Raw genomic sequence first — 465,692 nt, forward strand, 5'->3', positions numbered from 1 at the left:
GCCACACCAGATTCATTCATCAGCGTAATCAGTCTGTGTATAAAATAAAATCTGATTTTGCTTAAGTATCATTAATTTATAAACAGCACTTCTGTAAACTTTTATTTAAATTAACTAGCTATTAATACATTGCAGTGTTTTACTCCCTTAAAAAACCTTCCAGCACATGAATCATGGAATGAATCGTTCGAGAGACTTTCAATTTTAAACGATTTAATATCGACTTCGTTAATATCGACATAAACGTTGTGACCTGTACCTTGTTTTTAACCTTTTGTATGATTTTGTACTTTTTAATGTTTTTGTTTATAAATTGATATAATTAGTCTACGAAGGTTTATTAACCAGTATTTTGTGCGACATATTTTGACTTATATACTTTTTTTATTCTGTTTTATTTAAGTGAGTATAACTTTAATTAATAAGCTTTGACTTATTAAAACTGGAATTGTTTTATGTCTTATATGTATAACTTATGTAAATAAGACGTTTATATAATCGGTTTTATGTTATAAAATTGTTATTATAACCTACTTATATTTGTTGCAAGTACTGCAATTTGAAAGCTCAAATAAACTTCCCCGACACAACCCTGCCATAACGTAATTTTAGCTGTAGACGCAGCTATAGAACACCTTTTTCTTTTAGTCATTTGGTAGGTTGTTGGCAATAACGCGGTTTACTGGTTCTTAAATTAAAAATTATAAATATGACCAACGTACAACCCAGTAAGTCGGAGAAGTGTTTTGGTGATGAATCAGATAATCATTTAGTGATAATAGATAGATTTGAAGCTGCAAATGATGATAAAGTTTATCATTATCGCTTTAAAATGAAGGTACTTAGAATTCCTTATTTCTTTTTCCTTTTCTTTTTTTCTGCATATTTCCTTTATCAGTGAGAAAATGAGCATTATAAATTTATTATATTTAAAATTCTTAAAATTTATTAATGACTGACTCTAATTAATGGAACTTGCCCATCCTCAAGATCTCTTGGAGGTGGTTAGTAGCTCCTTTTTCAGCGAATGTGACAATGATCCCATTGACTAAATTACTGCTAAATAGTCCATTAGGTCTTTTGAAAGAACAGGATTCATTAATTTGAAAATAACTTATGTATAATTTTTAAGCGTTAATGTATGTTGTGCTGTTCAATGAATTTTATTGTATCAAAGAGAATATATAGACCTTATTTTGTGAAAGAGAATTTGTTGCACTGTCTCATCAAATTGCATTTTGTAAGAAAAACTTCAGAAGATGCTGTTAAACATTAGATATTGTTTTCTAATATTTTCCTGGAAAGATCACAAAACTTCTCTCTGTGCCTTTCTAATTTATACACAATGTTAGTTTGGTCTGTTAGATATTTCACATATTTTCTGATGACATTGTTGTGTTTCTATATTATATTTGTGAATTAAGGACTTAATTTATAAAACTATGTTAATTGGAATTTTAATCTTCTCTTTCATTTTAAAATAGATGAAGCAGATTGTAAATCAAGTAAATTTAAGTACACAATAAACAATAGTAAATCTTAGATAAATAGATCTTCAGTACATAATATGAAATAGTTTGCATTTATTTTGAATTATCCTTATTAACTGTCATAAAATAAGAATTATGTTATGAGAATTTTTTGGAAATTATTTATATTACTGTCAAAATCTTTTGAAATGCTATTTTTTGTTAATTTAACTTCTCCTTCAATTTAGATCTCTTTCAATCAGTAATCTGCAATTTTATATGTTTCAAATTTTAATTTTATTACCATTGTTATTCATGAGTACTTAGTTTTATATTACATTTTTTTATTAAAACCATTTGATTATATAAAATAATAATATTGATATAAACTAAAACCACCTAAGCCTACATTTAATACACATCTATACATAAACTTTTATGAAAGTTTTATTATTTTACGTAAAATGTGTGATATATTTTGTGGTATTATATTGCAAATATATGTAGAAATACTGTAGACATTGTATTGCTTTTGTGAAGTTACAAATTTCTATCTATTTTATTTGTATGAATACTGACATGTCTGCGTCTGCATGAATACTGTGACTGTGAAGTCATAAACTACAATAAAGACAATAAAATTGAAGAGAAAATGTAACTTATAAAGTAAATGTAATAAGGGTGAATAAAAAACTGTTTAAGAATGCATGTATAATAGATTAATGGATCATATTTGTTTTCATTTATTTTACATTTCTCTTGAAGTGCAATTTCACATTTAATATGTTGTTTATTGTTGATTTGTAAATTGAATGTCGGGTTGGCATTTCTTTAGTTTCTAAATAATGGCCTTTATTTTCTTAATATGTATCTTGACTAACTCAAATTTCCATTGATAGTCCAACTGGCCTAATTCTTTTCCTTCCATATCCACATGATTACAGTTACCCCAGACTCAAATTTTTTCAGAACTCTAGCTCGATCAAATAATGAGACTCCCAATTTTTAGTAAGCATTTAGTGTGGCTTTAGATTATCAATATTATCTTGTCTTTGTCAGCAGCCTTTCCAAGAACTTCAGGAAGAGTAAGAAAAACATTAATTTTTTTCAGTAGAGAACAATACTTTGCTTTACTATTCTTCTAGTGATACAAGGAGGTTGTTACATTCAGAATTATGCAGAAGAGTAAAAATATGTAAAATAAAAAAATATTATGTTTTCTTAGTGTTGCAAAAAAATAACATCAAAATTTACAAGCTTTTAAAAAGGAATAAAGTAAAAAAATTAAGAGGGGTAAAACTAGAACGTAATATATTGATATGTTGTAAATACAAAATCACTAGAAGAATTTTTGGAATAATATACAAAGGTATACTAGGATTCTGTTCAATCCATGGCTATGGTTCAATCCATTGAACCATAAGGAAGAAAACAATAGTGATAGCGTTAAATGGATGTAATAAATAAAAAACTAAAGACTAATTGGTGATGGTGTCTGGCATGAGCTGATATTTGATCTAATATTTAAGCCTACTAATCTCTTGAGTGGTATCTTACAGAAGGATTATGGTTGTATTAAATAGGTCAATGCATTCTGTTAGGAGTATATAGCATTTGGAATGAATGAATTTTAAAAAAAGGTGCAGTATAAATAACAAAAAACAAAAAATTCTAATCACAAATCTAATAAAAAAAATGCAATCACAAATACAGTGAATCTGGAATTTAAACTGACATGCTCTGGTGTACTTTGTTCAATAACACTGGTATACAAAATTTGATTTATTTTTTGTTCAAGAAGTGAAAATGTGTGAATTTAATAGTATTTTTCACACTGAATTCAAATATGGTTTCAGAATTAGTCTTATCATGTAAGGATTTTTAGAGACAACTATTTTAGTTTTACAACATTAGATATTTCAAATGCATTCTAATATAACATAATCTTACCTTAAAAGTCATAATGTTTGATTATCTGTGTTATTTTGCGTCATGAACATCTCACTTTAGGGTAACAACAGTAAGTTTTTTTTTTGTTTTCTTCCCTTGCCAGTGAGGATGGACCAGCATTGTGCATCCTCAGTGGTTGCCATGCCTCTAAGCTCCCGGGACTCCGTAGGATCTGGCTATGCCATGCCCTATGAAGGTCACTCACCCGGTAGGTCAGGACTCAGTCTTCTATGTTGCCATTGCCTCTAACTGTACCCCCTCCCCAAGGGAGGGATCCAGCCAGGTCTCGATCTTTTATTTTCCCACGAACTCAGAGGGTTCCCGGTCAGTCATCAAGGGCGGCCCACTTCAGTGAACTGCCCTCTCATGAGTAGGGCTGCCCCTGTGAGTTCCTACCTCCAGACTACATCCTGTCCTGTTCCCTGGTGTCACAGTCTTTGGTCTTTATAATCCTCTTGACCATGGTAATCCCCGTTACTTTTTAATCTTTACATGGAACTAGCAGTTAATGATGTTAAAGAACAATTTAGATTCGGAGTAACAGTACAAGGTGAAAAGATAAAGATGCTATGATTTGCTGATGATATAGTAATTCTAGCCGAGAGTAAAAAGGATTTAGAAGAAACAATGAACGGCGTAGATGAAATCCTACGCAAGAACTAATGCATGAAAATAAACAAGTACAAAACAAAAGTAATGAAATGTATTAGAAATAACAAAGATGGACCTATGAATGTGAAAATAGGAGGAGAAAAGATTATGGAGGTAGAAGAATTTTGTTATTTGGGAAGTAGAATTACTAAAGATGGATGAAGCAGGAGCGATATAAAAGGCCGAATAGCACAAGCGAAACGAGCCTTCAGTCTGAAATATAACTTGTTTACATCAAAAATTAATTTAAATATCAGGAAAAGATTTTTGAAAGTATATGTTTGGAGTGTCGCTTTATATGGAAGTGAAGCTTGGAGAATCGGAGTATCTGAGAAGAAATGATTAGAAGCTTTTGAAATGTGGTGCTATAGGAGAATGTTAAAAATCAGATGGGTGGATAAAGTGACAAATGAAGAGGTATTGCGGCAAATAGATGAAGAAAGAAGCATTTGGAAAAATATAGTTAAAAGAAGAGACAGACTTATAGGCCACATACTAAGGCATCCTGGAATAGTCGCTTATATTGGAATATTGTAAGGACATAAGGAATATTGTATTATTATATCTTATCCTGGAATATTGGAAGGACAGGTAGAAGGAAAAAATTGTGTAGGCAGGCCACGTTTGGAATATGTAAAACAAATTGCTAGGGATGTAGAATGTAGAGGGTATACTGAAATGAAACAACTAGCACTAGATATGGAATCTTGGAGAGCTGCATCAAACCAGTCAAATGACTGAAGATCAAAAAAAGGCCATGGTAACAACAGTGTCCTATTCACGTTTACCCTGGAACATGAACCCAATCGTATTCTCGTATCTCTAGCATTAACAACATTGTTTAATCTACACACTCCAAGAGCTTGCTGCCTTACTTCATCCCATCTATAGCACAAGTGTATAGAATGTTCAACAGTATCCGTGCCACTACAATAGCGACATTCAGATGTTGTTCTGCCGAACTGATGGAGGTAGGCACCAAATTCTCCATGACAAGTTAACAGCTGCAAGAAATGAAAACCTACCTCTCTGCGATGCCTGTTAACCTACATACCGACCTAGGGGATAAGTCATTTAGTCCAGCTACCTGTTGTTGATGTGTCCCACTGTGTTTGCCACTCTTCCAACATCTGTCTGCAGGCTTCACTTCTTGCTACATCACCATGTACTCTCCTCAACATGAGGACATGGAGGCCCACAAGGGGCACCCTCACTACCACTTCAACAGAATTTTTAGACATCGTTTTGTATGCAGACACAATGCATGTGTTCACTTGCTGCTGCAGTGCTGCTACTCGCTCAAGATTCTTATTTCTTTCGAAAGTAAGCTAGCATGCTCAGACCCCACTTGCCCTGGTACTGCTAATCCTTATCTGAAATATCCTGATGGAACCATTCACCATTTTCATTGATAACTGCTCCTAGATTTTATGGGAAAAAATCCAAGTGCGAGTCCAAGAAGTGAATCTTCAGTGTCATGGTGTATCCCATGATTTTATAAGATTTTAAAAGATCATCCATTATTTCTTTGTAATTTTTGGATTTATGGTTTCCTAAGAAGTTCTTGCTAATGCTCTTAAAAGACTTCCATGCAGCTTTCTCCACCTCATTTAACGTACTGTTGAAGTTGTCATCTATAAATAAATCTCTGATTTGAGATCCTACAAAGATTCCTTTTTTTTTATTTTGCTTTACTGATCTTTGGAAACTTATTTTTTAAGTAAGCAAATCTAAGCCCATTTCGATCTATTTCTTTCACAAAGTTTTTCATAAGTCCCAGCTTTATATAGAGTTGAGGTAAATAAACTTTTTTTGAATTTACAGGTGGTGCATTAACAACATTATTTTTTTCTGGAGTTAATGCTGTTTGGTTTGGCCACTCTTTCTATAATGATGTTTTCAGTCTCTGCTATTCCTTTCGCAAGAAAACTACAATATTTAGTAAAACAAAGTTGAAGACCTAGCAACTGAGCAATTACTTTCAAGTCACTGCAGATATTCCACTGAAATTCTTCGTACTTTATTTTATGTAGCAAAAGTTTCATATTCATATAAGTTTCTTTCATATCTGTAGCGTGAGCTGGTGGCACTGATGGAAACTCATTCCCAATGTACAGAAACACGGCCTTCAGACTAACTTTAGATGAATCAGTAAACAAACACCACTCCTCTGTTTTGTACTCATGACCAAAATGATTTCATTACAGATAAAACATTACCAAAAGCAAGTCCATCTTCAAATAGAAAGAAATTCTTGAAGTCATTATGTCTACTTCTAAAAAGACATACATGTTGGAAGAGGTTCCAACCTTTTAATCATGAACCTAAAGGTTCTGCCTTCTTTTTTGATAAATTCAGATGTTGTTCAAGGTCATTGAGGCCCCTTATGGGCCTCAATGTGTATGGGCTTCTGGTAAATGTGATTTACCAGACGAGCACAAAGCTTCAAAGTTTGGATCAACCCTTACATCATCATTATCCTTTGTCAAATCTTTGTGTTGTTGATTATCGCTAAGTATGGTATTTTCTGGTGGTTTAGGCACAGGCAGTTCTTCACTGTGAGCCACAGGCCTCATGGCAGACGGTAAATTAGGGTATAAAATAGTGTGCTTTGATTTTGAACTAATACTCGCAATATTAGGCAAAAGTAACAATCATTAGCATGATCTTTTGGTTCCTGACAAATCATTGGAACAGCAGCAAAGTTCATGTGCCAAGAACCCTTTCATCAGATTGTAAGAAGTCCAACCCAATTAGCACAACAAATGTGAGGGGGCCCATTGTTTGTCTTGGTCACCAATTCTGCAGCCAAAATAAAGCTTGTAACATTTTTTGATGAGAGGAGTAAAACTACGTTTCTGAAATTTAAATGTTACAAATGTAGCAATACTGTCCAGGGGGTTTACATAATTTCTAGACATTTTGCAAAATTACACAATATACAAACACTACAAGAAATATTCACTATCCGTCTTGAATTCAACAGAAGAAATGAAAATTTAGAATATGTTGTATCTGAGAAACATTTACATTGAACTATGTTATATCGGCACCTACATACAAAAGATGTACAGATGTCAACTGAGTGAACACTTAACACAGACTGGCTATGGCTTGAACTAGTAACTTAGACATTATAATCAAAACAGATGTTGCTTGTGGCATCACTTTGACAGACAATGATTAAATCTGTAAGAAAGCCATTTTCTGACTCATTTTAGAATTGCATCATCTAGCAGTTATGATTAATTGTATTGTTCTATTCTGTTGCAGACCTTCCTTCATAATAAACTAATCATTTTTAAATGCTTAATCATATAATTTTTTTTATTCATTTATGTATTATAAATGCTTAATACCATAATATAATTGCATAATTTCTATAATGTATATAACATTGAACAGGGTGTAACTTGAAAACCAAGGGCAATAGAAAAATTCTGTTAAAATTTTTAATTCAAGGGTAAAGATGTATATAGAATTCACTTTTACTTACTCTGGGAGAGAATTTTATATACCAGTGTAATGAAATAACAGAAACAGCTCTAAACAAAGATATATAAAAGCATTCCATATACCAACAGAGTCAATATTTGCTGACTATCATAAAGCACACAAAACATGCTATGTCTTAATATAGCTTGAAGATAATGAAATATTCAAATAAAAAAATATGTCTAACAATAATATTCTAAGTGAACAAATTCAATTTAAATGAAATACACTTTACAATTACATACTGAGTATGATGGGTACTTACGTATTAACGCCACCGCAGCTACAGCTTTATTTAAAAACAAAGTAGTCTATCGGATTTCGGTGGAAAATGGGCCAATATAGAGTTTAACATAGATTCAAAACAGTAAATGGTTATTTATATTTATTTATTTTTTAATAAATGGTTATTTATAATTATTTATTTTTATAAATATAATTTAACCAAACTTAACCTACCCTCGCTTCGCTCGCTAACCTTGACTAATTAACAGGAGTGTTTTGATTATTTAAATAATAAATAATTGCAGTCATTACTGAATTTATGAAATAAATACTCAAAAAATTACGGTGTTAATTAGTCAAGGTTAGCGAGCGTAGGTTAAGTTTGGTTAAATTATATTTATAAAATAAATAAATATAAATAACCATTTATTAAAATTAATAAAGAGACTGTTCATTTTCCACCGAAATCTGATTGACTACTTTGTTTTTAAATAAAGCTGTATTTTTCTTTAAATATTTTGTATTTTTTTTTATTTTTTACTTTTTAGTCTTAATGAACAATAAATAAACTTTTTACATCCAAAAAAATATTCTTAATAATATTTATATCATAATATTTATATTTATTTCATACGATAGATCAAAAGATATAGCAGTTGCAAGATTTGATTATAACTAAAGCAAGTTAAATAAAAGCTTATAAAAAAGAAAAGAAAAAAAGAGTATATTAATTTGATATAAAAAAAAAACCGTCTTTTACCTTTACAATATTTGTTATATTGGCAAACTAGCTTCAGTTATACTAAATTTTGATTTTGAAAATGTATAAATTTCAGTGAAATTGATGAAGTAGTTTTGGAGATTCTCAAGCTGAAAATTTTATACTTAGGGCCTATATATATATATATATATATTTTAACACTTCAAATAATTCAGCAACATATTGACCACTTCATTAATTATTTATTTTATCTAATTCATGAATTTTTTAGATTTTATCCATTACCATGTTTGGGTGGTTAAATGTTGTTAATATTGAATATATATTTATATAGAAGGAAATTACATTTTAAATAAATGGTATTTTTGTACTCCTCATACCTCAAAATGTAAAGAAAATTCAGTTTCACCCCCCAATCACATTATACAACCAAAAGTAATACTCTATTTTTCTTCAAAAAGTCAGTAAAAATATTTTAAAACTTAATATAAATTTTTTTTCTGTACACTAGCATACACAACTAGGTGCAAGTGTGTTTAATAAAATTAAACACAGTTACTTTGATGCTTTTATTAAATCTTGCCATCAAAAATAATACACACACACACAAAGAGAGATATTATGAACAGGGTGCATAGAAATTGGTTCAGTCTGAAACAGATTGTTCATGATCTGAACAAAGATTCCTTTAACTATGGTAAGATTCTAAGTTATTTATGTTAACATAGGATCATTTTTTTTTAGTCCCCGGGCCACCATTACATATTGCTTTACAGAATGAGATGAAATGGCATTTGTAGCACGTAGACATGCCAGGCCTGACCGGGATTTGAACCCGGAACCTCTGGATGAAAGGCCGAGATGCTACCACTCGCGCTACAGAGGTCGGCCAACTCAGGATCATTAACCTGAGTTAATATAAAAATTTAATATTAAATTATTATTATTTCAAATTGGATATCGATGTTTTGATAAATATTATCATTTTAATAACTATGTTATCCCATTAGTTAATTTACATCTATTTATTTAATTGAAGGATATTGTTAATGATGTATACAGCCAGTAAACAACTCTGACCTTTGAATTTAATAGTGCAGTTATGTTTGATAACATAAATTAGATCATTTAGTCATCATTTTGATAAGAGTAACCAATAAACATACAGATTGACAGAGAGCATTTATTACATAATTAATTATATATGTTTTTGTTTAAAGTACATAATATTTAAAGATGTAATTTTTTCTGTCATTCATCTGATGAAATAATGAATATTCTTAATATTACATATCATACTGGAACTACGGAGTATTAACTTTTTTAATTATTTCACAGTTCCAGTACAATAGCTAAAGATGTTCTCCAATTCATAAGTGTCCCTGTGTGTTGCATAGGATCAGTACACACGTGACGCTATCTAATGACATTGTCTTTGGTTGTTCAAGAAATATTTAACCTAACTCTACACTGATATAAGTTGAAGATAAGTACTAATTTCAGCTCAGTATTTTTCAGGGAATCATCTGTTTTGTAAAAAGTGTAAGCCAGTCTTTCTTAACCTGTGAGGTGTGCTCCCCTAGGGGGGGCGTGATAACACTAAATAGGAGGTTCGAGCATATCAAAAAGAAAATATTATTAAAAAAATGTATTAATTTACTGAAAGTAAAGCAAAATAAAATACATTCTGCCATAATAAATAATAAAATATACAATTACACTGATATAATGCACTTATAAATAGGAATGTATCAGTACTGCACAATGTATAATAATTAACTTATCAATACTAAATTAAAAACAAGTTTAATAATTATTAGTAACTCCCTTGGGCCTGTCTTGCAGAGCAAAGTTTTTCGAAGGAAGGTTTAATATTAGAAATAGAGTTCTTTTTCTTTGTTTAGTTGAGATCTATATTTTGTGTTCAAAGCAGCCACCGCAGAAAATCCAGCTTTGCAAAGGTAGGGTTGTTGAAAATGGTAATAATATATGAAATGTTCTTGTTTTCAGTTCAGAAAACTCATCATTCACCCCTGCCAAAAATTCAAAGAGTGAATTATTACAAATTATCTTTTGATTTCACCACTTGCTGTGAAGTCTATGAAGATTTCTTCTTAAGCAGTTGAGAGCTCTTCGGAAGTATTTTGAAACGGATCCCTAACCCATTCGTAAATTGCTACCATGTTGTTGTCAGCAAGAAAATTCTTTGCCAGCATGGCTAAATGATTCTCAATTGTTACAAAAACAACTTTCACATGTTGTTTTTCAGCTTTGTAAGTTTTGGCACAGTCATCCACATTTGAAAACATTTCTAGAGGTTTTTTGCTTTAAATTTCTGCTCCACAATTCCACTTTTCTACAAAAAGTGTTATCTTTATCACTCGTATCTAACATATGTGTATTTGCTCCTTGGAGTTGAAGATTCAACATATTTAATTTTTCCAATATATCAACCTAGTAGCTCAATTCCATCACAAATAAACCATCTTGAAACTTCTTGGCTTCTGGTCGGTTTTCCTCTTCTAGCAAAATGGCGATTTCATCTCTTAATTCATAAACACGTTGCAAAAATTGACATGATAAGCATCTTGTCTCGCAATAAAATAGTGACGCTGAATGTACTGTACTGCACCCATGTCTTTACAAAGTGCAGAAGAGATTCTTGATTTTAGGGGTCTCATTTTTATATTATTTACTAACTGACGGTTACAACTGTCGTTAGCACAATATTCAGACCAGGACTCATTCTTTGGAAGCCAGAGCTTCTCTGTGGATCACGTAATGTATCCAGACACACTGTAGAGATCTTTTTTTTTTTTTTCATAAGTGCTTGTATATATAGGAATCTTCCAGACATTGAACGAACACCATCAGTGCATATTCCGGCGCAGTTTTTCCACTCTATGTCTGCCTTGTTTAAAAAATCATTTAAGATAGCAAATAATGGGAATGCTGTTGCTTTGAGTTCTGTTTGCAGAAAAGTAGTTTTTGTAGTGCTGACATACCATCACAAAATCAAACATTGGCAATGAAATGAGCATCTTTATTGCTATCTGTTGCTTCATCAAGCTGAACTGAAAACAATTTGTCACACAACTTCCTGAAAAGCTGATGCTGTACAACTTCAGCTATATCACCAATTCGACAGGCAACAGTATCATTTGATAGAGAAATGGACTACAATTGTTTGACAAAATTATCTCTAAACATAGTTTCTACAATCTCAGTTGCAGCAAGCAAAATAAGCTGTTCACCAATGGTGTTAAGTTTTTTACATCTCAAAGTTTTTCGAAGGAAGGTTTAATATTAGAAATAGACATTCTGAGTTCTTTTTCTTTGTTTAGTTGAGATCTATATTTTGTCTTCAAAGTAGCCACTGCAGAAATGTTCTTAAACATACAAAATGTTCTAAATGTATAAATGTATACGTAATGTTCTTAAACATTTCGTATATTATTACCATTTTGCTATTTTATATGAAACTTTGTAAGAGGCAAGTAAAGCTTTTTCATTCACAGACAAAGTTTTTTTTAAAAATGATGTTTGCTTATCATGTGATTTTAATTTTAATTTGAAGAATTCTTAGGATTTGTTAACGTATGCACTATGAAGCGTTTCCAAATGTATTTTATTTGATTTCATGCTATCTGCTGCCAAAATTTTTGAGCAGATGACACGCAGGGGCCTTTCTTCTTCATTTATTTCAGTACTGGTAAACCCAAAATTTAAGTATCCATGAGAATATTTTCGGAACCACACTTGTCTGTGCATTCGTTGATGATTCACTATTGTCTAATGCTCATTTACACCCGCTTAAAAATTTATCCATGCTTCTGTATAAATCTATTGCTGTGAATATTTAATACTGTGAATTGCAATTAACACGCAAATTACAACTTACACATTCACGATAGATTCGATAGCAATAGATGGATAGAGACTCAACTGAGACTGGCTGGAATTAAACAAGGTGCAGCGTTTATGCACATTTTCGCAGATGATCACGCCGACATTTGAGACAAATCGGAACTTCTCGCAAAGCTTCAAGAATGTCCAATATGGTGGACATGAGACAGAGAGCAATAAAGAGGCATTGATTCTGGTTTTGTCAATGCAGTGGATTGGCCTTGCCAAATATCAATAAATTTGCTTATTTTTGATAATATGTAAGGTCTGCAATTAAGGTCGTAGTGTAGCTTTAGCGTCAAAATACTCAAATTACATTATTCTTGTATGCGTTGTTATTGCATGAGAGGGGGTGCGTGGTGAAAGTTATGATTGAAGATTGGGCCACGAATACTGAAAGGTTGAGAAACGCTGGTGAAAACCATATTTATCTAGATTGATTAACTAACAACTTCTGGATTTTACTGCTAGTTTTTCCCACCATACAATCTTGATACCTATAAAATACAGCATTTTTTCTCTATCTACATCTTTTCTAAAGATATCCATTTAAATGATTAGATTTTATCTTCTATCTTCATCAATCCAGCTACTTATTTTACTTTTCAGCTTATTGACTTTCACTTTTATAAATCTTTTGACATCATTCTCCTTTGATCTAACTGTTTTCTCGTTTATCTGCCCTTCATATGCTCTTGAAAATTATTCATTCTGTGTTGATGTTCAAAACTTTTAAATATTATTCTTTTGTGAATTTTTCCTATATTGCTGTACTCATAATTTCTTATATTATACTTATCATACTCTTTCTAATATACTTTCCATAATTATAGTTTCTGTTGCATTCTGCTCTCATCATTTTTCTCATATTTTCATGTTACAGATTACTTTATATATTATTATTACAATCACATAATGTTACAAATAGATATTTTTATTCCATATATTATTATTGATTACTATTTTTTTTTCTTTGTTTTATAATTATTATACTGATACTGGTGATTAATCTGTTTCCTGGTAACAGGCTAAGAGTTGTGATTTTACGATTCATTATTTAGAAGGTTATATTTTTTCTTTTTTGTATAAATAATATTTGACAAATATTAATGCATTGTAAGTGAAAAGTTTTAATAAGATAAATGATTTAAGTCTTTCTTAACTTACAAAAATTGATGGAAAAAGAGAAACAGTTTGATGGAATGTATATAGACAGCCTTGTCACAAAGTGAAAATAGCTTGTAACATGTTTATTTACTTATATTTGAAACAAAATGATATGAACATAAAAAAAATATGTACTTGCTTTGAAAAAGAGAAAAAGATGCTATATAAATGATATGAATTATTGTCATATGGGAGAGATGGCATGGATGTAGCCTGTTTAAAAAAAAAATACATATTCAGATATGGAAAGAATATATAATATGAATATGTATATATTCTAAATATGGAATATGTAAAGTTGCATTATACATCCTGCCCCTAAAAGATATGGTAATTTAAAATGTTTTTTTTTTTTTTTGTGACATCTAAATATTGCCGACTATATTTTTGATATTATGAAAACCATTTCAGTGCCAATTCGGTGGTCTTGTCTGTTAGAAATTGTAGCTGATCCTGTACTTACAAATTTTGAAATTTTTTATGGAAGTACAAATATTTACTAACTGTTGACAAAATATTAAATTTTTAGAACGCTTATGTTTTCAAAGTAATTAGGTGGTTCTGTAAATGTTATACCTCACATAATTTGTAGTGAATGTTACAAATTGAACTCTACAACAGAATTGAATTAATAAACTGAAAATTTTAAAATAAAGTACAAAATGCAAACGTCACTTATAATTGATTTCAGAAGATTTAGCCGATGCTAAAAATAATTTTACATTTGTATCAAATGCACGGTTTCCAGAGGTTGATGTCTATTGAGGAGTTACTTTCAGTATATCTGTGGTTTAAAAAAAAAGACTTTTGTAAATAAGATGTCTTAAAGGAAAATGGCAAAAAATTAGTTTATCAAAAACTAACTTATGACTAAGCATTTAATAGTATATCAAGACAAGGGCATATAATAATAGGATGATTGTCTCAGAGACAAATATTAGGCTTAAAAATAGAATAAAGTCTGAAAGATTGAAGTATGTTATGTGCGACTACCAAGAGACAGAATGGAAATTGATGATTGATGTCAGGAGTGGAGCAGAGACCATCCACCTGTCTGTTGCTGCTTGAGTAGCGAGCAGCTTGGTTATGGAGATTTCTCCCCACCCACCTCTTGCATTCAATCATCCTTATCTAAGAAAGTTAGCTGCTGTGATTTTTATATGGAAAATTTTATGAAAAACCATAACATGTTATTCTGCTTGATAACAAAGAATGTTTCTGCATAATTTCATAGAAATTAAAAAACATATTCAGTCTTAACCGCATTACAAATATATAAACAAACAAATTAATTGCCTGAAGGTAGGTTTAAAACATAATCTTCCTTCAAGGTCAAAAAAAAATGTTAAATGCAGATTTTGGTTTTTACATTATAAATATACTGAACATTTTCAGTTATTTCTCGATTCAAAGTCAAAATTAAATCTAAAGTTTGTTTACTGTTTTATTTCTATATTGTCAGCTCGAAAAATTCACATTCATATACTTCAGCGATTACACTTGCTTTTATTAAACGTATTCATTTTTCTCAGATTTCATTTTTACGATACCGTTTGATACTATTTTTACTACTTTACACGTTATATACAGTAAAATAATTTTCTATTTCTAACCCGATTAGATAACAGCTTCCTGAAATCAATTCACTCTACCCTCCATTCTGCGATTGTTTTCTCTTTTTTGATTACATACTCTGTAAAATCAAGAAGTCTGTTCTCTGTAAATCATCTTCCTTCCAGTAAGATGTCTATCCATGTAGCATCTATTATCTAAAGGCCAAAAATTTTCTGCCTAGACTTACATTATTATTTGAATATTTACATAGAAATTCTCAATGTTATTTTAATTACAAGGTTACTGATTCATTGATATACTTGTATATATTATTTAATTAATGTGACATGATTATCAGTCAAGAGAAAGTTAATTTAATGTATAAATAGTGTGTGCGCGCGCGCGCGCAAATTTCAGTCAGTTATTGTAATACTTCACTGTATTATGTTAACCTTGAATGAGTACCCTTCAGATTTTCATCACAAGGACCGTTACATGAATACAATAAATTCGTTACTGCCAACAATCCCTTGACATTATTCTGTAATTAAATTAAAGCAATTTTTTTTTGCATTTGCTTTTTTATGTGTGATCGCCCTTTAGTTCTGACCCAAATTATTGCCATATGCACTTACTACACTTAAAAAAAATCAAGAGATATTTTTTTTTAAAAATAATCTTTTTCTAATGATAAAGTCGTATTTTTGAAAATTTGTAATGAGATTACTAGTGTTTATCATAAAAGAACCTTCAGGACATTTCAAAAATTGTTGTTTCAAATACTATTTAATACCTAAAATCAAGAATACAGTGACATTTTTTGTCGGTGTAGCACACACTATAGTCAATTTATGTAATTCTTTTATTTTTCGGAAAGGAAAACACGGTCCTAAATGTCATAATTCGGTCTTAGAAACCGGATACATTCTCCTCGCATCCGCTTTTTAAATATCTAGTAATTCCTTTACCTCTTCTGCGTTCTAAAATTATATTTATTCCATTAGCGAACAAGCGCCTATTTATTGTCGTCATAGTCGTCGTCTTTACCGTCCCCGCTTTATATCTTTCTTTATAAGAGCATCCCGTTAGACCGATGTTGCAAAAATAAAAATTGTTTAATTACGTGATGTCCGTACGGTGTGTGTACCTATTAATGTGCGCATGTCGGGATTACTTCGCTCTATAATTCGAGATTTCATCTCGTTTATTCGGGCGATAGAATTTTTTGAAATTCTTTTTCGGGCAAAATCAGATAACAGGGAGCTACTGATGTATCTTAAACGACGCCGAATTTAATGAATGTTTTATTAATATTGTTTATCTTATAAGAAAATATTACCGCGGGAAAAAATTGAAAAAGAAAAAAAAAACTGTACGAACGAGAAGCCGCGTTATTAAATCCATTAAATCTTCTGGAAGAACGATTCGAGATAATTTGAAATCGACTAGGTGTTACTTAGTAATGATTTTTAAAAAGTTCTATAGGATTTCGTCATACTGATCGATTAGTCTTCGATTGTTCCGCCCGTACGGCCCTAAGAATTGCGAATTCTTTACAGTTCGAATACGTAGTTCTAATAATTTCCGGTGGTCTTTTTTTAATACATCGCGGTAATAATCGAGAAACCTTAACGTAAATATAAACACTGTACCGCGACCGATTAAGAATAAGGTCGGTGTACTAAAATGAGGTCACCTCTCCGGCTGATTTTCCGTGAATCTGCTTCTACTTGCGTAAATCGACATGCGTTTTTTTTTCGAATAAATTAAAAGTCAATAAAGGTTTATTTATTTTGTAATATACGTGTATGGACGGTTGATGTTTATAAAACAAGAAGTTGTGTTTAAAAAAAAAAATTATTTATAAAATACATTAATATCGGTTATATTCTGTCGCTTTTTTGTTTACTTGTAAATTTTAAGGCGATTTTCGTACGTACGCGCGTGTTTTCGTTGGTATATTAGTTAATTTTGTAAAAACGTGGCGTATAATTTTTTCCGATACTCTTATTTATTTATTCATCTTGCTAATAATTATTATCAGTCGAGGATCGAGTTTCAGATTATACGACTCTAAAATATTTAATCGCTTTTTTTCCGTTTGTACAAAATTTCATTATAATGTTACACACTTGTACGCTAGGCTCATTCGTTACGATGATTTACTAATTACAGTTTTTTTTATTAAATAATTACAATTCGCGTACGATATTTTATACTTCAAATATCAACGTAATACGAAGAAATCTTATTTTACTTTTAGTATTGATGTCTCATTTTTATTGTTTTTTTGTCAATTATCTTTTAATCCTGTAACTGCTCTCAGTCTTCGGTTTACTGGAATATTTTAAGCCGGTTACTTTCTGGAGGATCCAGCGAGTATCCGACTAACGCTCCGGGGAAGCAGGGATAAGAGAAAGGATCGAAAGGACGATTATCCCAAGAGGGACCGAAAACAAACTTCCCTTATCTATCGAAATCCACAAACCCACGCGAAGAAGCGTTTCGAGTAACGGATACAAACCGTTCGACGCCGGAATCGATTAGCGTATCAGGATTTTTAGCCGGGATGGGAGCAGCTCGTTACCGATAAATTATATTGCGTCTACCGGCTCAAAGATGTGCGGGAGTAATTCACTTTCCTACAGATAGTAAAGAGCCGCCTGAGAACAAGCTGCGGCCTTCCTAAGGAGAAAAACATCTCCAGAATCGTGAGGCGTTTGGAAATATTTGAACTGAAAACTGTTCTGCCAGATCTGGAAGTTCATATAAGTAGGTACGATTTTCCCTGACAAGTAGAACGGATTTTAGCGTTCTAAAAAGAAAAATTATTTAATAGAACCAAAGAGTAATTAATTAAACTGTTAATACGGTGTTTCCGGTTAAGCTAGAGATTCGGCTGAATAAAATCCTGCTACACATCAAACTTCTTTCTTCTTTTTCCTGTTTAGCCTCCGGTAACTACCGTTTAGATAATACTTCAGAGGATGAATGAGGATGATATGTATGAGTGTAAATGAGGTGTAGTCTTGTACAGTCTCGGTTCAACCATTCCTGAGATGTGTGGTTCATTGAAACCCAACCACCAAAGAACACCGGTATCCACGATCTAGTATTCAAATCAGTGTAAAAATAACTGGCTTTACTAGGACTTGAACGCTGGAACTCTCGACTTCCAAATCAGCTGATTTGGGAAGACGCGTTCACCACTAGACCAACCCGGTGGCTTGCACATCAAACTTCTACTTCCATCTATGTCGACGGTCAAAAAGCTGCACGGTAAAATTTCTTATTTTTTCCTAACCTCTGATCCTTTCTCTTTGCTTCCTTTCATATGATTATCTATACCTGTTTATTTATTAAACTTAATAAGAAATAAATTAATATATAATTGTACATAATTTTTTGTGATTATTTGTTTGAAGGAATTACATTTTTTATTAACGGTTATAATAAAGGGAAGCGATTTTACAATATTGTTATATTCAGGTATATTTTACGGGTTAATAATATTCGTAAGTAATTTTTTTAATAATGTAAACAATATTTTATATTAAATTTACATTAAGTAATTAATAAACGAAGGAATCCCTTAATTTAAATTAGCCGATGGAAAAAGTAATTTTGCTGTTATTAATTAGAATATTATAATTTAGAGATATTAATGTTGTAAAATACGATTTAATATTATGCGATTATTAATTTCATTGAAAATTTTATGATTTTATTAATGTGTAACTACTTTCTAGATTTAATTTCATTATTTAATGTCCGAACAGTCTTTCGGTGTGTTTTGATCAGCACTCCAGGGAAATAAAATATTCTTCACCTCTCGTCTCTTTCTTTTTCTACGCAAATGAGTTACCTTAAGTGACAAAAAATAAATAAATAAATAAATAAAAAAATACAAAAAGTTATCACGCGCAACAATAATTATAAAGTATTTTTTCATCGGTTCCCGGTTCGGCACCTCATTCCTTTCTGCCAGTGTCGACATTTTTATCGTAACGGTTTTGTTATTTCTTATGCCCTTTCAACTTTCTAATATCAGTTTTTTTCTTTAAGATTTCACCCTCTTTACGTTTTTCTTAAAGCAGATAAATTAACCGTCGATCGTCCAGCAATCTAGGTGAGATGTCGTACACGGTTGTGTTAAGAAACACTTCAGAAAAATAATTATTAGTTAAATGTTAATTGCGATCGTATGGAAATCTAATTTTGCTTTTCTTTTCGATGATTTTCTTATTTTTCTTAACGTTTCATTAATAAATATTATGTTTACTATCGTTACCAAAATTGAACTTTCTCGAGGATCGATCTGCACACACACACACACACACATAAACACATTTAGTTCAATCTAGTCCTGTACCACGCATATATAATAACGGGTTGAGTGTATATTCTCCTCCTAAGTAGTGCTATAGGGGTTCGTTCTTCATCGAAAAAGCATCATTTACATCGTACATTTACATATAATTACGATGTCTGTACTCAATTTCTTTAGTTATAATAAAAACGAATTTAATAAAACACTTTTATTTCTTAATATTTGGAAGTGCGCTTTTACTTTTTTTTTAACTTTTATTGGCATCCTTCATCGGTGGAATTTACAGATTATAACGGATTGACTGCAGCAAATATTATATCGCGCAGACCGGACACGCGTTTGGCTGTCTATACAAAGAACACATTTGGATGATCGCGTAAGACAGAATCAAGTTTCGCTTACTTTACCTAAATAGAACTCTCATTCAAAAAATTGACCCAACATGCAAGTTTTGCGTTTAGCTTACGTACAGCTGCAAATTCATATTTAATATTGTGAAATTTATTAGCGCAGTAAATTTGACACGAATAACATGTTAAGCGAATAAACAAACATAACACGTATATAATACATATAACACATATACATACAGGTGATTCAAAGAAACGGGAAATTTAAAAAATTAAATAACGTTAATGAAAAATTTTTTTTAGATAATGAATTTTATTTCATGTAATTGTATAAATGTTGCCATTTTAGGATACATACATTTTAGTTTATTTTTTAAAGATGACATCTTGCAGGTGACCTCATCTTCTACGTAAACACTCACGAAGTCTCTTCGTTAAATTGTTCATGGTTTGACGTAAAATCTCGACTGGAATTTCCGCAATTGCTTCTCGGATCTTTGCCTTCAGTTCTTCCGTTGTAGCAGGTCTACTGTGGAACACTTTGCTTCTAAGGTGACCCCACAAAAAGTAATCGCAAGCTGAGAGATCAGGCGATCTGGGAGGCCATCTAATGTCACCATTTCGTGAAATGACACGTTGTTCGTGCAGTATGTGACGTGCTTCGTCTTGTTGAAACCAGGCTGTGTTAAGAATTGGTAGAAATCTCTTTTGCTGTTCCACAACAAAGGTTTCAAGCACGGCTACGTAACGAGCCGACGTCACTGTAATCGCAAGACCGTTGTCATCCTCAAAAAAATAAGGGCCTGTAACACCGTAAGATGACATAACACACCACACGGTCACTTTCTGGCTGTGCAACGGACGCTGGTGTAGCTGCGTAGGATTTTCTTGTGCCCAGTATCTGAAAATTTGATTGTTAACAAATCCACTGAGGTGGAAATGCGCTTCGTCTGACATCCACAGTTCGTGAACAAACTCTTCGTTATCATTTATCTTCTGAGCATTACATTACAGAATTGTGCTCGCACAACTGCATCGTTCGGTTTCAGTTCCTGGACGATCTGCAACTTGTATGGATGGAATTGCAAGTCCTTCCGTAACATTCTTCGAACACTTGAACTATGCGATTGTAAAGATGCTGAGAGACGACGGATTGACCGATGTGGACTTCGTGTGACAGCATCTTGTAAAGCTTGAACATTCTGTAGTGTACGGACGGTTCGCTCACGGCCTGGAGGTTTCTTTTTCATTGCCGAACCGGTTTCCTCAAAATTAGATATCCATGTTTTAATCGCATGTGCTGATGGAACACGGCGAAATTCTCTACGCGCTCCCTCCACACTGTCATTGTTTTTGTAAAACGCTTTGATAGCAAATGCACGTTGCGCACCACTCCAAGGATCCATGACAACTAAATGACAACTAATTTTTTTTTTAGGTTAGGTTAGAGAGGCTGGCGCCACTTATCAAGTGGTACCAATCGCCCACGGCTACCAACATAACTTTCAAAATTTCCCGTTTCTTTGAATCACTCTGTATATACATAACACATATATAATTTGATCCTACACTAAAGGTGTTTCCTAACCCCTCTCTAAATTTTATTGGCACCATTACTGATTTAAAAGCTTTCAGCTCCTTGTGGAACCGTATTTCTACTGTTTTAGAAAATGAATCTTTTATTTGTTGCTTTTTTCAAAAGTTTAACTAAGTTTTGGATTTCTACTCCTGAATGCGATTTGTGATACTTTAATGAACTGCAACTATAGTTTGTACTAAACTCTAACTTTATTCAAAAATAAGTATGTCTTTTAATCGTACGCTAATATATATTTTTTTTTTAACTGCGTCGGTTTGTTATGTTTCCATCTGAATTACTGTATTCATATGTTTATTTATGTTTAGTGTAGACGATAACTATTAATGTAACACGTGAACTCCTTTAAATTTCATTTCTTGTTTCGGAAGGATCCCTTACGTGTTAACTCTATCGTCGAGGAACCTCTACTTAGGGTCAGTAAACATCGCCCTAAAAGATTGACTTCTGCACTGTCTGTCATTTCGTTAACTTTTACTGCGGACTTAGTTTTAATTTTATCGATCCTTTTAATTTCTAATAATATTGCGTAATATTGAATTTTATATCTGGCTTTGCTTTATTTTCTATTATTCTATGTTTATATAACTTTACGAATGGCATTTTTATTAACTTATAGTAGTTCATCACTTCTTCACAGCATAATTCAGGATTTTAATATTTATCCGTTACCTTTACCCGCGAATTTCAGTGAAATGGTATGTTATGATGTTGGTGTTCGCGGTTCGACCAGGATATTGAGAGACTAACGAAGTAAAAATGTCTTATAAATACAGACCCTAAAAACATATAAACCAAATAAATAATAATAACAACAGTGATAATAATAATAATAATGAAAATACGTACATATAACATACAAAATAGTATTTCAAATAAAAAGGACAAGATTTGTTTAAAGACAGTTAAATTATAAAAACCAGAATAAGAGTCCAGTTACTAAAAACGAACCTAATATTGCATTAATTAACACGTTATATAATATTGCATTAATAACACTAGAAGGTCTAAAGTTCATACAATTCAATTTCTGCAAATGTTACTAATTTTACTGTTTACAATGGAACTACCCTATATTTTACAAATGAGTAAAATATTGTCACTTTCACTACTGTTCACGAATAACTCACCGAACAATTTCCTGCATTTACCCGCTGTCCACTCTGGAATATTCGTGATGTACTCTTTATTTGTTGTTACCACACGCATATTGATATCGCCATCACTGCAGCCGCGTCGAACTCGGGCGTGCAAAACTACCCTGTTATCGCTTGTTATTTTGACTATGCAGAACACGACCTCGCAAACTACTAAACTGTTCGCCGCTCCCTGGCAGTATTTGTATCCTCTGGCCTGCTGGACCAGTACCCATCGTCCCTTTAATTGTTGAAGCGTAAAAACTTTCATCGTCCGCACCTTATGTTTTTCCGTAAATTCTTCTTCCGGTCCGGCGGTAACCCTTCCGGTCAAACAACAGCTTTTGGAGATGCCGTTGTCTGTATTACAAAGAACAAATCGTTAAACGGACCTGTTAGTCTGAGAAAAGGATCCCTTTTAGTTCCTTCTGGATTCTTCTTTTCGTTATTATTTTCGCTTTCTTTCTTCTTAATCGGAAGAAATCCGTTACCCCCGTCCTGTTACAATATCGTTCCGAGTAAATTTCTAATCATTATGTTTACGTATTTTGATGGCATTATTTGCTTTTCTTTGTATTTAATGAAGACCGCGCATTCGACCGTCATTTTAAATTACATCTTTGTATTTCGAGTTTGAGAAGTGCTTAAACTAAGCAAAAATGAGCATACAATGCTTTTTATTTGAAACGCATATACAGAACTAATTCTATTACGTTTCCGTCCTTTTTATCGCCGGCATAAAATCGATATGTTTTATATTCCAACATCGTTTATAAATTATTGGATATAATTACATTTTGTATTGTTATCGTCCTTTACTAGACCTACTTTGTATTTTAATCGATAGTTTTCTCCCCGATCGCCAACTTTGGACATTCTTATCTGCGGGTATGTTCATTAAAACTTAAGTTATTTGTTTTTCAGACCTTAAAAATTGTTGTTTAGTAGCTTGTTTTATTAGTGATATTTTTAAAACTTATCGGTGTCCTGTATAATATTTCTTTACTGCTAAACTTTTTTTTTTGCCGTATAAAAGGTATACAATGTTTTTTTTTTCATTTTCATGAGTAAAAGTATCATATCGTGTAGTTATTGAAAAAAAGATATTATATAGTTGATATTATATAAAAAAGTAAATAAATATTTTTTTTTGTGTAATTTTTATTACTCTCCAGGTCGGCTTAATATTTATAATAGATAGATAGATAATAATTAAATAAAAATCGCTTTATATGTTAAAAAGCGTTTGCTATAAGGATATAGTATCAGGAAACGTATAATTCCTTTCTAAGGAAAGGAGTGATACGAGGATGTAGTCTTTCCTTTAAATTTTAATTTATACATGAAAGATTTAATTAATTTTTATGTGAAAGAATAATTTGAGGGAGAAGTAACAGTCCGAGGACTAAAAGTAAAACCTATTTCTTATAGGGTTATATTACGATAACGCAGTTTACACAGCTCACGGTAGTCACGGAGTTTTGTTATTTAGATCATAAGGATACAGAGAACGGATTATCTAAAGCAGACTTACACTAGTCCGGAGACCTATTACGCAGAAAATAAATCTGCTGCTGTAAAACATAGATTACAGAATCGGAAAGAAAATCGTAAATATATTTGCGTGAAATGTAATACGTTGTGAAAGCGTAACGTGTACGTTTAGAGAAGGCCAGGCAGGTGCCAGGAATTTCAAACGTAGATTTAGGAGTTAAAAGGAAATTCTTCAAAATATATTTACCGGATGTAGTGCTTTACGCCAGAAAACGTGGACGATAAGGAAGCCTGAAAAAGCAAAATAGAAGAGGTCGTAAGAAGTATCGGAGAAAAAGGTTTATGACGATCCTTTTTCTAAAAAAAGGACGAAGCCGGCAGGATGTATATTAAAGCACATAGAATTATTGAATTCGGTCCTAGAAGGACCTGGTAGAGGATAAAAACAACAAAGGAAGACTATTAAGGTATATGAAACAGATGAGAATGGGACATTAGAGATAGCCTATCTTGTGCTAAACGATCGACACGGGTTGGAATGGAATAGATTGTCAGTCGAACGACCAACACTCAATATATTTATATTTATAGCCTAAGTATATTTATTTTCATCGTTTAATAGAGGTCGTGTATAAGTCGGAAAGATTATGTTAGTTTCTTAAAGGCTGATCTAAATACATTAGATCCATATGCAGCTTAAAATTGTTCTCTATCGGAATAATGTTTCGTATGAAGGATAAAAAAAAATTGAAGGATCGATATGTAGTCCCAGAAAGTGAGCTAAACGTTTTAAAACTTGTATCGGTCGATTTATGTCGAAAGCGCGTCGAGTGTGTTTATTTTTTACCGGAACTTGCAAAACTTTATTAGTTTTACGGTAACTACGGTTTATAATTATTACTTTTCACTCGCTAAATTAACTGTGACACTCTGGGGACTGTGGTACTTTTATACACGTGCGCTAGTTTTACAGAAAGCGATCTCAAAATCGTATCTAGATTTAATGAATGGCTAGGGAAGTATTATCTTTTGTGCGGTTACATTTCTGGGTAAAGGTTTGCCGACAGTTTTTTTCACGTTTTATCTATAATTTAAATATCTAAAGAGTGAGTTTTGATTGATTTTTAGTCAGATTTAACGAAAACCATTATAAACAAATAAAAGCTCGATCCGATGGCGTATCGATTACCTCGTTGAGTTTTAGGTCGGCTAGTCCAGGGTTTAATTCCAGACAAGAGCTGACTTTTTTACCTATCGTTTTATCCACTTCATCTTCCTGTTCGATACGCGTGCAAAAGCTCGACATCGATCGTAAAAATTAAAATTATTTCTACCGTGATTTATATAATATCACTTATTTGCCGAATACTTTTTTAAAATAGGTGTAGGAAGTCGATCTAACGACCCGGGAAGGCGTGATAAATGTTTTATTTACTTTGAATTTGTCTGTAAATAGGCTTTATTGTGATTTTTTTTTTATTTGTGAAAAATTTAATAAATTGTTGTTACATTGTTTCACAGTTATTTCTAAAATGTTAGAGATCGGACTTTTGAAAAATAAGTTGATTTTTTTATAAATTGTACAACAAAAAAAAGATTAAATTTTCTGGATTAATATCCGTACTTGTTATAACAATTGATAATTTGTGCGTATTTTAGAGTATACGTGGAATTTTTACGATAAGTATACGTGTTTAATAGCGTCCGCTTTACTTCTTTTTTAACATCGAATTACTTAACATTTTTACATTATAATAATTTACTACTGACCTTTAGTGAGGTTTGAAAAATTTATTTTTTAAATAGCAGCATTATGAAACAAATTGTTACGGTCTGAATTACATACATCTGCGATTAAAATTATGTTAGTCGTTAAAATTTATTTACTTATCTTCGAATGATTTTTATTTTTTTTCATTACACTACGTCATTGCTTTTGATCTGATTTATTCCCGCATTAATAAAGTAATAAAACAAAATTTATTTTTTTGTATTAATCGAACGAGATTGATATTAATTATTTAAATTCTATTTCGAATTTGAGTGATGGAAAGTATGGAAGCGATATAAATGAAATAACTTTTATTATGCACTGAGTTCAAAGTCTGTAGAACGATTCTACGACCTTGTGAAGGTGACCCTTAACTCATTTACTGCATGTAACTCTACACACTCCTTCAGTCCGGTTTGACACTTAGCCTGGTGTACGTCTAACGCACAACATTCAGCGCAATAGTAAGTTTTCATTCTTTAAAATAATGTTAATTAGTCTTTTATTAACATCTTAAAACTTTTTGTAGTCTATGTTTTAAATAAGTATTAACAAACCGTAAATAAATTTCATATTAAGTATATTTTTTTCACGGTATTGTTATCGATAGCGATCGTGTTATGCATGACCCGATTAACGGGAACATTTCTGCAGTAATAAAATCACTTCAAAGAATACCGATTACAATAAATAGACTTACCTGTAGAGATTACATATTTTGTGCAATACTTTTGATATATTTTTTTCGCACGTTCTGTTGCAATCGTTTGCTGACCTCTCTGTTTACCAGTTTCATCACATATCCTTCGTGCAACATCAAGGTCATCGTTACATTAAAATAATTAATTTTGAATCGTCTGCATAAATAACGAATTATTAATTTTAGTCGTTATTTGGTGTAAAGTCGATAGATTAATTACAATGTTTTCCTTCCATTCGTCTTGTCTTAGTTACACGACCGTAGTAATGTTTTTGATTTTTTTCACTTTTGAGCTTTCTTTTATTATAATTTTAGAAAATCCGTTAGGTTTATTGATTAATATTTAACGTCAAAAGATTTACATTTCTCTCTTAAAATATCTAGACAGATAAGATTAGGTAGATGCATGCTATCTGCTGTTGCATATAGCCTATACTTAAAATTATTAAAATGCACACTCATTTAAGCGAACGGTTTATCCGGCTGATTAATATCTGTAGCTTTGTCATTTTTAATAATTGCTATTAGCTATTGTCAAACGATTTTTATTTTGCTTATGTTTTACTGTAACGTAAAAGAACAATTGTTATTGCAAAGTACGCCTTGAACTCTAAAACATTTTATTTATTATCTAGGAAGTTTTTGAGTACAAGGACCTTTAGCTTTTTTAGAGATTTATGTTTATTTTTAAAAACTTAGACGTATCGCAGGTATCTAATAATATTTATTTATTTTGTGGTTAAATTATTCACGTGTAAGAAATATCTAAGCGCAACAAAACATTTTTTTTGAGAAAGCCGTGTTGATTATTTTCGGTATGATATGTTAAAATATAACGTACTTTTCTTTTTATTTTTTTTGGTATTGATGAGGAGGATGAATACCATTTACGTAGGCCCCCAAGGGGGCAGTGTCGGACTCGCAACAGGTTCCTCAAGGTGTATTAAAGTGTGTATGTATGCCTGCGCCCTACCGACTAAACTTAACCACCCCACCAGCTCTCCCTCCCGGGGCCGAACCGGCAATTAAGCATTGCGCGGCCCCGGGAGGTACCTTCGAGCTTAGGGTATACAGAGTCCCCGTGCTTCATCATCACCGAGTATCCGCGCAAGCACGGCTCCGCAGAGGGCTGTCTTCACCCACTCGTTCTCCGGTCCTTATCTTCACCTGTACACAGGACTTTGTAAACTGCTCTGTCATTCCGGACATTCGCTCTTGTTGTTCTAGTCAGTTATCTGTTAATCTCCAGACCGTTCTCTAGACTCCAGTTCTTTTATTTTAAGTATGTTTGCTGCGAATCTAATTACCTGCTCCCATTCCTTCCTCCCTTTCACCATGTGAGATTATCTTACGGTCTGAGTTAGTCCAAGTTAAAGACTCTTAACTTGTCGCACCGAGGGAGTACTGGTAATGACCTCAATCGCCGCTCTAGAGGTAGTACGGTATGCCGCCGCTATTCTAAGTGCAGCCCTTCTCTCCAGGGAGGCCAGCCTATCCACTTTCCTCCTCCTCTCAAGAGCATCCCCCGATGCTGGTACCGCATACATGATTATAGAAGAGACAACAGAATCAGTTATCTTTTGGAGGCCCTAGGCCTCTTATGTTTATGCATAAGCCCGCTTAGTTTCCCAACAACCTCCTCAGCTCGTTCTGTGACTTACTGTATGTGGATATTAAAAAGTTCACTTTTCTCCAACCAGACGCCGAGGTATTTGATACCTCAACGTGGTTATTCTGACTTCGTCCACCTTTACCTGGATGTCTTAATATTTCTCCTCCCAACCATGGCTACCATGGAGGTTTTCTTAGGGATCAGTTTTAATTCTCTTGACCCAAGCCAGTTACTTATGCTTGCTACCGCTGCATTGGCTGCATTCTCGACATTCTCCTTCGTTTTTCCTGCTACGAGGAACGTCAAGTCATTCGCATATGCCACTAATTGTGTGTTCCACTCGAAATGTAACTTTACCACACCGTTGAAGGCACAGTACCGTAGGAGCGATCCTAAAACCGACCCCTGCGGCACCCTCCCCGTACATGTTGAATTATTCTTCGCTGTAATGGACGTTTCCCTATCATGCAAATAGCTGTTGATGATACTCAGCTGATATCCACTAACCTCTTTTTCTGTAAGTGCGGACATTACAGCTTCCAAGGGACAAACGCATTCCTGGCGTCTAGGAGGACCATTGACGGTATCCTCCGTCGACGTCGGGTGCCCGCAGCCCGGTCCTTGGCCTATCCAATTACATGTTTAAGGGCTTCCAGTGTGGACCTACCCCTAACAAAACCATATTAAGTAAGCCCGCCCCTGTCTTTTAGCTCAGCCCAAAGCCGATCTGCTGTCATTCTCTCAATTAATTTCCTCATAGTATTCAAGAGAGAAATAGGCTTATAAGATGGCCTATCCAGACATGCCCTGTCTTTCTTTGGTATAAGGACTAACTTGGCTTCTCTCCAACATCGGAGGAAATTGCATTCCCCAAGCGTCTCGTTAAAAGTATCCAGGATAGTCCACGGATGCCTCTCCACAAAAGTTTTAATGGATCCCGAAATCTGATCCGGTCCAGGGCTTTTGTTCGGATTCATCTTCATGGCTACACCTCTCAGTTCCTCTATGGTTAGTATATTGTCATGATTGACTCTTATCTCTTGCCAGTCTGTCTCAACCCCCAGAAATAGTTCGGATGACTCTCAATGCATTCCCACGAGACAAAGGGGGATAGATCCACCAAACATGTTCATAACCAGTTTATAGGCTCGTCCCCACGGGTCCACATTCAAGTCTTCCAGGAGGTCATCCCATGCCTTTATCTTGGCAGTCTTAATAGCAGCGCATAAGGTTTTCCTTGCTACTCGATACTCTAGCTGCAGCTTCTCCCTCTTAGGATGTAGTCTCCTGTTTGCCTTGTGCAGGTTTCTCCTTGCCGACAGGGCAGCCGCTCTCAGCCCAGCAATTTTGTCTGTCCACCAGTATACCTTTTTCTTTCCCGCGGTGGTCAGCCTACTTGCCTGGTTACACGCTTGTACGAGGTCCTCCATGAGCTTTTCAGGCTTGACTTTCCTTGTGGGACCGAGACCTTCAGCAACTCTGTCTACAATTCTGCTAGCCGGAAGTTCCGAGGGTTTTCAACGCTCTGGTTGTATGTGGCGTCCCTTCTTCTCACAGATTATCGAAAACACTATAGCACGGTGATCACTGGGTAGCTCTTCCTCCATTATTGACCAATCTTTGATGTGCGATGCTGTTCGTTCTGAAGTCACCGTAAGGTCCACGACCGAACCCATTTCTCTTCCTATGAATGTAAGCTGCGACTGAATTTGTGTACCGTAAGTCCCGATGCATTGAACATTGCCGCAAGAATATATCCCCTTCCAAGGGACCTCATACCACCGAGCTCCCGGCAATCCGCATTAAAATCTTCCGTGAGGATTATTGGCGCTTGGTTCTTTTAACGCATTTCTCCAGATCTCCAAAAAACCGTCTGGAATCTATCATTATCGGAATTTGGTGAAATATGTACATTAATGATTGTGTGCTCCGTTAGGCCCACCGCCACGAACCCATTTCGTCTGACTATACTTTCTTTCTTTCCCTGTTTAGCCTCCGGTAATTACCTTTCAGATAATACTTCAAAGGATGATATGTATGAGTGTAAATGAAGTTTAGTCTTGTACAGTCTCGGTTCGACCATTCCTGAGATGTGTGGTTAATTGAAACCCAACCACCAAAGAACACCGGTATCCAAGATCTAGTATTCACCCCGTGTAAAATTAACTGACTTTACTAGGACTTGAACGCTGGAACACTTGACTTCCAAATCAGCTGATTTGGGAAGACGCGTTCACCACTAGACCAAGCCGGTGGGTTCGTCTGACTATACTGGCAGTAGGAAATTTACCGGACACATTGAGGATGGCAGTATCCACAATCCATGGAGACCCGGTTACCTTCCTTCGGTTAGACTCGACTACCATCAGATAATATACCTCATTATGAACCACTGGCCTCCATATAAGGTCATGAACAACAGAACTATGATTTGCATTTACTTGCATGCACTTCATTGTTTAGCTCCTTTGCAGTCTGTGAAGCCCGTCCGATACCCCCTCATGTCACTAACCACGCATTGGCCTGTTTTGTACATTTCGCCCTAATATGGCCTTTACCCCCACAGTTATAACAGCAATCTCTGCGGTCGGGGCCCTTACAGGCCGAGGAAGTGTGACCGGTTCCCCACCTGTAGCAACGCTCATCTACATCCTCTTGGATGTGAACCCTGCAGTGGATCCATCCAATCCAATCCGTACACGTTCCTCGGCAAGCCGACAGACCGCCCGGTATGAGGTGAAAACAGTGACATTTTTGGTCTCATCGTATGCAGGTCTTATTAACATGATCTTGAAGTCTTCTGCTACGCCAATTGTGTGGGCGATCACGTCTCTAACCTGATGTTCCGAGGTGTCCGAATCAATATCCTTTATTTGGAGTACGACTCTACTACCACCTCGAGACTTAATGTCGACCTGCAACCCAGCCACTTTGTCTGTGAGGGCCGTGATGAATTTTTTTTTACTTTTTGTGATCCTTGATCCTGACATGCAATTCATTATTAATCCTCTTCCTCAATGAAAGGACGTCTCCAGCCTACTATTTGGTCACCGAGGCCTTCATGGTTCGCAGCAAGTCCGCATAGGACTCGCCATCCGCCTTCACCACGACTGTCCGACTGTCTGTGACCGGTGAGGGGGGATGGACCTCTTGACTGCCGTTGCCCCGGGTTTCACCTGGTTTGATGTGCCCTCTGACCGTTGGGTAGCCACAGACACTGGCTCAGACCGATCCCGGAATACGAAGACTTAACTTCTTAATTGAGTTACCAATGCCCTCACCAGGAAGTACAAAAACAGAAGTGGGCGACTTCACCAGGACACGCCTCACAGCCTGCAAAATAATCGCTAGCGTACTCCTTTCACCAGCAGATGAATCATAATAGACCTTGTAGCTATATTTTTTGGAGGATGCCTAGTCCTCCCCCATGATAGATGATACATGTAAAACTACACCTCCAACTTAAGACTCGGATCCTAGGCGAACCATCACTCACCTCCTGTACAGACCAAGGTCTATGAAACTCTATTTATCTCCAATGTCCAGGGTCAAGTCCTTCATCTGCCTCACCCTCTCATTAATCGCAGCTCACCATCTACGAGGAATCAGATCAAACAGCTCCTCGTCCGATAAGTCCTCCGCAAGAATCCTGCTGATGTCAGATTCCCTCGGGGACTCGGTTTGTGGGGCCTGGGTAACCGCTGACAGCGGTGGGGACATCTCTGTTAATGCCCTAAGACCCTTAAAGATCCTTGCCAACTCCTTTTCATGCTGGACTATGTGCTTAGCCAGTCCAGATCCCAGTTTTGCTTAAGAGCCAGCATTGCCAGTCCCAATTGGTTGATTAGGTCTCTCAATCCTCCAGGAGGGAGTTCTCCTCTGAGAATGCCGCTCTGATATGTTTCTTTCCCTTCAGCTCGGTAATCTTCCTTAACGCTGTACCCGCAGTTGCCGAAGTGCTTTGTTCTGCACTATCCGTCAAAGGGAGCGACCTACGCCTCATCTTGCCTAGATGCTTGATCAGTGACGAATTCCGATTAATTCGACACCGCCGCGGGGACTGGAGGCCCGTACATACAGAGGATCCGTAATCTCAGAAACACTCTGTATTTCTAAATATTTTATTTTAAATAAATTCAAGTTAAATTATAAGTTGTGTATTTATCGAAGTTATCTGTTATCGTTAATAAGTATTATATTACCGGGTACTGATATGTTATCTGTTATCGGCTAGAGATAACAGAATAATCACGTACAGTGAGAAGACGCTCCACTGTAATCCTTATTGCCTTAGGCAATAAGGTCGAAACAACAAAAATCACAATAAAAATTCCGACCGTTAACTAAAAATCATAAAAAATTCAAAACACATCCAGTAAACACTCACCTAACGTACTATCGAGTTGAAAGTAAGTTATTGCTGTTAAACTGTGTCCCGATAATTTACAAACCGTTTACCGTAGATATTGTGTAGTGAGTTTCCCTTTGCCGGCACTTTGTTTTAATTCTTTTTTAACTTTTATTCGTCAAATTGTCGTAACAGAAGTTTAGACGTTGACCGATTGTTTTAATTAGAATGCAGTATAAAAATATTATACGTATTTTACTGCCATTTTTTATCTGTTTATTTGAACAAAATCATCGGGATTCGTTTCGAAGTAAGAACCAGGATTTTAACCTATGGATCCCGTAAAAATTTATTTGCACCTCGTACCTGTTTCCCGCATATAAAATATCCGCACGATTTAGAAATGTCTTTATGTCTATTGGGCCTAATATACTCGAACAATCACCCTTTGTCCTCTTATAGATGATAGCGCACCGTCGCGTAAAAGGTCTTAATACACGTATCACTATCGTAAATAATTAGGCTCCTGCGATTAAAGTCGATGAGACATAATTTTCTTATCGTCAACGTAAATCGTCACCAATCCGGTGCCGGGCAAAAGAGTTGTATTTAACCGGCACCGAGTGAAACCTTTGCAAATTATTATCTGTTTTACATGATCTTCGATTCTTCTCTGTTAACGATGAATTCTTCCGTTTTACGACTAACGTCTCTTTCTTTCGATCGGTAATGTCCTTCTCGGGCGAATACATCCGGTTTTTTTAAATCCGAATCGAACGACTCAAAACCGCGGCGTCGACCTCTTTTTCTAAATATTTTCCTTAACTTACACACTCGATTTTGTTAAACGCGACTAATGTGCCGCGATTGATAATTAATAAAAAATAGCTTTTTGAATCCGTGGATTTATCATCGGTCGGTCGGTCCTGACGACTGTCAGTTGTTAGATGTAACGATGTAATCCCTATACCTGATAACGATAATGTTTTACATAAACTTTGATGAATCCGCGGATAGAACAGGTTCGTTACGTAAATCGATTAAGCTTGCTATTTTGTTGGTGTCTTAATTATTAATTATTCAGAAAATCGTCAACGGTATGTGGTCACCCGACGGGTCGGAAACGTCATACATCTGATTCCATTTCGGTGAGCTACAGAAATAGTTTTATTAAAAGTAGCTTCATTCAGCCGTAATTTATTTTCAAAAAATATTTCTTGACGTATTCCAGTTGTTGTGAAACGATAGTCGTAAGAGGACACCCGAGACCTTCTATGCCTTTTTATTTTCTTTTTGGTCGCTTTGACGGTCGATCGATGTAATCATTTCACCGCCTTTAAGTTAACAATCTGGGAAAAATGCGTCTGACTTAGCTCGATTTAAATAGTCTACGAGAATCGACCGGTTGTTTTAACTAAAGAAATGATTTTTTCATTTTATTCCCGTTACCCGTTCGTTTTATATATTTTAAAATACTATTCTAGAGATGTAAATGTTGTGTAATCGGCGATATAACTTAGAGAAGAGGCACTTATATTTTACAAATGTCGAAGGTATACCTTTTACTTACTCAAAAAGGTACATTTTCGGTGATTTTGTTCGGAAGTCGTACATTTGTTTTTTTACCATAATTACTAGGAAAGTAATAATTTTCTGCTAACGTCTTGTGAAGTTCAGTATCTGACCTACAACAAATTTATTCCTGAATATAAATTTAATTACGAATATTCAAGTCGTTAAGATCCGGTGTGGTTTCTATACATCAGCGAAATACTCTTCAAACATAATTTAAATATTTTTAAGCTAAAATCATTTGAATTTTGTTTTCTTTTTCGACTAAATATAAGAATTTACGAATGAATTGTGAAAGTAGTTTTTCATATTAAGAATATACCTCTATGTTAACTGTGAGACTATCAGAGCTATCTTTTATATTATAAAAATCGTTCTTCTTTATGGGATTGAATATTTTATTTATTTATTTCTGTGCAAGCACCTCGTTACTTTTTACAAGAAAACACCGGTACGGTATTTTTTAACCTGAGCGGGTTTTAATCGACGTAATTATATATTAAAATTTTTATTAAATTGCAGTTTTAACAAAGTGAAAATAATTTGTTTTCTCTCCGTTTAAAATTATGACCTCGACCCGGTTTTACGGATATCCAGTTGAAATATGATGTAAGCGAATACTTTCGAATGTATAGTTTCAGCCTGCTCTACACACAAATAAAGTAATGAATTTATTATGTATAAATTGTGTATCGATGCCGGTAAACTACGAGGGTAAGTCAATTATTATCCGCAGTGTAGTTATAAATTTTATTGCAACACAAATAGGAAACTTACATGTACATTATTTTTCAACATAGTCCCTTTGCATTTCAACGCACTTGGTCCATAGTTGTACAAGCTTCCTGATGCCCTCATAAAAGAAGTTTTTCGGTTGAGCTGCGAGCCAGGAATGCACCGCTTCTTTCATGTTTCGTCCGAGGTAAATCGACGGCCCCTTAATGCCTCCTTGAGTGGACCAAACAAGCGGTAATCAGAAGGGGCAAGATCAGGACTATACGGAGGATGAGCCAGTACTTTGAAGTTGAGTTTCTGAAGCGTTTCAGCAGTGTGGGCAGCAGTATGTGGACGAGCATTATCGTGCAACAACACAACACCTTTCGACAGCAGTCCTCGGCGTTTGCTTCGAATTGCAGGCTTCAGCTTGGCAGTAAGCATCTCACTGTAACGCGCACTGTTTATTGTCGTGCCCCTTTCCTCGTAATGTTCCAGTACTGGGCCTTATGAGTCCCAAAAAACCGTAAGCATCAGTTTTCCTGCGGACGGTTGGGTCTTGAACTTTTTTTTGCAGGGCGAATGTGGATGACAATAATAATGACAATTATTTATTAAATTTTTTCTATTCCCTTAACTAATTAACCGCCGTATCATTTATCGTAATAAAACGCCATGGTGTGAAAACGTTTATTTAATTAGTCGAGGAGGTGTATGCCATCTTTATTATACGTAAATGGAAATTATTTACCCAGCCGGGGAAAGAATAAATAAAAAAACGATTTTTTGTGCGTTAATTGTGAGGTTTGCGGTCAAATATTTAAAATTCATGAAAATAAGTTTTGATAATTTCAGTTGACTGGTTTTGTGATCGAAAAATTCCCATTAAAATTGTGGGAATTCTCGGCATTTTGTTGTAGAAGATATTCGACTTTTGTGAGCGGTACGGGTCGCACCGCCCGTTTCACCCGCAAATCCTCGGGAAATCGGGATATTTTTTTACCTACGATGAGAGTAGTACTGTACCGATCGACAATTTTGCGGTATCGGATTACATAATAACTTAAAAGAATGCCTTCGCCTATCCCGGGAACTTGTTACGCTTGGAAATATTCAAAATCGGTTATAACCGTGCAGCTGAACTGTCGGAAGAGGTCGAACGAAATAAATAGACCGCATTAGAGTAAACCCTATCCGTTATCGACTTTTCTGCGACTTTCAGGACCTCTCAGGGTATAGCATATCGAAGATAAAAAAAGCGAGTTAAAAATAGATGTTTAGGGTAGATGTCACGTCTAATAAATCCGTTACACACGCGTAAAGAATGCTAGGTTTGATTCCCTTTTTGTAGGGTAACTGCATTTTTTGCAGGTTAACTTTAGTCGTCGATCGTTTATAAACATAATAAAAAAGACGTAATATTTTAACGGTAAAATTAAACGTTCTGATATGTTGTAGGTAAACATTAAAAAATTTCCCGATAATTTTTGAACATTTTTCTTCGTGTCTCCGATAGCTACTTTATACGAGAGTAATTTTGTTCTCTCGCTTGTAGGTAACAGCGTGACCGATATTCTACGACTTACATTTCCAATAAGTATCACCGGTGGATACCGTTATATTATTCTTGCACTTTATTATTATTAAGTTTATTATTTAAACTTTTAATAATATTAAGTTTATAAACCAAAAAAAGTTTTTAAAATGTCAAAAATCTATATTTTTAAACTTCCATCAGTTTCCCAGCCCCAATATTGGCCCAAAATATCTCTTTTTTTTTGGGGGGGGGGGAAGCCACTCGCAATACCACTATGCCTAGAAAGACATAAAAAAATCGTTTAAAAATATGCAATTAATAAAAAAATAAATTTTCTGATTTTTGGGAAGGGAGAATGTTGTGGCAAACTGTTTTTAAAATGGTAAGATAAGTGTGCACGCATTTACTGAGCTTAATATAAAATGGGGTTATGTTAGCAAAAGTTTGAGAAAATTGTCCCCAAAAAAACTATGTAACCCGTACCCCGGAGATATTGACCCAACAAATTGCCCATATGTAAGTCTGTGTAGAAAATGTCATCAAAATCGGTTTATCCAGTCAAAAGTTATTAAGCTTCAAACACACCAACACACGTACGTACGTATCCTCACTGTTTTTTCGTTTTTTTGGTTTCTGGGTCATGAAACGTCGGGCAATAAACCCATACCCTATTTTTGACTAATTACATTACTTTCCTTCTTACGGCATATTTAGAGTTTTGATGTCAGAAAAGTAAAATGGAAATGCATTATAACAATGAAGGGAATATTTTAGTATCTGATGAGTCCATCATCCTTCGGTTATCTTTTTTTCTGTTTTATTTCACCGGATGATTTTTATTCGGATCAGACCGGCGTTGTATACGTTATAGGGTTTACGTTCTAACCGTTGACAGGTAAACCGTAACAGTCTCCATCGACCTATAAGAATTTTGCGTTTTGACTCGAGTAGATTTGCCCCCAGCAGTATTTTTTTTTAATATTTATTTACCGTCTTATCAGTGTCGTTACTTTTCTAATAATTGAAAATTTATTTCAGCGACCTTAAATTCTACAGTTCAAAGACTTGTTTCCGTCAGTAAATTGCCATCTGTTTACGATTCTCAAGAAACAGGAAAAAAACGGCACATTTTCTTGTTTTCTAGGAATCGGATTACTAAACAGAGCACGATGATGTGCACGAGCGATACAGCGAGTATTACGTAGAAGGTGGAGGTACACGTATTACAAGCTTAATAGAGCTGTAATAACACAACTCAACATATAATACAGAATGCTCAATTTAAAAGAGGCCCCATCATTCATTACTTTATAATAAATGCAAAATTTGTTAAGATGCATATATTGGTGTGAGATGGTTAAAATGATGTGGAAGATGTTGGTACAACTGGAGCTGAAGTGGGGAGTAGTGTTTATTGCCTGCACATTTTTTTTAATAAATCATGGCTCCGTGTGAAATACGTTTTCGCTGATCTATTTAAAATTAAAATAACGTTTGTATTTTAATTTTTTTAAATTAAACAACATTATTCTGTCGATTAGTTTGTAATTAATACCAATAAAAAAAAAAATTGAACTCCATGACCGTTCTGCATCACTAGTTCAAATAATTTTAATTCTTTAAAGATGGATATTTTTATCTGTTACTGATTTTATTTTTTTATTATCTTTATTTATTTACGTAATTATCTAATTTTATTAATTCGGCAATGGTTTACTACTCCCATTAAGCTTTCATGCTGAATACTTTTTCTTTTCTCCCCCCCCCCCCAAAGTTTGCAATTTTTTCACTTGAAAAAAACTCAAAATAGCAGGAAATATTGATATTAATAAAAATAATAATAACATTTTATAATAACTACAATAATAATAATAATAATAAATAAATTATATACAAAGTAAAATCTCAAGAACAGGATTTATTTACAGGTAGTTAATCGTAGAAACCAGAATTCAGTCACATTGACAAATGACACTATAATGACCGCTAATATTTACACCTTTAACAACTGGTATTGCATTACTACGAAGATAATATTAGTCGAAAGTTCTTTTACTGCAAACACCTTTCTTTTTTTCGAATAAAACTACCCTCTCAATTTATGGATGAGTGTAATACTTTACACTTTTTACTAATTATCTACAGTAACTCGCCAAACAACCTCCTGCAGTCTCCCTTTGTCCACACTTCTTTCTTTTTTCCTGTTTAGCCTCCGGTAACTACCGTTTAGATAATTCTTCAGGGGATGAATGAGGATGATATGTATGAGTGTAAATGAAGTGTAGTCTTGTACAGTCTCAGTTCAACCATTCCTGAGATGTGTGGTTAATTGAAACCCAACCACCAAAGAACACCGGTATCCACGATCTAGTATTCAAGTCCGTGTAAAAATAGCTGGCTTTATTAGTACTTGAACGCTGGAACTCTCGATTTCCAAATCAGCTGATTTGGGAAGACGCGTTCACCACTAGACCAACCCGGTGGGTTATGTCCATACTTTTTTCCCTACTTCCCCGGGCCGGGTATCCATTCAAGTATGCGCAGCCCGGGAAAGTGTCCTTTAAACTCAAAGGAGGCCTCCCCACCCGCCGGCTGTACGTCCGGCACGGCAGGTCAGCCCCCCCGGTTGGATCTTTTGTTTTAATGTGCCTGCCTCAAGCCCCCCCGACAGAGAACCAGGCCCGACAAAGCCGTCCCTGGCCCCAGCCGAGGGAACCGGGTCTCGGTCTTTTCATTACCCAGTTGTTATGATCCCCAAACGAAGGAATGATCTTCTCCTCATAGCTGCTTGCCTTAACGAAAATATTAAACTACTAAGTTACCACGGGGCCTCAATGGCCTCTTAAAAGGGCTACACCATCTTTAGCCTTTAGCACTATCTTGGCAAACTCCTCCATTTTGTTCCGATTGTCAGCGGATCGCAGGAGAAAAAGAAGCAGATTCTCCGGATTTAATTCTTGCAGCCCTGCACGTTGTCTATGTATAGTCCATCTATTACAGTGGAACAGAGTATGTTCGGCAGTATCCGAATCCTGGCAGAACATGCAAATAGGTGCTGGTCTTCTACCGAATCGATGTAAATAATATTCGAAGCTACCATGCCCAGAAAGTATTTGAGTAAGATAATAACCAACCTCCCCATGTCCTCTATCAAGCCACATGCCCAAGTCGGGTACCAATCTCCTGGTCCAGGTAGCTTTAGTGGAAAGATTCCATCTGTCCTGCCATATGCGCCGGATGTTGGCTTGGGCTTCTTGTTTCGGCATGCCACGATACCTTAGTGATCGCTCTTTAACTAAGAGGTCGATAGGGGGAACCGATGATAATACACAAGCCGCATCGTAAGAGATGGTGCGGTATGCAGAAGTGATGTTTATAAGAGCTTGCCTATGCTTACGACATTTCTTGCAACACAAAGTGCTTTTTCCCATATAGGTGCAGCATACAATAATACAGGCGTTAAAGTTGAGGCAATGACCCGCCGCCTAGATGCACGTGGAGCTTCATGTCCAGCCAACAATCTTGTTAAAGCCTTTGCGGTATTCTCGACCTCTTTACATTTCTGTGCGAGATGAGGACTAAACTTTAGAGCTGGGTCTATAATGACACCAAGATATTTTGTTACTGCCACACGGTCTAGTCTGCGATCGCCCACGCGGAGATTTAGGTCTCTGAGTCGCCTTCTTCCAGCCAGAAAAATATAGTGACATTTATCTAAAGACAAAGATAGTTCTCGGTCCGAGAGCTAGTTATTAACCGATGTTAGCACTTCATTACCGGTAACTTCAAGGTCACGTTCAGTTTTGGCTTCAATTAATATAGCCAAATCATCGGCATAAGCAACTATTTCCGAGCCTTCAGGTAATCTCAGTCTAAATATTCCATCAATTACTATTAGCCAAAGCAAGGGGCCTAACACAGACCGCTGCGGCACTCCTCCATGAAGCTGATATCTAAATTTACCTTCGAGCGCCTCGACCAAAGTCCACCTATCAGTCAGATATTCTCGTACTTGTCTTTTGATATAGGAACTAATCTGTTTGTCCGTGAGAGCTGCCATAATTGTATCCCATCGGACCGATCCAAAGGCATTTTTGATATCTAACAGAATAAGCAACGGGATTCTTCTGGTACGCCACGTACCAGATCTGACAGACAATACCCAGTTGGTAATTTTTTCCAGAGCTTGCACCGTGGATCTATGTTTCCTGAACCCAAATTGGTTATCATGAAGTCCGTCTTTGGACTCTAATTCTTGGATAAGTCTTTCGCTACCAAGCGCTCGGCAACCTTTCCCATATTATTGATGAGACTCAACGGCCGATAGCTAATGATTTCTTGATTGCCGGACTTCTTAGGCAGGAAAACAGTCCGTGACTCCTTCCAGCATGCGGGGAAAGTCTTGTTTTGTACTCCATAATTGGCCACGTCAATGATTTCCCAGGGGATTATCTTCATTAATCCTTTGAGGAGGGCAGCCGGGATTCCATCTGGACCCGTACTTTTTTTATCCTTCAGACCAGAAACGGCAATAGCGACCTCGTTTTGTGTAAAGCGTTTGGCTTCACAGTCTATTATGTCCGTATGTCCCTCGTCTTGAACAGGGAAGAGGCTATGAAGATGCAGTCTGGCCGTTTCTGTAACTAGGACAGGCAAGCGGCGTCCTAGGCTCTTCACTACTATTTTGTATGCCCGTCCCCACGGGTCTGTATCCAAGTCAGCACACAGCTGTTTCCAACAGTTTCTTTTACTAGTCTTATTAGATGATTCAAAGTACGCCTAGTTTGGACAAATCTTTCCTTCGCCTGGTCATATGGCGCACCGCCAGCGGGCCGCAGCCTTTGCTTTTTCCTACGCCAAAATTGTATCACTCTTCGCTGATCTGCAATTTCAGACGTCCACCAGTATACTGGGTGACGACCCCCTCCAAACTGCGGGACTCTAGACAGTTCTGTAATAATTGATTCTTGAAGGACTTGCGGCGTTACTATTCTTCCATCAGATAGGGTCCTGGCAATCTTGTTAACCACCACCTCAACTTGTCTTGGACTAAATCTAAATCGTGCAGTGGCTGATGTTGAAGGTCTTGCGCCTTCCATAATAAGCAAAGTTGCTAGGTGATCGCTTCCGGTTTCAGATTCAAGAACGCTCCAACTAAAGACGGAAGGATTCCATCTGCCGTCCACCAGCGTAAGATCCAGCACTGATTTATGGCCTCTTACCTCGTAGGCGTAAGTGCGGCCATTCAGGCAGATCAGCCCTGTGGTCATCATCATGTCAATGAAGATTCGTCCCCTTGCATCGTTATAAGAGCTGCCAGTTAAAATGGACTTACAATTAAAGTAGCCTAAGAGTATAGGTCTACTAGGTGCCCGCTGTATGACTCGCTGCAAATCGTTGATGTACTGCGCAAAGTCCCCGATATTAATGTTTGAACTTACATAACCGGCTATAAGGACAAAGTCCGGGAGTGCTACTGCCAGAATTCTCCCTCACCTCTATGAAGTAGGTGCCAGCCGAGACGGCCGCAGACATTACTGATAGCAACATCCCCAACCGCATCAGCCCAGAAAAAGGATTCCTTTTAGTTTTCTTCAGGATTCCTTCCATTATTATATTTTCTACCACTTTCTTCTTATTTGCCAGGAATCCGTTACTACTGGTCTTGTTACAATATTTTACATATTAAAAATTTTAGCATTAATGCTTATAATTATAGATATAAATTATAAATATAATCTAACCAAACTTAACCTACGCTCGCTTCGCTCGCTAACCTCGACAAATTTACAGTAATGTTTTGATTATTTAAATAATAAATAATTGCAATAATTACTGAATTTATTATTTAAATAATCAAAATATTACTGCTTATTATTCAAGGTTAGCGAGCGTAGGTTAAGTTTGGTTAGATTATATTTATAAAATAAATAAACGGTTATATCGAGTTTATTTCTCCAACCTGGTTGTTGTTATATCAATATTTCCTGCTATTTTTAGTTGTTTCCAGGTGAAAAACTTTCCAACTTTTTGGGGAGGGGGATAAACGTAAAAGTACTTGCTGCTGTTTCGGTTGATTAGTCCAGGTAAATGCCAGGTCAGTTCCTTTTTTATCCGTCCGTTCCTGACGCAATGAAAAAACAAAAAAGATATGGACCGATTTATTTTAGATATTGATTTAAACAAGTATTAGTATTTGCTTTTAATTAACGTCGACTTAACTATATTAGCGTCCTTCAAATTCTCCTAAAATCACTATTTTGCTGCATCGTTGATTATTCTTGCCGTAGCGCGGTTAGATAAGTTAACATAATAATTTACAGATTATTTCCTTTATGTGTCCCTCAAACAGTAGAGTTAGCGAGTACTTTCGACTCGGTTATTCCAGATTTACCCGATTAATTTATCTATTCGTTTATTGAAAATCAATATTTGCTGATACATTAAGTATTGTACGACGTGTGTTCGTTAAATAATGTCAAATATTGCAACTAAAAAAAAAAAAAAAAAAAAAAAAAAAAAGATTAAATATATAAAATTGTGTTGTTTGTATACAGAAGGAATGTAAAATGATGTGTAACTGTAGCCAAGTTCTTTGTCCGTGTTATTAAAAATTTTGTCATTACAGTGAGAAAGAAATATTGCATAAATACAGCGCAATCTTTCATCGCATTAATTTTTTTTTTAGTTACAGAAACAATGTATACAGAACATTTTTAGTATTATTACAACATTCTTTGTATTAAATAAACGTATTTTTTTATTTTTAATATTTTATTACGATTCAAAAAGTGTATCGATATTTAAATGAAACCTCTCAAAATTTCCCTTAAACCGAATTATCAGATCGTTTAATATTCTGGCCAGGGCATTTATCACCTTATCCGGTCGTTTTTTATCGTATGAGAAAAACTAAGATCAAATGCAGGATATGTTGAAATATTGTATTTTTGTATTTTGTTAGGTCAATTGCTTACCGCGCGACCAGAGACGCGTAACGTGCTTACAAAGTGGGGAAATTCACGTGATATTTAACCAAGGAAGGAGGGCGCGCGTATAGAACAAGAGGATGGTCTACTGTTGGAAACATATAAATTCTGTTTTATCAGGTTCCTTTCGGGGAGCCGTTCCCAATCCATATCCGTCTTATTCATATTATGGAATTGTACACCTAATCTAAAGGATGGTTTCTCGTTTCCGGATAACGACTTTAGCTTATACCGGCTGATAAACTATCGCGGAAATGAATAAATGATTAATTTATTACTTTACTTTGTTTCTTCCGATCTGCATTTTGTTGGTGAGCTCGGCATTCTGATTCTCGACGTACATTCGGCTCGGTGAAGAAGGTAACAAACAGGAAGCCACTCTCTTTATATTTCCCACTTATAACCTTGACATGGAATGGTTGTTATTGTTGAGATCGGCTGTGTAGTGTTCAGGAATAGCCGGTGTCACTTGTGGGAGTCGTCTATAACCGTATAGTTATGGTTTTTAACGTACGGGCTAAGTATTGTTGATTTTATAACATGATCGGTCTAATAGTCTTGTAGTATAACAAAAAAAGTTTTAAAAAAATTGGCCTGTGCAGACATTGTCATGCTTCTAGACAAGGAAGGGGTCATCAGAATGATGATCTGTGTTATAGGTACCGCGGGTTTCTTCACCGTGAGATTATAAATTTATAATTAAAAATATGAGAGTTTTTTTTTTGTTGATAGTTTGAAATTTTATTGCTATTATGATATATTTTCAAGTCGTTAAAAATTACACTAACAGAAATATACTCCTCCAGTAACTATTGTGATCAAATAATATTTTTAAATTCTACAATTATTACAGTGTAAATCTTAAATAATTGTTTTAGTTTGTCTTTTGTTGACAGCAACAAAACGTGTTTTGATTTCTGATCAAAATGTGTTATAAAAGATTTTTTTTAAAAATGCAAATTAAGAACCGATTACTCGATCTCATACGAGGATCTCTTAAAAATTTTTAAGTAAACAATCACCTACCGGTTTGTCGCACTTCTAGGTACATCCCTTTCTGTTTTGTATTTGTCTCTTAGTTTCAAGTTATTCGTTACATTCCTCATCTTAAGTACTTTTTTATTCTGTATTTATTTTTTGCATTCTAACCTTTGAGACAGAGAGAGTGTGTGTGTGTGTCGCTATATTGATTTAACTTCTTACAGTAATTAACTGACGCTAGAGGTGCCTTAATATAATTTACTGACCAAAGTTGTAATTAAAATTTGCTACACAAGCTTCTTTTTTCTCAGATTTGTGGAACGATCCATTATTCCAAACTGCCTCGTAATTTTTATCGTTCTTAGAAAACAGATGGTTAAAATTTCATCTTTTAACAATAGAACCTGTAATAAATTTAGGTCTTCCCTTCAAAATGTTGAGTACAGAGTTCTCCAGGGAATTATCTTCAGTTCCTTAGTTTTCTTGACAACTGTAAACAGTCTTCCTCAAAAAATTACATTTTTCATTGTTAACCATTTTGCAGGTGTTAGAATTTAATATAGGAGAAGATAATTACATGGGAGGATTTGAAAATTCTATGTTAGCGGTTTAAAAAAAATCATTCAATGTATTTCTAAATGTCTATCTTAAAATATGGATAAACCCATTTAATTTCTCTTATCAGATCGACATATCGTCGTTTATCCTACAGATTACTGTTATTGTTATTACTGTTTATGATGATACTTGAATTTCCTGTAAAATATTTTTGGATCTTCTTAAATGACAAATTTTTATGAGGTAAGGAATCGATTTAATTTCCATAAAGATCAAACAATATTATTTCATTTTGATTATCTATCATTTGTCATTATTATTTTTTCATTCTCATTTAAAGCATATTAAATAGGTACTCAAATATTTAGCGATTAACAACATTAAAATTGTTATTTTTTGTGTAACTATATTTTTCCATTGTTGCATTATTATTTCTTAAAATTATGAACCATTTTTTTAAATTTATAATCTTATACTTTGTAATGCTGCTCTAATCCTTGGTTTCCCTTTATTCTTCTAGGAAAGTCCTGTAGCGTTCCATTTTGTTATCCATGGACTACGTTGACCCACCTTTTTTTTTCTTCGGTATTTTTTAAACACCCCAAGGGTGGCCAGTAATCGCCGCTAAGCATCTTGTCAGCCACCCCGGGTGCCGTGGCAGTTGTCTGCCCCCCCTGGCTTGTCCCTCAGTGGACAGTCCCCGTACACCCCCTAACTAATTCTGGACATAGCCAATCCCTAACTCCACGAAATTTTAATCCATGAGAATCCCACGGGCCATAAAAACGGTACGCCCTAACCCCCCGCTCTTCAACGGGCTAGTGCGACCTAAGCCGCAGGCGACTTTCCTTACCTAATCGTGCCACGATTCAACAACCCACTTTTTTTTGTGGGGTTCTCTCCTCCCTCGAAGTCTATACTCTATTCAACCCTCTTACTCAGAGCGTCACCACTTCTCGCCGAAAATCCATCCTGTTTACATGATGGACTGGCCAAAGGTCCAGCCTGTTTACATAACGAACTATCGGGTCCGTGCCCGACCATACCACATTTCCTGCACTTATTCATCTCTGGACAGTCTCTCCTGTAATGGCCGTCAACTCCGAACTGGAAACTGGACCTCGAACCGTCCAGGCGCTTACAGACACCCGCGACCGTGTCCCCACTCCTAACACATGTAACAACGAGGGTCTTCTTCCCTTGTGACAACCGGACAGGTTTGTACAATCTATCGGGATCCTGTCCTTTACCACAAGAATTTCCGCCGCTCGCATTGGGAGTTCTAACGTCGCATTCTGCGAGTGGGCAAACGCGGGTCGGAGTGAAGTCATCTTAACCTCCTGGTGGTCCTCCATAGGAATGATTTCTTGAACAGCTTTCATTGTCCTCTTTCATAACTTCACAGTCGATGTTTTTAATATGGACCAGTCTACCCCTTCTATCACCAGAAGTAATCTGGGCATCTTGGAAATTTTCCTTCCACCTCTCCGAAAAGTTCTTTGCCTCACCTGAACCGTCCTCAATTGAGACAACAACTCCTGCCACAACTTCTCCCGTCTTCACCCTAACAGCCCTAAGCAACTGGGCAAATATAAGACCCTCCTTCTTTATCACAACAGTTTTAGTAAGCACCTCAGGTGTCTCTGCTGGCCTCACAATTTTCCCCTCTTTGATGAAGTAAAGTTGCCTCTTGTTGCCATCTCTTCTGGCCTTATACTCTAGCCACCATCTCGACATGTGTGCTGCCTTACCAATAGCAGAGCAGACTGGCAACGGCTCCTTAAATTTATCTCTTTCCATCCTTTCAAGCTTCGCCAATTGTTTACTGACAAGGGCTTCATCCAAAGAAGAATCAATCACTCACACATATGCTTCAACACGGCATTGAGCATCTTTCTTGTCCCCAAGCAAAAAGTCAGGTTCAGAAAAATCTCAGACTATGGTGCCAGGAGCAACCTTCCTCTCGTTCAACACTTTCCAGACATGCGGAGCATAATCACACATCCTTCTAGCTAACTTGCCTTTTTTGTTCCCATTCAATTCGTATATCATCCTGACTCATCTATTTGGCCCCGTCAGGAGCCCCATGTTTACTTCCACATTCATACATAGGTCTTCAGGCCATCTTTATAAGATCAGAACTGGGAGCTCATCCTCTGTGACTCCCTCATCCAGTTTCTTGAGTAATTCGACTGAGAAAGCCTCACTCCTGGGCATACATGTTTGGGTACCTACCTCCTTAGTCATAAACTCTCCACCAGTCTCAACAAACTTAACAAGTGGTGTCTCGTCTGTCTGGGTGCCAGTATCCTCAGAAATCAAAGGCACATGTTGAGCCACCTAATCCGAATAAAATATATATTTGTTTACTTATACAACATCACATTTCAGAAGCCACTATTTGATTGTCTGGTTTTTATTAACATCCATGTTTCATTACTGTACTGTTCTACATGCCATTATTTTTTAATTTCTATTTATAGAAAAAATAGTGTTATAAAAATGTTTAATAAAGTAAAATTCTATTACTCTTAAAACCATGAAGCTCTCGTAAGCATTCAATTGAACAGACTTATAAAATGATAATTTATGCTTTGTGAACTATATATATGTGATGATGGTAGTAGAAAAAAAATTCTGTTGACAAAATATTAAATAAATAAACTTCTATTTGCTTGTCCTTCATATTTGTTATTTTTATTATTACTCTTGTAATGACATCGGTTTTTTTGGATGTTAACTGTTACATTCTAACTGTAAATGTTTTCACATCTGACATAAAATTATATCATGTTTCAGTTAATTTTATAATTTGTGGAAACAGTATTTTTATAGTGTTTGTAAGCAACAGTCACTTCCACCATTTCTGTTTTGTCCCTACTTGACATCTGTGTATTACTTCATTTTCAGTTGTTTCAGGATATAGAGCAACCATGTTTTTGCAATTACAGCAACTGCTGGATAAAAGATGGGGTAGGTCAAACTTTCAATCATGTTGTTTTCAAGAGCTGTATTTGGTTGAAAGTTTCTTTTTTCTTTAATTTATTGAAGATATATTGTTGGATAAATTAAAGTTATATTTCACATGCTATTCGTTCATTTTATTTTATTCTTTGGCAGATTATTTTGTATTCATACATTTCTACTTTTTTCAAATTTAAAATTGTCTTTCTTTAATACCATTATAATTCACTAATATTTCATTTTATTATCTTCTATTCGATTTGTTTAGTGAGAACCATGGAAGGTTCCTTTTGGTTTTCAATGCATCCGTTTGTATTATTTTATAAAATGATTGTACAGACAATTTATCTTTGATGTAACATCTTTATAGTTAATCAGTTAAAATGTAAAGTGTGCTCAAAGATTTGGTAAAAGAATGTATAAAATAATCAGTTAAACTTGACAGGAACCCTATTTTCACATTTTATAAGAATGTTTTTTCTTTTTTTTTACAGCGTTTAGTTGACCTACGCCACAACCGCTAACAGAAAGAAATCCGTTACAATTTCAAAGAGATTCTCTATCTCAATATTTAAGATTTGACCCTTTACCTGATTCAATCAAAATGACTACCTACTTCAACTATCCTAGTGTGCAACTTCAGTCCGAGCTGGCAAGCATCGCTCAAAGAATTGTCGCTCCGGGTAAGGGAATTTTGGCTGCTGATGAATCTGTGAGCACTATGGGAAAGAGATTGGTTGATATTGGTGTTGAGAACAGTGAAGAAAATCGCCGTAAATACAGAGAGGTAAGTGAATATATGTTTTTTTGTGGACAAACCTTCTTTTGTTTACATATTAGACAGACATTTGATATCTCTTTATGTATATAAAAATAAAAATTAATTGGTAAAACTCATTTATATCAAGTGTATAATTTTATATTTCATATGGTAACAGATAGAAGCAGTATACGTGTGCTTTACATATAGAGTAAGAGTAAACAGATGGAAAGTCTCATAAGTAAAATAACCTTTTTATTGTAGACTAGTTTATTTTTCTGATATTTTACCATTCTAAGGTAGAGAAATTTATGTTGGAAATGTTTGTGGGAAACTTATATTTACTGAAAAACATTTTTACTCTATAAGGAAGTTTTATAACATTTTTTTTAGAAATTAAAATTATAGTCTTCAAAATTTTTTAGTCTCAATTACAAATATTTTCATTGTTGAAAATTGAATGGGCTGTAATTACGTTTCTTATTTTTGTCCTAATAAGATTTTAATAAAATATAACAACAAAATAACGCATGAGAAATATTTTTTCACATAGAAGGGCATTACCCTGGCCACAAATTTCACAGATTGTTTAAGACAAAAGTTGCAATTTCAAAAATTTTAACTTTTTTACCTACCTGTTAAGTTATTGTCATATCCAAGAAAATGTAAAAAAAAAAAAAAACACCATTTACCACTTAGAGAGGAATAGAGAGCCGTAGCCCAAAATGATTTCCAAGACAAAAGTTATGAAAATTGTATGAACTTTAATTTTTGTAGTTATAAGATCTATTTATTGCAAAATGATTTTTAAAAATTGGTTGAAAACCCTTTTTCAACAAGAGAGGGGCAGAACTAATGCAAAATTAAACAAAAAATGTTTCAGTAAATGTTTTGAAAATTGTGAACACTTCAGTTTTTGTAAAATTATAAACTAAGCAAAAAAATGACAATTGAGAATTTTTTATTGAAAGGGCAATGCCGTTACTGGATATTTTTAATACTCTGTTGCCCATCTTTCAGTTTATAAATTTTTGTAATTATGAAGGTTTCATTTTTTAGTTATATTGTAACAAAATAGACAAAAATAAATTCTAAAAATGATGAGAAAGAAATCATTTTATTTATAAAAAATTTTAAAGCACTGTTACGTCATTCTTATTGTTGTATGTATTATAATTTTTTTCTTTTTTTCTTTCAGCTATTGTTTACAACTGATCCTACTATTGGTGAATATATATCTGGAGTTATTTTATTTCATGAAACTTTATACCAGAAAACAAGTGATGGTGTACCATTCACAAAATTGCTTAAGGATCGCAATATTCTGATTGGTATTAAAGTAGACAAAGGTACTGTACCTCTTTTCTGTTCTGAAAATGAAGTCACAACTCAAGGTCTTGATGATTTAGACCAGCGATGTACTGAGTATAAAAAGGAAGGTTGTGATTTTGCAAAGTGGCGCTGTGTGCTTAAAATTGGAAAAAACACTCCTTCATACCAAGCCATATTAGAAAATGCTAATGTTTTGGCTCGTTACGCATCAATATGTCAGGCCCATGGCATCGTTCCTATTGTTGAACCAGAAGTAAGTAAACTTAAATTTCATTTAATTTGATTAATTCTGTGCAGTGATATACTCAGCTAGAAATGTAAGAATGAAAAAACACAAACATACTGTAAATGCTAATGCTAATCTTTTTCTCCTTTTTGGCTTTCTTCTGGACTATCATTAATTCATTAATACTTTCTAAAACCTCCACATTTTATAGTAGTGTGATTTTTATAACCAGTTATATTAAGTGGATAACAATTTTGATTTATTTTTTTGGCAAATAACTCTACTCCTTGCTAGTTTTATAACATAAAGAGATGCCTATATCCCATTGTCTCCTGTCACATTTGTTTCATTAATTTTCTTCCAGAATTTTATCCCAAAATTTTATAGAAATCCAAACCCGCTTTGGGCTCTATTCAAGTACAATTGGCTGAAGAATTTACCCGCTTTTTTATATTAAACCTTTTGATATGTTGGCCTTTAATGTTAAACCCAGCAGTGTGTAAAAAATCATATCCATTTCCAAAATACTGAGGAGTTTCTTATTGATGTAGAATATGTCTTAACTTTCAGACTGGCAGTAGACTCCTCCTGACCAGACAATTGGGCATTTTACATTTTCATGTAATATTTGAAATTGCAATATCTTCTAAACAGCAAAAAATCCACAGTTATGCAATATACCAGAGGTGGAGAACCTTTTTACCAGTAGAGGCCACATAAGTTGATATACCTATAAATGCGACTTTTGTTAAATTATTGTAGTTTTTGTATGGTTTTATCAATTTATTGCATTATATAGAAATAATACAAAAAAATATGTAGTCATTTATTATTTAACATAAAAATTTACAGTATAAAATATTTTTGTATTCACATAAGGGTAATAACTTGTTATAACATTAATCTTTAATTATTTTTTTTAATAAACAACTACATATTTAAATACCTCTTCAAATAAAAATAATAATAATAAAAGTAGAATAGTAATAATATTAGTAGAAGTATTTTTAAATAAATTTATTACATTATAAAAAAATACAATAGAAAAGTAATATTAAGTTATAAAAAACTAACTAACAACTATATGTAAAATAATTTTAAAATCCGATGGAAAATTTAAGTTAGTGGGATATTTGCATTTGTTTCTTGCTTGAAAGTAATTGAATATTTGGATCAAGCTTTGTAATGTGCAGCCTTAATTGATCCTCTAAATGAGCATCTGTAATTTGCATTCTTAAACTAGTTTAACAAATTTTTGTCATGAGAGAAAATGTTGACTTGCAGCAATAAGTACTGTGAATATCCACAGGAACGCTGAGGAGTGCTGGGCAGAGGGGGAAAAGTAGGTACTTATACTTCAGGTACGTACAGCTTCGTTCATGCGTAGTCTGCTAGATGGCAGCAGTAGTCTTATTTTGCACCTAATCCAGATTGTTTCATATGTAACAAATTTACACGTTGATGTGTTGTTAAAATTGTCTCATCGAATACTATCTATGTAGTGTACTATAATATTATTAAAAGGTCTAAATAATTGTGATTAAAGTTGTAAAAATTATCTGTTTAGTTGAAATATCTCAGTGTATTGGTGTTAAATGTGTTCAGAAGTATTGAAAAATCCTGTGGGAGAGTGAAACAGATCATGGAAAATCTAAAAAGCTTAAAATAACCAATACCAAATGTCAAGAGGGTTTACTGACAATGACTGAAAGACAAGGAGTTATCAATAGAGCATTTTACACTGCAAATGAATACCACTGACTTGCAACCAAGTACCTCTACTGCTGTTGGATGTTTGTATGGGAATGAACAAGAGAGATAGCTTAAAGGAGTTTGAAAATGATAAGATGGACGCTGTAGAAGGAAATACTGTAGTCAAGTTTGACAAGGAAGGGCACCCAATGTTGCAAGTATATCAACCAATCGATTTCAGCTAAACTGGGAGTTAGCTACAAAGCACATCCACAAAACGGTCTGTGTTTCACTTTAATACAGATGTGAATACTGCCTACAAGATGGGTGTAATGTTTTCTTTCAATCTATTAACAGCGTGAACAAGTAAACATCTTTAAACATGGTTTAGAGTTGTTTTAACATAATTGGTAGGAATTTTTGCCTTATTTCATTACAGTTAATGAAACTCAGACACATCACTACTGACCTTAAATCAAGGAACAGTCTAAATAATGGGTTGCATTCAGGGAATTCATCCCAAAGAAAGCAAAAACGGTCCCATCAGCTAGAAATAATAGGTGATTGTGCCACTGTCATAGGGGATGCTTATGATTTGATAGTAAAATCTTAGTCTTCATCTTGTTACTTGTGATCTCACTCATTGGCTTCTAACAAAACATATTAATAATTCCCTGTTAAAGTTCTTCAGTTAGCTTTTTTTTTATCTAGAAATGGATCAACCCTTCCTTAAGAAGTTGTGTACATATAGGTTTTTATGAAAGAATAGTGCTTCTCAGAAATCTGTATTCTATTATGATAGCTGTTGATGTGCTGTATCTGAACTTTACTTTATTTCTTCTTTTTTATAATTTGACATTACCCTCTGCATGCACAAGAATGTTGAAAATCACTTTTTAAATGTTAAGAGAATAGAAAATTATTATAAAAATATATTAGAGTTGTACTAAAATACTTTTTGTTTTTACATTACTGAGCATAAAATAATTTTTTCTTGAGTAGGTCATACCAGATGGCGATCATGATATTGAAAGAGCACAAAAGGTGACCGAAGCTGTTGTAGCAGCTACTTACAAAGCTCTGCATGATCATCATGTTTTCCTTGAAGGAACTCTTCTTAAGCCAAACATGGTTACACCAGGTATGCAGTGCAAAAAGAGAGCCACCCCCCTTGAAATTGCTACTGCTACTATCCTCGCATTTACACGTACTGTGCCTCCTGCAGTTGCTGGTAAGATACTTTTATAATTTTATCACAAGTAGCTTATTTAATGAAAAAGCTTATTTTATTGATCTGAAATTATCTGAATTACTGAATTCACTGGCTTATTTAATTAGTGAAGAACATTTGATGTTTTCAAAACTTATCTGAGAGATAAATTTTGTTAAAATAGTGCATTAAAATTTTGAATAACATGGAAAATAAGAACAATTTTTTATACTTTTGTGTCTAGCTCAAGCATGTAGACATTTTCATTATGAAGTTTTTGCTATACTTGAACATCTATATTTGAGTATTACTCGTTAATTACAATCAATTCCTACTTATTTTCTGATATTTATAGTAGGCTTCTTTGCACTCTAATTATTTGTTAAATTTCCCCTTATTTCAGGATTATGTAGTAAACTTAAAACGCAGTAGTTTTGTTTGTGTATATTTACTTAGATTATTAATTAAAATGTCCATAATTACAATACCAAGAACATCTTAAGCCATTAAAAACATAAGCTATTTTAAGAAGTATTATATTTTGATTTATATTAAGGTAAATTTATTTGATGTAATTTTACTTTTTTCTTATTTTCTTAGAATTTTACCACTGCTTGCAATGCTTGGTACCATTACATTTGGTTTGATGAATGGCATTTTGTTGTTTACTAATTGCCATAAAATATAATTTTATATATATGATCAGTGATAAAAAAAGAAATTATGAGAATTAATTATATTTAGAAAATGAAGAATGTAAATTGAAGGTCACAGAAACAGAATGCAGGTATATATGATGTTAAAAAAAAAAATAAATATGTATGTATAAACTACAGCTGTACTTCCAGACTAAATTGTTGTAGTGTTTACAAGATAAAAACAAACAATTTACATTATTTGTAATATAAGGTTATGTGGCCCTGTAATAGTGATCTATGAAGATAAAAAACAGATAACTTGAAATTTATAAAATGCTATATTCTAGATCACCGTTTCTCAACCATGGTCATGGTGATATTAAAGGGGGTTTACGAAATCAGCCTACAACTTTACACATAAACAATAATGAAATAAATATTAAGAGAAAAAGATTGTTTTTTATAAACATTTTACTTATATAAGTACACATGTAAAGAAAATAAATTAAAGAGATTGTTGCATTTGTTTTTCATTTAAAAGTTTCTCCATACGTGATTCTTTGTTAAAACACAAAAACAAATTGTTTTCAGGTGATAAAAAATGATTCCTGAATTTTTAGTTCATGCAAATGCATTCGTAGAAAAATATTATTAATTCATCTCACAGTTCCATTAACCAGGTTATTCCCCACGATAACCATCTGACTTCTGTATGGAAAAGAAGAGATTTTTTCCTATTTGCCCATTTCATTGTATAGTTTAGTGAAGAGCCTATTCTGTAATGTTCAAATTCATATTCTGTAATGGTTTTTAATAAAGTTAATCATTTTTACACCTTTAAAAATATTTTTTTTTTAATTTTTCAAAATATTGTTGTGGCAAGAGCATGTTTGTGAAGGAAGCAGTGTGTCCGTTCTGCCCTTGGTATAAGACAATTTTTTAATCTTTTCAGAAATCCACTGTTCTTTCCTGTTATTACCTTTTGCACCATCACAAAAAATGCAATACATTTTGTCCAATCTATGTTATAGTTTTTAGTAGCTTCATAAAAAAACCTCAAAAAGATGTTGGTCTGTTGCATGACCAGGTATTGATTCAAAACAACATATTTTCTTTGACTGATCTGTCCCTATCATTCATAGCTCACAAAACATAAGAACTGAGAAACGTTTGCCAGATCTATTGATTCATCGAATTGAATACTAAAAAATTTGAACTCACTTCTTGAATTATCTGATCGTGAACATCAGCAGCCATGTCATCGATTCGGCTTGATACTGTATCATTGGAAAGTGGAATATTTTTTTAATTTTTTTTGTTTCTTGCATGCCTATTAAAACACTTACTATATCAATTATAGCAGCCAATGTGAGGTTTTCTGCGGTTGTATGGGGTTTGGACATCTTAGCTACTCTTAATGCTATGAGAAGATGCTTCAGGTGCGTGCATGTGTATATGTGTCTGTTGCCATTTTTAATTTTTTCCTCAAAAACTACTGGACCAATTTTGATGCAGTTTTTTGCATTACATAAGTATCACTTCAAAGCAGGTTCTTAGACATGTTTTACAGTTATAGGACATCAATGGGCACTGAACGGAGACAATATATGCATTTGGGGTAAGAGGTTGTGTGCATGTATGTTACCATTTTCCTCAAAAACTACTGGACCAATTTCAATGCAGTTTTTTGCATTAGATAGGTATTTCTTCAGAGCAGATTCTTAGACATTTTTACGGTTATTGGCCACCAGGGGGTTACTTCAGTAGATGTGTTTCTCTAAAACGGCTGATTCGATTTTGATGCAGTTTTTTGAATTACATAGGTATTACCTCATTACATTACACAGGTATCACCTCAGAGCAAGTTCTTATTAGATTAGTTTTATGGTTATATGCCACCAGGGGAGCTGCAGTAGATGTTCTTCTTCAAAAATATTTTTGAATGTCTCTTAAGTCTTTCTAATTAACATTTTAGTATTTAATTATCCAATTTAATTTCATCGTTGGTTTTTTTAAATTTTCAGTTTTATTACTTGTTTTAATATAATTTGTTCGTGCTGCTGTCTAAATTTTGTTTTGATATTATCCTGAAATGCATTTTTCTCTGTATAGTTTTTAGTCATAATGAATACTGATTTACTTAATATCATCAATTTAGTTTTTTTATGGTAAAAAAAGAAAAAACGTTTACTTAATAACATAAAATATCTATACATTTCTAATAGTTCATCGGTTAGTAAATGTAGTTATGAACCCATGTATAATTTAATTATTCATTGTTTTTATAGGTATTACATTTTTGTCTGGTGGCCAGTCTGAAGAAGAAGCATCCATTAACCTTGATGCTATCAACAAGTCTAAGGGACGCAAACCATGGCCCATGACATTCAGTTATGGTCGTGCACTACAGGTATTTTTCACTAACATTTATTATTGTTATTAACCTAAAAGATGAAATTCAAACATTATTACTAAGAAATGCATTGCCCATGTAACTTTTGTGTTTATTTTGTTGTGTGTTCATTAGAACTTTATATTAGTGTAAAATTTAGTGTTTTAAAGTAGTACCTTCCTAGATAGAAATATCTAACACGTTGTTTACAAAAAAAGTAAATAAAAGCTTAATTAATAGTCTGTGACTAATTTTAATTAATCTTGCTAAAATCATTAATATGGAGCCAGAAAACAAAATCCCTCTTCTAAATAACAAAGTCTGCCTATCATCAGGCAATTGTAGAACTCATTGTAAGTATCAAATCCTGGAGTATGGAAATGAAATTATTTGGAAACAGAGTTTAGTGCCGTAATTTGATTTTTCAAAATAATGGATACATACTTGCATAAAAAGAAAGCCAGGAAGTTAAGTTCAGCAATAATATTTGTAAGGCAATATTAATTTACAATGATGAATTTTTTTGTAGTATTTACCATTACCTTTTGACAAAAAGTTCTTTCTTTATCCTTTTAAAGATTTCAAATTTGTCATCAAGCAGTTTCAGTGTAATAGAACAAGGGTGGACTTTTTTTTTTTAGTATATTAAAATACGGTTGTTTTATAACTGGCCAATAATTTAATAAGAATGCTTACACACCAGAAACTGGAATACCTTATATATATATATAGATTTTTTTTTTAAATTTAAATAATTCATTAACATATTAACCACTGTGCTAATACAATTTAATATTAAATGAAATCTAAACCACCAAAATACAGTAAATAAAACTTACCATATTAATTTTAAGAATCGATTTTTGTGAGATGCTGCATCTTCAGTTGGTATTTAGTTATATAATTACATTAAAATAAATTGTTTTTATAATTTGTTAATTGTAAATTTGTTGAACTTTAGTAAATTTTGAGATTTATTATAGACAATACACAAATTCTGTTTCCAACACTGGAATGATGTAATATGGAATGAATATGACTTGGTGGTTTCAGCCACAAAGTCACATTCAAAGATGATGATTTAATTAAAAACATAATAAAATACAATCTAATGGTTGGCAATAATGACATTAAAATAAAGGAAAATAAAATGTTTGAGATATTTTATCATTTCAGTACTGGACAGAAGAATTTGTGTACTCATCCTTAATAAATCTCAAAATTTATAAAACAGTAACAATTTTGACAAATCCAAAATTCACAAATTATAACTACTATTTATTTTAATGCAGTTATAAAACTGAAGATGCAGGAACCTGTGAAAACTGATTCTTTGAATTAATATTGTAAGTTTAACTTATCTATTTACTGTGTTTTGGTAGTTTAAAATTCATTTAATTTTAAATTCTATTAGCACAGTGGTCAATATGTGAATGAATTATTTGAATATTCAAAAAATTATTATATATATATATATATATGCACCTTCCAGGTGGTCCATTTAAATTGAGACACATTTATATCTCAAAAACTACACATTTTAGGAAAAAATGTTTCCCATTAAAGTTTTTTCATTTTAAAGGGAAATACTCTCACAACCTATGTTGTCCTTGATAAGGTCAACTAAAGGTCATTTAAAGATACAGCTGGGCCAGACCTAATGAAACTAAAAGCACTAGTTTATATGCCTACAGCATTTTTGAAGATAAATAACTAAAAAACTATCAATTTTAGAAAAAAAGTCTGAAATGAAATTTTAATTTTTTGCAAAGAATTCAGTTCTGCAGTAAAAACTATAGGTTCCTATTTAAAAAAAATTAAGTTGACCTTGAAATGATTTTTTTTTTTTACCTTATTAAGGATAACATAGGTTGTAAAATGTATTTCCCCATTAAAATAGAAAAACTTTAATGGGAAACATTTTTTCCTAAAATGTGTAGTTTTTGAGATATAGATGTGTCTGGACCACCCAGTATATATGTGTGTGTATACAGGTGATTCCAGACTACATGACAATTTCTCAGGATATGATTCTATAGCCAAAAATAAGAAAAAAAGTTTATATAAACATATGTCAGAAAACAGTTTCTGACTATTAATAAACTATTAATAAATATTAAATTATTTAGTTTTTATTTACTGGAAACTATAGAACAATTTACAATTAGAGAAAAAAACAGGTAATTTTGCTTTATGGGGAACGTCACTGAAATGTTGATCAGACATTAGCTTTATGTGCTCTACAATTCCCCGGTAGAAATATTCCAAGTTGTTCACCTGTGTACAGAATTGTAAAACTGTTTAGTGATGCTGGAAATACAGGGGATAAAAATAGGAGAAATCAAAATACTGTGAGCAGAAAACAATGAAATAGCGGTGGCTGCGGCGGTCATTGTAGATCTTCATGTTAGTTCAAGAACAATTTTGCGTGACTCTGGGATATCAAAAACAATGTTCTGAGAATACTAAAACACCTGAAATTCCATCCCTACCATATTTCACTTAATTAAGAGTAGTATTTTGTTGATGGGCGCTGGAAAAAGTCCATGTAGATCAAAATTTTTTTCTTAATGTTCTATTTTCCGATGAATCAGGTTTTACTTATCATGGAGCAGTAAACAGAGAATATGCATTATTAGCCAGTACAAAATCCACAGTGGCTAAGGAAAGTAGAATATCAACATCCATGGACTGTCAATGTTTGGTGCAGAATCATAGGCTGTACATTAATCAGACCACATTTTTTCGACAGAAATTTGAACAAAGAGAAATATGCCGATTTTCTAGAAAATCAGTTACCGTTACTGCTTGATGAACTACTCTTGAAGAAGAGAAAAATTATGTGGTTTCATCGTGATGGCTCTCCTGCACATTATTATTCAATTATCACGAGAGTAATTTTAGACCACAAATACAATGATCGTTGGATTGGTTGAGCTGGTCCAGTTCATTGGCCTGCTCATTCCCCTGACATTACTTAAGTAGACTTTTTTTTATGGGGTCACCTTAAAGAAAAGGTTTACATAGAAGTACCAACTACCCCTGAAAACATGAAAGATTGTATAACAAACATCTGTAAAGATATCAGGTGAAAAACTGTATTAAATGTTCATGGATCGTTTTTAAAATGTATCAAAAAATGCATAGAAGTAGGACACCACTTCGAACGTTTGTTGCTGTAACTTATGTATAGTAAGTTTTTGTAATTATTTTAAATAAAGAGCATTAAAAAAAATTTTGAAGTATCAGTAATTCATTAAACCAAATACTTTCATAGAGTCAATATAACTTAACTGACCAAAGCATGCAACACATGTAGGCTGTGTACCATATCGGTATGTACTATTTGATTAAAAAAATGCATTAAAATGTAAATGGTTTTTACTTAGGTTAATCCTTTAATTTATTGTTTTTTATGTAAAATTTAATTTTCTTTAATTTAAAATTTAGCATCAGCTGGATTTAACTCAACAGCTGAACCAGTCCTAATGAAACTAAAAGCACCAGGCTGCAGCATTTTTGAAGATAAATAATTAAAAAACTATCAATTTTAGAAAAAAAGTCTGAAATGAAATTTTAATTTTTTTTGCAAAGAATTCAGTTCTGCAGTAAAAACTAAGTTGAAGTAAAAATTAAGTTGACCTTGAAATGATTTTTTTTTGCCCTTATCAAGGATAGCATAGGTTGTAAATGTATTTCCCCCTTAAAATGGAAAAACTTTAATGGGAAACATTTTTTCCTAAAATGTGTAGTTTTTGAGATATAGATGTGTCTGGACCACCCGGTGTGTGCGTGTGTGTCTGTACAGGTGATTCCAAACTACATGGCTATTTTTCAGTAGATGAAAATGGTTTGTTAGTGAGTTTCAGAACGCAAAACGATCTGCCTTGCTTTCTGCTCCCTATGAGAAATTAAACAGCGCTAAAATTCTTGGGGTACAAATCGAGTGGTAAATTTTAAGCTTTCTTACAGTTTTTGATCTAAGAAATTGAATAAGAGTGATCCTATATATCTGTCTCACTTAGATTTTAAGAAAAACAGAGTAAAACATGAAAACGTTTTGTCAGAAAATACACATTTTAGGTGTGGAATAAAATAACTGTTAATTTGCCTATATTTTTTTATTAAAAAATAACAATTTCTAGTTAACTTTGTAGAGAATTTAGTTCTGTTAAAATTGATGAAAATAACATTTATTAAAATTGAACACAAATTTGAGAAGTTTAAATTTAATAAGAAACAAAACACACAAACTGGATCAAAAAAGCGGTGCAATTTTAAAAAGAACAATTTTCATCAATTTTTGAACAACATAATGTAAATGAAAACAAATAGAAAACTTATAACAGAAAAAGTGAATAAAAAATAGATATAAAAAAATAAAAGTTACATAATTTTTGGGTTTATCTAAAAATTATTTAATATCAAAACGGTTTCTTGATAAAGCTGCAAAAATTTCTTCAAAGCAGTAGTTCAATGTGGTCACCATTCTGTTCAATGTATAATTCAGTTCAGTGAATCATCATAGCTGGGCGTATCTTATAGCATCATTATTACTCCTAATAGTAGCTCCAGCATCTGTTGTACGATGTTTCAATTCTTCTTGTATGCCAATACGAGTGGAATGACTTCATCCAACCACAAAGGCAAAAGTCAGCTTGCGTGATATCAAGGTAGCCATTTTACTGGTCTGTTTTATTTATTGCTTATTAAACATGTTATTTAAATGATTCATCACATCACAACAGTAGTGAGCAGGTGCATCATCATTGAAAAACCACATCTGCACTCTATCTCCAAGTGGTATATCTTCCAAGAGGTCTATCAAATTTGTTTATAAAAAATGTAGGTACTACTCTCCATTGAACCTTGATGGTTAGAAAAAAGGACCTATGAGATTATCACCATACATTAAACAAAAATGTGCATTGGAAATGTAGCTGTTTCATGCAAGTTTTCTTCTGCCCAAGTGTTAGTGCTTCAGTAATTTACAAATTCATAAGTTTTCTGTTTGTTTTCATTTACATTATGTTGTTCAAGCATTGATGAAAATTGTTCTTTTCAAAATTGTATCATTTTTCTGATCTAGTTTGTGTGTTTTGTTTTTAATTAAAGTTGAACTTCTCAAAGTTGTTAATTATAATAGACATTATTTACATCAATTTTCTCAGAATAAAATTCTCTACAAAGTTAACTAGAAATTTTTATTTGTTTATTGGTAAATTAACAAAGTTATTTTATTCCAAACCTAAAATGTGTACTTTCCGACAAAGGTTTTTCATGTTTTATCCCATTTTTCTTAAAATCTAAGTGAGATATAGGTCTGGGACGTAATCCAATTTCCAATTTCTTAGATCAAAAACCATAAGGAAGCCAAATTTACCCCTCAATTTGTACCCCAAGAATTTTTGTGCGGTTAATTTCACAGAGAGAGCAGAAAATAAGACTAAATGTTTCATAAGTCGAAACTCATTATTGAACCTTTCTGACCTATGTTTATAAGAACTTCTTTTCTTATTTTTGGCTATAGAATCACCTCCCAAGAGATTGCCTTGAAATTTTTAAATCACCTGCCTGTGTATGCTACTGAAATATGACAATTAAAAAATAAGAATTGGAATCTTGTATATTTAGAAAATACCATTGAAGGTTTTGTTATTAATATTTACCAAAATATTATTTTTAACTTTGTAAACAATAAAGGACTGAAAAATCATGATATCCTGTTTGCAAATTAATGTTGAAGGCAATACTGCCCACACTGTAATGTCTCAGTATTTATAATGAATATAAAAAGCATTAACTTTGTAAAATCGTAGACAAGCTTGTTTAAAAATGTGTATGAAGAAAAAAAACATGGCGTAAAATGTTGTCGATGGAGATTATAATAAAAAAAGAAGTAGTAATTAATTTCAACTGCACTGTAGCAGTGCAGTCTTAGCTTATACTGTAAACACGTATTACTGAAGTAAAATTTTGATTGATAAAAGCTACAGATTTAAACTATAGCACATTTACTGTGAGTCAAATACAATATATCCTGCTTTTCAATTATTCTATACATGTTTGGTGTTTCATGTTGTGGTACGTTTCAAATATGTTATTTACTCCAACAAAAGAAACATCCATTTCTCCACTAAAAGGTCAACATAAAAGTTTTTTAAAATATTTACGACCATGTTCATTTTATATAAATATAAATGGTGAGTACGATTGTTTGACTATATTATATTACTTAGTATTAAGTTTTTTTCTGAAAAGTCAAGTAAACAAAGCAATTATATTAACAGTATTAAATCTGTTAATGTATATGAAAAGTATTGCATTAAATGTAGCTTCTGGTCATGCCAAACTTTTTGTTGTCTAGACTGAGTACAGTCCCATTGTATCTGCATTATTATATTTGAAATCTCATTATTTTTGGGTCACAATATACTGTAGGAATGATTCCAGTGAATGTATGTTTAAAAATTTGTTATCTAAGTTATATTTAAAAGATATTTTTAGAATTTTTTATACTAGAAATATAATTTTAAAAAACTTATTTAGATAGAGCCTGTTTTAATTTGATAACTGTTCTTGATATGCTTATATGTTCATATGGTAGCCATTTTGTATAATCTAATTTTTTTTTTCAGGCTTCTGTCCTTCGTGCCTGGGCAGGTAAACCAGAAAATGTAGGTTCAGCTCAGGAAGAACTTTTGAAGAGAGCTAAGGTTAGATCTGCCTAATATGTAATACTAAATTATTTTATATAAAAATGATTGATGTACTAATCGGACTATACTTTGTAAATACTTTGCTACATTCTTACTCGCCTTTATGTCAGAATGCATGTATCTGATTTACTAACACGTTATAGATCTCAGCCCTTTTTATACTCTGTTTTAAATTTACTAGTAATTTGTTGTTACTGTAGCTAATCTCTCCTGTTAAGTTAATTAATCATTTTTCCTGTAAAGGTATCTGAGAAATATTTTTTTTAGTGTTTTCTCTGCAGTTGTATATCCTTCATCATCTGGAATAACTTAATTACATCTTATGGATAATTTTCATTTCAGTTCTTATTTCAGATGTTCATTGTCATCATTTGATGTTCTGCCTGGTGGCAGGTACCTTACAGCACCACTGTGTCCATCTATTTTTGTCCCAAGCCATCTTCCTCCCTTACTTTCCTTTTGTAGTTGTCAAGATCCATTTGCTCTAACCGTATGTCCTAACTGGTTTCTTTTCTTTTATATTTTTCTGCAAATACTCTTACTTTAATCCTGTTCATTTCTTCCTCATTCCTCATTTTATCTTTCCATCTTACAATCTCCATATACACATCTCAAAAACCTCAATCTAGTCCCTCTCCCACTTCCTCAACATCTATGCTTCACTTCCATACAAGACAATCTGTATACAGTATTTGGCTAACTTATTTGTTAACGCTAATTCCAGACTTTTAGTACATAGTGATTTTTTCTTACTGAAGTCTTTGTTTGCCATTGCTAACCTTTTTTTATTTCCATTGCACTCTTCCAGTTCTCTTTCACCATTGTCCCCAAATATCTTTGATTCTTTTTTTCTATTCTTCCTTCACTTGTCCTTACCACTAAATCCTTTGTTGTTTACTTCCATTTTTTTAGTTTTTCTATATTTATTTTCATTTCATTCTCTTTATTCCTTCCTCCAGGATTATTAACAATCTTTGAAGCATGTATGTGCCATCACCAAGAATTACTTGCCAACAGCAAACTTATGAATCTGATTTTTTCAATCATTAGCTGCTTGTAGATACTAGCAATTGTTAATATAAGCAATCATTGCCCCCTCTCTGCCATGAGGAGATGAATATCAGTATTTTCCCTTCATCTCGAACCTTAAATTCATTTCCTAGATTCTATACTTTTAGAGAAATTTTGATGTTAAAAATTGTTCCTGAAGCATACAGGCCTGCTTATCGACCTTTGTTGATTGTTTTGCTTAAAGTAGCAATAAATTTCTGTTACAGTTACAGAAATATTTGTAACTAGTATTACCAAAACCAGTGAAACAATTTTAATGTAAATACGTAGGCTATTTATAAATTAACCTGTGGCTGGGTGTTATAAACAAACTGGTTTCCATAGCAACATAGCACTTGCGCAGTAGACATCAGCTAAGCTTACATATTCTTATAATAATTGATCGAAGCCATTTTCAAACTAAATAACGTTATTCCTTTTTTGCAAGCAGAAAGGAACATCTGCAGCTGAGATCCATCATTGGCTGTGCATAGCTTACGATAATAATATAATGATTGATGTTTCTACTAGAGAATGGTTCAGGAAATTCAGGGAAGGGTAAACTAATGTGCACAATTAGAAAGGAAGAGCGGGGATATTCCATTGTGATGATAAACATGTTGAAAAAAATTGAACATGTCATTCGTGATAAACATCGTTTTACAATTACTGATCTTAGTGAAAATTTTCCTCAAATTTCAAGGTCCACTTTTTACAGATTTGTTATAGACAGATTGGATTTTTATAAGTACTGTTCACAATGGATATCAAAACAACTTACAGATGCCCACAGAATAAAAACAATGGTAGCAGCATTTACTTTTCTTCAGCGATACCAGAATAAAGGAAGTGAGTTTCTTAACAGTATTGTTATTTGAAATGAGATTTGGGTTCAGTTCATCAATATTGACACAAAATACAGTCTAAACATAGATTCACACATATGTGTGTGCACACACACACACACACATGCCAAACCGCCCAAAAATTCAAACAAATCAATTAAACAAAAAAAAAGATGACTACAGTGTTTTGGGACTGTAAAGAAATTTGTTGGCAGAATTTATGAAACCAGGTACGACAGTAACAGTAGATGTCTGTTATGAAATTTTGCCAAATCTTTGGAGAATGATAAAAATTTAATAATGAGAGATACTGCATCCCTCATAATTTTTTTTTTTTTCATTACACTTCAAGGCCTCATACTGCTGCTAGCACCAAGGCTGTATAAAATGCATTTAAATTGCCGATTTCTGACCGTTTTCTTTACAGCTCTGATTTTCGTTTGTTCATAAAATTGAAGAATTAGCTGGCTACTTAACAGTTTGTAAGCAATGATAAACTCATGAATGGTGTCAAAAAAGGAATGCATACTTTGGTGGTGCAATTCTTTGAAGAGAGAATAGACAAGCGGTGCCACAATACAAGTGCTTGAATTTGGGCGGGGATTATGTTGAGAATAATATAGTATGTATATAACTTTTACATATAGTAAATTTTTCTCATTTTCTTTTTTTTCTTCTTATTGTTCGACCAAAGGTTACTTTATAAATATCCTTCATAATTTGGATTTTGGTCCTTGGTGAAGTTAAGAAAATAGGAATTATTTCACTAAAACAAATACTGCTTTTCAAAAGCAGGTGCTCAGACACCCAGACTTCAAATTGAAATAATTCCTTTTAGTCTAAGAGTCATAAATAACACAGGTCAACAAAAAAGGTAAATATTTGGAACCAAGATAAAAGTCGGTGAATTAGAATGTATTTTTTATGCTGGATCTTAAAATAAAATCAGTTTTTCTTCATCACCTTTTAAAATGTTGAGAAACTTCTTAAATAATAAGAGTACAGTAACTTTTGCACTCTTATTAATATTAATAATTTTATTTATAATAATTAAAATTCCTACCTTTATTTTGCAGACATTTATGATTATCTTAATTTCTTTTTTATTAAATTTTAGTATTACTTTAGTATAATTCAAATTTTAGTATCCTTGTTTAATAAATTCCATTCTTTAAGACGTGAACCTAGCAGTTCTGCATGTTATTTCCACAAATACAAGTCACGAATTAAGTCGCTCAGTTCTGCTTGTGCGATGAGGTGAGATTCAGCATTTGATTCTTCTGGAATGTAATTAATATTTATTGAAGTTGAAGATTCATCAGTTGAGCCTTCTGGGGAATCGGGAATTGGTAAATCAGCACCATGAAGCACTGGTCTCATAGCTGAATGAACATTTGGGTATGCGATACTGCTTTTATTTCATTTCATCTACATTTTGAAATCCTTCTTTGGTTACCAAATCACCCAATACCCTCGTAGTCTTCAGCATCGACCGATGTCTGCCCACTTTCTTGCAACAGAAATTCAATTTCATGCTGTGTTGTACTGCACAAAGTGTACATGTATCAGGAACATAATCATTATCAGTGTCCATGCAGAAACCGCTTCTTTAAAAGCATTTTTAACACAGTTGTTTGTAATTTGTTTGTACAATGAAGAGAGCCACCTTAGTGCATCCAGAACAGTAATTTTACGCATCAGTTCTTGGACAGATGAACATGAATTCTATTAGTGACTAGCGACTGCAGAAAGTGTTTCCAACAATGAATTTTTATGTTTTTAATAACTCCCTGATTCATTGGTTGAGTTATACTAGTTGTGTTTGGAGGAAAGAACACAAGTTTTATGTTAGAATAATTTCCATGAGTGTGACACAACACATGATCTAAACACAGTAGAATATTTCTATTTTCACTAACCATTTTTTCATTTAAATTATATAGCCATTTTTCCATTATGTTAGACTTCATCCAAGACTTTTTATTTGTGTACCATTCCAGTGGTAACTGAATGACATTTTTGAAACATCGAGGCTTCCAAGATTTACCTATCACCAATGGTTTAAGCAACATGCCATCCCCATAACCACACACCCGAACAGTCAGTCTTTCTTTGGATTGTTTGCCTCCAGTGCACTTTTCATTTTTGAAACACAGTGTTTTGTTTGGTAAAGCTCAAAAAAATAAACTGGTTTCATTGCATTACTGATATTTTTTGGTTCGAACCTGCAGTTATTTCTTTAATTTTATTTTTCCAGTCAATAATTATTTCTTTGTCTATATCTTTAGCCTCACCTGAAATTTGATTGTAAGAAATAGAATGCCTCGCATGAACTTTTTCTAGCCATCCATTAGAATCGCAAAATGTAGTAACTCCTAATTTAGCAATTTCTTTCACCTGTTGTTGCAGGACAGGTCCCAAAATAGGAAAATTTTTTGATCTTGCATGTGAGAACCGTTTAAATAAATTGAATTTATTTCTTCATTTTTGCCTTTAGTCTGCCATCTACAATTAACATTTCTTTCACCCTTCAGCCATTCTTCCTTGATTTTATCTTTATTTTTTAAAATGTCATAATTTTGTGTTTTTCCACAATTAAACTTTTCACTAAGTTCTATAACGTTCGTTTTAGAAATTTAGATTAATAACCTCTATTTTTTTCCTTTAAACATATTTAAGCATTTAATTCCTAAAAATTCCTTTAAGTATCTTTTCTCAACATAATTATGAGAAAAATTTTAAAAGAAGAAAAACGCGTGTAACTAAAACAAGTTACAGGTTTTAAAGTAGTAAACTAAAAATAAAGGCACATATGAGGTACGACAATAAAGTAATGAGACTGATGTGAAAAAAAATGTTGCTTACTGTTTGTCATGCTTAGTGTTGTCTCCTTCAAAGTAGTTCCCCTCTGATTGCACACACTTATTCCAGCGCTTCTGCCATTGATGGTAACATTTCTGGAACTCATCTTCTGTAATATCCTCCAAGACCCTCGTCACAGCTTTTTGGACATCTTGTGTTGTTTGAAAATGGTGTCCTTTGACCGCCATTTTGACTCTTGGAAATAGTAAAAAGAACTTTTCACTAAGTTCTATAACGTTCGTTTTAGAAATTTAGATTAATAACCTCTATTTTTTCCTTTAAACATATTTAAGCATTTAATTCCTAAAAATTCCTTTAAGTATTTTTTCTCAACATAATTATGAGAAAAATTTTAAAAGAAGAAAAACGCGTGTAACTAAAACAAGTTACAGGTTTTAAAGTAGTAAACTAAAAATAAAGGCACATATGAGGTGCGACAATAAAGTAATGAGACTGATGTGAAAAAAAATGTTGCTTACTGTTTTAGTCATGTTTAGTGTTGTCTCCTTCAAAGTAGTTCCCCTCTGATTGCACACACTTATTCCAGCGCTTCTGCCATTGATGGTAACATTTCTGGAACTCATCTTCTGTAATATCCTCCAAGACCCTCGTCACAGCTTTTTGGACATCTTGTGTTGTTTGAAAATGGTGTCCTTTGACCGCCATTTTGACTCTTGGAAATAGTAAAAAGTCGCACAGAGCGATATCTGGTGAATAAGGTGGCTGTGGTAGTACTGAAGTTTGTTTTGAGTTTAAAAATTGCTGTACTGACAGAGCAGTATGGGATGCCGCATTATCGTGATGCAGAATCTAATTATCAGCAATGTTGGCACGGACACGAAGAACTCGTTTACGAAGTCTTTCTAAGATTTCTTTTTAGAAATATTGGTTAACTGTTTGTCCAGGAGGCACCCACTCTTTATGAACAATTCCCTTAGAATTGAAGAAGCACACATGCATGCATTTCACTTTTGACTTTGACATGCAAGCTTTTTTTGGTCTGGGTGATCCCTTTGAGCACCATTACGAACTTTGGCGTTTTGTGTCTGGATCGTATTGAAAAAACCAACCTTCATCACCAGTGATAAAACGGCTCAACAAATCTGGATTGATTTCCGTTTGCTCTAACAGATCAGCTGCCATATTTTTCCGTGTTTTTCGTTGTTGTGTAAGATTTTTGCCATTTTTGCACAAATCTTTCTCATACCAAGATCTTCATTTAATATTAGAAGAACCCTTTCTCGATTGATGTTGAGTTTTTCTGCAATCATTTTCATGGATAATCTTCGATCAGATCGTACGATTTCATGCACCGTGGTCAAGTTGACATCTGTCTGTGAGGTTGATGGTCGTCCACTGTGGTCTTCATCTTCAACATTCGTTCTGCCTTCACTAAAAATTTTATGCCACAGAAAAACTTGAGCTCTTGACACAACCTCCTCTCCAAAAGCCTTCTGAAGCTTACCATAGGTTGTTGTCGCGTTTTCACCCAATTTAACGCAAAAAGAAATGGCATACCATTGCGCAATATATTGCGGTTTCATTTCTGTGACGAGAGACACAAACACGTGTTCACTTATTACAGCACAACTCACGACTGAGCAGTTGCATCAATGTGCCGCTTGGACTAGAAGTAGCTTATAGACCAAGGTCAAAGATGGTGTGCCTACGCAAGCTGCAGGGTTGCCACATCTTGCAAAGAAAAATCAGTCTCATTACTTTATTGTCGCACCTCGTATGTACTGTATTTAAACTCTCAACAGATAATAAACAAACAGAACACAAAAATATAACAGTTTACTTCTGCAACAAAATGAAAACTATACTGCTGCATACCATGGTGTTCAAGGCACTGAATAAAATTATTCTCAGAACTGTACATTGATTGTTTACATAAGCTGCCGCCTGCTACCAAATTTTATTAATGTCCATTGACTTATATGCCAGAAGTTTGGAGCCAAGAATGTGACAGCGTATAATTAGATAAACAACAGTTATAGTACTGTATTATAATAATAATCATCTACAGGATTTATAATTTGCGAATCGTGTTTCTAAATTACAATCTTTTTTTTAATTTCCTTTCCATCTTGTGGGACAAGATTAATATGTAAAATTAAAAGTAAAATCTATGTTTCCTTTCTGTTTCCATATTGAACAATATGGAAACAGAAAGGAAACTGTCGTGAAGAGATTAATTTCTATAAAAATATATTGGGACTTGGGAAACCGTATGTTTTGAGGAGGTCTCTGTTTTTTTGGAGGTTCTGTTTTGTAGAGGTTTCAGTGTATTAGGTTTGGTACAGTTCAATCAATTCTTCTAGATGAGTTGAGTATGAGATGTACCTTGGCCAGATTTTTTCCAGAATTCCCATATCACCAAAAAAAGACTGATGTCTGTTGCTCATGACCTGCTTGATTGTATCATAAGCATTTAAAAAATTATATACCTGCTGTTGAATCACAGATGTAGAAGTACTTAACTAAAAGACTGTCTTCATAATGGAAGAGCTTAGACCTTTCTAAACCCCCAAAAAAAGCAGCAGGTAAAATGACTGAAATTCTGCTACTTTTGATGGAACAAATTTTTGAAGTTCATCTCAAAAGACCAGTATTGAGTGGTGATTAGTAACTTGACAGCAAACCTGTCTATGTGATGCAACTAATTAAACTTAACAATCCATAGGTCTAGTAAGCTAGGAAAACGATTTCGATTAAAGGGATAAAAAGAATGCAATATGACAGTCATCCTCAATTAGTAGAAATGATTTCAAATAGTGCTCTGAGCAGCAGAAACAGTATTGGGTTAAGTGTGTGGCTTCAGAAGAATTCTGCCATAAAGGTGATTAACTTACAATTCTATGATTAAATTTATGCATTACACTGTCTCCCAATCAAAGGGAAACTGAAATCTACATTGTTGCACTGATGAAATATGAAAACCGGTTTATTAAGCATAGTTTTGATTAATAGCATTTTTCTTAACATTTTTTTTTTATTTTCATTGCCATCTGAAATATTCCAAGTGAAATCATCACATTATAAAGGAATGGAGTTAATTATTTGCCCAGTTATAATTTTTTTTTAAGATTGTGCAAAATTAAAATAAAAATTGAAAATTAAATGAAAAAATAAACTATGGTATTTAAAAATAAATTTTTGTACTGGTCATTTCTAAGAATCATTTTTTGTAGTTCTATATTCTTATACGTACTGTATATAATGTTCTCTGTCCAAAAAGTATCCAGCCACCTAATATTTTTTTTTTTAAATTAAATACGTAGGATAATTGTGCTTCAGCCCACTTAAAATTATTTCTCTTAAAAAACATCAAGGATTCTTTTTTTCATTGGTCACATTTACCATAATAATCTGATCAGTGTAGTCAAATCTGACATACAAGAAGGCAGATAGACGTAGATAATATGATATTTTAAATAGAAAAGAGAAGCCTGCATAAGAGTTATAGAATGAGCTGATATACTGTCATAAAGAATATATCATTCACTATTTACACACAGCTACAACCATTTTCTTCTTACTCTATCCATCAGCTAGTTAAACTGACGTGGTACTCTTTAGTTATTTTTGTTGATCGATAATTAATGCTCAAAATATTGTTGAACATTCCCTTCAGTTACCTTGATTTTGATGTCAATGGAATCCCAAGTAACTTCCACCCAGACAGAATTTTGTTGTAGGACATAGCTGTAGACCTATAACTTGTCTTCATTTATGGTCTGTTTTAGAAAAGCATTCATTGCTAGTGATTTTAAGGAAATCATGCACAATTTCAGTACAAAATTCCTACTGATTTTGTAATAAGATTCACAGAACAAAATGTTCATGGATAATTCATGGAATTCCAGTGTTTTCTTGTAATTCTTGCTCTGTTAGTCACCAATTTTTGTTGACTTCAGTCTCTACAAATTCAAAATTTCTGAGGTTCTGCTTGCTGAAGGCTTTTAAACAAGGTGGCTTTCTTGCAATGTATTCCCCACCCTATATTGAGATATTTTTGTAATCAAATTTCCAAACTTAAAAGCCAAAGTTGAAGCAGGTTCCCTGATCTACTCACTTATATAAATTCATCAGTCAGACAGCACACAAGTTCACTAAAAGTTGCATCTCACAGCTGAGAATAATTGTTTATCTTCATACAGTAACATTTCCTTAGATTTGATCCTGATTTACATTGTGGCCACACAGTATGTTCTCAAGTAAAATGGCTGAATACTTCCATGACAGACCTCATGGTATTAAGACAATTTATTGATAATATTAAAACAACAAACATTTATCTGTTTCATTTCTAACAAATTTTTATAAATGTACTTAACAGATAAGTTTAATTTCAGATTTTAAGTCTTGCTTCTAGAGGATGGTTCTACAAAATTGATTTCCTACCATATGAGGGACAGGAAGTTACCAAGACCATACGAGATTCACATACTACTTTAAATTATTAGGAGTTCAACCTTTTTTTGTAGCATTTCTGTGTTACGTTATGTGTGGTTTGTTTACTCCTGTTTCATTTAATTTTTCCGTTAATAACTTCCTTTTAATTTTTAAAGTAATTTATACTTATTTAATTGTTAATCAAATTTAAAGTATTTATATATTTTTTTAAATCAGGATTTTTGTTGTAGTCATTTTTCATATTATAATAATTCTTAAAATAATCTACTTAAGTATGATTTATTAGTATAAATTATGTTTTTTTAGTATAAAGAGTGCATTGATAATGATATAGCCTTTTCTACATTTTCTTATTATCCAGAAGTCAGAAACCAATTAGGTGTCCATCATTAAAGAAATTAATATCTAGTTAATAACCCAAGAACTAATTAGACGCTTGGAGTATCCTAAAAATAAATACATATTATTTACATTAGACATAAATTATTGTTTTGCGTGTACTTAGTACTTTTTTACTGATGTACACATTTTAATAACAGAATATATAAAATATAAAGCCACTGACCTGAAGGTGTTCTTTAGTCAGTAAAGGATTTTTAGGCAAAATTAAGACTAATTCAACAAAACTTAAGCTTAATTAAAACTACTTACCGTGCAAAATATTGAAAAGAATAAGAAAATAAGTGATCATATGCTACTAACAAGTTGCTCTGTGCATGTGAAAGAATGTTGCTTAACAATTTGTGGGAAGCAAGACTAACATCAGTGAACAACTTGCTAGTAAATGACATTTGGTGAGACCTTAACATAATGTTTGCAAAAAAAAAAGTTACACTAACACAAACCTTTTTGTAGTATTAAACATTAATTTTTAAAAATGTTTCTATTCCCTTGAAAAACTCTGTTCCCTTCCGATGATAAATATTTTAGGTAGGTATAGGTCTAAAATTAGATTTATATCTAGCTTCTTATTCATCCACTACTTGGTACACAGCCACAAGGGATGATATTTAAAAGAGTGCCTTTTTCTAAGTACTTCATAAAGTATTCCATGGTGTTCAAATTGGTAACAGTCAACCATCTTCTGCAAGTCTCTCAGATCAGGCCTATTCAAATATCATTTTTTTACTATAATTAAATTTAATTATAAATTTATTAGAAAACTCTGACCAGTAGCTCAACATATTTTTAAATTCCCTTTTTAACCTTTTTTTTTTTAATTTTCTTTATTTGTTTTGCAATTTGTTTGAATATTTTTAATTTTGGTTTCTTGCTAAGGTAGTTACCAAGTTAACTGCATCACTTATGATTCCAAAGCACCTGGAATAAATATAAAGGAGTAACATTCTGGGAAAACTGAAGGGTCATACTCAATTGAGGGTGGAATGCTAGTGGTTAAACCTCATCCAATGAATTTTCCTTTCTTCAGAAAATTTAAATGCAATTTCATAGTCATAAGACAGTAATAAGTGTCAACAGCATTGAAGCATAACTACACCTAACACTAAAATTCAAATAGTCTATGAGAACAAGTTCAATTACACCATCACCTTATTTCATATCCTTCAATTTTCAGAGTTCTACTTCCTGAGAATAATAATTAAAAGGTTGATTTAACTTATAAATATTTTGATATGATAAGCTGTGATTTAATTTATTAGGTGATTATACATAAACTTTGTTGCTTTGAATATTACAAGTTAACTGTAACGTATAGAAGTTACTTATTTAATTTATTTGACCACGTTGCATTATCTTTCCTTTTTAATTTACTTGTAATCATTTAAGTTTTTTTGTCTAATCACTCATTGATTGTGTTTGATAAATTTTAAGTAATGACAAGCATCAACTGTATAATTATCTGTTGTCAAATAGAAATTATCAGTTATAAAATTGCTATTCAGTCAGAAAAAGGATTGCTTGAGATATGCTGCATCTTGATATCACTGTGTAAAAGGGAACAAACAGATAAACTTAGATATTCATGTTAAAATAAATATATGAGTTGCTAAACAAATTAATTTTTTCTATTCATTAAGAAAATGTATCCATTAGATTTATCCAGTGTTTAAAAATTATCAAATAATTTGATGATAACTATTGTTTTTTAATTTCATGTTCTGGTGTTTAGTTTCATGTTTAAAGTTTTTTTTAACAATTATTGTTACTTAGCTAATTATTTATTAACCACAAGTAAAATCAAAATCAAAAGAATAAAAATAGCAAAGAGAAACACTCAGAAACTGTTAATAAAAAAAAGTCATATTTAGTTGCGCATATAATCATAAATTTTAATTTGCTTTTTTGCTACTTTGCATTTAAATCCCACCAAACTTACTTCATTATTGCAAAAGAATAAAAAAAAATAATAATAATACTGTAGATACAATTTTGGAAAGTGTAAACACCTTACAGTATTTTAACTGACACATCTGACAAAAATGAGTCCTGGAGTATGAACTTTCACTTTCTTTAAGGAAGACAGAGGTTTTTTTGTATTGTAAATTTCAAATTGTTTCAAGTTTTTTTTATTAAAAGTGCATGCTACATTGCCTGATTGCTTCCTGCATGAAAGTTTAGTAACATTAAGTAAGTAGTACTGAGAAATTGAGAAAATAAAATAACTTGATAAAAGACCTGTTTGCTCTAAAACCTAGATGTACTTAATTGTATATTATTTCTGTACTAACAATACTTTCAGATGTTTTTTAATACACCTCTAGAATTAATTATTAGTTAACATAATTAAGCATTAACCTTTTAAGCGTACTGTTTTATAACTTTTTAGTTACTACTATCACTACTGTCCAATATTAATGTTTTTTTTTTTTTTTTTTTTTTTTTTTTTTTTTTAATAAATATTAAAAGTATTTGAAAGGATTTATTTAGATTATATATTTTGCATTTTTAATTTGCATTTTTTAATAACCTTTGTACCCTGTAATTTAATGGTAGCTGCTAATTTAGCTTTTAAGCATAACTCCTCATTTGAAAATTGACCAAATGTAACATCTACTATGAGGGGTGATTGATAGATCTGTGCAGAGTCAAGAGATGATGCTCGTACAACATTGTTAATGTCATTCTTATTTTCCTGCATCTCTTCCTAGAAGCATAAGACAAGTTTCGGTCAGATACATTTTTAATTCTGTTATCAGAAGTCATTTGAGTTGAAGAACTATTATGATTTGTGAAAACTGGATGAAAGAAAATTTATGCAGAAATCAAGCATAAAGTGTTTGATTAAAAGTAGTAGATATTGATAGTTTTGATATGTTTAAGAGTACACAAGTTCAAAATTTTTTAAATCTCAGTGAAGTTATGTTCGAAGTAACTCGTACATCTCCTAATGCGATAGGTGTAGATTTCTAAGAATTTATGATAAACCCTTTCTATTTGCTTCGATAATACTTCAGTGTTCAGGAACCATATTTCCAAAGCATATATCAAAATAGACTTTACTAATGATTTGTATAATAAACTAAAGGTATAGGTTAAGAAAATCTTTCATTAATATTTGTATATAAGACAGGGTTTTTGATGCTTGATTTACAATACTTTTAATATGGGAGATGAATAAGAAACTACATTTAAAAGCACTTGTAGATTCTTTACTTCAGTGTTGCATGCTAACTTTTTATTATACAAACAGTGATCATATTCAATAAGAGACTTCTTATGAAACATAATTTCACATTTTTGCAAGTTAAACTCAAATCCATTGCATCTGCACACCGCTTCAACATTGATCAAGTAAGTCTGTAATTTTATTGGATCATCACTAATTTAATTGATTTGTACAATCTTATTTCATCCACAAATAACAAAATTTCATATATATGAAATTATTTTTTTCCAAAAAACAGTTTGTGATGATTTTAAATGAAAGTTATGTGTAAAAAAATAATAAATAAAAAAGTTGTTTAGTTATTTCATTTACACTGATCAAAATATAATGCATGAAAATTAACCATTATAGTGTACAAAAATGCAAGTGAAATCAATAACTGCACTCCTACTATTATAACAATTTTTTAAAGTATAAAATTTTTATAATTTATTTATAAGAAGGTTGAATTTTAAAGATATGCAAAAACATGGTGACATCCTCTTGACTGTTGGCGTAAATATAATAATCAACATCAGTTCAATGGCTATAAATTGTATTATTATGTTTATTACATGATGAAACATCATTGCAGATGTTTTCCTATCTGTGGAATATATTACAAAGTTTGACAAATACTTTTTCTTCTAGACAATTTGGCTTCAATATTTAGAGTTCAAAATAATGTAATTTGACTCAGTTTAATGGTATTTGTTAATTTCTGTATCAGTTTGATTTAATATATATATATATTATCAATTTTATATTTTGTGTTTTACAGGCTAACTCACAAGCTGCTTTAGGAACATACCAAGCTGGTTCCATTAAAGGACAAGCTGGAGATCAGAATCTTTTTGTCAAGAATCACGTTTATTAAACTAAAGATTGTATTTTATTCTGGGCATAAAAAAAATTATTTATGTATATGCTTTCATACAGAATGATTTATTATATAAAATTTAATATTACATAAATGAATGCAATTCATGTCAACAATTATATCAGAATTTCAATTATAATATCTACCTACTCATCATTTAGATGTAGTTATAAAAAAATTAATTTTGTATAGTGTGTGAAAAAGTATTGAAAATTTATTTTTATACCTGTTTGATATCACTGATATTTTTTATAAATGTGTAAATGTTTGCTAATAATTAATTGTGTGATTGTCATAAAAATCCGCATATATCACATTATATAATAGAATTTTAATTTGAGTTAGCTACTTTTTTTTTTAAAGAGTATTTGTTTGACTCTCATATCATGTCTTAGTTAAATATTTATTTATAAATATTATACTTATTTATTTCTTGTTTAAATATTGTTACCATTATGTTTATAGTTTTCAGTTTATTTGTATCACTATTCAGTTGAATAAAATAGTAAATTATAGCGTTTCACTTTGTCTTAATTCCTACTCTCTATGAGTAATTTCAAACATTTTCTGTATTTTTGTAGTAATAGATTAAATATATAATTATTCAGAAGTAAACATTACAAACAGCTTTGTAGCATGTAAAACTCAAACCAGCTGTGTGTGTGCTAAATGTGTTTATTATAAACAATGTTTGCAATGTATACAAAAGACCATTAATATAGATGATAAAAATTACTTATAAAATTATATAAACTCCTGGTATAAAAACTAACAATAATAAAAAGAATGATAATAATGACAGTAATAAATCAAATGTGACAAATTTAATCATGTAGTTATACTGTATATGGAACGAATAGAAAATTTCAAATTAGATTTAATGAAAATTTCAGAGACTAAAAAAATTAAAATATACAGTTATGGTCGTACAATGTTGCAAAATATCTTATCAAAAGTAAACAGACCATAATTGATTTAAAAATTAATGTGGATGTTTTAGAAGTAAATAACAATTCTATGTAACAATTTCCAACAGAAATATACTCTTATGAAACATCGAAGACTGTATCACACATCCAGTGAAATAGTATGGTAAATTTAAAGTGATTGTTTTGAGAAAACTCCAGTTGAAATTAAGTGTTAGAACTGCGATATAAAATACAAAAATTTACTCAATTTCACTAATATTTTGGAAGGACATTTTGTAAGATGAGTTACAACAGTATTTTTTAGGGAAAGAGCACATATTTCTGAATCGTCTGCTATAAAGATCTCAATTTCATGAAAATCTGACACACAATATGTTTTACTTGGTATGCAATATGAAAAGGTAATTTTAATGTAGCTTACACTACTTTTTAACATTTAAACAAATGTTAGTTTGTATAATTGGTCATCTTATGTCCATAGTGGAGTGAATTTTTTTAAAAAGTTGCTGATGTTTAATAAACAGCATGTTAAAGACCTGTTACTACAGGGAAATCTCACTCCTATCCACAACATACAAAATTCTTTCAAGAATCATTCTCAACAGGATTGGTTTACAACTTGAGAAAGAACTAGAAGAATACCAGGGAGGTTTCATACCCTGAAGGATCTGTATGGATCAGATCATGAGTCTCAAGCTAATAATGAATTATAACAGAAAAAGAAGCAGAGACATGGTGATTACATTTATTGACTTTAAGAAAGCATACATTTCCATCCACAGAGAATCCTTTCTAAAAATTCTAAGACACCGGACTACATCCCAAGTTAATAAACATGATAAAACTGACCCTCACAAACACTAAGTCAATAGTGGAATTCAGAAGTGAACTCTCAAAACTCTCAAAAGAGGACTGAACCAAGGCAATGGACTCTCTTTCCTACTATTCAACTGCACTTTGGAAATGGTAATGAGAGAATGACTAAAAAAATTCCCTTCGAAAATAAAAATAAACCAAAAAGTCAAAACAAACTTCCTTGGTTTTGTTGATGACTTGGCAGTGCTAGCAAACAACAATGATGAACTAAAACACAGATATTAGAGTTTCAAAACATTGCAAATAAGATTGGCCTCGACATATTAAAAAAAAAAACAGAAATTATGCCCCAAAAACCAACATGATTAAAAGAAGTAAAGAAACAACAATAAATACAAAATAGTAAACCAATTTAAATACCTCAGAGAAATAATAACAAACAACCTAAATGAAAAAAAACCTCAAACCAAATAAGAACAAACTAGCTAATGCACAAAAATTAACCTGGTTCATCTACAGTAAAAAATGTATATCCATAAATGCAAAAATAAGACACTAAAACACAGTTATAAAACCAGAAGCTACATATGCAGCAGAAACATTCTTCCACCTGAACAAATAATCAAAGACCGACAGACTCTAGAAAATCAAAAGAAGAATTAGAAGAACCTGCATCAACAGAAAGTCGGGCAGAGGTGGATAATGCCCAACAAAGTTGTATACAAAGTGTAAGAACCCATCACTGAAAGGAGACATTCTTTGGACACATCATGAGAATGCAAGATTTGAGACTTTTGAAACAGCTGGTTCAGTACTATCTTGACTCGAAAAACACCAAGGTAGGATTCAAGTGAATAAGAAAAACAAGAGAGGATGTGAAGGAATTTACCCTTACACCAGAAGATGCCACAGACAAGATAAAATTAAACAAAAAAATCAAGGACAAAAACACTCGGTTCACACTCACTAGAAAGAAACAACACAAACATTTTTAACACCAGAAAGGACACAGAGATCAGAATGTATGAAAGTACTAGGAGGATCGCAAGGCCCGAACATCCCTTTGAAGAGACTTGCATAATGGACTGACTAAGTGATTCTCTGTGATCATAAAAAATGGAAAAAAAGAAGAAAACAGCAAATTTAAATCTAATGATTTTTATTAATAAATTGACTGAAAATGTTATTAATCGGTATAACTGAAAATGCTGAAATTACTTTTGAAGTAAGTCCTGTTTAGTAGTTCCTGGTTTAATGATTATTAATTAAAACTGCGGCAGAATTCTGATAAGGCTCTTGCCATTATCAAGTAGGTGTAGCTTCCCAAGAAATTCTACCTTTTTACATGGTATTTGAATAGAGGAATATTATAATGCAAAGTACTGGTGCTGTCTAATGCTGCTCTCCTAGGGTACAGTGACATAAAAAAGTTAATAATTTAATAAGGGATGAGATAAGTTTAAGATTAAGAACACACAAAATTCCAGATGATTGTTCACGTAAGTATTAATTGTATATTAGCATAATGTTAATCAGCAGGGAGAAGGGCAGAAACACAGCAGTAAATATAAATTTATTATTGAATGGAGGAAATATCATCTCTTAAATGGATGTGCATATCTACAGAAATATTTCCACTGTGTTAAAGATGTCTACTATATTCCGTCAAATTGGCAGACTTCATCCTAAATGAATTTATGAAAAGTAATTCGTCATTTGTTGTCAGAAAAAAAACAGTAGTGTCTTAAAACAAGCACAAAAATAAACAACCTGGAAACCAAATATGTGGTCTCTTTTGTTAGGTGATACATTCCATATTTTGAGGCCATATAAAATGTAAAGCTGATTGTAGTTTAGTTTAGAAAGGATATGACACACACACAAAGGCAAGACAATTTTGATTAAAATAAATAAATAATCTCCATAATTGATGCAATGTATCAAAAGACTTTTAAAAGTCAAACCATTGCATTTTTCGTAAAAATTGATGAAGCAAAGAGTTTCTCTTTGCTTCATCTAAAGGTGACAGAAGCAACATATCAATTTATCAAATTATTTGTACTTTAATATTGATTGAAATATCTACATCTGTCTCTTGTTTACAATATTATCCTCCTATTAGTCAAAACTGGACTATTTCCTTTTTTTAAATAAAAGAAAAGAAAGTATTTTATCTTAACTTCATTTTTATAAAAAGTAAGTAGCTATTCATGGACTTTTAACACTGCTAGATCTTATATGTTGATCACCAGAACAGTAAAGTTAAAAATGATGGAAGGATGAGTTAAAGGCAGTTCATATGTGCTTTTCATTTCTCAGTTTTCATTTTAATTTTTTTTTCTTAATTGAATAGATCTGTCAGGTTATCGTTAGTTACCCACAATAACATCCTTCAGTTTTAATCCTTTTTGCTGAGATTTGGGTTAATAGTTTGTAGGTCAGTTAGATATGTCCATGATAATTAGACTCTCTTCTTGTAACAACTCTGGGGGTAGATGAGGATTTCCCTCATCTAGCCCTGAGCAGGTAGCTCTTTAGTATCTGTAGGAAAGCAGTTCATTATAGCATATAATTTATTTTTCTAGATAGTCACCATTGTTTTCTTAGCATTAATGTTATCTAGGACCAAGCCCATGTGATGATAAACATCTGCCTCCTGAGATTTCATCTGGTTCAACACTGCGGTTTTTAACTCATTGCTGTCCTCAAATCATTAAGATAACTAGCCTCATTTTGTCCAAAAATGAAAGTGCAGATGCCATCCTTTTTTGCGATCCATGATTTTTTGCATCATCAGTTAACTTTGCTGGAACTCATCCAGCACACAGTTTATGATAGCCTAGTTTTGGGGTAACGATTCAATATACATTCTGTGAAATGTGTGGAAATTTTGTTACAAGAATACTAATTTTAAAGTATCTGTATAGATGTTTAAAATGTTCTAGTTGTATAAAAATGCAACAATCTAGAAAAAGTTTGGTTATAGAGAAAAAATCTAAGGCATAATACTATACAGATATTATGCTTCAATTTATAAGTAACAGAATTACCAAATATTATCACAATGATTATTTTCATTTATTTTATCCTAAATATAATTGAGTGATTCAAAGAAACGGGAAATTTTGAAAGTTGTGTTGGTAGCCGTGGGCGATTGGTACCACTTGATAAGTGGCGCCAGCCTCTCTAACCTAACCTGCCATTTAGTTGTCATGGATCTTTGGAATGGTGCGCAACGTGCATTTGCTATTAAAGCGCTTTACAAAAACAATGACAGTGTGGAGGGAGCGCGTAGAGAATTTCGCCGTCATTTTAATCTGGGACGGCACGACCATGTTCCATCAGCACATGCAATTAAAACATGGATATCTAATTTTGAGGAACCAGTTCGGCAATGAAAAAGAAACCTCCAGGCCGTGAGCGAACCGTCCGTACACCACAGAATGTTCACAGCTTTACAAGATGCTATCACACGAAGTCCACATCGGTCAATCCGTCGTCTCTCAGCATCTTTACAATCGCATAGTTCAAGTGTTCGAAGAATGTTAGTGAAGGACTTGCAATACCATCCATACAAGTTGCAGATCGTCCAGGAACTGAAACCAAACGATGCAGTTGAGCGAGCACAATTCTGTAATGTAATGCTTCAGAAGATAAATGATAACGAAGAGTTTGTTCACGAACTGTGGATGTCAGACGAAGCGCATTTCCACCTCAGTGGATTTGTTAACAATCAAAATTTCAGATACTGGGCGCAAGAAACTCCTACGCAGCTACACCAGCGTCCGTTGCACAGCCTGAACGTGACCGTGTGGTGTGCTATGTCATCTTACGGTGTTATAGGCCCTTATTTTTTTGAGGATGACAACGGTCTTGCGATTACAGTGACATCGGCTCATTACGTAGCCATGCTTGAAACCTTTGTTGTGGAACAACAAAAGAGATTTCCACCCATTCTTAACACAGCCTGGTTTCAACAAGACGGAGCAACGTCACATAATGCACGAATATCGATGTCAGCTGTATGCCGATTGTTTGAACAACGTGTCATTTAACGAAATGGTGACATTAGATGGCCTCCCAGATCGCCTGATCTCTCAGCTTGAGATTACTTTTTGTGGGGTCACCTTAAAAGCAAAGTGTTCCACAGTAGACCTGTTACAACGGAAGAACTGAAGGCAAAGATCCGAGAAGCAATTGCTGAAATTCCAGTTGAGATGTTACGTCAAACCATGATCAATATAACGAAGAGACTTAGTGAGTGTTTACGTAGAAGATGAGGTCACCTGCAAGATGTTATCTTTAAATAATAAACTAAAATGTATGTATCCTAAAATGGCAACATTTGTACAATTACATGAAATAAAATTCATTTTCTAAAAAAAATGTTTCATTAACGTTATTTAATTTCCCATTTTTTTGAATCAACCTGTACTACTCAGTTTTATGATAAAACTATAAAAAGATTTTCTATATAAACCTACAAAAACAAAATTTAGTTTTAAAAATAAATATCCAACTTATCATCAACCACTCTACTTATTCCTAGTTCCAGATTCAAATTCTTTTTCAGTAATGCTGTTTTAATCAGAGACCATCTATTGTCTTTATATTAATAAAAAGTGAACTAGCTCTGTTCAGTATGGGGAAAACTGCAATATTTTGGTGGTGATCTTTGCAGTTCTATGCTTTACAAAATAAGTAAATTGCTGGTATATACAGGCTGATTCAGGAGGATAAGGCAATACTTTGACAACTCATTCTAGAGGTTAAAAATAAGAAAAAAGTTTTTACATTTGACGTACAATAACGTTGTTAAATTGGCAATAGATCATACATTTTTTAAACATAAATTGTTGAGAATTTAATTATAAGAAGATTGATGTAAATAATGTCAACAGAAAACAAATAAAATTTTAAACATGTCGACTTTTATTAACAACAAAACAGATTAATTTTTAACAGATTGAAAAACTTTTTCGTTATGTTCAGTAGAAAATAACTGGAGGAAGAATGAATACTTACTGGTTTTTTTATGATAATGATAAAATGCTGCTTACAAGTAGTATTTCATGTGGTTTAATAACTTTCAAAATCCCACCGTTGTGTTCAATTCACTTTTCAACGTGTTGTACTAGATTTTGTTTTGCCAGTCTAACGGTATCTTTGCATTCCTTGATTATAGCTGCAGTGTTGAGAATGCAAGCAATCAGTTCATCGCGTGTGTCTACTTTTTGCTTGTAAACCTCATTTTTCAACCATCCCCACAAACAATAACCAATGGAATGAGGTCTGCGGATCTCAATGGCCAATTAACCAGACCTCCACGTACTATCCATTTACCAGCAAACTTTTCATCAAGACATTGCCTTACTTCATTAGTGAAATGTGTAGGAGCTCCATCAAGTTGGTAATGCATTTCAATTCGTTTTGCTGAGGGGATATTTTCCAGCAATATAATAAATTCATTACGTGAAAATTCCAGATAATTTCTCCCTGTGACTCGATGTTGTAGTATGAAAGGACCAATTAAATGGTCACCTATGATACCACATCAAACATTCACTGAAAATCGTTGCTGAAATTTTTTTCCACTGTGGCATGTGGGTTTTCTTCAGACCACCGATGCGCATTCCGTGTGTTGTTTATTCCGTTATGAGTAAAAGTAGCTTCATCTGAAAATAGTATAAATGGAATTAAATGTTGATTCCTATTAACCCATTGACAAAATTGCAGCCGGCTGGCGTAGTTACCAGGCTGGAGATGTTGCACTTTCTGAATATGAAAAGGATGCAATCCATTATTATTTAATGTCCTTCATGCTCTAATTTGTGAAATATTGAGCCGTTTTGCAATTAATCGTCTGCTCGTTGCCGGACTATGTTGAACCATCTGCAGAATGTTTTCACCTTCGTCAGCATGATTTGCTTGTCGTTCAGATGAAATATGAGCGCTGGGAAGTGTGTCATTCTCAAGATTATTAAAAATTTATTTGAGAAAAGATTATTGACAAACCTTTTACAAAAGCATCTTTTGTTTCTTTATCCACCCATACCTTTTCCTGTACATGTCCTGCATTAATCCAAGTTTCATGTAGATAATAAATTGTCTTACCCTCTTCATGAAACTACTTAATTTCTCTTAAATATTCTCTACACCATGAAATAATATCTTCACATTCAATCAATAAAGAATTGTCTTTTCTTGATATGAAACAAAAATTCATTGATTTTAAAACACAATATAATGTACTTCTAGAAAAATTTGGCAATTTAGTATTGGTATTCATTGCATTTAATATTTTATTCAAGTTAGAAAGCTTGTTATTGAAATAAAATGAACTTTTTTCTGATAGCAATTTTTGTAAAATTGTCCAACTTTTCAGTTGTTTTTACACACTTTCAAGTCTTTTTTAGGGCTAACATATTTACCATCAATTTTGTGTTTCTTTATTTTATTAAAAAATTTCCTTTTGCTAATGCCTGTTGCAATTTGACTGCAGTTTCAGGGTTATATACGGGTCTGTAAATAAAGTAATGATTTGGGATCAGAAAAACCTTTTATTTACAATCCAATTATATATGGACTCGCCTTCGAAAAAGTTCCCTTGGAAAGCCATGCCATGCTTCAAACAGTTTTCCCACTCTTCATAGCATTGTTGGAACTCAGAAACCAGAATATATTCTTCAGGTGGTTGGTTACATTTTTTAAAATGTTTTTTACTGTTCCAAAATGGTGTCCTTTGAGGTGTTTTTTTATAGTTGGGAACAGGAAAAAGTCATAGGGACTCAAGTCAGGTGAATAAGGTGGTTGAGGAACTACAGGAATGTTATTCTGTGCCAAAAACAAATTAATTGGGATTGCAGAGTGACAAGGTGCATTGTCACGATGCAGCACCTGGATTGTCTTTGATGGCTGGTCTCACGCGGGCAACTCTTTTCCGCAGTCTTTCAAGAATTTCTCTTTAAACATATTGATTTACAGTCTGTCCTGTAGGTAAAAACTCCTTATGGACAATGCCATTACTGTCAAAGAAATAAATTAGCATGGCTTTGATTTGCTCATTTTTGCTTTTTTTGGGACGTGGTGAGTTTGAAGTGTGCTACTCCTTGCTCTGGCATTTTGTTTCTGGGTCGTACGCAAATATCCAAAATTCATCACCAGTAATAACATGCTTTAGAAAATCAGGATCAGTTTCAATTTGCCCTATAAGATCGTGGAACACTTCCACCCTGTTGTTTTTCTATTCAACAATGAAGTTTTTTGGGACAAATTTTGCACAAACATTTACATGATCAATTCGTTTGTTAAAATTTGATGGACTGTGGTATGGTTCAAATTCAATTGTTCTGCAATCATTCTGATAGTTAATCACCGGTTGTACCGTATCAAGTCTCTGATTTGCTCAATATTGTCGTCACTTTTTGATGTTAACAGTCTTCCAGGAGCGTGGATTGTTCACAATCGATTCCCGGCCATCTGAAAATGTTTTAAACCACCTAAAAACTTGAGTTTGTGACTGAGTGTCGTCTCCATATGCCCTTTTCAATTTTGAAAAGTTTCAGTAGCATTCTCACTGAGTTTAAGACAAAACTTGATTGCACAATGTTGCTCATAATTGTATCACTCATTTTTGTAATGCACAAGAAAAACTCGTTTCACAAAATGTTTATTTATGTCTCACATGACAACAATAGACTAAAAATATAAATCAGCTATTGATATTACCATGTGTTTACTAGTTACTTTTTTTTTGGCTGCCAAAAAAAAAAAAAACTAGTCTCATTACTGTTTTTACAGATCTCGTATATGTTGCTGATTATTTTTTTTTTTTGAGAGCTACTTATGGGGTTTTCCTGGTGTATGTTTCACGACAGAACCATTCAGGGGTATTCCATTTTAATTCAACAGATTTTCAAAACTTTTATTGTATCTATAAGTTTTATAGTCCATTTTTATAACAGTTTTATTCAGGGTTAATTAAAATTAATTAACACTAGTAATGAGACTAGTTTTTTTTTTTTTTGGCAGCCAAAAAAAAAGTAACTAGTAAACACATGGTAATATCAATAGCTGATTTATATTTTTAGTCTATTGTTGTCATGTGAGACATAAATAAACATTTTGTGAAACGAGTTTTTCTTGTGCATTACAAAAATGAGTGATACAATTATGAGCAACATTGTGCAATCAAGTTTTGTCTTAAACTCAGTGAGAATGCTACTGAAACTTTTCAAAATTGAAAAGGGCATATGGAGACGACACTCAGTCACAAACTCAAGTTTTTAGGTGGTTTAAAACATTTTCAGATGTTTAATTAAATATAATTAATTAATTTTAATTAACCCTGTGTTTTTGTGCCAATCAAATTTTAATAATTAAGGGGTATTCTATTTTAATTCACAAATGATCAATGCATCACTATTTTTGATTTTGATGATATTTGGTATATAACTACCCACCATGTATTGGTCAAAAAATATATTTAAAAAAAATTTTTTCTTGAGTAATATACTATTTTCATACTTGCCAACAGGTAAAAATAGCCATTTTTGTTGCGTTTTCCATGAGCTGTAGCATTCGTAGTTTACATCATATAGAGGTCAAAAAGGGTTTTTGGAAAAAATAAAAATGGAACTTCATCTTAGTGTACTCAAAATTAATTTTGTTACATTTTTTTTTTTTGTCTTCAGTCATTTGACTGGTTTGATGCAGCTCTCCAAGATTCCCTTTCTAGTGCTAGTCGTTCCATTTCAGTATACCCTCTACATCCTACATCTTTAGTAATTCTACTTCCCAAATAACAAAATTCTTCTACCTCCATAATCTTTTCTCCTCCTATTTTCACATTCAGTGGTCCATCTTTGTTATTTCTACTACATTTCATTACTTTTGTTTTGTTCTTGTTTATTTTCATGCGATAGTTCTTGCGTAGGACTTCATCTATGCCGTTCATTGTTTCTTCTAAATCCTTTTTATTCTCGGCTAGAATTACTATATCATCAGCAAATCATAGCATCTTTATCTTTTCACCTTGTACTGTTACTCCGAATCTAAATTGTTCTTTAACATCATTAACTGCTAGTTCCATGTAAAGATTAAAAAGTAACGGAGATAGAGAACATCCTTGTCGGACTCCCTTTCGTATTATGGCTTCTTTCTTATGTTCTTCAATTGCTACTGTTGCTGTTTGGTTCCTGTACATGTTAGCAATTGTTCTTCTATCTCTGTATTTGAACCCTAATTTTTTTAAAATGCTGAACATTTTATTCCAGTCTACGTTATCGAATGCCTTTTCTAGGTCTATAAATGCCAAGTATGTTGGTTTGTTTTTCTTTAATCTTCCTTCTACTATTAATCTGAGGCCTGAAATTGTTTCCCTTGTCCCTATACTTTTCCTGAAACCAAATTGGTCTTCTCCTAACACTTCCTCCACTCTCCTCTCAATTCTTCTGTATAGAACTCTAGTTAAGATTTTTGATGCATGACTAGTTAAACTAATTGTTCTGTATTCTTCACATTTATCTGCCCCTGCTTTCTTTGGTATCATGACTATAACACTTTTTTTGAAGTCTGATGGAAATTCCCCTTTTTCATAAATATTACACACCAGTTTGTATAATCTATCAATCGCTTCCTCACCTGCACTGCGCAGTAATTCTACAGGTATTCCGTCTATTCCAGGAGCCTTTCTGCCATTTAAATCTTTTAATGCTCTCTTAAATTCAGATCTCAGTATTGTTTCTCCCATTTCATCCTCCTCAACTTCCTCTTCTTCCTCTATAACACCATTTTCTAATTCATTTCCACCGTATAACTCTTCAATATATTCCACCCATCTATCGACTTTACCTTTCGTATTATATATTGGTTTACCATCTTTGTTTAACACATTATTAGATTTTAATTTATGTACTACAAAATTTTCCTTAACTTTCCTGTATGCTCCGTCTAACTTACCAGTGTTCATTTCTCTTTCCACTTCTGAACACTTTTCTTTAATCCACTCTTCTTTCGCCAGTTTGCACTTCCTGTTTATAGCATTTCTTAATTGCCGATAGTTCCTTTTACTTTCTTCATCACTAGCATTCTTATATTTTCTACGTTCATCCATCAGCTGCAATATATCGTCTGACACCCAAGGTTTTCTACCAGTTCTCTTTATTCCGCCTAAGTTTGCTTCTGCTGATTTAAGAATTTCCTTTTTAACATTCTCCCATTCTTCTTCTACATTTTCTACCTGATCTTTTTTACTCAGACCTCTTGCGATGTCCTCATCAAAAATCTTCTTTACCTTCTTTTCCTCAAGCTTCTCTAAATTCCACCGATTCATCTGACACCTTTTCTTCAGGTTTTTAAACCCCAATCTACATTTCATTATCACCAAATTATGGTCGCTATCAATGTCTGCTCCAGGGTAAGTTTTGCAGTCAACGAGTTGATTTCTAAATCTTTGCTTAACCATGATATAATCTATCTGATACCTTGCAGTATCGCCTGGCTTTTTCCAAGTGTATATTCTTCTATTATGATTTTTAAATAGGGTGTTGGCAATTACTAAATTATACTTCGTGCAAAACTCTATAAGTCGGTCCCCTCTTTCATTCCTTTTGCCCAGCCCGTATTCACCCACTATATTTCCTTCCTTGCCTTTTCCAATGCTTGCATTCCAATCTCCAACTATTATTAAATTTTCATCTCCTTTTACGTGTTTAATTGCTTCATCAATCTCTTCGTATACACACTCTACCTCATCATCATCGTGGGCGCTTGTAGGCATATAGACGTTAACAATCGTTGTCGGTTTAGGTTTTGATTTTATCCTTATTACAATGATTCTATCGCTATGCGTTTTGAAATACTCTACTCTCTTCCCTATCTCCTTGTTCATTATGAAACCTACTCCTGCCTGCCCATTATTTGAAGCTGAGTTAATTATTCTATAACCATCTGACCAAAAGTCGCCTTCCTCTTCCCACCGAACCTCACTAATTCCTACTACATCCACATTTATCCTATCCATTTCCCTTTTTAAATTTTCTAGCCTACCAACCTTTTTTAAACTTCTAACATTCCACGCTCCGACTCGTAGAATGTTATTTTTTAATTTTCTAGTGACCCCTTCCTTAGTAGTCCCCACCCGGAGATCCGAACGGGGGATTAGTTTACCTCCGGAATATTTTACCAAGGAAGGCGCCTCCATCATTGCTATTTGAAATTGCAGAGAGCTACATTTTCTTGGAAAAAAAGCAGCTGTAGTTTTCCATTGCTTTCAGCTGCGCAGTACTCAGAGGACTGAGTGATGTTGATATGGCCGTTTAAGTCATTGTGACTCACGCCCCTAACAACTACTGAAAGAGCTGCTGCCCTCTTTCAGGAATCATTCCTTAGTCTGGCTCTCAACAGATACCTCTCCGATATGGTTGCACCTTCGGTCCAGCTACTCTGTTTCCCTGAGCACTCAAGCCCCCTCACCAACGGCAAGGTCTCATGATTCATAGAGGAGGATTTGTTTTCCGTAGGTCTAAAATTATTGTACGTACTAGACACATCTGTTTTCTTTTTTTGTAACATTTTCTTTAAGTTTTCGCCGGTTTTGTTGTTAATAAGAGTCGACATGTTTAAATTTTTATTTGTTTTCTGTTGGCATTATTTAATCAATCTTCTTAATTAAATTCTCTACAATTTATGTTTAAAAAATGTACGATCTATTGCCAATTTAACAACGTTATTGTACGTCAAACGTAAAAATTGTGTTTTTTGACTCAATTTTTGGCTTTTTACACGGGATATCTTAGAAACTAAGAGAGATAACGTTCTGGGACCTATTTTTTTCGATTTCCCAGCTCAAAAACTATAAGAAACAATTGAATTTGCCTCTTAATTGACCTTCCCAGAATTTCAGAAAGCCTTAATTTACCCGGAGGAACTGAAACTCGGGCGAAATCTTTCACTCTGTATAACTCGCTAACCAAGCGTTTTCGGACCTATGTTTATGTGAACTTTTTTCTTATTTTTAGCCTCTAGAATGAGTTGTCAAAGTATTGCCCTATTCTCCTGAATCACTCTGTATGTTTAGTACACAGTACCAGTCATAAGTATGAAATGGTATAAAAAACAAACGTTGGTATTAAAATAAAGTTATTTTCTCCTAAAATGCCTATTAGAAATTAAATTGAAGCTAGCAGGTAATAAAAGAGAGAATTTGTATGCTATTATATAATTTAATTAAATATACTATTGCTTCCATTATTGAATTTATCTTTCCAGTCTACTGAACCAGTTATATTATTTTCATTTATTTATCCTAGGATATAGTACATATAACTTTGCAGAAAACATCTGAAGTATAATACTTAAAATTACAAAAAAATTCCTTAAATGTAAAATATAGATTTAAAATAAACGATAATATAATAATAATAATAATATAATATACTATAAAATAAACGAGTATTTAATTTTATCAGCTTTTTCAAGATATCAAAACAAAATTTTTCATTTGTACTGTAATAATAATTTTTATTCAACCAGTTCCTTACTCCTTTCACAAGTTGTTTACTTGTGAAACAACTTCACAAGTAAGTTGAGCTTACTTGTGTTTAAATGTACAGGTAATTTACTAAGTAATATCTTACTTACTTATAACACTAACCCGCAAAGTAAGTTCTGTGGTCATTAAATGGAAATCTCAGCTATGTCTTGTTAAGTGTTCATGTAATTCTGTGCCGTATGTAGTGTGTCTATAAAATAATGGTGAGTTTTAAACAATCATGGTTTCAGAACAAAGCATGACAAAGACATGACGTGTATGTCAAAATGAAGAGGAACTCTCCAAGAAACTTAACTATTCAAGAAATCATGTTTATTAGATTTTGATATGTACTCCTTTAGTCATCTCACAGACATCAAGACAATAATATTCAACTTCTTGTGAATTGCCATACTCAACAGAGAACATCCAGTGTGATAGACAAAATAGCTTCTGTGATCTGTTCTTTTAAATGATTCAGATTTCTTATTTGAACAGGGAATATTTGTGTCTTTACATAACTTCACAAAAATCCATAGAGGTAAGATCTGGAAACCATGGAGGGTAGGCCCTTCTCATCTGACCCCTCACTGAGGAAATGCTTCATTTAGATAATCCCACACAAATGAAATAAAGTCTAGAGGAACACCATCTAACTGGAGAATGGAATTAATTCTCCAGCATTTGAAGCACTGTGTACCCAATTAATACACCCAGGAAGTTGTTTCAGCTTAGACAAAGGATCAGTAATCTGTTTTGTCCAATTCCATACCAGACATTAATTTTTGGAGGAACTGAGCCAGTAGGCACAGCACTCTAGTGTTATTTAACTAACTGAATTATCTTATTTCTTCTTTTCACCTGAAGATGATTTGCTGCCATATTTAATTTAGGTTCTCTCCATTAGCAATATATTGGTTTGTGTGGGCTTGGTTCACCATATGACATTAAATTTGTGTTTATTATACCCAAACACATTTTGGAACTTAGTGTCCCAAGTAGGGTTTACTGTCATTGTAGAAAGTATATGCACTCTAGCATAGGCTTTATAAAAATAAAACTGTCCATCAAATTCAAAACAATTTCCTGATTTAAAATTTTTATTTTTTTACTCTAAATATCATCCACAATGATATTTTTAGATGATTTCCAGCTTCTTGTGAAGTCTGGAACTCGTCAACACCCACCATGCTAGATAAAGTGAGAAAAAGTAACACATACAGCCAAAAAATAGTATCTTTGTCACCAAAGAAATGAAGCTTTCATGGTTAAGCCTGACATGGTGTAGTGTGACCTTTGCCTTTCAAATCACATATTCTATATGTTCACTGAAAGTAAACGTTGTTTGGACAAGGTTTTGTCCAAAACTACTCCCAGATACTTAACTTTGATTGAATAGGAACGTTTCCCTGAAGAGATCTGTTGCCTGGCCGAAGTATGTCATTTGCATGTGAAGACCACGGCCACGGATTTTTTCCGTTCATCCTGATTCTTTACTTGTCAAGCCACAGCTCCATAATGTCAAGCTGTCTTTGAAGACTCACTATAGCTTATTCCACGTTTGTAGACTGGCCAAATAGGCAGTGTCGACCCCCTCTTGGCATGGCATATCGTATACAGCATCAATCAGTCGCGTGGATGACTGTGAGCTATGTGTATGGTAAATTGCCTACCTAATAGATACGACCGAAGTAGTAAGACATGATGGCAAGGTTATAAAGTAATTTTTATGCCAAACTTTCTCAAAGATCTTCGCTACATCCAGGAAAACAGCTCGGTTGCCATCTTCCTGTTTAAGCCGTTCGTGATGGTGTCCATCAGTCGACTAGTTGGGGGTCGCTGACAGTGGTGGATTTCTAAATAGGCTAACTAGGCTATATCCATGGCGGAAATTTTTTGAAGGCGGTAATGGGCCGCACGGCGGCCGGTCGTTCAGTCTATAGGCGGCACATTTGGGTTCTCTCGAAACCCAAATTGGTACGGCTGCTTCTGACCCAAGGTGTCACCGGAGGCGCTCGAGGAAAAGCTCTGTCGACAACACTGGGAGTAGCGAAATCGATGTAGTTTTGGGGGAAATAAAGATTTTTTCCTGGCTTCGGCAAGCATATAATCTTTGGCAAGCATATAAGTACACTAAGTATAAAACTAACGAAAAAAGGATGGCGATGGCCGTTGTGATAGACGGAATTCCAGTATGCTAGGGTTCAGATTCCATCCAAAGAGCTTTGTCGGGCCTTTAACCTTAATGGCCGTAACTACTTCATCCTCAGCGACACAGTCTATCTCGCAAGGGACTTCCGTCAGCTGGGTACTAGCTATCGTACTGATGACGTAGACCGACCGGCTATTATACCGACTGACTTGATAAAGAGCAATTTCTCCTCTTCAGTCGCCTCATTAAAGCAAACAATTGCCTAACATCCAAAAATTACCAAAAATACATTAAAAATGCATTTTTGGCATTATGTTTTATTAAATATCACATTCATCAATTTAAGATAACGATGAAACCAACAAACCTTGTTTCGCGCTTGTACGTCGCATAGATCGAAAGGTAATATGGTTTTATAAATCGAATAACACTTAAAAATGGCTAAAGACACCGATCTGAAATTTCGTAGGAGCTAAAATAATAAACTGGGCTAGCTTGTGTAAACATTTTAACACAATTGGTGCACGTTTTGCTTCTTAGTCGTACGCAACAGAAAGTACAAAAACGGTACTTTTTTCTTTTTCACCGTGATAACATATCTTTAAAAATTAGTAACAAAAATAAAAATGTAACATGAAATGAAACAAAAAATAATCTAAAGCGTGATACAGATTGTTTTGAAATCTGATGGACGGTTTTATTTTTATGACACTCCAAGTTCGAGTGCACATACTTTCTGCGAAGATAGATCGCGAGCTTTTACTCTTTCTTGATTCCTGACATGCACGACAAAAATAAATTTTAGTAGTCTTGCGATTTGAAGCGTACTTCTTAATATGTATATGTAATTGAGGCTGTGTCGTCAATAATTTTGGTTTTTGTGTGTTATATTGGCGAAAACAATCTATTTTAAGATAATCTTCCAGGAGAGGGGGTAGCCTGATTTGGACAACGGTTTTGAAAATTTAACGGTTTTGTACATAAACAGAACAGTTCACCTGTAATTTTTGCTCCAAGGCCTCTTTCTATTTGTCAAAGAATATCTGTAAGGATTGTGCCCTTAAGGAAGTTGATCCCTGAATTTTTCAGTCAGTTTTGGGTGTTAAGAACAACTCTATTGTTTTTTGCCCCCGGGACCACCGTAAGGTATTGCTTCAGAGGATGAGATGAGATGAAATGAAAATTTTTTAGCATGTGAAAATGCCAACCCTGATCGGGATTCGAACCTGGGACCTCCGGATGAAAGGCTCCCAGAAATGGTCGACCTGAGACTGTACAAGACTACATTTCACTTATACATATCCATATTCATCTTCTGAAGTAATACCTGGCAATGATTCCCGGTGGCTAAACAGGAAAAAAGGCACGTGGCTTTATATGATTAAAGAGAATGCAAATTTAATGTTAATAAATAATCTAGCAAATTGTCTCCTTGCAGCAGAACATAATTATTTATAAAAAATTATTTTTGTGAATTAATATATATATATATTCTGTATAAAATATATCTTATTCTTTATACGAATAAGGTAAGGAAATAGCATTTGATGCTTTATTTAAATGTTGGCAGCATTACCCAAAACACGGATCAGTTCCTTAGAAGTTTTATTGACGGTAGTTTCTTATTATATTATTTAAGTTTGTGTTTTTATACTTAATTTGATAAGAATTTGCGGTACAATGTGGGAGGATGCTGAATGGGAAAAAGAAAAAATACAGAACCTTACCCACAGTAAGTTATGTTTACATCTTTATAATCTCATAACCTATCTTTTTTAATTACAGTTTGAGATTATTACGTTTTTGAACGGATTGATTTTGCTTTTGTAATGTTAGGTTTGTTATAATTATTAATTTTATTATGTAAAAAATACATTTTTTAATATAAGACCTTGCAAACAATATTAAGATTTTCGACACTACAAATGATTTTTATCATTCGACTAGGATTTTAGAAGTTAATCGAAATTTTGTTTTAAATTAATGACATGACTAATGTTAAATAATATAGAAATATCTACTTGTGAACGTAAATTAGTGGCTGTTGGTAAAAAAATCAGTTTCACTGGTAGAACATGAAGTAGTCTAATAATGGTTCCTAATTTGCTATTCATTAAGTAGTATACGGATTCAAATAATTTATCATTCAAATCAACAACTTATCAGGAAGGGTTTTCAAATGCTCAGTATTTATTGTGATGGAGTAAATTTCTAATTTTGATTTTATTATCTTAATCGTATCAAATGAGTTTTTTTTTGTGAATTTCCTTTTATTATTAACATTCAATTTTTTCAAGGTGGGATTTATTTTGCCGATTGTTATCTTAAATCTTTTGTTTTAATTAAGTACATTCTCATTTTGCTCTTTTAATATTCTTTACATTGTAAATAAAGTATAAAACTAAAAATTAAGCTCAAAGGATGTGATACTGTTGAGATGGAATTGCCTGAATGTACAGAATGAATCATTTAGCAGTTCACTGGCATGACACATATAATTCATCATACTTTTTACCACTTGCTTTGTACATTATCAGTACAAATATATTTATGAAAATAAATAAGTTAAAAATGTTATGAAGATAAATAAAAAAGTTACTTAAAAAATATAAGTAGTTAGTCTCTCTTTTGTGTGTTTTGGCATGGTCATAAATTTCACCTGAAACTGCTGTATTAGTAAAGATCAACAGTTCTTTTTAAGACTTTTAGAGAGTTTTCAAAGATGTGTGCAAGTAAAAATTTATTGCCTAGCTTAATTCTGGTAAAAAAAATAATTTTAGACTTCATATGTATGATATTATCGACTTTAATGGCTTTATTATTATTCTTTCAGATACAGCGGGTGAAATTGTTCTTCGTAGCTATAGTGACTTTTTGAAGCAGTTTGCTACACGATTAGCAGCAGTTGAAGAAACATTACAAGATTTATCTTTTGATATTACTAGGAACCCTGTTTCAGTTGAGGTAGTTTATTTACAGTTGTAAAGTTCTGTGTATAAATCAATAATTAATCTGTTCAAAGATGCAGAAATTGTAAGTTTTTCAGTTATTTAAAAATTAATCCCCAGAATAATATTTGTGCTTCAAGAGAAGTTTAATTTAATTTATAATAAACTCTTGGGAAGATTTTTTTAATGAGGGAATAATGTATTAAAAATGACAATGGAAACATAAAGTCTTTTCTCAGTGCCCAAAGTACCGTGTTGTGTTATAGATTAGTAGTTTTGTTATCTGGTTTGATATAGGTGGTCACATTTTTTTATAGTAAAGTTAACATTCATAAGAAATGTACAGAAAAATTATAATTTTTAATTTACTAAGTATAAGGTTCAGATTTATCTATGCCAAGGAACGACTTGATGGATTTTTGTCTATTAAATCTAATTTGACTTTAAATAGGTGTCTCAAAGTGTAATGGGATATAAGTCCAGCATCAAACATTTATTTACATGGACAAAATAAATGTTTAATGATGACAAGTTTAGAATTTCATTCACATGCTTCAAAGCATAACGGGTTTTTTTGCATAGTAAATCAATTTGATAGCTCTAAGAGAATGTATCGTGTAACCCAAAAATTTAATGGTATGGGAGACTAGAAATATTACTGTCACTAAGGAGAGTGCCATCCATATAGCAATGTACATCTATCTGAAATTAGAATCACAACAGTTTCATGTACATTTAAATTAGTTACAATCTGTTTGTCAAATGACTTTTTGGACAATTAATATAGAATCTTCTAATCTTATTAAATAATTATTTTGGGCTTAAGGTTTAGTGGTACCTGTGAACACAAGGTTTGGCTATTAAATAACGAGACTAATGCTGTTACAGAAGAACTGCACATGTGCCAAATTTGTATGACCGACAGCTGTGTAGCATGAAGCCTTCTCTTTCGATTTTTGCCAATCCAGTTTCTGTAGACATTAGTCTGGCCGTGACCTTCATTTGGATAATATCTGTTTTTTTGTATTGCATCAAAAAATGATAAGTGTTTTATTAGAGCAAAGAATTGTCATGAAATGTCATATGAAACTTGGAAAACTGCTACTGAAACTTATCTTTTATTAAAAAAAGTATATGGCAATGAATGTTTATCACATGCGCAGGTTTTTGAGTGGTTTAAGTGTTTCCAAGATGGCCGAGAAGATGTTTGCCTGGGTCACCCTTCCATGTTAAAAACTAATAAAAATATTGAAAAAATTGGTAATCCGATCTGATGTGACTGTCGGTTAACTATTCATGCGATTGCTGATTCACTCCTTGAAAAACAAAAAATGACTCGAAACTTGAAGAATGACTTGTTCTTCATATGGAAGAACAAGTCATGGATTCTTCATCGACAACACACCGGCTCACACTGCATTGTCTGTCAAGACATTTCTAGCCAAGTATAACATCCCAGTATTAGACAGTCTGCCTTATTCGCCTGACCTGGCACCATGTGACTTTTATCTGTTCCCTAAGGTCATATCTGCATTAAAAGGAACAAGATTTCAGACCATTGAAGCTGTAAAAGAAAAAGCAGCATGCTCACAGAAGAAGACTTCCAGCACTGTTTTGAACAATGAAAAATTAGCATGGAGAATTTTATGAATTGAGGAGGGGTGTATATTGAAGGGGATAATAACTAAATATGTATAAATTTAAAATAAAATATTTTACAGCATTAGTCTCGTTATGTAATAGCCACACCTTGTAATCTTAGATTTTGAAGTACAAGGGACAGGGTAATTTCCTGCGGGATTCTATATTCTACATCCTGGAGTGAGAATTTATGTTTCATGCAATTCTTGTAGAATAATTGAATTTCAACCATATTTTTGTGGTCAGTAAGGTTAAATTACTGTAAGCTTTGTAAACAGTTCCTCTGATATTATAATAACTGTCTATTACAGCTCTCATTGTACTAGCCCTAAGTTTGTAAGCATTCAAGTAGTATTTTATATGCCATTATAAGAATTTATTTTACTGTTAAATCTCTGTCAGTAGGTAAATCCTAATTAGAATTGCTCTTAAGAGATAAGTATAGCTGGGCAGTTATAGCAAGGCGCTTGCAGATGGGAGTAGATGTATGGCTGTAAGTAGAGGAAAAAGTGCCTTGCTAGAAGAGCTCTGCTATATATAGTCCTCAGTGCCTTAAATTACACTTTCTAAGTATTCCTTTTAGTAAATACACTGATTAACAGACAGAAATAATGATTAGCTAAATAAATAATATTAAAAGGTAGAATAATAATAGAAGTATTGTATAATATTTGCATCAATTGATTGTTTTTTATTTGTGAAAGACTTCTTATCAGATAATTGTTACTTACGTGTTACTTTGTTATTATTTAATAATGCTAAGCCTTCTATCTGTGTTACTGCATTTGTAATATCTTTATTTATGTAGGGATTAGGAAGTCAGGTTTTATCCTATTTGCACTACTTCAGCTAGTGAACATGAAATGATCCCAAGACTAGTTCAACAATTCCCCACCATATTATTCATGATTTAGCTCTGTAGATCTCAGCTTCTTCAGGTTAGGCCTTTTTTTTCCTGTTTAGCCTCCGGTAACTACCGTTTAGATAATTCTTCAGAGGATGATATGTATGAGTGTAAATGAAGTGTAGTCTTATACATTCTCAGTTCGACCATTCCTGAGATGTGTGGTTAATTGAAACCCAACCACCAAAGAACACTGGTATCCATGATCTAGTATTCAAATCCGTGTAAAAATAACTGGCTTTACTAGGACTTGAACACTGGAACTCTCGACTTCCAAATCAGCTGATTTGGGAAGACGCGTTCACCACTAGACCAACCCGGTGGGTTCAGCTTAGGCGTAGCAGGATCTAAACACACAGAACCCAAAATAGGGATCAAGAATAAAAAAAACAATATGGTTACCCGGAAAGTAACCACAGCACTAGTCTGACAACCTACCTGGAGGCTAAGTCAATAGCCAGAAGCAGTAGGCACTCAGTGTTGACATTTGTGGAAGGTCAGGGCAGTTTTATCCAGTATGGGAGCAGCAGCACATTATCAATTAAAAATTGTTTGCTGACTATTTTAAATATATGCTGCAAAGATAAAAATTACTTTTCTTGTAAAATCATTGACAAGTTAAAAAAAAGCTAAACACTCTAATTTGACAAGTGTATTTACTAATATTTTGATAATTATTTTTTTTTACAGAATTTTGTAATACACTTTCTTGTGAAATTATTAAACACTTTATTCAGTTTCTTTTAGTGAAGAAAAAAGTTAACCTAGTCTTGTTACTTTTATTAGCTATTGCTATTAACTAATTATTCTATTATTCAGAAAGCTTTATCTCTTCACAATCTTTTTTTTTTCTGATTAGTGTATATTTGAAAAAAGTAGCTTTTGTAGTAATGGCCAAAAGTGGCTTTATACCATTTTGTAAAGCATTGTATTCTTTAGATTATAAACATGTGATTTATAATTATTAGGGGGAAAATATGGGAAATGTATAAGAATGAAGAGAGAAAAGTCAGTTGATATTTGTGCTGATTGCATAAAACAGGTTATTGTGCTTGTAAATCTTTGCATTGTCAATGTCTGGCTGGTTAAGGTTTTAATCCTGTATTTTATGGATTCAAGTGTTTTGTGTAGATGTTGAAACATATGTTATTTAACATCTTAAATAAAATCCAGAGGAAAAAAGAAGGGATAAACAGGCACAAGTGTCTAGGGATCTATGTATAGTTTATAGAGTAAGCATTGTGCTATATGCTATGACGACAAGTTGTGGTCACCAATTCTCAAAGGGCTTTAAATAAACTGGTCTAGATAGTACAATTAAACTACTGCCGTATAAAATGTTTTATCAAAACTTAAAAGAATAGATCACCAAACAATAAGATGCTATCTTATCCCACCAACACTGTTTGCTACTATTCAGGGGTTTCACTGATTTTACTTTTTATATGATGCCGTTTGTATTTTATATAAATTTTTAATTTATTTCTGGACTTTTAATATTTTATCTGTTTCAAAATCTGTTAACTTTTCATTCTTAGTTTCTGTAGTAATCCTTTAATATTCTGAATCTTAGCACTTACCGTAGGATCTTTAATTATGATTGTAAAATATGTATTCCCTGATTAAATTAGTTAGCATTTTCATGATTTTTCATACTAGAATCAGAATACCTTTATTCTTTTACATGATTTGTCAGAAGTCTTCATTATTGTACATTTTTTTATACTGTTTGTGTTCTTTTGAAGTATTACAATTATATCTCTCTTGTTATTTTTGTAACTACTTTTATTAAACTATTTAGTTTATTTATGAGATGCCATATCATTGCTGTTGTTTACTTGTATGTTATATAAATATATTTGTAATAATAACTTTGTAGCGGTTAATATATTTGATTTGTTTTATAGATATCACCCAGAGAAAATGTCTCATTATTGGAATTGGTTGGCAGTGACAACAAAATACTTGATAAAGTATTAGTTGTTTTTACAAGCCTTGCTTTGGAAGTCAGTGAGTTGAAGAAATATGCAACTGTTAATTTCATTCAGCCCATTTTGTTTTATGGTGAAGGATGTTAGTATTGATTTCTCTGAACTAAGTTATCGCATGCATTTTTATGTGTTTGCTACTTTTATTAAAAAACTTTTGTCTCAGAATTATGTGGAATAAAGTTGCTATTTTTAGCTGATTCTCCTTTATTTTGTACCTTTTTGAAGTTTTCTGGTGTTAGGATGAATGTACCATTTTAGTAGAAATTGAAAAATTGATCTTCATTAAATGATTAAATCCTTCATTCTTGTTATTTGTATTTTAAATGAATTAGTAAAAAAATTGTGTTTTGTTTTAGTAAGGTGTGATATATCACTGAAAAAAAGTGTAATGTAAAGGTAATAATTATGAGCTGCTTATTTTGTCATTACCTCCTGTCACCATCCTCTTTAACACCACAGTTTCAGATTTTCAGGGCAGTTGTTTTCATTCGCTGGATAAGGTAAATTGCATTTCTAACCGGTTGGTTCCATAATATTTGAGCATTTCAGGAAGAAGCATGTGCTGGAGAATATAAGGATGTTTAGTAAAGATAAAATTCCAGTTCAAGAGATTTAATCGGTTGGTTTCTGTTGATCACAAAAGTTAAGTGACATTAGATGCAGTCTCCCTTTATATACAATTGCGTTATGGCAATTTTTGTCCCTGATGACTGTAAGTTTATGAGCTTCTGCTTAATATCTTTTGACTTGTAATTATTTATTCTGAAAAAGTAATTTATCCTTTTTTATTTATTTTTAAACTTATTGTTATTTTTTCTATGTTCCTCATTAATATTAAAAAAATGCCTTGTAATGCCTATATACCTTGTAATATTAAAAGTATATTCATTTTTTAGGGGTTATACTGAATATAACCCCTAAAAAATGGATATACTAATAAATATGTGAATTTATTAGTATATCTATGTATTAATGAATATATTAATATATATGATGGGGGTTTGTTAACAATCATACGATTATATGTTATATCAGGCATAAATGAAACAGAGTGCATAGAACTGTACATCCTGTTTGTAGTTAAAGGGTTAAAAAGAGATCAAAGGAGTGAGCTGATTATGCTACATCTATTTTTATCTGTAATTTTACATCCCTATTTTAATCTTGCCTTGTTATTCTTTGGTTAACAGCCCTAGGCTGGTTGGCAGCAGTTCTCTACTCTTCCCAACCTTTCTTTCTCTTTAGCTCCCAGTAAGAATCATAGTTCATATCATCCATTATCTATTTTATGAACTCCAACCAGGCCTTCCCCTACAGTTTTTCTCTTCAATCTATCCTTCCATCACCCTCTTGACCATACCCTGGTGCCTAAGAATGTGTCGTATTAGCTGAGCTCTTCTTTTGAATTGTTTCAAAAAGCTTCTTTCTATGTTAAAAGCTTGTCATTCAAAATTATGCTTATGTTAAAGATATAATATGAATAATTAATCTCTGTTTATAGATGACAGCATTAATGATGGAGAGCCTCAAGTAATGATAAGCAGGCTTTTGCCGACATTACAAGATCTTGTGGCATTTATATCGAGGTTAAATGTTCTTTTAATACATATTATACAACAGTTGGCAGCATTCTATTCATTGCGAGGTGAAACACCTAAACTTCTTGCTGTTACGGAAATACATTTGCAGGTATTTAAAAAAGCTTTATTATTAACTTTTTTCATGTATTATTTATATTTAGCTTTCTAGTTTGGGTGTAAAAACTTGCAGACTGACTGACTGACCAATTTCCAGATCAAGTACCAAAATAATTATCATGGTTCCTGATTGTTGTTTTTAATTCATTTGAATTCTGGAAATTCTGTTCACATTTTTCCAGAAAAATGGAAAGTTAGTATAAGTAAATGTCACCTTCAGACAAAAGAAAATTGTTAATACTTGTTTAAGTGCACATATATTTCATAATTTGGTCAGATTTGGAAAACCCAATCAATTTTTCAGTAAAACCAGGAAATTAAGAATTATACCACCTATAAATAAGTGCTAAAAGTTGAAAATCAGAAATGTTAAATGTGTATCTCTAAATAATTTTTTCTTCTAGTTCTCAAAATAGAAGTAAAATATATTAAAACCAGAATATTAATAAAATATTCGTTAAGAAGTTTTTTAAGATTGAATGTAGTTTAAACAAAAAAAAAAAAAAAAAAAATGTTTATCTATTTACTTATTAAATTTAGCAACAGCAGGCCTATACCTAATTACAGTGCAGTACAGTAGAAATATGCTTTATTTTGATGGGATGTGAATTGTATAGTATTTGAAAAATGTCAAGCCTGACCGGATTCAAACCTAGATCCTTCCAAATGAAAGACAGTGACAGTTCTGAACAAGTAGAAACAAGCTGTTCTCCTGCTGAAGCAAACTGACTGTAATTTGATTATTTAAAAAAAATTACGTGTAACTAGGGTGATGAAGCCTTTTAGTTAGTGTTAGTTTCTCCCACCAAAGCAATCATAATGTTACCTTTAGCCAATTGGACGTAACTATTGCCAAACAACTGAGCTTGTCGTTTGCTTAGTCAGATGCTTAAGTTGTCAAAATAATGCAAGAAACTCAGACTAACACATAAAGCCACTCAAAGCTTTACAAAGTATTCATGTTTATATAATTATAAATTAATGAATATTCAAAAACGTGCAAAATGGTAAAGTCTGGTTGGAAGTTATTTTCAATATATGAATGTAACTACTGTTTTCTTTGATTTGCTTTTCCTTTTTCACACAAATACCGAACATATAGCAATAACATTATACTCATCACTACGCATCTAAACTAGAACTATTTAATAATCACTTTGGCATTATTATTTACAACTTTTGCTTTGTGGAATTGTAATTTTGTTGCTTCAATGGAAGAATAGCCATAATGTGTGAATTAGTCTTGCTGAAAAAAATACTTTACTGCAGAGTTGTCTGTAATATTTGTCCAGGAATCTGGAGAAAATAAGGTTGGATGTGCATCATACCTAATATCTATTATTCTCAGAAGTAGTGTAATGTTATATTATTTTTTCAATTTCTCTTTTTGCAGCCTTACACTACACCAGGTACATGTAATGAGAGCAAGGATCAACTATTCATTGATTGATTACAAGTTGATGTGTTCTACAAAGTAACTGAAGTTGGAGTGATGTCAGTTGTAAGTGGATTTCTGAAAGACTATTTCAAAGTGACCAGTAGATGATCAGAAATTGGAAAAAAAATTATGATGACTCTAAGACCATTCAGTGAAGAACTCTTTGGAAAACTTGCCACTTTCATGATGAAGAAGTTATTGAAGGCAGCAGCGGTAAATTGCATCTAAGTGTTTTAAACTGTTAGCAGATGTTGTGATCAAGTGGTCTCAAAGCAGTTTCATATTATTCCCAAATATGAAATCAGCATTAAACACCGAAGATCAAATACAGTTTTATGACTATTTTGGAATGAAGAAGATTTTGTTTGGCACATGTCAATTATGCCCTAGATTCTTTATACGGACATTTTGATGGCCAAAATACCCAAATGAGAGGGACTTGGTACTAAGAACATCATTTTGAGTTATGGATATTATCAAAAGATTTCTTAGAAGCAGGATTTTATTAGAAGTTGATTTACTTCATAATAAAGATAATAATTTGAACTGTGAAACAGATGATAAAATCCTGAAACAATTAATATTTCAGGATTATTCCACAAGAAATTGTTCTTAAAAAAAAAATTGTTCTTATTCTGCAAGAAATTGCTCAATAAAGCCCTTTGTTTATTTAGAAGAATACATCAAAGGAACAGTTATGTTATAGTGTTATATGAACCATTCTTAAGGATGATGTTGAGTTTGTGATGAGGAGTGTGACAACCTCCAGTATTTGCAAGACCTCATTACAGAAAATATAACCATTCTTCATGAGATGAGTGGGATACAGATCTTTCTAAACACTGGTTATGTTCCTGTCGTAAATGTTTACATGCTGTTTGGGAAGCCAGTACATATTTCTGATGTAAATATGTGTATAGAGTACAGGGTAATATATATAAAGGGTTATTTTTAATTTATTTTGGTTGCTGCATTCTCATGGTATCTTCTGTTTAGATGAATCCCTAGACAAAGGTTATGAATGGCATGTGCATATCAAGAAGAAAACTATATAGTCTGTTAAAAAACTGTGATGCTTTGCAATTGAGATTATAAAATTTATGTGTTTACAATGAAGATGAAATTATGATGAACCATTTTTTCTATCAAGGAACCATGTCTAGGAGAAAACTAAATAATCTGCTAGAAAGTTGTATGCTTTGTAATTGAGATTATAAAATTTATTTGCTTATAGTGAACATGAAATTATGATGAACTTTCTGTTTAATACATCATAGTAAAGTGTTTTTTAAAGGGAGATTAACCAGTGGGTTCATTATTAGGCATTAATTTAATATTTTACACTTTATGTGAGATCATGAGAGTTACTTATTTAAGGGATTTCAAATTCTGCTCTTATAATATTGGTTGTTATCCTACCTGTTCACTTCCTTTTGATTGATCTTAGAAATTTCATTTTTGCAGTTTATATGTTAATACCGTGTTCCTTGTTGGGTAAAATTAACAAAAATAAAATGACACACAGCTCGTATTTGCCAAAAGAAATTGGACTTTAATTAGAGAGAAAACAACTTAACCTTTTCTTAAATCATAACCTTAAAAAATTAAATGAAATTAAGAAAATAAACACAACTTAATTCTATACAGAATTTATACAAGAAATATCAGCTGAATCAACATATCAGTTATAATAATACATGATAAATACATAAATAAACATTTTGAAAATCTACAATTAAACAAAGCCTGAAAACAAAAGAATTTAAAACACTTTTTTTACAATTATATACTTATAAATATAACATATATGAACATAGTGTCACTGGAAAACTGTTGCATTACTGACATATTCTGTAATAAAAAATAGCAATGAACAAATGTCATTAACTTAGAAAAATAAACTACAGTAATTCTTATTATTGACACTGGCCTTTTCTGATTTAAAAACATCAAAATTATCATTAAATAATTTAAAACTTGCATTTCTAATTTGTAATAGAAAGAAGGCCACGACAATATTCCAGTGTAAAAAAGAAAGTTAATTACAATATAAACAAATAATATTGTAATAATAACAAATGTATATTGTAATTGTAATAAGTAATCATATAAATAGAGTTCATTTAGTAAGCAAGCTTGCAAATATGAAATTACAAAGAAGTCCAAAATCATAACTTCACATCAGGAGTTATTTTCTTTAAATTAATTTAAGAAAGGTAATATGAATTCAGATCATGAATAGATAAGAATTAATCTCTGCACTTGACAAATTACATTAGATTAAATGATAGAGTTGATTACAATAAAAACAAATTGTAATAAGTAAGCACATAAAATATGTTGCACATGAAAAATAATAACATAACCTTATCTAAGCCACCTGTCGTGACTACACTTGAGTGAAGAAATGGTTTTTAAACCAAACTTGAATTTCAAATTCATAATGTACAATTAATTGAATATTTCACAAATTTTACTAAAAACATAACTGTTAAAAAATAATGAGTAGTGAATACTTATAAATTTGCCTTAATCACACATTAGTATTTGTAAAAGATGAACTCGTGAATGAAAGTACACATAAATACATACAGTTTATCCTTGGCGTAGTCTACAATGGCGTATCAAAAAATACAGAGGTGAAAACTTTGTTTAGAAATTGAGTAATACGTAGCATCTCAGATTTGTAGTAATGAGTTTGGAGAGAATTCTGCATCGATAAAATTGGCTGGTTTTTAGTAACAGAACCACTTTCAACACTAGACGATATCTACTGAAATTGAAAATTAACTTATCAGAGAAACGAGCCAAAATGAACATAGAAAACTGTGAAATCACGAAAACACTGACTAGAACAACTAGACGATAAAGTGACGAGTATTAACGCACAAAGCGGGAGAGAGAGAATCGCAGCCTGGAGGACGGTGCATCCGCACAATGTTAGAATCTGAACTAGAATGCTGAAAGAAAATGGCGTGATGAAAAGAGGGGGAAACAAAACTAGGCAGTGGACAGGAGAGAGTATGTGTAAAAGACAAGAGATCTGTGCGAGTGTTAGTATGGGAACAATAGAAAACTGTGTTGGAAAGAAATGGCAATAAATAATGCGTCATATGAATACACTGACACTATAGATGACAAAACCGTCTGTCTGACTGGCACCAGGAGTCCAGAAAGAGAACAATAAACCAAACAATCTATTCTAACTGTACACAAGAGGCAAGCCCATACGAAAGAACACAATAAATTTACCAACCCTGCAACAACTACAAGACCCAACCCTAACTTTGAATTCATTGGAATAAACGCAACTTTACGCAATGGCGTAAACATTCCTTTTATTCTTAGTCTTTAGGAATCTTGCTTGTGGCAAGTTTAAGAGACAGGACAAACGCTTAAAGATCTTTTTTTGATAACACTATTTGGCTTTTTCTGTTTTGTTAATATATAAGATTTATAATTTCGTTTATTAAATCAGGATAATTAATTTTACAGATGTTTGAGTCATCTGTGCAGAAGGAATTGAGATCTGCATGACTGAAACCACAGTCTAAAACAAGTAATTGCATATTACCAAAATCTCCTTGCTTGAGTACCTTCTTATCTCAACATTCCATTATTAGCATTTTTTCTGGATAATATATCAGTCATTAGTTGGTAGTTGATGTTCTGCAATCGTGACGTCATATTAATCATAACTAACTACTGTCTTTGACTTTATGTAGTATTTCTTTCTACTGCTTCCTAGATTTTATATAGCTAACTGGTTAACTTTGAAGAGCACAAACCTGCATTAGAGGGCTGATAATTAGATATGTTTTAAGAAGTATTTGGTGAATGTTGATTTAAGTTCTACTGATTTGTAGGATAAGATTTTTTAGGATCATCATTGTTAATATTATACAAACATTTACTTAATCTTTTATGCGTAATAATTTTCTATTCTGCAACCTGTGTAACTATAAATTTTATTTTATTTCTCGCATTTTATTTTGCTCTATAATGGGTGTTTCAAGAAGTAAGGAATTTTCTTTCCTAAATAAAGTTCATAGTTCTAAAAAAGTATGAATCGTATTTACATTGCATCATCTTTGTGTTTAAAGATAATGATTTCAAAATGTTCACCTAGGCCATTTCTGCAGATAATTATTCTTTTTGAAATTTTCGATTACATTTTGGAACAATTGTTCAATTTCTTGGGTAACTTATTGAATATTTTCTTTCAAATAGTTAATAATCTGAGGGTTATTTTCATGAACTTTATCCGTGAAAATTCTTCACAAAGGTAAAATATGACATGAGATCGTATAATCTTACTGGCCAATTTATATTTCCATTTTGAGAGATGACAAGATCCGGAAAACATGTTCTTAATAAAACCAGTTTTCTCTTGTTGTGTGGGAAGTAGCACCATCTTACTGGAGAAATACGTCATCAAGGTCTGTATTCTCTAATTGAGATCATAAAAATATAACTAGCATAGAGCAATAGCTTTCCAGTTGAAAGTGACTGTTCCATCATTCTCATTTTCAAAAAAGAATGGCCTATAATTCCTTGACTCCAAAACCACATCATTCAGTTACATGAAATGGATATATGGGTTGTTCTTTAGTAACTTGAGGATTTTCACATCCTCAAATCTAGCAGTTTTGTGTATTAATATAACCTGCAAGACAGAAATGGGTCTCATTGCTAAAGATGATATTGCAAAATTTTGCATTGAATTCTGTGTTCTGCAGGATCCAATTGACAAACATATAGCAATGTCTTTGATCAGTAGGCTTAAGTTCTTGAAATAAAGTGTATTTTATGTGTGTAGGACAAGGCCTTTCGTTAATATCCTGTCCAGGGAGCTTTCAATTATGTTCAGTTACTGAGAATGGTGAAAAATCAAAGTTCTTGGATTTTTGGGAATATGTTGATTTATTTTATCAATATTGTAACCAGGACGAACCTTTTCTGGCACTTTCACTTTAAGAACCGAACTGGACATCTCAAATTTTTTGAGAAGAATGCATATTGTGTTGTCTCACCACATAATTATTCTGTTCGAATGTTACTGGAAGCTAGTGAATTGTCTTTATTATAAAAATAATTCCTATTCTGTTAAATGGGAATGCTATAAAACGTTTCCACAATTTTAACACATTTTTTGGTTGTGAAACACTGCATGATGAAATTGCCTGGTCTCTAGATTTTACTTGTAACATATAAAAAGTTTAGGTTTGGTTTTCCAAAATTGTGTAACTTTAAAATCTTGAAGCACTCAATAGGACACTATATTTTATTTCTTCTCATGTTCTAATATTTTTTTTTTTTTCTGTAGGACATAATGGATTGTATTGGTGATATTTTGTTATTACTTGTAATGTTTGATGAACTATTTGCTAACCAAACATGTCTAACTGAGCATTGGACCCGCTATAGGCATAGTGTTGAAGCAGCCGTGCAAGATCCATCTGGATTAGGCGTAGATTCAAATAATATAAAACGGCTAGAAAAATTGCTTGATTCAATTCATTCTAGTCTTTTTTCTTCAAAATGTTTTCATGTAAGTATAACTTTGTTGTAGAATATTAAACATATTAAATTGTTTAGTATTGTTTAGTAATAATAATGTATTATTGGTGTGTGCGTGTTTTGTTTTTTATTTATTTATTTAATTTCAGAAAATGTTACATTCACCTTTTGAAAAGAGGGGACCAGTTAAGAAAAATAATGTCTTAGCTGAGAAGATGATTATGTTTATAAAAAATGGATTGTATGAATTTGAAAGCAAACAGCCGGATATGGAAGTTATGCTCACTTGGACAAAACTTTGTTCCATGTATGTGCTCAGTGCAAATCTGTTTGGAACTGCTGATAAAAAATTGTTTAGACATCTGTGGGAATTAAGTAGAAAGGTAACTTTTTTTTATATTATAAAATAATATTTAATCTCTTAATATTTTTTTAACTTTCCTGTATGCTCCGTCTCCAAAAAATTTTGGGGTACATAAATTAAAATCTAATAATGTGTTAAACAAAGATGGTACACCAATATATAATACGAAAGGTAAAGTCGATAGATGGGTGGAATATATTGAAGAGTTATACGGAGTATAACTCAATTATAGCAATTAGTTTAACTAGTCATGCATCAAAACTCTTAACTAGAATTTTATACAGAAGAATTGAGAGGAGAGTGGAAGAAGTGTTAGGAGAAGACCAATTTGGTTTCAGGAAAAGTATAGGGACAAGGGAAGCAATTTTAGGCCTCAGATTAATAGTAGAAGGAAGATTAAAGAAAAACAATCCAACATACTTGGCGTTTATAGACCTAGAAAAGGCTTTCGATAATGTAGACTGGAATAAAATGTTCAGCATTTTAAAAAAATTAGGGTTCAAATACAGAGATAGAAGAACAATTGCTAACATGTACAGGAACCAAACAGCAACAATAACAATTGAAGAACATAAGAAAGAAGCCCTAATAAGAAAGGGAGTCCGACAAGGATGTTCCCTATCTCCGTTACTTTTTAATCTTTACATGGAACTAGCAGTTAATGATGTTAAAGAACAATTTAGATTCGGAGTAACAGTACAAGGTGAAAAGATAAAGATGCTACGATTTGCTGATGATATAGTAATTCTAGCCGAGAGTAAAAAGGATTTAGAAGAAACAATGAACGGCATAGATGAAGTCCTACGCAAGAACTATCTCATGAAAATAAACAAGAAGAAAACAAAAGTAATGAAATGTAGTAGAAATAACAAAGATGGACCGCTGAATGTGAAAATAGGAGGAGAAAAGATTATGGAGGTAGAAGAATTTTGTTATTTGGGAAGTAAAATTACTAAAGATGGACGAAGCAGGAGCGATATAAAATGCCGAATAGCACAAGCTAAACTAGCCTTCAGTAAGAAATATAATTTGTTTACATCAAAAATTAATTTAAATGTCAGGAAAAGATTTTTGAAAGTGTATGTTTGGAGTGTCGCTTTATATGGAAGTGAAACTTGGACAATCGGAGTATCTGAGAAGAAAAGATTAGAAGCTTTTGAAATGTGGTGCTATAGGAGAATGTTAAAAATCAGATGGGTGGATAAAGTGACAAATGAAGAGGTATTGCGGCAAATAGATGAAGAAAGAAGCATTTGGAAAAATATAGTTAAAAGAAGAGACAGACTTATAGGCCACATACTAAGGCATCCTGGAATAGTCGCTTTAATATTAGAAGGACAGGTAGAAGGAAAAAATTGTATAGGCAGGCCACGTTTGGAGTATGTAAAACAAATTGTTGGGGATGTAGGATGTAGAGGGTATACTGAAATGAAACGACTAGCACTAGATAGGGAATCTTGGAGAGCTGCATCAAACCAGTCAAATGACTGAAGACAAAAAAAAAAAAAAAAAAAAAAATATTTTTTTATAATTATCAATGTCTTTATAATTTAGTTAAAATAATATAACTCATATTAATCATCATATCAGACTGTTTTCATTTTCCCCTATATTTTCTTTAACTTCCTTTCAGTTTCTTCAACCTTATAACAGTTCTCATTCTTATTTTTTCTGTCTGATCACACTGCTTTCTCCATTACATTGCTAACCTCTTGAATGATAAGTTCCTGCAGTATTCATTTACAAAATGTTTTACTTGGGACAAAGAATAATCTGGCATTCAGATCACATACATATGTCTGAAGCCATACTATTGTTTTACCAAAACTCAAAAGGTACTGGTACCATTTTTTTGAGAACTCTCTTTTTGATTGTAAAATTCAGTTAAAGAAGCGTGTTTTTTCTTCTTAACTTTATTGTTATATAGTTAACACAATAACGTTGTATTACACAGTATATTTATTTTCACGCAAACTGTCCACTTCTGATGCTTTTTTCTTTTATTACATGTTGAATACAATTTTTCTAAGCATTTGCATGTACTCTATTAACATCTTCTACTGATGAATTTTTTATATAATTTAACTTAAATGTTGTGTTATTACTCCCAATACAGCCTTTTACTTGTGCCCATATCAATTCTATCGGGTTAAAATTGCAATGGTATGGAAGAAGACACAATACAGCACAGTTTTTTGATTTTGCAAGTTTACCTACGTGATAATGAATTTATTTTTGTGTAACTGATTTTACTATTTTTAAAAGTTCTACTTTTTACACATCTTAGGTGTATGCAATTTTCTTCAATTTTAACCATTTGGTGGCAGTTTCCAATTTTTGGGTGAAAGTGTTTGGAATTTTTTCGGTTTTCAGGCAGTGGTATGGCACGTCCATTACTATGACAGATGCTTCCATGACAGTTTTTTTAAACCACTGCATAAAATTGTCACCATTCATTTCATCATTATACAGGTGATTCAAAGAAACGGGAAATTAAAAAAATTAAATATAGTTAACGAAAAATTTTTTTTAGAAAATGAATTTTATTTCATGTAATTGTACAAATGTTGCCATTTTAGGATACATACATTTTAGATAATTTTTTAAAGATGACATCTTCCAGGTGACCTCCTCTTCTACGTAAACTCTCACGAAGTCTCTTCGTTAAATTGATCACGGTTTGACGTAACATCTCAACTGGAATTTCCGCAATTGCTTCTCGGATCTATGCCTTCAGTTCTTCCGTTGTAGCAGGTCTACTGTGGAACACTTTGCTTTTAAGGTGACCCCCACAAAAAGTAATCGCAAGCTGAGAGATCAGGCGATCTGGGAGGCCATCTAATGTCACCATTTCGTTAAATGACACGTTGTCCAAACAATCGGCGTACAGCTGCCATCGATATTCGTGCATTATGTGACGTTGCTCCGTTTTGTTGAAACCAGACTGTGTTAAGAATTGGTGAAAATCTCTTTTGTTGTTCCACAACAAAGGTTTCAAGCATGGCTACGTAATGAGCCGATGTCACTGTAATCGCAAGACCATTGTCATCCTCAAAAAATAAGGGCCTATAACACCGTAAGATGACATAGCACACCACACGGTCACTTTCTGGCTGTGCAAAGGATGCTGGTGTAGCTGCGTAGGATTTTCTTGTGCCCAGTATCTGAATTTTGATTGTTAACAAATCCACTGAGGTGGAAATGCGCTACGTCTGACATCCACAGTTCGTGAACAAACTCTTCGTTATCATTTATCTTCTGAAGCATTACACTACAGAATTGTGCTCGCACAACTGAATTGTTCGGTTTCAGTTCCTGGACGATCTGCAACTTGTATAGATGGTATGAGAGATGACAGATTGACTGATGTGGACTTCGTGTGACAGCATCTTGTAAAGCTTGAACATTCTGTGGTGTACGGACGGTTCGCCCACGGCCTGAAGGTTTCTTTTTCATTGCCAAGCCAGTTTCCTCAAAATTAGATATCCATGTTTTAATTGCATATGCTGATGGAATACGGTCGTGCCGTCCCAGATTAAAATGACGGCAAAATTCTCTACGCGCTCCCTCCACACTGTCACTGTTTTTGTAAAACACTTTGATAGCAAATGCACGTTGCGCACCACTCCAAGGATTCATGACAACTAAATGGCAGGTTAGGTTAGAGAGGCTGGCGCCACTTATCAAGTGGTACCAATCGCCCACGGCTACCAACACAACTTTCAAAATTTCCCGTTTCTTTGAATCACCCTGTACTTTAGGAAAGATAGGGATTCAAATACCCATCAACCACCATTCAAAAACCCATTTTCATTTTCTACGTGCATTATTATTAATAGTTACCTTTTCCAGCCATGGCTTTCTCCCCAGTTGACAAACCTTATACAAAAGCATCTTTTGTTTCTTTATCCACCCATACCTTTTCCTGTACATGTCCTGCATTAATCCAAGTTTCATGTAGATAATAAATTGTCTTACCCTCTTCATGAAACTACTTAATTTCTCTTAAATATTCTCTACACCATGAAATAATATCTTCACATTCAATCAATAAAGAATTGTCTTTTCTTGATATGAAACAAAAATTCATTGATTTTAAAACACAATATAATGTACTTCTAGAAAAATTTGGCAATTTTTTATTGGTATTCATTGCATTTAATATTTTATTCAAGTTAGAAAGCTTGTTATTGAAATAAAATGAACTTTTTTCTGATAGCAATTTTTGTAAAATTGTCCAACTTTTCAGTTGTTTTTACACACTTTCAAGTCTTTTTTAGGGCTAACATATTTACCATCAATTTTGTGTTTCTTTATTTTATTAAAAAATTTCCTTTTGCTAATGCCTGTTGCAATTTGACTGCAGTTTCAGGGTTATATACGGGTCTGTAAATAAAGTAATGATTTGGGATCAGAAAAACCTTTTATTTACAATCCAATTATATATGGACTCGCCTTCGAAAAAGTTCCCTTGGAAAGCCATGCCATGCTTCAAACAGTTTTCCCACTCTTCATAGCATTGTTGGAACTCAGAAACCAGAATATATTCTTCAGGTGGTTGGTTACATTTTTTAAAATGTTTTTTACTGTTCCAAAATGGTGTCCTTTGAGGTGTTTTTTTATAGTTGGGAACAGGAAAAAGTCATAGGGACTCAAGTCAGGTGAATAAGGTGGTTGAGGAACTACAGGAATGTTATTCTGTGCCAAAAACAAATTAATTGGGATTGCAGAGTGACAAGGTGCATTGTCACGATGCAGCACCTGGATTGTCTTTGATGGCTGGTCTCACGCGGGCAACTCTTTTCCGCAGTCTTTCAAGAATTTCTCTTTAAACATATTGATTTACAGTCTGTCCTGTAGGTAAAAACTCCTTATGGACAATGCCATTACTGTCAAAGAAATAAATTAGCATGGCTTTGATTTGCTCATTTTTGCTTTTTTTGGGACGTGGTGAGTTTGAAGTGTGCTACTCCTTGCTCTGGCATTTTGTTTCTGGGTCGTACGCAAATATCCAAAATTCATCACCAGTAATAACATGCTTTAGAAAATCAGGATCAGTTTCAATTTGCCCTATAAGATCGTGGAACACTTCCACCCTGTTGTTTTTCTATTCAACAATGAAGTTTTTTGGGACAAATTTTGCACAAACATTTACATGATCAATTCGTTTGTTAAAATTTGATGGACTGTGGTATGGTTCAAATTCAATTGTTCTGCAATCATTCTGATAGTTAATCACCGGTTGTACCGTATCAAGTCTCTGATTTGCTCAATATTGTCGTCACTTTTTGATGTTAACAGTCTTCCAGGAGCGTGGATTGTTCACAATCGATTCCCGGCCATCTGAAAATGTTTTAAACCACCTAAAAACTTGAGTTTGTGACTGAGTGTCGTCTCCATATGCCCTTTTCAATTTTGAAAAGTTTCAGTAGCATTCTCACTGAGTTTAAGACAAAACTTGATTGCACAATGTTGCTCATAATTGTATCACTCATTTTTGTAATGCACAAGAAAAACTCGTTTCACAAAATGTTTATTTATGTCTCACATGACAACAATAGACTAAAAATATAAATCAGCTATTGATATTACCATGTGTTTACTAGTTACTTTTTTTTTGGCTGCCAAAAAAAAAAAAACTAGTCTCATTACTGTTTTTACAGATCTCGTATATGTTGCTGATTATTTTTTTTTTTTTGAGAGCTACTTATGGGGTTTTCCTGGTGTATGTTTCACGACAGAACCATTCAGGGGTATTCCATTTTAATTCAACAGATTTTCAAAACTTTTATTGTATCTATAAGTTTTATAGTCCATTTTTATAACAGTTTTATTCAGTGTTAATTAATTTTAATTAACCCTGTGTTTTTGTGCCAATCAAATTTTAATAATTAAGGGGTATTCTATTTTAATTCACAAATGATCAATGCATCACTATTTTTGATTTTGATGATATTTGGTATATAACTACCCACCATGTATTGGTCAAAAAATATATTTAAAAAAAATTTTTTCTTGAGTAATATACTATTTTCATACTTGCCAACAGGTAAAAATAGCCATTTTTGTTGCGTTTTCCATGAGCTGTAGCATTCGTAGTTTACATCATATAGAGGTCAAAAAGGGTTTTTGGAAAAAATAAAAATGGAACTTCATCTTAGTGTACTCAAAATTAATTTTGTTACATTTTTTTTTTTGTCTTCAGTCATTTGACTGGTTTGATGCAGCTCTCCAAGATTCCCTTTCTAGTGCTAGTCGTTCCATTTCAGTATACCCTCTACATCCTACATCCCTAACAATTTGTTTTACATATTCCAAACGTGGCCTGCCTACACAATTTTTTCCTTCTACCTGTCCTTCCAATATTAAAGCGACTATTCCAGGATGCCTTAGTATGTGGCCTATAAGTCTGTCTCTTCTTTTAACTATATTTTTCCAAATGCTTCTTTCTTCATCTATTTGCCGCAATACCTCTTCATTTGTCACTTTATCCATCCATCTGATTTTTAACATTCTCCTATAGCACCACATTTCAAAAGCTTCTAATCTTTTCTTCTCAGATATTCCGATTGTCCAAGTTTCACTTCCATATAAAGCGACACTCCAAACATATACTTTCAAAAATCTTTTCCTGACATTTAAATTAATTTTTGATGTAAACAAATTATATTTCTTACTGAAGGCTCGTTTCGCTTGTGCTATTCGGCATTTTATATCGCTCCTGCTTCGTCCATCTTTAGTAATTCTACTTCCCAAATAACAAAATTCTTCTACCTCCATAATCTTTTCTCCTCCTATTTTCACATTGAGTGGTCCATCTTTGTTATTTCTACTACATTTCATTACTTTTGTTTTGTTCTTGTTTATTTTCATGCGATAATTCTTGCGTAGGACTTCATCTATGCCGTTCATTGTTTCTTCTAAATCCTTTTTACTCTCGGCTAGTATTACTATATCATCAGCAAATCGTAGCATCTTTATCTTTTCACCTTGTACTGTTACTCCGAATCTAAATTGTTCTTTAACATCATTAACTGCTAGTTCCATGTAAAGATTAAAAAGTAACGGAGATAGGGAACATCCTTGTCAGACTCCCTTTCTTATTACGGCTTCTTTCTTATGTTCTTCAATTATTACTGTTGCTGTTTGGTTCCTGTACATGTTAGCAATTGTTCTTCTATCTCTGTATTTGAACCCTAATTTTTTTAAAGTGCTGAACATTTTATTCCAGTCTACGTTATCGAATGCCTTTTCTAGGTCTATAAACGCCAAATATGTTGGTTTGTTTTTCTTTAATCTTCCTTCTACTATTAATCTGAGGCCTAAAATTGCTTCTCTTGTCCCATACTTTTCCTGAAACCAAATTGGTCTTCTCCTAACACTTCTTCCACTCTCCTCTCAATTCTTCTGTATAGAATTCTAGTTAAGATTTTTGATGCATGACTAGTTAAACTAATTGTTCTGTATTCTTCATATTTATCTGCCCCTGCTTTCTTTGGTATCATGACTATAACACTTTTTTTGAAGTCTGACGGAAATTCCCCTTTTTCATAAATATTACACACCAGTTTTATATAATCTATCAATCGCTTCCTCACCTGCACTGCGCAGTAATTCTACAGGTATTCCGTCTATTCCAGGAGCCTTTCTGCCATTTAAATCTTTTAATGCTCTCTTAAATTCAGATCTCAGTATTGTTTCTCCCATTTCATCCTCCTCAACTTCCTCTTCTTCCTCTATAACACCATTTTCTAATTCATTTCCTCCGTATAACTCTTCAATATATTCCACCCATCTATCTTACTATTAACCTTATCTATCTATTACCTTATTATATAAGGTAAAGTCCTTTCGTATTATATATTGGTTTACCATCTTTGTTTAACACATTATTAGATTTTAATTTATGTACCTTTTGTTACATAACCAAATCTTTTAATTTTACTGAAGTTACATTTACAAAGTTTTTTTCAAATTTTGGGCACAAAATAAATAATGAAGAGCTTAGGGTAACAGGCCTGTCTCTTATTTCTCAACTTTTACGTACTAGTAGTACTTATAGAAAACAAATTGGACTGTTACTGAGTGTCCTTCATTAAAAAAAATTACTGCCAAATTATAAGATTTTGAAAATGTCTCATTTCTGGGGCCCAAAACCACATGTGGTCAGGTGGCAAAAATCTGAAATGTTTACAGCAGTAAGTACTTTTTATGTACTTTAAAACCATATCAAATTTATTTTGTTATTCAAAGGGTTTGATGAGTAATGAAGCCAACAAAACTGCTAAAAACACTGTTCCTTCTAACCGTGAACAACAATGTATCCAAAAAATTCACAGTATGTATTTTTTCAGATAATAATGTAGGCCTACTATACAAAATATTATGATATGTGTATAATGAGATAGCTTATATTTTAGATAGTTTGTTACTTAAAGTATGACTCGTACATACAAACTCATGTTTAAACACGAAAGTGATTAGACATGTATGGACATGAATGTTTGCATAATCTGAATGTAAACAGTGTAGAAGGCTCAGTTACTGTTTTGATTTCAATATATGTTGTATTGTTGTTAGTGTTAATACTGTCATTAGGCAATGTGCACTTGTTTATAAAGTAATTTTATTTGCAGTGAACTTCTCTTTTATGCGATATCTTTTATTTTTAATTTTACAAATTAGAGAAATTGTTATTTTAGCTGTACAGAAACTGGGATAAGACAAAGTGAGGTACAGCTGGTAGTTTTATAATTTATACTAACTGTACTGTTATTTTAAGAACCCTAGCATTTTATAAAAACAGATTATGGAGTGTTCAATTGGCATTCACATTGAAACAGTATGTCACAAATTGACTTACAATAGATCTTCAGTATTGCACAATATTTTAGTTTACTGAACAGCAAAAAAAACATTGATATCTTTAAGAGGTGGATTGTACTGAAACAAAAAATATCTGTACGTTTCATAAAACTGAATATTTAGATAAATATTTTCATATTAATGGGAAAAGTTGTTCTGATCCATTTAGCTGTCATACTAAACTGGTTAAGAAATCTCTTTGAGAAATATCTTTGACACTTTCAACAAGCAATCCAAATTTAAAATTAATTCCAGGCAGAGTACTGTGTACAAAATGCTTAAACATAATATAAAAATCACAACATGATACAGAAAGCGAACCAGAATGCCAAGATATATTTGATCCTCAATGTGTTATAGTTGATTTGGTGAATAAAGCTTGTTAGCACTTGGCATTTCCCTCGTTAAGGTTCAAAAATTATTGAGCAGCGCAAAGGAACCAATTAAAAAAAAAAAACAAAGTTATAAAAATAGCCGAGTCAGTTACCAGTAAATTAAATGATTACTTTGATTTAAATATTTCTACAGAAGAAACCAGTTTAGTTCAACAAAATTATGCTGATTTAGGTAGGGAATATGAAGAATTAATCATTAAATTAATTGAAAAAATGAAAACAGTTACATCAACCCAGGAAAAAAATTAATATTTTAAGTTTATTACCATGCAGCTGGAGCATTCAAAAAATTCAAAATGACTAGTGTTAGTATTTAGCCTGTCAATCCAAACAATTAAAACAAGTGGAATGTGGCCACAAATCAGCAAAAAGAAAACCCAGTCACGTAATTGATGAAAATTTTATTAAATTTGTCCCAAGATTTTTACCAGAATGATGAGCACAGTCAAATGATCCCAGGCAAGAAGGATTGTGTCTCTGTAAGACGAGCTGATGGGAAGAAAATTATTATTCAAAAAAGACTTATCTTATGTAACTTAAAAGAATTGTACACAGCCTTCAAAGAAAAACATAATTTAAAAAATGGTTTTTCAAAATTTGCTGAATTAAGACCTAAATTTTGTGTTCTAGCTGGTGGGTCAGGTACTCACTCTGTGTATGTGTGTCACCCACCAAAATGTAAAACTCATGTTATGTGCCTTAAAATGGAATTTGATAATAAAATTCTCCTTTCAACCATGGTATGTGATATAGAAAATGAAATGTGCATGTTGTTACAGTATGAAAAATGTCGAGGCACTAATGAAGTTCTCAGATTACTGCAAGAGAGCTGGGATGATTTTGATTCTGAAATTATCTTCAAACAGTGGGTTTCTGTTGACTGTTGTGAACTAACTGTTCAGATTCTTCCGCTTCAAGAGTACTTAGATAAACTTACTGAAAACTTAATCTAAAAAGGCATCATTTTTTTGCAAAGAAAAAAGCTAATTTCCTCAACATTAAAAAGGAAAACTTGTTGGAGGGTGAATGTATTGTAATGGGAGACTTCTCTCAAAATTTTCCTTTTGAGATACAGGATGAAGTCTAGTCATACCACTGGTCAAAAACTTATGCCATAGTACATCCATTTCTCATATATTTAAAAAAAAGAAGGAAAATTACAAAGCCAAAGCTACTGTATGATTAGTGAGTACTTGAAGCACAATACTACATCGCTCTGCTTCCAAAAGCAAGTTATAAATAAAGTAAAAACGCTTACCAGAAATTAAACAACTTTTTTATTTTTCTGTTAGCTCCTCAGCCCAGTATAAAAACAAAAAAAAATTCATAAATTTGTGCTACTATCAATTTTTTGAAATCGTAGCTGAATGGCTTTTTTTTTGCCTCATACATGGAAAAAGACCATGTGATGGTATTGGTGGATCTGTAAAAAGTACTGACTAAATCAAGCCTCCAAAGGACAGTCAACAATCAAATTGTTACACCTTCTGAAATGTAAAATTATTGTAAAGGCAATATTAAAAATATAACTTTTATTTTCTGTTCTATTAAAGATGTTGAAGAGACTGAAGAATACCTCAGTTCTCATTATCAGATAATCACAACAATCCCAGAAACAAGAACCTTTTACAGTTATGTTCCAACAAGTTAGAAATGTATTGTGAAAGTTCCGGCAACCTCTGAATCAGAAACATTTACATTAATATCAGTACACAAGGACATTAGTGTTTCTGATTGCTTTATAGGTTTACCAATGTCAAAATGTAAAAAATAATGTCTGTTACGTATACGATGGCAAGTGGTGGTTAGGCAAACTCATTGAAGTCAAAATATATGGAAATGAAGAGGAATATCGAATACACTTTTTCCATCCGTAGGGTCCCAGTACTTCATTCAAGAAATCATGGGTTCAACTGGAAAAGATTTTAAAGATTCTTACACCTTCAGAGCTTGTTATCAAAAAGTGCAAGATTTATTCATAATTTCCAGTAGCAGGAGTAAAATAAGGTAAAAGTGAATTGAACAACTTGTTATGTATTTGAATTGCTTATTATTTGTAATTATTATTTATCATTCTTAATTGACTATTTATCATTTTGTAATTGACTATTAATTATCAATTTATTCATTCTAATGAGTTTAGTTGTAATTTTTATAATCTGAAAAAAAATGCATATCAGTATTTTTGGATACATTGTTTACGGTTAGAAGGAACAGTGTTTTTAGTGGTTTTGTTGGCTTCATTACTTGTCAACCCCTATGAGTAACCAAATTAATTTTATATGGTTTGAAAGTACATAAAACGTACTTACTGCTGAAAACATTTCAGATTTTTGCCACCTATCCCACATGTGGTTTTTGGGCCCCAAAAATAAGACATTTTCAGAATCTTACTATTTGGCGGACATTTTTTTTAAGGAGATTTGGTAACAGTCCAATTCTTTTTTATAAGTACTACTAGTACCTAAGAGTTAAAATGTAGGAAACAGGTCTGTTACTCTAAGCCCATCGTTATTTATTTTGGGACCAAAATTTGAAAAAAACAACAATTTGTAAACAACTTCAGTAAACATTACAAGATTTTATTATGTAACAAAATGAATTTTGAGTAAAAAATAATTCAAGATGAAGTTCCATCTTTATTCTTTCCAAAAACTCCTTTTTAACCTCTTTTTGATGTAAAATAAGAATACTACATCTCATGGAAACTTTGACAAAAATGGCTGTCTTTATCTGTTGGCGAGTTAGAAAATAGTCAATTACTCAAGAAAAAAGTTTTTTAAAAATATTTTTTGGCCGCTACAAGGTGAGTAGTTATCATATACCAAATATCATCAAAATAAAAAATAGTTATGCAGTGATTATTTGTTGAATTAAAATAGAATACCCCTTAATTATTAAAATTTGATTGGCATAAAAACACAGGGTTAATTAAAATTAATGAAAATTAACACTGAATAAAACTGTTATCAAAATGGACTATAAAACTTTATTATACTGTACAGAGTAACACAATAATATAGACTGAAATAGTTTCTTTCACTGAATTGAGTAATGGTGTGAAGCATTACATATGATGAAATCATTATTAAACATCAGTAACAGACTCAACAAAACTTTTATTATCATTGGGATGTCACAGTACCAGACAAGTGATAACTTTCAGTATATATTATATCCATAAAGTAATAATTGCACTTGCATGTGGGATTGACAGAATGATTGATTCATCCTAAACTTCTGAGATATTACTCATACATGCTGAATTCATATTTATATGTGCTGCACGGTTTCATGAGACAAGATTTAGGATTGAAATTGAAGTTGAAAGAACCATATGTGTAACTTCAAATAGAAATTTATTGAAATTTAACTGTATATTAAGATTTTTTAAATTTCTATAAAAAGCATTTTGAAAAATTATTGGAGATGTATATTTTCCTTAATATAGAGTAAAATAAGTTATGGTTTAGATACTCAGGTTGGAACCTATATTACAAATCTGTATCCTCTAATCAAACAGTAAAAAGATTTTTTAGAATTGTGGCCATGAAGGGAAGATTAAAATATATGCTTTTCATTTTTAAGCCTTGAAATATTACCACTGTGCAGTTTGCACATTACAAGGTTTCAAAATGTCTCTTTAAAAGGAATGGAAATGTACTGTCAATAATAGTGCATATAGCTTTGGAATAACAAATCTTAGCTTAGTAGGCTAACAAAGCTTACCTTAGTTTGTGTAAACTTCACTACTTTGCTGAAGCTTACATCAACATTTTATACAATATTTTTTTGTTACCCATGTTGAGGATGGGCCTATCTTAATATGAACACAGTCCTAAAGGAGATTCAGGAGGAATTAATCATTTCTGCACTTCTTCTGTCATCTTTTTTCAGATAATCTTAAACAACATTGTGGACACTGTGTCTTGGTTGTTCAGTCTGCAGCTTAGTCTCAATGATATTCTCTGGGGTAAGCACACCAAATTCTCTCTGGCATGCTTCCCTGTGCTGCAGGAACTAATCGGACACTAACACATAGTTTTCTTGCTGCAAAAATCACAATCTGTAGAGGGTCTTAGTATCCACATGCACAGATATGTTTTAAAGCACCTGTGTCTGGTAAGGAACTTGGTCAACTCGTACATCAGTTACCTGTGATTACAGTCCAGCTGCCTCAGGAGGTCAGGGATCAGACAGCAAGTCCATCTGCCCTTCATCGACTGATCCCATCTCTCCGCCACCTGTGGACAAGCAATACCTTTATATCTGCCGTACTTGCACCCCTTTACACCACCATTTTCTTTAGAACAAGGAAATCCAGGGGTGCAAGTCCGTCCATTACACTGGTGACATTACCCAAGATGGCCCTGCACCTGCTAGTATAACTGAATGGAGGTAGACTTGTGCACCAGGCTAAGAATTTCATGAGCTCTCCCCCCTTTCTAGCAAGGCAGACCAAAATGGTGCTGTACAACACTTGCGAGAGCACCACATGGGATCCTCTGCTTTGATGTGTGGGAACACCTGACGTTGGTCATTATCCAAACGATAGAGGCTGTCATTTTTTTTTGTCTTAACCGACACTTCTTTTACATGTCTCTGAAACATGATGCTTTTATTCATCCACATCCCAACGTATGCAGGGAAAGGGTTGACTATAGTAATACTGACCCTAAACAAATTTGGGATGAGTATTATTCTTACGTGAGGCTATGACCACTTAGGTCTTCTCTGAGAAAAGCTGAAGCTCAACCTCCTGAAGGTACAAGACAATAATATTTATTGCCTTGTTCCCAGTGTCCATTACTGTCAGTTCTGTTTTGACCATCACAATGAGTACCAAGTTGTCGGCAAACTCAGTAAGGGATTGCCAATGGGAAGCTTGATGGACAGAACTTTGTTGTACGCAATATTCCACATTGTTGGCCCCAACACTGAGCCCTGTGGAACACTGCAACTCATCCTGATCTGCACCTGCCCTTCAGAAATTCACTGACCTTTCAGAGAGGTAACACTGCATTATCTTCAGGTATAAACTGAAGCCATGACTTTTCAGTACCCAAAATATCATGTCCCATAGTTAACTGTTTAATGCTTTTTTCACATCAAACAAGATGACAGTTGGATCAAATGCTTGGGCCTTGAGGCCAATTTGACCTCCTGATGGTGTTCATTACTCTAGAAATGGCATCTCTAGTTGACCCGCCCTTACAGAAACTGAAGGTTATTAAGACCACCTGTTGCCTCCAGCTCTTGGTTAAGCTTGTTAACAGAATCCTCTAAAAAATCTTACTCAAATAATTGAGCAAGCAGATCCGCCTAAAGGGTACTTGTTCACAGCATTGCCTCCCCTCCTTCTGAGGAGCTCAAGCCAGGTGGATTTTCAGGACTCTGGAATGTATTCCTAAATGATGTGTGGTTGAAAGCATCAATCTTGTACTACAGAATGAATTTTACTCAAACTTGACTGCCTCCCAGGCCACACTGTCCAAGTCAGGGCTCTTATCACATTTGATATTACAGCTGGCCACACAAGTTCTTATGTGGTGATAAGTGGAATAAAAAAAATTAATAAAAATTACAGTTCATCTCACCACATGTAGGAAAGAGGGTCTCTGTGCAACTCAGTAGATTAGCTCTGTTGAGAACACCTACCAAATCTTTTGGTAACAATCTTGTAACCATCTCCCCAGATATCCTCATCGAGGGCATCGAAGTGTTCCCTCCACTTCTGCCATTTGGTTCTGAAGAGCTCGTGCTTCAGGTCCTGCTTAGTCCTGTGGTTGGCCCACTAATATGTAAGGAGTTTGATATCATCCCTCTTATTGGCCCTCAGTAGTCTCTGCCTGGCATATGTTTCTCAGCCTATTTCTGGAGTCTACCAACAGTCTTGTTTCCTGTAGTGGCCAGCCTGACAACTCAGTTGGGTCTTCTGGAAGGCATCAGCTATGGTGCCCGAGTGACCCTCTGGGTCAGTGAGGCTGATATCACCAAGGTATGGTAGGAATTTTGTTCAAAAGAAAACCACAGCTTGGCAGACTACCAAATGAGGAGGGGCCTTCTGTTGCCCCCTCTTGGAAAGACTGTGTCCACAGAATCACGCTGTGATCTGAACGCATCTCATCCTTTAGGACTTCCCACTTATGATCAACAAATGGTCCACTGGCTCTTAAGAATGTAACATCGATGTAGGAGGTAAACTTGTCCCCTGTTGTAAGAAGGGACATCACTTACCCCAGAAATTGCCTCATAGAGGGCGTGGCTACAGTGGTCACTCACCATTCTGCTCTACAAAGGTTTTTGTTATTGAAATTGCCTCCTACCAATGGATTTTGCTGACTGTTTTCCTACTTCCATTAATAAACAGTCCCATCTATGCTTGAATCCATCAAATAGACAGTTGGGGGAGCTATAACAACTAAACAATAGCATCATCAGAGTCAGGCCAAACGTAATTGGGCTGCTACTGGAGCAAATTATTGGCAAGGCACTAGAGACCTTGATAACTTCAACACTGCTGTCAGTATCAAACTTTAGCAGACTCACTGACCCTCAGCAGACAATACTATTTGGTTAGCTGCACAGTATGATGTTGGCTTTTTTTCATCTTGTGACTTTGAGATCAATTCATGTACCCTCTAGCTTATGATTTTGAATTAATCTGGAGAACTGTCATATTTTAATCTTTGGGTACTTGACTACCAATCCTATGGCTGGTAGTTTTGCAGACCCTGCATCTTTGTATTGCAATCAAACTTTTTGTGGCAGGCCTTAACACATTTGAAGCAAAGCATCAAGAAGTCAGGTCCCTTGCACTTAGATGTAAGGTATCTGAACACCTTTAAAGTAGCACTTTGCTACCTCCTCCTATCAATTGACATGGCCACCTGACCAACTCGATTCATATTCTGCCCATAGCGTGGAGCTTATGAGCAGCATGCATGGGCAGTGCTATGGTCACCTTCTGGGATTTGCACAATCCCAGCCTGAGGGACGTGACTGTTAACAAAGTTTTATCTGCAAGGACATGTGAAATGTTCTCTTGTACCTCCCAGGAAGTGGTCTTTGCACCTAAGTCCTTCACATGTATGAAGGACTTCTTATCAGTCTTCCCTCTGCAAGTCACATCAGCTTCTACGGTTGTTTTTTTGATGGAGCAACTCAATAGTATTGCCTGCGCTTTAGACAAAGTTCTGCACTTTGTCTTTCTTGCTTTTTCTTGTAGACAGGATGCCCTTCATCTCCTTATCAGGGCCCTCCTGTTAACTGAACTCAGGAGGTTGGTGAAGGACTTACTCTAGAGTTGATGATGAACAGTCTGAGTCTTGGATTTGATGAACAGTCTTAACTGCATCTTGTGCAGCAGGCATTCCAGATTTGTGGGGACTGTCTGCACCCAACTCCTCTACAAAGACCAGGAACTTCAATTTCAATCGCTTTGGCAGGTATTCTATGAGGGAACGAACGCAAAGCTCGATCTTATCGGCTGGAACACCAGCTTTGAGTCTTGTGTTTGATTTTCCCATAATTTTGGAGAGCTGCTTATGCACCTCCCTGATAGCCAGTTCCTTCCCCTCTTTGGAGTCTTAAGACCACAAAGATCTGATGCATTGTGTCATCACTGCCAAAAAACCCGGTGGTGGGTCTGCCCACCAGGAACCAACTTGGCTTCACTCATTCTCCTCCATGAGTAGCTAAAGCCAGGGAGATCCTGGTGAAAGTCTTCTGCATGTAGCTGCCCTTTGTTCTGGTTGTCAGGTCAATTATTACCACAGTGTCCACTTCATGAAAATTGTAAACTGATTGCTTAAGGAGCTCTGACTTCTCAAAGCAGTCCGTTGGCCAACTCCTTCAGACAAAGCCGTCCTTGGGGTGATCTCCTCATCTCCCCCCCCCCCCCCGCTGTGAAGTAAGAGAGTGAAGCTCAGCTCCTCACTCTCCTGTTTCTTCACCGTCTGGGAGGCAGCATCTGCAGTTATCTTCAGACTGACAACACATCCTTATTATTTGAAAGGGAGGAGGTCACCTGCTGCAATAAGGAGGTGGGTGCAGGTTTTCTTTCTCTCCTGCTTGGGTGTTGACCTGCACCAGGTCTTGAAGGGGCTTAATTTCCAGTATCATCATCGAGATCATTGTGGAGGAAGAAAATTGGTCTTATCTTGGTATAATGGTGGCCATTTTGTTTTAATTTGTTTAAGATTTTATTAATTTAATTTTGCTTGATTTAGTTAATTTTATTCATTTTGGATTTTTTAAATATAATTATTATTAATTTTACTTAATTTTATTGTTTAATTAATTACTTTAATACTTTTGATTTAATAGTTTAATTCAAGTTATTGATTTCGTTTTATTTTATTTATTTAGTTTTATTTGATCTGTTAATAATGTTGTTGGGTTAATAATTTAATTTGATTTAATTAGTATATTTTTTAAATTAATTTTATTCAATAAATTTAGATTTAATTTTTTTGTTTTATGTAATTATAATATTATTGTGAGATAATATTTAATTTATTGTTTTTATTGGCTTGTTACTTTATTAAATTAAATTTATTTGGTTTAATTTAAAGTAATTTAATTAATTTATTATATTTAAATTTGTTTTGATTTATTGATTAATTATTGATTTATTAATTAAATTTATTTTTTTATTATATCATTTAATTAACTTATTCTTTAATTAATGCAAATTAAATTTATTTAATTTGTTAAATATTATAAGATTAAATAAATAATTTATTTTATTTAATTTAATCAAATAAGGTGGTGGAACCAATAGAGGAAAGGAAGAATAAGAGAAAAAATTAATACAGGTGGCTAATAGCAATCGTAGTTTTTTGTTGTGTTGAATATTTTAATAGTATGGTATTGATATTAAACTGAAGAAAAAAATACAAACCAATAGGGCTATTTTAGAGATGTGAAATTTGTCAATTATTTATGAAGGGAATTGTTTGTGGAGGGAGTGGTGAAAATTCAAAAATGATATAACATTAAATTCATTAATATATTTTTTTGGTATTTATTGTAATACATTTTATATTAACTTTTTAAAACTACAAATGTTTTAAATAATTACAGAATAAATACTACAATGTACTTTTTGTCTGTACCCTTTTCTACAGTTATCAAAATAACAAGTTTCAGCCTGATTAATCAGTTTGTGAGAAATTTCAAGTCAGTGTTGTTCTACAGTTTCATCGAACTTACGCCTAATAAATTTTATTTTGTATTATCTTTAGTTTTACACAAGGAATGTGATTGGGAAGTTTTAAGACTGGGTTTGTAATTTCAAAATGGTAATAATTTCAAGGTGTGTTGTGTTTGATCTTCAAAGTAGTCCCCTTCTAACTGAACACATTAATTCCAACACTTTTGGAAGCAGTCCTGGAAATTTTTTTTAAGACACCCTTAATACAGAACACCTCTGTATTAGCCTGGATGTCTTTAATTAAGTCAAATTGGTTCCCTTTCAGCAAACATTTTGATTTAAGAAATAGGTACAAGTCGGCAGGGGATAAAAGGGTTGTGGAAGCACAGGAATTTGGTCAAACATTTTGTGATCAAGAATGCACGAAGAGCCAGTGCATTGTTTTGATGGATGACCCAGTTCTCAGTTCTTGTCTTATAAAGAGTGGAAGCCTTTTCTTCCACACATTTTCACGCAAACACTGAAAGACATTCTTAATAGTATTCCTGGTTGACTGTCTGTCTCCCTAGTAGAAAATTTATGATGCACAATACCTGTAGAATCAAAGAAAACCAACAACATTGTCTTCACATTCAACTGACTGTTGCACATTTTTTTGAAAAGTGTAACAATCAGAACTTGGACCCTTCTACTGTGTTGATTGTGTCTTTGTTTCTAGGTCGTATTCATAAACCCATGATTCCTCGCCTATAATTACCTTGTTTAACAAATCTGGATCAGTTTCAGCCTGATTAATCAGTTCGTGGGACATTTCAAGTCGGTGTTGTTCTACTGGTCTGACAACAATTTTGGAATGAATGTCGTGGACATTTGATGCATGTTCAAATCTTCAGCTAAAATTGAGTAAATTGCATAGAACTTTAATTTAATTCACCCGCCATCTCCTTAATTGTGAGTTTATAGTCGGAATGCACTAAATCACCAACTTTCACAATGTTTTTGTTGGGTTTTGAAGTGGAAGGCCTGGCAGGTTTTTGAAGTGAATTGGGATCATTTTCTACTGATTCACGACCAGCTCAGACATTTATTCCTGAAAATTGTTTTTTTTTTAAGAGATTATTATTATAAGTTTCCAAAACTGATTTCCCAGTTTTCAAACAAATTTTTTGCCAACTCGTTCAAAACAAAGATATCGCTGTGTTCTTTTCAGGATCTTTCAAGGACAAAACAAGTTTCCCCTTCCACACCTGCTGGCTAACTTACCCCCTCCTATTGAGCACATGTCTAAATTCTTTCCAGTTAAACCTCATATATGTGCATTTGAAAATTTAATGTATCAGAAAAGAAGCAGAAATTATGACAATGGTTCTTATATTATTTTTAATTGTCTAATAAAAACTTTAAAATATCAAAATTTTAATTAATATTATGATATGTTATCATAGTTTTATTTCTAGTTTAAGTATTGTAGATATACTCTTAATTATTTGTAATATTGTAAATATACTACTTATAACTAATTAATTATACTTAAACTTAATAATAACCAATATTAATATACTAAGTGTGTAATATATACTAAGAAGTCGTATTAAGTATCTAAAAATGTATTAAATTTTCTTTTACAGCATCCTGGTGTTATATTTTTTGGAAATATATTATGGTTTCCAGATAAGTTTTTTATGAAACATTTGAGCCATATTACAAAACAAGTAATCGATAAGAAATCAATAGAAGCAGTTGCTATTGCAAGAAGAAATTTTCTTATTCAAATACCTAAACTTTTACCTAAAGAAGTTATTGCATTTTCTTCTCAGGTTTGTATCAGATATTATTCTCTCATTTGTGACTATTATATTAATCATCAGTTCTTTTTTTTTTACTCTCAGCTAATTTGAATTTTTTGCTTTGATCCTTATGCTAATTCCATATCTGTCTGATTAGACTAAAGCTTTTATCTTATCTTTCCCTTTTTTCTTCATCAGAGAATTTGTTTAGAATTTTACTATCTGTACCACTTTTGTTTAATTACAGCTTGTTATTAAAATAACTAAGACAACAAATATATACGGATTCTTCTGAAAATTAGCGTTATGTTCTTATTGTAATAGTTTCCCTTAAAAGATAGTCCTATTTCTTTTGCTCCTAATATCATAACAGTAACTGATCAGTTATCGTGCCAGCTACTGTATCGGATGTCTTTATTTTATTGACATCTGCTTGGAACAGTGCTTGAAGACATCCCAAACTGCTGTATTTTCTTACAAAACTCTACCAGGACCATATTTTCCAAAAATTTTTCCGTGTAGTATGAAATGTAAGATTAACTTATGTGTAAGTTATTAACATATTAACATTAGTGAGGTTATACATATAAAAGACGTATAGAGTGAAATTATTCTAAGTTAAACTCGCCGGCCAATACTGGTCAGCGAATAACAGTAAACAAGGACTTAGAATATTTTTCATAGTTAAATAGTTATAGAGTGAAATTTTTTCTGAGTCCTCAATGGTATTATAAGAGGGACCTGTTTTCCTTCCATAACTTCCTTTCTAAACATCCCAGCCCAAACCCCCCTCCCAGGACCTATCCGTCCCAGGTCCTTCCTCGACCCCTGACCTCCAAAAAATAAATTTTTTTTGAAAAATATTTTGAGTAGTTTTTTTTAGGACATATTTATTTATCCCTGATCCCCCCAAAAATTTTTGGAGACATCTTTTTTGAGTTTTTACAATTTACTTACCTTCCAAAAAACCCCCTGGGCCCCCCTTTCTTGGAACCCCTGAACCCCATCGAGTGGGTACTCCAAGAACTCAAGATTGAGAGTAGAGAAGCGACGGCGTGGGTTGTTGCCACTAGAAAATATGGCGACCCAGGGCTCTGTAGCAGCGGCAGGACTGTCAATAAAGAAACAATGACGAAAGGGAAAAAATGCTTTCGCCTGGACACCTTTCTGGGTAGCCTTGGTAGTCTTACCTATCAATTGGTAATAGTGATGATATCTCTGAAACAGCACCTTGTCATACATAATGAGAGATAGAGTAGAACCAGTGAATGTTGTAATACAGCAAACAGAGCAGCAGATGAGACCGGGCTAAGCATTAATAAAGAAGGTGATCCCACCTGCAGAAGATAGCCGGATAATTGTTGTGAAGGTGGTGGGAAGGTCATATGCTGACCTGCTGAAGACAATGAAGGTAGTAGTAACTACTGAAAAACTCAGCGATGTCATTTCTCTACGAAGAGGGAGAAATGAGGAATTGCACGTTAGAATCCAAGGGGCCCAGAAGGCTATGGAATTCACTAACATTCTCAGAGATAAGGCTGCGGATCTACACATCGACCTGAAGACAAGGGCTGGAAGGCGTACGGTAGTATACATTAGAGACGTTGAGTCTGACACCACAGAAGCAGAAATTAGACATGCAGTCACAGAAAGAATTGGTGACACCGAAGAATTCAAGATTTCATCAATGAGAAGAGGGTTTGGAGATATACAAAATGTAACTGTGATAACTAGTTACAGGGCTGAATGCAAGATTGTAGAACAAAGAATTAGAGTGGGTTGGGTGAACTATTGTGCATATATAAGAGAAGAAGAAGAAGAAGAAGAGAGGTGTTTCCGTTGCTTGATTATTGGACATCAGAGATTTGAATGTCCAACCGAACAGAATTCTGTTATAATTGTGGTAAAAGAGGTCATAAAATTACCACGTGCCAGGAGCCCAAATACTGTTTAAGTTGTAACAAAAAGGATCATTGCACTGGGGCTGGACATGTGCACTAACCAGAAATGTTTAAGGTTATTTTAGCCAACATCAACAGAAGTTCGCACTCTCATGACCTGGTGAGAGAGCTGGTTAGAGAGAAAGATGCAGACCTTCTGATAGTAACGGAGCCAAATGTGTACACTTGGCAGCAAGAACTGGTTGGTGCGTGGGTTCGGATGGTGATGTGACAATACTGGATGCCAGTGGAAAACTAGCATGGTGAATACGTAGTAGAGGCAGGGGACATGTTGCCATTGAGATGGAAAGCGTAATTCTGATTGCGGCATACATCTTACTGAATTGTAGCCGGGTTGAATCTGTCGGTTTCATAAACACTATTCAACAAGTCATAATCAGAACTAACAAGAGAGTCATCATGTTAGGGGACTTTAATATCAAAGCCATTGGGTAGTTAAACAAACTAGAGGGGAGAAATCCTTACTGAACTAATGGAAGTAATTGGGTGCCATTGTGTGAATGACGCTAGACTGATATTGAACCTAGGGGTCATACCTTCATAGACCTGACCATTTTAGACAATCAGTTGAATCAAAATCAGTGTGTACTCATGGAAGATATGGCTAGTGATCACCGGGCTACATATTTGATTATCAGTGACCCGACTTTTCTTATGATGAAAAAGTTTGCCATTTAGACCTACAACAACAGATAGAAGACATAGTCAAGAAAGTAGCAGAAAGAATCAAAAACGTAGAAAATTTTACTCTGGATGCACTGAAGAATATTATTCAGCAAGAAATGGGAAAAGTAATGAATACAGGAGGACGAAAGAACAAATTGTATTGGTGGTCACATGATATAGACATTTTAAGGCGTCCACTACAGATGAACAGGCGCAGGATGCAAAGGTTAAGGCGATCTGGTGGTGTGGATTATGCAGTGACCACATTAAGATACTTAGAGTGCAGAAGGTTGCTCAATAGAGAGATTAAGAGGTCAAACAGGGATCATTGGAAAGAGTTATGCGAAGACTTGAATAATGAACCTTGGGGAAAAGCATATAAGATCGTTACCAAAAGATTTGGAAGAAGATTGCCAGTCCTTCCAAGACTGAAGCAGAGACACAGATATTCTCACTTTCCAAGTGGTGAAGAATACGAAGAAGAAATACAATGCAAAGCTAGATGGTTTACACTTGTAGAAATGCAAAATGCAGTACGGCAGATGGGAATAAGAAGAGTGCCAGCCCAGACAGGATCCCGGCAGCCGTTTTAAAAGGACTGGTAAAAAGAGCAGTCTGGGAGATGGTCAACGTGGTCAGATATGGTGTTGAGAATAAAGATTTCCCAGGTGCTGGAAAGAAGCCAGAGTCATCTTCCTGCTGAAACACACAACAAAAGAAGGTAGAATAGATTACGGGCCATTGAGTCTTATAAACACAATGGGCAAACTTGTGGAAAAAATGTTAGTGGTGAGAATAATAGCAGAACTAAATGAAGGAGTTGGAATAAGTCAAAATCAATATGGTTTTTGGAAACAGAAGTTGGCAGTCCAGGGAATAAACAGAGTTAAGAAATGGGCAGAGGAAGTTAGGGCCGGGACTTGGAGGACTCGAAGCATACCACTTATTGTGTCACTAGACGTTAAAAATGCATTCCGGTCAATCCCGTGGAGGGTAATTATGGGTGCACTAAGAGCTAAAGGAGTCTGTAGTTATTTATGTGCACAGATCATAAGTTATCTGTCAGATAGATGGCGTATGGTTGAAACTCAAGATGAAAGAATGAAATTTCAAATTAATGGAGGTGTTCCACAAGGCTATGTTCTGGGGCCTCTGCTACGGCTGGTGGCCTATGATGGTGTTTTGCTGATACAAATGCCAGAGGGTGTTGAGATTATTGTCTATGCCGATGATGTGGTGATTATGGTCAGAGGGAGAAACAAAGAAAAATCCAAGCGAAAGTGAATGAATCATTAAGACTAGTAAGTGCATGGATGAGAGACAGAGGGTTGAACTTGGCTCCAAAAAAAATGCAGGTGTACAATGACTGGGCGTAGACAAATTAGACCAATTAACCTACAAGTGGAGGACCAGCAGATGAACAAAATGAGAACTTTAAAATATCTTGGAGTATTGCTTGATAAAAGTAACAGATTTTCCGAGCACATACACAGATGCTTGAAAGCAGAAGATTGGTGAATTAAATATAATAATGAAAGGACACCAAAAAAGGAAGTTAATAATGGCTGCAGTTACATCTTCAATTTTATTTGCTGATCTAGTGTGATGTGATTTGCTGATGATAGAGAAATTTAGAGAGAATGAACAGGGTTCATTGCAGGGTGCTGATTGGTGTAGCAACAGTATATAGAACTGTGTCATGAGGCGCTCTACATGTTGACCTCGGTCCTCCCTATAGGATTGCAGACAAAGGATAGAACTGAATTGGCAAATGATGTGTGCTGACAGGAGGCTAAAGACAGAATGATGAGGAGATGGAAGGATCGGTGGAGTGAGAGGGGGGTGGCCCAGTGGATGAAAAGATTAATATCAAATCGAGAGGCTTGGTAAATCATAAATCTGGTGAAGTAAACTATTACTTACTCAACTGTTGATCGGTCAAGGAAATTTCAAAGATTATTTGAGTAAGATAGGAAGAAGAGAGGCAGAGTGTATGTTCTGCAATAATGAAAATTCAGTAGAACACATGTTCTTCAGATGTATTAGATGGAGAGAGGAAAGGAATAGAGCAGGTATAATTGGGATAACATCTGACAATGTCATAGAATACATGTTGATGAATTGGAGAAAGATAGACGTTTTCACAAAAGAGGTCATGCATAGAAAAGATGATGGTCAACGTGGGTTTTAGAGTAGTGTAGGGAGGGTAGTCTCAATCGTGAGGGCTGGCATGCTCTGGTGTGTCAGTTTCAGTGATCGACTGGGGACTCCAGGGGAAATGATAGGCTAAAAAATGTAAGAAAAGATCCAATGCTGTGTCTGGCCTAACTATGTCTGGGCACAGCGTCACAAAGGATAAAAAGAAAAGTAAAAGGATTGACTGGCGAGCTGACCTGCCATGTCGGATGTACAGCTGATAGTGGGGAGGCTTGTCAGTAAAACAGACACTCCCCTGGGTTGAGTTATACCTTGAAATCAGACCGAACCCCCTGGGTTTGGTCTGACTTGAAGGTATAATCAACCCAGGGGAGCCGAGGAAAAAAATAGTTGAATTTTGAAGAGTTAAATTTTGCATTCTACCATAGAATATAATTTTCTACTGAATATTGTTGCAGTATCAATTCACTTGCCTAATTTTTAATGAGTTGAAATTAGTGGTATAATGTGTACTCAGTTTTACACTAAAATTTTAGTGTATTATTATTATTATTATTACTACGCTTAGTGTTAGACCAGTTTGTACATTACTTATGTACTAAAATATAAAATATACTGTAAATTTTGTATAGTATTACTATAACATAAATGTAAACAGTTAAACTGAATGGGACTGTATTGTACATTTGAACTAAAAGAAAAAGTAAAACTCATAAAAAAAACCTAAAGTGAATGTAAACTTTTCACTTTACATTCTGCAGAATTAGTAAAGTGAAGATAGTAGTGATTTTTTTTTTTTTAAATTGTTGAAGATGAACACTCAAACTTCTCACTGCATTTTTTACTTCTGTTGTAAAAATCAAATCGAGGGAGTGACTGATGTCACATTGAAAATAAAATACCGATTATAAGAAGCATTTATTGATAAACTTTAATAGATCAACAAATAAGTCAAACTAAACACACACAATTTGTTCTTAACCGGCTTCTTCGAAGAAGTTGTTTCCTCTCTGCATATAATTAATATCAACTGGAAGACCGAATAAATCGACTATTGCAGATAACTATTTTTTATTGGTAATTTGTCTAGCTTATTAATATTTAGTTATAGCTACAAATTTTGCAAGTTAGCCATGTATTTTTTTTATATTTAAAGATGTTTTATGTAATGGTGGGGAAGGGGACAAAATTTAAATAATCAAAGTTTTCTGTATTTTCGAGATTTTACTGTAAAATGTTTATGAAACTTTTATCAGTTTTTTTCTAATAATAATATTACAGTGTTCAATTATTGAAGTAATAAAGAGAATAAAGTAAAGAACCTTTTATGTTAATAAAAAAAAGAAAAGACATGATTACAGCCTTTTTATTATTTAATTATTGTTTAGTAATAAAAGAAAAATTTATTTAATTTAGTTTTAAATTAGAGCTACTGGTTTTGTTGTTTGCCAGTAACTTATAAACAAAAGAAATAATTTAAAACAATATACGTTGACAAATTAAGATAACACCATTATGTGTTTATATGCTTTGTGAGTTAATTTATGGAGTAACTAAATATGAATAAAAACAGCCAATATTCACATCAAAAGAATCTGTATGAATAAATATAGAATAAGTACAATTAAAAACACATTTGCAAAATGACAGGATTTTTTTTATATTTATAAGCAACAGAGACTAAGACAATAAGTTGAGAAATAAAATGAGAGGGGAGTGTGTGCCTACATAATAATTAAACAAGTATACCAACTTATTTTAAACAAGTAAACCTTCAATAAACTGTAGACTGTTTTATAATAATGCAATGAACAATGTGCATTTACTAGGTGATACATATGCTTATTTATCCTTCTCTTTTAATTTTGTGTTCCCCACACTCCAATTTACTGTTTTCTTTTGAACATAACCAAGTACTACAGGACTATGTCATTTTCAACAGATAATTTACTTATTAGTTTACCAGATCAAACATTTTACTTTTTGAACTAGCATGTAAATGTTGTTGAAAACAACCAAAAGTTAAAATGTAACAGCAGAAGTAGGAAATCAGGGGCATGTTTTTTAAAGTATTTTCCAACTTTCACTTTACATTCTGCAGTAAAGTGAACAGTGATTTTGTTTTTTTTTTTAAATTGTTGAAGATGAACAGTCAAACTTCTCGCTCTTCATTTTTTACTTCTGTGCCATTTTGAATAGTAATTTTTAAAAGTGAGAAAGAGCAGAATGAAAACTGAAAAGTTGGAAAAATCTGCATGATGATTATGCATTCTTTTTTTTTTATCATAAGTTGTTTGAAAAATTTTCATGTATACTCTTCAATTATGGTCTTTATTTGGCAAAGTGTATTTATTATTTCCAAGTGAAAGGTTTTATATTAAAGATGTTATACTGAAAGTGGTATAGTGGTAAAGCAATTGTGATTTGTTGAAACATATTGGGTTTATTGAAAGAATGTGAAGAAGAGGTTGATTACCAAGAAGTAAGCGTAAAAGTCAAATTTGTCAAGGAAAAATTTAATTTTGTCGATATGACCAATTTTCATTTTAAGGAGATGTATAGACTTACCCATAATCAGTTAAATTATGTACTTAATGTTATTGGTCATTATTTGCATAAAGCTACTCAAAGGTCCCTTCTATTATCACCAAAAGAAAGATTGTTGGTAAAACTACATTAGTCAGGTAATGGGGCTCAAGTTCATGAAATTACCACCCCCCAATATTGTAAAATCAACTGTGTCTATCATTGTAAAAGAGGTAGTTAATGCCGATTGCAGATTATTGTTACCAGTTATGGTAAAATGGCTAAAAAATGTTTACAATATCGCCCAAAGTTTTTTGGGCATCGGTGGGTTTTGGTGTGTGATAGGATGTGTAGGTGATACTGATAAATATTGATTGATCAAGATGTTTGAAGAAGCACTTGTTGACAGATACTGTAAACATTTGCTAATTGTTGCTTTGATTTATGACCCTGATCACATTTTATGCTTTAAATGCAAATTTGTCTGGCAGCTGTCGTGATGCAGTATCTTACAGAACACAGCTGTTTATCACTAAACAGTGATAATAGTGATAATTTTAAAATGGATAGAGGCTGTTTCTTAGGGTAATTGTTATTTTAGATGATAGTGTGCATTTGGGTTGAGAGAATGGTTAATCCCACATTTTCATTACTATCCTGAGGGATTAGTTTAATATAGCGCATAAAAGAACTCAGTGTTTGATAAAGTGCAGCATCAGTATCATAAAAGAGAGGTTCACTGTGATTCATATTCATATCGACAGGAAACCTATGTCTAATGGTAGCTGTTTTGTAACTAATTAATTGTATTGAAACATTATTAAAGTCATCTTTATTTGTTTATGTTTAATTACATTATACCTGTAAATAATTTATACACAGATTTGTAAATCAACAAAAAATTATATATAACTTATTTGTATTTTTCTCTCTTTTTTGAGAATGCTGTTAAAACTATGAAATTCATGAAGTATTGATAAGAACAATAATAAATATACAACCAGCAGTTTTATAGAATTAGAGAAACTAATAAAAACTTGTAAAAAAATATTGTAATTCGGAAATACTGAGGTCAGTACTCACATACTTGGAAGTCAGATACAATGTTTTTACTCAGATTCTTTTGATTTTGTGGTTCACTACTAATGTATTGGATTAAGTTTCCATTGCTTTCGATATTCAATGTGAAATTGGCTGTATTGATTAATTCAGCTGTGCCAACATTACTATCTTTATTTAAATTGTTAATAATCCCATCAATTCAATTGTTGTCGCTACTACTGAGTTCAAATTGCTCTGTCAACAGCTGTGTCACAGTAAAGGTCAACAACCCAGTTCATGCTCAAGTTTTAAAGCTTATTACCTGTGTACAATCTTCAATGACTATTGGCAACTTCTTTTTTTTTTTTTTGGAGAGTGGTTGTAGTGGCAAAATCAATTTTGCAGCCTGCTGTTTCTTCTTTTAATAGTAGCACCTGATTTTTTTTTGAGGGGGCTGAAATTCAATGTCCATTTTATTTTGCAGAATATTAACTTCATTTACATAAGTAATAGACTCACCTTCATCACTTCTAATGATGCTGTAGAATTCCTGTCGCCATCACATTCTGGAAGCCCAAGGCTCACAACTAGTAAGGAATTCTCTCAAATTACTTTCATTATTTTTTTTATAGACTTCATCAAGAACATTTCCTTCCCTCCAAATAAGCCTAAGTTGTAAGCATTGCCCTTCTTCTTCTGTAACAAATGGTAAACAAGAATCTGTTGAACTCTAATCAATCAATCAACAGACTCAGGTTTTAACAAATGAAATGAACAGAAAACATTATTTGATTATTGGTCCAAGTCCTTGTGTTGCAATTTTACAGCCAGTTGCTCATGATTAAGCTTATTGTGAGCTTACTGTGGCATCACTCCTATAGTGGCAATTGTTCCATGAGTCTAACATGTTTGTTTGTAAATAAGAGTATATGCAAATTACTTAGATCTAACTTGGTTGTCTGTTGAATAGAAAATCTGTTAATTCTGATAGTCACATGATGGGATGTATTCTCTGCACTAGTCTAGAATGTTATTGTGCAAGTGTGTAGCCATTTCTGATGCAGATGTTACATTTGTTCTACGGCTTATTCAAAATTAATGTGAATGAAGTATGCTCAACATTTGGTGCAGATATTACAAATGATCATAAAAACAAATTTTTTTGGAGTATACAAATTAATAAAAAGGTGGTAATGACAAAAGATTTACTAAATTGCTTAGAATATTCTGCAGAAAAATACTGTAATAAAAAAATTATCAAAATTATTGAAGAAGAACCTCCATATATAATATGATGAAGTTTCTAATGAAGAGATCCTTGTAAGAAATATTACAATTTGGATGTACTGGATTTTTAAGGATTAATGATGCAAATGTGTGCACAAAAGGTTGTGGAATTAAGAGAATTGTGAATATGAAAAATTTGAACAACATTCTGCTGAATTGTTAAGAACAAATTAATCAACGGGGTTGGTAAACAAATGGAAGTCTTTAGTATTGTTAGTAAAAAATAATGCAGATGATGAATGTCTAATGGCACAAGAAAAAAGACAGCTTATTGAGCAATGTGAACATAGGGTTGAAGAAGAAAGACAAAGAGCAGAACAAGAACAGAGAGGCAGATAACAAAACCAAATACCTAACAATCAAATAGGAACCATCATGAAAATTGAAAGATTGAGACAAGATATTGCTCCTAATGCTGTTCCATCACCAAAGAAAGGATGGAATGATACTGAACAACAATTTGTCATAGGCTGAAATTCCTCATGCAGTTGATATTGTCTACGAAGATGTAGAAGACTTTTAATTAGTGCGCTAGAGGGTGTATCATGAAGTTCTTCTGGGACTTTCATAACCTATTCTACTGGTGAACCCCAACAGGGAGTCTTATTCTTTAAGACTTTGAGGGTTGGCGTCCCTACAGCTCTAGTCTCTGCAGTTTTTTTTCATACTATATTCTAAGCTGCAGAACACTTTCAACTATACACATACACTACACCAAGAACACTGCACAAATTACAACATATACCCTTATACAACTACACAACAACATTCTACACTATTTCCTCTTTCACTTACACTCAGTGACATTGCAACACCTTACGAAACGCAGTCATAACCCAAGGTGGAAACTATCTTGCTGATGGATGAGTTTCTCTACATAGTGAGTCTCGAACGATGTCCTCTGAGCACCAGGGTGAACCCAGTTGTAATTAGCTCTAGCTCCAGTATATGTGTGCTTTGCTGGAGTGGTCCGTTATATCGCCGGTACTAATGGGACCAAGATTTCAAGTTCACATATTAACTGTATGATGGTTGGTTGGTGTTCCATCTGAAAAAAACCACCAATTCTTGTCTTGTGAAAAGGCCTTGGTCAGCTTTGTCTGATAAGGATAATAGTACTCCTGAAGATATTACATTAAATTCTAATGCATAAAATTAAAATTCAGAAACATTCGTTTTGTTGTTCTTCAACAGTCATGGTGGCTCCCTCCAAAAGGACTTGCCTTTACTAATTAATAAAGTTGTAACTGGTTCAAGTGGTTCTCCGAAGAACATAAAAAAATTACGAGACTGAACAATTTTAATAGAAACTTTTAATGACAAGCAGAGTCACTCTCTGTTATGCCTTAGCAATATGGGTGGCATAAACATAAGTGCAGTATGCCACAAGACCCTAAATACCAGACGGGGAGTAATTTTTTGCCGCAACCTTTTGGACATGGATTCAATTGAAATAACTGATGAACTTTGTAACCAAGAAGTTGTGGAGGTGAAACGAATAAACAAACAACAGAATGGAGTGGAAGAACCTACACCTTCTCTTATATTAACTTTTAAATCTTCCTGTACCACCAGAGAAGATTAAAGTGGGTTACCTTTCAGTTCAGGTGCGACCTTTCATTCCCAATCCATGACGATGTTTCCAATGCCAAGGTTATGGCCATACCACAACTTCTTGTTCAAAAACTGCCATTTGCGCTTGATGTACCAAAGAAGGTCACAACACCAACTGTGAGGAAGAAGAAAAATGTGGGGGAACACGTACAGCTCGATCTCAAGATTGCCCAACTTTTAAACAAAAGGCAATCCTAAAAATCTGTACCAAGCAAAAGATTTCCTTCCCAGCCGCCAGAAGAGAATATAAAAAGGCACTTAGCTCTGGAAACCTTGTTATATCAGATGTCTCTTTCGCCGCTGTGACATCAAGTAAAGCTCCTGTAAATGCAGGCAACCAACAGTGCAGATCATGCAATGAGCTGAAGGAGCTTGTTCAGGTGTTATCTGATCAGGTTACTTCATTTACTGTAACTATTTCTTAGTTAATGAAGATAAACAAGAAATCAGTAGTTACAACTAGTGAGACTAACACTAGTGGGATCCCTCAAAGTTCCTGTCCCTAAAGGTTTACGTTTGCGGACAGGAATAAATGCAGCTGGTGGTAAGCCACCGAATAACCTCCCTGTTAAGGGAGCTCACACAACCACCTCCTGTGGGATGTCTGCAACTTCCCATTTTTCAAAATCTCCCTCCAACACCATGTCTACTGGAGGATATGGTAGAGGAACCGCCCGACTCCAGGCAGTTTTTTAAAACAAAAATTTGAAAAAGAAAAACCGAATCACCTGCAACTAATTTTTTCATATATATTTATCTGTATTTCTATATCTAACTACTTTTATGAGCATTATTCAGTGAACGTTAGAGATATTTGTTCCCACATTGAAGATGTTGGAGTGTTTATGTGCGCACATGAACCATTAATGTGCTTCCAAGAAATGCATCTATTACAACAAGATGTGGTAATACTTGGAGGATATACCTGTGAGAGATACGACTGCCTTATAGATAGTAGAGTGGTGGTGTTGCTATTTTCATTCGGAACAAGGTGTCGGCTACAAGGCTACTACTAGCTACCCTCATTCCTGCTGTTGCTGTAAAAATCTGTCCCCTTTAAATTGCATATCTGCAATTTGTATTTCTCACTGAACTCCGAGTTCAATACTCTAGAAATGTCAGATCTCCTCACACAAATCCCATCGCTGTCATTAACAATAAGAGACATCAATGCCCACCACATTTTCTGGGGCTCATCTTTCTGCTCCTCTCAAGGAAATATGATAAACTGAGTGAGACTAGAGTTGGTCTTTTGTTTATTGAATGATGGCTCGCATGTATTTATGTCCTTATCTTCTGGTACACTTTCAAACATCAAACTATCCTTATGCTCACTGAATTTGTTCCCACATCTTAATTGGTCTGCTTGTGACCAATGGCAACCTACATGGCAGTGACCACAGGTCAATTATTATAGCCTTTGGTGTTAACCACAACGTGAATAAAAGACCATGGAGATGGATTGTTGAAAAGGCAGATTGGAATGGTTACCATCAAGCCTTCCCATCACAGTATGACAATGGTGAAGACGCCCTTGATCAACTTACCTCCTTTATGTCTCTGATGCTTGACAATGCTAAAAGATATATCCCACAAACTTTAGGAAACCCAAGATATCTTTCTGTTCCTTACAGGAATGCTGATTGCCAAACTGCTATTAGCAATCGACGACAAGTACTATGCAAATTTAACTGTAGGTCTACAAATGAACACCTAGATTTGTATTGTAAGGCTAGAGTGGTATGTTGTTAGGTATTCTAAGATGCTAGGAGGAATTACATGGACACCATCTCAAGCATTACTCCCACATCTACTGTATGGAAGAAGATCCATACAGATTGTTTCCGTTCGGTGTCCCTCACCTCATCATACAGTAATGAATTTCAGAGGTACAAATTACAAATGGAATTACTATTGTTAAATGTTGGTGAATTAAATGCTCCATTTTCATTCAACGAGTTGTCACACTCACTTAAAAACTCACGTGATACCTCCCCTGGACCTGACAACATTTGTCTTATACTCTCACACCTTCCTAATTCAGCACTACAACACCTATTATGTATTTATAATAGTCTATTCTCTTCACACGGTTTCCCTTTGGTCTGGTCAGAAGCCATTGTCGTACCAGTACTTGAGGGTCAAAGGAAGCCCCTCAAGCTACAGTCCTATCTCTTTGACAAGTGTTTTATGCAAAGTGATGGAGAGAATGGTGAACCGCAGGCTCATATGGTACTTAAAGAGATATGGCTGTTTATCTTCAGAACAGTGTGGTTTCTGACAAGGACGATCATCCATTGACCATTTATTGTTGTTGGAAACAGCTATTCAAAACGCTTTTCTGCTATGCCAGCGCCTTGTCACTATCTTCTTTGATATCAAAAAGGCGTTCAATACGGCCTGGCAACGTGGTATTCTATACACCGTCAAAGAATGAGGAATCAAGGACAACATGCTTGCTGTTATCAGAGGTTTCTTAAATGACCGAATTTTTCATGTTCGTGTTGGGAGATTCTGTATCAGGTAGTGTATCTTAGAGAATGGAGTACCTCATGGAAGTGTTTTAAGTGCACCTTATTTTCTGTAGTAATCAACAGTATTACTAAATGTGTGCAGCTACCAGTTTCATGTTCATTATTTGTTAATGATTTTGCTATATATATTAAGTCCTGTTCAACAGCCACAGCAGAAACACTACTACAGAACATTGTATCTCGCCTTGAAGCTTGGTCCAGGGTTATTGGTTTCACTTTTTCATACGAAAAAACAAAATGTGTAGTCTTTTCTCAGTTGCAGGACCCATCCATTCTGCAAGTTTTTCTGAGGTTATTGCTATCTCCTGATGTCAGGTTTTTAGATTTATTTTTTGATAGCTGCCTTACTTGGGTCAAACACATTAAAAAATTAAAAACAAAATGTTCCACACTTTTAGATATGATTTGAGTCCTTAGCAACACCAACTGGGAAGCCGATTGGTCATGTATGACACGTTTTTATTATTCCTTAGTTTGTTCCTGTTTAGATTATGGTTGTGTCGCCTACTCTTCAGCATGCTTAAAATACTGGATGCTGTACATCATGCTTTCCTTCAACTTGCAACAGGTGCATTTAGATCAAACCCTGTTGCAAGCTTACTTGTTGACTGTGGTGAGCGATCACTTTGGGATAGACAGGACCAACCTTTAGGATGTTATTTTGCCTGTCTCAAAGGACAGTCAGATCACCTGGCTTTTGATTCTCTTTGGGAATCCTAATTTACAAAGGCATGAGAACCATCCATGTTGTACTGCACCTGTAGTTGTACATACCCAACATCTACTGCACCTTATAAATGTTGGCATACGTTCTATTTTTTCCAGATATCTGTGCTCATATCCTCTGTGGGGATCAATCTTATAAATTTTATGTTTGACCTTACAATATACAATAAAGAATCAACACCACCTACTATCTTCTGGCAAATGTTTCACTCTATTCCCTCCAAGATAAACCCAGACGCAGCAGTATATACTGATGGATCAAAACAGAACAATACTGTTGGTTGCGCATTTGTTGTCAATGTTAGAACTTATATGTTTAGTCTACCTGGTATTACAAGTGTGTTTACTGCTGAACTATATGCTATAAATAAGGCTGTGAATATCACTAACCCTAAGTATCGAAATATCCTTATTTGTAGCGACTCGTGTAGTTAGTGCACTCCAAGCTTTACAAGATTTTTACTCTAAACATCCTTTGATCACTGAAATCTATAACGCAATGGCTGAGTTGAACTATTGCAACATACAAATGATTTTCTGTTGGATTCCTAGCCATGTGGGAATTCCAGGTAATGAATGTGCAGATTCCGCTGCTAAAGATGCACATAATCAACCTCCTTTCACCACTTGTGTTGTTGCTGCTTCTGACTATTAATTGTATAATACAGTCTCTTCGAGCAAAGTGGCAAGCTGACTGGACGGCTACTGTTGATAACAAACCCCGGCACATTAAAGATTCTGTGTTGCCATGGGACTCCTCATGCAGAAAAACTCATTGTGAGGAACTGGTCCTCTGTCAGTTGCGGTTAGGACATATCAGAGTCACGCACGAGTACCTCATGTCACCAGGACACGCACCACTATGCGTATCATGCAATTGCCGCTTGACTGTGCGCCACATACTTGTGGATTGCATATGTTATGCGGCGTTGCGTTAATATAAATTACAGAGAAACATTCGTAAAATTCTGGGCAATAATAAAGAAGTTTTAGACTGAGTGTTGCTATTTTTACAAAGTGTTAATATTTTACGCGAAATTTTAAATTATAATATATTTTTGTTCTATTGTTGAATAATTATTTTAATATGTTTGCTTTTCTTTTCATTTAATTGTTTTGATTTTAATTTTTTTATTCGGTTTCGGAGAAGGGACCTTTTACACTCCTGTCAGACTTTATTTACATTTCATTTATTAGGTTTTAAATTTTATCTTGTTAAGTTTCTTACTTTGATATTAGTTACACATTTTTTAGTTTTATAAGCTTTAAGTTTTATTTCACTTTTAATATTTTAGTTTTTAATCTTGCTTTAGTCTATATTAATTATACTTTTTATGTTAGTTTTTTAGTCCTGTAGTTTTAAGTTTTTAGTGATATTAGTTTTAAGTTTCATTTCACTTTTAGTATTTTAGTCATTCTGTTATTCAAGAAGGAGCCCTTTACACCCCTCTCAGACTTTGTAAAATTCTATTTATTATTAATTAAATTTTAGATTTTAGCTGTGATATTAGTTGTAAGTTTTTTGTTTTAATTTTTTAGACTATTTATTTTATAAAAATAAATATTTATTTATTTAATTTTTTTATAAAAATCATTTTATACCGTGTGATGATAACATGAAAGCGTTTTTCGCCCTCAAAAAATAAAACCTACTAGTGAAAGTAATGGAAAAAGTTCATATAAATATATCTTAGAATGCTTCATTTGTGAATTACTGCTAGGGATCACTTGGATTTCAGATACCCCTGTGAAATGAGGTCATACTTAAATTTTTAAGACGTTAATTAAGGGGCAGAATTAGTTATTTCTTATGGTTTTTGACCTGAAAAATCAAATAAAACTGGTTCCAGAACTGTTTCTGCAGTAGTTTTTGAGAAATATTGGGTAAAAACCAATAAATTGGAGTAAAAAATCCCTTTATTTCTATGTTTGACCTACAGTAACTTTGTTAAATGGGCAATAAACACATAAAACTTTTAAACAAAATTTGTAGAGAATTTAATTTCGAACAAAATGGTATAAGATAAGTTGAATAAGACAAAGATCATTAGAAAAATTTGAAATTTATTTAGAAACAGTATATAAACATTTGTCAGACAAGTGTAAATAAAAACAAAACTTTTTTTTTCTGGTGATGTGAACATTGTGTAAAAACAAAATTTATTGTTAAAAATTGCTGTTAGAGAAAGTAAAAATAAAAAAAAAACTTGAAATTATACAATTGTAAAATAAAAATTACTTAAGATAATAAATTTTTATTAATGATAGAAATAAATATATTTGAAAAATTATTTCAAAAAAGGCAATAAAATAATAATAGCTGATCAACAATTCACAATACTGCATTAGTGTTTAAATCATTCTGTAAGGTACATTAAGTATATCGGGTACTGATATACCTTTAATTATATAATAATTTCCACTTACCAATTATTTTTATTATTATGTCCGAGTGCTTTTGGATATTAATCCATGATCAGGAACATTTATGTCTTATGCATTTTAATATTTCCTTCACATATTAATTTATTAATGAAGTTTGAATTTTAAAAGCAAAAATTATAAATACAATTGATCATCAATAGGTAAAAATAATGTCGACGTTGTCCGTCATATCAGTATGAAGCTCTCAAGCTTGAGCTCTATGTCACTGAGAGCTTCATACTGACATGACGGACAACGTCAACATTATTTTTACCTTTTGACGATCAATTGTATTTATAATTTTTTTTTTTTAAATTCAAAATTCATTAATAAATTAATATGTGAAGGAAATATTAAAATGCATAACACATAAATGTTCCTAATGATTGATTAATATCCAAAAGCACTTTGACACAATAATAAAAATAGTTGGTAAATGGAAATTATTATATAATTAATTTATATCAATACCAACAATCCATGATTAATAATAAAATTGATATACCTTTGTCGTTAGCAAAGGTTTCTGTGAATTTAGGTTTGAATGTGATCATTTGCCATTGAACTAATTGAACTACTTATTTACAACAGAGGAATGTGCTGATATGATATTCATTTTGGGTGTGTGTAATGGTAATACTACGGCTGCTGCAGTATAATGTGAAATATATTTTCTGAATCACAGGATTCCAGATTCCAACAATTAGCACAACTTTTCACATTCTTCAGGAAACAAGTTCACTACCTAGTATTCGTACCAGCTATGAACAGTCTGTCCAACATGATGCTTTTATTGATGAAATTGCTACCGATGCAGTTCAGCGCTGTCCAGGTGTCAGTATACATGTTGTCTAAGCAGATCGAAGTTTTGCATTGTATGGTTTGTAGGACACTTAAATAAAACAAACTTTATCCTTATCATAATCAGCCAGTTCAACAGCTACACCTCAGAGACAATCAACTTCGCTTGGAGTTCTGTTAGTAGAATACAAATCGACAACTCTACAAGTATGCTTTGTTTACTGATGAGGCAAATTTCACTCGAGATGGCATCAACAACTTATGCAATTATTTATGCAGTGAGCAACAACTTATGCAGCATGGGCAGAAGTAAATCCTCATGAAACGGTGGAAGGCAGTTTTCAACACCGATTTTGCGTCAGTGTATGGGGCGGCCTTCTTCACAATTGGTTGTTTGGACCGTTTATATTACCTGGCCGCTTAAGTGCGACGTCTACTTGCACTTTCTTCAAGAAGAATTGCCGCAGCTGCTTGAAGATGTTCCTCTAGCTCTCAGACACAAAGTATACTTCCAGCACAATGGCATGCCTCCCCACTTCACTTGTGCTTGCTGTTTCCGTTCACTTAAATCATCATTTCCCTGAGAAATGGACTGGTTGTGGAGGTCCACATTCCTGGCCACCAAGATCACTTGATCTAACAACTTAAGATTTTTGCATGTGGGAACAGATGAAAAATATTGTATACAAACAAAAATGCATACTTATGAGGAATAATTGTCTGCATTATGGGTGCGGCTGAGCAACTTAAGGATAGCCCTGAAGAACTAAACATAGCAACAAAAGCAGCACAGAAGCATACCAAGAATTATGTTGAAAATGGTGGGCTCACTTTTGAACATTTATTATAAAGAGGTACTTATGGTACTTTGGTCTAGTGTACTGTTTCTTAATAAAATTTGAATTTTTCTTACTTTTGTTTGTTTTATTCAGTTTGTCTTAAACCATTTTGTTCAAAATTAAAATCTCTAAAATCTCTTGTATTTATTACTCACTTAACAAAGTTATTGCCGATCAAACATAAAAACAGGGTTTTTTTACCCCAGTCTATTGGTTTTCACCTTCAATTTCTCAGAAACTACTGTATATACAGTTCTGAGACCTGTTTTATTCAATTTTTCAGGTCAAAAACCATAAGAAATCACTAATTCTGTCCCTTCATTAATGTCTTAAAAATTTCAGTTTGACCTCATTTCACCAGGGTAGCTGAAATCCGAGCTAATTTTTTCACTAACCATAACTCTCAAACAAAGCATTTTAGGACATATATTTATATAAACCTTTTCTATTATTTTCACAAGTAGTTATAAAAGTCCTGGAAGAACTTCATGACACATCTTTTTTATGCTCGGTGTAAAAATTGATAGAATTATTATAAATGACAACAGCTACTTAATACAGTCGATAGATATAGCTTTAATTGAGAAAAATGATGCTTGTAGACTAGCATGGAAAGTTCCAATGCATTGAATATTTCACTATATTTGATTTTAGAGACATTAAAAAATATAAATCACTTTATAATGTGTGATTTTTAATTTCATCAACTTTTATCATTAACTTGAAAAGATGTAAAAATGAGTTAGATAATTTTAATTACTATAGATGTACAAAGCTCAAAGTCATTCTTTACATATAACAAGGACCCAGAATATTAACATTAAAATAACTTATTTCAGTAGCTGTCTGTACCAAATGACTATATGACACTGGTAAATAAACTACATATATGAAGATTAGGGAAAGGCTATGATTTCTTGTAAACAGCATGATACGTAAGTGCAATTACAAGTGTAGACTTAACTTATTTCATTGTTAGTCTCTCTCTATCTCCCCTTCTCTACCCTCCCTCTCCTACTCAACCTCTTGTTAATCACCTCTTTTGTTAACCAGCAACTCATGAAGATATAAATAATACTGATCTAGTATATTATATTCTGTAACAAGAGTTGTAAGAAACATGTTACGCATAAGTGAAAAAAGTTATTATTTTCATGAATGATAAGATACTTACATTTTTATTAAATAGAAATATAAATTTGAAGGACACAGTAAGTATTTTTAAATTAATAATTTACAAATCATTCTAATTATAAATGAAAATAATTTTTCTAGTAAATACAGATATTTAAAAAAAAAAGTATTATATGAGTTCTAATGACAATGGTAATTAATAAAATAATTTTCAACAATCACTTTAAATTGAATACAATTCAAAAATGTACAGTAATACCAACATAACATTGTATTTTATTGTTGTGTCAAATAATTAATGAGTAAAATGATTTTTTTTTTTAAATAAATATATAATTTTTAGAAGATTTTGCTAAGAAAATCCAGAAATAATATGATTCTAAATTATAATTTTCAATTAATATTAAATAACATGGTTATTACCAACATAACATTCAGTTATTCTAAATGTTGATTGCCCAGTCGATTTCAATAAAAAAAAATGGTGCACAAATGTTATAACGGTTTAAATACAAAATTTCAATATTCTACAGCTAATTGTTTTTGAAAATGTCTAAAAGGTAAAAAAAGATAGGCTTTGGAAATAAAATTATTCTGATATATTAAGGTCATGCTTAATGTTTAAAAAATGTATATTTTGTAAGCAAATTATTTATAATTCTGAAAGAAAATAACTATAGTGACCTTTTTCTACAAAATGTTAAATCAGTATAAGGCACCTAAGATACATATTACTGTAACTAACAAGGCAAAGGCACAGGCTTCGGGACACCGATTTGAACCGTATTTTGCTTGTGTGAATAGTCTTCATCACAAAATACTAACACGCAATATTCAATTCTACTCAAGAAAAATTTCCCTAAACATTTCCTTAGCATTTTATATTAGTTTATGTATTAATTTTGTTTCACGTCGCTCAAGTAGATATGTGGTGTAAGAGAACTTGTCAGATCCGTAACTGTGCACACATTGGTTCGAATCCAACTTCATACACATTTATTTTTTTTTATTTTTTTTTTTTATTTAAATATATTGATAAAAATATGATCGTAAAAATCTCTGATTGTAAAAATTATTGAATTAAACTGAAAAGTACATAAAATTTTATTTCACTAGTAGCTTCTGATTATTTTTTGATATTTATTTTTTTGTATTATTATTGAATTATTATTTATTGTTAATTTTTTTTACAATCTGAGGTTAATAATTATTAACAAATCAATTTATTTAAATTAAAAAAATAAAAGTTAAAAAAAAAGTAGGTATATGTAGTCGGATTCAAATCGATGTTCCTTCACCTTGTAAGATCCAAATATTTCATTAATTAAAATTTTATTTATCTACAACTCTGGAACCAATGAAAATAAGTACTATGATATATTGTTGAAAAGCTCTCAACAAGAGCTTATTACTGCAGTTAAGAAAAATCCAAATGTTTCAAAATTGAAACCCTGTTTTATTTAAAGGTCTGACTACACACATTTTTGTCCCAGTCGATTGCAATGAAAAGGAGAGGTGCACAAGTAGATGTTACAACAGTCCTAAATGCAAAATTTCAACATTCTACAGGTAATTGTTTTTGAGTTATGCAAGATACATACATACGTATGTATAGACGTTACACTGAAACTAGTCAAAATGGATTCAGAGGTGGTCTAAATGGATATTTCCGTTGAAATCTGAAAACCAAAATTTTTCACGATTACAATACTTCCTTTACTTTTAACAAGGAAGTAAAAATAATTCCTAGAATCTATTGTTTATATTCTATTACAGAAAATTAGTTTGATGATAATGGGCTATAACTCTTAGAGCATAAATTATATGTTTATTGATATTGTGGTATTGAAAAACTGAAATACTAACTTACATTGTGTGTTTAAAAAAAGCATGTCACTCACCTCTATATATCTTTATCAAAACAGAGTATACCTCTGAAGCAGTTCTTTGCATCAAATTTCCATTACTCGTGACTATTTTTAAAAATTAAGCACAACTTTTAGTTTTTACTGTAATGTAATAATTTTTACACGCAAACACACTTCACATCAAGCTATAGGAAAAGTAATGAGCAATAATCTATTAGAAGAAAACTTTTTAATTATTTTACAATGTATTTACAATAATTACAGTATTTACAGCAAATTCAGGTGCATGTAATTCACGAACCTGAATTTTTAAATAATATTCAAAAATAAAATAAGCAAGTAAATATAATTTTCTTGCTGATTATCTCATTTTAGTTTCATTACAAACCTACATAAAAAAATTGCACCTATTTTTAGATAAAAAATATTATTGGGCGTGTGTGAAATACACTAGTAAATACAATATACTGGTTTGTGGAAGTGTCTGAACTCTTGTGCATTTTTAAAAATATTCTTATGAATCTTTTGAGTTTAAAAAAAAATATAAGGTATAGATGAATTTGTTGCTATACAAATGAATGAGTGTTAATTATAAGGAGCTGCCCATGTAAATTTCACAGATTGCTGTGCTTAATTAAAATAATGTATCTGCTTATACTGAAATCAAGAATTATATAGATGAATTTTGGATTTTTTTGGTTATGTTTACATGAGTAGCATCCATGTAAAGTACCAGCGGTCTGTAATTTTTAAGTCTATAATAAAATTTATTTGTTTATCCTTTAAACTCTAGTGGGATGTAAAGTGTAGTAACTTCTATATTAAATGAGTGTTTAAATATATATATATGCTGCAAGAGTTATTAGATAATTCATATGTTATATAACCCATTATTATGTCAGTCGTTTTCATCAGTTTGTGTAAATATAAATAATTAAACTAGTAATTAAATAGTTTACTCTTTCTGTGTAGTAGGTGGTTTTAGGCTATGAGTAAGTAATAGTAAGATAAAGACCTCAATAGGAGATTTATATTTATAGATTATAACTTACAATTTCTCTTATAACCAGATTTATGATGAAATGGTAGACAGTAGTATTATTTTTTATATTTGTAAGATAACCTACCTTATATATTTACTACATTCCATTGTACTATAAATTGCATAACATTTTACTTATAATTCTAAGCTTTTTTCAAATGCAAGAACATATTTATGAAGTGTCCATGTTTAGGTTAAAATTATATTTTGGAACGTGAAAATGCTTAGCTTGGCACTGTACAGTATATCCCGTAATGGAGTTTTATTAATATTTATGGTATCTTAAAAATTAATAATAACACCTTTTACTGATGAATATATGTATATTTAGCGTGTCTAAAATAGATTGATGGGGTTTCAAACAGGCGTAGTTTTGGAACAAAGACATGAGGTGTATCTCAAAATAAGGAGAAATGATCCAAGAATTCCTGTTCAGTAGATTTTGATGTACACACCTTTAGCATACTGCAGACTTCAAGATGATATTCAACCTCTTGCCATATATGGTAGACAGGTGTGATAGATGAAGTAGTTTCTGTGATCTATTCTTTTAAATGGTCTAGATTTCTTATTTGAACAGAGAATATGCATGTCTTTATATAAACCCATAAATTAAAATTTACAAGGGGTTAAACCTGGTGACATTGGAGGCCAGGTAGGTTTCATCCCATTTGAATATGGCAAAAAGTGGTGGAGTTCTACCTGTTTGGGGGACTGCATACCCTTCTAATATATCTTGTAATTTCTTACCCATTATATTTTCTTTTTTCAGGAAAAAATAATATACCAGTAACTATTGTTTTGTTCAATTGCACCCATTAAATTTTTTGCTGTCATATTGATGTTCCATTATGACATGTGAAGTTCAGTACCCCATTTTCTGATCAGCACATTATGCTGATGTACTCACCCTGAAACATGAAACTAGCTTCATCATTGGAAAAACTTATTTAAAAAGTCCCTTTTGGCACACCAGAAGGTAGAGGTAGATTTCACCACTGCTAAGTAGATGATAAAAAGCATTTCCACGTTAAAGTTAAGAAAAAATTAAAATTTACTCAATACAACAATGGTTGCATTTGAATAAAGGTTTCACATGTTTAGCATACAACAAGCCCCATCTTCTTACAATTCCAGCAACATTTTGGTCATTCCTTGCCATAAGGGTTGGTCATATCAAAGATTGTTTCACAGAAAAGTTTTAGGTAATGTTTAGAGGACAAACGACCACTTTAAACCGATTCAATACTGTGCCTATTAAGGGAGGTATGATTTTTTTTTGTCTTCAAAATTCCATTTTTTCCACCCCCTGGGCCAATGGTTGGTGATATCAAAAAACTTTACTTAAATAAGTTTTAGGCCCTTATCCAAAGAATTGTTGGAACTTTAGATGAATTCGATATTTTACTTAATAAGAAAGTTATAGCGATATTTCGTTTTTTCAAAAAAGGCCCCCCATTTCCACTCCCATGGTCCGATTTTGCCCATTAACGAACTCAACCAAGATTTTGGGTCATTATATTTTATGTATCAATTTGAAAGTGATTGGTGTAAAATTACGGCAGTTATCGTGTCCACAAGAAAGTGAAATTTATATATATATATATATAAACTTTTGAACTGACGGAAGTTTTGGGGTCTGGGGGATGTGAAACGTGAAGATGTGTCAAAACTTTCTGGAAGTCGAATCATGGTACCCATTACAATAAGTAGCATTCTTATGAAATCTACTTAAAATTCCCTACCCTGATCTAACCTATCCAGAATGTCTGTAGTGAGTTCAAATTGTCTAATTTTGTTCTGTGGATAAATTTGATGTAACACTTGAATTTAGTAACTGGTAAAACATTATGAGCAATTGTTTTTGGAATTCCTAACTATACAGAACACTTCCGCACTGATTTTTTTTCAGGTTATGCTTAAACCTAATTCTCACAGTTTCAGTTGTCTCATCAGACACTGTTTATCCTGAATGTGACACTTCTTTAGGCTGTCTGCTTCTCTGAGTCATTTATCCTATCGGCGAATATTATCTTTATTTGGTAGTTTTCCATTGAATACACAGTGGTATTCATGCCTAACTACTGTAATCGATTTATATTAACTAACTTCAAAGCACTTATACATTCCTACAAGATGTACCTTCCTATGCACTATAACCATGGTAACTAATTGACTTTGTAACACAGCACACATGCGGTGGTACTAGTATTGTTTATGTGTTTACAACTTTGAACTTTGACAATTTTTCTTTATTTCGGTGTATATGTCTGTCATGCTTTGTTTCAAAAGTTTGACTGAAACCCTTCTATTGTTTTACATGCGCATATAAGAATTTTTAAGTAAATATTCAACAGACATTGTTAATTTATAATTATCAGCACAAAAAATTGGACATAAGATGGTATCTATCTTTGAAATTGTTTTGTAACTTGTTTGAAAATGTGTTAAATAAGACAGCATTTATATTTTCAAATGTGAGTTTGATTTGATGGCCTTATTTTGTGTTCTGCGTGAAATTAAATTTGTAACAAAGCATTCACCCTTGCTTGTGCTTTAATATGAATAACATCTATAATTTTACTTTTACATGTTAAGATTTCTTTTATTAGTTTTGTAAGTGAAGTATTATATTTTGCATTGTCAAAGAAATTGAAGGATTTTTTTAAAGTAAAGTTATGAATTAATTTAGACATTTTGTGTTTGTGATAATTAAATACAAAATGTGTGGCTTTCAGTTGGAAAAAATTTGGTGTAATATTTTGCTTTCTCAATGGACAATTCAGCATTTCTGATTCTAATAACTTTCTAAATTCCTATTCTGAAGATCAGTATCATTTATTAAATTGGTCCAAAACTTAGTATAAATTTCACCTGTGTAAAAAAAAAATCAAACTTTCTGTTCTTTCATGTATCTAAAAGGTGCCTTGACAAAAAGGCATATGACAAGTTATTTAAAGATTGTTTCATTATAAGGTAAGAGAATAAACTTTAGAAGTATTTAAAAATATTACTGACAGTTGGCAATTTTTTTTCTTGATATATGCTATAATTATAACCAAATACCTTTACATGAACACATCTGTAAACAGTTAATTTTAGGAAAGATGTTCCAATGAAAATTGTTGAATATATGTATATTGCATGTGTGTGTGTATATGTGCATATGTGTGTCCATTTTTATCACTAAAAGGTATGAGTTAAACATTGTTTTTAAATGCATTTTAATAAAAGATATAAGCCACCAGATTAATTTCAGTGTATTAGTAAAATTTAATTTTGAAGGGTGCCTTTGATGGATTACAGAGAGACATTGACCATACAACTTTAAACGGTTGTGATAATTATTCTGATACTTACTGCTTATTTCAGAACTGTAACATACAGCTCTACTATTACAGTAACACTATGTACTAACACACACAATATGTTTCTGAGAATGTATATAGTTATTATATACTGTTGGGTTAGTAAACTTAAGTGCTGTTACTTAATTTTATTTTTTTTAATTTTTATATTTGTTTGTTTTATTTTTTTATAATGAATATAACAAAAACATTGAATTAATGGTTCTTCATTTACACTAAACCTTGTAAGTCTTACAAATGTAGTCATGAAGCAGAATCAAAATACATTATTGAAAAACTGACATGTGATTTGCAGAAAACATTGAGATATTAAAAAAATGCTTCATTTTAAATAAGCTCTTTGATAATATATTTGATCAAATAATAAATTTTATTTATAATAGCTAATTGTGCCGCTTAAATATTATACATTATGATTTTCATATGTACCAACTGAGATGAGTAACAGTAACAGTAAAATAGTTTTAATGGTGAAGGCATTGATGAACAAGTTAAGATGTAATAAGTTATAGTATTAGTTAAAATTTCTTTAAACTGTATTCTTAAGTTGTTCATAAATTTACTTTTTTCTTTTATAAAATGTTATTTCTATAATTTCTAACTTTACCTGTTAACCAGCTTATTTTAAGCTTTGACATCTAAGTTAACCACCTAAATCTAAATTTATATTATTTCTATATATTTTAGGTATGTTTATGGATGGAACATTTTGAATTAAGCTTGAGAGAAGATTTAAATAATGTTGTTTTAGAACGCATGAAGGAAATCTGTCGATTACTATTAGAGGTATTAATTATTATTTCATCTTATATTAAAATACTATTTTATTATAAGGTACATTGTTAATTGGTTTTTTCTACATTGTGTATTTTTTAGAAGCTAATGTTGTGTTTCACTTTAGTGTAGTATTAAAAGAGTTTTTGTTTTGGTGTATATGTCAGTATAAAAATATATTAATCTGTATTGATGAATGTGCTTGTCTGTTTCAGTCAAATAAATTGTTAAACATTTGTAAGACTCCTTCTAATCTGTGGAAGTGGGTAGCGGTATCAGTCGATTTGCAGTATATGCTGTACTAGGAAAGTTGAATTTCACAACTGTTAAGTTAGTACTAATAAAACTGCTGCAAAACAAATTGATATTTTAAAGTTGAAACAGATGAACATGCTGCATCTGCTCATTCATCCAGTTAAATTTATTATTTTTATTGAAAATAATGATAATTATTGAGATCTCAATGAGCAAGTCTTACTCTCTTATCTAGTTATTGCTTGCCCATCAGAGAAAAGGTTGTAGCTGATTTCATCGGCTCATTTATTGCTTCATTTTAATAGATGTTATGCCTTTCCAGAAAGGCTATCTTTGAGCTATGATTTACTGAATAATTTTTGTTTATCAGGATGTGATTGATTGAGTTGTGATATTTTTATGTGGTACATTTTACCAGTTTCAGTGGAAATTTAGCTGCTAGAAATGCCATCATGACTATCTCTATATATTTCTCACCTTTAATCCAGATTTTTAAAAATAAAACACGATACTCCCTAGGATTATCAGGCACTTTATTCTATGGTGTGCTGCTTGTGGGTTATCATTGTTCTTCTTATTGAAAGTGCTGCTTAAAGGGTCATGAAGTGAGAGCTGAAAGAACATTATGAAAAGTACAATACAAATGGTATTAAGGGAACTTAACACCATTTGAAACAAGACTTCCAAAAATATTCTGAACAAGAGGAAAAGTGTTGGGCTGTGTTAAATCATGAAGATTATGCTTTGGAATAGATAACTGAATGTGTAAAACATTTTTACTTTATTGTCCTTAGGATAGACATTTTTTAAACATCTTGAAAAAATGCTGACAGTAAGATTACGATTACCCTTTAGGAGCCTGAGTCAAATGTGTAGTTCCTCCTTATATGATCGACTACACATTAGCTCCGCTATACTTCTAGTATTTATATCAACATATTCCTCTTGATTTTTTTTTATCTTAAAATTACAGAAAAAACATACTTTAAAATGTGTGTGAAATGAGTTTTTAAATTATGTAAGATGCTGAAATGAAATTAAAAACAATAAATCTAAGATACGAATAACAATGAAAAAGTATAAATCTAAAATTAGATCAGTCTGTTTTATACATTTCATGCAGATGTTGATGTCTCTCTTTCATATCTTTTACCTGTTCACCGATAAGAATAATTATGAATAACATAATATTACTTTATAATATTAAAGCTATATTTTTCTAATGTATAATTTGCTACAAAGAAAAAAAATTTGAAGCATCTCATTTTAATGGAAAGGGTGATTTAATTCATTATTTAACTAATACAAGAAATAACACTAAGAATTTACCTTAATGTAAGTTAAATAAAATATTCATTAATTTAACAAGACTAAGCTAAAATTTACTATATGAATTTGATAATTAGTTTTTTCTTAAAAGTAACTCTGAGATTATTTGATATATATTTATTTTTCTTAAACTGCGTAATGGTAATAAGAAATAAAACCTTTGATTTCTTGCAATAAATTAGTAGCGATTCCATTTGAGAAAAAAATTAATTAATTTCATTTGCCATTTTAAATTAATATACTTTATATTACTAAATATAAATGCCATTTATAATTATTATATTATTATTATTTGCCATTTTAAATGATTAATCATTTTAAAATTCATATTATTCCTCTGTACTGTAAAATTATATTTTAAATTCTATTAATATAACCGCCTAGTAAGAGTATTGAGATAAGACATATCTTATGTCAATTTTATCATGAACGTAATTTTGCAGGATCCCATGTCCTCAGTCCTAATTGAATTATTCGATTAAACTGCATAATAAAAAAGTATTTTATATTTTTAATGTTTAAAAATATAAAATAAACCATGCTCATGGTGTAATGTATGTTACATTACTGCAGTATTATAATGAAAATTGCATAATAATTTATTATGTGAATGCTGCTGTTTTTATAAGAATGTCTCCCTCAAACACTGTGTGATGGTTTATCAAATTGAAATTTTGTTTCTATTTATACATGTAGTATTTTTCTATATATTTAATTTTTTGTCATCTTTTATTAATTTCTAATTTGTGTTATTATCAGAAATAGAATGTTTATTGTTCATTAAATAGTCTGCCATATTATATAAACCTAATTTATTATTTTTATAATTTTTATGTTCAAGAAATTTAGTTTTAAAGGATCTATTTGTTTTTCCTAAATAAATACCATTGCAATAATAAATAAAGAATTTCAATTTGATAAACCATCAGATAGTATTTGAGGGAGACAGACTTAAAAAATTGCAGCAAGTAGCAGCAGCATTCATATAATAATTTTTTTCAAAAAATATTACAATAATGTAATAAACATTACACCATGTGCACCGTTAATTTTAGTATTTTTAATTTTTTAATATGCAGTTTAAATTCAATCATTACTGAGGAAGCAGGAAATTACTTTCATGATCAAATTAAGGTAAGGTATGTCTTATCTCAATATTCTGTACAAGATGGTTTATATTAATATAAATATATATTTATTTTATTAGATCAATCAAAGTACAGAATAAATAAAGTAGGATAACTTACCTTATTCCACTATTTATGTAGGAGCGCTTTCACATTTACTCGTATCATCAGCTGGATTATATATTCATCTCAAATTACATTACAAACTTCGTAAGGTATAATAACATATCATGCATTTATTTAAAATTTAAAACTTTTAATCTTTTTATTTTAAACTTTTATTCATTTAAATTAAAAATTAAACTGTAAAAATTTTGTTTACATATGTAAAAATATGATGTCAAGGCATAAAATCATATTAAAATTAAATCAAAATAATTTTAAGTAAAGCAATTATGCATGTTGTCTGTTTAACTTCTTTACTATACTGATCGAAATATATTAAATTATACATCACTATCAAAATAGATGGTGGTGCCATCTATTGCAGCTTTCAAAATACTGTCATCCTCATATTCTGTCTAAAGGTTGATCATATTAAATTTATATTTATATATATATATATATATATATATGTCGAGTATCTTTCTAAAATACGCAATCCCTTACTATTTGTATTCATATTATTTTTTAATTTCCAGTATCTTTAAATTTGCCCTAATATCAGATATTGAATATTTATTCTTAATCAGATTATAAGATACATTAGAAAAATCCAGTTTACCTTAATTTCTAAAATGTTATAAGAATCTAGCCTTAAATGGTCTAGTGGTCTTTCCTATATAAATATGGTCGCAATCGCTACATTCAATTTTATAAATGCCACACAAATTATATAAATCAGATGAATCATTATGTTTATTACTTATTATGTGGTTATTTGTCTGGTATGTGGGTTTAAATTTATTATAATCATAAATCTTTGTAACATGTTCAACTATTTTATCAGTATATACATATTTTAAATATACATTTTCAACTTTTTGTGTGCTGTTTAAAGTTATTAAATGTGTATTATTTTTATTTTTTTTTATTATATGTATTATCTACTGAAGAATTATCATAACCATTATATGAGGCAGCTTAATGATTTATTCAATTTATATAATTTGAGTGGCGTTTATAAAATTGAATGTAGTGATTGTGACCATATTTATATAGGAAAGACCACTAGATCACATAAGGCTAGATTCTTGGAACATTTTAGAAATTAAGGTAAACTGGATTTTTCTAATGTATCTTATAATCTGATTAAGAATAAACATTCAATATCTGATATTAGGTCAAATTTAAAAATATGCAAATTAAAAAAAAAATAATATGAATACAAATAGTTAGATATTTTAGAAAGATGCTATATATATAAATATATATATTTTTTTTCTCTGAAGTCAATACTTATAAGATCCATATTCCTCTGTGCCAATATATTGTATTTTTTATAATCAAAAACCAACTTGAACATCCCAAGTACAGAATTATAAAGTAAATGAAATGATACCTGATTTTTTCTTTTCTTTACTCCAGTAGCACTTTCATGGGATCCTGCATCATCAGTAGTATATAAATTATATAAAATTACATATCAAAACATAACAATTTTTTTTTTAGAAAAATTTAAAAGATTAAAATAAAAATTACTATCATATATAGAAAACATGAAGTCAATTAAATAAAATAATTACATATATTTAAATATGACATCAATTAAGAATTAAAAATTAAAATTAACTTTAAAAATAAAATAATTAGAAGATTAATTAAAACCATGTAACCTGGTCAGCCAATGTTACATTACTGAGTGGATTTGAAATTATTTATATACATTCTGATTATATCTGTTTTTATCCAAAAACGTGCTGCCATCTGTTGCCGCTTTCATAAAAGTGTCATCTTCATACTCTGTCTGAAAGCTGAAAGTTGATCAAGTTGTAAATTCTTTTGTACTTATTATATAAAATCTCCAAATTTGTCCACTTATCAGATACAGAATGTTTGTTATTAATAAAGTGGTCAGCAACCCAATAAGATCAACCCAATTTACCATATTCTAAATTTCTAATGTGTTCTAAAAATCTAGTTTTAAAAGACCTATTAGTTTTACCTATATATAGGTAAATATTATAAATTATAGGTAATTTATTAATATTATAATTATAGGTAAGTATTATAGGATATAGGCAATAGGATTATATATACAGAGTGATTTTTTAGTCCTGTTACCCAGTTGTTAATATCTGGTAATTTTTTTCTAAGAAAGGGAAATTTTGTTTTGTGACATGAAGTTGATAGCACTACTCAACCGGTATAGATACGGTAGTGTGAGTTGATTCTTCTTGAGCTGTATAAACTTTTGTGCCGTTTCCGGTTGTGTTACGAACAGAATGTCTTTTACCATAGAACTAGTTTTCATTCTTGAGCAATATTTTGCTACGAAATCGTACGCGAGTGTAAAAGAATCATTTCAAATTAAATTTGTTGGTGTTCCTCTGCCAGAAAAAATGCCAATTACTAGGCGAGCAAACCAATTTTGAGAGACAGGTAGTGTTTGCAACAGAAAATGTTGTGATCGACCAACTCGCTTGACAGATGACGTTTTAGAGAATGTGAAAACAAGATTGCTTAATTCTCCACGGAAAAGTTTACAAAAACTTTCCACGCAAGTTGGTTTGTCATATTCGAGTGTTCAGAAAGCCGCTAAAAAATTAAAATTGTATCCGTATCGTGTACGATTAGTTCAAGAGCTTCAGCCTCCAGATTTAAACAAGCGATTGCAATATTGCCGTTGGTTTAGGTCTCACGTAAATGATAATGGAATCAAATTTTTAAACACAGTGTTCTTTAGAGATGAAGCTTGGATCCATCTCGATGGTTATGTAAACAGTCAAAATTGTCGAATTTGGGCAGTTGAAAATCCTAACTTTTTACAAGACAAATCTTTGCATCCTGAAAAAATTGGTATGTGGTGTGCGATATCTCTTCATCATATACTCGGACCCATATTCTTCGAAGAGACAGTAAATGGTGAAGTATACAGGAATATTGTGTGCCAATTTGTGTCCCTCCTGGAACCTTAAGAACGGTATTGCTGGTTTCAGCAAGACGGCGCTACATGCCACACGTCTCGAGAAACCATGGATTTTCTACAAGAGTTCTTTGATGATCGAATAATAAGCAAGAGCTTATGGCCTCCAAGGTCCACAGACCCCACATCTCCTGACTACTTTTTGTGGGGCTATATTAAGTCAGAGGCCTTCAAAAACAATCCTCACACTATTGATGAAGTTAAAGTCAATATTACAGACTTAATCACGAATATTTCCTATACAACTCCAAAAAAGGTTTCTGCTAATATGCTGAAAAGAGTCTGTGCATGTATAACCGCAAGGGGTGGGCAGTTTGAGCATATTCTTTAACAGAATATGTAAGTAATAGCTTTTTATTAATCTCTTTTGTAAGTAACAAATACATTTTTTTATTCCACCTGATTTTCCCTTTGTTAAATTACATTTAAAATTGGGTAACAGGACTAAAAAATCAATCTGTATATATATATATATATATATATACTAGCTCTATTCGCCATGCTTTGCTGTGGCACATTGTGGTTGCATGGATAAGAAATGAGAAACAAAACAAAGCGTACGTTTTGTAGAAGTTTAATTTTGCAATACTTGTGGATATACAATATTTTTTGTTTTTCCACTGTCTGCGTAGATATAAAGGCTATCTGGTATGCCGACTCGGGAACACGCAACATACAGTTGCCCATGTGAGAAGCAATCCGCATCTAAATCTAAACCACACAATTCTAAAGATTGACCTTGAGCTTTATTGATTGTGATTGCAAATGCCAATCGAATTGGGAATTGCAATCTTTTAAATTAAAATGGTGTATCGGTTGGAATTATGGGTATTCGAGGAATGAGGACATCTTCACCTTTGAAAGGCCCCGTTAAAATTGTTGTTTCCACTATGTTATTCATCAATTTCTTAACTGCAAGTCGCGTACCATTGCAGAGTTTTGGCTGATTAATATTCCACAACAGGATAATTGTCATTTTTTGATCGAACAGTTGCTAGAATCAATCTAATGAGGAATGTTTTCCCAGTCCTCGTGGTGCATCCAAGAAGAAGGTCCCCCCAACTCAGTCATTTATCATTTGCATTATGCGATCATAAATGCATTTCTGTTCACGTGTTAATTTGGGAATGTTTGATTGGACATATGACTGAAGATCACCAATGTTGTAACTCTGTTCACGGCGTAAATCCACATCAAATGAAGCAATCGCAGCTCGGGTGGGTGCTGGCATTCCCAATTGACTAAGAACTTTATTTGCAATAGCTAAGCACTTGTCTTCAATATTTATCAATGCTTCGTTGTAAATGCCTTCTGTAAATTCCATGGTCATATTGGTATTTTCTAGGTGTACTCTATGCAAAATATCCTCAGCCATGTGCGATCGTTATCTTTCCCATAACTCTGTGGGAGATAAAGGGAAACATGCAGTCAATATAATTGCGACTAATGCGCGAATTTGGTTTGGATATGCAGTGTTGCACGCATCATTAATACATATATCCCACTGTTGGTCGTTTTCGAATAAATTCAGAGCTTGGTGAAAGGCGCAGCTCAATCACGACACGATCACACAAAAGTACCTCGATTAAAGTGAATATTTAATTAGATTGTATAATAATCTGAATCAGATGCAAGTGGATACGTTTTTTTTTTTTTTTGTTAATAAACAATGTAATTGGGAACAGGTATTGTTTCACATGTGACTGCGGTTGTCGTTAGCTAGTATGGTGAGTGTTCCCCTCGCTTCCGGCAGATGGCGTGGTCACTGGTACACAGCTGACCATTAAAAAAACTGTTTTCTCGCGGTCGTGGGTATGTGACTGATGCGAAAAAAAAATAAAAACAATTTTTGCAATTTTTGTTGCGGGTTATATATCGTGCTAAAATTTGAGCTCAATCAGTGCAGAACATTTTGAGTTTTTGAAGTGTACACAAACGAACTTAACATTTTTATATATAAAGATATATATGGTCACAATCCTTGCATTTTATTTTATAAATTTCACATGAATTATACAAGTCTGTGTGATTGTTATTTTTTAAATATTGTATTATATGATTGTTTGTCTTGTATGCCGGTTTAAATTTACTTTTATCATAAATATTAATTGTATTTTCAACTACATTGCTAGTATATAAATATTTTATATAAATAATATAAAGCTACTAGAATAAAGAAAAGAAAAAGTAAGGTAAGTGTCATTTCATTTACTTTGTATTTCTGTACTTGGGTTGTTCAAGTTGGTTTTTAATTGTAAAAAATACTATATATATATATATATAAAAAAATAAAATTAATATGACCAACCTTCAGACAGATATGAGGATGACAGTATTTTGAAAGCTGCAGTAGATGGCACCACCATCTATTTTGATAGTGATGTATAATTTAATATATTTCGATCAGACAGGAGCAAAAGCGCTCCTGCATAGGTAAGTCATCCTATTGTATTTATTCTGTACTTTGGTTGATGTAATAAAATAAATATATTTGTATATAGTACAAAGGAGTATGATTCTTAAAACAATTAATTTTTAAAAAATAATTTAAAATGCCAACCAGGAAAAATTATTATTAAAATTTGACAATTTACATGTTAAACTTAGTAATATAATGCAATCAATAAAATTTAACAAAATATGCCTTAAATTAGATATGCTAGGCTCAATATAAAAAATTGCCAAATTAATAAATGTGTAAATAAAACAAAAGAATTTGCTAAAAAATTTAGAGTAAAACAAGAAATCAAGTATCCATATTATAGAAAAAAATGAGTAAATATTGAATATTACAATGCACATTTACACTTGATAAAAATTTTGGATAATCGTATGTTTGACTATGTGTCTAATTTGATTAGGGACAATATTGAAATGTATAAAAAGAAGCTTAAAGAAAATAAATATAATAAAATTGGTAATTTAATAAGAATTAATAATAATTATAAGAGTAATGATAACCATAATTATAATCGTAATAGGTATTATAATAACAATAAAGGATTGGATTATTTCACATTACAGGAAAATTCCTTGGGTGATAATTTTTATAACAATTTACAACTAGACAATATGCATGAAAATTTGGGTTCATTTCCTGATAAGTGTATTGATTTGATAAATTTATAAAAATATGGTTCTTGATAATGATGAGCAGTTTATTGTAGCTAATGCGTATAGGTTTAATCAACAAAGGATGATAAGAATGATATGTTAAGAAGAATATTGTGGTAGATTCTGAAATAAATGTAGATAAAGCAAATCCTAATGATAAAGAAGTTTTATGTAATATCATTAATAATAAAATTTATGATAAAAAATGAGGAAATATAAATTACAAGGGTGGTTCATAAAATAACTTACAATTGTGCCTAGCGTGGAGCTGGTGGGGATAGAGCCGCCATCTTGGTGTCAAAACGTTTCTACACTCAGTATGCATCAAGATGTTGTAGTATGTGGACTGATTTTTCTACTTTGTTCATTGTGAATTATTGAAATGTGCACTTTAATAGAAAATAATGCAAGTTGTGAGGTGCGTTCAATGATAAGGTTTTTACTGGCAAAAAACCTCAAACCAGTTGTAATTCATTGGCAACTTTGTGAGGTGTACGGAGATGGAATAATGAGTGAAAGTGGAGTTAGGTAGTGGTGTATTCAGTTTAAAAATGGTCGCACCAATGTTCATGATGAGGACTGCAGTGGTCGGCCTAGCCTTGTGACTGGTGAACTGATGATGAAAATCAATGATAAAATTCGTGAAAATCGTCGCATTATGATACAGAACTCTTCATTTCTCCCATTTTTCACAAAGTTTACTTCATGAAATTGTATTGGGGAAGTTTGGTTATCGCAAGATGGGTGCCAAAAATCTAAGGCCTATTTAATCTAAGAAAAGGAATTGAAAACCTTGTGCATCATTATGATAAGTGCCTTAATCTAAATGGCAACAATGTAGAAAATAGTTTAAGATTGTCCCTTTTAAATGTATATAATACTTTTTTTTTGATTTGGTTGTTTTTCTATTTCAAAATGTAAGTTACTTTCTGGACAGCCCTTGTACAAATCTTGAACTATAATTTATTAATTATAATAAAAAAATAATTCACAATCTGAAAAATAAATTAAATAATAATAATAGTATCATTTTGAAATCAGATAACACTAATATGTATTGGTTCTGATAAATATAGAAATTTGATGGAACAATATTTAGTGGAGAATGATTTCAAGGGAATAAAGGACCCTACTAAAAAATTTCTAAGAATTACTAAAAGTTTAATAATAAAATACCGCAACATTTTTAATTATAAAAATAATTTAACATATCACACCAAGTTGTACCATTATGAACCAAGTCCACTTATGTTAACTAGACTAACAAAAATACACAAACCGGGTATACCTATGTGACCTTTAATTAACATCAAAACCACTCCTTCTTACATTGTTTCTAAAATGATTGATAAAATACTTAGGAACAAAATAAATTTAGGTACAAATATATTATAAAAAATGGATATGAATTAGTAAATAATGTAAAAGACTTAAAAATTAGTGATAAACTAGGATAGGTTTAGTTATGTATATTTGCAATATGTATCCTAGGTTACCCATAGAAAAAACTATTGACATATTAAAAAATAAATTAATACAAAATCACGAAGATCCCTTATTTATTGAAAATATTATTGTTATTACTAGAAATATATATAAACAGAATTATTTTAAATTTGATGACGAATATTACACCCAGGAAAACACTCTATGAATGGGTTTTCCTTTGTCATCCATATCTGAGGTTTATTTACTGGAGTTTGAAAGAAAAGTTGTTTATGGGAAAACTCATACACCTGATATTTTATTATAGACTAGATGTGTTGATGATATTTCGGTAATCTATAATCCAGTTATATGTAACGAGCATTTAATCATTTTGAACAAATTAAATTTCTACTTTAGTAAATTGAAATATACATTTGAAATTAATAATAAAAATAATCAATGCATAACTTCATTATATAGGAAACCCACATCTAACTACTACATATAGATCTTCAAATCACTTGTGGTCACACAAAATTAGTACTTACACAAACATGGTAAATATTATTACTTAAAATAAATAAATATATATTATATATATATATATATATATATATATATATATATATAGAGTGAGAGAAAGAGAGAGAGAGAGCAATTAGGAATATTTGAAATACTTATAGATTTAAAACCAATTAAATGAGATATCAAACTGTAGGTATCTTTATTGTAATTCTTTTTAGTTAAAAAAATTATAACGTAAAATTTCGTACATTTTTTAAAGATAAAATACTAGTTAAAGTAGATTGTGAACTTAGATTTTTAAGGGATATTAAAAGCTCAAGATTAAAATACATCTTTGTGCTGACACTTTTTTTTAAAGTTTTGTAATATATTTGATTTTTGGGTGGATTACAGATAAATGCACGTAGTAGAAACAGAGCATTGTTGTAACGCTGAAAATATAAACTTGGCAGTCAGTGATACAGCATGGGCCAGTTCAGTACCCTTAGCTTCTCTGCACTATAAGACTGATGAAAATACTAAAGTTGTACATGTAGTTAGATCTTCTTACACAATTTAGTTAGTATTTATATTTATTTATTGAACCAAAAAGTAGTTAAGAAATTATATTTTGATATTCAGTAACTACATTATATAGTGAAATTAAAAATTAATTTCCATCCTTCATTGGCTTTTATTTGTTTACTTTTTAATTGCTGTATATGTTTTTTTTAATTTTGAAATGTTTTGTATGTCACTTTTCTTTACATTTAAATTTGTATACCAATCACTCATATTGCAGTCGCTAAAGTAATTTTCATTTTTAAGAGTTAGGAAGTTAAAGCTTAATTACAATAAAATTGCAACTGTTGGTTTTACCCAACAGTAAAAGAAGTTTTGTAATTTAACTTTATTACTGTGATTAGAGAGTCTTTCAAGCTCACCCTGGATTTCTCCCCTATCCACTGAAGGCACACCCCTCCAGCTTAAGAAATACTGCTCTAGGTTGCATTTTCCATTCTTTTTCTGTCATGTTTATTGTTTTATTTGTAAGAAAGAAGCTACAGTTTATATAAAATAGTGTGCCTCTTTACAGGTTTGAAAAAGGAAACTGTACTCTTATAGTAATGATTTTTACTTTAGTTATTTAATTCTTTTACTTTACCAGTGTTTTTTTTTTTTGTTTTTTAGGGTATACAATTAATATCAAGAATGAAAAGAATTATTACTTTACTGATTAATCTACACCCTGTAATGGGTAAACCGATGACAAAAGGAACTGTAATTGTTGTTTGTAAATTAGTTGAACTTATTAAAGGAATAGAAATGATGTATCATAGACACAGTATCACAATTTCTAAATGTTTGTCTCCTATTATGGAGCGACTGTTATATCAAACCTTATTAATAATAGATTCAACTAAGGTAAACTTTTATCAATTTATTTTTTAATGTTACTTTTATGTTATATTTTTATAGAGTTATTGAAGACTATTATTCAAATGTTGTAATTTCTTTTTATAACTGTTTATCGTCATAACAAATCTCACTTCATTTTTAGTTGCACATAAGATCTTGTTAACCCAGCATTTTCTGCTGATAAACTTCTATCTGATGATTTCACTCTGAAACCACTAAAAAAATCCAACTTTTAAAGTTTAATTTCTGTTAGTATTAGTTGCTTATTACCTCCGTAAAATAATTGTCTAAAATAATTATTAGTTTCGTGACTTATTTTTCAATAAATGTTTCATAAAAAAAAGTAATAACTATACTTTTAGTAATTATGGTAAAATTTATAATACATTTTACTCTATACTTTAGGTGAATGAAAATATTTCCAAAATAAATAACTTATTCCCTTCCTATCTGCTTAATTTTTTAATTAAAATTTTGCAATTTTAATATTTTTCACTACAAGTCTGACAAATAATAAAGTTTGTCAGGCCAACAAGAGGCCTGACAAAGAGGATATAATTTGAAATTTAATGATTCAACTTTGTTGCTCTCTTTGTTTACTGTGTTAAGAATAAATGGAAGCAATGCTATTCACAGTGTAGGCCTAAACCTAGAAAAAGATTCCTTGATTATTCTGTGCAGTTTGATGTTTTATTATACCAAACTTGCAGTTTCTGTTTATTCTAAACACAGTAAACAAAGAGTACAACCACTTGATTTAGTACTCTGTATAGTTTGAAAGGTATAGATATATATCTATTTCTGTGTTACTCGGTGCTGAAATTTAAATTATACGTACCTGACTACATGTCTCTGACACATTAAAGATATTTTTTAGGGCACATCAGTGTATTCATGCTTGTGAATGAATGAATGAATGAATGAATGAATGAATGGTTATGAGTGCTTTTTTGTTCTACTGTTTTGCATTTTTTACAACTGTGTGTGTGTGTGTGTGTGTGTGTGTGTGTGTGTGTGTGTGTGTGTGTGTGTGTGTGTGTGTGTGTGTGTGTGTGTGTGTGTGTGTGTGTGTGTGTGTGTGTGTGTGTGTGTGTGTGTGTGTGTGTGTGTGTGTGTGTGTGTGTGTGTGTGTGTGTGTGTGTGTGTGTGTGTGTGTGTGTGTGTGTGTGTGTGTGTGTGTGTGTGTGTGTGTGTGTGTTCTAAAGTTAACAAAATGATTTGATTGTAACAGAGAAAGGAACTATGATAGTAGGTATGTTATAGTAATCTATAGTAGTAACAAACCTACTGTTCACAGTTTCATTGTACTCATGCAATAGTATTGTTTCACTATGAGAAGTGAAATTTCTGTTCATGGCTTTAAATTACAATTAAACTTTTCAAGTAGCAAGATGGTCATCTGATATTTTTATCTGTGATTTTCTTGTAAAATTTGACTAGAATTATTTTTTACAATTACTCCTCTTTTTGAGTTATTGGTGACCAAAATATCAAAAATCATGCAAGAAAAATAATCAATGGAAAACATGCTGCAGTAATTTGTCAATCACATTTCACTTTCAGATTACATTAAATAAGGAACATGTTAGCAGTTACTGTTGTAAAATAACTTGAACAAAGACCCATTTCTAACTTGTACTTACTGAACTTGAATGACTGATAAAATAGCAGTGGGTTATAAAAGAATTTATGGAAAAAAATAAATAATAATAATGGAAATTTTATGTTTAAATAGTTACTAGAATTTAACCCACTGGGTTGGTCTACTGGTAAATACATCTTCCCAAATCAGCTGATTTGGAAGTCGAGAGTTCCAGCGTTCAAGTCCTAGTAAAGACTTTTATATGGATTTGAATACTAGATCGTCGATACTGGTGTTCTTTGGTGGTTGGGTTTCAATTAACCACACATCTCAGGAATGGTCGAACTGAGACTGTACAAGACTACACTTCATTTACACTCATACATATCATCCTCATTCATCCTCTGAAGTAATACCTGAATGGTAATTCCCAGAGGCTAAACAGGAAAAAGAAAGGAAAGTTACTAGAATTTATTCTGTTGCTAGGACTTATTTTTATAATGTATTAATTATCGTATGATGTACATTTTTATAAATTTTGATCAGTATATAAACTGTTTTTTTTTTACAGAAAGCTGTTGTGCAGGACAAGAGATATAATGAGAAACTAGTTGATGTCCTGTCTTCATTAGTTATGGCTGAGAAGGCTTTAGATGGACCTCCGACAAGAATGAGATTGTTAATTAGCCGGTTAGCTTTATCCATTGCTAATTGGCAGCATACGTTCAGAGAGGAGGATTTTATTAACTTGTCACAAGTTTTGACTTGTGTAGGAAACATGGCATCTCTACAAGAAATACTTTCCAGTTCATCTAATTGTGATTTTTTTTATTGGAATAGAAATTTTCTTACTGTATATTTATCAAAACTTTATGAAGCCAAAGCAGATCTTCAAAGACTGATAGTAATATTTTAAAATTCTCTTTTTTTCCTATATTTAACATTGTATATTTTATTTCATATGATAATCATCTATGTACAGTGTAAGTCCAGTATATGCTTATCGCATGAGTTTACAGTCATGTTTTATTTACACTGATTTTTTTTTGAAATTATGAAAATTATAGACAGAGCTATCAGAAACTTAAAAAGTTTATTTGAGAATAATGGAGAATAGACAAACTTGGAGCAAGCCCAACACTTCAGGGCAGATGATAATGATTTTATGGTGGTGCCTTATGAAAAGTGACATTATGATCTGCAATATGATATATAAATAAACCTTTTCTGTAAAACTACTGGTTTCTAAAAATATTGACTAATGGTAATGCGTTACATATGCATTATATATTGGGAAGATGTTAGGCATCAAATTGTTCATCACTTGTGCAATACACCAGTTCACAGTAGCATCATGTACCCTGCCTACATTAGTCAATATAACTGTTCTTAGCATGGAGCTTCCATTACTGTAGCTTCAGACAGATGGATTTTAGTAATGTCATTTCATCTTTAAAAAGCGATATTACTACAAGATATTTAACAGTTAACTAACTCGACTCCGAATTAATTTTATTGAATTCAGCACAATCGCTGATTTAAAGGACTCTAAGCATTGTATATGACACTTTTATTAATGATGTCTTTCTATAACACATTTATTAAAGAAATTAGATTCTTTTATGCTATCTGTAGAGTTTCTTTAAATCACTATCAAATTTCTTTTTACAAAATTTGAAATTACATCATTTAACAAACTGAAATGTACATGTGACAAGGTATTCTTTTTCAAATCTTCTATTTGTAAACTGTGTCACCTCATTATTGAGGATTTGTAGATACTTATTTAACAGATTACGTTTATTAGTATATAGTCTGTACATTTTTTTGCATAGGGGCCAATTTTGTAATGAACATAGCATACTTTTATCTACTATAATAAAAGTCTAGATCTGCTCTGGTGAATATTTTGTTTCCTGTGATTGAAGTAGGGGAAGTGTTTTAATTGTTATATGAGTGACTAGAATCAAAATTGCTGTGTCTCAATAACTTACTGCATCTTGTAGCATTATGGATTTTTACTGTATGTGTATGAGGGGTACCCAAACATTGTTGTGGGAATAAGGTCATAGTTTGTGCTCTGTCACTGGAATAGTAGGCTGAATCTTTCTGAGTCAATATGCAAGGAAACTCCATGCCAGGAGGTACTATAGAAGCATATGAATCTTTAATGCAGAATTGTTTTCCGATTATGGCCAAAATGTGATGGCTGAAAATCATGAGCAATTTACAGCCGTCAAAGTTTTGTTTCCTTTTAGAAAAAAATGCAGCAGAAACACTTCAAATGATTCAGAAAGCTTACAGAGAATCTGCAATGTGCAAAACATTTGTTTGAGTGGTTTTCACATTTAAAATAAGGAGAAATTTTGATTTAAGATCATCAGTAATCAGGGCTTCCCACAAACATTCAAACTGACAAAAATTTAAAAAAAATTGTGTCTCCATCAGTGAAGATTGTCGGTGAACCAACAATTTTAACTGGAAGTTATCAAAAACATTATGTTTTTGAGTGGGAAAACTGACCAGAATTGTGGGGAATATATTGTTTTTCCATCACAACTTTCCTGTCCACACTCCATTCACTGTGCAGCAGTTTTTAACAAAAAACTTAATGACTCCTTACCCCATCCTCCGTATTTGCCTAATCTTGCCCCTTGTGATTTCTTTTTTTTCTAAAGATGAAAAGGGACTTAAAGGGAAAGCCATTTGGTATGGTTGAAGTGGTGAAATAAAAAATAAATTATACGTATGTTCATTGATGGCATCATGAATTTTTTCTCATAAATATGCTATTTCTTCTAACAAGTGAAGATTTCAAAAATTGTTTTGAGCTATAGAAAAAATGTTTGGATAAGTTTATCAGATGTAAAGGAGAATAATTTGAAGGTGATTCAGTTTTCAAAATGTAAAAATAAAATCAATAATATATGTAAATTATTACTTATATTGATGTGCAATGCTTCAGCCATTAGGCTTATTGTGCAGCTACTGGGCAGAAAATACAGTCTTGAGTCAGTTCATAGGCAGCCCCCTCCTACCAGATACCAAGATAAGACAAGGGATGCAGTGGCTCTTCAGATCCTGGTATCCTTCAGCATACGGAATCTTTGCAGGGTCAAACCTGCACCATCAGACCATTTTAAAATGTAAACTGTGTCTTCAATAAAAGGATTACTGTTCATAATAACTACATATATCATTGTTGCTGTATAGTTATCTGTACACCTTTCTTATGTGTTTATTATTATGTTCAAGCTCATTCTATCATGAAATACGAGGGATGTCTCTAAAGTAAAGATCGCCGAGAAATTTCTCTCCTTAAGATTGGCAAACCTGTGTTGTTCATGGCCTTGCTAATAATATACACACTGCATTGTTATTTGTGAGTTGTCGCGTTGTAGTATCTTTGATTACGTGAGTTATTACGTTATAAAATGAATAGGAAGATCGATGTTGTCGCCGACTGAAATACATGGAGTTGTATATTTTTTAAACCATCAAAACATTAAGCCGGCTGAAATGCATAGGCAGTTGATTGCTGTGTACAGTGATAATGTAATGAATGAAAGAAACATCTGAAAATTGTGTGAAAGGTTTAGAAATAACAGAATTAATGTGCATGATGAAGAATGTTTGGGGAGGCCCTTGATAATCGCTGAGGACTTGTTGAAACGTGTCGATGATGAAATCAGAAAAGATCATCGCTCAATGATTTCCGACCTGGCCCTTCTTTTATCTGATGTTTCAAGAGCTGTTATTGGTCGCAATAGATGGTTCATGGCCATTAATTTTCAGAAAGATTTGTGCATGTTAGGTGCCACGCGTCTTAATGGAACGTTACAAAATGTAATTTTTGATGCACTACTCATAAAAATGTGATGAGTTCCTTAATTCAGTTGTTACCAGCAATGAAACATGGATTTTGTATTACATGCCATAGAGAAAACGGCAGTCAAGTGAATGGCGTCATCCTCAATCACCAACCAGACCAACAAACCTCAGGCCACAGCCATTTGGATGCAAACTGATGGCCACAGTCTTTGGGGTCAGTTTGGCATACTGCTGATTGATTTCATGCCACGTGGAACAACCATAAATGCAGAAGCCTACTGCAAAACTCTATGTAAGTTATGGCATGCCATTCAAAATCAGTGACATGGGCGGCTAACTGATGGCATCATCCTGCTGCACAATAATGCATGTCCACATGTTGCGGATCCGACATGTGATTTACTGAATACATTTGGATGGGAAATTTACAATCACCCACCATATAGTCTGGACTTAGCTGCTTCTGTTTACCATTTGTTTGGGAAATTGAAAGAATTTTTGAGTTGTAAGCAATTTGCAGTTGATGATGAACTTAAAAATGCTGTTAATCAATGGCTAAATGGATTGGCGGCAGAAGAATACGATGAGGGTATATTGAAGCTGGTGTATCGCTACGATAAATGTCTTAATTCTTGTGGCGATTAAGTAGAGAAGTAGTATAAGGTATGTAGTTTAAGAAATATAAAAAATATTTATAAAGTTTTCAGAATACATTTTTTTTACAATGAAACGGTCTTTACTTTAGAGATAATCTCTCGTAATTACTGTATAAGAGATAAATGTTGCTTAATTCAGATTGATATTCAATCCGATTATAAAGCTTTAGATCCAGTTCCAAAGAAGTAGTTTTGCTGTATTATACTGCTATGAAATATGTATTTAACTGACGATTTTAAATTATATTTATTGTTTCAGTATGTGATAAATGCTGTGCAAGATAGTGAAAATTCTATATCTAATACTAAACATCTATTATCAACAAAAGTTATACTGGATTCTTTAGATAAAGAAATCACTCAATATTTAAAAAATCAGGTATCTTATTAATTTTTTTTTCAGATATCAATTTAGTCTTAACTGTCAGCATTTATTTATTTTTTGTCTATTTGTTTTAGTACATGATCTAATTGCAAGTAATTATTATATGACTTATATTCTTATAATTAAACTGCTTGTGAAATTTAGGAAATGTCTAAGTCCCAGTTTGATTGTTACTTGTTATTTTTTAAATTCTGATGATTTACTGAATTTGTCATTATTTAATTACTCATATGCATCTTGTTTCAGCTAATTGGTCCTCTGTGTCAGGAAATTGAAACAAATTTGAGACTGTTGATACATTCCCATTTACAAATTGAAGAACATTCATTAAAAAATATATCTACAGACTGCAGTAGTGTATTACAAATTCAGCCGTTTTTCCTAATTTCTAGATACATTTTCTTGAAAGGTCAGTATTGAAATGATCCCACTCTCTGTATTATATGTATAAAAATTAATAAATGAATTGTGTATATAAAGTGATAAAATGCAATTCACCATAAGAGCGATATCTTTTTGTCCTAAGATCATCTCTGATCTTGATTTTTTATTGTAAAATATTAATTAATTTTTTGTTGTAACAGTAATAGTAATAGGTATTCATTTATTAAATATTAATAATCAGTAAGGGTGGATGTTTGTGTTTTTTATATAAATGTAATCAATTATAGTAATCATAAATGAAATGCCAAAAAGTGTAATCGAGCAGAACCTACCCAAAGATAGATTTTTTCAATTCAATTTAATATATGATACATCAAACCGATCAGTTTTTTAATGCTGAAAACAAATCTGAAGTCAACATTTTTCTGTCCTGTTTTTGAAAAATTGCAAAATTCAAATTTTGAAAATTGTTGATATTAATGTTGCAATGCAAATACGGTTTTTATTTTACATGATTACTTTATATTTATGTGCTCAGCATATATTTTTAACTCTGAAATCAGTTGTTAACTGTGAAACAATAACTTAAGTCATAATACAGACATCACAAATCATGACATCAATATCTCTATTGAAGCATACATGAACAAAATTCATCATGTCTATACGATTCAAAATAACACAAAGCTTGTTGGCTTTGTTAGCCTACTGCTTTTGATAGTATAATCTCTTCAGTCGGTTGATAACTGTATTAAGTGATTGAACAGTGAAGTCTCATAATGCCTTGTAAGTGTGTGATTCAGACTGTGTTTTATGTGCGGTGAGTTCATTATATAATTACATAAGAAAAACATTACCCTGTAATTTAAAAAAACTTATAAATTGTACTTTCACTGTAAAATCCATGATCAGGATAAGACATGGGCTCCCTCATATATATAGTAATTGTGTGGTTGACTTAAGACAATGGGTAAAAGGCACACTTGGCACCCCTATGGTTTGGCATAAACCAAAAGCTTACTTAACCAATTGTTATTTCTGTTTAACTAATGTATCTGGAATTTCAAAGAAGTCTAAACACACTGTACTCTATCCTTCATTGCCATCTGCATTCAGACTTGTACCTCACAGTAAATCCATTCCAGTTTTCAAGGTTCATGAAAACAGCTATGAAGAAGCAGACTTTGTGGAAGAAGACAGTCATGATTCAGACTTTGAATTACAATCCGTTGAGCCTAAGCTTATATCACGAGGTATGCTAAATGATTGGTAAGAGATTTAAAAACATTCTTAACTTTAAGGTTTAAGATTGCAAGGTCGAAATTGAAGCTAACATAAAAATTTTTCTCAATATTTTACTGAAGAAAATTACTCAGTTTACTGTACAAATATTAAGCTTATGTTACAATTAAGGTAAGTTCATGAACCTGAGGATTGGCACTTTTTTGTTGATTCCTGAAAGTATAGCTTAAAAGCAGTTCTGCTTCACAATTATGATAAATATTTCCTTCTGTACCGATCTGTTGTGGAATTAATATGAAAGAAACATATGACATTATGAACCTGTTATTGAAAAAGCAAATTATAAAAAAACTACAATTGGAATGTGTGTGGAGAGCTATAGTAATAACTCTTTTGTTAGGCATACAGTTAGGGTATACAAAATACTGTAGTTTTATTTGTGAATGGAACAGCTGAGCTAGGAAGAAAATTGAGAACCTAACTCCTGGGACAAAAACATTATTCATGAACTTCTAGTTAAACCAGAAAAAAATATTTTTACTGTCCCTTCATATCAAACCCAGATTAATAAAAACTTTTGTAAAAGCTATGAAGAAAGACAGTTATAGATTCTGTACACCAGACAGAAATTCCTGAAAGTAAGTGAAACAAAAATTAAAGAAGGGATTTTTGTTGGCCCAGTAATAAGGAACTGGTCAGAGAAGAAATGTCTTAACTCTGAATTAATTGCTGTAGAACTCACTGCTTGGACAACATTTAAAGACTTCCAAAAATTTTCTGGATGTCCGTAAATCACAAAATTACCATAGTATCGTATACTGATAAATTCATATAGAGTTATGGGATGTAATATGATACTAAAAGTTATTTCCTGCATTCACATCTGTATTTCTTCCCACCAAACCTTAGGGCAGTAAGTGATGAACATTGTGAATGTTTTCCTCAAGATATTTTAGTATTGGAAAACCATTACAAAGGCAAATTGAGTGTTAATATGCTAGCTCATTACCGTTGGACTGTAATTCGAGATGTACCCAAGGTTACCTGCAAAAGGAGAGCACTGCTATATGGTATCCCATAACATTAGGTTAGATTAACTTTTATAGACCTTATTATGCCATTTCTATTAAACTGAGGGTGATAGAAAGATTTTGTGTACAGATCTGTAATCTACGCAAAAAAAACAATGCAGAGAAAAGTATCACAATTAGAGAAACATTAAAAAAGGTTTATTTTGTATATCGGTATAATCACAATGTTCATGATCTATTTTTCTTTCATTAGTGAATTTGTTTCAGGTAGAGTGGAAGGATATCTAGAACGAACATTCTATGATTTGACAACTGTAGCGTTACATGACTGGCGAACATATGGGGAAATGAGAAGTCTAGCAAGACATAAGTATGATTTGTCTACTGTTGAAGATCATTTACCCAGCCAAACTTTAGAACAGGTATTTATTCTTTATTCTCTGATAAAACTGAGTAAGTTGTATATCATGGTAGACAATGCACCATATGTGGTAATAAATTATATCATGTATGTTTATAACCTCACTAAACTCCATCACTGATTACATTCTGTTGTGTTGTGACATTTTGGAATGCTGTGAGTTTATTACTTTTATTTGTTTTAAAATTTTTTAAAATTAAAGATATGAATGTCTGTTATTTTCTACATTTTTGTCTTCGGAAAAATCAAATGTAACACTAATTAAATACTTATTATATTTTATTTTTTTAAGGTTTTTTGTTTTTCATTATTTTAAGGTATTTTAAAAAGTTAATAGTATTTTATACTTTTATATAATTTCAAGTTCTATTGCTTAAATCTTATTAACTAGCTAAGATCCAGAATTATATTTAATTCATAAAAAAATTGAGTAGTGGTTGAAGAAGTGGAAGATATATTTTGCTGGTAAAGCATCATGATAATTTTTGCTGATAAACAATTCTAAAGACCAAACATACATGTCCATAATAATTTTTATCAGAGATTTAAAATTAAAAAACATTTATGAAGTCATCACACATGGTGAAGCGTATAATTTTTCACCTGAAATTTAGTGCTAATCTTTACATTTTACATTGTAACAAATTTTTTCTTGGTAGCCATGTATACATTTTTTTTATTAAGGAACTGATAGGGTCAAACGAAGACAATGAATTATCCTGGTCTACTGAGGCTATCTATGGCATGGTTTTCCCTTCCCTTATCTGTGATGCCTTTTTCCTCAATTAGAAAATTGAGTTTTGCATCAAACACAACTTTAGCCTTTGTTTGTGGTATGATGACACCACTTTGTCGCATTTGGGTGGCTGCTCTCTCTAGTGTGGTATCACCTGCTGGCTTGTCCAAGGTCTATTTCTTGTTATCGGGTTGTACAAAAAGCATATATATTTTGACTTTTTGGTTTATTTTTATTTTTTGAGGGCATTTTTTTAGCCATTTCCTCATTACCATTTCCAGAGTGCAGTTGAATAGTGACAGTGAGAGTCCATTACCCACCGGGTTGGTCTAGTGTTTAACGCGTCTTACCAAATCAGCTGATTTGGAAGTCAAGAGTTACAGCGTTCAAGTCCTAGTAAAGCCAGATATTTTTACACGGATTTGAATACTAGATCGTGGATACCGGTGTTCTTTGGTGGTTGGGTTTCAATTAACCACACATCTCAGGAACGGTCGAACTGAGAATGTACAAGACTACACTTCATTTACACTCATACATATCATCCTCATTCATCCTCTGAAGAATTATCTAAACGGTAGTTACCGGAGGCTAAACAGGAAAAAGAAAAGTGAGAGTCCATTGCCTTGGCTCAGTTCTGTTTTGATCTCAAATGGTTTCAAGAGTCCACCTCTGAATTTAACTTTTGACTTAGTGTTTGTGAGAGTCAGTTTTATCATGTTTATTAATTTGGGGTGTAGCCCAAGATGTCTTTAATGTTTTAGTAGGATTCTCTATGGATACAATTATATGCTTTCATGAAGTGTATAAACATTATCACCATGTCTCTGCTTCATTTAGGTAGATTTCATAAGAAAGCTACCTATTGTAATGGGTACTATGATTCAACTTCCAGAAAATTTCTACATATCTTTGCGGTTCACATCCTCTAAACCCCAAAACCACCATCAGTTTAAAAATTTATTTAAACATTTAAATGTTTATATATAAACATAATATATATATTTCACTTTCTTGTGGATACAACTGCTGTAATTTTGCGCCAATCACTTTCAAATGTATAAATAAAATATAATGACCCAAAATCTCAGTCGAGTTTGTTAATGGTCAAAATCTGATTGTGGGGGTGGAAATGGGGGGCTTTTTTGAAAAAACAAAATATTGCTATAACTTTCTTATTAAATAAAATATCAAATTTGTTTAAAGTTCTTACTATTCTTTGGATAAGGGCCTAAAACATATCTAAGTAAAGTTTTTTGATATCACCAACCATTGGCCCAGGGGGTGCAAAAATGGGGTTTTGAAGACAAAAAAATCATACCTCTCTGAATAGGCACAGTATTAAATTGGTTTAAAGTGGTCGTTAGTCCTCTAAACCTTACCTAAAACTTTTCTCTGAAGCAATTTTTGAGAAGATCAACCCTTACAACAAGGGAAGACCAAAATGTTGCTGGAATTGTAGGAAGATGGGGCTTGCCGTATGTTAAACATATGAAACCTTTTTTCACATGCAACCATTGTTGTATTGAGTAAATTTGAAGTTTTTCTTAACTTTAAGATGGAAGTCTTTTTTATCTTCTACTTAGGACTGGTGAAATCTACCTCCGCCTTCCAGCATGCCGAAAGGGGGTTTTTCTATTGTAGTCCATTATTAGCTTGAAATTCATAATCTGGTTTGGACAGATCCTCCAGGGTCTGACACCCCCTGGTATTTTCTTAATTCTTTCTTGAGTTGCAAACCTATCCTGTTGAGGTGATTCTTGAAAGAGTCTTGTATATATTGTCTGGGAGTGAGATTCCCTGTAGTTGTTAGGGTATGGTTGTCTGTGGTTTTGTCTAGCAGGTGGATGAGGGCTGTCGTCCAGTGTTCTGATAGTTCTTCTTTGATCCAGATCTTGAGAAGCTGTTGGTGAAAGGTGATTTTTGCTAGTCTTTCTGCATATTTCCAGATTTCTACAAAGGTCTGATTTTTTCCCACCGCTTTGTAATAATTTATCTTACCCAGTGCTTGGTAGACTTCTTTTCTTGTGGGAGAGTTGATGTTTTCCGATGATGTTGTTATTGGGGTACTGGTGTCAAAGTTTAGGAATTCTGTCTGTTCTTTGCAATTTAGGAGGTTTTTGAATTATTTAGCTAGGATTTTCACCTTATATTTATTGTTGTAGGCTAGGTTATAGTTTTTATTCATCCTTCATTAGTAGGGTTGGGGTTTTGTGTTTTTGGAGTTGGTTTTTGAAGGATTTATGGTAGACTTTTCAACTGCATTCTGTTAAATTTTTTTTTATTGATTTCACTGTGTCTTTATGGTGTTGTTTTTTTTCATTGTTTTACTAGATTTTGGAAAGTTGTTTTTGATTTTTGGGATTGTTACAGTAGCCATGCTTGATGTCTTTTCTCCACTGTTTAATCACATTCGCTGTTCCATCATTGATACTTTTTATTGGCGCCAATTCTGCGATTTATTTAAGGTTGTTGACTAGGTCTTTGAGTCTATCCATGATTGGTTTTTTTCAGTTGCTTTTTGATAATTTTCATTCTTGATTAGTTGGATAGGATCTATTTTTGTTTTAGTTTTAAGGGGCTTGATTTTCTTGCTTCCTTTAGGGAGTGAATTTAATTTTGACTGTGTAGTGATCTTAGCCTTTGTCTACTCCTCAAAGGACTTTTACAATGTAGATCTCTTTGTGGTGGTGTTTGTCCATGAAGACATGACTAGGAGTTGCCATTCTCCTTTATCTTAGTCTGGGTATTTCCAGGTATTGAGTTTTTGAGATTTCCTCTTGAAATATCTGGATTTCAAGATTACATAGTGGTTTCTGCAGAGATCAGTGAGTCTCTGTCTGTTTTCATTTGTTCTCTTTTGGATGGAACATTTTCTGATGGTGTCGCATTTTGGAGCATTTTGTTTGTGATATCTTCTTTCTCTACCTAGTTGAGCATTGAAGTCTCTGATTAGTTATTTGGTTTTTGGGGATATTACTAATGGTCTGGTCAAGTAGGTCCCAGAAGTGTTATGTTTCTCTACAGTCTTTTGGAGATTTGTTTTTATTGTTAGTGGGAGCATGGGTATTTATTATGGTGTAGATTTTATTAGATGCTCTTAGGTTGAGTGTTGTGATTCTTGGGAATTATGACTTGAATTCTTCTACGGAGTTTATTATTTTTAGGCTGACCAAAAAGCCTGTTCCAAACTGTGTTCCAGTGCTTCTGATCACATGTTATCTTCTAACTGGCGGCCCACCATATCTGAGTGTTGCTTTCTCTGAACTCTTGTGTTGTTTGGTTCAGCTGATGGAGTATTCCTTAAAAGACCTTTCATGGTTGATTGTCAAGGGGACACCTGTGGTTTATTTAAAAGCAGCAAAAATTTACTACCGTATTGGAAATGATATAGAATAACACTACTATATACCACAGTTTTAGTTTTTATTCCAATTTTATGAGATTTTACAGAAGAGACCTATTTTTTATTAACTTTATTGTGTATGTATGTATATTCATATTGGGTTTAAATGTTAGTTGATAGTCAGTAATCATACCTAAGTATTTATTTAAAATTCTGTATTTCTTCAGTTATGTGGTTTCTCATTTTTATATATAAATTTAAATATTCGATTGTATCTTTAATATTTTATTTCCAAATATTTTAAAAATTGTTTTGCTGTAGTCTACTTTCAATTTTTTCATCTGAAAATATTGATTCAGATTATTTAATGCTTACTTAATTTTTTTCATTTTCTACCAATTTTGTCTTAGTGAACAAGAGAATGTTGTCAGCAAATATGTACTCTTAATGGCATCTTCTGTATTTTGTGTAAACAAAATAAACAGTAGTGCACTGTTAAATGCTGTTTTGTTGAACACCGTGGCTTTCTACTGGCTGATTGTGAAAAATTCTATCTCTTACTACAAAATGTGATCTATTGTTGAAATAACTCATCAGTAGTCTCAGAGATTTTCCTCTAATATTGATTTTATGAAGTCCCTCCATCAAAAGTTCTTTTGATACATTTTCAAACACTTGCATAATAACTGCCACAGCATGATGATTTTCATCTGATGCTTTTTTCCATACATTTAATACATCTTGCAGAACCATCTCACCACACTACAATTGTCTCTAGACCTGAGTTTTTAGTTACTTAGAATATTATTTTTATTAACAAAGTTTTTTATTTGACAAATGTTTTTTTTTTTTTTTATATATATATATATATAAACAGTTGCATATTAATAGGTTTTAATTGTGTGGCTGTGGCAGTTGGGTTGTAAGCTGTTGGGTTGGTAACTTGGAGTAGGTTTTTTACTTCATACTTTCAAGTCATCTAAAATTTTGTATAGTGTTATGCAATTCTTTGTAATGCTGGGTTATTATAATAAATTTTTTATATCTTCTTTTAGGTCATGTATCTAACAGGAAGGGGAGGAAGAAAAACTTTGTTTTTTATAATACCATAGAAAGTAGTTACAAGATATTAATTCTGGATTTCTTGGTGGTTAATGTATCAAAGCTGTGTTTTTGCTAGTCATACAGCCGATCCGTTCTCTTTGTGTTGTCCAGATTATTTTGAATCTTAAAAAATTTTGTTTTTAAAAAATCAAGGCTCAAGATGTTTCCAAGATTGATATAGAAATCAGAAACTTCTAATAAGAGTTTATTTACCCCATTAGGTAATTCATTTATTAAAAATAAATAAATATATATTTTTTATTATTTATATTAACCAGCTCGCTTTAATATTGGAACTTTTCTTCCAAAGGACCTTTTGGAGCCAGGTAGTAGCATCTTCTTGAGTGTTATTACATACAGTTGTTAATTTTAATAACCGTTTTGATTTGATGGATGACAGTCTATTAATTTGATTTGAGTCCGTCTCTGGCCATAGTTGAATGCAGTTTCAATTTTGATAAGGTTTCACTTTGAATTATTTTAATACATGTGTATTTTTAAAAGTAAGATTGAAGATGTAAGTAAAAAAAAGAAAGTGCTTCCCAGGTAAGTATCATCGTTTCACTGTCTTGACGGTTTATATAATTAATATTTAATAAACTGTATTAATAAAAGCAGTAGATACAACATGATCAGTGAATTGTATATATATTTATATATTCAGTTTTCTAAAACATATTTACTGATATTTCTGTGAAAAGTGGCTCACACTTTTTTTTTTTTAACTGAATTTAACAAATTGAGTCCCGCAAAAACTGAATAAAGTACAAAATGAAATCTTTAACTATGATTGATTTTGAAACATTAATCTTTGAGTTGCAGTGTGAGTACTAAGCATTGCCTTTATTGCCCAAGGAAGGGCACTGTAGCTGCAGTCACAACAGAAATGGAGGGGAGAAAACTTCTCTACCATAGCAGCTTGGTGACTAAAACTTTTCCTTTACGCTTCTTCATTTCTTTCTTATCTAATTAAGATAACAATCAAACAACTGTCAGAATTTTTAAGTTCTTTAATATTAAGAAATAAATTTTCAACAAAGTTTTATACAAATGCCTCATCTGTAAATGCAGTGATTACATATTTTTTTAAAGAATGGCTAACCACTATGTATACAAAATTACAAATATCACAGATTATAAGAGGCTAGAACTATACCAACCGGCTAACCATTAGAGGTATAGACACACCCCTTAAGCAGTTTTGTAGAGAATTCTGTAGACTGGAAGTGGCTTCAAACTTACGATTAGATCATTTTTTAAGTTGTTATCTTTCAAGTAATAAGGGTAGTGAATGTATCAACCACTATTTTGTAATGGAAAATTTGATGAAAAATCAGTATACATATTATTAGTAAGGAACTGTACTGCAAACTTTAATAAAAACTGGAAACTGCATTTCGCCATAACTGTGCCACAAACACACAAACAGAAATTCCAAAAAGTTGGGTTAGAACAGAACCTCGTTTCATTTTATAGTTGATAGGTTACTTTTATTTGAATGTTTATATGTGTTTATATTGATATCCAATTGATTTGTTTTTCAGGGTCTAGATGTTTTAGAAATAATGAGGAACATTGATATTTTTGTATCAAGATATATGTATAATTTGAATAATCAGATATTTATTGAATTTTCTAGTAATAATAAGCATCTGAATACGATCAACATTAGACATATCGCTAACTCCATTAGAACTCATGGCACTGGGATTATGAATACTACTGTAAGATATAATACTTAGTTTGTTGTTTAGTGTTACATAACTATCATATATTTAATAGTATTCTTGCTTTTATTTTAATTAACTAATTTTGAAAGTTTTATGTATTAATATTTTTAACATGTGACATTAGCTTTTACATTATTATGTTATATTTTTATGTGATTATAAAAACTTCCACACATGTTAAGAACTTGAGCTTAGTGGTTATAGATATTGGTTTTACGAATAAAAATATGTTGCGACGTCAATGGGACGCCCTTGTTTAACAGCGTTGCGGTTGGTAGATTTTAGAGCGAGGGTGGACTGTATGTGTTCATAGGTGATGAATGAAGACAACACCTTGTTGATTACTGAAGGATTGTTTAATTGTACACCGTCTTGGCGGTTTAAAATAATTTTGTAACGTAACACTTGTAACTTATAACTTAACTTTAAAGATAGCAAGCATAAGCTAAATAAAACTTAAAGTAATGTTCATCCGAACAAGAATTGAGAGAGTCCATCCGGACGAGACCACCTTGGGTCAGGTATGATTGCAGACTGGTAAGATGCTACATACAGTGCTCAAGGAAATAGCTAGTGACGTAGAGTGGTGTGATGGTACGGCGACCAAGTTTGCTGTGGGTACCCTAGCCACCGCTAGATTTCAGCACCCAACTGCAAGAGGGGGTGAAAACGTAACACACTGTCCACCAAATTATAATTATAATTTTTGTAAAAATTACAGTGAAATGACATTAAAAGAGAAAATCATTGATTGGATTTAGAATGATTCATATCATCCCAAGCATCTAAATTTGGAATAATAATCAGTTTATTGATGGCTCTTTTTATGGTGGTGTTATTTGTTTTTTCGTCTACTAGTCGAGTGAGTCTATCCTTTTCTGGATACACTTGAACTGTTACTCCTAATCTCCACATGAGTGGAGGAAGTTATTTTCCCTAATTATAAGCAGATTACCAATGCAAATGTTGGTATTTGAGATTTTGCACTTACTTCTCTGTTGCAGAGAATGTAAGTAGTCGTTAGACCATGCCTTCCAAAAATCTCTTTGTAATTTTTGTGTAAGCTGCCACTTAGCGAGCTTATTTATGTTAATGCCTGAGAAATCAGGGTCAGGTAAGGAAGTTAAAGGAGAAAAAATTAAAAAATATCCAGGAGTGAGTGGAGCTGGATCAGAGTTGTCAGATGAAAATAAATATAATGGTCTTGATTTAAACATGCCTCTATTTGGATTAACAAGGTAGATAATTCTTTGTAGTTGAGAACAGAATTTCCCATGACTCTTCGCAGGTGAAACTTCATGCTCTTCACAGCGGCTTCCTACCGCAACTAGGAGAGTATGGAGAAATGAAGGACCATTGTATCTTGTTAGAGATGCAGAAAGATTTAATTTTTAAATTAGTGGTATCGATTTTAAGAAAATCATACATTTCTTGAAGATAGTGATTTGCACCACAACAGTTTTTTCCATTGTCAGAAAAAATGTGAGAGGGCAATCCTCGGCCTACAAATCTTCGTAGGATAGCGATAAAGCTTTCTGTTGATAAATCAGTCACAAGTATGAGGTGTACTGCCTTTGTGCTGAGACATACGAACAATGCAATGTAAACCGTAATAGTTGAAGAGGAATGGTAGATCGAGTACACCACCCACCATGATGGATAAGTATTGGGCCAGCATAATCAACACCAGTTGACTAGAATGGTCTGGATATTGTGACTCTTTCTTTTGGCAGTTGACCAAGTAACTGACTCTGAGGTTTAGCTCTAAAGTGAAAACAAGTTAAATATTTATGTATGACGGTGCAAATTATGATTTTGGAATTGACGATCCAGTATTTTTGTCTGAGTGAAGAATGAATTAATTGTAATCTTTCATGGGATACTCTCAAATGCTCATGATAAATAATCAATTGAGTTAGATGACTATGAGGACTTAAAATCATAGGATGCTTAACATTTAGAGACAATTTTGAAAAACTTAAACGACCTCCAACGTGAATAATACCATTTTGATCCAAAAATGGGTTGAGATAAATTAATTGCTTTTCCTGGATACAGCAAAATTTTTTCTTAAATCATTTAATTCCTTTGCAAAAATATAATTCTTGGGTTTGGCGAACAAGAATTTCTACCGTGGAACTGGTTTATTTTGGAGTAAGATCTAACAACATACAACTGTTTTTATTTTTCAAATTGTGGATGAATTGACAACAATATGAAAATATGTTTAGTGTTCGCTTGAATGAAGAAAATGGTTTTCAAAGTTCTACAGCTTCTGTAGCTTGAAGAGCAGCTGAAAACACATTAGTTTTGCTAGACTTCTCTTCCTTGAGTGAATCTGGCGGAATCATAGAAATAACAGATTGATTGGATGGCCAGACGTTCTCCTCTTCCTTCAGAAAAGACGGACCATTCCACCAGAGTGATGAGGTTAATGCAACCACGTGACAGGATGTCTGCAGGGTTATCCCTTGAAGGAATGTGCTTCCATAAGCATTCTTTAGTTAGCTCTTGAATTTCGCAAACTCTATTTGCGACAAATACCTTCCATCGATTAGGAAGCGATGACAACCAGTAAAGTACAACTTGAAAATCCGATCAAAGGTGGATTGAATGAAATCTTATATCTAAAATGCACTTAACTTTATTGAATAGATGAGATAATAGAAGAGTCGCATTCAGCTCTATAACCTAGGAATAGAGATTTGCTTGACTGAAGCAACTCTAGATTTTGAACACAATAAGCGGGTTTCAATGTGTTCATTGCTATCATCAACAGATATGATGAAAAGACATGCACTGCTACTTGCATCACAAAATCCGTGTAATTGATGACTCTTACTAAAACTAATTTTAACTAATCTAGGAATCTTAAAATTACTTGAGAATTTGAGTTGTGAGTACAGAAAATTCCATTTTTCTGCTAACAGAGCGGGAAGAACTTCATCTCAGTGAAGGTTGGCACACCATAACTCTTGTATGAGCACTTTAAACGGAACGATTATAGGAGCAAGTAGTCCTAAAGGATCGAACAATGAAGAAATGATTTACAAAACGGAATGCTTGCTGTAAGAAGTATTCGTTCCCTTGGTTTGAATTGATAAATGAATTCATCGCCTTCAGGATTCCAAAATAATTCAAGTGTGTTGATATTTTCATCCTTATCTAATTTGATGAAAGAATCATAATTGTCAAACATATCTAGAACGTTGGAATGGCATTTATGTAGTGAAAGTCCATATTTGCTAAGCAATAATGAAACATCATTGTATAATTGTTTCAACTGATCGATGTTGTCACAACCAGTGAGCAGATCATTGACATAAAAATCTTACTTAATTACTTGGCAAGCTTGAGGAAAAGAGGCTTCATTTTGATTGGAAATTTCAATCAAATGTCTTGTTGCTAGAAAACTTGAAGTTGCTAAACCATAAGTAACTGTCTGTAAGTTATATGGAATATAACTTAGAATTTAACTGAATATAACTTAGAATTGGAATATAACTGAGAATTACCTGAGAAATACCAGAGAATTCTTTGTAATGAAAAATCTCTAGGATTAATGCAATTTGTCTGTACATTTTAGAAATGTCTCCTGATAGCTCACATAGCTGTGAGTTCTAAAACGAATTATAATTGAAAATAAATCTTGTACTACTGGACCTGTAGCAAGAATTGAATTGAGTGATTGGCCATTTGAAGTTTTCGCACTACAATCAAATACTAATTTTGTTTTCGTAGTGGTGGAAGATTCACGAAATACTGCATGATGAGGCAAATAAAAGGTTTCAGATGGAACCTTGGACTGAAATGAATCTACAGGTTGCATGTGATCCAATTCTTGATATTCCTTCATGAAATGGAAGTAGTCTTCCTTGAGTTTAGGATTTTTCTTAAATCTACATTGTAATAAATTGAAACAATGTTTGTCATTTGCATAAGAATCTCCTAAAGTATAATTTTCCTTACAAGGAAGAGACAACAAATCTGCCTCGTTAATCACGAAAGGTATTTTCAACCAAATGTTTTTCTCAGAAAGATTACTCTTTGGTTGGTCTTCCATGATCTTCCATCACTTCAGATCTCCAAAATGATTCTAATTGAAAGGAAAGCTGTTCATTACTAACAAGAAGTGTTATTGAATTGTTTTTCCGCTTGCTAGGTTTAGTAGGGATTTGACCAGAAACTATGAAACCAAGACGAGTTTCTTGAAGTATGGTATGATTGAATTATGAGTTAATTGAACAAGCTTAAGTAGTGAAAGATAATATTAAGCTCCCAGGAGAATGTTGATTTGCCCAGGAATATTAAAATGAGGATCAGCTAGAAAAAATTGAGCAGGAATTTCCCAGTCAGTTATGTTTACAAAATGATTGGGTAACAGACCTGTAATGGATGGCATTACATGATATTTCAAATTAAAATTAAAATCTTCATATCTAGAATTAATATTTAAATCAATACTCAGCGTAGATTTAGTAACGACATTGCTAATACCTGTGATCAGCATGAGAACAGGTTTGGTTTGAAGCCCAAGTTTGGCAGCAAATCTTTCAGTACAAAATGGAATCATCAATACGGAATCAAGTAAGACTCTAGCTTGGATGAAATAACCTTTTTTATTCTTAAAGTTAACTTTTGCTGTTGCAAGTAAAACAGACTTGTTAGGTTCTGATTTTAAAGTACAATATGAACTATTAGCTGAAGGAGCTTGATTCTGCTTAGAAGATTTATTTGTTGTGTCTTGCAACGCCTTATCTAAATGAATTAGCTTATGATGCTTCAGTGAGCATTTTTTACATTTATGATTGCTTGGGCAATCTCTGACATGTTGTTTGCTTAAACAATTAAGAGATAATTTTTCTTGAAACACAAAGTTTTTCTTTCATTAACATTATAACTTAAAAACTTATCACTACGATGCAGTGGATGATTGCCAGTTTTATGTAATGTACACAGAATTATTAAAATTAATTATATGAAATACATTTTTACTAGAACTAGGTTTTGAATATCATATTTTTTGCCACTAAATCCTACATTAGACGGCTGTGGTTTTTGATTACTTTGAATCGTGTCTGTGGATTCAAGTAATTTACGTTTAGATTCTAAGGAAGACATAAGTTATTCTAACTTAGGGAATTCATTACCGTCTAATGATTTTTCCCAATTTCTCAAAGTATTTAAATTTAAGTTTTCTGTAATTAACTCTGTTACAATAAATTCTAAATAGTCAATATTTAGATTTTTCAATGCATTAATGTTTGAATTAACTTGGTCAATGAACTTAGATAGATTTTCAGAATTTTCCTTTTTTAATGGTTTTAAATTAATTTCTAAAGCATGTTTAGCTGCTATTAGCCTTTTGTTATCATAACAAGCTTTAAGTAATTCTATTGCAGTTTCATAATTTTCAGATGTTACTGATAAATCTTTTATTATATCAAGAGCATCTTAAGAAATTTGTAAGGTAATAAAATTTTTCAACATTAGAAAATTCTTCTCGGTTATGAACCAAACTATTAAAAAGATCAAAAAATGTATGCCAAGCCTTCACATCATCGTGAAAGGGCTCAATTTGTGTAGGTTTTAAAGTAATTGAATTAGGTTTGTTAATCACTTTAATTGCATCAGTTACCTTTGAAATTTTGAAATGATTTTCTAATTTTTTATGTTTTAACTTAAGTTTATCAAAAAGGTTATCATAAGTGTCTCTGACTTCAAGGTCTTTATCAGTCGTATCTTGGTGCAATTCGATTTCAGATTGAACATCGAAAAATAGTTTTTCATATTCTAACAGTTTATCAAACTTAATGGTAAATAGATCGTAATCACCTGAATTAAGATCAAAGTTTTTAATTTGGCTATACTATTCTTCATAATGCCTCGTTTATTAATTAAATTCTTGAATTCCATTTTTATTGGAATCATACACAAAATAATATTAAATTTGAATGAAACAAAGTTATAAAAAAAGGTTAAAAGATAAATGTCATGTACAATAATATTGTTAAAGTATAACTTATGCATAAAGTTGAATGAACTGGATTGCTTGTAAATATGATACGATATTGCTAACATCTGCTTGTGTGCAGTTCAGCAAACAATAGAAAGATTCCTGAGATGTGCATGTGTGTGCTTTATACAGTGCAGCAAAGGAAACTTGTCCAAACTGGTATCGAGGTCGGTTCCTTATACCTGGCTGACTTCAAGATACAATTTTAACTGTATTATAAAACATTGAAATATTTAACTATTGAAATATTCACAAACATTTGAATGTTCACTATTGTTAAATTTTAATTGCACTTTTAACATACACCCTTAATTTTTGATACACATTATAAATACTGTGTTGTTGACTTGGTTTGACCTTATCGAAACCCATGGATGTATGCTGTTGAGTGGCTAAGTCGTGTCATTAATACAGCGACTTGACAATGAAATGTTGGTTAACAGATGCAGTAGTCGATCCAGTACGTACGGTGACTTGACCATCTGGTTCTTGAACGTTGAGATGAATTAACATAAAACGTGTGGGCATTGGCTTGAACGATCTGGCCTATCCGGCCTGCGATGACAAAAAAACGTATGTTGAATCTGGCAGCGTAACTATTCAGCCTGGAGGACCAAAAAACATGTTGCAACGTCGACAGGATGCCCTTACTCAACAGCGTTGCGGTAGATTTTAGAGCGAGGGTGGACTGTATGTGTTCATTGGAGATTAATAAAGACAACACCTTGTTGATTACTGAAGGATTGTTTAATTGTACGCCATCTTGGCAGTTTAAAATAATTTTGTAACTTATAACTTAACTTTAAAGATAGCTAACATAACCTAAATAAAACTTAAAGTAATTTCATTCGAACAAGAATTGAGAGAGTTCATCCGGATGCGACCGCCTTGGGTTAGGCATGATTGTAGACTTGTAAGACGCTACGTACAGTGCTCAAGGGAGCAGCTAGTGATATAGAGTGGTGTGATGTCTGGCGACCAAGTTTGCTGTGGGCACCCTAGCCACCGCTAGGTTTCAGCACCTGACGGCAAGAGGAGGTGAAAATGTAACAAAATATGATAAATAATGATAGTGTATATATTTACAAAAGGTTTAACAGATCAGTTGCAGAATAACAGTTCATAAGAAATAATCCAAATAAAAATAACTAGATTTCTTTCTTAAAATATACCAAAAAGATAATAATCTAGCAATTATTACAACAAAAAAGAAAAGAACTTTTACGTACATGTAAAAATTTGAAATAAAATTAACACTTACCGTTACATTGTTAAAAAGAAAAAAATTAAAAAAACTGATATTTAAATGGTTTACAAAAAAATAAAGAGTAGACTTACATCAGTTACAGAGAAAAGAGGTGTTTAAGAATTACGTAACATATGAGGGTAAATCAAATATAACGGGATTTTATTATTTTTTTAAATTTGTTTATTGAAAAATTAAAGGCAAGTATAATTTATTTTTGTTCATAGTTTCCTACTTTAGAAATACATTTTTCCCAGTGAGAAGGAAGGTTTTTTTATTGCAGCATAGAAGCTGGTTGCGTCAGGAGCCAATTACGCATGAAAATCTCTCCACGCCCTTGTCATCTTCAAATTATTGCCCTCCTAGAGCTTCTTTAAGCGGCCCAAACAAATGAAAATCGCAGGGTGATAAGTCCGGGCTGTGGTGAGGATGATCAAGTTGAGTTCAGTGATTTATTCTAGTTTTGAGATCATTAGAGCAGCAGTATGGGGCCTGTCATTGTCGTGGAAGAGGATGGTCTCTTGAATCGTTTGCAGTGATATGCAGCCTTTACTTCATTCAACAGCTCGCAGTCGTAAGCAGCATTCATTGTGCGTTCTTCACGCAAAAAATCAATGAGCAAAACGCCTTGCCGGTCAAAAAAACAGTTGAAAGAACCTTGCCAGCTGACAGTTGAGTCTTGGCTTTCACTGGGGCTGCCTCCCTTTCCCTCCGCCACTCCAAACTAGCTTGTCGATCACTCGAATACTTTCACTTGTTGATCGTCTTCAAGAATATCTCGAACCGCACAAATGTTTTCATCTGTAATGCTGGTCCGAGGATAGCGATCATGTTCCTGATTTTCCACTCATTCTCATCTTTCCTTGAACTCTTTATGTCAGGCAAACATATGAGCCCATGACAATGTTTGGTCCCTGAACTGTGTAGTCAATCTCTGGAAAATTTCCATTTCTTGAACTCCTTCATGAGCAAGAAATTTTATAATTATGCATTGTGCATTGGAGGGGTGCACCTGTTCCTCCTACATGACGAATTGGTTGGGAGTGTGGAGACCAGCTCTTCCCACTCCTAATGATCCCACCCAAGCATACTAGAAGTGCGGGCCCAGTCCTACTAGCTGTAGACACTCAGGAGCAAAAATCCCATTTATATTTGATTAACCCTTGTAATAATATTATTTTTATATAATAAAAAATTCTTCCTTTTTATAATATACCAAAAGAGAACATTCTGTCTTCTCTTTCTAAAAACGATAAATAAAATAGAGAAGTATAAATTTTAATACTTATGAAAAAAAAGTAAACAATAAAGAAAATTATAATGTACATGCATTATTAAAATTAATTTAGTCTAAATTTGACTACCACCTGTAAGTTTTGGTTGCCTATAAGTCAGCCACCTGCTGGACATAAATAAAATATCCTTGTGTATTATTATTATATTTTATTATTTATTATCTTGTTTATTTTCCCTCTCTGAAGAGTCATTCTCAGCATTTCTGCTGCACTGCTTACATGTAGAAGGCTCACGTATTTCTTTGCGAATGATAATTTTCAACATGTACTGTTTGTCTACATTTTGAAATAAGTAAATAAATATTTATTAATCTTGTTTAAAAATTATAAAAATTGTACATGTGAAAGTTGTGTGCGATATCATCATATCACATGTTCTCATTGATCGGATAAAGCTATCAGTGTACTCTACAATATTACTTGAAATAAGTAACAATCAATTGATAAGTTTATATATAAACTAGCTTCCCATTGCAGCTTTGCTTGCGCTTATGGTTACTTGGTTACATATGGTTACTTGCGTTTCCTGCAGCAGTCAATTCTTTTTATTTCTTTGTTCTTTAGTCAAGTAATTGGAGGTAGATGCAGCCAGTCACACATACAGTTATGGTGGCATTGGCTGTGTTGGTTGAGCCACAGCCTTCACATTCCTTACAAAATCGGAAAAGAAAATCCTAAAATGGTTTTTAAATATTTATCTGAAGCGTATTTCCATGCCGAAATCTACTGAATATATAGTTTACTATAGTTGGGATTTTTTTTTTTTTTACTATGTGGAGGAACCCCATTTTCAGGCGCCGAAGCATTGTAGCCCTTGCTAACAGGTTCTGCAAGATGTTATTAAGTGTGTATGTGTTCCTGCGCACTACCGACTAAACCTCCACCCCTCCTGGGAACCACTTATGTAGCATTACTTCAGGAACGGGGATATGGCTACACACACAATCAGACAATGTAGCATTACTTCAGGAACGGGGGATATGCCTACACACACAATCAGACACCACAATCACAACTGATAACGTCCATATAAACACGCAGTCACCAACAACAACACCACACCAGGTTCTATACACAACCCACACACATCACAACAACACTCACGAACACAGTAAACACTGGGAATACCGATAGAACCATATGTAAGAGGCAGTCATCAACACACAGACAACCAGATCACTTAGACAAAACTCATACAAACTTTTAGAGACAAACACACAGCCAGAATTCACAATCAGTACTTACTCACGGCAACTGTCCTTTGTAACCACAAGAACACCATCAGACACTCGGTATGGAGTGCCCACAGCTTCATCGCACTAAGGCAACCTCCAAATGCTCAGGAGGTCCCACAGGCGCTCAGCAAATTAGCCCTCCTCTTTTCCAACGGGTGCAACATCCTTAGCTCTCTTAGTCTCCTCCTATGAGCGATAACAAATCTATAGACAGGGACCCTGCCAATACCTTACAGCCACATGAGATATAGTCCAGTAGGCAGATGTTATTTGTATATAGCACTTCCTGTGTAACAATCCCAATATCTTTACAGACTTGTCATACCTTAACACCTCCGCCCAAATCTTCGCACCTTATAAAAGATTGGAATATATTGCACTGGAGAGTAATCTCCTCCTCTATACACTGGGTCTCCTAGTACGAGGAATATTTTTTTTAAAGGTCTGATCGGTCATGAAATTAAAACCACAGTGAAAATAAAAAAATGTTTATTTGTAACAAGTACTTACATAGTTACGCTATTTCTCTACATAGTCGTCACTCCGATTTAGACATTTGTCGTACTGTGGTACCAACTTTCCAATACCCTCGTCATAGAATGGAGCCACCTGTGTTTTCAGCCATGTTTCTATGCTGGTCTGCAGCTCGATGTCTGTGCCAAAATGTTGTCCTCCTAGCCAGCGTTTCATGTGAGCAAAGAGGTGAAAATCGGATGGAGCCAAGTCCGGGCTGTATGATGGGTAATCAAACACTTCCCAATGAAAACGCTGCAGGATTTTCTTTGTTATAGCTGCAGTATGCGGTCGAGCATTGTCATGGAGAAAGACAATGCCTGATGACAACATTCATCTCCACTTATTTTGAATTGCCCTTCGTAGACATTGAAGAGTCACGCAGTATGAGGCTGCAGTGATGGTCATGCCACGTTCCATGAATTCCACCAAGAGAACTCCATTCTGGTCCCAGAACACAGTAGCCATACACTTTCTGTTGGAGAAGGTTCGCTTGAACTTCTTTGGTTTACTGGGAGAATGAGAATGCATCCACTGTTTGGATTGTTCTTTTGTTTCTTCAGTTTCAAAATTGACCCATGCCTCATCCCCTGTGACAGTTTTGTTCAAAAAATCTTCTCCTTCATTTTGGTAGCGCTGGAGAAGGCGTCCATTCTCATTGTTTTGTGATGATGGGACATCATCTTGGGAACCCATCTCGCACACAGTTTGTGTCCTCGTATTTGGAAGGAGAGCAGCGATTGAATGCATAACCCTTTCTGCTCTTTCATAGGCCTCCAGCATATGTGTGAAAAATCACAACCAGGCATCTACCCAAATACCCAGGTACTTTATTGTCGATCTGGACACAACTCTCCTTTCCTCCAGATCCAGCATCAAAGTTGGCCTTCTCTTTTTGGTGGGGATTAACACCATCTCTGTCTTCTTATATTAACAAGTGTTAATATTGGTATAAGAAACTTGGACCTTATTTACAATCTCTCTCTTGGTAACTGCCCTGACTACAAGAACCACGTCATTCGTGTACCCAATGAGAGTGATGTTCTCCAGGAGAGAAGTACAAAAAACTCCATCATAAACGACATTCCGTAGGGTCGGTCCAAGGACCGACTCTTGTGGGACTCCTCAATCGATACACCTCTCCACAGTGCTGTCTTCAGTCTTGCATATCACCCGTCACCTATTTAAATAGGACAAAATCATCCTATACAAGTACCCAGGAACCTTTAAATTCAACAAAGAAGACGTGATAGCAGTGTGAGAAATGCAGTTAAATGCGTTTAACTGCTTTGACTATTTGGTGGAGGACTGCCAATCCTGTTTCAACCTTTTGACAGACTTCCTAGGTTCCAAACCAGGTCGCTGCAACACTGGCAGCAACCTCTCCACCAGAGGGGCCGTCAGCAATGAACTAGCTGCAACCTGCATCATCACACCACCAGTAACATCCTGCAGTACCTCGTTTACATCCAGTGCCTTGGCTGGCGCTTACTCGATCCCTCTGCCATATTAGTACATCTGCCAGTAAAAAGTATAAATATGTAATATCCTCCTCAAAACGAATAAAAAATGATACTCCGCAAGTATAAGTTCTGGTGGAGAGGGGGAACAATAGAAGGGGATAAGGGAAAAAGAAAGGAATGAACAATATAAAGAAAGAAATGAAAAATAAAAGAAAAAGAATAATTGCTAAAGAAGATAGGGAATTAACTTATAAAGGAGGAATTTCCCCAAATTATAAAATATACAAAAATATTACTCTAACTAATAAGATAAATATTAAATTAATTTAATAATTCATAATAATATTACCAGCAACAATAGGGAACAACCAGTCGTAAACAACTTGTTGACCTGTCCAAACAAACAAAATCTATAACCACACAATAATGAACCTTATTGTTAATGGCAATAAGGAACAAAAAATAAAAACTCAATAAAAAAGTATTCCGTTAACCAAACTCAATCAATCAAAGACAAGCCTGAGAAAAATTTAACAGACAGTATCTAATAATCCGTAACATAAGAAACCAAAAAACCCATAATAAAACAGAAAAAACACAGAGCAAAGAAACACACATCTGGTTTATACAAAACCTCCAACTCTCCTACTATAGTTGTGATTGGGAAAATTTATAATCATTGTTCAACATTTTTTTTACCTTTCTTTATTCCCTTTCAAGTTCAAATTTAAAAAATCTAGAAATTGGTTTATTGACATGAAGATTACACTCACCAAAAATCAGGTTGATTTCTTCAGTTGTTACTGAGAAATTAAAAAATAAAGGGTTTAAAAAAAATCAAAAATCCATTTTAGCACTTTTAATCTCTGAATTTCAAAAAATGTAGAAATCAGTATTTAGATATTCACATTAAGATTACACACACCAAAAATTGATTTACATCTGTTACCAAAAGATCAAAAAAAAAAAAATGAATAGTTTCATTGTTACTTCATTTATTTTAACCCATTAAACTAAGAATTTCAAAGTGGATTTTCATAGTATACATGCACACCATAAGGAGAAAGTGTATATAGATTTTCATCAATTTATCTTAAGTAGTTTTTGTTGGACGTTGATCATTCATGACATGTTAGTTTATACATACATAGCATTCCCCATCTCAGCTTCACCCGAGATTATAATGTAGCCAACCCATTTTATAACAGTATTAAATTGATAGAACTTTCGGGTATATGATATTTTTTGCCATTTTGATTTTTTGGTAGTAGAATATTTTGACTTTCCAAATCACCAGTTCTGAAAAGTCCAACATATAATAATCCATGAGAAAAACAATCTGGTCATAAATCAATACCAATTTGTTTGAATGTTTGGCCTTGCGCTTTATTAATTGTTATAGCAAGTGAAAGTTTTATAGGGAATTGCAGCCTCTTGAATTGAAATGGTAAGTCTGTAAGGCTCATGGGATGTGGGATATAAGAGCAAGCTCTCCTGCAGATGGAACTGTCAAAATAGTAGCTTGAATGATGTGATTTTGCATAGTTTTGATTTGCAACCTTGTGCTGTTACATACCTTGGAGAGTTAAGATTTCGTAGTAAAATGATCGGAACTCCCACTTTAAGATTGAGACTATAAGCTGGAAAACCTGCAGGATTTAGAGAATTCAAAAATTCTGGACGGTAGTGGACTACATCTTCAATATTGATTACAGAATCTACAGATTGATATTCCTTGCTTTGCCCTTTAACTTTTTCTAAAATCATATTAATTTCAAATACAGAAATATTTTGAGGAGCTTTGATAGAACTTTCACAAAGCCACTCATATGGGTTTTATAAAAGCTTATTAATTTCTGGATAAATATTGGAAATGAGATCATCCATTGTATGACAACAGTATCAGTGTTTTCATTAAAAGAAATGTTGTAACCATCATTGTGAAGAAAAGTCCCATTTCCATTGTTTAGTAGTTGTAAGGGAAAGTTAGCATTGCCACCCCCAAGATGAACTCTCAAATTAGTTCTTTAGTTAATAGTGAGGGCAAATTTTCATAAGGGTGATTTAAGGCATGCCTGAACAACATCAGCCTTAGTTCCTCTCTCAATGACAGGCAGTGTTTGCTGAAAGTCTCCAGCAAACATAAGTTATACCACCCATTAATTTACCACATGATCTAATACCTCAAAGGGTTTGATCAGTGGTTTCAATATGAGCTCAATGATTCATTATGCATTCATCCCACACAATAAGTTTAGCATCTTGCAAAATTTGTCCAAGTGGACCATTTTTATGAATAGAACAAACAGATTCTTGCTCACATGCAACATTTAACAGTAACGTAAAAGTGGAATGTGCACATCTCCCACCATTTATAAGTGTAGCATCTATTTCTGATGATGCTAGACATATTGCAGTGTTTTTAGTTGAGCGAACATGAGCAAGAAGCAAATTGATTAAGAAAGTTTTCACAGTGCCTTCAGGAGCATCTAAGAAAAAAATCTTTGGGTTGTTGCTAGCAACACTGTCATTTATATCATCAAATGCCTGACGTTGATATGATACTAATTTAGGAAGATTAACAAATTCTTTCAGTTCACTGACGTCGAAAGAAAGTCTTAACATTGTATCGTAAGCATTAATAGCTTCTTGATTATCACATGTTGGTGTTGGTAAACCGAAGTTGCATAAGTTTTTCTCACTTAACGTAACAATAACATCTTCAATTTCAATGAGACCTCTGTTCATTATTTCATCTGAAATTGTAATCTCAACATTATTGGTTTGACATAAAATATCTTTACAAAATTTTTTTAGAATATTTCCTACAATATGTTTGGTTGGGCAGAATGACAAAAAACTAATATAATTGCAAATAATTCTCTCAATTTAGGCAAAGAGTGACAGATAGATGCATCAGCAAGTGTGTCTTTCCAGTGATTATCATTTTCCAATTAGCCAAGTGCAGCACAACCAGCATTATATGTTTGGTGTAGCACACCATCAACAGTTTTCAAGTAATCAAAAGATGTAGGTCCTTTAACATTATGCAATAACATACGCAGATGAAAGCATTCACTTTGGTTTCAATGAATTGTATATACTCTACCCAGAGCAGCATCCTTTTTTATTCCAGGAAATCCTTTGATATCAGTTCGGCACTTTCTTTTGTTAAACTTGTTATTATTATAGGTATAGTATCTGGGAACTTCAGGATATAACAGTGTCTTAGCCAAGTCATTGGACTGACAGATAAAAAAAAAGCAATAAGAGTGGTCTTCTATGGATTTTCAAAGACTCATTAGAGATTTTGTTCAGTGAAATAAATATGTTGATAGTTTTCTAAATGAACAATAGTGGCATAACGTAGATGTATTGGAAAGTCAAAAAATCACCAATCATCCTCAGATGTATATATATATTACCATTAATGCACTGATTCAATTCATCTCATTGATTTTCAGCCAAAAAGTTTTTTGATTTGAACCTTTGGATATTTGCAGATATATCGAATCGCTTGTACGGAGTTGCAAAATTCAACACTTATTATAATAAATGTTGAATTTTGCAACTGTTAATCACTGTTGGATTAAATCAAGTGACAATAGTAGACAATGTGGGACAATCCATTTGTTATCAATATCAATTTTGTTACCTTGCATGTTTAAAGTTGTTGTATGACCTCCATGCTCTAGACTTCTGCGATAAGTTGGGTAACTGTCATCTGCAGTTTTGAATGTTGCAAATGTACATTTGAGGTTACTTTTTAGAACATTTTCCATTTATTCATGCATGGTGATAACTTATTTATATCACTGCATGGTCTGTAACTATGTTTACAAATATTGTCATATAATAATGGATCAACATTTTTATCAGTTCAGCAGATATGATAAGATTAATTTCATCAGGTTGTAGTTTAGTTACTGATCATACCAATATGCAACAATGAGGTAAGCCTTGTTTTTGCCACTTGACACTTAATGCATAGCAGTTGACTGAACCGAATGTTTCTTTTTTGTTAATAAGGTCTAGGAGTTTTTTCATTTTCAAATGAAAAACTGGATATAGTATTTTGTCTGTCAGTAGATTTTTGACCAGTGAATAGTTTTTTCTTATTTCTGGTCATTCAGGATTGCACGTAAAACTTATAAATAAATCTTGACACCCATATTTATACATGTGTAGATTTTCTACCAATATTACATCTCTTCCATTTCAGCATGATTTTAGAAAAAAAAAAAACAAATCAAAATAAATAAATTTGAATTATCAGATATTTATCGCTGAACAAATACTGCCGAAATAGATAGATAAATAAATAAGTAAATGTGAATAATAAAATATATATCACTGAATACTGTCAAAATCATTCTCTATAAAAAATCATGGTGTGTGGGTTTGTTTGTGTGTCATATTTGCTCACATGTTTATTTTAGCTGCTATTGGCACAGAGCGGACCAATGATGGTGTGCTGAGCAGCTGCACACAGCTCCAGGTGGCTGCACATGGCTCCCTCCACACTAAAATCAAAGTTTTACACTCTCTCCCGCTAGAACCAGTCTGTTGTCAGTTAATTTACAGATTATTTCATTTAATTTCAAAGCATAGATTATTTTAATTTATTTTCTTTACATTTGTATTATTACTTATTAATTTTATTAATAAAAGAAAGGGATTATTATTTAATATTAAGCAGTAAAAAATGGATCTTTATTAAGCGTGAGAGAGTCATTGCTCACGACTTCCCCCACAACTCTCTCCTGCTAGAAGCAGTTTGTTGTCAACTAATAATTACAGCAGATATAAAAATTTTACATGAGTTAAACCAAATTATCCAGTAAAATGCCTGTTTTAAAATGTTTATATGTGTACAAATGCTAGATTAGAAAAAAGGTCACCTAAAAAAAAATATTAAAAATGCATAATAAAGCTCTGTAGTCACATTTCTGATATAAATTTTTTGTCAAAATAATTGATCAGTCATGTTGATATTCTTTATAGACTATCAGAACTATAAAGATTGATTGTTTTAATAGTTATGGCATGGACATTTATTAAGAAGTAGATCCCAATTATTTATGTGGCAGAGAAAAATAACTGGTAAACACCTCTACTAATGCAATTTGAAAAAGGATTTAAACTGCAGTAAGTTAGCAGAGTGTGATTGCATTTATTTAACTTAAAATTTACTTAAAAAATAATTCACTGGGCTCTCTTCTTTTCTTCTTACAAGTCATATTTTATTAACTACAGTTTAGACTGTATTAAAATAACTTGTAGCACTTTGTATGAAAATTACAGTTTCTTATAATCAGAGTTTATTTTTTTTTAAAAACTTTTGTGTAAGGATGATGTCAATAGATTACGTGTCAGACTTAAGAATTTACATAAAATCATATGATATTTAATAATGCAGATAAATGATTAATTTTATATAGTAGTCATCTGCAGGACATTGGTACTTCTTCATTTAATTGAAATCTGTAGGTTATTGCATCTCTCATTTATAAATTGATTATGTGTGTGTGTGTGTGTAGGGAGGGAGATCATTACAGCCTAGGTTACAGGTCGATAGTATTTTTTTAATTAGAAGTTAACTTTAAATGTTGGAAGATAGAATATATGGCATTAAAATTTAACTATTGTGGCTAGGGACCAATCTGTCAACATTCCTTACAGAAAAGCAAGTTTTTAAGTGCTTCATAGCTCAATAATACAGGTATTTTATGTTTATCCTAATTCAACACACACACACCTTACAGCAATTTTTTTTTTAATGATCAATGGAATACAACCAATTCTTGCTGGGACGCAAATGCAGAACTAGTAGAATGAAAATCGAGCATGTCAATTACTACATCCATTGACTGACTTTTAATGTCTTTTATTTGTAAAGACTTGCCAAAACCAGAACTGAAGTAATTATACAGAAGAAGGGAATGAAGCCTACTACTTTTAAAGTTGCTATCATATCAATCATCATACTGTAATTGTTATAGTCTAAACATGAAATCATTTGTGTTAGGTGTTAAACATTTAGGTAAATTAAAAGCAAGAATATAATGAAACATTTATTCTGATACTCTGTTATAATTCAGTATCATTGCTTTAAAGCTAAGAAATTAAAAACATAGCAGCACTAGTCACTTTACCATAAATGTCCTGCAGATTGAAACTTTCAACTGTTAGCCTAAGGAAGTAAGCTTCACAGATTAGTTTACATGACCACATTGAAGCATTATTCTGAGTTACATGATAATATGAAAATGGTATTAGGAAATACCACTGTAAATGGTTATATAGAGTTATTTTTAATTGTGTGATATATAATAATTTAACTCCCTCTATGAATCATGAGGCCTTGCCACTGGTGAGGGGGCTTGAGTGCTCAGTGATACAGAGAAGCTGGATCAAAGGTGCAACCATATCGAAGAGGTATCTGTTGAGAGCCAGACTAAGGAATGATTCCTGAAAGAGGGCAGCAGCTCTTTCAGTAGTTGTTAAGGGCATAGGTCAGGAGGACTTAAACTGCCATATCAGCATCACTCAGTCTTCTGAGTACTGCGCAGCTGAAAGCAATGGAAAACAACAGCTGCTTTACTGCAAGAAAATGTAACTCTGCATTTTCATGTAACAAAGATGGAGGCGCCTTCCTTGGTAAAATATTCCAAAGGTAAACTTGTCCTCCGTTCGGATCTCCGGGTGGGAAGCTATTAAGGAAAGTGTCACCAGAAAATTAAAAAATAACACTCTATGAGTCGAAGCGTAGAATATTAGAAGTCTAAAAAAGGTTGGTAGGTTAGAAAATTTAAAGAGCAAGATTTAGGGCGAAGAGAAAAACAACTTTTGGTGAGGTGATTTTAGAATAATTAACACAGCTTCAAATAAAGGGCAGGCAGGAGTAGGTTTCGTAATGAACAAGAAGATAGGGAGGAGAGTAGAGTATTTCAAAATGCATAACAACAGAATCATTATAATAAGGATAAAATCAAAACCTAAGCTGACAGTGATTATTAACTTCTATATGCCTACATGTGCCCATGATGATGATGATGATGTGCCATGTGTATATGAAGAAATTGACAAAGCAATTAAACACATAAAAAGGGATGAAAATTTAATAATAGTAGGAGATTGGAAAGGACAAGGAAGGAAATATTGTGAGTGAGATGGGCTGGGCAAAAGGAATGAAAGAGGGGACAGAGACTTATAGTGTTTTGCATGAAGTATAATTTAGTAATTGCCAACACCCATTTTAAAAGTCATAATAGAAGAATATACAAATAGAAAAGACATACTGCAAGGTATCAGATGGATTATACCATGGTTAAGCAAAGATTTAGAAATCAACTCGTCGACTGCAAAGCTTACCCTGGAGCAGACATTGATAGCGACCATAATTTGGTGATACTGAAATGTAGATTGGGGTTTAAAAGCCTGAAGAAAAGGTGTCAGATGAATCGGTGGAATTTAGAGAAGCTTGAGGAAGAGGAGGTAAAGAAGATTTTGAGGAAGACATCGCAAGAGGTCTGAGTAAAAAAGATAAGGTAGAAAATGTAGAAGAAGAATGGGAGAATGTTAAAAAGGAAATTCTTAAATCAGCAGAAGCAAACTTAGGCGGAACATAGAGAACTGGTAGAAAACCTTGGGTTTTTGACGATATATTGCAGCTGATGGATGAATGTATAAAATACAAGAATGCTAGTGATGAAGAAAGTAAAAGGAACTATCGACAATTAAGAAATACTATAAACAGGAAGTGCAAACTAGTGAAAGTAGTGGATTAAAGAAAAGTATTCAGAAGTGGAAAGAGAAATGAACATTGGTAAAATAGACAGAGCATACAGGAAAGTTAAGGAAAATTTTTGGGTACATAAATTAAAATCCAATAATGTGTTAAACAAAGATGGTACACCGATTTATAATATGAAAGGTAAAGTCAATAGATGGGTGGAATATATTGAAGAGTGAAACTTGGATGATCGGAGTACCTGAGAAGAAAAGATTAGAAACTTTTGAAATGTGGTGCTGAAGGAGAGTGTTAAAAATCGGCTGGGTGGATAAAGTGGCAAATGAAGAGATGTTGCAGTAAATTGATGAAGAAAGAAGCATTTGGAAAAATATAGTTAAAAGAAGAGACAGACTTATAGGCCACATTTTAAGGCATCCTGGAATAGTCACATTAATTTTGGAGGGACAGGTAGAAGGGAAAATTGTGCAGGCAGGCAACGTTTGGAATATGTAAAACAAATTGTTAGCGATGTAGGATGTAGGGGGTATACCGAAATGAAATGACTGGCACTAGGTAGGGAATGTTCGAAAGCTGCATCAAACCAATCAAATGACTGAAGACAAAAAAAATGTAATCTAAAGATGTGATTCTTTTTCTAATTTATAGCATCAGTTGAGTATGATTATATGCAGATTAATACCTTATATAAATTTTATCCATTTTTATGTATTTAATTTATTTTTAAGTGCTTTAGTTTTAGTTCATAATCATCTTTCTATGTTTAATTCTTCTGCTGAAGGAGTAGAAAGGAATGGATATAATATTAACAATGATCTTGGTGTAACACTTCCACTGTTTACCATTTCCGTTTGTATTTGGTTTCAGTGTTGAATTGTTTATCAAGTTATCTTAGATGTATTCTTGTTGATTTACATTTTGGAGAATGTTCTATAGTACAGAAGTAATGGGAAAACACCCAAAATATAAAATGATGCAATAATGCTTGTTAAAAATTAATGTTGAAATCAATGTCTGTTTCTGATTCATTTGTTATGTAGATATTTCAAATAGTTGACTGCTACTTTTTTAATTGTAAAAAAAGGACTTCTTGATTTCTTTTTGTTGTCAGATTAATGCAAGAGATTTTTTACGCTTAAATATTTTTCAACAGATATGAATGTTTTTCAACTAAAATGATGTACAGGGATTTAATTTTAGGCTTTGCTTTAGGTTTTAGGACTTCCTATATTTTTTTTCTCAAAATTATTGTTTGATAATGTAACATTTTTTATTAGATTTTTTCCTGTTATTTATATACTATTTTCAATGAGAAATTTTATTCTGCAGGAGAGGAAGTAACAAATTAGTTAAATATGATAATATTGAACTAATTAGTTAATTTTTTTTTTTTAAATTTAAAACACTAAGTTGAAATATACATGATTTTTTTCATTAATTTGAATCAACATAATACTTAATATACTTTTATGCTGTAGTTGATTATATAACTGAAGACATACTATTTTAAATATTTGTACAACTTTGTGTATCAGAATTTTGCCTATTTCATACAATGAAGATTTATTTTTGAAAAATATATTTTATACAACACCATTTTATAAAAAGTAGTTATTTAGAAGATCTGTATAAACACAAGTAATTAAATTATAATTTTTTTTTTAATTTTCACCATTTATAAATAAACAGAATTCTTTGTTGAATCCAAAATTACAATTTTTAAATATAACTTGGATTTGTTATTAACAGTAAAACTATTCAGTAACAAACTAGTGGTACAGTACACTGTAATAATAAAATGTTTGATGAACATATCTCAATTAGTTAAAAAATATACATGAATTGTTTCAGGTAAATGTTACTTATCAGTTTTTAAGAAAAAAACTTGACATATTTTCTCAGTTTTTGTATGATGATCACATAAAATCTAAATTACTAAAAGAACTCTCCTTTTTTCAAGAAAATAAAAGTAAATTGGACTCAAAATATCCTTATGATCGAGCAGATAAATTTAATAAAGACATTCGTGTTCTTGGAGAAATTGATGGACTTTCATATCTAGATAAATTCCGTTTGCTTATAACACAAATCGGTGAGTAAAGATTCTTTACAAATTTTCTTTATGCTAGATTTAGTCTCTGTTTGACTGTAGTCTTATTACTCAAAATGTGTTGTTCTTTTTTTTTTGTATGAAGATGTATATCTTTGGTTCAATAATGTATGTTCAAAGTATTTTATTTTAGTAATTTTTACATGTATTCAAATAAATTTTGAAAATAACTGTGCTTGAATGTAAGCCAGTAAATGAATAAAATATGTATACAATTTAAAAATGTGGTTGTGCGTGCCTGTGCACATGTACATATATACTTATAAGGTTATTCATGTGACTGGATGTAAAGTGGTGTCAGGATTCATTTACTGCATATATATATATATATATATATATATATATATATATATATATATAAAGCTGAAAGTTTGTCTGTTTGTTTGTTCTCACATCATGTGAGAACCAATCGATCAATTGCTTTTAAATTTGCAGGATACATTCAAGTTATCCCAGAGAAGGTTTTAAATCATAGACTGAGGTCCTAGCCTCCTTGGAGGTGATGTTGTGAATTAAAGATATTCATTAAAGCAGTGGTTCCCAAACTTTTCCAAGTTATGGTGCCCTTTTTCAACTGAAATTTTTTCATGGCGCCATACCCTAAGTAAAAGTATGAATACAGTAAGAGTTAAAAATAAATAAAACTTGTGTGTCTTCATTATTTTTTTACTTTATTAACATTAAATTAATAATTATAAATGTCTTGGTTCAATTAATTATGAAACTTTAAGATTATTTTGTGGCGCCCCTGTGAAGAAGCTGTGGCTCCTTGGGGCACCATGGCACACAGTTTTGGAATCACTGCATTAAAGAGAAAAAAAGATCAATCCTTTTACTTCATTATTATATTTCTGTCACCATAACAGAAGTAAGGTATTAATTTTTTGTCGTCAAAGGTGTGAGTATTTTAGTTACCATATTTACTACTATTCTGTCTTTTGTAATTTATTTTCAGATTTCTATAAAGCCTAATACTTTAATTGTTATTTATCAGTATTATTTTCATAACCATAAAGGTAATGAACACTGCACGAGTCCAGGGAGCATAGCCTTCTGGCTAGACAGGAATGGGGGGCAAAGCAATCTCTGCAGCCCTGGGATAGACCCCATGACCCAGGAAGCTCCTGAGTTGGTTCCAGAGTTCATCTGGGTCCATGGGGCAGAACCCTGACAAGGTAGTGTATGTATATATATTTGTTTCTTTCTGTTTTGCGTAGCTAGGTTTCCAGACTACACTCTATATTCTCAAGACTAATGTGAGGTGTTCTTTATTTATCTTAAGCATAAAGTGTTTTTTTTCTTGTTTCCAAAAGTTATTTATTAAATTTTTGCCATGTTTTATGGAAATTTATTCCATGTTACGTTACAAAAAATGGCTGTAAGAAAGAATTTCATAATAGTTTGTTTCAAGTCACATCAATATCACTTAAAATGTAGCTTTAGATGTGGTTTTGCTTATGTACTACAAATGCTATTTTGAAGGCGTTTAAAACATTAATTCCTTTTCATGTTAGTAAAACGGAAAATGTTGTAAAAAAACTAGTCCATCAAAAAATGAGTTATATGAGAAAAAACCCTTCAAACTCTAACCCCTAGACTGTCTAATGTGGACTTAAATTTAAAGTTAGTAGCTGGTGAAAGAAATGTTCATAAGTAGTCTTTGATGCAGATTTATTGCATCTTGATGGAAAGCTGACCAGCCTCCTAGAAAGCAGTTTTTAACACCAGTAATGTACATAAAAGAATCTTAAGTGAGGCAAATCATATGGAAATTAAAGAAAATAAGACTGAAGAAATATTATATTTTACAATGATGGTAACTAATGTTCAGGAACTAACAGTGTCCTACATTAGGAAAGCATTGATGATGCTTTCCTAATGTTTCCGTTAGAGATGATGCTTTCTATTAGAGAACTCAACTTTCTGAAACAGATCTCTCTGCCAGCGATATCTGATAACTCCTCCAAATTCTTCTCTATTACCCTTTTTGAGGATCTTCTCAATTTTTAACTTGCTTCTCTCTTTCGTTCGTCATCTTCGGAACCACTACCTCAATAATAGATTTCATCACCGTCTCCACGTCCTGGTCCTTATCTCGTCCTGTATGCACATTCTTTGATCTCTTTCTTGGTGTCTATATTTTGTTGTATGAGTATGATCATTTTATGAATTTCCTCCATCAGATGGTCCATATCTGTTCCATCTGTCACATCCCCATTGCTGCTATCTTCTATTAACTCACACTTCCTTTTTGGTACCCAATCCATCACCGCTTCTATCTTTTCTGCCGCTTTCTCACCCTCTTTCTGTAGAGATGGTTCTACTTCTGACAGATTACTATGTCGGGCTTGTCTTTTATCGTCTCGTTGCGATGGTGACTTATTCAGGGTCTTCCTACCCAAAAATGTTGTATCTTCCATATTTACTGAAAAACCAAAGACGCTATCGAACTCCCGATGACGGATTCTTGACATGCGGATAATTCTGCGTTTTTAGACACCACACTCGATATTTTAAGGGTGCCCGTAAGTTTTTTTTTTGGAGGGGGGAGGTAAAATGTACAATGCTAAAAAACAGGTCAAAAAAATTTTTTGGGGAGCCAAAAATGTATCTCCCCACAAAAGGGTTCAAAAAATTTCAAAAATATGAGGGTATAGGGGGGGTCAGCAGGTCGAGGAGATCTGGTTCGTGTAGAACCAGGGGGATTTTGGGTTAGGATGAGGGAAAGGGGAGACAACAAAAAAGAAGTTCCCCCTTATAACTGTTCTGAGGACTTAGAAAAATATCACTTTATAGGAGAAAATAACGAAAAATTGGCTAAGTCCTTGTTTACTTCCTTGGTCCACTTACAGTAACACGTACAGTGAGAAGACAGTCTACTATGGATCTTATTGCCTGAGGGAATAAGGTCGAAGTTATAAAACACAAAATAAAAAGTAAGTCTATTAACCAAAAAATTTTATAGCACGATACATGGCCATAATAATTTCTTCAAACTTTTCTAACCGTCCAAACCATAAAAAATCACCAAAAAACCAACCAAAACTTGAAAAAACTCAGAGCAATAGAAGTACACATTTACTTGCTATGAGATCCTCCACTCGATTGTAATAAACAGATACTGAACACAACAATCTTACACTAATCATACACATTAACACAGCCTATCTAGGATAAAAAAGTTTAGCTGTCAATGAGTCTACAGACATTCAGGATGTTCCACAATTGCCCATTGTCCACTATGTATATGCAGATGTATATGAAGGAAGAAATGAAGTGTTATACGTAGTAGCTCTTAATGAAACAATTTTCAGTATCAATGTTAGAAATGTGCTTTATGAAGTAATGAACAGATTTGAATTGCCTTGTGATAGACTTGTGTATTGCAACTGATGGAGTGCCTGCAATGATAGGGAAAAAGCAAGGTCTCATTGGTATTTTAAACAACAATCTTAAAATTCCACATTTCTTACCTCTTCACTGATTAATTCACCGCAAGCATCTCTTAATATAAAGTACTTCAAATACAGAAATGTGTAGAAGATTTTTTTGCAGATTGTGAATTAATTTAATTAGGACAAATGCCAAAACATATTGTCAGTTTAAGAACATTTAAGAAGAGTTGCGAATGAATGATGAAACAGATGAATTGCCTAGTGATTTATCCCTATGGTGTGTTATAAGATGGCTGTCAACTTACAATGTTTTGAGCCATTTTGTGAAACTCCTAAATCCTAAATAATGACATTTACAAAAGAAAAGGAGAAAAATACCTGGAATTAAAAAATGAAACTTGGCTTTCTGACTTAATATTCCTTACAGACCTGCTAGAAGAACATTTTCAAACACTTAATTTGTCTTTACAAGGAAAGGAAAAAAAATATTATTGATTTTATTTATTAGTTTGTGACAAATCAATAATATTTTTTTCCTTTCCATTAGTTTGTGAAGCTGAACTTCAGCTTTTTTTTATATGATCTTAAGAACAAAATATTTAATCATTTTTCTCTATTGAAAGCAAATATAATTAATATCAAAGAAGAAAAGTTAGATGAATATAAAAAAACTGGAAGAATTGCAAGTAGATTTCAAACATAGGTTGGAAGATTTAAAAAGTTTGAAATCTACATTTGCATATTTTGTAAACCCATTTATTTGTGATATTATTGAAGATGGATTTCCAGTTTCTGAAATAATAATTGTTGAAAAAGTGGCTGGGGAATTAGAATTATTAGAGATAAAAGAGGGCCAGGCATTGCAAATGCAGCAAAAATCTACTATAATTGAATTTTGGAAACTTGTGCCAGAATCAAAATATTCACACTTAAAGTAAGCTACTTGCCATCAAATTTCAATTTTTGGTACAACGTATTGCTGTGAATCTTTGTACGCCACAATGAAGTTCGTAAAGTTAAAATATTGTTTACAGTTGATCAATCATCATATAAAATTGCTATGAATGGCTTTAACAAATTTCATACCAAATTTCAAAGATTTGACCAAAGGTCTTCGTTAAATGTTATACTTCTTTTTAGTGCGTTTTATTGTATTTTATTTTTATTAAAATTTTAAAATAATTATTAAGTATTTTTTTCTCTTAATTATATTTTCTTATATAATATCTATGTATACTTTACATAGCACTTAAAACTTGTGTAAAATATGTAACCATATTAATTATATTAAATTAAATTTGAATTTGTGTATTTAATTCTATGTAACTATGGTATGGATGTTTATAATACATAAAAAAGTTGAATGCAGTTCTCATTGACTTCATGCATGCCCGCCCCTGATATTGTAATTTTAAAAGTAATATTTTTAATTTTCTTATTTTAATTATATGTATTATAAAATAAGTCTGCTGATGCTCTGAAAGCACTTAAGACAATTAAGTGAGTGTTCTTATTTTTTATGAACTGTATCTGGTGGTGTAAATGTTATTATTTTTATAATAACATTAAATATTATAATCTTATATAAATATTCATATAATGAACATTTTGCAATTTTCAATAAAAAATTATTTATATGTAATATTGAATATGACTGTAAAATGTAGACTTTGAAGGTCATCTTTAAAAAAATGCCAGCTGTGTGTAGTCACCTGAACAAATTGTTACTATACCCAGAAGTATTTCTGTTTGGTTTGATGGAGGAATCGACCAAACCATTTATTCTTTGTTTCACTTTCTCTTCTTTTTTCAAAATGCTACTCTCTTAGATTTGCAGGGGTTGTAGAATATATGGTTGTATGAAAATGCAGTCTACCAGTTGTTCAGGATCCTTTAATATGCAATTTTGCTGGAGTATAAAATTGCTCATTTTTGAGTTCATTACATATATAAATATGTGCTTATGTTTAATTTGAAAGGTTTGTGTGTGTGTGTGTGTGTGTGTGTGTGTGTGTGTGTGTGTGTGTGTGTGTGTGTGTGTGTGTGTGTGTGTGTGTGTGTGTGTGTGTGTGTGTGTGTGTGTGTGTGTGTGTGTGTGTGTGTGTGTGTGTGTGTGTGTGTATAAGATTATATATATTTATTTTTATTGCTTCTTTTTTTCTTTTTTTTCGCTAATTCCATATTCATATTTTACTTTGAAGGCAATGCTATGGGATATGTTCGGATGATACGATCTGGTGGTCTACATTGTTGCTCAAATGCAATTTGTTTTGTGCCAGAAATAGAAAACATCTTGAAATTTGAAGACCTGGTTGCTGAAGAAAATTTTTCTGATTCTTGTCGAGAAGCTGCAAAGTCATTAGACCATTTCATTTCAAACATGGCCCGTAATCTTACAGAGGGTACAGAATACTTCAAGGTATTATTTTTAATTATTAATTTGAAGTGTGACAAAATATAGTCTAAACTTTTATATAAAATATAATTCAAACAACACTAATATTCTAAATACATAGAATATGACTACACTACTGACAAAACAGTTGCATTACATTTTGTAAAGATCTTATGGATGTGTATTTTCATATATGAAGAAAGTGAATTGGTTTTTTATTTATTTAATAGTTATCATTTTATTATATTTAATTGTTAACATATTTATCTGTATGTTTAGAATACTGAAACCTTTTATAAAATCTTTTTTATTCTACTCATAGCATAGTTTAATCAATTTTACAGCAGTCGAAACATTTTGATATCTATGTTTGAAAAAAACTTTTTTCTTTTCTTAAATATTTTAATTTTATAAAATAAAAGTCCCACTTACAAATTGTAAAAATGATGCAAGATGCTTGTGCCATTAATGCACTAATCAATCTAACATTGTTGGCTATCATTGTGTTACTCTAGAGAAAATATTACTATTCCATGTTCTTAAGAGTTCAAGTTTTGAATGCTGGTATTATGTTGCTTTTCAAATGCAGAGACATTTTCAGTAAAAATTCTAGGAGCTGTAAAATTGGAGGTTCTAAAAATCCTTTTTATTATAGAAAATTCAACAAAAAATGTTAATTTTTGTCACTGTATAAAAACTAATTATGTGAACAAAATTTTGATGTTAATTATGTCGATGAATATTGATCGTTTCAGTTACTTTTGGATGTTATTTCACCAGCTTTTAGAAACCCAAAGAATTGCCATTTAAGAAATTTTCATATGATAGTTCCTGCTTTAACAATAAATTTTTGTGAAAATTTAGTTACTGCAAAAGAAAAAATGAGTAAAAAGACTAAAGATGGTGCAGCATTTACTGATGATGGATTCGCTATGGGTATGTGATTATTAAATTTAGATTTGTATCATATTTTTGTTACCTGTTCATAATTTTAATATATTTTGATCATTCTGTCTTTACTAAGTAATTTTTAATGTATTAGTTGTAATCATTTAATGACATGATGTGTTTGTAGATATGAATATAAATAATAAATTGGTGTTGCTGTGCTGATGGTAGATAATTGTCGTTTTTGTTAAGTAATCCTTTTTCTAGTGAATTAAGAAAATCATGTTTATAGCTCTGCTATTCATTAAGAAACCTTTTACACTACTGAATTAAAAAATACCAAATGCATTTGAATTTATTACAATTTAATAAATGGAAGGATATAAATTGACACTAATTTAATTCAAACAGATTGGACTGACTGCAACATTTGTTAGTATTTACTTGTAACAATCTAAATAAATTTTATTTGTAAAATTTTATAATGTATTTGGTTTTTATTCTGTTGTTATTTATGTACAAAATACGCTAGATAAGTATTAGACTATTATGTTATTTGTGTCAGTTGTGACAAATTCCATCAGTTAAAATGAAGAAAAATGGGATTAAAACACAATACGACTATTATATTTGATGTTTTAAAAGTTATTTTTTGTTAGTTAGCTATTGATAAAAATATATTAAATTTAAGTAGCACTAACTTCTTTGCACAGTAATTAGTAATAAAGGCCAACAGCATATGGTAAAGCTCTACCCAGTGTTGTTTAAATTTAGTAATTTATTAGAATGATGTGTTAAATTTGGCTTCAACCACTTGTATTATGCTTACTTCAAAGCCTCACTACCATTGGACAGGTTTGGCTGAATGATCTATAATTAATTTGATTACTTCCATTTGAGACAAAATTGTAATGATGAATGAAATCATTCCTTTAGGAGTCCTGTTACTCTTGACTGGCTTCTTCATTTTTAGAACAAAAATATTTACATTTCACCATATATTTTACCTGATTGGTGCTCCCATCTGAATAAACATGCTCCGGTCCCCTTGGGGATTGTGGACAGGATGGGTACCCACTCCCCTTGAGAGATTGTCTGCTTCGTGGTTTGACCCTCAGATTTAGCAGTTCCCTTTTCACCACCCACCTTTTCCTTATACTTGGTTCCTTTCCCCTGTTTCCAGTTCTTTGGATGTAGGTTGGATCCTGGTATTACAGGAATATCAGATTGTAAATATATTCTGATTGGCTTACCATAGGACATTGTAAAATAATTTTTTTGGCAATGAAAGGTTAAAAACAACTGATAAATCACAGCGTTTGTTGTTACTCATTGTTATGATGTTTAATACATCAACATTAGATTTCTTACTGATGTATCTGAAAGGAGATCCATGATGACTTGGGTAATTTGAAAATATTGAAATAAATTCTGAAACATTCTGATAATGTTGAAGTTAACAACATAAGTGGGCTAAAAGTCAGTCACCCCTGAATGGAGATTTAAATTCTGTGACTGATAAGAAATTTTGATTTTATAGTCGGTAGTAATCGGCTGATATAATTACTATTCAGTTAATTAGTTAATTTTTGTACCTGTGTTGAGAATAGTGGCATTCAAATACGAGGGTAAATCAAATATAAATGGGATTTTTTTTTTTTTTTTTTAATTTATTGAAAAGTAAAACGCAAATATAATTTATTTTTCTGCATAGTTTCCTGCTTTATAAATATATTTTTCCCAGCAAGAAGGAAGGCTTTTATCGCAGCATCGTACAATGAAGCTGGTTGCATCAGGATCCAATTGTGCATGAATCCCTCCACACCCTTGTCATGTTCAAATCATTGCCCTCCTAGAACTTCTTTAAGCGGCCCAAACAAATGAAAATCGCAGGGTGATAGGTCCGGGCTGTAGGGAGGATGATCAAGTTGAGTCCAGTGCATTTCTTTTAGTTTTGAGACCATTTGAGCTGCAGTATTGAGACTGGCGTTGTGGAGGAGGATGGTGGCCTCTTGAATCGGTTGGTCTCGTCTTTTGCGGTGATATGCAGCCTTCGCTTCGTTCAACAGCTCGCAGTAGTAAGCAGCATTCATTTTATGTCGTTCATGCAAAAAATCAATGAGCAAAATGCCTCGCCAGTCGAAAAAACAGATGAAAGAATCTTGCCAGCTGGCAGTCGAGTCTTGGCTTTCACTGGGGCTGCCTCCCCTTTCCTCCACCATACTGGCTGGTTTTAACTGGGGAGCGTAGTGGTGGACCCATGTTTCATCACAGATGACGACCCAACTCAAAAATGCACCGCCTTCTTTCGCAAACCTTACTGTAAGCCTCTGACAGACCTCCAAATGTCTCAACCTTCAAAAGATGAGGGACCCATCTGGTATACACTTTACAGAACTGTAGGTCATTGGTGATGATCGCTTGACAACTCCCATAATTTATTCCAACCTGTTCTGCAATTTCAGATACTCTCACCCATCGATCGCCTTCAAGAATGTCTCAAACCATGCGAATGTTTTCATCTGTAATGCTGATCCGAGGACGGTGATCATGTTCCTGATTTTCCATTCGTTCTTGTCCTTTCTTGAACTCTTTATGCCAGGCAAATACACAAGTCCTTTACAATGTTTGGTCCTTGAACTCTGCAGTCGATCTCTGGAAAATTTTAATCGCTTGAACTCCTTAATGAGCCAAAAATTTTATAATTATGTGCTGCATAGTGGAGGTTGCACCTGTTGCTCTGACATCATGAGTGTTACTGACAAATTGGTTGGGAGTGTGGAATGGCCATCTATCGCCCTTCGTAATGATCCCATTCAAGCATACTAGAAGCGCGGGCCCAGTCCTACCAACTGTAGATGCTCAGGTACAAAAATCCTGTTTATATTTGATTTACCTGTATACATAAAACAAGTTAGGTTTTTCCTTTAGTGTCAATGGAAACTAATAGATATTTACTGGCATCTGTGAAACATTACCTGATTCTCCATTACCAACCCATTGTCATTTGCATAAACTGAACATGAAGTTTGAAATTACTGGAGGTATACTGCACTATCAGGTAGGCCTAAAACTAAAAAAAAACCTATTTATCTTGGAGCATTAAATGAAGAGCTCTAAAATGTCAACAGGAAAGACTCTTAAAAAAATTAGACTTAAAAAAGTTAATGAAAGATTCTAAAGGAACTGAAGCTGTTAAGTGTTGTCAGCTGAGATTACACAATGCCCATCATGAAGAATGTGGAATTCTATCAGGAATTTATTATTTATTGTTAACTAGATCTGGTTTGTAGTTTATTGATGTGGTCTGATGCGAATTGTTTCTAATTACTAATTGGGGTAACTGACTTTTAGTGGACTCAGTATATAAAATTTAATTTTGCATTGAGCAGTGTTAGACTGATTGAACAAAAGCAGGAATTATTTCATCGTAAAAGAATTTCCATTATTTATTATTTTTTTAAATTGTTAAAAATTAAATTCAATGTTAGAATGAATAAACATCAATGAGTAAGTTTAATACATGGTTATAAGCTTGTCTCACTATTTAATTGTTGATAAAACTTAAAAAAATAGAAAAAAAATGCTTAATTATGACCATCCATTAATATGGAGTATAATTTTTGGATCCCACTGAAGAACCTATTTTGTGCGTTCAGTTAAAGGGTGGGAGTGATATCATACTGTTTATAAACCAGTATAAAAACTCTAATCTGCAGATCCAAACAATGGCTGACTAACATTATATTAAAATGAAATAAATCAATTTTTATGTAATCTCTAAACATGAGTTTTTATTTATTTTATAGGAGATGTCAATTAAAATGTTTTTTTGAATTTTTAAATGTAGTCGCCTGATGTAGAGCCTCAGGGATCCAGGTGGGCAACATATTTCCGGCCACTATGGAGGCCAAACTTATCGGGGTGGGGATCAAAGTGCAGGTTCCAATAAGAAATGCATTCGACATAGCTTATTTAAATTCTTGTGATGGCAGCAACATTGCCCAGGCATTGCATGACGTCTTCAGTAAATTAAGAAAAAATAATGACGGAAAAATAGGACTAATGCGGGTGGAAATTCACAGCGAGAGGTGTGCTACCTTCACTCATAAAATATTAGAGTGGGAAGGGAGGATGACCAGGCAGAATTATTACATCATCATACTGGGTAGTAGATCCCCCTCAATCTGGCAGAGCGAGTCTCAAGGTCAGCTTACTCATTGAACAGAGACACTAGTATTGAAGACCACAGCTTCATATGCTGATCTCCTGAAACCCATCAGAACCGGGGCTATGGTCCCTGATAAAGCAGAAATACTTTCCATTCGAAAATCAGGAGAATGATAGAGATCAAAGTAAAAGAGGACAAAAATAACACTGGAGCATTTAAACAGGCAGTTACTACTGCCTTAAAAGAAGTATCAGTATACATGAGGACTAAAACAACAACACTCTGTATTTGGGATGTGACTAAGAATGAATGCGACTAAGAATGGAAGACATAGATAAAAAGCTTGGAGAGATTGCTGGTCCAGACTTGCCGGAAAATGTGCAGTACACCAACAGAACAGGCTACGATGACACTAAGGTTGCCATATGCAGATTGCCTGCTTCCATTGCATCGACTGCCACCATTGTGCAGAAGGACCACATATGAATCGGCATGATCTCATGTCGCATTGATACGACTGAGCAGCCCCTGAATTGTTTCAGTTTGATACTGGCCACACAGCAAGAGATTGCCATGGTGACAGCAGGTCTGGAGCATGTTTTAATTGTGGAGGCAAGGGCCACAGGGTGGTGAACTGCAGGGAGGCGTCCAGATGTCTGTCCTATGGCATTGAGGGGCACCGCACAGGCTCTACAGCATATCCTAGAGGAGCCGGAAAGGAGATTGCTGCTGATGACCGGGAGAGGACTGGCCATAGTAAAGAATGAAAATGAAGATGATACAAGTTAACTAGAATCATGCAGCACTGGCACATGACTTATTGGACAGATATGTCTCCTTGGATGGATGCTGATATTGCGCTCATCTCCGAGCTGTACATAATTTGCTCCCGATTGGGGTAGCATCTGTCAGGAGGTGGTGGTGCTGCCATCTGGACATGCGGGTCTTTACCCATGAGAGAAATTTGCCTAGGAAGAACTTATGTTAGGGCGAGAGTCAGAAAGATCTACTTTAACTCTTGCTTATATATATCACTAAATATTCCAATCGAGAGGTTTGAGTAGGAGTTGCCTGATAATGGCAAGAGATCTCACGCATCGCCCTGCACTAATTGCAGGAGATTTCAATGTGTGGTCCATGCATTGGGAATCTGTTAGGAATGACAGTTGTGGGAGAACATTAATGTAGACAGCTAAGGCGCTGGACTTTATCTGTCTGAATACTGGAGATGTTTTTACATTCAGGCGGAGTGCAATCGTTGACATAATGTTTGTAACTTCAGAGCTGGCCATGCATATTGGTAATTGGCAGTTCTGGTAGTGACCATCAGCCGGTCATAATGACAATATTGGAGGAAAAATCTGTTGGAGAAGACCCTCCAACATTCATTGGTTGGAACACCAAAAACCTGGATCCTGGTGCTTTTACACAGGTGCTTGACCTCAGAAGATTAAGCGAAGGGCGCACAGCGGAAAAGGCATCTCATTTAGCGGATTCAATTGAGGCAGCATGTGCCAATCTACCGCGAAGGTATTCCAGAAAGGGGCACCTGCCACTATACTGGTGGATCCCAAAAGAGGAAGGCCTGTCGCAGGGCTAGGAGATGCATGATACCTCCCTGCCCTTAGAGACATCCTTATAGATAGATATCGTGAATGCAAGAAGGATCTTGTTAGATGCACCCAAGAAGCTGACAAGAGATCTTGGAAGAAACTAATTTTGGAAGTAGAAATGGATCCATGGGGCTGGCCTTACGACATACTGGTAAGGAGGGCCTTAAGGCCTAGAGCCCCTGTTACTCAGGATGTCCATGACATTTGCAATATAATAGATGGACTATTTCCTGAAGGAAAGGAGCTTAGGATTGATGAGAGGAGTGAACAGGAGAACCCTCCTCCTTTCACTTTAACTGAACTTTTGAAGGCAGTAACACAATTACCTCTGGCTTAGGCGCCGGATTCGGGTTAGCTGCTGAATTTGGTGGCAAGGTGGCGGTTTGGGCTGAACCGGAGGTTTTTCTTGGGGTTTACAACAGTTGCCTCATGGAAGATGTATTCCCTGAGATATGGAAGCTCCAGCAGCTGGTGTTTGTTGCAAAACCTGGGAGAGATCCGGCACTCCCTTCTTCTTACCGGGCGCTGGCAATGATAGATGCGATAGGCAAGATACAGTAGCATATGCTCCAGCACAGAATATCTCAGGCAGTCACGGAGGAGGTGCTAGTCAGTACAGCTTTCACAGGGGAAGGTCCATCCTTGATGCTGTGGCAGCGGTGTGTGAGGTAGCTGATTGAGCTGCAAGAGGGAAATGGCAAGGAATCTCTGCCCTTGTCACTCTAGACATCAGAAATGCATTTAACTGCATTTCTCAAGCTGCCATAATGCAGGCCATGGAGAAACATGAAGACATGAAGTGCCTTTGTATTTGAGATTAATGATTCGTTCCTATTTATCAGGGTGCAGGCTTGAGTGTTGGGTATCAGGAAAAACTGTTCTGCGGAACCTTCATAGAGGAGTGCCTCAGGGGTTGGTACTTGAACCGACTCACTGGAACCTGAGTTATGATGGCATTTTTCAAGTTGCTCTTCTGCAGAATGTAATGATGTTTGGTTATGCCGACAACTCTGCTTTGGTCATCAAGGCGAATACAAAGAGAGAGGTCATTGACAAAATAAGAGAAGCATACACGATAATAAAAGAATGGATGGCAAGGGTGGGACACACACTACCTCCAGCTAAGACGGAGCTGGTAGCAATCTCTGCAGCTAAGAAGAGATCAATCCTCATAGTAACATTTGAGGTTAGGAGAATAGTGTTGAGGCCGGCAATAAAGCACCACCTCGGCATATGAATAGATACCTTTCTTTTTCCTGTTTAGCCTCTGGTAATTATCGTTCAGATAATACTTCAGAGGAATGAATGAGGATGTTATATATGAGTATAGTCTCGTACAGCCTCAGTTCGACCATTCCTGAGATGTGTGGTTAATTGAAACCCAACCACCAAAGAACACTGGTATCCACGATCTAGCATTCAAATCTGTGTAAAAATAACTGACTTTAGTAGGACTTGAATGCTGGAACTCTTGACTTCCAAATCAGCTGAGTTGGGAAGACGCGTTTACCACTAGGCCAACCCAGTGGGTTATATGGCTAGATACCAAGTTAAGATTTAACACACAAGCAGTAGAGGTAGCTAATAAAGCTGAGAGGACTGCGAGATTAATAGCCGGCCTTCTACCTAATACTGGTGGACTGACTATACATCGGAGGAGATTATTAGCGAGAGTGACATATGCTACAATGTTATATGGGGCAAAGCTTTGGGCTGATGTAACAAGATTTGCAAAATATCATGGAAGACTAGACTCGGTTCATAAACAGAGTTGTCTGCAAATCATAGCTGCATATAGAACAGTCTCTAAGGAGGCAGCTGAAGTCCTGGCAGGTGCAATGCCAATAGATCTGGTTATTTTGCAGAAGAAGAGGCTCTGGGAATAGACGTCCCTGCCATTAAGAGAAAAAAAACGCATAACATCCCAGATAACAGAAGAATTAATGGAGACTTGGCAGGAACAGTGGGAACGAGCCACTAAAGGTCGATGGACCAATCACCTTATAAGCGACATCAAGAGTTTGTGTAGGAGGGCTCAAGGCACGCTGGAATATAGTTTAACACAGTTCCTGGCGACGGTTTCAGGGCGTATCAGTATAAATACAGCCTGGACCACATGGATCGCTGTCCTGACTGGGATGAGGAAGAGACTTAACCATGTGCATTTCTCTTGCCCATGCTTTGATGAAGAATGCAGGGAGATGTTAAATATATTAGGCTTGGAAGATATGTTCTGTCCAGAGGACACACAAAGCATAATGCTAAAAGGGATTAAAGATTGGAAAGCAGTTGAGAACTATGTTAAGAAGGTGATGGATAAGCTACATATTTACAAAGAGTCCCATCAGGAAATGAGATGTTGGAGGGTGCCAGGACAGATAGGTCTGTTGCTGAGTGCTTAGGAGGCCCCCCCAAGCATGTGGAGGTCAGCTCTGCGCAATGAGGCAGTGGGCACTCCACATTTTGATGCCTGACATCATGACACTCCACTTTACCAGACATAATTCTCTCCATGAGCGGTCCCAGGAAAAAAGTTGCATTAGGAAGGTATCTATCTCCCTATGAGATCATTAATTAATTTCAAAAACACTCCCAGTTATAATTACCAAAATTATTGATAAAATAATCAGAACAAAAATTAATTTAGAATATAAATACAATATGAAAAACGGGTACAAATTGATTGATAAATTAAATATTAATAATAAAACCAAAATGATAAGTTTTGACATAACTAATATATCCCCCGCATCCTGTTGGTTATACAATTTCAATAATAAAAAACAAATTCAGGAGAAGACCCAAAATTTATAAATAATATTATAATAATAATTAGAAGTATATGTAAACAAAATTATTTTGAATTTAATGGAACTGTTATACACAGGAAAACACTTTACCTATGGGTTTTCCCTTATCTGCTGTAATTGCGGAGATTTATCTGCAATATTTTAAAAGTAAAGTAGTTCATGATATAAATCAAGTACATAAAATTTTACTATGTGTGAGATACGTTATATATGAACCGTTATATACGTTATATGGGTTTTTGTTATATATGAACCGATTATAGATAACAAATATGAAATAATTTTAAATACATTATATTCTTATCATAAAGCATTCAAATTTACATATGAAATAGTACATAATAGAAAAATAAATTTTCGAGATGTAAATAATAAAATAAATTAAAACAGTCAGATAATAACTACAGTATACAAAAAACCTACCTCAAACAAAATTATTATAAATAAAAATTCTAACCATACTTGATCTCAAAAAATTAATATTTTTAAAAATATGATAAATAGAGCAGTAAAATACACAAATTATAAAAAGGAACTGCATAATGAAATAGATAGTATAAAGAATATTGCTATAAAAAATTGATATGATACCCTCATTGATAGATAATATATATAAAAAATATAATTCAAAATACTTTTTTCTTTTTTTTGTTATCAGTGTTATGGAGAAATACCATTTACGTACCCCCCATTGTCAGACTTACACGGGTTCCGCTAGGTGTTGTTATAAGAGCCTATGTGTGCCTGTACCCTACTGACTAAAACTCCTGTTTCACCATTCCTCTCCACTAGGGGTTGGATCAGCAATTAAGCATATCTCAACCCCAGGGGTGCCTTTGAACTTAGGGGGTCAAGAGTCCCCATGCTTCATCACCATCGCTTATGTACTCAAACACAGATGAACCATGGCTTCACAGAGGACTGTCTTTTCCCCTTCACTCTGTGGTCGATTCTTCACCAATTGTCTCAGGTCTTCTGTTACATCAGTTTGTGTCTTCTAGTAGTACCTGTCTCAGTATCACTCTTTTACTTTATCACCCTTAACCTCTTTTATTTGGACTCAACCTGGTCTACTTTATTATCACCATTTCCTATTATCTCTAATAATACCTGTCTCGGTTCACAATCTTCAGTCCCCCAGCCGCTCATTGAAACTGGCACACCTAAGCATGTCGGCCCTCATGACTGGAGCTTTCCACCCTTACCTACTCTATTCCTTTTGTTTTAAAACCCCAGTAAAGAATTTCGACACAGCCAAAAATTTGTACGCATCAGTTAACATCATCTGGATCAATCGGATCTGTCACCTCAGTACACTGTCATCTTCTATATATCAGTCTATAAGAAACGGCACCTTCACAAACTCCTGGTTTTTTTATTAAAACTAACTGTGATAATTTCCACGACTTTGAAATATGTTCACCTGTCGACATGTTGTTCATAACTTCGAGGAGGGTAACAGATCCTTCTCTACCAATATTCTGACTATCTCTACAGATATGTTGTCCAGCCCTGGGCTCTTTTTTAGCTTCATTTTTTTACCCGCCGCAGTTAATTCAGGCATTGTAAACAGGGGTATATCCTCAGCAATAATCTCTTCTCTGATCTGATCTTTGTGCTTGGGGAATAGTGTCTTCATGGATTCTCATACTTGTTCTTCAGCAATCACCCGTATCCATCGTCCCAATTTTGCCCATTACCAATTGATAACCCTGACCCCATGGATTCTTGTCAATATCCTGGCACAGATCTTTCCAACACTTGCATTTGGCTAGCTTTATCATGGCATTATAGGCAGCTCTAGCTCTGACATATTCTTGTCTAGCATTGTCTTTAGCTATTTGGCAGTCTCGTCTGTTCACCCATTGTAGTGTTCTTTTTGCCGACAACGTTTTTTTACGTAAAGTATCTAAATCAGGGCTCCACCAGTAAGCATGTTGCTTCTCTGGTACCTTCATCATAACTTTTGCCTTTTCACATTCTTCGATTACAACTGTAACTAAATCTTTCGGGTCAGTAATATGTGCAATTCTTCCGCTAATAACTTCAGCGAAATGGGAACATCCCCTTCTGGAATTCACTGTTCTCATAGTTCGAACTAAGCATGGTTGTGTTATAATCTTGTAAGCGATAAGAAAATGGTCAGATAAGCTTTTGTCTTAAAGTACTCTCCAGTTATTAAGTCCTGCAGCATGTTCTTCTGATATAAAAGTTAGGTCTACAGCCGAGCATATGTTATTACACCAGAAGGTTGATTCATCAGCATTCATATATGTAAGGCCCAGAGCATTGGTTTTCTCTGCCAAATGTTCAGCTTTAATGTTATGGACAGACCCTGCAAACTCAGGAAATTTGGCATTAAAATCTGAGAAGAGTACCTTTTTTCTTCTGAATTTAACAATCTTTATTCCCAATTCTTCAAGAAAAACCACAAAATTTTCTACTCTTGTGTTTGAAGAGTGATATACGGAAAAGATGACTATATCTCCTAGATTGGTCCATATGAAACCAACATCTATACCGCATTTCCCGACCTGAGTCCCCATTGTTGGGAAGCCTATTGCAGTGATTGATGTTCTTTTATCCATCCTGGGCCTTTTGTTACCAATATATTAGGTTCAGCAATTATAACAATGTCTACCTTCATTCGTATCGCCATCTCCCAGCATATATCATGCACCTGTCTACTACACTTAGCATTCAATTGTAATATTCTCATTTGGATGCCGTACATCTTGTAGTCCAGTGGTCCTCCACACCACAAATTACGCACACCCTAGTTCCTGTACATTGGGCACTCTTATGACCAGGCTTAACACACTTGAAACAAAGGTGACGTCTGTCCTCTCCCTGGCAGTTCGCAGTCACATGGCCAACATCCCAACATCTATAACATTTTCCACCACTAGTTTAATCACTGCACGGTAAGTAGTTATCACCATTGCATTTTTTGTCTCGCCGTGTGCCGGTCTAATTGAAGAGATCTTAAAATCATCAACACCACCAATAATCTGAGCTATAGCATCTTTAATCTCCTGTTCATCAGTGTCATAATCTATATCTCGTTGGTGAACACCATCCCATGTCCATCCCTTATTCTCATGTCCACTTGCCAATCTGCAGTTTTCTTGCGTAGCATTGTAGTAAACTCTTCAGCCTTCTGTATACCTTTCACGTGGATACATAATTCATTATTAACTCCCTTCCTCAAAGAAAGGGCCTCCTCACGAGATACAGACTGCTTCATTGTTCCAAGAAGCTCAGCGTAAGACTTTCCCTCAGATTTAACTACTACTGTGCTACTTCCATCTATAGGCAGGGTAGATTTCTTGATCCCTGCACTAATGGTATGTTGTTTGGAACTTTCTTCCTTTGTCTTCAAGACTTTTATTCTGTTTGCTTTGTCTTTGGCTAAATATACCAGCATTTTACGAACTAACACTCCCAGCCTACCACCAGGCACAACAAGCGTCGAAGACCCAATTTCCCCTATTAGTTTTCTAATAGCCTTCAGTATAATCAAAGTCGTATTCTCTTCACCCTTGGATGTCTTGTAATATATCGTGTACACAATTGTCTGACTTTCAGACTCTTTCCTCCCCATGATAATCGCTTCGTTCTTAACTATATCATCTGGTATTACGCCCATGACACTTCGCGCCTGATGGTCATGTGGGTCTGTCTGACTAGAGACCTCACAAAAGTAGGCTGTATCTCCATTTTTAGGAGGGTCTATTATTTCTCCAGGCCATCTCCTCCCTAATAACATATTCAATTCTTCATCAGACAACTCATTCTTCAACTGTTCGTGTATCATTTGTTCCCTAGACTATTCCTCAGTCTGGGTAGCCTGTGTCACCTTAGATAATGGCAGTGACATCTGAGTAAGCGAATGAAAACCCTTGTATATCTTTGTCGGCTCGTTTTCATGGTGGGTTATGTACTTTGTTAACCCAGCCTCTATGTTCTGTTTCAAACTGAAGAAAAGAGGTCCCAGCTGATATGTTAATTCCACCGCAGTACCCATTTTCAGGACTTGTTCCTCTGAAGATAGTAGCCTCAGTCTTTTACCCGGACCTTTCTTAAGTTTTGCAGTCGTTTTTTGCTTAGAACTTCCAGCCTTCAATGTCCTGCAAGTGGCAGTGATCTTTGTCTCTCTGTGGTCAAACAGCTAGTCCAATCTTCTTGAAAATTCAAAATTTTCGCATCCGCAGAATACCCACATGATAAAATAAGGGTAGTCAGGGGGTGAGTAAAATGTATAACCCCAAAAGTGAGGTCAAAAATTTTTTGGAGGAGGACGGTCAGGGGTTCTGGGGGGTCTGGATTGATAAAGATCCCAAGGGATCTTATTATTGTTAATAGCAATAGGTCTATCACAGAAAATTTTAAATAAAAAATTTTTCCGTTAACCAAAATCACTGAAACTTTAATAACACATTGAATACATTTTTACCAACAGTTCCCAATGCATGCACCAAAAATTCAAAATACTTAAATAATACAAACATCACTACATTAAAACCCATAAATGAAAACAAATGTAAAAAATATTTATAATAATTATTCCTACGCTAATAAAATATAGAAAAATTGATTAATGCATATAATGATAAAAATGCTTACAAACCCATAACTATGTAATAAAATATTAAAAATATTATAATAATAACAAAAAATAAATATGATTTTTCTGGTATTTATAAAATAAAATGCAATAATTGTGAAAAAATATATATTGGAAAAACAAACAGGTCTTTTAAGGATAAATTTAATAAACATTTTAGATCATTTAAAAACAAAAAAATATTTTTTTCAAATGTAGCTGACCATTTAATAACTAATAAATATAACTAAAAAATAACAATAATAAAAAATAAGAAATTTTAGAAAAAATTTATATATACAAATATAAACGTGAATTTACCCTCATGAATCTGCAGACAGTTTGTTTGGGGCATTCTTGTAAAAATTATTTAAGTTGGTAATACGGTTGATAAGATTTTAATAAAATTAAATAATTTTAGTAAAAGAAATGTTAACTTTAACTGCAATTTTAGTGAATGTTTTTAAACTTTTTAAAAATTTTTTGACTGAACAACTGGATGTTCTGTAAATGTTTAAAGTTTTTATATTTTGCCCAATAACTAAATTTATTAAAAGTAATTAATTATAAAAATGTTGAATGGTAGTTGAATGTGTAAATCGAAATAAAGATAAATCAGGAAACATTACTGAGGATGGGCGTATCCCTGAAAGCGTTGTAATGAAAAAGAAGTAAAGGTAAGAATGTTTCTTTAATTTTGTACTTGACGGATTGGCTGAAATTCAAAAAAAAAATGTATGTATATATATATATAAATTCAGTAATCCTAAAATGTTCTTCTTTTCATAGTCAATACTATAAAAGCATATAAAATGTTGAAATGTAATGAGTTATTTCACGTGTACTGCATGTAACAATTGTAGGTTATGTTTTAGTGTTTCACAATTTAACCACTCATGCCACCTTTCAGCCGATCTGTATGGCAGTTATAGAATTATTAACAAAAAGATAAGTACGTTCGATAATTTAACAAACATAGAGTTTTAATGCCTGCAGGTTAACTTTAATTTGAACATAATTTCTATCAATGGTGTTGACATTAAATTTCTGATTACATATCATTATTGTTATGTTCTGTTTATGATTATCACGTTTATATTTAAATTTTGCAAGTATTTCATTTTTTTTTAGGTGTCGCATATATGTTGAAAGTAATAGATTTAAATTCAGAGTTTGATTCACTGCATTGGTTTCAATCTGTACAAGACACATATCATTATAGGAAAATGAAAAATAAACAAAGAAAAGATGACTCCACTGATGATAAACTTCAACAAACACTTAGCTTAACTTTGAAACGACTTGAAACTTATCATCAGGTATACTATTATCAATTATTTTTGAAGAAATTTATTTATTTAAGATTTTAATGATTAAAGAGCAAAGACTAATTAAACAGTCTAATTATGTATTTGTACTTTCTGAGCTTTGTGGAATTATTCAGATTATCCCTTCTTAAGTGTGCCTCGGCTCAGAGACTTTAGCACTTGTTTTCTTATACATGATGTACATTGAACTAGACTGAACCTAGTTCTGGACCTTTTATTTATTGTTGTTATATTCCAATGATTCTTGATACGGTCTCTTGGCAACCATTCTGTTATTTGATTTTGTTAATGACTTATAGCCTAACAATCCTGATCCATAACAAGCAATAGGTACAATCATTACACAAACAAGGGACATATCTGCCTGTGGGTCGTAATTCACCAGCTGCAGAAAATGTCCAGAGAATGATCTGTGACATGAATTGACCAGTTAATTGTTTTAAAAAGGAAAGGACCGTGTTCCCCAGTCAAAATGCCAAAATATTACTTAAATTACAGTTGTCCCTAATAAATTTTATGTTGTAAAATATTTCCTAAATATAAAAAAAAATAATGCTTCATTTAGAGAGATCTAAATCCCTTCTCAAAATTTTACTATGAACTATTGATGAATTGTCTGTCCTAAGTGTTTAAAGTGCATCTTGAGTTAGTAAATATGAAAAAAAAGCAGTTTTGTCAAGAGAGAATCAGAGAGTTCCTAGGAAACTATTAAGTAGAACTTGGCACCGAACTGAAGTAAACATAAAACTGTCTTCAGTGAATAGCATTAAAATTTGTTTTTAAGCTAACCCACAAAAAAGGTGATTAGACAAGACTAAAAATGGTTGAAATTTATACTAAGTAATATTATACTCATACCTAGATGATTAGAATTGTGTTTCGGACACAATTAGAATTTTGTTCTGACAGAGATAACTTGAATTTTAATGTTTTCAGCTGTTTGATACTGTCTCCTAGTCACCATTCTGTAATCAGGTACTGATTAACAGTCCTGGTTGGTGATCTAGTGATGTAACATGCTACAGTTACACAAGACAAGTAAAAAGTGCAGTCGCATAAAAGCCTCAATATCTATACAAAACATCTGAAAACTTCCATGTTATCATATGATTTTATCAAATACTTGAAATCCCTATGGAATATCAGGTTGAATATATAAATGTTAAATCTAAAATTAAAATATCTTATATTTTAATATAACTTTTAAAATATTTCTTTTTCTTTTTTTCTATTTGTCAGAAACTGAGAAGGAAAACATAGAAGAGCATTAACTACAATATGAGAATAATACATTTTGTGCAAATAAAAAATAGTCATGAATTCAATACATTGGAGCAGTGTGAAATCCACACACTTATGCTCTAAGGTTGTAAAAAAATTATGTATTAAAGAACTGTAATCTGATATTGGATGTCATTTTAACTATTATGTAAGTAGTGCAAGCTATAGCACTATGAATAAACAAGAAGTAGTTTTGTATGGAGTGTTTGTATGCAATGGTCTACATTGCATACAAACACTCCTTTAAAAGGAATTATCCAGTAGTTGTGATAGACCATCTATTAAAATAAAAATATTAATTAAGATAATTACACAATTAATTTTATTTCCATTTATTTATTTTTTATTTTTTTACAGGAATTTGATTTACTGTATTACAGTTTGAGTAGTGCTAGAATTTTTTTTCAAAGAGATACTGAGACTAATGATATAGAAACAAAAAAACTTCCACAAGATGAAGTGTAGAATATCAATTACTTTTCTATCACTGCCTTGACCAAACTTTTGAGATAGTGAAAACATTTACAAAGAGAAGATAAATATTGTTTTATATTTTATGAACAGTTGAATAATGCATTTAGAATTTAATCAACATGTATTATGTATTATTAATAAAATTAGTAATTTTGTGTTATTGAATGAAAATCATAATTGATGTTGAAAAATATGACAGTACAAAACTCAAAGTGACTGAAATCTTTAGATAATTTAAAAAAATGTTTATTATAAAAAAATCGTTGAATGTTTATAAATTAATTAAAGTTGTTTTATAGTTTTCATTACATATATTTAATTTTTTTTCAAAATTGGAGTTCAACAGCTAAAAATTACATGCTTATAATTTATTACCTTTGTCATAATTGTATATTATAAAAATATTTAATAAATTATTTTTACTTAGTCATACAAAAATTGGTTTGATGTTATGTTTCATAAACTTGCATTTGTATACTGTTTGATGTATTTTGAATAAATAAATTACTGGTAATGCTAAAAAAATAAGTTTTAAGAAGAAATTTTTGATATTGTATAAATTACTGATATTATTTTTTTTTTTATTTTACTAATATACTCGTATTAAACATTAATGGTGTATGTAGAAAGATACGAGGTCTGAAAAGTTTTGTGCCTAACATAGAAAGACATTTTTTTTGTCAAATATAGTTCTATTTTTCAGCAAAGTCTCCTTTCAAGTTGTTACACTTTTTCCAGTGACGCTCTACCTCTTTAACCCTTCCAAATAGTAGCTGGCGTCTTTCTTCGCAAAATAGGCGTTTACATATGCAATAACCTCCTCATCCGATGAAAATCTCTTTCCTCCAAGCAAAGCTTTAAGGTTAGGAAATAAAAAAAAGTCGCTTGGGGCCAGATCTGGAGAATACATTGAGCAGTTAACCAATTCAAAGTGCAATTTGTGAATTTTAGCCATGGAGACTTTCTTTTCTTTTTCCTGTTTAGCCTCCGGTAATTACCTTTCAGATAATACTTCAAAGGATGAATGAGGATGATATGTATGAGTGTAAATGAAGTGTAGTCTTGTACAGTCTCAGTTCGACCATTTCTGAGATGTGTGGTTAATTGAAACCCAACCACCAAAGAACACCGGTATCCACGATCTAGTATTCAAGTCCGTGTAAAAATAACTGGCTTTACTAGGACTTGAACGCTGGAACTCTCGACTTCCAAATCCACCGCCTTTCAAATACTTGCATTTGAATATGCCTTTCAAATGCAAGTATTTAATCATGGCACGATATTCAATTTTTCCCATTTTCAACAAAAACACTCGCAGTGACTTACTCAAATGATTATCAAACAACAACTGAGCATCCAAAATGACTGAAATGTTAGTGAGTACCTTTCAATGCATGCATGAATACATTCCCTAACTTTTATTGACAAATGCTGCCATTTTCATGTTGAGGCTCAAAACTTTTCAGACAACCCTCGTAGTTCAGATGGAGCACCTTCAGTTCATATTTTTATAATGTTTGTTAAGTAAAATTTTTTTTTTGAGACATGAAACAAGAGTTCAATTTCATAAATGTAACATTTTCAAAACCCATGTCATAACATTTTCGTTCCCTTTTGTCGTCATTTACTAGTGCTGCTATTATTGCCAATGTTTTTTTCTTTTTTTTTTTTAGTTAAAAAGACATATTTAGAAGGTGTCAAAAATATATTGGATGTAAGTTTTGTGTAATTTTTATAATATCCATTATACATTTTTTTTTCTTTTCCTGTTTAGCCTCCGGTAACTACTGTTCAGATAATACTTCAGAGGATGAATGAGGATGATATGTATGAGTGTAAATGTAGTCTTGTACAGTCTCAGTTCAACCATTTCTGAGATGTGTGGTTAATTGAAACCCAACCACCAAAGAACACAGGTATCCACAATCTAGTATTCAAGTCCGTGTAAAAATAACTGGCTTTACTAGGACTTGAACGCTGGAACTCTCGACTTCCAAATCAGCTGATTTGGGAAGACACGTTCACCACTAGACGAACCCGGTGGCTCATTCTACGTTTTTGTCCATGACTATACAATGAAAATCATGGAAATTGTTATTGTTTAATGACAAAAAAGACCAAATATATTTTTTATGACATTTGAAATGGATGGCAAAAGGTTGCACTGCATAATTTTCCTGGATTTGCCCTTGACAGATTTTTATTTCAAAGCTCTCCAGAATCCTTGAAGTCATGTCCCATAGTATGATTCCCTTGTAAGGGAACATTTGAATAAAATTTTATGCTTTAATGTAAAATCTGATTAATGATAATGGAAGAAAATTAATAAAAACATGAAATCAGGTACTGCTTTACCCACTAACCTGTGTGGACCTAAAACTAAATATAGTTAAGATCTCATGCACAGAAATACTGTAGCCTAATTTGGTGCTTAACACCAAAGTCTGATTAAAAATATTAAGAAAAAAACTAAATAAAAATTAATGTAGGTATTGCCATATTGCCATACCCCCTTATTAGATCAGGGCAAACATTTAACAAAAGTTAGGACTAGACAAATATTTTTTTCCAAGTGTCATGAGTTTTAGTAATCTGTTTTGGGTGTATATATCAAAATGTTTGATTTATATATATATATATATATATATATCCATCAAACATTTTAAAACAAGCTAATTTTATCTGTTATATATGTAAACAGCTCATACACTACTAGCACTGTATCAAATTTCAAGTTCTACAAAGCTCACAAAAAGTTGAAATTTAAAAATATTGTTAATACCCTCTTTTTCTGATTTAAGTTGAAAATGTAATAGCATCGGTGGGTGCTCTATATATAGAAATATTTGAGCCAAATTTTAAGTTAGTTTAAGTTTTAATGTTCAGAAATATTTTTCAAAATAAGCCAACACGTATAACAGGTGTGTAAATATGAAACCAGAATTTTTGTATAGAAAATACACGTTTATTGTATGAAAATGATAAAAAATATTTTATTCAAAATATTTTCCATCACTAGCTATTCATTTTTCCATCTCTGACAATTTATGAATGCCATGTCAAAAAAACTATTGCTTGTTTGAGGCAAACCAATCATCAAGCCATTTTTGTACATTTTCATAAGAAGTAAGTGCTGCTCAGCAAGTGCGTGTCCCATCAATGCAGATAAATAGTAGTCGAACAAAGCCAAGTTTGTGAGTAAGCCGCATGCGAAAGTATTTACCAACTGAACGCCTCAATCGTTTCCTTGACCTATTTTTCTGTGTGTGCTGGTTCATTATCATGAAGTAAAAACACTTTGTGTTGCCTTTTTTGATATTCTGGTTCACGCAATGCTTGATTCAAATTGATCATCTGTTGCTGGTAGCATTCAGTATGAATGGTTTTGCCAGGTTTTAGTAGCTTATAATAGATCACACCCTTCTGATCCCACCAAACACAGACCATTGTCTTCTTTCCATAGCGATTTGGTCTTGAAATCAATGTTGATGGTTCGCCTGGAGTTACTCATGATCTTTTACACTTCAGATTCTCAAAATATATCCACTCTTCATCACCTGTCAATTCGATGGAGAAATAACTCTCTTTTGTATCTGGTGAGCAGCATTTTGCAAGTTGTTTTTCAGTTTTCTTGCTGTCTGATTCAGTTCATATGGAACCCATTTTCCAATCTTCTGGATCTTTCCCATGGCTTTCAAACATATGGAGACTGCTTCTCTTGTTACATTTAATTGATCTGTGAGTTGTTGCATTTGAGCATCATCCTCATCCAACAATGCTTGCAATTCGCTGTCTTCTAACTATTTCAGTGGTCTTCCATCATCATTTCTCACGTCAAAATCGCCACTTTTGAATTTTTTAAATCACTTTTAACACTTTGATTTACCAAGAGCATGCTCACCGTAAACTTCGACAAGCATTCAGTGCAATTCTATAGCAGTTTTCTTTAGATGGTAACAGAAAATCAATGCTGTCCACAAATCGTAGTTTATAGATACAAAACTCAACATGTTCAACGCTAATTCAAACTATGCTGTTGTATGAAACTTGTATTGTTATGAGTTGAAAATCTTTGTCAGGTGTCAAAGAAAGAAACCTGCCTCATTGATGCGATTTGATGGTAACTACATTTGCCATCTATGGGCAAATTCCAGTTTCATATTTACACACCTGGTATATCCTTCCAAATTTTATGTGGTTTTTTTTTGGTTTTCAGTTAGAACATTTTCATTTGTCTTATGAAACGTTAATATTTGCAAAAACCACAACATCCAAAATTTTAACCAATCACCATACTTTAACTTATAGCTGCTGCAGTAGCTAAACCACTGTTGCCAATAAAGTAATAACATTTTATACAGATCTAGTTTTCAGAACATAAACCAATACAAACCATTATGCACAAACCAAATGGCTCTGGAATATAAAATGTAGCTGCTTCAAGTGCACAATATTCTGCAGTGTAAAAACAGGGTATCGTTTCAAACAAGGATACAATGAATACTGAAAAAAACTCCATTGCAGTACAGGTAAACATTTGCCAAACACCTCATGGACACATGTCCACTAATTTTAACAACCAAGATATCCTATAAGCTCACAAAAAAAGGACCAGAACTTAACACACTTGAACATTACAAAGTATTATAACAATCAGCAGTGTATAATAAATGAACAGACATAGTTAAAATCCAGCATATTTTTAATTATTTGCACACATTGCATGCATGTATTTCTGCACTGCTAGTCGCTGAAGATCACTATAAAATCAGTTAAAACATTATGATGTGGCTTTAAAAAATGTTATATTTATTGAATTTGGTTCAGTTCTCATTGAAAAATTTAGCACTTAATCTTCTTCACTGACTGATGTAAACAAAATCATAATAACTTTATATTTTAAAGCTTGCAAGCCTGAACCCTCAAGGCCTCTTCTTGGAACAGTCTAGTAGTAACCTGGTTTAAAAAGTATCAGAAGGCAGTCAGTTAATCAACAGTTTGACGGTATTTAAAAGTTAATACTCTTCGGTATTCATTGGTGGTGGTTCGATTAAAATCTTAATTATCAACTGACATTGATGTATAATGAATCTGTATTCATTTTCATTTGATTCTGAAAAAGACAGAGAGAGAGTGGTATGTGAATATTAGGATGGTATTCAAATGTTGGTAGACAACTTGGCATGTACAGGTGGGCCATGAGAAAGTATCCCACCATAATATGGAATATTGAATAAAACATTAACATTATAAGTTTGCCCTCAGGACATTGGCATGAAAAACTGGAACAAATGAAGGGGACGTACGTTTCTACATAAGAACTCCATTCACGTGATCGTTCCTCCCTTCCATCCTCTCACCATCAGTAATGCATTCAATACCAGAGCAAGTGAATAGTGTAAAGTCATACATAAGAACCAGTTCTTTGAGAGAAACAACAGATATTTCATAGGGCCATTCCTAATTGTCCTGTCCCAGCTAAACATAGCATTCAGTAATTGGTGAAGAAACGAAGCCAAATAGGATCTGTTGTAAGTTCACCAAAGAACAGGGTGCCATATGTATGCACTCCTGAACTTTGTGCACATATTTCCATAGTGGTGCTTCGTAGTCCTCGCAAGTCAACCAGAAAATTATTGCAACAGGTCGAAATGAGTAGAACAACCTGCAGATGTGTCCTGAAGCGTTTGAAGTTGAAAACATACCACATCACAGTTATGTAACAATTGAAGGAACCAGACAAGGGGAAAATGTAGCATTTTGTCACTGGTTGTTGAATATGGCTGTAGACGATCAACTGGACCCATTCATGTTTATCATGTCAGATAAGGCATGGTTTTATTTATCAGGATACATAAATGCCCAGAACACAGGTATTGGGCGACAGAAAATTCACACCTAATACACAAGGTACCCTTACATGACCAGAAGGTAAGTGTGGTTGCCACACATGTTATTGGTCCAAAATTTTTTGACACCGCAGTTAACATATAGTAGATCATTTTGGATGACTTTGCTCAACAGCTGACAGAAGAAGAACATGAGTACTGTTTTTTTCCAGCAGGATGGGGTGACACACACCTGAGAGGTCACTTATTTGTGTTCATGAACTGTTCACTGCTGAGTGAACAGTGTGTAGAGGATTATAGTTGCCATGGTCACCAGACTTGTCGACATGTGACTTTGATTTATGGGGAACATTGAAAGGATAAGTGTATCAAAACAATACATACCCAAGCGATGAACTGTTTAGCTATTGGTGGAGAGCATTTTCAGCATTTACTCTGAAGATTAGTACAAGTGTGTTAGTCCTTAATATCAGTTTTACATAGATTACCGTAGTTGTTGTCAAGGTTACTTTTTCGTGGCCCACCTGTTCGTAGTCATGCCCAAAAATGACAGCTATAACAGGATTTAGAGATTTCTTGTCTGCAGAAAATGAGAATTGGGATTTTCTCCTAGTCCCTTCTTCACTGTACCAAATACACTGTTGTCTACTGGTATATCAGGCCCACCAAAATGCAAGTTAAAGTCAGGCTTATAATTGACAATTTATTCACATCAAAAAGTGACTATTTAATGAACATTGTAATTCAGAGAAAGCAACTCTTAACTAGTGTACTGCTGCTTATACCCAAGATTCATGTATCACAGTCCAAAAAAAATTCTCTGAAAGATGGTGAAATGGATTGCATTTCATGTAACAGTTAATGCATTCGTGACTGAACCAATCATTACAAAATGTTTGCTGTAGCTTTTTTGCACTCCTGGAATGTTTGCAACAGTTCAAACCTCATCAATCTCACTGCTGTGAAAATCATAAATAAATAACCTAAAATTTCTTTTATTAAATTTAATGTAATTGTCTATAAGAGATCAATTTCTATTATTATTGTAAGGAATGTTAAAACAGATTAATTTGATAATAAAAATTAAAGGAAATGATGATTATTTACATATTTATCAAAGTTCTGATGGGAGGAACATTAAATTTTGATATCAATATCAACTTACTCAGAAAGTTATTATGTGTTTAACGTAATCTCTCTCTAATCTAGCAGCAACCTGCATAAACTCAATCTCACGCAAGTAAAATTACACTAGATTTTAATATCCTGAACTAAGAAGTTCCTTCAGAGTAGTCATACATAATTGGCATAGACTCGACTTTCAATTTGGTTTAATATTTTCATAATGCTTAAATCAGTGAGGTCACACATAGGAAGAAAAATTTATGATCATAGATGTGAATCTGTGTCTGAGCGTTCTAAAAAACTTGAAGAGCAACATATACGTTCTGCTCATTATAAAGTTCAATCTTTAAAAAAATATGTTATAAATTGTGAATAATGATAACTCTTAGAGCAAGAGCCCACACATAATTAATAAAAAGCTGTTTCCAATTTTTGAAGTTCTATGCATGCAGCACGGGCGAAGCTGCAACAGGGGATGCTAATCACTATAGAAAGTGGCATAAACATTCTCAAAGTAATGAGCATCCCATTTCAGGCTTATTGTAAAGGAAATGAGGAATGAAGTGATTTTATAAATGAATTTTTTTATAAAGATGCAGATTTCTTCTCAGCTGTTTGTGTCATGTGAGCAGCTTTTTTTCATGCTGATAGTGTTTTTCAAAGTTATCCAAATTTTAAACAAAAAAATGACAAAGTAAAATAAAGTACATAACTAAACAAAATCACTTAAAAATAGCACTTTTAAAACCTTTAATTTTTGTTGTCAATTTCAAAAAGATTAATTTAGGATTTGTAAGTATTTTGTTTTTGTTGGTTTTTAAATTGACTACTTATAAAAGCTAAAATTTAAAGAATTTTGAAAAAGTATTATTCATAATATTTAGTGTCATTTTTTAAAGTCCATTTTATTTCATTTTTATGTATTCTTAATTTTTTTGTGACAGTCAAAGTAAAAAAGATTCATGTGATGATGAAATATTTGATTTGAGGACAAACATTTTTTGTGATAAGTATAATTAGATATCTTCTACCTGTGTTTTAATAGACAATTAACAATGGTATGCACACAAAGATGTTTTTTTTAGAATTGTGGAGATCGTTGCTCTAAAAATGAAAGTCATATTAAATAAATGTAGTGCAGTGTTTTTATTGCCTTAAAATTCTATGTAGTGGTGGAGGAGATTTTTGGAAACCATTCTTATAATATCTTATCTTACAATTTTAACATGTGATCTAGTTAAGATCAATTAGTAAGGAGGCATTGAAAACTGGTACCTACTTTTTTTAAATGGTAGATAAATATTATCTGAGTACTACAATATTATACTTAAAAGTAATAGTGACTGACCAAAACACAGAGGAATTGGGCATTAAAAACCAGTTAAGTATAGCAAATTCCTTTTTGCAGTGGAGAAATGTTGACATCAAGTTCTCTTTTCATCAAAACTATAATGGTCGAAAAAGTCTTGTAGGCACTTTTCGTATAGAATTGATAATTCAGTTCTTTGTAACGTAATGAATAATGATGATTGATAATGTTTGAAAGCAAAATATTCCAGAAAGCCTTAAATCAAAGCTGGGGTGGAAGTAAAAAATAAAAAAGGCTCTTAGGATATCAGCAGGTAGCAAAGACACGATGAAAATGCTGACTAAACTTTATGTGGCTAATATAATATATTATAAATAGATCTATTTACAATTAAGAACAGCAATCTAGCCACAGTTTCCTGATTTTTTCTTTAATCAAGAGGTAAAACAAAATGGGACTTTCTGATGAATAGGGGATCACTTAAAAGAGTTTTTCTCTTTCAATGTAATCAAGTTATTTGCAGTTTCCCACCTTCAGATGTTAAATAATCATTATTTTAGTTTAGTTACATTTTTGATAATCTTGTAAACAATGGCCTTTAATGATATATAAATTAACTAAAACATTTTTTTTCTTTAAAGCTTAACTTTATTTATTAACTTAGTTTAATATGAAATAAATCATACTGTATTTATGGTCTAAAATCATAAATTTTCTGCTGCCTTAACCAAAAATTTATTAGAAGAATTGTTCCCTTCACTTTTCTACACTATCAGAGATGGATCATTTTTTAAATAATCATAACTGGTTTTGTTACTACTATTTCAATAGGAATTTGTAGTGGGAAATGCAAAAAAGAATTCATAATTTTATATTGTAACAACTACTCAGTGCCCCAAATCCTTTCATCTTTTAGAGAGGAAATTAATAAAAATTTTAATATAATTTGAGTATGTAAATTACAGTTAGAAACATAAAAGTACTCCTTGGTAGCTGTGGTCTAACCTTGCTATGTGAAACGCATTTTAAAAGAAGTTGTTTGCTTATGATGATGATGGTGGTGGTGTTAAATGAAATTTAATGAAGATAATTGGGACCCTTTTAAAGCAGCAGTTTCAATTTTTTTATTTCTGATATAATTCTGCATTAGGCTTTTAAAAATAAAACAAAACTATTTTTGCCTTTTATCCACGCCACAAGTTTTTTTGCTTAGTATCACCTAAGAATTATATTTATTAGGTAGATAAGAAAAAGCTAATTGGGTGAAATCGTGTAGACATTATTTTTTATAGTATTAATTTTTTTAATAGACAAACCTGGTGTTATGGCTTGTATTGACGCAAAAGTGTTTCGGTCTAAATTACGACACAGAACCAGAACAAAACATTTCTATGTATCTAGTGTCCAGTCTGACTAGAAAGTTGTAACTACAAACTACCGCGAAAATCGCTTTGCTTGAACTAGCATTTAGGAGTTGACAGCTTATTGATCTTAACATATAATACTTAGCTTAAAATAATTTTTAACAGTTTTCTATAGGAAGCGAAAAAACTACATCTAGCTGGTTCCAGTTTAATTGGTGAACTGTGAATGAATGAATGAACTGTGTGTGTGTGTGTGTGTGCGGAAATTTCTGATACATCATTAGCATTTATGATTTTTTTTTTTTGTCTTCAGTCATTTGACTGGTTTGATGCAGCTCTCCAAGATTCCCTATCTAGTGCTAGTCGTTTCATTTCACTATACCCCCTACACCCTACATCCCTAATAATTTGTTTTACATATTCCAAACGTGGCCTGCCTACACAATTTTTTCCTTCTACCTGCCCTTCCAATATTAAAGCGACTATTCCAGGATGCCTTAGTATATGGCCTATAAGTCTGTCTCTTCTTTTAACTGTATTTTTCCAAATGCTTCTTTCTTCATCTATTTGCCGCAATACCTCTTCATTTGTCACTTTATTCACCCATCTGATTTTTAACATTCTCCTATAGCACCACATTTCAAAAGCTTCTAATCTTTTCTTCTCAGATACTCCGATTGTCCTAGCTTCACTTCCATATAAATCAACACTCCAAACATATACTTTCAAAAATTTTTTCCTGACATTTAAATTAATTTTTGATGTAAACAAATTATATTTCTGACTGAAGGATCGTTTCACTTGTGCTATTCGGCATTTTATATCGCTCCTGCTTCGCCCATCTTTAGTAATTCTACTTCCCAAATAACAAAATTCTTCTACCTCCATAATCTTTTCTTCTCCTATTTTCACATTCATTGGTCCATCTTTGTTATTTCTAATACATTTCATTACTTTTGTTTTGCTCTTGTTTATTTTCTTGCGTAGGACTTCATCTATGCCATTCATTGTTTCTTCTAAATCCTTTTTACTCTCGGCTATAATTACTATATTATCAGCAAATCGTAGCATTTTTATCTTTTCAACTTGTACTGTTACTCCGAATATAAATTATTCTTTAACATCATTAACTGCTAGTTCTATGTAAAGATTAAAAAGTAACGTGGATAGGGAACATCCTTGTCGGACTCCCTTTCTTATTATGGCTTCTTTCTTATGTTATTCAATTATTACTGTTTGGTTCCTGTACATGTTAGCAATTGTTCTTCTATCTCTATTTGAACCCTAATTTTTCTTAAATGCTGAACATTTTATTCCAGTCTACGTTATCGAATGTCTTTTCTAGGTCTATAAACGCCAAGTATGTTGGTTTGTTTTTCTTTAATCTTCCTTCTACTATTAATCTGAGGCCTAAAATTGCTTCCCTTGTCCCGATACTTTTCCTGAAACCAAATTGGTCTTCTCCTAACACTTCTTCTACTCGCCTCTCAATTCTTCTGTATAGAATTCTAGTTAAGATTTTTGATGCATGTCTAGTTAAACTAATTGTTCTGTATTCTTCACATTTATCTGCCCCTGCTTTCTTTGGTATCATGACTATAACACTTTTTTTTAAGTCTGATAGAACTTCCCCTTTTTCATAAATATTACACACCAGTTTGTATAATCTATCAATCGCTTCCTCACCTGCACTGCGCAGTAATTCTACAGGTATTCCGTCTATTCCAGGAGCCTTTCTGCCATTTAAATCTTTTAATGCTCTCTTAAATTCAGATCTCAGTATTGTTTCTCCCATTTCATCCTCCTCAACTTCCTCTATAACACCTTTTTCTAATTCATTTCCTCCGTATAACTCTTCAATATATTCCACCCATCTATCGACTTTATCTTTATATTATATATTGGTGTACCATCTTTGTTTAACACATTATTAGATTTTAATTTATGTACCCAAAAGTTTTCCTTGACTTTCCTGTATGCTCTGTCTATTTTACCAATGTTCATTTCTCTTTCCACTTTTCTTTAATCCACTCTTCTTTCGCTAGTTTGCACTTCCTGTTTATCGCATTTCTTAATTGTCGATAGTTCCTTTTACTTTCTTCATCAGTAGCTTTCTTATATTTTCTACGTTCGTCCATCAGCTGCAATATATCGTCTGAAACCCAAGGTTTTCTACCAGTTCGCTTTATTCTGCCTAAGTTCGCTTCTGCTGATTTAAGAATTTCCTTTTTAACATTCTCCCATTCTTCTTCTACATTTTCTACCTTATCTTTTTTACTCAGACCTCTTGCGATGTCCTCCTCAAATATCTTCTTTACCTCCTCTTCCTCAAGCTTCTCTAAATTCCACCGATTCATCTGACACCTTTTCTTCAGGTTTTTAAACCCCAATCTACATTTCAGTATCACCAAATTATGGTCGCTATCAATGTCTACTCCAAGGTAAGTTTTGCAGTTAACGAGTTGATTTCTAAATCTTTGCTAAACCATGATATAATCTATCTGATACCTTGCAGTATCGCCTGGCTTTTTCCAAGCGTGTATTCTTCTATTATGATTTTTAAATTGGGTGTTGGCAATTACTAAATTATACTTCGTGCAAAACTCTATAAGTCTGTTCCCTCTTTCTTTCCTTTTGCCCAGCCCGTATTCACCCACTATATTTTCTTCCTTTCCTTTTCCAATGCTTGCATTCCAATCTCCAACTATTATTAAATTTTCATCTCCTTTTACGTGTTTAATTGCTTCATCAATATCTTCGTATACACACTACCTCATCATCATCATGGGCGCTTGTAGGCATATAGACGTTAACAATCGTTGTCGGTTTAGGTTTTGATTTTATCCTTATTACAATGATTCTATCGCTATGCGTTTTGAAATACTCTACTCTCTTCCCTATCTTCTTGTTCATTATGAAACCTACTCCTGCCTGTCCATTATTTGAAGCTGAGTTAATTATTCTAAAATCACCTGACCAAAAGTCGCCTTCCTCTTCCCACCGAACCTCACTAATTCCTACTACATCCACATTTATCCTATCCATTTCTGTTTTTAAATTTTCTAGCCTACCAACCTTTTTTTAAACTTCTAACTTCCTCACTCCGACTCGTAGAATGTTATTTTTTAATTTTCTGGTGACCCCTTCCTTAGTAGTACCCACCCGGAGATCCGAACGGAGGACTAGTGTACCTCTGGAATATTTTACCAAGGAAGGCGCCTCCATCTTTGTTACATGAAAATGTAGAGTTACATTTTCTTGGAGTTTTCCATTGCTTTCAGCTGCGCCGTACTCAGAGGATTGAGTGATGTTGATATGGCCGTTAAGTCGTCCTGACTCACGCCCCTAACAACTACTGAAAAGCTGCTGCCCTCTTTCAGGAAACATTCCTTAGACTGGCTCTCAACAGATACCTCTCCGATACGGTTGCACCTTCGGTCCAGTTACTTTGTATCTCTGAGCAATCAAGCCCCCTCACCAACGGCAAGGTTTCATGATTCATAGAGGAGGCATTTAAGAATAAATACTTAAAAACACTATTCCAACGTATTTAATTTCTATTCGTGTTATTAGCATTCCATTATATTATTTTACGAATTGGACTCGGCTTAATTCAATATCTGAATATTTTTCACACCAACATACATTTGCGGTACTGTTCTGAGAAATTGAATTACGAGTACAGGTCAAAAGTAGAATATGTAGAAAAAAATTATAATTTGATATATTTCAGTTGGTTTTCTCTAACAGGTAAATTTTATTAATGAATTCCGAATTGACGCTTTGCATCACTGTTCGTGATCATGGAGTAGTGCGTAATGTACAAGTTTGTTTATTATTCTGACGTTTTTAATTTCTTTTTAGTTTTAATTATTCGATATTGTTTGTGGTAGTAAATTTAAAATATTTTATCTAAAGAAGTTGAAGAAAAATTAACAGACATGTTTATCATTTCAGGACATGGGTAAGTTATATATTTAAAGTTCATGTTTTTAGTGTTGGTTATAATTTTCAAGTTTATTCTAAAAATGATAAAATAATTTTGATGTAAGTGATGAGTATTCTTGATAAAAGAGTATTTTAATGTAACATATTGTTCTCTGGGGTTTGGTGAATAACAACGCATTGTATAGGCTCGGAGTAAGGCTTATCTCAGAACAGATTAATGTATCAAAGTTCGTTGTAGAGTCGATTTGCAAATTTTATTATTTCATTTTACATTATCTGCATTCAATTTATTTATGATTAGTTAGTGTATGTTAAAGTTATCGTTTTATAGTTCGGTTTGTATTGGTTTAATACATTAGTATTAACCTAACCTGTTGTGTTTAGCTAGTGATTCTTAACCTTTCCATTGGAATTATATTTCTATATTCAACTTTTATTTTTTCATCATCATTGGAATATGAAAGGTAACCGATTCATGGGATTAAATCTTAACAAACAAAAGTAAGTGTCCTAGAATAGCATTGATTAAATTCTTTTTATATATTTTTAGGAATAATTATATTGTAAATAATTCAAGATCACATTATCAGTGTAATGTTAAGTGTGCGCTGATTTAAGTGAAAGTGTTTAGTTTCATATTATTTACAGTCTGCATGTATTTTCATGAACCTATTCATTTTGGCAATATGTTAACAGATTTTACTAAGACTCAAGATATAACTGGAATTTTAAATTTTGTTCAGTGCATTGGTGTTAGGTATGTGATTCTTGTTAGTTGTATAATTTGTAAATATTAATTTTAGCTTGATGAAACCTAATTTGATAATTAGGAGATTTAAAATAATCAGTTTGGTCATCCTGTGATTAATCGACTACTGTCACGTGATGATATGACTATATTTAAGTGTCGTTAGCCATTTATCATTATTGAGTAGGATTACTATCAGGTTTAGTGTAGGTATGTTTATTCATGATGTGTTTTATTGTAATTTTATTTGCTATTATATGTTTGAATTTGTTGATTAGTTTGATAAATGCGATAATTCTGACAACTTACAGCAACCAATACCGGGTAATTCTTAGGAATTACTTGATCCCCTTCAATTTTTTTCATTCTTTAATACACCATTGTAGATATGATTATGATGAGGGGAAAACAAGATATAAATGTTATAAAGCAGGTTTGAACAACTAGTGACCTTGCAAGGTCAAAGTCCATGTTGTGTTATCAGTACTGTAGCCAATTAGCTATCAGTTTTGTGAGTTATAGTGACCTATTTGGATGCTGATCCATTCTGGTGGATTAAGGTTTTAGTTAAGATTAGAGTTTTGTGGAAAGAGGGATAAACCATAAAGCTAAACTTATTAGTCAGTCAGACTCAAGTTAGCTGTTGAAGTTGACTGATGGAACTCTTAGAGTAATGTGATTATCCATTATACACTTGGCTTATAGTATGGAAGTCAAGTATCTTCTCTCTCTCTCTCTCTCTCTCGCTATGTTTAAACTTAATTTGGTCAAGTGTCCTATGGGATGGTATTAGTATTGCCATACCTTGGTAATTTATCCCTAAACTCTCCACAGAATTCTAAACTTAACTCTATCTTTAACCGTAATCTTAACTCTAACTTTAACCCTATCCTCTCTTCACAGAATGGATTAGCATCTGAACAGGTCTCGGTAACTCATAAAACTGGTGGTAGCTAATTTACTAGAGTACTGAAAGTGTTGTGTGAATTTTGACGTAGCACAGGCTACCTGATGTCAAACTTGCTTTCCAACATTTAGATCTTGTGTTTCCCTAATCCTAAATATATCTATTATGGTATATTTAATTATGTATGAACAAAATTGAAGTTGCTAAAGTAATTATTCAGAATTTCCTCTTATTGTGAATTTTGTGAAGATTTTTGTTTTTATATGTTACAAGTAAAATTTGTATGTTGTGATTAATTTCTTTGTATCTATCTTGTTTCTATGAGGTGATTTACAAAATCTGATTCTGTTGTGCCTGTATATATTATTTGTATCTGTGGGTGAATGTGTATCAAGTTTGATGAAGTAATTAGTGCAGTCATTGTAGTTTGTTTATTCCTGTGTCACTGTATTTATAAGTTGTTAGTTTACTGTTTGATTTTCTATATTTGATTTGTAATTTGGAAAGCGACAGTGACCTTTCCTGAAAATGCATTCTTGCACTGTTTGGTGCAAACATTATAAATTTATGCTTATGTCTTTCTCAAGGTAATTGATAACAGTTTTATATATAATAATATTTGAAAAATATTTTGTTGTTAAAAAAAAAATGTAGGTCTAACAATGAGTAAACAGGTTTCTTTGATGATGAATTAGTTAAAATGTGCCCTTGTCTACTTAAAAAAAAGTGTTTCAATATATCATTTTTTAAATTTCATTTGAAAGAACCATGTCACTATCTCTAATGGAACCTGATTTAGTTGGCAAATCAAAATATGATTAAATACAAATTTTCCTATAAAATATTTTATGCTCAGCTATTGCTTGCTCAGTAATGGAGTTATTTGGATAATATAGAGCTAAATCCTTTCTTAAATCATTTTATTGATCCAGCAAAATTTCTGAGTTCAAAGAAACTAACATATGGAAATGAATCAAAGAAACTAACATATGGAAATGAATGTCATGATTTTTATATAAATCACATAATCTTTTTACATACTTTTTATATGGATTATTTTTCAGATCATTTCTACATGTGATAGTTTGAGATGAATTAAAAATATATCTTTTTTAGCTAACATAGGAATTTTTTCTCAAAATTTGGGTTTTCTGATCGTAAGTTTTTTTATAATCTTTCCTGTGTAATATAATTCTAAAAAGATTTACTTTTTTCTTATATTCCAAACTATTCTCCTTATCTATGATTGAATGAAACTGTTTTTTTTTTTTTTTTACATTTTAGCTTACTGCACTCTCGATGGTTAATGCTACCTTCCATATGGAACATTGATAGTTTGAGGCCTGACTTGGCTGATTATTTTTTAACATTGTGGCTCCTGATTATTGTTCCTGGCCACCATTTTCATTGAGTTATAATTAGTAATAATGTTATGACAATGTAACAATTAACAACTGTGTGTGAATGTAATGACCTACAGCTACACTAATTATACAAAGAAGGCATCTATTGTTTGTATAATTGGAAGCTGGAAGGCATCTCTTTTTTGTCATTCTAAAGGGACAGAATCAAGAACCCTGCAATAGATGTCAGGAGACTAGAGACTACAGGGGTATTATATAAATCAATCAGAACTACGTAACAAGCTGTTCTGATCATCTCTCTCCAATTTAATATGTTGTGTAGCTAGAAATTGTGATTTCTTAGTTATTGCAAACTTGTTTATTCTCCTGTTTAGAGCAATTGGCCCAGCTGGAAAAAACATCTTCTGTAGCAAACTATTTAAAGCAGAAACTGCTGATATGTATTCATAAGGAGCATCTTATGGAGAAAACTGATTAATTTATGGCATATTTGTCATAAATTGCTGAGTACTAAGTTTTATATCTGCAGGGATATGTGATTCTTAGACAGTAACACATCACTACCTTCTTCTTGCTTACTTTCATGTTTATTATTTTAATAAGATAATAATTGTTCCAGTAATTTTAATTTTTTCATTTTTTTTAATGTTACAGCGAGTATGTAAACATGAAATATTTTCAGTTTTAAATACCAGCTATGTCCTTATCTTTGAGTGAGTGCACCTGTAATTTGTAACATCCCATGCTGGGTTCTGTTGTTAATTAGAATCTAATAAAATGGCTGGAAAAAAGAATTAAGGTGCTGATATCATTATAAAATAATTAGTTCATCTTTGCTTTGATTTTTTGTCCTTCTGGACAGTATGTTATTGCTAATTGAATTGGTGAATGAGGATGTAAAAAACTGATAAAAAAATAAAACACTTGATAGAAATAATTTTGCCTAAAGATAAAATCATTCTCTTGACAAAATTAGAGACAAAATCTTTTTATTTTTATCGTGGTCAGTTTATTACTTCTGGCCAGTTCTTTACTACTTCTTTCATTTTTTTTTTTTAATAACAATTCAATCACACATGATATACTGAAGTACCTTTGACAATTTGTTAAATTTTTATAGAAATTATAAGTTATATTTTTATGTAAGATAAGAGTAGTCTGTAATAGTTTTTGTTATGGTTGGTTTTGTATTTGTGCTTTCGGTGTACAAATACTTGTGTGTGTGTATGCATACACACACACACACACACACACACACACACACACACACACACACACACACACCACACCCACATATCACACACCACATCACAATATAGCATTGTTGAAGATAAGGTTGGTACCATCTGCACTGTGCATCAGAAATTGTGGAGATATGAAAGTGTGTTGTAGTGCTAAGCACAGTACTTCATTATGTCTTATTTCTGTGCTGTGCTTGCATGTTCCATACATAGATTATCTTTATTTTTTATTGAAATGTTAAATAAGATGTTTTGAAGTTTGTGAGTGAGTAACAGCTCAGCTGATAATGATTACAGAAAATTTAATGCAACTCATAGGCATTAGAATGGTATATTCTACTTTATTTCTATATTAGATTTGTAATTATTTTGCTATTGTAACTTGAATTACAATTTTTTTTTTTTTTAATATTAAAATTGTTTAATGTTTATGAATTAGTAATTTTATACATGGCTTAAAAAGAAAAACTCTGTATATGAATCATTAGACCTTGCCAATGGTAAGGGGCCTTGAGTGCTCACTTTTACAGAGTAGCTGGACCGAAGGTGCAACCATATTGGAGAGGTATCTATTGAGAGATAGACTAAGTAATGTTTCCTGAAAGAAGGCAATTGCTCTTTCAGTAGTAGTTGCCCTCTTTCAATAGGGCATAGGTTAGAAGGACTTAAACGACCATATCAGCATCACTCAATCTTCTATGTATGGTACAGCTTTAAAGTACTGGAAAACTAAAGCTGTTTTTTTCCCAAGAAAATGTAGCTGTCCGGATTTTCATGTAACAAAGATAGAGGCACCTTCCTTGGTAAAAAACATTCTGGAGGTAAACTTGTCTCCTTTTCAGATCTCTGAGCGGGGACTGCTAAGGAAGGCATCACCAGAAAATTAAAAAATAACTTTCTGTGAGTCGGAGTGTGAAATGTTAGAAGTTTAAAAAAGGGATAGAAAATTTAAAGAGGTTAAATGTAGATGTAGTAGGAATTAGTGAAGTTCGATGGGAAGAGGAAAACGACTTTTGGTCAGGTGATTTTAGAATAATTAACACAGCATCAAATAAAGGGTGAGCAGGAGTAGGTTTCGTAATGAACAAGAAGATAGGGAAGAGAGTAGAGTATTTTGGAAAGCTTAGTGATAGAATCATTGTAATCAGGATAAAATCAAAACCTAAGCCGATGATTGTTAATGTCTATATGCCTATAAGTGCCCATGGTGATGATGAGGTGTAGTGTGTGTATATGAAGAAATTGACAAAGCAGTTAAACACATAAAAGGGGGATAAAAATTTAATAATAGTTGGAGATTGGAAGGTAAGCACGGAAAAGGCAAGGAAGGAAATATTGTGGGTGAGTACGAGCTGGGCAAAAGGAATGAAAGAGTGGACCGACTTATTGCGTTTTGCACAAAGTAATTGCCAACACCCAGTTTAAAAATCATAATAGAAGAATTTATAAATGGAAAAAGCTAGCAATACTGCAAGGTTTTTTGAGATAGATTATATCATGATTAAGCAAAGCTGTAGAAATCAACTCATTGACTGCAAAGCATATCCAGGAGCAGACATTGACAGCGACCATAATTTAGTGATAATAAAATGTAGATTAGGGCTTAAAAATCTGAAGAAAAGGCGCCAGATGAATCTGTAGAATTTAGAGAAGCTTGAGGAAGAGGAGGTAAAGAAGATTTTTGAGGACATTGCAAGAGGTCTGAGTAAAAAAGGTAAGGTAGAAAATATAGAAGAAGAATGGGAGAATGTTAAAAGGGAAATTCTTAAATCATAAATCAGCAGAAACAAACATAGGCAGAACAAAGAGAACTGGTAAAACACCCTGGATATCGGAGGGTATATTGCAGCTGATGGAGGACCGTAGAAACTATAAGAATGTTAGTGGTGATATAAGAATGATAGTGGAGGTAAAAGGACCTATTGCCAATTTATAAATACTATAAACAGGGAGTGCAAATGGGTGAAAGAAGAGTGGATTGAAGAAAAGTATTTGTAAGTGGAAAGAGAAATGATCATTGGTAAAATAGACTAAGCATATAGGAAAGTTAAGGAAAACTTTGTGGTACATAAGTTAAAATCTAATAATGTGTTAAAAAAAGATTGTACTTGATTTATAATATGAAAGAAAAGGTTGAGGAACCTCAAAATTTTATTTGGAATATATTGAAGAGTTATGTGGAGGAAATGGAATAGAAACTGGTGTTATAGAGCAGGAAGAGGATGTTGAAGAGAATGAATAGGGAGATCAATACTGAGATCTGAATTTAATAGAGTTTAAAGGATTTGAATGGGAAAAGGCTCCTGGGATAGATGGGATAACTGCAGAATTACTGCGCAGTGCATGTGAGGAAGCGATAGATAGATTATACAAACTGGTTGTAATATTTACAAAACAGGGAAAGTTTTGTCAGACTTCAAAAAGAGTGTTTATTGCCATGCTACCAAAGAAAGCAGGAGCAGAAAAATGTGAAGAATACAGAACAATTAGTTTAACTACTCGTGCATCAAAAATTTTAACTAGAATTCTGTACAGAAGAATTGAGAGGAGAGTGGAAGAAGTGTTAGGAGAAGACCAATTTGGTTTCATGAAAAGTATAGGAATAAGGGAAGCAATTTTAGCGATCAGATTAGTAGTAGAAAGAATATTAAAGAAAAACAAACGAGCATACATGGCATTTATAGACTTATAAAAGGCATTTGATAACATAGATGAGTAAAATATATAGCATTTTAAAATAATTAGGGTTTAAGTATAGAGATAGAAGAACATTTGCTAACATTTACAGGAACCAAACTGCAACAGTATTAATCAAAGAGCATAAGAAAGAAGCAGTAGTGAAAAAAAGAATCTGACAAGGATGTTCCCTATTCCTGTTACTTTTTATTGATCTAGCAGTTAATGATGTTAAAGAAAAATTTAGATGTGGAGTAACAGTGCAAGGTGAAAATATAAAGATGCTACGATTTACTGATGATATAGTAATTCTAGCTGAGAGTAAAAAAGATTTAGAAGAAACAATAAATGGTATGGGTGAAATCCTATGCAAGAACTACCACATGAAAATAAACAAGAACAAAACGAAAGTAATGAAATATAGTAGAAATAAAGTAGGTAGACTACTGAATACAAAAATAGGACAAGAAAAGAGTATAGAGGTAGAAGAATTTTGTTATTTGGGAAGAAGAATTACTAAAGATGGACGAAGCAGGAATGATATAAAATTTTGAATAGGACAGATGAAATTAACTTTTAGTCAGAAATATAATTTGCATATGTCAAAATTTAGTTTAAACATCAGGAAAACATTTTTGAAAGTATATGTTTTTAGCGTAGCTTTGTATGGAAGTGAAACCTGGATGATTGGGATATCTGAAAAGAAAAGATTACAAGCTTTTGAAATGTTGGTGCTATAGGAGAATCAGATGGGCAGATAAAGTGACAAATGAAGAGTTGTTGTGGTAAATTGATGAAAGAAGCATTTGGAACAATATAGTTAAAAAAGGGAGACAGACTTATAGGCCACATCCTAAATCATCCTTTTTTTTTTTACGTCAGAAGTGAACAATTTCGATTTGATAAATGTAAATCGGATGTTTTGTGTTAAAGAATTTATAATTATTTTTTTCTCAGTTATTCAGTGTTGTGTTATGTAAACATTTAAAAATTATACTAATAATTTACATTCAGAACTTGTGCACATGCAGGTGTGTTTTAATGTAATTAATCCACATAATTTACATTTATATTAATTCTTAATATGTCTTAATAAACTAAAAAAAAGTAAGTATATTGTTTGTTTTGTAACATGTATTTTTAGCTATATTTAACTATAATTTTCTTTTATTTTAAGGTTTTTATAAATTTATACCATGTCGTAAGCATGTATAAAAATCACTTTATCACTGAGTTTTATCAGTTCCAATTTGAAGGTTGAAACTTACATCATTAGATTATAATTTTATGATTGTTAATTTTTGTTTTTTGAACAGAATGTGATGAGGGGGGGACTAAAAGAGAGATGGTTGCCAGTCTTCAGTCTAGAAAAGAAGCTTTAGAATCAAAGCTTCGTGAAAAGAATGAAGAGTTGAAAGCCCTTTGTATTCAGGAGGCTGAATTAACAGGTGTTCTGCCTCCTGAAACGCCTATTGAGCCAGGAGAAAGTCCACCATCATTCCGCAGAAGAGTTGGAACTGTATTCACTTATCCAGAAAACCTCATCAATAAATTGAAATCAAAAGAGGTAAGTATGCAAGTTAATTTTATCTATATGTTTTTTCTTTAGTGTATACATGATATTTGGGGTTGACGATTCCATGTTATTAAATTTGATTGTATGTAACTTAGATATAATTCATATGTACTTCTCAACTTTCCATTATTTAATGATTGATTACAATATCTTTTCATTTATTCTCATAGTCATCAATTCTGTTAGAATCATTAAAGTAGAGAGGGAGACTACTTATGACATGATTACGTCTACATTGTTTTCAGATAGCTTATAGAGTGAAGAATAAACAAACGTATTTGTGTTGTGAGTTCATCATCATTCTGCTGAGTCACATCCCTTGTCATCAGTCGATATGGCTGCCGATTCTCAATGCAGCCATATCTATATACAACACTACAATCATTACTTATATATTAGTTAGCATCATATATTAGTTGTGTATACAAACATTTATTTAATGTTATATCTTCTCAGTTCTATTAAAACCCTTGATCTATTCATATGATTACTCTTTTGGTCTCATGTTCAGTTTTTATGTTTCTGTTATTTATTTACTCTAATATTATTTAAAGTTAATGTAATGCATTAACAAAAATTTCTTTGCAGCAGGTATAAATAAGTTGATTCAGAGATGGTACAAGTGTGTTAATGTTGTTGTTGATCAGTTGAAGTAAAAAAATGTCACATTGACTAAATAAACTGTTCTAGCTCCAAAGCAATTTTGTCTTTAATTATTAAATAACTCTTGTATAAATCTGTGTTGTTACTGTAACAATTGATCCTTGAAGTGATTGCTACACCATTTCGTTTGTTAGTTCATTCAAAAGATTTTTTTTTAATAGAATCATTGGTTTCAGGAGGAATCATTGGCAGCATTAGAATTAGAATGCAAAATTCAGACTGGTATAGCAGAAGCAGCTCTTGGATTAGCGAATGATGGTACTGCTTCAAAATCTGTTCGGCGAAAGCATCGCCTTATGTATCAACAAAGCCAGCGGCGGTTAATGGAATTGGAAGCACGATTGAGCTTTTTACGTCAATCTGCAGACAATAATAATAGCAGTAGTAATAGTATTAATAGTAATAATAACAATAGTGGTAGTAATTCCACTACTACTAATAACCACAATGGTAACAGCTCTAAGGGACAACTGAAACAAAGAAAAAAGCCACGACCACCTCTTGATTCTGGTATATTTTTATTTTTTCACCTTGTTTTACTGTTATTTGTAAGGGAGTGCATGGATATAAATACAGATATGATATCAGAGAGCAGTTTTCTTAGTCCTGTAGTTTTAACATGAAATATATAAATTTACTTGTATAGTAGATCATTTTGTTGAGAAAAAAAAATTTAAATAGCTTTAAAGTATGTTTAAGAAAACAGCTTTTGATTAATTATTCATTATTCATTTACTTATTGTTCATTATAATGATCTAAACATTTACAGTAGATATGTGATAACCTGATATCGACTTTTTTTTGACTCTTGACTGTTGGAATTGTGGGCACATTTTTACGTATAAGGACTTGAGTCAACAACACTAGTGATATATTTTTAACCGTTTTGCAGTATTTGTAAAAAAAAATGTGGTTGTTATGGTGATGTGAATTAACCTCACAAGAATTATTGGGATGTAGTAAATCTATTATCATGACTAAACAAAAACCATGTTTTTCTCTTTAAAATTATTTGTAATGGATAAATACACCTGAATCTTAATTTCTTAGAATGGTACCATACTTCATCATTTTAAAAGGTGTATGGTGAAGGTTTAATTACAGTGGTGAAGTTCTATAAACAATTTTGATTATATGTGTATATAGTTTATTGTAGTGCAGTATAGTTATGTAAAGAACCTAAAATAAACAAACAAAAGATAGAAGAATAAATAATATGAAAGAACATAAAAAAAGATTTAGGTATCTTCAATAGAATTTTAGAAAGAGTATCTTAAATTAATATTATGCTATAAAAGTTAAACTTATCTGATAGCGAATTTGTGTATCAGTAGATGCTGGGCACCATATTTCGGTTCATTAGTGCCCCTTTATTCTTTATATTCATCTTGTAATTTTTGCTTGCTTTTTTAATTTTCAGTCTGCATTTTTTTTTCAGTTTCAAAGACCATTTTCTCAGTATTTTTTTGTTAGGTTTTCATCAATTTTTTAATTCTTGCACACAGTTGTAGTCAGGTTGTTTATGTAACGGTTTCAAAAAAAATTTTCAATTTATTGAATAAGCTTATAGTCTTATACACATGATTCCAGTGGATTCTTTGCAGCAAATTCGTTTTTAATATCTTGATTAAGTAATATTATTCAGCGGTTTATTTCTGTTTTTCGTGCTGCTATGTTAACATTTTCATAATGATATTGGATTTGATTAATCCTGAAATACTGCATTAATTTTCTTCATAATGCAGGTGGCAAGTGAGTGTTTTGTTGTGTTAATATACTTTGTTAACCTTCTCCCATCACAATGATCCGCGTGAAAATATGTTGGTATCTTATTGCCTCCCTTCATAGTCTTATGCTACCCTCTTGTGAAAAAAATTTCAACAAATTACAGTATATTAAAGAGATTTAACAGATTCTGACAAAAAAAAACCTTTATGATTGTTTATTTTTTATGCCTGTAACAAAAAAAAAATTGAAACAGTAAATAAATTACGATAAATTAATTGCAGATTTTTTTTGCACTTTCTACCATGTTTATTATTAGCGAATATATTTTTTTTCTTTGTGTTTATGAAACATAGTTTGCTGATTTTTAAAATAATACTTTCAAGCAAATCGGTTGAAAATTGGGCAAAATATGATGAAAAACCCGTGTAATAAATCACAGATTAGTAACATATGTTACTATAAGTGAAAGTAGATTCAGAAAACTACGTTTTATAAAAATCCCCACCCCTGAAAAGGCTGTTTTCAGGTTGACAAAAAAACAATTTTTACTGTATACTGTTATTCATTACGAATCATTACGTGTTACATGTTTACTGATATTTGTCAGAAAAGATATTTATAGACCTCAAGTAAAAATGACATATTTATGACCACAAATTCCTTTTTTTTGTGTGCGTGCCGTCTATCATAATTTATTATGTGTTTCAATACATTGATATGTTGCTACTAAGATAAGTTATTTTTGTGAATAATAAATAAATCCGTAATCGTCATAGCAATTATAATACACAAGTCTCACAAACACACACACACACACTTCTGAGAAAAAAATGGTCATATTCTTTTTAGTCTAAATAAACCATTTTGCATCATATAAACATCGTTCAAATTGTGTAATAAAACTGATTCCTTTGTGAATATAAAACAAAATAACTGACTTAGATGCCATATAAAATGATTTTAATTTCCTTCGACTTGCCACAGATACATTTGGATCAAGCCCTGTTACAAGGTTGCTTATTGACTGGGGTGAGCCATCACTTTGGAATAGATGGGACCAGCTTTTAGCATCTTATTTTGCCCATCTCAAAGGTCAACCAAATCACCTGGATATTGACTTAGTCCTTGGGAATCCTAATTTAGGAAGGTATGAGGACTATCCACGTTGTATTGCACTTGTAGGTGTTTGTACCTGATGTCTACTGCATCTTATAAATGTTGACACATCTATTTTTCCAACATATCTGTGCTCTCATATCCTCCATGGGGAATCATCCTTATAAATTTTATTTTTGACCTTATGCTGTATAATAAAGAATCAACACCATTTACTGTCTTCCAGCAAATGTTTCACTGTATCTCCAAGATAAACTCAGATGCAGTAGTATACACTGATGGATTGGAACAGAACAATGTGCATTTGTTGTCAATGATAGAACTTAAATGTTTGGTCTACCTGTTATTATGAGTGTGCTTACTGCTGAATTTTATGCTATAAATAAGGCTGTGAATATCATTAACCCTAAAATATCCTTATTTGTAGCGACTCTCCAAGCTTTAGAAGATTATTACTCTAGCCATCCTTTGGTCACTGAAATTTATTACACAATCTCTGAGTTGAACCATCGCAACACACAAGTGAGTTTCTGTGGGATTCTTAGTCATGTGGAAATTCCAGGTAATGAACGTGCAGATTCTGCTTCTAAGGCGCATGTAATCAACCTCCTTTCACCACTCATGTTGCTGCTTCTGACTTTATTTATTGCATAAAACAGTCTCTTCGAGCAAAGTGGCAAGGTGACTGGATGGCTACTGTTGATAACAAACTGGCACATTAAAGAGTCTGTGTTGCCATGGGACTCCTTATGCAGTAAAAGTCATGAAGAAGTCGTCCTCTGTCGATTGCGATTAGGACATAACCAGAGTCTTACATGAGTACCTTATGTCAGCAGGACACATACCACTATGCGTATGATGCAACTGCTGCTTGATTGTGCCACATACTTGTGGATTGCAGATGCTATGCGATCATGCATTGTAAATTTAAATTGCCTAGAAATATCTGTCAATTCTTGGGTAATAATAATGAAGTTTTAGGTCGGTTGTTTCTATTTTCATGTCGTGTTGGTCTTATACCTAGAATTTTATATTGTTGCATATAGATTTTTGTATTGGAAAAGTTTTTAATGTATCTATTTTTGCTTTAATTTTTATGTTTTTGTATTGGTATTTCATTCAGTTATCCAAGAAGGGATTCTTCCTTTATAGGGATTTAATTATAATTTACATAAACATTATGTAAATTTTATATAGTTTTTTGTTTTTATTTTTATGTTTCTTTTAAATAATTTTATTGTGTTTTTAAGATTCCGACTATGATATTAGTTGTAGGGTTTTAGTGATATTAGTTTTATTTCATTTTTAACATTTTAGTTTTTATGTTAGTTCTTAGTGTTTTGTTATGCAAGAAGGGGCTCTTTACACTCTGTCTCGGACTTTGTAGAATTCTATATATTTCTAGTTACATTTTATATATATATATATATTTTTTTTATATTATATTTATACTTATTTTAATTCTATGTGTAGGACTGTAATATTAATTTTAAATGTATCTTAAGAAAAGTTTTTCGTGTGACATTAATTATATGTTTTTTTAGACTGTTTCTAGTTAGTTATTTTGTTTTTATGAAAACCTGGTTATTCTGGGCGCTGATCACAAGAGTATTTTTCGCCCTCAAAAAAAAAAATTATCCTGTTTGGTAATATTTTCTCATCCATCCTTCCCATATATCCAAACCACGTGAGCTTTGATCTTCTCGGAAGGCTTGCCAATTTCAGTTCCTCTCTAATCATACTATCCTATCCCGTCTTCTTTTCCCTAGCATGCTTCTCTTGAATTTCATTTCTGCTGCCTGTACTTGTACCTCCAACTTTCTGCCCTGGTTTCTGCTACATAGGTAAGAACTGGCACAAAGTATGCTTTATACAAAACTTCTTACTTTGGAAAGGTACCTCCTTGTATCAGACATACTTCTTACAGTCTGATAAAATCCACTTACCTTCTGTTCTCTTGCACTTACTTCTTTAAACATTCTCCCATCCTCAGAAAAAACTGTTCTCAGATAATTAAACTCTATTACCCTTTCCATTTTTCTACCATTCATAGTTATGTTAATTGAAATTCCCTTTTTTCTGTCTTGCCCAATCATTTTAGTCTTCTCAACACTAAACTGCATACCACATTTCTGAGTTTTTTTAACTCTATACATTTATTGCACACTCTACATCCCTTTCAAATTCCCCCTATATAACCAGGTCATCTGCAAATAATAACTTGCTCGTTCCTTCTGCTATTTCCTTTTTAACTTTTTTGAAGATTCCATCCATAGTTATAAATGGAAGTGGAGATATCACACTTCCTTGTCTCAATCCATTTTCTATCTCAAACCAATCTGACCTTCTCAGCCTTGTTCTGACGCAACTCTTTCTCACATATAACTTTAACCATCTGGGTGTCTGCTTTATCCACATTTCTTTCTTCTAGCACCTACCACACAATTCTCTATCTATGGTATCATATGCTTTACTATGTCCAGGAATACCAATTCTATTAATACTATACTAATTGCTTATTATAATCCCACTTCTCACTCGCTTGTCTCAGCGCAGATGTTGCATCCATAGTGGATCTACCATATCTGAATCCCATCTCTTCCTTTTCCAAATCTCCCTCAGTCTTTCTTCTGATGTGGTTTTCTAATACCCTTTCAAACAGCTTCACTATGTGTGGAAGTAGTGTAATACCTCTGTAATTACTATATAACATTTTGCTCCCTTTTTTAAGCATGAAGATTTTTATTCCCTTTTCCAGTCTTCTGGAATCACTTTCATTTTCCGTATACTTCTGAACAGTCTGTACAACACTGTAAACCACAAACTCCTACTGTCTTCACCATTTTGTTGCTTACCTGATCAATTCCTGGTGCTTTGTCTCCTTTTATTCTTCTTAAAGCATTCTCTATCTCCGTCGTTATGTAACATCCCTCTTCTTTCTCCACTCCCCTTGCCACTGTCCTGAAGAAGAGAAAAAAGGGAGGAACTTTTTTCTCTTATTCAATTTGGGTTTAGGAGTTCACTAAAATATTCTTTTCATCTATGTCTGTTCTTCAATACATTTGGCTGGATGCTTTAGGATTGCTAGCATTACTCTCTGCAATTTTGCATGCCTGTGTTGTTATGTTGTTATTAAGATAATAATATTGTATTTTCTTCAAAGAACACTGTTTTCTATGTTGAGTAATCTTTACCTTTCTTAGCTTCATTCTTTTATTATATGTTCATGCGTTTCAGAATAACTCCATTGTCAAAACTTGTACTCATGTCAAGTACAACAAGTTTTGTATGTCTTTTTTTAATCTCTGTGATGGCATCTGTAAAATGAGCAACCACATATGAATATATGAAGCTTCATATGTTCATATGTGTGAAGAGAACATACTCTTCACACATATGAAGCTTTCTCTTGTACATAATACTTTTCATCCAACTTCACATGCAAAAATTTAACGGTGTTAGAACAGTTGATCTTGATGGTCAGGAGTGTGGTCCGCTGTGGCCAATCCATTGCTCTGGAAATTGCTCATTCAAGTATTTGACTGAATTGGTTTGCTTGGCATTTCTCCCGCCACCATCCCATTTGGTTGCTCTAAAGCATAGGACTGAATGTCTGTGCCACAAATGGCTACTGAGCCTAGAAACAGTTTAGCGACCAGTATCCTAACTAGCTCCTAGAGCTGACCTAAAAGCGTGAGCGGAATAAGCGTAGTACCATACAACATTCACTTGCATGTCCCACCACCCACTTGTCATATATCACTAAAATGAATAGGAGCACTCTGTGCTACTACTAAAACATATATGACTATCAATAGTTAAATTTATCTCATCAAACACAGCAATTCACTACCACACCTAGGCCGCTGAATACCAGCAAGTACCGGTCCACCATTAAAGCGCTTAGAGCCTCAATCTGGCTCGTAGCCAGCCATTTCTGTCGGTTAGCTTCCTACAGTGGCGCGGAAGGAGTCTTTTGCCTTAGGTAAACTACTGATGTCAGTTGAACAAAGCAACCACATCAAGGAACATAAGCCACATTAGAGGTCATACTTTCGAAGACACCTCGTTACACCATGCACAAATGACAGCCTGGCAGTCCGATATCCTTCCAAGCAATCCTAAGCTTATGCATCACAGAAATGGCGTCTGCCGCTGCTTGCCTAATGTGGTAGCTAAATAGTAACTTCTCATCAAACAAAACACCTATGTACTTATGAACTCTAATTCGACTGATTACACAGCCTTTATACTTAATACGGGGGTTATGACTATGATAATTTGTCTGCACCCTTGAGAAGCATAAACTTCGTCATGGGCACAGAAATCTTTAAATTTTGAATATCCATCCAGCCCTCTGCAGTTGACATAGCTGCCTGCGTTCGGTCTTCCAGCTGCAGTCGTAAATTACCATGATCTAACAGGAGACAGTCATCGGCAAAAGCCTGGGCTGGGACCCCTTCTGGGAATTTCAGTCCCACAAATCCGTCAAATAATAGGTTCTACTGAAAGGGGCTGAGAATGAAACCCTGTGGGCTTCCCCTGGTGATGAACTTTTCCACAACTAGGTGCGGATCCTTAAACAGAGCTCCACATTTCAAAAGCTTCTAATCTTTTCTTCTCGGATACTCTGATTGTCCAAGCTTCACTTCCATATAAAGCGACACTCCAAACATATACATTCAAAAATTTTTTCCTGACATTTAAATTAATTTTTGATGTAAACAAATTATATTTCTGACTGAAGACTCGTTTCACTTGTGCTATGTGGCATTTTATATTGCTCCTGCTTTGTCCATCTTTAGTAAGTCTACTTCCCAAATAACAAAATTCTTCTACCTCCATAATCTTTTCTCCTCCTATTTTCACATTCAGTGGTCCATCTTTGTTATTTCTACTACATTTCATTGCTTTCGTTTTGTTCTTGTTTATTTTCATGTGATAGTTTTGTGTAGGATTTCATCTATGCCATTCATTGTTTCTTCTAAATCCTTTTTACTATCGGCTAGAATCACTATATTATCAGCAAATCGTAGCATCTTTATCTTTTCACCTTGTACTGTTACTCCGAATCTAACTTGTTCTTTAACATCATTAACTGCTAGTTCCATGTAAAGATTAAAAAGTAACGGGGATAGGGAACATCCTTGTCAGACTCCCTTTCTTATTACAGCTTCTTTCTTATGTTCTTCAATTATTACTGTTGCTGTTTGGTTCCTGTACATGTTAGCAATTGTTCTTCTATTTCTGTATTTGAACCCTAATTTTTTTTAAATGTTGAACATTTTATTCCAGTCTACGTTATCGAATGTTCTAGGTCTATGAACGCCAAGTATGTTGGTTTGTTTTTCTTTAATCTTCCTTTTACTAATAATCTGAGGCCTAAAATTGCTTCCCTTGTCCCGATACTTTTCCTGAAACCAAATTGGTCTTCTCCTAACACATCTTCCACTCTCCTCTCAATTCTTCTGTATAGAATTCTAGTTAAGATTTTTGATGCATGACTAGTTAAACTAATTGTTCTGTATTCTTCACATTTATCTGTCCTTGCTTTCTTTGGTATCATGACTAATACTTTTTTTGAAGTCTGATGGAACTTCCCCTTTTTCATAAATATTACACACCAGTTTGTATAATCTATCAATCGCTTCCTCACCTGCACTGTGCAGTAATTCTACAGGTATTCCGTCTATTCCAGGAGCCTTTCTGCCATTTAAATCTTTTAATTCTCTCTTAAATTCAGATCTCAGTATTGTTTCTCCCATTTCATCCTCCTCAACTTCCTCTTCTTCCTCTATAACACCATTTTCTAATTCATTTCCTCCATATAACTCTTCAATATATTCCACCCATCTATCGACTTTACCTTTCGTATTATATATTGGTGTACCATCTTTGTTTAACACATTATTAGATTTTAATTTATGTACCCAAAAATTTTCTGCTCCGTCTATTTTACCAATGTTCATTTCTCTTTCCACTTCTGAACACTTTTCTTTAATCCACTCTTCTTTCGCTAGTTTGCACTTCCTGTTTATCGCATTTCTTAATTGCCGATAGTTCCTTTTACTTTCTTCATCAGTAGCATTCTTATATTTTCTATGTTCATCCATCAGCTGCAATATATCGTCTGAAATCCAAGGTTTTCTACCAGTTCTCTTTGTTCCGCCTAAGTTCGCTTCTGCTGATTTAAGAATTTCCTTTTTAACATTCTCCCATTCTTCTTCTACATTTTCTGTCTTATCTTTTTTACTCAGACCTCTTGCGATGTCCTCCTCAAAAATCTTCTTTACCTCCTCTTCCTCAAGCTTCTCTAAATTCCACCGATTCATCTGACACCTTTTCTTCAGGTTTTTAAACCCCAATCTACATTTCAGTATCACCAAATTATGGTCGCTATCAATGTCTGCTCCAAGGTAAGTATTGCAGTCAACGAGTTGATTTCTAAATCTTTGCTAAACCATGATATAATCTATCTGATACCTTGCAGTATCGCCTGGCTTTTTCCAAGCGTGTATTCTTCTATTATGATTTTTAAATTGGGTGTTGGCAATTACTAAATTATACTTCGTGCAAAACTCTATAAGTCTGTCCCCTCTTTCATTCCTTTTGCCCAGCCCATATTCACCCACTATATTTCCTTCCTTGCCTTTTCCAATGCTTGCATTCCAATCTCCAACTATTATTAAATTTTCATCTCCTTTTACGTGTTTAATTGTTTCATCAATCTCTTCGTATACACTACCTCATCATCATCATGGGCGTTTGTAGGCATATAGATGTTAACAATCGTTGTCAGTTTAGGTTTTGATTTTATCCTTATTACAATGATTCTATCGCTATGCGTTTTGAAATACTCTACTCTTTTCCCTATCTTCTTCTTCATTACGAATCCTACTCCTGCCTGCCCATTATTTGAAGCTGAGTTAATTATTCTAAAATCACCTGACCAAAAGTCACCTTCCTCTTCCCATCGAACCTTACTAATTCCTACTACATCCACATTAATCCTATCCTTTTCCGTTTTTAAATTTTCTAGCCTACCAACCTTTTTTAAACTTCTAACATTCCACGCTCCGACTTGTAGAATGTTACTTTTTAATTTTCTGGTGACCCCTTCCGTAGTAGTCCCCACCCGGAAATCCGAACGGGGGACTAGTTTACCTCCGGAATATTTTACCAAGGAAGGCAATATTTTACCAAGGAATTTTCATTGCTATATGAAAATGCAGAGAGGTACATTTTCTTGGAAAAAAGTAGCTGTAGTTTTCCATTGCTTTCAGCTGCGCAGTACTCAGAGGATTGAGTGATGTTGATATGGCCATTAAGTCGTCCTGACTCATGCCCCTAACAACATCTGAAAAGCTGCTGCCCTCTTTCAGGAAACATTCCTTAGACTGGCTCTCAACATATACCTCTCCGATATGGTTGCAGCTTCGGTCCAGTTACCCTGTATCACTGAGCACTCAAGCCCCCTCACCCACGGCAAGGTCTCATGATTCATAGAGGAGATTCATGAGAACATTGCGGCGTTCCAACTCCTAAACAACAGAACTCCAACACAAGGTAGGAAATGCTGCCTCTATGTCAATAAAAGTAGCTAAAATATACTTACAGTTGGTGCTTTCCACCTCAGCAAGCGCATTTAAGATACAATCCTCGATGCCAACCCCTTTCATAAAGCCATACTGTCCTCAATTTAGAAGTGAGTTCAGATCGATATTTTCCCAGAGCCTTCCATAACCAGCCTTTCAAGAAACTTGCTGATTACCGGCAAGGGGCTGATGGGTCCATAACTGCTGACCTTGGATCCTTTCCTGATTTTAAGTGCACTCTCACCAAAACCACCTTCCAACAAGTCGGATAGCAACCCCAGTTTAGGCACCCTGAGAACAGCCTGTCTAGCAGCTCTCTTATGACAGGCAGCAGAAGATAGAAAATATTCGGGTCAAGTTAGTCAATCCCCAGTGCCTTTCTTAGTGCCATTCGAGAAACCACTCGGCCTATGTCTACAGGTTCCACGCCGTATGACAGGGAATGGTGTCTCATCCGCCCTAGTGCCGACTTCTGCTTCACCCTACTGAGTATCCAGGAACGCCTGGTAAGTCGCCACAGAAGTTAAAGTGTGGTCACAACCACCAAATCCACGTCGAACACTGGACAGCACATGCAATGGCTTTGGCTGGTAACATGATTTCGAGCTGCCAGGGATTTCGCTGCAACTCATGAATGGAGTCTTGCAAAAACTTGATTTTGGCTTCCTTGATTGCATAAACATACTCATTACGGGTGCAGTAGTAGATCCGCAGACCCTCAGCATGCACGTCATCAATGATAATCTCCGTTAGGGGATGACATTGTATCTTCTTGCTTCTTGCGCGCAGCATGCTAAGGTCAGATGATCACCACTTTCTCCTGGGTTTCCGTCTGCGTTTAACAGATGGCTCCCTGGAAGCTGCGGTCATGACAGCTCCAGGCACTCTTTGATCAGCAGACTGGCCACTACCTAAGGGTCCGTCCATTGGCCGAGGCTGCCATAGGACCGTATCGCAGCCAATCTTGATGGCCCGGCCAAATTGTTCAGCTATCAATTCCACCTCTTCTCTGTTTTCCATGCACCATTCCATTTCTGTAAGGCAGCCGCACACTCGTGTCGCAGCCTTTCCTGATCCAGCCCCTTATAGCGACCCGAATCTGGAGCTTTTGGATAGCCACCATAAGCGATCTCATAGGTTATAAGCCTATGATCACTCGCACTGGCCTCGGGCCAAACAGTCCAACTACTTGTACACTTAAGCAGATTGCCCGTCACCAAGGTGACGTCAATGTAACTTTCCCCCAGTTCGGAAGAGAAAGTCGGCGGTTGTTCTGCCTCGTTAAGCAATTAGAGGTTCCTGGCTTTGATTTGAGGCTCAGTAGCCATTTGTGGCACAGTCTTATGCTTTAGGGCGACCAAATGGGGCAGTGGCAGGAGAAATGCCATGCAAATCAAATACCATTTTTTTTGAGGGAAAATGCTAAATAAAATTTTTTTCCTCATTCACTAAAAAACATAAAATTTTACTATATGAGGTTTGATAAAAAAAAAAAAATAAGCGCAATTTAATTTTTCTCATAAACTCTTCTTTATTCATTCATCAATATTGATTTTGTAATCTTCAAAGTACTCCCTTTCAGATAATACATTTGTGCCAGCGCTTTTTCCAATCTTCAAGCACCTCTGGAACACATTTTTTAGTGTGGTGTTTTGCTCCTTCAGCGATTCTGTCTTTGTCTCTTCAATGTTGGCAAAATGTTGTCCTTTCATGATCTTTTCAGCTTGGGGATTGGAAGAAGTTTTAAGGGCCCATTTTTTGTGAACATGGAGGCTGAGCTATCATAATGCTGTTGTTTTTGGCCAAATATTCATAAACAAGCAGTGAAGTGGGAGCAGGTGCATTACCATGGTGCAATTACCATTAAATTTTTCACCACAAATCTGGGCATTTTCTTCAGATTGCTTCCTGCAAACTGCATAGAATTTACAGGTAGTACTCCTTATTGACTGTACAACCTGGTGGCAAGAACTCATGATACACTAAGCCATTGAAATTGAAGAACACAGTGATCAGAACCTTCACATTCAATTGATCTGGACGAGCTTTTGGCCTTGGCTCTTCAGGAAGTTTCCTTTTGGATGATTGGGCCTTAGTATTGACGACATACCCAAACATTATTTTTCATCACCAGTTATGACTCATTTCAGCAGTTTTGAATTGTCATTTACTTCATTCACCAACTCCTGAGCAATGTTCATTCAGCACTGCTTTTGGTTTAAATTTGACAATTTTGGAACAAATTTTGCTACCACACATTTCATGATCAAAACTTCCTAATAAATTGTTAGTATGAACCAGATGATATCCCAATATCATCAGCAACCTGTCTAATAATAACTCGGTGATTGTCCATCATTTTCTTCACTTTTTCGACGTAGTCATCAGTTGTTGATGTGCTGGAACATCCTGGGCGCTCGTCATCTTCACAACCCTCTTGGAAATGTTTGCACTACTTGTAAACACTTGTTTTGTTCATATAAGACATTCAACATTTCTATTGAGGTGCTGCACTGTCTTTCATTCATAAAGCAAATTCAGTGTACATTTTTCCACATGTTAAAAATCGCTGACCATATGAAAACACATGTATTCTTTTCAATAGCCAACAATAAACTGAGCGATCAATATGGCTACCAATGTAAATATATGTTGGGGACAAGTGTATCAACACAACAAAAAAAAATTATAACAAATGGATTTATACATCCCAGGAAATAAAAAAATTCTGTGTATTTTTTTTATCAAACTTTGTATGCGACTTTTAAAAAATTTATTTCAGTTATACAATCTATTATTCTACTTTTTAGATGGTGATTGTTGTGATGGAATCGAAAGTGGTAGTAGCAGTCAGCACCAGTTACATCAACATCAACCATTAAGTCTTTCAATATCTGATCGTGGTGTCCTGCGACATTCACATACATATAACAGTGTACAGCGTTACTATGATCCTCATCAACCTCACAGGTATAATTTAAAAGTGTTTTTATTTATCCTTTTCAATTCTGATGATTATCCTTTATTATTTTTTAAAATTAATGTAAAGATTACTTATTTAGATTTCAGTACTGATTTTAAAGGATCGTGAATTTTTTAATATCACTATCTTCTTGATCAGGTTTGCATTTGTTACAATAAACAGTATAAATCACATAGATATCTGTTACATAAAGATTTATAAAAAGAGGTATTATCATATGTTATATTATTCTTCGTTACTTTCATTTACCTAGGCATGTTTTCTTTATTTAGGATGGCACAGGGAAATTTTATAGATCATGTTGGCAGGCCTGTGAGGCAGATGTGAGTTTATTTAAAACATTTTGTCATTTAGTAATCATGGAACAGTAGTGTAGTGGTAAATGTGGTTTTGTTGTTAAATCTTTTTTACAAAAATGATGGTTTAGTGGTTGCACAAAGGGAATTTTTGTGTTATTACTATTTAAGGATGTCAAGAACTTGTCACATTTTGCAATTAAACTGTTTTTTCATATTTTTGAAGAAATTGGTTTGACCTTGAAAAAGATACCACCAGATGGTGTATGAACTTCTCGTCACCAGAGAATATTGAGGCGGTTCATTAAGCTATTGTCAGAAGCCTTTGTTATTCAGTCCATCTACATGCCTTACTTTTACAGTTAATCCATAGAAGTGTACAAAAAATACTGCATAAGTTGGGCCTCTACATCTATACAGTTAAAGAATTTAAACCCAGAGACCACTTCTTGCATCAGTAATTCTGTGAATAAACATTGGTGAAGGTAAACTAGGGTGCTGATTTCATCAACAATGTATGGATGTTCATTGAAGTCTATTTCCACCTCAAACAGTTTGTAAACAAATAGAATTTCTGTTGGGGATAGGAAAATAAATTTTTATTAGTACACTGCCGTCCATTACAGAACACCAAAGTTACTTTCAGTATGGTGTGTTGTCATCACATGGTGTCATTGGTCCTTACTTTTTTAACAATTAAGAGAGTATTGCAATTGCTGTAATGTTTGATTGGTTTGTTAGCATGGTACAAATTTTTTAGCGTTCAAATTGGAAACTTTTTCGCTAGTTGAAATTGAAATCATTTGGTTTTGAGTTATATCACATGCAGTCAGTGACAGATTGTTAAGATATCGAACAATTTTAAGATATGGTGAAAACACATGGCCTCCAAGGTCTGCAAACCTCACAATTTCTGATTATATTTCTGTTGGGTCAATTTCAAGTGCCTACACATTTGTCCTACAACCATTGCTGAATTTAAAATTGAAGAGGAAATTGCCAATATCTCTGTTGAGGTATTATGTCATGCTACGCAGAATTTGTAATTCAAACTGGCAGAATGTGTAAGTGGGGAAGTGGCCTACACTACACCTTAACTTTTGGTCTTTAGAATGTAGTAAATAAATTCATTAATGGCATAACATGTACAATACTTTTCATTTAAAAATGTATTTTAAAAATATTCCTTTTTTCGTTAAAATTATTTGCAAATTTCCTGTTTTCCTGCTTTATAATTTTATCAATAATAATTTATTTTCAGGTGGTACAGTTTTCATCAGAATATTTTGTATCTGATACCAGCACAGTAGGTAAATATATGTGCTGTTTATTAGGAATGGTACCTAAGTTCACTAGGTAGGTGTGACACAGTGTAATCGCCATTTTTGTGCATACAAACCAGACTGTGATATGAAGGTTGTACTTTGTTGTAAATTTGATGTTTGATATTTTCAAGGTGGCAGAATTTCTGGTGTGTCCTTTAGGCTACTAAGTACACTGATATTTTAATGACGTATTATTTTGAATAGCGTGATGATTTTTTGGCTTAAATATTCATCAATGTCACATTCTTTGCTAATTGTAGCCGTACTCATAAAATGTCATTTGCATATTCTTTACAATAACTAAAATGTTTTAGTATTCAAAACTACATAGATTAAATACTATGTATTGTTTATTACGTATTTAAAAAATTCAAAATTTAGAATCGTACATCTCTGAAAGGGGATGGAAAAACAACATTTTGGTGGCAGTATCTCTGAAACAGTTGTTTAACCGAGGGGAAAATCATAGTATTATTCCTTCTCACCTGCTAGAAAAGATTTTACTGTAATTTCAACAATTTTTTATAAAATGACTTAATCACCTAGAATTAATTAAAAGATAAACTTCAGCTGTTTAAAATGTGCAGGCATTAAATTTTTTAGATCAGAAAATGCCTTATAGGTTAAAAAAAATAATAAATGATTGAAAAAATGTAGTTCATAAAAAAAATTAGTGTTTTCAAATTTGAATATGCTATATATGGGAAATACGAGAAAATAAAAATTTTGTACATATTGATTTTACCGTGTTTAAGGTGGATATATGAAAAGAATTTGAAATGGCTATGCATCCACCTTTTGCTGAAATTCTATGGAATGACCAGAGAGTTATCTTCCTGCAGGAGTAGAATTGTGATAACACATATTCCCTTGTTAGTTTTTTAAACAAGACTAATCATTTTTTTAATTGTGAATTAAAAAATTTAGTGAATTTTTATATTCTATTTTTTTGCAAAGCAGAATAAAAAAAAGTTTGTTGAAATCATAGCATCTTATAGTTTAAAACTGTGACAATAAATCAAGCATTTTGTTATATGAGGTCTATCCAAAACGTATATATGACAATGTATTTTTTCTACCTAAAAGTATATGAATGCGAATGTAAAACTTGGTCAAGTAGGTATAAGATGCTGGAGCCAGCATCTTATTAAGTGTGGAGTCACACAACTGAGAGTCTTTGACTTTGATTAGAATTCACTATAGGTAAGGTATTTTTTTTCACGACCTCTAGTGTAATTTTTGCAGACATACCATTAAAATTTCTTCAACTCTTTATATCAATGTTTGAAAAACATTTGGTAAGATGAGTCAGCCATTAAAGCATTTTGTGTATGTAGCACTTGGATACACACATGCTTTTTGTGCTCATCCAGCAATTTTATTGTATCAGGTTATCCACAATATCTTCTGTCATCACTTTTTTATACATTCCTTGTTTATGATATGTAAAAGGGATGTTTGCCTTTATATTTTGTAATTGTTTATATTTTTGCATAAAATTCTCAAAACCCTATTTTCTTTTTAACTTTTATTTAATCTGTAATCCTTCACTTTCTTTTCCTTTCCTTCTTCTAATGTGGCAGCCAGAAATAAATAAAGTTCTGATTTTCTTTCATTCAAAATATTATTAATTTTTATATCAGACCTTAATCCATCTCATCCTTGTTTTTAATTATTTAGTATCCTTCTTGCTCTTTTAAAAATGTTTGACATTTGAGTGAACTCACAAGAAATTTGTGGTTCTTGTGCTTACTGATAACTTTCTTTTGCATAAACCCCAGTTGTAGATCCAGTCAGAGGATTGTTTTATCTGAGATTTCATAAGATTATGATTAAGGGATGTGGACTGTATGATACATTTCTTTAGAAGATGTGGCTGTAGTTGTCTTTAGCTTTGAGTTGTGCAGTACTCAAAGCCTAGTAATCTTAACATAATAATACAAGATTTGCAACCACAATTGAATACCTACTTATCCAAGGCTTCCACCTCCTACATTAGAAAGATTCTTATGATTCTTACGATGTGATTATTTTATTATGCATGAAAAAGAGAATTAATAAGTAGAAAAAGTGATTTTTTATTGAACTTATTTTATTTTTTGAGTTTTAGAAATAATCTGAACTTTCTTTTCAACTGCAGTTCTCCAGATCTGTGATTTCAGACAATTTATTTAAAAGGCAAAAATGACTTAAAATTAATATTCTATTAACAGTCTAACTGAGGTATTCTATTATTAAATAAATTTTAATTTATTTTTAGACAAACTATAAGGAGTCATGCGAATGCATATACATGGCAGTATCATCCCAGTACATCACCGGATGTTCGTTCTGGAAGCTCTGTTAACCATATTGACAGAGAGCAAGGTTTGTGATAACTTACTGAAATATTTTTTTAAGTGGACATATTTTATTTATTTTGTTATTCACATGTTACATTATAGGCATATGTGCAATTACAAAGTTTTAGCAATAATTTTAATACAAAATAAAAATTTCAGTATTAGTAGCTAATATAAAGAAAAAAAATGTAATCCAATTTATAATAGAAATAGGTTTTGCTAATATATTAGAATGATTTATTTATATTAGATTATTTATTTTCATCATTCCACCAATCAATCAAAAGGAAAAAGCAATTTTTGATGGCATTTTGGAAGGTGGTTGTTTTGTTGCTGTTAAGTGACTTTGTGCTCCTTGATGATACTTTTAGTTTAATTTTTATTATTATTTTTTTTGGTTACATGCAGATAGTGTATGGGAATGTTTTTGTTTTTGACTAATCTTGATCTTACAATTAAGTAGACATTATTAACAACTTTACTTAATGTTTTGTGTTTTTAATTTATCATTCTTTTTCTTTAAAATTTTATTCTGATTGTTATTGAACTGTTGGTTATTGCTAAATAACTTGAATATTGATCATTTAAGAGCAGTTTTTGCCCATTAAAATTCTCATCTCCTGGTAGCTGACCAGTTAGTGGCAGTCATATTAAGATGGTAAACAGTGCATGGTTGTAACTAGTTTGATTATCAGCATTGATTTTTAAAAAATTCTTTTTATTTCTTTTTTACTCATATTTATTTCTTTTACCTTGTTTCTTTTTTATTTTACTTTCTTATTCAGTTGCTGTTGATTGGTGCAGTCTAATTTTTTGATCTGTGGCAGGGCAATTGTGGTCCCTTCTAGAGTGTGGTTTAGGCCAGTACAGTCTGGGTTCCAAGCTACAGATACTTATTTTATTAAGACATTAGGAGTTCATTTCACTACATACCTTTTATTTTTTTTCAAGTTAATTTTTTTTTTTTGTAAATCACTTATTTAACATTTTCTAATATTTTTAATGAGTTCCTAACAATATTGATAATTAATTCTATTATATTACTTTCTTGTAGTTGGCCCGTAGTTATTTTTATTTTTAAAGGTTTTCAATATGTCATTTAGCAAAGTTATCTGTTTTATTTTCGTGGTAATTTTTTGGCAGATAGACATTCCTTAAGTATAAAATGTGCTGGAAGAGATTTCAAGTGATGTATCTTAAAGCGATAAAGACTGTATTTGATAACGAGATTGATATAAATGAAGAGAATAATTTTTATGAATGTTGTAATTGTTTGAGTACAAGGGTTATAAATGATGTCAGTACTTCTGTTAATTGTATAAGACGATAACGAAATTGATGGTGCATTTCTCGTTGATAATGTTAAGGAGAACAACGACCATGATATTGCTCATAAAAAGAAAAATAAAGTTTTTGTTAACAGTCTCATTGACGTGCAAGTATTACAAAATATACCAGATGTGAAGTTTGACAGTCTTACAAAAACTCTTGAATGAGATCTCTGCCTTGAGGGATGAGTTTTTAGTGGTTAAGGAGAAAAATGCTAGCTACAATTAAATGCAGTATGGTGAGGTTTATGACCTAGGCTTTTGGTCCATTGTCTAGTAGTGCTGCTGACCAGGTAGAAAATTCTTCAAAACCTTAGGAAGATAAATGACACTGAAAAATAAAGCCACGTGCGGAGAAGTCTCATTGCCCTCTGTTCAACATGGTTTGTGCAGAAGTGTTACCATCTGTTAATTTGTCTAATATAGTAGATAAATCCTTGCATGTAGAAACAGACTGCTGATTTTATACTGGAAATTGAGGGAAGTTATTAAGAGAATAACTTTTCTTAATTTTATTAATTCTCACCCTATAGAATTAATAAAAGTAAGTTTATATCAGATTCACCTAAAATACTTCTTGAATTTGGCAAGAGTAGTTCTAATTCAGAATTAGGCACTGCAAGGAAGAAAACTCTTTTTGTGTTTTAAGTTTCTAACTGGCTGATTTGATTAACAGAGTTTTTGATGTGAACCAATCAAAGATTGAGAATCCACGTATAATTCTTTTTATTTTCTGATAAATAGTGTTGACTCTCATGGAATAAATTTTGCTATTGTTTGGCTCAGTGGGGTTCTTATATCTCCATTTTATGGATTGCCTAAAGGTTGATATGGTCATTTTATGGAGCTAGATAATGCTTACCCATTGGAGGTTGGGTTGGCATCTAAAGAATAATAAGTATTTATTACTAATATATGTGTTGTCTTTCAACCAAAATGGAGAACTATTAACAAGCGGTCCAACAGTTTTTATGATGTTATTACCTTTACTGAGATCTGGATTTGTGATGACCACTTGAAGGGTGAGAGTTTTCCATATGAGTATATGTGGTCTTTAGATCTGATAGGAGTTATATGGTTGGTGTTATCTTTGCTTCACAATTCATTCAATATGCAGAAATGATCTTGAGTTGACAAATGAGTGTGTTTGGGTTGAAAAGAGATGGAATCTGCTCCTCAATGGTAATCATTATTTTTCATCACAATTTTTACAACTTTTTTTGGGTACTTATTTGGGGGACCTCCAAAATTGAGTTGATTCTGCTAGATACAGTGATTCAGAATAGAATTGCTGCTAATTACAGTGATATTCTTGATATAAATTTTTATGTTGGGATTTAAGCGGGAATATTAGAGATATTTCTAGAACTACATTTTATACGAGAAAAATTGCATATTTAATATTTTAATTTTTAGATTTTTTGAATTTTGAGCAGATAAGTTAAGACAGTAAAGTTTGAACTTTGTTATTACGAATCTGACAGAGGATATTCTTTATAAGCTGTGTATAGATTAATTAAATTAAGGTAAATAATTTCCCATTTGCATTAACTGTTTATGACTTGACCTTCATTATGTGTAAGCATAAAAGTTCTTTCTTCTGTCTAGCTGGTGATTTCCTTGGACTTTTTACTCAGTTTAAGGATGAAAATTTTAATCCTTGTAACTTTCAGAATCTTGACAAGGTAGTCAGTCGATAACGTAACTGATGTGTTAAGTAAATCTATGTTGGACAACTCCCTCTGAAAAGACCTCTTTAAAAGAAATAACTGAAGTAGTTTCCAGCTGATTTAATTAAGGATCTTCAACATGAACATGAGTTCATGTTGAATATAAATATGGCTTATAGATTTATTATGAAACTTTTAGTAGATTATGGAGAAGGGTCAAGTATTACGTATCAAGAGATAAAAAACATTATACTGTGCAGGTTGAGAATGATATTACAGTTTGGCCTTCCAAATTTGGTAACTATGAATATCGTAGCAACAGTGATAGTTGATGATGAACATATAGTGAATCCTGTTGAAATCTACCACAAATTTGGAGTATATTTTCAGTCTGTTTATCAAATACCACCGGGTGGTTTGAATTGACATTGTGCTCTTGATTATACTGAGCTAAAAGTACCTATTATTAACAGAAGCTGTCAAATTGGCAATTAAAAATGTTAATGTTAAAGCAGTGGTGGGAGTTGATGTATGACCATTGATAATTAAAGGATTCTAATCTATTATCGTTACTTGGCTGCTGTATTTAATGCAAGTCTAAGCTTTGACATTTTTCCTTTGAGTTTGAATAAAGCTAGAAATGTCCCCGATTTCAAAGAAAGTTAATGAAACGAATTTTAAAAAAAACATTTGATTGATTTCTGCCCTCAGAGTACTTCCCATCGTTTGTAAAACCTTTCTTTTGTATAGAACCTGCCACAGCTGAAGAGCAACATGTTTTTATGGCCAGTTGATCTACGACAACTAATCTGTCCTCTGTTAAAAGTAAAAGTGTAGGTCCAATTGGAAAAGCAGGGTTTAGTTGATGTTGCCTTTCTAAATTTTCAAAAGGCTTTCGATAAGGTACCGCATCATATCTTGCTTAAAAAAAATTGAAAGTATTTGATTTCGAAGTTTGTGCACTGGACAGAATTTTACCTTGCTGATCAAAGTTTCTGTGTGAACTTCAGAGGTGCAACCTAAACAGAATTTAAATTAACTTCTGGTGTTCTGCAGATTCAGACATTGAATCGCTGCTTTTTCTTATTTTTATAAATGTTGTCAGTTATTAATGTTTGCTGTTGTAAAGATCTTCAACACATATTTGGTCAAGAAAATCATTTGATTCTACAGAAAGCTGTAAACGAGGGTTGATTTGGTCTGTTAAAAATGGGCTTTCTCTAAATTTGGATAAAATGAGGGTTATGATGATGACCAGGAAAGCTAACTGGTCAGGTTTATAGTATGTCTTTTCCAATATTCCAGTTGAAAGAGTTATGTGGTTAAAGACCTGGGAATGCTTTTAGACCACAAGTTCAAGTTTGTGCAGCACATTGAAACAATGTTGATAGTAGCTAGAAGAAATTTGGTGTGGTGATATGGCTTTGTCAAAATTTTCAAAATACATGTACATGTGTTTTGTTATATTAAGTATTAGTACCTCTGTCAGTCGAATACTGTATGACTATTTGGAATCATGAAAGATTTTTACATTCAGTATGGTGGAAGCTGTCTACAAAAGTTTTTCTGGTGTTTACAGCAATTCTTATGATAAACTGTGCAGAGCTAGGCATTCAGTCGCTTGTGAATCAATGAACTTTCATGGATTTTAAATTCATTAGGAATTACCTGCATGGAGGTTTACTGTCTGATTGGGAGATTGAATTAAAGATTCTGATGAGGAATATAAAAGTTTTCTGACTATTTTATGTAAGAAGACTATCTGAATATTCTGTCACAAGGTATCTGAGTTTAGCGTACAAATATGCTGATACAAATTTGAATCAAATCAACAGACAAAAGACAAGTCAGCAGAGTAATTCATCAAGTAATTGGCAATAAAAGGGACTGAATTGTTCATCTGATCCACATAGTTTGGTTACTTAAACAATTTATTGCATTCGATTTTATTGTCCTTTTTTTGCTTTTAATTACCTAATTATTATTGTATTGCTATGGTTTTATAAACTTTGTAGGATTTTACCTTATGGGAATTTGCAGTTATTCTGCAGGATGGTTTTTGATTTTTATTATTCACGTTTATATGTATATATTTATGGAATATGAATATAATTCCTATTCAAGTGGCAGACTTCAAAAATCATCTATCAAATCTTATCAGAAACATTTGGTGCATAGAATTGAGAAGATTATATGCAATCAAAATTGCTCTATGAAAATGGAAGAGTGAATGTTAAACTAACTTGCTGGGAACAAGTTGTGTTGCCGTGACTCAGAGTCAGTCACACACAAATCACAAATTCATATATGCTTACCTGTGAAGAAAGGCCAAAATGTAGTAAATGTGATGAAACGGCTCACTATTAAGCATCTACTTGAAGAGTGTACAATGTATGATGACCTTAGAAAGCAGTATGGATTAATTATCGTGATATTGCTGCTGATTTGAAAAATGGTAAAGAAGAAACAGTAGTTTCTTACTTCATGCCAGGAGATACTAACTAGTTTACAGTAAGCCTTTGGTGAAACAAGGAAATGTCTTACTTTTGACAATCCCTTGTGTAATTGGCCTTTACACCTTATAATACAGTTTCTCTTTTTGGAATCTTATAATAATGTATGTATTTTATTTAATTATTGATCAGTAATATTCTGGTTTTACTATGGATAAAAATGCTCTGATTTCTAGGGGAGCAGAATATGTTTGAACATGCAAATGTGGTTTGGGGGAAATTTGGACTTTCCAGGGAAATTTTTACCACTCATGAAAAATAGAAATCATGACGTAAATATCAACTGATGTATTCACATCATTTTTACAATTATTAACTAGAATAATTGATCATTAACAAGTTACATTCATCCTATTGAGCATCAGGCATAATGCGAACAAAGGTATCAACATCATTCCTGGTGAGCAATGACTCATAGACTCAAAACACGACAGGCAAGGGATGCATTACTGGTAAGACGCATTCTGGTTACCAGTGGTTGTGTCCGTAAGTGTGTCTCATCTCCTCTCTACTGCAATATTCATTTAGTTGATTTTGGGTAGGCAATAGTGTTTCTTTATTTTTATTAGTTGGCCGGCTGCAAACATATTGTTTTCTTTTAATAGTAAAGTACTTAAGTGACTTCTAATAGTGTTAAGTGATATGATACAGTATAATGAGTATAAATCATCGTAATTGTACATTAACTATGTCGACATTTAAAAGTAAGCAAGACGTAAACTGTGCGTTTTCATTTCATTTTGTTTTCAAAAGTATTCATTTCATGGAATGGTCCTCCCATTCATCATGCATTACACCTTTTAAAGAGATCTCTGGACAGGCACTTTAATGGTGGAAACTACCATTTAACAAGATTTTCCTCAACCAATCATATAAAAATATTCAAAACATCAAAAGTCATTGACAGTCTCCACAAAGATAAAGGAAGACTGCCTTTTCTTAATGACTTGAACTGATAATCACCACTGCACTCATTACAGGTAATTGACTTTATGAAGTATTATTAATTTTATCATAATATTAAAGCAATTTTTCATTACTGTACCTTTAACAAAATAGTTAAACAATCCTACAGATATCGAATTGGCAGATTTCTTATTAGCCCTATAATATTTATGTATGTTCCAAAAATAAAACAGGATAAATTTCAGCACCTGAGAGGTAAATGATGTAACTCCATCGGATCTCCATTGGATTTACAACTGTTTACCTCTCAGGTGCTGATTTATATTCTAATAATTAGCTTAATAAGTAGTAATCTTTTTTAACATGTCTCTTAGATTATGCTTAACACATTTATTTTATTTCATTGCTCTTTTCAGTGCTCATCTTCCCCTGAAGTCATCACAATACAGCTAATATTATTCTATTATGTTTGTTGAGTTGTGATTATTAATGTATTTCTTGTTCATAAGATAATTTTTTGAATAAATTAAGTATCTGCAACCCACGTATTTGTATTACTTCTCATTTTATAATCCATCACATACAATAAATTGGTCGGTAAAATGTAATAAACCATCGCCTTAGTTTGGGGAAATTTCTGAGCGAAAAAATTGTGTTTGGGGGAAATTTCAGGAATCTAAACATTTTCTGCTCCCCTGCTGATTTCTTGTGGGCTTGTGAAAGGATAGGTTCTAGATGGCCCAGGATGCTTCCCTGAGCTATCAAGTAAATGAAGTTGTCCTGTACTGTGATGTTGTGATTCCTTCATGGATAGATCATTCTTTCTTACCCTACACTGTTTAGTTTTCAATTTTAAGAAATTTTACACTGCTTTTTAAGCTGATAGTATTTTCTCAAAACAGTACCTTGTGTCTGCATATGTGTTTGTTTTCTTCAGAAATTGATGATGCAATTTTTTAAAGATTGATTTTTATTATGAATAAAATAATTCTTTTTATCGGTATGCATGAATAAATTATATATAATACTAAATGTACTGTGCTTCTGCTACAGGCTACTATCCTGCTAATGATGGACTATGGTACCACACTGCACCGAACCCGTCAAGGAGTCAGCATATTAATGCAGGTCATGGTCATAGTATTAATGAAGATGAACGCTCCATTTGCAATTATAGATACAGGGATAGGTAAGATTGTAGCTAAAGTCTTTTGCTTTTACATTTCAACATTAACAATATAAGAATTTAAATCTATTTGTTACTTTTTAAATAAATCAATTTTTTATTCATATTGCTATATGTTTCATAGATTGCATTAGGAACAGGTAGGTGTGCTACTCCATGGGTAAAGGATAGGTTTATGTGAAAATTTGCTAAAATTTTTATGTGAAATTTATTGGAATATGTGTGGCACACTTGCACACACATGCACGTGCGTGCATGTGTACGTTTCATAAATAGAAATGGATAATAAAGCAAACTAAACAAATGTAAAACATGATTTTGGCAAATTTTATTTAAATTACCCAATATACCATTAAATAAAAATTATTAAACTTTAAAACTGGGATTAAATCATAATTATCCTAGTAGTTATAAGAAATATGTAAAAACTACCATAACAGATATACACAGTATGTCTGAAAAGTTCCCAAACTAAATTAAATAAAAATACAGATTTAAAGATAAACTAATTTACTCACATCAGCCCTCTACATAGAACCCTTCTCTAGTTATACACTCATTGCAGCGACGGTAAAGCCCGTCAAATGCTCTGAAGAAATCACTTTGTGGGATCGCCTTCAATTGCTCAGTGCAAGCCTGTTAGATGGCTGGAATGTTGTTGAAAAGCGGCCTTTCATCTTCAACTTGAGTTTCGGGAACAGAAAATAGTCTGCTAGAGCCAAATCGGGTGAATAAGGCAGTTGGGATAAGACAGTGATTTGATTTACTGCATAATAATGTGTTAAAACTGTTGAGATGTGTGCTCTGAGGCATTGTTGTGCAAGAGAGTCCCACTGCCTGGATTCTGCTACTCGGACCAGATTCGATGAATGCAACGCATTACGTGTTTCATTACTTCCAAATAGAATTTCGAATTCACTGTTTGACCAGTTGGGACAAATTCATGATGAATCAGGCCCTTTGAGTTGAAGTATGCAATCAACATCAATTTCACTCTTGATTTTTGCTGCCTGACTTTCACCGGTCTTTGTGCTCCAGGACTCAACCAAGCAGCGGATTGATGCTTCATTTGCGGATGATACATGAAGCACCAGACTTCAGGTTATAACTATTTGTAAAAAATTTGGGTTGCTATTGGCAGTTTTAGCGAAGTCTTGAGTACAAGAAAGACGCACCAGTTTTTGTTCTTCGGTAAAGAAGTGTGGAATGAAACAAGAGCATACCTTTTGGTGCTTCATTTTTCTGTTAGAATTGTACGTACCGTGTTTTTACCAATGTTTAGCTCTTCTGTTATGGCTCGAATGGTAAGGTGAGGTTGTTTGAGCAGGATTGCACACACTTTTGCAACGTTTTCATCGTGAACAGCTGTTGAAGGCTTCCGCTTTGTTTGTTGTCTTTCAATGACTTCTCTACCATGTTAAAATCGCTTCTACCATATATATGTTGTAGTACGAGATGTAGCTTCATCACTGAATGCTTGCTGTATCGTAAATAAGTTTCAATGAAAGATTTTTGAAGTTGAACAAAAAATTTTATTGCACTTCTCTGTTCCATGTTGCATCCACAAATGAAACTAAGTCAGGCATATGATCTGAATGTTGAGAACACTAAGGGAACTAGGACTAAATTTTGTTGTTGAAAAAAACATTTTTGGTGGTATTTATTATTCTATTACCTTGATTGTTATAAGACATTTACAAAATTGGCTCTATAAAATGTAGAACTAGGTGTGGGGTTCGTGCTTTTGCGAATTCAGTTAGCTAGTTCAGAGAGAAACCATGTAGGGCATTCAAGATGTCCTGATGAGGCCTGCAGTGAAGCTGAGATGTCTGGATGAGGCAAAAGCTGAGTTTAAAAATCACTGATGCAAATGTCTACCAAGGCATTTACATCGAGGCCTGGCTTATTACTATGAGATGTAAAAAGTTAGAGGGCCAAAGATGACTCCTGTTAAGGCTCATCAGGGCTAGAAACGGGGGATTGGTGTGGCAACCAGAAGCGTCACAAGGCGGGTGTCTTCCCCTACGGGGTTGGGATCTTCCATATCGGGAGCTCCATAAGGTCACTTGAACACAATGTACGTGGCCGAATATAACTCGAGTCTGGAGTGATGCAACATGATGAAATTTTGTACATACACTCGTCAGACATCGTACTACATAGTTCCTTGGTTGTCCGAGAAATGGCGCTAGTTGTATTGACTACAGAAATTTAGTTGGGGAACTTTTCAGAACTACTGTGTACTCGTGGATAAAAAATTTATATAATATTCTTCCAAATGAAAAAAAAATCTAATTCATAATAATGTAGCAAACAAAATAAAAAAATATTAATGGTATAAGAAATAAAAATAATGATAATAAGCTTAATAAAAAATTCAATAATTTAAAACAAACTTGTAGGAAAAACTATGTTATTGTAATGGCAGATAAATTAAATGTTCCAGTCATCATAAAAAATGAGTACAATAATAAAATAGAAATATTCTAAACAATTTTATAACAAAGTTAGATATGACTTTTCAAATAAATTCAGTGCCGAACTTAAGATGACACTATATAAGTGTAAAGAATTAATTCAGGAAAAGAAAAAATATATAAATAACAATCCATCTTCTCCAGCATTTTCAGGATAATTTTACAATAAGACCTTTAGTCAATTACATAAATGCATGTTTTTATAACATTTCTAACCATATTTTTATAAAAAAGCTTAAAACTAAAAAACACATGTAAGATAAGAAATGCATCCAAGCAATTGAAAAATAAAAACAAATAAATATGGACCACAATGACATTACAAATTCATATCATATCAAGGATGTTTAAACCAATAAAAAGCCTGCGGTGGTTTTGTTTTTGATAATTGATTCTTATGAATTTTTTAGTGCTGAATCTAAATATAATGTTTATTTTTTCCATTATGTCTGGATTTTTCACAAATTATGAATTTCAAAATATGTAAAAAGTTGAAAAATTGAAAAAAATGTGGTACAATAAAATATATGTAAAACCTTTTTTTTTATAATAAATTAATATAATACATTAACTTTTTGGCTTATACTATGCATTCATATATTGAAACAATTAAGTGGTGGACTGGGGGGGGGGGGGGGTCATTTACCTCTTAATTTCTAATGAGAATTGCCACAAAATTAACTTAATTTCTATTATAGTGATATTTATAATTAGTTTATTTATTTAATTAATTTTTATGTGGTATGTCATGCCTATGGAAAGCATTCCCCCTCTTCACCGACCCTTAATGATGAACTGTGTAAAATCCTTACAGTTATATTCCATATGTTGAAGTTTCTTTGGACAGCTTATATTCTGCTTCATGCTTTTCCTTCTATGTTCTCTATAGGGTTCATTTCTGTGTAACATCCAGCAATAGTCATCATTGTAGTAGTCCTTTTTCCTTGACATCTCTTTTCCACTTCTTTCATGTCCTGATCTGAACACTTCTTGTTCTCTCTTTCACCATCATCTAAGTCCTTCAACACACGTGTAGTAAACGTAGTGGGGTGTCTGAGTTTTGTCTGGATCTCCTATTTTCACTCTGAAATACATGATACACTTGTTGAATGAAACTTGTTATATTTCTTTTTTGCCTTTCCACCATTAACTCACCACAAATATAACAAAAAGAATCTGCAGAATTTTTGTAGCCTCTTGAAGGTATTTTGAAAATGGAAGTTTGCTTTATGGCCTGAAAATATATTTTGCACTGACAAAAACGTGTTTGAACCCAGAGGACAGAAAAAAACTTGATTTACACACGCTGATGGTTGAAACAGCACTGATAGTAGTTGCATGGTAAACGAGTGGCGCGGATAGCTGCCAATAAACATGTTACATCTTGTTAAGTGTAGTCACAACCTGTTGGGCAAGTTCTCCCACCATCTCATCATCTTCAACCCAAACCCACCTCCCCGCTCTCCTTTTCAGACCACTCAACTGTATAGCTCTTAAGATTGCATAGTATAAGCCAAAAAAGTGAATATATTATATTAATTTATTATAAAAAAAATGTTTTATATCTATTTTATAGTATCTCATTCTCTCAACTTTTGAAAAATTTTGAAATGTGCGAAAAATCCTGATATGATGGAAAAAATGAAAGTTATTTTCAGATTCAGCACTAAAAATACATAGGAATCAATTATCAAAAGTTAAAAAAAACATTCCACAAGCCAAATTTGGCAGGCTAGTATAATCCATTTAAAGAAATTATAAAAGTAATAGAAAAATTATTGCTTAAAAATAAAATAAATTAATCACTTATTAAATAAATAACTATTCTGTTATAACTAACAATAAATCAGAATTATTTTTCTTTTTACACGACTGCCCAAAAAGGAGTGCAATATTTTTAGGGTGTATGAATGTTTGTTTATTCCACTGTAGTAGCTCAATGGCCTAATTGATTTAGATGTATGACACCGTGTTGGAATCCTTATGTTACGGGGAGTGTCACAGGCTATATAAATATTTATATATTTATGTTTAATTGTAACTGCAAGACCAGAAATGTCATATATACGATTCTAAAAGGATAATTGATAGTATTCTCAGTATCGATTTATTTTTGTAGAAAATAGTTGTTTTAAAATCTGCTACGATATTGAATGAATGAATTACGGTAATAAAATTTATTAATTTATTTTGTAATTATTACCTCTGTTGTTATTTATTGTTTATAAACATTTAAGAAAAAAAATCATGATTTTTAGTTGGGCAGTATGTTTGATCATGTATACATGTTCTTTATTGCTAAATATTAACAAATAATCCCTTTTATTGAATAACTTGTATCTCACGTATGAGGTACAAGGTTTCTGAATCGTTCAAAATGAAGTGTTGAGATGCGAGTTGTTCAAAATGACTCGCTCATCTAATAGACGTTTTCAAATCTATCATTTGATTGATCAAATGATCAGTTTTATTCATATAAATAGTGTTTTTATATGACTGCCCAAAAAGGAGTATAATTGTTATTGCTTATATATGTATGTACGTTTGTTTCACTGTGGCAGCTCAACGGCTGAACTTATGTAGATATATGACGACGCATTGGAATCCTTACGTTAGCCGGGAATGTCATAGGCTATATAAATATATATATATGTGTGTGTGTGTGTGTGTATGTGTATAATATATGTTTAAATAGTTTTAAAAAATTTGAAAAAATATGTGTACAAAATTGTTCGCTCACATGCTCTTCAATTATCCTATATTAAAGAGCAATATTTTTCAGCAATGTTTTTTTTTGGCAGTCGTGCTTTATAATTTTTAATATTTATCTCTTGTAATAATTATTACCATATACAAGGTGAAAGTCTCACTGTAGGTTCACCGTTTTGTAGCATAATGGCTGAAGTATTAATTCAAATTACAGAAGGTGTAGTAATTAACAGCATAAAAACACACACATAAAATAAAGTTACGTATATGATTCATGGATGGTGTTTGGTAATCTACAACAAACAAATCTGTTATGAATACGATATAATTCTGATAAAATTAAATAGTTCCATAGAAAAATAATACATACACTAGAAATAGAAAACAATAACAATACATTTTTTAGACATATGTATAAAAAGAATGGAAATAAATTACAATTAGAAATCTATAGAAAACCAATACTATCCATAATAACTCATAAATAAGAAATCCATATATCCACATTGCCAAAAGTTTTCAGCTTATAGGATTAAGATTCGCAGAGTTTTTTAAAATATTTAGACAATAATGATGAATTCAATAAAATATATCGCTATTAATAATGGCTATAATGAAAAAATAATCAGGAACTTGATTTAAAAGCTCACATGTAAATATAAAAACTCAAATGAAAAAATCTTTACATTAAAATAATTAAAAAATAACTTGTACTACATACCCTAAAAAATTATAAAACCACATACAGCATAATCAAAAAACAACCTTCATCCTATAAAATAGCATCAAGAACAAATAATAAATTAAATACAATGATTAAGAATATTAAACTTGTTACAAATGTTATTTGTAAAAAAGCATGTTGATTAATAAAAAAACAAAGATGTCTTATAACAAATTTTTAATAAAGTGTGGTTCTGATAATTATGATAAATTTTATATAGGCATGACTAACAGGACATTTAAAAAGCAATTTCAAGAACATATAATAGCATATAAAAATGGAAAACAATTCTAATTATACAAATCACACACACAAAAATATACATACATTTTCAAAACTATAAAATTATAAATTATATCAATACTAGTAACGAATAATAAAAAATCAATAACCCAAACTCTTTAATAATGATGACTGGATCTGGGAAATAATAAAATTTATTTATATTTAAATAATTTAGTTGCATTCATAACCACCAGATAGTAATAGCAGTGGTGTTACAGGCTGTTGATTACTTTTAAATTGCTCATTGACTGAGAGTACCTATAAAGTTTTGGGTTATAGGAATGAAGTCAGATACAGTGGTTTGAAGTAACTTTAGAATGCAATAAACAGATCATCACTGTCACGACCTACTATTTGTGCAAGTTTAAGATCTTGGGAAGTCTTAACACAAGATAGGTGATGGGTGTTTAACCTTTCCTGCCGAGTGTATCTGAAAAAATCTCAAATGAGTGCGACGCATTTATTTGTAGTCCTCACAAATCAACATGATAAGCAGGCATAAATTCAATATTCCTCATTTGATTACTCATAATATCTTAAGGAAACATTTAAAAATGCATCCTTACAAACTTTAATTACTGCAGGTAATAGCACAAGAAGATAGGATTGCTTGTAAGAATTTTGCTATTACTGTGATGAAAGATGATGACAGTCATTTTAATAAAATTTTTTTTCTGATGAGGCTACTCTTCATTTGTTTGTAAAGATAAATAAAATGTCAAAATCTGGGCTCAGTAAACCCGTATTTCAATGTCAAATGCAGTAGAAACAGTCTAAAGTTAATGTGTGACGATTGTCAGAGTAATTGACCTGTTTTTCTTTCATGAACAGACCGACTGCTGATATTTACCTTGATACATTGGGGAATTTCTCCCATCCTTGGCTACAACATTTATAACCTAACATCATTTTCCAGGTGGATCCTTCCATATAGGGTTATATTTGTTTGTGAAATTCTGAACTTAAAAATTCATAGTTTCAGAGGATCAGTCGTGATGGGTCCAACAGCCTGGCCACCAAAATCACCAGACTTAACACCTTCAGATTTCTTTATATAGGGTTTTTTCAACTTTGTATAGGTTTTCTTTGAATCAAACTTGGAAGTTTTGAAGATGAGAGTTGCCACTGCATTTACTAACATCGATGCTGGTATGCTACATTGTATTTAGCAATCGAGTTAGATTACTATGTAGACAATTTATGTGCTAACGAGGGAGCACATGTTGAATGCTTATAAATTTTGTACCATGTAAAAAGCTAAAAGTATGATCTCTTACTACAGAAGAATCATAATTGTAGGTAATATAATACATTTTTTTCATATTAATCAAAGCTGTCGGGATCTTTTACGGACACCCTCTATTTTATATTTTAAATCGGTAAATTAATTCTACCATTCCAAGATTTAATATTCATAAAACTTAAAGCTTCGGTTCATTTAGATTATTATCTATCGACTTCAGTTTTTTATTACATTGAAAAATACTTTGCGTTCAGAAAGTAGCTGTGGACTGGAATTATGGAAGTATAACAAAACTTTTTTAATTATTACTTTGTATTTTTATAGAAATGGATATTACAGTAACTGGAATAGTTTATAAAAGGTGTTGAAAATGACCTCCTTTAACATTAATAAAACACTGCACACGTCTTAATTTGTTTTCAAGCACTTTAATCATCTGATGTGATGGGATGTCTCATACATATACCATTATTGTTGTTTTTAATTCATCAGTCATCCATGGTCTGTTGCGATACATTGCTTCTTTCACTGCCCCCCCCCCATAGAAAGTAATCGGGGGAGTCAGATCGGATGATTGTGTAAACCACAGACCCCTTGAAATGATTCGTTCACCAAAGACATTTTGAAAAAAAGCCATTGACCTGTTAGCAGCTGTGTATGCTGTGGCACAATCCTATTGGAACCTATCTTTCTGTTTAGCCTCTAGAACCTTCGTAAGGTATTACTTTAGAAGATGATATGTATGAATGTGAATGAAGTGTAGTCTTGTACAGTCTCAGGTTGACCACTCCTGAGAAGTGTGGTTAATTGAAACCCATCCACCAAAGAACGTCCAACCAAAAAATGTCCGGTCTGGGGGAGTAGGAGGAAAAAACCAAAGAACACCAGTATCCACGATCTAGTATTTAAATCCGTGTTCACTACCTTTACTAGGATTTGAACCTTAGAACTGTCGACTTCAAAATCAGCTGACTTGCGATGACAAGTTAACCACTAGACCAGCCCGGTAGGCTAATCCTGTTGGAACCAATCTTGATTGATTTCCACTTCTGTTAATTGACAATGAAGTTTGTTGAAACAGCACAATAGGATTATTAACTGTTTTTTCAAAAAAGATTGAACCCGCAATGCGCATTCTACTCGCACCAACCCAGACTCCAATTTTTGCTTTGTGTAATTCATGGGGGTTAGTTGTTGACCACAATCATGTATTCTGTGAATTAAATTAACATATCCTCCTAGATTAAACTACGCTTCATCTGTAAAAAATATAATGTTGAGGATATGTAAGGAATTTTGCTCAATAAAATGTTTAAATCATTTAGTCATTTAATAATTTAGTCTTTTGGCGTGATCTGTAGTTTCAGTTCTTGAACACACATTAATTTGTAGGGAAAAAGGTTCAGTTCTTTTCTTACAGCTTTATGTGTGTTAGCAAGCCCAATATCTTGATGATGTGCTAACTTACGCATTGACTTTGTTGGACTTTCGGCCATAGTAGCTTCTATTCATTTAGTTAGGTGGTCTTCCACTTTGATCAGCATTTTCAACAGAATCTGTTGGTCAAAATTTTTCGATAAGAGTTTGAACTGCATTGTGGTGAGGAAACAGGGGTATTTGGACATTTTTTAGAAAACTTGTGCTTCACTAAATTAGTATACTTGTCACCTTCACAAAAGACGTGTTCAACAAGAAAAATGCATTTATCTACTGAAAGAACCATTACACTTCTCTCAACTATCGATTTCGATAAACAAAATGACATGAAACGAAGCACGTTCAATCACATATCAACAGCTGATGTCTTGGTTTATTACTGAGCAACACCCAACAAACCCACAGGGCAACCAACCTAACGCCGAAAGAACAAATGCTCCACAAAATTCTAGAGCACACTGCACCGTGACTTTCCAAACGCACTGCAGTTAAATTTCAAATGCTGTCTGCTTGACGTACATCTGTTGCAAGTTATTTGTTTCAACCTCACTTTTATTGTCATAACTGTTTTATTTATTTCTTATTGCATTTACTTTGTTATTAGTACAGAAGGAACAATTTTTTTATAAAAAAGAAAACAGTACTCAACCAAGAAAAATGTATGTCAGAGCAGTAGATTGATATTAAAGTAAACAATTTGGAATAAAAAATACTATTACATTTTTCATAAAAGTAAAAGTTGTTGAGTAGTTATTTCTTATGAAAAAAAAAACATTAAAATCTCCTTACTCACGGGGGTTAGAGACTGTAAAAATGCGCTGTTTGTAAAGTCACAGAAAACCATGAATATGGAATGGAACTAATTCTCATTTAAGGAAGAATGATTAGGTTTTATGTAAAATGAAAAAGATCATGTGTATTTACGTAGGGCGATTTTACTGATGAAATACAGATGGTAACAACAATTATAAGCACTGGTTTAGTACAGTACATAGGTACACTACGCAAAAAATATTTAACAAAATACAGTGTATTTCCTAATTTACTTGTAAGCACTTACCAAACGGTTTCATTTAAAAACTCACTACAGTACTTATAGTATATTCTGTATTAGAAGACAGTATTATATGTTCAAATCCTACTTGGTAATCGTCTTAATAAGTCAAGAAAAGAGCACTACATTACTATGTACACTAAAACTAAAATTACTGTAAAGGAAATTTACAAAACTAACCTACAGTATTTTAGATTGCATTTACAAAAATTTATAATTTTTCCTTGTCTCGCTCTTGTTTTTAAATCTGTTTGAAGTTCTATCTATTCTTGCATGGCATCTTCAATTTTGCGTTTAAAGATTAAGCTTTTATTCAAAGGTAGATCAGCATCTCTAAAAAACTGAATAAGATGGGATAGTTTAACTGAATTTGTGGGATAGTTTAATGCCTTTGGTAAGTGTTTTGACATTTAACTGTTTTCCAGGGATCATACCCTTCTACCTGTCTTCTACCTGTTCACGTTCATACTTTAGCGTGTTATATTAAATATTAAATCTTTTAATATTTTCATTTTTTACTGTCACTGCATAATGTATTTTACATGAATACAGAAAATTTTAGCCGCGAATATAGAAAAGACATTGCAAAATATTGCACCGCAAATAATAAAATTGCAAATACTGGAAGCGTGAGTAAGGAGATTTCACTGTATAGTATTTTGGCTCGTATAGGTAGAATATAATAATGGTTTTGTATTAAATTGTGTATTTTAACAACATTTCTCCAGAATGGACATAATTTCATGTCATAATGAAAAAATATTTGTGAAGAAAATAACAATTTCTATTAAAATGGACAGAACTTTCACAGAATGTTAAGAGAGAGACCAGTTTCTTAATATAAGCATGGAATACAGTGCACATTTTACTTGTCTGTAAATTTGTTTTGCTAAGCAGCACTGTGAGGTAACTGTATTCTTCTCAGATAGAGGTGAAACTGCCAGCAGTTTTAATGGTAACTCTTCATTAGATACTGATTGATTCTTAGTACAAGGGTACTCTCGTTATTCTATTGTCAGGAATAATTGAAATAATTTATGTTCCATAATGGTGTTGCTAAAACACATAACTTGTGAGGAAAAAATTGCCAAGAAAGTTTAATTAGAGCTGAGTGAATAGCAGTTTTGTTTTGACATTATCAGCAAAATAACCATCTGAAAAAAAACCAGAAAAACTGTCTTTAAATGTACTTAATAATCATTTTTTATATAATGTATTATCAAAGTTATGGTTTGTTGAAATTGCACTACTGCAAAAACAACTGAAAAACAGGTACTTTTTATATATAATTTTCTGATTCCTGTAGGTTTTTTCAAATAACTTGGAACTCAAGCATGATGTAGAAAAGAACAAGGTTTAGTATAATATTATGCAAGTAAAGTCAATTTTTTCTAGCAAGTGATTTGCAAGATTTGTAACTTTTAAAAGATAAGTTGTTTTCTTTAGTGACGACTAATAAAGTCATTAAAATTTTTCTAAAAAAATTCTGTATTTAAAACATGATTCTGTATTATAAACCATAAACAAAGTAAGTTTTAAAAAAAGGAATAAAAACTAGAGTATTACAAATTGATTAATGTTATTTTATAAAAAAAGTGGATGGAAAATTCATTTTCGGTCAGTTCATTTGAACTGTGTTATCACTGCAGTCAGGAAAATGAATATATTTCTTTTATTTTCTGGCATACATCATTGCTGGAAAAAATATACAAAAAATTTCTGGCTTTAGCTTAAAACTGCTAATTTTGTGAAAAAAGTAGATAAATCTTAAAAGTTTTCACAAACTTAGGTGAGTGAATAGTTTTGATTAGCAAGTAAAGTATAAAGATTTCACAAAATCAAAAATTTGCTTTAAAAAGTACATTAACAAATAAAAATTTAAGTATTTTTCGTGTATGTATGCTACATAAATAGTTGTACTTCTGAATTGGATTTTAATTTTGCTTTAGTTTTAAATGAGTATTACAATCTATGTCAAGAACAGTTGTATAGGTAGCTAAAACAGAATTGTCATTATGAGGGTTTCAGTAAAATCTTAAAAATAACTATAGTTTAAAATAGTTTCCCAAAAATATCAAAAAAATTTGTAAAATGTATAGGCTTATAAATATCAGTAACAAGTCACTATAGTAATTTTAACATAGAGGTAAATATTATTTTATTATTTGTGAAACAAAAAACAAAAACTGCATATTACAGTCTGTGGTTCATATAACAGTGTCTCAGGGATATATATTCTCAAAATTAATGAATAAAGATCAGTTGCCAAGATCCAAAGTCGAAGTCCTGTAAAGCACAAAAAAGTAAAAAATACAGGTCAGAGTTTCACTGCCTGCTGTTTTTTCATTTATTAGTGGCTTACAGGAAACTAAGCTAATCTGGTTTTCTGAAAAATTAAAAAAATTATAATTTATGAAATAGCTTGTCTCTAAAAAAGTTACTCAAAAAAGTATTTAAATAGCATGTAAAAAGTTGTTATATTATTTTTATGATGATCAAAATTTATTTTGCACTCTTAGAAACAAGAAAAAAAAAAATCAAGGTTTTGTTAAGAACAGCTTGAAACTTGGCATGACAGAAATTTTGTAACAGATTATATTTCAGTGTCAAATTTCTTAGTTTATACGTAAAGGAAGTTAAAAATAACAAAATAAGAATCCATATGCATACATTTATATTTAACAGTTGGCTCTGGTATTGGAAAAATTCCTCACAATCACATGTTTATATGTAAATTTACAAGTTTGCAACTTGTCTACCTTACTGTTACAGACACAATAATTAATTTATTATTATTTTGTAAAGTGTAGTAAGAAATAATGTTCATAAGTTAAATGTAATTTATGTACTGTTTTTATTTTAAGGTTTGGTAGCTTAGATAGAAGACGTGGTGGTAGCGGTAGCAGTGGAGGTAGTCGGTTACTTGATGAAGACAGTTATGATGATAGACATTTGAAAACTTTAATGCCAAATACTGTACCAGCCATTTTACTTCCTAATCAAACTTATCCAGAGAACAGTCTGATGAGAACTCAGTCATTGGGAATAGTAGATCATAATGTTAGTCGGAAGATTAGAGAAAAAGAGTGGTATGAAACAGCACTGGATAACGGTGTCAGTCCACGACCTCCTTCTCCACCATCAGCTACACCTCCACCACCGCCATCACCAGCTCCTCCTTCAAGTCAGTTGGTACATATACCGCTTAATATTGAGACTAATGTAGAGGGTACTGTTGAGCATAGACCTGTTTCTCAGCAAGTCAATTTTGACACAGTAAGTAGTAATCATTAATACTGTTTTGTAATGAATCTGTAAAAGGTGATCCATGGCTATCACTTCTAAAAGCAGTGGGGACTAATTGACAGATTTGAAGGGAGGTCCTAACAAGACCTTTAAAGAACTTTAGAGTTTTTTTTTACATTTTGTGAGTGCATAACATACATGCAGGCATATTTAGTTTGTTTATACATACAAACACTTGCCTACCCGCACATGCACATATACATAAATACTTACTTGACTCAACTCTCTCTGTGTGTGTGCATGCGCGCACCACACATACAACCAACTTGCTCACGTTTACAGTGATAACTTTAGATTTCTGTGTGAATTTTGAAGACTACAAGATTTTTCACTGAATCTTCAAAGATCATCGGAGAGAAAATCATTCCAGTGATAAAACTTACATGGTGGCTATCCCCATCATTTATATTAATTCTTTTAGTTCATTTTTTTTTCATATATATATATATATATATATATTTTTTTTTAGAATGTGATATACGAGGTGCTACCCAAAACTTTGGGGAATTTTACCATAAAATTAAAATAGCTTACTGTAACTTATAATTTCTACTGTCTCCTTCAAAGTAATCCCCTTGGGCATTGATACAGTGATCCCAGTGTTTTTCCCATGATTCCGTGCATCCCTGGAATGCATGTCTGCAGGTGTAAGTGTTCGAAGCACGTTCTGCGTTTCTTCCTGAATCTCCTCAATTGTGTTAAAACTATGGCCTTTCAATTGAAATTTTATTTTCGGAAAGAGAAAAAAGTCACACGGGGCAAGGTCAGGCGAACAGGGTGGGTGGGGAATCACTACTGTCTTTTTGGAAGCCAAGAAATTCCAAATGGCTAGCGATGTGTGCACGGGCGCGTTGTCATGGTACAGAACCCAGCTGTTGTTATCCCACAGATCTGAACGTTTGTGCCTAATGCTTTCACGTAACCGCTTCAAAACTTCACTATAGAACATCCCATTGACAGTTTGACCAAGAGGAACAAATTCCTTATGGATAATGCCTTTGATGTCAAAAAAAACAATCATCATGGACTTCACATTGCTGCAAACTTTGTGTGCTTTTTTTGGTCGCAGTGAACTTGGCGACTTCCACTGCGACTACTGCTGCTTAGTTGTGCACTCATATCTCATCACCGGTTATGATGTTGGAGATGAAGTTAGGATTATCTCTTGCTGAATTTTTTAATTCACTACAGACAGCTACGCGATTTTGTTTCTGGTCGCTGTTCAACAGTCTCGGTATGAATTTTGCAGCAATGCGTCTCATGTTTAAATTGTCTGACAAGATGCGTTGCATGAACCCATATGACATTTGTACAATTGCACAAACAATTTGTCAATTGCCTTGTTTGTCTACAACTGCAATTATGTAGTTGTTTGTGCTTGTTTGTCAAAGCAATTGGTTGTTTGTCTACGATCTGCAACAATAACCTCTCACACTTTCACGATGTTTTCCGGTGTTGCACTTGTTGATGGTCTTCCTGAACGCTCATCGTCATTGACAGTCATTGTTTCTATCTTTGAATCGTTTGTACCACAAAAAAGTTTTACTTTTACTCATAGCATTGTCACCAAATGCTTCTACAAGCATGCGATGGGTTTCTGCACCAGTTTTATTAATCATGAAGCAAAGTTTGGTGCAGGTTCTTTGCTTTTTAAAATCTGCCATTTAGAACTTCGCCGAAGCAGTAAAATACAACGTTACACAACCGCACGAAAGTCAACAATGCAGCCTCTCACCGTCACCGCTGTTGGAATACTGATTCACAAAGAGTACTGTTAGCCACATCTAGCGGCAGCAGGTCGTACCAGCAATGGTTCGCGCATGAAATTCAAATTCCCCGAACATTTGGATAGCACCTTTATATATACATACATATATATATATATATTTTCTCGTTATGTATGTTAAAAGTAAAGATAAAAATAGATTTTATAAACTATTCAAAAGTTTTCCATTTTAGAGGTTCAGTTCGTTATTGATTTATTGTTTTTTTATTCATTTTGGAAGAATGATGTGTTAAAAGATTGTTAAGATTCTTCATAAAAAATAGACCTTTTTGTGTGTAATTTATGTAATTAATTTTTGTGTTATGTATCATTAACAGATTTTAGTAAATAAAGATGGTTAAAATGTTTCTATCTGATGTTAAACATAAAACAATGAAAACATTTTAAAAATTCTCTGAACAGGATTTCAGTAATTCAAAATGAAAGTTATCTTTATAATTCCTAGTAGTTTTTCTTGTTAAATTGGCAACTTGCTCACTTTTTGAAAGGATGTTTTCATATTTAATTTAGTGTTTGCTTATGAATCAGAAAATTCTTACATAATATTACCCTTTCAGTAATAATAAGTTATAAGATCTTAAAAATTTATATTACTATTTAGAAAGTTGTGATTAAAAGGACTACTTTTATTGAGCTGTAAATAATGTTTATTTAATTTTACTTAGGTTTTTATTTTATTTCAGGTTGTACCATTTGAATCGCCAAAGAATCACACTGTAGTACAGGCTGGTAAGTGGCAGCCATATCGTGAAGTAACAAAACCATTTGAAATGGCTGATTTTTACAAATATAGCACAAAGTTTCGTAAAAATAATAGCAACAACAACAATAACATAAATAATAGTATTAATAATAATAATAATTCTGGAGGTGAAGGTGCTCCTCAGCATAAGGGTGTGTATCAGCCACTTCAGCCTATGACCTGTCAACCACTTTTACAGTAAGTTAACTTAAATATCATTTATCTATATTGTTTGTAATAAATTATATTTCTATTCACATACTAAACCTGGCTATTTAAGCTTAGGTAACTTTTTAAAGTGGGAGTTTTTTAAGGTTTTTTTTAAAAATGGGTTAAATTTTTATATATTATTTTGGATTAGTATACATTACTTTAAGAAGCAAAATTACAAGTTATTGTATTAGTATTTTATATATGTATATATATATATAATAATTTTTTACTGGCAATTATTAAAGAGTGGGCTATAGAGAGAAATTTGTATTAGAAAAAACAATTGTGAACCTATTTTAAAGTTTTAGGATGGTTAATAAAATTTTTGAAAAAATAAGATGAATTGTATCTATGTGGTATTAAAACAGAATAAACTTATGAATTATCACTAATATTGGAAGTATAATGATTATTAATTATAATAATTAAATGAAACAGATATGTTTTTATCAAATTTAAGTATTATTAATAATTGCCAGTCACATTCATTGAAACCACATCTAGTGTTATTTCATTTTGATGATCAATAGAAACCAGTTTATTAAATGTGTCTTTGGCCGTTGGCAATTTACCTTATTTAACATATTTAAGTTTCATAGGTGCTACTCTCTTGAGATGTTTCATGTATTGCTGAACTGTGTGGTTGATAGAAAGTTTTATTGTTATTTTCCATAAAATCCATCATATTATGAGTTTTTTTTGTTAGGAAGTGGTTGAAACAAACTAGTAAGTGATGCTTAACTTCCTGTGCTTTATGTTTGTGTGTAGCACTTACCTGATCTTTGCTTTCTGATGTATGCTTGAGAGAGTTTTAATTATTTTAAATAGTTAAATAAGTTTATTTGATGTATTTTCTGCTGCAGAGTTTTTTGTAAAAAAAAGAAGAAAAGTGTCCTATATTTTGGTTTACTTCAAATAACCCAATTATAAATTAATTTTAAATAAACCAATATGTGTGGCTATACAATATTTTTTCCTTTTTTTATGAAAAAAATTTATTAGGTTAACCCAAAATGATTGTCTGTATCTGGCATGATTGAATATGTGGTATTTAAAATTATAAGGTCAAGTTACTGTGTGTGGTTAATGTGTTGGAAATTTCTTTATTGGGAAAATAAACAGTATATATACAAGTTACAACTCATAATTGTAGGCTATATGATACTTTTTTCTCCTTAAGCACAAGTAGTGTGATTAAAAAATAGATATTTTATATATTCTGTGATTGAAAGAAGTATATGAAAATAATTAATTGTTGAATTTTAATAAATGTGCATTTATTATATATTTTTTTATTACTGCTTCTTTAATTATTCTGTAAATAAAGAACTACAGAACTATACTCTAAATATACAGTTCTATTTAGTAAAAATAATAATTGAATATAGGTCACCACAGTAGATAAAGAAAAGGTTGTTCTGACTCAGCCAACTCTACAAAAAAGTAGGTAAACATTATCTGATTAAATGGTTGAGAAAGTGCAATAAGCTCATTTTAACCGTAAAAAAAATTTATTTTTCCCTGGAAAAATAAATAGTTACTCTGATCGGTATATAAAAATACATTATATAGATCATATCAATGTAAGATACAAAACAGATGTTTAAAGCCCATATTAATTATTTAAATACAAACAAATAAAATATTGTTAAGGTAAATATAAAACATTATTACAAAATAATTCACTACTCTGATGCCGCTTTTGAAAATTATTCTGAGTACAAATTTATATATACGTTACAAGGGATGCTAATTTTTTTTTTAGCATTTAAAAAATTATTGAGAGTAATGTTGTTTCTAAAAAATAGAATCTTTTAATAGTATTTTAAATTAATTAGTGGGAACTTTAATCAAATAGTTCAGTAATTTATTGAAAATGTTCAGTAGCAAAATGAGGGCCTTTCTCATAAATTTAAGTATTGTGTTGGGTTATACAAAAGCAGTTCCATTGCCAGGTTTGGTAAAGGTGGATTTTGTTATTTTTTTAAAATAAGTGAAATCCTTTTTAGCAAAGATTTCATATTCATAAATGTAAATGCAAGGATAAAGTAATATATTTCATTTTCTAAATACAGATGTACATGATTTAAAGTTACAGCTGCCATATAATGATCCAACAGCCCATTACTGTTTCTTAAAGACTCATTCTGACTTTTTGAGGGAGCCGTAAGAGATGACATACTTTATATAGAAATATATATGTATATAAAGGCATAATAAATATTTAATAATGGTGACAAGCTTAGTGTTTAATTAGAGCATTTCAGAGCAAAACTTTACAGCTTGATTTTTTTTTGAATGAAATTTGATAACTACCATTATCATCAATGGGAATTCTGTAGATACAATCAGCATTGTTGCATCTGACTTGCATAATGCATCGGTTTTATCCATATTTAAAGTTAGATGGTTACATTCCATCCAGTGATTAATTTGATCTGCTATTGTATAAATTTCAATTTTTTTTAAATAATTACATTCAGATTAGATACATTTGTGTTGTCTGCCGCCAAAAGGGTTACAATAAATGGCTCAAGATTTTGAGGCAGTTCATTAATAAAAAATAAAAAAAACAGTAAGGGACGGAAACGCTTCCTTGTGGCACTCCGCATTCTACATCTTGAAGTAAGGAATTAAATTTTACATGTCTATTATGATCAAAATATGAGATTTCAGTTACTTGTTTATGGTTGGTAAGGTATGACTTAAGGTATGAACCAGTTGTAAGCAGCTCCTCTGATACCATAGCTACTAAGTTTTTTCATCAGTAGAAAATGTGGATATAAAAATAGGAAAATGTTTTTCTGTTAAAAAACTTACTATTAAATAAGAAAATATGTGATTAAAAACGTGACGTGGCTTTTCAAAATACGTAACTATATGCTTATATAAACTTCTTATAAATACATGAAAGTATTCTCAATTTGACAGCTTATAAATTTCACAGGCGTTCTAAATTTAAAAGGTTATATCAAGTTAGAATATGTTAGAACAGGAAGCACAAGTTGTAATATTGTATTGGCTCCTACAATATTTTTTTTTTTTTTTTTTTTTTTTTTTTTTGTCTTCAGTCCTTTGACTGGTTTGATGCAGCTCTCCAAGATTCCCTATCTAGTGCTAGTCGTTTCATTTCAGTATACCCTCTACATCCTACATCCCTAACAATTTGTTTTACATATTCCAAACGTGGCCTGCCTACACAATTTTTCCCTTCTACCTGTCCTTCCAAAATTAAAGCGACTATTCCAGGATGCCTTAGTATGTGGCCTATAAGTCTGTCTCTTCTTTTAACTATATTTTTCCAAATGCTTCTTTCTTCATCTATTTGCCGCAATACCTCCTCATTTGTCACTTTATCCACCCATCTGATTTTTAACATTCTCCTATAGCACCACATTTCAAAAGCTTCTAACCTTTTCTTCTCAGATACTCCGATTGTCCAAGTTTCACTTCCATATAAAGCGGCACTCCAAACATACACTTTCAAAAATCTTTTCCTGACATTTAAATTAATTTTTGATGTAAACAACTTATATTTCTTACTGAAGGCTCGTTTAGCTTGTGCTATTCGGCATTTTATATCGCTCCTGCTTCGTCCATCTTTAGTAATTCTACTTCCCAAATAACAAAATTCTTCTACCTCCATAATCTTTTCTCCTCCTATTTTCACATTCAGTGGTCCATCTTTGTTATTTCTACTACATTTCATTACTTTTGTTTTGTTCTTGTTTATTTTCATGCGATAGTTCTTGCGTAGGACTTCATCTATGCCGTTCATTGTTTCTTCTAAATCCTTTTTATTCTCGGCTAGAATTACTATATCATCAGCAAATCATAGCATCTTTATCTTTTCACCTTGTACTGTTACTCCGAATCTAAATTGTTCTTTAACATCATTAACTGCTAGTTCCATGTAAAGATTAAAAAGTAACGGAGATAGAGAACATCCTTGTCCAACTCCCTTTCGTATTATGGCTTCTTTCTTATGTTCTTCAATTGCTACTGTTGCTGTTTGGTTCCTGTACATGTTAGCAATTGTTCTTCTATCTCTGTATTTGAACCCTAATTTTTTTAAAATGCTGAACATTTTATTCCAGTCTACGTTATCGAATGCCTTTTCTAGGTCTATAAATGCCAAGTATGTTGGTTTGTTTTTCTTTAATCTTCCTTCTACTATTAATCTGAGGCCTGAAATTGCTTCCCTTGTCCCTATACTTTTCCTGAAACCAAATTGGTCTTCTCCTAACACTTCCTCCACTCTCCTCTCAATTCTTCTGTATAGAATTCTAGTTAAGATTTTTGATGCATGACTAGTTAAACTAATTGTTCTGTATTCTTCACATTTATCTGCCCCTGATTTCTTTGGTATCATTACTATAACACTTTTTTTGAAGTCTGACGGAAATTCCCCTTTTTCATAAATATTACACACCAGTTTGTATAATCTATCAATCGCCTCCTCCCCTGCAATGCGCAGTAATTCTACAGGTATTCCGTCTATTCCAGGAGCCTTTCTGCCATTTAAATCTTTTAATGCTCTCTTAAATTCAGATCTCAGTATTGTTTCTCCCATTTCATCCTCCTCAACTTCCTCTTCTTCCTCTATAAAACCATTTTCTAATTCATTTCCTCCGTATAACTCTTCAATATATTCCACCCATCTATCGACTTTACCTTTCGTATTATATATAGGTGTACCATCTTTGTTTAACACATTATTAGATTTTAATTTATGTACCCCAAAATTTTCCTTAACTTTCCTGTATGCTCCGTCTATTTTACCAATGTTCATTTCTCTTTCCACTTCTGAACACTTTTCTTTAATCCACTCTTCTTTCGCCAGTTTGCACTTCCTGTTTATAGCATTTCTTAATTGCCGATAGTTCCTTTTACTTTCTTCATCACTAGCATTCTTATATTTTCTACGTTCATCCATCAGCTGCAATATATCGTCTGAAACCCAAGGTTTTCTACCAGTTCTCTTTATTCCGCCTAAGTTTGCTTCTGCTGATTTAAGAATTTCCTTTTTAACATTCTCCCATTCTTCTTCTACATTTTCTGTCTTATCTTTTTTACTCAGACCTCTTGCGATGTCCTCCTCAAAAATCTTCTTTACCTCCTCTTCCTCAAGCTTCTCTAAATTCCACCGATTCATCTGACACCTTTTCTTCAGGTTTTTAAACCCCAATCTACATTTTATTATCACCAAATTATGGTCGCTATCAATGTCTGCTCCAGGGTAAGTTTTGCAGTCCACGAGTTGATTTCTAAATCTTTGCTTAACCATGATATAATCTATCTGATACCTTGCAGTATCGCCTGGCTTTTTCCAAGTGTATATTCTTCTATTATGATTTTTAAATTGGGTGTTGGCAATTACTAAATTATACTTCGTGCAAAACTCTATAAGTCGGTCCCCTCTTTCATTCCTTTTGCCCAGCCCGTATTCACCCACTATATTTCCTTCCTTGCCTTTTCCAATGCTTGCATTCCAATCTCCAACTATTATTAAATTTTCATCTCCTTTTACGTGTTTAATTCTTCATCAATCTCTTCGTATACACATTCTACCTCATCATCATCATGGGCGCTTGTAGGCATATAGACGTTAACAATCGTTGTCGGTTTAGGTTTTGAATTTATCCTTATTACAATGACTCTATCGCTATGCGTCTTGAAATACTCCACTCTCCTCCCTATTTTCTTGTTCATCACGAAACCTACTCCTGCCTGCCCATTATTTGACGCTGAGTTAATTACTCTAAAGTCACCCGACCAAAATTCGCCTTCCTCTTCCCACCGAACCTCACTAATTCCTACTATATCCACGTTTACCCTATCCATTTCCCTTTTTAAATTCTCTAGCCTACCAACCTTTTTTAAGCTTCTAACATTCCACGCTCCGACTCGTAGAATGTTATTTTTTACTTTTCTGGTGACCCCTTCCTTAGTAGTCCCCACCCGGAGATCTGAACGGGGGACTATTTTACCTCCGGAATATTTTACCAAGGAAGGCGCCTCCATTATTGCTTTTGAAAATGCAGAGCCACATTTTCTTGGAAAAAAAAAACAGCTGTAGTTTTCCATTGCTTTCAGCTGCGCAGTACTCAGAGATATAATACAATATTTAGCTCATTATTATTTGATTTCAATATTATAAATCATAAAAAGGAGAAAAATGAATCCGACCTGATAAATAAACAGATAACATATTAAAGTAAATGAAAAATTAATTTTAACTCTTTAAAAATTGAAGTAAATACTGAAAGGCATCTGATTGAAGTTCAAAGATTTGTAGAAAAAATTCTGGAAAACTATAATTGAACTGTGGTTTGTAATCTTGTAGCTATCATTTCCAGTAAACATTGAACTTTTGAATGCTATATTGTTAAAAAAAAAAACAGTATACCTCCTCTAACCCTTCACAGTCAGACTAATGACCCTATACCATAGAATCAGTGGCCTCCAGAACTGCTTCAGGCTTAGCAACAAACTTTAATGATGCAAATTTTACGTTTAATTATATAAAACCATATTTAGCACAAAATTAACCTGGTACATGTACAGTAAAACATGGCTATCCATAATCGCAAAAATAAAACACTACAACACAGTTATAAAACTGGAAGCCACATATGCAGCAGAAACACTTCCATCAGAATGAACAATCAAAGACGGATAGATTCCAGAAAATCAAAAGAAGAATTGGAAGAACCTGCATTAAAAAAAAGTACTAAAAGATGGACAGTGGTGGATCGTGCCCAACAAAATTGTGTATAAAGAATTAGAATACATCACTGATAACATGCGTAAGAGGAGACTAGGATTCTTTGAATACATCATGAGAATGCAAGATTCGAGACTTCTAAAAGAGCTGGTTCAGTATAATCTCCACTCAAAAAATACCATGACAAGATGAAGATGGATTAGAGAAAAAAGTGAGGATCTGAAGGAAATTGACCTTATACCAGAAGACACCACAGATAATATAAAATTAAATGAAAAAAAATCAAGGACAAAAACACTCGCTTCACACTCACAACACAAAACATTTTCTACACCAGAAAGGGCATGAAGATCAGACCATATGAAAAAGTACTGGGAGGACCACAAGGCCTGAACAGTCCCATCATAGGGACTTGGATAATGGACTGACTAAAGTGATCCTGTGCGTTGATAAAAGATGAAAAAAAAACTTATTTTACTTTTGATTCTTCAATCATATTTTATAAATGTTTGTATTAATCATGAGTACATTAATTAATGTTTATTGCTGTAATATATTGTTCAGTTAATTTTCCTGTGAAGAGTAGAATTTTACTAATTCAGAATACATAATACTCAAACCTAATCCAAAAAGAAAATTCTTGAAGTGCATTTTTTCCAAAAAATCTTACCTTACTACACATAACAAATGACACATTGCGTTTAATAACAGCCATTTACTCCATTATGTTTGTTATTGCACTGAAGTAACATTGTTACAGTCCATAGCTGAATTGATGCAATATAAAAACTACTCATTTTTATGTCAGAAATCTGTTAGCTTTCTGTGCCTGTATAGCATCAGGTTTTTAATTTTTCTATGTGTAATTTTTTCCAATATGAGAAAATTGCAACCCACATATTACTTTTTCCTGGTGTTTTCATTTTTATTTTTTGTAAAATGTGTTTGTTTAATACAACTTGGAAATTTTTTGGTAACATTCAGAATATTCGTTTTATTTTAATGAATTTTTGTAAAATTATAATTAAAATATGAGTGTAGTGAGACAGTTTTTAAAATTCATAACAATTAAAAATGTATAAAATATATTTTTAACCATACAACTGAGAATTAGCATTTTGGCAGTGTTGAAACCTGTTGTTCTGTCAGCAGTGCTGCTAAATTCGCATAGTTAAATGATTTTGTAATGTCTGTTCTTTTTCTATTGATGTTATAATAGTTTTAGATAATAACAAGGAATGTTTTAATTACAGTGATGTACAAAATTTCGTCCCAGAGCAAGTAGAAGTGGTTTCTGTATGTAATTTTCTTCTTGAATTCAAAACATAAAACAAGTTTTCTATCGCGGTTAGTTTTCAAGTTACACCCTGTTCAATGTTATATATGAGGCATATTCATAAAGTAAGGGCGATTTGGTCATTAAAAAAATTTAACTTGTGAGAAAAGGTTGTTACAGTTTTAGTTTACTACATATCTACTTCACTTTTCCACATAATCGCTATTCAGTTCTAAGCACTTTTCGTAATGCTGAACCAGTTTCTTTAACCCCTTTGCATAGAAGTTCACCATCTGGGAATTGAACCAGTCTTGAGTTCCTTTTTGTTTTCAAACTGTTGTCCACCAAGCCACTTTTTCAAATGCAACAAGAGGAAGTAGTTGCTATGGGCAAGGTTGAGACTATATGGAGGGTGGTCAAAAAGTTCCCAATGAAAATCTTGAATCTTCTTGGTTAAGGCTGTGGTATGAGGACGTGTGTTGTGAAGGAGGATTGTGAAGGAGGGTGTTGTTGTGACACTGGATGACAGTTTCCTGTGTCGTCGGTTTTGGATTGCACGTCTCAGTTTGGAGAGCATTTCACAGTATACGTCATCTGTAATTGTTAATCTATGTTTCATGAAATCAACCAAAATGATGTCATTTTCATCCCAAAAAACGGTAGCCAGCATTTTTCGACTCAAGTACAGAGATTGCTTAAGCTTTTCTGGTCTTGGGGAACTTGAACAGCACCACTGCATTGACTGTTGTTTTGATTCTGCATAGGTGTAGGATATCCACGTCTCGTTGCCAATAACAATGTGGGAAAAAAATCATCTCCATCTTGTCGATAGTGGTCCAAAAATACTTGTCCACTGCACATTCTTTGCTCTTTGTGTTGGTTGGTGAGCATTTTCGGTACCCACCTTGGACATAGTTTGTGATATTTGAGCTTTTCTGTAACAATCGTGTAGATAGAGATGCATCAAACATGCGGAAATTCAACAGCCAGAGCACTAATCGTCAATCACCAATCTCATCGCAGTTTTTAGTTCACTTGTTCAATGATTTAATCGTCTGAACACTGGGCCTGCCACTCCCCGCTTTCCTTCACTGATTACTGTAGGTCCATACAACTCCTGATGAATTTCAGCAGCTGAAGATCCTTTTGCACACAAAAATGAAATCACAGCGTGCACTTAGCAACTGGTGGGAGTAATGAATGTCACGGACATTGCGATCTGCATTCACTGGCAGGCAAACAACTACTGTATCAAAACAACGGCAGTGGCTTCGTAAATAGCCGATAGATGGCCTTGCATGTGTGAAACTGTGTTCAGACCCGCTAACATTTAAATATAAGCCAACAGCCCTTTATGAATATACCTCGTAAGTTATGGAAATTATGCAATTATGTTATGGTATTATGCATTTATAATTCATAAATGAATAAAAAAATTGTATTAATTTAGCATTTAACCTTTTCCCATCACAATGATCCGCGGTTGATTAGCGCTCCGCGAAAATATGTTGGTATCTGATTGCCTCCCTTCATAGTCTTATGCTATTTCAAAAAATTAATAAAATAAAATATAAATTAAACTAATAAAATATTAATTTCAAAAGTTACAGTACAGTGGTACCTTGAGATACGAATTTAATTCGTTCTGTGATCATCATCGTATGGCAAAAAAATTGTATCTCAAAGCAATTTTTCCCATTTAAAATAATGTAATATATATTAATGCGTTCTAGCGATATGAAACTAACCCAAAACACAGTTAAATTACATATAATATACACAATTTGTATATAAATAAACGAGTAATAACACACATAATGTTTATTAATTTATTTATTAATATATTAATAACACACAATGTTTATTAATCATCACTTTAACGTCGGGCCTTTTTGGCCTCACCTTCCTGACTTTCACTGTGTGAGACCTTCACAAGGTAAACGATCAAGAGAGTTCTGTTTCAGCCTTCTTTTTAAAATGTTACGAAAGAATGTGAGACACCTATCATCAAATAAGGCACTCGCTCTCCCTGTAGACAATTTCTCTGGGTGTCTTTTTTCCACAAAATCAGACACTTCCTGCCACTTGCCAAGGATATCACTAATTTCACATGAAGTAAGTTTCTCCTCCGGCTTGACCTCCTCCTCACTGCTGAGTTCCATCATTACCCCCGAGTGGGAAATCTTCTGTAACTCCTTCAGCTCCTCCGTCGTGAGTTCTTCAGCATACTCCTCAATGAGATCAGCAACATCTGCCTCGTCTACCTCTAGGCCCATGGAGCGGCCAATGGATACGATCTCCTCCTCAGTAGGTTCGAATCCCTCAAATCCCTCTCGTTTTAACACAACATCTGGTCATAATTTTCTCCAAGCTGAGTTCAATGTTCTTTTGGGAACACCTTGCCAGGCAATATCTATAAGCTTAAGACAGATCACAATGTTGTAATGATTCTTCCAAAACTCCCTCAATGTTAGGTTCGTATTTTCGGTAACTTTGAAGCAACGCTTGAAAAGATGCTTCGTGAAAAGTTTCTTAAAATTCGAGATAACTTGTTGATCCATGGGCTGAAGGGTAGACGTTGTATTGGGTGGCAGATAGACAATTTTAATAAATTAAAATTCATCTAAAAGGTCATCCTCAAGGCCAGGAGGGTGAGCGGGAGCATTATCCAACAGAAGGACACACTTAAGCGGTAGACCATTATCGATTAAGTATTTTTTCACTGAAGGCCCAAAAACTATGTTCATCCACTCAATAAAAAACTGACGGGTCACCCATGCTTTACTGTTTGCACGCCACAGAACTTGTAATTTTTCTTTCATAACTTTATAAGCTTTGAAGGCCCTTGGGTTTTCCGAGTGGTAGACTAGCAACGGTTTTATTTTGAAGTCCCCAATAGCGTTAGCGCAAAGGGCAAGCGTTAGCCTATCTTTCATAGCCTTGTGGCCGGGTAGACTCTTTTCTTCAGCACGTGATAAACATGCGCCTAGGCATTTTTTTTCCCAAAATAACCCTGTTTCGTCACAATTGAACACTTGTTGCGGTAGGTATCCTTCTTCACTAATGAGTTTTTCAAAAACCTTAATGAAATTTTCAGCTGCCTTAATATCTGCACTAGATGCTTCTCCATGACGAATAACTGAATGAATGCCACTTCGTTTCTTAAAATTGTCAAACCAGCCATGACTAGCTTTGAACCCCTCACCGCCTTGCGATGATTCTCCCTCCGTCTCGGTTACATCACGCTTGAGGTCTTAGAAGATGGCTCCAGCCTTCTCACAAATAATCGCTTCAGAAACAGAGTCACCCGCCAATTACTTTTCCTTAATCCATAATAAAAGTAGCTGTTCGATCTCATCATGTATATTAGTTCGTAGCTTTGAAATAATGGTGACGCCTTGGAATGTTGCAGCTTCTTTATCGCTTCCTTCTGCTTGATGATCGTGGATATTGTAGAAGGATTGCGGCCATACTCATTTGCCAAGACGATGATACGAACGCCACGCTCATGCTTTGCAATAATTTCATGTTTCGCTTCCATTGAGATCATTTTCTTAGGCTTTTTCTTTTCACCAGTTTTATCTTTAACTTTGGGATCCACAGTTAAAATAACAAAATATACAGAGTACAGTATATATACTATCCAAAATGACACAAAAAAACAGGCACAAACAAAGCGAATAACACGTCGTGGCGGCCTTGCAGAGGACTGTGGTCTCAACAACCAAACAGAGCGACATAGCGGGCAGAAGCAGTGGAGGAAAGCTAAGCGAACGCTCTGCCATCTTGGGATCACCTATGCAATTATCGCAAATCGCAAATTCGTATCTCAAATTTTTCGTTGTATGTCGAGGTATAAATTTTAGAATATTTCATGTTGTATCTCTAAACATTCGTATCTCAAGGTACCACTGTATATTAAAGAGATTTAACAGATTCTGACAAAAAAAAACCGTTATGATTGGATATTTTTTATTCCTTATCAACAAAAAAATTGAAACAGTACAAAAATTATGATAAATTAATTGCCGGATTATTTTCCGCATTTCTACCGCGTTTTTTTTTTTTTTGCTTTGTGTTTATGTTTATCAGTTTGCTGATTTTAAAAATAATACTTTCAAGCAAATTGGTTGAAAATGGGGCAAAATATGATGAAAAACCCGTGTCATAAATCACAGATTAGTAACATATGTTAGATAAGTGAAAGTAGATTCAGAAAACTACGTTTTATAAAAATTCCCACCACTCCAAAGGCTATTCAGATTGACAAAAAACCATTTTCACTGTATACTGTTATTCATTATGAATCGATATGTGTTACATTACCAATATCATTTGTCTGAAAAGATATTTATAGACCTCAAGTAAAAGTGACGTATTTATGACCACAAATTTTTTTTTTTTGTGTGCCGTATATCATAGTTTATTATGTGTTTCAATACATCGATATGTTGCTAGTAAGATAAACTATTTTTGTAAATAATAAATAAATTCGTAATCTTCATAGCAAACACACACACCTCTGAGAAAAAATGTTCTCTGAGAAAATATTCTTTCTAGTCCAAATAAAACATTTTAACATCATATAAATGTCGTTCAAATTGTGTAATAAAACTGATTCCTTTGGGAATATAAAAAAAATAACCGACTTAGATGCCATATAAAATGAATTTGTAACAGCGTTTTAAAACTGATGCCGTACATAACCAGTTCCAAGGCTACATGATCTCAAAAGGTTAAAAATTATTAGTTTGTTTATGAAAGAAGGTCTGCAATGGCATAGAACAATTAATCTGCAATGGCATTTTAATTATTCATAACTGCTGGATGATGTAATTCTAAAATGAGTCAGAAAATGGCTTTCTTACAGACTTAGTCATCATTTTTTATCATGGTGATCTTACAAGCAACATCTGTTGTGATTGTAAAGTCTGAGTTACTGGTTCAAGCCATAACCAGTCTGTGTTCAGTATTCACTCTATTGAAATCTGCACATCTTTTGTGTGTATGTACTGATGTAATATACTGTAGTTCAGTTAAAAGTTTCTCAGTTATGATATATTCTAAATTTACATTTCATTTTTTGAATTCAAGATGTAGTGAATATTTTTCTTGTAGTGTTTGTATATTGTGTGATTTGCCAAAATGCCTAGAAATTGTGTAAACCCCCTGGAGAGCTTTTGCTATATGAGGTGAGGTAACATTTAAATTTCAGAAATGTAGTTTTACTTCCCTCATCAAAAAATGTTGACTTTATTTCAGCTGCAAAGTTGGTGACCAAGCCAAACATTGGGCCTCTCACATTTTTTGTGCTACTTGTGTCAGATGCCTTATAAGCTGGTCAAAGGGTTCTTGGCACATGAACTTCGCTGTTCCAATGATTTGGCAGGAACCAAAAGATCATGCTCACCAATTGTTACTTTTGTCTGGTTAATAGTGTGGGCATTAGATCAAAATCAAAGCACACTATTTCTTACCCTAATTTACCATCTGCCATGAGGCCTGTGGCACATAGTAAAGAACTGCCTGTGCCTAAACCACCAGAAAATGTACTTGGGATGATCAACAATACAGAGGTTTGGCAGAGGATAGTAATGTTGTAAAGGCTGATCCAAACTATAAAGTTTAGTGTTCGTCTAGTTGAACCACACTGACAAAAGGTGACATCAGTGATCTTGTATGAGATCTGAATATATCAAAAAAGGAGGCAGTACTTTTAGGCTCATGATTAAAGGGTTGGAACCTTCTCTACCACAAAACAAAAGTATGTGTTTTTAGAAATAGGCATAATGACTTCAAGAATTTCTTTGTATTTGAAGATGAACTGTTTTTTTGTAAATGTTTTATAATGGAATCATTTGGTCAGGAGTACAAAACAAAGAAGTGGCATTTGTTTATTGATTCTTCTAAAGCTAGTCTGAAAGCTGTGTTTCTGCACATTGGGAATGAGTTTCCAACAGTGCCACTAGCTTATGATATTGATCTAGAAGAAAATTACGTGAACATGAAACTTCTGCTAGATAAAATAAAGTATGAAGAATTTCAGTGGAATATCTGTGTGGTGACTTGAAAGTAATTGCTCTGTTGCTAGGTCTTCAATTTGGTTTCACCAAATACTGTTGTTTTTTTTGTGAGTGTTAGAGCAGAGACCAAAAAATCATTATGTACAGAAAGAGTGGCCAAACCGATAGCATTAACTCCAGGAAAGAATAATGTTGGTAACGCACCACTTGTTGATCAAAAAAGGTTTATTTCCACCCCATATAAAGCTGGGGCTTATGAAAAACTTCATGAAAGCAATGGATCAAAGTGGGCTTGGATTCACTTACTTAAAAAATAAGTTTCCAAATATCAGTGAAGCCAAACTCAAAGAAGGAATCTTTGTAGGACCTGAAATGAAAGATTTATTTAAAGACGACAACTTTGATAGTATGTTAAATGAGGTAGTGAAAGATGCATGGAAGTCTTAGGAGCATTTGCCAGAACTTCTTAGGAAACCATAAATCCGAAAATTACAGAGAAATGGGTGATCTTATGATAAAATCTTACAAGGTCATGAGATATTTAATAATGATATTTCGGATATGTAAAAGTGGTACCAGGGCAAGTGGGGTCTGGCATGCTAACTGACTGTTGTTGGACCCTAAATAGAGATGTGCATGATGTGAAATATCGTAGAAAATCAAACATTACCACTTTTTAGGTTGTATTATTATTACTATTATCTTTCATGATCGCATAGGATCACTTTAGTCGGTCCATTATCAAAGTCTCTTTAATGGGACTGTTAGGGTCTTGCAGTGCTCTTAAGTACTTTTTCGTACATTCTGATCTTTGTGCTCTCTCTAGTGTTGAAAATGTTTGTGTTGTGAGTTTTTCTTGAGTGTGAAGCGAGTGTTTTTATTCTTGATTTTCTTACTTAATTTTATCTTATCTGTGGTGTCTTCTGGTGTAAGGACAATTTCCTTCAGATTCTCTTATTTTTCCAATCCATCTGTATCCTGTTTTTGGAGTCGAGATTGTACTGCTCTACCTGTTTCAGTAGTTTCTAAACTTGCATTCTTATGATATGTCCAAAAAAATCCTAGTTTCTTACGCATGGTATCAGTGATGAGTTTTAACTCTTTGTACATGACTTTGTTGGCTACTGTCCACCACTGCCCGTCTTTCTGGTACTTTCTACTGATCCAGGTTCTTCCAATTCTTCTTTTGATTTTCTAGAGTCTGTCTGTCTTTGTTCGTTCAGGTGGAAGAGTGTTTCTGCTGCATAAGTGGCTTCTGGTTTGATAACTGTGTTGTGTCTTATATTTTTGTTTATTGATAAGCATTTTTTATTGTAAGTGTACCAGGTTAATTTTACTTAATGTACCAGGTAAGTTTACTTCTTTTAATTGTGCTGGTTTTTTGGTCATAATTTCTGTCTTTCAATATTTTAAGTCCAATTTTATTTGTAATATTTTGAAATTCTAATATCTGTGATTTAGCTTCTTTGATATTTTCTGGCAGTGCCAAGTTGTCAGTGAAACCAAAACAGTTTGTTTTGATTTTCCATCCTATTTTTACTTTCAGAGAGCATTTTTTGAACCATTCCTTCATTACCATTTCTAGAGTACTGTTGAATAATAACGGTGAGAGCCCATTGCCTTGGCGCATTTCTGTTTTAATCTTAAATGGTCCTGAGTGCTTGCCTTGGGATTTTACCTTCGAATTAGTGTTTGTGAGGGTCAGTTTTATCATGTCTATTAATTTGGTATGTAGTCTGAGGTGTCTTAGAATTTTTAGTAGGGATTCTTTGTGGATGCAGTTTTAAGATTTCTTGAAATCTTGTCTCTGTTTTCCTGTTGTAATCCTTTATTAGCTTGAGACTCATGTTCTGGTCTGGACAGTTCCTCCAGGGTCTGAAACCTACCTATTCTCTTAGTTTTTCTCGAGTTGTGAATTCATCCTGTTGAAAATGATTTTTGAAAGAATATTGTATGTTGTGTTGAGGAGTGAGATTCCCCTGTAATTGTTAGGGTGTTTTGGTTTTTTTTGTGTAGCGGATAGATCAGGGCTGTCGTTCAGTGTTCTAGTAGTTCTTCTTTGATCCATATGTTGACAAGCTGTTGATGAGAACAATTTTTGCTGATCTTCCTGCATCTTTTCAGATCTCTACAAAAGTCTGATCTGCTGCTGCTTTGTAATTCTTCATATCATCCAGTGCTTGGTAGACGACGTATTTTATTGTGGGAGATTATTAATAATATTATATTATTCTAGGAATGCATTTTAAATATTTAATGTTGTAAAATTATAATAGTTTCTAAAAATCCTTACGTGATAAGACTAATTCTGAAACCATATTAGAATTCAGCATGAAAAATTCTATTAGATTCACCCATTTTCACTTCTGAGACAAAAAATAAATCAAATTTTATATACCAGTATTATACACTAGATTTTATTTGGTTTTTGTGCTTTTCATTCTTGATGAATGCTACTGTGTTTTTAGTTGAGCTATGGTTATATTGTCTTTTTTGTAGTTGGTTTGTTTGATCATTTTTTTGTTACTTTTAGTGGCTGTTATGGTCAAATAATTTTGCGTTAAACATCTTATAAATAATTAAATGAATGTAAGATAGAGATTTTTTTGCAAAATAATGAAGAGGAACCCAATTTTGAAATTGACTTCAATGATGATTGCTGCAGACATTGCAGGTATTATTTGTAAACTGGAATATTGCAGAGTTAGTCAAACAAGTTTTTAGTTAGAAACTTAAGTATTAGGGATGTTTTCCTGTATGAATTATTTATAATTGTATATAATGAATTTATATACCCATTGTGCAGAATATTAATAATGTCCTTAAAATATAAATAGTTTTAAAAAAAATGACTAATTGTTTTTCACTTTCGGTTTCTACAGGCTGCATAAGTAACTCTCTTGTTAGTTTTAACGTTTGTATTTATGTTTTGCACATACTGATTTTAAAAAAAAAACTGTTTTTCTATGTATTATATAAACATATATTAATGTTAAAGATTTTGTTGCTAGAAGGTAATTGATTGCTAGCAGTTTGGAACTGTGATGTTTTGTCACTGTACATCCACTAAATTAGGCTAATTAAAAATCTGAAAATTCTTTGAGGAATAAATTGCCTCTGTATTAGTAACATTTCCTAATAAAATAAATTCTATCTGGTATGATTATTAATGAGTCAAAGGTTAGTATGACCAAAAAAATGTAAAAATAAAATATCATTTTACTTTTTTTTTAAATGATTGTATTAAACAAGAAAAAATTATTTTTAAAAAATGTACTGCCATTAAAATGTTGCCATGGTGACTGATCGGTCTGACACACTAAGAATTACAATTTGACATGTCGACCAATAGGTCTGAAAAGCCCCTGCAAGGTAGTGTTTTATTTTAACCTCTATATTGAGACATGTATCATCTCTAGTGGCAAATGCATGAACTGACAACAAGTTGAAGGATGGGTTTTATTGGCAGTACATCATGTTGGTACAAACCAATACAATGTACTGCCAATAAAAGCAACACATAAATAATGCAGATACAAACATGCGTTATTAATGTGTTGCTAAGTAACCAAAATTACTCTTTTTTTTTCCTTTCTTTTTGGACCGAAAGGTCTGACATAAATTGTACGAGATGCAAATATTGATAAACTCAATAAAATACACAAAATTGGGATACAATTTTTATTCTTAACTAATATACAAATTAAAAAATATAAAAAATGTATAATGAAAATAGAGAAAGTAAAATATTGATGAAAATATATAGAAGTAAATTAAATGTTAGTTATTATTCAAAAAAAATAAAATTTGTAAAATATATTCCAAATGTTTACTTATGCAAGTCAATAAAGCAATCTTTACACAAGTACGGTTGTCCCGGGCACTTCTCACAAAATGTTATTTTTGCCTTATTTTGGATTTATTCCTTCCTTCTAATCGACCCATTTTTTTTGTAGCACAGTTTGCACCCTTTCTTAGACGCCTTTTATTTTTTCCAACTTCTACAAAAACATCAGTCTCCTTCAAATAGTGTTGGCCTGCCTGTGATGCATTTGTTTACTGCTCTTCCTAGAGGTCCATCAATTCTAAGGCGACACTGTCTTTGAAAGATGTTATTGACGTGCGTTTAGGATTAGGGCCATGGCTATCTTTATAACAAAGCCATGCATTTACAATACATGTGCCTAATAGCAGGTGCTCTGTTACCTTGTGATACCACCTTGTTCATTATTTTCCTTATGGCAGAGCTGTATGAGGTCATTTGATCTGCTACATTGATCCCCATTTTTAACTTTTTATACTCGGTAAAGACAAGTGACTTAAGAATGTTGTTTCCTCTCTTTGTCTTGTTTTCTAATGTCTACCATATCAGCTTTATGTTTTGTAGACAACAGGACATGTGTCTTGTCCAGCCAGTTTGTTATTTTCAGCCAATTTCATTTCTCCACGCTTATGGCCTGAGGTAAATAGTAAGTCTTTTGGCAGTCCAACCCAATAGATCGCAAAGAGCCAACCAAGTGCATTTTCTTCTGCAAGAGAAGTTTGGCCATTTCAACAGAGCAGTAATAATTGTCACAATATATAGTTGAGCCAGAATTCAAATTAAGGTCAAGTAATTCTAAGACTATTGATATACCCATCAAGTATTCAGGGAGTAGTATTAGAGCCCTTACCTGAATATACTTTTAAACTACATGTAAGCTTTGCTGTCATGTTATATGAAAAGCTTGACCCCATATTTGTGGGCTTTTTTCAGCAAGTACTGGTGGGAAATTAATCTGCCTCTTAAGTGGCCCCATACTCTCACCGATGGTAAGGTCTTCCTCAGTAGTTTTTAATCTTTTGAAATTTTCTTTAAGTAAAGCAAACAAGGGACAATTTTGACAAGGTGACGTTTTTAGTTAGGATCTTGTCATTAAAATGCCAAAATGTGAGTAGTAATTGAAATTTATTGCGACTCGACATTACTGGCAACTTAGTTTTTATAAAGTTTGTCAGTAGACCAATAGTTGCTGGTTCTAGGAAAAGGTGCTAAACCCATCCAAATTAGTAAGCCAAAAAAATGTTTCATTTTCTGAGCATTTGTGGGTTTCCATTTTCTGAGTGCTACAATGACTAAGTCATTTGTTATCGATTGTTTGACTAGCGTTTTTGTTGGTTTTTGTAACCATTAGATCTATTACTTCATCAGTTACCATTAGCCTATAATAGTCTGTCGGTTTACTATCTTTGAGTAAGTCAATATTATACTTTGATTGTCGTGTAGATTGAGATTTTTTTTTTATAGACCTTGGAAACCACTCCAAGTTGGGTCTACTGGTACCTTATTTTGTTTTTTTGCCTACCTGTTATTGCTTGCTCTGGAATTTGGGATAATCCTCGTCTTCTTCTGTGTCCTTGACTTCTTCCCTGCCCTCGTGCAGAGCCTCTGTTTGCAGGTAGGTACATGTCTGCATCATGGCTATTATTAGGTTGTTTTGTCATCAGGTGTCTGTACATCAGCGATTTGTTCTTCAATATGTAGGTCAACTACTGATGCACCATGGTCATCATCAGGCATCTTTATATCATTAATGTAACTACTACCATGTAGGGTAACTTGTGTGGCATGGTCATTACCAGGTAGGGCCATAGGTATGGCATAGTTATGTTCTGATAAGTCAGTTAGCATGTCTTGTGCTTTGGTAAAATCATTATAATCATATAAAATTATACCTTTGCCACGCAAATCTAGGTCCATAAAATTACACGATTCATTATCTTTTGATGTGGATGCATGATATTGATTTAAGCTAATCTCATTTTAACTATCATCATCTGCGTCATGCCCAGCTGAGTCACTACAGGGTGGTGTGAATAAACCAACATCAGAACCTGTATCATCACTTTCGAAAGTTTCACTGTCATATGATTCATTTAGCGCCCTTTCAATTTCTTAAAACCAAAGTCGATCACTCATTTTAACTTTTAGTTTTATATGAATTAATACAATATACGAGAAACTACTTAAATAGATGAACTAATTAAATACAACATATGAGAACTAATACATTATAATACAAGAAAACACAATGGGTCAGTCATGAACAAGAAGTAGTAAAAAGTTCACGAATCTACGATGCGTATTTGTTATTTTATGTAAAACAACTATTATACATATAACAGCTGTTTTTCATGTGGGAACACTAACCACACATCGGTATGAGATTGACAACTATGTTGCTAACATTATGCATAGAAATAATGCAGTATAATACTGACTATAAACAAGCGCTGATTGGTCCGACATGTCAAAATACAACTACTTTTTAATACCAAAAATTGACAAGTCAGACCGATCGATTCTATGTTTATTTATATGGGATAAAAATTGTTATAAGATACCATATCAGACATAACTAAATTGAATAGGATTAAATAAAATCATTGCTAACTTTTGGCACTCGGTGGATAAAAGGTGATTTCAGGCATGGCAGTTAACATGTTAAGAAATAGATGCTCGGGTAAAAATTCTATTGATAATCCCAAAATATGAAAACAATGTATGAAGGGTGATGTAGGAATCATTATGAAGATTAAATCAAAAACTCTTGTGTTAACTCCACTTTTTCCATAATGTTAATCCTGGACTCTGATTTTTATATATTTTGTTGTTACTTTTTAGCTGATATTTATTTGGATTGGCACAGGCATTAGAAAATAACTGAATTTTTCAGTTTGTTTATTTAGTATTCTTAATTGTGCAACAGAAGACAATCTTCTTGACTAACAAGTTGAAAATTTTTACGTGAGCATTGTGGGTTGTAATCTTAACTCTTTTCCTCCTGTGATAAAGTGTGATATATACTCACGCCTTTCCCTGATGTATCATAATCTGTGAGTACTTCCTGTAGTTATATAGACTTATGATTGACTTTTGAATTTCCAGAAGTTCACCATCTCCCCCTACTGTACCGCTAAAAGAGAGAAGAGAACTGCCAAACTTTAATAATCAATCTCCATCACTTCATCCCCCACTGGTACATTTGTCTCAATCACTACCACCACCCACACATTCTGCTCCATCATCATCGTCCCTGGCAGATGCATTTTCAAGTGAAATGCTTGCTTGGTATCAAGATCAGAACGTAACACAGCCTCGTTCTGCTACTTTTGTATAAGTATATTTTTTTATTATTTTATTTATCATGTGGAAATATTCTTTTGTTTTATTAATTGCAGCCTATATAATGTTTAAAACTTAGTTTCTTATACACCTGATTTTTGCTGTAAGTACTTAAAATAAATTTATTTTCTATCTGTTGATGGGAAATGTTATTGTAGATCCTTCATATTTATAAGTATTTCTAAGTTTTCTTATAGATGAGATTTTTATGAGATATTAAAAATGTTTAATATAAACATTATTTTCTGTAAAGTAAAAGGTATAGTTTTTAAAATAATATATATTTTTATAATCGGTTTTATTCAGGATATTATTGCGGATAATTATATTTTATTATTATTATTCAGATTATATTTATATTAAAATAAAATAAATGCTGCGGGTGATATTAGTTTACACTGTTAAAAAGGCCAATTTAATTTAAAATCATCTCATATCATCATGTAGTAATTATAAAACTGTAGCTTAAATTTTTTTTTAATGAGTTGTATTAATGTAGGTGCTGTAAAAATTAGTATATGATAAATGTCAGAGCAAATATAAAATTTAAATGCTTATATTTGAAGTTATTTTATGAATTATTTCACAATTAATTTATATTATGAATCTTTACGGATAGCTAATATAACATGCAGGTGAGCAGGCATCCCATAGCTGTAAAGACATGTATTATGTACAACAATATTTGGCTATAGACTTAACTACTTGCAGTTTAACAATAATTTGATAATATTAATATTTAATATAAATATAATATAATATTTTATATTATAATATAATATTAATATTTTATTAATATTTAATTTTAATAATTTAATTTGGTTTTGGAACCTATTTCAAAGATACTTTCATGTTTATGTGGATTTGTCCTCTTATGCCTTCCTTACTGTGTCATTTGGGACTTCAGATCAGATCCAATATGCGGTATTAAAAAAAACAAAAACCTGTAATATTCAATAATTTCCTTAGATTTGAATAATTTATTTATATTTATAAAAAGAACTTCATTTCGTAATCACTCAGAATCCTGAAAAGGATTTTTAGGCTGACCCTGTTTACCTATTACAATCTTTGTTTCGTTGTTTTAACACTATCGATTTATTCATATTGGGGAGTTTTGTATTAATACTGCCCTCGTCTGTGGTAGGACTATATTAATAAATAACTGAAATAACATAATGTTTATATTAGATGTAAACATTGTTCTTATTCATAATATTATGATCACGGCGGTACCTTATCAGTTTCATGCATAAAAGTTTCATGAAGATATATACACTTGGAATTATCTGTTAATCTACAAATATCGATACCTGATACATTTATTATTTATTTTATATATAACAGATATATCTATTTGCTGTTAATTGATTGTAAAAATATTTTCTAAATTAGAATGTGATGAGTCACCCTCACAAAAAAAAACTATATATACTCGTAAATGATGTAAAGATAATTCTAAGTGGTGTGTTCTATTTTAATCAATTTTTTTTAAAGTAGAGGAAAAATTGATTAGATTTCATTACATTACATTACTGGAATTGCAAACAAGGTTGCGGTAAAAATATTAAAAGTGATGAAGGTAAATTTATATTTTTAATTCTTTATTAAATCAAACAGTTTTGGCCAGATTTTCATAGATATAACAATATCCTTATATAAGTATAAAATATTTGAATGAGTTAACTACAGAAATAAAAATGTAATTCATTTAATAACATTTTTTAATGCTAAAGCTTTGTTTAATAATATACCTTAGCATATTATTTAAACTTGAGATTATTTTATCAGTCGAATTACATTCTTCATAAATTAGAAAAAAGTTAAAAACTTCACCGCATTAGTATAGTTAAGAGTTGTAAATAAAATAAATTGTATTTATCCTTGGAACATTTAAAAATGATAATTTTCTCCCTTATAAAAATGCTGTCATGATTAATGTATTTGTTTACATTCGTAATATAAAAATGGTTTGAATGTTTTATCCAAATCTAGGGTATTGTTATATTAAAGTTTGTAATAAATATGTTACTACTGTTATCATTAATCATTTAAGAACTAAATTTTCAACTTATTGTAGTGTTGAAATGTGACAAATATAAAACTGCTCTGATAATTACATGTATTATTTTACATCTTGTTCATTTTGAGTTTTTTTTTATTGATAACTGTATGGTATTATAACTTTTTGCGATCAGTTTTTATAAAACAGTTTCATTGTACCATGTTTCATTCCTAAATAAATGTTTTAAGTTTTTTATGTGTTTCTTTTTTAATGGTCCTGCAGAGAGTAGGATGTTTTTGAAAATTAAAGTGAAATCAGTTTTAGTTACAGAATTTATATGTACCAATTTTAAAGGAAAAGTGGTGCCTACTTACAATTGCTTTGTCATAGAAATAATGTCATTGAATTTTACCTCCTGTTGTGAGTACACTCTTGTATACCAACTTGAAAATTTATTTTACACGTCTTGTCATTTTAAGTAAGTTGCTACAATTTTCTTTTGAATTAACATTGTTAGATGCTATATATAATGAAACCTGTTTTGAAGTTCAGCAACTGTTGCAAAATTATTTTCTCAGAGAAAGCTTGTCTATGGTGACCCGTGCTGAGAAACAATTAAAAATAGATGAAGTGAGTGAACATCGTACTTTCTGTTTAAGAAAAAATATCTTTATAGATACAACACAGTGCTGCTTAGCTGTTGTTTTATTGCAACTCAAGTAGCAAAGGGCAGACTCCTAAAAATCACACCTGCCATCTCATGTAAACAATACCTGAAGAACAGTCCTTTCAGTAACATCCTGCTTCTCTGCTGATTTCTGTGTATTAGTTTAGTGACATTAAATCCACCACATTTTGCATGAATACAATAATGTCGTATGTAAATTTCTGCTGTATGTGATTTTGCTTTTGCTTGGTTAACTCTTTCCAAATTTACATAGTTTCAGATCGATGATTAAAATCAAGTATTGAAGTTAGTTTTATAAATTTATTAGTTAAAATTGATTTGTGTAAATCATGATTGATGATAAAAATGTTAACAACCCACCTTATCTGCACTTGCTGCTTAGTTTAATGCTTTCATTGATTATGTGGTTTCTAATAAATTTATTACTTGTATGACTATGTATTAAAGCACTAATATACTTCAGCAAAAAAGAAAGGAAGATTTATCTGTACATGAAAGAACAAGAATGATTGCTGTAAGGTTTGTGACAGTCAATTCAAAATTATTTTCAAAACAATGTGAATACCCTAATTTGATTATATCCATAATATTATTTCACCAGCTGCAGCGTAACACAAAAAATGTTTTGTTTTATGTATCAAAAGCAAAATTTTATTCAAATTCAAGTACAGTAGATTTTGGATAATTGGACCACTTTGGAACCAGGGCTAAATGGCCCTATTAAGCAATATTAACAAAAAATGAGGGGAGCTATGCACAAATACAGTATACAGGTCTATTCTAATTATTAAATTTGAATTAGTGATTTACTAATCTGAATTTTATTTCTAATATTAAGATTACATGAACAATATTATAAATTAAAACATAATAAAAGTTTAAATACTCTACCGTACAACATATGTCTAATAAAATACAATACATTATTTACTATCCTTTTACATTACATAGCTACATATAAAAACAAGCCTATTACATTTAAAAAGAATACTTTTCTAGTACAATGCATTACTGAATAGTTTTTATAAAAAACAAAACTATTGACAAAATAGGGGTATAAAATATAGTAAATGATTGCTATTTATGATCAGTCAAATAAAAAAATACTTTAATGTCTCTTACATGTTAAAACTTTTTTTAAAAAATTCTTTTATTTCACTTTGTTGTCTTCTTTTTAATATCTGGCATTGTACAAATTTCACATAGACTCATAATTCTTCTAACAGGCTTCCTTCACTGCCTTTTATAAAATACTGCTGAAGTCCGTCAATGGATGTTTTTGCATCTTGTATGTGTTTGACATCTTATTCCCATGTCAAGCAGTTGAATTAAACTCATATTTGGTGGCAGAAACTCAATTTGAATGTTTTTAAATCTACATTAGGATGAGCAACACAGTTATCAATAAACAGGCAAATCTTTCTTGATTTTTTTCTATAACTCATCCCAAGCATTCAGCCAATCATGAAAAATTAGACTCATCATCTAGCCTTTTTTTATTAAAATATGTAGTAGTGCACAGGTAAATTCTATAACCCACTTAAAACATTAAGGGTTACCTGCTTTAGCAATAACAAGAAGTTTTAATTTGTCAGTGCCAGACATATTCGTGCAACAAAGCACAGTAATTCAATCCATTGGTTTCTTGAGTCAGATAACGCGACGTGTTTGAAACAGAGAGACCCATCTGGTGTAGCGTGATAAAACAGGCCCATTTTGTCTGCATTATAGATGTCATCAAGTGAATATTTCTACATTATTTCAGGAAGTTTAGAACTCTTCCATGATTCGGCATTGTCAGTATCAGTGCTTGCCTTTTCACCATGAACTTTTTTAAATTTTATTTCACGTATCCATTTCCAGCGCGACAACCAATTGTCTGTTGCTTTGAAATCACAGTGTCCCAATTTTTTCCCAAGCTCTTCTGCCTTTTGTTTTAGCATAGGACCACTTAGAGCCGTTACTGTTACAGTACCATTACTTCTCAACTATTAACGAGAGAAAACCATTCATTTAAAGCTTTCTCAACAAGTGGATCCTTTCCTTCACGGTTTTTTTTTTGAGAAGTTCCTTCTCCTTCATGTTTGTTAGACCATTCACTGCGAAGAGTTTTTCTTGCTGTAAAATCTGAGCTATTGTAATTTTTGATGCTCCCAGTAGTTCTGCAAATTCACGCTGACCAGTGTTTGGAGAACTTTTTATTTTGTCCAGCAAAGCAATTCTTTCTGCCAATGTCATGTCTTTATGTGGCATGGTGACAAGTTAGTAAATTATGAACACTGACTTTTAACTAAACTAACACTTTAAAGTAAAAAGATAAAAGTGATTAAAAAAAATTAAATGATAATGATAAAGTAAAAAGATAAGCAAAAGTGATTAAAAATTATTACGGTAAAACGATAACAACAGTACCATACACAACAATGAACAGCGAACTCAGAATGAAGAAAATATAACATTTGCTTCATCATAACTGGATGATGTCATCTGTGTCATCATGCACTACGTACTGTGTAGATCAGTGATAGAAGGAAGTTACCTCCCTTAATACAATATTCAACTAGTCAAGCAATCTAAATCACTAATAAAATGTGATATTTTAGAAGTAAAAAAAAGAAACAAACAAGCTAGTGAGCCTTATTAGCGGCATTTTGGACTGTTAAACTGGCGTAATTTTACATGAATTATCCCAATATGTTTCTGTTTTAACAAAAATGCCCCAATTAAATGGCTGCCCCAAATAACCGGTGGACCTGTTAACCGGAATTCACTGTATTCATGAATTTTTACTATAAAGTATAAACCTAATTATTTAAGATGAAATGAATTTTTCAGTTATAAAATTAAAAAAACTTTTAAATAATTGTGCTCTTATATTAAGGTGCTGAAATGGCAGCTGATATGGGATGTTTTTGGAAAAGCATGGCTATTTAGGACTTTTAATTTTGGCTTTACTGGAACTTTTTTACGTTAAAATATCTAACATATCTTTTTTACTGGGTTTTATCTTATTCATAATTCTTTATTTCTAATGTTTTCCCTTAGCCATTTTTAACAGTTTTAAGCTGGACTTAAAGTGCACATCTGTATATACAGAGTGTCCCATAAGGAAACTGACATAATTCACAGGTGTATTCCTCTCATCAAAATAATGAAAAAAGTTCACATAAACATAGGTCTGGAAACACTTTGTTAGCGAGTTGTGGATAGCTATGGGTTTTAACCTGAAAAATTGAATAAAATAGGTTCCAGAACTGTATCTTCAGTAGTCTTCATGATACCCGAAGTACAGGGTGTCCCATATAAAACGCAATCCATCAATCACTCATCCATGAAATTTCAAAAGTCAAGCTTACTCCCTTACTCGTTACTGAAATGGACTCGTCCAACATCTGAACATCGCGGCGATGCAGTAGAACACTACCGATAGTAACAACAATGCAATCATAACGTTCAGTGTATTGCTAGAGACAAGGTGGTGTTTTTGCTAGATGAACGTGTTTTCATTGTTGAGTCGTACTTCAGTACGAAATCAGTGGTTGCAGTGCAAGATTTGTTTCGCCATAAGTACCCAGATAAACCAGCTCCTAACAAAACATCAGTATTGAGATTAGTCGCAAAATTTAGAGAGACTGGTTCTGTTAATAACAAGAAACACTAAAGATCTGCGTCAGTGTTGAATACAGATACAGTCACTGAAATCAAAGACCGATTACTCGCCTCGCCAAATAAATCGATCAGATGTTTGTCTGCTGAAATTAATTTGTCTAAATCAACTGTTCATCGGGCGACCAAACAATTACAATTACGACCTTATCACATTCAAACGGTTCATCAACTTCATGAGCCCGACAAAGAAAAACGGCTACTATATTGTCAATGGTTCCGTCGATTTCTGCGTGAGGGACTTAATGTTATGGATTCGTTATTTTTCACAGATGAAGCATGGTTTCATTTAATGGCTACGTAAACAGCCAAAACAGTAGAATTTGGAGTGCTGAAAATCCCCATGTTTATCACAAAAAACAATTACACCTGCAGAAGTTGGGCGTGTGGTGCGCAATATCGCGGAAGAAAATAATCGGTCCAATTTTTTTTGAGTACACCATTAATGCAGAACGATATCAGGATATTTTATTTCAGTTCATTGCACTCTTGGAAGAGGAAGACAAACACTGCTGGCTACAACATTGACGGTGCGACATCACACTACGCAGGTTCAACTTCTGATTTCGTTGAGGAATTCTTTGGTAATCATGTTATCGGTCGAGGGTTGTGGCCACCAAGATCTCCGGATTTGACTGAGGCGGATTTTTTTCTGTGGGGTTACCTCAAAGAAATAGCCTACAGCAACAAAGCACAAACACTTGAACAATTGAAAGTCAATATTGAACAAGCTGTATTAAATATCCAGCCACAAACTTTGAAAAAAGTGGCAAGAAACGCTGTAAAAAGAATTGAAGCTTGTATTCAAGAAGATGGCGGCCACTTCCAACATTTACTCTAAATGTAAGGTAATGGATGGTAATAAAAATTGCATTTACATTTGCACATGCCTTTTTATTATTTCAATACCTACCAATATAAGGTTAGGTTGCGTTTTATATGGGACACCCTAAACAACTGAAAAATTTGTTTTCTGAAAACCATTTTCTTAGGTTGCAATACAATAACTTTGTTAAATGACTAATAAATGCATCAAATTTATTTTATTAACAAAACTTGTAAAGAATTTAATTCTAAAAATAGTGATAAGTCCAATAAAAATCATATAAACATTTTAAAAAATTAAATTTTACTGAAGAAGAAACAGAACAAAAAATAAATGAAATGACTTGCACAAAAAAAATTATTATACTTAATTTTATTTTGTTTTTATAAATTTAATTTTCATACCTTACAGATAGTTAAAAATGATCTTCTTAGTTTATGCAAAATCTTGTGTGAAGTATAACATCAAAGGAAGCTTTTCTAATAGTATGGTCGTTCTTAAGATTCAAACGTTTTTAAAATTTGTTCAATAATTCTTTGGAATGAAATCTTTCTGCATAAACAAGTTTATGACCCCAAAGGTAATAGTCCAAGAGATTTAAATTGGGAGCTTAGGAGGCCAATTAATTCGCCCACCTCGACCAATCCATCTGCCCGGAAAACTTAAGTTTAAATACTGTCTAAAGTCTTATGAATAATGAGGTGGTGCACCGTCATGTTGCAATAACATTTGCTGCCTTTTTTCAAGAGGTACATCTAGCAGAATTGGTAATTTATTTTGTAAAAAATCTTTGTACACAATGCCAGAATGATGATTTTAAAAAATAAATGGTCCAATTAACTGGTCCCCAATAAACTGGGGACCAATAAATGGTCCCTAGTTGCACCACACCATACCTTTATCGAAAATTGGGTCTGAAAGTTTGACTCTTAAATTGCATTCAGTTTTTCAGTTGATCACCTGTGACTGTTCTTCAAATCTTTGTATTCAGTTTCTTGTACCCATCAAAATTGTGTGAAAGGAATTTAATCTTAATTCACTGTCACCTGGTTAAAAATTTAAAACATTATGCAAATGATAAGGATAAAAGTTGTCTTTCTTTGATGTTCTCCAGACTGTACTAGAGATATGCCTCTTTGATTTGAAATTCGGCAGGTGCTGAGTTGAGGACTGTGCTGCATCATTTGAATGATATTTCTTTATTTAAGTACAGGCTGTTCTACAGGACATTCAATGGAACAAGCAACTATTGGAAAAGTTCTGTTATTTCGTAAGTTATTGAAAACTAAGGAAAATGTTTTGTGAGTAGGTATTCTTCTATCTGGAAATCTTCATTTGTATTCGTGTTTTGCAGCCTAGCTATTTCTGTTTGTAAAACCGTAAATGAAAAGAATATCTGCATATTCTTGATTTGAAAATTTGAATAGCATCTCACTTTTTAAAAAAGCACGAATACTTAACACATATACACACAAATCATGTGTACGTACATTACACAAATTACAGATAAGTGACTAGTTATGATTAATAATAAGTTAATTATTGAACAGCTGTACAATAACTTCAATTCAAATTTTGTTTGTGAAAAGAACAGTGTTGCCAATTTTAGTTTTTCAATAAAATTAAAGAACTTCAATTAATATAGTATTCTTAAAATTTTGTTTTTGTAGAATTTTTTACAAATGTTTTATAAGTATTTAATTAACTAAATACCATACTTTATGTATTTATTATTAACTGTCTTTTTTAAACAAATGAATGAATGGATTACAAAAATTTGCAGAATAAGTCATTCCATTTATTTTTTGTTGTTTCTTCTTCAATAAAATTTGATTTTTTTAAATGTTTATCTTATTTTTATTGGACTTATTTACATCACTATTTTTAGAATTAATTTCTCTATGGGTTTCTTAATAAATTTTATGCACTTATTAGTCATTTAACAAAGTTATTGTATTGCAAACCTAAGTTATTGTATTGCAGACAACAAATTTTCCAGTTTTATTTCGGATATCATGAAGACTACTGGAGATACATGTCTGGAACCTATTTTATTCAATTTTTCAGGTTAAACACCATAGGAAACCATTAATTTTACCCCTCCATTAATGTTCTAAAAATTTCAGTATGATCTCATTTCACTAGGGAAACTGAATTTCAGGTGAAAATCTTTTGCTAACTGTAACTCACTAATGAAACATTTCCAGACCTATGTTTATGTGAATGTTTTTCATGAGCTTTCCTCATGGGATATCTGTGTGTATATATATATATATATATATATATATATTTTATCTTTTCAAGATTCTTATTATTCCTCTGTACTGTTAAATTATATTAATATAAAACATGTAGTACACAATAATGCGATAAGACATATCTTACCTTAATTTTATGATGAAAATACTATTGTGGGATCCTGCATTGTCAGTCATGATTGAATGTATTTAATTAAACTGCATATTAAATAAAGATATTAAAATGTTAAAAAAATTAAAATAAACCTTAACCAACCAACCTTTTTTTTTTTTTTAGAGTTAAGTGTTATATTAGATAAATGTAACAAACATTACACCATATGCAGTTTAATTAAATGTATTCAGTTGTGACTGAAGATGGAGGATCCTGTGGTAGTATTTTGTTGATAAAGTTATGATTATGTCTTATCTCATTATTCTGTACTAGGTGGTTTATATTAATAGAATTTAAAATATATATATATATATATAACACCATACAAGTAAAAATGATTGTCTCAGTTTTTCTAGAGTGTAAAGGTTACCAACACATAATAAAATAAAGATGCAGATTTTAACTTTTAGAAACTGTTTACTTTGTAACTTAATTTGTTTTTAATAGTTTTTAAATAGAAAGGACACATTTATAAGAGAAATATTATAAAATTTTCATTATTTTTTCCTACTTCATGAAAAATGGATGTAGTAAGTTTTTTCAGCAATTGTTTTCATGCTATGGACTCGTTCATTATTTGGACTGACTTATAAAATTAAAAGAAATAAAAACCATATAAATAAATAAAATGTTGTTTATTTTTAGATTATAGCACAAAATAAATGTCTTTTTTGTGTTGTTTCTATAACAAAAGTGATATTCTGCTTTAACTAAATGTTTTAATCCAGAATGACTGTGCCAGTGGAGCAGTCAATGTGTAATTGGATGATCAATAAAAAAAATCGACACGAATTAAAATAATTCAGGATTTAAAAAATCTTTCAAATTAACTCTTGAAAAATAAAAATAATTGAATAAAACTTATAAGAAACTGATCTAAATTTTAAGAATATTAAATAAAAACGAACACTGTATAAAAATTCAGGTACCTTACTATAATAATACATTTTATTATTTTGTGTTTTATTAAGAATGTAAAAAATGAACTGTTTGGAGATCAAAAAAATTGCATAAAACTATTATAAGTTATTGCAATAATAGAAAAATGATTTAACTTATAAATACAGTAAAATCACGCTAATCTGGACTTGATGGTACCACACCTAGTACGGATTAGTGAAAGTTGAGATTACCCAGAGGATATTAGACACATCGATGAGAGTTTTGTTTATGGTTGCAATATTCTAATAATTTATCAAATCCTTCTCAGTGTAGTATATGTAACAGTAAGTAGCATGGAATTAGTGACTGTGGCTACTAAAATTACTATAGTTAATTAAAAGTTTTTACTTACATAATTAGCATACATATAAAGTTGAGGCTTATGTATCTTCAGTTGAAAAACACAAAGAACATTAATCTTAGAAGACATAAAACAAAAACTTTGTAAAAAAACTTCAAACAGTACATCTTATATATAAAGTGTATTACAGTAAAATATTAAAAAAATGACGAATATTTTTCTGTTTTAAATTTGAAAAGCACTTTCGGGCTGCATGATCCTGTAAACATTTTTACGTTAAAAGTTTGTTGGGTGATGTGTCTTCTTGTATCTCGAAATAGGTAATTAATCGCTCCAAAATTTCCACAGATTCAGAATGATTTGGGCAAGTTACAATTCTACAATTTCATTCTCCAAGCTGTCATTGTTGTATGAGAGCACTTACATTTGGTGGTAGAAATTTGACATAGACATTACCAGATCTCAGCTGTACTTCTGCTGGATGACATGCAGCATTGTCAATGAACAAAACCGCACTTTCTTCTAATCCTTTTTCTCTCAAATATTTGATGACTGAAGGAAAAAATGTGTAGTGAAACCAATTCTTAAAAATATCAGAACTCATCTGAACTGATTTTAGGGACACGTACTTAGCTGGAAGAGCATTCATGTTAATATTTTTCAGTGTACACAGTCTAGCAGGCTTTTCTATATCCAACAGTGGCAGTTTTAGTCCTTCTGAGTTGTTATTGCATAGAAAAAGTATCGGTCTTTCTTTGCTAGATTTATGGCCTTTTGCTGAAGATTCAAGTTTTGAGACCATTGTTTTTTACAGTAATATTCTTAAAAATATACCAGTCTCGTCCGCGTTAAATATTTGATCAGCAATTAGATTTTCTTCAGCAATTAACTTAAACTTAATTTTTAATTTTTTACTAATTACATTGTCAGTAGAAAGACTTTCACCACAGATTTATAATAGGTGTATACCATGTCATTCTTTCCACCTTGCTAACCAACAATCACTAGCGGTAAATGACAGTTGACCTCGTAATTTTTTATTAAGAATTAAAGCTTTTGATTGCAGTAATGGCCCTGAGATTGGAACCCCTTCTTCATGTTCCTGACAAAACCACATGTACAAAGTTTCATCCAAATGCTTCTTATCAGATTTTTTTTATTGTAGCTCTATTTTCCAAAGAGTCTTCAGCATCCATTTTTCCACAAAAATGTTCAATGGCCTCTTTATTTTTTTCCAGTCGGAAACTGTTTGCTTCGCAACAAATAATTTGAGGGCTATGTTTTTTAAACTTCTTTCCCCTTTGTCAACTCAGTTAAGCGCATGCATTTTTTCTTGCACAGAAACACAAAGCACACAAACAAGAATACTGATACAAATGAAAAAAACAAACAAAAAACACGATACCAATTTAACTGTATTGTATGTACAAGAACGTATACGTAATGAAAATATGACTACGAATGATGAAATTCAATTGTTGAAAAACTAGAGCACGAGTAAATATAAATGTGAAATGTTTATTTTGGCTAATGACTCACATCAGTCAGTGCAGAGTAGTATAGTGTAGTACAGTAATGTAACATAGATCTAATTGTAAACAAAAGTAATTAGTCAATCTTATTGGTGTCTTAAAAAGGCTACTCTCTTTTTCCTTCAAATGTGTGTTTTCAGAAACGTCTTTTCAACTCCGTAAAGATCGGATCGAGAGAATCAGTCTGGATTATCTGGCAGTCTGGATTAGTGTAATTTTACTGTATACTGTCAAACTCAAAAATTAACCTGGTACACTTGCAATAAAAAATGCCTATCAATAAACACAAAAATAAGACACTACAGCACAATTATAAAACCAGAAGCCACTTCTGCAGCAGAAACTCTTCATCTGAATGAACAATTAAAGACAGATTGAATCAAAATAAAAATAAAAAAACAATCAAAATCAAAAGAAGAATTGGAAGAACCTGCATCAATAAAAACTAACTGAAAGATGGAAAGTGGTGGATTGTGCCCAACAAAGTCCTATACAAAGAGTTAAAACCCATTACTGATACCATGCATAAGAGGAGACTAGGATTCTATGGACATATCATGAGGATGTAAGATTCAAAACTTCTGAAATGGCTAGTACAATACAATCTCGACTCAAAAGCACTAAGACATTGTTGCAGATGGATCTGAGAAATAAGAGAGGATCTGAAGGAAATTGGCCTTACACCAGAAGACACCACAGATAAGATAAGATTAAACAAGAAAATCAAGTACAAAAACACTCGCTTCACAGTCACAAGAAAAAGACTCACAACACGAACATTCTCAACATTAGAAAGACCACAAAGATTGGAACGTATGAAAAAGTACTAGGAGGACTGCAGGGCCTAAACAGTCCCATCGAAGAGACTTGGATAATGAACTGACTAAAGTGAAACTATGCAGTCATAAGAGATAATAATAAATGAACTGTATGAAAAGAGTACAGCTACACTGATTACAGTAATACCATACAATATTCCATTATTCTGTAGTAATGAAAAACTTAAAGATTGTAATCAGGATTTTTAAAAAATGCATTAAGCTTTTTATAAAATAGTAATAAAAAACTTAATCTTCCTTAAACTATGAAGACAGTTACTCATGATATAATTCCACTGTGTAGTTCTACTGAGGAAGTAAAATATTGTTTTGATTAATAAGAGACTGGTAACAAAACTTGAAAAAAAAAATAATTTGTATGAAAAAATTATTTTAAAACTGATTACAACTGTGTAACTGTGATTAATGTACTTCATAATCATCTGAAATGAAGGGTTCTGAAAGGGTGTCAATTGTGCTTTTACTTACAGGAAGTGAAGTATAATATTAATCAATCTTTATAATGTCTTCTTTTTTTTACAAATTTTTACAAGTCTGCTTTCTTTACACAGAAGGTGGGTAAATGAGAGGAGTGTACATTCTTATTTAAATTTATTGAAAATTTATTCCTTTTTTGAAATTTAATTTAATTTTCAAAATAGGGCTGCTGTGTAAGTTAAAAATATTATAACTGGTGTTTCTTTAATGTATCTCTTACAAATTCACTGAAGTTGTATGTAAATTCTAACTCAATGTACAGCTCTTTTGTTTTATTTTTATTCTTTTTTGATTGAGCCATTTTCATTACGTTTATCCGATCACACATCAGATTGACTGACATTACTTTTGTGCTGACTTAATTGCATTGTGTGTGTTGCCAGCTACCATTAAGGAGAGTGACTTTTTTCAAAAAAGTTGTGTTTTATTGAATAATATCAAAGATCTGTACTATGGAAATAAACAGTGATGCAATAAATTTATTATGGTTTTAGCAACGTATGTGCTTTAATATAAACTAATTTCTTATATTATTTCTGGTAAGCTTTTGTAATAATGACATACCAATTTTATTGCGTCCCTTCGGTTATTTATTTCAGTCAGCATTAACAGAGTGCATGGTTAGGATCATCTGACTCATACACTTAAATTACAATTGGGTAACTTTCTACTGTAGTAAAGTGGTGATACATTACTACAAAATATGTGAAGTATGCTTTGCAGAATGAAATGGCATTCGCAGAATTCTCATCCTTTGCTGCTCTATTTTTGTGCGTAGTTTTGCTATTTAGAGCAGATTCTTTGTTTATAAGATGAAGTTTGTACTGTTTTTCATGGCTTGTTTTTCTTTCAAAGAAGATTTTTTTATAATTGGTGTACAGAAACATCAGTTCTTCTTGGGAACAAAATAGGAAAAAATATAATTATTGCAGATATCCACGACTATGTAATTTCCGAAACAGGCTTTTCATGACTATTTACATACACATTCATTTTTGCAGTCAATAGATTCTGATCTGAGTACTTTGGTTTTAACGTCTTGCTCTCAAATGGTTTTCTATGTTTCCAGTATGTTTTTTTATCCACAAGTACATTTTCAACACTAGTTTTGTCCCTTGTTCCTTTCTGCCTCTTTTATAATTCCTATCAAGTACTCTAGCTTTGTTTTTTTTTTGTGATAAAGTGGTGTCTACAGATTCAAGGCTAATGCAAAGTGGTCTAAGGAAGAATTTTTTATTCACATTTTTTTCTCCACATTTAAAAAAATGTAATTGTCTGTTTTTATCTTTCCCTTTTACACAGTTTTCATTTCTTACTCATCTTTGAAAGTTTTTTTCTTTTACAAGAGAAATGAAAAAATATTTTCGATGTTCATGAATCATCATTGAATGGTAATTTTGGCATATTTGTTTTCTTTCTTTTTCTGATGATGTTTTTGAATATTTTTATTGGCAATTTACACAGAATTTTTTTTAGGAACTTTTGCTTTCATTTCAATATCAATTTTTTGATTTATAAGGCAGTCCACTCCTTCTTAGTTGTCTGTTAATGTTTATTTTCAAAGGTGAGGGATTGCTTTTCTTCCACTGTTTTAGTTATTTTCATGTCTATTTTCTTGAGAAGTTTTATCAGTTTCTGATGGAACATAATGGGGATCATCAAGGTTATCTTCAGGCGCTCCTTATGAAATTCTAATGGAATATGCTGGGGTCAGTCTCTTATTCGTAAATAACTGTTCAGTTAAATGTTATAAAAAAATTATTACTGTGAAAGGAAGAGAAAGTTTGTGACAGCTGATCTGTGGTAGATAAATTCAAGTTATCACTAATAGAAATGTAGCAGCAGTATGGAGTGGAAAGAGTAAAATTTTGTAGAATAAATGTTATATCTACTGATTTTGATTTATAAGAGATTTGTAATCTTAACACTACTTAAATTAATGTTTTATGGCAGAGGTTACATATTTTCATAGATAAATTATGAATTATAGTATTATTACACACTTTATTTTCAGTCAAACATTAAAAAACTCTACGTTGCTTGTACTTTTGTCATGTTTTGCTAAGTCCTCCGAGTATATGACAATGGTGTTATCTGTGCTTTAATTAATCATCTCTGATGAGAGAAAACTGTTGTTAGTTCCAATAGCATTTTTTAAAAATTATTTTCTGAATTTTGCTTATCAACAATTATTTAAAAAATGATGCCCATCAGTAAAATTCTGAATTTGTATAAGTACTTTCTTCCTCATGAAAAAAGTTTTATCCTTTTCACGAAATGTTGTTGAGAAATAAAACATTGGAGTAACAAGTGTATCAATCCAATATAGCTTTAGGTAAAAAGCTATATATTTCCTCGCTGGTGTAAGGAGTACGCCCCACCCATCTAGAATGATCTTTTGTTTTATTTATGAACAGTGTTATGTCAGCCAGCTTTGGATTCAATATAATATTATTAATTTTAATAATGAGTGGATTAATTGTTGTTCATGCTCACTTTTTGTTTTGTTTCGTAGTTACATTTAATGAAAATGGTTGTCAATTACAAATATTATATAGGCAAATTCAGGTGCCAATATTTGTTCAATATACAAGTTGTAAAAATTTGTTAAAAAATTATGCTAAAAGTTTAAATTTCAGTAATTTGTAGTTCATTATGCAGATAATTTAGGGAGAATTAAATTTGAAGGGCTTCCCTTTGGTTGTTTACAGTTCTTCAAAGAATGTTTTAATTCTATTGAATACAAGCAATTTAGCCCAGATGCCAACCACATGTTATGACAAACGGATGGCCATATAATTATTTAAATTTCATACAGTATAGAATTTTCACAGAAATAAAGGTGGCCTGCATTACCTTTTAATATAAACACCATGCTTTTTTATCATAAATAATTATAATATGGTCAATATTTTACTAAAGAGAAAATAGCACTTATACGTAAACAATTTCAGCTAATGCCAGATACTCCATTATTGGAGTCCTACATTTTAGTGATTATAAAAGAAAACAGGATTCAATAATTTTGGCTAAGGCACTTGTAAAATATCCATATCAAACAATAATAGTTAATGTATTGGAAAAACAGAACTGTATTTAAGAATCAGTTAGTAAACCCTTGATACACCATGTAACTGGCAGCCACAGAAAATTTTCATCTCCAAACCTGATTTTTTTGGGAGGGCTGGAATTACTGGATTTAAACTAGCACAGTTTAATTACTGTGAAACCGCTGATCCAATTTTATCATTCAGTAAGACCGACACAAGAGCTCTACCGCCATACGTTACTCATGATAGGGAATGCATGCATTTCCTATTTATATTCAAACCCGGTTATTCAAATATTCTCTATTATTCATACTTATGCTCACATTAGAATGCGTACAATTGTGCAATTATCAGTTTGATAAAAATCTAGTCTGATGTTAGTCATTTAATTTCATAGACCGCTGTTAGTTTCCATAAATAAAGTTTCAGGAAATTTTTTTATATAAATGCTACAAAAATATGTAAAAGATAACCTTACCAAATATGTGGCAAGCCTATAGTAATTGGAATTCAGCTCACATAATTAGTTTTTTTTTTTTTTTGTCTTCAGTCATTTGACTGGTTTGATGCAGCTCTCCAAGATTCCCTATCTAGTGCTAGTCGTTTCATTTCAGTATACGCTCTACATCCTACATCCCCAACAATTTGTTTTACATACTCCAAACGTGGCCTGCCTACACAATTTTTCCCTTCTACCTGTCCTTCCAATATTAAAGCGACTATTCCAGGATGCCTTAGTATGTGGCCTATAAGTCTGTCTCTTCTTTTAACTATATTTTTCCAGATGCTTCTTTCTTCATCTATTTGCCGCAATACCTCTTCATTTGTCACTTTGTTCACCCATCTGATTTTTAACATTCTCCTATAGCACCACATTTCAAAAGCTTCTAATCTTTTCTTCTCAGATACTCCGATTGTCCAAGTTTCACTTCCATATAAAGCGACACTCCAAACATACACTTTCAAAAATCTTTTCCTGACATTTAAATTAATTTTTGATGTAAACAAATTATATTTCTTACTGAAGACTCGTTTAGCTTGTGCTATTCGGCATTTTATATCGTTCCTGCTTCGTCCATCTTTAGTAATTTTACTTCCCAAATAACAAAATTCTTCTACCTCCATAATCTTTTCTCCTCCTATTTTCACATTCAGCGGTCCATCTTTGTTATTTCTACTACATTTCATTACTTTTGTTTTGTTCTTGTTTATTTTCATGCGATAGTTCTTGCGTAGGACTTCATCTATGCCGTTCATTGTTTCTTCTAAATCCTATTTACTCTCGGCTAGAATTACTATATCATCAGCAAATCGTAGCATCTTTATCTTTTCACCTTGTATTGTTACTCCGAATCTAAATTGTTCTTTAACATCATTAACTGCTAGTTCCATGTAAAGATTAAAAAGTAACGGAGATAGGGAACATCCTTGTCGGACTCCCTTTCTTATTAGGGCTTCTTTCTTATGTTCTTCAATTGTTGTTGTTGCTGTTTGGTTCCTGTACATGTTAGCAATTGTTCTTCTATCTCTGTATTTGAACCCTAATTTTTTTAAAATGCTGAACATTTTATTCCAATCTACGTTATCGAAAGCCTTTTCTAGGTCTATAAACGCCAAGTATGTTGGTTTGTTTTTCTTTAATCTTCCTTCTACTATTAATCTGAGGCCTAAAATTGCTTCCCTTGTCCCTATACTATTCCTGAAACCAAATTGGTCTTCTCCTAACACTTCCTCCACTCTCCTCTCAATTCTTCTGTATAAAATTCTAGTTAAGATTTTTGATGCATGACTAGTTAAACTAATTGTTCTATATTCTTCACATTTATCTGCCCCTGCTTTCTTTGGTATCATAACTATAACACTTTTTTTGAAGTCTGACGGAAATTCCCCTTTTTCATAAATATTACACACCAGTTTGTATAATCTATCAATCGCTTCCTCACCTGCACTGCGCAGTAATTCTACAGGTATTCCTTCTATTCCAGGAGCCTTTCTGCCATTTAAATCTTTTAATGCTCTCTTAAATTCAGATCTCAGTATTGTTTCTCCCATTTCATCCTCCTCAACTTCCTCTTCTTCCTCTATAACACCATTTTCTAATTCATTTCCTCCGTATAACTCTTCAATATATTCCACCCATCTATCGACTTTACCTTTCGTATTATATATAGGTGTACCATCTTTGTTTAACACATTATTAGATTTTAATTTATGTACCCCAAAATTTTCCTTAACTTTCGTGTATGCTCCGTCTATTTTACCAATGTTCATTTCTCTTTCCACTTCTGAACACTTTTCTTTAATCCACTCTTCTTTCGCCAGTTTGCACTTCCTATTTATAGCATTTCTTAATTGCCGAAATTTCCTTTTACTTTCTTCATCATTAGCATTCTTATATTTTCTACGTTCATCCATTAGGTGCAATATATCATCTGAAACCCAAGGTTTTCTACCAGTTCTCGTTATTCCGCCTAAGTTTGCTTCTGCTGATTTAAGAATTTCCTTTTTAACATTCTCCCATTCTTCTTCTACATTTTCTACCTTATCTTTTTTACTCAGACCTCTTGCGATGTCCTCCTCGAAAATCTTCTTTACCTCCTCTTCCTCAAGCTTCTCTAAATTCCACCGATTCATCTGACAACTTTTCTTCGGGTTTTTAAACCCCAATCTACATTTCATTATCACCAAATTATGGTCGCTATCAATGTCTGCTCCAGGGTAAGTTTTGCAGTCAATGAGTTGATTTCTAAATCTTTGCTTAACCATGATATAATCTATCTGATACCTTGCAGTATCGCCTGGCTTTTTCCAAGTGTATATTCTTCTATTATGATTTTTAAATTGGGTGTTGGCAATTACTAAATTATACTTCGTGCAAAACTCTATAAGTCGGTCCCCTCTTTCATTCCTTTTGCCCAGCCTGTATTCACCCACTATATTTCCTTCCTTGCCTTTTCCAATGCTTGCATTCCAATCTCCAACTATTATTAAATTTTCATCTCCTTTTACGTGTTTAATTGCTTCATCAATCTCTTCGTATACACACTCTACCTCATCATCATCATGGGCGCTTGTAGGCATATAAACGTTAACAATCGTTGTCGTTTTAGGTTTTGATTGTATCCTTATTACAATGATTCTATCGCTATGCGTTTTGAAATACTCCACTCTCCTCCCTATCTTCTTGTTCATCACGAAACCTACTCCTGCCTGCCCATTATTTGACGCTGAGTTAATTACTCTAAAATCACCTGACCAAAAGTCGCCTTCCTCTTCCCACCGAACCTCACTAATTCCTACTATATCCACATTCACCCTATCCATTTCCCTTTTTAAATTTTCTAGCCTACCAACCTTTTTTAAGCTTCTAACATTCCACGCTCCGACTTGTAAAATGTTATTTTTTAATTTTCTGGTGACCCCTTCCTTAGTAGTCCCCACCCGGAGATCCGAACGGGGGACTATTTTACCTCCGGAATATTTTACCAAGGAAGGCGCCTCCATTATTGCTATGTGAAAATGCAGAGAGCCACATTTTCTTGGAAAAAAAGCAGCTGTAGTTTTCCATTGCTTTCAGCTGCGCAGTACTCAGAGGACTGAGTGATGTTGATACGGCCGTTTAAGTCATTGTGACTCACGCCCCTAACAAATACTGAAAGAGCTGCTGCCCTCTTTCAGGAATCATTCCTTAGTCTGGCTCTCAACAGATACCTCTCCGATATGGTTGCACCTTCGGTCCAGCTACTCTGTATCCCTGAGCACTCAAGCCCCCTCACCAACGGCAAGGTCTCATGATTCATAGAGGAGGACACATAATTAGTAGGCTATGTAATTCATTTAATTTAATTTTATAAACCACTATTAGTTGCTGCGAATAAAGTGTGAGTATAAAAGCTATGTAAAAGATAAGAAAGTTTAACCTCGGTTGAGTTTAACATCATTTGAAATTCAAATGACAAAAGTAATAGGCTGCTCAAAATGTTTTAAAACTTAATTGTTTCAGTATCCTTAAATTAATTATATATAGAATGTGTAAATATGTGTTGCATGTAGAATATGTGTAATTACCTTCAGTTTTTCTAAGGACCATATCTGTTATAAGTTAGGTTTGATCACACAATTTATTGTTGCTTTGCATCTGATACTTCTTAATGCACAATTCTATAATAAAATACAATAGTAAATGATTTATTTATTATTATTATTATTATAAAATACAATAATAATCAATGATCTGAATGCAATCAACAAAAAGAAACAATCCAATGAAAGTCATTTCTAGATGTTACAGTTTCTGACTGTTCTAATGATCTTGTTCTTAAATGACCGAGTCCAAAGTCTTCAGACACTTTCTTTATACAAAATTGTTTTGATAAGCAAGTAATAAATGTGATTGAATCTAGTTTAATTAATATACTAAAAAGATTTGCCGCAATACTGTGCCCAAGTAGTAGTGGTCAATGGGGCATACACAACAGTTTTTACCATTTTTTTCAACACACGATGCCTTTAGTTGTTTTAATAAATTTGAATATCATGACTTGATTATTTTTATTTGGTTCTTCAAGCTTAAAAAATATTGTATGTATGAATAGTGAAAGTGGCTAATTATAACTAGATCATATTTATCAGAAATTGATTGTTGAGTTGCAAAACAGTTAAAACTGGATAAAATCTGATTGTCAGTTTTACTTGAAGAGGGTATAGCAGGTGTCCTTTTATTTGGGAAGTATAGTTATTTATCAAATGCTAAGTTTTTCATCTTCTCTGTTATTAGATCTCCTGATACATATAAAATTTATTTTGGTCAATATTAACATTTTCTAGTAATCTTTGGACTTGGTCTCTCCTTCCACGCATAGAGGTATGCACTTTAAGTTACTTGAAAAAAAACCCCAGTTTGCAAAAATGTGATATGATCTCTTATCTGTATGGTTTTATTTATATATAAGGGATCAAATCACATTTATATGTATATATATATATATTTAAATTACCTCTTCATTTGGCGTCATTAAAAAAGGAAGCAAGTTCAATTACACAATCATCTAAAATTACATTGACACTTTTATTCACTGTGGTTGTTTGTGGGTGATTTCATTGCTCTTGACTTGTCCTAGTTCAATATATTTTGTGTTTTCATCCTGTATGCTCAAATGTAAGTCATTTGTCTGACTGACTAAATTTCTTGTGTGATTATAAAACTACTACAACTGTCAGTTATGAAGCGATTGCCTTCTAGTATGTAAGCAGCAGTAGAAGTGGAAATGTAGCAAAAATTTCCTTTGAAATGTTATCTTCTGAATTGCAAGTATTATCATTGGAATCCAGAATTCGTTAATCAGATTATCAAGTTATCAGTATCCAAGCTGTAATTAAATATATTACAGATTGGCTGTAAAGATATCAGTTACAGCATCTGTTGCTAATAGTGTATTACAGAATTACGGATGCTAACTAAAACATGTAGTTTCAGAAAATTATTAAAAACATCTAACTTTCCACAGCTTTTAAACATTTTTGTCTATAAGCCTTCCTTGATATGATAATTACTTGTGCAGATTTCATGTAACTCATTTAAGTGGTTACAGAAAAGAACAAATGATAAGAATTTCTTCTTTTTTTGATTACTTGAAGTGGTAACACTTCAAGTAAGTGTTAATTTTTTAGTCATGTTCCTTGGATGAGGGCACTGGTAGATGAATTTTAGGTACATTGGTGTGCTGGCCTTCATGGTGCGAGCAGTAGCGTCTCAGCCTTTCATCTGGAGGTCCTGTGTTTTAATCCCTGTCAGGCATGGGAATTTTACATGCTACAAAATTGCCATTTCATCTCATCCGAACAATGGTCCTGGAGGCTTAAATAACAAAAAAAGGGTACATTGGTGCAGTTCTTTAAATAAGAATTAATCAAGGCAACAAAAAATTTTATTTGTATTTTATACAAATTGATAAAAAACATCATTGGTTACTTTTTCAAGAACATTCCCTTTTTTACTCGAGCGGCTAAGTCCCGCTCATATCATCCGAGTCTTCCATCACTGCTCTTGGAGTCAGAATTACTCTCAAAAGAAATGATGAATGATTCAGTGAGGTTGTCAGTTTCACTTTCCTTTGATAAATGCTCATCTTCAATTCTTTTTACATGGTCGCACTTCCTTACCCAGTCATTTTGGCCCGTACTGGCAATCTTCTCTTTGGTTAGCATTTGAACTTGGGAAAACTGCAAGATGTATTTTTACTAGTGATATAGCTTTTAGCATCAGCCCATATGAGTTCAATCGGGTTGAGGTTTGGATGATATGGTGGCAGTCTTAACATATCATGACCCTTCTGTTGAACAACTTCATCAATGATATAGCAGCAAAATCTAGGTTTGTGCAATTTTACCAGATTGTTCAGCTTGGGCATATATATATAGTTTTGGTGAAAGGAATGTTGTGTTTCACAAACTTTTATATCTGGTTTTCTGCTCTTTGAACATTATAGTTCAAAGAGTGAACATTATAGCAATTATGGTTTGATTTGAACATTATAGTAAGGAACGTTATCTATTACTAAAACACTCCTCAGCTCCAAATTTGGCAGCAGGTTTTCTTTCATCCATTTCATAAACATATATTGTTTATATTATTGTGATAGTCCCCCAGTTTGATTTGTCACTTTCCATGTTGTCAAGGCATTTGGGACAAAACCTTTTTCACTGCCAGCATGAATAATTATTAATCTGTACTCTTTTGATATTGGACGTCGGACACCATTATTGGAATTGTCTGATTATGATTGTTTTTTAAGATGATTGCTAAGTATGTGTGATTAATCGAGATAAATTATGGGCCATCCTTGATTTTTGAAATCCTTCATTGCCCTCAGATAAGAAATTCTTTGTTCTCGAAAGTCTGGCGTTTCAATTAATAATATTCTGTTATTTTTTGTCTTTCTTCATTTGAAGCCAAGATACGTCAGAATATATTTCAAACTGCTTTTCTGCCCTTGATAGTTAATGCTCTCTCATAGCTCTTATGATAAAATTTTCACTGTAGGAAGACAATGTTTTTGCAAGTGAAAATAATAAGTTGTTCATCTTACCATAATTTATCAAAGTCCAGTCCTGTGGTATGCCTTTTAGAAGTTGGTCGTTTGCCTGGCATTGCAAATGTTTTGTTTTGTTGTCATCTGTATCTGTTATTTTTTTCAGTTCACTATTAATTGCTATCACCACATGCTGTAGCAGTTTGATAAAAGAATTACCTTGTTATCTGCTTCTTCCTTCATAAACTTATAAACATTAGAAATAATTTCTCTGCCTTGACTATGAATGATGAGTCCTTTCAATTTTGATTGAATGCTGTTGTTCATTTTTAAATTCTTATATAAACACAAACTTTTTAAATATTAAATTACTACCGACATAACTACCATAAAATTGTTTGTTTGCAAAAATCACTCTCATAACACTATATTTCATTTATTACCGAAAGATTACTATATAAAAATCTTAAATTGTACACAGCTTGGCAATGCTCGGTTGAAGACTGTTAATTTATGCAATCTGTTTGTAGTTTTATAAAGGGATATTTGGGGAGGGTTGTTTAAAAATTAATTATAACATTAGTCACCGAACTGCAATAATTGGTCATTGCTACTGTGTGTTGACATTAGTCATCGCATCAGCAAATCCTTAGATAAATATTAGTCTAAATACGATGATGTAATAATAATAATATGAAAGACAATAATACGTTAACTGTGGTGAGTCATTGTTTATATGATTCAAATAAGACACAGTGAGTATTGTGTTGACAGACAGTCAACATGATGTTTTTGGAAGAGACCCCTCCCCTACCCACCCATCAGTTGACCACCCTGGCCGTGTGTGCAGATAGTTTGGCACAACATTATACCATTTGGAGTTTAAATTATTTTTCACAAAACCATTTATTATTGGCTGATCACATGTATGAACTTTGTATAATAATTTTTTTAAATACTTAAAATAATATTTTAAATGTACTTCTGTTTAAAATTTTGTGAATCAGGTACAATTTCATAGGGGATATACATAGTAATCATAGGTAGGTAAAGAATCAAGTAGTTCAACTTCTAGGGTTAAGTGTGTTCATATTTTCATTATTTTTTAGTTTTAAATCAAATTTTTATACGCTGTGTTTTTGATTTTGTGAATTTCTGATATTTTTAAATAGATAAAATGTCACTGTTTAATAAAAATTATTAAAATTTTTTGTAAGAACTGTTATTCAGCATCTTTGCTAGGCCAGTTTTTTTGAAGTAGCTTTTTTCTTTAATTAAATTTTTGTAAAAACAAAATTTTTCAAAAACAATGTTAATGTGTGACTAGCTGTTGAGGTGGAGAAGATTAGGCTTCATTTATTTTACTCTTATTGTTTCTAATCTGGCTCTTTTCTCTAACAAGAAAAAGACAAGCAGTTCCCTATGAGTAAACAGGAAAGTGGTTTGCAAAATTAAAGATTCTTTAAAATCACTTTACGTTTTAGTGTGGAAGACGTGGAATATGGGTAGAAATTATTTTAAAAAGACTTGTGTACATGTATGTTTAAATTCATATGTAAGGATGTTTAACATGCATAATTTTCTAAAAATTCAAAGTCTTAGATACATAAGAATTTGTAGTTGAATAATTTTTCATTTTTGACTAATGTCAAAAATGGTCCTTGGTTTTAGCTAATACAATTGCTTTACAATCTTAATAAACAAAAACGTATGTTTAAATGATTTAGTTTTATTAGCCGGTTATTAAAAAATAGAAACATTAAAATCATACAAATATTTGTTGAAATGTGGAAGGTTTTTGAATCTAAAATTCTTTAAAACTTACTTTTTGAAGTAAATAAATAAATTGAAATTTTATTTTAAATTGTATAAATTTTTATCTTGATATTCTGTATTGTGTGGAACCAAATCTTGAAAATTTGTAGGGAGTCTGGAAAATCAGGAAAGCGTTATCAACATCGATATCATTTATTTTTTACCACTTAAATGGTATCTGCGTTATGAAAATGTATGTAAACCTATTCAGACACATTTTTCCAGAAAATGATGGGTCTTGTTACTATTCTTTTTCACCTTTAGTACACAGTTATGAATAGTTAGTATTTTATCATCCCAACTTTGTAGGGGAAGACAGTGCCTTGTGACACTTGCAGTCGCCATACCACCCGCTCTTTCTTAACCCTGATGGGTTTTAATGGGAGTCGTCTTTTGCCCTCTAACTTTTTACATTTCAGTAATAAGCCAGGCCTTGTTGGGATGCCACTGATGTAAATGCCTTGGTCGACATTTACATCAGTGTTTTATAAACTAAGCTTTTGCCTTTGCTGTAGGCCTCATCTAGACATCTTGAATGTCCTGCATCATTTCCCTCTGAACTAGCTAACCGAGTTCGCAGAAACACAAACCGCATGCCAAGTTCTACATTTTATAGAGTCAATTTGTGTGTAAATGTCTCATAAATTCGAGGCAAATGAATAATAACATATCACCAAAAATGTTGTTCCCAGCAACGAAATTTATTCCTAGTTCCCTTAGTGAACTCAGCTTCAGTTCCATACCCTTCACTTTGTTATGATATAAGCATTTACATGGATGAAACTGATATCAGTGGAGGGAAAAATAACAGAATATTATACTTTTATTTCCTGATGCAACATTTAATGTGTAATGTATGGCAGTAATTTTAAACAAAGTAATTACTTAAATATTTAAATAATAAGAATATATATGAAAAGACCACGTTAAAGAATTATAATAATCAACAAAATAAACATATTACACTTAATAAATATATTACATTTAAATATCATAGCAGCAATACCACAAATGTTACTAATATATTTAATACAAAAGGATATAATATTGCATATATGACTAATAAACCAACAAATTATATTTTACAGAATAATAATATGATTAATAAAGTGAACTATGTGGAATATATAAAATCAAGTGTTAACAACAGAGAATATATGTATATATATCCCTATTTTAATCAAATTTATTATGTGTAATATAAACCACCAAAACACAGTAATTAGATAAGTTAAACTTACCATATTAATATTCAAAACTAATTATTAGATTTATTATTATCTTTCACTAGCTATAACTTGCAAACAAAGCATTTTAGGATATATGTTTATATGAATTCTTTCCATTATTTTCATGAGTAGAATAGGTTGTTAAAGTTCCAGGAGAACTTTGTGAAACGCTTGTGTATTTTCTACGTTGAGTATTGTTTACCTTTCTTAGCTTCATTAATTTATTATATGTTGATATGTTTCAGAACAACTCCTTTGTCAAAACTTATTGTACTAGTACTTTTAAATTTCTGTTAGTCTTTATATAGCGTTTAGTCAACACCCTTCCTTTACTTGATGTCATGCGTTATCTGGCCTTCTTGTTTATTTGTAGTTAATGGTTATACTTTTAATTTTATTTATCTGTTCCTCTTTTCAGTAAATTGAGGTTCTTGAAAGACATCTGCTCGATTGTTGATCTGTTCATTAATGATGGTTTTATTGCTATTTTTTAATTAAAAAAATTAAAATAATATTAGGTTGTAAAATTGATTAATGATTTATATTTACTGCAGCATGTGCTTTAGAGGTGCATTGAAATTACATTCATTTCATGTCTATTACAGGCAGTCATCTAGATCTTACCATTTTTTAATGTCCGCTCATTACTAGTGTTTTATATTTTCATAAGAAGATGGAAGCAGGATTGTTGTAGAAAAATAGCAATGTATCTGTCCTTGGTGTTCTTTTAGAATAAATTTTTCTCTCCTTAGTAATTTTGTGTTAGATTTGTTATAAAGATAAATATACAGTGATTGTTAGATGTTGGCTGATGGATTTATATTATGGGCTTGTTTCGCATATTTGTAGATCTGTGTACATTATTTCAGGTGTTACTTTAGTTGTAAATGAACTGATACTGTTGTTCAGATGTAGGCTGTTAGCTTTAACATGTTTAGTATGGATATTGTTCTGAAATTATATAACAAACAAGTAAATGATGCTTCAGAACTGAGTGAATGATCTTGTATCATTCATTTACTGTTATGATATAAATACTTTAGTTTTTTCTGATGATGTTTCTACTTGAAGAAGTAGAAGCGTTTCAGAAGTTACAGTGTCCCTTTATTTTTACACAATAATGTAAACTGTTAACAGCCCACATCAGGTAAAGGTTAGCGGAGTTATACTGTCCTATAAGAAAACAGATATAAAGAAGCCTTTTTTGTTAAATATTCCTTTAAAATAAATTAGCAAAATTGCAAAACCACATCTGTGAGTAAGCGAAGTTTAGGAACCATACCTGTTTTTCTCCATCTTCAACTAAATTTTGAGTTTTTTAAAACATCTTTATTTGGTATGTTTAAGCTTTTTCCTTTCGTTTTGTTAAAGAAAAAATTCTTGTTTATTTATATTTGTTTGTTATGCAATAGTAATATTAATAAAAATTTTATAAATTGTGATTACTTATGATTCTATTTTTCTTAATTCGTATAAAGAACACTTAACAACAAATGGTGCATTATTTAGTGTACTAATAATTCCTTACAAAAATTAACTTATTGATTGAGAATTAAGTAATTTGTATTTTTGAATTGTAAAACATAATTACGTTAGATTAGTGGTTATCTACAAACTTTTTCTTTCTGATACGTTTTTTAACCTCTGAGACCACCATTAGGTATTGCTTCAGAGGATGAGATGAATGACAAGTAGCGTGTGAAAATGCCATGCCTGACTGGATTCGAACCCAAGTATCTTTCTGATACTTTTTTTGTGTTTGTGTTGTGGAGAAATACCATTTACATACTCCCACAAGTGGGGGAGTGTCAGACTCACACCGGTTTGGCTAGATGTTATTTAGAGCCTATGTGTGTCTGCACCCTACCGACTAAAACTCCTAATTCACCATTCCTCCCCACCCGAGGTTCGATCAGCAACTAAACATAGCATGACTTCATGGGTGCCTTTGAGCTTGGTGGGTTCAAGAGACCCTGTGCTTCATCACTACCGCCCATCCGCATAAGTGCAGATGAATGATGGCTCTGCAGAGGGCTGTCCATCACCCCTTCGCTCTCTGGTCCAGTTCTTCACCTGGTCTCAACACTTCATGTTATTGCATCATTTCTGGATCTCAGTCTTTTTTCCAATTCTAAATTTCCTCTGGGGTCTCTCTGATCACTCATAAGAGACAGCCCACCTCGGCGAGCTGTCCCTTCCCTATCAGAGCTACCTGCCCTTCCCCTATCAGCTAACTCATGATGCACTCCATGCCCATGATGTTCCACCCTATTGTCATTGTTCCGCTGAAGTATTTTTGTCACAAAACTAGATACTGCTCCATATTTACTTTCTTCTGATAACATACATTGTATAATATTATCTACATCTAGATGGCCTGTCACTTGTTGGCACCAGTCTCAATCTTCTAGCCATCTCTCACAATCAAAGACTACATGCTGTGGAGAGTCATACTCCCAACAGTAGAGGCATTTTGTTTTACTAGCTCTTCTATGCCTGTTTAAAAATTACCAGAATGCCCCATGACTGGTCAGGAACTTAGTTAACCAGAAATTCAGCTCCTCAAATCCCTGACCGACCCAAGGTTCAATCTGCCAAATCAGGCGATGTGTCCATCTGCCTGTAACACTTCTGCCCCATCTGTTTTTCCACTGGTGAATTATTTCCGTATATGCTGAATCTTTGTGTTCACCTCTCACTATTTTTATTCTCATTTCCGCCAGCTGTTGCACTAGTGGCACAGCAGCTACCACCAATATCGTTTCAGTTGATACTGATGAGTAATCGGATGCCACCCGAGAGCCCCTCTCCTTTGAATCTCCTCAAGGGCATGTCTCTTCCTATATATCTTGAGGGTTCTCCTCCAGACTGATATACCATATAAAATAATAGAATTAACAACATTGGCATACACCTTCCTCCTAGACCTCCTGGGCCCTGTGATATTGCTCAATACCTGACTCAAGTTCTTTGTTACCTGTCTAGCCCTCCCTCACATGGACCAAGAAGGTTTGTTTACAGTCCAACCAAATACCCAATTGCCTTGCCACTGTGACCAATTGGATACATCTCCCTTCAACTACAATCACAGTATCTGCCAGAACCCTTCTTCCTGCTATTACCAGATATTTCGTCTTCTCATAGGACAAGGCAAATCCTTTATCGACCATCCATTCACTAATCAACCTTATGGCTTCGTTTGCTGCCATGGCCACTTGTTCTTCAGTCTTTTTCGACACTAGTAATGTCAGGTCGTTGGTGAAGGCCACCCGTACGAACCCTTCCAGAAACTCCAATTGAAGGATCCCATCGTACACTAAATTCCACAAGGTGGGGCCCTTGACAGAGCCCTGCGGCACCCCACCTGTGAATCTAAATCTCACCTGTGAGTCCTCCAAATAATATATGAGGTATCTATCCTCTAGAATTCTTTGTATCATCTGTCTCAGATAATCGTCAATCCCTCTCTCCATGAGGGTACGGAAAATAGCGTCCCAACATATCGTATTAAAAGCATTTCGTATATCAAGCATGACAACGATGGGTATCTCGTGTTTGCCAAGTAACCGCCACTGCCTCATCAACAATTCTCATTGGAGCTATTGCATCTGACACAGATCTACCATGACGAAACCCAAACTGGTGTTCTGAAAAACCTCCTGTCATTTCGATATTATCACAAAGGCGAGCCTCAAGCATGTGTTTCAGTAGTTTGCAAATATTATTTTCTAGACAGATAGGCCTGAAAGCACCAGGTAATCCTTCCTGACCTGGTTTCTTGATTAAGATTAACCTAACTTCCTTCCAGCTGACAGGGATATAATCATCTGTAAGAAGATTGTTCATCATCTGCAGCATTTCCCCCAGTACTTTCTCCACCAGTATCCTGATAATTTCTACGGGAAGTCCATCTGGGTCCAGGCTTTTATGCAGTCGCATCCTTCTTCCAGCCTTGACAAGCTCGTGGAGCTCAAAGTACTTAATATCACCTGCTATTATCTTCTCATGAAAGGGGTCCTCATATTGAGGGAACAATTCCCTAATACTTGCTTTTACTTTATCTTCAGTCAGGGCAGGCAGTCTTCTGCCCAGACTCCCAGTAACTATTCTGAAACTTCTGCCCCACAAGTCTTGATTTAAGTAATTACAGATCTTATCAAGATCTTATTTTTTCACTGAAACGAACACAACCACTTTGGAGACCACTTTCCTCACTTGGTTCAGGCTGTACTCTCAAAGACCACAAACAAATGATCAGACAATGTATCTTCTTCCAGGATTTGCCAACTGGGATATTCTCTAACATGATCTTCTGAGATGAATGCCAGGTTGATCGCAGATCGAGAGTTTCTTTTCTGGAACCTTCTCCATTTATACAGGTCAAACCTAACATACTGACCCTGTCTCTTAATTGCTGTCTTCTAATATCAACATTTCCTGCAAAATCTGGACATTTTTCATTAAAATCCCCTAATATTAATAAATTTCTCCAATAATTTGTCTAGTAATCTCTTCACAAAGTCCATCCAGGAAACTTATAAAATATTCCACTACTAGTATTAGGGGATCTGTAACACGAGAATATAGTCAATCGACCCAAATCAGCCCATACGTATCCATCACAGACTCCGGTTGCCACCTTAGGAACTTGCAGACGGAAAACCAATTGCCACACCCTGAGAGCTGTTCATCAACCACACAGAACCAGTAGTTGCCTTTATGTTTGGTTCAGAAAGGAATATCACATCCAAATTGTTATTAAAAGCCACTTCCCAACAGAGGTCCTGTGACCTTCTGCTACTGCCAGTATTAATTTGAAGAAATTTCATTTCTGGCTCTAACACTTCTCCGTCTTGTGGTCTCCCTTCCCACATATAGCACAGACTGTAGGATCTACACATTGGGCCTGATGATGCCTGGCCGCAGTTAAAACGCCTATCCGCTCTGGTGCAGGTGGTCGAGACATGACCTGCTTCCCAGCACCAATAACAACGGTCTTCATCCTCTTGTATATAGACAATGTATCCACCCAATCTTTATTCTTTGTTCAATTAGCTTTTTAGCAACACCATACCTCATAATCGTAGTGGAATTTTTCATCTCCGCAAACCCAGGACGAATGGAGGATACCTTAAAAACCTCCTCTCCACCAATAATTTGTGTGACTGCATCTGTTATTTCCTGCTCTGACGTTTCAATATCAATATCCCGTATATGAGCTATTGTTCTACAACTGTTTCTGGTTTTTATGTCAATTTGTAACTCCATCGCCTTGTTGCTGAGTACCGTCTGTAGCTCTTCTGCTTTATTATGCCCTTGGGCCCGAATACACAACTCGTTATTTGATCCTTTCCTCAGAGATAGGAAATCACCTACCTTGTCCCTGTTAACCTTCTCTTTCATTGTTCTGAGAAGATCTGCTTACGTTTGACCTGCTGCCCTAACCACTACCATTTCGCTTTTTACAGCCAGGGGGGTAGATTTCCTAATCCTTGGTGTCGGTTTCTGTTATGGCGTTTTCCCATTTTCAGATATCACCACACCCTGACCTTCTTTTCTCTCCCTCTATTGAGGTATATCAGCATGTTTCTGACACACTTGCCCTACCTGCCACCTGGTAGCACATAAATCGGCTACAGAAAGTTTATAGTTATTCTCCTCACTGATCCCAAAATCACAGTTACGGTTTTCTTTTCCCCTTCCACAGAATTAAATATCACAGAGAATATGCTTTTCTTAGTTGTCGGTTCTTTTGTCCCCATAATAGTGGAGTATTCTTTAATGATATCCCCTAACTTAACTTCATTTTTACTGAATCTAACTTCAGCTGTATTCTTGCCTTGAGAGACATCCCTGAAATAACATATATCCCCTTATTCAGTGGACAAACTTTAACATACTGTGCACTTTCTGTACTATATCTTCTTGTTACCACCGAAATAAGTTTCATCCAGAATATCTTCTTCCATTATCATCCTCAAGTCCCGCTTTTGCTGCCCCTCCACTTGGGTCTCCTGAGTGCTAGTAGTTATGAGAGACGACAGCTCCTTCAATGCCTTGAATCCATCATAGATTTTCTGCAGTTCCTTCCAATGTTTTGTGATATATTTTGATAAATCTGGACCAAGATGCTGTTTCAGAGTAAACAACGCAATACCAAACTGATTGGTCAAATCTTTCATACTTCCTGGTTTTTGCTTCTCCTCAGAGGACATTGGTCTAGCTCTTTTGTTTCCCTGTTTATCTTTTTTCTGCTGTCTTGCCTGAAATGACGACCTTGACGAGCCAGATTCTCTTTTCTAGTCCTTGGGAGTGAACTTTGCCTCTTCATGGATGAACCAAGGCTTGAATCCAAAAAGGATATCACCGTTGTGTTGTGGACCCAATTCCTTTTAATTTGAATATCCACTCAACCGATTTCAGGGGTAGGGAAAATGTAGTAAAAAAAAGAAAAAAGTGGTCAAATATTTTAGGGGGTCCAAAAGTTTTTTTGGGTGTCTGAAGGGACCCAGTTCGGATAGAACCGGGGGGGGTATAGGGATAGGATAAGGGAAACAGGAGTTACAAGGGAAAAGGGGATTCCCCTTTTAAACAATCATTAGAACTTAGTATAATTCTCTTACCTGAAGAAAATGAAATTCTTCAAAGTCCTTGTTTACTACTGAACTTGTCCTGTTAATGCTTGTAACAATGAGACACTCGTATATAGACCTTATTGCCAGTGGTAATAAGGTTGTTCTTAAAACTTAATAAAAAGTGAATCCGTTAACCAAATATCTATTTTTTCACACGCTGTTCCACAATAATGTATTGTGTATTGATATTTCTGTTTTGATCTTAATACACTTTCTGGTTTTGGAAATTTTGAGCTAGAAGTAATGCAATCTATTTTTTCTGACAGCAAGTGTAACTATTTTTACTATAACTGTAGCAGATAGGCCATTACAATCACTTAAGTTAACTGAGGTTTGTCACCTCAAATCTTATGTCAGTTAACTTGTCTGACTGAATCTTATAAGTTTTGGCTGCTATAAATTGTTTCCTCATTTATCAGGTATTGTGATGAGTAGAGATATTTTTTATGCTTTTCTATATTTTAATTCTCTGATTAATTTACTTATAAATCCAGTTTTTAAAATTATTTGTGCATTTCACAATTTATTTTATGTTTTTTTCACATTGAAATATATACAGAAGAAATGAGTTTTAAAGTTAAGAATTAAACATGCAATTTAAACATTGTTGGAACTGACTTCCATGTTATCCTTACTTTTATATCAGAAACTGCAATGGAAAAATCAAGTAAAATCTCTCTACAGTATTGTAAGATGTTGGTATAATATTTAGTTAATGAAATTTTTTAAATTCATATTATGTAATTATATTAACACCCACCTGTCTAATGATAATATAAATATAATTGTAAAAAATAAGTGTACTTGTATCAGTGTGATTTTTATTCTTTCTTACCGAATAACAATTTTTGTTCTAGTATTAATTAAAATGTAATGTTTCAGTGCCTTTGAAAAAGTTATTTAAGTGCATATTAAGAATGTGTTTCCATCATATTACTTGATCATTAACATAGTATTTTGAATTTTAAAAGAGCATTTATGAATGTTGCTGTGGCTTTTATGTGCCAGAAATATTTTTGTATATAAATGAAATTTGTTTGTAAAAGCACAATTTTCTTATGAAGAATAAACTTGTGTATTTTTGATTTTATTGTTTGTATTTTAAAACCCATTAATTCCTATTGAAAATCCTCCCAGTTTTCTTCATCATTTTCCAAAGGTTTTTTCCATCAGCTACTGTGAGGTAATCTCTGTATGTTGAAATTTTTTATTACTATAAATTAGTACTCTCAATATATAATGGTTTCAACTGAAATAATGTATCCTAAAATATGAACTTTAACCTGTATTTCAGTTGAGGAATTGCACTTTTGAAGGATAAGTAGACCGCCTGATTTTCAATTCATGTAAAATAGTGAAATGCATAAAGCCTACAGTCTGTATGAAACAAAACCGCTTTTTGATTTTTATAAACAGATAACAGATGCAAAAGCTGTTAAAAGTTTCTGAATTTATCGATAACCTAGAAATGAAAGCTAAAAGTAAATTTCACTGTATCCTGTCGGTGTGGTCGATACACATAGTGTTCTCGTTGATATTTTCATCGTATAAAATTTTTGTTAAAAAGATTAAGCCAAATTAAAAAAAAGAAACAATAAAATTTGTATATGAAATTGGTTGTCATCTTGGTGTTTTCCATTTCAAGATATGTTGTATTTATGTAATGAGATACATTAAGATGCGATGTGTAGATCATTTACCCAGGTGCAGAGTTCACTGTACACAAGCTATAACTTAATATAGCTAAGTTAAGTTAAAAGTTAACTGATAGGCAGTTAAGTGCCTGATGAGGCTAAATATTTTTCAATTACTTTGTTTCTAAATCACTTATTATTGGTGGTGAGTTTCACTTTCAGAAAATAACTAGTAGTTATATTGTGATGATAATATAATTATTTTACTGAAAACGGTTTGTAATAAAAATTTACAAAATTTACTCATTTGTGATTCAATTGACTCACTATGATTCAATTCCTGACACATAAGATGTAGAATGTGTTTAATAATGAACGTGAGATGCAGTCAAAAAATTCTGATATCAGGCCTGTAAAGGAAAATTAAATTTGGCTGCCATCCCAACTAAATAAATCACTCTGTGCAGTGATACTCTGTTCTTAGTACTTCTTCCAGTGTCAGAATGCTCTGGAATATTGCTATACCTTTAAGTTTGTTGAGATATCTTTGCAAGTGATGCTATATCTCTATAAAGTATCGATATGACTACTCTACACTTTTTGTTACTAGAACTGCCTTATTTTCTTACACACTCAATGTTAATTTCCTTCAGTCAGTAGAAACAAGTAAAGTCAGTCAATACAAGATTTTAGGAAATTTCTCATTAAAATCTATAATTTTTAACTTTCTACTGACTGAAGGAAATGTAACATTGAGTACGTAAGAAGATATACTAACGTATATATATACTGTACTACATATAGTATACACCCTACCAAATAACTAATTAATATAACTCCATGCTCTTGAAAAACAATGTATTGCAGCAAACACTACTTATTTGAGGAGAGCTTCTAATTTTTTTCCTGGCTAAAGAGCTACTGCTGCTGCAGCAGCGTAACTATACCATAAAGGGAAAGTATAGCTAATGTCCAAAAATTTGGGTATCAAGTTTTTTTACAAATGACGAAGTTTCAAGACGCCCTTAGTCGAAAATACATTAAAAAAAAGTTACAGAAATTTCCAGAAGATTTATTTACGTACAAATGTTTGTTTTGATTAATATCAGCAGACTGGTTTAACTTAAATTCTTCAAAAGATTATTATGTATGAGGTATTAATGGAATTAATTTTTTTTTAAAAGTAAAAGATAGTTTTTGCAATTTTTAATTTTTGACTTATAGCAATGTAAAAATTTGAGCTTTAGTTCAATATTAAATAATTTAAAATTCCACACTTTTAAGTGGATTGGATTTAACAGTGAGGGATATTCAATATAATTTTTAAATTTGAAAAAACTTTGATTGGTTTTTCTAACTGGAAAAGTGCAAAAATACATTTTTTGTATGAGACAACTGAAAATTTGTTATAAAAAATAAAAGAAATTACAATAGTAACTTTTTAGTTTTTAAAAATTTGTTTATAAGTACAGGGCTTAAATCAACAAATTGTAAAATTTCACACTTAAACAAGAAAACTGGGAATTCAAAATACTTTCAAAATATGATTAATTAATTATTTTATTTATTAGTTGTACGTGCCATTTTGAATTTTTCAAATATCTTTAATGGATTAAAAGTTATGGGCATTTGTTTATGGTGTGCATGACACGTAAGTATATATTGCTGCAGCAGTGTCGCCTTTTGTTTATTAAATACTGCCGAATCTACTGGTCGTATGAAAGAGTTTTTACTAAAAAAAAAAAAAAAAAGTCTAGAATTCTCTCAGCTTTTCCGATGGTGCAGACAGTATGTTTTATTTGTCTGCCTAATTTAAAAAAAGAAATGCCAGCTTAACATCAGTCGACATAATTGTGAAAACAACAGCACCTATTAGTCACAAAGAAAACTGAAAATGTTTTGAAGTAGGTGTTTTAAGAAATTTAAAGCAAGCTTTTGTTATACAATTTGGTTCACTGTCATTATGAAAATTTAAATTTCAGATTAATGTCATCATTTATTTTGAACTAATCATCTATAGTGAACAAAAACACAGGAAAAAATTAATTTTTATTTTGTAAACATAAAGGTCAGAAGAATAAAAATTAAAAATAAAACATTCATAGTTATTAATAGGCTAAAATTATATGAATACTTGTCGACTTGTGTTAGCTGTAATGTTAATTAACAAACAGTACTTAAGACTTCTATCATCATTTCACAGAGAGCTACTTATTGTATCAGTTATTTATTGAAAAATAACTCTATGGTTTAACCAACCATCCATAAGTCCTGACAAAATTGATTAACAGACTGTCTGCTGTACTGAAACTACAGCAATACATTTTTTTATAGAAGTATATTTTTTAAGATTTGTCTATATTTATCATTGACAATTCAAGGATAAAATATATTTGATTATGTGATAGCTTAATTTGAGTATGTTTCAAGAAGATAAATAAAATAGACTCATTGTTTCCTGAAATGTTAATCAAGCTTAGGCTAATGTGTAATTTTGGTATTTGAATATTTTCATAACTAATCTGTAGTTATGAATTTGGAACTGCAGTTTTGTAATTTATAAATTTTTATTAACAAATAACTAATAAAATCGATCATTCTTTATTAGGACTGATTTCAGTTGATTTGGATTGTATTAAAAAAAGGAAAGTACAATTTGCACAGGGTCTGTTTCTTTGTATGTGGCTGTTACACCTGATTGGAAACAAATACTATCATTCCAACAGTATTTTAAGAGAAAATAAAGTTGTTAATGTAATCTGTTACTAAGATTATGGTTAATAAATATTTAAACTGTTTAATAGTTTAATTTCTCTAAAATGTTTCTGGTAAGGCAGAATTATTTTTTATAAAATAGAATGAGGTATGTACAGTTAATTTATTACATTTCTTATTTATCCTGGAATCATGATTTATATTATATATATATGTAAATTACAGCATACATATAAAATATAGACAACTGAAATGAAGTTTACCGTACTTATATCGATCGCTTTTTACTGAAGTTTAATTTTAGACCTTTATGCACAATCGTTGTAATAGTCTGTAATAAATTTACCAGCAGAATGTATATTGCATCATTTCAATCAGTATAGTGCAGTGAAGTTAATATATTTGCTTCAGTGGTTATTTGTTTATTTTACCTTCCAGACTAAATAATTTTTTTTCATGAATCTGAACAATAAGGGGTTATAATAAACAAACAAAAAATTAACTGCGATCATAGCTGTATCACCGTGAAAAATATCAGCTATGTGACATTTGAAATTGTATTGACATGAGTATTAATAATACTCATGTCTATTTTAAAAATCCTGTACGCTCAGATTCTGTACTCCAATTTGAACAAGCCATGTTTAAATCTGTTACGATCTCTGTCAGCAAACCTTGAGTGACTTAAAGTTCAAGTTGAAAGTCATCACTCGTGATCAGTGTTGGGTCTACAGCCCAACCCCTCCATGACTAAAGAATGTGAGGCAGCTTAGAATCAGGAATGCATCTGAGGAGTATCATTCACTACAATTGTCACAATATTGTACATTATGTATTTATCTCTAAGGATTACACTATCAGTATAGAGCTCTACTGTAATGTTCAGGGGGAGTAAATTTTAAGTTAGCAATTGATCTGAACAGTGGCAAGGGCAATTGGCTTTCCATTCACACAGCTTACCAGATGATGAATTTTTGGTACAACAGTAATCATATCGTACTGTCCCGCGTTCACTGGATCTTGCTCCCTGCAATTTCTTCCATAAGGTGAAGTTCTTGCTGTAAAGTTGTAATTTTCTTAGTATACAACAGGATTACAGGAGATCCAGTGTGAGTTATACAAAACACTTAAAAATGAGATATCCCAGACAGAGCATTCCTGTAACAGAAGTTCTGAAAGTGATGCATTGCTGCACAAGGAGACTTCTTTAAAGAGGTTGCCGTTAAATCTGGTGTTATTTTTATAGATCTAGGATTTTACTGATCACCTCAATTATGCAGTATTTTACTCTAATCATTGGAAACAGTTGGAAATAGTAAATATGCAAACAAAGTAGCTGCATGTATAAAATCAATCGTTTTTCCTGTGATTTATAAAAAACGTGTGAATTCTCTCATTTTCTGTTATCTTGTCAAATTTTATAGAATGCCCACAAAAACTAACTAGAAGATAAAAGATTTATTTACACAGAAAACAAATTCTAATAACATATGAGGAGTAATAAATTCAGTAATGAAACTGAACAGTTAAAATTAGTCATTTCTGTTAACTTTCAAATCAATCAGTTCTACATAATGATTGTTATATAATTTTACTAGTTTGTTTACTTAATATAATTATAGGGTAAAAAAAAGAACAAGCTTGTGGGTAGAAAAGATTTTTTTATTGGAGAAGAGACCATACATTTCATTCTGTAAATGTACGTTTTTAATTGTAAACTGATTTTGCATTTTCAGTGTCATCTATTCCATTTCAGCCATTACCTACTAAAAATTGTCAATTCAAGACAATGCAGTAAAACTGTAACTGAGGTTCTTTAGTAATCTCTTAACTGATTTATTAATGTGACTTTGAATATTTTTATTTAACCTTATTTCACATCTTTCAGTTTAAAGAATGCTACTCTCTGAGACATTACAAATATAATGGGTCCCGGTTTAGTAACTATCTTACCCAGAACCATAATTTATGATAAATTGCCAACTTTTCCTTAATTTTAATTTTTATATAGCATAATTTAATGGTTTTTTAATTATTGGTAAATATTTCTCATCTAAATTACATTTTCAAAACTATAATTCTGTTTACACTCGGAGTTTAATTCATCAGTTGAACTGCAGTAACCTAAATTGTATTATAATTGCTGTAAGTGTACATCTTTTATTAAATAAAGTAGTTACTTTAATAAATAATTATTACAAATTTTAAAAAGGATACTCCTTAAGCGAAATGAAATGAATTAAGAGAAATGAACATTGGTAAAATAGACGGAGCATACAGGAAAGTTAAGGAAAATTTTGGGGTACATAAATTAAAATCTAATAATGTGTTAAACAAAGATGGTACACCAATGTATAATACGAAAGGTAAAGTCGATAGATGGGTGGAATATATTGAAGAGTTATACGGAGGAAATGAATTAGAAAATGGTGTTATAGAGGAAGAAGAGGAAGTTGAGGAGGATGAAATGGGAGAAACAATACTGAGATCTGAATTTAAGAGAGCATTAAAAGATTTAAATGGCAGAAAGGCTCCTGGAATAGACGGAATACCTGTAGAATTACTGCGCAGTGCAGGTGAGGAAGCGATTGATAGATTATACAAACTGGTGTGTAATATTTATGAAAAAGGGGAATTTCCATCAGACTTCAAAAAAAGTGTTATAGTTATGATACCAAAGAAAGCAGGGGCAGATAAATGTGAAGAATATAGAACAATTAGTTTAACTAGTCATGCATCAAAAATCTTAACTAGAATTTTATACAGAAGAATTGAGAGGAGAGTGGAAGAAGTGTTAGGAGAAGACCAATTTGGTTTCAGAAAAAGTATAGGGACAAGGGAAGCAATTTTAGGCCTCAGATTAATAGTAGAAGGAAGATTAAAGAAAAACAAACCAACATACTTGGCGTTTATAGACCTAGAAAAGGCTTTCGATAACGTAGATTGGAATATAATGTTCAGCGTTTTAAAAAAATTAGGGTTCAAATACAGAGATAGAAGAACAATTGCTAACATGTAGAGGAACCAAACAGCAACAATAACAATTGAAGAACATAAGAAAGAAGCCCTAATAAGAAAGGGAGTCCGACAAGGATGTTCCCTATCTCCGTTACTTTTTAATCTTTACATGGAACTAGCAGTTAATGATGTGAAAGAACAATTTAGATTCGGAGTAACAGTACAAGGTGAAAAGATAAAGATGCTACGATTTGCTGATGATATAGTAATTCTAGCCGAGAGTAAAAAGGATTTAGAAGCAACAATGAACGGCATAGATGAAGTCCTACGCAAGAACTATCGCATGAAAATAAACAAGAACAAAACAAAAGTAATGAAATGTAGTAGAAATAACAAAGATGGACCACTGAATGTGAAAATAGGAGGAGAAAAGATTATGGAGGTAGAAGAATTTTGTTATTTGGGAAGTAAAATTACTAAAGATGGACGAAGCAGGAGCGATATAAAATGCCGAATAGCACAAGCTAAACGAGCCTTCAGTAAGAAATATAATTTGTTTACATCAAAAATTAATTTAAATGTCAGGAAAAGATTTTTGAAAGTGTATGTTTGGAGTGTCGCTTTATATGGAAGTGAAACTTGGACAATCGGAATATCTGAGAAGAAAAGAATAGAAGCTTTTGAAATGTGGTGCTATAGGAGAATGTTAAAAATCAGATGGGTGAATAAAGTGACAAATGAAGAGGTATTGCGGCAAATAGATGAAGAAAGAAGCATTTGGAAAAATATAGTTAAAAGAAGAGACAGACTTATAGGCCACATACTAAGGCATCCTGGAATAGTCGCTTTAATATTGGAAGGACAGGTAGAAGGGAAAAATTGTGTAGGCAGGCCACGTTTGGAGTATGTAAAACAAATTGTTGGGGATGTAGGATGTAGAGGGTATACTGAAATGAAACGACTAGCACTAGATAGGGAATCTTGGAGAGCTGCATCAAACCAGTCAAATGACTGAAGACAAAAAAAAAAAAAAACTCCTTAAGCTTTGGTGAATAGTGATATCTTCATGGTGGGTGTATTAGATTTAAAGAGTAGAGCTTAATAGTAACAGTCTAGCTGTTAGCTCTTAATTTTGACAGCTCTGTTTGAAAAATTAGTACATTTTATCCTTTTATGAATGATTATTTGGAGTTTCTAACGCATGCTGGTTGTTTTTTCTCTGCTAAGCGTTTAACCGATCTCTACTGTTTTCTCACATCCTCAAATTCATTTTTAAAAAATCGATTAATTATTAATACACAGCAGATATCATTAATATATGTGTAATTTTAACACTTTCATATCCGTCATTAACACTTTTATGTTAATACTTTTTAACATTTTGGTGATTAGCTCTCCATTTTAGTGATTAGCTTCAGGTGTGTATACAACAAAATCATTTTTCTTACAGTATGCACCTGCAAAATATCTTCCCAGTAGATTAGGATTTGCAAAAGCAATGTCATCTACATTTAAAATAGTATCTGTGAGTGTAAATTTATACCTGGAACAAATAAATGTATGTATACATTTACAGTAAAAAAAGGAAATAATTGTAATGAAAATGTTATTTAAGTACGTATTTTATATTTTACCAGTAAAATTATCTCATAAATAGATAACATATAATTTAAATATGTAAAAACAAAAAGCCGCTTATGTTGCAGGAAGGAAAACAATTTTAGTGATTACATAAATACAGTCAAATATTACTATTTTGAAAGTTGTGTGGTATTTGCTTTCTATGAAATAATTCCATTACAACAGTAGATATCCTTGCTCTCACAGATACTCAGGACATTCACTTGCTCTTTTATTTCAGTTGCAAAGCTATGGCTGATGTAAGCAGACACACATACAGTGTTGAGGAGCAGTCGGTATCACATCTTTGAGTGCACGAACATCGACTCCTGGGTAAATAGTGGCATAAACAATAGATGCATTTTGTGTATACTTTAATAAGTATATACCTGTCTTGTTACAATACCAAGAAGCATTGCTCGATAGAGGAAAATGTGCATTTTTATCTATTAGTGTTGAAGACAGATTGTGTAGTGGATTAAAGAAGATATGAGTACAAACATGAGGGGTTCTGGTTCATGCCTCCCAGTGGTGCCCCTGGAAACTCCGCATTCTCAGCCAGGGTAAGCTGAAGGCGGGTAAATGCAGGACATGTTAGGACAAAACTGTGGACTGACGAAATGAAACTGAGCTGTAGAAAAGAACCTACTAGCAAAGACGGAAGAATTATTGTTGTTCATGCTGGCATATACAAGGGATTTGTACCAAATGCTGTGTTAGTATTTAGGTCAAATAAACATGGCAATTGTCACTCGGAAATGAATGTGGTTACTTTCAAATGGTGGTGGTTTCTTACCCTGCTAGAAAATACACCACAAAATTCAATCTAATAATGGATAACACTCCCTACCATTTCGTTCAGCTAGATATGCCTCCTAATCAAACTGATCTGAAAGCTGAACCGATTCATTGGTTACACAAACGCAATATTAAATTTCAAAAAGCATTGACGAAGTGCAAGGTACTTGATGTAATAAAAGGTAACTGAATGTGAAAAAAATAAGAAATCGATGAACTGGCAAAGGTCATAGAGTTATTTGGTCGCTCCTTACCGCTGCCGGTTTAATGCGATAGAATTAATTTGAGCACAAGTTAAGTGTAAGATAACCGATCAAAATAAAGTTTTTACCATAAATAATGTTGAGTTATTGTTTTGAGAAGTGGTGGATGAAATAACTGAAGAAGGACATCAGGTCACTTAAAACCATATGTTATGAATCTAGCATATAACTTTTACTTTCCTGTCTATATAGCAGCTATAGCAAAGCTATAGTTATATAGAAGGAAAAGTATGGTGATCGGTCAGAATTAGGCATACCCATTTTTTTTTATGTGATAATAATTTATTTTTTATACTTTATGATAATATGTCTTTTGCAACAACTACATATATTAATTTTTTTTTTTATTTCGTCTTTTTACGATAACTGTTTTAAAAATATCTAATCAAAATGAAAAATTTATTTCCATTCGTAATTAATCTGATAATTGAAATAGAATGATTTGAACAATATTCCATAGATTTTAAATTCAATTATGGTGGATATATAAAATTATTAAATAAATATATTTATCTTAACCAAACATATTATTAAACTTTAAAAACGGGTATCATACTGTGATAGAATAGAATAAATCTTTGTAGCGGGTGGTGTAGAATTAGATAAAAGTAAAATCTAGATGAAGCTTTCTTTCTTTTTTTATATTAATTCTATTCTTTTTACAAATTAATATATTTATACAGTAGCATATCTATCCATTCCTTATATGATCTACATAATGTATTATTATCTACTGATCAGATTAAAAGCAATCATAAAACCTGAATACTACGATATTAGTTTAAATAAATGAATACCTTATAATGTCAAGTAATGATGATGCAAAATGTTTACGTCTGTATTTTAATAAAACCCAAATTCTATTTATACCACATTTCGCAGAAACAGATTCCATTAATTTTGCGTTTCTTTTAAGCGGTGAATTTATCCTGAAACCAGTTTTAATTGGTTCAGTGACAACACAACTTATAATTTGCTCATTGTTTACTAGCATATACACCTGTAACAAGAAATAACAGTTATATACAAATATTTTAAAGTATTTGCTTATTGTTTAAAATTAATGTTAATTAAAAAAAAAGCCTTTACAAGAAAGATAAGTTTTTAAGAACAAACTCACAGCCTGGTCATCGTATCATTCAAACCATTTAACCATTTCTGCTGATATAACAGAAATTGCTAGCCAGCATATCAATGATTTTCCAAAACAATTCAATAAATTTATATATGATAGAAAAAACTCTCATAGTTTTTATTTACCAGTTTTGAAAAATTCATTATCTGTATAAGGATTGATAACACTGGTATACAAAATTTTGTCCCAGAGCAAGTAGAAGTGGTTTCTACATATATTTTTCCCCTTGAATTCAAAAATGTAAATAGAATTTTTCTATCATCCTCAGTTTTTAAGTTACATCTTGTTCAGTGTTATGTACGTTATGAAAATTATGCAATTATGTTATGGTATTAAGCATTTAAAAATGATTGTTATGAAAGAAGGTCTACAATGGCATAGAACAATACAATTAGTCACAACTAGTGAAATCCACCAGGTTGGTATAGTGGTGAATGTGTCTTCCCAAATCAGCTGATTTGGAAGTTGAGAGTTCCAGCGTTCAAGTCCCAGTAAAGGCAGTTACTTTTATACAGATTTGAATACTAGAACATGGATACCAGTGTTCTTTGGTGATTGGATTTCACATCTCAGGAATGGTAATTGAGACTGTAGAAAACTACATTTCATTTACTCATACATATCATCCTCTGAAGTAATACCTGAACGGTAATTCCCAGAGACTAAACAGGAAAAAAGAAAGAAAGTCATAACTATTGGATGATGCAATTCTAAATGAGTCAGAAGATGGCTTTCTTACAGATGTAGTCTCATTGTTTGTCAAAGTGATGTCACAAGCAACATCTGTTTTGATTATAGTGTCCGAGTTACTGATTTAAGCCATAGCCAGTCTGTATTCAGTGTTCACTATGTTGATATCTGTAGTTCTTTCGTGTGTATGGGCTGATATGCTTGTAATATAGTTCAGTGTAAACATTTCTCAGTTACGATGTATTCTAAATTTACATTTCATCTTTTGAATTCAAGACGTGTAGTGAATATTTTTTGTAGTGTTTGTATATTGTGTGATTTTGCAAAATGCATAGAAATTGTGTAACGGTCATCTTTTGCTACATTTTTGGTGAAGTAACATTTAAATTTCAGAAATGTAGTTTTACTCCTCTCATCAAAATATGTTATGAGCTTTATTTCAGCTGTAAAGTTGGTGACCAAGACAAATATTGGGCCCTTCACATTTGTTGTGCTACTTGTGTTGGACTCCTTACAAGCTGGTCAAAGGGTTCTTGACACATGAACTTTGCTGTTCCCATGATTTGACGGAACCAAAAGATCATGCCACCGATTGTTACTTTTGTCAGACTAATACTGCAGGAATTAGTTAAAAATCAAAGCATACTATTTCATATCCTAATTTGCCATCTGCCATGAGTTCTGTAGCTCACAGTGAAGAACTGCTTGTGCCTGAACCACCAGAAAATATCACACTTAGCAATGATCAACAACACAAAAATTTGGCAAAGGATAATGATGATGTAAGGGTTGATCCAAACTATTAAGCTTCATGTTCGTCTGGAGAACCACATTTACTAACACAAGGGGACCTCAGTGACCATGTACTAGATCTGAATTTATCAAAAAAGGAGGCAATACTTTTAGGCTCACGATTAAAAGGTTGGAACCTCTTCCATCAATAAACAAAGTTATGTGTTTTTAGAAACAGACATAATGACTTCAAGAATTTCTTTTTATTTGAAGATGGACTTGTTTTTTGTAATAGTGTTTTGTCTGTAATGGAATAATTTGGTCATGAGTACAAAACAGAGGAGTGGCGTTCACTTACTGATTTGTCTAAAGTTAATCTGAGTCGTGCTTCTTCAAATTGGGCATGAGTTTCTATCAATGCCACTAGCTTATGTGAAAAGAAACTTATGTGAACATGAAACTTCTGCTACATAAAATAAAGTATGAAGAATTTCAGTGGAGTATCTGTAGTGACTTGAAAGTAATTGCTCTGTGCTAGGTCTTCAATTGGGTTTCACCAAATACTGTTCTTTTCTTTGCAAGTGGGAGAGCAGAGACTGAAAAGACATTACATACAGAAAGAGTGGTCAAACCGAACAGCATTAACTCCAGGAAAGAATAATGTTGTCAATGCACCACTTGTTAATTCAAAAAAAGTTTATTTACCTCCATTTCATATAAACTTGGGGCTTATGAAAAACTTTGTGAAAACAATGGATTGAAGTGGGATTGGATTTGCTTACTTAAAAAATAAGTTTCCAAAGATCAGTGAAGCAAAGTAGGAATCTTTGTAGGACCTCAAATTAAAGATGACAACTTTGATAGTACCTTAAATGAGGTGGAGAAAGCTGCATGGAAGTCTTTCAAGAGCATTTGCCAGAACTTCTTAGGAAACCATAAATCCAAAAATTACAAGGATACAGTGGATGACCTTTTAAAATCTTATAAAATCATGGGATGCAACATGTCAATGAAGATTCACTTCTTGGACTCACAGTTTGATTTCTTTCCACCAAATCTAGGAGCAATCAGCAATGAAAATTGTGAAAAATTCCATCAGGGTATTTCATGTGGAAAAGCGGTACCAGGGCAAATGGGATCTGAGCATGCTAACTGACTATCAATGGACCCTAAAATGAGATGTTCATGATGCAAAATATAATAGAAAATCAAACATTACTACTTTTTAGGTAAGACTGCATTATACTAACAATGCATTTTAAATACGTAATGTTAAATTAAAATAATTGTCTAAAAATCCTTACATGATAGACTAATTCTGAAACCATGTTTGAATTCAGCATAAAAAATGCTATTTTTTCACCCATTTTCACTTCTGGGACAAAAAATAAATCAAATTTTGTGTACCAGTGTAATATTGTATGCGTAAAATTCAAACAGTTGACTTTTCCTGCTTTAAAAAAATTTAAATGAACTATCAGAAAGTGTTTTATTAGATGATTTTTTATCAGATACATTCTCCCAGTGTATTAATTTTAAAACGTATATATAAAGAGATTACTTTGGTGAATCTTTAGATGTAATTAAAATAAATTTCTGATGAATATTAGCTGAATTGTAAGACAAAAAGCAAAAGATATTTGAATATATGAATATAAAATAAACATAACTGCTTTTTACGATTTAATCATTAATTCCATTCAATAATTCAATCAACATGCTATTTAACCTCTCTGTAGTAACTGTTATAGTATCTATCATAAAGTATAGACATATAGTGTTTATTCTGCTCTCTAATTTGTTTCTTAATATTACAAATATATGAAACAGCGGGGCTGGGAAAAAAATATCCTGAAAATGCATTTTATTACCTGTCTATTTTTTGGCTGATGTATATACCCTTCACTATAACCAAGCTCGATATCGATGAATAACAGTAACTGCTCCACTTTTTCTGTCCATGTATTTCTTGAATTCATAAAAATTCTAATTGGTTTAATTAGAATATCCTGTGTCCAGTTTATTTTCATATCATCATTTATTTGTAGTCCCTGCAAAATCACATTATTTATTATGCCACTCTTAATATTATAATAAAGCTATGTTTATTTCAAATGGTGTAGATTAACCCTCCCTTGGATAAATGATAAATTAAATAATTTGGAAGTTTGAAGCTCATGCTACAGTACCGCGGTATTGATTAATTATTATTCCACTTATATGTACATTTTTTATTAGACTGCCAGTTTAAGTTTGTGTAATTATATATTTTTTTAGGTAGATTTCATAAGAAAGGTACCTATTGCAATGGGTACCATGATTTGACTTTCGGAAAATTTTGACACATCTTTGCGTTTCACATCCCCCAGACCCCAAAAACAACCTACCGGGTTGGTCTAGTGGTTAACGCGTCTTCCCAAATCAGCTGATTTGGAAGTCGAAAGTTACAGCGTTCAAGTCCTAGTAAAGCCAGATATTTTTACATGGATTTGAATACTAGATCGTGGATACCGGTGTTCTTTGGTGGTTGGGTTTCAATTAACCACACATCTCAGGAACGGTCGAACTGAGAATGTACAAGACTAACACTTCATTTACACTCATACATATCATCCTCATTCATCCTCTGAAGAATTATCTAAACGGTAGTTACCGGAGGCTAAACAGGAAAAAGAAGACCCCAAAAGCACCTTCAGCTCAAAAGTTTACATAAACATTTATATATATCTATATATGTATTTCACTTTCTTGTGGACACGATAACTGCTGTAATTTTGTGCCAATCACTTTCAAATTGCTCCTTAAAAAAACTCATTTGGGATGAGTTTGTTAACGGCCAAAATTGAACTATGGGGATGGAAATGGGGGGATTTTTTCAAAAAAACAAAATATCACTATAACTTTCTTATTAATTAAAATATCAAATCAGTTTAAAGTTCCTACTATTCTTTGGATAAGGGCCTAAAACTTATCTATGTAAAGTTTTTTGATATCACCAACCACTGACCCAGGGAGTGGAAAAAATGGGGTTTTGAAGACAAAAATAATCATACCTCCCTTAATAGGCACAGTATCAAATCGGTTTAAAGTGGTCGTTAGTCTTGTAAACATTATCTAAAACTTTTGTCTGAAACAATCTTTGATATAACCAACCCTTATGGCAAGGGATGACCAAAATATTGCTGGAATTTTAAGAAGATGGGGCTTGTCATATGCTAAACATGTGAAACTTTTTTTCACATACAACCATTATCGTATTGAGTAAGTTTTTCTTAACTTTAAGGTGGAAATCTTTTTTATCCCCTACTTAGCACCAGTGAAATTTACCTCCACCTTCTGGCGTGCCGAAAGGGATTTTTTTTTGTATCTGGCACAGTGCTGTTTTTTGGGCATGGGTGATCATACCAGGGAGGCAGCCCTGATGCCTAGGACGTTCTGGCCCTCCTACATGCAAGAGTGAGAGGGTTGGAGCCATCAGAGACCCTCAAGGTGTGAGAGGGCCACGGGGAGAACAAAGGATGTGTGAAACGCACATCTGGAGCTGGTTAGTATAGGAACAGCAAGGGTAGCCTCCAGCAGAGAGGTTTGCTGGTTGTCTACAAGGGAGGTCAGCATTCCCCAAGGAAGCTGGAGGGACCCCGACGGGAAGTCCACAGGAACGGACAAGAAAGGGGGGGGGGGGTAGTCAACTGCCACAACACTTCAACATACCTGTGCATAGCCTAATGGCAGAGGCCAGGGATATTTAACAAGATAAAAAAAAAATGGGTGATCATACCATGCTTCAGGGCAATTTGAGTACAGTTACCTAAATCTCGCATACTATAACATGCGAGATTTTTGTATAAATCAACCTTCATCTGCGTATGTACTGCATTGAAGAAAATGTATTTCCCTCTCATAGATAAACACAATATGCAGACTATGTCACCTGTTAATTCCCTACGAGATTAATGATGGATGGAAATGTATTTCATTTTATCGCATCATATTTTAGAGCGGGCTCTGATTTTACACTAAAAAAAAGCATAGAATGATGACCACTTTCAACTTACATTGTTAACCATCACTACAATTTTAACAACTACAAACAATCCTGTCTGGGCACACTGGAATGGGGTATCCTTAGTGTAAATAAATTTTATTAAAAATACCAATCTATTAAAAAAAAAAATCAAACTTAAACAGATTCATGATTGGAATACTGCTTAACAGTAGTCTATGTATCACATTTTAATTTGAGTAAATGAGTGATCACTTAAAGAAAGAAAAGAAAAATACTTCATTTGAGTTAATTGAAGAGTTGAATAAGTGCTTTATATTTATTTATTATTTTATTTTTTTAGTAGCAATTGCCATGCATAATATAATATTTATTCATGAGATGTTAAAAGTATTGTTTTTGTAAAAATTAATGCGATGCTATATGCAATTTATCATTGTTTGAAGCAGTTTTTTGTCTTTTTAGATGTATAATTTTCAGATTGCATATATAATCTTGCCATTGAAATATAAGTACATTTCTTATAATAATCATTACACATTGCAATAATTATATTGTAATGAAGTTGTAAGTTATAAAATGAACAAGTAGTTTTTTTATGATAAAGTTGTATCTTTATGTTTCATTCATAAAGATACATTAATAGTGTAATAATATGCTAGATGTTCTGGCTTGCTTAAGCTAATTTTATATTAATTTATAACCGCGCTTATATCTGTATCACATCCTTACCATGTTGTTCATTAATTTCATGTTACAAGCAATGATATGATCCCAGTACAATTCCCGGTTTAGCACAAATTAAATGGACAGGGTTGACAATAAAGCAGTCTGTTGCTTGCAACTGAAATATAAATATTGTGGTTCGGATAAGATACAAATATAAGTTTAGACTTACTTTTAAATTTAATATTGAAGAGTACAGGGGAAAAAAGCTTAGTCCATTTTTTCTGATTTTTGTTTTATCGCATCTTAAATATGATCCCTGCAACATACTGTTTATTTATTGTAATGACAAACGAGTTATAAATAAACAAACATATTGTAAAACTGTAGACAGGCAAAGAAGGGGATTAGTCAACTGAATATGCAAAGATGGAAGAAAGTCCATCTGTCATTCTCTGGGCTGTGAATATTCATCTTATTATCATGAAAACCCCATCATTACTCATAACACAGTTTACTCTACAGTCATCCTCATACAACAACCTAGTTTGTAGTTAATTTAATTATTGTACTATAAACACATGTATTTTTGTAATTTTTCTTTTTTTTTGCTGTTATTCAGTTATGTTTTTTATTCTATTTTTATAAGTAATTTTCAATTTCATTTTTTCTGTTTTTTTCACTTTCAGTAATATTAATAGCAGTGAGAGTGGAGAAAACGATAGAAATACTCTAAGACACAAGAGTTATGGCAGATTAACTGTAATAAAACTGATATTAGTAAAAAGATTAAAATATCAATACATGTGTGTTGGTTCTAAAACCTAAAAATATTCATTTAGTGGACTGTAAATCCAAGAGTGATTCATCCGTCGGGTGGATAATAAATAATGTGCGGAATTGCTCAAAAATCTTATTATTATTGTTCATTGAAAACCATTAATAGCTTAATGTTAACTTACGCAGAATTGTAAATTACAATCGTGAATTTTATATGTCGACATGAATTCTCTTGATTTTTATGAAGCATACGATTATAAAGAAGAAAATCAAAACATAATATTTAAAGAATTTTTTATATTACTTTAGATTCATATATTAAAACATAACATAAGATATTTCAGCATTAATTGAAACATATTAAATTTTTAACAAGCAATTATAGAGAGAGAGTTTACATTTTGTAGTGTCTTATACATTAGATTGAGGTGAACTGATAGAACATGGTTTTAATATGTTAAAAGAAAACAATCCAAAAGATGATTTTCTTTTGTTTTAAATTACAGTTCTTCTTATTACCATAAATACATGAAACGATACAGTTTAATCTTAATAAATAATACAAAACTTATTACATTGCTAATACACAGCTACATAAATCCGAACGCCTAACGTTCGAGTAGCGGACTGACGCCAGCACATCCCGCATCAGAGAGTAGTACTAACTAGCCAGCAGGACGCGAACCATATATTCAGTGGAAACACGCTGAACAATGTGTTTGGCGATGATTGATGATAGAAACAAATAAAATGTTTTGAGGATAATCCAGTTGAAAGTAGAAAACAGATTCTTAAACATTTTAATGAGATGAATCGTAATGACAAGCAGAATTCTTATTTATGTAGTTTAATAAGTTTCTAGCGAAGACATACTAGGCAGTGTGAAAATGAGTCAATTTTACGTACAAACTTTGGTTTTAAGGTACTAGAGTTACTAGTTGTAAAGTAAGATTTAACATGGATGAACTAGTTAATGAAACTGAAATCTGCAGAAAAGCATTCACCTCTATTTGTGGAATAAGCTGGAAAAAATTGAATTCCTTAAAAATTGATTAAATTTACCGATACATCACCTAAATATCGAGATAAACACAAAATAGGCCACATTCAGTAACTGAGAACACTATTGCTATCATAAAAAATCATACTGCACCACTTAAAGGCCAAATTAGTCATTGTAAGGTATTATATATATACATTTATTGAATATTATTTTTTCAACATTTTACTAATTTGTTTAGATTTGTTTTTATATTTTAATGCATTACTGAAAAAGCATTATTATAATTTTATTATATTAATGATAAAATTTTGCTGTGCTATTAAAATGATGATATTTGAATTGTTTTTTTCTCCTAACAATCATGCTATTTCATTTTTATAATTTGCCAAAGGGAAAAAGATGTTAAGTCTGCAATTTAACTCTGTTTTTGCATGTGAATTTTTTAACTAGATAAAAAAGTTTTTTTTCTGTTTTATTTAATTTTTCTTGGGACTAATATTTTTAGAGAAAATTAACTTAATTATTTATTAACAGTTTATCATGAAATAAATTTTAAAAAGTAAGTTTTTTAACAGCTATTATAAATTTTATAAGAAAAAAAGCTGTTCTCTAAAATTGACTAAACCCCCTTTTACACTAGACCCTTTAATTACAAATTAATTTGAATATTAAGTTAAGTAAATCATATAGTGTCAGTTTTAACAGTGAAATAATAACAAGATTCTACAAAAATCTTAATGAACATATGCATGGAAGCTAGTAGCAATCAGATCAGCCAAAATTAGAGAAATGCATTCATTGTAATGTAAGAATTACTTAAAATCAACACTAACACAGTCAAGGATTTTTATAAAGTTCTACTATAGCTACCACTACTGTCATCTGGCTGATATTGTTGGTCCACCAGCTGAAATAACAAGGAAGACTCAGCTTTACGAGATACTGGTGGGAAGGATCCCACAAAGTTTTTATGATTAAGTGAAAAAAAGGACCTGATGGTACTAACTTTGCCACATAATTAAATTTTTTCACTCTAATTCTCTCTTTCCTTGTCTGTCTTACTCCCACTGCATTGTGTCAACAGAGATTTCTGCATCTCTGTCTTTTCAAATCTATACCACTTTTTAATGGATTATGTTGACTTTAAATTATTTGAAAAACGTAAACTTTGTTGATTATGAGCATATGATAGTGTAAAATTTCCTTTAATCAGTTGTCTTGTATGAAAATATATACTGTAAACATTAAATTATTGTGTGTAATCGTAACCTTGTAATATGTTCTATGAAGATTTTCATGAATTTTATCGATCATGTAATCACTCCATATAGTTGGATGGCTTGCTGTTCCACATTCACAAATATCAGTTTCTTTTTCTTCAACATATTTTAAAAACCTAAAAAAAAAAATTAAAGAATAAGAATGTTTTTGGCTGTTCATAACATATAATTTTAAGTTAAGTTACTTTTCTTAGAAGGAACCAATTCAAAATTTCTATTGAGTTAATATAGTTATAAATGTAATAAATTAAATAAATAATATTTTCTTTTTTTATAATTTTGCGGCATCTTAAGGTACATTAATTTTACTTTGATGAATTGACATTAAACAAATTTTATGTTACATGCTTTATTTTTAGAATTTGTTTTAACTGATGTTAAGAAATTCGGTTTTGTAAAACCATATGCAGGAGGTTTTCAACTTGATTGTATGTTTTTAATGTACATTCAAGCCTTACTTGTACTTGGTAACAATTTATTTGAATCATTTCTTTATATTAATTTTCTTATTTTTATTGAAATGAAGCTTACTCATTTTAGTTTTTTTGTGAGTAGCTAGTTTTCATATTCACTATGCGTTTAGTAGGTCTGCCCATATTTTCAATAAAATTTAAAATAATTTAGAAACAAAAAAAAAAAAAAGTAAGTTATTGCTTAATAAAGCACCCAAAAATTATAAAATATTTTTTTAATTGTTGCTTAAATTTTGACGTTTTATCAGTCTGGGCAAAATTACATAATAAAAAAAAGGGCTATTGATAATTTGGCTTCTAAAGTCATAATCTAAAGAAGAATTGAAAAACTATTTCTTTTTAGTGTAGTTTTGTTAAGTTTGTAATATTTTTTTTGCATTTTCAGAACTACAGTTTACCAAATACAATTTAAAAGATAAAGCTATCCAAACCATTGAATGTTTATTTTGATTCACGATTAAACATTTGCTTTTTAAAAAAGAAAAAAATCCTCTTTATTGTACTTTATAATGTCTTTGGAGTGCTTTATCTTGCTTTGATTAATTTACTAATTCTTATCGATAAGTTAAAAAATCACACGTGTAAGTCATTAAAAGTTAAATTTTTCTTGTATCCATTTGTTACATCACACACAAACAAACACGATGAGATAAAAGTTATGATAGAGACCACTATGTAATTAACCAATTCTTTGGAATAACAGAAATTTGGAAAAGCAAACAAAACTACTTTTTCTTATTATATAATATACATATAGCTATTGATGATATAAGAAAAAACTATTTTTCTTTTGGACTGAACATCAAAATAAAATAAACAAGTGACCTGAGTTAGTGCAGTTAATTGAAGAAAGAACAATAATTATTAAAGTAATCTAAAAGGTAATGAAAAAGAAAGTAATAAATTAATAATTTTTATTTTTTTCATTAAAAATAGAAAAAAATTATAATTATCAGTTGAAAAAATTATAAATTAAAAACAGAGAAACTTGTGTTCCTTTCTCAGAAAAGTTCAATTGAAAACTTTTTCCACATGAAAATTAAAAAATTCAGTTGGTGCAATTTGTGGTACATATTAAATTTATCATATTCAATATGTGCTTGCTAAGTCCTTTGAAATGCCTATGTTATTCAGTTCCACAAATAACAACACCTTCTATGTAAACTATATGCTGCCTACATATAATGAACAACTTTATTCTCTGAGAAAGCAACTCTGACTATTATCACTTCCACCTTAGATTCTTTCCCTGAACTACACCTATAAGAAAAACATGACAGATGGGTAAAGAAAAAATAATCTACCCTTTTTTTTGTGGAAGTAGTGCATTATATTAATCAATTTCTTCTACTAACTAAGGAATAGTATATCATTAATGTCAACAGTTAATAATTTTAATGTTATTATTGATAAATGAAAATATTTATCTTTTCATTATAAATTACATAGAAAATTAAATATAAATAATGTAACTAATATATTTTTGAAAACCTTTTATGTTTTATTTCTTCTGCTTCATTTTTCATTTTGCCTTGTAATCTGTTTTCTGCTTTTCTTTCTTTTCGTATCCTTTCTCGTTCCTCATCTGTCCATTTTACTTGAACTTTGTGACAAAACTTTATCCTTGGTATTATTGTTTTTAATGGTGGAATTCTTCCATATAAAGCCTTATTAAAGTAACTTTTACAAGTTTGTATGCATTAGTTAATATGTATGATTTAAAATTTATTTTATAAATTATATGTCATAAGTATGTATACTGATTATAGTCAATTTTATAAAGAATATTTTACAATATATTATATAATACTTTACCCTGTTTCATTTGAAAGAATGAAATGTAGTTTATAGTAGTGATTGATGGTATGGGTATAACTGAACCTCTGGTGGACATCTTCCCCTCTGAGTTACAGATGCTCAAGACTTATATGAATTAAACTTTCTGTTAGTTCAGAAGTGTTCTAAAAAAAGGTTGCAGTAAAAGGGTTTACAAATACACACAGGAACTTCATAGTCCAAATCTATTTATCTTGTATCAGATGGAAGATGGCTTATTATTTCTTGACATAATTGACTGCAGTGCACATACTGCAGCATTAAGGAAGCTTCCACATCCCAGAAAAGAAATCTTTTGATTGTAAGTCAACTCATTCTTGCACAGTGTTAATGACATCCTCATTAAAGTTGACAGTCTTCCCTCCAAGAAATTGCTTAATTTGGTCAAACAGATAAGATCTAAACTGCAATATGGAGAATAAGGTAGCACATTTCACCTGATCTTTCGTATAATTTTTTCATGGTTCAAGTGGTAGTGTGCGGGTGAGTTTTGGAAATAACAAACAGAAGACCAGGTAGTGCTCTTTTTTACTTTATCTTTAAAAATTGAAGCATTATGCTGATCATTGTTAGATCTTTGTTCTGTACGAAAGATTGAGGTACAGTATTCCCTATGAACAGGACTCACAAAAAGAAGGTTGCCATTATTTTTTTTTTGAGGTTTTCAGGAAAATGTGGATTTGTTTCCACGGAGGAGGTGACATTAGCAAGCCTGGCTTTATTTGATAGGCTTGTTGTATAGCCACCAGACAGAAAACAGAGTCTTTGAGTTGTTCACAAGCAGGCCTAAAAGGTATTAATTAGTAGATAGGGGGGATCTGCCCCCCTACTAATAAAAAATGCACTGGTCTTCAGATCCTGGCACCCTCATTATGGAGAACCTAGCAAGATTAAATCTGTACCCAGAGAACTGATGATGGGAAAGAAGGAATCAAGTATAAGGAAAAAGGATGGTGGTGAAAAACGATGATCTACCCATGAAGATATTTATTATCTTACCAGGGACATCACGAAATACTGGTACGTTTTGACTTTGGTAAAATTGTACACCTGTTCATTACATGTTATAGTAGAATTTATGGTGCTGCTATATCTTTTTTATGCATTGCTGCAAGAAATGTGTGATAGCAACTGATATTCTTTGTGTTCAGAATGTAAAAGTCAGGGAACCCACCAGTAATTGCTTTATTAAATTAGGAAAGATCTCTTTCTGTTGTTTCTATTCACAACAATTATTTTAAGTTATTCAGAGAATTCGCAAATAACAGTGTAATTATTTTTCTTGAGCAACTGTTACATCAATCTTCTACAATGACAGGTTCTAGTTGACAAGTGTACAGTTCGTTTTTACTCTCCCTAACTTTCTTTGAATGACCTTCACCATTCATACACTTTTTGAAAAAGTGTGTGACCACTTCAACATAAAAAATGTAATAATAATTTGTTGTGCAACACTACTTCTACTGCATAGGACCATGTGTTGAGATACATTGACAGAGAAAAGCAGCCAACACTACTTATGCTAGGTTCATATATACAAGTGTTTATATGAGTCATGTTTACCTTGTATTATAAGAGCAGAGTAAGAAAATCCCTTTTTATATCTGAACCTACCTTATAAATATCATAAAACAGAATATTATAACTAACATGACTTAAATTATATTACAATTTCTACTATTTTCAAGTATAAATTTGTTTTAATTTTGAATAAATGATTCTTAAAGTACATAATGCTACTTGCAATAACACTTGTAGAAATATATTTGTAAACATATAGTGAAAGTACACTGTGAAATAATATTTATTTCTTTTTCATCCTTTTTTCCAGGCATTCCCCTATATATCTCTGTTTTTGTTTTTATAAATTTTTTTAATCTCTTTTTTGAATAAAAATAAGAATATTTTTTTTAATTCTCTAATTTTTTGATTTCCCACAATTCTAAGGTTGTTCTCTAATTTTTTTACTATTTCTGGAGCAGCTATTTTTATGTTAAAAGTTATCTTTAGAAGTAATAAGGGACTTTTTGTTAAATAATTGTAAGCTACCTCATATTACAAATCATTCTTGAACATGGTGAAATCATTGTCAAGAATAACAAGTATTCCATGCCATATTTACTAATGAAAATATCCCCTTTGACTCCATGATAGAATCAAGATTAAAAAATTCCCTTCTCCTGTACAGATAACTTACGTTTTTGTATTAGTGACAACTGTATCTAATACGCTTTCTCTCCACGTTTGAGAAGTCCTGTTTACAGTATTTTAAACCAAAGTGTATTAATGCAATAAATGAATGAAAATGCTCAAAACCAGAGTGAAATACACTTGTTCATCAAGAATAAATTTCTACTGCAACAGTTTTTTTATCAGGTGAAAATGTTTGCAACTTTTAGCCCATGAATGGATATGAATTCTGCGAAATATTTTTAACATTTCATGAGTTAAAAAATCATCTAAAAGTATGATGAAATATAATAATGACTTAAAATACTCAATATAATACAAAAACTGGAAAAAATGGGTGGCTGTTTCTCCACATTGTAGACATGTTATAAAACAGAAAAAATAAAAATTCAGCTAGTGGTATAAAATTTATAACATTAATGTACATCAACCGACAGTTGTATAAAATTTCTAGCGGTTTCAGAAAAGAAGATTACTGTGTTGTTTTCAAAATAATGAACAAGATTGCAAGATAACACAAACTACACTGATAAACAAAGCAAGTCAGGTGTATACAATCAAAACTGCAGTGACTGTGACAGATCCTTTATTAAAATGATTGGGTGCAGATTCACTTGTACATATTACACTGAAATGAATCAAATTTTGTTAATCATCTCAAATAAATGAAGACACGCTTACAAAAACATCAATCAAAAAATTAAGATTTTACACAGCTCATAAAAACTAAGTTCTTGGTCCATTTGAACATTATAAAGTATATAATACAAGATTTGACAAAATCAACGTAGATTGAATATATTATTTGAATACATATTTAAGGAGGTTTTTAAACTTATTTAAGACAGGGATATTAACAACTTAGCTATTGTTTTAGAACAACAAAAACAAAATGAATGTTCGTGGTTTTGGACCAAGAATCGGTCTTGGTTTTGGATGTTCTTATAAATGGCATTTAAAAGAACATTTTTCTGCATTTTGTAAAAGTCATTTAATAATTTTAAAGTTTTAAAATCTACTGTGCGAGACAAGCTCAATATAACAATGCAATACTTTTTCATCATAAATTTTTAAAAAGAAAACTTATTCTCTAAATTTTAACATTTAAAAAAAATAGTAATAATTAAAAACAATGTATTTTTTAATATCTTTAATTATTTTTAATAACAATTTGTTTTCAAGAAACCAAGATCTCTATGAAAACCCTTAACAGAGGTTATGAGAAAAGCATTAAGTTAAATCAATAAATGTTAAGAAAATTAAATAGTAACAACTCTGTATATTTAATTTGTTTTACTTTATTTGAAATCAGTGGCAGTTCATAGCAAAAATTAATGAGGGTGCTGCTCCAGAAAATTTTTTTGTGGCCTTTTCAAGACCATGGTTAAAGTTTTCTGTAAAATAAAAGAACCAAAAAAAAAATTAATCAAACAGAATAGCTGGAAACAGGATAATAATCTAATTCTACACTTTATCACATTCAAAAATATGATACACAGTTTTTAACCATATTGTGCTTAAAAACTGTATTTGGTTTAATAAAAAACAACTGCTTAATTTAAATTTCTATATACAAAGAAACAAATACATAATTAGCTTTTACTAATTACCTTCTCTTTTACCCTTCCAATGTATTTTTGAACAGATTTGGCAATCAAAGAGCCCTTGCTTTCTGCTATCTTCTGATCACTACTGAAAAAATAACTAAATTGCTTTCATATTCCTTCCACCGACTAAACTAGAAAAGGGAACGAACAAGGAATGTTCCATACCCATGTGGAGTAAAAAAAAAAACTGCTTTCCATCAGCATGCCAGGGTCGGCACTGCAGGAGCGACAGTGTTCTCTCTTGTCCTCGCAGTTTCCTATGTGCGCATGCGCACAACAGCCAAATGCCATTCTGCTGGAACTGTGAAGCGTACAGTTCCATACAAAGATTTTTGTATCTTTTTCATAAACTAGGGGATGGCTACTTATCTTTTACATTAAGCTTAAGGATTATATATAGTACAAGCATAAAGAAAGAGTTAAAGAAAAAAATGCTCATTATACTAAATTTTATCAATATCAAGTGGAAATAGAGGATGCTGCAGTTCCACAGTGCCAACACACGAGCCGCCACTGTTTAAAATGCTAAGTTATTATATATTGGTACTGAGTGCTGTAAAAAAATACCGGTTTTGGATATATAGAGGAAAATTACACACCTGGATAAATTTTTTTAGTATTATCCAAATAAAAACAAAATATATCTTCATTAAAATTTTGAATTACATGATATCTACAATTTCATTTTAAATTCTGATTTAGAAAAATCCCTCCTTTTTTGGATGTTCTGGAAAAAATCTTAAGGTTTAGTCTTGTACAAGTAAATTTGGGTCCAGAATTTTAAGTCGACTAATTTTTAATCGGAAGTTCAAGGAACTTAATATCATGTATGAAGCATGTAAGTGCCATAACTCTAATTATATAATAGATAACCTTATAAGAGGCATATGGTAATTATTATAATAATTTTTGAAAACATATACCTAAAATTATCATTTCTTTTAAGTGGACCGATATCAGAACAAAACCATTTTCTTGTTCTTCTTAATTCTGAAATACACAGTGCAAACTATATTAAATGACTGAATAAAATTTACAAGCATAAAAGATCTAAATGAAATGCATGTTTTGTTTATTTTATTCATTTGGTTTTATAAGCTTATTTGTTTAAAAGACATTAATCCAAACTTAATTTAAAAAAGGTTATCCAGCTTTGTAGTTGTATATTCTGGCCAGATTATACAGTGTTTTGAGTACCTTTTTTCAATCTCAAAATACATTATCCTTCTATTTCATCAATATCTGAAGAATTTTCCTTTTTGACTGAAAATTCAAGTGTTTGTTGATTATTTAAAAATTCCTTCTTTGTAGATTGATTTTGTAATAGCGTCAATCTAATTTATGAACTTAATATTAATTTGAAAATAAGTTTAAATGAATATGTTGAAGTTCGTTTTATAATACTTAATTTAGAAAAAAAAAAAAATTATTGGTTATGTACTTACGTATTTGCTTCAAATAAAACAACCTGGTGACCGATTATAACTGATACTTTTCTTTCATTTTTCAAAAATGACAATTCTGATAGAAATTTGAACCCGCAGCGCCTTTTAAGTGAAAGGCAGAGGTATTGCAGTTATACCGTGGAGGTTTTTTTCTCATATTATGCATAAGTTATCATTTTAAATAAGGTGACTTGAATCAAAACAAATGTATCAGATGATTCTAAATTATTAGAAGTATGCTTTTGAGTTTTATGAAAATAGTTCTTTAGATACTGCTACTGCTGTTATTTATGATTATATTTTCTGAGCGGAAAGTGAAATTGCTGATAGATGTACATCCATTTCACCGTTGAAAATAGTAACTGAGGAAATTTTTTAATTCTGCTTCTAGTACATGAATAATTAACTGTTTCTTTAACAAACAATTAGTTGTTAGTTGCTGAAAAACTGTATTTACCTTAATTTAAAAAGAAAAATGACAAAAAATATTCTTCATTACAGAATCAATTAAATTTACTAATCTTTGAAATGCTTTATTACATAGTCAACTGGTTACAACAATAGGTAAGATTTTTTAAAAAGAATATACAAGAAAGGTAAAATTAATGCTATCAGTATGTAAAATACCAGTTTCACTTATGACAAAATGTTTTTATAAATGTCTGTGTAATAAGCTATTACACAATGTTAAATGTGATTCTGCAGATATGTAGTTAAAGGTATTAATAATATTTTTCATTTGTTTAGTTGCTGCATATGTTTTAGTTAGACGTTTTATGATTTCTGTAAAGTTAATATGTGTAATGTGTCCATCATCTACATAAACAATTTCTTACTTTTAGGATTTGAAGGCTATATTAATTTGTTAGCTAATAAGTTGTTATATACTATCTGTTATACTAATAAGTTTTGTAACCATAAATTAATATAAAATTTAACATTTATTCTTATTAATTGCATCCTAACTTTTACAAGTATTGAATATCAATTTTGATTTTTGTATTTTTTTATATCGGGTTGATCTGTTTAGCCCCACATTATTATAAGTAGACTAATAATGAGGTTCTTGCTTTTCAGTCATAAGTTACTTTATTGAATCGGAACTCTATAAATATTGATAAAGCACTTTTGAAGTATCTTGCTTTTTTGGGGTATAATGGGATTGCTGTGGGTCCTAAGATATAAATCTAACTTTTATATTTTTCTTTGTTTTTACAAATGTCTTATAAATTATCTAATCCTTTGCGTGCATGACTTGCACTAAAATAAATCAGGGACCAGTTAAAAACAATCATATTTTAGATGCTTAGAAAGTTTTTTCTTGTTATTGCTTACACTACTTTAGCCATTAGTAAATTACAGCAGTATTAAGAGGAGCTATAACTACTATTTTTTAACTTTGATAATCAATTTGAAGTTGTTTGGTGAATATAACATTAAAATTATGAGTATCATTATTTTTTCAGAATGATCCTCTTCTGTGGAAAATATTCCAGATGCTTTAGAACAATCAGGATGTAAGTAATGCAGTTCCCTGTCTTGACAAGACAAGTTTATTAATTAATAAAATAAACAATAACTTAACATACATTATTAACTATTATTTGTTAATGATATTCATTTTTGGTTAGTAATTAAATACCTATTGTTTCAGTGGAACTAGTACTTTCTATTTCACTGCTTTTAGATGATTCAGAATGTCTTTGTCTACCATCTTCTTCTACAATATCAAACATTTTTCTCAGTCGCTCTTCAATACTTTCCATTTTTCTCTATTGGTAAAAAGAAAATTATCTTTAGCTTAAATGTACTGGTTTTTGTATAAAATAAATAATTTTCTGCTCATTTTAATGAATTTCTAAACATGCATAGGAAGAAAGACTTAAAAATGGTTTTATTTTTTGATTCATTATTAAAAATTTATAGACTTAATGGTTGTTAATTATAAAAATTATCAATCACTGTTCAGTATCATCATTGATCAGCTGTTATGGTAGCTGAAGCTTAAAATTATTCTGGGTTGGATTTGTCTGTCCATTTACTTGTAAACTAATTCACTTGGTTGGTTAATGACACTCAGGATTGGCTGGCCTGAGACTGAACAAAAGATAAACTGTAATTAAGGTTATATTCTGCTATGAGATAGTATGAACTCAAAAAACTTGAACATGAAATTTCTAATTTAACTTTTTTCATAATTTTTAATATGGTTAGCCTAATAAAAGGTATTTCAAAATAAAATTAGATGAATGCCTCATCTTTCTACTTAGAGTTTATTTAGTTTTAAATATGAAGCTGCAAAAGTGGCAAGGTGTTTATTTATTCTGAGTGATCGTATATTGTTACTCATAGCTACTTTTCAGTATATATGAGAAACTTTGATTCAAATAAGTAATATCCTTTTACTTGATAAGCTAATTTGAAAACTAGTATTACTCCTTGTATAATAAGAAAAATTATACTAAATTAGTCTTTAATTCTTGGTTAGTAAAAGTAAGAACTTTCAACGGAAATAAGTTTGTACCATTTAATTATTCTTATTGGTAATAATGAAATGCGAGGCAAATTATATACATATTTCTGAAAAAATTATATTAAAAAAAAATTGATCATTCTACTCTCTCGCCCAATTTAAAAACGTTTGTAAAGAGAATGTAGAAATGAAGCTGAACTTCTCATCAATTTGTTACAATAATTTTTTAGAAAAACTAAAACGATTCACTTTCAAAGGTGATTTATGTTTCTAATTTCAAAAATATTTTGAAAGCGAATCGTTTAAATTTTTTCAATGGAGTTATTAATTTAATAATGCTGATTCAACGAATTTTGTTAAACATTTCATAAATTTATAAAACTGTACAAACCTACGAATATTTACTTTTTTAATCTTTAAAAGTTATCGTAATTTCAAGAAGTAACTGAAATTTAAAACGCACTGTTCACCTTTAAGTTTAATGTACTCTCGGCATTTATTCAAAAATGTCTTGCACCCTCTTCTGCGGCAGCGTAGCAGATCAACATATCTACTGCTGCCAACATTTCTTTTTATTCTGCTAGTGTATAAATTAAAGATACAAATTTATTACGGCATTACCTCATGGTTGCGCAAAAATATTGAAGTTACAATATTAAGTACACAGTGCTATCATCAATTAATAGAGTCAACAGGTAAAAATTATAATATTACATTAAATTTTGTAACTGAAGTGCTGTAAAATTGGTTTCTCTTTGCTGTGTCACTACGAGAAGATGGAATTACCGCTACCTGGTTTTCACTTTGAACGGAAAACAAGCTAGAGTTAAACTTTGTTGAATGTGAAACATTGTTCACGGATGGTATTCTGTGTGATAATTTTGACATTTTCATTGTAGTAGATGCAGTTACATTAAGTATGCTTGTCTTACCAGAAAGTGGGAATCTTTTTAATCGTGTTTATCAGTTTGTAATAGGTTAGCGCAAGGTAAGTGTAGATACTGTCGGCTTGAAATTTAAAGCCTTAAATATTTACCTTTGAAGGTAGTTTATATTTTTTGTTTATGGCTTTTGTTAAGCTAATAAACTCATAAATCATAGAAAGTTTAGAAATAATCAGTGATGTTTCTCTATCGTTATGTAATACTATGTCTGAGTTGTGTCAGCAGAAGTTATGAATTGTTTTAGGAAGAAATAGAGGAATAATTCTATTATTAATTTTAGAAGGATTGCAGACCTACTGTTTCAAATGTGATCCATGTAATGTAGTGTGTAGTATAATAATAACAATGTATTTATTTAATCTTATCTTAACAGTATGTTAATATCTCCAAAACTGCAGATTACAGTGACAGTTTTATCAACGATTTAAAAAAATTATTTAGAACTAGTAAACAAAGATTAATCATATAATGTCCACATTAGCACTGCTGCACGAATACCTGTTATTTTCATTTAAACTAGATTTGTTTATTAAAACTATTAAAAAAAGTATTTACCAAAATTTTGCCATCCATTTTCATTTTAATATTTTATTTTTTAATTCTGAAATGACAGTCGTTTGTCCTGCAAAAATAATAATTTCCATTTATTTTTTTCATAAATGATGATATTTTTTTTATTAAATTCATTTTAAAATGGTTCTTTATGACATTACCAATTTTTACCCAACGTAATGATTTTTAATGTAAATATTCTATGTACGTCTGTAAAAAACCCTATTTTTTGCAGTTCTATTTCTTATTCTTGCCAGGTTTACTTATGTACGTGCAATATTGTTTTCATGATTCTTGGCAGAGTGATCAATGAACTTACCAGACATCCTTCTACTTCAAATCATGCCTTATTAATATTAGCAAATTGCTTGTATTATAGTAGCGACTTTTTTACTAATTTGTTTGTTTACATAGGAGTTAAATTACTAGTGCATACTTAATATTCAAATTTATTAGGAGTAAAATGAGGATTATATATGTGTACGTACTACGCAAGATTTAGCAGGTTAATTGATGTACCTAAATTGCTCATTTTGCAAGGGAAATTAACTTGAGTAAAAAATACTCTTTTATTTTAAAAATTGCTCATATTTTCAACTCTTCATTACCAACAATCGATTAACATTTTTTCAATATATTATGCTGATGAAGTTAATATGTTACGTTAAGTTCTTAAAATAAGGGAAAAAATTTTAAAACATTTTACCAAAGTTTTGTGAATTTTTTTTGTGTTGCAATGTAGATTATAGCCATCAAATCATGAAGTTGTTTTACTAAAACCTTTCTACTGTTTTAGCTGTTTAATTATGTTTTGAAAACTATTAGATTTCTTATTATGAAAAAAGCTGTAATCTTCCTTATTGTCATCATTATTCATTCATCTTTACTTTTCAACTTATACAGGGCACTTGGTTAACTATTATGCACTGTGTTTTAGTACAATGAATAAGACTACAAATTTTATTATGTGCAAAACTGATTTTGTTTTGTTGGTTTTTTATTAATTTATAACTTTTTTGAAGATGTCTGTTATGTCATTTATTTATAGTAGAAGTTTTGGTTCATTTAATAATTATTAATTCTCTGAATCTGATTGAAATTTCATATGATTTGTATTAAAATTTACAAAAGATAAAAATCAGGAGTTTGGGCTGAAGATTATAGAGATTATAGTATGGGTACTATGTTCTTCGAAAGGATTGTTAATGATGATCATTTTTCCTAATTCGTACTATCAATTGACTCTCAAAACCAAAGGTGGTTCCAGCAAAGTGATGTACATTGCACTTGTCAAAACAAGATGTGCATGCCCATTCTTGAAAGGTTGGCTAAGGACTTTTGTCCCATTTAATCAACAGATTTGAGTTTACCACATAATTTTCAACAGGGTTCAGCAAAGCAAAGGGTTTCACAGTCTCAAACAAATAAATCCTTGGATGTGAAGCATTCAAGAAATATTATAAAATAAATTGTGTCCAGGACTATATATCCTCATAAGATCACTTCTGCTGTGTTTTATAATTTCTTTTGTTTATTACTACTTTTTAATAATGTAATTAATCCATAAATTTCTATCAATCTAAAAAATCAAGAGCATGTGACTTTCTTAATGCAGTGTATCTTTCTGATTAGATATGATCTTAAAGATTCATTGCCTTTTAATAAATCACTTATATCATTTGTCAGAGACTTTAAATAGTGGACTGAATTTTATAGTTTCATATATGGCCTTCTGTTATTGTTTGAGAACCAATATAGTTAACTACAGGCGAACATAAATTATTCAGCACATTCTAGTAGTAAATAAGAAATGAAGAAAGTAATGCAGCTTGCGTTGATTTTTTTTTCAAATATTATTCTAGATACTAGAGTGAATGAACACACCAGCACCATGTAATCAGCTGAGCAGTGGCTATCGTGCAGGAGAAAGCAATGTGTGTACTATGGTTTAATGAAAGCCGATATATTATTACAACCTGATGATTCCACAATATGTGAAGTGACTCTGGGAGTAGCATCCTGAAAATTTAAGGATATGAACTGGGTAAAATGCCCATGGCCAAAGCTATGTTTAGTGACTATGACACTGCAGCAGTCAGTGCAACTTAAAAGAAAGTATAAGTCTAATGTACAACAGAATCTATTTTTGTCAATCAACTTTTGAAAACCAGGCATACATACAAAACCCACCGGGTTGGTCTAGTGGTGAACATGTCTTTGCAAATCAGCTGATTTGGAAGTCGAAAGTTCTAGCATTCAAGTCCTAGTAAAGGCAGTTAGTTTTACATGGATTTGAATACTAGATTGTGGATACTGATGTTCTTTGGTGGATGGGTTTTAATTAACCACACATCTCAGAAATGGCCGACCTGAGACTGTACAAGACTACACTTCACTTACACTCATACATGTCATCCTCATTCATCCTCTGAAGTAATACCTGACAGTAATTCCCGCAGGATAAACAGGAAAAAGGAAGGTGTACATACAAAGATAACCATAATATGAAAATATTACATGTATAAACTCACATGTTTGATTAATGTGAAATTTATAGAAACTAAATTTGAACAAAACAACATATTACATGAAGAAACCCAGTATACTCTAATTCATACATCTAACCACACTTTAAAGGAATTTCTTAATCAGTGCAAGATCATTAACAAAAGCCACTCACAATACTATTGATAAAGGAGTCCATGATAGCTCTGAAAAGATACTGAAAGCAGATTTCCTGTTATTTAGGTGTGTTTTTATTTTTACACATGTATTTGTTATTTTTATGTTGGATTTTGTTGAACTTTTTTTCTAATATAAGTTAAAAATATTTTTAAAATTTTCAAATGTAAAATTTTAAAATATCTTTAACATTTATTGAATTTTTTACTAAATTTATTAAATTTTCATGTTTTAGACTTGTTAATATAATCTAAGGTATCAGAAATCTGTTGTTAGAGTTAAAAACGTAATACTACGGTTAGTCAAAATCTTTGTGAATGGTAGATATTGAAACAAGTAGATTATTATAAGGTTTTAATATTTTTATAATTATATTTTATTTTTTATATATTGTCGTGGTCATATATAGCTTACAATTCATAATGTCTTATTATTAATTGTAAGACATTAGTAATATGAGAAATAAAGTATTTTTATTTATTCTTTTATTATCCTGAAAATCTCATTGTTATTTTGAGATTTCTGTCATTATATATCTATTATTCCTTTATCAATTAGAGTCCCATAGGTACATTTTTTGTTTGTGTAATTGTACTTCTAGCATCCATGGATCACCTGACTAGGGTGTGTTGTTAGTTAGAATCCAACAACAGAATGGAAATTTCCAGTATCAAGAAACTATTAGTGTTATATTTTACAACTATATTTTATAGTTATATATTAACTGTTACAGCCAACCCTTGAAGAATCAACCTCTTACATGGATAGCGTTAACCATCTGTGCCACTCTGATACACAGAAAAGTAAATTAAACTAGACTAAATATAAAAATATGTTTTAATTGAATTGTTCTTGTAGAGTTGTCCCTGTTTTTCTCCTGCTGGTGAGGTTCGATGTGAATTTTGTTAAAAAAATTTGACTTTATTGAACAAGTGAATGTAAAAAGTCAAGAAAAGCAATGCTTTTTAATAATTAGTGTTTTTATAACCGAATTTCCACACATTTCAAGGAGTACAATGTTCAGAATTGTCATTGCAAAACTACCTATCATGAACTTTGTGCAAGGTGGATTCCAAAAATGTTGACTGATGTGCACAAAAATCAAAGGCAGCGGCTGTATGTTTATATTTAGAATGCTGCAAGAGAGAGGAGGGAACATATTTTTTTTTTAACATAACTAATGAAGAAATGTGGATTTCACACTTCAATTTCGAGTATAAATAACAATCTATGCAGTGCCTTCATTCAAGTTCACTGAAGTCAAAAAATTCAACCAAATTTGGTCAGGCTGGAGGATATTCTGGGACAAAGAGGTCAAAAGAGGTCTGGGACAAAACGAATATCCAATATGGGCAAACCAGGATGACAGTAGTTGACCACCTCTCTCAGTGAACCTAGTAATGATGACTGATGTAAATACATTTATGCAAATGTCTACCAAGACATTTGCATTGGTAGCATCCTTACAGAGACCAAACTGATGACTGTGTTGCGTTATCAAATTTGGAGGGTCTAAAAGATGATCTCCAGTTAAGCCCATCAGGGCTAGGAACAGAGTGGGTGATTGGGATCGTCACAAGGTGGGTGTCTTCTCCTATCGGGTTCAGGATGACCACCTCTCAGTGAAGCTAATAATGATGACCAATGTAATTCATAGCATTGAACGTGCTAAAAATGTGTAACCAGTAACTACTGCTGATGAATTTTTCCCTTGTAAGAATTTAAATCTATTATTTTATCAAGATATGCAGATTTTGACCTATTAACCATGTGATGTGGCCACCTAAGTGTGTAGATTGTTTGCCTATGTAATATAGATTGAAGAACACCTATTAAACATATTTGACCTCATCCTTAACCTCTTTTTACTGCCCTTTTACTATCTTACAATGATAACTAAATATTATTTAATACTTGCAGTTTTTGTTTAAGGTATGAAAAACATTTAGGTTTTCAGAGAAAGTATCCAGAAAAATTTTCACTAGTAGAAATCCTTGAACAGAATCCAGGTGACTTGTCTCCATACCAGTCTTTACCGGTTTACTTTGTCACCGGTCATGCCTGTAACTAATCACATATATTTATTACTTGTTAATAATTATACATTTTACTTAAGTAACTTGTATGCAAGTACTTTTTATAAAAAATCTTCATCTGATTTATTAATGCTTCTCTTTATATTTTGTGAGTTTCCAGTTGCAATTTTTACTTTCCTGGCTATAACTCTTGCTGTTGCATCACCATAGCTTTAGAGAGAAAGTATTGTGATCAGTCAATATTTTCAATATAGGATCTTTTCCAACTATCGATGTTTCAAGACCCCCTTAGTTAAAAAGAAATACAAAAAACAATTATAGAAATTTCCAGGAATGTATGTACATTCCAGCTTCAACCTGATTTTTTATTTCATCAGAAAATGCGATATCACAATGCCTATAAACTTATTTAGTAAACTATAATTTTTTTTAGCCTTTTTGAATGACATTACACCAAACCATCCAGACTTATTGAATGAAGTAATTATTTCAATAAATAAACTTTTAAATCCCAAAAAGCAAGGGGCTGAATGCGACTCGTACTTATAGTATAAAATTTTTAATTTTACTTTAATTTACTTTTAAACAACTTTAATTTTCAAGATTGAAAATCCAACCGCTTCTTGTATTAACATAGACAACATGGAAATGTTTTATAAAACAGGGACTCCTGTCTTATGAATTAAAAAAAAATTTTATTCTTCTGATACTTTATCCGTTTTTCAAGCTTATTTATTATCAGCTATTTATAATGTGTAGCTATATGAGTATGATTTTATGGTGTGGTGAAAAGAGCAGTAGATCTACAATCCGTGTGTTGTGGGATGCATCATTTGTAAAGAAATTCAGCTACAAATTACATTACCGTACGTATTTCCGTACTTTATATAATTTGTAATTATACCCTCTAATTTCTATTTATATTCTGGAAATAATTATGTTTAGTATTAAAACACTGAAGTCCAAATGCTAATTTTTCAAAATTATTTTCTTATATCTGACTGCTCCTGTTAACTATAGATCATAGTCCTACCTATGGAGAAGGACTTATTTAATTTAAGTATTTCTTTATTAGAGTTTTAAATTTTTCACTTGACTATTAGAGAGATTGGTGGTAGAAAATACTCCACAAAATGTTTATTTATGTTATGTTATAAATTTAAAAACTGCTATAGTCCTCAGCTTTGCTATAATTGGGTATTTAAGATAGTACTTGGTCCAGAGTTATTGAAAGTTGTAAAATTTTTCAACTTTGTATATGTTACTTGTTATTTATCAGTTACATCAGTAGTACATTATTGAGTAAAATGTTAGTGTGTACATCTATATGTTTGATACGCATTATAATAATAAAACACACTTTTTTGTTGTTTAATGTGTAATATGTAAATCTATATTTTTGTAATACTGAAAACAAATCTGACCAGAATGTTTTCAACCTTTAATTTTTTTTTATTTTAAAATTTAAGTTTTGAACATTTTTAATATATAGTTTTATCTAGAAGATGATGGCATTTTTTAAAATTGTCTATTCAAGTTCCAAAGGGTTCTTTGATAGTACTTTGTATATACTATTGAATTAAATTGATTTTTCATTTCTTTTCCTTTGTTTTTCTTTTGTTTTGTTTCAATTGTTATTGTATTTTACTTTTCAGACGATAACAGCAATCTTATCTAAGGGCCAGTCATATGTATTCATTAGCTGATTTATATTGTTTCAGTGTAGTCTCATAATTTCATTTACTAAAATACTGTCTTTTAATTAACATTCAGTTTCTTTCCATCAAACATGGAAGCAGTTAGTGATGAGTGTTGTGAAAATTTTCATCAGTAGTTAACCACATAGATAAATGGAGTGTAGAAGTAAAGGTGTATGATAAAAATTATTGATGGACATTAGGGATCAGAGATTGTCTACAAATAAGAGCATCAACTAAGAAATTATAATGTAAAGATGTAACATCATTTACCATTTTCAATTTTTTTTTTTTTTTAATTTTCTGTAATTTCATAAAAAGCAGTTTAGGAGAATGTGTATCATTCACTTAAAAACAAAAAAAAAGGCTTTGTCTCACTGCAATCATATATACAATCAAATCAATGAATCCACTACTGAATGTACAGTAAATCCTTATGGCTTTCTTCTTTTTTTGTTTTATTCATGTGAAGAATGTGTTAAAAGAAATGTTGGTCTTATAAAATAAAATAAAATTAAACATTTTTTGTTTATGTTGTAAAATAATTGATCTAATACCACTTTCAATCTAGGATCTGGTTGATATATTAATTTAGTTTTTGTTGACATCCTGTTATATATTTCTTACAGTCATACATAAAAAAAAAAAGCTATAAATGATGTTATTTAAAAATATGTGTAAGTTTAATTATACGTGATCTTTCTTTTTTTTGTTCATTGATCTTGTGTTGTTATTTGGTTAGAATGAAATTAATGTTTTTATTTTTTTTGTTATTTATTATTTTTTGAGGAAATTGCATCAGCAAACCGAACAGTCACTAATGAAAACAATATGACTTTGCACAAAGAAAATGTTACTGCATCGTTAACAACAAATCTAGATCGCACTGCCTTTGGTCATCTCAAGATTCACCTAACCTATTTTCCTCATATTTAACTCAAATATCTCTATATATGAGGCAATGATCATATTAATTTTTTTTTTTTTTTAAATTCATTAAGGGGTGGGGGATATCATGAAAAAACCAATGAACCATGTGCTCTTAAGAATACAACTATTATTATTATATATCAAAAAGAAAAAACTAAACAAAAGAAAAATTTGGGCCACTTGCAATACACTTTCAATTCATTTACAGGTTTTTTTCCCATAAACACTTTTTTTATTTATTATCTTTTTTTAGGTATTATTTTTTACTTATTAACATTTTATTTTTTAGTTATTTTTAAAAATCATAGAACTTTTAAATTTCTTATTTATTTTATCTAATAGGATAATTTATATACAAAAACGAACATTTATACAAAAAAAGGTACCACGAATACATGAACATTTATTCTGGTGGCCAAAGTACAACGATATCCTGCAGAGTCTGCGAAAATAAATCTTCTCCCTTGTTCTTTTGGTGCCACAAAAACCCCCACAGGTAGGACTCTACGTGTTCCACATCTTCTTGTTTCTTCGGTTAATAGCAGTCCAGAGCGATTCAATCCGCTGTGTGTGTGTCCCACTTTGTTGGTCAACGAAAATTTGCGAATGATTTACCTGCAAATTTCTGTAATTCATCTTCGATTTGCGGTATTCCGTCATATGTTCACCAACAATCGGAAACTATAGTGCCTGGTAGCACGTGCTCTTGGAGAACGGCAAGCAAACATTCAACTGTCCGGTTAGGCACCGTTTTCATGAAACATTGGTTTTTTCGACGCAGATGCCTCCGAAAACCCACTGTGTCGGATAAACTCTGCCGACGTTATATTTTTGGCGAGCAAAACATGACTCGTGTATTTCTACTGTAGTCCCAGGACCTCCAATTTTAACAGGATTAACTAACAAGTTATTTGCGCACACCTCACGCAGATAGTTTCGCCAGTCTGTGAGTGCATTGTTCGCAATTCCGATCTCATCAATGCAAAATTTATTCGAAGAAAATTCCTTCGACCAAGCATAAATGAAAAAAATAATTTTATCAAATGAAAGTTTGCTGTCCTGTAACCATGTATTTTTTTCGGCAACAGATTGATTGATGACCTGCATTCTCTCCGACTACAACGCCAATGATCTTGCGTGTCCGATAGTTTTAAAACTATTTCACGGTTCGGGCAAATGCAGTATGTTATGTTCTCGAAGGAATTGCACTGCAGCTTCTTTATCCATAATTTCGCGTACTAGTTGAAGAAAAGTCATGCTTAAGCTGTGAATGCTTGTTACGGAATGAACGGCTATTAGAATAATTAGTATATTAGAAAGTAAATCAACAGAGATAAGATAAAATATTATTATTTGTAGTTAAAAATAAGAATTTATCATTATAAACAATGACACTATTATAAATAGTGGATAAGTTGTATACAAAATAAGGAAATTCTGTGATAACAAATTAATAGTTTAATTTTGTTATCGGACATATTTTTGTGTTTCTACTTGCGATTATTTTTCTTTTATGAACTTCATACACAAAATGTATATATTTTTATTTTATTTTATATATTTATAGTGGTGATCGTATAACCCATGACACCCAAAAAGTTTATCTTTGGAGAGTTATGCAGTGTATTAGTAGGCAAGATAGATTTTTATACCCGTATAATGTTTCCTTTTTGTGTTTTTCTTGTAATTATCAATGGTTTTTAAGAAAATTTGAGAAATCTGGGAATCACATGTAAATAGAATCGTGTTTTCTACTAGTAATAAAATGTCAACTTTCTATAAATACTTAATAAATCTATTAAGAGAAATAGTATATAAGAAATTAAAAAAGTATACATTTACAATTTGTGAGCTGAAAGTTTGCCCCTCGCCAAATGCTATGTCTAGTGTACTAGTCATTGTATTGTAGTAGTCAGTTGTGTTTGCATTTTATATGCAAATGTGTCATGTTATTAGCAATCGGATGATGTCATCTAGTTAGGTAGTACAATAAACCCTGCTAGCCCGTCACACCTAAGTCAGCCGACATTTCTGTTGACAAATACAGAGTGGGGCAAACCTTCAGTTCACTTAGTATAATTACACATGATCTTTTCTTTATTTATTCATTAATCTTGAATTGTAAATTGCTTAGAAGGAAATTAATGTTTTTATTTTTTTGTTATTTATTATTTTTAATGACCAAACTGATTTTCTTAAAATTTAGCACAAATATTTCTACACATGGGGCATTGATCATATTAGATTTTTCAAAATTCGTTAAGGGAGGATGTCGTGAAAAAATCAAGATCAATTTTCAGTTTTTTCTTGTTTTTTGATGATTAACTCTATGATCATAACAACATATGCCGAAACTAGATTAAAGTAGATTAGGTTAGCGAGCAACGTGAGCGTTAGGTTATGTTTGCTGACATCGTAAATAAATAAAAAATTACATAGTTAATTACATTTTTACATGAAGTTAGGTAACTAACGATTCCGTGTTCTCAACTTCATATATCAACATAACTTAATGCTTGCTTTGCTCGCTAACCTCATCTAATTAACCTTTGAATATTCTACTGGCCGATTTTAAAATGTATACACAATGTATACACAATTGAAAGAATTCAAAACATTCACCTCACCGCTACAGAAATATGCAACTTTTTCGTTTTAAAATCATTATAATTAAAAACCTGCAGTAGACCAACACTTTTTTTGTATATTTACAATTAGTGCAGTCAAAAATAAGATATATTCCAAGATTATTGACTTTTGAATGCGTGTGGTCTTTCTATATAATTATCAAATTCACTTAAAACTACATTAAGTTTTATGCTTGTGTATATAGTGTATACTATATACGAGATCCGTAAATAAAGTAATAAGACTGGTTCAAAAAAACTTTTTAGTTACAATTCAGTTACACACGGACTGTATCATCTTCGAAATAATTCTCTTGGGAAGCCACGCAATATTTCAAACGATTTTCCCGTTCTTCATAGCAGTGTTGGAACTCAGAAACCGGAATATCCTTTAAATAGTCGGTTACATTTTTTTTTTATGTTTTCTACTGTTCCAAAATGGTGTTCTTTGAGGTGGTTTTTTAAAGTCGGGAACAGGAAAAAGTCGCAGGGACTGAAGTCAGGTGAATAAGGCGGTTAAGGAACTACAGGAATACTTTTCTTTGCAAAAAACTCATTAATTGAGACTGCAGTGTGACAAGGTGAATTGTCATGATGTAGCATCCAGTTGTCTTTGATGGCTGATCTCACGCGGGCAACTCTTTTCCGCAGTCTTTCAAGTATTTGTCGGTAAACATATTGATCTACAGTCAGTCCTGTAGGCAAAACCTCTTTATGGACAGTACCATTACTATCGAAGAAACAAATTAGTATGGTTTTGATTTGATCATTTTTGCTTTTTTGGGACGTGGTGAGTTTGAAATGTGCCACTCCTTGCTCTGGCGTTTTGTTTCTGGGTCGTAGTCAAATATCCAAGATTCATTACCAGTAGTAATATTTTTTAGAAAATCGGGATCAGTTTCAATTCGCCCTAGACGATCGCGGCACACTTCCACCCTGTTTTATTTCTGTTCAACAGTGAGGTTTTTTGGGACCAATTTTGTACAAACTTTTTTCATTTCCAATTCGTTTGTCAAAATTTGATGGACTATGGTACGGTTCAAATTCAATTGTTCTGCAATCATTCTGACATTTAATCTCCGGCCATACCGTATCAAGTCTCTGATTCGCTCAACATTGTCGTCACTTTTTGACGTTAACGGTCTTCCAGAGCATGGATCGTCTGCAACTGATTCCCGGCCATCTGAAAATGCTTTAAACCACCTAAAAGCTTGGGCTCGTGACAGAGCGTCATCTCCATGCGTCCTTTTCAATTTTGAAAAGTTTCAGTAGCATTCTCACCGACTTTAACACAAGAATTGATAGCTTATAATTAGTATCACTCATTTTTGTAACGCACAACAAAAATTCATTTCACGAAAAGTTTGTTTATGTCTCACGTGGGAACAATAGACTAAAAATATTAATACCTAATATAAATCAGCTGTTCATATAACTGTATGTTTACTAGTAACTTTACAGAGTGTCCACCTTGGCTGCCAAAAAAACTAGCCTCATTACTTTATTTACAGACCTCGTATGTACTCATATAATAAATATAATTTTCCCATATATACAAAACGTGAAACTGTTACTAAACTTGATGAAAATAAAATCTGCCTACTTGACTCAATTTGCTTTATATTTAGTATATGTAAACCTTTTATGTGTACAACATTCATAAAAGTGATAATATACTTAACAGATAATTAAATAGATTTTTCCGTATTAATTCATACCTGCTCAACAGTTAAATTCTTTTTGTCATTGAGTTCATATAAATAATAAGTAGTATTAATCTTTTTTTTCTTTCCTGTTTAGCCTTCGGAAATCACCGTCAGGTATTACTTTAAAGGATGATATCTAGTATGTATGAGTGTAAGTGAAGTGTAGTTTTGTACAGTCTCAGGTCGACCAATTCTAAGATGTGTGGTTAATTGATAATATACATAAAAGACATAAAGACATAAAGACATAAAAGTGATAATATACTTAACAGATAATTAAATAGATTTTTCCGTATTAATTCATACCTGCTCAACAGTTAAATTCTTTTTGTCATTGAGTTCATATAAATAATAAGTAGTATTAATCTTTTTTTTCTTTCCTGTTTAGCCTTCGGAAATCACCGTCAGGTATTACTTTAAAGGATGATATCTAGTATGTATGAGTGTAAGTGAAGTGTAGTTTTGTACAGTCTCAGGTCGACCAATTCTAAGATGTGTGGTTAATTGAAACCCACCCACCAAAGAACACCGGTATTCACGATCTAGTATTCAAATCCGTATAAAAGTAATTGCCTTTATTAGGACTTGAACGTTGGAACTCTCGACTTCGAAATCAGCTGATTTGCGAAGACGCGTTCGCCACTTGACCAACCCGGTGGGTTAAGTAGTATTAATCTAGGTTAGTGTTTCTTTCCCGCACGGGGGTCTCATCCTTTGAGACTAGGGAGTTGCGTCCCCTCGGCCCGAGCTCCTGTAGCCTTTCTACCACTAAACACGGGGCTGCTGGACGCATTATACACACACAGGTTATACTGGCAACACTACACTAGTACCGGACGTATTCTTCCTTTAAACACTCTACACTCGGTGCAGTTGCGGCACCTCCCGCTCCGCAACCGTAACCCAAGGTAGGAGCTATCGTGTTGGGTGGATGGCTGTACATCAGTGGGTCTCGAACGATGCCCTCTGGGAACCAGGGCGCAGCCAGTTGTATTTAGCCCTAGCCCCGGTACGCGTGCGCTCTGCCGGGGTGGTGCTTCTGTTCGCCGGTCCTCGTGGGATGTCAATGACTTCTCTTAATTCAACTTCACACACGATAGTTGGTGGTCCATCACAAAGTAAATAACCTATTGACGTCAGAACGAAAGCAGAAGATTGAAGACTGGGGCCTTGTGTCTTGGCAGGTCAGGTGGGACAAATCCACCACAGGTCGCTACGCGCATGGTATATTTTCTATAGTGTCTGATTTAAGTGCGATTGGATGGGTCTCCTCCAATCGGTATATCACTCAGTTTCTCTCCGGGCATGGTGCCTTTCGGGCGAGTTTGGCTAGGTTTTGTTTGGTGGATTCGAGTCAATGCTCGGATTGTGAGACTGATGAGACAGTGGACCACGTTCTCTACGTCTGTCCCCGATACGAGGTCGAACGTACACGAGCTGTTAGGGAATTTGAGATAATACATTCCTTTCTGGATCTCCCTATTAACTGGATGATCCGCGAGGAGTGGTATATAGTGGCTGGTTTTCTTCGCGCCCTAGCGGTGTGTAGGTCTGCAGAGGGAGTTTAATCGAGATACTCGATTGTGGTAGGATCCCGGTCGGCTAGTGTTCCGGCCTAGGCATTGGGTTGGTTGGAGATGGGCGTATTGGCATCGTGCCACGATTATATTGGTGTTGTTTGTGATTCGATTAGGGGCTCCCACTGGTGGGGGTGGCCGCGCCGCAGAGGTGTGGTAGCCCGTGCAACCCGGGATTGTGGCTTCGTTCCTCCGGTGGCGGTCCTAATCGTGACTTGGTAATGCCACGCGAGACTCCAAGATGTGATCGGGGGGGGGGGGGGGGGTTTGGTCCACGGTTCCTGCGCGGACCGGAATGAGGTTACGTTCCCCTTGTTAGATAACCTATGTTGGTCGTCTTATTTGGGTGTAGGTCTGAATTTCTTTGTTGCGTAAAACATAATTTTGATTGGTATGAATGTACACTGATCTACCTTTCAACTCGTTCGTTTTCTGAGGCATTCACAGTCACGAACGGTGCAGGGTGAAACCATAGATAGTGTCCTCCGTACTGGGGATTTGGCTGAATTTGTGGAGGTTGTTGACTCGAGGTGGCACAAGGACGCGTTTAGTAGGGTGGAGGTGATTCAGGGTCCCCCACCCGCAGCAGGAATGGAGGAGTGCTTGGTTTTTGCGTTGACGTAGGGTCATTGAACTACTGCCCCTTGGTAAGTCCCATCCGTAAATTGGCTCTAGGTATTGGGAGCAGGTTAGATTCTGGAGCGACTATCCGTGGGGGTCTGTGCTCAAGGACTGTTACAGTACGGAGATTCATTATCCGGGGGATGAAGACGCCGACAGCTGGACTGTTATTGCAGTTGTTGTTATTGATGAAGGTGCGATAGACTTGCCAGGACAGGTGTATCGAACTCTTACCAAGGATCGGAAGCTGGTGGTGACAGGCTTCGGTTGGTAGCGCCGGGTGGTGTTTTTGGTGTCACCTTTGCTAAGATGGTGGAATTCTGAGTAAGACGAGAGGACCCTTTGGACTCCCGGTGGGTTTTACTTCAGGTGCCGATCGGGGAGACTAAGCGGACGGCGCCAAAAGGGCTTGCATCGAAGGTGGTCACGGTCAGTAAAGCGGGTATGAACTACGCTAATCTTTTAAAGACTGTGAAGAAAGGGGTTGGGAGAGGATATGGCTGATTACATTTTATTTGTTAAATGTGCTAGAGCCAATGACATGAAGCAGGATCAAGGAGGCTTCTCCTAAGACTGAGGATATGCTGAAGCTCCTAGGGTTGCAGGTGGGACAGGCAGTGATTACGGATAAGCCTGATATCGCTAGATCGGTCATGTTCCACGTCAGAGACCTCGACCTGGACAACATTCGTGAAGAGGTGCAGGTGGCTATCCAGAGGGTTGCAGGCAGCGATGTCCCGTCAAAGTTACCTCCCTTCGGTCTGCGTACGGGCAGACACAGACCGCCTTGATCCAGATTTTGAGACGAGATGTTGGGCAATTGATTGGTAAGGAGCGATTGAAAGTTGGATGGCACTCGTGCCATCCAACTGGCTGGATAGTAGGGAAGAGGTCCTGGCTGCTGTAGATGTTGAGGCCAGGGCCATAAGGCCGTTGATTGTAAGGGGCCGAATCGTGCGGCTGTATGTTATCACTGTGGTGAGCCTGGGCACAAGGTTAATAGCTGTAACAGCTCTCGGCGATGCTTAGATTGTGACTCAGACCGACACGGGACCGGAAGTTACGGTTGCAGGCGCCATTCGTCATGATACTGTATCAACTAAACGCGAATCGGAGTGCCGCCGCCCATGACCTGTGGGCTGCGGCCATGGCTGCCGGGACGGACTTTGTGTTCGTTGCAGAACCTAATGCAAAGAACGTAACAACTGATGGATGGTTTGTCGATGAAGACGGAGATGCCGCTATACAGGCTGTGTCACACGACCATGCGGTTCTCGGTGTGGACGTCAGTAGAGATTTTGTGGCTGTGCGACTAGCCGGATGTGCCCTGGCCAGTTATTTTTCACCGAACAGCGGAGATGAGCGCTTTGATTCCATCCTTGCCACCCTGGGAGATTTGGTCCGCCGATCTGATCGGCCAGTAGTTCTTGCCGGAGATCTCAACGCGGAGTGCTCTGAGCTGGCTGGGACACGGCCAAGCCGTAGGGGATACGCTTTGGCGTCTTTGCTGGGTTTTCTTGATATGACTGTTTTCAACATCCCGCTGGTACAGAATTTTGTGGGCCAGGGCTTGGACTCGGTTGTTTACATTACAGCGTGTCAGATCGTTTGCTCCCATTTATCTATTCGTGGGATGTAATAGACGCGGAGCTCGCCTCTGATCATCGGGCGATTTGCTTTGAGGTTCCCCCTGGGGATAGAGCCCGACCCAGCATGCAACATCGATGGCGGCCCATGGACAGACATACAGCGCCGTTCTCGGCTGCCATGGCGGCCCGAGTACGAGTTTTTCCGCACTGGGGACTTGATGACTTTTCAACGATGCTTGAGGAGGAGTGTCACCGTCTGCGTCCACGGGCTCCCGCGAAGCGACGTAGAGTCTACTGCTGGACCAGGGAAATTGGTGTACAACTAGCCGTTGCCCATCGGGCTTGAAATAGGTTACAGCGGTTACGTAGACGCGAAGCCGTTGAGGTGCCGGGGCGGAGCTCGGGTATAAGGTCGCTAGAAGAGAGGTCTGTGTGATGATCAAGGAGGCAAAGAGAGAAGCTTGGCGGAAGCTGGTTGAGGAGTTAAACATCGATCCGCGGAGCAAGGCCTATAGAATATTGATGAAGAGGTTTGGTAGGCCCCTCCCAACGCTTTCTCGTGCCCAAGTACTTCCGGCGGTAGCGACGCTATTCCCTTGTGTGAAAGCGGATCACCAGGCTGTGAGGGAATCTCGTGCACGTCAATTTACTGTTGAAGAGCTTCGGCAGGCGGCAGGGAGCATAGGCGTTTCGAAGAACCCGGGATTGGACGGCGTGACTGACCATTGTTGAAACATCTTGTTGGGGCACACCCTGAGATTGATTGTGCTGGACATTTTGAATGGGGTGTTGGGATCAGGGCTCTTTCCGAAAGATTGGAAGCGGAGTCGCTTGGTATTAATCCCAAAGCCGGTAGTGGCAGGCCTGCCTGAGTCTTTAGGCCAATTTTCCTGCTTCCCCTCTGGGAAAACTCTACGAACGACTACTGGTTGAGCGGCTCTGGAGTAAATTGGAGACTTCCAGCAGCCTCTCCTCTGCGCAGTATGTTTTTGTTCGAGGGAGATCGACGGTTGATGCCCTACGTAAGGTGATGGCATGGGAGCGTGAATGTGAAGCGGCACCTGGAGGGGAAGACCAGGAGAATTTCCCTTCCTGGTTCTCCTGGATATTCATAACGCATTTAATAGTGTTCCCTGGGTAATGATTACAGACGAACTATCCAGGAGAAACATCAGTGATTACTTACCCGCAGTCACACATGATTTTCTACATGAGCGTCACCTTTTGACAACTATTGAAGAGGGCGAAGTCCGCTTTGCCATGCACGGGAATGTGCCTCAAGGCTCGGTGCTGGAGCTTCTTCTGTGGAACCTTGCCTTTGATGGGGTTCCGTGGCGACACGACTGTACTGGCGTATGCCGATGAATTAGTCTTGGTGAGTGAGCATTCTGAACGCGATGTTGAACGCAGTGCGACAGTGGCCGTTCGTCAGATCAGTGGATGGTTGGGCGCATGTGGGTTGAAGTTGGCTGCCAGTAAGACTCAAATGGTGGCGGTGGTGGGCCGCAGACGTGTTAGGCCTGTCTCTATTGATGTTGATGAAACCAGTGACCGACATGCCCCATGTCAAGTATTTGGGGCTTTGGCTTGAAAGATTTGAAAATTTACCAAGCATCTGTGTGAGGTGACTGGTAAGGCGGAGCGTGTCATCTTCACTCTACGTAGGGTCTTGGGAATCAAAGATGGGCCGAGGATGGCCAAGAGGAAGGTGCTTCTTTTGGCTGCGACCTCAACTTTGTTATACGCAATCCCGCCCTGGTGTGGAGCGTTGGACATAAAACGCAACGAACAATGGGTGGCCTCGTTGCAGCGACGAGCAGCTTTCAAGATCGTGGCCGCGTATAGGATAGTCTTCGGAGAGGCTGCGAGGGTCTTGGCCGGGGTCCCCCTTTCCGACTTAGAGCTCGGCAACTTACGAGGGCCTATGAAGGTATGCAAAAGGCAGATGCGTTGAATCTTCAACAGGAATGGCAGGAGCAGTGGACCGCTGCTACAACAGGCGCCTGGACCCGGAGGCTCATCTCCAGGCTTGCCCCGTGGCTGGGGAGGAAACATGGTGACGTCAACTACTACGTTTGTCACTTTCTATCCAGCAACGGTGATTTGGCGTTTATTTGTACAAATTCCGGCGGAGAGAATTTTCGAATTGTTTATATTGCGGGCTGGGAGATACGCCTTCTCACACATTTTTTGACTGTCCGAGATGGATACAGATTAAGGGGCTGTATAACCAGAGCTGCTTGTCTGTGGTGCGGCTGAGTGGAACTGTTGCGAGGCTCGTGGCAGATATCTTGCAGAAGAAGGAGCTGGAATACCTAGAATTGAGTGGAGATTGATTTGGTGATGACTGACTCTTTTTCCAACTGATTGGGTCATTATGTTTCCATGTTTTTATTGTTTACTTTTAATGTGTTTTTTGTGTCTCATTGTTACCATGTGTATTATGTTTTGTGGAATTTCTTGTTTATCTTATCTGCTGTTTGTGTTGTTGGTGGTTGCCGTTTGTTCGGCAAATTTTGCTTTCACTGTTACACGGTGATGCCTCGGCTTGGGCCTGACTACTGATAGAAGTTTTGGTGGAAAAATTTTTTAAAAAAAATCGAATCATGGCGACAATTAGGAACCAGGGAGACAACCGTTTGCCTAGGATGTCGTGGCTTGCCTTGGTAGGTCGAGGCTCCCCGATGATGGCATAGGGGACCCTTGAGGTGTGAAAGTTGCAGGGGAGTGAAGGGTGCACGCAATGTGTAATCGTATCTAGTAGGTTAGGGAAGGGGACGGGTAGCCTTCTGGTGGAGGGGTCTGTCGGCTACCTGTTGTCGAAGTCTGCATGCTTCAATGCAGCTAGAGGGACCCCGGTGGGTATTCCCGTGATTGCAGGTGAGCAAGGGGCACGGCATGCTAGGACGACTGGTTTTGCCTAACGGCGAGGGGCTGGTTGTCCTAGGGTGCTTAAGAATGATAAATAAAAAGTAATAATAGGTTAGTGTTTCTCAACCTGTGGGCGCGCTGCCCAAGGGGGGGCGTGTGATAACACTAAATAGAAGGTGTGAGCATATCGAAAAGAAAATTTTATTAATTTACTGAAAGGAAAGTAAAACAAAATACATTCTGCCATAATAAATAATAAAAAACACATTTACACTGATAAAATGCACTTGTAAATAGAATTGTATCAGTACTGTACAATGCAATTAATAATTAACTTATCAATACTAATTTAAAAACAAATTTAATAATTATTAGTGCTTCCCTTGAGCCTGCCTTACAGAGGAACGTTTTTTGAAGGAAGGTTTAACATTTGAAATAGATACTGTAATTTTTTTTTCTATATTTAGTTGAGATCTATATTTTGTCTTCAAATCAGCCACTGCAGAAAATCTAGTTTTGCAAAGGTAGGATGTTGAAAATGGTAATAGTATAGGAAATCCTCTTGTTTTCAGTGCTGAAAACTCATCATCCACCCCTGCCCAAAATTCAAGTAGTAATTTATTACTAAATTGTGTTTTGATTTCGCCATTTGCCGTGAAGTCTATGAAGATTTAATTCTTCGGCAGTTGAGAGCCCTTCTGGAATATTTTGAAACGGGTCCCTAATCTACTTGTAACTTGCTACCAAATTTTCGCTAGCAAGAAAATACTTTTTTAATTCCTTACCAGCATGACTAAATGATTTTCAATGGTTACAAAAATAACTTTCTCATGTTGTTCTTCAGCCATGTAAGTTTTAACACACTCGTCCACATTTGCAAACATTTCTAGGTTTTTTGCTTTAAATTTCTGCTCCACAATTCCAATTTTCTACAAAAAGCATTAACTTTATCACTCGTATCCAACATATGTGTATTTGCTCCTTGGAGTTGAAGATTCAGGATATTTAATTTCTTGAATATGTTGACTAGTGGCTCAATTCCATTACAAATAAACCATCTTGAAACTTCTCGGCTTCCGGTCGGTTTTCCTCTTTTAGAAAAATGGTGATTTCAACTCTTAATTCATAAATGTGTTGCAAAAATTTTCCACGTGATAACCATCTTGCCTCGCAATGAAATAGTAATGCTGAATGTACTGCACCCATGTCTTTACAAAGTGCAGAAAAGGTTTTTGATTTTAGGGATCTCATTTTTATATAATTTACTACGGTTACAACCATCGTTAGCACAATATTCAGACCTGGACTCTTTTCTTTGAAAGCCAGAGCTTCTCTGTGGATCATGCAATGTGTCCAGACACACTGTGGAGATTTTTGTTTCACAAGTGCTTGTATACTTTGGAATCTTTCAAATATTGAACAAGCACCATCAGTGCATATTCCGATGCAATTTTTCCTCTCTATGTTTGCCTCGTTTATAAAATTATTTAAGATAGCAAATAATGCGAGTGCTGTTGTTTTGAGTTCTATTGGTTTGCAGAAAAGTAGTTCTTCTACTGCTGACATACCATCTCAAAATTGAACATAGACAATGAAATGAGCATCTTTATTGCTATATGTTGCCTCATCAAGCTGAATTGAAAACAATTTGTCATGTAACTTCCCGAAAACTGATATTGTATATCTTGAGTGAAATCATCAAATCAACTGCCAACAGTATCATTTAACAGAGATATGGACAGCAATTGTTCGGCAAAATTATCTTCATAGTTTCTACAATTTCAGTTGCAGTTGGCAAAATAATTTGGCAAATTGAAAATTTGGTCGCAAATATTGAAAGGTTGAGAAACACTGATCTAAGCAATAAAGTTTAAAATTATTTGTTTCACTGCATAAAACTTTTATGATTTTAGACTCTTGCTTGTTTAGTTTTTAGGCTTTACTTCACACAGCAAGTGTTCATAAAATTTTTTGTCTAATTGAAATAAATTATTTTATATTTGATATTGTTGATGGCATGAGGTCATCAGTGATTACAAAATTTTCTAATTTTTTAATGTATTACATGATCACCTAATGGAATCTAATGAATTGTAATAACTTATGGCACATTTTTTATTTGGGAATTGTTAAGGATTTTGTAATGAATTCAGATAAATTGTTTAACCGGTGTTAACAAGGGCTTTTAATTTTAATGCTGTCAGGTAAATATACATGACAAATTTTAAACCAAAATTTTCATTTCTAAATTTTATAAATGAGAATAAATAAATAAACTAAATTTTTAGTAATAACAGTTTTTTTATTTTTTCTCTTAAAATCAGTCTGTTTTAAACTGTAGTAAATAGTGATATACTGTCAAACTTAAAAAGCAGCATATACATATTGGATTGACAAATAAAATAGCAGCTTCTGAAAAAAAAAGTAAATTTTATTCAGAATAGTAAATAATTATTCATTTTATTGATTATGTCAGCATCAGGTTGATTTGTTACTCTGTGGGTATTTGTTGAGAAGAGTCGGTAAAAACTATGGGAAATCTTGATCAAAGTAACATAAAAATTAGTGAATAATATAATATAAGGTAGTAGCAAATAATAAAATAATTGACATACAAACAAATATTCTGAATATTAAACAATTATTACTTTAAACTAAAAAAAGTATACCTGAAGAAGATGTCATGTATGTGTGTGTATTTAGAAGTGCCCATCTCTGGTGTTGCCAGTGCCTGGATCCTAATTTTGCCACACAACGTAGACTCAGTACACATCGTGGAAACATATCAGGTGTAGCTTTAAAAGACAGCATTAGTGTATCTCGCCCCACTGATTCTGGTGGCATCATTTCTTGTCTGTATAATTTTACCCATTTCTCATGTGCCTGTAATTTGTGAACAATGATATTTCAGATTATTTAAATAAATAATTATGATGCTGGTTATCCTCTACACACCATCATTAATTGTAGATTTTATATGTTAACTATTAATTAAGGGTATCAGTTCAGCACCAGTTACCTAATTGAACAAGATTGAAAGAAGTGCAGTTTGTCTTCTAAAATTAGATTAAAGTAAAGAAGTCGACCTGAGCCCCACAGTCTAGAGGTTTTTGTGAATCTCCTACTATTCTAAGCTAACAAAATCAACTTTGAATCTCAATTGATTTTGATTTATTAGCTCAAATGTTGGAAGTAGAAGGAGGGAAACTATAAAGAACAAGTTTTGTTTATATAAAATCTCTTAAATTCAAAAAAGAAAAGGTTTTATTAAGCTCTTGGGATTGTCTATGAATAGGTAGAGTCCCATAATTTGTAAAGAATCCTGAACATACTGGGTCCAGGTAAAACTGTTAACTTTCGTAAGACTGCCTATTCAGTCCTAATATGAAATTAGAAAAGTCTTTACTAGGTTTCTCAATGAAAAAGGTATACTTATTTGTCATGGGTTGGGTTTTCCAACATTTCTTTATTTCTTCAGAAGCTCACAGCCTTCCTGCAATTCAGACTAAAGTATGTTGCCTACAGAGATAGGTTTAGGGCCAGTATATGAAGATTTTGTTGCATCCTTACCTAGAAAGTTAGTGCTTTTGTTACGCTTGTCTCCTGAGGATCTGTACACACAACATAGCTTTACATTAGAGGAGTGAGAGAACTAATATTATATTTCCAGACCAACAAAGAATTAAATTGGCCTGAGTGAAGTATAAACATATTACAACTTCAAAGGCAAACAGGCACATCTAAATACGAGGTCTGTTCAGAAAATAAACATTTTTAATTACTCGCCAACGGGAATATTTAGTGACGTGCGATTGGCAGCACTGTGTTCGGCATAACCTCCTCTGTAACCGTATGTACTTGGATTGTTGATATCTCGGTTAGTTTTCGTGTTATTGTTGTTTGAATGCAACGTGTTGTGTTAGTAGCGATGTTTTAATCATTTAACTTTTGTCTCGATGTCATAGCAGTAAAGCAGTAAACCCAGCTTTCCTCCCATTATGATCCTTTGCACGATGTTTATTTCATCATCATCGGCTTGTTCAAGAAGTTGCCGACAAACGTCCACTCATTCTTTCTGCAATTCGATGCACGTACAATTTTTTAGTCAAAATGTCATGGCATTATCCGATCGAGATGCTAACCTCTTCTGCAAGTTCTCTAACAGTCGATTGGTGATTTGGAGGCACCAGATCGTTGATTTTCTGAACGCGGGTGTCATCAGTAGAGGTCGAAAGCCTTCCTGGTCAAGGGACATCTTCGATCGACTGACGACTTCTTTTATTTAAATCGTGAAAAACATTCATAACATTGCAGTACGACCCAGAGCATCATCTCTGTAAGCTTGTTTCAAAAGTTGAAATGTTTCTGTGAAAGTCTGCCGCAGTTTCACGGATTTCCCAGATTCAAACTGTACGTTGAATCGTTGCTCATGAAAATCACTACTAATATTTAAACACGTTGCATTCAAATAACAATTAACTCAAAAACTAAACGAGATATCAACAATCCAAGAATATGTGGTGACAGAGGAGGTTATACTTAATATAATGCTGCCAACCGCAGGTCACTAAATATTTACGATGGCGCATAATTAAAAATGTTCGGTTATTTTCTGAACTCTATGCAAATCTCAGGTTGAAAATTAGCATGCTATCTCCTTAAATTGAAATTAAGGCTAGTCTTAAGTTTCTAACTATAAATTACAGCACTGATCTGCCCATCAGTACAAAATCATTCTTTGTAAAATATCATTCAGATTCTTGCACCAGTTTTTATCATTTTTTATGGTTTTTTTCTTATACAGGCTTACTTTATTTTTTGTGAATGTAGTCAAACCTTCTCTTATCTAGTAAAAATTATATATGTATATAAATATATAATTTTTAATGAAAAAATAATATATTACAAAAATTATATATATATAATTTTTACTTAGACAAATTCAGCTCACTTAGACAAATTTCTTCTTTACCTCTCTATCCAAATTTGTCAATGCAATTTAATATTTTTTTTTTGTACTTAAGATTTTATAGAGTTAACTTGTTAACTTTACTACTCTTTTTTTGTGATTGATACTCTTTTTTGAGTCAAATGCTGTGGCCATTTGACATTTAAGATGCTACAATAAGCACTTTTACTTGTCCTGAGATTTCCAGCATTGCTTAACTTTAGTAACCCATAGTATTCATTATTTGTTAAATGTGGCTTTTGCTAATGAAATTTTACTCATATTTCATACTCTGTTATTCTCAAATAGCTTATTTAGAGTGAGATGTTACTGGATTGTAGGGGAAATAGTTTACCAATTTATTTATTAATCACAATTATTATTTACTTTCTTATTAACCGCAATGGTTAATAAATTTTTTGTTTATGTGCATTAATAAAAAATTTCTAATACTGACATATTATCAGTATTATATCACACACCAGATCAATGAAATCTGGTGTGTGATGAGGAGGTTTGTTTACCTACAAGAAACTGCTATTTAAATGATGCTACACCGCAATCCTGAGTTATGAGAGATATGGCCATTGGGAGGATAAGTTATAAAAACAGGATACAAGTTGCTGAAATGAAATTTAAAAGAACTACGGTAAGGAAAACTAGGGCAGTTAGAGTACAAAATGATATGATAAGAAGGGAAATTGGAATCGGAAGCTGAGAGAGGTAAATTAAGGTGGTATGATCATGTAAACAGAATGGGGAATGAGAGACTGCCAAAGAAAATCCTTCAGTACAATGAAAATGGTAAGAGAGAGAGAGAGAGATGGTGACAAAGGGTAAAGTAGGTTAAGAATGTGTTGACCGAGTTTGAGAGTTGTGATGCAGGAAGAGCAGTAAGGGAAGGATGGTGCATGACAGGGAGAGATAGAAGAGGTAAATGGCCCAACCCGAGTTAACTTGGATAATGGGAACACAATGTTGATGAATTATTAAACTAGTTTTAATTAACATTAGCTATATGTAACTCGGAAATGAATAGTGATTGCATCTTTGGCCAGCTGGGTTGAGGAACCTATAGAACACCACCCATATTGCAGTATTCATGTAACCTTTCTTTCTATCTTCAGACTTAAAGATAATTTAGTTAGGCAATAAGTGATGTTGTCCTGGCAAAACTATAACAGGTTTACATTTTCTATTGAATTGAAGGGAAAGGTTATTGATGCATCACATCCTTTTTTATGATTGGATGTGGTATGTGATGATTCAACATTACCTTTCCCAAACTTTTTCACTACTATTTCTGATAATAGAAAAGCTGCGTATTGGAGTGAAATAGAACTAAATTACACTTTTAATTTTGAAAATATCAGACTTTGTATTTGAAGAGTTTGATTTCACATCTGTTTAGATTTATTAGTAGTTGTTAATTCAGAAGTTTCTAGTATAATATTACCTTTTTGTTGTTGACGTACCAGCTAAGAATGGATGCTCTTCTCAGTTTGGAGGTGCAGTTCACATTCAACCACTCTCCTTCATTGTATACACTCTTCAACCCTATTATTCGTGGACTCTCTTCTGGAACCGCTGAAATAGTTTTTTTTTTTTTTTTTACACTGAAATCGATAATTTAACAGTTCAAGAACATAGTATTTGGTAATGCTAATGTCAGTATTTTATTAAATAAAGAATTATGTTTATATTTTAATTTACTGTTAATATTTATACAATTTTTGTTTGGTTCTCAAGATAAACAGTGTTTTTTGTAATTTCATGTTCATCTATTTTAATGGTAAATTATTGTGATTGATGTTGTAGAACATCTGTGGCCAACCTTTTTCAGTAAGGTGCTACTTTCTGATTGTTGAATCTTAAGAATGCTACTTTCATGACCAAGTTCTTTCCACCCTCTATCTTTAAGCTTATGACTTCACGTGCGTCTTATATGATAATTTTCTTAACTGGCTTATTTTTTTAAATATTAGCCTAAATGTCACATCAAGCAACAACAAAAATGAAAAAAATGAAATGAAAAAATTTCCCGTTTAAAATAACCGATTTTTCAGATGGTTACAGATACACAGGTAACATATTTCATATTAGATGGTTTTTAATTTAATTAATTACTTACAAATTTGTGATGCTAATGTAATATTAATAAAAAAATACATATAGATATGTTGATTTAACAGTAATGAGTCAAAATATTTAATTTTACAATGAACTATTTACAGTTGAATATAAACCCTGCTACTGTGTTACAAAATATAATTATAAATTATAAAAAATTAATTCAGACGTGCAGAATTATTACAGATGTAAATTCCAATAAGACTAATAATGAAATTATTCAGAAATAACATCTTACAAAAAATTATTTTTCTACAAAATTGTTTTTAAGGGCAGACTATTTTAATAGAAAGGAAACTATCTCTACTGAGGTTTTTGAAATTTTTTTCCTTATGTAGTATGCAGTGATACTTAAAAATGTTTCTTTTCAAGTAACTTTCGAGTAGTGAGTGATAAATAACCTTTGTTTTTACTGATCATAGCTCATTGCTCCATCTGTGCATATGCTATCTAATTTATCCTATTGTAAGTTCTTTTTCTCAATGACTGGTTTTATTCCATTAAAGATGTCTTCGCCTCGTGTTATTAATTACTGAAAATTTATAAAAGTTCTTCAATAACATCAAAATTTTCATTGACACAATGCACAAAATTGAGCATTGTCAGTATTATCAGTGTTCCCATCAACAGCTAAAGAAAAATATTTACATGAGGGTAGTGCAGACACAATTCATATTAACATTCACAACCAGGTCGTCTATGCAACGTATCATTGTATTTCACAAAAGGGCAGTTTGTTCCACTATTTTTTTTAGTTTTTGCATTGGAAGTGTAATTAGCAAAGATTTGCAGAATAGTTTTGATAATTTCTTCCACATCAGAGTAAGGTTTCTTTTTTCGCACAAGAAGTAAAGAAATTTTGTAAGAAGGTTTGACTTTGACATTAATTCTTCATGTTGGCTTATTAAGGATTTCTTTTTTTTGTTGTTAATGATTCCATTCTCAAAGGTGAACCAAGTGTAGATGTTTCATTAAAATTGCCATGGTTTGCATGAAATGTTGCTTCAAGTTACATTTTTTGTGCACTGCTACACTAGCACCGCAAATCAAACAGACTGGTTTCAATGTATTTTGATTAGTAAAAGAAAGTAATTCCTCTACGCTTTATTGAATTCACAAAGAGCAATCTTCTTACAGCATATCTTCTTCATATTTTCATTTTGAAGTAGATGGCTTACTTAAAGACATAATACAACAAACATTTTAAAGATACACAAAAATATAACAATTCAAAGGAAATAAAAGTTATAGATACTGGCAAGTGGTAAGTGTTAACTTTACAATAGATCGCAACCAAAAAATGTTTATATTAAATGTAGTCTGAATACTCGTGTATTCCGTGGTTTGGGCACAGATGTTGTAGAACATTTATAGATTATACGAATAATTACCAGTTTATATTGAAAACAACATAAGAAACTGAAATAAGAAAACTTTCAGTTATTTAAAAAGGTATAATCTATATAGCAAGATATAATGCTTTATGAATATGTTATGCGCTTGTAAGAAAAGAGTAAATATGAAATGTTTGAGGTATTTGTAATTTTGTTTGGAGACTGATGGAGAAAAAACATATTAAGTTAAAAGTGAAAAAAATTTCTAACAATTGGGAATGACATAAAAAGACTGCCTCATACAAAAAGTAACGAAGAAAATGTGGTTCATTTAGTCAGCTGTTGAGAGAACAAGCTCAATAAAAGCAGAGAAGGAAAGATTAGTAGTGGATGAAAGAAAAACAGTCAACAAGGAATAAAAGTGGTAGATGACCTGAATCAAAATTTAAATTAACAATAGTAATAGAAATGGTAATAAGTAGAATAAAAAGATATAAAACATGTTTGTTGTTAGGGAGTTGTCTTCAGATGATGACAGGTACTGAGATACATTTTGACTAGTTTACAGTAATATATAAATAGTAACTCATAGTTCTGAAATCAAGGTACTATTTTAATAAAGTGTCACAAATTCTGTATAAGATTATATGCAGTAATTATTATGTTTAATTTTTACTTTTCATAACCAATGTGTTTTTTTTTTTACTATTATGGTTTAATTTAATTATTTCTGTCTCATAGAAACCATTATTCTGTTTTATTTAGGTTAGCATTAACCTAGGTTAGCATTAATTACCCTTCTTATGCTAGAGGTTGATAATTCAAAGCGTTGAAAAACCAGTTATATTTTATTGCTGATAGCTTCTAATTACTATCCTCAGCTACTGTTTTGTTTTTTAGTTCTATCATGGTTCCCACAGCCAGTAAACGTCAGTAAATATAAACTTAGTCAGGAAAAGACAGGAAAAATTGCAAAGAATTTCAAAGAATTGCATTTTCAGAGATGGCTTTTCCATTAAAAAATCTCTTCTTTTGGAGAATTTGCATGGAGAGACAATTTATCAATGAAAAGTTTTTGTGCAGTTGTAGAATTTGTAGTTTTGTGCAATTGTTCTCTCAAGAAGAACAAAATAGAGGTTTTCCTTTTCTCTGAAAAGGAAAATGGAAGCATTAATTAAAAAGTTGGAGAAAGAAAGAAAAAAATTGAGAGCTACAGTCATGGCAGAAGAAGAACAGATAGCCACCAGAATTAAACTTTTAGAAAAGGGCAAACTATTACAAACCTAAAGATACTAAAGAGAAGTTTCCCTATGTTTTATACATACATAATATGTATGTAATGAGATTTCATATTTTTAATTTTTTGGTATGTTATAATAATAACAACAAAATATTTTTCAAGTAAATGTTAATAATGTTTGTTTTTTGTACAAAATAAGGTGTTCTGTTCTAGTTTTCTTATTTGTATTACTTTTATCAGAGTGATTTTAGTTTCCCTTTAAGTTGTGATCATACAAATTCTTTGTTAAATTGAAACCTGTGTTTCTTAGCATTTTTATGCAGACAATGTTATTAAATATTGTTTTTTGTATACTTTACAAAATAATGTAGGCTAGTTTTATGAAAAATGTTTAAGCAACCTTAGGTGCAAGCCAATTATTTGTAAAAATTTCTTTAATTAGTTTATTTTTAGTTAGTTTCTACTTCTTATCTGTGTTACTTTTAGTTGCCATGATGTTCATTCTTATGCAAGAAACTCATTTAATAATATTGCTGTTTTTTTTGTACTTTGCAATGTAATTTATCACAAAAAATAGCGTATTTTAAAATAGCTTTCATATTTCTATATTAAAAAAAAAAATTAAAAAATAACCTTTAAAAATGAATGTAATAATAAATAATAAAAAAAAGCATGAGTTGGGCAGCTATGGAGATGGTGGAGGCTGCAAAAAAATAAAATATGTACATATTTTGTGGAGTAAACAGCAGTAGGATAACATATGAGAGTCTAGAAATCTTTACTAAATTGGTCAGGAAAAGTTGGGAAAAACGAATCTTAAAATTCAGTGGGAACTCTGTCTAATTAAAAACATATTCCGGACAGGTGATCATGAATCAAAAAGTAAAAACTGCATTAGACAGATATCTGGAAAATTCAGGATTACACAAATCAATCAAAATTTTATATTCTGATTTGTGTCTTTTTTAACAATCTGAATCTCTACATTTCCCCAAACTTTAAACCTTTAAACCACTTAATTTTCAACATACTTTAGTCTAACTCAAAGAATTATTCATAATACTTATATTTTCTGAAGATTGCTTCACCTTGAGTAGTCATAACTACTTTCCCAGAACCTAGTTTGGAGAAATTTATCTCATTCCAGGAGACATGATTTTAGAATTTTTTCTCTGAAACATTTTATGTGTAAGGATGCAATCATATTTCAATTAAATTGAAGGAAAGTTGAAAAAATATTTCCTTGGAAATTACGACTGCATTTTTCCAACTTTTATTTAAATGTCATAGTATTTAATCTAAAGTATTATTTTATGGTTGGTAATGGAAATTTAATATTTTCTAAGCTTTAACTTTTTATTGTTTGTCATATGAATCATCAATTGGTTTGATCTCTCACTGAAAGGAGTACTAATCTCTATCTGGAAATATTCTTTAGTTTTGCTTGTGTAAGATAACCTCTCACTATGTTAACACCTTCATTATGGCTACTAGCTTCTCAAACCCATACATCTCATCAATCAGAAGGTTTCATAATTCCTGAGAGTTATATTACTACATAGACCATGAATTTCATTAATATTAAAACAATATTTTTCTAACATCTTATAAAAGGTTACATCCAAGTAATCTGTGAAATAAAGGATTGATGAAAATAGGATCTCATGGTATCTAATACCAAATTACATATATTTTGTAATCATAACAATTTTCATAGGAATTTAAATTTCTAGTTTATTTACTTCTTTTCATTTAATTTTATAATAACATTCTGGTTTGAAAAATGTTTAATTCCTCTCTCATTGATAATCATGTTATTCATGTATTTTGGGTTCAGTCATTAGATTTACATTTGATACCATAAGAACATGTGGCTGAGTGTTCGGTGTTAATTTTCACTCAACTTTTGATTTTTATGCTTTTTATTCCCTTATAATAAGTAATGCAACATTGTAATCATAATATTTTATGTTGAATTTATTTAGTTATTAATCCATTTTTAACATCTTGAGACTCATATAACATTTGTGTTTGTACAAGTTTGTATTACTTCGCTGGGTTCTCTGTATACCACATTCTTTTGAAAGTTTCTCAAAAAGAGAGGCCTGAGACTGATCTCAGGGGATCTTTAGTATCTGTAGAAAAAGCAGTTTGTTACAGTATCTATCTGTGATGGACAGCATCTCACTCAAAATATCCTGAATCCCAGAAGGATCAAAAGTGGAATGAATGGAGGCTTTTGAAGCGTAGGTTTGGGTGGAGTTATTTATTATTTCTTACATTTTTTTTAGATAAATCATTCCTTCTTCACTAATCTTCTTTCCTTTTAATTTTTAACCCCTCACCAGCAGTTTTGCGTAGCTTTTGGCTGGATGCTGACTGGGTTCCTGCCTAAATAGTCTGTTTCTTTAGCATATAAGTGATCTGGTGGATACTATGGTTGTAAATACTGAGCTCAACCACTGTCTGAAGTGCTTTCTTGGTTATAGCTGGACTCATAATTCCACTCAATATGTATGTTCATATATATATATATATATACACATGTTTTACTATATTTGTGTCTATGACAGTTTGAGAACCAAACTGCCATAGAGAGTTTTTAAAATAAGAAATTATTTTAAAAAGTTTGAATTGTAATTTTTTCTGCTTACATTTATGCAAAACTTTAATTAGATTTAATGTTATAACTTACGAAACAATATTCCCAGTGAATGAAAATTCAGATTTAAATTTTTAATGTTTTAGAATTATGTTTGTGATCCAAAGATACTCATAAAAGAATAATTATACCAAAATACAAAATAGAGCTTTTTTTATGCTTCTTTAAATGTGATATCTTTCTCTAGATTGTTTTTTTTTTTCGTTTATTACAGTAAATTGTAAATAGAATCTTTCTATCATTGTAAATTTAATATAAATGACACATTAAAGGTTTATGAAAGTTAATATAACTTATTATGAGATCTCATATTACTTGCATTAAAATGTTTTAGCAGCATGACAAACAAAAGGGCTATTACCTTTTAATCTGCATACACATGCTCCAACTGCTTTTTATAATTTAAAACATAGGGTGATGGAAAAATTCTGCATTAGATTTGTTTTCAGCTTTTAAAAACAGATTGGTTTCATTTATCACAATTATCACATTTCTTAACAAAATAAAAATTGTGTTTATCAGTGTTATTATTCACTAGAATCTAATTTACTACAAAAAGTACATAATTTTACATAGGATGTTGTAGTTTTATAAAAAAAATGCTGATTAGATTCATAAATTTAAAAAAATGTACAAATTAACAATTATTTAGTTACTAATCTCATGGTCTCGTAATTACATTTTTTCATTAGATGTTATTTTAATTTTTAAAACAAAGTTGGAATCATAATATATTGAGTTAAATGAAAAATAAATTAACGAAATAAAAAAGGCAATAGTTTATTTTCTAAATTTTTGTATCTTTTATATATAAATATTTTGTCGCCGAATGGTTTCGACGGCATGTGGAACCTAAGAACCTTGTGGTAGCCCTAGAAAGGGTCTTTTGTTTGTTTTGCGAGGTAGCCCTGGAAAGGGCTGTTGGGTCCGGAAGCTTGTCTCCAGCTATGTCAGAGAGGTGTAGAGATGAAAATAACGTCTCTACGTCCTGCATATGGAAGCTGCCAGAACGCAACAGTTATCCTACTAGGTAAGGATGCCAGTCGGTTCTCAGCTTTGGGCCGAGTAGTTGTCGGGTGGAAATCCTGTAGAACTGAAGTGATCAAGCCGGACTTCAATTGCTTCAGGTGCTGGGAGTCTGGCCAACCGTACGTCGTCGCAGTGTACAGATCCAGATCCCACGAACTGCTGTTACAACTCTGGTGGGCCTGAGCATAGGAGGGTAGAATGTAAGGCTTCCCAGAAGTGTGTGGCTTGTGTAACTGTCGGGCATCTAATGGGGCCCGAGTCTGTTCTTAAGTTCATTCATGAAGATCATCGGATTAAATGTAAACAGGAGTCAGGCTGCGCACAACCTTGTGTGACAGATGGCTAACGAGTGCAATGGGGATTTCCTCATAATCACTGATCCGAATCAGGCTCGGGTGTCCAATGATCTGTGGTGAACAGATAAGGACTCAGATGTGGTGATTATGAATGTCTCGGGGCAGTTTGCTGTGGAACGATTCACCTCTTGTGATAACTTCGTCGTGGTTGAACTCACACACTCTGTTATAGTGGGTGGATATGCCTCCCCGAACTGGGAACAGTCAGTTTTCAATAAATTCCTTGATAACGTGGAGGTATGTGACAGGAGACAGAAAAAACCAGTTATCATAGCCTGGAATTTTAATTCCAAAAGCCTAGAAATAGGTAGACTCTGGGACACAAGAAGGGGCTTTCAGTTCAAAGTGGCAAATATGAATGAATTTCAGTTTTTAACTGAGAAGACTTATTTTGTGTTCTTCACTAGAAAAAGATTGTCATATAAAAGTCTAGTTTTGATAATGGACAACAGTATTATTGGATATAAAGAAACTGTTTGTTTCTTAGGTCTCACTTTAGACAGATACCTTTCATGAAGGGTGCAAATAACAGAGCTAGTAACTAAGTGTCAGAAAGCCTTAAATGTCATCAAGTATCTGTCAAATTTGAATTGGGGCTGTGTTACAGGAGCTTTCCATACCAGTCTTATTGATAGCATATTGTTCGAAGCAGGAGTTACACCATTGAACTACAGAACGAAAACAATCCTGCTAAGATATGCAGGTTATGTCTTGGCCTCCTCAAGACATAAATTTTGTTTTCTTTTATAAGCACAATTTGGCTGAACAGTATTGGAAGAGACCCACTTTTTCTAAACCAGCTGGAATAAAGAGAATGGAGATCTGAGGAAGCTATGTTATTGATCTGCCAGAAGTTCTCCATGTCTTCAGAAGAGAAGGTTGATGTCTACGGTGGAGGGCTGCATAGACTTGAAGGAGAAGATAGAGCAAGGATTACCAGATGTTTGTATTCCAAATGCTTTTCCACAACTGATTGCAGAGTTTAAAAATTTCATCCACATATTTATTGGTGGGTTGAAGACTGAGAGTGGCGTTGGAAGCTCATTAGTTGTCTATGATGAATCCCATTTTTGCAGTTTATCTGTAATAGCTAGTGTTTACACAGCAGAGTTATACGCAATTCAGCAAGCTCTTTGTTATGTATCACATTACAATGAGGAAAGAGTGCTTCTCTCCTCAGATTCTTTAAGTGCAATCACTGCTTTAAGGAATGGCTTCACGCATGATGCACTTGTTCAGGATATATTGGAAGTATTTAAATATCTTAAAGATAACTGCAAACAATGCATCTTGATATGGACACCTGGAGATATCGGTATTCCTGGTAATAAAGCAGCTGATAAAGCAGCAAAAAAAAGTGGCAAACAGTAAACAAGCCGACATTCCATTAGTTTGACTAGAAGACTTGAAAACTATGTAAACAGGTCATAAGAAAGGAATGGATAAGGAAGTGGGGTGTGCTCACTACGAGGCTTAATTACATTTAGAAAACTCCACTTCCCATTAACACAAAAAACAATTTAACTCATTGAGAACAAGTAGCCCTTACAAGACTTCGAATTGGTCACACCAGACTTACTTTGACCTATATGCTAGCAGGAGAACAGAGACCAACATGTGAAAGCTGTGACACATATTTCATAGTGAAACACACAATAGAAGAGTGCATGTTGTGTACAGATCTCAAAATGAGGCTCAATCTAACCGTCAAATTGGCTCACGATTTATCATATAATGAGAAAAGTGAAAAGAAAATGATCGAGTTTCTCAGAGGAAGCGGTTTATTGCAGCGATTATGACTTATTTATTACCATAAATAATTCGTTGAATTCTATTTGTGTTTGTGTCTTAACTGTGAATTTTGCTTTCTCCAGTTTTTAGTTTTGGTGTTTTTAGTGTAGTTGACAAATTATTTAAGGATATGTTTTAGTAGTTCGGGCCCTTTGCACACGTTTTGACAATTTAACAACATTTCTTCACAGATGGATAATAAATTTTAAGTGACAAGGGCTATACACCCATGTCATTTAATGTTTATCTGGGCTGTTATTGTTTTGTGACAAGCCTGTTTTTCCAGATGATCTGTTTGACAAGACTGGCATTTTGACCTAGTCACTTTCATGGGAGAAAGAGTGTTTTTTAATTTATGACAAGAGTTAATGACCATAGCAGTTGATGCCCACTATTTTCTGGAAAAAATTAAAAAAATAAAATTAATAATGATAAATGAATTAACATTTTTACATGTAAAAATGTATTATTATCATTATATAGATTACAGGCAGTATACTGGCTAGAAAATATACATTAGATTCATATTTTTAATAGAAAGAAATGTAAAATTACATTGTAGTATTTTTATTGACTTACCTGTTATAGTCATGAGTGATTCACCACTAACTGTTTGGAAATATGGTGCTTCACTTGAGATTTCACAGTGATATATTCCTGTGCTAGAATGTGTTAGACCTTTTAGGACAACTTGGTGCTCATCAGACATTTGTACCTAAATTACATAATCAAGAAAAATATGAGTATTTAAAAATTATATGTTGCAATTTTCTGATTAATATAAAGCATCTGTAAGTGGTATAACATAATAAATTATGCATCACTTGAGTAAATTATTCTATATTTCATTATTAACATTTGAATTGATATGTTTAATAAGAAAGTTTAAATTGACGCATCAAAATCTCTTCTACATGAAAAGGTATAGGGCTAAAATAGGTACCTATACATTTCATAGCCAATGGTAGAAAAGGAATTGACATGATTATCACCTTGCTCAACCATTTTTAACATTCCTCATCAGTGGTGATGTACACCCATTACAACCAGGTTCACGGGAGAGTTATGAATTCAATAATTTAAATTTAAATTTGATCTACTCAGATTCAAAGTAAGAAATCCTAAATTAGGAATGGAGTACTGTACTGCAATACTAATTTAATTATTTTTTAACCTTACTTTATTGAATTAATTATTTCTTGGCATAATTAACTCATTTTAACTCCCTGCCAAGCAGAAGATAATTTCCCATTTTTCATTCTTATTTTGTAAGTTGTCTGTTAGGAATTCATAAGTTTTATATGCATCATTGCATTTTATCATTCAGTTTGTTGAGGTACACATAAAATATTTGACAGAAATTTTAATTCATGTAATTCCAGTGCCTCAGTGTGTATTTTAATGGATCTAAAAATTAATATAACAATTCTTACTGGTTCTGATAAGCTCTCTTACTTACATGATTGTTTTTTCATCATAATGAAATAAAAATGTAAGCAAAAAAAAGTTTGATTATATTTTTTATAAATGATAATTAACCTTCTAATCTTGAATTTTTATCACATTAATTCCTAGTGTCATCTGCATTATTTTATCGAATTCTTGTTCAGAACATCAGTTTAATTTATTTACATATTAGATAATATTTAAAGCAGATTAATAAAAATTTTGTAGTTTCTTTCAGCTTAGAATAATAATTTGATTTTTGGATGGCTTCCTTCCACTTCTTCATGGTGGCTTTTTACAGCCACCATGAAGAAATAAAATCTCTAGTCAGTGAAGCAGGAAAGACCTAGCTAATTTATGAGAAAAAGCATAAAAGAAAGATGCATGAAGAACCTTAACGTGTTGCATTAATCCTATTGATTAGTAATGTAACTGGAAACTAAACTATCTCTATATCTACTCGTATAAACAAAGCCATATGTAGAATTACAGGCAGTCGATTTGAAACAGTACATAGAAAATCAACCTAATCCAAATTAAATGTAAAATAAGTATTTTGTACATAAATTAAATAAGAACTAATTTCAAGTATGATGTTACTTAAATGAAAATAATATTAAATGTATTAATATAACGGTTAAATTGTTATCTAATGGAAAATATATCCAGTGATTATTGGAATAACTTACAAATTAGCAGTCTATCAAAAAAAAAATTTTCTTTTAGAATGAATTTACATTTTCATTAAACACATTCACTCTGTTGTCAATAATCAAATTAAGACTTTCAATACACTTTCCATTGGAGGTAAAATTCTTTGATTATAATATATAAATAGCTTATGCTTTCTATTGTTGATTTACAGAATCCTAATGGTTATAAAAGTGATGTCAAAATCAATATGTCTATACATTGTCATATAAATAACATTACCTCTAGCATATTTCTCCTGATTCCAAAGACACAACAACCTAGTTGGATTACATTCCACTACATATAAATGCTGGTGTGTACTCAGCCCTTGCTGTCATAAATTTTAAAGGAACTTCCTTTGCAGAACATCAGCAAAACATCAGTTTTAAAATTTAGTAACCTTGCTGTTTATTTCCAATCGCTGAACAATATTTCAATACTAGCCTGTCATTGATTTGGTAGAGGTAACAAATGGAGTTAATTTGATGGAAGTGCCAGTTTACTTTTAAAAGCAACTCGAGATTCGTTAATAGTTTGGACATTTGTCCACATGTTGTGTATACAAAAGCTTAGAATTAAAGGTAACACCAAAGTCACAAACTGTTTCCAACATTTCTTGGGTAGCTACTCTATATTGGTATTTAATTACTAACATCTTTCTAATACAGTTCATAATAACAATTTTATCAAGATTCAGAAGCATCTTACATTATCAATCAACCACTTATAAATCTTATTTGCATCCTGTTAAAGAGTAAAATAACTCCTGTTATACAGTAAAAACACTATTATAAGAGTTGCTCATTCACACAATTTGACATCAGTGAATTGATCAGTAATTTTATACCATGTTTATAATGTTATTTATAAGAAATATAAATAAAAGTGGACATATTGACCCCTCCAGCACACCAGAACACATTTTGCAAGAACTCAATAATAAACTCTAAAGATTTTGTCAGATATGTTGATTTGAAAAATCCTATTAGACATATATGAATGGTATCTCTGCATATCAATCGTATTAGCATAAACTTCTAACTTATTTAAAAGAATGCTGTCATGAATTGTATCATAAGCCTTCCTAAAATTGAAGTAGGTGGAATGTTTTCATTTAGGTTCATAGCTGTAGATCTCTTAGCTACAAAACCATGATCCTGTTGATGGATGTACTTATTCTAATAATTCCAGAGATGGCTGTGAACAACTCTCTTAAAAGCCATAACATTTAAAAAAAACAGAAAAAGACCCATGGTTAGAGAATACATGAAGATTGCCTTCCTTGGAAGTATTTGTCTAATTCCTTTTCCCAACAATCTGAAGATATACCAGAAACAACATTAATGTTAAAAGTTCACATTAGAAAGGGTGAGATTAGCTCAATAGTTATTATGATAAAAGTTGGGAATGAAGTTGGCAGCCATTACTGGTTGCAAATTGCATGCTTAGAGATATATGCAAAATGTTTTCCTCAGTAACATGAGAAATAGATATGATATTGATATGGATCCTCAACACAATTTATTACATATCTATTATTTACAGGTTGATAGACATACTGGAAATTCCTTCCAAATTTCTCAGTAAGTTCTTTAGCATCCATAATAATCTTGTCCTGAAATTTTAATCGGGCATACTCCATTTAATTCCATCATAAAGGATCGAACTCATCATAATAAGCGGCTAAACTAGTTGTCTTGTAGTTTCTACGTGCTCCTTTCTTACACTTAAGGCATTTAATGAGTTCTCTGGAAAATCAGCCAGGAAAGGAATTTGACCTCATTCTCCTCACAGTAAGATACACATTTATTCTCGTAGATGGAATCTCACCAAATGTATAGGCAATATCTCTATTGTTTCAGGAAGAATAGACCACACTCAACTCTGTCTCTTTTACAGCTTTATATGGATCAAGGTAGTCATTTCTAGAGTAGTCAAAAGCTTACGTGATACATTTAATTTCTACCATCATTTTTACCTTGACATGCACTATAAGGGACATCAGGGTAAACAAGACGAGCAATTTCCATATTCACAATCACATCCACGTAAGATGTGATTGTGAATATGGAAACAAGATTAAAACAAGATAAAATATGGATTATGAATAAAACAGTTCAAGATTGAAATATGAATTTTTGGCAGGTAGAAGTTACATTGATCAATATATTACCACTAATTAACTCAAAGGTGGCTTTAGTCTTCTTCTTAGCATAATATTGACTACCAGGTTTGATGGAGTGATCATTCAAATTAATCCCTGGTGCATTGAAGTTGTCTAGCATCACAATTTTATAATTATTAATATAATTTCCTGCACAGATGATTAAAGTATCCAATCAGCATCTCAGGTGAGTGTCAGGACTGCAATAATGTTTAAAAATCAGAAGGTTATTACAATTTTTCATTTGTACATCAATCCAAACATTTTGCAAGCCAACTTTATCCTGAAACTGTATCATCTTGTTAATCTACAAGGGAGTCCTCTCCACGAGTTTTGCCCATTTCAGTGTAGTTCCTTTGCTAAAAGCCATCCAGCTGTTAGAAATTTAATCCACTGTTAAAGTGGTCATGAAAAGAAGACTCACCATCAGTGACAACTATGTTGAACTTGAGCAGCCAAGACACATGTGTACTCAACTGATTATTGGGAAGGCTCCTAACGTTTTGATATAAAATACAAAGTTCTGTATAGCCCATTATTGGTGTCTGTTGACACCATCCTCCAGGGGTCATCTTCTGATTGTAGGCACTATATGTTTGGTCTTTCTTCAATCGTCAATAAAATGATAAGACTAAAACAACTTTAGGCCACTCTGTGATAACAGTCTTCCTATAATCTTCCATCGATACATTTCAAATAAGAGCTGTGTCTTTCTCTGTTAGTTCTGAGCTAGGTACAAACAATTTCTTTATTCTAACTAGTCTTTCTGTATCAGGAGCTCAAGTAGTGTCTCAAACCTTGTTAAATATAGTTTCTTCTTTCTAAGTCCGGCAAGATAGATAGTTATTCTCACCAATGCTCATGATATGTTTTCTTTTTTCAATATTTTTGCCTATTCAGTTCAGTTTTCTTAAGCTTAACATCAGATTCTTGGGAATTTTCACCACTTATGAATCAATGGCAGGATTTTGCCTTTGGGAAGCAACAGTGCTTCAGTAATTATCAGCACATAGAGCCCATCCGCTTCACTTGCATTCTAATATCTGCAATTTGTTTGTCAACTTCTGTGGGGTACCTATATACAAATTAGCACCGCCGATAGGAAATGGATTCAACCAAACTCGACTACATAGAGAATCCAGCTTTTCTCTCAGTAATCCATTTTTAACCTTTACTTCTTTAATTGGTATCGATTAGTCGCTAATGCAACATCATTTTACTAAATTGTTTCTCTAAGTTAAACAGCCAAAAAATATGGAAACAAAATCATCACACGTAATATCGCTTTAATAGCGATAATATTTTTTCTATTTCAATGGAGTCGGTATTTCTAACAAATCTATTCGTATTTGTTCTGGTAGTTAAAAGTTAATGACCAATAACAGGAATCTGTGAATAATCGACCTCGGGTATATGAGAGCAGTTGTCGAAGACATATTTACTCTATTAACAACAAAAAAATAATATTCCTCATCTACAATATTCATACATTGCAAATAAAATAATGTGGCGCATTGATCGTCAGAGAGCAAATGCGTCTTCTTTCCTTAAAATCCTTTAGAACTTTATTTGTTAGTCTTGAAACTATAGGTGCCATTCTACACTTAAAAACTACAAATGAAACGAACATAGTATAACTATCTAAATTAAAAACGTAACGTCGTCGGTCGGTGTATCTACTCTATTCGAAATATAGCTAGCTCAACCTTTGGCCTACGGTGAAAAAGAAAGGATCGCTTTTCTATCGCCAACCGAAGTAAAGGATTGACTTTATGATCTACCTAACAAAACAGCTGTTAATAGCAGAAAGTTGAAAATACTCAGAAAAAAAGGTGAAAGGGATTAACACGTCAAATTCTACAAGACGAAACGTCGGCCCTTTTAGCCGAACCTTTCGGCTAAGAGGCCTTTGCCCTTTTAGTTGGATTTCAAGGAAAAATTCAACCGGCTAACCTAGCTAAAAAAATCACAGTAGTTGAAAGTCTAAGAAATGGAGATGTCATAAACGAGGAGCTAAAGATTGAATGAAGACTTAAATAGAGCTGAATAAAATTATCTAGCTATCCTAAACGTAGTTATTGTCATTATTCCAGTACCGTTATAACCATCAAAGTTTCTCGACCCAATTTTTGAAAACTCGGACAGAGTAGAATGCGTCTGAGGGTCAGAGACTGAGAAGCGATGAAGTAATGCTAGTAATACGTGGCACGTTAACATTGTTTTTCGATTTGTAAAAAATGTCTCATCATATCCTCATTAATTATAAAAATAGTAATAATAAGGAACCTGTTTGAATAATGCAGATTGACATTCAACTTCTGGAACAACTTTACCCGTAGAGTTTCTTATATATTTTTTTGAAAGCTAATAAATTGAAACACAATATTAAGTATTGTATTGCTTTTTTATTTTATAGCGGTGAAAATAAAGAACCGATTGAATTTGATGTATGGTTGTTTGTGCGACCGCGTTCCTGGGTAATGAGGGTGTGGATGTGTATTTATAGTAAAAATTATGATCTGCTTTTTGTGTTGTATACCTGTCATAAATCATAAAAAAGTTATAAAATAATTATAATTCCCGTCAAGAATTATAATAAAGTTCATAGACGGTCGAGTTAAAAAAAATGTGGATGCGGGTAGGCTACGCCCTTCCCATTTGTTATTCGTGAGAAATACTTGTGTTCGCATAAATATCACTTACATCTACTATAACGCCTGGTAGTGAAAATATTTGAGCCGGTGGATCGTCAGCCGGAAGGTATCTGTAAAATTCTGCGCCGTCCTTGTACCATTTAATAGCGTACAGTGTGCTATTAGGACCGAGCTTGTACGAACACCTTAGCACTGCCGATCCGGTTAATAGTTTTCTTGACGGAATACTAACTTCCAGTAACTGCAGACCGTTTGTCCCGACTGTTCAAAAGTAAACAAATATTATAATTTTTATAACTTGGAATACTTAAGTCGTAAAGCTGTAATGACTTACACGCTATAAAGAGAGAGCGGTTTAATAAAATACGTGTGCAACATAATTTTTCTGAAGTCCATTGTTCGTACGAGAACCGGTGCGTTTTACGATATCAACAAAGGTTTGCGAAGTTCTCTTTACGACTATGTTAATCCCGCAGAGCTATCTTAGGGTTAACCGACGGCAGGGTATTAACTTCCTTTCATTTCCGGCAAAACGTTTTATTTCTTAAATATCGAGTAAATTTTCTTCGGTGTTGAAATAGCATCGTATTCAAAATAAAACGATAAGGTTCAAACAGAATACCGCTACACGATTAAAAAACATCGCCTCATTGTAGGTACTATCAAACATAAAAATATACATTTACGACAGAAATTTTGGATATTTTGTGATATTTGTCTGCTTGTCGATTTAATGGAAACGGTCAGTTACCATTTCAACTTCACCAAAATATTTACTCTTCTATTACAATACATGCATGCAGACTGCCCTTGAAATATAGGAAAACAGATTTCAAGGGATTTGTATATATATATATATGTAACAACATATTTAATAATAAAAAGAAATTGAACTGATAATGGCGCCGATAAAACACGTTTTCGTTTACTACATAAAGAAAATGTTTCGATTAAATATTGTTTAAACTGGAAGGCTCCTATAAAGATGTAACGAAAAATATCTAATTTTTTCTCAGTTGTTTTTTAAGATAAGTATTTTTTAATCATAAGTATTTATTAGACTTTAAATAAATAATTAACGTATACATATTATATGTATTTAAACTTTAAAAAAGGTTTGCATAGATTTGCACAACTTTCTCAACTTTGCCCTTGACAGATTTTTATTTGAAGCACGTCATACTGTTTTTAAATAATAATTATGTAATACTCAGAGTAAAATTTTTAAAAGATTTGTCTTAAGTTTAGTAAACATATTTGGTCGTATCTAAGTTTTTTTACCTCGATAATTATTCATTATTAAAAGTATAATTAAGAAAAAAATCAAAATATTTAGTAAAATAATTTAGATTCATAAGACTCCTAGCTCGACAGCTAAGACAGGACAATATATATATTTTTTTTAATAACAGCCACAACTTGAAAAACAGGTAAAGTATCTCCTTCTCTATTTTTCAAGAAATTTTTCGACCCGTTTTCGAAGAATTTATCTAGTCCAGCCCAGAGGTTTTAATAAAAATACAGGCCGTACATACAGAGATAATTTGAAAATTTCTATAAATTTTTTATTCAGGGGGTCTTGAAATGTCGATATTTGACAAAAAACCCCAAACTTTGGCCGATCGCTTTACTCTCTCTTCTTCAGTTACGCTGCAACAGTAGCGGCAGCGATAGAATTATAGGTGGGAAAGTAAATATTGAATTTAAAAATGAAATATGATGAAATTCAGTTAATTTAAGTAGTATTAATTTTAAATTGATATTGACAATCGGATCGACTAACAGTGCTTTAACAAGCACTGTTACGTAGATTGCCGCGTCTTGATAAAATTTATTAATAAATATTTACTATATTATAATATATAATCTTAAACAATCTCCGTAGTAACACGTTCTGCTACCGATATTTTGCGTGATTATGAAAAAATTAGTGTGGGACAATCGATCGCGATTACAGTATCGTGAAATTTATTTGTTAACGTTACTGTATTTTTGATTCCTTGAGACTTTTTCGTTGTTTAGTTCTGCAGCAGTTAAGTTGAAGTTCAAACTGTATTTTTTACCTTTGAAAAAGTAATGATGAATGTATTAACACATAGATGACTCGTGCTCTAGATTTCTTAGACAGTTTCTATCAAATTCTTAATACTAACCGCATCTATTTATCAGGTTTTACTATTAAAACGACATTTAAAAAACTATATAGCTTTAAATTGTCGGTATAGCACCCTGTTACGATCCCGTTTATAGTTTTGTCAATATAAGTCTGAATTTGAGAATATATTTTTTATTATTGCGTTTCGTAATTTGTGCTTGTACGTATGTGTGATCGTCGTTCCCTACCGCTTTTTAGTGACGCGAGTCATTAAAAAAAGTCAGTAATCTCCACCATCGATAGGTAAGTAATCGTGTAACAAAAAATTTCTGAAATGATTTTTCTTTTGGCTACAACTTGTAATTTTTAAGTAACAAATTTTTCCCTAAAAAGTGAAAAAAGTTAACTTGTGACGTTTTTACACGCGTTTATACGATTATTTATACGTCAAATTAAATAATAAAGGTCTCCTATTAAAATTGTACTAATTTCTCAACCGCTTACAGTTAAAGTGGAATCGCTAGTTTTCATTGTAATTCGAATTGCTTGAATCCGATAAGAATTTAATAACGTCGATTAAACTCTTTTCAATTTTTTTTACGTTTTATTTTAATTTTATTTATAATATACTCTGCATTAGAGAGTTCCGTCTTATCAAATCATATTTTTAAAAAACACATTAACGACATCGCTTGCTCAAACTATTAGTTTTATTATAAACATTTTCAATGTCGTACGACGCATTTTAGAATCTGCTTTGACCGTACTGTATACACGATCTTAATTCTAAACGTTACTGTACACGACAAAAATAGTTTTTTTTTCTTTAATAATAATTAGGCTAACTAAGTCTTCATATTTTTTTAAGTACATCTTTTTCTTCGGAAAATACATATGTTATGCGTATAAAATGACTAATAGCTATATTATACTTATCATGAACTATTAGGTGCAGTATTATCCAAACTGAATATGTCGCATTGCGTGACATCATTTCGTTTAAAATAAAATATTTTTTCTAAAATACACTTCACGCGCACTTGGTAAAAAAATATTTTCGTACCGAAAAATCACAGAATTTTGTTAAAATTTAATTACGTTGAGTTAAAATCATTCCGGTATTATTTCACAAGCAATTAAACACTGAAGTTTGGTTTATTGTACGCTTTTGTGAAATATTACTTAAAAATGAATGCGTTCGGAAAAGAAATAGTAATACCGTGAAGCCCGGTCGTGTAATCCAATAATACGATAATAATGTTTAAGTGTATTACTGAGTACTAGCGGTGCCCTTGGAGGTTCCTGTGCTCCTGGTTGTAAATGTTATCAAAAATTCTATTTTGTGAGAAAATATAGTTTCGCTTAATCTTGCGATTTTCTTATTTTATCGTTTAAATCGTCAGATAGTTTAACCCTAATAATTATACAAATAGATTTATATGTTATTATAAAATTAATTTATGTATTATTTAAATTAGTTTAAATTATTAAAGAGATTATTTTAGGTATCATCAATGCCGTTCATACGTTGATTAATTTAAACGTTTTTTGTCTACGCTGTCGTTTAACCGATTTACTTTTCATTCCTTTCTATTCTCCGGCGATCATTACTTATTTTCAGTATTCATCTCTTACTTTTTACAGCCACCATTATTTATTTCTTATATTCTAATCGTTGATTTTCTTCGCTTTTTTTACCCCTTAAACTTCTTTCTGGATACGGTTTCACAAATTTGAAATCCCTTAAATATACGACCTATCGTATTTATCATCTTTATACAGTTCAACTTTTCCTTTCATACCGCTTCATTTTATACTTTATCGATCCGATTAATTTTCAAGATTCTTCTGTAACATCGCATTTCAAAAGCCTTGTTTTTTTCGGCTTTCCTATTCTCAGTTCTCCACGGCTTAATATTGTGCGTATTTCTCTGCTATAAAGAGTCGTATCTATAATAGTATATTTAAAAATTTCTTTGTAATTTCTAAATCTACGTTAGTTACCGGCAGATTTCATTTCTGAATAAAACCTCTCTTCGCTTGAGCTTTTGTAATCTTTTTATCTTTTTATTATATCCGTGCTTTGTAATTTCACGAATTTAAATAATTAAATTCTACGGCTTGTTGTCGTGTGACTTGTATGCTGCGTAATTCATCATTCTTTTCTGTCGAATTTTGTTGTTTATTTTTTTTTTTTTTGCTGACAAGGTAGATTTTCTCTCCGGAAAAGTTCTGTATTATTCGTTATACTTATAACTCATTACTAATTTCAGCCAAAAAAAAAAAATAAATAAATAAAAGAAAAAACTATGATCTCAAGCGTTTCTTTTTTTATTGTTTTTTTCCAAATTTAAATTAAAGAAGTAAAGGGGTGATTATATTATATATTACTTCTTTCTCTCCTGTAAATTTATTTTCTACTATTATTTAGAGCTACCTAATTCTTACGCAATCTATAAATAGATTTTGTATACATCTTAATCTTATCTTTCTTAAAATATTAAACGATCTGTTCAACTCTACATCGAAAAAAATGTCGCAAAGTATTATAAATCGCCGTAATAAAGTGTTAATGTGTTGAAAAAAGATTGTATTACGGGAATTATATATACGAGGGTCATTCATTAATTAGACACAAATCGCTCTGGATCTGAAACGGTTTATTTAATCGATGTTACATTTCTTTCATTCGGATTAATCTTCAGCAACACTAATACATTTGTCATATCTCTAAATCTCGGTTTATTTATGCCTGCTGCAAAAAAAATCTTCGTCTTGATGTCGGAGCCGATTTAGTACTTTTTTTGACGTCATCGTAGCCATTAAACTTCTTAATGCGTAGTGGACCAAACACGTGGGAATCCGATGGGAACAAATCAACTGCATGTTGAGGTAGTAGTTTCCCGATGCAATTTGTCGATGGTTTCTCGAGTTAGCTGAGTTCTGTGATGCCGAGAGTTATTGTGAAGCAGAATGATGTCTTTAACCTTAGATCCAGAGTGTTTTTTCAGTACAGCAGTACTGAAAACCCACAGACTCACACTTTGTTAATAAGCACGTCGCAGTAGTATGCCGTGTTTCTTGTTTGTCGGCATTTTAGAAAATTGACAAAAACCGGGCCTTTTGCATCCCAAAAAATTATCATGATTACTTTTGTCGCTGATACTCGAGTTCAGAATCTTTTCTTGACATGTGAACTCTTGTGTTTCCATTCTACGCCCTGTTTTTTTGATTCCAGTTTATAATAATGAACGTCTCATGTTCATCACAGTTTAGAATACTGTGAAAAAAAGCATTACCATTCAGTTCTTTGCGTATGCGAAAACTTGTCTTCTTATGGTGATCTGCTAACTTTCTTGAAACCCATATTACGCTTGCTTTACGGTACTTGAGCTTTTTCATGATAATGTTATGAACTGTACAGACATTTACTTGTAATTCAGCTACAATCTCTAATGTAATCCGTCCATCTGTCTTCTTGGACGAAAGAGTGCGGGCGAATTTTAAGCGCTGGAGTTAAAACTTCAATCGGACATCCAAAACGGTGCTCGTCAGTCACTGAAGTTCGACCGTCTTTAAATTTTTTTACCCGCTTGTAAGAACATCTGAGGTTCATAGAACTTTGTCCGTATTGATCGGTTATACGAGAGTAAATTTTAACCGGTTTTCTCCTTCGGAAAGCAAAAAACGGATTCATACACCCTATTCAACTATTGCTCAAGAGGACTTCGAGAGGTTATAAACAAAACAATTTTACACAAACCGCTGATTAAAAGTCATCACGTTATAACCAACTTACTCTTCTGATAGTATTATATCCCTCTTGCCAAGAGTTTTGCTTGCACAGCTGTTTGCGTCTTTAATTATTATCGAATGACCTTCGTATATAATGTAAATATAATAAAGGTCTAATATTTTCAATCTTTATTCTTAAAATAAACTTCTAATATTCTTACTAAAAAAAAAATGTATTAAAAATAAAAAACACATGTTGAAATTCTAAAACTTTAAAGTTGACACTGCAGTGAAAGCTGCCAAATTCCAATTTTGACACCAAATTTACAATCATAATCTTACGAAATATTTTAGTAAACTTGATGTTTAAAAATATTACATTTTTTAACAAAGTCGACGTAAAAGTCGATGACTGTTAACAATCAAATTCTTATTCTACTTTCACGGTAATCATCGGCGAGTCAAAAACATGAAATATAAAATCCATCAGACTGAAAAAAGTTTTTTAAAGTGTAATTATTTATTCTTCATAACGATTTGACTTTTAGCACGTAATAATCTTGAACTAAGCATTTATTATTTGTAGTTTTCTTTCGACAAAAGAACGGGGATAAAAGGGAGCTTTTATTAGATTTGAGTGAAAAAAATGCTCGCGTGATAGAATTCAGTTGGGGTGGTTTTTTTATCGTGTAAGATTAAAAAAATCAGAGATTATTTTACCTGCTGTAAAAAAAAGTGCAATGTTATTTTATCTCGGAAAAGGGAAATTAAAAAAAAATACTTTTCCCGCTCCTTTTTCTACAAAAGACAAAAGTAATAAAATTTTATTGGGGATTCAGTTTCATCAAATATAAATATTCTTTTAACTTTTATGCATGTTTTAATCAGCTCCGGAGTTCGGTTTTCATTTTTTACTTTCCCGGCGAATATAGCTACATTAAAGGGGAAATTATGGTGATCGTGTTAAAACCGGAGTATCGGGTTTTTTGAAAATCTTTACTTTTTAGGGTCCGAGTAGTTCACTAGATCAAAAAAACATGTTTGCGGGTACGTACGAGTATGTATGTATGTGTGTAGCACTGCTTTTGGCTTTATGTCTCAGGATCGATCGAACCGGTTTTATGAAAATTTAGCTCAAAAGGCTTTACGTACGCGACATTGATGGTATTCATTTTTTCAAAATTCGTTAAGGTTGTGGGGGGATATCACGGAAAAACCGATTTCGATTTTTTTCGAAGGCATTTTAGAAAAAAATTATTAAAGCAAATTTGTCACCTACAATACCTTTATAAATAACCCCAAAAATTGTTTTTCAAAAAATCAGCCCCCACCATCTTGAAATTGAAATATGATTTTTTTGTTCTTTGCTCTATCTCTTTTCAGTTTGAATATTTTTCAACAATTTTTTGAAAGTTTATACTTTAGACAGAGCTATCAAGAAATGTCTAGAATGATTTTTAAATTATGGACCCCGAACCTAAGGTGCAGAAAATTTTATTTTAACCTTTGTTGAAGGGGGAGGATGTTAAATTTAGAGAAAATTTGTTAATCTTAATCTATATTTGAATCATCTTTTCTAATTTATTCCCCGCGTCTAAAAAAAATATTTATTTTGATTTTTTGTTCTATTTTAATTTTTATTATTAATATCCGGGAAAGTCAAGTGATACTTTAACAGTTTTTTCAATATTTGTTTTCGACCGCAAGTCGTTATTGACAATGATATAATTTTGATTACGTTAAATCTGATTTATATTTAACTTAAAAAAATTCTCCTGGAACCTATTATATTTATAACAACTATTTATACTTTTACTAATTTTAAACTACGTTCACGGTGTACCGACTAATTTAACTGGAAAATGAAGTATTAGAGTTCACAAATCATTCATTGTTAATTCTGTTTTATGTCTGTAATTTATATTGCGGTATGATGAATAAATTACCGAGTTGACTAGAATAACTAACATTGAGATATTATTCTGCATGAACGTCTAGCCCAGACGGTTCCTTCTGGAAAACGTTTCTTGTATTTACAGCTTTTTTACTGTAATTTTCTTGGAAGAAAAATCATGCCTCTGCTATCATTTTGAGTGCAACAATGTCTCATTAACTTGTAGCATGTTGAACGGTACTATTGTTATCTTTTGAAACAAATCGCTATGAATATATTTTAATCGTTTAATTAAAAAAAGAAATGAGATAGATCCATTTTTGAGTCGTTTTTACTATCTTACTATCTTTTAACATTCGCTCATCTAATTAACAAAAAATAAATATGAACGTTGTTTCAATTATAAGTTAATGAAAACGGCTACTGTTACTAATTATTATCTTTGGGACGTTACGATCACTTGTTCAGGTATTCATTATTTTCACAGTTTTCACTTGTTCGTATACTAAACTTTCTTAAAGCGATTTGAAATGAAACTTTTCGTGATTTAACGGAATTCAATTGGAAAACACGCCATCTGCAGCAGCTGAGTACTACTGAAGCTTTCTTACTCGTGCGAATAAATACTATACCGGTTACAGTCCGCTCTTAAAGGAACTTGATCGTAATAAAATAATATTAATTATAGTATTCATAATAAATTGAAGACAAACGTCAACTCGGCAATAATTTCATTTGTAGCGGCGAAACCGAGTGTTTGTTATTTCGATGTAGACTTTCACCAGTTTTTTTTGCAATTTTAAATAAATGTCCAGGAAACATTTCGTAAACCTTCCTTATGTAGTTTTATATCGACCTACGCTACCGTGAAATTTATTTTAGTTTAGGTCTTGCTTAAATAAGATAAAATGCTATCTTCTTATTTATTTATTTTTTATTAAATTTACGCCAAAAATTACCTAAAAAGGATTGCGATTAATTATTTTACGGTAGTAATTTTAAAATTAAGTTGAAATATATCTTAAATTATTATTATAAAAAAAATTGCAAATTGTGAACGATTAGTAGTGTGAAACGGCCTAGGAAAAATAATAAAAAAAGTTTTTTTGTTTAAAAACTTCTACGATATTTTTCCGATTTAGAAATTCCTGTTATGCTGTCGGTAATTTAATGATGTATTTAATATTGTTATAATTATTACGGAAATTATTAACTGAGGTTTATTTAGAGAAAAAGTTAGTAAGTTTTGAATTATATTTTAGATAGTATATTTTTATATAACTTTGTACGCCTTATGATTTTATTTTTTTTTAATTTTTGAAAATTGTTAAGTTTTCTAAGTTTTGAATTATTTAATTATTACACTTTTTATTAACTATATAGTAAATTAATTCATTGATAAAACGTTTATCCCTTTGAAATCAGGGATAATAGTAAGAGAGTGTACATCATCTGATTTTAGATTAATATGAGTATAGATTAAAATATAAAAGGCTGACAAAAAGTTTTAATAATTTGCCACATCGGTTATTTATTCTTATATACAGTGGAAAAATAATTACTTGAAAAAAGTTTAAAAAATTCAAGTTGTTGATATTTTTAAATTTTGATCGGCTCCTCCTCCGATATTGCCCCCAAAGTATTTTTTTTTAGGTCACGTGCACTAATACTACACCCAGGAAGACATTAAAAAAAGCCGGTTACAAGTATGCAATAAATAAATAGATAGTTTTTTTCGATTTTGGAATATTGTAATATCTTCTTGACTTCGGCCCTGTATAACACGAATTACAAATAAATAATGGCCTCCGTGTTTGTTGTACTACGGACCAGAAAGACTGTACCGTAAATATATTTATCTCATTTTTGTGTTATAATTTTGATTATCTAAATTTAAAAAAAAACATTATTCACTTACAGATGATTATTACTTGTATTTCAACAAATAAATAACGAAGGACCTGTCAATAACTTTAAAGATTAAATACCTCAGATCTTGAGTATTTAACAACTATTAAAACCGTTTTATTTTTAATTGGTGTTTTTTTATAAAACGTAAAATAGGCTATTACTATAAGTTATGTTATACTATAACTTATACTTTGTCGCTTAAGAGTAAAAGAAATACCTGTAATCTGTTTGAATCTTCATTAACATACCCCGATGAATTCGAACAGCAGATAGATGTAGGACCATGACCGCTCCATAACCTGCAACCCATATATATATTTTTAAATTTATTTAAATGTTATTACCGCATTGATGTATTACGATAAAGTTAGAATAAAGTCTTTTTTTTCGATGATTAATTCACCGTATGATCTTGAATCTTGTGCACAGGAATATGAAATGGAAATATTTTAACGTATGAGAAATACCAAGCCTGACTGAGATTCATACCCGGGACCTCCAGATGAATGGCCTAGACGCCACCAGCTTAATCCTGATATATCTACAGGAAAGAATTCGTGTGTCAACCGCTTAATAATTTTTCTTTAACGGCCAACATTTATTTTTAATAACTTATTTCTACTATATTTTAAAGATTAGATTTTGCTAGGATCGAACGTAGCTTCCGCATAGGTATCGTTTGTAATCATAACAAGTTACCGCTACACGTAATATCAGCAAGAGGTAATATCGGCAAGTCGTGCACTCGAATCATATTTAGCTCGGCACAGTGTAGGAGCTCGTACGATAGATTGAACGATCGAAAGAGATATTACGTTAATACACTCCCGCGTCTGCGTTTCAGGCGACTTCATCCCTTCCCAACCTTCCAGTGTTTGACTCTGAAAAATAAACTAGCCGTTCGCTTACACAGAATATGTTTGGCAAAAAGTACTATAATGTATGTTAATTGCTTGCCGGCATTTCAATTATCGTACCTTTGAGGAACCCATCGAGAAAAGTTTATAATTTGTGCCGGTATACGGTTTTTTGTAGATTCGGCAAACGGTCTGTGTACAAGGTCTGTTCAGAAAATAACCGAACGTTTTTAATCAAGCGCCAACGGAGATGTTTAGTGACGTGCAGTCGGCAGCATTGTGTTCCGCATATTCTCGGATCGTTGATATCTCGTTTAGTTTGAGTGTGATGTGTTTGATTGTTAGTAGCGATATTTGTAACGTGCGATTTTCAGGAGCGACGATACAACGTCAAAGTTTTGCGTGAAATCGGGAAAAACTTTCACAGAAACGTTTCTACTTTTGAAACGAGCTTATGGAAATAACGCTTCGGGTCGTACGGCAATGTTACGAATGGTTTTCACGATTTAAAAGCGGTCATCTGTCGATCGAAGGTGATCCTCGTCCAGGAAGGTCTTCGACTTCAACTGATGTCACCCGCTTTCAGAAAATCCACGATCTGATACGTGCAAATCGTACATTACAGTTTTTTATGTTGTATTTTAACATAAACGAGTGAATATGAATACAGAAACAATTTGATAAAAATCACTTCATAGTCGGTTTAAGGTACTTAACTGTCGTTCGTACTTAGTTAAAATGATTATTTGGGTCGTTTTATCGCTGATAATATTTAAAGGAATTTTGGTTATAACCGATATTTTTAAGAATAAATAAGGTGGCCGTAATTCTATTTAAATGTTAAATCGCTAAAAATTATGATAATTGGAAAAAGGTGTGAAAAGTGCTATTGTATTGGAATATCCTCAAGAAGTCATATGGCACAGCCGAGTTAGTACAGGAGTATATGTATACATATATACGGATCTGCATTAAGCGTTAGCCGGTGACCCGTTAACATCACGGTCTGTTGCTTAAATTCTCGACCAGAACCCTTCAAACGAATGGATCTAATAAAACATTTTAAAAAATATATAAAATTACGTAAACCGACAGATTTAATTTAATTACACTATATAATGTCCATTATTCATTATTAGTGTATCCAGTATTACTACTGTATCCATTATTCAATACTACTGCATTGATGTTATATTAAAAAAAATTACATTTAATTCGTATTTAAGTTCTTGCAAAGGTAAGGAAATTGTTAGCAAAACCTTGAAACGAAAGTATTACAAAGTAGTACACGATTCTGAAAGGAAAATGTTTGCAATAGGTCTCCTTTAAATAAATGTTTCGTAAGCTTTTTTTTATTGTTTTAATAATTATGTTTATAACCGAGAAATACAAAGTTTAGATAGATAACTTTTTTAAAATCTTAAAGGTTCAGTTTTTCTCCTAAACTAACCGTTTAACAAAATATAATCAGTTCTCTAAAATTCAGGCGAGAGTACCAGTGTTAGTAAAGCCCTAGTAAAGTCGGTTATTTTTATACGGATTTCAATACTAGATCGTGGACATCGGTGTTCTTTGGTGGTTGGGTTTCAATTAACCACACATCTCAGAAATGGTCGAACTGAGACTGTACAAGACTACACTTCATTCGCACTCATACATGTCATCCTCATTCATCCTCTGAAGTAATATCTAAACGGTAATTACCGGAGGCTAAACTGGAAAAAGAAAAAGTTCTCTATAATTCAGTTTTATTCAGAATTTTATTTTAGTAACTGCATATATGCGCTCCTCGATAAGGATTCTCCTCTGTAAATGTTGTTACGAGGTATAATTTATGTTTTCTTTAATTAGAAGAAAAAATGTTTTATAAAATCTTATACTGGAAATTTCTTTAAATTATAAAAAAAAACTAAAATATTTCAGAAGCGCCAAACCTGAACGGAACTAAAGAAGAGGGCTCTTAAGATCTATTTATAAGTTTAACAAATGCGTCAACATCGCAGATATAATTGTAAAAAAAAAATGCCATAAATAATCCTATAAAGTCGGTTATGCATTATCAGTATTCACTACAAATTTTAATCCAAAACCATTTAATTGGGTTATTATAAATTTGTATTAAATAAATTGTATACAGTAAATATATAACTAATAAACCTAAGTTAATAAAGACAAAAATGTTAAAAACTGTGTAAATTTTAAGTAATTTAAAGAATTTCTAAACATATAAAGAGCGTATCACGAACCTCTCCCGGGATTTTCATAAATAACTAATTTATCTGATTTTTCTTTGTTTTATTCAACTTATCATCTTGTTCAGAATTCAATTCTGTATAAGTTTTGTTTATGTGTTATTACCCGTTTAACAAAGTTATTATACGTCAAACGTAAAAAACCAGGGCTTCTTACCTCGATTTATTAGTTTTCCCCCCAAATTTGTAAAAGAAACTTATACAAATACGGTTCTGGGGCCAATTTTATTCGATTTTTCAAGTCAAAAACCTTAAGAAATCACTAATTCTGTTCTTTAATAAAGGTCTTAAAAATTTCAGTACGCTTTCATTTCACCGGGGTAACTGAAATCGGAGCGAAATCTTTCTCTAGCCCTAACTCGCAAACGAAGCATTTTAGGATGTACGTTTACGTGAACTTTTTCCATTATTTTCACGAGTAGAATAGTTTACGATTTATAAAAGTCCCGAGAGAACTTCGTGATAGACTCGATAAATTATAATATTTAAACAGTAACGTGATTATAATAGGTTAGAACCTAATTAATCAAGTTTGGGTTTTTTTTTCTACATTTTTAAATCCGGTTCAGGGTTATTTTAGTTAAAGTCTCTGTTTTACGATACTTAAAAAGGACTTTACAGTTTATGGCCCGTACAAAAATTAATGATTATGCCATACATTTTTCTCTTTAACATTTTTTATGAAACCTCTATTTATACCCCCTAATTGCTCCCATTTAACTGCCCGATTGTCAGTATTTAATTTTCTATTTTACCTTTGTTTTTCCGGCTTACTTATGTTCTATGTTTGGCTGCCGTAATCGTACTTTTCATAGGAATCTATTTTCAGTATACAAGCTGTCCACGCTTTCCCATCCGTTGTATTTTTTTACACGACTGCTCAAAAAGAAGTGTAATGTAGTTAGGGTGTATCTTTGTTCCCCTTAGCAGCTCAATGGCCAAACTGATTTAAATGTATGACCCCTCATTGGAATCCTTAGCTTATCGTAGGCTATATAAATAAGTGTGTATGAATATATATGTAGTAGTGGAGATTTGCCGGTTGAAGCACAAACTTGAACCGTGAGCCTTTATCATTGTGTTAGCTGGGTTTAAACTTAATGATAAATCAATCGAATGAATAATATTACAAAAATAATCGAATTAAATTTACGTTAAATAAAATAAAGTAATATTAAATAATTTTAAAAAGATTCTGTTAAATAATAATGGGCTTTCCGTGGGGACTGCGTGTGAGGCTAGAGTGTGAGGTGATGCGAGCATCTCGTGCGAGGCTAGACCAATCATAACCATCAACCGGTAACAAACGGCTCGCCCCTGGAGGTACAATGAGGTGCTCTTATAATATCTCTGCAAACAATCGTCCGATTTTCAAAATTCAAACGAGCCATTTTTTTAGTAGATTGAAGGCTAACTTTTTTCACGCATCAGGTACACTCTCGATCCAACAGATCACGGTTATTTGAAAATGTTATATCTTCGCAACCTATCTTCCGAATTTCAAAATTCAAACAGGATACTTATTAGAATAATGGATCCAAACCAGAACAAATATTAAGTGATATATTCAGAAAAAGCAAGGGCCTATGCTACGCCGAGACCAGCTTGAGCCCGGCTAGCTCTCACAAACGGCCTTTTTAGTTTGATGACAGTACGATTAGAGATAATTCTATCGGATTGAGGATTGAGCCCGCTATTGCCGTATTTGATGCTTTTGAGAGATAGGGTAAAGTGGAACGGCGTATGCTGCCAATAATATTGCGTTGGGCTGTGACGGTGCATAAACTGCAAGGGACTATCCTAGATAGAGCAGTCGTAGATCTGAGCTGGGGCTCTGAATGTAATTGTCCTATATTAAAGAGCTCTGGACAATAATTATCCTATATTAAAAAACCCCCGACTGCATTTAAATAATTTTGTTGAAGAGAAAATTTTCTTATCGACGTAAGACCTCTTTTCTTTTCCTGTTTAGCCTCCGGTAACTACCGCCCAGATAATACTTCAGAGGATGAATGAGGATGATATGTATGAGTGTAAATGAAGTGTAGTCTTGTACAGTCTCAGTTCGACCATTTCTGAGATGTGTGGTTAATTGAAACCCAACCACCAAAGAACACCGGTATCCACGATCTAGTATTCAAATCCGTGTAAAAATAACTGGCTTTACTAGGACTTGAACGCTGGAACCCTCGACATCCAAATCAGCTGATTTGGGAAGACGCTTTCACCACTAGACCAACCCGGTGGCTCATCGACGTAAGACCTGATAAGAACTTAATCATTAGACAACCTTAAATGCCTGCTATTTCTACATCATGAAAAATATAAAAATACATTTAAACAAATGAAAACTGTTTAAAAGCTGATTGGTTACCCGCTATTTTATTTAATTATATAATGCATAATGATGTTTAATCCTTTCCTTCCATATCTTGTTTTCTTCTTTTTTTTTAGTTCAATTTATTTATTTTTTTATTTTTTATTTTGGCAGTCGTGATTTAATTTTTATAATTGTTTTTATTATTTAATAACTAAATAAAAAAATTCCGCTACTTTTTATTTAATGTATTTTCTCTTATTCATAATACTTATTAACATATTTCTGTTTTATTTCATTATCTGCATTTTATACCTCTTTACTTCTAAATCAGATTTTTCCAAAACATACTATAATAAAAGGTTTTTTGAGAAATTTGTAACGAAAAGAATTTTTCAGAAGAATTAAATATTTATGAGATTGTTTAAAATTTATTTTAGAGCGATGATACATTTAAATCTATTTCATAATTATATTAAATAATACTTTTATATATTATATTAACAGAAAGATACCGTTAACAAAAAATAAAATTATAATTTCTGCAAAGAAAGATAAATAGTTCTATTTATAACTATATAATAAAAAATTTCAGATCGTTATGTAAAAATGCCTGTTTATTTTCAGTTCAAGGTTGATAAATTTTATATTACTAGAGTATAATAAGTGTTTATAATAATTTATGTCGTAACAACGAAACAACGAATGAAGTGGGCTTTCTCTCTAAATAAAGGAAAAACAAAAATACCGCTACTAGCAATGATGTTCATTATTGTAAATTCTTCATAAATTTTTCTTTTTTTTACCGAGTGTCTTGTTTAGAAATGAGTATATACCGTTTATCGGTTATTATTGCTACTGTCATTATCTATTACGGTAACTTTCTCTTGTTCGTATGTTTATATATTTAGCGTAGTGAAGTAAAAGCCACTATTATTAAAAAATATCATAATACTCGTAATAATTTTTTTTTTTTTTTTTGCGGAGGGAGGTGGAAATGCGTTTACGCACGGAGTGTCGGACTCCCGCTGATGGTATTATACAATCACTATCAGCAGACTACCGTCTAAAACCACCCCCCTTTCTACCAGGACTCGACCCGGACCGTTTAACACGTTACTTCCGGTCGAGTCCTCCTATACTAGCCTGATTAGGTGCTACCTAATTTTCAGGACTATCCAGGTCAACCTTTTTGGTCCTGAGAATTTTGCCGACTAATCGGGATACGCTTTCCCAGCTGCTCGGATTACGGAGCATCATCGCAACCGCATTGTGAAGGCTCAGTGCTCCGAGATCCGCCTCAAGTGTCCCTCGATCTGCCACCCACCGAGCCAATTTGAAAAAGGTGAGCTCAGCGTCGCCCGTACACCGGGGCAGTAGAGGCAGTCGGGGGACGGCGCTTTCCTTATGACATGGAGGTAACTGCGGAAATACCCGTGACCCGTTAAAAACCGGGTCATGTAGTACTCCACCTATCCATGCCGCCGCTCCGTCCACGGTCTGACCAGAGGGATAAGCCTTGCGGTCCATCGTCCTGTGGTTTCGTGGTCCCAGGTCTCTTGCCGTGCTAGGAAAGTACGTTCCTCGTTGGCAATGGTCTCCCGGTCTTGGCCTGTCCGTCGCCTCCTGTTGATCACCATTGCTATTTTCGCTCCCTTGCAAAAATAGCAATGGGTATGACGCCGGCGACCACCAGTACTGTAGGCTCGGAGACCATCCGATACGCGGAAGCGACTCACAAGGCTGCGGTACGTTGCACCTACGCGAGCCGCTTCCGGTTTCTTGCAGCTCTTAATGCCTGGGCCCACAGCAGCAGTCGCCGTCTGCTGGCCTTCGGTCCGCTGAGAGCAGTTACGGCTCTCGCAGCTGCTCAGCAAAGCTGAGTTTCCGGTCGATCATCATATCGAGGTAATTTGCGACCGGCTTGGTCTCGGCAACCTCTACCCCTACCTGCAGGGAGAGAAGGGTGTATTGTAATAATAACAATAATAACTTTATGTCATTCTCAGTAATATTAGAGGCTAATTAAACATATGTTTTATTTGTCGTTATTAAACGGAAAAACATCTATTTTTATACCGTTAAGATTTACAATTCTTTGTTTTTCAGGTAGACCTGTACATTTAATACAATATTTTAATCGTTACAAATAGCTGATATTTTTTTAGAAAATTGAGATATTTTGAGTTCAACGGATGATAAAAAAACAATCAGGAAAGGAGCGTTGAAAAATTACAGGCTGGATTGTTTAACTTGTTGCGGATAAAGAAATACTGAGATAGGAAAATTTACCTTAGCTTGATTCCTTAAATAGCAATAAAAAATTTATACGAATCATCGATTTAGAAGATAAGAATTTTTTGTAATTCTTGTATAATGTTATTGCTCGGTGTAGTATTTTGGTTTGGGAGGAGTACGTATGCGATTAGAAAATGTTGAATAGAAGAAAAAAATGTAAAATTTGGCATAGATCAAGCGTTAAAGTGGTAAACAGTTGTGGTCATATAGTTTATATAATGTTTGTTACAAGATTCTGTAGGTCTGCGGTTAAGAGGAATATCTAATTAGAAAGGGACGCTGTACGTAAAGAGTTTTTCTCAATCTTCTACAATCCGTATTACCTCTCTTAAGATATTCGACTACTCAGTCAAGTGATGTAATTTACGGTACGTCCCTCGCTCAAGAGCGCAGTAACATTTTGAAAATCTATACTATATTGTAATGGAATATCATCGATGATTTGTAAACCAAATTTATGAGAAGAGAGAAAAACTTTCAGATTAATCGGTAAAACTCTCCTTTTTACCACTTATTTCTTTTTTTTTCAAACTTTGGGATTATCAAACTTTTCTCTATTAAAGGCCGATTATGTAAAAATAATTATTATCGAAATGGATTATGTTTTCCGCATTTAAACAAAATGATTAAACGTGTAACATGCTGTCGTAAACCTTTCCCTGAGGTTGATGAGATTAATGTGTGTGCTCTGGGGTAACCCGCTGCATACGAATCTCATGAAGCGTTTGTTTAATTAATCTCCTGTAAAGATTGTAGAGGAAATTAAATTTTCTGTAAATATCTTGAATCGGTAAATATTTTATACTAGTGTCTAGGACGCCTGATGGTACGCAGAATGGTTATGCTAGTTTCAAAACAAACGATACACGATCAGGCAGATTATAATAAATTCTTTACTATAACATTTTGATTGTAAAAAATCCTTTACTTAATAATATTGTAATATAAGTGTACTGTATCGATAAAGCCTTAAGTGACATAAGACCGGTAAAACGTCAGATCTGTCACAATAGGACTGTAAACATTATTCGTGGTTTCTCCATCTAAGCCGGTCAACGTTGAACACACTTGTGTTCAACGAACACAAGGATGTGTGAAATCTTCTTCAGGAAGAAGATTAAGAAGAAGAAATACGCTTTTTAATTTAGTAACGTTTAATCTTAATTCTTGTCTCAAATCTAGCCGAGAACTAAAAGGAATTAAATAAATTTCTAGCCGATAACTGTTCTTATCGGCTATCAAATTTTAAGGGAACATAATTACGCAAACAAATCGCAGGAAATTTTCTTGTAAAATTCACTTTTACCTATGGCAAATTTATTTCAACGGGATATTTACATAAATGAAAAACTGCCGTCTTTTTAGTCGTTTTTATAATCTCAAGACGTGTGTTATCACAAAACACGATTTTTTTTAAATTCTGAATGGAAGGTTCGATCCTTTTCATCCCAAATTAGTCGTACGATATTTAAGTATTTAAAACCTTTAATCGCTTAAAGGCCAAAATAAATACAATTAAAATTATAATAAATGTTTTTAGGAAGTCTTTAAATTTCAAACTGCAGTTCGAAATTTAAAAAAATCTTTCAGCGATTAATATACGAAACAACTTTATTAAGAAATTTTTTTAGTAATTTTGACCAAGGATTTTCCTCCTGGTAATTTATATGTATTGATAATAACTGGGGAATATGTACACACAAACACGTACATAAAACGCGTGTGTATATCGGTATGTCGGTGTATATCGATATTTAAAGCAGTTAATACTTGCTTCTTGTTTGAAGAAGATCTAGTTCAACACGTTATGAATCAACAGCATTATTTCGACCGGTCGTACTGAGGAGGAAGCCGGTTTTGTCGTCACAAAATGCGAGTAAAACTAATCTTTTCGAGGCCACACTAAATATCTAGCGATTTAGAATTTAAATATCTTTCTTAAAACGATAAAACCGAACTTATATTATCGTGTTTTTCGTTGCGAATATTATATATATGGTAAAAAAATCTCAGCGGTATCAGGTCATTAGATTTTCAGAGGTTAAAATTATAAGAAGTTACGTAATTAATATCTGAGCAGAACTATTTAATCTACGTGGTGAAATGTAATTCGTGTAATTTTATTATTTATAGTTTTGTACCCTAACTTTATCGTTATACAATTTTTAATCGACTTAGTAGAACTTAAACTTCAGAATTTCAAACACTGATAAATCGCGTCGATTGCATGAAACAGATTTTTTCTGTATTTTACATGACGTGAACTGCTACGTTCAATAACTATTAACAAGTGCAAACAAAACGTATACAGTGAAACTGCATCTAACATCTTTTTACTTTGTAATTTACGAGAACGGTTTTATTAAACAACACTTTGACGATCGGTACAGTATTTTTTCCTTAATTAAAAAGCTGCTCAGTTCATCGGATGCTATTAAAGTATTGTAGAACTGTTAGACTGTAAAATGTTCAGTTTACCTTCTTACGTAAAATCATCAATACAGTTTAGATCCCATATACGATTCCATTCGAATTTACAATAAGTACATGCTTATATCGCTTAAAATATGAAATATGTCTCTGTAGCGTTTGACATTTCTCGCTATTTGTCTTTTTCGAAATAAACTTACCTTACCGTACTTTATGCAGGGTAAAGTAAGGTACGGTAAAAACCTTATAACTCTTTTTTTCAAGAAAGTTGTCATAGCGTTTTCTTTTAAGAAAGAACCTTGACAAACAGTTATAAAACGAAAACAAAATCTTTTAAAGAATCCATCACTAAATGTACATTTCTACAATTAAACGTCATAATCAAACGTAAAGGAATTAAGTAAAAGTTAATAAAAAAGTAAAACGATAATAAATAATCAAAATAAAAGTTGGATAATTATTTATAGGAAACCCCAACAAGAAGGTAAAAACTATAAATTAATACAACCTAGCTAAGGACAGTCCAAAAAGGAAGAAGAAAATCAGCTAAAAATACAGTTTGCACTGCTTAAATTCCCCACTCGGACTGGTCTCCAAGTCCTGTTCCAGCTCTTTTATGTAAAGTAGGGTGAGGTATAGTTAAAGGTCAGATTCACGGAAACATTTTATATTTCAAGCTATATGAACGTGTAGGTATTGTGCATTCGGCTGGAATCGTATAAGGTTGGTTGCTTTGCTTCGCATTCTCCCGCCACTACCCCTTATTTGGTCGCCCTGTAACAGTTTAACGACCAGTATCCTAACATAGCTTCTAGAGCTTACCTAACGGTGTGAGCGGACTAAGCGTGCGGCTCTCGCCACTTGTCAGTGGCCAATTTTTCCCCTTGATCTCTAAGTTCCAAGGTGGCCCGGTCTCTGATCCCTCCAAGAGCAGGGCAGTCAAACATCAGGTGTTCATTTGACTGAACTCCCCGCAGACGCACAGTTCGTCAGCTGCCAGGCGGAACCGAAATAGGTATTGATTCAAGTTATCGTCGTTGGTGAGCACCCGGGCACCCGTTGCTCTTAAAAACGATCTCGAGGCATACCATCCCCCAGATCCTGTATAAACGTATCTTCCCTTAGTCGTGGTGTCCCATTCCAGCTGCCATGCTTTCATCGCTAGGCTCTGCAGCCTCTTCCACATGCGGGAGATGGGAAACTAAACGAAAATTAGATCCGATGCATTGCGATCACCGTTCCGTTCAAGTACTGGCTCGGCTGGAAACCGCATCTGAAATACCTCGGCCTCCCGGCCTCTTTGCAATTTCAACATAGCTGCCGAATTTTCACCACTAAAGCGATTGGGAGAGCCTTTCCCAATACGGTGGTATCCTCGTAGGACGTTGTTTTAAAAACGCCATTGCATGCAATTAAGAATCTCTGGTCTACTTGACTGTGTCCAGAGGTCTGTGAGCTGTTGTCTAGTTTCATCTATTTTCGGGCTGTCTGGTTGTGTGTGTACCCTCCAGCAGTGTCGGGCTTTTTTTGGATCGAGGCTGTTATCACAGTTAGCACTGATTTTAAGAGTCGTCATTTCCACTTTTTGCAGATATCAAGGTGCTGATTTATTGACGCGTACCCGCCTCATCGCGGCTGAAAGATGGCAACGACTCCTGGTGGTAAGTCCCTGTAACGAGCAAGGGAATACTTACTAGTCCTGCTTGAGTTCATTTCACAACGAGGGCCGTAATCTGTGGTTTTCGAATCGATCCAGTAGTGGCCAAGAGGTACAATGAGTGACAGGGGAATACAGAAGGTCCCCAGCTGTCCGTAGCTCGCTGCGGGTAGTAGTCACGCCAATGGGCTTGTCCAACTTTTCAAGTAGGAGGAAGACAGCGAGCATTTGGAAAGATGGGATAGATTGTTAGATTGGTAGCGGGACGTCCTATTCTTATAGGAGTTGATGCGAATGTCAAATTGCCTCTTTGGTACAGTGGGATCACGGATGATGGCGGCGAATTGATTCAAGGTTTCATCTCGCAGCATCATTTTGATGTCTTTAATGTAGCCGGCGAATTGTCTACCTTCGTCGGTGCAGCTGGTTTACGGAGGGCCTTCCGTGGTATCAACATCGATGTTACCATGAGTAAGAATATCCTTGGTAGGATTCTTAACTGGTCTATAGTTCATGATTGCGAGAGTGATCATCGGCTAATAGTTTTTGAACTGGTAGATGGGCTGCATGATGTCTTTATGGGGGAACGTTCCTATTCAGCAGGGCGCTTCCTGCACAGGCGTGCGAATTCACCTAGGTTATAAACATTCGTGCGGCCAGGCTGCGAGGTTTTGCTCGTAGTCTGGACGAGGTCCCGTTAGACAACCTGGCAGAGAATTTTTCTTCTGCAGTAGTTGAAGATGTTGAACAGCCGATTCCCAGAAGCACGGGTCGAGAGAGAGTGGCTGGATGGTGGACTCGGGACTTGACCGCGATGAAGCGGACTGTGTGCCGGCTCAGGAGAGCCGCACAGCGTGATGGTGATCCTGATCGGTATCCACTTCTGGTTGCAGATTATCGTCGGAAGAGGACCGAGTATTTTCACAAGGATAGGTCTTCGAATGGTGATTCCTGGTGCTCTTGTGTACAAGAGCGGGAAACAAAGATCCATGGGGTGTTGTTTACCGAGTACTTGGTCATAAGCGGAAAAAGACATTCTTCTGTCGGCTCTCTTGACCCAGAATGGAGTTGTTATAGACAAAGATCATGTCCTCACTCTTCTGATGAACAAACTGCTTCTAGATGATACTGAGGTTGGAGAAACCTCGTATCACCAACGTGTTTGCAGGGAAGTTGTTGGGTTTTACACTGAGAATTTGTCTTCTGAGATTACTGAGCCAGAACTCCGCCAAGTAATTTATAGCCTTGCTAGAAATAAAGTTCCCGGATAAGATGGTATCACAGTGAAGCTCCTGGTGCGCACGTTGCCGGTGATTCTTTATCCTTTGAATAGGGTTTTTAATAGGATGCTTTTTGCTGGATATTTCCCAGCGTGTTGGAAACGTGGTGTGTTGAAATTGCTCTTCATAAGTGACGACAAGGATTCCACTGTAAGTTCTTCTTACCGTCCTCTTGCCTGTAGTAGGTAAGGTTTTCGAGAAGGTTTTGTACCTCCGCATTAATTATAGGTTGACTTCTAACCATATGCTGATGGACGACCAATGTGGTTTTCGCCTCGGCAAGGGCACAAAGGACGCAGGGTAATGGATCTAGCTTCGTCCAGCGAGTGCAAATACGTGCACGGTGTCTTTTTGAACATATCCGGGGCCTTCAATAACTTGTGGTGGCGCTCCGCCTTGTTTCAATTTCAGCAACGTGGTTACATACTAAATGAGATTAGAACTCTCTCGAGCTACTTCAGCGACAGAACCGTCGTCCTTCGTGACGGCGCCTGGGCTGGTAGCGGTAGACCAATCGGCTTAGGCTCGGGCGCGACAGCTACTGTGGCGGAGAAGACAGGCTTTTTCACCTTTCCTCCATTCGTTTAAAAGACATGTGGAGCTTTCCAAGAGCTTCTTCACCTGTTACCGGATTGAAGCCCCTAACTTCCTCCACTAACTGGTCGACCTTGCCGGATAGCCGTGACACGACCGAATCCACGGCAAGGTTGGCGCCCTGGAGTCCATTTAAGTACCAGATCTGAGACGAGCAACGTACATTCACTCAAGTAGGCGTCGACTAACTGTCGAAGCTCCAACTCCTTTTTACTAACTCTCGACTCCTTTTTAATGGAGATTTTGGACCATTCTGCCCGCATCTCCTCGATCCGCCCCAAACTATCGGATCCAAAGTTCACTTGCCACACAACAGGCTTCCCTCCGTCAACCTCCCACTGAGGGCCGATCACCACACCGCTGCTTTCCGACTTCCCAGACTTCGCGGGAAGCCGTTCTTCGAGCTTGGCTTTACCTCATTGCCGTGCACTTCTCGTGCGGATCCGACCGCATTCTTCCCCGCACAACTCGTGACAGAGGTTTCGGCCGGAGCTGTAGTGCAATCCGCAGCACTAGGGCGCTCCAGTACCCGTGTGGATACCTCCGAGACCTATTTTACAGAGGACCGGGGCTTCGGCGGAGACCTGCCGATTGAGTTTCTCGACTGGAAGAGATCTTCGGCTACCAAGTCCTTGGCCAGGCCGACCAAGTCCTCTAAGCAACCTCCCTCGGATTGCTCCATCGCAGCTTAAAAGAAAAAGTAGGTCGACTAACCGCCACCAATCGTTGTACAGCCCCGACGACGTGTACGTAGAACACTGTTCTTGCAAAAATCGCACCGGTATTGCAAAGCAAGTTTACAGTACGGGGCCAGAGGCCGAGAAGCGATCCGTATAGGGTATCTGAATTGTATTCAGAAGATAAAGTGGACGTTTTACAACCTAATGATTCTGCAACATCTTCAATGAAAACGGTAGTAGCATCCGCTGAATCGAGAAGTTTTAATTAAGAAGGATAAGATACCGACCATCAAAATGATGTTTAGTAAAACTGTTGTAAAATGTGCAGTAGATAACAAAGTTAAATAATTTTGCATGCAGTTTCACTGTATATTGTTCGCATTAACCATTAGTAACGGTTAATGACGGTAGAAGTTTATGCCGTGTGAAATATACAAAAAATCTGTTGCACGTATGAAGCACGATTTATCAGGATTTGGAATCTGACGATTGATTTCTAAATTAGAAAAGAGAGGAGTTTTATAACTTAGAATGACAGTTTGATGTTTGCTTACTGTGGAATAAATTGCCAAAACATAAGATGATTTAAATTATGCATTTCTTTTAATTTGTTTATTAATTTCGTACTGATTTACGAACAAATTAAAGGTTTATTTTTAGAGGGAGGAATTTTAAACTAACAATTTCGATTCAAATAGAACTCTGTATAAATATGCAGCTTTTAATAAATATATCATTATAAATATATTTTCTAGTTATTAATGGAAATCCAATGCTGGAAAAAAAGCTGGCAGTTTTTCTTTATTATTATTATTATTATAACTGATGATTTATTTTATAAATTTTATTCTGTCATATGGATGTCCGGTTACAATGATTTATTTTTTAATATAAAAATAAGAAAAGTTTATTAATTAATTAAAATAAAACCTTGCCAAAATTGTAACTGCCACCAGTTGAATAAGAAGCGAGCATGGCGCGAATTTGTTGACAGTGCGAGGTGTGGCGCGCAACTGAAGAACAGCTGACTAACATGGCCTAAGGTTGAGCGTCCTATTTTGTGGTAGGCGCGAAAGCGTCACACCCTACCGACCAATCGCAGCGACGGATTCAAAGTGGCCGCGCATGCGCATCACGTAGACCGTTATTGCTTCAGACACGAGCCTACATGTAAAGTAAAACTTAACACTGATCACAAACATAGGAATGTGCTAAATTATCGTAATGCAAAACACACTCTCTCCCTGTCTGTGTGTGTGTGTTCGTAAACTTCCACTAATATATCACATAAACATTCATTCAGCATTAAGACATTGCTTATATGATGCCCGTATATAAAATAATATATCTAGGAGGTCTGCGTATCTGTTAAGCAAACAAATATCTCTTTTAACGCCCCCACATATAATATAAACGTGATATATAACATGTAACATTGTAACAGAAGAAAATTTAAAGTATATACTCTTTTTTTAGTTTATTTAATCGAATATGAAATAAAAACCTGAATTTATGCAGTATTAATAAGTTTATTTAAATAATTCTATAAATGATTGTATGAAAAGTACATTTATATACAGACTGTCCCATATAAAACGCAACCCATCAATCACTCATCCATGAAATTTCAAAAGTCAAGCTTACTCCCCTACTCGTTACTGAAATGGACTCGTCCAACATCTGAACATCGCGGCGACGCAGTAGAACACTACCGATAGTAACAACAATGCAATCATAATGTTCAGTGTATTGCTAGAGACAAGGTGGTGTTTTCGCTAGATGAACGTGTTCTCATTATGGAGTCGTACTTAAGTACGAAATCAGTGGTTACAGTGCAAGATTTGTTTCGCCATAAGTACCCAGATAAACCAGCTCCTAACAAAACATCAGTATTAAGGTTAGTCGCAAAATTTAGAGAGACTGGTTCTGTTAATAACAAGGAACACAAAAGATCTGCGTCAGTGTTGAATACAGATACAGTCACTGAAATCAAAGACCGATTACTCCCCTCGCCAAATAAATCGATCAGACGTTTGTCTGCTGAAATTAATTTGTCTAAATCAACTGTTCATCGGGCGACCAAACGATTACAATTACGACCTTATCGCATTCAAACGGTTCATCAACTTCTTGAGCCCGACAAAGAAAAACGGCTACAATATTGTCAACGGTTCCGTCGATTTCTGCGTGAGGGAATTAATGTTATGGATTCGTTATTTTTCACAGATGAAGCATGGTTTCATTTGGATGGCTACGTAAACAGCCAAAACAGTAGAATTTGGAGTGCTGAAAATCCCCACGTTTATCACGAAAACCCCGCAGAAGTTGGGCGTGTGGTACGCGATATCGCGGAAGAAAATAATCGATTCTATTTTTTTCGAGTACACCATTAATGCAGAACGATATCAGGATATTTTATTTCAGTTCATTGCACTCTTGGAAGAGGAAGACAGACACTGCTGGCTACAACATGACGGTGCGACATCGCACTACGCAGGTTCAGCTTCTGATTTCGTTGAGGAATTCTTTGGTAATCGTGTTATCGGTCGAGGCTTGTGGCCACCAAGATCTCTAGATTTGACTGCGGCGGATTTTTTTCTATGGGGTTACCTCAAAGAAAAAGCCTACAGCAACAAACCACGAACACTTGAACAACTGAAAGTCAATATTGAACAAGCTGTATTAAATATCCAGCCACAAACTTTGAAAAAAGTTGCAAGAAACGCTGTAAAAAGAATTGAAGCTTGTATTAAAGAAGATGGCGACCACTACCAACATTTATTCTAAATGTAAGGTAATGGATGGTAATAATAAAAATTACATTTACATTTACACATGCCTTTTTATTATTTCAATACCTACCAATATAAGGTTGGGTTGCGTTTTATATGGGATACTCTGTATAATAGAATTATCTTACAAATTTATTTGCAACAAATAAATGGTAGCACTATATATTATTTCTTTAAATTTTATAAATCAGAAAAATAATTGAAAATAATTAGAGGTATAAATACATAGCAGGCCGGATTTAAAGTGGCCGCGCATGCGCAACACGTAGACCGTTACTGCTGCCATCACCATTAAGTAAGTATGGACCTACCTTTAGGATGATCCTGGTCGTCGTGGCCGTTACAGCGGGAGGCATGAAACGCTACTACAGCACCCCCACGTGGCTCGTGCACCAGGAGGCGGCTGCGTGTGTTTTCGCGTGCGTACGAGACGTAGCGGCGCAGTTGTTGACAGTGCGAGGTGTCGCGCACGACTGAAGAACAGCTGACGAACATGGCCTAAGGTTGAGCGCCCTATTTTGAATGGCCGTTACAGTGGTACGCGCCAAAGCGCCACACCCTACTGACCAATCGCAACGTCGGATCCAAAGCGACCGCGCATGCGCAACACGGATACAAGGTCTTCGTATCCCCTCCTACAATGCCTACGCATCCAGTCGACCTCGAACATGTTTGAACAGGAAAACTACCGTATCATCATCAAAAAATAAGTCTGCTGACACTGTTAGCAACATCACAGCATCGTTACCTTCAGAAAAAGCAATTGTTAACGTCACTAATACGAGTTTCTCATTACCTAACGTAACGTTAAATGATTACATTGAAGAAAACAGTAGCGAATGTTACATCATTACTATGTTAATAATTACTGTGTTACTATATTAACATAACGTTACATGTACATAATGATGATGATGATGACGACTATGATGTATTTGTAGAAGGAAATTTGGAGGGGGTTACCCCACCACGTCTTCGGTGATATAATAAAGGGGACTAAGAAAGTTAACTTTGACCACGCATTCGCAGTTGAGCAACGGTCATGGAAGGAGTTATCGAGTATCTCGGCAACTGGGGTGAGTTTATAGCTAAAGTACTCGCTGTTGTCAGTGACAACGGATGCTAAATGATAATACATTTTCGTTCACCGTACCCACGCCCTGAATTGAAATCAAAATACAGGCGGATGGCTGTTTGGTTAGAAAGAAATTTTCACAAAATAGATTGGGAGTACGATGACGTTGTATACAGCGAGAATGTTATGAAGAAACTTTGTTCACAGTTCTCTACAATATACACAAAGGGGTTGGAGAAATATGAATTTTTGCGTCGATATCATAACGATGTTCGAATGATACAAGAGGACGCACCAAAGCCGAATTCGAATTACATCGTAACCTGTCCGTACCATAAACTACATCCAAGCGGAAAATGCGCGTTACAAACCGGATGTTTCACATGGAGTGGTTGAAATTGTGTTAAAAGCCGTTGGATCTGGTCAGAGAAGCGGATATCGTTGAAAATACAAACATAATCAACAAAGAAGAATTGGCCAAGAACGGTTTTTGCTATTCCTTCAACGATTTGTGCATAAGATGTTGGTGCAACCAACCGATTAATTCGCACAATTTACCACAATGTAGGAATTGCATCAAGGAAAACATACCGCTTCATTAGTCTATCGTATCTCGAAGCGGACTGTCGCTGTAGAGCTCAGTCTGCTGCAAGATGGTGACGAAGCCACATATTTAGTTACAGGTCTCAAATATAGTTGTAGCCTTCCACATTGGCTTAACGCCGGGAATATTATTTATGCTTGCTTTGTGGATCATATACAATCATTCAGAAGAAAAATAGTTAAAAACAAAATAAATAACGATATAAAAACCGGTTCGAGTGTGTTATAGTAGGCCTGCAGGGGAGAGATTTCACTCATGTAAAAAAAAATCTCAACACGCCGCGGTTGCTACCTCCAGGGTGGTGTGGAAATGCAACTGGTAAATAGGTACAGTTTCAAGATGGATGTTGATATAGCCGCATCGGTGTGGTTAGTTCGTTATTTTTCCTATCGTCGTGTAAGACGAAACCGAAACAGATATTGCTTCAAATCTACGTGGTTGGTGAGCACCTGGGCACCCGCTGCCCTTAAAAATGAATTCGAGGCATACCATCCCCCCAGATCCTGTATAAACTTTCCCTAAGTTCCCTATTTTTATATAAATATCCCTATATTTATAAGGAACTGAAACCGTACGATGCAGTTGTGCGAGCACAATTCTGTAATGTAATGCTTCAGAAGATAAACGATAACGAAGAGTATGTTCACGAACTGTGGATGTCAGACGAAGCGCATTTCCACCTCAGTGGATTTGTTAACAAGCAAAAATTCAGATACCGGGCACAAGAAAATCCTACGCAGCTACACCAGCGTCTGTTGCACAGCCAGAAAGTGACCGTGTGGTGTGCTATGTCATCTTACGGTATTATAGGCCCTTACTTTTTCGAGGATGACAACGGTCTTGCGATTACAGTGACGTCGGCTCGTTACTTAGCCGTGCTTGAAACCTTTGTTGTGGAACAACAAAAGAGATTTCCACCGATTCTTAACACAGCCTGGTTTCAACAAGACGGAGCAACGTCACATACTCACATACTGCACGAATATCGATGGCAGCTGTACGCCGATTGTTTGGACAACGTGTCATTTCACGAAGTAGTGACATTAGATGGCCCCCCAGATCGCCTGATCTCTCAGCTTGCGATTACTTTTTGTGGGGTCACCTTAAAAGCAAAGTGTTCCACAGTAGACCTGCTACAACGGAAGAAAGGCAAAGATCCGAGAAGCAATTGCGGAAATTCCAGTTGAGATGTTACGTCAAACCATGAACAATTTAACAAAGAAACTTCGTGAGTGTTTACGTAGAAGAGGAGGTCACCTGCAAGATGTCATCTTTAAAAAATAAACTAAAATGTATGTATCCTAAAAAGGCAACATTTGGCATTCATCCTAAGAGGAAATTCTACTAAGGTTGTGTTTATCTCATACTGCTGCGGTTCCTCCAAGGTAGATTGTACTTCTCACCTTGATCGTTATTTTCTATTATCAGTTCTGCGGTGTAGGTCTAATCACGCTAATTTAAATTAGAGGATGCTGGAATCTGTAGAGATAGTTTATAACTGGTATGGGACTACCTGTGAATCAACTTAGGGCCGTATTTCTTGTCCGGTGATTGCATAATAAATCTAGTCAGTTGATGTGTCTTATCGGGCAGCCAAACCTTTAGAATCCACCTCATTTTAGAAACGCAGTGAAGAAAATTTAACGTTGAGTATTATGAAATCAACGCTTTATTTATTACTCTTAAACCGCTTCGCTTTTAAACATTGATAATTTGTATAACTGAAATCACCATTTTTATTTTCGTTCTCATGGAAAGTAATAGTTGTTTATATCTTTAAAATAAATGAAATCAGATTATCTATAATTTCTCTTTTTTTTTAAGCTGTTTACTTGATAGTCAAAATATACGCTTCGATTTCAGTTGTTTTAAATTAGTCATCACGGTTACTAATATTATTATTGTATTTCTAATGTAGTAAATCCTTTGAATTTAACTCGGGTAAGATTGTTTTTGTTTAAAAATAGCAATATTTTAGAGTATGTAAAAATTTATGATTTGTTATAGCTTCGCGTTAATTTATCTTACAACATTGGAAAAATAGTTTTAAAAATATTTATTTTATGTAATATTGTGGACCTACATTTAAATTTTAGGTTAATTTTCAACACGATGACTACAGAATAGGGTAAGCGATCCCCTAAAAAAAAATCTAGTGTTTTCTTTGGAGCTTGTGTTCATTGTAACTGCATAATAATCACATAAATAGTCTACATCAGCCCTCTTGGAAGATAAAATGGTAAAGTAACTGGTCGATCGGATTTAATTTTGTTCTTTGATCTGGCTCTATTTTATCAGTCAACTCTCATTACCTAAGCGTAATCGAAAGATTGTAGAGAAATCATCTATAAATCATATACAAAGTGAAAAAAAAAAAAACGGGAACTTTGAAATGCGTAGTGGCAGCCATGTACAGTTGACGGCACTGCTTTATGCAAAGGCAACTTACCGCTCGCTCTCATGTAGCAGCGGAACGGTCATCAGCGTGCCTTCGCCATAAATTTTTTTAAAAAAACAAAGATAGTTTAGAAGGTGCACAGACGGAGTTAAAGTTTTTTTTTTGTCACCCAGTATATATTTATACATGTTTGTAGATGGGATTATATGAGTATTGTCAGCAAACATTCACTTTGTGGAATACTATTCCGCCGACGATTGTGTTCTTTTGTAAAATACACTTGTTATCAATCACCAATAGATTTTATCAGTCGATACGTACTTCTTTTACTATATATATAAATATAAAACAGGAAACAACGGTGAACCGGGAAAATTGAAATCTCCTGTATTTAAATAAGGTTTTTTTAACATGTTTGTACAGTTTTCTGTTAAGTAAGCATGACATTTTACTTTTTAGAAATAACGCTTGACAGGTGGGCACTATTACGATCTACGGTATCTTGTAGTCGTAATCGAAACTTTTCCATTACTCGTCGTAACATGGCCGGTGTATTGCGAGCAATTTCTTCCTGAATTTTTAATTTTACTTCAGCTAACGTTGGTGGTCGTTCGACGTACACCTTGCTCTTGAGCAAAAGTTAAAGAAAAATGTCGCATATGGATAAATCAGGAGATCTAGCCGGCCAAACGAAATCCCTATTTTTTGTTACGATATGAATCGGAAAAAGAGTTCTCTTAAAACAAATAAAGACACGAGCGATGTGTGTGTCCTTCCGATTACGGAACTGTTTCTCATGTAACTGAAGCGGGTTTTCAGCGCTCCAATATCAACTATTCTGCTAGTTTACGTAGCTTTTCAGGTGTAAATAAGCTTCATCAGGTGGATTAAGTTTTCATCATCATCGAAACGCTGCAACATTTCTTGACAAAAATTTACGCGATCAACCGGATCAGCATCTTTTAATTCTTGAATGATTTTAATTTTATAGGGGTGAAGAGAAGTCCTTATGTAAAATTTGATGGATCGATGGTTCACTGATATTCAGTGCTAATGCATATTTAATCGCAGATTAAATAGACGCAATTAGATTGCGTGTTATTGTTCGATCTCTATCGACAGTTGTAACACTTTTTGCTGCTTTTTATGTTTTAAATATAATATGGACCCAGTTTTCTCAAACTTTTTAACCCGTTAGTTAATTGCATGAACTGACGGTTGCCCGACTTCGGCGTGGAATATTGAACCATTAAGAAGTAACTTTCGTACAATTGTTGCGGAGTCGGCGTTTTTATAAAACGATTTAAAGCGCAATGTACACCTGGCCGCTGTTTTATGTTTACTAAATGGCATTAGGTGACTGATAATATATCATCAAATTCAGGGTCTTCATCCAAACTTCAAATGAATCACTAACCTTTCAAATTTTAATTAATTTATATGTGTACCTACCGTGTTTGAAGAGGAAGATTTAGAAAGAGGTAATATTTTAGTTAATGCGTAGTTCATGTATCGACTGCGTTTTACATTACTTATACAAAATTAGGAATAGGGTTAGATATTTTTTATTGATTTGTTTAAATTACCCGTGTAAATAAATGAGGTTCTGAATAGGATTTATCGAATGCTATTAGCGGCATACAGATCAACATTCTAGTCGATTTATTTATTTTTATTATTGCAATAACGTGCTTTATATGTTATTCCAGTAACATTGAAGGACAAAACGTCTGGGGAAGAGGCTCGTTACGATGGACAGATCATCTGGAAAAGAAAACAATCAGAACGCTGGGCCAACTGATCCGAGAAGCAGAAGATCGAGTGAATTAGACGCAAACAGTCGAGAATATTTCCTGATTGGTCACCGTCAAATTTCAACGGTGTAAGAAGGTTCTAATGATGATATTAGTTTCTTATATGCCATTCAGTACACTGAGTACAAATACTACCTCTGCTTATAATACTGTACGATTCCATAAGCCTTTTTTTAAAAAATCTTTTATTATTATTTTTTTTTTAAAAAACGACTCGCTCTTCGCTCTCCAAATCTCTCGCCTCAGCTTTTTCCTAGACTCTCGGAGCTGTTGGGTCAGCTCTTCTACGTCATTTCTATCCAGCGCCCTACTCCTCTGTAGACGGCGACGTGCCCGTTGCACGTTCGCCCTTACTTCCCTGACTTCAGCGGTCCACCAATAAACCTTCTTCTTGGGGCGTCTTGCTTCTTGAAGTTCAAGGTGGCAGGCCTCCTGGACTGCTGCATCCAGCTCCTCAGGTTCCCACCTGCGATCCTCATTGAATACTTTCGTGAGCCTCCCCTTCAGCTCCTCGAGATGTGCTCTGTCAACGTACCACGTCGCTTGACTTCTGGCTGGAAGTGGGCCACTCAACTCTACCCACAATCCCCTGTGGTCGCTCCCTAAGTCATCTGCCAGCACTACGCACTCCTGTACAAGTAAAGCCACCGTTTCTGAAGCGTATGCGTGGTCAAGGACCGACCCTCGTTCTCCTCTCCAGAAGGTGGGGGTGTCCTCATTGAGGCTGACCAGATTGAGTGAGGAGGTGAGCTCTGCAAGAGCCTCCCCTCGCTTATCCCCGTGACACCTCCACCCACCCCAGCGTGCTTGGCGTTGAAGTCGCCGATCAGCAGGGCAGGTAGGTCCATCCACCGAACATCCTCTCCCAACGCGTCCAGAAACGCCGTGAAGTCATCCCACGACGAGTTGGGGAAAATGTAGCAACAATACACGAGGATCTCCCCCACCTTAGTGCAAACGAATCCTGCTTCCGTCCGCTGGTCAGATAGCTCATACCTGCCCGACAAGTCGTTGAGCGCTGCATCCTCTCTGGGGTCTACCAACCAGTCCCGGTCCCTGACCACCCCTCCGTTTGGCTCTGATGTCAATATTATATCTGCCTCCTTATTGACAGCTGCCTCCCACAGGAGATCGTGGGCCAGCCCACTCATGTTAGCGTTCATATAGATGAGATTAATCGCGTAGTTTTCTTAGTTCTACAAGCCACATCTCCGAAACTGTGCCCGTTAACACCGCACTTGATACACTTGGCTTGTTCCTTGCAGTTGCGACGGAAGTGGCCCTCCCCTCCACAATTGTAGCACATCTTCGAGCGGTCTGGCCCTTTGCATGCCGCCGCTAGATGCCCTCTTTCCCAACATCGGAAACACTTAGGGCCGTCCTCCCACAGGAGCACCCTACACGACTGCCAGCCCACTCTCATTCGTCCTCCCGCCACCAGCTGATCCGCAGCGTGCTTAGGAAGCACCACCGTTGCATTTTGTGCATGTCCATACCGGGCGATTCCATAAGTCTACATAATTTTATTATGCGGAAAAATAATTATATATATATATATATGTCGGAGAGGCGAGGAGATTTGTCAGGGATTCAACGTTTTGTGTTTCACTCATTTTTATTATTACAAGTGGAGAATATATAAGATTATAATAAAGTTCAATTAATAAAAATGAGTAGATAACTCGTACAATGAAATAATTACAAATGATAATTATCACTTATCAATAACTCAGTAGTACACGAATTATAATATAAGATTAATTTAATTTAGAATTCAAATAATATTAAAACAACTTGCGATAGACCGAGGCTCAGGGAAATAACGAATTCGCGATCACCAGGACGTCTGTTCGATCTGGGTTCCAAAGCAAGACTGCCTTTTCTCAATATTCTCAAATAATATGCCTACTGCATATTTCCTTTTCCTTATTAATTTTATGATACCCCTATCGTCCTGGGATCCCGACTACGTTGACAACCATGTGCCTACCTAGGCCTAAGCCTACCGCAATAAAACAATTTAAACCTTATTTTACAAAATATTACAAGTAATAGTACATTTCTTATAACTACTAAAAATACCGATATTCTAAAGAATATTCTCATCGTTTTGTCGGAAGATACTCCACTGTACTTTATTTTCCGACACGGCCATTCTGACAATCACACGCCCTCGGGTGTATCTAAAACATTGAGTTACAGTGGTATTTTAATTTTTGTTTTCAACTGACCTCGGTCATTATAAAGCATTTTACAATAGTTAAAGTACAAAAGATAGATTCAGAAGTCCTCTCGAGTAACAGAAATCCATTAATTATTCATTATCCTAAATAGTCATCGTACAGTACTCAAGAGATCGAAAAGCCATCAATCATTATTCCTTATCATTTAACTGTCAAATAAGATTTTATTTCCTCCACCAATAGACCTCTGCACTATCTCTAGGCTACCCTGTATGCCACATACAGTATCATACATATTCTGTAGTTGCCACAACTACCTGCCCGACACATCATCTTGACGCAAATATCTTGAAGGACGCAAATATCTTGCTAATCTCCCGACGGACCCTTCAGTCTCTCAAGTGTCTAGTAGGAATGCGCCTGATGGGGCTTTAGATTTTTTTACGGTCCAACATCACACGCCCTTCGCATGCCTGACTAATAATTGTAAGGTGAAGGAAGGATAGTGAATACAGATTTTGGAGACTCTTCTTCATCTTCTTCTTTTTCCTTCAGGCTGAATTTGCTGTCGTGGGACGGCCTTCTTGCTTCTTTCGTGTCTTCTTTCTTCTTTGTCCCCGACTTTCCGTTTTAGTCGGTTGTAAATGTTTACAACCGTAACCTTTGAAAGACCTGTGAGCCCTGAGAAGGGCATCACAGCGGAGAGTGGAGGCTTTTTTGCTCTTCCGTCTTACGACGGCTGCTAGATTTTTTCTCCGTTTTTCGTCTGCAATCTTCCGGTGGACTTCTTTTTCTTCTCCGTTGCTAGGATTGCGGGGAGGACCTACAGTTAATATCGAATTAATTTTGTCGAGTGCGTAAGGGTGTTAAACTTCCAAGATCCTTTAAACAGAAACGTGAAAACAGCGAACAGGACCGAAATGTATATCTTCCACCAAAAGGAGTTAATTGAGGCAGAATTAATGAGAAAAAATAATTAATTAAAAATGCGTCAGGTGATCTTAATTAGTCAGACAACAAGTTCCTACCATCTCCAAACGAAAAATGTGTCTGATTGCATTATATATTTGAAATTATACTTTACAGTCGATATATAATATTATTAATAACACACTATCGCTCGTTAAAAATATGCAATAAAATATATTCATAAATTATTATCAATTAAATGGATTCAGTCATTCTATTCTGGCAACTAGTTATACGGTCTGTATACTACATTCAAATTATTTTAACGCAGTTCTTGCCAAGGTTGGTTCGATGGAGGGGTTTATTTTTCGCACGCTTGATACGTTACACGACTCCTTCTTTGGTTACTGGATGAGTGCAGCTATATCCGCACGATAAGATATCTTCCGCAGAATTTATTGATAAGTCGATACACTGCAAAATCTTATATAGATTTTTATAAAAAATAATTTATTATTGAAATCTGATTTTTTACGATTTTAAGAAATAAAATGGGAATAAGAAGCAGCGAGAAAATATAAATATTTCACTTTTAGATTGCCATTTGGTCAGAATATGCTCTCGTTTTACAGTCATACCGTGTTGACTATTTCCTTAAAAAAGCTTACGACTGATTTATAATGTATCTATATACCACCTTAATAGATAATTTGTATTATGCACAACTGTACAGATAGCCGGCGGAGTGCTACCCCTACAATGGCGAATTTTAATATAGTCTAAGAAGTAGAAATATATAATTTTTTATCGTATTCAGTCTTAGTTTCTAATAAATTAATGTTATCTTTTTCAACAATTTTGATTGCCTGTAGTCTGTTAGCCCAGTCTAAAATGATAAAATCACTGTTGCATCATTAAAATTTTATTTTTTGTCTGTACTATGTAATCTTTATATTTTATAGCAGATTTTAGAGAGTATCTACGTATATGCAAATACACGTAGAAGAAAGCAATATTTTATATAGTCGAATATTTTATTTTATTCGAATTCAGATGATAGAAATATTCAATGAAAAATACTTTTTTGTATTAACTTCATCTGTGTTAATGTAAGAATGATTTCGTTTTGTTAACAACATTTTTTTTTTAAAATAATTTGAGGAAACGTTCATATTCGCTTTGAAATCGGTTATTCTGAAATACAGTCGCTTTGTGGAATTTTTATTTTTTTTTATTATTTCAATAATTGTCAAATAGCTATTTTTAGAATCTAAATATTCAACAATTATTAAGAAATAACAAAAAAAGACCTCTCCAAAATTTGAGAAGTATGCTTGTGTCTTTGTATTTTGATATTTTCCTTTCGTTCACGATTTAAAGTATTCTAACCGTATGGAATTACAATATACGAGAATACACCTTTCATAAATCTTACTTCATGAGAGTATCTGAGTCGCTGAGTAATCTGAAAAAATGAAAATAAAATAGAGATCGATTACGTGATACGCTGCGCGTCAGTTTTACTGCCCAAGCTCAACATTTTCGATCGTGACCGACAAAAAATGATTTCGCTGTAAAAATAACATTTATTTTTAAATAGGTGAAAGAATTTTAATTTTTATATTATTTTGTACGTAGTAGTTTAATTAGATGATACGTATGGTAAAAGTGGCGTGTTCAGTTATCAAAGTAAATTATTATTTTTTCAAATACATCTAATTACACGTAGGGTAAATATAATGCAACATAATATAATACTCGTGTTAAAATTCAATAATTATAACATTTTGTAGTGTAATGCAGTGGTTTCCAATCTTTATTGAACGACGACACATTTTACTGAGCGTCCACTATATCGCAAAACATTTATTTGTTTATGATTAAAAATAACTTTGATACCGGTAATAATAATAAAAATAAGGGATAAAATATGATGCAGCCTGAACAATCATCAAACGTGACAGAGAGTTCACGTAAACACCCTCGTCTAGAACCAACCGTTTCACCGGAGGCGAAACGGAGAAAGAGCTTTGAGACAAGAATGGAAAAGGAGGTTAAGAGTTTGCAGAGAGCTCTATTCAAGAGTAATGTACCAAAACCAAAAGTACTTGGTAATTACGAGAGATGATGTAAATTTTTCGAGAGTAAGTTCTTTTCTTATCGCTCGAGAAATAAGTAAATGTGCCGGAGGCTCAATTAAAGAAATCAGGAAAACATATTCAGTTTAAACATTAGACGACTAATGATGCACAGTCGCAGAAGATTCTAGTACTTAAGAATGCGGGAGAATTTTCTGTACACGTCGATCCGCACAGCACACTCAATACCTCAAAGGGTGTTGTGGTCTGCTGAATTGGACGGAGCAGGAAATAGTTGAAGAATTAACACCACAAGAAGTGGTAGAGTACCGCAGGTTGAACATGAGGAGAAACGGCGAGGTCCTACCTTCTGCTTCTCATGTCCTCACCTTTGACCGACCAACCCTGCCAAAGAAAGTTCGTGCAGGAATTCACCGTTTGGATGTGTGGGCATTTGTACCACAACCAATGCGATGCTTCAAGCGCCAACGTTTTGGCCACACACCGCTGCCAGGTGCGAGAGACCGGAAATTTGCATGTGTGGCGAAGAGGTTCATGAAGGGGAACCGTGTAAGAATCCTCCATGTGTAAACTGTAAAGGACAGCATTCGTGCAGATCAAGAAACTGTCCTGTTTACAAAGATGAAGTAGCTGTGCAGGAAGTCAAAATACTGCAGAAAATCAGCAACCTTGAGGCAAAGAAGATTGTAAACGCCTACAAGCCTAGAGCAACAACAACTTATGTTCAGGCTGCGGCTGCAGTTCCTGCTCCTGCTTCAGCTGCTGTCGATGCAAACCAGCTTCTGGGCAAACTGGCTCCCACTTCGGCTGACATGATTGAGAGTATAATAGAAAACAAAATGAAGTCTCTCACGCGTAAAGAAATTACAAAGCCAACGATAAAAATACAGCCTCCTGATAATACCTCGACTAAGAACAAAGGTGCCCTTGATCAGAAGAAAACAGATACCAAGCCAGAGATCCAAGTTCGTTTGAATGAAATATTAGATGATCGTGCGAGGAAAGTGAATGCTTTGCAGTCTTCTATGGAAGCTCCCAATCCTTCTGCAACCGAGGTGGCCTCTAAACCACAGAGGCCACAAAAAACCACACAGGGGGATCTATTTCCCTCCTGCCTGAGGCGGTAACTGGTGCGCCTCTTGTAGCGGGGGTCTCCCAGCTTCTCGCCTCTCAATCAACGACTAAAGCAAGCACCGATCAATGCCCGTCGTCGTCCGCGGCTTCGATGGTCTCCGATTCGGAGGCCGGGCGCTACACGGGCGATTACATACTTATCGAACACGAAGCTGTTCGAAAAATGGAAAAGAAGAGGAAAAAAAGATGGCCGAAAGGCAAACCGAGAGATTAAATAATTTAAAAAATTAGCGAGTCGATAATTCAATGGAACATCAATGGATATTTGTCAAAATCCATGATTTCCAACACTTGGGACATGGTGTAGACCCAATTTGTATATACCTGCAAGAAACACATTTCTGCCGAAATGAAAATTTCCAATTAAGAGGATACAATACAATTCGGTGATATCAACCGCTAAATAGGAAAGTTAGAGGTGGAGTAGCTATATTAACATCGACTAGAGCTACCACCGAGGCGGTTGAAATAAACACGAATCTGCAAGCGGTCGCAATTAAAATGAAGCGTTCGCTGCTGATCACTATCTGCACCATATACTTGCCGAATTTTGATTTGAAGGAGGGTGACAAGTGCCTTAACACGATTAATTGCTCAGCTTCCCCCCACCAGTACTACTGGTGGGTAACGTTAATGCACACAAATCTCTTTGGGGGTCGGATCGAGTAGATCCCGGTGGAAGAGAATTGGAAAAGTTACTATTGAATTCTGATTTCATTATCTTAAATGATGGTTTAGAAACATTTTTCAAGGTCAGAAATGGATCGACGTCCTGTATAGATTAAGTATTTATAAGTGCATCGATAGCATCGAGGTATACTTTCCATGTTTTAGAGGATCTACATGGAAGCGATCATTTTCTGGTGCAAATTGTAACTGACGTTACAAGCAAAATATACCCCATCTCCAAAATATGGCTGTTTGATAAGGTAGATTGGATGAGCTTCACAGCTAGGACGATACTCTCTGAAACAACTGGAGTTATCAAAGCCGATGTCGATTTTATAACTAACCCCATATTTGACTCGGCATCCAAATATATTCCCAAAACATCCATGAAACTCAAGAAGCGATCCGTTCCGTGGTGGAATGATGACATAAGTGAAGCTATTAAAAGAAAGAAAACAGCATATAATGCCTTAAGAAACGTCCAAAATTAGAAAATTTAATTGTCTTTAAAAAAAAACAGAGCGTATGCAAAAAAAGCTTATGATAGACGCTAAAACACGATCCTGGCAGCAGTACGTGTCATCCATTAACAAAAATACGACTGCGTCAAACGTTTGGAAGAAAGTGAGGGCTATTTGTGGGCGTACAAACTTTACTCCCACAATTTACCTTCAGTTTGAAGATGAAGTTAAGACATACTTCAAACGAAGTTGCAGAGTTACTAGCCAATCATTTCAAAGAAGTAAGCAAGACATGAATATTTTAGGATGCATAAAACAAAACTTGAGGGTCTACTAAATTTCATAATTGAAATAAATTATTCATATAATGTGCCTTTTAAGATATAAAACTTGTGAAAGCGTTAGAGAAAGCCGGCAATACAGTTTCCGGTCCGGATGAAATTCATTATAACATGATCAGGCAGCTGAATACCATTGCAAAACGTAGATTGTTAGAACTATATAATCAGATATGGCAGGATAGAATGTACCCGCAGCAGTGGAAAAAAGTACATATTGTTCCAGTGCCAAAGAAAGATAAAAATTTGACAGATCCCATTAGTTACCGTCCTATTTATTTTGGCAGATCCCAGTAGTTACCGTCCTATTTCTTTGACGTGCACCATGGAAAAATATTTGAAAAATGATAAATCAACTTGTTTGGATTTTAGAAAAAGAAAATCTTTTATCCCCACATCAAACAGATTTTCGGCAATACCACTCAACTACTGATCAAATGATCAGTTTAGTGAATATCATATACGAATATAACAGCTTTATGACAAGAAACCATTGTGTCGGAGTCTTCTTTGGCCTGCAGAAGGCATTCAATGTGACCTTCCGTTATGCAATAATGCTTCAATTGCATTAATTGGACATTCGCGGCAATCTGCCAGTATTACTCAGCAACTACTGCACGTAGCCGACTCTCGCCTTACACCATTCGGCTACACCAGCTACATAATTACTCAGCAACTGTTTGTCGCCTAATCCGTTCGGCTACACCAGCTACATTACTCACCAACTGGCGCTTTAAACCATTCGGCTACGCCGACCCCGTGTTACTCACCAATTACATGAACGACCGTATTTTTCCAAGTACGTGTTAACAATGAATAGTCATCAGATAAAAGACTGGAAAATAGCATACCACAAGGCTCGCAGTTGAGTGGTACCTTGTTCACAATCGCCATTAATAAACTGATATTAGCCATTCCAGCAGAAATCAGCAAAAGTGTCCGTCGATCATCTGGGAATTGTATATGCCAGCAACACTACAGCTATGGTGAAGCACAAACTGCAACGTGCGATAAACGCCCTAAATGACGTTGCGAGGAATAATGGTTTCAATATTTCACCCGAGAAAACGTGCTGTGTTCACTTCTATAGGAAGAGAATCCCTTACCTAAGTCGTGTTTTGACCATTGATGACTATGGTATACTATACAAGGACAATGTACGATTCTTAGATCTATTACCAGATAAATCCCTTACATGGGGATTACATACACAGAATTTAAGTGATAGATGCAATAAAGCCCTAAACATTATTAAATGTTTATCCAATATCAATTGTGATGTGTATTTGGACGGACTCCGGGACATGCTGGTATTGCAGGAAATGAAAGCGCAGACGAAGCTGCCAGAACGGCAAGGGTGTGATAACTTGGATATAATTCCTGTTCGAGTGGCCGATGTTAAAAATTGTCTAATACAATAAGAAACACGTGGAGTAATGAATGGAGAAGATTAATATATATGAGTGTTTAAATGTTTTGTGTTGTCAATTTTAGTGTTTTTATATAAAATGTAAGGGCCCTTTACACCCCTATATACAACGAATTTGATGGTGATTTAAACTCCTTTTAAAGAATGTGACGAGGGCTAATGACCTTAGAAGTCGATGCCCGTATAACAAAAAAACAAAATTAATAATATCGATAGTATGTAATTTTAAGCATCAGACATCCAGTATACATACATGTTAACGTGCAAGCGGGCTCATTCTTCTAAATACAAGCAGCACGTCGAGCGAGCGTCGTCAGAGAAATATAAGATAAGTGCTTGCTGCACCGACCTATCTATATCGGAAGTCGGATTAAAAAATATATATTATTGTTTTTTAAAAGCTTGCCGCTAAAATTAATGTGAAGTCTGCGCTTGATGACAGAGTTTTCAACACGTGGCCTTACGGTTGACAGGCCGACACGCAAATCGTCATCAAAGTGTACCAGTATATTCCTACGTTTAGATTTCACTACTTTCATTGCAGAAAATACTGATTCGCACAAGTATGTCGTTGAAAGCAGCAGCAAAACTTTTACGGCCCTCTTTACGATCGTAGGATATTGACATCGCGCATAAATCCAAAAGGGTTGTACTAAAGTGTCTGTACTGAGGGATGAATTCCTCAACGTCGAATTTTTTTTTCAGAATACAGTACGTGAAGTTACATGAAAATTAAAAAAATAAAAAATAATTTGTTAAATCACAACAGCTAAGTGTAGTTTATGTAACAATTTTCATGTAATTCTAGTTAAAAACAATTTAATCTTCTTGCATAACAAATAAATTTTTATTTTAATTTACGTTTAATTTTCTTTTGAGTCCAACAATTTGGTTGCCTAATAAGTGTAATTAAAAACTCTTTCGTTACGTAATGTCCTTCATTTACCGAATTTCGATGAATTTCAAATATTTTCTTCGAGCGTGTATGTACTTACACACTTATTTACTATATATATATATATATATTTTTTTTTACTTGTCATTCTAAACTACAGATTCAAATATTCTTGTAATAAATGGTGTTTACTTGGTAGAGTACAATAGACAAAACAAATGTACGCACGCGCTCGCAGACAGAAAGAAAGTAAGAAAGAAAGATGTAGTTGAAAAAACTAAAACATGAATTTAGGTAAATATAAGAAAAAATGCTCACAAAAATTATTTTAATCCAGTTTTTTATTTAATGGTATTTTATTATTATTTTTTTTTACATTTGTGTTACATCAAAACGGATAAATATTTTTTTTTATCCGTTCAGAATATAGCTTAAGTAATCTTCAATATCTTGTATACAGTAAAAAAAAAGTAATTAGTCGAGAGGTTTAAGCGTTTGTTATATTTTATATTTTTTTGTATCCGATAAGTTATATTGATAATAATCATATAATAATGATAATAAATACAAAATACACAACAAAAAATAATAATACAATGCTTAACGTTTTAAATTACATAAAATTTCGGAATTACAATATTTTTTAGACTTACTTAATTCAGTTTGTGCTTTTTTGTAATTGCGTATTGCGGTAATTCATCATCAGGTTGCATGAAATAATTTAACTCTTTAATCGCTTTTTCATACGTTACCTTTAAAAATCGTTGAGTCAAAACCGTTAAAAAGTAATAAAAATTTGCAATTAGAACAAAGTTTTGATCGCTTAACAAAAACATTGACAGTGTATAACTATCACTCTCGGCACGAAACGTAAATCGTTTCCAAAAAAAAATGGTACCTTTTTCTCAATAATAACAAGCATCTCACATCAGGCTATTAGTATGTAATATATTAATTTCTTCTCATTTTCCTACGATATTTTTGGCAATTTAAGACCAATTGCTTTCGAGTTACTGGCCACTTTTTTCAAGAAGTAGCTACATTTAAAATGAATTGTTATTTTTAAAAATTAGTAAAATAACTAATATGTTCGTTTTTGATAAGCCGAGTAAGAAAATGCGGTAGAATAATAAAAAAGTAATCATCGATATGACGAGGTACCAGGCGGTATTAAAAAAAGAAAGAATGATTTAAAATAACTGATATATTAATTGCTACAGAATGGAAAATACTGTAATACATCATTATGATGCGATCTCTATAAGTGTTGTTGATCGTATGCACAGCTTCTTTTTTTTTTGCAAGCGTTATTTATATATATATATATATATATATATATATATATATATATATACTGTGTGTCTCACGAGAGGTATACGCTTTTGATTTAGTATCACTCACCCGTTTCCCCCACCGATTCTATTGAAATTTTACAAACCTTTTAACGAAGGTTCTAAAAATGTTCTGTGGAAATTTTAAACTTCTAGGATTTATAGAAACAAAATGGCGGCTTCCAAATAAAAACATCGGTTTCAGGTAAACCATATTTTTATTCATTACAAAACAGCCGGTATAAATTATTAAAAACAGATTATAATTAGAACTAAAATAACACCGGTCATCAAAATTTAATTTTTTGTTTGTTAAATGAGTGAATGGCTGATTCTTATAGTATTGTTTATGCTGATTTCATATATGTTAATAGATTTTTTCCATCGGGCTCAGTATTTCTGTAATTGAAATTTCTTTTGAAACAAAATATGACATATGTGACATACACAATCACATTTGATATACCATCAAATATGATGGTATATGACAAATATGATAAACGTAATATGACAGTACATTACATGCATTTTGTAGTCGCCTAAAATTTATTTCTTTTGAATTTTCTGCTGCAATTTTCTATACGTAGATCCCTCTTTAGATTCAAACAGTAGTCAGCTAATTTTAGGGTTAATATCTGGGTTTCATTTTCTCTGGTATCGTGTTTCCATTCTAAATAACTCCTGGTGAGCGTTCTCCATGTTCATTACTGAGAGCGCGGAGATTGTTAGGGAAAAAATCCAAATGTGAATGTAAGAAATGAATTTTGAGTGATACGCTACACCCAAGTTCTTTGTAATTTTGAAGGAGTTCACGCACAAGTTTTTTGCAGTTACTGGACTTATGGTTTCGAAGGCAGTTGTTTACCACATCTTGAAATGATTTCCATGCAGCAACCTCCAAGTCAATCAAACGCTGGATCACTCATTAGTTTTCTTATCAAATATACCTTCTTTTACTTTGGCATCGCTTATATTAGGGAATAAT

The 465,692-nt window shown here is 33.0% G+C and overlaps 4 protein-coding genes across 10 annotated transcripts; 3 read left to right on the plus strand and 1 right to left on the minus strand.

Moving 5' to 3' along the window:
- Nucleotides 1-258: 258 nt before the first annotated feature.
- Ald1 (fructose-bisphosphate aldolase) lies at nt 259-76,943 on the plus strand. 2 transcript variants are annotated; one of them, XM_075362216.1, is made up of 7 exons: nt 259-402; nt 48,286-48,578; nt 49,750-50,136; nt 52,804-53,032; nt 55,938-56,059; nt 62,680-62,757; nt 76,325-76,943. In XM_075362216.1, exons 2-7 carry the CDS (start codon nt 48,396-48,398, stop codon nt 76,418-76,420), a joined length of 1,095 nt encoding a protein of 364 aa, XP_075218331.1. In that variant the 5' UTR covers nt 259-402; nt 48,286-48,395; the 3' UTR covers nt 76,421-76,943. The 2 variants fall into 2 exon arrangements, with proteins under 2 accessions (XP_075218331.1, XP_075218330.1); XM_075362215.1 differs by lacking the exon at nt 259-402 and adding an exon at nt 26,121-26,280.
- Nucleotides 76,944-94,413: 17,470 nt separating this feature from the next.
- On the plus strand, nt 94,414-230,137 carry SWIP (strumpellin and WASH-interacting protein). Of its 2 annotated transcripts, XM_075362217.1 has the most exons (19): nt 94,414-94,584; nt 95,686-95,816; nt 100,253-100,418; nt 101,838-102,025; nt 108,798-109,022; nt 109,141-109,374; nt 129,401-129,589; nt 156,235-156,333; nt 168,355-168,588; nt 170,736-171,068; nt 174,911-175,030; nt 175,283-175,445; nt 177,961-178,115; nt 184,845-185,024; nt 206,403-206,643; nt 212,258-212,475; nt 213,207-213,387; nt 227,671-227,858; nt 229,506-230,136. In XM_075362217.1, exons 1-19 carry the CDS (start codon nt 94,533-94,535, stop codon nt 229,611-229,613), a joined length of 3,405 nt encoding a protein of 1,134 aa, XP_075218332.1. In that variant the 5' UTR covers nt 94,414-94,532; the 3' UTR covers nt 229,614-230,136. The 2 variants fall into 2 exon arrangements, with proteins under 2 accessions (XP_075218332.1, XP_075218333.1); XM_075362218.1 differs by lacking the exons at nt 94,414-94,584; nt 100,253-100,418 and having other exon boundaries at nt 229,506-230,137.
- Nucleotides 230,138-243,054: 12,917 nt separating this feature from the next.
- sstn (stepping stone) lies at nt 243,055-377,360 on the plus strand. Of its 5 annotated transcripts, XM_075362222.1 has the most exons (10): nt 243,055-243,233; nt 246,891-247,035; nt 251,470-251,720; nt 252,569-252,902; nt 265,643-265,802; nt 269,697-269,803; nt 277,249-277,384; nt 290,175-290,586; nt 293,086-293,342; nt 314,312-316,800. In XM_075362222.1, exons 3-10 carry the CDS (start codon nt 251,499-251,501, stop codon nt 314,541-314,543), a joined length of 1,860 nt encoding a protein of 619 aa, XP_075218337.1. In that variant the 5' UTR covers nt 243,055-243,233; nt 246,891-247,035; nt 251,470-251,498; the 3' UTR covers nt 314,544-316,800. The 5 variants fall into 5 exon arrangements, with proteins under 5 accessions (XP_075218337.1, XP_075218339.1, XP_075218338.1 ...); XM_075362224.1 differs by lacking the exons at nt 246,891-247,035; nt 314,312-316,800 and adding an exon at nt 377,291-377,360; XM_075362223.1 differs by lacking the exons at nt 246,891-247,035; nt 314,312-316,800 and adding an exon at nt 365,900-366,274.
- On the minus strand, nt 377,313-417,361 carry LOC142323692 (uncharacterized). Its single transcript, XM_075363796.1, has 5 exons — nt 417,287-417,361; nt 414,199-414,334; nt 404,534-404,664; nt 400,799-401,012; nt 377,313-377,596 (listed from the first exon to the last, which is right to left on the minus strand). The coding sequence occupies exons 1-5, from the start codon at nt 417,359-417,361 to the stop codon at nt 377,577-377,579; spliced, it is 576 nt and encodes a 191-aa protein (XP_075219911.1). The 3' UTR covers nt 377,313-377,576.
- Between the last annotated feature and the right edge of the window lie 48,331 nt (nt 417,362-465,692).

Source organism: Lycorma delicatula, chromosome 4, assembly GCF_047948215.1.
Source record: "Lycorma delicatula isolate Av1 chromosome 4, ASM4794821v1, whole genome shotgun sequence".
NCBI lineage: Eukaryota > Metazoa > Arthropoda > Insecta > Hemiptera > Fulgoridae > Lycorma > Lycorma delicatula.

Excerpts from the sequence above, each read along its gene's own strand:
- Ald1 (XM_075362216.1), top strand. The coding sequence starts at position 48,396 with ATGACTACCTACTTCAACTATCCTAGTGTGCAACTTCAGTCCGAGCTG. Across the intron at positions 48,579-49,749 it reads ATCGCCGTAAATACAGAGAG|CTATTGTTTACAACTGATCC; the intron begins GTAAGTGAATAT and ends TTTTTCTTTCAG. Across the intron at positions 56,060-62,679 it reads GTTATGGTCGTGCACTACAG|GCTTCTGTCCTTCGTGCCTG; the intron begins GTATTTTTCACT and ends TTTTTTTTTCAG.
- LOC142323692 (XM_075363796.1), bottom strand. The coding sequence starts at position 417,361 with ATGGATGCTAAAGAACTTACTGAGAAATTTGGAAGGAATTTCCAGTAT. Across the intron at positions 414,335-417,286 it reads AACCTGTAAATAATAGATAT|GTACAAATGTCTGATGAGCA; the intron begins GTAATAAATTGT and ends TATGTAATTTAG. Across the intron at positions 377,597-400,798 it reads ATACATGACATCTTCTTCAG|AGAAAAATGGAAAGTATTGA; the intron begins GTATACTTTTTT and ends TTTTACCAATAG.
- SWIP (XM_075362217.1), top strand. The coding sequence starts at position 94,533 with ATGTGGGAGGATGCTGAATGGGAAAAAGAAAAAATACAGAACCTTACC. Across the intron at positions 175,031-175,282 it reads CTCAATATTTAAAAAATCAG|CTAATTGGTCCTCTGTGTCA; the intron begins GTATCTTATTAA and ends ATCTTGTTTCAG. Across the intron at positions 212,476-213,206 it reads AGGGTACAGAATACTTCAAG|TTACTTTTGGATGTTATTTC; the intron begins GTATTATTTTTA and ends TGATCGTTTCAG.
- sstn (XM_075362220.1), top strand. Across the intron at positions 251,721-252,568 it reads ATAAATTGAAATCAAAAGAG|GAGGAATCATTGGCAGCATT; the intron begins GTAAGTATGCAA and ends CATTGGTTTCAG. Across the intron at positions 252,903-265,642 it reads ACGACCACCTCTTGATTCTG|ATGGTGATTGTTGTGATGGA; the intron begins GTATATTTTTAT and ends TCTACTTTTTAG.